Source organism: Panthera tigris, chromosome A1 (assembly GCF_018350195.1).
Source record: "Panthera tigris isolate Pti1 chromosome A1, P.tigris_Pti1_mat1.1, whole genome shotgun sequence".
Lineage (NCBI taxonomy): Eukaryota > Metazoa > Chordata > Mammalia > Carnivora > Felidae > Panthera > Panthera tigris.
In genome coordinates this window covers 107,665,689-108,094,499 of record NC_056660.1, presented here as the reverse complement: position 1 = coordinate 108,094,499, position 428,811 = coordinate 107,665,689, and the positions used below count along the sequence as shown (strand labels likewise).

General features: G+C 37.5%; 4 protein-coding genes, 1 long non-coding RNA gene, 1 other non-coding gene and 3 pseudogenes across 18 annotated transcripts; 6 read left to right on the top strand and 3 right to left on the bottom strand.

Moving 5' to 3' along the window:
* Positions 1-4,409: 4,409 nt before the first annotated feature.
* RAPGEF6 (Rap guanine nucleotide exchange factor 6) lies at positions 4,410-188,191 on the top strand. Of its 7 annotated transcripts, XM_042983427.1 has the most exons (31): positions 4,410-4,703; positions 22,969-23,039; positions 25,040-25,096; positions 26,106-26,170; positions 27,897-27,939; positions 29,403-29,486; positions 50,275-50,344; positions 68,973-69,116; positions 93,290-93,421; positions 105,150-105,327; positions 107,448-107,584; positions 109,691-109,849; positions 110,451-110,603; positions 115,101-115,265; positions 118,464-118,571; positions 120,667-120,870; positions 123,573-123,681; positions 132,736-132,976; positions 139,609-139,766; positions 147,975-148,215; positions 150,294-150,677; positions 160,549-160,760; positions 165,276-165,399; positions 167,668-167,691; positions 170,955-171,175; positions 173,351-173,542; positions 175,985-176,119; positions 181,206-181,434; positions 182,743-183,245; positions 185,527-185,841; positions 186,549-188,191. In XM_042983427.1, exons 1-31 carry the CDS (start codon positions 4,635-4,637, stop codon positions 186,572-186,574), a joined length of 4,953 nt encoding a protein of 1,650 aa, XP_042839361.1. In that variant the 5' UTR covers positions 4,410-4,634; the 3' UTR covers positions 186,575-188,191. The 7 variants fall into 7 exon arrangements, with proteins under 7 accessions (XP_042839361.1, XP_007087847.1, XP_007087848.1 ...); XM_042983419.1 differs by lacking the exons at positions 4,410-4,703; positions 167,668-167,691 and adding an exon at positions 17,932-20,029; XM_007087785.3 differs by lacking the exons at positions 26,106-26,170; positions 27,897-27,939 and having other exon boundaries at positions 4,411-4,703.
* TRNAN-GUU lies at positions 132,123-132,195 on the top strand. The gene has a single exon. It is a non-coding gene; the product is annotated as a tRNA-Asn (tRNA).
* On the bottom strand, positions 168,694-341,517 carry CDC42SE2 (CDC42 small effector 2). 6 transcript variants are annotated; one of them, XM_042983516.1, is made up of 8 exons: positions 341,416-341,511; positions 336,813-336,887; positions 334,636-334,687; positions 293,112-293,288; positions 246,046-246,388; positions 217,447-217,548; positions 213,428-213,544; positions 210,613-212,993 (listed from the first exon to the last, which is right to left on the bottom strand). In XM_042983516.1, the coding sequence occupies exons 5-7, from the start codon at positions 246,097-246,099 to the stop codon at positions 213,446-213,448; spliced, it is 255 nt and encodes an 84-aa protein (XP_042839450.1). In that variant the 5' UTR covers positions 246,100-246,388; positions 293,112-293,288; positions 334,636-334,687; positions 336,813-336,887; positions 341,416-341,511; the 3' UTR covers positions 210,613-212,993; positions 213,428-213,445. The 6 variants fall into 6 exon arrangements, with proteins under 6 accessions (XP_042839457.1, XP_042839450.1, XP_007087853.1 ...); XM_042983523.1 differs by lacking the exons at positions 210,613-212,993; positions 334,636-334,687; positions 336,813-336,887; positions 341,416-341,511 and adding exons at positions 168,694-168,805; positions 330,147-330,250; XM_007087791.3 differs by lacking the exons at positions 334,636-334,687; positions 336,813-336,887 and having other exon boundaries at positions 341,416-341,517.
* Positions 198,127-210,463, top strand: LOC122237908. The gene is made up of 3 exons (XR_006216659.1): positions 198,127-199,488; positions 200,636-200,784; positions 210,219-210,463. It is a non-coding gene; the product is annotated as an uncharacterized LOC122237908 (long non-coding RNA).
* LOC122230451 lies at positions 285,260-288,612 on the top strand (annotated as a pseudogene).
* LOC102957127 lies at positions 288,603-289,250 on the top strand (annotated as a pseudogene).
* LOC122232451 lies at positions 326,995-327,081 on the bottom strand (annotated as a pseudogene).
* Positions 341,518-383,326: 41,809 nt separating the features above from the next.
* On the bottom strand, positions 383,327-414,541 carry LYRM7 (LYR motif containing 7). 2 transcript variants are annotated; one of them, XM_007087789.3, is made up of 5 exons: positions 414,449-414,541; positions 401,843-401,915; positions 400,291-400,361; positions 395,526-395,607; positions 383,327-384,975 (listed from the first exon to the last, which is right to left on the bottom strand). In XM_007087789.3, exons 1-5 carry the CDS (start codon positions 414,464-414,466, stop codon positions 384,905-384,907), a joined length of 315 nt encoding a protein of 104 aa, XP_007087851.1. In that variant the 5' UTR covers positions 414,467-414,541; the 3' UTR covers positions 383,327-384,904. The 2 variants fall into 2 exon arrangements, with proteins under 2 accessions (XP_007087851.1, XP_042839324.1); XM_042983390.1 differs by lacking the exon at positions 414,449-414,541 and adding an exon at positions 414,217-414,408.
* Positions 414,542-418,707: 4,166 nt separating this feature from the next.
* HINT1 (histidine triad nucleotide binding protein 1) lies at positions 418,708-422,789 on the top strand. The gene is made up of 3 exons (XM_042983408.1): positions 418,708-418,933; positions 421,188-421,292; positions 422,477-422,789. Exons 1-3 carry the CDS (start codon positions 418,823-418,825, stop codon positions 422,639-422,641), a joined length of 381 nt encoding a protein of 126 aa, XP_042839342.1. The 5' UTR covers positions 418,708-418,822; the 3' UTR covers positions 422,642-422,789.
* The last annotated feature ends 6,022 nt before the right edge of the window (positions 422,790-428,811 follow it).

The following is a 428,811-nucleotide window of genomic DNA, read 5'->3' as shown; positions in this document are numbered from 1 at the left end:
CAAAAAACTATAAGCAGCCCTAAAGATGTTTTTAAAGAATATGTGAAGTATTCATTCATTATTTGTCAGGAGAACTTTGGTGGTCTTAAAGCATATGCTACCTCCTGAGACTTGGTCCCTTCTAGTTCTTTTTAAAGGGACTCTCTGGTGAAAGTATGAGCCTAGTCTGATCCCTTCATCAGATTGCAGTCTCTGGGTTAACACTGATCAGACCTCCAACAGATAAGATAAGCCTGTATTTACTCTAAGGAGAGTATTAAGTTGAAGAGGCTTGAGCTTCCATTTTTCCAAGTGACTGTTTTAACAAGGGCAGTCCAAAAATAGATGTATACACCTCAATGCTCAAATTCAGATTCTTGGTAAAGGCAGTGTTACCTAAATAGTCTTCAGGGGAGTAACACTGTTGAAATGTGTTAAGTATAAGGGCGATATTATTTTCTCAAGAAACTTGTGATGCCACTTTTGTGTCGCACATTTAGTCCAGCACTTACAGGTCAGTATCATTCACTGCATGAAAGGTCTGGAATTAGTTGGGTCAGACTAGTCCAGAACCTGAGTTAGTTTCAAGTAGTTTTCAAACCTGGTCACATATTAGAAATACCTATGTAGCTTTTGAGAAATATCAATTCCTAGACCTCACCCTCAGGTCCTGATTTAATAACCGTAATTGACCTTACTTAAAGATTTGGGCCAGAAAATGCTCTACTTTTTCATAGTGACTCAGACTCCCAGCATATACCAAACCTCAATTCTTTACTTTATTCTAGGTGCTATTAAAAACAGGGCTTTTTACTTGCATGTTTTTGTTGGTTTGCTATTATTTTGGAAAGACAGACATTATGAGTATGTCTGCCTAATTAGGATTTGGTTTTGCCTAAAGCATTTGCTTAGCCAGAACTTTCTTTGCCATTGGAGAGCAATCAAGTGCCTATCTTTTTTTATAGCAAAATCCCCTCTTAATTACTTAGTCCTTAGGTAGTTTCATTTATTCATTCAACAAACACTGATTGAGCACTTATTATGTGCTGGGCACAAGTCTGGATGCCAGTGATATGCCAATAAATAACACAAACCTTCTTCTGTGTTCTCATGGAGTTTACATATTTCCCACCAGTGGAAGAGATAGACGAAAATATGGTGTCAGGTTGTGGTAAGTACAATGGAGAAAAATAAGGTAGGGTAAGGAGTTAAGCCATTTTTTCTTTTTAAGATTTAACCATGTTTTGTTTTTCCTAGGAGTTAGTAAACTGTTTGTATTCAGAACTATTATGGTTCCTTTCCTACCTGGTATCTACCAGGTAGTACTGGTGAATCCCATCCCAAAGGTGGCCTTTTCTCTGAAAGTAGCTATTAGAGCTTTCAGTGTCAATTCACTTTTTTCAGCATACCAGAACATAAAAGATGGTAAGGACAAGATAGATTTTGAAAATGTGTGTGGGGTGCCTGGGTGCTTCAGTCCGTTATGCATCTGACTCGGCTCAGGTCATGATCTTATGGTTTTTGGGCTCTGTGCTGACAGCAAGGAGCCTGCTTGGGATTCCCTCCCTGTCCATCTCTCTCTGCCCCCCACCCCCATTTGTGCACAGGCACATACACTCTGTCTCTCAAATAAACTTAAAAAAAAAGTGCTTTAATTTCGATTTGTATAGCTACCATGAACATTATTGTTTTCACTGTTGTTGTCTTATGGTAAAGCCTAAAAGTAAGTTATTTTGTATAGTTAATTCATTTTTTCATGAAATATTATATACAGAAAAATGAATATACACTAATGTAACCATCACTTAGGTCAAGAAGTAAATCATTTTTAGTAACCCTCCACGTGCCCTGTCCTGATATACTCCTCTTTCTTATTTTTCTAACTACCAACCTGGCTTTTGTGAACATCATCTCCCTTTTTCTTTATAATTTTATCTGTCTTTGCATCCCTATGCGATATAATTTAATTTTGCTTGTGTTTGAACAAGCATATAATTATACTTGATATTTTGTGGTTTGCTTTTTTCCCGCTCAACACTCTGCTGGTGATTCATCCATGTATTATGCAGTCGATATGCTACTGAATGCATATACCACAATATACCCATTCTCTTATTGATGGACGTGTTATTTTTTAGTTTTTGGCTAATATGAACAATGAACATTTTTGTTCATCTTTTCTGGTGTACATGGGTATTCTTCAGGACATACATCAAGGATTGTCAAAGGGTATGTTTCAGCTTTACTACATAATTTTTTTGCCAAAGCAGTTTTCCAGTTAACACTTAATCTGCAGTTTGTGAGAGTTCTTCTTGTTCCACATCTTCATGAATACCTCAGTGTGTTTCTGAAAGTTATTTTTTTTTTAATGTTTAATGTTTATTTTTAAGAGACGGATATAGAGTGCGAGTGGGGAAGGGGTAGAGAGAGAAGGGAGACAGAGAATCCACAGCAGGCTCCAGGCCCTGAGCTATCAGCATAGAGCCCCACATGGGGCTCGAACTCACAAACTGCGAGACCATGACCTGGGCCGAAGTTACACGCTTAACCAACTGAGCCACCCAGGTGCCCCTGTTTGAAAGTTATTAAAGAAAAAAAATTAGGCATTAAAAACTTTCCAGTTCTTCAAACTCGAAGTTCTGCTTTAATCACTTTTCAGAGGTGAAGTAATAGGAATAACAAAGTGCTTGCATTATGCAGGCAACATCCTAAGTACTTCACATGAATTATCTCATATAATCTTGAGAATCCCAAAGCAATGGGGTCCTTTACTATTCTCATTTTACAGATAAGGGAACTGAAGTTCAGAGATACTAAGTAACTTCACCAAGTGATTCAAATAGAAATGGCCTATTAAAGACACACATTCAGTGTTTGTCCCTAAAGTCCAAGCTCATGGTCATCATGCTTTAATTCCTCTACCTTCTTTCAAAATACTTAAGTGGCCCTAAAAACTGATCCTTGAATAATGGAAGGGCTAAACCTTTATGATCCTAGGCAGACTTTGAGAGGTTGTTTATACGCACAAAAAATGTCGAAAATGGGTCACTGCAATTCCTTGTGATCTCTCCACAATTTATCTCCAGAATGGCTGAGCCACAATTTCCCTGGTAAGGTTTTTGACCTATACTCAAAAAAGAAATGTGCTAATATTATGTTGTAAACTTCAAGTTTGGGCAAGCCCAGCGACCAACGGGAAACAAAACTATTATTAACAGCCATCATTACCAGATCCCAGATAAGGTAAATGTTGCAGCCTGAATTCTTTACTTTCTGTTGTTCTAAAATATAATTTTAATTCTTACTACGTCATTAAAAGAGTGAATAACATAATCCTAAATCACTTCGAGTTAATTAGTGAACTGTGCTAATTGCTGTGAGAAATACGAAGATGTATGTAGATGTGGTATAGACCTCAAAAGGCTTCAAATTCAGTAAAAAGGAGTATGCCTATGATGGCTACAAAGTGACGCATTTTGAGACCAGTGCGGCCCATCTGTGCGCTAAAAAGACAGCCATGAAAAATACTGTCCTGGAACGATGGATTCTGGAATTCTATCAGTCGTTTCACAGTGAAAACATCACCTGCGGGTGCCTGGCTATTATGAAGTTTGGTCTGTTTTTCTTACCAAGAGACCCGTAGTTTGTAAATGGAAATGTGTTGTATTCTCACTGTTGGGGAACAGGCTGGCATGTAAAATGTAGTGCGAAACTGGTGACTTCAAGTCCTGACGACCCTAAACCCTACCCGCCTGAGGAAAAGGCTGAGTTGAGGGACGGCTGCCTTGGGCACTCGTTATGTGAATACAGTACAGACTCGACTTCTCGAACCGGCATTAACTTGAGCGGGCCGCGCCATCAGCGCCTGCCAACCTCTGAGGCTCAAGGTCGCGAGGCTTTTGATTTCTCTGTCCCGATCTCAGTACGTCCGTAAAAGACAGGGCAAGCAAGTACTTCCTGGAGGGTTCCTTCCACAGGAGATTCGTTTTATTTCAACAAATGTAAAGAAGAGAGGGAATGAACTTCCTTGCTCGCTAAACGGTAGCGGCGAAGTCTGCACTTTGTCCGAGGGAGGGGCGTCGGAGTTGCAGAACTGAAGTTTGGCCCGGGCCTGGCCACGCCCTGAGCTTCCGGATTTGGGCACAAACTGAACCCCCTACCTAGAACGCTTACCCCACCGTTCTGCCCCAACAGGAAACTTCTTTTTAGTCCGTCATAACGCATTTCCGGCCCCTGAGCCGGAAGTTGAAACGGCCGAAACCGCAAATCCGAGGCGGATCCTGTGGCCGGTTTAGGTGAGATCTCGCGACGCTTCTTCAAATCTCACGAAGAGCCGGAAGAGTCCTAATGCACCACCCCAGTTTTTACGTCACCCCGGAGACACGCCCTTGGGCGCCCGTTTGCGTGCTCGCCCGTCTTGCGCATGCGCAATATCCCCCCTTCCGCCCCCGTGTGGGCTTCCCTCTGGCCAGTCGCGCGTGGGCTGAGGCCCTGGGCGGGCGTTGCGAAGGCTTGTTTGCTTGAGCGCTGACCCCGGGGCCGTCCGGAGTTCTCTACCTCGGGGTTGGAGGGTGTAGACCCCCTACCTAAGGTGAATGTGCTGTCTCGTGGGCTACTAAGGCCAGGCGGGGAGCACGGGGGCCGGGGCAGCGGCCATGAACTCGCCCGTGGACCCCGGCGCTAGGCAGGCGCTGAAGAAGAAGCCGCCCGAGCGGACCCCCGAGGTAAGGTTGGCGGACTCTAGTTGTCCAATGGACAACATCCCCTTGTCGGTCCGAAACCTGCGGCGACTGTCCCCTTGCCAGATCCTCGCACCTGCTGCCAGTGTATCTGTTCTCTGCGTCCCCCCGCCCTCACCCAGGCCCTTCTCGCCGAGGTGATGACCGCCTTTCTTGCTCGAGATGCCGCCTTCCTCGTACACCCGTCTTTGCCGGTGACTTCCTGGTGTTTTCGATAAGAAGACACCATTACAAAGTTGTATTTTGTCAGGGCAAAATGTGCGTCTTGGAGTGAGAGTACCCTTAGGTAGATAGACTTTGAAAAACGAAGTAGACATTATAAGTGAATAGTCATGTTGCTAAGATGTAACTTATTGCCTAGAAAAGAAAGTTTTCAAAAGCACTTTAAAACTGCATCCAGTCAGATGATGAATTCTGGGAGTGGATGATGCATATTTAAAGATCTGTTCTTGTGGTACTTTCTCAAACTGTCAGCGGGAAATTTTACAGTATTTTGTGCTTGGATCCAGAATTTGGTATATTGGGTTAGCATCAGTGGCATACGCTTAAATGATTTTCATCATCAGACCTGAAGGCTGATTTTCAGACTGGTATCTGAAACGTTTTAATTTTGCACAGCCTTATAGAGTGCTTAAATTTTGAGGGGGGGGGGGAAGTTTTCCTTGATTTGGAGAAGTTTCTGTAATAAATGGTATGTTTCCTAAAGCAAAAAGCAAAAACTGGCAACAGCGTGAACAGATCGGTGGATTGTCTTGTATATAGTTGCAATAAATGAAATTAATTGCTTTGATTCTTACTAAGTCACTTTGTAGGTTTTTTCAGATTTATAGTGCTTTGCATAGTGGGTTTCAGTAACTTTGGGCTGACCTTTTGGGACATGACATTAGTCAAGCTGTAACTGTAGTTGTGGTAAGTCAAACTTTGTTTTGGGGGGGGGGGGGTCCTGATCTTTGAATGGAAACCAGGCATATTCTGCCACTTTCCAGAGTTCTCGTTTTGAGACCTACATTTATAATCCCATGTGTTTTAGTTTCCCTGTGATGATTCTTGAAGTCGTTGTGAGCTAATTGAAAGTGTTCACCTTCCTAGGTGAATTTGCTATAGTTTTTATATAATTAGAAACTATTACATAAGGCTTCCAATGCATAATGTAGGTTTTACTTTTTCTCTTAAAAATTTTTAAAAATTCTTTCTTCCTTTATTTTTGCTATTTGTATTTATTTATTTTTTAATTTAATTAATTTATTTTGAGAGCAAGAAAGCACAAGTGGGGAAGGGGCGGCGGGAAAGAGGGAGAGAGAGAATTCCAAGCAGTCTCTGTGCTGACAGCATGAGGCTCCAACTCACTATCTATAAGATCATGACTTGAGCTGAAATCAGGAGTCTGACACTTAACTGACTGAACCACCTAGGCACCCCTCTGCACCCCTCTGCTTTTTTTTTTTTAATGTTTTCACATTTATGTATTTTTGAGAGACGGAGACAGACAGAGTGTGAGTGGGGGAGGGGCAGAAAGAGAGAGACACAGAATCCTAAGCAGGCTCCAGGCTCTGAGCTGTCAGCACAGAGCCCAGTGCAGGGCTCGAACCCATGAACCGTGAGATCATGATCTGAGCCGAAGTCAGACACCCAACCTACTGAGCCACCCAGGCCTCCCCACCCTCCCCTGCTCTGCTTCTAAATACAATTTATGATAAATTCACACTTACTGGGAATATAACACTTCCCTTTTTTAAGTTTTTATTTATTTTGAGAGGGAGAGAGAAAGTGGGGGAGGGGCGGGGGGAGGACAGAGGATCCTAAGCAGGCGATGTACTGACAGCAGAGAGCCCTATGCAAGGTTCAGACTCAAGAACCATGAGATCATGACCTGAGCCGAAGTCAGATGCTGAACCAACTGAGCCACCCAGGTGTCTCTACTTCTCTTTAATAGCAGAATTTACTAGTTTGAAATGGCCCATTTTTGAGTCTTAGGAAATTTTCTGAACTATTCACAAAATTATGTTGAGCAATGTGTGCCCCATTAAGTACTTTATCTTGTTTTACTGGAACAGCAGCAGCATTGCTTTAAGGGAATGCTGACCAACTGCTGGCGATACAGTCTAGAGTCCAGATATCTAGCAGCAAAACTTGCTTGATTCATTGGCCCCTTTGCTTTTGAGTGAGTATAGAATTTGTTTGCAGTACAAAATTGAGTAGAGAAGTGGTAAACCTGAATCCAAGTGATGATTTATTTGTGGTAACTTGAAATTCTCACAGATTCGTTTCTCTTCTCGGGAAATCTTTATTCTTTTAATGGATTCTTAAAATTTTATTCTTTGGTAATTGCTAATTTAAAAAAGATTGAAGGGGTTGGAAGCAAGGGGCAAGGGCTGAGTTGCAGTTTAAATAAGATGTCAGTGTTACAATTTTTGAGAAGACGAATTTTCATTTAAGGCTTGATACATGTGATGGAATTAGCTCTGGAGATATATGGGGAAAGAGCTTTCTAAGTAGAAGGAATACTGATTGCGCTCCCAAGAGGAGAGTATGTCTGGTGCATTCAAGGAACACCAAGGAGCTCTTAGTAACTGGAGGAGAGTTAACAAGGGTCAGAATTCTAAGAGATGAAGTCATGGAGGCAGTTGGTGTAGGGGCACCTGGGTGGCTCAGTCGGTTGGGCATCCAACTTTGGCTCACATCATGATCTCACACCTTGTGAGTTCAAGCCCTGCGTTGGGCTCTGTGCTGACAGCTCAGAGCCTGGAGCCTGCTTCAGATTCTGTGTCTTCCTCTCTATCTGTCCCTCCCCTCCTCACACTCTGTCTCTCAATAATAAATAAACATGAAAAAAAATTGTGGTGTAGGAGGGAGTATATCATTAAGGACTCTGTAAATCATGGGAAATATCTTAACTTCTATTTTGTGTGATAGAGGGGGCTGCTGGAGGATTCCAAAGCAGTGATATTATACTACCTAATTTTTTAAAGAGCACCCGCCCGCGGGTTGCTTGCTGGGTTGAGAATAGACTATATGAGAGCAAGGGTACAAAGAAGCAGGCACATCAATGAGAAACTCTCATGTTAAAGTCAGGAAGAGCTGATTGTAACTCAGACTAAGTGATAGTAATACAGGTGATAAGAAGTAATCAATTATGGAAATAACTCTGAAGGTTTAGCCAGTAGGATTTGCTAATGAATTAGCTTTGTGCTTTGAGGAAAAGTAGAATCGAACAAGATTTCACGGTCTTCAGCCTGAAAAGTGGAGTGTTGGAGTTACCATCAAGGTTGGGTGGGGAGAAGCTGCAGGAGTAGGTTTAGGGAGGGAAGATCAGGAATTTAGTTTTGAACATTTCAAGTTTGAAATGTCTATTAGAAATGTTGAGTAAGGAGTTGCATATACAAATTTGTTTTTCTCTAGAGAGGGCTGGGCTGCAGATAGAAATTTTATAGTCATTAGCTTCAGATATTAATTAAAGTCATGAGACTAGATGAAATTACCAAGGCTGTGAGTGTACACAGAGAATAGAAGAGGACCGAAGACAGTCCCGTGGCACACTTGAGTACTACGAGATCAGGGGAGAAGAGCAGAAACCAGCAAAAGAGGATGAGTGGCAGCAAACAGTGCAGGAGAAGAAAAGCCAAACCAATGAAGTGTATAATAGAAGGGTATAAAATTCATACAGGTTATTTTTGTGAATCCCTAGTGGGTGCAAAGCGTTATGAAAAAATACACAAATAGATAAGAATGACTGCCTTATAATCTTGTAGTCATTTGTTTGCATTGTGTAGTTAATGAGTAAAGAAGTCTACTGTGTGTTTCTGGGACAGAACTAGTACTCCCTTTATTTTGAACCATCATCTGTTGTCCTTACATGAAACTATCATCTTAATCTTAGTGACCCAGACATTGAATGTGGAAATGTGTTTTAAAAGTATACCACTTAGAATGTGTTCTAACAGTTTTTACTTTTCTGGCTATTTCTCCTACTTTGTAGTTCCAGCTTCACAGCACATTGTCTTTACTGAGCTAGTTCTCTGATTTCCACATCACAGAGATTTTTTTTTTTTTTTTTAATGGTAAATTTTAGACTTAAGTACTCTGCAAAGCTTAGTGCTCTAAATCAATGAAAGCTGTTAAGGTACTCATTTTGAGTCTTTACACCAAAGTTAAAGATACTATAGTCAAAATTAAGGCCTTGAATTTGGCTTTTCCTCAGCTCAGTCTGTATCCAGCATCATTCTTTGTCTGTAACCTTTCATTTTACCTCAGAGTTAGTTCCTTAACTCTCTTAGGGTTTCTTTTTGTTAGTGTTTAATATCATGCTTTGCATGTACTAAATAATGGATAAATGTGTTAAAACAAAATTTAGAATTTTGTGTGGTCTTCATGTTAAATAGATAATAGTTTCTGTCAATTAGAACTGCTGATTTTGTACTTCCTGGGAAGCCATTCAGCAGCTTGGCTTTAGTTAATATTTATGTGCTGATACCTGGTCCATCTTAACCACCTTTTATGTGCTGCGGATCCATATATCTAACTACTAAATTGTCCTCCAGGTTCTTCAGTCACTAGTCCTAAATTGAAAACTCATCATTCCTTTTTAATATTCTGTTGGTGACTGCTCCAGTTGCTCAGTCTAGAAATTCATATTTTCACTCTTGATTCCCCCTGCTAATCTTCTCTGTATCCAACTGGCCTTTAAACCTTGTTAATTTTATGTCCTGAATATCTACCTTCTTTTCCCCTGCTCTGTTACCCTAGTTCAGGCCCTCATTTAATTTTATCTCTGAGTATTTTGAGTCATTTTTTTATTATATCACTGCTATAGTGTTTTTTTTTTTTTTAAGTGTTTATTTTTAGAGAGAGAGCATATCCATGAGCAGGGGAGGGGCAGAGGGAGAGGGAAAGAGAATCCCAAGCAGGCTCTGTCTGCTCTGTCACCATTGAAGCTCGATCCCACGACCCACGAGACCATGACCTAGGTTGAAATCAATAGTAGGATGCTCAACTGACTGAGCCACCCAGGTGACTGTACGATATTCTTTTTAATACTTACATCTAATCATGTTTCAGTCTTGCTTAGAATTACCATGCTTAGGTAAATTAGCAATATAAGTTATCCACATTATTTTGAGGCATTATTAATGTTTATGTCAATAACAGGTTAAAGAGGGACTGTCTGAGATAAGCTGAGTTGTGTGGTTATATCAACTAGGTAATAACTAATTTATCCTTTCCTTTAATAAATATGTCAGACACAATACTAAAAGCCAAGGTTGTAGAAAGAAATTGGATATAGTCCCTGTTTTTCAATAACTTAAGAGACAGTCATGAAAACATCAGTAAAATGTTAAGGTTATTAGTGACAAAGGTATGGATAGGATACTTTGGACTGCAAGTGGGAGAGGAAAAGCTTTGAGGAGCAGTTAATTGAATCTTAAACACTGTGAATAGCTGTCTGTATGATATCCAGAAGGGAGGTCTTTCCAGGCAGAGAGGAACAACAGCAAAGGCAAAGTATATGGGTAGAATAAGAACCCTCTCTGTTAGCATGTATTCCTCATTGGGGTGATATCATCCTCAAAGGGACAAAAATTATTTCTTAGGGGCATAGTGAAAAAAATCTTACTGTGGCTTGTAGCCTTCTAAAACTAAGTTCTCCCTGACAGAATTTCATTTCTTAATATTTGATTTGGAGTGGGGGCAGCATTTAGGAAAAATGCCTATAAATGTACTTTGGAAAGGATGTGATAATGAATAAAGGTTGCAAAACATCACATATTGGTTGTGGGGTGTGGTACATGGTGCTGGATGTTAAATGTTGAAGCTGGATATACTAGCTGGGTTGGATCATTTTAGGGATTTGAACTTGATTTTATGAATAAAGGAGAAACATTGGAGGGTTTAGAGCCTGAAGATAAGCTTTACAAAGATTACTCTGGGCATTGTAGAAGATGTATTGGGGAGGAAGTACGGTGCTATAACAAAGGCAGGAAGGCTTATAGGTAGGGTGAACATGCAACATTTTGTCCAAAACAGCCTACTTTTCTGAATGAAAGATAAGACCTTCAATGATTTTACCAGGATAACAGGGAAACCAGGAGCTCGGGTCCTGGTTATAGGAAACAAATGAAGTAGTTCAAGTGTGAGATAAGGCAGTAGCATATGGGATAATGAGATAGTGAGGAGGTAGAATTGGCCCAAAGTGTTAACTGGCTTTTTTTTTTTTTTTTCTCAAAGTTTGAAATTGACTATAATACACGTACGGTAAAGTCCATATACTGTAAGTATATTGCCAGCTTAATTTTTACATATATATTTAGGTATCACTGAAATCAAAGTATAGAATATTACCACCACTTCAGAAACTGCCCCTTTGCCCCTTCCAATCAATGCCCTTTCCAAGAGGAAAGCACTGTTGTCACATCTTTTACCATAAATTTGTTCTGCCTGTTTTCCAGCAACCAAGAGGACTATGAAGCTACCTTGTATTTTTGTGTTTTATCTCTGGACTGAACTTTGTACCTCCTCTCTTGGTGATTTCTTTGATCTACACCTGTCTTTCCTTTGTATCTTAACTCATCTTTTGGCTACCCTTTTGAATTGTCTGCCTCACACTGTTCAGACCTACTTTTGAGACAGGTGTTTCTCAGCCCCAGAAGTTGCATTTGAAGGCCAAAATACGCCCTGCCGTTAGGTTCCTCTCAAGCCTTTCTAATAGCACCAGGTTAAGTCTGGCAAAACCTTCCTGTCTTCTGCTTGTTGGGAACAGGTTTTGGCTGGGTGCAAGAGCAAAGCAGAAGTTTAGATCATTTCTAGATTCTTGATTTGGGTAACTGCATGTTTAAGAGTACATTATTGGGGCACTTGGGTGGCTCAGTCAGGTGTGTGTCCGACTTTGGCTCAGGTCATGATCTCACACTTGTGAATTCAAGTCCCACGTTGAGCTCTGTGGTCACAGCTCACAGCCTGGAGCCTGCTTCGGATTCTGTGTCTCCCCTCTCTCTCTGCCCCTCCCCTGCTCACGCTCTTTCTGTCTCAAAAATAAGTAAACATTTTAAAAAAATTTTTAAAAAGAGTGCATCATTAAGGGGAAGAATTAGGGTAGGAGGAGATTCAATTTTGGAAGGGGTTTGAGACTCTGTGCAAGGGATACAGAATAGGGATGCTCATTAAGAATTTTGAGCTTAAGATCAAACCAGGCTTTGGATCTGAGTTGATATGAGAGTCTACAGCATGTTGATTGTAGGTGAAGTCATAAGATTGGTAGGAATGACCAGGATGAAAAGCAGAATGAGAGTAGGACAGCCCCTTTGGGTGCTCTCCTGTTAAAGGGATGGGACAAGGAAAAGAAAACTGCAAAAGAGTGAAAAGAAGTTGTTAAAGAGGTAGGAGGAGAACAGAAGAGTGCTGCTATAGGAGGGTGTTAGACAGAAATCAAAGCCTTATCAGTAATGTCAGATACTGTAGAGAGTTCAAGAAAAGTGAGGACTGATAAATTCTTTGGATTTTGTCTATCAGAATGATTTCACTGGATTGATGAATAAGGATCCTGGACATAAGTCCCAAGAAAGTGAAGGCAGCAAGTACCATTTGTGATATGTATAAACAGATAAAGTCCTCCATGATTTTTTACCTGGCACTCTAGCCTTATCATCCCCCACCCCAAACATAGGCCTTTTAACTACTTACAAATATCTTAACGCTGTACTTCTCAACTTAGGCTATGTATATTTCTCAATTTAGGTAATTTTTTTTGAATGCGTATGCCCACCCTTTTTTTCTTGGATTAGAACCTTGTGGAATGGAGTGTTAAGCATTAGTACTTACAGAGAACTTCTTAAGTAGTTGTGATATATAGATAGCAGTGAGAAGCATTGTTCATTGTGTCACATTCTCCTGTCTCTTTGCTTTACACAAGAGGGGAAAGTATGGTGCAGTATTTATAGCCCTGGAATTTTTGTCAAGTGTGGGTTCCAGCACTGAGACGTTGAGTGACCCTGGGCAAGTTACCTAACTTTTTTAAGACTGAATATCATTTTGGGGTTTTTGTGTGGACTAAATGAGATAATATATGTAAAGTATTTAGCAACGTGCCTGTGATCAACATTCAATAAATGGTAGCCATACGTACTAGCTTGCCATTTCCTTAGTGGAAAGCCATCCTCTGGCTTGGCAAATTCAGTTTGCTCACTTTTCCACTCCTCAGTGTTCCCAGGATATTTGACACCTTCCTCTACCACAGTAATTACTTTGTTATGATTACTTGCATGTTTGTCTCTCTGGCTGGTCTGTAAGCTCCTTGAAAATAAGATATCTTTATGTTCCAGTGCCTAGTATGCAATACTTGGTACATAGTAGGTTTCCAGATATTTTTTAAATGACTTTAAAAAGAAAAGCAGTGTGAGACACCTGGGTGGCTCAGTTGGTTAAGCATTTGACTCTTGCTTTCTGCCCAGGTCATGATCTCACAGTTTGTGAGATGGAGCTGGCGTTGGGCTTTGTGCTAACAGCACAGAACCTGCTTGGGATTCTTTCTTCCTCTCTCTCTTCCCCTCCCCTGCTCCTGTGTGTGCTCTATCTCAAAGTAAATAAACTTACAAAAAAAGGAATGTGAAAAATACTTACTGTTCCCCTATTCTTCTAGTGGTGGTTTCTTTTGGTCTAATATTTGAAGTGCTGGGATTAAAAGACTGATGAAGTTTGGCCAAAATGGCAAACATTTGCTATTAATATCCTCTAATTAAAACATGAGTAAAGTACAGTTGCCATGAAGAGACTGTTTTACCTTGGAATTCATCATAAGTAGTACAGATAGAAACTCCTTTTTTGTTTAGTTTTAAAACACACACACACACACGAACAAAAAACACATGTGCAGGAAATTTCAGAGAAATAAAGATAAATACCAGTTTTAATTTCTCATAGAGTTTCAACCAGATGACTTTAAAACTTTCCTGGGCAAAAATTTCATGCTTAGCTAGATGCTGATATAATTGCCTTTTTACAATCAGAAAAAGGCTTTAAAAAACAAACAAAACACAAATTTTTATTAGAAAAGCCAAAGAGGGAGCTAGGAATGTAAGAAGATAAAATTTAGTATTCTTGTAGTTATTTATCCATTTCAGAATTTAGAATAGTGATCTTTAAATGTAGACTTGTAGAGGTTTTTCCTGAATTGGCAAAAGTGCGCCATTGTACTTAGAGTCATTTTTGAGTGAGTCACTGTGCACATCCCTGAGGGTGGCAGAACAAAGATTCTTTTGTGCTTTTCTACAGCAGATGCACATTCAGAGGGTTTTTTGGAAGTAAAAGAATTTATTTATGCTTGTGGGGCCCTTTGGCCTTCATTTGTAAATTCAACTGGATAGAAAAGGAATAGACATCTGGATGGGGCCTTTATTAGACAACATCTCTTCTGGGCACCTCATTTTACATGTATTGGAGATTCCCACCTAGAGAAAAAACTGTAGCCAATGAGGAATTGAGACACCCTAAGATTTTGTTTTGGAGAGACTGAGGAGCTGCCCCAAGAGAATTCTGCAGAAAGGAGGAGCATCCAGGCATGATGAGCTTGACTGTGTGACAAAGTCCTGTTCTTTGGAAGGGATGGAATGACTGAGCTCTGTAACATTGTAGTCATTATTTGATTTAACCTTGGACCAGCCTATTTAAACTGAGATATTGCTGTAAATAAGAAGTGAACGAGCCACTTTATTAAGAACATGAGATTCTGGATGCCTGAGCAGCCCCTATTTGATGTTTTCCACTCTCCACTACTTTGCCATAAACTAAAGCTTTGGCAGCTGGAGGGCTTTAGGCTTTGTCATGTGGCAGAGATAGTGAGGTTCACTGGACAGGACACTTAGTACAAAACTAAAGTAGTATCACTGCCAGCAAGTATTTGTGAATGTATATATAGCACTCTTAGAAATACTTTAGCCGGTGAGGTCAAGAGCTAGTGAAATGAGTTGCATACTGATCCAGGAACTAAGCTTCTGAGAGGTGAAATGTCTTGCTCAAGGTCACATGATTCATCGGTGACTTCCTCAGTTCAGTAGCACCCCACTTCTCAGAACAGTGAAGTTTAGGCCATATTTTAAGCTTTGAACTTTTGTTTATCATCTGCATAGATGTCTAATATTTTCCTGAATAAATTGTTACTGTTTTATCTTGCCTGTGATGTATGCAGTATTTTAAGGTGCTGTGTCAGTTCAGTGGAGGATATCAATGTAATGGAAGTTCAGAATTCTCAAGTTTTATGTAGAATGAAAACAGGTGTGTTTGATGTCTGTATTGGTGATTTTTTACACCATTCTGTTTGATAACTTATATTTTTGTTTTCAAAAGGTACTAGTGTATTCAGTTTTGGCTTTTTTTAAAAGTTTGTTTTTTAGAGAGAGAGAAAGAGAGACAAAAAGTGTGAGCGGGGGAGGGGCAGAGAGAGAGGAGACAAAGAATCCGGAGCAGGCTCCAGGCTCTGAGCTGTCAGCACAGAGCCCAATGCAGGGCTCGAACTCACAAACTATGAGATCATTGCCTGAGCTGAAGATGGATGGTTAACTGACTCAGCCACCCGGGTGCCCCCAATTTTGGCTTTTTAAGAGCATTCAACTAATAATAAAAGGCTTTATCACAGATTTTTTTTTTTTTTTCTTTTACACAAAAGAGTTGTGTAACAGGTACCATCTGGAGTTTGGAGTATTTATGCCTTAATACCTGCCTTAAATGACTGAGGCAGAGTTGAATACATAATTTTTGAGGAGGAGTGCCTAGTGGATATTTGTGTGGTAAATATTTTTTAAGTACTATTTTTAAATGCCAGGGGTCAAAGATTAAAGTTCTTTCATTAGGGGAGGAGATAGGCAAATACACAGATAATTAAAATACCCTGTTAACTACTGTATAGCTGTAAAAGGAGGCACTCAGGAGTTTACAGAAGGACTCTGGGAGGGAGAAGTAAAGGGTTGGCAGGTGTCATTCTTGTTGTCTTAGAAAAGGGAATGCTGCCTTGAGTATAGATGAGAATATGTAAATGTTAGATGAAGAAGGGACAATTTGTGTTTCCTGAAAAGAGAACTGCATTTGTCAAGGCCACAAGATGATCTTAACACAAAGGTGCAAGTTGCCTGGGCACACAAGTAGTAACAGAGATGAGCCTGGAGGCATGGCCAGGGTCCAGATCTCCTGAAGAACTGCTTTCTCTTTGTTAAGGAGTTTCTATATGCTTTTTAGAAAGTTAACTCTGGCAGGACCATGAAGAATGGATTACAGGCAGTCAGACTTAGATGCAAGAAGACTGTTTTCTGTTACCCAGTGAGAAATAATAAATTTCAAAATTGCTCCAGGTGGGATCGTGAACAGAGATACTTATGAAATAGAATTGATAGATTTCTGGCCAGAGCGACTGAAAAAGAGAGCATCACGTAAATCAGGGAACCTAGGAAGAAGACCCAGCCAGGAGTATAAACAATGAGTTTAGCTTTGCATTTATTACACTTCAGATGCTGATGGATCTCCCAGGTGAAAGGGTTCATTATGTTCTAGAATGTGTAGTTTCTAAGTTTTACTAGAGAACTCTGGGCTAGAAATACAAATATTGGCGTCATTGGTATATATATGGTAGTTACAACTATGGATGTGGTGGGTGGAGAGTCTCTAGTGAAGAAAGGGTGGATGTCACAGTGATGGAAACATTTATAAACATTTAACGGACTAGGAAAAGAAGGCAAAGCCTGTGATGGAGACTCAGGAGCCTCTGGAGCAGAAAGGCAATAATAGCAATAAGAATGGCTAAGATTTATATGCTGGGGTACTTATTGGATGCCTGTTACTGTTAAAAAAAAAAAAAACAAAACAACACCTTTATACACCTTTAATCCTTCCAAAACCACTCAGAAACAACGTGCTGTCCACATTTTACATATGGGAAGATGGAATCACAGAAAAATTTGTCTAAAGGCACACAGCTAGGAGACTACAGAGTCAGGATTCTAATCTGGGATTTCTAATTTCACATTCTGTGTTTGTAATTGTTACCAAATGTTTTCCATTAGGACAAGAACCCACAGAAGACCATATGATAGAAGGGATGGGAGGAAAAGAGTTTAGGAGGGAGGAGTGAATGAATGATGAATATGTCAGCAAATTCTGTAAAACAAATGTGTGTAGAGATAAGGATTGAAAAGTGCATGTGAAACTTGGAATTACCATATCTTGGATAATTGTGTAATATATAGTGGGATCAAAAAAGTGAACTTTAGCCTAAAGTTTGAATTTAGAAGTAATTAGATACTTGATCTTTTGATGCATTATCATTTCAGAGATTAATTATTGGAGTTCTAATGTTTAAGCATATCACTTGGGATTTTCAGGTCTAAAAATTAAAATTTCAGGCTATAATTTTTTAATGTTAAAGTTTTTATTAATAAAACTTAATGTTCAAGTAATTAGCTATATAATGTATTTTAATCTAAAAATAAAATTACCAGTCTGCTATAGCAAATGTATACCCAAATATATAGTAAGACTAAATTCTAATAAACTGGTGGAATGAGATAAGCTTTTCCAGAGAACATTCTTGGGAGCAGTGTGTCATGGACACTGGTCAAAATATGGTGATGATTGGGGATGCACAAGAAAAGATAATGAAAAAAAAGAATGTAGATAATTAAATAAGACTTGAAATTTAAGGAAAGCTAGAAATGTCTGTAACCCTGTGAATAAGCAGGACATAGTTGTATGTTGCCCACCCCCATCTTTGTTTTTTGAGAATTGCAAAACTATAGAAACATGGGAAGAGTAGTATCTTCCCTATTTTTAGTATCCTTTATTACATACTCTTCATTCAGAGTGATATTTTGCCATATTTATCTTACCTCCATCTCTCTAGCAAAATTTTATTTTGCTAAGCCATTTGAAAGTAAATTGGGGCTTGAACTCACAACCCTGAGACTAAGTCATATGCTCTTCTGACTGAGCCAGCCAGGTGCCCCATGATGTTCTTCAAATATTGTCACATCAGAAGACACATTATCAGTTCTTTCTTTTATGGCAGATGCTAATTTGGATTACCTGTATTTCTTTGTTGTAAAGGTACAGTGCTGCAAGTTACAAGTGATCTTTGAGGTGATATTTTGAGAATGTATGGATATATTGTTTTTTGCCAGTATTTGACAAATACTTTAGCATTCATTGATGATCTTTGCCTAAATAACTACTACTTTGCTGTTAGAAAGTGATAATTTTCTAATTGTATATTTCTCCCACAATTATTAGCTGGCATTCTGTATAGAACTTTCCCCACCTTCCCCTGGCCTCTCCCTTTAAAAAACAATCACTCTGATTTCAGGGATTATTTTTGTGTTTTTAATATTGTCATTATTCCCTTTGATTATTAGATTACCCCACATTTAGCCAGTGGGAGCCCTTTCAAAGTCTGCTACTATGTCCTTTTGACATGACCCCATTGGTCTGTAAGTAATTTCTTAACTCTCTGGCACAAAAAGATGTTCGAGGCTTGTACTTTCCTTGCTCCACTACTGAAATCAGTCACTTACCCAAGGAACCCTGGTTCTTATGTTAGAAAATGGTGTTTAGATAGCAGGGACTGGGCTCAAGGTGTGGTAAGTGTGTGTAGCTCTTTATTGCCGTTTTGTAGAATATATTTATACCTTTGTGGGTGAGAAAACCAGTGAGATAGAGTTCTATGTTTAATGCATGGTCTTGTTAACTTGACACTATTGTCAGAAACATTCAAAATAGCTTTAATAGTCTGCTGACTGTAATTTAGTGTTTTATAAATTTATGATCCAAACCTTTATATAAATGCATAGTACTAACATTTGTTAACTGTTTACCATGTCATCATCTCTCTGCTACACATGTAACATTTTATATTCAGAGAGAGTTAATCATTCCTATTGTACAGATAATAAAGGTTATGTGATTACTAACTGATAGAGGCGTAATTTGAATCCAAGGCTGTCTCCAGGTTCCCAGGTTTTTAACCACACTGTCTTCAGCCTAACATTGATTTGTAGAAGATTCTTCACCATAAGTTTTTATTATATAGACCTGTAGCTGCAGAACATATGTATCTTGAAATTGAATCTGTACTGTCCTTAGGATCCACCCTGAGAGATTTTTCATTGTTAAAATTCCAGGGATGGACTTGCTTTCCAAGTAACAAAGATAATGAATAAAATATCTTGGTTAATGAATGTTGTAGATAATTGATGTTGTATTGAAAGTACTGTGTGACGAATTAAGCATATCATAGATAAGAAATTTGTTATTTGTAGAGTTGAAGAAACAAAAAGCCTTCCAGTTTGAGTTTTCTAAGTTTTGTTTGGGTTTCTAAGCATGTGTAGAATGGCCGTCAGCAGAATTGAAAGGTGGGATTATTCTAGGAGCAGCACACTGGTTGGCACAAAATTGAGGAAGGCGCGACCTCTTAATTTTAAGTGTATACATAAAAGGGTCATTAATTCCTCATACAGAGCTGCAAATAGGAATTAATATATCATTTAAAAATGATATTGAAAACCAGTAGAATGTACGTACAATGAATGCATTAGGTATGGATTGTTTGAAGAGTGTAAAAAGATTTCTGCCTTCTTGTATGATGGCAGTGTTACCACCCACCTCAGTTTGCTCATGTTCATTCACATAACTGGCTTGGAGAGTATGGTTGATCTGTTTTCCGAAATACTGAGTCATCACTACTGCCTCATCATTTTTTGCCCAAGTGGAACCCATTATTTTATTACCTAATCCAGAGCTGATATTTGTTCTTCTCATAGCCTTGGTTAATTTCTGCAGTATGTTATTTTAGTTACAGAACAGGTGGCACATTCTGGTGTTGCTGATCTGGAATGTCATGACTTCCCTCTTTCAGACTCAGTAGAGCAGCTTTCAAGTACTGTAGATTAATTCCTCCTTGAATCTAGCATTTAAATTATTTACTACCAAGAAATATCTGTGAGACTTTTAACCTGTCTCTGTCAAGTTTGTTTGTTTCTACTTTCTCTATCAGCTTTTATTGATCTTCAGCACACCACGCCTAGTAATAATAATACCTCAAGCCTGTGTCAGAGGTAATTGGTACAAAAACTACGCAAGAAACCAGAGCATGTGGCTGGTTCATTCGTTAAGAGCATGATAGGATGATCAGTACTCAACTTAAGACGCAAAGGACACCTTCTATAGGTTTCCAGAACATAATTTATATCTGTGTAACAGTCTTGTGTTCTGCAAACTCTAGCCACTTTGTTGTCCCTAGACTGCCAGCTCCTTCTCCACAACTAAAGATACCAGCAGACGGTAAGGTATCATCATTATATGAATCATTTCGTTTGTCCTCTGTCAGATGTTAAACAGTCTTTTGTTTCCTGATGTCTTACCTCATGAAAAATGTATATCATATATTCATTTTGATCTTTATTAGTTCTTTACAGTGGAAGATAAGTCCAATTCCCCTTTAGTCTATGTTGACCTAAAGTTGAAGTCCCAACAGTTGGTCAGTAGGAGATGTCCTGAAATGCCCCTGATCACTGCACACCTAAAAGTGGTAGGCCTTTGCCTCCTCATAGAATTTATTGCCCACTTTCTGGAGTATTAACATGTTATAAGGACTCCAGGGTACCAGCCTCCTCATGGTTATTCTCTTGTTCATTCTGTCCACTCAGCAAGATATCATCTCTGTAATGGGTCAGAAGGTCTAGATGTTTTCAGACTGTATTATGGTAGAGAATTAGAGAGTTAAAATAGTCCTAAGGGAAAACTGTAAGTTAATGTTGTCCCACATGAATGCAAAGTGTTTCTGATGATTTTTTGTTATTTATTTATTATTATTTTTTAATGTTTATTTATTTTTGGGAGAGAAAGAGAGTGTGAGCCGGGGAGGGGCAGAGAGAGAGGGAGACACAGAATCTGAAGCAGGCTCCAGGCTCTGAGCTGTCAGCACAGAGCCCAACACGGGGCTCAAACCCGCGAACCATGAGTTCATGACCTGAGCTGAAGTCAGACGCTTAAGCAACTGAACCACCCAGGCACCCCAAGTTTTTGTAATTTAAATGGAAAAGAATATAGTCACCAAATCAATACCCGAGGCTTAATAAGTTCTAACAACTATGTTATGTTGAGAATATCGGTTGCCATTTGGTTAAGTCTCTGGCAGTATCCAGTCATTTTTTAAATATACATCTTTTTTGTGAAGATGATAATATGAGATAGACCCCCACCCCAAATACTTTAAGTCTTTACTGATGGCACTAGTCTTTGCTGTCCTTTCCCTCTCTGCAAGCAATATTGTCATTTATTTACTATCTTGTTCTGGAGAATGGGCAATTTCAGAGGTTTCCTGTTGGCTTTTTGCACTGTGACTGCTTATACCACATAGGTCCTGGACCCATTGTGGGGGTTATTCTAACTAACAAGTATATGCATTTTAATCATAAACACACATAGTGAAGAGAGACTATTAGATGGGTCTGTAGGCTCAGTGAGTTCACTATGGGCCAGACTTTGGCTGGAATGCTATTTATTACCTCAGTTCAGAAGGTTCTGGCTGGGAGGTTGGTTCTTTTGCTTCACAGAACTGCCAACTGGGATCTTTCTCTTAGTTCCATTCATTTAGTAGCTACACTGTTTCAAGACCTTGCTTACATATCTGATGCCTTGGTGCTCTTCCATGTGGCCTTTGTTTATCCATGAGGTTAGTGGGCTTCCTCACAACACTGGTGGTCTTAGGACACTTGAATCTTAGAAGTTACACATCCTTACTTCTTTTGATGAGAACAAATCACAGGACCAGCCAGGTCCACGGGGAAGGCATGTAAGATTCCAGTTTTTGATGGGGGGTGGGGGCAAGGAGTGATAAGGTCCTATTGCAAAACAGCCTATAGGATAAGAAATACCATTGTAGCCATCTTTGGAAATACAGTTTACCATATCACTACTCTGTCTGCTGTCTTCATGAATTTTATAGACCTTCCTCATTTGTTAGGGTTTTTCCTTTGAACTTATCCTTTATATATACACATAAAAATCTAATTCACTCCCATTTTCTCAAGGATTTACAGACGTGTGGTCATTGACTCCATCATGGTTAATTGCTGCTTGTAATTTTTAGAATCAAAGATTATTGCTGTTTTAGTGGCTCCATGTTTTCTTAGTAATCCATTAAAATAGAAGTTGTCTGAGGTCTGTGTTTGGGAGCAGTCTGTCCTGGTATAAAGTCATTGTTCTTAGGAGAAAATAATGAGGTACGTTTTACATAAGAAAATTTAAGGTTGTTTATAATCACTGTGCACCAAAATTCTGCATAAGTGGTAAAGTACACCATTCTGTCAGGACTTTGGACTGCTCCCACATTCTCCCTTTAATCTGTCTCTCTTCTTAGCTGAGGTTATACTATATTATCTTCAGACTTTCAATAGCTAGTTATCTGAGGGCTAGAGAAAGGTGCCCTTCCTTGTTCACAGAGTGAGCAGTAAGGTTGTCCCACTGGACTATTTATTGTTTGTTTATTTGTTGATTAATAATCACTTTGAGCCTCTTTAGAAAGAGATTTTTTAGAAAGTCATATTTAGTAAGAATGTTGACAAACTGGGTCATGTCTATAGGAGGTCAGCCAGGGTACTTTTAAAGATTTGGAACCTGCAGGGGCGCCTGGGTGGCTCAGTGAGTTGAGTGCTTGACTCTTGATTTTGACTCAGGTCTTGATCCCAGGGTTGTGGAATCGGGCCCTGTGTCGGACTCTGCACTGAGTATGGAGCCTGCTTGAGATTCTCTCTCTCTTTCCCTCTGTCCCTCTCCCCTGCTTGCTCTCTCTCTGCCTAAAATGAAAAAAAAAAAAAAAAAAAAATCTGGAATCTGCCAATACTGAAACTGCATTATCTGGAGAAAATAATAATTATAATACTTAAGATGATACAATAGTTCCTTTTGAATAGTTGGATGTCATTGAGCAAGAAGGGTTACATCTGTTTAGAAATGAAATAGACTTTCATATGAAATAATGAGTTTTTGATTTCTGGCATTGTGTGAGTACAGGCTGTCTGTCCTACTGAAGGGGGAGGGAGGTTCCTGTATGAGTAGAGGTAACTCTTATCTTTTCAGATTTATTTTAATTCAGATTTTATTAGTCTTCCTATAGTTAAGGGTTCTGTCATAAATGGTTGCTTAAAATCACAATTGTGGGGTGTTAAGATATCTTGAAAGATATATTTGAAAAATAATCTAATTTTTTTTTTCTGTTCACCAGGATTTAAATACTATTTATTCTTATCTTCATGGAATGGAAATACTATCAAATCTCAGGGAACATCAGCTTAGGTAAGTGCGATGCTGTGTTTTAAAAGCTTGTGCTATGGAGTTATTCAGATGAGTTTGGATAGATCATTGTAGGGGCCACATGATTTGGGGGCTTTTTTAGGATAAGCATAGAAATTTCTGCTTTCTCATCACAGTTTTTCTTAACTATGGAACCTTGAGCAAATCTTAACATGTAAGCTATAGTTTTGTCTTCTGTAAAATAGGGACGATAAGATTATCTTTGTTACAGTGTTTTGAGGGTAACATGAGAATAACTACCTGAAGCAAAGCATAGTGTTCAGTATTTGCTAGCCAGTGAAAACAAAGCTGTTTACTTTTTGTAGTTCTTTTTGATATTTATTAGGTCATATGTTTAGGATAGGCAAAGTATGATGTAGTGTATGAAAGTGGACGGATCAGGACTCTCGACTTGGTATGAGCCCCTGTGAACAGGACCCATAAACTTTCTGAACCTTATTTTCCTACTCTGTAAAATAAATTTTCTGTCCTGCTACCTTATGTCATTGTCGTTATATTTATAAAAACACTTTTGAGTTTTGTAAAGCACCTAACTTTGCATATCAAAATTTAGAGTGTGTTTTCCTTCCATGACCAGCTTATCCGTTACTTTTTCTGATCATTCTTTAAGTTTCTGTTTAAGGGCCAGATTAGATTGCTAAAATATAATTGTTAGAGTTTATTTTCTTTCTTTCTTTCTTTCTTTCTTTCTTTCTTTCTTTCTTTCTTTCTTTCTTTCTCTCTCTCTCTCTCTCTTTCTTTCTTTCTTTCTTTCTTTCTTTCTTTCTTTCTTTCTTTCTTTCTTTCTTTCTTTCTTTCTTTCTTTCTTTCTTTCTTTCTTCTGTTTATTTATTTTGAGAGAGATTGAGAGACCGAGTGTGAGAGGGGAAGAGCAGAGAGAGAGAGAGAATCCCAAGGAGCCTCCACACTGTTAGTGCAGAGCCCGAGATCTAATCCCAAGGAGCCTCCACACTGTTAGTGCAGAGCCCGAGATGTCACAGACTGTGAGATCATGACCTGAGTGGAAGTCAACCATGACCTGAGCTGACGCTTAACCAACTGAGCCACCCAGGTGCCCCTGGGTTTATTATTGTCTATTTTATGTATAACGTAATTCAGATGTCAGCATATGTATGGAAGAAGCGTGCTGAAAACTAGAGCATTTAGTAACACTAAAAACATTTTTAATGAATTTTTGTAATGTTTATGTATTCAACAGACTTTGTGTGTATGCTTCTGCCAGTAATTTCTTTTATTTTTATTTTTAAGATAGAGAAAGAGAGCATGAAGGGGTGAGGGGGGGCAGATAGAAAGAGAAAGTCTCAGGCTTGGAGCACAGTGCAGGGGGTTTGATCCCATGACCCTGACCTGAGCCAAAATTAAGAGTGAGACACTCAACCGACTGAGCCACCCAGGCGCCCCTCTACCAGTAATTTCTTTCTTCCTTTTTTTTTTTAATTTTTTTTAATGTTTATTTATTTTTGAGAGAGAGAGGGAGAGGCAGAGTGTGAACGTGGGAGGAACAGAGAGAGAGTGAGACACAGAATCTGAAGCTGGCTCCAGGCTCTGAACTGTCTGCACAGAGCCCAACGTGAGGCTCGAACTCACGAGCTCTGAGATCATGACCCAAGCTGTAGTTGGACGCTTAACTGACTGAGCCACCCAGGTGCCCCACTTCTACCAGTAATTTCTTAACCTGATTCAGTAGTGAATCAGACAAATGTGTATTTTTCCATAATAGAAAAGGAAAATTATGCAGTGTGAATTAGCAGGTTATAGAATATACATAAGAGATTTTGTTTGTTGCCACTTAATATTATCCAATGGATGTTTTCGAAAATACTGCATTTGATGTCCCTATTTCTAAATTCTTGTAGTTGAGTGAAGAAGTTAGTGGTAGATACGATCATTGTCTACTGAAGTATATAATTATAACACTATTTTTAAAACAAAATTGAAGATAAAATAATTTTAAATTTTTGACTTTTTTTTTAATATGTTAGATTAATGTCTGCAAGAGCACGCTATGAGAGATACAGTGGCAATCAAATTCTTTTTTGGTAAGTATTTTCTTAACTAACTTCAACTAATAGCTTTAATATTTAAATTTTGACTTTTAGCATTGAAATTCATTTGATTTGGAAGGAATTTATTTACAGCAGATTGTAATATATTCATACACTGAAATAGAAGGTGCATGTAATGTTTACAGTGCAGTGAAGTTTAATAAATACATATAATATTATATATTAATAACTAATACACAACTGAACAGAGAGAACATATCTGCTCTCCCGAGGCTCTAGTCAGCTCTCTTAGAAAGGTAATCCATTTCTGACTTATAGCACCATAAATTAGTTTTACCTCTTTTTGAAGTCCACTTAGATAAAAATATTTGGGTCAGGCTTTTTTTACTTGACACGTCTAAGATTTTTCCATGTTTTTACTTTAGTCTTTTTGCACTGCTTTGCACCCTGTGTGAAAATAACACAATTCGTTTATCCTGTCTACTGTTGATAGATATTAGGGTTGTTTCCAGTTTTTTCCTTTTGTAGATAGTAAGGTTTGTATGAGCATTTTGTTCATGTCTTTTTGTGCTTTTATATAGTCATTCCTGAACATTTGAGGGCATATTCTTAGGAATAGAATTATAGGAAATGTGTGTGACCAAATTTAGGAGAATCTGACATTAGAATCTGACTCACATATTTCATTTTATTATCTCATTATGATTTTATTTTACATTTCCATGCTTATTAATAATGAATGATTTTCATGTTTTTGTAGGCTATTTTGATAGCCCTTTTATGAAACCTGATTTGAATTTTTAACCATTTTTTAATTGGGTTTTCTGTAGTTTTTCTGTCAATTAGTAGAAATTGTTTATAAATTCCATATCCTTGTCCCTTGTTGGGATACTTCTATTTCTTGGATCTTCTCCTACTCTGTGGCTTGCCTTTTCACTTTGCTAAAAGCATCTTTTGAAGAGTAGAAATTTCTGACTAATTTTTCTAATTCTGGCTAGTTTTTCTCTTGTGATTAATGCTTTTCATGTCCTATTTAAAAAAGTCTTTCCCGTTCTCAAGATGATGAAACTATTTGTACCTGTTTTCCTTCTAAAAATTTTGGCAGTGGTGAGTTCTTTTATTATATAGATTCACCAGGTATTTTGAGATAGTATTGACTTTAATGTTTCATTACCAGCACATTACATTTACCATTTTTAAAGCATTAAACTGGATTCATAGGAATTTTAATAGCTATTTTCATCCATCTGTTGATCCATTTATTATTAAATGTTTTTCTGCTACGCTTTATGCTTACCTTGGTGTAGAATGGTGTGAAGACACAGTGTTTTTATTGAGCTTATTGTTTAGTCAAGTAGAGAAAATTAATTAAAAGTTACACATATTTAAGTGCTATCAAAAAAAGAAAAGTATAGATAAATAGATCAGTGGAAGAGAATTGAGAGGCCAGAAGTAAACCCTTGTAATTATGAACAGTTTGTTTTTAATGGCCTCCAGGTAAGATCTTTGCATATTGTGGATATAATATGATTGAGGATTAAAAAGGAACCAACCACCAATGTACAATTTATGATGAAGATGTTAAAGCATTTCAAGGAGGTCAGCATAGTTTTTTCAGGAAATAATGCTGTGTTGAGTATTTACTTGCAAAAAGTTAATTTAGACCCTTACCTTACACTATACAAAATTAACACAAAAAATTAATGAGATGTCACTCGTACAGAGCTATTTGAATAGCTACATTAAAAAACGTAGACAGTACCAAGTATTGGCACTGATACGGTAACACCTGGAATCCTCATATGTTAGTGATATGGATGTTAAATGGTATAGCCATTGCAGAAAATAGTTTGACAGTTTCCCAGAAAGTCATACAGTTTTACCACTTGTCCCAGTAATTCTACTTTTACTTATTTATGCTAGAGAAATAAAAACACGTGCATACAAAAACTGTACACAGATGTTCTTAGTAGTACTATTTGTATTTCCAGCTTAAAACTGGAAACAATCAAAATGTATCATGAATGGATAAATAAAATGTCATGTATCTGTATAATGGAATACTATTTGGCAGTAAAAAAGGAATAAAGGCAACATGGATTTATAATGCAGCATGGATAAACCTCAAAAACATGCTAAGTGGAAGAAGCAAGACAGAACCTCCACATATTATATGATTCCATTTATATGAACTGTCCAGGAAAGGCAAATCTATGCAGAGAGCATATTATTGGTTAGGAAACAGAAGTGTTCTAAAACCGGATTGTGGTGATCTTTGCACATTTGTTTTAGTTTTCTTGCAAATTGAGTCGTGCACTTCAAATGGGCGAATTTATGGTATTTAAATTTTGCCTTAGTAAAACTTTTATTTTTTAAGTCTATTTATTTTGAGAGAGAGAGACAGAGACTGAGTTGCGGAGGGGCAGAGAGAGGGAGAGGTAGAATCCAAAGCAGCCTCTGTGCTATCAGCCCAGAGGCCGACTCTGAGCTTGAGCTCGCAAACCGTGAGGTCTTGACCTGAGGCCAAGATCAAAAGTCACATGCCACCCAGGCACCACAGCGCTATTTAAAAAATATGAAGAGTTATACAACTCTGTATCTGGTTAATAATAAGATAACTTGCAAAGAATGTGGAAGTTAACTGAAGAATTTAAATTCAGAGGTTGGTAAAGGCAGAGAAAAGAGTGTGTAGTTGATCTTAAGCAACATGGTAGAAAAAGTGAAAGTAAATCAGTGTGTGCAAGCACCTTGATGAAAGAAGAGGAAACAGGAAGAGAAGGTTCTGGAGAATCAGGTGGAGGCCATCTTAAGCATATTTTGGTCTTTATCTTAGGAGCATCTGAAGCCTTTGAAGATAGAAGATCTGACAACATTAAGTATGCTTTCCTTCCTTGGTCTGGTTCATTCTTTGATTCCTTTTTTGGCCAAAGGAAGGAGATAGAATGGCCGACACTAAAGTATTTTACTTTGCTTGGGTTTACTTGTCCAAGTGCAGTACGACACCATGCTCTGAGTGTGAAATTTTTTGTAAGGTCTAAACAGTTTCTTATTCATGGGTTGGCATGGTTCTCTTTGTGGTAGGAGTGAAATTCAGGATTTTCTGCATTTATAATAGAATTAATTGATAACTTTGTGACCACTTCAGCTAAGTGAGATAAAAATTGGAGGCTTGTGGTGGCATCCAGTTATAACTTAGTTCTGTCTTAATTTTGGGCAGATTGTTTTTTGATTTTATTCTTTCTTGACTTTGTAAGTCCTCTTTCACAAGAGTAAGGAAGTAGAATTTTAAGCAAGGAACCTTAACTAGGAAATTTGCAGCCATCTACATTTTCCCTCAATGAAGATTTGAAGAAATTAAAAAGAATTTTGAAGTGTCTCCTGGAAAGTTGACAAGAATTTTCCCTTCTCATGGTGAGCATTAGGATTGACATAGAAAGCTTACCCTGAGTGCTGTGTGGAATGTTTTGGAAGCCTAGGTTTCTGGATGGAGAAGAGCAGTGTTCGCTGAGGACAGAGAATACTACAAAAAATAGAAGCTTGAAGGAAATAATAGGTAGATTTTGTTGAGTTGGAGTTCTCTGTTAGACATTCAAGTTGACATGTCAAGTAGATAGCTAGATAAATAGTTCTCCATGTCAGAGGAATGATTTGTTTTACAGATACTGAAATTTCCTACAGATTGGAATTAATTAAAACCTTAGGTATGGTAAATAAAGATATTTGAGAGGACAGAAAGATAAGTTTATACACTAAGATCTAACAAGATGCTGGGTTTCCATTAGAGATTTAACTAAAATGTTGAGAGACTTGAGTCATCCGGTATTCTTTTATCCCTGAAACACATATAAAAGGTATTTTGTTTGTGTATGTCAGAATAAAATTTAAAAGAAATAGATTATGGTTCACTTTCTAGTTGAGTGAAGATACAATATTGATGAAGTGGTCAATTCCAAATATTGTCTTTAATATATATAAGTTATTAGTATAGGATTTTATGATATGCATGTGTAGCACAGAATTTTAAGTTTTCATATTCATCAAATGATATCCACTACACAAAATTGGAAAATGTGATGCTAATGATCAAATTAATAAGATTGAGCTAGTAAACATTCTTCTGAAGTCTGTATCTTAAGATAGTGATTACACTTTTTCCCACGTGAACATAGTCTTATAAGTTGGTACATTTTTTAGCAACAGGCACTATGTCCCAAAATTCCATTAATTTTTAATGATTTGTGATATTAGAATATATTTCATGTTAGGTATTTTGTATTGAATCCATGTAACAGGTGAAATGTGTATGTTTACTTACTCATTAACTTACTTACTTGAACAGTTCAGAAACTGTTGCCCGATGTTGGTATATCCTGCTTTCTGGATCTGTGCTTATGAAAGACTCCATGGTCTTGCCTCCTTGCAGGTATGTTTACATTTGCTGCTTAGAATATATGGCAGGCAACGTTAACATTACAACTTTTTATCTCTCATGGTAAACTGTTTTATGTAGGATGTGTAATTTTTCTAAGTAGGTATCTTATAAATGTGTTTACTTGCTGGTTCTGTAGGAAATAGTAGCAAGCAACCTGTATTTCTTATTTCTGAGGGTGTACTCTTTATGTCTTGACATAGTATCTTCACTTTGATTTGATCTTTAGTTTTATATGGAATTTGTTTGATTTATCTGATGCGTTTTGGATTTGTTGCTAATATTAATGGTTACAGGGAGGGTGATACATGTTAATAGCTAAGAAAATGGTTTTTAGAGTCAAGCAAACTAGGTTAAAGTCCTGATTTATCACTTACTATTTATATGATTTTGTACATATTTTAGTTTCCTTGTCTGTAAAGTGAGTATAATAATAGCACCTACTTTAAGTGTCTCTTTGAAAGGGTTTTTAGCAAGCTCTGCTACTCAAAGTTCTGAACAGAAGTCTGTAAACATTGACCTCCAGGAGCCAGACTGCTTGAGTTCATGTCTGTGTTCTACTATTTCTTGGGCAAATTATGTAACCACTCTCCATTTGTAAAATGGGGACAATACTAGAACCTATTTCGTAGGTTACTTTTGAGAAATAAATGACTTAACATATATAAAGCTCTTAGGCTAGTGGCTGGCTATTATAAGTCATTGTTAATTATCACCATCATAATTAATAGATAAAAGAAGAGAAAGGTGGTTGGAAAAATGGTCACATGGGGTGTTCTTCTAGAATTTGTTCTGTTAGTTCTTAAGATTTGGGGGCTTCATATTAAAATTTGGTGACATTAGGGCACCTGGGTGGCTCCTGTGTCGAGCACCAGGTCGGGCTCTGCTCTGAGTGTGGAGCCTGCTTGAGATTCTCTACCTCTCTCTCCTGCTCATGCGCTCTCTCTTAAAATAATTGGTGGCATAAAAATGTAATTTTTTAGTGACTTTTTTCCAATAATGTTTAGAAGAGATTTTTAGACTTTTGAAGTAAGACTTTTAATTGTAGCTGTTAGTTACAAAACTGTTAAATTTAAATATCAAGGTATAGTCTATTTGATAGATGCTATGGATCATTTGATTTTTTTTTTAACATTTATTTATTTTTGAGACAGAGACAGAGCATGAGTGGGGGAGGGGCAGAGAGATTGGGAGGGAGACACAGAATCTGAAACAGTCTCCAGGCTCTGAGTTGTCAGCACAAAGCCTGACGTGGGCTCAAGCTCACGGAGTGCAAGATCATGACCTGAGCTGAAGTCGGATGCTTAACCAACTGAGCCACCCAGGCACCCCAGTGATTTTTGATGCCACTTTTAAATTCCTGTCTTGGAGTCCTGAAACTTTACATGGTTGCCTTTCGATTTAATGAAGTCTGTGCTTCTTGAACCAGTAGAACCAATAGAATAAAACAAAGCATCTGCTATTTTAACAAATAAAATGCAGAGTCGTTCTTGGTTATTTAAGCCTTTTGGCTATTGTTTCTTTTTCCCTGTGTTTCTGAGATTCACATTAATGAATTTGTAATGAGTTAGCCACTGAAACAGGATAAGCTGGAATGATAGATATTACAGTTAAGTTTTTGGAATATTAGTATTGTTCTTTTAAATATTTCCTCTCTTTTGTCTGCTGTGATGAGTGGTCAAGAATTTGTTAAGACTTTCTGTAGCCATTAATCAACCACAATAACTCACCGTTATTTATATCAAGACAAGGAAGTATGGGGTGCCTAGGTGGCTCTGTTGGTTAAGCAGTTAATCATTCAACTTTTGATATTGACTCAGGTCATGATCTCGTTTTGTGAGATCAATCCCCACATCAGTATTCTTTCTCTACTTCTCTTTCCCTGCCTCTTCCCTGAGCAAACGTGTACTCTTTCCTTCTCAAAAAAAAAAAAAAAAAAAAAAAAAATTAAAAAAAAAAAAAGGACAACAAAGCTTAATTTTTTAATAATAGAAATGGGGATGCCTGGGTGGCTCAGTCAGTTAAGTGTCCAACTCTTGGTTTAGGCTCAGGTCATGATCTCAAGTTTCATGAGTTTGAGTTCTGCACTGGCAGCATGGAGCCTGCTTGGGATACTCTCTCTCTCCCTCTCTCTCTCTCTGCCCCTTTCCTGCTCTTGCTCTCTCTCTCTCTCTCTCTCTCTCTCTCAAAAATAAACACTAAAAAAAAAATAAGTGACAGAAATGTGTGACATTTTAAACAACAAACTCATGGTACATTAATCTAACCATCATGAACTTCACAAAAAACATTATAGAAGTTTTTTTAATCATTTAAAGGACAGTTCTGGGGACACCTGGCTTGCTCATTTGATAGAGCATGCAGCCCTTGATCTCAGGGTCATGAGTTCGAGCCCCATATTAGGTGTAGAAATTACTTAGAAAAATAAAATTTAAAAAAATAAACATTTCTGGGTAGGGGATGCACATTTTTCATTTGACACATATTTTTTTCCTTAGGTTTTTTTTTTTTTTTTTTAAAGCTTTATTTACTTTGGGGGGGGGGGGGGAGAGGATCCCAAGCAGGCTCCACACTGTCAGTGCAGAGCCCAATGCAGGGTTTGAACCCATGAACTGTGAAATCGTGACCTGAGCCTAAATGAAGAGTTGGATGCTTAACTTACTGAGCCATCTTTGTAATAGGTCATTGTAGGGTGATTGTTAGACTTAATAATCAGTGCAGATAAATTTAGAACATGCTTAGCATATATGAAGTATTAAGTAATTTTTGGCTTCTCATTATTATAGCATAGTAACATTGGGATATAGTTATTATGATACCAACAGAATATGAACACTGCTTAGTATACGAAGAATGATAGTAGCATTTTAGTTCATAAAAGTATAGCTTATTCTATTAAAAATATTTGATATTCCCTGCATTAGTCAGGAGACAGAAACCACACAGTAATTCGAACATGGACAGTTTAATTTAAGAGATTAGGCACTAAGAAGGGTAAAGGAGCTAAGGGAGAGTACCCAAGTAAAGAACAAATTTGGCAGGGGGGCCCTCTCCCCATGATTTCAGATTTTGTTGGAAGTATGTTAGTTGTAGCCCCAGTAGGTAGTGGAGAACTTCACTGGGTTGCCTGTGCCAGACCTCGTCCTCAGTCATAGGGTCAGGGCTGGCAGGAAGGGAACTGCTGACCAGGACTGACCAGAGAACTTCCCTTCCCCCTGCTAGGGTGTGGTTGGGCCCCGAGGCTGGGGACAGGACCTCCTTTGTCTTGACACACGCACACACTGGTGCACTTCTCCCTTCCCTTCCCCTTGAGAAAGACAATTTTTCTATTGCATTGTTCTTCTGCTAGCACCCTCTACTGACAAAGCTTTAACATTTTCAGCTGGCAGAAGGATAGCGTTAACTGAATCTAGATCCTTTATTGGAAAGTAGATTTGAAACAGCATGAATGTATTTCCAGTTGAAAGGCAGTGGATAACTGGCACAGTCCACTCTCTGAGTTCCTTAGCTTCTACATGGATGCTTCTAAACAAATTTGAACTCCCATCCAACAACAAAACAACTCTGTTGTCACCTTAAAAGATACAGCTGTCTTTCGTACCAGTGAAGAATTTCTTACCTTTTCCCTAAAATAAGGAATTGCACAGTCCTAACAATCCTTACTGGTTATATTAATTATATAGTGCATCACAGTGCTTTTGAAAATTCTGTTAACCAAAGACTAAAGTTCGCTTCCACCAAACTATACTTAAATAAGGGAAACAGAGGGAAGAAGAAAATGGTTAACATTTACATAAATACAGACATAAATGCAATAAACAAAGGAAAAATCTTATATTTCTTATTTCTCTGATTGGTCACATGGCTGTAATTGGTACCTCTGGCTTCCTTCTTTAGCTACCCATTCAGTACTTCTGCCCTAAGCCAGACGTTCATCCGTTCTGCATCCTTTACCTGATGATGTTAACAAAATCTTCATTTCTGACGGGTCCTTAAATGTCCTGCTCTGTTGTGTTGGTGGTGGTAGTTTTCCATAAACTTTGAATAGTGGACATGGCAGTACAAGGAGCCTAAGGGAATCCCCCCATTTTGTGCAGCAACTCAGTTTGTGCTTGTGATTGCGATCAATTACTCAGGCCTTTAGAGTAACCCCTTCCCCTGCCTGTTGGTTCATTGGCCAGGTGAAAGTATCTAATTTAGTGGAACCATTGTGTTTCCTCATAGAAGCAATCTTCTTTTGGGCACTAGGACTCAAAACCAGAACAAAGTTTTTTGGATGGGCAGCAAAAATTCTGAATGAGTTACTAGGTATAGTAGTGAGAAGAGCCGCTCTTACTTCCATGCCTTGAATATCAGATCTGTGTATTCTAGTTATTGGGGGAGACAGAAACCCTTGCTGTACATAGGCTGTTGCAAAATGAGTGCCTTGATCAAAAATAGTGTTGTCTAGAGTGCCAGGATGGTAGAGCAGGCATTTTGTGAGCCCATGGATAGTGGTGCTGGCAGAAGCATTATGGATGTGGAATGTAGATCATTTCCAGAATATGTGTTTATTCCAATGAGGACAAATACCTGGCTCTTCCATGACAGGAAAGTTCACTGTAAATAATCTGGCCCTAGGTGGCTGGCTGGTACCCATAAGGAGACTTTCTGTTAATCTCTCATGTTGGCAGATTAGGTTCCTAGCAGTAGCATTAGCAGTTAAGCCCTGCATATTCTCCATCTCTGCCACCATGGCCACTGTATTCATGGGCCCATTGAACAAGCACTGGTGTAGCTGAGGGAAGAGTTTGGTTGACTTCCACAGAGCGTGGCATTTTAGTCACCTCATTATTAAAGCCTCCTTCACGGTGGATGCCTTTCAGGCATTCATATGAGATACAGGTATATTGAAAGTCTATGCCCATTCTGAAAGAAGTCCTTCTACATACCACTTCCCAGACTTTTTGTTACCAATCTTCCTTTCAATCCTATTCGTTCCTGGTCCCTAACCTTTCAGCCATACCATTAGTAACTTCCCTTGAATCTCTTTTGATCAATAATTCCGGCCATCTCTAAATCCAGAAAAAAGGACAACTAAATGTATTGCTTGTAATTCTATTCCCTAGGTCAATTTTCCTTTACCATCTTCCTTGGGGGTTATGTCTGAGTGACCTCTTGGCTGTCCACTTTTGGGTGCAGACCCATTGATAAAACAGGCTCACAGTTTTTCTTTTTCTGTCAGCTGGTCATAAAGAATTCCCTAGGTAGCCATAAGCATAGATTGAGGTAGAGGAGACACTGCAATAGGAGTTGATGTTGGAGTCTGATCTACCTACCAGCTCTTGGGTAAATTCAGTTTCTTATTTTCCATAATAGATGGCTACTGTCCTGCCTGGTACTTGTGCCTAACTATGCAGTTCATTATAGGAAGTTCGGGCAGCATTGTCATCTGATGTCCTGTGGTTAGTCATTCAGCGTCTGCTAAGGCCCAGTAGCAAGCCAGAGCTTGTTTCTCAAAAGGATAATAGTTATTTGCAGAGGAGATCATAAGTGTTTCAGAAATTGTAGACATCTGCACTATCGTTCTCATATTAGTGCTTGGGAGAGTTTCTGTAGAGCATCTGTGTTTGCCATGGACCCTATACGTACCATTAGATGTGCAGGTTCATAAGACTGCAATGGTTCAGTGGCTTATCCTCCATTTTGAATTCGCTTACAGCCTTGTGGGTGACGCTGAAAATGGGTCAAAGTAGCACACTCAGTATATGTTACCTCTAGAATCAAAAAACCAACCAAGCATTGTGCCTTTTCTCTCTCTCTCTCTCTCTCTCTTTTTTTTTTTTTTTTTTTTGTTTGGTTGATGGCATGAGATACAGCAAGTTGTGTTTCACTTTGGAGGGGAAATTTTGTGTCCCAAATTATGGAATTCTCAGAAACTTCACTGAGGGCAGGACATTCGAAATTTTATATGTATTTTAAATCAGTAAAGTATTTATTTACAATTTACTATGAACTAAGTATATAAGTAAAAAATCAAGTCTGAAATGTAAATGTCTTCTGAAATGAATTTAGTCTCTTTCTGGAATTGAGTTCACTTTATAGTTGCTACAGTAAAATCTGTAAGCTCAAGAAAGCCAGGACTGGGGCAATTGAGTGGCTTAGTCGGTTGGGTGTCCCACTTCGGCTCAGGTCATGATCTCATGGTTCATAGGTTCAAGCCCCGCATCAGGCTCAGAGCCTGGAGCCTGCTTCAGCTTCTGTGTCTCTCTCTCTGCTCCTCCCCCACTCATGTGCACGCATGCGTGCACGCTGTCTCTCCCTCTCTCAAATATAAATAAACATTAAAAAATTTTTAAATAAAAAAAAAGCAAGGACTTTATTATGTGTGATTTTTAAATAAAATTTAATGCGTGTATTTATTCATTCAAACATTAATTTATGGTGCAAATAAGTATTGTCATCTCTCTATAAGACTCTACCCTTAAGACAAAATACTGATTTACTTTGGTTTGGGATGACTCTCTTGTTTGAAAAGGGTCTGTTTGGCCTGTAAAGAAAACTTTCTTGGGGAAACAGTTGTGGCAATGGATTCTACAGATCAGCAGGATTAGTTAGGCTTAGAAGAAGGGAACCAACATTGAAGTCAGAGAATATCTCCAGTAGTAGGGCATTAATTCATATAGCAAACACTTAGTGCCTACATGTGTCAGGCACACTGCTAGTCTTGGGTTGGTAAAGTTATCACCTGTAAATAGCATTGTAAATAGTAGTGTTCTTTTTTTAAAGACACACTTTTAAGATAGTTTTTTGAAGTAAATTTGTACCATTCAAAAGTGAAAACAGTAGAACAAGAGGTATTTTAAATATTATTATTCCCACTTTCAGTGTCCTCCACACCATTTATCCCATTTACATAGATAACTAACTACATATATTAAAATCTTCATGGGTTTTTTTTTTTTTTTTAAATACATGTGTGAGTAAGAAATTCTTTTTTTTTTTTTTTTTTTTTCTATTTCTGACCTAATAGGAACCTAATGTGCATATCAGGGAGTTACTGTAATTTCTTGAACATTTGCCTATTTACTACCCAGAACAAGAATTTGAACATTGTCAGCACCCTAGAAGCAGCCTGCAGTCTTTCCTCAAATCAACTTTCCTACTCCCCCCACCACCCAAAGTTACTATTTTTTGAGGTTTTAATTAGTCTTAGGTATCTGTAGAGTTTTAGCCTGATGATACATATACCTAAACACCGTAGTTTGGTTTTTGTTTACTTTTGAACTTGGTGTTAATGTAATCATACAATATTCTTTTGTGTATGGCTTCTTTGAGCCAGTGTTGTTTATGAGATGCATCTATGTAGTTAGAGTTAATTCATTTTTCTTTATTAGCATTACATTTTATAGTTGAGGGCTGTTACTAGGAAAGCACCTGTGAACATTCTTGTACATTAGATGCACATGGGCATGAATTTATGTAGGGTACACCTCGCAGAGAATTGATGGCTCACAGGATGTGTCTATGTTCATATGAACAACATATACATACTGTTGATTACAAGTTATATTCCAAAGCGAATGTACTAATGTACACACTCTGACCAGCATTGTGTGAGAATTTCTGTTGTTCCACATCCTCACCAACATTTGGTATTGTCGAGCTTTTTATTTTTTATCCTGATACATTTCAGTTACTCTGTTGAATTTATATACTTCATTATAGTTTTGATTTGCATGTTACTGATTGCTAATGAGTACATTTTTATTTGAATAATCTTTTTGTTTTTCAGGCGCATCTTCAAATCCATTGCCCATTTTTGTAATGCATTGTCTTTTTGTTCCTGAGATGTAGAAGTTCTCTATATATCCTGAATAAGCACCTTTGCTTGGTTATTTTTGTTGGAAAATATTTTCCTTGTGTCTTGTATTGTTCATTCTCTTAGCAGTGTCTTTGGATGAATGAAAGTTCTTAACTCTAATACAGAGCAATTCAGTCTTTTTCTTTTTGTCTTCTTTGCTTAAGAAATGTTTATGGTACCTGCAGTCATGAAGATATTTTTCTTTATTATTTTCTAGCACTTTCTTGTTTTCCTTCTACATTTACGCCTATAATCTACTTAAAATGGATTTTTTTTTAATGTTTATTTATTTATTTTGAGAGAGCATGACCAGAGGAGGGGCAGAGAGAGGGGGAGAGAATCCCAAGCAGTCTCCACACTGTCAGTGCAGAGCCCGTAGCTGGCTTGATCCCAGGAACCGTGAGATCATAACCTGAAACAAAATCAAAAGTCGGGTGCTTAACTGACTAAGCCACCCAGGTCCCCTGCTTAGAGTGGATTTTTGAGTATGATAATGTTGCATGGTTTTCCATATGGATTCCTATGTATCCTTTTCCCATTCTTGTTGAATGCCACATTTTTTTTTTTTTTAAATAAACAAATATCCACAGATGTGCCTGTTTCTGGGCTTCTAATCTCTTCCATTCGATTTTGTTTATACCTGCTTGAATACCACACTGTTGTAATTACTATAGCTTTATAATGTGTCTTGAAGTTTAATAGAGAAATTATTTATGAGAAACTACTAAACTCCATTCCATAGCCGTTGTACCATTTTAAAATCCCACTGGCAGTGTATAAGAGTTCTTTTGCTCTTTCTACATAGTCACAAACATGTGATTGTCAGTCTTAGAGTTTAGCTATTCTAGTCACTGTGAAGTGGTTTTAATTTTAATTTTCCTGCTTGGTGATACTGAGCACTTTTTCTTGTGCTTACTGGTTGTGGCTTCCTCTATATTCTTTTGTGAACTGCCTATTAATTTTTTTTTTTTTTGCCTGTTTCAAAGCTGAGCTGTTTGTCTTTATTATTTTGTAGGAATCTTTAATACATTCATGCTGCAAGGTGACAGGTTTTGCACACATTTTATCTCATTTGGTTGCTTGCGTTTTTATTTTCTTAATTTTTTAAACAACTTTATTAAGGTATAATTGTAGACTAAACTGTGCATGTTTAAAATAGTTTGGTAAGTTTTGGTGTATGCATACACCTGTAAAACTAGTGCTGTAATAAAGCTAATGAACATATCCATCACTCCCCCCCTCCCCCCACCCCAGATTGCTCATGCCCCTTTGTAAACTTTTTCTTTCATCCGTCCTTGCTCCCTTGGTCCCCAGGGATTATTAATTACTATTATTATTTTTTTGGTCACTATAGATTACATTTTCTACAATTTTATATGAAGTGAAACATAAAATATATACTCTTGTCTAGCTTTTCACACTAAAATTACTTTGAGATTTATCCATGTTGTGATATGTATCACTATTTCAATATTTCATTTCTTTTTTCTTTAAGTCACTATACTATACATTTGATCACCAGAAGTCACTACTGTTGTATCTGCACATTTGTTTGCTTTGACCTTCATCACTGTAATTCCTTCTCCCCTGAGTACCTGGCAACCACCATTTTAGTCTTTATTTGAAATCAGGTTTTAAAAAAAAGTTTTGGAACTCTCCATGTGACACCATATAGTATTTGTCTTTCTGTGCTCTGTATGGTTTATTTCATTCAGCATAGTGCCCTTAGTGTTCATCTTATTTCCTTTTTATTGCAGTATTCTCTTGTATGGACCACTCTTTGCAGTTGAGCTACTGGTAGACATTTGGGTGGTTTTCTGTTTTTGATTATTTTGACTTATGGTGCTATCAACATTTGTGTACAATCTTTATGTGAACATACGATGTCTTATCTTTTGAGTAAATACATGGGAAGAGAATGGATTATAACCCGTCATGTGTACACATACTTTCATTTATTTTGGGCATATAAGTATATATTTTGGAACGGCTAGATTATGGGGTAGAGGGATACTTAACCTCTTAAAGTGCCATATTCTTCTAAAGTTGTGCCATTTTACATTCCCACCAGCAATATATGAGAATGCCTGTATCACCTCCTCACGAACACTTGTTAAGGTCAATCTTTTTAAGTTACATGTCTTCGTGGGTATGTGATAGTATCTGATGGTAGTTTAAATTTACATTTCCCTAAAGACTAATGATTGTGAGCATCTTTTCATGTACTTATTTGTCAGTTATATATCTTTTGTGAAGTGTCTTTTTGAATCGTTTGCCCATTTGGGAGGGGCAGGTAGCGTTGTACAATTTCTTATTTTTTGGTTCTAGAAGTTCCTTACGCTTTTCACAAGTCCTTTAACAGATATGTGCCACACACATATTTTCTTCACTCTGTGGATTGCTTTTCAGAGGGCAGAAGAACTTAATTTTGATAAAACTCAATTTATCAGGTTTTTTTCTTTAATGGATTATAGTTATGTTGTTGTAGGTAGAAAATCTTTGATTACACATAATTTTTAAATAATTTTTTCTGTAAGTTTTTTAGTTTCAGATTATGCTATGATAGGTCTGTGATCTATTTGTGTCTAGTTTTTTACATAGTGTATGATATGTGGATCTCATTTCATACCTATACATACTCAATTGCTCTAGCACCGTTTGTTGACAAAACTGTCCTTTCTCTGAATTACCTTGCATCTTGGTTGAAATTTAATTGACCGTGTGGATCTGTTTCCCAGTTGTTTACTTTGTTTCATTGATTGATTGATTTTTTGTGTGTGGTACCATTGCTACATTGTCTTGCTGACTCTAGCGTTAAATCACAAAATGTATGGGTCCTCCCAACTCTGCCAAATCGTTTGGGTCATTATAGGTTCTTTGCAGTTGCACATGAATTTCAAAATAAGTTTATTAATTAAAAAAAAAGAAAAACCTGGGGCATTTACTTTTGAGTACCCCCTCTCTGTAAAGAGAACTTTCCTACTGTTTTTCCTTTCTAATCTTATATTCTTTGCCTGCTGCTCAAAGCCTGGGAGTTTGATTGCACCTGCACTGAATCTGTTAGACCATTTGGGGTAGTATTGACATCTTTTTTTTTTTTTTTTTTTTTTTTAACTTTTTAATGTTTATTTATTTTTGAGAGAGAGAGGAGACAGAGCGCTAGCAGGGGAGGGGCAGGGAGAAAGGGAGACACAGAATCTGAACCAGGCTCCAGGCTCTGAGCTGTCAGCACAGAGCCTGACATGGGGCTCAAACCCACAAGCTGCAAAATCATGACCCAAGCCGAAGCTGGATGCTCAACTGACTAAGCCACCCAGGCACCCAGGGTAGTATTGACATCTTAACAGTTTATCTTTTAAACCAGTAACAAGGTGCATCACTCTTTTTGTTTAGGTCTTTAATTTTTTTCAACAGTGTTTTGTAGTTTTCTCTCAGCAGTGTTTTGTAATTTTCACTGTTGAGGTGTTGTATGTGTGATTTTATATCTTGTAGCCTTGCTAAATTTCACGTTATTCTAATAGCTGTCTTACAGATTCTTTAGGATTTTTCTGATCTCTTGTCTACTGATGTGTGAATTGACAGTTTCTTTTTTTTCCCCTAATTTAAATGTGCCTTCTCCCCATTTTCCTGTCATATTGCCCTGGGAAGAAATTACAGTGTTGAAGAGATGGGCTGAGAATAGGGGCGCCTGGGTGACTCAGTTGGTTAAGCGTCTGACTTCAGCTCAGGTCATGATTTCGCAGTTCGTGAGTTCAAGCCCTGTATTGGGCTCTGTGCTGACAGCTCAGAGCCTGGAACCTGCTTCAAGTTGTTTCTCTGTTTCTCTCCTCCTCCGTTGCTCATGTTCTTTCTCTCTCAAAAACAAATAAACATTAAAAAATTAAATAGAAAATAGATGTGCTGAGAACAGACACTATTTACGTGTTCTGTATTGAAGGGGAATTAGGGATGAGAAGGTAGAAGCATTCAATTTTTCACCAAGTGTATTCATAGATCTAAATTTTTTGTAGATGCCATTTGTCTGGTTGTCAGTTTATAATCTATAATATATTGTACCCTCATCATCAGGCAACCACTGTTCTGCTTTCTAGTAAATAGATTACATTTACCACTATTTTTTTAAATGTTTATTTATATTTTTGAGAGACAGAGAGTCTGTATGTCCACAAGTGAGTAGGGCAGGGACAGAGAGGGGGACAGAGGATCTGAAGCAGGGTCTCTTCTGCCCAGTTCAGGACTCAGAGTCACAAACTGTGAGATAATGACCTGAGCTGAAGTCAGACACTTAACCATCTGAGCCACCCAGACACCCCACATTTACCACTATTTTTTATAAATGGAACAATAAGTTGTCTAGCATTTTGTATTTAAAATATTTCACTTAGCATAATGTTTTGGAGATTCCTTCATGTTACTCTGTATATTGATAATTCATTTTATAAAATTGTTCATTAGTATCCCATTGTATGGATGTACCACTATGTGTTTATACATTCTACTGTTGAAAGACATTAAGGTTGTTTGCAATTTTTTGCTATAATGAATCAAGCACCTATGAACATTTCTGAACAAGTCTTTTTATGAACATGTGTTTTTTTCTTGGAGTAAATACCTAGACTTCAGTGGCTAAGTTGTATGGTAAGCATGTTTAACTTGTTAAAAGAACTGCCAAATGTTTTGTTGACTGATGTACCATTTATATTGCCACCACCAGCTTATGAGTTCCCATTACTTATCCTTTTCAGTGCTTGATATGGTTAATCTTTAATTTTTGCTCTTGTGCTATGTATGTAATGGATTGTGTGGTATTAATATGCATTTCTGTGATAACTACTAGCATTTTTGCATGTAGTTATTAACCATTCACATAATTTCTTTTGTGAAAAGTTGGTTCAGTTCTTTAGAGGTTGTCTTTTTATTTTTGAGTTATATGAGTTACTTATCATGGATAAAAATTAACAGATATATCTGTTGAATATATTTTTCCTTGACTATTTCATGCCTTTGCAGTTTTCAGTGGCAACTTCTTTAATTGTTACAAAGCCTCAAGGATGATTTTTTTCCCCTTTTATTGTAATACTTTTGTGTTCTAATTAATCTTGGCATACTCCAAGTTGGTAAAAATTTATTTCTTTTTTTTAAGACAGTTTTCTTGAAATAGCTTTATTGGAGTATAATTTGCATACCATAAAATTCATCCGTCTTAAGTTCACAGTTGAATAATTTATGGTAAATATGTACATTGGTACATGACATTTACAGTTGACTTGCATTGCCTGAAAAAGTTCCCTCATGCTCTTTTGCGGTTAATCTGATCTCCTTTCTGTCATTAGATACTTTCTGTAGATATTTAGAAGTAGTCTTTTGTTTTTGGCTTCTGTCAGCATGTTTTTGAGATTCTCCCATATTGAGCACGTCTCACTTGTAACAGACGTATTTTTTTAAATTACTGAATCGTACTTCAATCTAGAAAGATACCCCATTTTGTCTAGCCATTTACCAGAAGATAGAAACTTTTTAAAAATTAAAACTTTTTTATTTAAGTTTTGGAGTTTTTACAAATAATGCTGTTACCAAGATTTGCTTACAAGTCTTTATATGGGCCATGTGTTTTCATTTATTGTGTAGATTGTTCTGTTGTATGACAAGCATATATTTAACTTTTGGAAAGCACCAAATTGTTTAAAAGATTACTGTTTCACATTCTGACCAGCAACATACAATAGATCTAGTTTATCCATATCCTCTCCATCACCTGGTATTGGCAGTCTTTGATTGTTACTGTTTCAGTGTATACTTAATGACATCTCCATGTGATTTTAATTTGCATTTCAGTAGTGACCAGTGCTTTTGTGGATCTTTTCTTGTGCTTAGTAGGCATTTCTACTTTGTTGAAAATCGTTCACCCCTTTTCTCTATTTTCAGTTGTATTGTTTGTCTTAATATCAATTGTAAGAATTTAAAGTTGATTCTTGAACAGCTGATATAAACATCCATGTGCATCTTTTTGTGTGGACATGAGTTTTCAGCTCCTTTGGGTAAATTCCATAGAATGTGATTACTGGGTCATATGGTAAAAGTATTTTTAGTTCTCTTCTTGTTCACTTTAGAGTTCTTTGTGTCTTTGTATTTTGGATAACAAGCCTTACTCGGGTGGAGATTTTGCAAATATTTTTCCCAATCTGGGGCTTGTTTTCTCATTCTCTTGACTTTGTCTTTTGTAGAGTAGGTTTTAATCTTAATGAAGTTGAGCGTATCATTTATTAGTTTCATGCATCATTCCTTTGATGTTGGAACTGAACGGTCACTGCCATACCTAGAATCATTTAGCTTTTTCCTATGTTTTATAGGAGTTTTATGTTTTACATCTAGATCTGTGATCCATTTTGACTTAATTTCAGTGTAGAGGGGGAGTAAGATGTGTGTCTAGATTCAGTTTTTTGACGTGTTTTCAGCACAATTTGTTGAAGAGACTGTCTTTGCTCCACTGTATTGCTTTTGCTCTTTTGTCAAAATCAGTTGAGCATATTCATGGAAATCTAATCCTGGGCTCTCTGTTCTGTTTTGTTGATACCTTTATTTTTTAACCAGTACCACAGTGTCTTGTTTCCTGTACCTTTATGATACATTTTAAAGTCAGTTAGTGTCACTCTTCTGACTTAGTTCTTCTTCTTCAGTATTGCATTTTCTATTCTAGGTCTTTTGCCTGTCCATGTATTCTTTAGAATTGGTTTTTCAGTACAGTATTTGCAAATAACATGATGAGATTTTAATTGGAATTGTACTGAATATATAATTCAAGATGGGAAGTAATGACATTCTGACAATGAGTCTTCCTATCCACGAACATGGAATCACTCTTCATTTATTTAGTTATTTTTTATACTTTTTAAAATTAATGTTTATTTATTTATTTTGAGAGAGAGTACAAACAGGGGAGGGGCAGAGAGTGAGAGAGAGAAAGAATCCCAAGCAGGCTCCGTGCTTTCAGTGCAGAGCCCATGTAGAGCTCGAACTCATGAATCACGAGATCATGATTTGAGCCGAAGTCAAGAGTCGAGCAGTAAACTGATGAGCCACCCAGGCGCTCTATTTAGATCTTCAATATCATTGATCAGAGTTTTGTAATTTTCATCATATAGGTCTCATACATTATTCTGGTAGATTTTTACCATAGAATTTCATTTTTTGGAGGGCAGCTAATGGAAATGGCATTGTATTTTTAATATCAAATTCCACTTCATTCAAAGTGTATAAGAAAGTAATTGGCTTTTGTATATTAAACTTGTACCCTGTGACCTTGTTGTAATCGCTTATTCCAGAAGTGTTTTTGGTGTTTCCCCCCTTACTCCAGATTTTCTACATAGATAAACATGTTATCTGAACAGGATGGTTTTATCTTTTCCTTCTCAATCTTACACCTTCTGTTTCCTTTTCTTAGTGTGTTTAGCTAGGTCTTCCACTGTGAACTTGAAAAGCAGTGGTTGAGGGGGACATCCTTGCTTAGTTTTTGATCTTAGTGGTTATTAGCTATTAGCTTTTTTAAATAGTCTTTAACAAGTTGAGGGGGTTCCCGTGTACTTCTGGTTTACTGGGTTTTTATCTCGAATGGGTTTTGGGTTTTGTCAAATTTTTTTTGCATCTATTGATATAATTCTGTAGTTTTTCTTTAGCCTGTCGATGTGATGGATTACATTAATTGATTTTTGAATATTGAACTATCCTTGTATACTTTAGTTAAATCCTCCTTGGTTGTGGTGTATAATTTTTACTATACATCCTAGCCATATCATAGTCTGGTTCTGATGCTTGATCTGTCTTTTTCGTCTGTGTTTTTTGTCTTCTAGTATTGCCTTCTCATGATGTAGATGTACTGGGTAAGCCAGACATGATGTACTGGGTAAAAGGAATTGCTATAAATAGGCCTTTAGTAATATACTGGTAAGGTGTGAGAGGAGGGGGCCTTTTGTAATATACAGGTAAGGTGTGAGAGGAGGGGAAGCATTTCATAGTCCTGTGATGAGATCTCAGTCTTTTGGTGAGCCATTACCTCTGTATTTTGAACTTGCCTTGTATTTCTCACTTTCTACCCCCTCCCCACCATCCCCTTGAAGTGGGTCAAGATTGCTAGAGTGGGCTGGAGTTGGGCATTCCCTTTCTCCTTATGGAAGGTTGAGTATTTTCCTTTCTAAAGGTCACTTAGGCTCTGATGGGCAGACCTTGAAAAGAAGTCAAGAATACTGTAGGATGTTTCAAAATGGTCCTCTGCCCCCGCCCCCGCCAGAAGTACAAGGGTCTCTCTTATATATTCTGAGATCCTGGTAGAGATCAGTGAAGTAAAACTCAAAAGTGTCGAGGCCCCTTCAGTTGACTGTATCTCTGAAGTTTTTAACTCTCAGAGTTGTCCACACTGAGCTTCCAGCAGTTCATCAATTATAGTTTGGTTTTTCTTATCCTGGCGCTAGTGCCTGCAGAAATTGCTATTCTGGGTTGTAATTATCTATACTTGTCTGTTCCCTTCAATTTGGGGGCAACAGTTTGCTCAGTTATCTCAATTCTATTACAGAGGTAAGAAAAAGTGGGTGACTTACTAGTTAGTTCATTTTTTTACTTGTTATTAGGACAGATAGCAATTTCTAAGATTCTTACATGCCAGAACAGAAACTGGAAGTCTGGAAATATTTTGAATCTTTAGATTACTTGGGGGACATTTGTAATCTTAACAACATAGCATTATCCGATCCATGGACATGGATTGTTTCTACTTACATTTACATCTTTCATTTCTCTCACTTATATTTTACATTTTTCAGTGTGTAGGTCTTATGTTTTTGTTAAACTGTTTACAAGTATTTTTCTTTTTGATCCTATTCTGGATGGCATTGTTTGCTTCATTTCATGTTTATTTTATTCATTGCTAGTATATAAAAACATTGCTAATTCGTTTTTATATGTGGATGTTATATCCTGTGATCTTGATACACTCTAAGTTTTCTAAGAAAGTTTATAGGTCCTTAGAGTTTTGCTGCACTCAGAATGAGTCGTCTCTGGTAAAGACATTTATTTCTTTGTACCCATTGTTTATGCCTTTAATTTTTTTTCCTTGTGTTACTACACTGGCTTTAATCTCCAGTACATTGTTGATTGGAAGTGGTGAGAATGGACAGCTTTGCCGTGTTGACGATGCGTAATGTAATCCCTAGATTAACTATTAAGAATTTAACAATAGCAGGGGCACCTGGGTGGCTCAGTTGGTTGAGTGGCCGACTTCATTTCAGGTCATGATCTCACAGTTCATGGGTTCGAGCCCCACGTCAGGGTCTGTGCTGACACTTCAGAGCCTGGAGCCTGCTTCCAATTCTGTCTCCCTCTCTCTTTGCCCCTCCCCTGCTTGAGCTCTGTCTCTCTCTAAAATAAATAGACATTTGAAAAATAAAAAAAAAAAATTAACAACAAAAAAGCATTTAAAAATCATCACAGGAATTAAAATGGTACACTGAAAACACTTGTTTAATAGAAATGATGGCAATAATGTACAAGCAGAGGCACAAAAAAGATGAGGCATTTACAAAATAAGTAGAAAAACCATGTCAGTAATTTCATACTTGTGGTGTAGGCACTCCACTTAAAGGACAGATTAACAGATTCTTTGGTAATCCAAGATACAGTTATATGCTTTAGGTTCAGAGCACAAATACATTTGTAGTAAAAGGATGGAAAAGAATATAGTAGGCAAATTATATTCATAAGAGAACTGGAGGGGTAATATCAATATCAATCAAAATCAATTATAAAATCCAAAATATTACTAGAGACTAAGAGCAAATTTTCATAGTGCTAAAAGGATGAGTATATTAGGAACATAAAACGGTTTTTACCATCTGTATATTCTCTGATGGGAGCCCCAATATAAAATAAAAGAAGTAAAAACTGACAGAATTGAAAAGATCATTAGAAATTCAACTCTTACAGCTGGAGATTATAGAACTGGAGATTATATAGAACTCTGTCTATAATCAGTAGAACCACTAGATTGAAAAATTAGAAAAGCTATTTAGCTTGAGAGGTACAATTACCACTTTGATACATTGGTGTTTTTTTTTTTTTTTTTTTTTTCAGACTTCTAGATCATTCTCCAGGATAGAGCATATTCTAGGCTATCAAACAAATCTCAGTAAGTTTTAAAAGGGTGAAATAATTCAGGGTTTGTTTTCTGAGTATGTTCGAATTAAATTATAAATCAATTCCAGAAAGAAATGTGGGAATTCAAACAACATATTTATAAATGACCCATAGGTCAAAGAATAGTTGACATTGGAAATTAGAAAATGTTTTGAAATGAATGAAAACGATCACATGTCAAATATTGAGTTTCACTTAAAGCATCCTGGAGGGAAATTCACAGCACTCAATTTGGAGCACCTTCATGAGAAGAGAAAAATGGTCTCAATTCAGTCATGTTAAGTTTCCATCTTAAGAATAAGAATAGCAAAGTAAATTTGAAAAAGAGGTAAAGCTTGAGTAGCAATCACTGGAATAAAAACCATAAAAACAATAGAGAAAATCAATGAACTGAAAAGGTCAACAAAGTTGATAAACTTTGGGATAGATTGACCATTTTAAAAAGAAAACACAAATTACTAAAATGAGGCTTGAAAGAAGAGACATTATTGTCCTACAGAAATTAAAATATTAGAAAATTTTATGAGCCACTTTATAACAAATTGGGCAAATCTTACAAAGACATATATTGCCATAAATAGAGTGTAAGAGAAACTTTGATTGTACTTATAAAAAGTAAAGAAATTGATCATTACATTTATGCCCACATAGAAAAGCCTAGGCCCAAAGAGCTTTAGTGCTAAATGTTTTCAGGTATTTAAGAAAGCACTGTTAATTATCCTATGCAAACTCTTTTGGAAAATAGGGGAAGAGGGAGCACTTACAACCTATTTTATGAGTCCAATATTATCCTGACACACCAGACAAAGACATCACAAGAAAACTATACATTGTTATCTCTCATGAACATACATGCAGAAATCATTAACAAGATAACAGCAAACCAAATCCAGGAATATATTAATAAAGTATTAAAAACTGAGTAAGTGGATTTATTTTGGGAATGCAAAAGGGTTTACTATCCATAAATCAATTAATACAATATACTCTGTTAGTAAAATAAAGGACAAAAGCCGTATCCTTTTAGTAAACAAAAAAAATTTGAAAACAAAAAACCAAACCTGTTCATGATAATTTTTTTTATGTTTATTTATTTATTTGGAGAGGGAAAGAGAGTACCAGCGGGTGAGGGGCATAGTGAGAGAGAGAGAATCCTAAGCAGGCTCTGCACTATCAGCTCAGAGTCCGATGCAGGGCTTGTGACCTGAGCCAAAAATCAAGAGTCAGACACTCAGCCGACTGAGCCACTCAGGCTCCCCCTCATGATAAAAATTTTGAGCATACTAGACATAGAGAAGGAAATTTCCTAATTCTGATCTAGTGCTCATATGTAAATGAAGTTTTTTTTATTTTCACTTCTAGGGATCACAGCCCTGTCCTTTCTGTTTTCCAGTGTCTTGAAACTGATGTTTTATATATTTCGTCTGATGTTTTAGTTTTTTTTTCAGGTGGGAGAATAAATCTAGTCCCTGTTTCTCTATCTTCAGTAAAAGCAAACTTTGACAAATTTACTTCTAATTATTTTATGCATAAGATGATTAGGTGATGTTTTGGGGAAAAAAACAAAAAATAGACTGTTCTGCTTAAGAAAAAAAAGTGAGTTTTATGTTTAGAAGTAATTTATTAGATATTAAGATTTTGTTGCAAGATTGATGTGATGCCTACTGTGCACTAAGGAGGCACCTTAGGATTTTGTTATGAACCATTATTTGTATATAACTTTATGTGGAGAATTAAAATTTTTATAATACTGAATTTTTCATAAAAGTACATGATAGGTCACTTTCTTTATTCAATCTCTGTTTCCAGTCTATCTATAAAATTGCATAATGTTTTATAAAGGACTTCTGTATTTCTTTATTAAGTTTACTTTTTGATATTTTCTATTTTGCATGATTAGTGGAGTTACTTTTTAATTTGGTTACTTTGGAGCAATATTTTAGATATTTTATAATTGGCCATGGTACTTAATTTTCATTGATGTAATATTTTAGATTGCTTTTATAATTTTCTTTAAGTGTGGTTTGCATATTAGGTATGTTAATACTGTGTCTCTTAGATAATTAACAACTATTCTCTTCCCTCCTCCCCACTTTTTAAAATTATCAGTTTCTCTTTTCAAACGGAAACATTGTTTTTCCTTTATGAGTGCTCGCTTTTTTGATTTGCTGAGAAATCTTTCTCCCAGGTAAAGAATGTAGAAATATATTTTCTTTGAAAACTAAATCAGTTTAGTTTTTATGAAAGAACTAGCCATGAACTCCCAACACTGTTTTTGAAAAATAAATCACCTCTTTATCTTACTACATTTATTTATGTATTTAAATGTGGCTATATTTTCTAAGTTCTTTGTATCTTTTGTTTATTACTGCTCCCAAAATATTATAATAATTTATTTTCATAAAAGTACTCTTATAGTGGTGGCTTCATTTTTTATTAGGTGTTTTTACTTTAATTCAACATTATACCAAAATCAAAACTTGAGATTAGGCAAGTATCTTTTATGATTAGCTTTAGAGACGAGTTGAAGGCAGATACTTTAAAAGAATTTTTACAGAGAATTTTGTTGCGATCACTTATATCTGTAAACAAGAAGAAAGGTGATTTTGTTTTTAAGAAAATCTTATTCACATATGTGATAGGGTTACAATTTCTTGGTTAACATCTAGGATTTTGGGGTTTTTTTTTTTTTCCTATATGATATATTTTATCTGTAATCTTTGCTAAAGAAATCGTTTTTTTGTTTTTTTTTTATAGTTTTGGTAAGCAGTTTGGAGGAAAAAGAGGATGTGATTGTCTTGTATTAGAGCCTTCAGAAATGATTGTGGTAAGAACTCTAAAGAATGCTGAATTGTTTTTTTCTTTGTTTTTTGTTTTACATACTTGAGTTTCAACTTTAAATGTAAGCTTTTAAATACTGAAGGAGGTTCCATTACTGTGACATTTAAAATATTAAGTAGCATCAGACCTATATACCAAATTTGATATGTTTTTACCTACTTTAAGTTTTTCCTGATCCTTGAGAAAATTTAGAAAATGATACAATTACATACAACATTTACAAATTTGATGATTTCTTTTACTAGTTTTACCAGAAATTTTAAATGAAGGCACCCTGATTTTTCGAGTGTTTTCTCTTTTCCTTGATTCAATTTAGTTAATAATCTTTTAACATCCATCAATCTGTGTGCTGGACTTGAGGGAAAGAGAGACAAAGAGACACAAAATTATAACCAAGTAAGAAGTGGTTTAGATCTTAATATTTTTACTTAGAGTATATTTAAGGAATAATCCTTTTTCCTAAGAAATCTAGGTAGTTGATGTAAAGTTAGAAAATCTAACTTTATTTTGTTTTCTAAGCATTAAAAGAACCAAAAACACAGCTTTGTTTTAACCTGTTCTGAGATGACCTCGATCGACTCATTGTCCTCCTAGCATCTCATGTAGATGATCCTGTCATCTAATTTGATTTTAAACTATCGAGAAGTGAGATTGCATTCTTAATGAAGGATTTTATTGTCAGGCATCAAAACTAAACCATTTCACCATTTCATGGTGCTGTTGTCATGCACATCTTCAAATAGTTTGTTTTCTACAAACTCGATCACCTACATTATCATGCACTGACTGTCCTAAATTTCATATTTTAACTCCTAAAGACAAAAATTAGGTCTTAATTAGTTTGTGTCTTTGTTAGGATTGCAGAGTGCTGCTTGCATAGTAAGTATTCAGTGAATGTTAAGTCCATTGAAATTTGCTCAAGGCTTGGACTATGTATTATGTTTAAGTGTTGGTATGTATAGTGTATCTAGTAAGGCCTCAGAACTCTCTCCCTTTTAAGTAAATGTATTGAGGGACATGGCAAGAAAACTAGCTCAAGAAGTACTGGTTTTCTCACTGATTTGTCATTTGATCTATTTTGTATTTCTTTTACTTTATCAGGAAAGAATTGTGCTTTTTACTGCAGTGTTCTCATGTGCATTTTTTTTTTGTTGTTGTTGTTTGGTTCTATTGTGGTAAAAATACGCAACATAAAATTTACTGTCTTAATCATTTTTAAGTATTTAGTTCACTATGTTAAGCTAATAACGTAGAAATTAATCACTCATATATTATTAAATTAATTTTTCCCTTAGGTCAAAGGGAAAGCTTTTTTCTTCCCATATCTGAAGTTAGCCTTTTCTCTAAGGACACCTGCTTGCTTTTACTGGAGGATAGTATTTAAAGCCATGATGTGGCTGCCAGTTGTTTTCATTGCTCCAAGCACCTCTTTGCTTATAGGGCCTCTCAATAAACAGAGTTAGAAAATATATCTGTGAGTGTATGTATACCCACACACTTATGTGTACATATATCTTTCTTTCTATATGTGTTTGATACCTAGACTTTATTCTGGCCTTTCCTCTTGGCTTTTTGTACCTCCTTTTTCTACCAGTGAGAAACTTGATTTCTATTATCATTATATTTATTTACACAGAGTGGTTTAAGAATTGCTTGCTCATAACATTGGAGACAGTGCACAGTGCTGCTAGCTAGAGTGATGTGCACAAATACATCTATTTTAAGTGTACAAGTTGTTGAGATTTTACAAATGTATAATCCTTATAACTTACCTCTATATCAAAGTATAAAACATTTTAATCATCCATCCTAAAAGCAAGGAAATACTCAGAGAATTATAGGAACCTGGCAAAAGACAGAGGAACCAGATTAAAAGGACTCCTGTTTGCCAAATCTGGGACAATTTGAGAATCCACATAAAAATTCATATTAATTAATCATACCCCTGTATATAACATAAGAATTTATACTTTCTCCAGATATGGATGAATGAATGAGGGAGATGTTCTTCCTGATAATGTAATGTGAACTAATAAATACAGAAAAAATGATTTTAGAAAATCATTAATGAATGCTAAGACTTGGGGGCTAATGTTTGAGAAACCAGAATACTTACATAATCTGAACATATCTCTCCACAAATCATTTATGAAGGGAAAAATTACCAAATTTCTAATGGGGTAACATGGAAGGTACCCCTATAATGAATATCATTGCTACCACCATCAGTCTGGGCACAAGCTGATAACATACTAGTCCTGATATGATGAACTGAGAAGGACAAAATATCACATTTGTGAGAATTTCCTGCCAGAAATGCATGCCTGAATGTAGTCATTAGAAAATACCGGACAAAACAAATTGAAGACATTCTACCCATTGACTGGCCTATACTCTAAACATTCCAATGTCAAAAAACACAGAGAAAGACTGAGGAATTATTCTAGATTAAAGACCAAAAAAAGACACATTACTAAACACAATGCTTGATCTTGTATTAAATCTTGGACACAGAGGGGCAATGTGGCTATAAATGCATTTGGCACAATTGATGAAAATTGAATATGGACTTGTGGATTAGATAATACTGAATTTGCTGATTTTGAGAAATATACTTGGGTTGTGTGATACAAAATCTTTGCTCTTGGGAAATATATATTGACATATTTTGGGGTCAATTTATACTAAGATGTTTCAGAAAAAAAATTGTGTGTATATAATATCTTAAAAATTACCAAAAAATCACATCAAATATTTATTGATTGATTGTAGGTTGGTTGGTAATTTTTAAATTCCAAAACCTCATTTCATTGATGAGCAGCATAATAAAAAAAAAAAAAAATGCTTTGTAAGTTATACGAGAAGATAATACAAAATAGTTTTAAGATTTTTATTTCTGATATTTCTGAAGGATTTTATCAAAATGTCCTATGAATCTTGATTTTTTTTTTTTTTTTTTTTTTTTTTTTTTGGTTTATCACCATGACATCATCTTTTTTTATAAGTATGCACCACGCCCAACATGGGGCTTGAACTCAAGACCCCAAGATCAAGTTCCATGCTCTACTGATTGAGCCAGCCTGGTGCCCCAATATTATATCTTTTGATATATAAAAATGTATTAAATATTTTGTACCAGTATAAATCTTTGGTATTCTGTATTTTTTTAGATGAAATTATTTAGCATTCCTTAAAGGTAGAATTGCAAATATGATAGAAGTAAATGTTTCTTATTTTGATAAGTTCTTTCAAATGGTTTGACTGTATATTTGTACAAATTTGAGTAACTCCTCTAGTGATTGGGAATGCCTGGTAATGAACATCTTCCTGATCACCTGTTAAGTTAGTCGTCTTAATCTGACATATTATAAGGAAATGTCCCTCTTGCAGCTTACTTGTGCATACTTTCATATACCTATTTATGGGCATTTTTTTTTTCTTACTGTTATTCTGTCTTGCCCATTTTCCTACCTGGATTCTTCTTCTTTTTATTTAAAAAAATTTTTTTATTAAGAGCTTTTTATTAAGGAATGAGCCCTTTTGCTTATACAGTGTTGTAAATATATCATTTTCTCACTGAAGTTAAAATGAATTTTACATCAGGTTTTTTTTTAATCTATAAAGGTATTTTCCTCTTAGAACTTTCTGGTTAGGGTCATGCTTATTAGTAGAAAGATCTTCCCCATGACAACATTATTTAACTTTTAACGTGCATTGCTTTCTAGAATTTGTTAGTTCCTTTTTAAAAAGTTTTAGAACTGACTCCTCTGGGTAGCAGAAGACAGTGATAACCAGTTAACAAAGTGTCTCCCAACATTTCCTCCAAATACAATGCAGAACTACAAGAAGAGTGAAAGAATTGTACACATATACCATGCTCATGGCATAACTTGGAAGCAGAGAATGACAAATTTTGAAAGTAATAGTAAGTAAAAGGAGAAAACCCACCAATTCTCAGCATGTTATCTCTCCCACTCTATGTCTTTTCCCAACCCTCAGCCATCCAAGGCTTTGTGGTGAGCAAAGGCCAACCAAGCAGATTTGCAGAAAACACACAAGATGGAAGCTAACAAGTGGACTAAGGTTAACCTGCACTGCCAGAAGGACTAACTCCACACAAAATGTAAAACTGTGTGTGTGTGTGTGTGTGTGTGTGTGTGTGTGTGTGTGTGTGTGTGTGTCATAGATCAGAACACGGATTACAGGGAAGTCATTTAAAATGAAATGATTTGCTAAAGTCGTCTTCTAAGTGTGTATCTTCAGGGTTAAGACAAAGGTATTTAAGTGCTAAAGAAGAAAGAAACACATTGGGAAATTTTAGGTTTCTGCAAGACAAAGTAAAAACAAAATTACAGTCTTACGATGCCTTTCCCCACCTCCCACCCTGCAAAACAAAAGGAAAAAGTATCCTAAAATACCTGGACCTAAAAGTATTTGATAATTTCCTATTAAACTAGGAATCTTGTAAAACATTCCAGTATCACAAAAAGATAAAAAGGGAAGGTGAATAAATGCATATAGTTATTACAAAAAAAATGAGAAACAGATTCATTACATACCAATTATCCCCACTCTAGAAAAAAAACCATGCAGATGAAAATTGACCATACTTTAGAGATAAACATATTCAGTCAAGCATTCGAGGACACTTTTTAAAAACATAAAATCAGGAATTCAAAAACCAAGAAAAGAAAATGAGAAGAAAAATAGAATCAAAGAGTATAAAATCAGTAAAGGAATTGAAGATACAGGAAAAAAATATTTTAGAAACAAATTAAGGATGCCTCAGGGAGAATACACTCAAATGAAAGTTTAATAAGGTACATTGAACGTATCAAAATTACAGTGAGATATCATGTTATAGCTATCAAAAAAGGCAAGAAATAAAGGTTAGTGAGGATGTAGAGAAAAGGAATCCTCACACACTGTTGGTCGGAATGTAAATTGTTAACAGCCAGTGTGAAGAATAGCATGGGGGTTCCTCAGAAATTTTTAAAAAGTAGTACCATATGATCCAGTAACTCCACTGGTCGGTATTTCCGCAAAGAAAACAAAAACATTAGTTTGAAAAGATACATTCACTCCTATGTTTATTGCATCACTATTTACAGTACCCAAGAATTGGAAGCAACCTAAGTGTCTATAGGCAAATAGATAAGGAAGATATGGTATATATGCAATGGAATATTACTCAGCCATAAAAAGAATGAGATCTTGACATTTGTGATAACATGGAAGGTCCTAGAGGATATTATGCTTAAGGAAGTAAGTCAGACTGAAAAAGACAACTAACATTTCACCCTTGTGGAATGTTAAAAAAAAATAAAAATAAAATAAAAAAAATAAAAAAAAAAACCAGAAAAAGCAGAATCAGACCTATTAATATGGAGAACAGACTGATGGTTGCCAGAGGGAAGCAGGGTGGGAGGTGGATAAAATGGTGAAGGAGGGGAGTGTGAGATGGAGGCTTCCAGTTACGAAATGAGTAAGTCATGGGAATGAAAGGAATGTAGTCAATGATATTGTAATAATGTGTATGGTGACAGATGGTAGCTCTGAGCATAGCATAATGTATAAACTTAGCAAATGACTATGTTGTGCACCTGAAACTAACCTTGTGTGTCAACTATAGTTAAAAAAAAAAGGAAAAAACTAAATGAAAATGACAAAAAGAATGAAGTACAAGGTGTCAGAAGTATTAATGTACTTGAAAGCTGCTGAGAGAGCAGATCTTAAACTTTGTCACCCCAGAAATGAAATGGTAGTTATGTGATGGAGGTGTTAGCTAAGGCAATGATGATAAATCATTTCACATCTAAATGTGTTGAATCAGCACATTGTATACCTTAAATTTACACAATCTTAATTTTTTTTATTAAGTTTATATATTTATTTTGAGAGAGAGCCAGCACAAGCAGGGGAGGGGCAGAGAGAAGAAGAGAAGAGAATCCCAAGCAGGCTCCACACCATCAGCACAGAGCCTGATGCGGGGCTTGAACCCACGGACTGTGGGATCATGATCTGAGCCAAGATAAGAGTCGGATGCTTAACCAGCTATGCCACCCAGTCATCCCTGAATTTAAACAATCTTACATGTGAATTGTATCTCAAAGCTGGAATAGAACAAGTGTCAGAGAAAATAGTGAAAATTAAAGTTAGGCAATGAAGGGATAATGTTCATAATTTTAACACTTCCAAGACAGAGAAATCCATGGAAAGCAACTATATTTAAAACAATACTTAATGAAAATTCTTTAGAAATTAAAAAAGATTCAGATCTATACATGCAAAGGGTCTGCTGGGAACTGGGGAAATGAGCCCATAACTACCATTTCCAGGACATTTCCTGATAAAACTATTTGATTTCAAAGAAAAATTCCTTGAAGCTTACAGTTAAAAACCTCACATAACTTTCAAAGGCAAACAAATTGAACTGATTCAAACATTTAAAATACCACTGGGACAATCAAAACAAGGGACAGTAGAGCAGCATTTTAAAAAAAGGAAGTATAGCGGCGCCTGGGTGGCTCAGGCAGTTAGCGTCCGACTCCAGCTCAGGTCATGATCTCATAGTTAGTGGGTTTGAGCCCTGCATTGGGCAGGGAGCCTGCAGCCTGCTTCGGATTCTGTCTCTCCCTCTCCCTCTCCCCTCTTCTTCCCTCTTCTTCCCTCTTCTTCCCTCTTCTTCCCTCTTCTTCCCTCTTCTTCCCTCTTCTTCCCTCTTCTTCCCTCTTCTTCCCTCTTCTTCCCTCTTCTTCCCTCTTCCCTCTTCCCTCTTCCTTCTCCCTCACTTGGAGCCTGCTTCGGATTCTGTCTCTCTTTCTCTCTGTCTCTCTCTCTCTCTCTCTCTCTGTCTCTCTCTCTCTCTGTCTCTCTCTCTCTCTGTCTCTCTCTCTCGGGCAGGGAGCCTGGAGCCTGCTTCAGATTCTATCTCTCTTCCTGTCTGTCTGTCTCTCTCTCTCTCTCTCTCTCTCTCTCTCTCTCTCACACACACACACACACACACACACACAAAACTAAATAGAAGCATTCAAACATTAATAAGAAAAATAAATAAAATTAAAAAGAAAGTATGAACTAATGATTTTATATCAGCCACACTATCTTTATCAGGGTTAGGGGAAAACAGTTTTCAACATAGAAGAACTTAGGGAACACACCCATGAGCTGTTTTTAAGGAATCTGCTGGAGGATATTTAATCCACCTGAGAAATAACTGGGAAAACCTCAGTAAAAGAAACAAAGATGAATGTTGAAAATCTATAAATGTACTGGTAATACTAAAACACAGGTAGAGATGTGAGGGAAACACTACAGTTTTATATGTTGTGATAGAATAGAAATAATACAAATGAAGGAAAAGGGAGAGTGAAATAGGAAAAAGAATAGGCTTTATTGATGTTATTGATTGCATAAAAATGGGTGAGTGTTAAAATAGCAATAAAAATGCTAAACTAGATAATTATCACGTGTGGGATTTGATTACTATGTAATCTGGTAGTTTACTTATTTCATATATGTTGGCAGAAGACTTAAGACTTGTGGGTCAGAAACAGAACTTTTTTACTTGTAGTTTAGCAAGCAGCATATCATTAGCATATTTCTCTAGATTCCTCTTGCTTCCCAGGTCCCACAGAGGCAATGCTGGGTGGCCCATACTGATGCCACACACATAGTAGGTTTGCATCGCAACTGAGAATCACTGAGCTTGGGGAATGACTGCTTTTATAGTGAGCAGCCTGCTTTTTTTTTTTTCCCCAGCAGGAAACATTATCTCATCCTTCAGGATTGCTAACTACAAGCACAGCTCTGAGAAATGGCCCAGTTAATGAGTGGTTAGGACTCTGCATTCTTGGCCAATGCAGCAAAATGTGTGGAAGCACAAGAGGCCCAGGGAAGACTTTGTTTCCCCACAGATAGTAAGAGAACAGGTGGATCATAATAAGTATTGGCAAGGGTGTAGAGAAATTCAAGCACTCATACATCGCTGGTAGAAATAGAAAGTGATGCACTGTCTTTGGAAAACAATTTGACAGTTGATGAAATAGGTAAAGTCTCCGTGGAGTACATCAAAAAGTATAGAGAAACCAGAGGGAAAATGGGCAGAAGGAATAAATTCACAGGAGATCCAAATATCAGAGGTAACATGCAGATTTTAAAACAGCTGATGGGTATTACAAGGATTTAGTGGAGAGATTTAGAAGATTAGAAACTGCAAAATGAAAGAATGAATTCCAACTTCTACAACTAGAAACATCTATAAATGAAAATAACTCAGTAGGTGAGTTTTACAGAAGATAAAACTTGGCTGAGTAGTGGGTTAGGGAACTGAATTATAAGCAGGAAGAAAATGAACAGATGAAGAAAAAACTTTAAAAATACATGATGGAGTGTAGGAGACAGATAATAGAAAAGGTCTTACATGAGTAATTGGATTCATAGAAGGAAAACATGACAGAAGTAATGGAAGAGAGAATGGCTGAGAATTTTCCAAAACTATCAAATCAACTCACAGATTTTAGAACTCTACAATCTCAAGGCAGGATAAATACAAAGAAACTTTGGCATAAGCACATTACAGTAAAACCGGAAACCAAGAAACAGTTATAAAAAGAAAATACATTACTTTTAAACCACCACAACTGGTAAAACACCTACTGACAGCAAAAATTTAAGGTACGTTTGTTAAGGATTGAACAATTTTCCAACAAAAGCTAAGAACATTTTCATCTGTAGACAGGCACTCAGTTTACTAACTGGGAGTTTTTCAGGCAAGAGGGAATCACAGATGGAAGCATAGATAGGTAGAAAGAAATAAGGGCAGTGTAAAGAATTTATATGTGTACTGACTACAGAAACCAGTTTTAAGTGTCTTTTCCACATTAAACACATGACATAAGAAAAGGAGGGATGGAGTGAAGAATACTAAGATGTTTGCATTTTCTAGAAAGTGGTAAGTACACTAATAATGGATTTTAATAAGTCAAGCATATATGTCATCTAAATATACAGCTTACAATTAATAGGAGGAGAATTGGAGGGCACCTGGGTGCCCACTTGCTTATGCATCCAGCTGTTGATCTCAGCTTGGGTCTTGATCTCAGGGTTGTGAGTTCAGGCCCCACATTGGGCTCTGTGTTAGGCATGAAACCTAGTTAAAAAAAAAAAAAAAGAAATGGAATAATAAATGAAAATAAAACACAGGAGAGAAGAAACAACATAATAGGATCAAAGAACATAAGATGTTAGATTTCCCTTCAAGTATATCAGAAATTACAATAAATCTAAATGAAATAAGTATTCCAGTAAAAAAGCAATTATCAGATTAATTTTTTTAAGTTTATTTAGAGAGAGAGAGAGAGAGCATGCGTGCATGTGAGTGGGGGCAGGATGGAGAGTGGGAGATAGAGAATCCCAAGTAGGCTCCATGCTGTCATTGCAGAGCCCAAGGCAGGGCTCCAACTCAGGAACTGTGAGATCATGACCCGAGCCAGAATGAAGAGTTAGACCTTTAAGTAACTAAGCCACCCAGGTGCCCCAGATTAAAAATTTTAAAACACAATTATATGCCACTTGAAAAAAAATAGCAGTGTAAATATAAAGTTTGAGAAGAAACAGAACTTCTCAGTCTTCTGGCTGAGAATTAGTGAAGGAGGAAAAAAAAAGAGCAAGGGGAAAACAATTATATGGAAGAAGTTGTGTCTTAAAAGCATTAACCAAAAGAGCTGGTGTGTCTCCAATCCTCAAAGTGTACTTTAAGGCAAGAAGCATTATTTAATGCAAAAACAGTATTTCCTAATGATAAACACGTATCAAGGTTAAACACTCCTAGATTTTTACATCCCTTATTTACACAGCTATAAGATATATAAAAAGTGGTCATCAGTAAAAAGAAAACTTGACAAATCCACAAGGACAGTGAGAGATTTAAACATCCCTCTAAAAGTGATAAAGCAAGCATGAGGAATCAGTAAGGATTTTGAGGATTTGAACCTCTGCCCAATAGTTCTGTAGAGAACATTACACCCATTAATAACAGAATGCATCTACTTTTCAAGTGCACATGGATTATTTTTAAATGTGGCTATTCTCTGGAACATAAAATAAATCTCAAGAAAGAATTTAATTTTTAGTTTGTTTTTTGACCACTATGGAAAATCTAAAAACCAATTACAAAAACAACTAGAACAAAATGCAACTTGTGAAATTCAGGAGTATACTTTATTTTATTATTTTTTTAACGTTTATTTATTTTTGAGAGATACACAGAGTGTGAGGAGGGGAGGCAGAGAGACAGAGAGACACAGAATCCAAAGCAGGCTCCAGGCTCTGAGCTGTCAGCCCAGAACCCAACGTGGGGCGTGAACCCATGGACCGCAAGATCATGACCTGAGCTGAAGTCTGATGCCTAACTGAGCTACCCAGGCACCCCCAGGAATATACTTTAAATCACTTGTCAGAGAGTCACTATGAAAATGAGAAAATATTTGGAGCTGAATGAAGATGATATATCAAAATGTATGAAATTCGTCTTGCATCTTAGCTGAGCAATTTAAGCCTTAATGCTGTAAGGAAAGGCTGAGACTCAATGAAGCATCCACATCAAGAAATTAGCAGCAAACTATACCTACAGAAATTAGAAGCCAAGAAACAAGATAAATTTAAAAATCAGTGACATGTAAAGCAAACTTAAAGAGAATCAATAAAAGTAAAAGTTGTTTCTCAGAACAGAGTAATAAATTTGATAAACCTTTGTCAAAAGTAGTCAAGAACAAAACATGTTGCATAGCTTAATATCAGGCACCTGGGTGGCTCAATCGGTTGAGCATCCAACTCTTGATTTCATTTCAGGTCACATTTCCAGGGTCATGGGATTCTCTTTGTCTCTCTCCCTCTCCCTCCCTACTTCTGCTCCTGTTTCCCGTGCTCATGCACTCACATTATAAGATAGAAATAAAAAAAATTATTTAAAACTTAAATTTTAAATTTTAGATCATCAAATTCCTTGAAAAATACAGCTTACCAAAACAAGCTCATGCATGCATACACACAGAAAAGCTTCATGATCCATTATAGGAAGAAAGTGAATCTGTAATTAATAGACCTTTTCATTTGGAAATATCCACCCACATTGTTTCACTGGTGAAGTTTTTCCAACATTGAAATAAGAAAGAATACAAAAAGTCTTGAAAGAGAAAGGCTAATTGCCTTTTTTTTTTAATGCATCCAGTTTAATTTTATTTTTATTGACATATAAGTGACAGTAAGTGTGTGAGAGCCCAGTTTGATTGTGATAGCAAAACCTGACAAGTACATCATATCACAGAAAGGCATTATCACAGGTTAGTGGGTTTTTTTTTGTTTTTTAATGTTTATTTTGAGAGAGAGCTAGTGAGCAAGCAAGTGAGCCTATGAGCAGGGGAGGGGGAGAGAGAATCCCAAGCAAGCTCTGTGCTATCAGCTCAGAGCTCAACACAGGACTTGGACTCACAAACCCTGAGATCATGACCTCAGCCAAAATCAAGAGTTGGACATTTAACCAACTGAGCCATCCAGGCACCTCAGCTTGTTTGTTTGTTTATTTTAATGAAAAATCTAAAAATTCTAAACTATTAGCGAATCAAATCCCAGTGGTACATAGGATAAACTATCACGACTATGTTGAATTTATTTCCAGAGTTGCAAGCTTGATTGAATTAGCAGGTGGTACTCTGTTTTATTGCAGTTTGCTTTATTGTGCTTCTCAAATACAGTATTTTTACAAATTAAAAGTTTGTGGAACCCTTGGTGAGCTATTCTTTTGATGTCATTTTAAAACAGCATTTGCTCACCTCTGTGTCTTTTTATCCCTTCTTGGTAATTTTTTGCAGTATTTCAGACTTTTTCATTATTATATTTGTTACAGTGATCTATGATCAGTGGTTACAGCTCACTGAAAGCTTAGAGGATGGTTATCATTTTTTATCAAAGTATTTTTTAATTAAGGAATGTACTTTGTTTTTTAGACATAATGCTGTTGCACACTTACTAAACAACAGTGTTTTATAAACAGAAGTTATGCATTGGGAAGTGAAAATTTTTATTTGACTGACTTTATTGCAATATTTGCTTTATTAAAGTAGCCTTGTACCAAACCTGCAATATCTCTGAGGTATGTCTATATTTGAAAATTAGAGTAATGTAATTAAAGAGTCATATGATCATCTATATAGATACAGAATAAGCATTTGGTAGTACTCAAAACCCATTTATGATTTTTGAAACTTTTAGCAAATTAGGAAAAGAAGGAAACTTTCATAACCTTATTAAAGGTATCTGTGTTAATACAGTAAATATTGAAAATTTTATCCTGGAATTTGGGAATATATGGAAAGCTCAGCATTACTAAAATCCCTGGCTAAGAAGTGCTTAGGGGAATTTAGGGAAGGGAAGGAGGATACATTGGGAAAGAAAATATAGAACTGTCCTTAACAGATGAAATGATTTGTATGTAGAAAATAAAAAAATATATACACATAAACTTTTAGAATTAATAAGTGATTTTAGCACGGTCACAGGATGCTTATTCATATACAGAAATCAACTGTATTTATATTTATGAGAAACAGGTATTTAGAAAAATGTAATTTAGTGAACATACCAGTTGTAAACATCAAGAAGTCCATATACATTAGAATAGATCTAAAAAAAGTTGTAGGAAACATGTATATAAAACATAAATAATTTTGAAATCTTTAGATCTAAATCAAGAGAGTGAGGATTTTTGAGAAAGGAATATTGCCTAAATTCCTGTTAAATTGAGTTCAATCCCCATCAGAATCCCAGCAGATTTTTTTAGGGGGATGAAGCAATTGACCTGTTTTATACACACATACACATACATATCACATAAGAGAAGAATACATTGACATAAAAATACTTTGCTGTAGGGTCGCCTGGGTGGCTCAGTCAGTTAAGCATCTGACTTCAATCGGGGTCATGATCTCATGGTTCATGGGTTCGAGCCCTGTGTTGGGCTCTGTGCTGGCGGCTGGGAGCCTGTAGCCTGTTTCTGATTCTGTGTCTGCCTCTCACTCAGTCCCTCCCCAGCTTGTGCTGCGCGCTCTCTCTCTCTCTCTCTCAAAAATAAATAAAAACTTTAAAAAAATTTAAAAATACTTTGCTATAAATTTAAGAAATTTGAAAAAAATGAGATAACCATGTTCTTAAATAGTGAGGAATTGTAATTTTCCAAAACTGTGTTTGCATTCTTGAGTATTGTTGTGCCATGAATGCAATTTGGTGAGGAGAATCCTTTTTTTTCTCAGCAGTCAATATAGTCCCATTCTGTCACTTATTTATTTATTTATTTTTTTTGAGAAGTCAGTTACTAATCTAGTTGACCTTCCTTTATAGAGGATCATCATTTTCCTTCTGGCTGTGTTAAAAGTCTTTTTATCATTGCTGTATGAATTTGTATTTGTATTTTTCAGTTATCCTGCTTGGGATTTGTTGGACCTCTTTGGGTTTTGTTTTTGTTTTAATCAAAGTTTCATTTTTTTTTTTTTTTTTTGGACATGATCTTGTTCTTCTGTCATCTCCTTCTTGAAATTTAAGTATAGGTTAAATATTTTCAGCCTATCTGTATCTTCTGTGATTTCCATTTTTTTTTTTTAATCTCATCCTGACTTTATACTGCATCCTGTATGATTTCTTTTGGCCTTATCTTCCCAGTTTCGTAATACTTTTTTTAGTTACATCTCAATACACTGTTTACTTCCCTCATCTTTCTTTTTTTGCTGTCTCTCTCTCTTTTTTTTTTTTCTGTATTTCAGTTTGGGTAATTTTTTTTTGTCTTTTAAGTTCACTACTTCTTAATTCAGTTGCATAACATCTTTTTCATCTTTAGTACCATGTTTTTTGTTTCTCACATTGTAATTTTACTCTATTATTTTCTTTATTTCTGCTGAAATTTTTTATCTGTTCATATTGTCTACCTTTCTACCTTTATTATATCATTCATAGTTGCCTTAAATTCTCTGATAGTTTCCGTATCTGGGTCATGTCTGATTTTCATGGATTGCTCTATTGTTTGCTTTGTCTTGTAGCAGTGTATTAGATTTTTGTTTGTTTTTGCTGTTTGTTTCTTTACCCTTTTTATTTTTATATGACTCATTATTTTGGATTTAATGATACACATTGTGTGTAAGGTAATAGAGACTTAGGATAGATAGTGTTTAAGCCTGCCACACCTCTTCTTCTGCTAGAGTTGAGCTAGGTTTGGATTTTTTTATTATTACAGTTACCTTTAGTTCACTAATGCTTTCAAATTTCTCTAGTTTCACTTTGTGGTTAGGATTGGGATTGGTTTCTTGGAAGATTTTTCTAAGTGTTCTTGTTCCACCCCCCAGTTTTAGGCCTTTCTTCTGCTCTTATGTTTCAGACAGGCTCTCCATGTTGTGATCCTTTTCATAAATGAACACTGCTTTTGCTTATTCCTCATTGTTTGCTAGCCTGGCACTGGGGAGGAAGGGCACTTGAGAGAATTTTTTTTTTTCTTTGTCCATGTCAAGCCTTATCTTCTTAGTTGTTATTTATAATCTCTGGCTCATTTCCAAATTTCTTTCTATTTGAAGGTTTTTTATTATAACTTTATATTTTCTGATACTTAAAATACATGGGAGTATTTGCAAGTATGAGTCTGTTGTCCTTTTTCTGGCAGTTATTGTTCATCATGTCTATTATTTGTTCTCGTGTTGGGGTTTTGTTGTAGTTGGGGTTTTTTTTCCCTTGTTTTTTGAGGGAGAAAGTATGTTTGTCCATGAGGTCATATGTCTTGAATTTTAGGTGTGGAAAGTTTTTGAGGTTTAGGTTAAAGTTGCATTCTTGCAAAGAGATTTTAGGTTTGTTTTTACCCATTGCATATGTACATTACCAGTCCTGAATGCCTTTAAATTTACTTACATGGTTAAGGTATTAACAGATTTAAAGTACAGACCTGCATGAGGGATGACTTACGTTTTATGTTCTTAGGGAAAATGTTTTTTGTTTGTTTGGTTGCTTTCCACCTGCCCCCCGACCCCCCTTCTCTCAGTGCCAAGCAAGTTTTCTTACTGTCTTCCTCTGCAGAGTGGGCCCTTTCCTCCAGACCCCTAACAGTGAGGGTTCAAGTAAGTGGGTTGAACTTCACGAGTAAGTCTCCTGTTGGATTTCCCATTTTTGGTGGATTTTCTATTTCTTGACTTTCTCACTTCCTACAGCCATCAAAGTAGAGGGTCTAGTCTCTAGAGTTGAGAAATCTGGTAGCCTGTCTCCTGGTATTTGCTTTCACTTCGTTGTTGGCCTTGATTTCTTACCTTTGTGCCATGCGGTATGCATTTGCTTGCTTTTATTTTTTTATTTTTATTTTTTTTAAATCTCACACTTCAGTTGTATTTGGAGGGAGATTTGTTAAGGGTACTTAATCCTTCATATATTGTTTGGTTTTTCTTTTCATTTGGTACTTAAAATTTTGAGGCTTAGAAACTCCTTTCCTAGATTTAATTTACTATTGATATTTTGAAAAGCCTTTATTGTGTATCTCTGCTACTGCTCAATAATTGGTAGATATTGGAAGATTTAAGGGTTATATGATATTGAAATTTCACCTAACGTGGGTGATCTAATTCATCCCTTGAGATAAGGCAGTGTGAAGGAGATGAGCTTTTTACTAGTCACACGTGGGTTTTGAGTCCTTAACTACCTGTATGAATTACTTAAGTTTCACAAGACTCTGTACCATGTATCAAAACAGAAGGAGTAGCTGTGTAATAGGGCCATGTGAACTTTAAATGATATAACTTAAAGTTTCTGGTACATAGTATTGTGTAGTGATTCTGTGGTAGTTCTCCCATCATTTTTTAGAAGAGCAAATTGAATCTCAAGGAGGTAGCATATATTGCTACCTATTCAAAATTCTTTAGTTGTTGAGGTGGTTATTATTCCTCTCTGCCTCTGGATTTTACCGTTTAGAAAAGTAACTTATTCTGCCTACCCTCATATTTCTTGAGTACGTATTTCCAAGGATCTAACATGTCTGACGAGAAAGAATCTAATGTATTGCCCAGTTTGGCAAACTTTTTGAATGCTAAGTAAACAAAGATGAATATATAATACATTTCCTGTCTTAGGAAACTTGTTAGTGAGATGAGCTTATCTAGTAATAATTATGGTTGATCTGCTTAGTGCTGTAGAAAGGGTAGCAGCTTTCTGGGGCAGAGGAAGGGTTGTTTAAACCGGGTCATGTAGTATGTAGAGGATGCCAAGATGTTGGCAAAGGAGTAATGGGCTTTGTGGCAGTAGGAACAGCAGCATATGCAAAGGCCTGAAGGCACTGGAGAGCATGTCCTTTTTTTTTTTTATATAAAAATAATTTGTTTTTAATGTTTGTTTATTTTTGAGAGAGACAAACAGAGTGCAAGTGGAGGAGGGGGAGAAGGAGGGGGGGAGGCACAGAATCTGAAGCAGGCTCCAGGCTCTGAGCTGTCAGCACACAGCCCGACGTGGGGCTCAAACTCACGAAAGGTGAGATCATGATCTGAGCTAAAGTCAGATACTCAACCTACTGAGCCACCCAGGTGCCCCAAGAGCATGCCCTTTTAATGAGAAATCTAGGTTGTGTACACAGAATAAACTAATTATGATCTGGAGGAGAGGAATGTTTTTTCTGGTTATGGAAGAGATGGTAATTGAAATGTGTCTTAAATGATTGGTAGTATTTCAGCAAGTGAAGATAGAATGAGTAGGGTAGCACAAATTAAGGAAGTTGAATATAAGTTACTAATAGGGACCAGTGAATAGTCACATTGACTTGGCCACTACTCTTGAACTCTCATACCTCTCATAAGTGAAGCAGACAGACATCAACTCTTTCTGAGAAATCATCAGGAAATTTTGCATATCTCATTAGAGCTTTTATGTGAGAGGGATTTTTGTGTGTGTGGGGAGAAGAATAAAGAAGCAGTTTTCCCAGGCCTACTTGTGTAAGATAAAGTAATAAAAACATTTTGGAGATGGAGTATATGTGGCTTTTGAATATCAGTTTTAATGGTTTAAAATTTATTTAGTAACTATTAGAGGTCCATTGAACAGGAGACATGATGATTTATCTGGGGGATTTATTGGACCATATAGGATGGAATTGGAGAGGAACAGGACTAAAGCAGCAGGATCAACTGTTATATATTGTAGTTCAGGACTGAAGTAAGACTTGAAAAATGAATGGTGGTAATGGCAATGAAAGAAAGGGCAGTGTGAGAAGAATTTCTTAAAACAAAAATTGAGAAGTTCTGAGAAATGATTGAAGATAAGATTTGGAAGACAAGCAGGGAAATTAGGATTATTCATGAAATTTTCACACTTGGGTAACTAGAAATTTTTGATAATAGCAAAGGATAGAACATTTGAAGGAAAACTTGTGGGGGAAACTGAAATTATTATGTATGTGATGTGAAGTTAATTACATGATTTACTTTTAGAACATCAGTATGCCTTTTTAAAAATAATTTCAAAAAGTATGGTTTAGTCTGACTGGACAGGCAATGTGGTCTTGTGTCAGTACCATAAGCATTGGAGACAGACCTATATTCCAACTCACCTTTAAATTTTTTTTTTGTTTATTTATTTTTGACGGAGAGCAAGCGTGAGTGGGGGAGGAGCAGAGAGAGAGAGGGAGACACAGAATCTGAAGCAGGCTCCAAGTTCTGAGCTGTCAGCACATAGCCCGATGCAGGGCTCGAACTCACGAACCACAAGATCATAACCTGAGCCAAAGTCAGACACTTAACTGACTTAGCCACCCAGGCACCCCACCAACTCACCTTTAATAATGAGTATTTCAATGTGAGAGTGGAAAGTTATCAGTCTCTTTGGATTTTACTTTGTTCATCTGTAAACTAGAGATAGTAATACTTGCTTACAGGACTGCTGTGTGAACTCAGTAGTATGTTTATGCATGCTGGCCCATTTTAAGGCCTCAGTAATTACTAGTTTTCACTTCTTTCTTAAAAGATGCCAGACTTGGGGTGCCTGGCTGGCTCAGACGGTGGAGTATGCAGCTCTTGATCTTGAGGTTGTGAGTTTGAGCACCACATTGGAGGTAGAGATTACTTAAAAATAAAATCTTAAAAAAAGATGCCAGCCTTACTCTTGGCTGTTGTCATACATTAAGATGGACACCAAAGAATTCATAACATTTTTGTTTTTCCGTTTAGCATTTCACTGAAATCATAACCATGATTGTTCCCTAAATAAATGTATAATCAGGCAGCTTATAATTGGATTAACTCAGAGGTAGTAATTATTGAATGTGTAGGTGTAGTTAACAGCTGTCATTTCTGGTAAGTGACTTTACTTAGAGGTTATATGTTTATGTGAGTGAGACTATTTCCTGGAAGGAAACTGTGGTCTACAGATCTTTATTATAATGTCATCTTTAATCTTTAACTCATGAACATTGTCCTATACAGACTATTTTCTTGAGGCAGTTTCTTGCAAGAAGTAAATGAATCCTCCTTATGAGCCTGTTAAGACTCCATAGACTGTCAGTAATATGGAAAAATTGGATATTTAATCAGGAATGTGAACATGTGTTTCAGGTAGAAAATTCCAAAGATAATGAAGATAGTATTCTACAAAGAGAAATTCCTGCCAGACAGTCTCGACGAAGGTTTCGGAAAATTAATTATAAAGGAGAGCGCCAAACCATTACCGATGACGTGGACATTAACAGCTATCTTTCTGTGAGTATATGTAGGAATAGTTCATGGATTTTCCTTAATTTTTATACATAGTATCTTTAATTTACATATATTTTTGATAATAGCATCACTTTGGGCTTAATGGATAAAATTTTGAGACAAATGTATTTCATTTGTTAAAATACTTCTCACTTGAGTTCGGTAGAAATGCTTGTATGTACCAGTGGAAGTTTTGTTTTACTTTTGGTTTTGTTTAAATAATGTTAAAAAAAAAAAAAAAAAGTTCTTACCATATCTTTTTAGAACTTACTTGTGGATTTTCTTGCCTTTTTATTGCCTGAATGGAATATAGATTAGAGTTCTAGCTGAGAACTCAGGTAATAGACTCGTTGGGAGCTTTTTTCCTGATAAGCTGTAAGACATATAAAGAAAGAAAAATATGTCACTTTTTCCCTTGTGATATGAGAGAAATACAAATACTTTGTGTTAGTACAGAAACATGCGCAAGTGTTAGCGATAGGTTTTCACATGCAAATATTGAAAAAAGAGAAGCAGATGAAATAATTAGCTTTTGTCACACCACAAGAAACATAAGCTGTTTCTCCAGAAATCTTCAGTTTTGTAATTGTAGAGAACTTCATTTTAAACTAAAAAGTATTTGAATCAAGAAGTAAGAATAATCTAAGAAAGACTAAATCCAGGTGTATTTTATCAGTTTTCAAAGAAAACAGTCTAGAGATTGATTGCAAAATATAAAATATAAATATAAAAACATTCTAGAGATTGATTGCAACAAAATTCCCGAGAGTATGTTTAATTCATTTGGTTGTCAGAAACAGAAATGCTTCCTTCCATGTTAGGAGTAAGGAGGATTATTTAGGGAGTTTTGTATGTGGAATAAGTGTTACATTTAAGACAGCTCAAAGGATTTAGCCATGCTTGCCTAACTTCATTGATTCCATACATTCTATTTCCAACCACAAAGAGTTACATGAAATGATCCACTATTTTTTTCACCACATCCAGAGGTACACAGTGTTCATTTCCTGTTATTTTTATTTAATCATTTCTTTAAAAGAATAATTTCTTTTTATGTAATAAATTCCCCCATAAAGAATTAATTTAAATGAACATGTTTTGCATTATTATGCAAGTAATACATGCCTGTTTTAGAAAAATTGAAAGTTGACTAGTCATTACCACCCAGTTATGTAACCATTGATGACATTTTGTATATTCTTGGATAAAGGTTCTTTCTACCTAAAGATAAATATATAAGCTTTTTGGCCAACTTGTAAAACTTAAACATGTGTTCTGCTTTATAACTTTTTAAAACTTACATGTGTAATCTGAACATCTTTGAATGCTATTAAAGAAAAATTTTTTACATTACCCTTAATAGTATCTCTTTATAGTGTCCTAATACTCCATTATAATAATTGTCATAATTTATTTACTTCCCAATATTTGGTCATTGAGAATTTTTAGGTTTTTTTTTTTTAATGCTAATTATCTTTGTGGTTACATGTGTCCAGTTATTGGTTTCTTTAGAAAAGTTCTAAGAAGTAGAATTTCTAAATTAAAGTACCTTTAATTGCATTATTTGGTTTTCCTTATATGAGCTAGAGTGCATAGTTTGTATGTGTGTTTGGATTACTTACTCCAGTCTCAGCTCTAGTGTGTTCTTAGATTATTTGTGTCATGTCATGAAGCCTAATAGATTCTATATTTCCTCTAGGTAGCTATAGCTTATGCTCATGTCATTTACTTGTAACTCTCATGTGTGCTGAAAGTTGTCGTCTTGGGGTTATGCTGGGTTCCTGAGTGGACCAGAAAGAGCAACAGGCACACTGCTTGGGATTCAGTCCATTTGATGAGTCTAAGTGAAGTGTGGCATTGTTGCATTTAAAGGCTTCTATTGCTAGTTTTAAGTACTCAGCCTACTAAGTACTGTCAGGGATTTGGCAGAGGGAAGAGCTAAGTTGATTCAGGGTAGTTAATAACTATGAGATTAGATTTTTGGTCATGATACTTGCATTTGCTGTTTCTTGAAATAATAGTGTGTGTTTGCTTTTGATTCTAAAAGGGATATATTTCAGGCAACTTGGAAAAGATTTTAAGAGCTTTTCATTTACTTTTCATTAAAGTCACCAGTATGTAAAAACTATGTGTCTGTTCAAATACCTATATATTGATAGTTGGTCTAGATAAGGATGCTGCTGTGTAGCAAAAATGTTAATTAGTATTTGAAAACATCCAGTAGAAAATTGGTTTTATGGCTACTCTGGGGCCCTTTACTTCTTTTGTTCTTCTGTCAGCGATTCAGAGAGATCAAAAGGAAGCATTTTTTCTTTTAGACAGTAGCTGAGTTTATCTTTTCATTTGCAAACTATCATCAACCTTTTCTTGCTAAACTGCTGAAGGTCAAAAATTCTTAAAGATGTACAGAACAATTTGTTACTATCCTTTGTCATAAGTATTATTAGTATATAACCTATACATCAAAGTTTTGTGAGTACTAAAGACTTGGCATGTTTTATTCTGTAACTGAACGCTTAGAATGATTGAAAAGAATGGTTTATTTTTATGAATTATTTTCATATTTTTGTCATATATTGCTTTATGTAAAGATGAGAACCATAATGGGAAAGGGAAAGGTTGTTTTTCTTAATGTTAAAAGAGCATTCCTGACAGTTATGTTTTTGAAACTTCTTTGGGTATTCCTCTCAGAGTTTTCAACAAATTTAAATGTTTTCAGATGCTCTCTGTGAGAATATTTTAAGGTTTGGATCTTTGAGTAAGGTGTGTTTCATATTTAGAAATAGCAAAAAGGTGATTGGGAGTAATCAGTGAATAAGATGGGTAATTATGCCAACTGGAAATAGTCAAGCAGTTACAGGAGACATCTGTGTTGACTTCTTCCTTACTTTCCGTATGATTGGGGAATTTCATCTAAATCCTTCATGCTTTGGTTGCTTTCGCTCAGAAACTGAGGTTAATATTTGTCTGCCTGTGTTACAGGGTGGTTGCTGAAGTACATGGGAACATGTTTGTACACTCATAGTCTAATCAGTCAGTAATATCTCTAGACACTTCCTTTCAAATGTTTCAAGATGTATACCCTCCTCACCTGTCAGTCTCTCCATGTGATTGCCTTAGTGTTCACTGCCATTCTTTCTAGAACTCTTGTAATAACATCTCTCATACTACTCCAGCCCACTTACACTGTAAAGGGAGTATTTTTTTCATTTTAAGAGATATGGAACATTTTTTCTAAATTGGAAAGTGTTTCATAATCTCTTCATTAAAAGATACCTAATTAATTACTGTGTCCATGAACCATGAGATCACAGCCTGACTTGAAATCAAGAGCCACACGTTGAGCTGACTGAGCCACCCTGGTGCCCCTATTTTCAGCTTTACTGAGATATAATTCACATATAACACTATGTAAGTTTAAAGTATACAGCATGATATTTGATATACATATTATATTGCAATATGATGACTGTATATGTGTGGATATGCATGTGTTGAAGGCTGAGAAACCTGTTGGTATAATCATCTTTTACATATACTGTTCCTTTTACTTAGAATGTTCTTTTATTTTTTGTCTTTTTGGCAAAAATCTTAATTGTCCTCAAGACTCAATTCCATATCATTTCATGGGAAGCCTCTGTGATTTTGGGGAAGAATTAGGTACACATCTCTGTATCCCATGTATATATTTGTGATCTTTCATGAGACTGTATTGTAATCATTTGTTCAGTTGTCCACCTCTCACATCAGATACTTGCCTTGAAAATGTGAACAGAACCATCATCATTGTGTCCTCTGAACTTACTATCTTTCAAAATAAGATTGCCTTTTTTCCCCCATCAGCTTCTTTAGATTCCTGTGTAACTTTGGGCACATTTTGTAACTTTCCTGCATCAGTTTTGATAAATAATCTATAAATTTATGAAAGGATTAAATGAGAGAATTTATGTAAAAGTTTCTGCCTAGTGTTTGGTGCTCTGAAAAACTTTCATTATGTCAGCAACTTCTATTCCTCTTGTTATTGTAAATACTCAGTCTTTGTTTTTGTTGGTTACAAAATGATTTTCCTATTTATTCTGTAGCTGAGTATGAAATACATCCAAGATATTTAAGCATGTTGGGGAGCCTGGGTGGCTCAGTCAGTTAAGCATTCGGCTCTCAGTTTCAGCTCAGGTCTCCATCTCACGATTCATGAGATTGAGCCCTGCATCCAGCTCTGTGCTGACAGTGTGAAGCTTGCTTAGGATTCTCTCTCTCTCCCTATCTCTGTCTCTCACCTACTCGCTCACTCTCAAAATAAATAAATAAACTTTAAAAAAAAGTTATTGAAAAGATATTTAAATATGTTAATATAATCAAAAACAAGCTAAAGAATTAGAGCAAAGGGAAAGGAAAAAGAAAATCAAGCTGGCTTGAGGTTAGGACAACCAATAGTCAGCCAACTGCCACTGTCCTCACCGCACCCCAATTATTTTTGTAGTGTGTATTCATAGTAGCTCACTTCAAACAAGGTAATTTCTTTGTCCAACCTTAAGAGGTAAAGTGGTTACTCAGTGTATATGAAAGTCACTGAAAGTGTGCTTTTCTGTATACAGTAAGTAGCTAGAGTCCAATTAAATGACAGCAGGAGATGTCTGCCAAAAACTGATCACTGGTTTTGGGATTACTGATTTGAAGGGCTTCTTTGTGATAGTAGTTAGCAAAGCCAGTAGTTTAGCTCAAGTGTCTTAAAATGTAAATTGCAAAACAGTCCTCGGACATGGGAAGAAAATAGTTTTTATTTATATGTAGTATTATCCTTTTAAATTTCTGGCAAGTTTTGTGTCTATTTCATAATGAACACAAAATATTTTCGAGGGGTGCCTGGGTGGCTCAAATGGTTAAGCATCTGACTCTTGGTTTTGATTGGGTCATGATCTTGTGGTTTGTGGGATCATGCCCCTCGTGGGGCTCTGTGCTGACAGCATGGAGTGTGCTTGGGATTCTCTCTCTCCCTGTCTCTCTACCTCTTCCCTGCTTGCATGTGCTGTTTCTCTCAAAATGAATAAACTTTAAAAAAAAATAAAAAGTTTGAGATTAGTTGGTTTTTAAATGTCTTCCTCACTTGGCACTAGTTTATTTTTTTAGCTTTCTAGCATCATTATTTTGTTGGAGGTCCCTTCCTTTGGTCCTGTTTTTCTCTCTCCCTGTTCTTAGAGCCTTCTTTACCTAAGGTAATTCTGTCCTTTGATAAAGCAGTTTGAATTTTAACATTTCCTCCTTTTGTCCAGATTGGCCTCCTACTGTGCCTTCCAGAAAACAGAGTAAACAACTTATTTAAGAATTTCCTGAATGTCTGTATTTTTTTTACGTAAAGTTGATTGCTGTGTTTTAATTGCCATCAGTGGTGAAAATTTTTCAAATGTAATGAGTTGAATTTTTAATACTGGTGTATATATGTGAAGTTAAATGGTAAAATTAAAGCAGGATCAGTAAGGGGGAAGTATCTTGGTTTCACCAAGTCAAGCACCAAGTATGCCTTTAGTTAACTTGAAATGAATTTCCAGAATACCAGAGAACATTCATGCTCATTTTTGTGAAAACATCAATAACTGAAATGTAAATAGGGACATTCTTCAAAGGTTTAAAAAAATCTTGTTGGTGTTCTGGTACTTCATTTATGAAATTAGAGCCCTTTTCATTGATTTCTCCTTGCTCCTGCTATATTTTTGAATAAGGAACACTATGGTTGTTTGGTGTGCTTGTTATCTTCTCTTAACTAGGTCCCACGTTCCTCAGTAGACAACGTTTTTTTCTTTCTTGTCCCCTATGTTGCTTTTTACATTCTCAGGCACAGGATAAGCCACTGGTCATGCTTTTCTCTTTCTCCATCATGGCACCTGCATTTAAGTGGAACCATCAAACTGTTCGCAAAAAGACACATGGAAAGAGGGATTTCCATGGAAGCATCATGGGTCATGGTTTTAAATTTAGAGGACTTCCTTTTGGTCACCTTTATAGATTTTCTTTCTACCTAGTTCATTGTTCTAGGAACGTATGCAGGTGGTAGGTATGGTATGGTACTCTAGAATCTGATTTTAGGTGCACAAATTATAATGAGGCATGCAGCTCTTCCTCTTCTGCACCCTCTTTGATTTCATCTTAAATTTCCTGCTCTCCTGCGGTGCAGGCTGTTGAGTTTGGATTCAAGCATATTTAGCAAGATTAAGACATAATTGTCAGTACAGCTGAATAGGAGGTGATTATTAGGATCAGATCATGTAACCACCTTTATGTTGGTATCCTGAATAATGGCTCTATTCTTGTACTGGTCCATGAATATGACATCTTAAGTTTTTTAGCAAAATGTGTTCTGCTTCGGTAGAGACTGTGAGTGTCTTATTTATCAAGCCATTCCTGTGGTAAGAAATGAGATCCTGCCCCCTGAAAGCTCATCAGAAATTAGAGGACTTTGGTCCACACATAAGATTCCTGAAATCTCCTTATGGAGGATGTCTTAGTCCATTCAGGCCACTGTAACAAAATGCCACAGACTGAGTGATTTATAAATAACACAAATTTATTTTTCACAGGTCTAGAGGCTGAAATTTTAAGATGAGGGTGCAGGCATGTTTGGGTTCTGGTGAAAGCCTCTCAGCTTACAGACTCTGACCTCTCACTGTCTGCTCACATGATGGAAAGGGCTGGGTAGCTTTGTTAGGCCTCTTTTATAAAGGTTCCAGAGTGCTTTTATAGCGGTGGTGCTTTGTACCTTCATTACAGAAGAGGACTATCCTCTCAATTCGTGAGTGTCTAACATCTCCAAGTAGGAAAATTCTTCCCATTTGCCTCCTGAGAAATAATGTGGAATTCTTGACAGGAAGTTCTTGTACCTAGTTAGAGGGTGATGAGTCCACCAATGGATAGAGAAAAAGCAAAGGGGTGATACTGTAATCGAACTAAGGACAGATGCCTGCCTGGAGCAGTTTAAAAAAAAATTCTGAAGAAAAAATGCTCATTGTAGAAATGTAAAAACATGCAAGAACATTAAGAGAGAAACTTGCTGTAATCCTCAAACCAGAGATAGCTAGTGTTGCTAACGATTTTTAAATATATCTTGATTAATTCAGATCTTCTAATTTAGATAGTGCTGAATTTTTATATCTCCTACCTTTCTACTACACATTCATTTTTTTCCCAAAACATATAATATTAATATTATATCATACAAGTGTAACAAAGGATTCCCATGCAGCTTCTACTTTTTCTCCCTATTACAAACAACGTGTATGAGTAACTGGACTTGGATTTTTTTGTTAAGGTTGATTAGTAGAAGTTAAATTACTGGATTAAGGATATAAAAATTATTTTTAAGGCTCTACATAAGTATTGCTAACTTCTAAATGGTCGTTTTAAGAAATTGTCTTGATCAGTCACTTTTTATGAACTTCAGGAATGTTGGGAGCTCAAGGAGTGCAGGGTGTGCTCTTTTGGTCTCCTTTGTCTTTTAAGGTGACACTCATTCATATGGATCTGCTCAGGGAACCAGAATTGGAAAATTGTTTTTAACTTACTTGAAACTTTATGCAGTAGCTGCTAAAGAAACCTCTTCTGAAGATTGTTTGAAGCAACTCTGATATTAATATATACCAGTGGCCCAAGGTAATGATTTTCAAGAACATTTGGGTTGGAAGAATTATAACTACTGAGACATAGCAAACACATTAATGCTGATTTTTATTGCTTTTTAGTTTGATTTGTTATCTGTTCAGAAACTATGCTTTGTTCAGCATTTGGCTTTTATAGTACTAGAAAATGCATTATTTAAAATTAGAGAAGTGAGGGGCGCCTGGGTGCTCAGTCAGTTAAGTGACCCAACTCTTGATTTTGTCTCAGGTCATGATCTCATGGTTCAGGAATTGGATTCCCACATTGGGCTTTGCACCGACAGTGCGGAGCCTGCTTGGGATTCTGTCTCTCTGACCCTCTACCACTTGTTCTTTCACTCTCAAAAAAAAAAAAAAAAAAAAAAAAAATAGAGAAGTGATTTAAAGGTGGTCTCAAATATAATCCACGAATCTTCAGATGGAGAGAATATTCTCAATAGTTTAATCTTTTAAATGAGATTTATTTTTCCACTTATCTTTATATATAGCTCTATTTTAATTATGGGTAGACCTCATTTTTAAAGAAAATACAGTATTTTAAAACTTTACATTAGCTTTGCATATAGTATATAGCACATTTGACTGTTTACTATACACATAGAATGTATTTATTTGCATGTGTGTGTAGGTGATTGAATGAGTGAAAAATGCTTCATATAACTGCACAGTGTAGGGGAAAGTGGAAGCGTGGTGTGCCTTTTTATTGTTCCTTCAGTTTCACTGATTCTAATTATAGAAGCTTACATCACCTTAGTTGGTGATGAAGGCTTCCCTCTCCTTTGCTTTTTCTTCCTTGATCACTCCCTAAGGAAGGATCATATTTCATAGTGCTTATGTGTCCTGCTGGTAGCTTTAACAGAGTTTTCAACAGCATGGTGCTGACCATTTAGTGGACATAGATGATCATGTGCTGAAGCACACTTTTCTTACAAAAGAATAGGAGGAGAGTGTTGATACTCTGGCTTCCCTATTTTCAGAAAGGCTGACGAATAGATAGAATGCAATTTGAAATCAGGAATTCCTGAGGGGCACCAGTAATCAGAGTTAACTATGTCTGGTAACTTAATGAAGATTCATTTCAAATGTTCAAGTTAAGCAAGGGATGAGGAAGAGGTGGGAAAGCTTGCTGTGATCTTTTAAAAGGGCTTGTATGTTACCTCTGCCATTACGGTAAACGGTCATTCATCTTCCAAAAGGATTAAAGTGTTTTTACTATATAAATCCATACATTTAGCAATTTATATTTTGAAGACCAAATACATAAAACTGAAATACAGAAATTAGTGGCCTGTTTATTTTATTTTGTGAAACTCCATAATTTTTCTTTTGTTCACATGCTTTTGAGGTCGGTTTCTCTTAAGTTGTGATTGCAGTATTTCAATGTGCAGATGGGAAATAAACGATATGGCTTTGCCTGACATTACTATGGCCTGGTTTTTCTTATTGTTGTTTTTTTGTTTTTATGTCTGGAATGTATATTCTCTGATAACTTACCTTTATCCCTAATGACCTTTTTTCTCCTCCTTTTCAGTGTTGTTGCTTATTAAGTACAAAGTATACTTCTAGTTTAGCATCTATCAGAACTTCGTTTTTGGCTTTCTATGCAATATGAGTTCAGATGTTTTGGTTTGTATTTTTGTTTAGATATAGTTTATACAGTTAACATACATTTTATATCTTAGCTATATAGCATCTAGATTTTTATAAAAATAACTTTGTAATGCTTTGAAGCTTTCAAAGCCAATATAGGTTGATTGCTTTATTTTATGGTGGTGCAGAGGATCCTCCTGAAGCTAAAGATTTCATCTTATGTGGCTTAGCATTATGGCGTTTGATGTACAAGGGAAATATATTCTTAAATGGCTATCCTGTGGTGATGATTCCTAGATAATGGGTAGATCAGGGCATTCTCCTTGCTGCAATTACTTCATTTGAATTGGTAAGATAATAGAATGAGATCACAATAAAATTCTAAAAATGATGGAAGTGAAAAAAATGTTCTTTCACCTGATCATATTTTTAGTGATTTGACAAATTACTGACTATTCTCTTCAAAAGATGTTTATTTCTTCCTTCATTAATTAAGAGGTCATGTTGTTCTTTCTGAAGAAGTAATGTGGTCTGGTGTACCATCAGAGTGCTGGTGGATTCATAGCTGAATATAGGACTTGGCCTATTTGTTTCTTTCATGGTATTGTTGCACAGGGAGAGTCTGCATGCACGATTCGCCATAGGGTTCCCTAGAAGGGCACATAGTATGAGATGTTGTGTAGAACAAGGAAAAGGGTGATGTCATCTTCACTTCCAGGCCACACTGAAGGAAAAGAGAATTGTTGCTTTATTGAATTGGTGTTTACAATAGTAGTTTCTAACATATGGCTTTTAGTGGATTGCATTTCACACACAGGGCAGCAGTTTCTTCAAGCAGCTAAGAGATAGCTCTCCCTTGCTCAGCTTGAGGTCCTTCTTTGTGTGCTATCAGCATGATTTATTATAAAAAGGGGGAAACGTGACCATTATGATTTTATTTTTGATTTGGTAATAATCTATCCTGTTGGTACTGTACGTGAATGTAATTATTATCTCCCACTGAAACTGAAATACTCTTTTAAGTCATGTTACAGATGTTTATGTACAAAGGCTTGTCTTTTAGAAATTTATCTTTAGGAATTGTTGGGCTTCATTTACATACAGTGCCTGCTATCATTTTTCTGTTTTAAAAAATGAGTGATTAAAATTAGATTTTAGCTAATTTATTCTTGAATGCTTAACATTATGGTGAAACTCCCAACTCATTGTAGTTTATTTAAAATAATTGAAAAAAAATACTTTGGTGTTTGAAAATCAGCCTCTATATATTTTCCATGTTTTATGTTTAGAAAGCTACTCATGCTCATTTGTATTTTTGAAATTTAATTTTACATTTAAACACAAAATTTTTACATGTATTCCTTTGAAATTTTTGCAGAAAACATAATTCTTAAGTTTTATAGAAATCTTGATTCATAAGTGATCACATATTTTGAAAGCATGAGTTGTCTTTGTTCAGAATAATATTTAGCTTTACTAAAGTTAATTGTAGTTTTATACGTAACAGCATAATTCAGATTGGCAGCATAGTATTGTTGAGAAAGTGACTCATACTTTGCCCAGAGGTATTGAAGACCTCTTTTTTGGGGTATGGGAGTGTGTGTGCTAATGACAAGATGTTTCTTTGACAGTGGAGTCCTTTGTAGTAACACCTATCTGTCAGGTTATAATTTCTTCTCTTACGTTGCATACCACTTGTCTTCATAATAGTGTTAGGTTAATAAAGCAAAATAATTGTGCTCCTCTGCTTTGTTCATCAGTTGTAAGTCTCAGAATTTTATTGTCTGAAGGTGTACCAAGCATTTTACCGTTGGAAACTGTGTCTTTTTTTCGCCATTGGGAGGCAACATTACCACCTTAAGTGCAAGCTCCTCATAGGAGTATCTGCAATAGATGCCTTGTGGCAGAACTGTGAAGAGTAAGGGTGGGTACTAGAGGAATTGTGTTTTTAGATTGGACAGGGTGTGGCAAAAATTTTTTTTCTGTAATTTTTATAGCAAAATGAGGTTAATTTTTCGTCCAAGCTCAAATTTTTAAGCAGTTATAATTTCATTCTTCTCTTATGCTTCTGAGTTTTACTGGCTTCCTGTGTCTTTCTAGGAATTGAGCATTGGGCTGCAGGAAAGTACCATATTGCATAGATTATTCTTCCTCAGAGGAGTTGGTACATGCTGCAAGTCGGCTGTTGTGCCTGTGATGTAAAAGCTTTCCTTTGCAAAATGCAATTGTATTGTTTCCACTGAAATGTGCTAATTACAGAAAACCTTAGTGCTAGTTTTGATATTTGATGTTAATTTAGAGTATCTTGAAGGTTACGTTTTAGAACAGTTAATTGATAAATAGGAAGTTTTGCAGGCAGAAATCCCTGAATGAGTAGTGTAACAAATACATGTGTGATATCTGAGAACTGAGCTGCCTTATGTATTTGTAATGCAAGTATCTTACCAGAGCTAATTATTTTCCCTTGGGAGGACAATCCTGTGCTAAATTTGAATAATAATATTAGGAAATCTGTCTTCCCAAATAAAGCTATGTATCATTGTACAGAATTAAAAATCAAGATGGATTTTTTAAAACTGAAATAGAGAGGTGCTGCTTGCCAATTTTTTTTTCTTAGAGAATTTAGCTTGCTGACGTGTCTCATGGAAGGGTGTGTGTGTGTGTGTCTGTGTGTTCTCAGTAAATTGCTTTTTGGGCTACATCTGCAGATACAGTAGCCAATTGATCTAATGCAGTTTCTGAAGGCTTTCTATACAGGTGATGTCATCCTTTTAGCTCTATTCTCCTCCCACTCTCTTTCCTTCTTATTAGATATTTCATCTTACTGCAGAGCATGGAATCAATAGGAGCTTCTCCTTAGGGAGCTGCTGTGAAACAGGCAAGGACAGTAGGAATTAAAACACTAACATATAGTCTTGTTTTAGCAGAAGATGTAGGGTTTTTGTATCATATCCTATATAAATTTTCAACCAGAAAAGCCAGAGTTAGATCAACATTACTGTCTTACTGATGCATTAGAACAAGAAGCAATACTGCTGAGCTGTAAATAGTGCATGTGAAAAGAGAACATTTTAATTTTGGAGATTTTCAGGCATTCTCCAGGACAAACCTGTTAGAGTATATCTATCTTTTAAGTACCATTTGCTTGCTCATCGGTTGATTTTCTTTTTTTAAACCTTTGGTGATTAAGAATATCAAGAAGAAACTTTCATTTTAAGGATACAGTGTTCTGGTTTGCTTCTGATGCAGAAGAAATACTGCAGTGCTTGCTCTACAGAATGAAATAAGTTGAAGAAGAGACAAAGCTGTGTTACAGAGAGGAAAGGTTTCTCAGGATCCAGGAACACAGATTTGGTGCATGTTGCCTTATTTGCGCTGATTGATACCGTATTAACTGTTGTGTTACCGCTGTGCATGTCTGTGCCAGGTGCCTGAGGAAGCATGTGTATGTCTGTATGTACTGAGCCAGAAATGTAAACATCTTAATTTGCTGTGATTTGCTTGTTAAAAGTGAACCTTGTGATGAAAACTGTTGCAGTTATTTAGAACAATACTCTGAGCTACTGAAAGCTCCTAATTTCAGTGTGAAAGGGATTTGGAGATCTGGGATCTGCCTTTATATAACACTGCAAATGGCGTATGATTTGTAAAAAGAAACTTAACAGAATTTTGTCATCATACTCATCCGTGTGGCTCTGGTTTGAAAAGGAAACTACCCTTTCCAGCCCAGGAAATGGCTTTTCTTGTTCGCTGTTATGCCAATTGTCTTCAGCCATGGGCCTCCAAAGTAAGTAATGTGTATTATTTTCTTAGAGATTGATATAATCTAGTTATTAAATTTAAATTCCATTTTGAATGGTAAATGAGCCTTATTGTGCTGTTACATTTTCTAAACTGTAAAAATAAGAATTACAAAGCAGTCTTAAAAGCTAAATCTCATGGCCATTTTGTTTTTCAATTTAAAGGAATCTCTAAAGTGTCCTAATGTACTTGTAAGAGGATATGAAAAAACCTTCTTAATAATCTGTAGACTTAAAATGTAATGCATTTGAGGTGTACTGTCTTCAGACTGAATCATTTGGTTATAGCTATTTCTGTACTTTTCTGTGAGTGTACTCTTTAAGTTGATGGCATTGTATTGCCTCATTTTAAGTGGTTGATGTATATAGCTATGTTAGTCTAATCTCTAGCTTATGCTATACAAATTTTTATCACACAGAAATTTTAGGAAGACGGGGTAATTCTTAACCAGTGGAATATGAAGAAAATTATTATTAAAAGGAACTATATGAAAATTTTTTATAATGTTCTTAAGCATTTTAAAAATAGTAGTAAGTGAACTATTAGTAGCTTGAGACATTAAGATAGCATCTGTTATATTTGTCATTTTTTTTAAAGCAAACATTAACTCACAGTAAAGCAGAATGCTACACAAAAGGACATGCTAGGTTTTAGGAAAATATACAGTGTAATTTAATAAATTGTATTGTTTATATTGGCTGTTTATATAGATCTGGAATCTGATGCCACTCAAGTTCTCTTTCCTGTTATGTAAATTTCAAAACAAAAACAGAGTAGTATGAATTTTTAGTTTTGTCTTATAAAAACTAAATGTGTTAGTAACACTTTAATTGACTCTGTTAAGATTTCTTTATGGTTTTGTTGAATAGAGACAGGCACAATAGAGGCATTTCCTAGGATGAAATCATGTCTTTGTTTAAAGGTTGTCCTACTGATGGTGACTAAGGGAGAAATACTAGGATAGCGTCGTAGTATACAGTTTTATCTGAAAGATGGCTCACTGCCTATCTTTCTTAAATGCAGCTTCTGGAAAGACATTGACATTCATTATCAAACAACTGATTCAAATGTAAAGAGATGGAAAGAAACATAGGTATACACTTCATTTGTACTATCTGGTAAGACAAGGGTGGCCTCTGTAGTACAAATGCCACCTGTGGGGTCCATGCTTTGTGGATGCTTGATGGCGACACTACTGAGATTTAAAACATACAGAAGGGAAATGGATGAGACCAAATGAATAAGCTTTAAAGAAAATCAAGAATGAGATATAGGGGTTGTTTTTTTTAGAATAACAACAAGAAATAGACCTTGGTGGTACTGGTAATCAACTTTTAAGATTTAACAAGTGTAGAAGAGCCAAAGGGGATTTAAAAAAATCAGATTTTAAGGTTTGATTCGATGCCAGCAAATAACATCTGAGCAGGATTCTGTGATTAGTACTTGACTATGTAAATTAAGTATTTATAAAAGAGTACATGTCTCCTTTTCCCCTCCCCCATCTTTCATGTTATTCCTGATGGAATTTTAACTCCGGATTGTGATTAAACACATTAAACCTGTGATTAATTTTTCATACTTGGTACTTTTGATTTTCCAGTACATCCTACTGATTTTTGTTTATTAATTCATGTATTTTGCCCACCCTACTACTTGGATTTCATTACTTCTGAATTCTTTTATGTTCTTAACAGAATAAGTGGTTCTAGCAGCAAGAGAAGGGGGAAAGGGGCATAGATGAACTTAAATGTTCATAATGCCTTACTTTATATTTATAAAATAATTGTTTATTATATAAAATAATAAATCTAAAGTCTTTTCTTTTTAGCACTTTGAAAAAGTTAATGCCTTGTCTTCTGGCATCCAGTGTTAGTGATGAGAAGTCTGGACTCCTTTTAATTCTTATTCCTTTGTCAAGCAATCTGTTTTTCTTGTTGTTTGTGGTTAGTTGTGTTTTTCTTTGGATTTTATTTTTATCCTTTATGCCGTGAAGTTTTACCATGGATTGTTGTGATTTTTGTTTTGTTTTGTTTTCTTGGTACCTGGAAGTCTCTCTCAAGCTGAAGATTCCCCTGGGTATTCATTTATGGGAAATTTATTTTTTGAAAACTGCAGTTCTCGTCTTATTGCTCCAGATGTTAGAACTCTGGATCTGTCCAAAATATCTCTAAACATTTGTTTCATACTTTATTTTCATTCCATGCATTTTCAGTCTGATCTTCTAGTTCACTGATTCTCCACTTGTGACCAGTTGCTGTTCTGCTCTTCATCTTTTAAATTTCTAATTGTAGTTATCATTTATGAAATCTCCACTGATGATTTTTCACAACCACCCTTGTTTAATAACTTGTTTTCCTTTTATGGATACCATTCATTTACCTCATTGTTGTCTTAGCTTTTTCTTCACGTTTCAGTTCTTAGTTGAGTGTGTGTGGATTTTTTTCAGGAGGTTGATGTTCCTTGAGTGAATTCACCTTCCTGGTCTGTGGAAATTGCTTGCCCAAAGGAACTGTTTAGTGGATGGAAGAGGCATTACCTCTTTGGCTTCTATTTGCCTTCTCTTAGGTGCTCTTGGGTCACAGGTCAAGGAAGTGCTTCCATTTTCTTTCTTTTTTTCTTAAAAAAATTTTTTAATGTTTATTTTTGAGAGAGAGAGAGAGAAAGAGCACAAGTTGGGGAGGAGCGGAGAGAGAGGGAGACACAGAATCTGAAGCAGGCTCCAGGCTCTGAGCTGTTAGCACAGAGCCCGATGCCGGGCTCAAACCCACAAACCATGAGATCTTGACCTGAGCCAGAGTCCGTCACTTAAATGACTGAGCTACCCAGGCAACCCCAATTTTCATTTTTACACACAACTAAATCTATAGGTTGTTTTTTTGTTTTGTTTTGTTTTGTTTTGTTTTGTTTTGTTTTGTTTTTGGCCCTTATCTCACTTGACCTGTCTGTAGCTTTTGACACAACTGATCACTCCCTTCTGAACAGACTTTGTTCAGACTATAAGCCAAAGTCTTCACCATGAGTCACTAGACAGTGTATGACTCTTCTCCCTTTATCTTCTGGTACATTCCTCCTCATTCATTGCATCTATTCTAGTTTTCTTGCTTGTCTCAAAGTTGCCCACTCTTTTTAACTTTTTTTTTTTTAATTTGAGAGAGAGAGTGAGTATGAATAGGGAAGAGTAGAAGGGGGAGGTGGAAAGAGAGACAGACTTAACCAGGTTCCATGCTCAGTACTGAGACCAACACGGGGCTTGATCCCCCAACCCTGGTATCATGACTTGAGCCAAAATCAAGAGTCAGAAGCTCAACTGACTGGGCTACTCAGGCCCAAAGAGGAAACTGATTTCCTTTTTTCTCAACAAGTCTGTCAATACTTTAAATAAACTTACTATTAAATGCAAATATTGAATGAAAGCTGCTCTTTGCTTTTAAAAATGTTAAAGTGGGGAGATACATGTGTCTTAGAATGGAAAAACTCTAATACTTACTGTTGTTTAACAGTATTCCTTCAAACTTCATCTTTTAGTAAAAATAATGAATTTGAATTAGGCACGCATGCTTCCGCTATAGTTTGACTTGCCTCAGGCAGAGTGCTGGTGTAACATACCCAAGGCTACTGTGATTAGATAAAGCTTTTTCCTTTAGGGCTTTTGAGAAATTTTAGACTGTCTCTGTAAAACAGGTTCCAAACTGTGCTTTTGGGGTCTTAGAATCTATTTTTAATTCTCTCTCATTGTCAGCAGATATTTCAAGGACATGTCACTCTCTCTAGTCCTGGAAAGTCCTTTATAAATCTGCTTTTAATTTCATAAAGCTTCTGTCTTCTTGTGCCTTGACTAATGTTTCATGTCTCCATATGTATGTCTTCCATTTCATCTTCTATGATGCTAGAGTAATCTTTTTAAAAAGCAGATCTCTTCTAGTCATTTTCTTGCTTAGAGTTCTTTAATAGCTTTTTTTCTAGTAGAGGAAATCTAAGAATACTACTTCTGGCTCTACGTATATCCCTACCTGAGCTACCCTGATTTCCTTACTGTTTTCTGATTGCATCATGCTCATTCAAGCTTATCTAGATGGGTAGATAGGTAGGTAGGTAGATATAGATACACATACACACACATATACATAATAGGAATAGAGAGAGCATGAGTACTGCATTCAAAGGAGTAGGGTGAAAACATACAAGTAAGTTCACTTTCCACTCATTTTCAGCTTCCCATATAGGCTCTGATGTTGAGAGTTTTTGTTTTTACTAATTTATGTCACTTTGTACTTGGTTTCTGATGGTTTTAAGTTACATGCTCATTCTTAGCTCTGTTTTGTATGTCAAGTATGTTAGCACTTACCATGTTCTCATAAGGGATTCTAGTAAAACTCATTTTTGACCCTTATTTAATTTTTTCATCATAAAATGCCAGAATGTATACTACTATGTGTATAGCTACCCTTACAGAGTAAGGGCTATAGAATTTTACCACATTCCAGTGTTTGTGGCCATTTTTTAAGTGGGAAGGTAAGAGAAAATTACCCTCACATACATGGATTTATGTATATTTGTTTTCAGTTTTGAAAACATTTCAAATAATTTATCCATAGAAATAATAGAGGAATGTTTTCTTCATGCTGAAATTCCTTTTGGACTACCAGCCTTGATCTTTCTCTTTCACTGGAGAGTACTACTCTTGATTGTTTGGTATATATTTCTCCAGATCTTTTCTCCCACCCTTAGATAAGTTTGTACCCAGAAAATATGTAATGGTATTTTTAGGCTTTTAAAAAAATGAGTCTTGCATTTATAATGATAGTTACCCTTTTAATCAGTGTATCAAGGAGACCTATTCAACTTTGACTATACAGGTCTACCTCATACCTTGAACTGTTGCACAGTATTCCATAATAGGCTATAACAATTTAGCCATTCTCCTTGTGATGGTTGGTTTTCTTTAAACTGTTACAGTTTGTTCATAATGAATGTTCTTGTACATTCCTCCTTACACACCTGTATGCTTTTTTAGGATAGATACCGGAAGAGGACCTGTTGAGTCATAGGTGCATGTATTTTAAATGTAATACTTCTTAATGTTTACTTTCCAGAGTGGCTACTCTTCAAATCACTCTCCAGAGTGGCTGTCCCAATTCATAACTCCCATTAGTAATTTATGAGAATATTGTGTTCCTCCATAGCCTTGCCCATATTTTGTATTATCCAGCTTTCTTTTTGCCAATTGATGAAAAAAAGGTAGTTGTTTAAATTTTTATTTCGCTGGTTGTTGGCAGGGTTCACCAGTCTCTTCCAGCAGCCTTCTTCTCCTGCTGCTGTGACTTAATTGGTCCTGTATTGATATGGCAGAACCAAAAGCAAAGCAGTATTGGGGTCTGCATATAAAGCACTTGCCCCAGCGATGCCTGGGTGGCTCAGTCGATTAAGCATCAGACTTAAGATCAGTTCATGATCTCATGGTCCGGAAGTTTGAGCCCCACATTGGGCTCTATGCAGATAGCTCAGAGCCTGGAGCCTACTTAGGATTCTTTTCTCTCTCTCTCTCTCTCTCTCTCTCTCTCTCTCTCTCTCTGCCCCTCCCTCCCCCCCAACTCCCCGTCTCTCTCTCTCTCAAAAGTAAACATTAAAAAAAATGAAGTTTAAATCACTTGCCCCAAATTGTTACCTGGACCTACAGAGAACTTTGAATCCATGAAATACACACTTTGGTAGGTTAAGTCTATCTGAGACATAACAGCAGCTGTCTGTCACTGCCCTTCTCAGAAGCTCTCTGTTACCTATCGGAATCAAAGTTAAAATACATACTTTGTTCGACATTGAAGATTATGCTCTACGTCTAGCCTCTTTTACTCCATGCTTTCTCCTTTATATGTACACAGTCTTCAACAGACTATGTACTTTTTCATAATCTTTGTCTGTATTCAAGCTGAATAACCTTTCCAACCTCCAAATAAAACTTTGATATTGGTCCTCATGGACATTTGAGCTCCAGCAGAGCCCAGAAGTTCAGGTATAAAAAAATGGATAAAGGAACTGTGGAAATTAGGAGAGATTGAAAGACCTGGTAGGCTCCAAGGATCATGGTGAATTGAGATTGCTCGTGAAAGGTCAGCTATTAGGTCCCTTCTGGGATCAGGAAGAAAAGAAAAGTCAGAGAAGGTTTAAGAAATTAAGAATTCCTGTGGGAGGAAACTTTTTCCCTTCTGCCTCTTTTGTTAGAAAGAAAATAGGAACTGTTAGGTGTTAGGAATTCACAACTTAGTATCAGGAAACAACTTAGTAGGAAAGAGCAACTGATATATAGTCAGGCTGGCTGGATTTCAAATCCAGTTTCCCTTCTTCCTAGCTATGTGACTGTGGGCAACTTGTGTAACTTCTCTGGGCCTTGGTTTTCTAATCTTTGATAATTAAATTAGATGATATATGTAAAAAGTATGTAGAAGGGAATGTTTGCTAGCTTACATATTTGGCACACTTAAGGAGCAAACATTAGCTGCAGTGACCATCATTATTATTCTCATCAGATAAAAAAGTTGAAAGGATTCCTATGTGTAGATCTAAATTTTCTTCATGAGGTAGAAAGGAGATGCTGTGTACTTGTAAATCTGTGTGCACTCTTCACTCTTAAACTGTGGTCCTTGAAGGTGGTACCTATCTGCTTTCATCTTTATGTTACCAGCAGAGTTGCTGGTACAAAGTAGAATATAGCGGAGACTAATAGACTCAGATAGACTTGGGTTTGCATTCTAACTCCACTACTTACTTGAGTGAGAGATCGCCTCAGTTCCTCATTTGTAAAGCAGGGATGATAATAATGCCTGTTTTTAGGGTCTAGTGAGGATGAAAGATTGCTTAGTAGATTTTAAGTATTACTACCAAGCCAGGACTTGCTCTTCTGGCTTTGGTTCATTGTGTTACTTTTATGGATGACCTCCTTCTCTTTGGTCTTAACCTCTGTAGGAATCTTGGAATATAGATTATCTCCCACTCCTGACACCTGAACCAATCATCTGACCTTTGAAAACTATTTTCATTCTTTGGCTTTTCATCTACTTCATTCCTGTGTAAGAATTTTTTTCTGTCTCAACAATAGAAACTAAGTAAGAGGAAGATCTTTGACCTGAGACATTCTCCTCTCACTATTTTTGTATTATTATAACCAGTTATAGTTAGCTCATTGATTTTTCTGCTGCTTTTTAAAATACACATAATAGAGCCACAGAATGGCCTCTGAGCATAGCTTTAGTTTATTCCACATTTTTTGATCATAGCATTTTAATTTGTTTTTGTTTTTTCTTTGTTTTTTGTTTGTTGTTTTTGAGAGGGAGAAAGTAGGAAGAGGGGCAACGAGAGAGAGAGAGAGAAAGAGAGAGAGAGAGAGAGAGAATCCCAAGCAGGCTGCACCCCCGGCTTTGAGCATGATGCAGGGCTCCATCTCACGACTGTGACATCAAGACCTGAGCTAAAATCAAGAGTCGGATGCTTAATGGACTGAGCCACCCAGACACCCCCACTTTTTTACTAAATTTAAATCAGAGGTTACAACAATGCATCCTTCATCTATCAAGTCTGTTGCCACAGTTTCATGGACATTGCAGAGAACTTAAAGTACTTTTATAACTTTGTTTACTTTTTGCCAACCTTAAATTCTGTTGTTAAAACATATTTTAATTGTATGTATGTATTATAAACTTTATGGGAACTTAATGTTACTATTTATGTAGTCACTATTCATGTAGATTTACCCACACATTTCCTGGTTTTCATTGGTTTTCCTTCTTTCCTGCATCTAGAAATTTCCGTTTGGAATTGTTTTCTTTCTCCCAGTGGATTTTCTTCATTCTAGGTCTGTTGGAGAGTATTTCTTTTCATTTTTGGTTCTCTGAAAATGTCTTTACTTTTGCCTTTTCTTTGAGGACTGTTCTTGCTGGGTACAGAATTTTAGCTGTTGTAGATATTATTCCATTGTCTTCTGGCTTCCAGATTTCTGTTGAAAAGTCAACCATCAGTTTAATTTTGGTCTTGTCAAAGTAATATTTTTTTCCTGACTGCTTTTAAGACTTTTCTCTCTTTTTTCCCCCCACCAGTTTTACCCTAGTATGCATACCTATGGTTTTGTAATTATTTATCTTGTCGGTAATTTTTAAAGCTGTGTGATCTGTAACTATCTATTCTGTCATTTGGGAAAATGCTCAGCCATTATCTTCTATGCCTTGAATAGCTTCCCCCCACCCCCTCTTTTGACTCTGGTTATTCAGATGTTAACTTCTCGCTGTATCTCTTGTGGTTTTTGCCCCTTCTCTCCCAACTTCATTCTTTTTTACCTTCATGCTTCATTATGGATATTTTTTCAGGCCAGTCTTTACTTATCCTTTTTTTTAATCTTTGATTATTTTTGAAGGAGAGAATGCGCACACGTGCATGTACCCATGCAGGCGGAGGAGGGGCAGAGAGAGAGGGGGACAGAGGATCCAGAGTGGGCTCTGTGTCGACAACAGAGAGTGTGACGTGGGTCTTGAACTCACAAACCATGAGATGAAGCTGAATTCGGATGCTTCACTAACTGAGCCACCCAGGCGCCCCTCCCCTTTACTTTTCTAATTCTCATCTTAGTTCTGTCAAATCTGTTGAGTCCATGTTTGACTTTTTAATTTCCATAACTTTAATTTTCAATTTTAGATTTTTGATTTTATTTTTGGTTAATACTTATTTGCTAAAGTTAATTTTTCTTAAGTCTTTATCTCTATAGACATGACCCTTGAACAGGGGTTCAAGCACCGCTGACCCCTATGCAGTCGGAAATCCATGTATAACTTTTAAGTCCACAAAAACTTAAGTACTGACAGCCTACTGTTGAGTGGAAACCTTACCAATAACATAGTCAATTAAGACATATTTTGTTTGTTATATGTATTATTACAATAATGTAAGCTAGAAAAAAGAATGTTATGAAGAAGATCATAAGGAAAATATATTTGCAGTACTACAATGTATTGAAAAGATCCACATGTAAGTAGACCCATTCATAAGTGGAGCCATATAGTTCAAACCTGTGTTATTCAAAGTGCAGGTGTCTTTACCATGGATTGCTATACTAGAACATGTATGGCCAGTGAGCTGTATCTCCTGAGAGCTAAGAATGATTTTTACATTTTAAGGGGTTGTTTAAAAAAAAAAAGTCAAAGGAAAGTATGTATAGAGATTATATGTTGCCTACAAAAGTCTAAAATATATACTCCTTGGTCCTTTAAATACAATGTTTGCCAACCCCTGCTATATATATTAAATACAGTTATTTTAAAATCTGTTTACTGCGTTATTTGTAAGTTCTTCATTGTTGTCTGAAGTTTATTCTGTTTTCATCAATGCTGTCTTATAATGTGCTTAGATTTATTTGAGCAATGTATGTTGTATATGCAAAATTTTTATGGTAAAGATTCATTTGCTTCCAGTAGTTAACTAGAAGCACTAGTAACCCTGTATAACCTTAATACAACTTCAGGGATTGAGATGGATTCTAAAATGAGCATCAGTTTACTTTTGGATCACATTCATTACTTGAGTGTAATGTTCTTTCCAGGGTCCCCTTCCAGAGAACAGCCCTTACATGCTGGGCCTTGGAATATAGCTTTTGTCTCTTTAACCAGTGACTCAGAAGTGCTTCTGAATCTCTTGATCTCATCTTTATGAATCACCAAAACCTCAAAGGTCATATTGTGTGTGTTCCAGTTTTTCTGTTTACCTTAGTTAGAGAATTCATCTGAGTTAGTTACCTACTATTATCAGCAGGGGCATATGTGATACCATTTCTGTGTGTAGTTTTGACAATTGCAGTGACTACTGTTAAGATAATAGAATTCAGACTTGGCCATTTTTTCCTTTAGGGTTTATTTAGTTTTTAGTAAAACTAAATGCATGTTTCCTTAATGTTTTTTTGCACTAAAGCAACGAGAACCCCTGTTTTAAAAAGTAAGTAGAGGGGCGCCTGGGTGGCTCAGTCGGTTAAGCAGCCGACTTCGGCTCAGGTCATGATCCTGTAGTCCGTGAGTTCAAGCCCCGCGTCGGGCTCTGTGCTGACAGCTCAGAGCCTGGAGCCTGTTTCAGATTCTGTGTCTCCCTCTCTCTGACCCTCCCCCGTTCATACTCTGTCTCAAAAATAAATAAACGTTAAAAAAAAAAATTTTTTTAAAGTAAGTAGGTTTCTCTTAATGTTCCTGAATAGCAGGTTGCAGAAGAATTATTTGGAAAATAGATCACCATGCCTCCTATCTAATACTTTCTTTCACTACTCTGCAGCATAGTGGTTTGTTTTTTATCTTAATTCCTATTGCATTTATTTTGTGAGGTTTGTGTTGTTGTGTTGTTTTTTTTTTGGTATGAAAGGTATTGTACAAACTTGCATCCTTTATAAAAGCATAACCGCACTAAAGATAATGTAGAATAATTTCCTTCTTAAGTCTCTTGTATCCTTGCACCTAGCATAGACATTCATTAAATCATGATTACTAACAAACTTTTTAGGGACCAACTACAAATTGGTACAATATTATGTGAAAAGAGGGTATAAAATTTTTGAAATTTGGAATGCAGTCAACTATTAAGTCTTGCTGCCAGATGCTGTACTTTAACCCAAGATACTGCTCTTTTTTTTTTTTTTTCATACTAATGACTATTTTGTGTTAGTGGTGTGTGTGTGTGTGTGTTCACATTGTTAACACTTTAGGGTGGCAGTAGCTGATAGTTTTATTTGAAACAGAAGAGGGGCAAAGTTTTTCCTCTGAAATACCATTACTAATGGTAATCTCTTCTGGAATCTACACAGTGAATTCCTGTCTAGGCTTGACTAACAGTGTCATAGTACTAATTTGGTTCTTATTATTTCCGAAGATTTTTCCTAAAAGTGGGGAATTTGGGTTAGAAATGGGGTTGCACAGTAATGTACATAAAACCAAACTTTGTTGCAGAAATTACAGTATGTCAAGAATTCTTGACAAGTTCTTATTTAATTTTTTTATTGTTTCTTATTTTAATTCCAATATAGTTAACAGTGTTATATTAGTTTCAGATGTACAGCATAGTGATTGAACAATTCTATGGTTATATATGTTCAGAATATATTAAATTATTTTTCTTCTTCAGCTTCCAGCCGATCTTACCAAGATGCACATCACAGACAACCCTCATCCACAGGTGACTCACGTGTCTTCTAGTCAGTCTGGTTGTAGTATCGCCAGTGACTCTGGGAGCAGCAGTTTATCTGATATCTACCAGGTAATATCTTAGGAGTTTGTGTGCTGTACATACGGCTTTTTTATTTTGCCAAATATCCCATGGTTGTGCTTTGGGTGATCACTTATCTTTTAAGTAGGGTATGAAATTCAGGCAGAAGGTCTTTGGGAAAATCTGCTATATTGTTTCAAAATTGTAAGCCTAATTAAAGAAGTGATCTATCATTTGAGAGTGATTAAATATGGTTCAGCAGTGTATGGATATAATGGTTTTTTTTTTTTTTAAGTTTTTATATATTTATTTTGAGAGAGAGGGAGAGCACAAGTGAGGGAGGGGCAGAGAGAAAGGGAGACCAAGAATCCCAAGCTGCCAAGCAGGCTCTTCACTGTCAGCACAAGGCCGTGATGTGGGGCTCAGTCTCACAAACTCTAAGACCATGACCTGATCTGAAATCAAGAGTTTGATGCTTAACTCACTGAGCCACCCAGGTGCCCCAATGTAATGTTCTTTTTCATTACTTTTATCCAGGGGAATTCATAATAATATATAATCCTTGCTTTGTTAAAAAATAGTTCTTGAAACAGCTGAACTTAAATTTATAAAAAGGCTGAATTTTACTGTAATTGACTAAGTTTTTTATAAGTAGTCTTGAAGAAAATAAGAGTTGCTATATTTTTTTTTTTTTTAAGTTCTAGGTGTAGAGTTGTTTTTTATTGTAAAGGCTTTCTTAAATTTTTAGTAGCCCCATTAAAAATGTAAAAGGAAACAGGTAAAATTAATTTGAATCATATATTTCATTTAGCACAATATGTCCAAGTATTATCATTTCACACATAATCAGTGTTTAAAAATTAGGGGTTACTTAATTTTTTATCCTGTCTTCAGTAGCCCGAATTCTTAAATTTATTTTAATATAAATTTAAAGTAAACCTGTACATGTAGAAATTAATATGATAAAGTTAATTTACTAGGTGATTTTTATTAATAGTGATAGTATTTGATATACAACTTAGAGGTTGTTTAGTGTTGGATTTTAGAGAAGTAGTGGACTTTTCAAGATGACTTCACAAATGTGATTCTGGGTTATTTAGGATGCTTCTAGCACAAGTAATTAAAGAGGTAAACGCCACTTGTTTAAACAATAAGGATAGGATATCAGCAAAAATGGCAGAGTAGAGAACTGTAAATAATCTGTCCTTCCAAAAATAAATAAACTTTGGCTGACCATCAGGCTTTATTCAGTCAAGCAGGAAGTGAAGGCTAAGGTAGGGTTGTAAACTACCTCGCTGAATGTTAGAGGCTTGCTCCATCACACAGAAAGCTCACCTTTCTGGGCTGCCAGTTACTAGTGGAGTTCCAGGTGGAGTTTTGGGGGGTGTTCTCCTAGGTTTGTTGTGGCTAGTGGTTCCATGGTAACCGGGCAGTGCCACAGAGGAGTTGTGATTTTCTGTGGAGCTTGGCTTTGAGCCGATTGTTGGGAAGCTGGTTGAAGTGGTGCATTTGCTGCCCAGTGACCTGAATCCACAACCAACTTTCTAGAGCCTCTTGGGCTGCAACATTCTTAGTGCCTGCATTGCCAATCCTGCAACAGGCCAGGCAGCAAGATGGAGCAGCAAGGGTCTGCCAGCCCAGGCTCTGGTGCCGCTGGCTCCAAGGTACCACGCAGCGGAGCATAGCGTACATGCACAGCATGGGGATGTGACAGTCTTTCAAAGCCAGAATTTAATATAACCTTTAATATAACCTTACTGTGCATCTCAGTTCAGACTAGTCACTGTTCAAGTGACCAATTGTCACATATGGCAAGTGGCTACCATGTATTACTGGTCTTTTGAAATGAAATCATTGTTGTCTGAGGAAAACGTTATAGACATTATAGTTCTACTGAGTTACGCAGATTCAGATATTTTAGGGAAATAAGCATTTCTCTCTCTTTTTTAAAAATTTTTTTTTAAATGTTTGTTTGTTTATTTTTGAGCAAGAGAGGGAGACACAGAATATGAAGCAGGCTCCAGGCTCTGAACTGTCAGCACAGAGCCCGATGTAGGGCTAGAACTCACGGACCATGAGATCATGACCTGAGTCAAAGTCAGACACTTAACTGATTGAGCCATCCAGGTGCCCCAACATTTCTCTTTTATGGGAAGCTTATAGGCAGAGACAAAATGGAAAAGAAGCTCTATTTTTGGATTATGCATAGCTTTTCTCCACAAAGGTCATTGCTTTAGCCATGTATATGTCCTTGTTTACAATTTTATAGTAGACAGAACAAGGAATTCTCTCTCATTACCGTTGTGTAGTACACAGAACAAGGGATTTTTAAAAAGTCCAGTTAAAAAATGCAGCGGCTCTGGAGACACTCATAGTGTGCTCCATGGATTCTGGCTTTCCCCAAAGGAAGTATCATGTGGAAGAAATAAGAGGTCTTGCACACCTAGGGGTGCCTGGGTGGCTCGGTCAGTTGAACATCCAAGACTCTAGATTTTGGCTAAGGTTATGATCCCATGATCGTGGGTTCAAGCCCCACATTGAGCTCTGTGCTGAGCATGGAGCCTGGTTGAGATTTTCTCTCTCTTTGTCTCTCTCATGCACATGCACTCTTTCTCTCCTTCCTCCCTCCCTCCTTCTTCCTCTTGCCTTTGCCTGCTCACTCTCTCTCAAGAAAAAAAAAAAAAAAGTTGTTGCACACCTAAAAGTCAAAGTAGAGCTGTATAGCTTTTATGGCTTCTTTGTTTTTCCCGGAGAAGACTTACCATGGATTAATGAATTTCAAGGATGTGGCTATAGATTTTTTATAGGATAAGTGAGAATGTTTGGACCTTGCTAAGAGAAATCATATAGCAGACATGTGATGTTGTCAAACTATAGGTACCTGATCTCACTAATGTATCCGTTTTGTTTTTTTTTTTTTTTAAGTTTATGCATTCATTTTGAGAGAAAGAGCATGTGCAGGAGGGGCTGAGAAGGAGGGAGAGAGGGAGAATTCCAAGCAAGCCCTGCACTGTCAGTGTGAGGAGCCCGATGTGGGACTCGAACTGATCAACCTGTGAGATTATGACCTGAGCCCAAATCAAGAGTCGGATGCTGAACCAACTAGCCACCCAGGCAACCCAAGTATATCCATTTCTAAACCAGATGTTACCAACTTTTTGGAGCAAGGAACAGAGCCCTAGATGGTTGTGAGAGAAAGGACAAAAGGATAGTGCCCAGATAGAGATCAGGGTCTTTTGGAGAGGTCCATGCTTTACTACACACTAGAAGATGAACTATACACAGCAGAGTCCTATATCTTTGGCAGGATCCTGGAGGAGCTCCTGAAACATTGCACTTGTATCTACAGAATGTCTACCTACTGGTTTGCCTACCTGAGTCTGAGACTGGAGCACCCTACTTGTGTAGTTGGAGGTCTTCTGCTGTACTGTTAGGCCCTTGTATGTGGCTGCCCTGCTCCACCCTCCTGTATGTTTTCCTTGCTCAGGGGCACTCTATACAGCTCATTCTACCTTTTATAAGATTAATTTTAACGTGGACAAACTGTGGGCAAGTATCCTTGCCAGCTGTCCTGCATGTGAAAGGACTCCCTCCATTACAAAGTGAGGAAGGCACCATCCCTGAAACCTGAACGTTATCATTGGCTCTTGTCCCTTGATCATAACATTTAGGGGCACCTGGGTGTCTCAGTCAGTTAAGCATCTGACTGTTGGTTTCAGCTCAGGTCATGATCTCACAGTTTGTGAGTTCAAGCTCCACATCGGGCTTCATGCTGAGGTTGTGGAGTCTACTTTGGCTTCTGTCTCCCTTTCCCTCTGGCCCTCCCCTGCTTGCTCTCTACCTCTCTCTCAAGAATAAATAAATAGGCATTTAAAAAAAAAAATCATAACTTTCAGCACCAAGTCATATTCATTCTGTTTCCTACATCGTTAATTGTGTTTGTATATGTTTGATGTTAACTGACATGTATGTTTGATGTTATGTGTTATATAAAATTTAACCCCCATAGTAGAGCCTACGTGAAGACGTAGAACGTTTCCATCACCTCAGACAGTAGTCTCTGCCCCTTTGTAGTCATTCCCTTCTGATCCCCAGCCACTGGCAACCACCAGTCTGTTTTCTGCCTATACACATCTTCTAGGAGGTCACATGAATGGAGTCATAGTTTATTTTTTTTCGGAGATGTACAGTTTAAAAGATGATGCAATTAAACATAGAAAGTAAACAGTAAGATAAAAGTAGGTTTTAATGAATTTAGGAAGAGTAAACAAAAACAAAAAAACAATGAAATCTAGAACCAAAACAGGAATTCAGATATTGAAAGGAGAACATTACAATACCAAAGTCAAATATGTACAAAGTTAAGATAAAATCTTTTTAAGAGTGGCCAAAGAAGGTAAACATCCTCAAATTTGAGGACTTCCTTTAAGAGAATAGCCAGTGGATAGAAACAGTTTATGTTAAAAACAAAGATAAAAACAGAAGAAACCACTATGTTAAAATAAATATACTTAAATACATAATTACATATGTTGTATATATGTTATACATGCAATGTAAATCTGAATGAAAGAGGACCAAATGGTAATAATGTTTTCTATTAGTGGTAGGTTTGCGAGTAGTTTTTATTATGTTAGCTAGGTTTTTCTTACCTTTTTTCTCTGTGAACATTAGTATTTCTCTAACACATTTTATGAAGGATGTAAATAGAGTGTACAGTTTTTAAAAAGTTGAATAAAATTTTGAAAAAGATTAAAGTTAAATACTAGAGAATAAAAGGAATAAGTACAGAATATTAGATTGATAAAATGTTACCCCCAAATGCAGAATTTCTAGACCTACAATTAAAACACAGATAAGGTAAATAACAACCAATTTGTGTGTGTGTATCCAATCAGATCCTCAGACTAAAACAAAGGGAAGAAGAGTGCTTAGAGTTAAATTCAGTAGTGAACCTTAGTCTTTTCTTGACTTCAGTCCTTGTTTGGAGTACCATTCAAGCTGTGAATACACCGTTAAGTTACAGGCTATGTTGTCTGTGTATGTATACATTGGCCAGCAATAATTGAGGTAGTCTGGTTATCTAAATTTTGGCACTTGAAAGATTTTAAAAGTTGAACACTTAACCTAGTCATGGCTTCTAACAGTATAAGCAAGCGTTGTGACGTAATGCAAGTTTTTTTTTTTAATGTTTATTTATTTTTGAGAGTGAGAGAAAGACAGAGTGTGAGAGGCGGAGGGGTAGAGAGAGAGGGAGACCCAGAATCTGAAGCAGGTTCCAGGCTCTGAGCTGTCAGCACAGAGCCCGAAGTGGGGCTTGAACTCAGGGAACTTGAGATCATGACCTGAGCTTAAGACCGACGAACAACTGACTGAGCCATCCAGGTGCCCCAGGTATTTTTTTTTTTTTTTTTTTAATGCACGTATTTTTAATTTGGAGATTTGAGGAGAAGAGAGAAGAGAGACATTTGAACAGCACTTCTTAACAAGATCATTGTTAACACCATTTTATATGGCCACATATGTGGCTGTGCTCCTATGCATTTCCTTCTTAAGAGTTTTCATGTTTTCTGGTTTAAATATAACAGTCCTTGGCTCTCAAGGAAACTTTAAAATAAAGCATTTACCACAGTCTGGGGAAAATGCAAGTTACCATTTTGATACGAATATGTTTCTAATCAGATAAGCTTAAAATGTAGGTAAGCTTATACATTAAGATGTTAAATTGTTCTTGGAATAAATATTTTATGTATCTTCATAGTATACTCAAATAAGGAATGCTTCTTTCTAGATTTCCTTTTTCTATTTATTTCAGTCTGTTTATACCAGCAAGAGCTGGAATATTGTGAAATAAAGCACTTGTCTTTTCGTTAATTTCTTTTTTAGAAACCTCAGGCACACGTTCATCACCTATCTATCTTTCTTAGTTTTTCTGCAGGAAGTCAACATGGTCCTAAAAATCCCACTGCTTCAATTACTCTCTCTATGGTAGCATGAGTCCTTATTTCATGACTCTACTGCCAGTCTCTCCAGAACTGGGGCACCCCATTGCCACTGGGATGGTCATTGGACATTGACCTAGCTTTGCCATACCACGTGCTTTCTTTTGCTTTAATATTCCCGTTAAAAATGTGTGTCCTGGGGCGCCTGGGTGGCTCAGTCGGTTGAGCGGCCGACCTCGGCTCAGGTCATGATCTCGCGGTCTGTGGGTTTGAGCCCCGCGTCGGGCTCTGTGCTGACAGCTCAGAGCCTGGAGCCTGTTTCGGATTCTGTGTCTCCCTCTCTCTCACCCTCCCCCGTTCATGCTCTGTCTCTCTCTGTCTCAAAAATAAATAAACGTTAAAAAAAAATAATAATAAAAATGTGTGTCCTAGTCATAATCTCATTTATCTTTGACTACTCACATTTTATAAACTCCCATGTGAAATAAATTCTAAAAATAGTATGACTTTACTCCTCTATTTTATTTATTTAGTTTTTTTTTTAAGTTTATTTATTTTGAGAAAGAGAAAGCGAGAGTTAGGGAAGGGCAGAGAGAGAGAACCCCAGGAAGGCTGCACACTGTTATTGCAGAGCATGACACAAGGCTCAGACCCACGAACGATGAGATCATGACCTGAGCCGAAGTTAGATGCTTACCAACTGAGCCACCCAGGCGCCCCTACTTGTATATTCTAAAAGCTTCAGTGCTTCAGGGTGCCTGGGTGGCTCAGTCAGTTAAGCGTCCAAATTCAACTCAGGTCATGATCTCACGACTCAAGAGTTCAAGCCCTGCGTCAGGCTCTGTGCTGATAGCTCAGAACCTGAAACCTGGTGCCAATTCGTCTCTCCCTCTCTCTCTGCCCCTCTCCCACTCATGTTCTGTCTCTTTTGCTCAAAAATAAATAAACATTTAAAAAAATTTTAAAAACAATAAAAGCTTAAGTGTTTCACCATTATCTGATTTATACTCTTCATTTCATTTCATTTCAGATTTGTATTCACAGTCTTAGTCTTTGACTTCTAACCGCAGTCTGCAAGTCTGGCTTTATGTTCCACTATTCCCCACTTGAACATTCTAGATTCTGGTTCACAACAAATACATATGTTATTCCCTGAACATGTTTGTTTTTTCCTAGCCCTGTGTTTTGGTTATGCTCTTCTACCTGCCACTTCACCTAGATGACATTTTCACATGGTCTCTCGGATCTTGGAACCCCACAGCAGTTTTTCTGTGGGTCATGAGTGGAAAATTTGTGGAGGCAGAGTTTATTTCGTGTGTATTCCCTGATGAGTTAAGCACACTTTTGGCACTTAGGAAGTAATCTGGATTTTTTTTTTTTTTTAGTTGAATTACACTTGAAAGTAGAAACCAATATTGTTTCCAGGGAAAATGCAGAGGATCACTACTGACTAAAGCTTGATTATCTAGGGCAAAGGAGTCTTTCCTTGACCTGCCTGACCTATTGTAGAGATTATGGAATGGGCTCTTCCAGACAGCGTTACTGTGAAGGATCAATTTCACAGGCTTCTTCCGCTAACCAGAGAGACAGGAAACAAGGACTGAGTGGTCCATGAAAAAGATAGAATGAAGTACTCACAATGAGAATGCAGCAAAGAGAAGCGCTGAAAATTTAAGGTTCTGGCTTAATATTGGCTCTGAAATTGAAAACGTGGTTTTTGTTAAGTCTGTATAACTTTTCGTTCCAACCTGTAGTTCCCCTCATTATCTAGATGCAAACAGGAAAAGGATATCCTCTGGTGGTTTATTTGGGGAAGGCAAAGTCATCAGAAAATCTCCTCAGACTGTTAGCCTCACCAACTTCTATTTACACATATACACAGAGACACATTTACACTGCAGGAATGGAAAAACAGAAGTTTAATGAACTTTTTTTTTTTTTTTAATGTTTATTTATTTTGAGAGAGAGTGCATACATGAGCAGGGGAGGGACAGAGAGAGTGCAAGGGAGTGAGAGATAATCCCAATCAGGCTCTACACTGTTAATACAGAGCCTGCTGCAGGGCTCTAACTCAGGAACCTTGAGATCATGACCTCAGCTGAAATCAAAAGTCAGAGGCTTACCCAGCTAAGCCACCCAGGCGCCCCTAAACTTGTTCTCTTAGCTCTTTTACCAATATACTTTTTTCCCCACTACACATAACTTACTTGTCATTATCTTCTTGAGGTTCTGCTGTATTCCAGGTGCTAGGATAAAGTAGTTGAAAGGCCAGGGCTCTGATTTTCTGTGTACCCTGCCTTAACAAATTTGGCATATCTGTTGACCTACATTTTTTGTAACAACTTTTGATAATGATTTTATTAGTCTCTTGGACTCTGGTAAATTTTCTTTATGGCTCTGTTCTTTGCTTCAGTTGGGGTAGTTTTTATTGACCCCCCCCCTTTTTTTAAATAAATGTTTATTTTTGAGAGAGCAAGAGTGCAAACAGGGGAGGGACAAAGAGAGAGGGAGACGAAGGATCCCAAAGCAGGTTCTGCCCAGACAGCAACAAGCCCAATGTAGGGCTTGAACTCGGGAACTGTGAGACCACAACCTGAGCTGCTCAACCAACTGAGCCAACCAGGTGCCCTTTATTGCCTCTTTTCAAGTTTACTCTTCTTAGAATTTACATTTATTTAGATTTCCCATTTTCACCCTACTTACATTTGTATTTCCTTTTATATCTTAAAACTTACTTACAGTGTTGGAAGTTGATGTCTTCTAATTCCATCTCTCTCATTCCTGGGTCTCTTTATATTGATTGATTTTTCTCTTGGTTATGTATTACATTCCCTCCTCCTTCTTCTCTCTTGTAAGTTTTTGTTATATGTTGGACATTTTGAGTAATACATATTTAAAATTTTCACCTAGTTATTAGAGAATTAAACTGTTTCCAAGGCCTGCATCCTCAGAAGTATCATGCAATGACTTCCACTCCTGATGGTCATTTTATCTAAAATGACCTAACTTAAAAAACCTAACTTCCCTTTGCTTAGTCAAAGAATTAGACCTTGGATTCTCCATAGCTTGTTTTATGTACTTATTTTTAAATTACACGATTCTTGGGGCGCCTGGATGGCTCAGTCGGTTAAGCGTCCAACTTCAGCTCAAGTCACGATCTCGCAGTCCGTGAGTTCGAGCCCCGTGTCGGGCTCTGGGCTGATGGCTCAGAGCCTGGAGTCTGCTTCCGATTCTGTGTCTCCCTCTCTCTCTGCCCCTCCCCCGTTCATGCTCTGTCTCTCTCTGTCTCAAAAATAAATAAACGTTAAAAAAATAATAATAATTTTTAAAAAATACAAGATTCTTTTGTAAGAAGAAGAAAATTCTTTTGTAAGATTCTAGCATGTTTTTGACTTCTCTTCCTTTTTTATTTTTAATTCTTACTTTGCCTCATCCTTCTGGTATACTTGTAACATTTTATCAGTTTAATCTCTGTTAAATGATATTATTCATTCTTTTTATTCTACTTTCGAAAAAGTACAGTTAAGACAATTGTAAATATAGGTTATATTCTTTACTTTGCACATATCCTTAAAAGCACCCTTCTCACAAACTGTACCCTTGACTTCCATTCTCCCTTAAGAATTTTCTTTTTAAGGGGCGCCTGGGTGGCTCAGTCATTTAAGCATCAGTCTTTGGCTCAGGTCATGATCTCACAGTTTGTGAGTTTGAGCCATGCGTCAGGCTCTGTGCTGACAGCTCAGTGCCTGGAGCCTGCTTCAGATTCTGTGTGTCCCTCTCTCTCAACCCCTTCTGCACTCGTGCTCGCTGTCTCTCTTTCTCTCTTTCAAAAATGAACATTAAAAAAAATTTTTTTTAAGAATTTTCTTTTTAGGTATCTTCACTTTTTACACAGATGACAATAGACCTTGCCTCTTATCCACATACGTGAATTGAATCTTGCTTATTTTTGCTATGAGCTATGTTTTTATCAGGTATAATATAAAAGGTTAGGAGACTGTTGAAATAGTCCGGATCATAGGATGAAAACTTGAAATTATGATGAAGATAGTGGTTTAGGAACCCAAAGGTAGATTGTTCTTAAAATTTGATAAAATGGAAAAAGGCTATTCTGGGGTTGAGCTTCTATAGTCTGAAAAATTAAATAAACTTGTATGAAAAATACTGCTTTAGTATTTTTTCACACTAGTTTCTTGGATTAAAATCATTACATGTAAATAAATTAGGTTTTTGAAAGTCATGTTAGCATGTACACATTTTAAATCTTATTTTTTGAAATTAGAACTTGCTTGCAAGTTCTAATGGTTCCAAGGGTATTTTATTCAGAAATATCTCCCCTTAAACTCTAAAGTTCCGTAGCCAGAAAGCAGAGGCAGCTTTGGCCTCAGGGAACCTGGTTGCTTGCAGATGTGTGCCCCTGCCTTGTCTATCTAGTTCTGTGGCTCCCTGCAGCTTGCTTGCCTTTGCTCCTCCTCCTCCGCCCCCAGCACTTTCAGTCACAGGTGCTCTTTGCTTCACTTGCTTTGCTCTTGCTATCTCTATCATGCATGTTCTATTTGTATTGGTTTGTTGCTCTGTATCTTTCCATGTCTGTCTCTTGTTCAGTGTTCTTCCTTCTCATTCCCTTGCCCCTTTCCGTGCCAATTGGTTCCATTCTCTCATCACAGAATGGCATTCCCATGTAGCTGTTATCACATTCTTCCCAAGCAGTAACCAGAGACAAAAGAATGCTCTGCCCTGTAGCTCCAGTTATAAAAATGAAGACAAGAGTTCTTTCTGCCTTAGCTTCCATAGTCAGGGGCAGAACATTGTTCTTCACTGGAATCTCTTGGTTAAATTAGAGAGGAACAGTAAGTCCCTAACAGAAGAAAGGGGCTCTTCTGAGCAGTCAAAACAGTAAATGTTTAGTATAGGTGATGACACTTAAATATTTGAATGAAGATGCCATACTCTTCACTCATACCTGTTGTATGCTTATTATTACGAAATTCCTGTATGTTCACCCCATTGTTTCTGTAACTGCTTCAGTATTCATGCTTTTTCATTTTTAATATGAATCAAGTGAGTATAATGTTTAGGAGTATTAAATAATCATTTCAGGATAATTTTATTTTCTGTAAAACATTATCATTGTTTTCTCTGAATGACATTTAAATTTAGTTTTTTTAGAAATCTGCTAGTTACTTCACAGATATCTGAGACATTATATTTACAAATATATTTCCAAAGTTGAGGTTGTAAATATAAGTGTACTTCAAACATTGGTTGGGATAATCTCAACTCATCTTTGCATACTGTTAGGTTCACCAAACGGGTATTGGGACATTGTAAGTATGTGTTCAGTACTTCACAGTTGGTCTATTTTAGCACTTTTCAGTTTTACACTTCTGTTCTTAATTTACATGGTTGCCTATTTACTGAACTCTGAATCTTTGTGGTAAAAGAATATCTTATTTACAACGCCCAGCATAGACGAATAGATACTCATGAAATGATTGTTAGTAAACTCCTTCCTGCACTTCCTGGTTTAGGAAATGTTTTACTTTTAAAAAATACACGTGTTGGTTAGAAAATAGTGATGAATGCATTTAGTGGTGTTTACATCTCCTGACCATTTTATACTTGCTGGCTCAGATTTGAGCCCTGGATGTTATACTATGTAACAATCAGCCCATATTTTTGAAGAGTGAAACCTTTTACAAATAAGTATCATTTTGTTTTTGATAGAACACAGTATTGTCTGGTTGTTTATATTGTTAGGAGGGGTAGTTTTGATTAATTCAGGCTGTGACAAAATTTTTAGAACATGAATAAGTGATCAAGATTTCTTTCTTTAGGCTACAGAAAGTGAGGTAGGAGATGTAGATTTAACACGTCTTCCAGAAGGACCTGTTGATTCTGAAGATGAGGAAGAGGAAGATGAAGAGATTGATCGAACAGATCCACTACAGGGGCGCGATCTTGTTCGAGAATGTCTTGAGAAAGAACCTGCAGACAAAACTGATGATGACATTGGTAAGAAATATATGTATTCACAATTAGAATTTTATATTTTAATTCATATGTAGTTAACCTCTTGTGGCGTAACAAATTACCTGGAGCTTAGTGGTTTAAAAGAACACACATTTATTTTCTCATAATTTTTGTGGGTCAGGAATTCAGGAGCAGCCTAGCTGAGTGGTTCTGGCTCAGTGTCTCATGAAGTTGTAGTCAGAATATCAGCAGGGTTGCAGTTCTCTGAGGCTTCACTGGGCTGAGCTAGAGGATATACTTCCAAGGTGGCTACTCGCATGGCTTTTAGTACAAGACCTCAGTTCCCTGTCAGGTGGGCCTCTCCATAGAGAGGTCCACAACATGGCATTTGGCTTCCCCCAAAGCAGGTAATCAAGAGGAAGAGTAAGGCAGATGCCACATTGTGATTTGGCCTCAGGAGTGTCACAGAAAGCAATCCTAATACAATATGGGAGGGGACTGCACAAGATTGTGAATAACAAGAGGTTTAGAGCTGTCTTTGAGTCTAGCCTCCCCAACTGCAGAGTTTGTTTGGAGTTTCCAGCAGGAGAGTACAGCTTTTGGTATACCCTTATACCCTTGACTAAAGAACAGTCAGTTATCCCCTATCTGGGAAGTTGATCCTTCCACTGAGCACACTGCTTGCAGAGGGATGCCCATGGAGCAGTCAGGGAGGAAGGGGACACCTGCCTAGCCAGCCAGATCATCTGAATCAACTCTGGTGAGTATTGGGGTGATAGATTTCACAGCCATGTAGCCCTCACCTTGTGGCTGCTCCAGTTGATAAAAGCTTGACCGCATTAAAGTAATTTCCTCCTTCATGTCCATGAGATATTTAAAATACAGTACATCAGTGTCTGATGTCTAGCTTGTTTTAAATTTCAAATGTTAGCAAAAGTCATGTTTTTACTTCTAGCTTGAAAAAAATGTTTATATGTAATTTGTAGATAAAAGTTTATGAATTTTCCCTTTTGTAATTTCTTACAGAACTAATTACTTTGCGAGATTAAATAATACTAAAAATGCTAATGTTACCTTTAAGAGCAAAGATTACTTAGTGTCATTATAGTGCAAACAGAGTGGTGCTGTGGATGGAAGCATGCTGGGCCCATCATCCAGAGGTCGATGGATTGAAACCATCCTCTCCTAGACTCACTTAGTGTGTCATTATATATTGTTATGATTCAACTAAGATTTTATCCTAGATTTCCCTTCTATAGCAGTCGTATTACTAATTCAAATCAGAAGATGCTGCTACTAAATAATCGTAAATCTTTCCTTGCCATTCTAATGACATTCTAATGACATAATGACATAGTTATTCTATGTCATTCTAATGACATAATGACATAGTTAATTAACTTGCAGTTTAGACTCATGTTATGAGCATTGTCTGGGCAGAAACTGAAAATGCATTTTTAATGATAAAGAATTGTATACTGTGCTATTTGCAAAGTTTTTTTAAAAATTGAAATATAATCAACTCCCAATTATCTGGGCAGATACCACTTTATAGTTATTTCTGTTTCATCACTTAGCTGACTGTGTGTTTGTTTCTCCCTTATATTTATGTTTATTACTCTCATATCTGTGCCAGAGAATGTTGGCTCATTAGCATTTGTTGGTTATAAAGAGAGTTATCTTGAAGTTGGTTTGACAGTTTGGAACTAGAATTCACATTTGTTATCCTTAATTACTTAATTGTTGACATTTATTAATAACATTTCTCTAATTCTGGCCTGATAAGAACTAGATCAAAGACTTTTTCACTGATGAGTTAGATTGAAGGACATCACTAACTTAACTACCATGGAGTGACATCTCAGGCTAGGAAAATTACTGCATTTGAATCTGTGGTTTTCTGTGAGGTTGTGAATCCTGGTTATCTTCCAATTTGCCTATATTTTTGTGTGAGTTTGAATATATCTATTAAACAAATCATTGATTTTTTTTTTTTTTAGCCAGCATTCATCTGTACCTTGGTTCCTATACATTGGCAGCATAAATTCTTAAGTTGATTAGAAAATTGAGTATTCACTTCTAGATTTTACTGAATTTGTAAAGTTTAGTCTTTGATGGTCTCTATACCAAAATTTCTGTTTTTTGTTTTTTTTTTTTAATAGAACAGTTACTGGAGTTTATGCACCAGCTCCCTGCTTTTGCAAACATGACCATGTCTGTAAGGAGAGAACTCTGCTCAGTAATGATTTTTGAAGTGGTAGAGCAGGCCGGAGCTGTTATTCTGGAAGATGGGCAAGAGGTAGGCTAGCAAATGTTACCTATTTTTTAGTGTGGGAGGTAATTTTTAGAATGATTTAATTTCCTTAGTCTTTTGTAAATCCTGAGTTTTGAAATGTATACAATTTTTTACATGAATATTGAGTTTGGCTTAGTTATGATTTGTGAAGATACAAGTTTTTACTTTTGATTTTGCTTTACTTTGTTTTAATTTTTACTTCCCAGCCATAGACTTACCTAGCATAGAATAGATGTTCAATAAAGAACATTTATTGAACCAAATTTGCTCTTCTCAAATTAAGTTGTAAGACATTAAGAAAAATTTTTAATCATTCTATTTGTATATCATTATTTAAAATATTTATTGAGTATTACTCTCTGTATCCATTTTCTATGTTATACTTCAAAAAAAAGGTGAGGAAAATGTATTGATACTTATGGCTCCTGGTGGGCTGCTATCAGGCGAGGCATTTATGTGGTAGCAGGTTATTGTTAAGAAATGCTTGGCTGGCAACTTTGGGTGGGTGGAGGAAGGATGCAGAGCACTTGAAAGGTATTACTGCTGCTAGGAATCACTTCACTGTTTTTCTTATCAAACTGATAAAAATTAATGCTGACATGTCAACTGATGAAAATTGTCATATCCTGCTAATAGGAATATAAACAATATTTCTGGAAAATCATTTAGAAATTTTTAACACGGGCCTTGAAGAATTAACAGGTTCTATCCTATTTCACTCATTATGAGTGTCTTTGCTCAGTACATAAGGTAAAACTCAGAGTTATGCCAAAAGATGTTCATTGCAGCATATTTCTAATAGTAAAAATTAGAAATGACTAAACTATAATTCGATAATAAGCAATGCTTAAATAATTGTTATACTCACACAGGGTCTAATATTATGTAGGTGGTATTCAGGTTATTGTAAAATTTGATAGAAGCTCTTTGAAGGCAGAGGCTATGTCTCTAGCTTCATTTACGTGCTTTCTCCCCATATTCTAAACATCTGGCTCATAGGATATGCTCAAGAAAAAAACTGTCATGAATATACAATTAAATTTTCCTAAAACACAAGACAGGTATTTCAACAGTATAAAGTAATATAAACATAGAAAAACTAAACTGTTAGCGACAACTTTGTAAACAGTGGAGTTTTGAAGAACTCTTCTTTTCCACAAATTTTTGTATTCTCTTAATTTTTCACAGTTTGTCAGCAAAACTTTGGTGTATGCCTAGTTTGTGTTGGGTACTGTTCTAGATACAGGAAATGTTGTGGTGGAAAAATCTGACACAGTCCCTGTCCTCAAGTAATTTATGTTATCCATAAATTCCATAGTGAGTGAATTTTATATTTGAAATAACCGAAACACACTTAAAAAAATATTTCTTATTGCTACTGATTCTCCTTTAGAACTAATAATCCAGATTTCCCATAAATCACACTTAAAAGTTTAGGCTGGTAAGAGCCTAACTGAAGGAGAAAAGTGTTCTTTGATGACTACATATTGAGTTGTCTTCTAGGAGCATTATATGTTGCTTTATAAATGAAGGCAGTATTTTCTTAACATTAGGAGAAATTTTGAATGTTTTGTCATCTCTGCCTTAAAAATCAGAATTTCTGAATTAATTACCAGCTACTTTTTTTTTTCTTTTGAGTGCTTGCTATGTGCCAGGCACTGTACTAAGCACTTGGTATGCATAAATTCATTTAATTAACAGAAAGGCCCTAATAGGTCTGTTGTTAAGCCCATTTTAGAAGTAGAGAAACTGGAATTCTGAGAGGTTAAATAACTTGCCCATAGTCACTCACCCAGTTAGTGGCATGGTCTGGATTTAGATTTCAAGGTTTGTGGTTTTAACCATTACATAATTTTTCTCTGAGTGTTTGGTCAATTATGAAAGTCCCCTGATGTCTTTTGGTGACTAAAAGAAGAAAGACTAAAATGAGCTTTTATTAGTTTGTGTAGATGGGCATAGACTGTTTTCTGACAGAGTATAAAGTAATATGTAGTCATATCTCTATTTTTCTTTTTTAAATTATATAAATTCAATATGTTGATTATTTTTCAAAGTTAACTGTAACTATATTTTTAAAAAGATTCTTAAAACCTGTCTTTTTCTTTGTAGCTTGACTCATGGTATGTTATTTTAAACGGCACTGTAGAAATCACTCATCCAGATGGAAAAGTTGAAAATCTCTTTATGGGAAATAGTTTTGGAATTACTCCCACTCTGGATAAGCAGTATATGCATGGAGTTGTTAGGACTAAAGTAGATGATTGTCAGGTAAGGTTATCTGTTGAGTCTTGTAACTCTTGTTTGTTGATTTAAAGTGGCTGAGCCTGTTTTTTCTTCCTCAAAATAAAATAGGTTGACTTGAGAATTGAGAGTTGTCAAAAGCTCACAGTTAATAAAGGAAACTAGATTTTGTGTGTGACTCAAATATTTGTGGATTTGAACAAAGCATAAATTTTTAGAAGAGAACATTCGAAATTTTGGTTTGTTAAATTTATATCTGACATTAGCCAGCTTATTCCTTTTTCTGTTCTTCTCTTTTTTTTTTTTTTTTTTTTTAAATAAAGGAAAGAAATAGGAACTTCTGAGTTGTTTGTTTCTAACTTACTACTGCTTCATGTTTTCTTTGCCTAGTGTCAGTTTTGAGAGTAGATGTTCACTTCTTCTTTGAGAGCACAATTCAGATGGATTTGACTTCTTTGGTCTCGTTGCATATGAATTATTTCACCTTGATTTTTATTAAGAGTTAAAGGGACTGAATAAAAAAGAACTGATGCCACTCGATTTCTTACCTTTGTGCTCTACCTTGGTGCATAGTGATATATTTATGTACTACAGTTTCATTAACTGTCCCCATGTTATTCTCGGACAGTTTGTCTGCATAGCCCAGCAGGATTATTGGAGAATTTTAAATCATGTGGAGAAAAACACCCATAAAGTTGAGGAAGAGGGAGAAATTGTTATGGTGCATGAACACCGTGAACTAGATCGGAGCGGAACCAGGAAAGGACACATTGTAATCAAGGTGGGTGTTATTATTTATTATATTAGTCGCTGACAGTAGCTTTCATTTTGCTTAAAAGGCTTTGAACCACTTTTTCAGTAGTGCAAGATAATTAACACTAGAATCTAATTTAAGCAAATGTGTTGGTTCTTTTGTTTCTCCATTGGTTTTTACACATTTTAATGAAGAATGGCATTGCCATTTAATATCAGTATGGATAGGATATTATTTTAGAATATACCAGTCATAGTTTTTCAAATTTATTTTATGATCAATTGATAAGGGGAGTTAATTTCACCAAAGACAGCAATAATTAGAAACAAAACAGAAAATGAAAGTAGTAGATGAAAATGCAGAGTGCTTACTGGTTATTTATGGCTTTAAAATAGACATTATCTTCTCTGACACTCATTTTTCTTATCTGAAAACAGGAAATGGTATGGCAGGGTTTTATTGGGGCTAAATGAGGTAAAAGCCTTAGTACATTGTAGAGTCTGAATGTTGATCCCCATATTGTTTTCTCTAGTTCCCTTTCTCCCCTACCCTTTGCCCATTTGCCCCTTGCCTCCCTTCCCCCCCATCCTCTTCACTACCCTGTCTCTTTTAAGACCTCCACATGTAAAATAGAGAAATTGTAGTTGAAAAAGGAAATAAAAACGTATTATTTTGCAACGTAGTCCTGGTTGCAAAATTAGTAAATGTGTTATTATTCATTACAAATGCTTGAGCTTATTATTTAATATTGTGAAGGACTGATGTCAGGTGCATTTTTCCCCAGGAGTCAGGCTATTCTAGAATGCGTTTTCATTTTCTAAACTGATAAATCTAAGCTTTCTATTGTAGAAAAGATGAACATATGGGTGGATTGCCATAGGCTATCTTTTTATGGGGGCTCATGTTTTTTAATTCTTTATTTTTAAATAATTACAAACTTAGAGAACAGTTGCAAAGACAGTATAGAGAGCTCCTTCCCTCAGATTCCCCACCTATTAGCATTTATTTCACTGCATTTTCTCCATTTTCACCAGTCTTTCTCTGAACCATTTGAGAGCAGTCTGCATATGTGATGCCTTGTCCCTCTGAATATTCTCTCGTATATTTCCTAAAAGCAAGAATACTCTCCTACATAAACACCATAGAACCTTCAAGTTGAGAAATGAAAATTAATAAAGTACAACCATTCAGCCTACAGACCCTGTTTAGATTTTCACCAACTATCCCAACAGTGGCTCTCTTTCCTTCCTCATCCAGGATCTTATCCCGGAACAAAGTTGCATTTAGTTGTCATGTCACTTCTTTCCACTCCAGGAACAGTCTTTCTCTGTTCATATTCTCAGCAGTTTTAAAGAATACAGACCTTTTATTCCTTAGGGTCACCCTCAGTGTGGATCTTTCCAGTGTTTCCTCATGCCCAGACTCAAGTCGTAATTTTCTGGCAGGAATCCCACAGAAATGATGTCTTCTCTGTGCACCATGTCAGGGAGCATGTAATGTCAACCTGTCCCACCATTGGTGAAGTTTACATTAATCACCTGGTCATATTGATGTCTGTCTGCGAAGTTTCCTAACTATAAAGTCACCACTGTGTTCTTTGTAATTGATAAGTGTTTAGATGGGAGATGTTCTGGAATAGTGTCAGTATGTCCTGCAAACCTCTATTTACCGGTCTTGCATTGACTCATGCCTAAAGTGGTGTTCTTTTGGGGCTCTGGGTGGTTCAGTCTGTTAAGCGTCCAACTTTGGGTCAGGTCATGATCTCAAAGCTTATGAGTTTGAGCCCAGCGTTGGGCTCTGTGCTCACAGCTCAGAGCCTGGAGCCTGCTTTGGATTCTGTGTCTTCCTCTGTCTCTCTCCCCCTTCCCAGCTCTTGCTCTGACTGTCTCTCAAAAATAAATAAATATTAAGCACATAAATAAACATGTTATAAAATTTTTTTTAATAAAATGGTGATCTGCTATTTCCTTTTTTTTCCTACATTTATTGTCATTTTTTCTGTCAGAATGAACCTTCTCCTCTTCCCCATTAATTCATTTCTACTGCTATGGATTTGTGTGTTGTACTGTTACCATCATTGTTGACCCATTGGTCAGGTTGTCCCAGATTTGGTGGGAACTTCATAAGGCTGACTCTGTATTTATTCTTTTGATATGTCCCCATTGGTTTTTAACAGCTTTTTTATTCTCTGCAAAACAAGATGCTCCAGTGTCATAATGTGCTTTTCCTTTTCCAGCTTTGGAATCAGCCATTTCTCTGGAGAGCTCTAGATCCTACTAGTCGAGAATAACATTTTTTAAAAGTTTATTTATTTTGAGAGAGGGAGTGCAAGCAGGGGAGCAGCAGAGGGAGAGAGAGAATCCCAAGCAGCAAGTTTCATGCTGTCAGTGTAGAGCCCGACACAGGGCTCGATCCCACGAACTGCGAGATCATGACATGAGCTGAGATCAAGAGTCAGATACTTAACTGATTGAGCCACCCAGGTGCCCCGAGATTAGCTTTTAAAAGCCACCATGTCTCGAGTGCCTGTCTGGCTCAGTCAGTTGAAGCATGTGGCTCTGGGTTGTGAGTTCGAGCCTGCATTGGGTGTAGAGATTACTTAAAAATCTTTTTTTTTTTTTTTTTTTTTTAAATCCAAGATACGGGCGCCTACTCTGTTCATTGCTACTTAGGTGTCATTGTTTCTAGAACCTCTGATCAGACAGAGCTAGGAAATATATGTATGTATTTACTATATTGCATTCACATCTGTAACATTGTATGTGTCTCTATCTATTTGTAACAATCATAAATTCATAACAGTAATCCCAGTTCTGATACCACAGTTTTGCTTATCCTTTCCCTTCTTATGTTTGTAAATACCTTCTCTGGTCAGTGGCTCTTGTACGTTTTTTGTATTTACTTATTTATCATAACGAGCCTCTGTCCTGCTGGTGTAACCATGGCAGTCATCTCCTTGGCCTGCCAACTCTGCTCACCATGTCTCCCAGAATCCCACCTTGTTGAATACTAGTGAGCACTTCGGTGATGTGACTTTGTATGCCTATGGGGGCTTACCTTTAAAAAACAGTTCTTGATATGCATCTTAGTCTCTGCAGGCATCCTGCCCCAGTGTTTAGCCAGTCAGAATAATGGCCTTTCTTTAACATGTTCGTCAGTTCCTCCAGATTTAAAGGCTTCAAATCGAGGGGTGCCTGGGTGGCTCAGTCGGTTAAGTGTCTGATTCTTGATTTTGGCTCAGGTCATGATCTCATGCTTCATGAGATCCAGCCCTGTGGCAGACTCTGCACTGACAGCATGGATCCAGCTTGGGATTCTCTCTCTGCCTGTCTCTTTCTCTGCCCCTTCCCCTCTTGAGTGCACACGCATGCGCTGTCTTTCAAAATAAAGAAATAAACTTTAAGAAAAAATAAAGACTTTAAGAGTGGCCTGCGAATGATAAACCCAACTTGGTACTCTTTGACTTAGAGTGTTGTGAAGGGTAGAAGAATAGGAATGACCTGTGGTTGCCTTGTCCCTTAAATAGGTTATATGAAGATGCTTAGTTTGACTTTGTTCTAGAGAAGTGATTTGCATACTTTTTTTTTTCAATAAACTCTTAGATAACATTGTTAGTATGAATGTATGTTTACCATACAGTTATTCTGACCGATGACATTGTTTGGATGAATGCAACAAATTGAAATTGGGGATTATGGACAATATTTTCTATATTTGGTTTAACATCTATTTTTATATTTGTTCTCTGTATACAGTTAGGAAAAGGCTGCAAAGGTAATAAATTTTAACATTGATTCAGAAGCTCAAAGCAGAGCAGCAGATGAATGTTTACATTCCTTTTTATAAACTTGGAGACAGGCAAGTGGTTAAAACTCTGAATTAATGTAAAAACTATATATAGAACTTGTGTTTCCTCTCAAGATGGTGAACTAGCATGGAGAAACCATTGAAGAAGAAACTTCTTTTCTAGGAAGTTAAAACAGTGAAACACATGGTCTTGAATTAGTGTATTGTTTCTATATCCTGGGCAGAAGAGATTTAAGGATAATTAAATTTGGAGGAAAGCTTTTTTTTTTTCTTTTTTTTTCTTACTTAATTCAAGTTTAACTTGTACTACTTCTCTCTGGTGCCTTAAGACAGTCATCTTCCCATTTCTACCAGTTGTAGAAAAATGACATTATTGTCATTTTTTTACCCCAGGCCACATCAGGGGTAAATCACTGAAATTCAAAAGCCCTCCTATGGTAAAATGCCAGGAAAAACAGCTATAACTGAGTAAATGCTTTTGGATATTTTCATTCCTCTGCCTTTTCTGTCTTCCAGCCTCTGGGTGCTGGTGGATTACAACCTATAAAGACTACCGTCTCCCAGTATTAAGTGTTTTAAGGGTAAAACTCTACTTTGAGAACTTGTGTAATAGAGTGACTACCAAGGGAAGTCACTCTACAAAGGGAACTCAGTAGAGTTCTTTGTTTCCTGAGCTATTGATTTATTTAATAATCTTTTGTATCCTTGGATTTTTAGGCAACACCTGAACGTCTCATCATGCATTTAATAGAAGAGCATTCCATCGTGGACCCAACTTATATAGAAGATTTCCTACTAACTTACAGAACATTTCTTCAAAGTCCTTTGGATGTTGGGATCAAACTGTTGGAATGGTTTAAAATTGACAGCTTAAGGGATAAGGTTGGTTTTATAAATATGAAAGTGATTTTAACCTTTAAATTCTATTTATAAAATCTTTTGCAATTGATAAATACTTATTTTGATAACAGGATTCACTTAATCTAAACAACATTTCTCTACTTAGTTTTGTGACAAAACAGCATGTTAAAAGTGGAAATGAGCCTTAAAAGTTAAAAATTGAAATAGGCTGTGATAAAGCTATAAACTCAAAAAACATGATAGCTGCATGAGTGTTTTGAACTCTATCAAAATGTTTGTTCATGAAGATCAATAAAACACTTAAAAGGTGATTAATAGTTAGACTATTCAGCAAGTAAATTATTTTCAAGTGACTTTAGATTGATTGTAAGCCCCAAATAGCAATATGTTGATTTGGGGGGTTTACACTTTTATCATTTTAAAATAATCTGTTTGTCCTTAATATATCCCTGCAGTGACTTATTTTAAATCTACCTTTGAGTATTTTTTTCTTTTCATTAAACATTGTTTGCTGTTGTAGATAATCTTAGCTTATTTCATGGAGTGTTTGTACATTTAATGGGAAGACTTGCAATACCTCAGCAAATTGGTAGGAAGTTAGTTATTTTAAGAAAAATAAAAGAAGGGCCATAATTGCTTGGTGTATCTTTCTGAGTTATATTTTAAATGAAACAATTAGATGTGGCTAGACTGTAGAGTTCTCTTGTTTAGGAAACTAAGGTGTTCAGAACTACAGGCTTGCCCCCCCATCCCCACCCCCCCAGTGCCCTTTGGAGTTATGTGTAGGTACTTCAGTTGCTGAAGAAATAAAGGCATGCTAAATAAAGAATGAGCAAAAATATAAATGAGGGACAACTAGATATTTACATGCAAAAGAATGAAATTGGACCTTTACCTTACATTATATACAGAATTAACTCAAAGTAGATTAGTGACCTAAATATGAGAGCTAACACTATAAAACTCTTAAGAGATTTAAAATCATTGACTGTATTAAACTTTTTTGTATCCTTATGTATTGTTTAAATCTTTTGCAGTGATCATGTGCTATTTTTACAAAAATAAAACCTTTTTTCATTTAAAACTTGAAAGAAAAATCATGACCTTGGATTTGGCAGTCATTTCTTAGATATGATATTCAGAGCATAAACAATAAAAAAAAACAGATTGAACTTCATCAAAATTAAAACAGTAAATTAAAAAGAAACACATGGAATGGGAGAATATATTTGCAAATCTTCTATCTGATAAGGGTCTAGTATCCAGAATGTGTAAAGTACCCTTATAGTCCAACAACAAAGATACAACACAACTTAGAAACAGACAAAGGGCTTTGGGGAGCCTGGGTGACTCAGTCGGTTAAGTGTCCGAGTTCCACTCAGGTCATGATCTCACGGTTCATAAGTTCGAGTCCCGCATCAGGCTCTGTGCTGACATCTCAGATCCTGAAACCTGCTTCAGATTCTGTGTCTCATTCTCTCTCTGCTCCTCCCCCTGCTTGTGCTGTGTCTCTCAAAAACAAATAAATGTTTTTAAAAAAAAAAAAAAAGAATCTTTCAAAAGAAAAAAGAAATAAAGGGCTTGAATAGAGATTTTTCCAAAGCAGATACTTAAATAGCTAGCAAACACATGAAAAAGATGTTTAAGGAGCACCTAGCTGGCTCAGATGGTGGAGCATGCAACTCTTGATCTTGGTTCAGGAGTTCCATCCCCACGTTAGGGGTAGAGATTAAATAAAAAACTAGAATCTTAAAAAAACGTTTAACATCATTCGTTATAAGGAAATGCAAATTAAAACCACAGACAGAGGGGCACCTGGGTGGCTCATTCTGTTAGGCGTCCGACTCACTTTCGGCTCAGGCCATGATCTCTCATTTCATGAGTTTGAGCCCTGTGTGTTGGGATCTGCGCTGACATTGCGGAGCCTTCTGGGGGTTCTGTGTTTCCTCTCTCTGCCCTCCTCCACGTGCGCGCTCTCTCTCTCTCTCTCTCTCTCTCTCTCCCAAAAATAAACGTAAAAAAAAAAAAAAAGCTTTAAAAAACCACAGTGAGATCCTGCTTCACACCCCCTAGGATGGCTTTTCAAAAAGGAAAGGAAATAACAAGCATTGCCAAGGATGTGACTGGAGAAAATGAAATTCTCAGACATTGTTGATAGTAATGTAAAATGTTATAGCTACTCTGGAAAACAGTTTGGCATTTCTTCAAAGAGTAAAACAGAATTAGCATATAACCTGGCATTTACTCTTAGTATTTTTTCAGAACTGAAAGTAGGTATGCAAACAAAAATTTATATACCGACATTCATAGCACTATTGACTATAGCCAAAAGGGGAAAACAACCCGAATGTCTATTAACTGATGGATGGATAAACAAAGTGTGGTATAGCCATAATGAAGTATTAATTCAGCCATAAAAAGGAATGTAGTACATGCCACAACATGGATCAATCTTGAAAACGTAATGCTAAGTGAAAGAAGCCAGACACAAAAGGTCACAGTTTGTATGAAATATTCCACATAGAAGAGAGGGCAGAATGTGAGGTGACTGACTCCTTAATGGGTGATAAAAATGTTCTGGAACTAGGTAATGGTGATAGTTGCACACCTATAACTACGAAATGCCACTGAATTATATACCTTACAGTGGTTTAAATGGTGGCTTTTGTGTGTATCCTACCAGAGTTTAAAAAATAGATGACTTAAATTATTTCCATTGTTAGGTACATTATTCGGTTCAACTTCATTAATTTTTCTGTTAATCTGTGGTACAAAGTAATCAAACCACTTTACAATTTTGAAGACTCACAGTATTTCTAACAAAGTAGGTTTCAGATGTGGTTTGTTAATAATTTTGATTAAACATGTTCTTGACTATGTAAAGGCTCTTGATATGATTGCCTGCCCTTTAGAAGCTTGTATTTTAGGATACTGTCTGAGGTATACATCCTATGTACTTCTTATAGCTTAGTAAACAGGCTTGTGTTTTCTCACTGTGGGTCCAGTCTTGGCTCTCTATGTTGCTTGTGCACCCAAGGAAGCAAAAACTCAGACCAAACCATGCCTGCATATTAGAATGAACCCTTTGTGTGCAGGAAAAGGGGCGAAGGGGTTAGCCATATAGCTCAGTTCCCCCTCAGTTTTGGACATGCTTTTGTAATATACTTCTACAGAAAGAATGCCTCTCATAACTATACTGTCTCCTTCATGTTTCTACAGGTAACACGGATTGTGTTATTATGGGTAAATAATCACTTTAATGATTTTGAAGGTGATCCTGCTATGACTCGATTTCTGGAGGAATTTGAAAAAAATCTGGAAGATACAGTAAGACTCCAAAGAATTTATTTTCTTCAGGATTTAGGGATTTCCCTGATCCTCAAATAACAGTACCTCAGAACACTTCCATTCTCTCCTGTGTCTTGAATGTCTGCTCTAAGAACTTCGAAATTTATATTTTAGATTCTGCTCATTCTCTGCCATTAACCCAAACAGAAATTAGGCTTCTTCCTGACTCTTCTATGTTCGTTTTAAGGCTGATGATGTTGCTGTCTCCAGCCAGTCAGCCAGTCTTATGATCTCTAGTGTATATGTGGGCTACTTCTTTCTCTGCCTTGAATTCCCTGGCCAAGATGTCCATTCATTTACTATAGTCACCTGCGTCACTAATTTTAGCATACGCCTATTTCCTATAGCCCCTCTCAGCCATTTCTTTTTCACTCCGCGTTGAGGGGCTCATTTTATTATGCCTAATCTTTTATAATGGCTAATTTTAGTTCTAGTATTTCTTTGTTCTAGCGATTTTGTATGGCCAGAGATTGTTTTTAGGCCACAAATAAGATGAATATTTCTCTCTTTGTAAATAAGCTAATGTACTTCCTACCAAAGTAATTCCTTGTCTATGTATTCAGGTACCTCACCTACATCTTCAATATTTTTTCTGGGTACCCTTGATTTTAGCCAACAGGATTATTTTATATTCTTCACTAATTCTCTCAACCTTAAAGTCTTTGCTTCTCCTCTTGCTATTTGAACTCTGTGCAACCTTTAAGGCCTGCTTTATATATCAGATCTACATTAGACTTTATGAGTTTCCCTTCTGCATGTGATTTCACTTGTTCTAAATATATAACACCTAAGATAATCCCCTCAAGGTCCTGTTGACTTTGACAGTGGCTATTTATAATTAATTTACTCTGTGTCAAATATAAAACTATGAACTGGAACTGAATTGTCTGCTCCAGGCACCTTGAGATTTTAGGAAGTAAATTAATAATGCAGCTCAGGAGTTAGATTGCCTGAAATAGCATTCAAACTATACCACATGTTAGATATGTGAACTTGGACAAGTTGCTTAACCTTTTTATGCCTCAGTTGTTTTATGTATAGTAGTCCGTAGTTTCTGTTATGAGGATTATAATGAGCTATAATGAAGGTAACCATCTGAAAGGAAAACCTGTCACATAGCAAGTGCCCAAGAACCATTGATTTTACTCAAGAGTATAAGTGGATGGAGTTGAACAAAGGGACAGAGCAGCAGATTTTCGTCTGTTCCCATATCTTTTAGTTCTGTAGCTTTCCCAGCAGCACTCCAGCTCTGTGAAGAATGGGAAGAATGAACAGAGGCTGGGGAACTTAAGAGGCCATAGGAGCTCACCACCATCATATGGGTTTTCCAGTGCTCACTGTGTAGATAATTCGTGGGCTGATGGAAAACAGAAATTGCCTTACAGTTGTGGGATTTCTTTTTTGGTAATCATTCAGTCATGAGATATTTATTAAATTCTACATTGTACTCCAAAGTGTTGCATAGGATAAGAACAGGTGTAAGGTTAGGTCCCTGCCTTGAAAAAACTTTAGCTGCTTTTTATGGACATAAGATATACACATACTATGCTATTGGAGAATAGTTGAATATTAAATTGGTGTTAAAACCTGAAAGTTAGAATATTATCAGGCATAAAAAAGACCTAAAATAATACAGGACTAATGTACCTCGAAGAGGCAGAGACTTGAATGTGTCTTTGACTGTTAGATATTATTCAGAAGGGTGATTCAGGTCCTGCAAGATTCTGGATTGATATAACAGCCAGGAGATAAGCAAGATAGCACTAGAATATGTATTAGGAAAGTTCATGCCATGAGAAGTAATTTTTTTGTCTTCCCTTTCTAAGTGGGACGTCATTTTGAAATCTCTTCTGACCTGTGACTATCTAGACGTTTTAAAAAATAACTATTGAGAAATCTTGAGAGTGCTCTCCGGCGGAAGCTTTCCCTCCTTCAGTTTTATTTACCCTGACTCGTATGTGTTTTACTCTGTATTTAAATGTAACTCTAACTCTGATGATTTTAGGTGATTTTTAAAAGCCTATAGGAATAAATCCATACATTTATATACATTCTACCCTTTTTTGCTTTTTAGAAAATGAATGGTCATCTCCGGTTATTGAATATTGCCTGTGCTGCAAAGGCCAAGTGGAGGCAGGTTGTGCTGCAAAAGGCTTCCCGGGAGTCCCCTCTGCATTTCAGCCTTAATGGGGGAAGTGAGAAGGGATTTGGTATTTTTGTTGAAGGAGTAGAACCCAGTAGCAAAGCTGCTGATGCGGGACTGAAACGTGGTGATCAGGTAAATAAATACACAACCACTTGAATTAAAAGCCTTCTTATAACTAAAATGTCTGCTACTTTTTTTCTCATGTGATATTTCTTCAAGTAAGCATGACCAATGTAAGGAAATTTAATTAACATTAAAAGGTAAGTGGCCAAAGATTGCCATAAATAATGGTTTAGCTTAAGTAGTGGTCCTATGGTAACAGAACTACATCCATAAGTAGAGGAAGCCGGGCAAGGGACTACGAAAATGAAGGAGACCCCGGGAGGAAGTTGGAGGGGATTTATTCTCTCTGTATACGCATTAGATAACTGTAGAGCAGTGTATTCCAAAATGTGATTCCTGACAACCTTGTTACTAAAAAATGCAATTCCTAAGCCTACCTCAGTTCTACTAATTGTACTAGTGACAGTCTGCCATGATGAGGTCCAGGAATCTGTATTTTTAACAGAGCTCTCTCTCTAGGTGATTCACATGCACACCAAAGAGTCATTTTTCAAATTTAGCTAAATCACTTGGGAAGGTTATGTTTCCCCATTTTAAAGTTTTGTTTGTTCATTTATTCATTTAGAGTGTGGCTTTATTTGACTTTTAACTAAACTATACTAGCGCTTTTCTTTTTAAATTATGAATGCATTCACACTGTAAAAACTTCCACACTGCAGAGCAGTGCTTCTCAACTGGGAGTGATTTTCTCCCCCCAGGAGACATTTGGCGTGTCTAGAGATAATTTTGATTCTCATGATCCAGAAGTTACTCTTAGCATGAAGTGGTTAGAGGCCAGGCATGCTGCTAAGCAGCCTCCAGCACCCCACAGCAGGACACCCGCACAACAGAGACTTACCCGGCCCAAATACCAAGAGTGCAAGGGTTAAGAAGCTGGTTTAAAATTTTAATGAGCCCCTTCTTCCACTAAGGGAACTTTTTAAAAACAGATTTCTGGGCCTAACCCCACACCATTCATTAACAATTTCTAGTAGCTAGAATTCCAGAATCAGTGTATTTAATGTTCTAGTATTTTATTTTAAACTCATTTGAGCATCTCATTCTTCACAAGGAAGGAAAAAAACAATGAAATCAGATTATTTCATTTTTGAGAGAAAATTTATCTACTTTTTACCTCTTCCTTCAAGTCTTCTCAGTTATTGTTAAAATGATCTGAAATGTTAGATCTAGATTATTAAGTCATTTTTAACATTATTTATCTTTTGAGAATACTTTTGACATTGGCATTAAGTTTCGGAGGTTTATCACTAATAACCATGTACACATTTACACCTTCCTTACTGATGTCATTGATCACCTCCATTTCATCTGTGCCACATGCCCCCATGATTAAGATTCATTTCACCAGTGTCTTCTAGTACTTTTCGAATCTCTTTTAGTTCTTGTCTTATATAGGGCCTATAAATACTATAGTTTTTTGTGTCCCTGCATGTTTGATAATGCTTTTGTTCAGTGGGGTATAAAATTCTTTGTTCACAGTTATTTATCCCTCAGAGCATTGATGTTATAGAAAAGTATCACATCATTTTACTATTGCCCAAGAGAAGTCCAAACCAACCTTTATTTTTTCTTTTCTAGCTTCCTTTGTTTGTCCTCCTACCCATCCCCAACCCCGCCAACTCTACAGTGGTGCTTAAAGATTCTTTGTTCAGTGTCCGTGGAATTCAAATTTTTCTTTGGGATATGTTAAAAAATAGATCTCTTTATTATCTTTGCACAATACTCAAGCCATTTCAATGTGTAGACTCAAGACTTCTTTCAACTCCGCATTTTACTTCTGTGGTTTCTCTTTCTTTTCATATTTTGTTTCTCAGTCTTTTTTTTACCGTGTTGGAATCATTGTGTGAGTCCTGACATCTGTCCTCTGTGCTGCTTATCTGTTTTTTGTGTTTTTTTTTCCTCATTATGTTTATCTCTTTATCCTTTTTTGTTAGATTTAGTATTTTTTAAATAAGCTTTCTGTACGATTTGGAGGTACAGCCAAGTTTGGGAAGCCTTCTGTGAAGGGTCAGCACATCACATGCAAGAATCCATCGCAGTTGTACTTGCTGCTTTTCGACTTCCTGATTCAGCATCAGCAAAGGATAGTAGATATATTTAAAGTATCACTTTTGAATGAATTCTGTCTTTTAAAAGCAATAAATTTGCATTTAGAATATTTCAGTAAAATTTACATATACATACACAAGCACTAATTTTTATGAGCTGATGTGTCTTGATTTAAAATTCTCCTTCATATATAGGGGCATCTGGGTGGCTCAGTTGGTTAAGTGTCCGACTTCAGCTCAGGTCATGATCTTTTGCTTCGTGAGTTGGAGCTCTGCATCAGGCTTTGTGCTGAGCTGGAGCCTGCTTCAGACTCTGTGTCTCCCTCTCCCTCTGTCCCTCCCCTACTCGTGTTCTGTCTCTCTCAAAAATAAACAGACATTAAAAAAATTTTTTTTATTTTTGTTTCATATATAAACCATCCTGTTTTTTAAAAATTTTTTCTTTGATCTCAGAGGGAATGAACTTTCAAAAAATGTTTTTAGTAGTGATTTGGGGAAATAGAATATAGAGAAAAAAAATAAGTGGTAATTCCACTTCTCGTAGAGATGAACATTGTTCACATATGGGTGCATTTTGTTCCAGTGTCATTTTTTTCACCATTACACCTAAGGTTGCAGAAGTAGCTAATATTGTTTCTGTCATAATTTGTATTTTTCTTCAAGATAATGGAAGTAAATGGACAAAACTTTGAGAACATTACATTTGCGAAGGCCGTTGAAATTTTAAGGAATAATACTCACCTTGCACTTACTGTGAAGACCAACATTTTTGGTGAGTTTTGTTGTAAAAACTGAAAGGTTTTTTCTTCTGCTTTTTGTTTACTGTTTTTGTTTGTTTTGTTAATTAAAAGCAAAAGTCATCAATGAAAAGGAAAATAATAAAATACAAACATGTTTCTTTTTGAGCTCCTTGATCATTTTTAGGAACTTCAGTGTTGAGGTATAGTAAGTACTATGTATTCTAGAATTTTAATTTTTCATCGTTTGCATTATTTTGGTATCTTACAAAAATAAGTTTTAAAAGAGGTGTGCACGTACATTTGGTTAGACGTGTCAAGTGTCTACTGAAGAGGTATTATGTACTATACTTTGCTGGGAGATACTGAGTGAAACTTAGAATGACCTGTATGAAGCATAAAAATCATAATCAGGCTTTTATTCCCCCTGCTAATGGGCAACTCAGACTATTGCTAATGTTTTAGCTAGCTTTCTGAAGAAAGCTAGCTAAATAATAATACGAATGCTAGATTGGCTGTTTCATGAAACTAAATTGAGTAAAAGAATTAATCACTGAATTCCAGATTTTTAATAACAGTGTACTCTGCCTTTCTCTCTAAAAATGTTGATTACTGTATCTGCAGAGTATTTTGATCATGTTTCTATTTGAAGCAAAGACTAAAGCTTGCGCTTGCATTTTTTTTTTTCTTTGTTGGTTCCCCCTCCCCGCCCCCCTGCTTTTTAGGGAAGACTTATTGTAACTGGGTTTCCTTAGATACCATAGGGTATTCAATGAAATTCTGAGAAGGGCGATAATAAAAACAGCATAATAGTTTGAAAATTATCAAAGAAAATTTAAGAGTCTAAATGAAGTCAGGGGGGAAAATTTCTTCAGGTCATCTGGGTTGCATTTTGAAAACTAGGAGTTGAATTTAAAAACTGCCTATGGAAAAGGAAGTATGTTTTATTTTTTCACTTTCACTGCTCCTCATACTGCACTTAGTCATAATGAAAAATGAAACATTGGGTATTTTTCCTCTTTTCAGTGGAGTCCTTTTTACTGAATTATGTCCTGTTAAGTCTGATATATAACTCCTTTGGCAATTTCCTAATATTATATTAGTTTAGCGTCAAATAAGTGAGCCTTCACAGTTCCTGGGTTTCCTGGAGTTTGGACTAGTATCTAGAAACATCAACTTTTGGATTAAATCAAAAAGATTCTGATTTTAAAAAGTAAGAAAGCAGAGCTTGCTCTGTCTCTTAGAGCATCTGACTTAGTGTTTCCAAGCTTGACTTTGTTTAGATGTATTTCATAGGGCTCTTACAAGGATCAAAGACCTTGAACTTTTTGTGCCCTCACGTAATAATTATTACCTGGTATCACATACTATTATGTATAAAAATATAAAGATAGTACTATTTGGTGATTAATAACATGGCCCATGGGAAACAGAAAAAATAGATCTGAAAGGTACAAAAGGCAGGGAAGCCACCACTTCAGGACTGCTTGAGTGGTGAGAGACATTTGCCCAATAGAACTCTAGATGGGATGTGGTAGAGGGTAGGTTGTGGTACTGCAAAAGAGGGCCCATGTCCTCAATACCTCCTTCCTTACCCTTGGCAGAGAATGGTCAGCCAACTCTATCCCAAGCAAAACACCAAAGAGTATCTCAAAGTAATAGTAATAAAGCATTTTTTAAAATGGAGCATTTTAGTATGGATGTGGTATCTGGAATGAAGCCCTGGTAACTCTGACATTACAGTGAAGCAGAGATGAGCACTTAGGTTGTCCTATATGGAGCTCGCAGTCAGAACACCTACAGACAGGAAAACTGTGACCAGAACACAGATTTTTTTTGTGTGTTTGTTTATTTCTGAGAGAGAGAGACACGAAGAGTGTGAGTGGAGGAGAGGCAGAGAGAGAGGGAGACACAGAATCTGAAATAGGCTTCACGCTCTGAGCTGTCAGCACAGAGCCCAACGCGGGGCTCAAACGCACAAACTGTGAGATCATGACCTGAGCCGAAGTCAGATGCTCAACTGACTGAGCCACCTAGGTGCCCCTAAAACTGACAGCTAGGTGTAGGAGAACAAGAATCATTGAGGCATGGTGGGAAACATAATAACTGAGCTTACGGAATCTGAGGAAAGTAGTTAATTTGAGGAAGAGAAGAAAAACATTTCTAGAACCGTGCTCAGATTTAAAGAGTTATCCCTTAAAATAAGAACAGGATATTAGGAAAAAAGAAACAGTCATTGAAAAAGAAGTAACTAAGAGTGACTTACAGTATGATAGCAATGACAAAAACAAAATGTAAAGTAATGTCGATGCAACAATAGCCGAGACTTTTCCAGAGTGAAAGAAGGATGTGAATCTTCTAAATCAAAGGGCACCTGAAATCTGAGCAAAATGAATTAAACTTGTTTTAACTTTCTGTTTCCAGTATTGGAGAATAACCAGAAAAGGTAGACTAAAATATAAAAAGTAGTTACAAACAAGTGCAACAATCCAAAAAGAGAGCTAACAACTACCTGACATAGAACAGAGAGAGAATTGGACTGGAAAGACGTGAACTGGAGCCATATCTGCTCTCAGACATTCACCAGTACAGGAAAGCTCTTGAAAGACAGCCTCTTTGGGCAGTAGACTCCTAGCAAAAGTCTAAAGCTTTGGAATCCTGCACTTGATAGGAACACAAAACTGGATGTGTTATATCCCTTCCCACCTCCTGAAACCATACCCCAAAAGGATGTCTTTTTTTTTCCAGGGACATTATCAATCCATAGAATGTAGCCGAGAGGAAGAACTGCAGGATAAAATCACAGGTTTCTAGTGTTAGAACCCACCAAGGCCAGAACGCTCAAGCATAATAACCTTTGTTGAAGATTGGGACCTTGAATGGCTTACTCTAAAGTGGATGTGGGTTGTACTCTAAGCAACTCGGAAAGACCTCAAATTTTGGCCCTGGCTCTAGCCCTGGGACCTCAGGTGCCTGGCAAAAGAACATAAAAATCTTTTGAGGATTCCAGCAGTAACCTATTATTTGTGTCTTTTTTAATAAGTTTTTTTGTTTTTTTTGGTTTTTTTTTTTTAGTTTATTTATTTATTTTGAGAGAGAAAGAGAAAGAAAATGCCTAGCAGGCTTTGCACTCACTCTGGAGCCCGACGTGGGGCTCAAACCCACAAACCGCGATATCATGACCTCAGCTGAAACGAAGAGTAGGATGCTTAACCAAGTGAGCTACCCAGGCGCCCAATAACCCATTATTTGTAAAAATAATTTTTCAAATACAGAGTTAAGCAAACAATCAAAGATTGTGAGGCTCTCTTAAAAGTCAGTGTAATCCCCGGGCACCTAGGTGGCTCAGTCGGTTAAGTGTCTGACTTCAGCTTAGGTCATGATCTCACAGTCTGTGAGTTCGAGCCCCGCATTGGGCGCTATGCTGACAGCTCAGAGCCTGGAGCCTGCTTCAGATTCCGTATCTCCCTTGCTCTCTGCCCCTTCCCCTCTCATACTCTCTGTTTCTCCTTTGCTCAGAAATAAACATTTTTAAAAAAATCTTTTTTCAAGTCAGTGTAATCCAGAACCAACAGAAACAGAACCAGAGGAGTTCCAGAGTATCAAACACAGTCTGTTAGGTAACTGTCTTGTATCTGTAAAGTTAAAAATCAAATTGAGGGTTCCATTTCTAGGTAAGATGGAGTAAACACATGCCACCCTTTGTTTCCCAGTCAGCTCAACGGTAAAACGTGGGCAGAATCATTTAAGAACTTGGAAAATTTAAAGTCCCACTACCAGGAGTAAATTAATTAATTAATTAATTTTTTTTTCCTTTTACTCCAATAACACTGGACTGGAGTCAAGGCAAGCTGAAACCTGGTTGTGTACATACTGGTAAAGGTTCAAATGGAGAAGCCTGGCTTGAGGAGTGGGAAAAGGAATCCCCACAGTTTTTCCCCCCTCTTTTTTTTCCCATTCTGTCAGGCCTCAGCCTCCAAGCAGCAATACAGCTGCACAAGCCAGACTTCTGAGGGAGGGGAACGTTCTTCACCGTTCACTGGAGCTGTGGCTCCTTCATTGTCCCCCCCCCCCCCCCCACACTCTTTCTTCTTCCTCTTTGGCCCCTACAGAGCCAGAGTCAGCAATTTCTTTCTAACGGACTGAAAAGGGTAGCCTAAGGAACTGTGGAAGTTAGTAGGTTGATAACTGAGGTAGAGAAGACGACTCCATAAAGTTGTTTATGAGATCCCGAGCTCACCTCCATCCTGTGTGTGTGCATGGATGTGATCCTATTCAGCACACCAGAGACTTGGAGAACTGGCATGCCAGTGGACCTCTGCTCGGGTCCCAGGCAGACTGAGTGGTGGCGCAGATCAAACAGGTGGAGATAACACTGCAAAGCTTTGGAAACTGTACCACAGCCCACAGAAGGCTAAACAAAGATAGCAAAACTTTGTCGCAGTCATCACCTGAGGCATTGCCTTTGCCATTCTGCCTCCTTTCTGTGTGAGAGTTCAGTTACTTACATATTAAAAGATTGAGTCCCATGCATCTTTTACAGACTGTTGTGTTCTTGACCTTTTTCCCTCTCTTTGTGCTTCAGTTTGGATATTTTCTAATGACCTGGGTTTAAGCAAAGTTTTGCTCTTTTCTTCTGTATCTGTCCTGCCCTTGAACACAGTCAGAGAGTTTCATTTTAGATAATTTTTAGTTCTAGAATATCTGTTTGAATCTCTCTTATAAACTCAATTCTCAAAACCATATTTTCATCCATTTTATCTCTATTTTATTTAATATATTTATAACGGTTATTACAAAAATCTTTTGTGTTAATTCCAAAATGGGTGTTACCTTTTATTCTCTGATCCCCCTTATTATCAAAGTGTCTTATTTTGTGTGTCTTACAATTTTTTATTGTATGCTGTACTTTGTATACTAAGGAACCTTAGCAAATAGGCAGATTAGTATTTTCTCATAGAAAGGATTTGCCATTTCCTCTGTTTAAGCATATAAGGTAAGGGGAATTGAGCTGGGTCAGGCTAGGTTACAAAATTACTTAGACTATACCCAAGTTTCAAACTGAGAGTAAGATTTGTCATGTGTTTGATGCAGAGAATCTGATGAGAGATTTTTTAACTTAGCTCTTGAGCCTCTCTCCCCAATCAGAGAAATATGTCATGTATTGGTTGCACACCCTTCCTTGTTGTGTGACTTTGTCTCCTAAGTACCATGAGACTAAGAAATTTCGAACTTGTCCCCAGCTCTTCTGCCTTGTCTTAGGAGTAGATATGTCCCATGGAGGAAGGCATCACTGCTTTGGGCCTTGTGTGTATTCCAGTTTTTATGCCAGTACTTGAAGCCATCAAAAATCCTTTTTCCTCTAGTAGAGTCTCTCTGCCTGATGCCCGTTTCATGTTTAGACTTCATGTTGAGAGAAGAAAACATCAGGCAATCTCCGTTTACCATCTTTTTACCTTGGTATTTTAACTCATCTCTTCCTCCTGGCTTTCATAACTTTCTAACATTTGAAAATCTCACCACTCAGATAATTTATTATTAGCATTTTAATGTTTTCATAAAAGTATTGTATGTGTATGTTTTGAAAATGAAAACATTTAAAAAAGGTATACAGTAGAGCCATACTGTGTATAGCATTCTGGATCTTTGCTTAGGAGTTGATACAGATTTAATTCTCGTATAATTGTTATTGCAGAGAAGTCCACTGCAATATCGTTATAATCTGTTGAGCTAATGTATTGATGGGTGTTTTTGGTTGTTTTCAGTTTTTGCTATTTACAGTGTTGAAATAAAAATCCTGTATACTTTTATGCTTATGTAGATAGACCTAGAAGGTAAATTTCTCATAGTGGAATTAATTTTTAACAGTGCTGCAGTTTCACTTTCCAAAAGTTTACCCCAGTCTACATACACTTTCTTTATCAGAATATAAGAATGCCTTTGCAACAGGTATAATCAACTTTATTTTTATTCATATACATTATTTAATAATGAGGGAGGTTGAGCACCTTTTTTTTTCAAAGGTTAACATTTATTTTTTACAAAGTAATTTGTCCATTTTTATTTTGAGGTACTCATGTTTTATTGATGTATTTGAATGTGTTATAAGAAAGGACAATATCTTGTAGTCTTTTTTTGTGTTTTTTTTAATATTTATTTATTTTGGGAGAGAGTGTGAGCAGGAAAGGGGCAGAGAGAGGGGGAGAGAATCCCAAGCAGGCTCTGCACTGTCAGCACAGCCCGATGTGGCGCTTGATCTCATGAACCATGAGATCATGACCTGAGCCAAAATCAAGTCAGACACTTACCCTACTGGGCCACCCAGGCACCCCCAGTATCTTTTAGTCGAAGGGTTGCAAATATTTCCCCAAGTTGTCTTTTGACTTTGCTTGTTGTGTGTGTGTGTGTACATATGTACGTAATTGTGGAGACTGAGAAATTTTTAATCTTCATGTAGTCCAATTTATTACTTTTCTTGATTCTTGGGCACCTTCATTTCTGATTCATATATTTACTATTGCTTTTTAATAGCATTGTAATTACACTTGCTCACCTATTAATCTTTGTCTTGAACCTTGACTGATTTTTTAAAATTTATTATTTTCTCTTCATCTATAAATCAAAATTTCTACAATTTTATTTATAACTATATACACAAGTCCAGTGAAGATGTAAGCTACTGTGTACACTCTTGAGTTGTCTTATGTACATACCACAGGCAGGGATATCTGCTGCCCATTTAAAGATTTCCTGTTGCTCTTCACTGTAGCATTTTTAGGCCCTTTCTTTGCCTTGTTCTCCAGTCATCTTAATTTTCTTTGTTTCTTTTTACCACAGGGACTTGGAACTTGAGATTTCTTCTACCTAGAGTCATTCCTCCTTCCCCTCACTTTGCCTAGTTAAAATCTACTCACCTTACAGCAACTTAATTAGGGAGGATTTCCCCTTTCCTGCTTTCTTAATTCCTCTGGTTATGATCTTTCTGTACCATATTTTGTACACTTACTGTTCTGCAGTAGGCGTTATCTGCGAGCGCATAGTGTAGTGCCTTCGTGTTTGTAGGTCAATAAGTGTTTTTTTGCATGGATGTGTATCAATTTTACCTCAAAAAGGCATTTTCACCTTTACCACGTGGCTTAAAAATAAAACAATTTTCTAAACAAACTCAAAGGAATTTGTTGCATTTTAATCAAGCAAATTATCTTTAAAAGGTGACTCCAAAGATGTTTATTATTTTGAAGGCAGAAAATGTGCTTTTCATAAACTTTCAGTATGCTTTGGTAATGTGATAACATCCTGGTTGAAACTTTCAAGATGATCTACTTTTACAACTGAATACCAAGCCATTTTGTGTTGTAATGCATCAGCTTTTAAGTCTTTTGTCTATTGGATCTTACTTGTAACTCGTTTGATATTGAAGGAAATGATTGATTTGTCCCCACAACAAAAAAGATCACAATTCTCTGTTTTTCAGTGGGCACATTTATAAAATTTATTTTTCTTTTATGAAGGTTCCAAGTAACACTACTGAAACCTGCACCTTCTGAAGACCTTCATGTTCAAGAATATGTAGCTTCATTTTTCTTTTATTCAGACCCTCGCAGACACCATGAATTTTTAGGAAATTACCTTCTGCCTTAGCATTTATCTTTTTAGTGGGTTTTTTTCCCCCTCTAGTAGTTGATAGGTCTTATTTAAGAACACATATTTAAAACAACTGAAAAATATTTTCATGACATTAATGAAACCTAAGTAATAGAGGTTATCCTAATTGGAAAAGATGACACTAATAGTTACTAGATACATAGTCTTCTATGGATTTTTCTTTTATTCACTTGATCCCAAGGAGGTATAGCCCCTCTCACAAGGTAAAAAAATCTGATCTAGGCAAAGAGATCGCTAGATAGGCAAATCTTCAAGTGCACTTGTACTGTTCTTAAGGATGAAATAACTCCTCAGACTTACGGTCGACCTGAAGTTACCTAAGAATGATTGGTTGTTACTTCAGACCACTGTAGTGAAAGTTTATTAGCTGCTTTACTCAGTGACAGGAGTCTCATAAATGTGACCTTGAGGAAATGGTTATTTATTATTAAATTTAGTACTGTTTATTTCTGGCAAAAATAGGTCCATCAAAACTCTTTTTTTGTTTTTTCTTTTTTTAATGGCTAAATTTTACAAAACAACATGACTACAGTACTTCTATCTCATATCAAGTGATATATATTATGATATGAAATAACATAAATAATAGAATCTAAATATCTGGTTTTATAAAGTCTGAGAGGATTAGCAGTTATATTGCTTATTATTATTATTATTAGTATTACATAGCAAATATTGCTAAATAGGAAGCCTTGAACTTTTCAAACATGCGGCCTGCCTACTTCCTTTTCATTTTTGCCAGTGACTTTGTTTTTTTCCCTTTTGGCCTATATCAGAAGTATAGGCATTTATAAAAACTGAAGACAGGGGCACCTGGCTGGCTCAGTTGGTAGAGCATGTGACTGTTGATTCCAGGGTCCTGGGTTCAAACCCCATGTTGGGTGTAGAAATTGCTTTAAAAATTTTTTTAAAGGACATCTCGTTGGCTCAGTCAGTAGCACATGTGACTCTTGATCTCAGGGTTGTAAGTTTGAGCCCCCACATTGGGTGTAGAGATTACTTAAAAATAAAATCTTAGGGGTGCCTGGGTGGCTCAGTCAGTTAAGCGGCCGACTTCGGCTCAGGTCATGATCTCGCGGTCTGGGAGTTCAAGCCCCTTGTCGGGCTCTGTGCTGACAGCTCAGAGCCTGAAGCCTGTTTCAGATTCTGTGTCTCCCTCTCTCTGACCCTCCCCTGTTCATGCTCTGTCTCTCCCTGTCTCAAAAACAAATAAAAATGTTAAAAAAAAAATTAAAAATCTTAAAAAAAACTGAAGAGATAAGTTGGTATAGCTGATGAAGCATGGTGTAGATTTCATAATGTTTAGTGGATGAGACTGTGAAAGGCCAAATAATAGAAAGTGACTGTATTTATGTTTAAAATTTGTTTTTGTAAAAACTTGCTAATGAGAATAAAACAAATGACAACTTTATTTATTTACACAGTGTTCAAAGAGTTACTTAGTAGGACTGAACAAGAAAAATATGGTGTTCCTCATATTCCTAAAATTGCTGAAAAAAAAAGTAATCGCCATTCAATCCAAGATGTACCAGGAGATATCGAACAGACATCACAGGAGAAAGGAAATAAGAAAATAAAAGCAAATACTGTTTCAGGTGGAAGAAACAAAATAAGGAAAATTTTGGATAAAACACGGTTTAGTATCCTGCCTCCAAAACTGTTCAGGTAGGTATAATCATCTCAGTAATGTAGACATTTTCCTGTTGACTCTAAAGTTTTTATTTGGGGGAAGGGAATTTGGGGTCAATTTGTTTTTTATACAGCTAACGCATTATAAAATCTTCAAGTAAACCATAAATAAGAAAATCTTAGTATCTTTCCATCATTTCCATGAAATTACCACTACTAGAGTATATATTCTTCTAGTAGCTTTGTTTTGAATTTTAGGAAAGACTGACCATTTTATTTTACAAAATCTTTTCTTGTGTACTTTTTTTATCTAATTTAAGTCCTTTGGACATCTTTTTTCTTTTTTTTTTTTCAGTTTATTTATTTTGAGAGAGACAGGGACAGTGTGAGTGGGGGAGGGCAGAGAGAGAGGGAGGGAGAGAACCCTAAGCAGGCTCTGCCTTGGCAGTGGGGCTCGAAATCACCAAACTGTGAGATCATGATCAGAGCCAAAACCAAGAGTCAGATGCTTAACTGACTGAGCCACCCAAGTGCTCCCAAATTTGAACATCTTAAAACTTGAGGATAAATTTGCGGATGCTAGTTTTTTTGTCTTCTAAATCATCTTTCTCTTATTGCACTATTTATTCCTTCCTGAATTCTAAAGCTGACCTTTTTAGTCAAATCTACTTGTTTCTAAAATGAGATGTCACCAAAACTGAAGGAAACTTTGTGATTTGAAATGTAATTTGAGGTCTGTAAAGTACTTAAGAAAATCATTTCACTGAAGTGGATGGGAATGGGTGTAGTATATATTATATCTGTATATTTTACATTATCTACTTCATAAAGCAATCACAGAAGTGTTAATCCAGCTCAGTACCTAGCACATCAGTAGGCACTCAGTATTTGTTGAATAAATTAACACAGTGAATTAAGTAAAAGAAAGAGAAGAAAAAAAATAAAAGGAAGAAAACATTTAAGCAAAACATAATCAAATATTTGTTTAGTTCCTTATAGTTCCCAGCACTATGCTCTGTGGTTTTTAGAGCTGAAAAGAGGTAGTTACTACTTTTAAGGCATTGGTATCAGGAACCCTTTATTCTCCACATGCTTATACACAAGGCACAGACAGTGTTCAAATATAGAAATGTAGGAAGGTTAATAGAGCAAGTTTCTTGTCCTCTAAGAGTTGGTAATCTAAAAAGGGAAAGCAGACAAATGGTGCATTACAGGGTGATAAATGTTTTGATGTGCACAAAGACAGGAACAAGTTCGGTAGGTTATATAGACTCTGGGTGTACATGTAGAGATGAAGCAGGAGAGATAGGGAAGAGCTGAGTTATGAAAGACTTTGAATATTATACTAAAGTGATGGACTTCATTCATCGTGTCATAGTAGGAAGTGATAGAAGCTCTGTTAGTTGTATTTGGTGTATTGGGGTTGACAGTATAGCACATTGTCATTGTAATAATGACACTAATTAGGGGACACCTTGGAAGTAGGTAAATGTCAACTCTCAGCTTTTATAGTGTTCAAGATCTCAGAGATTGCCTGATCTCAACATGCTTTTCTTCTTGAGTTCTTACTTCCAATCAGGTAACACATTTGTTCTTCATTTAATTTAATTTAAAATTTAAATTTAAATTTAATTTAATTTAATTTAATTCATTTCATTTAAAGCATCTTGAGCTCTCTGCTTATTGTCACTCATTTCTTTCTTATTGACTGCTCTCCTAGAGGCAAGCAGATTGTAAAAATCCTAACTTTAAAGTAGCAAAATTCTTTTAATATTGAGCATACTGTCATATGACAGCAGGACAGCAAACACTGTAAGAGAAGTCTTATTCTCATAAATGGGAGGTAAGGAGAATATGAGAGGGACTAGCCTACATTGTAAAGATGGGAGACGGTTTTGGATGACCGGAAGTGTGCATGACAGCACTGGGGAAAAGGGAAATGAATGGAGGACCAAAAAGAAAAGAGTTTGTAAAGGGAATTCTTAGGAGGTATTACCCCGAGTTCCATTTCTAGAAACCCTGGTGGATTTGATCTAGAATAAATGTATCCTTTGACTGTTTTTCATTTTGAACAGAGGCATAATTGTGACATGTGTCGTCTAGAACCATAGGACAGTGATTGTACTGGACTTTAGCTTGTTAGTGTCAGATTCCAAGTAGCTATGTTCAAGTTTCAGGCAGCTAAATCAGTCTGTCATCTCCATAGTATCTCCTTCAGGGAGTGGGAATTGGTTTCACCTCTTGGATTCTGTCTTTGCTTATAGTAGGTATGGAAAGGAAGGTGGCCAGGAACAATCGTTTGAGTGTTTTCAAGCCTTATTTCTTTGTATTGGTACGTCTCAAAATGAAATATCTTGTAGAAGTAGTTAACTCAGAAGGGAATTGTTTTTTCTTTTAGTAGTTAGCAAGTATTTATTGAGTCTGTTTTGCCAGTCAGAGGCTGTTCGCTGTGAATGCTAACATTAGTAAAATACTGTACATCAGGTGTTAATATTAAACTGGCTCTCTCTTCTAAACACGTTTCAGTGAAGTAAAATGCCAATAATTTCAGCCATATAAATACGAGAAAAAATATGTTATTTTAGTAGAAATCATAAAGGTTTTCATTGGAGCCTTTTCTTTTTTTTTTTTTTTTTTTTTTTTTTTTTTTTTTTTTTTTTTTTTTGCAGAGAACTGATTTGTCAGACTGGTCACTTTGCAGTTTTGAGAATGAATGTGTGTCCTGTTTCTTGGCAGTTAATCATTACAAATGAATTCAGGTGATTTTTAATAGGTACACAATAAAATCACTGAAACTTAAATAGAAAAATAGTCAAAGAACGTTGAGTCACATACTCCACATCCATAATAATCAAGGACACATAATTTATTTTAAAAACAGTGTATCATTTGTTTTATCACAGATTGACAGAATAATCAGGGCCTGAATTGATAACATAAGACAAATAATAAGCTCAAACTGCTGTAGAAATATGAAATTATGGGGTACGTGAGTGGCTCAGTCAGTTGAGCGTCTGACTCTTGATTTCAGCTCAGGTCACTACCTCATGGTTCTTGAGTTCGAGCCCCATGTTGGGCACTGTGCTGACAGTGTGGAGCCTGCTTGAGATCTCCTCTCTCTCTCTCTCTCTCTCTCTCTCTCTCTCTCTCTCTCTCTCTCTCTCTGCCCCTCCCCTGCTCCCTCTGTCTCTCAAAAATAACCATTAAAAAAAAAAAAAAGAAATAGGAAATGACAACCTTTCTATCAAGTATCCGGGCATTTTTAAAAAATGTTTTATTTATTTATTTTGAGTGAGAAAGAGTGTGTGCAAGCTGGGGAAGGGGCTGAGAGAGAATCCCAAACTGGCTCCTGGCTGTCAGCTTGGAGCTGGATCTGGGGCTTATTCCACCAACTGACAATCATGACCTGAACCAAAATCAAGAGTTGGAGGCTTAACCAGCTGAGCCACCCAGGTTTCCCTGGGCATTTTTTGATTAAGAGTTTTAAAAATGTTTATACCTTGAATTCAACAATTCCACTTCTAGTAATAAATTGATGAAGATTTGTATACAGATATTCTTAGTAGTATTACCTATAATGAAACAAAATTGGAAATACCCTAGAAGTCCAGCTACAGGGGATTGTTTAATTAGATTGTAATGTATACTGTAAAAATAACTAAAAAGGAAAACTGTTGGTTGTGGTTTTGTGTAGGGTGTGGTTTTATAGGTAATTGTTTTCTTCCTTGTTTGTTCACTATATTTCTTTAATTTTCTACTTTGAATATTTTTTAAGTGAGAAAAAATTTTAATGAGTCTAATTCCACAATTCTGAACATATGTGTGTCAAGGCTCTTTGAAAAAGGCTCTTGGTCTCTGCCTTTGTAGCACTCACTTCTCTAAGAATTGTCCTCGAAATACTATAAGAAAGAGTATGTGTATCTGTGAGACAAAGAATATTAAAATAAGGAAGGAACAAATAGTTGAGATTAAGAATAGATATTTCCCCAAATCCCTAACCATGACATAATTTTAAAATGAAAGAATTCTCCTGAACATTAGAAGTAGAAAAATAGTTACTAATTTCCAATAACATCAGTGGAAAAAAAAAAGCAAATCTGATGTCCTATTTTTTAAAATCATTCAGCTTTTATTTTGTTTTTTAATCACAAATTGCTTATATAACAGCTTAATATTATTCTTTGTAACACAGTCCCAGAAGTAGACTGTCTTGTTTGCTTATCAGAAATTATTTTTTCTCACCTTCTTTTTTTTTTTTTTTTTTTTTTTTGTCAGCATACTTTGTTTGCTTTTAACATTGGGATTATTTTTTATTAGCATACAGGTGTTTATGTAGCCTTCTTAGTTTCATAATGTGAAACTAAAATATACTTTTATTCTAAGTAAAGTTAGTGTTGGGGAGTTACTGAGGAATTTTTTAAAAGTATGTTGTTTCTGTTACTGCATCATCTTCTCAGGAGACTGTTTTGGTAAGAAATGATGTAATTACTATATTTGCAAACGGGCTTTATCAATTCAGCTTCCAAACAAGCATGGATATTTTGCCAATTAGATACCGTTTCATTCGTGTCATAGCATGGGTTGTACATAATAACATTAGTATAGTTTTCATTTATACATGCTCACACCTTAATTACCATGAATTTGTAACCAGCTTTACATTAATATATCTCTACAGTGTCCTGTCTTTGATTATTAAAAAGCAGAGGTAATGTTAAATAACATCAGTAAAAGAGATAAGGACTTTTAGTGTTTCATACACTTTCCTTAGTCTTATAGTGAATTCCATCTTACTGTAACTTAAGGCAGCCAGTTCCCTTTAGTAGAATATTATAACTTTTTAACACAATTACATTTGATTCTACTCTGATTATTAATGGGACCAGCTAACCTCTTTTAACAGTTTGTTTCTTTGGATTTAATTACTTGACCGTCTGTGTCCAAAAATTGGCAGATTTGTTTTCAAAAATCAATTAAATTAGAAAGCCTGTTAAAATTTTAAAATGTACTTTCTAGTTTTGTACTGTTCTGTTTTAATTTCAGTAAAAGTAATTCACTGTCTTCTTCAAAATTGGAATTGTTTTTTCCTCTGAGCCAAAATGTTCATCCACATTACCTCATTTAATCTTTACAGGAGTCCTGGGGGAGAGAGAGTATTAGTTATATTTTTAGATGGGGAAACCAAGGTCCAGAAACAAATTTCCCTGAGGTCATGTAGCTAATTATCCAGGTTATGCATAGCTGGCTCTTGAAACACTTACTTTTGCTCTCTTCCGTGTCTTCATGCTTTTCCCTAACTCCTCCGCAGTCTTGCTTGTCCTAGCTCTGTCTTCCTTGTCTGGCTACTAGCAGCAGCTCTTTAGCTGTTTATTTAACCATCCTCCACACTTCATCTTGCATAGTTGCCTTATCTGCCTAAGTCCTGTGTTTGACTCCTCTAACATTCTGGATGTATCCCATACCATTCATTTAATGCATTCCATGATAATAGGTAAGTATTCTGTGATACCTCTATATGTGTAACAAGTATTGGGTAGAATACTACATTGAGTAAAACATAGATAAGAATTAACGTTAACCTAAGAATTGGTTTAACTCTTAGAAACAAATGGTGTTTTGATCATTGATGCTAATGGAAATCTTTTTCATTGCTGTCCTTTATATAGGACTGTTTCATTTATCCTTTGTTTTATAGACCTTTTGGGGGTATCTAAAACTTAAGTAACAGAGTTATATTTCTTTTGATTTTTTTCTCTTCAATGGATTTAGAGTTGCCTCTGTAACACCTTTAAAGTATTTTAAGAGTGCTTTATTTGCTTGCATATGGCCACTTGATTGATATTTTTTAAAACTTTAAAGGGAATCAACTTTAGATGGTTTGCTTTCTTTTGTAGTTTTGATGTTCTCATCTAGGGAGTAGCCAAGTAATTAGACTTGAGACATCACACAAGAAATAATGTGTCCTCGAATAAACTTCAGAGACTATAAAATTCTTTTTCCTTTATATTGATTTCTGGCCCTCTTCTTTCTTCTTTGTACTTGTCACATATACCCATTGTTTTCTGTTCTGTTTGCCATCTTCCTCTTATCTTTTCCCAGTTATCACTGGTTTGGGCAGTTCTCCGGTTGTTCATATGTTTAAAGACCTCTCTTACTTTGTCACTCGGATATGGTCCCTTTGTTTTCTGCAGCCTGCCATTTTTTGGTTTGGGTTTAGACCCAGCTGCATCCTTTGCCTAAAAGGTCACCATCCACTATGTTGTGAGTGTGAACCTTGTTGGGGTGTGGTTGTGCCTTGTTGGATACATATATTAGTGTCTCCTGAAACTGGCCAATCTTAAAGGCTCCCAACACACCCAGATTTAATTGCTTTACCAAACCAACAGAAACTCAATGTGACTATTTCTTTATGATGCATTATGAAGTACACCTTTATGATATAGTAGAATTTCTTAGGTTTAACTTGCTTAAAATTTATTTATCCTAAAAATTTAACTTATAAGTGTATTCATTATTATAGTTGTCCTATTTTTAAATTGCTGTAATATATAATTTTTTAAATCACCACTCTGAATTGGTTCCATTATGCCTTAGTGTACAGACAGCAGAAACGTTTACCATTAAGAATTCTCAGTTACTTTAAAGTGATGTATGACATTTTTTTCAAGTGATGGAGGCCTGAGCCAGTCGCAAGATGACAGCATTGTGGGAACAAGACACTGCAGGCACAGTCTGGCTATAATGCCTATTCCTGGAACACTCTCTTCCAGCAGCCCTGATCTCCTGCAGCCTACCACCAGCATGTTGGATTTTTCTAATCCTTCAGGTAATTTTTGTTTGTGATTTTATATAGCCATATTGATTCCAAAGTGACAAATTAGATGGTTGAGACTTGTGTATCAAATAGATTTGCTTGCTTCCCTCTTCTCTTATCTCAAGGTTATGACTCACTGCAGAACTCCAAACACAACATTCATTTTGTCTTTTTGCGTAAGCTTGAGCAGTACTTGCTCCAATATAAAATAGTACATAGGAAAGAGATTACATTTAGGTATCTTTTGGTAACCCTTATCAGAACAGTGGAAAGAAAGCAAGGATGCTGCTTCTCAGCCAAGAAATAAGTTATCCATGGTGTGGAAAAGGATAAGGGAGATTTTTTCAGTCTTGGTGGCCTCACTTCTCTTCCTTTGTGAGGTACTGAAATATGTTAGTAATTTTCTGGAAACTTTTTTCCCCAGCACCTGAAGCTAAAATTGTTTTATTGTCATGTATTGTTAATTAGATATACTATAGCATCTTTTCATTAGTGCTTAAATTTTGGTTTTGGGTTTAAACATCATGTGGGACATCAAGTTTATTTTTATGCATCAGTTCGTGCCCAAAGACAAAAATTGTTATTTAACTGTATAATGTAAAATTTCATTACAGGGAAGAAAAACTTGAAAAATTACTTATGTATCCATCACTTGAAAGGATTTGGGATGGCTTTCAATAAAAGACACATACAGTTAAAACCAAGATGTATAATTAGGTCCAAGGAGAAGAAAGAAAGAAAAATAAATAGATCTACAAAGATTGGTGTAGTTGTGATTCAGCTTCAGTTTTAATGCTGAAGGCCCTAACAGCTAGTATAAGAAAGGAAGGAAGCTTGATTACATGAATCCCATTATTAGAAAGGAGGGAATATATAGTAAGTGTAGTAGTAAAGTTTCTGTTTTATTATAGCAACTTGAATAAAAACTCAACATACCACAGTTTAGTGACATTCATTCTGTACATTGTTATTTGGGTCTTTAAAAATTTCATTTGCCTCTTAACTGTTAGAGGGTACAAAACTCACTAATCTGTCTTCAACACATCCTCCTCTCTACCTGTCTACCAGTGTTCTTTCTAGATCACAGATTTTAATGAGTTGTTACTCTGCTTAGGAATTCTTAATGATTTCTGAAGTAGTTAAGGTTCAGTCATGAGATAGAAACCACTCCAGATATTTAATCAGAATTTAATATAAGAAATTGTTGCCAATTAACTGTTTACCTAAAATGGTAAAGAAGTAAGCACTAAGGTATCACAGAGGCAGGAAAACTGCCAAGTGGATTCATCTTCTGGTACATGAAAGAAATGCCACCACAGGGTGAAGACGTGTTGCTGGGGTAGTACAGGAAGAAAAATCCCACAAGAAAAAACATAAAGCAGGAAGTGTTTTCTTCTTCTAACCTTACAGTTGCTTTTGGTGCCCTTTTTGGCATAACCTAAGAAGGGACCAGTTGGCAAGAATGTGGTTCGCAGAATCTCAGCCCCATCGTGACAAGGCAGAGTGAATCTGTAACCTTGCAACAATAACATAGTAACTGTCAGTGTTCACTTTACACAGCATGATTGTAAACCCCCTTTTTAGCCTTCTGTCCTGCCAGTCTCCCTACTCTGACATTCTCTTTCTTTGCCGCATATCTTCACAAGTGTGATTTCTTTGCCCGTGCTGTTTTGCCACCTGTCAAGTTCTCTCCCTGCATATCCGGTGAACTTTCTCTTATTCCATGATGCTGAGCTCAAATGTTAACATTCTCTGGGAAGGCCATCCCTCCTTCCCGAGAAATCTTTAACGCATTTTCATTGTCTATTCTTACATTGCTTTCAAGTAGGAGCATGGGAATTTATTTTCATGTCTGTATGTGTGTCCCACAGCAGTGCCTCTTACTTATACTACATTCACAAATAAAATATTTTTACACTACCAAAACACAAACTAAGTATGCATACTTTCATAAGCTGAGTTTTTAAGGACCGATGATTTCTAAATTAAGTGATTTTTATGGCTTTGTTTTTTGTCATTGGCATATCTAGAGGTGGGGGTGAGGAACATAAGGGATGGTTGTAGGGAGAGGACTAAGAGAGCAGTCAGCTGGGGAGTTAGCTGGGGGAACCAAAAGAAGAGGTTGAAATTACTAAAATTTAGAAACTGTAAGCCCCTCATTGCACTGAAATTTGAAGAGAAGGTGCTACTTGGTTTGATTGCATAGTTCACTCATTGAAAACATGTTGAAAGAGCCAAAGATGCTTTGATAAAATCTGTATTGAGAGGTCAGTCTGCAAAGCTCAGTCTGCAGCCTGTGTCCATACCAGCAATATAAATGAACACATATGGGGCACCTTGGTGGCTCACTCAGTTAAGCATCTGCTTCATGATTTCAGCTCAGGTCATGATCTCACTGTCATGAGATCCAGCCCCATGTAGGGCTCCTCGCTGACCTCGCAGAGCCTACTTAGGATTCTCTCTCTCTCTCTCTCTCTCTCTCTCTCTCTCTCTCTCTCTGCCCCTCCGCCACTGTCTCTCAAAAAAATTTTTTTAATTACAAAAAAAAGAACACATACAGGTATTTAACTTATAAATTGTATTTTTTAATCCCCAAAATGTATAACTTTTTGAAAACGCTTTTATGGTGCTGTTTATATTTGTTGAATAAAATACTCCTTAGCAATTAATTTCCAAATTCAGTTCCTTAAGTTCTGCATGACGGCACTGAATTTTAGGTTAGCTGTGTACATCACATGTGTGTATTGTAGTACATGTGTGACATTGGCCAAGTCTGATTAACTTACTGTTGATTTCAGTGTGTTTATGCTGCTTGTTTAATTGTTGTTAGCAAGTTGGGTGAAAGCTACAGAACTGTTAATAGTTTGCTTTTGATTGCTGACTGTTCTGTGATTTTGCTTTGTTTTTGCTGCCTACAGCTGTTGGTTTTTACTGTAAGTATCTTGAAAACTGTGGTATTCCATTACTTAATGTTTCTGTGTAGTGTTTTATTATTTTTAAAAAGTCCCATGGTACAGAATTGAATGAAGTAGGAACCAGAACTTTTCTACCCACTGATAAGCTTGCCAGTGTAGACTGGTGTGTATTCATTCTTTTCATCATTTTCTTTGAATACATGTATTTTTGGTTATAGAATCAGTATACATGCTGCTCTATAACTTGGAAACTTGTAGGGGGAATTTTTGACCTAATGTTTTTTTGACCTAATGAGGCCTAAAACAACTCAAGAGTGTGGCCCAAGGGTTGTGAAACTGGAATTTTTTTTTTTTCTCAAGTGTGCATATGGAACTTTTTGCTTACCACTTTTTCATTTAATAGCACAGACCTTTTATTTGATTTCTTTAATACTTAGTAAACTTTCAGATTCAGCATTCCACGTCTGAGTTATTTTAACTAATTTTTTATTTTAAAGGAACATAAAGTTTTTGAAAAATCAAATTGCAGAGGAAGGATAGAATATAAGTCTCCACTCCCCAGAATTAACAATTGTTCATTTATTCATATATCCTTCCAGAAATTTGAGTGCACATAAAATGTGTTCACATTCTCTGCACCCGAAATGATACACTGTACTTTTCTTCTACCTACCCATCTCACCTGGCAATATACCTTGAATACTTACCTGTTTCAGAATGTGTTGTTCTACCACAGTTTTTTTTAACAGCTGTTGGCATTTCATTTAACCAGTCCCCTTTTGGTGGACATTTACAGTGTTGACAAAGTCTCTATGTTTATGTATCTTTACATTTTATGTTTGCATTACTATTATTATATTTCAAATTTTTGTCATGTTTTCTGGAGATTTGTTTTCTCTTGTGTTTATATATGTGTGTGTGTGTGTGTGTGTGTGTGTGTGTGTGTATATATATATATATTCTGTGTGTGTGTGTACAAAATAACATCTATTTTGCCTCCTGTCCAGCAAAACTTAAAATGTTTACTGCCTTGGCCTTCATAGAACAAAAGTGCCAATTCTTGATCTATACCATTATACAACTATCTTGTGTTTTCGTAGTGAAACTCTTCACTATATAGATTATCTTTCCTTGAACCACCACTTACTCTCTCAAGTATGAGCAGAGACTTTGTCCCATCTTATTTATTATTGTATCTTCATCATATGGAACACGGTTGACACATAACAGGCACTCCCTAAATATTTATTCACCATTTAGCAACGTAAAGTAAAATCAAAATGGGACACCTGGGTGGCTCAGTAGGTTAAGTTTCCAGCTGCAGCTCAGGTCATGATCTTGCATTTGGTGAGTTCAAGCCCCTTGTCACGCTCTCTGCACATAGCTCAGAGTCTGGAGCCTGCTTCAGATTCTTGGTCTCCCTTTCTGCTCTGCATGCACATTCTCTCTCTCTCTCTCTCTCTCCCTCCCTCCCTCCCTCTTTCCCTCTCTTTCCCACTCACTCACTCTAAGTCAAAAATAAATAAATAAACATTAAAAACATAAGATAGACTCAAGAGTCAGCCTTTTGGTTTTATTTTATCATCATCTTACCTAAAAAGGTCTTCCATTTTTACTGTAACATCAGGGTCAATACATGCTTCCCTCAAGTATCTTATTTTTGTATTTTATTCAGCAAGATTATAGTTAGCATTCTAGAAATTTTGCCTTTGGGTTGAAAGGCCAGATATTGGAGATTGCTTTTCTTGAATTTATTTACCTATTATGTAAGATTTTTTTAAAATGAACTATGAATCCTAAGACTAATAAATGCTGTCATCCACCAAGAGTCTTTTTAAATGTGTTTTCTCCTTACAGGGTTATATTTTTATATGCATTCTAATTTCATGCCTAAAATTTGAAATAATTAGATCATTTTTCTTGATTGAAATTTATTCTGACCTCATGTCTACCATTCATCTGATCATTAACATTGGAATATCTGCCATGTTTAAGTATTAGGTTTGACATCTATGATGTCCTGCTGACAGCAAACACGTTGATGAAGAATATGGATATTTTATATCTGTAACAACTCTAAAAGAGAAAAATAGGTTTACTCTGACAATGATAGCAATGCAAAGAAATGTCTTCCTCTAATCCTTTTCCGGGTAACTTTCTAGGTTGGCATTTACTACCATGGCAAATTTATGAGGGTTTGGGTAATGGGCTGCCCTCTGGATAATCCCTTTTGTGGTTCTGTTCTAGAGGTACCCATTCATAATGCCAGATCCCTTTTATGTGATTATGTCACAGTTTCGCCTTCACATGGGAAACAAATCACTTTTAAGAGAGTATGACTTTTTTTTTTTTTTTAACTGTTTAGCAAGATACACAACTCTGAGTTCCTTCCCAGAAGATGTTAATAGTATGTTGGAAACAAAAGAAGAGAAAATGAAATGTGTGCAAATTCCCACCCTCTCTTTGTGAATAAATTTCCCTAGAGAAATTAAAGTGATCAGAGCATCTCCCCCTTACCTCAGGGTTAGCCAGTCCTGCGGGCTGAAAGCTCAGTCTCCAAAGACCTAGTAAGCTGATCCAATTCTAGAGCCCCAGACAACTGAGGCCTACTTTTGTGAAGAGGATAGGAATGGGGATAATGAAACCCTTTTGTTCACTGTCTTTCTCTTAGCAAACTGCAGTTAGCTAGAAAAATATTTTCTAGCCACGGGTAGAGAAGCATCTCAATTTGGGTGGATCATAAAACACTCTAACCTTAAGCCTTGTAGGTTTACAAACCCGATGTCAGCAACACCTGAAGGATTGTCTTATTGCAAGGAAATAATGAACAAGAGGCTTTTGGTGACTCATATATTTGCATACATCAAGAAAGGCAGTTTGTTGCATCTATCTTATAAAAGAGACTTGACTGAATATATGAAGCTTTCTGCTTCCAACTTGGCAGTAGACCCAGAACATTTAGGACTCCTTTTTCCTGGAATTGTGTTCATATATGTTCAGTTGAATCTTCCAGTCGGTCATGGAAATCTGTCTCTTTTTGTGCCATTAGCCTCAGAATGTTACCTTATTCTGTGAAATTATTTTCTGCCGCATCTATTTCATTACTCTTTTCTTCCCTTTAAACAGAATTATACTTCAGATGGCCTTAAGACAAATTTGTTAAGTTTTCTTCATCTCTTAAAGTTAATAATGCAATAAGAGAGTGCTAGAGAAACCATATCTACTTGAGCCACCAAACTCGCTCAACCCAATTACAGTCATTACAAAAAAAAAAAACCCCACAAATAGTATATTTTTCTTAAGAAAAAAAAAGACAGTTTTGGGGTACCTGGTTTGCTCAGTTGGTTAAGCGCCGACTTCAGCTCAGGTCATGATCTCAGTTTGTGAGTTTGAGCCCCACATCGGGCTCTCTGCTCACAGCTCAGAACCTGGAGCCTGCTTCAGATTCTGTGTCTCCCTCTGTGTCTGCCCCTCCCCCACTCACACTCTGTCTCTCTCTCTCTCTCTCAAAAATGAATATTAGGAAAAAAATTTTTAAACAATTTTGTAACAATAATTTTAGGAAATTGGGAAATATTAATGATTAATTTTCAGATTATTTATGTTTATAATCAATATTCGGTAATATTAGGGGAAAATACACCATGTGTTCATGCTGTCAAATCACTTTTTACTTACACTGAATTATATTAAAAAGTAGCCCGGGGTCATCATATTGAACATTGTCCTGGAAGTTTTTGGCCAGTGCTGTGTAACAAGAAAAATTTTTTAAAATAAGGTAGAATGGGGAGGATAATATCATTACTTATTTGTGCATATCATATGAACATTTATCTTGAGGTAAGATTTATCTGCTGATAGCAGAAATCACAAAGGTAAAGGGGTGCCTTTGTGGCTCAGTCGGTTGAGTGTCTGTTGATTTCAGTTCAGGTCATGATCCCAGAGTCATGGGAGTGAGTCCTTTGTTGGGCTCTGCGCTGAGCATGGCGCCTGCTTGAGATTCTCTTTCTCCTTCTACCCATTTCACCCACTTGTGCTCTCTTTCTTCTTGTCTCAAAAATCAAAAAATTAAAAGGAAATGACAAAGTTTGAGATTTAACCGCATGAATATTTTAAATTTTCCTGTTAAATATGAAAATAGGAAAACATGTGCCACTTTATAGTAGACTAAGCGTTGTTATCTAGTATTGGCATAAATTCAGTAAGAAAGAGCATAAAGAATACCAAAAAGTATTTTTAAAAAGAAGGAATACTAAGAATGTAACTAAAATTGTTCTCTTTATATTCCAGGATGATAAAATATTATAGCCTTTTTGGAGAACACTTTGGCACTATATTCCAAAACCTTAAAAATAAGCATGTCCTTCCTTGAATTCAGCAATTCTCTCTCTCTCTTCTTCGTCTCCTCCCCCACCCCCCACCCTTTTTGGATTTTCTTTGAGGAAATAATCAGATTGCCTGCAAAGGTTTATCTACTAGGGAAGGGGAGGAGGGTATTATTCATCATAATGTCATTATAAAAGATATGCAACCTAATGTTTGTCATTAAAGGCTTGTATGATGTAAAAATATAAAATACATATTATGGGGTTGCCTGGGTGGCTCAGTGGGTTAAAGCATCTGACTCTTGATCTCACGGTTCCTGAGTTCACATCCTGTATCAAGCTTTGCACTGATAGCACAGAGCCTGCCTGAAATTCACTCTCTCTACCCACCTCTCTGCCCTTCTCCTGCTCACACAAATGCACACGATCACTCTCTCTCTCTCTCAAAAATAAGTAAACATTTTTTAGAAGAGAATTTTTCTTTTTTAATTTTTTTTAACGTTTATGTATTTTTGAGACAGAGAGAGACAGAGCATGAATGGGGGAGGGGCAGAGAGAGAGGGAGACACAGAATCAGAAGCAGGCTCCAGGCTCTGAGCCATCAGCCCAGAGCCTGACGCGGGCTCGAACTCATGGACCGTGAGATCGTGACCTGAGCTGAAGTCAGCCGCTTAACCAACTGAGCCACCCAGGCGCCCAGTAAACATTTTTTAAAAAATAAATATATCTTAAGGAGTCCTATGCCTCCATTAAAAACAGCTTATTTTTTTGTATGTGTTTTTCTGTGAACATATATTAGTATTTCATCACCTGAGAAGGCTGATATATTCATTTATCAATAAATGCAACAGTGATTTCTGTTAACCTCCTGGAATAGAAATGTATGTATCACTGTTCAGAGGGAGCTTTTTGTTCTGAATTGCTTTTTGAAGAGTTTAATTGTCTTGAAAATAACAAGGCACACTTTTGTATTCATGTAGATATTCCTGATCAAGTTATAAGAGTTTTCAAAGCAGATCAACAAAGTTGCTACATTATCATCAGTAAAGACACTACAGCTAAAGAAGTTGTTTGTCATGCTGTTCATGAATTTGGTTTGACTGGTGCATCTGACACATATTCTCTCTGTGAAGTTTCTGTTACTCCTGAGGGTGTCATAAAACAGAGAAGACTTCCGGACCAGTTCTCCAAATTAGCTGATAGAATTCAGCTCAATGGAAGGTGAATGTGCTTATTAGTGAATGTATTTTATTTCTAGATGTGTTTCTTTTTTTTAATGAACTATAATTAGCCTACAGTGTTCTCTTAGTTTAAGGTGTACAGCATGTTTGACAGTTGTGTACAGTGTTCAGTGTTCTCCACGATGAGTGTAGTCACCGGACAATGTTGTCAGCCTGTTATTGGCTATATTTCCTCTGCTGTGTGTTTATCTCCATGAGCTATTTATTACATAACTGGAAGTTTTTAAGTCTCTTAATCCCCCTTTATCTAGATGTGTTTTTGAAGATCATGTGTAAAAACAGACATTTTAAGTAGAAACATCACGTCTTAAGGTCACTGAATTCACTGTAAAATTAAAGTAGGATTTCTCTTTTTCAGCTTCCTTGTCTCCATAATTACGTAAATGGAATCTCAGAGTGTTAGCTCTCATAAAGACTACCTGAAAATGAGAGGAGAAAGAGGACAATTTGCTAAGCTATTTTAGCCCTCCTGCTGAAATAGTCTTAGAACCACTGATGTAGTCCAGTCCATTTTTTACAGAGGAAACCAAGTGATACATATCTTTATATGTATGTGACAATATATATGTTAAATTATAAATTTGTTTTTAATGTGACTAAAATTTATGTGGGACAAAAGAAGGCATAATTTTTAAATGAGCTCCGAAAATTATTTGATCAACCAGAAGATTGTTTCTATAGTACATTTGTTCTTTATGCTGGTGGTTTTCTCTGAGAATAATATTTTCTTTTTAGTGACCTTAGATTTACATGTAGAGTAAAATCCTTAGAAACCTCACAGAGATTGCCTGTCATGGATGCTGTTAAAAGAGTGGGTTAACTCTGCTTTGCTAGCTACACATAGTGCTTAAAGAGCACAGACCCTGGAGCCAGGGTGCTCAGCAGTCTGGGTAAATTCTAGCTCTGGCTGTGTGACCAGGGTGTTATTTAGTTTCTCTCTGTCTGAATTTTCTCATCAAAAATATGGGGATGATAATAAATAGAAACTACCTCATAAGAATGTTAAGAGAATTAATGAGTTAACCTACCCTATAAATGTTAGATATAATTAACTAGTGTAATGGGTCTCAACACATTTGTAGTTTTCTTTTAGGCATGTGAACAGTATAAAAGAAGAAAAAGAGGTATAGTTGCTTGACTGTAAAAATAGATGAGATACAAACTTAGGCTTGGATCGAGTTGTATACCAGAAAAGAATAAAGTAAAAGTGACGTGTGACACAGCATGTTACCTCTTTGTCCCCAGCAACAGCCTTGTACAAGATATTTCCCAACTGTGAAGCTTGTCTCTTAACTTTTAAGTGCTATAGAATTGTTGATGTAAAAAGAAGAAAATGAAGGTCTTTTTTATGGCTGCTGATCAGTACCATTTGCTGGAGTGAGGTTTTGTATTTAACAAGGGAGAAATCGTTAGTGCAAGGATTTCTCTCCTTTATAGGTTTTACTCTTCTTTGCTCCTCTTGGGAATTCAGAAATGAAGAAGAAAATAAGCGTAGGAACAACTTCTGAATAGATTCAGGTGTTTATTCATGCTGTCCATGAACAAATACTTAACATAGTACCTGCTATGCATCAGATACCTTCATATAGGCCTTATAGAGCTTTCATCCTCAAGAATATATACACAATTATTGACACATTTTGTGAGTAGTTGCGTAAAATGATAAGGTTCACGGCACTATCAACATTATTTTTACTCTTTAAATTTTTCTCATTTAAAATGTTAATTTTCTGGGGCACCTGAGTAGCTCAGTAGGTTAAGTATCTGACTCTTCATTTCTGCTCAGGTCATGATCTCATGGTTCATGTGTTTGAGCCCTGCCTTGGGCCTTGTGCTGACAGCGCATAGCCTGTTTGGGATTCTCTGTCTCCCTCTATCTTTCTCTCAAAAATAAATGAACACTTAAAATGTTAATTTTCCATTTCATCTACAAATGAATAGTCTGCTAATATTTTTGACAAAATGTTATTAACCGTATAATGACATTTTGACAAGTTAGATATGGAAGATGCTCTTATAAATGTGAAATCACTTATAAAAACAATTTTTTTTTTTTAGGTATTATTTAAAAAATAACATGGAAACAGAAACTTTATGTTCAGATGAAGATGCCCAAGAACTAGTTAAGGAAAGCCAACTGTCCATGCTGCAGCTCAGTACCATTGAGGTGGCCACTCAGCTATCAATGAGGGACTTTGATTTGTTTCGTAATATTGAGCCTACTGAATACATCGATGACCTTTTTAAGTTAGATTCCAAAACAGGAAATACTCACTTGAAAGAGTTTGAGGACATTGTTAACCAGGAGACATTCTGGGTTGCTTCAGAGATTTTAACTGAACCAAATCAGCTCAAACGAATGAAGATTATTAAGCATTTTATTAAAATTGCACTTCATTGTAGAGAATGTAAGAACTTCAATTCCATGTTTGCAATAATAAGGTAAGTTTGTACAAATAGTTGTGTATAGTTTTGTTGTATTAGATATGAAGCTAATTTCTTGTGTGTTAAGTGACTAGGAGAAGAAAAGTCTGATTAACAGGTTTTTAAAGTATTGTTAGAGTTAATATGTTTTCTCTTCTGGTGATAGTGGCTTTTTGCTTTTTGTTTCTTCCATCTTTCATTTAAACTTTTTTTTTTTTTTTTTTGGCTGAATTAGGTTGATTGCCTTGCCATTTTTCTTCCTTTCTCTCCCTTTGGCATACTGTCTTTGGATCTATGCCCAACAGTTGGTCTTTATCATCAGACTCCAGTACTGTGCATCTTTCATTATCTACCTCACTGTGATTTGGCACTGAAAAATCATAGTGTGGTATCAGTACTCTAATCTAAAATTGCTATTTTGAAACAACAACAGTAATAATGCAACTATTTGATAAGCTCATTCATCAGGTACTGCCTCACGTATCACTGGATGTGTTGTTGTCCAAACAAGGTAGGCATTAGAATTAGAATTACAAAAATTTGGTTTATAAAAGCCCAGAAAGTGTGGATGGTTATATGAGCTGGGAATCTTCTTCCCCTGACTCACTAGGTTTGGCTGAGATTGATAATTTATCTTCTGACCCTCCCCTATAGTATAGTGCTGATCATTAGAGGGATTCCTCTCAAAGGAAGTGTAATTTTAAATAGGGAGGGTAGTTGCAGTTTTGTGCATTTATAAGGCCACGTGCTTACATATAGCAGCATAATTACATCTTAATCCCAACTATGTATGCCGCGCCGCACCCCCCCCCCACCAAGAATTTAATTATGGCTTGTTCCTACCCTCACATGAGGTAGAATCAGAATCTTTATAATCATAAATCTGTCATGGTAATAAGAAAGTCCTTTATGAAGTTAACCACTGGATACACTTTAATTAGATGATTTAGGAGGAGTTTTGGGTTGGGGTGGGGGGTGTTTTTTGTTTGTTTATTTTTTTTAGGAGGAGTATGGAACAGAGTTTAGCAGTGACCTTTAGAATCAGCTGCACTTGTGTCAGAGTCCTGCCTCTGTGGTGTAGTAGCAATGTGTCAGTAGAAAATTGAAGACCATTTTTTGTTTTGTTTTGTTTTGTTTTGTTTTATTTTTTGTTTTTCATCTGTAAAATGCAGGAATCACACTTCATACTGACAGTTTTTAACAGCTGAGTCTAAAACAAGGGGACAAAAATGCCATTGATAAGTACTTCGAAGGTTAGAAATTGAAACTATGTAGGAACAGGACTTGTTTTGGAGTAGTGTGAATAAAACTGACACCAAGAGGATTTCTGTGTAACAAGAGAGTATAAAAGGTAAATGGCTTAAGAGTCATAACTAGTGACCATCCTGAATGTTTGGGTGAAGAAGAGAGTCCAACCAAGAGATAGAAGATTAATAAAAGAAATAATACACCAGCACAGTGATGATCGTGTCACTAAAGCCAAGGAAAGAATGATTCAAGAGAAGGTGGTGGACAGTAGCCCCAAAATGGGTATTTGGTTAAGAGGTTTGTTTTGTTTTAAAGAGTGTTTTATTATACACATTACACATTTTCAGTAGTTCCTGAAAAATTAATTGCTTTGTTCCTCCTATTTTATGTTTAAGTGTATCAGAGAAGATAAAGCACATACCAACTTTCCAGCAGAGGTGACACAGGTGAACCAACCAGTTCTGCCTGCTATTAGATACTATATTTTATTTATTTGAGTTCTTTTTCTTAGTCTTGCTAAGAGTTTGTCAATTTTGTTTATCGTTTCATTGCTTTATTTTTATTTTTTGACCTCTGTTTCTGCTGTGATATTTGTTTTTCCCTTCCTTTTCCTAACTTTGGGCTGTTTCTTTTTCTAGCTCTTTGATGTGAAAAGTTAGATAATTTATTGGAGATCTTACTATAGAAAGTTATCACTAAAATTCTGTCTTGGAAATCGTTTTTGCAGCATCCCACTGGTTTTGGTATGTTGTGTCTCCATTTTCCTTTTTGAGAGATACTTATTTCCCTTTTGTTTTTTTTGACCCATTCACGGTTATGTTGTTTAATTTCTACCCATTGGTAGATTTTCACATTTTCCTCTTCTTAATTCCTAGTTTTAGACCATTATGGGCAGAAAAAAATACTTAGCATGATTTCAGTCTTCTTAAATTTGCTAAGACTTTTGAGGTTTAGTTTATAATCTCTCCTGGAGGATGTTCCGTTCATGCTTGAGAAGAGTGATTATTCTGCTAATGGTGAAAAGCCTGTCCAGTGTGTATTTGTTAGGTCCATTCAGCCTAAGGCGTGGTTCAAGTCCCATTTCTTTATTGATTTTCTGTCTAGGTAATTCATCCATTCCTGCAAGTGGGGTATTGAAGTCCCATACTAGTATATTGCCACTTGTTGCTCCTTCAGGTCTGTTACTGTTTGCTTAATATAGTTAGGTGCTGAAATGTTGGGTGCATGTATATTAATGACTTTGATGTTTTCTTGATGAGTTGACCCTTTATCATTATGTAATGACCCTGTCTCTTGTTACCATTTTTGATTTAAAGTCCTTTTTATCTGATACAAATATAGCTACCCTGCTCTCACTTGGTTTCCACTTGCATGGACTGTCTTTTCCATAGTTTGATTTCCAGCTTATGTGTGTCCTTTAAGCTAAAGTGAGTCTTTTGTAGGCAGCATATAGTTGGGTCTTGCTTTTTTATTCTTCCACCCATTTGGTGGGAGAATTTCAATCCATTTACTTTATTTTTTTTTTTAGATGAAGTCATAGTGTCTTTTATTTTTTTTAATTTTTTAATGTTTATTTTTAATATGAAATTTATTGCCGAATTGGTTTCCATACAACACCCAGTGCTCATCCCAGCAGGTGCCCTCCTCAGTGCCCATCACCCACTTTCCCCTCCCTCCCACCCCCCATCAACCCTCAAGTTTATTCTGTTTTTAAGAGTCTCTTATGGTTTGCCTCCCTCCCTCTCTAACTTTTTTTTATCCCCTCCCCCTCCCCCATGGTCTTCTGTTAAGTTTCTCAGGATCCACTTACGAGTGAAAACATAAGGTATCTGTCTTTCTCTGTATAACTTTTTTCACTTAGCATAACACTCTCCAGTTCCGTGCACGTTGCTACAAAAGGCCATATTTCATTCTTTCTCATTGCCAAGTAGTATTCCATTGTATATATAAACCACAACTTCTTTATCCATTCATCAGTTGATGGACATTTAGGCTCTTTCCATGATTTGGCTATTGTTGAAAGTGCTGCTATAAACATTGGGGTACGAGTGCCCCTAGGCATCAGCACTCCCGTATCCCTTGGGTAAATTCCTAGCAGTGCTATTGCTGGGTCACAGAGTAGATCTATTTTTAATTTTTTGAGGGACCTCCACACCATTTTCCAGAGCGTCTGCACCAGTTTGTATTCCCACCAACAATGCAAGAGGGTTCCCATTTCTCCACATCTTCTCCAGCATCCATAGTCTCCCGATTTGTTCGTTTTAGCCTCTCTGACTGGCATGAGATGATATCTCAGTGTGATTTTGATGATTTGTATTTCCCTGATGAGGAGTGACGTTGAGCATCTTTTCATGTGCCTGTTGGCCATCTGGATGTCTTCCTTAGAGAATTGTCTGTTCATGTTTCTGCCCATTTCTTCACTGGATTATTTGTTTTTCGGGTGTGGAGTTCGGTGAGTTCTTTATAGATTTTGGAAACTAGCCCTTTGTCCGATATGTCATTTGCAAATATCTTTTCCCATTCCGTTGGTTGCCTTTTATTTTTGTTGATTGTTTCCTTTGCAGTGCAGAAGCTTTTTATCTTCATGAGGTCCCAATAATTCATTTTTGCTTTTAATTCCCTTGCCTTTGGAGATGTGTCAAGTAAGAAATTGATGCAGCTCAGGTCAGGGAGGTTTTTTTTCCTGCTTTCTCCTCTAGGGTTTTGATGGTTTCCTGTCACACATTCATCCTTCATCCATTTTGAGTATTTTTGTGATGGTGTAAGAAAGTGGTCTAGTTTCATTTTTCTGCATGTTGCTGTCCAGTTCTCCCAGCACCATTTGTTAAAGACACTGTCTTTTTTTTCCATTGGATATTCTTTCCTGCTTTGTCAAAGATTAGTTGGCCATACTTCTGTGGGTCCAGTTTTGGAGTCTCTGTCCTATTCCATTGGTCTATGTGTCTGTTTTTGTGCCAATACCATGCTGTCTTGATGATTACAGCTTTGTAGTAGAGGCTAAAATCTGGGATTGTGATACCTCCCGCTTTGGTCGTCATCTTCAATATTACTTTGACTATTCGGGGTCTTTTGTGGTTCCATACAAATTTTAGGATTGCTTGTTCTAGCTTTGAGAAGAATGCTGGTGCAATTTTGATTGGGATTGTATTGAATGTGTTGATTGCTTTGGATAGTATTGGCATTTTAAACAATATTATTTTTCCAATCCATGAGCATGGAATGATGGAGAACTATCTATCATGCTACTGGAAGTCAAAATAAAGCTGGAGTAGCCATACTTATATCAGACAAACTAGACTTTAAATTAAAGGCTGTAACAAGAGATGAAGAAGGGCATTATATAATAATTACAGGGTCTATCCATCAGGAAGAGCTAACAATTATAAATGTCTAGGCGCCGAATATCGGAGCCCCCAAATATATAAAACAATCACAAACATAAGTGACCTTATTGATAAGAATGGGGTAATTGCAGGGGACTTTAATACCCCACTTAGAGCAATAGATAGATCATCTAGACACGGAATCAATAAAGAAACAAGGGCCCTGAATGATACATTGGATCAGATGGACTTGACAGATATATTTAGAACTCTGCATCCCAAAGCAACAGAATATACTTTCTTCTCGAGTGCACATGGAACATTCTCCAAGATAGATCACATACTGGGTCCCAAAACAGCCCTTCATAAGTATAAAAGAATTGAGATCATACCATGCACACTTTCAGACCACAATGCTGTGAAACTTGAAATCAACCACAGGAAACAGTCTGGAATACCTCCAAAAGCATGGGAGTTAAAGAACACCCTACTAAAGAATGAATGGGTCAACCAGGCACTTAGAGAAGAAATTAAAAAATATATGGCAACAAACGAAAATGAAAATACAACAATCCAAACGGTTTGGGATGCAGCGAAGGCAGTCCTGAGAGGAAAATACATTGCAATCCAGGCCTATCTCAAGAAACAAGAAAAATCCCAAATACAAAATCTAACAGCACACCTAAAGGAAATAGAAGAACAGCAAAGACACCCCAAACCCAGCAGAAGAAGAGAAATAATAAAGATCAGAGCAAAAATAAACAATATATTAACCAAAAAAAAAAAAACCGTAGAGCAGTTCAATGAAACCAAGAGTAGGTTTTGAAAAAATAAACAAAATTGATAAACTTCTAGCCAGGCTTCTCAAAAAGAAAAGGGAGAGGACCCAAATAGATAAAATCATGAATGAAAATGGAATGATTACAACCAATCCCTCAGAAATACAAGCAATTATCAGGGAATACTATGAAAAATTATATGCCAACAAACTGGACAACCTGGAAGAAATGGACAAATTCCACCCACTTCCAAAACTCAAACAGGAAGAAATAGAAAATTTGAACAGACCCATAACCAATGAAGAAATTGAATCAGTTATCAAAAATCTCCCAACAGATCAGAGTCTAGGACCAGATGGCTTCCCAGGGGAATTCTACCAGACATTTAGAGCAGAGATAATACCTATCCTTCCCAAGCTGTTCCAAAAAATAGAAAGGGAAGGCAAACTTCCAGACTCAATCTATGAAGCCAGCAATACTTTGATTCCCAAACCAGACAGAGACCCAACAAAAAAAGAACTACAGGCCAATATCCCCGATGAATATGGATGCACAAATTCTCAATAAGATACTAGCAAATCGAATTCAACAGCATATAAAAAGAATTATTCACCATGATCCAGTGGGATTCATTCCTGAGCTGCAGGGCTGGTTCAACATTCACAAATCAATCAGTGTGATACATCACTTTAATAAAACAAAAGAACTATAGGATCCTGTCAACCGATACAGAAAAAGCATTTGACAATATTCAGCACCCTTTCTTAATAAAAACCCTTGAGAAAGTCGGAACAGAAGGAACATACTTAAACATCACAAAAGCCATTTATGAAAAGCCCACGGATAATATCATCCTCAATGGGGAAAAACCGAGAGCTTTCCCCCTGAGATCAGGAACATGACGGGGATGTGTACTCTCACCGCTGTTGTTTAACATAGTGTTGGAAGTTCTCGCATCAGCAATCAGACAACAAAAGGAAATCAAAGGCATCAAAATTGGCAAAGATGAAGTCAACCTTTCACTTTTTGCATATGACATGATACTATACATAGAAAACCCAATAGATTCCACCAAAAGTCTCCTACAACTGATAATGAATTCCGCAAAATCGCAGGGTACAAAATTAATGTACAGAAATCAGGTGCATTCTTATACACTAATTATGAAGCAACAGAAAGACAAATAAACTGGTCCCATTCACAGTTGTGCCAAGAATCATAAAACACCTAGTAATAAACCTAACCAAAGATGTGAAAGATCTGTATGCTGAAAACTATAGAAAGCTTATGAAGGAAACTGAAAAAGATACAAAGTCCATTTACACTTAGAATGATTACTGATACATGGGGACTTTTACTACTGCCATTTTATTATTTTCTCGCTGTTTTGTCTTTCTTTTTTACTCCCTTGCTGTGTTCTTTTGTGAATTGATGATCTTCTGTCCTGATATGCTCTAATATCCTTTTCTTTGTCTTTCCATGAGTCTATTATAGGTGTTTGCTTTTTGGTTACCATGAGATCTACATGAAACAACAATTTATTTCATGCTGATACTAACTTCAATCATATGCAAAACCCTTTTACTCCCCACCTTTTATGTTTTTAATGTCAACAGTTTGCCTTCCTAGATCCTGTATTCATTTACAAATTATCCAGGAATCTTAAATGCTGCTCTCCAGATCTGCTCCCTCCCCCTAGTCATGGAGCTCCCACTTTAATGGATGTTCTGGGTCTGGATCTTCCAAGAGTAAAATGAGTGTCTTTGACAGCATCCTACACAATTAGGGAAGCCAGGCATGTACTCACCAGCTCTCCCTCTCTCCTTTGGGAAAAATCACCAGCTATCTAGTTACCTTTCAACTGTGCTGCTTTGGAGAAGAGATGATGCCAGCAAAATCAAGCTCTTCTCTTTACCTACTTGAATGCATCCAAACCTTTTTGTTTTTTTATTTTGTTTTACTCCAGCTGAGTACTGGAACTTCTCTTCTGGAAACCTGGACTTCCACAAAGTCTCTCTCTCTTCTTTAGGTGACTGAGTTCTTGTTCTGCAGGCACTCCCAGACTACAGGCAAGGGGGGCACAAACCACTTCATAACCTCCTATAGGTTCTACAAACAGTACTAAAGACGGTCTCTTACCAATACACTTGTAAACAAGGCTTTCCCGAGCCCCCTTGGCGAATGATGCTGGGTTCAACACACGCAGTGTTATTCATGAGTAGATGCTAGACTTTTGTTGTTTGGTTGGAGGGATAAAACAAGGGATATCTTATGCTGTCATGATACAGACATCACTCTCTGTAATCAAATCTTGGTTGAAGTTTGCTTTCTAGTCATTTTATAAAGGTCTTGTAGAAATTCTATTTGCTGAATATATTTGAAGTGTCTTCCTGTTGTCTTTGAACGTCCATCACATTGTGGCTTTAAAATTCTTGTCTCACGTGTTATTTCCTGGTAATGTCATAGACAGTAGCTTCATAACTAGCATTTTATGTAGCTGTTCAAATCTCTGAGATTTCTCCCCATGTTCTGTCCTTGTCTCTGATGTCCTTTACCTTTACATCTGTGTTTCTACCTCTCTTTTAGTTATGTATCTGGTTCTCTGGGACTGTGGTGCCTGTTCAGTCTGTAGTGCCTGATTTGTTTCTGTAGTTTTCTCAGGTTATACCTTTGAATATTTTTTCAGTTCCATTATTTTTGTTTCCTTCTTCCAAAGATAGCAGTTATTGCACATTTTAGATCTCCATTCTCTTCCATATCCATTATTTTCTCTCTAGAGAAATAGAATTTCCATTGATTGCTGATTGCTTCCACTGATTGCTTTTGTTGATCCTTAACACAACTTGTGCACGGTCTTTTTTTTTTCTTTTGTACGTTCCAGTATGGCCTTCATTTCTGTGTTGGTTTTTATATTTCTTTCATTTCTTTTCTGAACTCGACTAGTTTTGTTTTGTTTTGTTTTGTTTTTTATCAACTTCTCTTACCATATTTTCTCTAAGCTCTTTATATATCACTCCATTAAGCTGTTTACTTTATTCATTTGAAATCATGGCTAGGTCATTGATTTTTATTTGATTGGTGGCAACATTTTTCTTACTTGTGTTCTTTGTTAGTTTTCCTGTACCAACTATTTGCAGGAGGTTCATGTGGGAGAGGATCCAGGGCATTATTTCAGGCTAGCAGGAATTGAGCCTGAATGTGAATTGTTTTTACCCTTCCTTCCTTCCTTCCTTCCTTCCTTCCTTCCTTCCTTCCTTCCTTCCTTCCTTCCACTACGTTGAGATGGGCAGCTTTGGGGCTGCTTACCACTCAGAATTTCTACCTTCTGTCCTGTCTCACTGTTAAAGGTATTAAGGTATTGTCCCATGAAGATATTATCTCACTCTGTGTACTTAACCTGGCATTTCCTGGTAAAGAACACAGTCAAGCCCCCACCTAATTCTGTCATCCTATGGATTCTGTTGTGTTGTCTCCAATAGGATATTTGCTGTTCTTGCCTTTAGGGTGAGGTAGCCACTTCGGAGAACTTCACCAGCTTGCATTGAGATCTTTAACCATGCCCATTCTTTTTCAGCATTTGGCATTCTCCTGTTTAATCTTGACTGTTTATTGGCAACCTTTTAATGTGTTTAGGAGTTACAGATATCTTAGTTTCTGTGAAGATGAAATTTGCATTTCTGTTATTGATCCATAGAGTTTCTTGGGATGATTTCTGAGAGGCAAAGGGAGAAAAGATATCTTAACTCCACACCTTAAAATCAGAAGTCAAGAAAACATTTTAAGTACAGTGGTGTGCGTAAAAGTCAGGTGCCTGGGAATAAAAGAAGGGTTAACTAGTTAGAAAATTGAAGCATTATATATGCAGGATTCATGTGGCAGCCTACCTGCCTGATGGTAGTATAGACATAAAGGGATAGAGAGGAGCGAATGGGCATGTTTTTCAAAGGAGGGCTATCTGAGCTTAAAATCCTGTCAGAAGAATATTGAATATGTGGACGCCTTGGGGGACAGGATTAGAACCTAGAGATAGGGAAGTATTTGAGTCAGGGACATGAGAGAACAAAACCTTGGAAAGAAGGCTGCCTCAGCTCTAGAACTTGCCTCAGTTATTATAGCAATTGTGTCCAGCATTACTTAAACCACTTTCACAATAGACAGTGTCTTCATAAAGTTATTTTCTGAATAAAGCAAAGAAAACTTTGTGATATTTGAAGGGTTTTTTTTTTTTATGTTTAAGTGTCTACTTTATGGAAATACTGTGTTTGTCTCAATACATGCAAGCTGTAAAATAAAGGCTACAGTCTACAACTATACGCAAGTAATGTAGTTCTTCTGGTATAAATTTTCCTGATTGTAACGTCAGAGAGCCCTTTTATTATTTTTTTTCCCATGGTTTTGGTCTCTTCATTTCAACATATTAGAAACATGTCCCTATTTATTTTATCTTTATTAGAGAAATTTGTTGTATACGCTTTACTGCCCTGAGTCTTCTCCCTTATCCAAGTCCCTTATTAATGTTTTTATTCTCATCTTTGGCAGTGGCTTGAACCTGGCATCTGTAGCACGACTCAGAGGTACTTGGGAAAAATTACCAAGCAAGTATGAGAAACACCTCCAGGATCTACAAGACCTTTTTGATCCATCTAGAAACATGGCAAAATATAGAAATATTCTTAGTAGTCAAAGCATGCAGCCTCCAATTATTCCACTCTTCCCTGTTGTCAAGAAAGATATGACATTTCTACATGAAGGTATTTAAAAGTTACTTGAAAATTAGTGTGTTTAGCTTCAGCAAATTCCACAGAATTGTGATGTATTATATTTTTCAGCCTTTTATATCACAAAAGCTTTACCTAATTAAATGTAGCAAATTTTAGAAATCAAAACCCACATTGACAAAAACAAATTTAAGTGTTTTCCCTCTGCATTCAAACTTAAATTTGACTTACACCCACATCGGATTGTTCATATTTTTTATTTTGTTTACTAATAATTTTCCTTCCAAACTTTTTTTAATTGAATTATTCAACACATTCAATACAGTAAAGTGACCATAACAAGAGAACAACTAAATGAATTACGACAGAGCAAACTCCCATGTAATCAACTCACAGGTCAAAAATAAAATGTTGCTAGCCTTGCAGGAGCCCTATTGATGCCCCTCTCTAATAACCGTCCTCATTCTCTTCCTCAAAAGCAATGACTGTCCTGACTTCTAATACTGTGGTTTAGTTTTATCTGTTGCTGAACTTTATATAAATGGAATCACATAGTATATTTGTTTTCTTGCATTTTGGTTTGGTTTGGTTTCTGGCTTATTTTAGTCAGTATTAGATTTATGAGATTTTCCCATGTTTTTTGAGTGTAGCTGTATTTCATTTTCAAAACTAGTATTCCATTACCGGAATGCAATACAGTGGATTTATCCATTCTCCTGATGAGCATTTCATAGTTTTCCACTGTTCACCTATTATGGATAATGCTGCTTTGAATATTAATATCGTTCATAGTGGATTTTATTATGGATGTGATATTCATATAATCAACTTTAGAAAACAGTTTGGCATTGTCTAGCAAAAGTGCAACACTGGCAGTGGTGCTAGAGTTAGTGTTCCTCACCAATACCTGGTAAATTCATTCTTTTATTAGGTTGTTTCTTATTTAATGCATTTTTAAGAATTTCTTATAAATCCTGGGTGTAATACGATTTGCCTTTTGAATCTCTTAAGGTTATCTTTTAATACACAGCATGTTCTTAGTTTTAAAAGACTAGCATATGGATCTTTTAGCATGTTTCACTTCCAGTCTCCCTGAATTATTTTTTGTATATGGTATTTATTCTAGTCTGGTAACTGGCTAACTATACACTGTTTTACTACTTTTCTAGTGTTACCCTAGGCATTATGTTTATACTTAATTAGTTGATATTAATTAGGTTAATATTCATTAGTACTTTTCTGTGTATTGGGCAGTGCAAGGAATTTAGAGTACTTGAATTCCATTTACTCACCTACCAGTTTATGTGCACTTGTCATGCCTTTAACTTCTACGTGATCTTATCATTTAGAGAAGTTAGTATTTATCTTTTTCTAGATGATGTTACTGTTTTTATTCCTCTGTTTTCAAAGCTTCCATGTGGTTGGGGTTTTTTTTCCTTCCTATAGAATACTATTTATTGTTTATTTAAGTACAGTCTGCTGGTGATGAAATATCCTTATTTCATTTATCTAAAAATATCTATACTTCATATTCATTTTTAAGGCATAATTTTGGTTCGCAGTGGTCTAAACATTTTAAAAGACCATTTCATTATGTCCTGGCTTTTATTGTTGATACTGAGAAGTCATTTGTCAGTCTTATTTGCTGTTCCTGTGATTATATTCCGCCCTTCTTCCAATAGCTGCTTTGTAATTGTCTCTTCTCTTGGTCTCTTTTTTTTTTTTCCTGTAGTTTTGCTATGATGTAGCTAGGTGTGGCATTTGCTTGTTTTAGTCCTGATTTGTTTATAAGATACCTTGGAACCCATGTTTTGGTATTTTTCATCAGTTTTGGAAAAATTCTCATTCATTTTGTCTTCAGATTTCTTACCTCTTCTGACCTCTATTTTAGGGATTTTGATTTCGCCTGTCTTAGACATGATGACTGCCTCTGTTGTCTCATACCCTCTTTTCTCCATTTCTCATCTTTTTGTCTAACCATGCTTCATTCTGGATATTTTCTTCCAACTTACTGTCCAGTTTATCAGTTGTTGAACTATGTGTAATTTACTCTTAAATATATCAGTGAGTTCCTAGCCAGTTATTGTGTTTTGTCAGGTTTACAGCTTACATTTTTTTTTATCTCTGTGTTCTCTACTACAGTTCTTAGTGTTGTTTTCTACATCTTTGCACATATCCAGCTTAGTTAAAGTCTTTGTCTAATAACTCCATCCTTTGTGGGTCCTTTTCTGTTGTCTTTGTCTCCTGTTTTCATTTGTCATCTCTTCTCCTGACGTCTCTAGTTACTTCTGATCAAATGGATGTTGTGTATAAAAGATGACAGAAATAATTTGAGGTTTCAGATGATGTTCCATTCCTCCAGAAAGAAATAAAACTTGCTTTTGCCAGGCAGCTAGGTAAGCTAGCAGTCCAAGATCACCTTAATCCATTTTTACATTTTTAAGATATTTTAACACTGAACTTTTATCTTGGTCACAACTAGTTCATCGTAGTCCCAGGATAGCCCTTCAGGATCCCAACCCAAAGCACTGGAGGTTTACCAGGACCTAAGGTGTTTTCCTCTAACCTAAGAAGTCAGGGTGTCACTACTTAGTTTTTTAAGCTCATCATCCCCTTTTCTGAATCAGTAGATGCCTCTAGGGTCAGGCACTGGGAAATGGTAAACCTTTCCCAGATCTTTCATTCTTCTTCCAAACCTTCACTTCCTTGATAGCCTTTTATTGCCTTAAAATACTTGTTTTTTCTATTTTTGCTCAAATTTTCTAATTATTCTCAGCAGGAGGGTTGTTCTAATTAGTCTTAATGCTTCCTCTCTATCACTCCTTTTTCATAAGGAAATACTCTGATAGGCTTCAAATATATTTTTCTGACTTGTTCCCTCAAGAGATGTTTATGTGACTTGGAAGTTTTTGTTTTTGTTTTTGTTTTAATGTTTATTTATTTTTGAGACAGCATGAGTGAGGGGGGGGGGGCAGAGAGAGAGGGAGACACAGAATCCAAAACAGGCTCTAGGCTCTGAGCTTTCAGTGCAGAGCCCCATGCAGGGCTCGAACCCACGAACAGTGAGATCATGACTTCAGCCGAAGTCAGACGCTCCACCAACTGAGCCACCCAGGTGCCCCTAGTGACTTGGAAGTATTTTTGGTGATTATTTTGTTACTAGCTCACATGTTGAGACCCTGAACAACTCATATGTTCATTGTATAGATGCTCTTTACCATGAGAAAGCAGACCCCACTCTATGTTTCAGATGCATTAGGTTCTCAGACTTGCCATTGGGAACTTAGAGTTCCACAGAGGCATCTCACAGGCTACCAGAGTAGATAAATGGGGTCACAGAAACTATAAAAGGCAGGTGTGAAAAAGAAACACTACTATAGACCATCACATTGCCTTTTAAACATACAGTTTTTACCTTGTAGTCTGAACTTGGTAAGCCATCAGACGGGCTAAGTCTGATCTCATAGCTATCCTCTTCAAAGAAAAGTAGATCATTTTGAAAGTTGTGTGAATTTTTCCTCAGAGCCCTACTGATTAGAACAAATAAAAGTTATGGAACTTAAGAGCTAGCACAAATGTAAATGCAGATTTCGGAAAGAAAAGATGAATGGCAGACCAGAAAGTGTTTACTCTATGAGCCAGTCAGCTTAATTTAACTAATAATTGCCATTTGGGAAAACAGATCTACTCTTACTTAATCCCCCACTAGAACCCTCCCTTTTTAAAAGCAGTCAGAGGTTTTCATGGTATATATTCCATTTGTTAAATGTTGACAATTCATTTAACACTTTTTTAAAGTATTTTATTTTTATTTTTTTTCTTGATTTTGTCTGACCTATGCATTATTTCAAAAGGTATTGTTCAGTTTTCAAACTTTGGGAGATTTTATAATGTTTCTGAGTTTATTCATTTATTTTGAGAGGGACAGAGAGAAAGCACAAGCAGGGGAGGGGCAGAGAGAGAGAAGAGAGGGAGAGAGCTGACTCTGTACTGAGAACAGAGAGCCTGATGAGGGGCTCAAACTCAAAAACTGTGAGATCATGACCTGAGCCAAAGTGAGACACATAACTGACTGAGCCAGCTAGGCACCCCTTAAAAGATTTTAAACCAAAGAAAACTTACTGGGTTAATTAAGCCCATAGGTCACTCTTTGTGACCTCTGGCTAAAGCCTAGGTTTTCAAGTGCTATACCCTGCTGTCCAAAAGAGCAGATACAGGTACCTGATAGAGTGGGCTGAGCCTCTAGACATTAAGATTTCAGGAGCCACACATTTTATAGATGTGCCTTTAACATCATGAAATTGGTTTAGAAGCTATGTAGCTTATCAACTTCCAGTACTTGTAATCACTCCCATAGGAATAGAATTCCTCCTAGTTAGCTCATTCCCTGGGAGCATAGTTGAACCATATATGCTTTTATCGGTTCAAAACAGAAGTGGCAGTTTCATAAAGACGGTTCTGATTTGTGCCCCCAGAATAACTTGACTTTTCCTACCTTCATATGGGCATTTTAATTTTGAAAATGAAAAAGTTGGTTTTATTCCGTAGGGAATGACTCCAAAGTAGATGGTTTAGTGAATTTTGAGAAGCTAAGAATGATTGCCAAGGAAATCCGTCAAGTTGTTCGAATGACTTCTGCTAACATGGACCCAGCTATGATGTTTCGACAGAGGTATGGCATTGAAGTCTGTAGAAGTGTTACAGTGGCATCAAGTGATACAGTAATAATATTTATCATTTATTAGCCATCTCCCATTTGCTGTGCACTGTATGTCAGTCTCCAGTAATCATTTACCACAGCAACCCTTTAAAGGTAGGTGGTATGGGTTTCTTTGTACCTATGAAAAAGTGACGCTCAAAGCATTTAGGTAATATGCCCAGAATTATGTAACTTGCTGAGATTTGAGCCCTGGTTCTGTATTACTTTTTGGAGTATGTGGATAATTCTATCTTGTTATGTTAAATAACTGACTTAAATATTAGTCTGCACATGCCTTTTATTTTTACTAAATGTTTTTAAAGTTCTGTTTCTATTAAAATCATACTTTATTTTTTTTAAATATATTAGTTTTCTCAAGCCATAGTACTACTGTTTATTTGTATGCAAGTTCTTTAGCAGAATTTAGAAAGTGCAAATGTAAGCGTGTTCTATCATTAATAAAAATGGAAAATGTTATTTGTAGTCCATATTAACCTGATCTTCTAAGAATGAATGCTTTTTAAAATTCAGTTTTAATGTAATAACAGAGACTTTCTCAAACTCAGTAAAACTTAGAGAAAGTGTGTTGTCAAACCCTTCTTAGTAATTTCTAAAATTTTCAGAGTAAATAGATATTAGCGTTCTAATTTAGGGGACTTACTTTCTTCCAGGCCTATGTGTATAACTTCAGTGTATAAGGCTTTTAAAAATGAAATAGGCACAAAGATAGGCACGGTTCCTCTGGCTAAAAAAAAAAAATACAGTCCAGTAAGGAAACAAAAACACTTGTTTCTTTAAAAATCGAAGGTGGAATTTTTGTAATCAAACAGTATCAGTATGTGTCAGTATAGGTGTTTTCTTCTGTTTTACTTAGATTACTGTTCAGGAGTCTTTGTTTTTGTAAGTAGTTGATTTGATAGTTGGCTCTAGTGTAGAGATCCTCAGAGAACAGACGAAGGGGGCTGTGACTCTCTTCGCTACCCATCCCGCTCCGCCCTTAGGAATCCAACATGTAAGGAGACATGTCGTTGCTCAGTAGTATGGAAGCAGAAAACAGTAAGAACCAGGGACCAAAGCAAACCTGGAGGAAGGTTTGTTGTTTGTTTGTTTGTTTTTTAAGTTTTTGCCTTTGTTGCTTGTTTCTGTACAGTGGCCCCACTACTGCCTGTTGTCTTACGTGGACCTCCATTTTCTCATATATGTTAGCACCCTCCTTCCCAAATACAATGGATTTGTGCCCCTACAGACCAGTAAATAACATACTAAGTACCAGCTATGCTTCAAAAATGAACAAAGGAGGAAAAACCTAAGGAGGAATTTAATAAACTTGGCCATTTTCTGGGGCATGACCTGGGCTAAGTAGACTACAAGATAGGAGAAAATAAAACATTCATAATTAGATTGGACAAATTGAATTGGACTGAACTTTTCCTGAATCAGTTTTCTTTTTTAACCAGTACTTAAATGCACTTTTTCTTTAAGCAAGTAGTTATCCATTTTTGTGGTGTATATTATATAATGTGGAAAAACTAACCTCTTTCATTCTAACAGTAATCTTACAGAAAACAGTTTGCTGATAGAAAAGCAGAGTCTTGGGCCACCTGCAGCACATGGACTCTGGCGAGGGGCAAAAAATAAAATCAAAAGCAATCTTTATTCAGTCCATTTGTAGTATAAGGATATGCAGTATCCTATTCTGATATTATACTTTTACTTAAATTTTAAGTTGACCTCTTGGTCAAAATTTCTTTTAAAGTACATTGTTGGAGAAATTTCTGCCCTGAGAAATGACATTATAAATCTTTATGTTCCTTGTAACTTCATCTTGTCACTGAAAGGAGTGCTCAAAATCCTTTCAAAAAATGCTCAAAAATTCTCTTCCTTAATTTAAGGTTTATGTCCCTTAAAAACTCTAAATTCAAAATTTATAATAAGTATTTTTTTTCTTAAGTTGCTTATTAACATAAGCCTATGGTGTGAATTAGATATTAGAAATATAATTAGCCTTACAGCATATTTTAAAGAATATTGTGGGTTTGTTGGCTTCCGGTACACATCCTAATTCATTTTACCCCCTCTGCATTCCATTAAAGTCATTTTACTGTTAAGCTGCCATTTTTTCTTAGTAAAATTTTTCTGTTCTATTCTGTCTCCATAGTTTCTCTGACTCTCAACTGTTGTCTTTTTTCTGTGCTTTCCTATTCAAACCCATGCGTCAATGTTTGTGGCTCTTGCTTACAGGAAGAAGAGGTGGCGGAGTCTGGGGTAAGTGTAGAGATGAATGCACCTGAACCAGAGGTTGTGCAACTCTTAACACGTACTGCATCCTTTTCGTTAATGCACGCGGATGAACTAGCATGCGTCTTGTTAACCCTGTCAACCTACGCTCCTCACAAATGCCTTTTGCTAACAAGGTGAAAATAGTGATAGAAGTAGCTTTTTTTTCCCATGGACTTTTCCATTGTTGGTGTCCCGTAAGTCCCTTGTAGATTTTAATTTAGTAGGGTCAGTTAAAAGAGGATGATAGTAAATATTTGTTGTGTGCTTGTTATGTGCCATATATTGTTCTAAGCACTTCATAAGAATTATTTAATTCTCCATGCACCCTGTGAGATAAATACCGGTATTCTTATGGTGCACGTGGGGAGGAAGATACACTTGTCTCAATTAAAGCTCACAAATGGTAGTTCATACTTAGGTAGTCTCACTCCAGAGTCCATGCCATTTCCTTTTTCTCAAATCCCTTATTGTGGGGGATTCTACTAATACCATGTGACATAAACAATATTCATTGAATTTTATTTTAAACTTGTACCATTTTAAGTAAGAGACTCCTTTCTCTCTGTTTAAACTGTGATATAGTCAAGGGTGCCTGGACAGCTCAGTGTGTGGAGCATTGGTCTTGGGGTCATAAGTTGAAGCCACACATTGGGGGCAGAATTTACTTAAAAAAAAAAACTGTAATATAATCTGAAACTGCCACCTTTTGCTGTTCAGGTATGTTCAGATCTCTCCTTATACATAGATATCTCTTATTTAGAACCCTAGAATGTTTAGGACCTTATAAATCACCTATGTATCCTTTCATTTTTAGATGAAGAAAGACAGTTTTTGTGAATGAAGGGATTGCATATGAAGGATTTTTGTTATTTTAAGACTAGAGTGAATCATGAAGTCAGATGCTTTAATTACACACAAAAAGGATTTTTTTTTTGTGAGCCACTTACTTGAACTTGAGTCTTGTCTTATTTGTGATCCTGTTTTCTGTTGAATTTTGGTGAACTTGAATTTCCTTCTACATTCTTCCTTCCCTGTGTTTTTCTCATGTGTTTCCTTCCGTATTATACATTTATGTCTTGTTCTTTTCTGGTTCTTTTCACTGAAAATAGAAATTGATTCCTGGCATTACTGTTATGAAGAAAAATACTTGATCAGCACATTCTAGTAGGAATTTGGGTTGTTGAATGACTTAGGTTAACACATTCATTGTTTGTTCAGTTTTAGGGTTGCACTGTATGATACTTGCAGACAGTAGGCATTTTTGTTATTTCATAGTGTTCTTCTGTTTTGGAACTAGTTTAGAAGGCATTTTATTGTCATTTATTACAATGTTCCTAGAATTTTGTATCCTAGATTTGTGGACTTTTTTTTTTTTTTTTTTTTTGTATCAGTAAAGGTAAAATTACTAAAACATTTGTATTAAAATTCGTTCCTAAATGTTGGCACTTGATTTTAATGCATATATTTGAATCTAAGACATCATCGATTGTTAGACACACCATTATTTTATGTACCACTAAGAAAAAATCACTTAAGTGCCTTCTTACCACTGAAAATGTTTTACTTTATGCTTATTTAAAAGAGCTCTTATGTAAACTTAGATAGGTATTTTTATCACATAACACCCTTTTACATTCATTAAAAGAAAAATGTGAGCACATTAAATTGGTTTATTTAGATCTCTGTCAAACTCACTCATATTTAGAATATGAATCTTCTGAGTTACTAGTTTCTGGGTGTTTTTCTCTGCACGGTATTTTCTTTTGTGCCACCAACCGTATTGGTAATGAAGTATTTCTTAAAACAACCCATTAAAGAAGTAAAAGCTGCTGGTGCTGGACTCTTAGCTTGGCTTTGCATATATTTAGAGCTGTCCTCTTTTTGACAGCTGCTCTGAGAATATTGTTGAACATGTCACATCCACTACCTTCTTAAAATCATTTGGTTACTGGAGATTAAAAGAGTAATTCACTAATGTTGTTGGATTTTCTTCCCAACCATTCTTCAAGTTTTGAAGTTTCTGTGTGTACAAGTAGTGACAACCATGTCACAGATTCTGCCTGACCAGCAGCAATCAAAAGTTGCTTTCGAATGTATAAGACACATCTTAATTCAAAGATATTAAAATTGTGAAAGAAAAAAATACTGTGACACTTTTACAACTTTTGTTTTGCTTAATTTACAATGAACACATTAGGGTTTTATTGTCGGTTTTAAATAGTATGTGAGCACTGCAGAACAAATTGTTCTTTGTGATCTGTGTATTTAGAATATTTTAGGGTAAATATGAGGCTCGTTTAGATAACCCATAGATAACTTTATTATTTTGGAGTGAGAACTGCATTTAGAATAAAAATCATTTAAGAACTTCGTGTTTCTAGCCTCATTAGAAAGGACAAATAGCACTGCTTTTCCTGTTTTCCATTGGTTCCAGATGTGGCCATTATAGAATGAGGTTTGCCACAAAGAGGTTGGGTGAAGCTATAGTTTTTTGAACTGTGGTTATTTCTACCCAGCTTGCAATTCATCGCAGAGGCGTTGCAAAGAAAGTTCCCAAGTCCCAGATCCTCAGTCCAGAACCACATATTGCCTAACAATTCCAAGTGTGAGTGGGAGATTGAGCTTTCTTTTGTACTTCTGGTCTCTGACTATACGGAATTGAGTATAAATGCCTATTTTTCTTTTCGGTTGTTCTCTTTGAATTTTGGCCAAAACACTTAGTGATAAAATTGGTTAGCTTTCTAAGAGTGGCCTGCTGTAGATAGGAATGGTGATGGCTATGGCATGTCCAAAGAAGCAGCACAGATAAGCAAAGCTCCTGTAGAAACTCCCTTGCTCAAGAATCCTGGTATAGAGATCTGGCTAAGGATGGACTTGTTCTGACTCAGACTCTTGCCATATTTTCAGAGTTTGGATGGCCTCTTGGGGCTGCTGTTTACTTGTCACAGCTGTGCCATGGATTGCATAGGCACAAACACAGATTTCATGGAATTTGTTGCTGGGGCACGGGGTTGGAGGGAGGAGGAGAAAATATTATCTTACTCTTTTGAATTCTGCACTTTGCCGAATCTTAAAACTTAGAACATAGCCATGTGTGCCATATTACTTTGCATTAATGCTCTTCATCTTTTAACTCATTTGCATCAGCATGCAGTAGCATTAACAGAACAAAATCCTTTTAATCTTCAATCTGCCATGTGTAGTTCTCATCTTTACTGTCCCTCATTGTGATATCCATCATCCTACAGGTCATTGAGTCAAGGCAGCACAAACTCTAACATGCTAGATGTTCAAGGAGGTGCTCACAAGAAAAGGGCACGCCGCAGCTCTCTGCTCAACGCCAAGAAGCTATACGAGGATGCCCAAATGGCAAGAAAAGTGAAGCAGTATCTTTCCAGTCTGGATGTGGACACAGATGAGGAAAAGTTTCAGATGATGTCATTGCAGTGGGAGCCTGCCTATGGTACCTGTAAGTACAAGTTTTCACTTAATGTGTTGTTAAATAGTACAACAAAATAGACATTATATCTTTACAGTTAAGCTTAAGTCCAGTGAAAATTAACTTTCTCTGAAAAAGGTTTCTTACATCCCAAGCATCAAATGATCTCTTACCTGGATACTGAATTCCATCCGTTCCTAATTGCCATGTGTAGGAAACTGAGGGTTGAAGAATTCTTTAAAAAGCATTAGAGGGGAGGCTGGGTGGCTCAGTCAGTTAAGCATCTGACTTCAGCTGAGGTCATGATCTCATCATAGTTTGTGAGTTCAAGCCCTGCGTCGGGCTCTGCCCTAACAGCTTGGAGCTTGGAGCCTGCTTCAGATTCTGTCTCCCTTTCTCTCTGCCCCTTCCCTACTTGTGTTCTCTCTTTCTCTCTCAAAAATAAATAAATAAACATTTTTTAAAAATTATTAGAAAGTTGGGGCCCCTAGGTAGCTTGTTTGGTTGAATGTCCAACTTTGGATCCTCTGTCTCCTTCTCTCTGCCCGTCCCCTTCTTGCTCACGCATGCGCGCGCACACACACACACTCTGCCTCTCACAGAAATAAATAAACGTTTAAAAAAATCATTAGAAAGTCTTCTTATAAAAACTGGAACATTATAGAGGAGCCCTTCAGTTTGAGGACATTTTTATCTTCATCCCTAAATACAGAGTAAAACTAAGTGAACTTTTATCTTCGTTAAATTTCATAGATATTTGCCAACTAGGAAATGGAAGACATTTAATTGAAAGCCTTATAAATAATAGGTGTTAGTAAGGTGAACTAAGAAAAGTGAGGCACATTCTCATATTGTTAAAATACTGGAATTATGTGGGGGAAAAAGGAGAGCCTATTCTCAAAATTTTTTAATTACACATAGGCTTCCCCCACCATTTGTAAGTAGAACATTCCTATGAAACATTCTGTAGACCAAAATGACATAAAGGGAAGAAGCAGTTACCATTAATTTCTATGGAAAAAAATTTGAGTGTTCCCAGATCCAAAAAAATAACCTCTGTTAGGCTTTTCTGATACTTTAGGACACTTCTTACTAACAGATGCACAGAATAAATCTAGATAGAGCACACAGGCTCACAGACACAATTTAAAGTTATGGCAGTTTAGGGGCGCCTGGGTGGCTCAGTTGGTTAGGCGTCCGGCTTCAGCTCAGGTCATGATCTCACAGTTGGTAAGTTCAAGCCCTGCGTCACGCTCTGTGCTGACAGCTCAGAGCCTGGAGCCTGCTTCAGATTCTGTGTCTCCCTCTCTCTCTGACCCTCCCCCACTCACACTGTCTCTCTCTCTCAAGAATAAATAAACATTAAAAAAAAATTTTTTTTTTAAAGTGGCAGTTTGATACTGAGGTGCTGAGTGTAGTTTCTGGGAAAGTAGCTTGTTGGTTCTCTTCTCACTGCTTCTTACATTGTCTCTGTAAGCAAGAATCCTCTTTGAATTTATTTGGGCTGTTTGGGCTAATTTCTAATGTAGGTATTTCGTAAAAGCAAAATGGAGTAATACAACTTGTGAAAGCCGAGAATACCCATATGAACAACATAGGGTATATGTGTCTGGGTCAAGGAAATCATGAGTTGTAAAAGCAGAAATCAAAAATGGTAAATTACACTATATTGTAACAATCAAAAAAGATTAAGTTGTAAGTGGCTGTTATTTTACACAGTGGATGTTATTTTACACATATATATGATTAAATGTTATGCCAATAAAAATTCCAATAGGATACTTAGAACTTGATAAACTGCTGATAGAATAAAATTGGAGAAGGAAACTGGTATGATCCGATTTTCATGTTGGAAGAGGCACTCTGCTGTTCTGTAGAGAGTGGCTTGAAGTCATAGACTAGAATTGATCCAATCAGGGAAGTATTTCAGTAGTGTAGATGAGAAGATGTAAACTTGGCTGTCACTGTTATGGTGGAAAGGGGACCATTTAAGTTAATGGGTTCAGAATGTATGGAGGAAGCAACTTAATTCTACAGACATTTTAGAAGTGATGTTTCATAATACATGAAATTATTTTTAGGAAGATTAATCTGTTGTATTTTTTCTGTTAAAAATAGAAGGTTTTAATGCAGTCATTATTGTCACTAGGGATAACCTTGCCTAAAAAAGTACACAATTACATAATTCTTACTCTGTTCTATTAGTGACTAAGAATTTCAATGAGAAAAGATCGGCCAAGTCATCAGAAATGTCTCCAGTGCCTATGAGATCAGCAGGCCAAACAGCTAAAGCACATTTGCATCAGCCTCACAGAGTGAGCCAGGCACTCCAAGTGCCAGCTGTTAATTTGCACCCCATCAGGAAGAAGGGACAAGCAAAAGACCCCGCCACATTATGTGAGTATTCACAATTATTGCATTGATTTAATTAAAATTTCCAGGGGAGTTAGAATGAAAAATAATTACAAATATAAATGCTCAGAAGATCAGCTAGTATAGTTCACATAATTTAATCGTCATTCATGAATTGAAAGATGTTTGTTTGCCTCTAGGTATTTGATAACAGCATAAATATCTTAAATGCTGATAATTGGAATTCTGTAGTCAGAAAACGTAGAGCAATATGCCTAGGTACCAAGCGTTTGCTGCTTTCAGAGATGCATTTGAACACTTACCTAACGCACCTGCAACCTATGAGATTGAGGTTGCTTATTCTAAAAATGTATATTGTTTTTACATTCACGATCACTTCTCAAAAACCTAGTGAGGAGACAAGAAAAGATTATAAGGTTTATAAAGTATAGACCATTCTTTATCCCTCCTCTGCTAGGCCGTGTAGAAAAGAAGCTACATTTAGTTTGGTTCCTAACAGCGCTTAACCCATGCATTATACATTTAGGACATATTTAGTAGAACTTTGTGAATTTTATTTGATTTTGTTTTGAGATCCAAAGTTGAATAAGAAGTGCCCCCCACTCCTTGCCTTTGCCAGATTTTCATTTTGGTACTATAGACCCACAAACCGGTAACAAATATAATATGTTTGCTTTTATGCCTAGAGTATGTATGTTCAGAGCATATAAAAAAACAAAAAATGGGAAGTTTCTGGAGCACACAGAGCTAAGTATAAAGTAGAACTTGAGAGCAGGCTTTGTGGAGATAACACCTAAGCAGAGTTTTAAGGGTTGATCAAGAGGGAGGTAATGAGGCAAAGACTGCAGAGAAATTGCTTCAAGCAAAGGGAAAGCATGGTATCTGCAAGGAGCTACTGGCAGTTTGCTGCCTCTGAGTGTAGAGCTGCAGAAAGAGTGCTGAGAGACAATAATAATTAAAGCTACCACCTACAGAGTACCGCCTGAGTGCCAGACACAGTTCTGAGTGCTTTATGCTTTACTAAGTTCATTACGTTCATTTAATCTTCATAATAACCCTATAAGATAAGCAATACTCTTGTTTTGGAGAGTAAACAAAGAAGGTCTCAGTAACTTACACACTGCCAGTGTGTGATGGAGGTGGGAGTTGATTCCTGGCTAACTGGCTCTAAAGTCCTTTTTTTCAACCATCATATTAAACAGCCTCCCAGGATGACAAGAAGTGAAGTCCTAGGCATGCTGAAATTTTAATATGGCATGCCAAAGGACAGTTGTCTGTGGGTAGCTGTTGCAGACATTTCAGTAGGGGAAGGTTATGGTCCACTTTATATTGGAGAAGAACTAGAGTAGGGAGGGCAGTGAGACTGCAGATAGACAGTCCAAAAGGCGGGCTGATAGAACAATTCACTGGACGTTGCTCAGAGCCCGAGCTAGTGTGATGGTTGGGGAGATGAGGAAATAATTGGGTACAAAATTGATGAAATCAGTCAATATGCTGGTCAAGTGAGAAATAGGAGAGGTGTAGGTCTGGCTTCTTACTCGGATGTCATCACCCAAGAGGCAGTATTAACTCTAAGTAGCCCTCTTTTTGCTTGTTGTAATATGGCTGTTATTTATGTGATAAATGTATTCATATTAAAAAAGCACTTAATTAAGAGTAGTGTGAGTATACCGTGATTTAAATTTCTGCATTGTTAAGAAGGGCCCCTTGTTACTATGACAAATGCCCATCAAAGTTGGGCTTACTTTACTGATTACAATAGTGTAGATAGCTCTTTAACTTTTCTTAGAGAAGATCTAGAATATAAAAATGTCAGTATCGTGAAACCATTGCTAAGTTTGACCTATGCTAAACAGGAACGTCTATTCAACAAGAGTAAAGATAGAACTTTGCAGCATGTTTCCAGTGGGCTCCATACTATTTTTCTATAAATTCATGATTCTTTCTGTTGTCTACTTTTCTCCTGTAGTGTGAATTTAGTCCTATTGAAAAGGGCTGGACTGGCAGCCCGGCAGCCTCTTCCATATGCCCACAGGTAGTGACAGTGCCAGCATCCCTACACTGCCCCGGCCACGTGCCTCGCCCTGACTTGGAGAGGCCACCTCTAGAGGGGAGAGAAGAGTTGGAATCCATACCTTCCCTATTAAGACTTCCAACAAATGTGTCAATTGTGGGGGCTGGGACACTATACTCAGACCATTAAATCGGTTTCCCTTATGCCACAAAACAGACAACAAAGAACTGTTATAATGTGGTTTGTGCTGACTAGCTGAATTGGAACCAGTAACCTAGAGGTGAGAATCTCTGTATGCTATTACCCATTTAGTCCCTGTTTGTCATTTACACATTTCAGTTGACTACACTAGCCATTGTGCATCATGGCTTTAGTTACGTAGCGGATTAGGCACCTTACAGATATTTTCATTGTGAAGTGATGCTTACTTGCTTCTTGGGTTTTATTTTCAGGTACAAATTTACCTCAGAAAGTTTTAGGGACAACTGAAGAAATAATTGGTAAGAAACATCCAGAAGATACGATCTCTGTGGCATCATCCTTACATTCTAGTCCTCCTGCATCTCCTCAAGGCTCTCCTCGCAAAGGTAAGACGTAACAGTTTAAGCTAGTTGTTCTTACACCAAGCAACACTTTGTGACACGTAATTTGCTTTTTCCATCTCTAGTGATAATAGAAAGTGAAGAAACATGTACCTCCTGATACTTTTTGAACTTTCGTGTTTTAGTTTGAATTATTCAGATGCTCTCCAGGTGTTATGCCTTATATAAGCTAGGACTTCTGTATTCAGAGTGGACATGCATAGATAAGAATGAAGGCAGAAGTCACAGTCACTTCATTCTTTGCAGATTCTTGGTGGTGTTATTCAAATTTCCAATTTTTTAAACATTTCTGTGGAGTATTTTAAAATACGAATTTCTACAATAAATTGGTTTTAACCAGCTACAAAATTCGGGGGAAAAAAGCATATTTAGGTTGATATGTTCTTTTTTTAGTAATGGAATATTACTACCTTTTTAGTAATGAGGATTTAAAATAACTTACAGCCCTGTGGATTTTACATCACACTTAAAGAGAACCTCTTGATGTAAAATGCCTGAAATCAGTCTTGTTCATTGACCTACATTTTCGTAATTCACAGTGAAGCTTTTTTTGTCTTGAGTAGACTGGGTAGTGTGTATGCAAATGCAATTTCACGTTAGCTGCACGTGTAGTATTTTAAATGGTGTGTGTATTTCTTACACTGGATGCTCCACACTCTTTTTGTATTTTGGTAAAAAAGTCTCCTTAGTTCTGGCATCATCTTCCTGGATGTAAAAGAATCACATGTTTAAATAATCACAGTACAAGAGGGCACATGGGGTTGGGGAAGAAAACCTTATGAATTCTAGCAGGAATGAAAAGCTTCCAGAGCTTTCCCCCGCTCCCATGTTCTAAGTTTGATCCCACTTCTGCGAGCTCTTTTTTTATTATTTGCCATATTTGTGGCAGCGATATGGTAAGTGATGTCAGACCAGAGCTTGAATTCTAACTCTGTTCCCCACTATAGCTGCATTACTAAGCCCAGGTAATTTATAAGCTGAACAAAGACCAGCTATTTTAGGGACCTTATACAAGGGTTAAACGAAATAGTATTTATAAAGCCTGATAGACGATAAGTGTTTAGTAAATTGAAGTGTGTCCTCTTTGTCCCTTCTGCCATCCCAGGGTAACTTAGCTTCACTCTAACGTTTCCTGTTCTCCTTCACATAGCTGAGAGAAGCTGGAATTTTCATTCAGATTTTACTCAGAAAAGATTAGTAAAAATTAAACAGGATGTATAAACAATATATATTAACAGGTATGTTTTTAAAACATAGGTCTCTGATCTTGTGGTATGTAGCTCACATGTGATTTTGTGAAGTACACTCTGTTTCATCCTCTTACTGTGTGCCTGGTGCCCTCCGAGGTGCTCCTTACCACATCCATTCACACAGATGGTCCTAATGAACAGTGGCTGTGTGTTCTTAATCCTCTCTCAGGCACATCTTTACACCCTCCACCCCTTGGGGAGACTAATCGGAAGTCCCATCATAGACAGTTCTCTAACTAGGAAACTAGTTGATTGGATTTGGTGTTCTTGCCTGAACGTTACTTGTGAGAACAAGAATTTCCCCATTGCTCTCATTCTCGACAGAAAATCTACTCTCACCACTAGAATAGAGAGTCTTTGCCACAGTGTCTTTCAGTATGTGGCCAGCAGTTGACCTTGACATTCATAGCTTTGGGAGCCTATCATAGGCATGTTGAGAATCTTTGGAAACCTGAGGAGTTTATTATCTTTAAAACTGTTACTAATTGTTCGTACAGTATGTTTTACCAAAACCCCAACCAGTTATTAGATTTTTTTGTTTCCACAGACGTGGTCTTGCCAGTAGTCTGTAACTGAACAAAAATGTTATTAAACTAAGAGTACAATAGTAGGATCTGTTTCTGGTTCTTGCTAAACTTTGGAATTAGTGTTCTGTTTTTTAACATTCAAGGAAATAAGCCTAGATTCATATTTTTTATAAGGGGAATTTATATAAGTAAGAACTTTTAAAAAATGACATCAGGCAGCCTTAACCTCCATCTTCCTCAGTACATAAGGAGGGCAACCTTTCCACCTTGGAGATGAAACAGGATCAGAAATGGTGCTTTATAAATACTTATATTGTACTTAGTATTTATATGTCCTGTCTGGCTTTTTACCAAGCTTTTTCTTAGTAGAATCTGCCTGAAAATTGTAGACATAGTTACTTTTGAGAAATAATTCTGGTTACCTGATACTCTTGTCATATTTTTCCTTATGATTTTACCACCCTGGCTTACTTTCAACAATATTTTATTACCAGCTTGTTCTGATTAAGGTAATTTTTCTCCCATGTTCTGTTTTGCAATGACTGAAGTATTTATGGTATATTGTAGACTTCTGTCCTTTAAGAAATACATTACTAGATTTCAGTTTTTCCAGTATTGTTAAAATGTTTGAATTTTTTTAATAACTAAATACTCTGTAATAGAAACCAAGCTAATTGTGATTAATTGGAAAGAATTAATTGACCGTGACAGGGTTTTTGCATCTCTCCCTCCAGTTGGCAGTATCCTATCTGATCTCAGCATCCTGCTGCGCCTCTCAGGGTCTTCCTCATCCCCTCCCCGTGAGTCCAGCACCAAGATCAGTGGCCAGAGCTGCCCCGGCATAGGCGGGGTTTACTTGCAAAAGAAAATCCTTCAGATTACCAAGAGCACAGCCAAAAGGACAGACAGGACCGAGAAGGCCACTGAGGAGGATAGAGACAGGACAAGTTGTGAGAACACAGCCAGAAAAAGAGTGACGTCCCCGTTTAGAAGATTTAGGGAAAGAACTCTTTCAAGGGAGAGACTAGCCAACAGCAAAAAAGAGGACGCAGATCACAATCAAGCTACAGAAAGCTGTGAGAAAGTGAAGGATGTTGGAAGCAACATCAAAGATGAGAAAGGGAAAGACATCTTCAGTTCAAATAGCCGAGGCAACAGTAACACTTTAAACTGCTTCTATACGCGATTCAAGTCTAAAAGGAGAAAGACAATCTGATGGAGTTCCTTACTTAATTTTAGTGTGGAATTTGTTTTCATTTATTAATGTAAATGTAGCTTAAGTTATTTATCGAACAAATTTTAGTCAGAAAACTTAGTGTATAATATGATTGATATAGGCATTTTATGATTAGTGTTAAAGGTACTCTAGCAACAAAGTCATATTTATATAAAGTGCCTTATTTGTACATGTTATTTTCCTAATGTTAGTAAAATTTATACTCTTGTTTTCTGTAGTTGGCTTTATTTCCTACTGTGAATGAAATAAGTAGAGGTACTTTTTAAAAATCAGTATTTACTTTCTCATGAGAACACCCAGGAATGATCTTATCACCACCTTTACCTCAAAATTCTATTGTTCTTATTACTGCAACTACTTTACCTGCTAAGGGAAAAAGAAGGCAAGAAGCTGCATCTTGTCCACACTTTTAATTTTATCCGTTTTTCATATAAATCTCTGGCCCAGAGGAGGAAGAGGAGATAGTCTAAAATAGCAAGTGAAAATCATGTGGAAATTTGTTAAAAAATGTAGTTACTGTGTCTACCACAAACCTCATAAATACTGAATTGCCAGAAATAAGCCCAAGAATATATATATTAATAACCCTTCAGGTGATTCTTAGAGCTGATTATATTTGAGAAATACTGATCTAACAGATACAGAGATGTAATTACTCTTAAAACAGTAAAGCAGGTCTATCCCCTAGGATAAAAGAGCAATGATTTTTTCTCTTGAGGAAGAATTTATATATGTTTATATTTATATATTTTTAAATTTACTACATCCATTTTCATGGTACGCTTGAAAATTACCAGTCAATTCATAAAAGGCACTGAGAAAGTAGCGGTGAGTGGTCACAGGTCAAAAGACTGACTTATCTCAACTTGTCCTGTGCCTGGTCCCATAAGGCAAATATAAATTAGCCATATTCTTGGTCTTAATTTTTCTTTTTGAAATGATCAGTGGAACTACTCATTATGGTTATTGTTCAGCAAATTTTTTCTTTAGTGACTTGAGTTATATGTGAATATAAAACCTGTAGTTTTTCTTAATGAGATGTCTAGGGATTGTCCTGAAAGTCATGTATCTCTTGAACCTCATTTGTCCAGTGAACAGGAAAATAATTGTTTGCTTCGTTGAGACCTACTGGCATTTTCTTTTCTTTCTAAATAAAAGAGGTTTTGTTTACTTTTCTAACAGTTATCAAAACAGACATAATGTACATTTAACTGTCATGCTGCAGATTTATTTTTGGATGCTTCCATCTCATTCCATCTCTACCCCTTTATTCCAGAAAATGCAAAAGAAAATGTCTCTTGCTATATCTGCTGTGCAGTAAGTCAGAGAACAATTTAAAACAGGCAGATGCTGTTTTTTTCAGAACACATTTTTATAAATTTGTCAGTTTTGCTGTTTAATGCAATATTCTTCAAAGTTGGTGAAGAAAAAGGAAACCAGGTATAAGATTAAATCCGTATTTATTAAAAAATATGAAAATAATTGCTTTCAACTTGGGGCAAGACTCCTTAGGTATTATTCAGTATATCTAGGGTAAGTATGTGTGGTTGGAGATAGCAAAAAAGAATTCTTTCTCTTGAGTCTTGATTCCCCTCCCCCACTCCTACCTCAAGGTGATATTCTAGACATTCAGATCAGGCCATGAAATATTTATGTTCATTAAAAAAGGAGACACAGGATTAAAAAGAAGTTGAGAAATTCAAGATGTCTGCTTTTTACTATTTTGAAATACACGTAATTTCTCGTTTTAGTAATGCTTACAACTATGTGAGAACGTGGGGCAGGTACATATTTGGACTAGTTTCCTCAGTAGTCCTGATTTTGACTTCCAATTTCTTGAGTTTGGAGGTGGGTTGGTACAGTATTGATAGGTAGGTGAGTGAATATGGAGGGAAGGTGTGTAGGAGATTGGCATCATTACAGCCACATAGATGGAAACTGAGATTGCTACTCACTGTCTTTTGCTGTTGTTATGCTTTTCTTTGTCTTCTCCCTGACCACATACCCCTACCTATTTCCTTGTTTTGTAGTTTGATCACTTGTTTTTTCTCATTTAGGTTGTACACTTATGCCATCAACTAAATCTGACAACTTGTCTGACTCCAGCCATAGTGAAATTTCTTCACGATCCAGCATCGTGAGCAATTGTTCTGTTGACTCCATGTCTACAGCTCTACAGGATGAACGGTGTTCTTCACATGCTATGGCGGTCCCTGAATCCACTGGACCATTGGAAAAAACAGAACACTCCTCAGGGATAGGAGACCATAGTCAGCTGGGCCCTGGGTAAAACATACTTGCCTGTGTTCATATCACAAAACCCAAGCTGAGTGGCCACTGCAAGCAGTGCTCCCCAACTTGGCCTTAGATACCCCCTATTCCCTGGGGTGGTTGCAGGGGGATCCCTAAAATAATTTGAGGGCCAAGCATGTATTGTCTGTATTTCATTTGCAAATGAGTACTATTTTATGTATGGGTGCTCATTTTTGAAGTGTTAGTGAATTCAAGTAACTTTCTGTCATGTATGTTTTTATTTAATAAGAACTCACAGAAGCTGCTGTTGACAACAGGGTAGGTGGTTGTTGCACTGTGGCTGTTAAGTTAGAGAGTGCTCAGAAAGATTGTATAATGGGAAGTATACCCAGTACTGTACACAGTGTAGACATGTTGAGGGAGTAGGGCCAGTCCTTGATCTGAAAGTATGATTTGGAGAGGAAGAATTAAACTAGCTTGTGGAACTCCAAAGCTTTTTTTTTTTTTTTTTTTTTTAAGTTAACTGTAAATTTAAATTTACAATCACGTAAAATGGAAATCTTTGAGAGAACATTGAGAAGGTTGATTCTAAGCCGATAAATAATGTTAAATTTGGTATTCCTTAATGTGAAAAACTGAAGATATAGTAAAGTATTAGCATATTTATAAAAGTTTTTAAAGTATGATTCTCTAGACCAAGGTTCAGCAGACCTTTCTATAATAGTCAAAATAGTAAATAATGTCAGCAGGCTATCAGTTTGCTCCAGACCATACAGAAACATCTGTTGGCCAGATTTGACCCTGGAGCCTTTATTTGGGCCACCCCTGCTATAAATACTAGAATTCATTTAATAGTTGTTAGTTAGTCGGGGAAGTTACTCTTTACTTGGCATTGTAGTAGGCTGATCTCAGAATTAAATTGGAAAACCAAACATGGTTCCTATAGTTGAGAATTCTTTATTCTGTATCCATGTAGAGAATGTAGCATTATATTGACCAAGAATGAAAATGTATACTTAATTGTATTCGTTTCAAACCTCATTTTTCATTTTCACTTAAAATCAATTCAAGAAAAATTCTTAGGTAACCTTGCTAAGTATTTGAGTTTCTTCCATGTATGTTTCTAGCTAAATACTAACATTATTGGGAATAGAGATTAAGTGATGATTAATTACAGTGTCTTTTTTTCTTTCAAAAGATTATTTTGGTATTGAACGTTGATGATACATGTTCTGTAGTCTCTTGTAGGCAGTAGTACTTGGATTGGACAGGAGGTTTTTCCAGGAAGCCAGTAAATCACTTTTAATTGTGTATCCTTAACTTTTTTTTTTTTTTAAAAAGGTGGACACTGTCAAAGCCATCTCTAGTCAAGAGTTTAGCTGTGTCTTCTTCTATGAGTAATGAAGAGATTTCTCATGAACATATCATTTTAGAAGCAGCCGATAGTGGTCGTGGAAGCTGGACTTCCTGTTCAAGCAGCTCCCATGACAACTTCCAAAGCCTTCCAAACCCAAAAGGCTGGGATTTTTTGAACTCTTACCGACAGACCCATTTGGATGGCCCCATTGTTGAAGTTGAACCCCCTGACTGTGAGCCCTATTCCTGTCCTAAAGGCTGCTCCCGAACTTGTGGTCAATGTAAAGGAAGCCTAGAGACTAATCAGATGAGACAGAGTTGGGCCTCCTCCAGTTCTCTGTCTGACACATATGAACCAAACTATGGGACAGTTAAAAGGAGAGTGTTGGAGAGCACCCCACTTGAGTCCTCTGAAGGCTTGGACCCCAAGGATGGCACTGACCCAGTTTATAAAACTGTTACTTCAAGTACAGAAAAGGGCTTGATTGGTAAGTTGTGTGTTCTTTGTCATATCTGTGGCATTGAGAGATTAAGTGGCAAAAAATCTCATTGGGATATGTTGGCCCAGAATTTTACACTTGGCAAATATTCCATCTCTCTCTCCGACCTCTCTTCCTGCCCTCTCCAGACAAGTTATTTTCAGAAAGTTTATGCTTTCTCAAGGGTTTGGGGGCATGTGCTCAAGCCTATTAAAATGAAAAGACTGTTATGAAGGTGCTTAATTAAGGCGACAGTTATGTTTTGTTTTTCAGGTCTCTTTGGTTTCATTAAGGAAAGATTTTATTGTTACGCAGTAGTAATGAAGGGATTGTTCTCTCTCCACCTCATAGTTTGGGCCACAAATGCTTTCTACAAATGGTAGAAACTTTGGTACTATTTTTAGATAACAGAAGTGAGGGTAATTGTGTTTAGAAAGTCCAAATTTTCACCATACCCTTCTAGCACATAGCGTGGGTGCCCCAACTCCTGTTGTGGGCTCCATTCTGACCACACGCAGCTCTCTTGGTGTATGTATCCTTTTAGTATTTTGCCCTCAAATACATTTTTTTCATTTATTCCTTGAATTATGTAAATATTAGGATATAGTAGCCCCTGCTTTTCTATTTATATGGAATGACTATATTATGAATCAACTCTATAACATATTCCTGAAGTCAATTTAAATTTCTAAGAATGTGAAAGATGTGCTGATTTTTATAGCACATTTGTAGTACATTTTTTTACTTGTCAAATTGCATTATGGATTGGGATTTTTAGCTCATTCATTTTTTTCCAAGGATTTTTTATTAAATCTTTCTAGGTAACCACTATATGGATATATAAGCATGTGTGTGCAAGGATATACAATTAATCTCTTGTCCTTTTAGGCAACTAGATTTTTAAGAATCTTTTATTTCATTTCCAGATGACTCTGGGCAAATTCCTTAAATTCTTCATTCTTGTCTTACTGGTCTTGACAACTTGTGCTCTGCCCTGTCCCTGCCACATCCTCTCAGCTAGGAATGGAAATCCTTTAGGACCTTGATACTATATGCAGATTTTGCTGGTACATTTGTAGAAATTTCAGTATGGGAGAACTTGATCCTCTAAAAGGAGAGTTAATATTAGAATTATTAATGGTCCTTTTTAATTTATTCTGCTTATATATAGGTAATGCTTCTGTTTAAAAGTTACTTACATCATCAAGGTATTCAGAGCCACCTGTCCCTTAGATCCTGCGAATCGCTCTTAATTTCATGGAACTTCCTTTTTTCTTTAACCCATTTCTGATGCTTTTTGAAACTTTGCCTTACTCCCAACATTTGCAAACTTAGGGAAAAGGATTTTAGGTCACAATTTTTCTAAAGTCACAGTTATTTTTTCAAAAATGTTTTAACAATTCATTTTTGAGAGATGGAGAGAGGCAGAGCATGACTGGGGGAGGGGCGGAGAGAGAGAGAGAGAGAGAGTGAGAGAGAGAGAGAGGGAGACACAGAATCTCAAGCAGGCTCCAGGCTCTGAACTGTCAGCATAGAGCCCCATGCAGGGCCTGAACTCATCAACCATGAGATCATGACCTGAGCTGAAGTTGGATGCTTAACTGACTGAGCCACCCAGGCGCCCCAATCACAGTTATTTTTAATGTCCACTAAAAACCACAGAAACTTAAGATGAATTGCCTAAAATGATAGCTGTTTTTTTCTTTTTCACTAGTCACAGATCAGAAGTTGGAAGGAAGGTTCTTGAAGGAATTAGGACCTCTATTTCCCAGAACGTTAATGTTGTTCATATGCCAGGACTGATAGTCCACCTGGGAGGCCATGAAACAGTGGTTTGTGTCTCAGGGACAGGGTAGAAGAGACCTGAAATAGAGGGCCCAGATGTCCTTCCTCTGAAAATCCTCTCAGTCAGCAGAGCATAGATGTTCAGGGTAAACTCTTCAATGCTTCTGACTCCATCGTCCTCAGACCTGGAGTTGTCGAGGAGCCAGGCAGACATCTCTGTGGTGCAAGGGCCCCCCTGCAGAGGGGGGCCTGTCATGGCATCATTGTTTTCAGTTCTTTGTCACTCTGTTTATTTATGTTTATAAGACCTCATGTGATTTATGTGTTTGAAAAAACAGGTTTAATACTAAGGTTTAAAATAGTATGTTTTTATAATCTGTCATTGTATTCAAATATATTTAGTCTGGTTTTGGTTTCTGTTTTGTCAGTGTAATAAGTTTCAGTATGTTTTTTTTCATTTCTTACATTTTTCATTAACATTTCCATTGCTTATTTTTCATGCCAGTGTACTGTGTCACCTCACCCAAGAAGGAGGATAGGTATAGGGAGCCACCTCCCACTCCTCCAGGATACATGGGCATTTCTTTAGCGGACCTAAAGGAAGGACCCCACCTACACCTAAGACCTCCAGATTATAGTGTGGCAGTGCAGAGGTCAAAGATGATGCATAACAGCCTCTCTAGACTTCCACCAGCTTCTCTCGGTAGCAGCCCCGTGGCCTGTGTTCCATCGAAGATTGTAACTCAGCCTCAGAGGCATATTTTGCAACCATCCCATCCTAAACTAGCAGATGTGACTGACGCAGATAGCGAAACAGATGGTATGTTGACAAACTACCTTAATGGGTCTTAAATGAATTGCTGAATACATTAATCGGTCTTTACTATGTTATTTTACATAATCATTAAGGTTACATGTAAAATGCCTTACAAATCTCTGGTAAAAAAAGAAATCCCTAAATACAGGGGTGTATTTTTTTTTTAATGGAGAGATCAAGCTGCATGTTTCTTTGCTCCCTGTACCTTTCTTCTGGCTCAAATAGGGTATTCTCATATTTGACAAATAGCAGCTCAGTCTCAGAGGATAATTTCAAGAGGAGGCACTTGACATTAGTGGAGTTGTGTCTCCCATAAAAGCATGAAAACTTCAAAGTGCAAATATCAAAGTGCTGAGTTGCCTGAATTCATGCCGTTGATGTCGTTTCTCTTATGAGCAAAACTCTTGACTGACTGCAGCTGGGGCGATATTTCAAAAATGGTTCGCTTTATTAAAAATAAGTGAAATTGTATCCTTTTAAACAGTAGAGTAATGAAGTGATGAAAAAGCAGTTAGGAAACTGTAGTTTTTCAGCCTTCAAGTGTGATCAACACTCATAAATGTCATTATAATAAAATAAGGGCCCTGATGGGATATTTGAGAGGATTTCTTGTTGAAATTGACTAATTGTCTAAACAGGTAACTACATTGTAAGTTGATTTTCATTAATATGCCTCATCTACCACTTTCCTCTGTTTTTACTGTTTGCAGAAAATGAACAGGTCTCAGCAGTCTAGACTTTGGAGCACCCATTTGAAGTTTACTGAAAGTCGTCGGGGAAGGAGTGGGTAGAACCACGTCATGATTCCGCAGGCCATTGCCAACAAAAAGCTTGCTGCTGCTGCTAATCCAGAGGTTTCATTCCCCGTACCCTGAGCAATGAAATAGCCCTGAGTTATGCTTCCTTTTATTTAATCCTTGTAGATGCATAGTTTCTTCAGCTATGGATATTGTGCCTGGAAACCAGTCTTCACTTCACACACCAGACCTGCCTTGGGACCACAGTTACTAGAACAGATTCAAACTCAGAGTCCTCCCTGTGTACATCAGATTTTTCTTGAAGAAGTTATTTTTAAGAGAGTAGTGATAGTATTTCCAAGCCATAGCTTGGGTTAATGGACAAATTGAAAATGTCTGCCAATACCAAGGATACTCTTGTGTATTTGAAAAGTAACTTATTATTTCAAGTTTTGTGGTTTTCTTTGTATTGGGGAGCTACCATTAGTGGATGTTTATGTTTTAGGCCATAAAACTGTCTCTGGTCTGAACAAATTGAAGTCATCTTTACAGGATGATATGCTTAATGTATACAGAGATGAACTTGATCTGTTGCACCAGTGCAATGTAGGGTCTCCGTTTGAGTGGGGAAGGAAGCCGTATTTGGTTGAGGTGTTAGGAGGGAAGATACTGCCATCTGCTGATTTGGAAGGCCAAATGAAGCTGCCACAGGGTTTCTTATCAGTCCTTTGGGAAAGGGAGGCTATAATTAGGTCGGTAGCCACCTTCATCTCTAAAGAATGAAGTTTTCCTTAAACATGTATACCAACCCTTTTTGAAGTGAATGTCGTGCTGCATCTACCTAAAAGTATAAATCCAGTAAGTAGGGAATGGGTTCTAGAGAGTTCTACAGAAACCCAAAACAAAAATTTTTAAATGCTCAAATAATGGAGTTCTTTTTTTAAGAAGGAAGTGCAATCATTGGTGTGTAATCATGGAGATGAATTAAGCTTTATGTAATGTTCTGCAACATCCCCTCCACTCAATCTCACAGCATGAGGCTGTGTTCATAAACCTTGCGGCCCCCAGCTGCCTGCAGCACAGCTCATTAGTGTACCAAGGTATTAATTGGTTGAAAATTTTAGGGGGGACAGAGGAGCTAGAATTATGGGAATGATTCTCTCTTGGCTCTCAGTTTAAGCCCTTGAGAGGAAAGAGATCTATGTTTTAACAGTCTGTTGGGCATGGCGCTCCTTAACTGTTTAGTTAAAATTTCCGTGACTGTTTACTGGGCGACCTAGACCTTACACATTTTTACAAATTAAATACGGTGTTTTCTGTATCTTAAGTTTAAATTTAATCATGTTTTAAAAATGTAAATGCAGGTGAGAGCTTAATTAACTTCTATGACTACCAAAAAAAGAAAAAAAAAAAAAGCCAAAGCCATTCATGTGCACTACCCAGATCAACTTGGAGCCAAAATAGGTTTACTTCTAAGTACTAGTTGTCTATATGTGAATTTATAGGATTTAGCTGGTTTGTGATTTCCTTTTCAAGACTGTGTTTCCTCTTTTTTTCCTAGCTGTTTCTTCTCTCTCTCCTTCCCTGCACCCCCCCACCCCAACCCCTGGTTTTTGTTGTTGTTGTTGTTGTTGTTGTTGTTGTTGTTGTTGTTGTTGTTGTTAAGTAGGCTTCATGCCCTATGTGGAATTTGAACTGTTGACCCTGAGGTTAAGAGTCACATGCTCTACTGACTGAGCCAGTTAGGCGCCTCTCCCACCCCAGTCCCCTTCGTTTTAAAATCATGAATCATTTCCAAGTGGTAAGTGGCAGTGGTCTGTCTTTTCTGCCAAAATGATTGTCTCTTCATTTTAGGAAAAATAGCCTATCTGAAAACTTCCTTTGGGCCAAAAACAAAAAAACAAAACAAAAAAATGTCAATCTGAAACTTAAAGCCTTAAAAACCTGCCCACCACCCCACCCCACCAGGTATGTCAGAATGAGGCTAATTGGCTCTCTAGCTTTCTTGGTCTATTGAAATGGAAAATGGCCTGGATCAAAAATCCTGGTTTAAAAGTCACACTGTAGTGATTTAACCTATAAATACTGGTCCTTTGATCACAAAAAATGTTCCTTCACTGATTTACGCAGTATTGTTTTCATGTCCAGAGCCAAACAAAGAAAATGAAAGATACTTTTGTTAGTCATTTTTTTTTGTCAAGTTTGAGTATTTATTCTATTTTATATCCATTTCCCCAGAAAAAAAATGTGCTGTTTGTAAAATATCTGTTTATTTGCAGGTGTTTGAAATCATATGGGAGCCTTACCTGTCTTTGTCCTTAATGGTGTCAGTAATATCTTGCACAGAGAGTCAGAGGCTGTGCTTTGGGACTGCACCTTGTAGCTGACTTTGTCTGTCTGGCTCCAGCTGTGAGTGTTTGAGTCAGCCAATCACAGTGATCAGGAACTAAAGCCAAATGCTTTGTATGTGGTATGTGTGTATCTCCTAAGAACTCGTGGAGTTTGGATTTTTACATTTTAATTTAGGGAACACTTCTGCCTTCTCTTAGTTTGTTACATGACTAGAACAAGAGAAGCCTTAACCTGTATTTCCTCCAGTTCTCAATCCCCATTTGTTTTTGTTTTTATTTTAAAATTTTAATGAGACTAGTGCCCTCATCCCACCTCAACTCTAAATCTGTCGGGACTTAATGAAGTAGTAAACCCTCAGTGCAAAGTTTCTACCAAATAAGTTTCAACAAAAGTTTCTTCATAATGAAAGATTTGAACAATGAATAAATCCAGTATATACTTCCATAAAAGTTTATCTTAAGTCGTAGATTCTTATTTCCTCCAAATGATTACTATGAATGTGATCTTTGGGGAGAAAAAGACTTAACTGTTTTTTCATGAGGGTGATAAGTCACACTGTCGTCATCTGTATAACCTCCTTGAGAATCTCCCAGGCCGGGAAATGAGGCAGTAATCATGAGGATTCCCAAGAACAAACCTAATTTTTATAAAGTGTTCTCTTCTCTATAAAAAGAAGGAGAGAAAGAGTTTCTTTGTGTATTTAAAACAATTATTGTTATTCTGATACATTTTAAGTTTCTAAAAAATGTGATATTAAAGTAGATGTATCCCGTTAGCAGTACCTTAAAGGCTAGAAAAAAGGGATAAATCTTCAAAAAAGTGTCACAGTACATTTTCAAATTTAAACTTGAACTCCAGTTCATCTTCAGCTTTTGTTGTGCTTTTTTAAGGCTTCTTTATTTTTGATACACAGAATGCAGTTGTACTTGACCTTTTGAAATAGAAACATGTGAGCTTATCAGAAAAAGACAAAACAAAACTGCACAGTTGTAATAATCGAATGCAATTATACTGCACAATTCAGTGATTGTAAAGTATCCTGTAATGAGCAATGTTTGTCTCCTATTTTTTGATACCTCTTAAACTTATGTCTTTTAGAAAGACAGTGCCTCTGTATGCTTTTTGTATTTTTACTGAGTGTAAATATTTGTTATATTTTTGGTTAAGAGAATGTAAAAGTACTGTTTATTATTATCATATCTACTAATACATTGGTGGAATCAATAAAGAATCTACATTAACCTTCTCTGCACATTATTACAAATGAATGGACACAGATAACTCAAGAGGGCCAGTCTGGGACCGGCATTGGTATCACATCTCCAGATACTGGAATGATCCAATTATTGTTGACTTTGTAGTGTCTTATAAAATGCCCACCTGTTGTTTGGTTCTTACAAAGTGTGTTTGATTACATATCAAGCAATAATGGTTACTCCCATTAGGGCTTGTTTTTCTCTTACGACAGGAAAGTCTGTGGGCAGACTGTCCAGGGCTAATCAAGTGACTGCACAATGCTGTCAAGGACTCAGGGCCCTTGTCAGGACATTGATACCTCTTGACATCACCTCTGTTTTGTAGGAAGGGCTTAAGGGAAAAGGTGCAAATTTTATTAGCAAAATAGCAGCTTTTCCAGAAGCTCCACTTGGTATTTCTGCTTTTATCTCACTAGGCAGAAATGTGTCACATGATCGGTGGCTGCAAGGAAACTTGGGAAGTGAACTTTTTTTTTTTAAGTATATTTTTTATTGAGAGAGAGGTGGTGGGGCTGGGGGGTGGAGATGGGGGAGAGAAGGAGAGAGAGAATCCCAAGCAGGCTCTGTGCTATCAGCTTGGAGCCCGACACAGGATTCGATCCCACCAGCCACTGTGAGAGCACGACCTGAGTCGAGATCAAGAGTTGGACACTCAACCGACTGAGCCAGCCAGGCACCCTGGGACGTGAACTTTTTAGTTGAGCAATCCATGGTTCCAAATACAAGTGGGATTCCTTTCAATGAAGGAGGAAAGAATGCATGTTGAGTTGGCAGCTGGCTTGGCCCAGCACAGCATGCCTATTGCCCACTCCTCTAGTGGCAATAAACGCAGCAGCTTCTTTTACGGGATCAGATCCTAGGACCTTGGCAGAGAAGGAGGAAATTATGTTTTAGCATTCCTTTCTAAAATTTTCCCAATCTTTAGTCTGTACCCAAAGAATACTATTTCTGTGAAAGGTAGGGCTTCTTCGTCCTCCCAGCATACACACCAGGTTTTCCCAGGCTGATCCTTCCCCTAACCATTTGTGCAGTATCACTAGTTCATTCCTGTACTTAGAAAATACTAAACATGGGTGTAATAGGTTGAGTAATGGCCACCCAAAAATATCAAGCCCTAATTTCTAGAACTTGTAGATGTTAACTGCATTTAAGAACAGGCTCTTTGTAGATATAATTAAGCATTCTGAGATGAGATTACTTTGGATTATCTGGATGAGTCCTATAGGCCAACACAAGTGTCTTTGTAAGAGAGAGACAAACTAAGAAGATAAAAATAGACCTAGTGGAGAAGGCAGTGTGAAGACAGCAGATGTGGCCAGGAGTGGAAGGATGCCAACAGCTTCCAGGAACTAGAAGAGAGGAGATTGTTCCTTAACGCCTCTGGAGGACACCTTGCTTTGGACTTCTGGCCTGTTTTAAGACACCCAATTTTTGGTCCTTTGTTACTTTGGGTCCAGTAACAAAGTGTATTAGGAAACTAATACACACTACTTTATTTGTCTGATATTGGGGACCCAGAATCTGCAACCTCTCTGCCATCCTCCAGAAGCACCTGATGAACAAAGACCAGGGGTACTGGCCACCCCAGAAGCACTCTCTATAGCCACCTTATCAGTCTGTTGTTTTTGCAACTGTTTACACAAGGGACATTCCTATCATCCTTGCCAAACTTAATATTTCTCATTTTTCTCATTTCAGACATTGTGATAGTGTGTACTGGTATCTTACTGTGGTTTTAATTTTCACAATGATTAACAATGCTAAGCATCTTTTCAAATATTTATCGGCCTTTTGGATATTCTCTTGTGTTAAATGTTTTTTTAAGATCTTTTTTTTTTAATTTTTTTGCTAGAATATTGAACTACAGTAGTTTTATAATGACCTGTATCTAGCAATCTTAATTCATTTATTCTAAGTTTGTGTTTCTTTTGGATTTTTCTAGATACTCCCTGTCATGTGCTCATAATGGCTTTTATTTATTTCCAGTCATTTTGCCTTTCATTTCTCACCTAATTGCACTGGTCACGGTGCTGGTACAGTGTTGAAGTGGTCAGGGTGAAATTCCTTTCTTTGCTCCTGATCTCAAGGGTAAATTTTGTGATTCGCTATTGATTGGAATGAGTGCTCTGGGGTTTTAATAAGTATTCTTTAGGGTGAATTTAGGGTGTTTCCTTTTATTTATAACTTGGTAAGTGGGTTTGTGGTGTGCTGAATTTTGGCACATGACTTTTCTGGAATCTGTTGAGATGATCGAATTATTTTTCTTGTATCTCTTAGTGTGGTTGCTTAGTTCATAGATTTCCTAGTGTAACCCCTCCCTCTTCCACACCTCCCCCACTCCACCATTGGCTTTGCTAGAACAAACCCCACTTGGTTATGATATCTTCTTTTTATAGATATATAAACAAGATATATAGATATATCTTGTATTTCTTGATTGATTTTGCAGTATTTTACCTAGAATATTACATCTATGTTCGAGAGAGAGATGGTCTCTAACATCCCTGTCTTATAATACCCTTGTTAGGTTTTGGTATTAAGGTTAAACTGGATTCCTGGAAAGAGCTGGAAGTTATTCTTTGTCTGTTTTTGAAGCTTATGGAAGATTGAACTCTAGCTACTTGCATCTTCCCGGACTCTCACCTGTCTCGTCAGCTCTGGAACACTGATGAGCTCCGCCTCAGTTTCTCCTCCCTTACATTACACCCTGGAAGTTTTCTTCAGGTAGTAAACTGGGGCAGAGGTAAGGCTCAGCTCTTGTTTTTGTGCTCTCGAGGATTACTGTTCTTCACTGCCCGATGTCCAGTGTCTTAAGTGGCATTGTTTTACATGTTTTCTCTAGTGTGTTACTTGAGGCTTGAGGGTAAAGTGGTACTTACTCCATCTTGACTGGAAGTGGAAGTCCATATAGAAAAATTGAATATAACTGTCAGTAAATAACAGTAACAAGCAAGCACACACACCCTGCCCCACCCTCCCCCCGAAAAAAAGCATTTAGGATACAGAGGGTAGGAACAACACAATTAACAAACTTAATCTAATGGACTATATAGAACAGTTAATCAGCAACAGCAAAGCCTATGTTCTTTCCAGGTGAACACGGAGCACTGATCAAAGTTGGCTCTTTGTTAAGCCATAAAGTAAGTAAAAAATTGGGAAAAGTTGGACTCCTGTAGAAAAGGCTCTCTGTACAAAATTAAACTAGTAACACAAACTAAAAATTAGAAGTTAAGAAATGTTTCCCCCAATAACCTGGTGGAAAGTAGGAAAAAAATTTTAATTAAAATGGAAATATGAATATCAAACCTTTTGGTTGAGATTAAAGCCTTAAAATGTATATGTAAGAAAGGTAGGCTAAAAATGAATGAAACATCCTTCTCAAGAAACCAGAATAATAACAGCAAATTAAATTCAAATAAATGGAAGGAAATAATAACAAATTAATGAAATATATAACATGACCAACAGAAGATTAACAAAGCACTAAATTCTTTAAAAATTTTAGACTAATAAAATTGCTAATCTCTTAGGGGGAATGACCAAGAAAAGAGAAAAATGGCAAAATTGTTATTAGGAATGAAAAGGAATCATTATGATTAACGTCATTAAAGACGAGACGTTTAAAGTAACCAAAATGTAGATGAAATCAATTCACAGAAAAAAACAACAAATCTGTAACAAGGAAAATTTAGTAATCCTGTGGCTGTTAAAGGAGTTGAATCTGTCATTTTAAAAGCCTTTCCACAAAGAAAACTCAAGCCCTGGATGACTTTATCAAAAAATTGCACCAATGCTTACAGAAGAAACAATGCTTGTCTTAACAAAATGTCAGCAATAGGAAGGATTTCTTAAATAAGGTCCTCCTAAGACAACTCTAAAGGAAATGATTGATGTATTTGTCTTAAAGACAGGTTTATCTTAAGATACCATTTAAAAACACAAAAGGGGGGCACCTGGGTGGCTCAGTCGGTTGAGCGTCCGACTTCAGCTCAGGTCATGATCTCACTCTCAGTTCTGTGAGTTCGAGCCCCGCGTCGGGCTCTGTGCTGACAGCTCAGAGCCTGGAGCCTGTTTCAGATTCTGTGTCTCCCTCTCTCTGCCCCTTCCCTGTTCCTGCTCATGCTCTCTCTCTGCCTCTCAAAAATGAATTAACGTTAAAAAATTATTTTAAAAAAAGATAAAAACACAAAAGGCCGTATAGAGTTGGACAATGTACTTTCATTCATATACCCCTTCAAGGGACGGGTATCCAGAATATATGAAGTACATCTGTATATCAAAAGAAAAACCCTCAATAGAAAACAGGGCAAAACTTAAACTAAATTAGAGGGGAAAATTTCCATTAAACATGGAAAGTTGCTTAATCCCATTTTGAAAAACTACATCGGTTTGGAGTTCGTGTGGAACTTTAGCTCTGCTCTGCTCTATTTTGACTGTAGCAGCAGCTGATCAGGGGCCGGAACCTTTTATACTTTGTAAAAATGTGGCCTGAAAGGGGAAGTTGTGGTAAAATACATTGGGAGCCACCAGATGGCGCCACACTAAAGCGTGTTTCTCACAGTCTTTGTCTTCAGAAATGTAAGAGCGAGGTAATTTCTTAGCCGTCTTTCCCGGTATGCCTGCCGTCCACAGTGAAATATTTTGAGCTCTCCTTCACAGGAGTGATGAAACTGAAACATTTCCAACTAGAAAAGAGAATTTTAGACATTCTCTTTGGATAAACTCTGGACAGTGTGGATGCAGTGATTTCCTAACATATCATTTGTACATAGGATTTGGTGTTTTCCAGGGCACCTAAGGGAAATCTTCCAGATTTCCACATATGACCCAACTCTGATGACCCAATTCTGAGCAGGAAGGAAAATCAGGTAACACATAAGAACAAGTCAGATTACTAGCAGTCTACACTGAACCACTGCCTAGTCCATAGACTCCTGGCAGCTGTCTGTTCAGACCACTTGGTATTTTTCGCGTTTTTAATGTTGGCCATTTTGGTAGATATGTAACGGTATTTTATTATGGTTTTAGTTTTTGTTTCCCTGGTTATAGGGAATTGAGCTCCTTTTCATAATTTGTAGGCCATTTGATTTTCACTTTTATGAAGTACATATTTTAGTCTTTCATTTTTATCTACTTGTAGATGTTTTTTATGTATTTTGGATATGACTCCTTTATCAGTTACATCCATGACTAATAACTTTTCCCGCTCTATGGCATGCTCTGTCATAATGAAAAAGAAAAGTTCTTAATTTTAAACTGGAGAAACTGCATTACTCTTTTCCTTTATGGTTAATGCTTTTTCTGGTGTGATCTAAGAAGTCTTTCTCTGCTCCAAATTCATTAACATATTTGTGCCAATATTTTTCAAATACTTCAGTGTCTTACCTTTTAAATTTGGATCTACAGTTTATCTGGAATAGAATTTGTGCCCAATGTAAGGTAGAGGTCAGGTTCCATTCTCTCCCCTATGGATTGTTCCTATACTGTTTGTTGAAAAGATAAATCCTTTGTTGCATTGATTACAGTGTTATGAGCCAGCTGTCTATATATGTTTGAGTTACTCAGGGGTCTGTATTCTGTTTTATCAGCATATTCTTCCCTAATACCACATTGTCTTCATTGCTCTAGCAGTAAACTATATACTGATACCTGGTAGTGAAAGTTTGCTGACCCTGTTGTTTTTCCAGAATATTAGCTGTTCTGTATCATTTGCATTTCCAAATAAATCTAATGGCCAGCTTATCAACTTACACACACAACTGCAATTTTGAGGAGGGTTTTATTTTGAAATAGTGTAACAATTTGAAGGAAATTAACATACTCATAAAATTTAGTCTTCTGATCTGTGAAGCCAGTATATTTCTGCATTTATTTAGATTTTCTCTTGACTCTCACTGTTTTATTGTTTTGGTTTAAGGTCTTTAATATTTTTCATATAAGATGTATTTTTTAAGTGATGTGATTTAGGGCTCCCCACCCCCCCTGCTTTACTGAGGTATGCTTGACAGATAAAAATTGTGTATATTTGAGGTATATGTCTTAGTTAGTCTGGGCTACTATAACAAAACAGTTCTGAAAGCTGGGAAGTCCAAGATCAAGGTGCCAGCAGACTCACTGTTCTTTGAGGGCCGCTCTCCGGGTTCATGGATGGTGCCTTCTTGCTTTGTCTTCACAGAGAAGGGGCTTCTATTATAAGGGTACTAATCCCAATCATGAGGGTTTCACCCACTTGACCTAATCACTTGCTACAGGCCTCACTTCCTAATACCCTCACCTTTAGCGATTAGGATTTCAGCATGTGAATGGGGGTGGGGGCATAAGCATTCAGTGGATGGCAGCATACAACTGTACAACATGATGGTCTAATGTATGTGTATGTTGTGAAATGGTTACCACAGTTAAGCTAATTACCGTATTCATTACTTCACATACTTAGAATCTGTGTGTGTTGAGAACACTTAAAATCACCTCCCATAGCAAATTTCATCTATGCAGTGCAGTATTGACTCTAGTCCCTGTGCCATATAGTAGCACTCCAGAACTTACTCATCCTGCATAAATGAATCTTCGTACCTTTTGACCAACATCTTCCCGTTCCCACACCCCTCAACTCCTGGCACCCCCCATATTCCACACGTAAGTGAGATCATGCATTCTTTGTTCTTCTGTGCCTGGCTTATTTCACTTAGCATAATGTCCTCCAGGTTCATCCATGTTTCCCACAAAAGGCTAGATGGTTTTTTTTTTTTCTTTTTAAAGGCTGAATAATATTCCTTTGCACATACCACATTTTGCTTCCCCATTCATCAACAGATTGTTTCCAAATCTTGGCAGTTGTGAATAACACTGCAGGGAACATGGAGTTGCTGCTATGTATTCAGCCAACAGTCAGGAAGAAGGTGGAACCCTCAATTCTCCAGGGAATGAATTCTCCCCAAATCTGGACCAGCTAGGAAGTGGCTTTTTCCCTAGGTCAGCCTCCAGATTTGAGCACAGCACAGCTAGCAGCTTGATTACAGCCGTGGGAGACCCTGAGCAGATGACCCAGCCAACGTCAGCCCAAACTCCTGACCCACTGAAATTGTGCTATTTTGAGCTGCTAAGTTCGTGATAATTTACAGCAACAGATAACCAATATTATTACTTATTCGCTGTATATTCTCTCTGCCTTAGTTAGTTCTCTTATCCACAAACAGGTTACCAGCAATAACCTGTCTGGTATTTATTGTTGCTTTGCAGATGAAGTGAGTTCACACATGTATAATCCTTTGTCAGTGCCCGGCCACCTCGCACGTGCCTGTGCTGCCACTCTGCCTGCCTGCCTGCCTCTTAACCCTCATCACACTTGGGTAGTTTTCTACCTTAATTCTTCCATTTCATCTCCTTTTCTAGAATTTCATTTCTTGACCCAAACTTGGCTGGCCAACACTCCTTTATGTAGTGGTCACTTATCTGACAAAAGCACCTCTTGGAAATATAATCAAGATGCTCCCCAAACTAAAATTGGTTCCAAATAGAAAATGCACTAAGACTATACTCTTAACGTGTTGATGAGACTCAGCACTTCACTGTTTCTAAGTTAAAACACACTGGGAGTCAGAAATTTAATAAGTGAGTGGAGAACTAGAAAGAACCATACTCCTAGCACTAAGAATGTGATGAAGGCACCCTGAGATGGAAGGAGCCTAAAAACTCGGACAAGGCACAGAGGAGCTCTAAGGTAGAGGCAGGCTGTACCCTGGGGTTCTCTGAAGGTATCACTGAACAAATATAACGTCATGTTGGGTAAGACACTCCTCTTAATACTTTCACACTTTTAAAGACATATATTAGAAATATCTAATAGTTTAAAAGATTTTTTAAAATTTATTAAATATTCCTTGTTCAACAATAAAAATAATTTTAAAATGTGTAAAGGACCTAAAAGAAACTTCTCTAAAAAAGATACACAAATGGTCAATAAGCACATGAAAAGATGCTCAACATCACTTAATTATGAGGGAAATGGAAATCATAATCACACTCATTAAGATGGGTACTATAAAAAATAAAATAAAATCCCAAGTGTTGGTGGAGAGGTGGAAAAATTAGAACCCTATGCCCTGGAGGTTCCTCCGAAAAATTAATAGTACCATATGATCCAGCAATCCTATTTCTGGCTATATATCCCAAGGAATTGAGAACAGAGTCTCAGAGAGGTATTTGCACACCCATGCATGATTCACTATAGCCAAAAGGTGGAAGAAACACAAGTGTTCATCGATGGAGGCATCAAAAAATAAATTGTGGTGTGAACATAAAATGGAATATTATTCAGCTTTCAAAAGGAAGGAAATTCAGACAGCTGCTATAACATGAATGAACTTTAAGAAAAGACATTATGCTAAGGGAATTAAGCCAGCAAACAAAAAGATAAACCGTGAATGATTTTGATTGTGTGGGGTACCTAATAGAGTCAAATTCACAGGCACAGAAAGTAGAATAGCAATTGCCAGGGGCTAGGCAGGAGGGAAAAATTGAGTTATGGTTCAATGGGTATAGAATTCCCATTTGGCAAGATGAAAAATTTCTGGAGATGGATTGTATGACATTGCAAATGTATATAACACTCCTGAAATGTACACTTCAAAATGGTTAGGTTTGTGTATTTTACCACAATTTTTTTTAATTGCCAAAAAAAAAATCCAACCCAAGAAAAATGAACAAAAGTATTTGTGGTAGGCTGAGGGAATCAGTAGGCAGTGATGGGTTTCAAGTCCTTTGAGACCAGAAGCATGTTTAGGGCAACTGCACACACCTAAAAAACCCAAACTCCAAATGATCACTCCCCTGCATCTCATCCATAAAATCCCCTAGGGCACCAAATATCAAGCAGCTAGTCAGCACTGATGTTGCACCTAGGGCAAAAATTCACCGGGAAACTTGAACTTGGGTTTTAAGTCAAGCACTTCATTTCGCTAAAACCCTCTAGGGCTTTGTCATACTAAGGAGCAAAGAAAGAAGCTTTAAAAGTAGCAATTTTTTTTGTCATTGCCAAGGTCAGACTTTAAATCTTAATTGAACTCGTGACTTCCTTTGAGAGGCAAAATAATAGACGAGATAGCCAAAGAGCTCTTTCTGTTCCAGGAGGCACGTGGAAGGGACAGGTATTGGGTTGAGGTCTAGAGATCGGCCAACGATCAAGTTGCTCAGGATGGCGAGAGTTCCGGAATCCTTTGTGGCCTGCTTAGAGCAACACATCAGGCCTCCGTTCTGGCTTCTGATGGCCCCAAAGCCAGCAAATCCACTGCAGCCTGGATCTTCGGGTGGGTTCTACCGCTAAGTCATTGGTGTTCTGGGTTTCTTTTCACTATTTTTTATCTTCCAATTAAAAATGTTTTACATTAGTTACTCCTGAGCCTTGTCATGTCTCCACCTTCTGGTTTAAAGACTACTGGGGCCTGGAATGTTACCGCATCGGGGCTCCTGATGAGCATGGGTTCGAGGCTTCAGAGTCAGGTGCCCCCCCACCTCCACTCAGGTGACAGGGAAGGAGAGTTAGAAGTGTAGCAGAGGGGCTACTGTCTTTGCTGTGAAAGCCTGTTCTCTTAGAGATCATGACTGGCAGGCAGCCGACCTATGTGGACTTAACCCCAGTTCTGCCTTCTCCTTCCTTGCTTCCCTGCCTTCCCTCGTTTTAGAACATCTCCCCAAATCCCTTTTTTAAGGCAACCATTCCATCTCCAAGGCATGGTGTTCTGGTGGGATTTCAAGTGACAGTAACCTCCCCCCTCCCCCCGTGTGCACACACACACACATATTGTGTGCATGACTGCAGGTGGGCCTGTGTGAGGCCTTCCTACATTCCTTAGCATATAGGTGGAGGTCAATTCCTGTGAGCTCCCATGACACTCTTTCTCAACTACAAGACTACTACACCCAATAATTAGCTGTTTGACCTTGAGCAAGTTACGTACCCTCTCCAACCATCGGTTCCATCGGTGCAATAGGGGGTAAAAGTTCCCTAATAGGATGGTTGTGAGAATGAGCACAGCCCACGCATGCCTAGCACAAGGCTGGCCTTTACTAAGCACATCTTCATCCCCTCCATGCAGTGGCCCAACCCTCAAATAGCCCCACAGCCTAGCACGTCCACTGAGCTTTGCTTTCCCTCCCCTGTTAGGCCAGGTCTGTAAAGGGCTTTTGGCAATCTGGAACTAATAAAAGTCTAATGAATAAACCAATCATTGAACCTGTACTGGAAATTTATCTTCTGCATTTATTAAGGTTGGAAAGAAAGCAGCGCTCTTAATTAATTTTGTACTATCTCTTTCAATAGGAGCGTATGCTGGTGATTTTCTTTTATCAGTCCCAAAATCCTTGTTTTTAGGAAATAGAGGGTCTGACGAACTTGCTCATGAACAGCCTTGAACTAGATTGAAACACCTGCTGGTTCTCTGGTTTTCTGTTCAGATTTGAGAGCTGCAAGTGACTGGCGACAAAGGAGAAAGAAACCTCCAGTGACTTCACAAGCTACTGGGCAGAGAAAGGAGGGTGCCAATGTCATGGAAGGCAAAGAACAGACTGTTTTCTGAAAATCAGGTCAAGAAGATCATTGAGAGGTTTGTTTAATTCAAGGGAACACGTTGTGCTCGCCACTCACTGATTTCCTGGAATAACTGGCTGGGCTGCACTGGGTTTCCCCTTACTCTCTGCCCATCACGCCAGGAAAGCCCCTCGGCCACGTCACGGTTTGGCATGTGGTGTTCTTCATGTGGGATGCTCTGATGAGATTGTCTGACCCTGTGCGTGATGTCTGAGGCTTCATTTGAAAGCATCAAGTGGTTTTTCATAGCCTTCCATGATTTGTTTCCCCCAAGGCCCCTGCTCCACACTGGCCCAGTGAGGACGCTCTGTGGGAGCACTATATACTATCTGTCCAGTGAGTCGAGCGGAGACCTTGTAATGGTTTGACAGTCTGTACAGAACTCGTGCTACCTGAGGAAAGAACACAGCTTAGTCCTGAGGTATTGGGCAGTTGCTCAACAGCCTGAGCTTCTGACATGGCCTCTTTCGGGGTCTCTGGTGCTGGCAAAAGGCACGTGCCCATGTGCCTTTTAATGAGATCTCAGTCCTAAAGGCATTTCTCCTGGCGTGCAGGGGTAGGCGGAGGATGACTGTATTCAAGTTCATCCCCAGGATGCATTCAGCAGGAATAGAGAGGAGGGTGTCCAGTGATTAAGTCGCTCATCGGCATTTCTCAGCTGGAGGTCCACATGTGCTCTGAGGCGTTTCTCCCTATGCACTTGATCATGCTCTGAATAGCCCACTTTGTTTCCCGTCTCTTCATTTGTGCACTCTGCAGTTGTCTGTGAGTCAGTTCACCTGACTTGTTCTTTGGCTTTCTGTTTATTTGAATCTGACTACCTTAGATAACATATTTTATAAACTTCTATTAACTTATATAAAAACACAATGTTTGTCTTTTTGTGCTTGGTGTGTGTCACCTAGTGTGGTGTCTGCAAGGTTCATTCATCCATGTTGTACGGTGGCAGAATGTCCTTTCTCGTCAAGGCTGAAGAGTATTCCTCTGTGTGTGTGCACACACAGATGTGCACATATTTTATTTTTCCATTCAGCTCTTGCTGGTCACTTGGGTTGCTTCTAACTCTTGGCTATTGTGGATAACGCTGCTGTGAGCATAGGTGTGCAGGTACCTCTGGGACTGTGCTTTCACTTCTTTGGCATATACCCCCAGGAATGGATTGCTGGATCATAGGGTAGCAGCATTTTTCATTTTTGAGAAAACTCTGTACTGTTCTCCCATGGCAACTGTACTGTTGTACATTCCCACCAGCAATGGTACACGGTCCCAATTCCTACACATCTTTACTGACACTTGTTATTTTCTGGGGTTTTTTTTTTGTTTTTGTTTTTTTTTAATTGTAGCTATCCTAATGGGTGTGAGGTGGTATCTCACTGTGGTTTTGATTTGCATTTCCTTCACAGTTAGTGATGTTCAGCATCTTTTTTGTGCTTTTTAGCCATTTGTACATTTTCTTTGGAGAAATGTCTATTCAAGTCCTGTGCCCATTTTTTGACGGTGGTGGTCATTGTTGTTGAGTTGGAGGAGTTCTCTTTTGTTTTTAATGTTTGTTTATTTATTTTGAGAGAGAAAATGTGCAAGCATGAGTGGGTGAAGGGTAGAGAGAGGAAGAGAGAGACTCCCAAGCAGGCTCAGTGTTGTCAGCACACAGCCAGACACAAGGCTCGATTCCATGAACTGTGAGATTGTGACCTGAGCCGTAATCAAGAGTCGGACGCTCAACTGACTGAACCACCCCAGGCATCCTTGGAGGAATTCTTTATATATTCTGGATATATGATTGCAAATATATATTCTCCCATTCCACAGGTTATGTTTTCATTCTGTTGTGGTTTTTTGATGCAGTTGTTAATTTTGATACAGTCCAGTTCACTTTTTTTTTTTTTTTTTACTTTTGTTGCCTTTGCTTTTAGTGTCATATCCAAGAAATTATTGCTAAATCCTCTTGCGAAGCTTCCCCTCAAAGCCTTTCCAAAAGTTTTGTGATATTAAGTCTTAACATTGGCGTCTTCAATCCATTTTAATTTTGATATTTTGTGTAAGGTGAAGATCTGCTATGGTCTCAGTGTTTGTGCCTCCTTCCAACTGATACGTTGAAATGGCTCTTTATGATGGTATTAGTAGGTGGATCCTTTGGGAAGGCTCTGCCCTCACGAATACAACTGGTGCTCTTGGAACAGAGAGATCCCTTGTGCCCTTCTACCACGTGAGGACACAGCAAACAGGCACTGGCTGTGAAGTGAGAAGAGGGCTGTCATCAGAAAGCAACCATGCTGGCACTTTAACCTTGGGCTTCTCAGCCTCCAGAATGTGAGAAACAAATTTCTCTTGTTTATAAGCCACTCAGTCTGTGGCATTTTGTTATAGTAGCCCAAACAGACTATGACAAAGTTTAACTTTATTCTTTTGCATGTTTATATCCCATTTCCCAGCAGCATTTGTTGAAAAGACTGGCCTTAACCTTTGAGTGGTCTTGGCATCGTTGTTGAAAATCCCTTGTAGAGTAGGTGGAACATACACAGGAGAAATTATTTCTGGGCTCTATGGATATCCAGTGTTCCACTGGATTCTATGGCTGTATATGCTAATCCCACATGGGATTTAATTACTGTAATATGTTTTGAAATGAGACCTCCAGTTTGTTGTTTTCCAAGATTGTTTGGTTCTTCAGAGTCCTTTGAAATTCTATATCCATGTTAGGATGGGTATTTTTGCTTATGCAAAAAATGTCATTGGGATTTCGATAGTGCATTAAATCTGTAGATTCCCTTATATAGTATTGACATCTTAACAATATTAAGCCTTACTATCCATGAAAACAGGATAACTTTCCCTCTTTTGTGTCTTTAATTTCTTTTACTAATGTTTTGTAGTTTCCAGTGCACAGTCTTTTACTGCCTTGGTTAAATTTATTCCTAAGTATTGTAATTTTTTTTTTTTTTTGAGGCCAGTATAAATGGAATTGTTTTCTTTCTTTTTTTTATTTTTATTTTTTTTAACATTTTACTTATTTTTGAGAGACAGAGAGTGCAAGCAGGGAAGGGGCAGAGTGAGACAGAATCTCAAACAGGCTCCAGGCTCTGAGGTGTCAGCACAGAGCCCAACGTGGGGCTTGAACCCACAAACCGTGAGATCATGAGCTGAGCCAAACTTGGATGGTTAACTGAGCCACCCAGGTGCCTCTAGAATTGTTTTCTTAATTTCCTTTTTGGACTGTTAGTATATAGAAACATAACCGATTTTTGTGTGTTGATTTAGAATGTGCAGTTTTATGGAGTTTATCTGTTGTAACTGTCCTTTGTGAGATCTTTAGGACTTTCTACATACAGATCATGCTGTCTTTGAAGAGCGGTAATTTTACTTCTTCCTTTTTAGTATGGATGCCTTCATTTCCTTTTCTTGCCCAACTGCTGTGGCTAGGACTTCTGGTATTTCGTCCAGTAGAAGGGTGAAAGCAGGCAACTAGGTCTTGTTCTTGATCTTAAACGAAAAGCTTTCAGTCTTTTGACCAGAGTATGTTAGCTGTGGGCTTTCCATATACAGCCTTCATTTTGTTCAAATATTTTCTTTCTATTACTAGAGTCTGTTGAGTGTTTTTTCTGTGAGATTGTATTGAATTTTTTCAGATGATCTTTTTCTCTATCAATTGTGATGATCATACCAGTTTTCTGCTCATCATTCTGTAATTGTGGTGTCTTACATTGACTGATTTTCTTAAGTTGAACCATTCTTGCATTCTTTTTTTTATTATTATTATTTTTTAAATGTTTCTTTTATTTAGTTTTGAGACAGAGACAGAGCATGAGCAGGGGAGGGGCAGAGAGAGAGGGAGACACAGAATCCAAAGCAGGCTCCAGGCTCTGAGCTGTCAGCACAGAGCCTGATGCGGGGCTCGAACTCATGGACTATGAGATCATGACTTGAGCTGAATTTGGACGCTTAACCGACTGAGCCACCCCAGTGCCCCATCTTGCATTCTAGGAATAAATCCCACATGGTCATCTGCATAATCCTTTAAGGTGCTAATGAATTCTAGTTAGCATTTTGTTGAGAATTTTTGCATCGCTTTCCTCTTGCTGCCTTTAAGATTGTCTCTCTTTGACTCTTGATAGTTTGATTATACAGTTTACCCTTGAGCAACCTGGGGGCTACGGGTGCTAACCACCACCCTCCTGTCATGTACTCAAAAATCCACGTAAAATTTTTGACTCCCCAAAACTACTAAGAAAATAAATTTTGATTGGCTTCTGTTGACCAGAAGTCTTACCAACAACATAAACAATTAATACATATTTTGTATGTTACATATATTCTATACTGTATTCAAAATGTGAAACTAGAAAAAAGAAAATGCTATTAAAATAATCAGGAAGAGAAAATATATTTGTCCATGTTCACTTAGCTCACTGAGCATATGTAAGACCCCTGTTTTAAAATCTGTGCCAAGTCAGAGAGCTGCATTTTTTTAAAGACTGGTTTCTAGAGATGTATTTTGTTCCTTTGAATGAGCCGTGTTTTGTTATTTCTTTCTATGTCTTATGATCTTTTGTTGAGATCGGGGCATTTGAAAAAGGAGCCCCCTCTTCCACTCTCCACACACCGGGTTCATGCAGGGGAAGACCTTCGCTCATCAGCCCAACTGAAGGCCTGATGGTCTTCTCCTCTTTCCTGGGGATGTATCTTCCCTGGGACGGCGTGAGTGCTTTTGTCCCAGTTCTCCACATAGCAACTGCTCTGACATGTTTCGCTTCCGTAAGAATCTCATTCGTGCTCCTTCTCAGGAGACTTGAGTTTGTGTTCCCCTGCCTGTGATCTCTAGTCCCCAGCCATCCACAGGTCTTGAGTCCACATGCACCCATGTCTGTTGTCAGCATCCTCCAATCTACCTTCCACATTATGCCACCATTTCCATCAATGTTGAGTCCGGCGAGACAAACCAATCCCTCACATAGCCCCCAGACAAGCCAGAAAGTTAGAAGCAAGTTTCATTCTTTTCCTGGAGTCCTGAGGGAGAAATCCAGAATTAAGTGGTTTTCTCACAACTGAGGCATACTGCACAAGAGCAAGAGTGTGGCAAAGGCCAACAAAAGGCGTCAAAATTTCTGACCATTCTGAGCATAGCCTTTTTTTTTTTAATGTTTATTTACTTTTGAAAGAGAGAGAGAGCGAGAGCATGAACAGGGTAGGGGCTGAGAGAGAGGGAGACAGAATCTGAAGCAGGCTCCAGGCTCTGAGCTGTCAGCATAGAGCCCGATGCGGGGCTTGAACCCACGAACTGTGAGATCATGACCTGAGTCAAAGTTGGACACTTAACCGACTGAGCCACCCAGGTGCCCCGAGCATGGCCTTTTCTGTTAGGCGTTCACTTAGTTGATGCAGGTGAACTGGTTTCTAGCATTTTCACAAAACTATTTTGATCCATATATTATGTATTTGATGTTGCTGTGCGGGAAACAAGAGCCTAGAGCATCCTAGCCTGCCATCTTGCTGAAAACACCTCCCTGATAATTATTTAAAAGGTATTGTTACTTTGTTTTATGTTAGTGTTATGAAATTAACAGTATAAAGAAAATGAAATCCAAACAGGAAAACCGGAACTACATGAAAAATAAAAGTCTCCATGCCTGCTTCTAACTCCATTCCTACTTACACACATTGCATTTTGCATTATTCTGCAGGTTACCTCTTGAATAAGAAATTTCATTTCTTGACTCATCAACTTTTAATCCTATAAAAGAGGAGGCTTGCAAGACTTCCTTCTCCCTCATTCCATTTATGGTTTTAGTTTACATTTAAGTTTCTCAATTGTTAGGTTTTTGTTTGTTAAGTAAGCTCTGCACCCAACATGGGGCTCAAACTCATGACCCCAAGATCAAGAATCGCATGCTCTACTGACAGAGCCAACTAGACACCCCTAGTTTGTTAGTCTTATAATTTTTTCCAAGCTCTACTGAGATATAGTTGACATGTAACGTTGTTTATAACTGTAAAAGATAAACACAGACCTAGAGGTAGTACTTCTCCCAGGATTTGCATAAAGAGATTAGCACTTACACTCTCCTCCACAACTTTCCCTTGCATTGAATTTTGCCATTTTCTAAAATGTATGGGGTGTTCTGTGAGAATAATTCTTTTATGCTATGCTTTTAAAAGATGATTATCTATGGACTCTTAAAGAGAGGCAATTAGTTGTCATATAACTCTTATTTGCATGGCTGACCCTGTCCTAGGTTCTTAAATTACATACATTGTTCCCTCAAAATCATGTCCTAGCTTTGGACAAGTGTGTGGTTTATACCAGCATATCAAGAACTGTCCTTTCTGCTCACTGACAGTAGAACGTGTTATGTCACCCTGTTACTACAGTCCTCTCCACTTCTTATCACAGTCTCAGCCTGGTGGCATTTCCAACTGTAGGTCTTCTTCCAAATCCCCAGCTGTCCAGGCCACTGGTCATTTTGTGATCTCTCGCATGATTTACTTATTTGGCTTTTAAAGTCCATCTGTCTGCATCCCCAACACTAGAATGAGAGCTCCCGGAGGGTAAAGGAATTTTTGTTCACTGCTGTATCTGCAGTGTGTGAACAGTGCCTTGGGCACATAGTGCTCAATAAAAAATGTTTGAATGCGTGAATCTTGCAGCTAATGATGCTTCTCATAACCAGCGTTCCTAAAATCTTCCCCTTGTTTCTTCTCATTAGGATAGACTGCTACATCAGCTTCAGACCTAGAAGTCCTGGCATTTCTTTGAATTATCCTCTTAATTTGTTCTACTAGTTCTTGCAGAGCATGCTCTTTGGTACGTGTTTTCAGAAAGGGTGTGTGGAGAAATTTCTGACCACTCATCTTTATTTTGCCATCTCGTTTCACGGACAGTCTGGCTGTAGATAGAATGTACGAGTTCAAAATAATTTTCTCTCACAAGTCTGAGAAAGCGCTCCATTATAGGGCTGCTACTGAAAAATCTCCTAATCCTCAGAAGAAGAAATAATCTCCCAGAGCAGGGTGCAAGTCTTCAGAACAAAAGGTTTATTGAGGCTGTGAAGTGGGAAAGTATAAATGCAAAAAGGTTTTTGAAATTTCAAGACACAAAGAATGAAGAGAGCATTTCTTTTTGATATTTTTTTTCCTTCCCCGTGAGAGCATTTTCTGGGCTTAGCACACCAGGGATCACTTGAATCCTCCGTTTCCCTTAACTTTTCACACCTCCTATGACCTAACAGGCTGGGTTTTTTTCTAAAATGTCTACCTGTCATGTTAGTCTCCTTCAGGAGTATCAGATTGGTAAAAGGGAGGCAGGGAGAGAGGGTGGCTGGTTTTGGCTTCTCGGTTTCAGTAGTGCCTGATCCTGATAGGCTACTGGCCTGTAGCCTTTGCTCCATTGTGCACAGGTTGGATGTGGCTGCCTCTAAAGAGGGACGATTCCACTCACTTCCTGTAGCTGAGTGCTTTGGTCTTTATGTGTGTATCCCCCAACAATTCATGTTGAAATCCTAACTCCCAAAGATGATACTATCAGGAGGTGAGGCAACCGGGAAGTGCTGGTCATGAAAGTGTCACTTGTGAAGAGATGTTTTATAAAGAGATTCCTATTCACCCTATGCAGATCTGAAGCCGAAACAGGCTAAGACACTATCCAAGCAGTGAAAATTAGAGGTAAGCAAAATCTACAGAGATTTGTGAAAAATCAAACTCAAATCTCATAGCATTTGGAATTTAGAATCTGAGTGACTACCAAAAGCAGCAACAAGGATATTTACCTCTTCGCTGCACTATTTCTGAACAGCGAAACGATGTTGTTGAAAGACACCCAGAAACAGCAACTAAAAATGTCTTCTGACACCGCCTGAGCATGCTGTGGCAAAGAATCGGGGTCTAACGTAAATAGTCGCCTGAAACATTTGAAAGGCACAGATGTATAAAGAATGAGTTTGTTTAGGTAACTAGGTGAAACTCTGAGGATTTTTAAGTTTTTTTTAATGTTTATTCATCTTTGAGAGCGAGTGACAGGGGAGGGACTGAGAGGGAGATACAGAATCTGAAACAGGCTCCAGGCTCTGAGGTGTCAGCAGAGAGCCCTATGCGGGGCTTGAACCCACCAACTGTGAGATAATGACCTGAGGCGAAGTTGGACTGAGCCACCCAGGCACCCCTGGGGATTTTTAAATAAGTGTCTTGTTGGTTGTTCAAGGGGCAAAACCAAAAATAAAAATCCTTGCTTAGGTATCCTTTTTGAGCTCCCAAAGCAGGCTGTCCTCATATTTATCCATAGAAAGCTACTGCCCATGGGAGTTTGAGCCAGTTGTAAAACCTCCAGTGAACTGTGTTTACAGGGGAGAAAATTTGGGGTGAGAGGTGGATAATGTCTTCTCTCCCCAGCTGTCACCTTCCAATCAGACTACAGTCCCCCTGACTGCGTACCAGGATCACCAGTCCTTCCCCCGCAAATCAAACGTTTCCATCTCCTTATTCAGGTGGTAACTGAAGGCAGGCCAGACAGAAATTGTTAAGATCAGTAGACTGGAGAATGAGGGAAGGGGTCAAAAGTAGCTAACTGGTAGGAAGCACTGAAAACATAGTAAGAGTGAAAAGTTAATGTGCTTAGATACAAAGTCAGAATAATATGAGTTGTTGAGTGGTAAAGTTTTCTTACTGGACCCTTTGAGATGGAGACAATAAATTGAAGGTAACATTTCAGTTGCTTTCTTTGCCTTGTGCTCAAAGCATACTTTAAGCAGAAGGTAAATGATTTCCTTACCTATGCCAGTTGCAAGTTTTAGCAAATTCCAGATCTTTTTTTTTTTTTTTAACGTTTATTTTTGAGACAGAGAGAGACAGAGCATGAACGGGGGAGGGTCACAGAGAGAGGGAGACACAGGATCTGAAGCAGGCTCCAGGCTCTGAGCTGTCAGCACAGAGCCCGACACGGGGCTCGAACCCACGGACGGTGAGATCATGACCTGAGCCGAAGTCGGACGCTTAACCGACCGAGCCACCCAGGCGCCCCCAGATCATTTTTATAGATTTGTCCTTTATGTGCTTATGAGTTCTTGCACATTTTATTCATGTGTTTTGAAAACGTGCTCAAAGTAGAAATCTTGATAAACCAACATCAGTTTCTTCAGATACTTTTATTCTTAATCATGATGTCTTAATTGTTACTATTTTATCATCTTAACCCAATTTCCTTTTAGAGTCTTGGGCCATGAAATGAGGACAACAGGCATCAAAACTTTTTGCAATTTAAAAGTTTGTTTTCAAGAGAGAGAGAGAGAGAGACATAGAATCCCAAGCAGGCTCCAACCTGTCAGCACAGATCCCGATGCAGGGCTCTAACCCACAAACCGTGAGATCATGACCTGAGCCGAAGTTGGGACACTTAACCGACTCAGCCACCCAGGTGCCCCTGAAATATTCTTCCTAGTCTTCTCATTGATTTTTCTATTTTAGGACCAACACTACTTCGCAAGATGCACCCAAACCTACCGGACCTATGCACAAGTGCAGTGGAGAGTTTCTAACTGGATGTACTGGTCAGTGTGTACACATTCTTTGTCCTCAGTCAGGGTTTCTCAATGGTGGCACTCTGACATCTGGGGGCTGGATAGATGTTCGGTAGCGCCCCTCCCTGAAGATGTGACAATGTCTCCAGACACTGCCAAGTTTTTCCTGGGGAGCAAACTTGCTGTCGTGTTGGAAATTAATATGGTAGCTCACCGCTTCCTTACTATGTGGCTACAAATTTAAATTCTCTTTTAAAAAGCGACGGGTTGACAGTAATCACAACTGAAAATACAAGAATGCTAAAAAGGGGCTCTAAGAGAAATGAAAAACCAAACCAGGATGGAAAGAAAACATTTATTGAATCAAAATCAATACTTTCTTTTTAATATCTACAAGCCAACACTGAATGAACACAATGTACAAAAAAAGTATGCTTATATTATAAAAATATGTCAATTTCATCTTCTGGGAGCTGAGCAGAAGTCATTTTAAACAAAATCAAGGCAAACTTGCTCTCTATAATGAAACTGCTATAATTTAATAACAAAAGTAAAAGCTAATATATACTCATAAAGTATCTCCAAAGGCCCACTTGAAAGGCGATAATGCTGCACTGGAAATGCCAAACCCCATCACCACAGTTAACGTTCCCGGTCTGTGCTTACTGGCACCACTTCATGCCTCCACCAGGGGAAAGCAGCTCTTGTACAGAACGCAGATCACTCTTAGAATCCGTGGCATCAGTTAACCCTTGTTTCAGCAAACCACTAACAGTCAATCCTGTTTATTTAGACTCAATTTTAAAATGAGACATGTTGCCCAAAATTTACAATTCCACTTAGGATGTGGGGAAGCTGCACCTTTCACACTCTTATCTTTAACCCTCCCTAGAAAATCTGTGTCCAAGATTAGTATGTTAAAACTGTACTTGTCTCCTTGAATTTATTGGCACCTTCCTTGGCATATGTTCTTGCACACAGTGTGGCTACTGCAGGTCAGTTACACGCCGAGGAGCATAGTGATGCTCCTGGAGTATTTGGTCCACACAGAAGATGTTAATTAGAAAAAGAGTAACATCAAATCATGAATTCAGCAAAAAGGAGCATGGCTCCCTGTGCTGTGATCCCAGGAGTTATAAGACAAGTATAAAAGTTATACGAATTTTAAAAGTCAAAATAGACTAAAGAGCATCAGTACTGACAAGGCCAAGGTCAGCAAATTCCAGAATGCAGTATCCAGAGTAAATTAAACTAACTGCCTATTTTTACTATTAAGCATAGATGTTTTTCTTCACAGATTCTCTCTCCGTGTGGGGTTGACACCTAAGAAGACTCAAAAGTGCAGAAACACAAGCACCGAGTTACCTAGCACCCCCCACTGCACTGGGTAACTTAAATTCAAAAGCACTGATGGAGAACTGCTTGCCTGTTTTGCCTATAAAAACCCATTATTTATCCAGTTACCTAATTTCTTGGCTGTCTACATTTTCAATTAACCCCACCTGCTGCATAAAATGCTAACCCTACAAAGTGTAGTCAGAACTGAATTAGACATTGGATTTAAACATTTTAATAAGACTACAAAACCACTAACTGTCTTAACACTACACCCTCACAGGGAAGGAAAAGTACTTACAGAATTATCTGAAATATACATAATTTGTGAAGAACAAACATTTTGGAGCCTGAGCAAAGGTTTCTCACCCATGTCCTAAAGAATCACCAGCCAGACTGTTTTCACGAGCAACGATTCAGTCAAGTCACTAAATAGCTCTTGGTAACTTCCACTACCCTGAAAGAAGTCTGAATATGGAAAGGCCAAGGACTCTAGAGTCTGAAGTTAGGAGTACCGGCCAGGACTTGAACAAACTGTTAGTGGAAACAACTGGATCCCATAAAACTAAAATAAAAACAAGTAAAAACAGAATGAGTACACAATGAGACTGGATGAGGGCATCACCCCAACACGCTGATACACAACCATACCTGTTTACAATCCCAGGTCCTTGCTCTAAAAATAAATATATTGAACATTTACAACCAAATGAATGCCTTATGAATGCCAGATTTTAACTTTAAAAGAAGCTACAGTTAGGCCTCTTTGTGTGAAACTGACGAGACTTGGTGCCACAGCTAACCTTTCTCTAATAGCAGCAGTTACCCTCAGCCCACAGCAGCAAAGAAATACTCCTTTCTGGCATCCCATGGGCTCCCATATGAAGCAACTTCATAAAGCATGCAGATATCTATTCTGCTCAAGTTTCAAATGAATAAAAATGATCATTGTGCTTGTGGATGTCATACCTTCCAAAATATACATAAATGGTGACAAATTAACAAATAATAGCAGGTCCTACCTTACCAACAAACTCATAAGGCAGAGGGTTGGAGATGGAAGAGAAATGTTTCAAATGGCAAAAAAAAAAAAAAGCAAAACAGTGCTAGCATTCACAAAAAAGATCATGCTAAGATCAGATCCATATTGGTAAAAATTAAGCCACAATCCAAAGTCTGTGAGTCCAAAGGCATGCATGCCAGCTGAAGGAAATGCAGGGTTCATCTGACAACAGCTTCTTCAGAGCAGAACAAGAACATCTCACTGGAGAAATCACAACAGGGTGAACAAGATGCCATCACACTTCTTTTTGTATTTGAAAAGGAATCACAACAACAACAAAATTAAAGAAGAGTGAAAAGAGAAAACACAGAAATTCACAATGACCTATAAAACCAAAAGAAAAATCCAAATTATTTTTACACTTTAAGGATTCATCCTTTACAAATTAAACTAGACAACTCTTTCAAAGTTTATCATGAAAAATATATTAATAACGCTGTGTAAAATATAAAGGTACTTCATGATATACGGCATTCCCCACAGTATCAATACTCAAATCAGTAATTTCACTTTTGTTTAAGGGACACAATCTGTCAAAGCCTCCTTCCCAACTGGATGTCTTAAAGCATTTGAGAAGAGCAACCTAAAACTAATACTCAAAGTAAAGTGCCTACAACGATCACTAGAAACACTCAACGGAGTAATAGATGTTTGCCCTTTTTCAGTAATTCACAATTTCTAAAGAGAACAAAGTATGTATGTTTTAACTCCAAGCCCTCACAAGCTATGCTGTTGGCGTGTAGGAGCTGGGTACTCACTGGAGAAGGGACGCGGGGCTATCCAGCCTTCGTGTCCACAAGCTGCATCTGTGCACTGGCGGCCATGCCACCCCCATAGCCCCCCTTGGACTGCATCTGGTTCTGGATGGAGCTAACCTAGAACAAGACAGAAACAGAACCAAGTCAGCAACTAGGGACTATGCAGCAGATGCTGGTCTCAACATTCCAGCTGAGCAGTTGTGGAAAGCATACTTTCTGTAGAAAAAAATTCCATTTTTATAGACTTAAATTTTTATTTTAATTTTATTTTTGAGAGAGATCGCGAGCAGGGGAGGGACAGAGAGAGAGGAAGACACAGAATCTGAAGCAGGCTCCATGCTCTGAGCTGTCAGCACAGAGCCCAATGCTAGGCTTGAACTCACAACCAGTGAGATCATGACCTGAGTCAAAGTTGGATGCTCAACCAACTGAGCCACCCAGGCGGCCCTAGACTTAAATTTGTCTGATTGCCCTGAGGCAAGTTGAGGAGGCTAGAAAACCACTTGCTGGGCCACCTCTTTCTCTCCCCATTTACCAGTGACAAAATCCCTGTTCTGTAATTCACAATATACTTGGTAACACTTCAAAAACAGTCTAAAGTATACAGATCAACTCAACTTAAAGTATACAGACACCTCACGTATAGAACCACGTCCATTAGAGACAAAAATAATTATGAATGAAATTGGACCAAAGATCAATTTTTAAAGTTCCATGTGATAGGATTTATATACTTGATAGTGTTAAAGTTAGGCATCCAAAGACTTGGATGGTAGTCCAAATGTATTCATTAATATGGTTAACTCTGGGTGAAGTATTTATTCTCTCTAAAGGTAAGTCTTCCTATCGGTAAAAGAGTCAACATGACAATCTGTCCTAAACACCCAAAAGGGCTATTTTCTGATGTATGAGATACATAAATGGTGCGGTATTTTCTCTCTTACTGGGCTAAAACAAAGGTGCATAAACTTACTGGCAAGTTGTGAAGTACCCTAAGTGTATCATCCATTATTCCAATCTTACTTCATACCCCACTGGAAGCAGTGAATGAGAGAATCAGGCTAGAATGCTAGAAAAAGGAGAGGTAAGAAAGTGTCAGAGGTGTTGACCTAACTGTGAAGAGTCAGAGAGCCCTGGCAATCAGCTCAGCCAGCCAGTTGACACTTCCATGGTTCCCCAGGGAGGGGACACGACAGACAACATCCATTATTAATCTACTTATCAAATACTTAGTAAGCACTTAATAGAAAACATGACTTGTGTGGTGTTTTCACTGGTGATGCTGAGTCAGTAGGTTTAAAGAAAATAGTAAAGACTTGCCTATTTTCTGAGCAAGGCAGTTTTAAATATATTCTAACAGAAAAGCAAAAAATAAAACGCATAGCTTATTTAGAATCCAAAAGGATTTAAGTAAGAAAATGTAACTGGCTCTCAAATGGGTAATTTTTACCCATCTACTGAAAATTTTACTCACGTTGAACATCTTATTCTAGTGGTATCACATGTTTTATCTGTTTTCACATTATTTATGACTACTTTATTAAAAAAAAAAAAACAAACCTGAAATCTATAGGCCAATTTATTTTCAATAAACATCCCCAGTCTGAGAAGGCCACAGTACAGTCCATATGCTACAGTTAAAATTCATGTTCTGCTCCTTTTTTGTGGTACAAAGTTGATTTTACCTACCAAATAATTTCCCACCTGTTACTTTTTCTTAGATATTTTAGGGCCTATTTATAAAAAAAAAAAATACAACCTTTGTATTTTTACATAGTGGATTCATAATGTCATGCTAATTCTTACCAAGAAAAGAAACTGGTTTTCCTCCAAAACTCAATTGTTCAATTTCAAACCACAGGATTTAGGTTTTCTAATGTATTATTTTAACTGTGTCTGTATTTTAACACAGTAAGTCTACATTATTAAAACAGTCATGGAATCCTTTTCTAGAAAAAATTTAGTATAAAAGGTTATCTTGGGAAGAACAGTTTATTTAGGAGAAAACAAATTCCAAGTCATCTGACCATTCAATAATCCCATATTGCACAGCTGTTTCATGTGCATCAAGCCATGTACCTAACACATGCTGCTCAGTCTAGGACAAACTAACAAGGCAAACTATTTCTTTGGATAAACAACATTTATGCTTTTGTCTCACTTACACTATTACTGCATGTAAGAGCAAAATTCTCTCACCATATCAGGCTCAGACAAGTTTTATCTATCAATGAGACTTTCAGGAAACTCAGCAATGGCATGATATTCAACCTGACAGAACTGACTAAAAAACCAAGCCCATGCCCAATAGGAGTCAGAAGCTGTTTGTCACTGTACAAACAAAAAACTAATGTCAGCAGTAAGTACAAAAAGCCTTTGGGAGACATATTTGGTTCTAATGAGCTATGACACTTTTTTAAAAATCCCATCCCTTAGCAGAGAAAGCTGCCTGGAGACAGCCAAGGGCCTGTCTTGATCCAGCTCCTTCAGATGAAGCAGAAGTAGACGCCCCTTCAAGAGTCCTTCCTAAAGTTCTACCTAAATCAACGGCAGCAATAGTCACCAACATCAATGACAGGCTCCTTGTAGAGACAAAATGATGAATAGGAATCTTAAAGGAAATTGTGAAATGTACATAAACAAGATTTAAAAAGTTAAATACCATGAACTAAAAATTTAATTCATTTTAAATTAAAATGAATTTTAAAAACCTGAACTGGGGAAGACATTTATTAAGAAATTAAAATTTGGGGCGCCTGGGTGGCTCAGTCAGTTAAGCATCTGCCTTCAGCGAGTCTGAGCCCGGCCATCAGGCTCTGTCTGTGCTGACCGTGCGGAGCCTGCATTGGATCCTCTGTTGCCCTCTCTCTCTGACTCTCCCCTGCTTGCATTGTGTCTCTAAAAAATAATAAACATTAAAAAAAAAAAATTCATCAAAATTTGAAGCCATTCATTCTATTTATATATATTAAAATAACCCTCTAAAGAAAAATCCTAGGTTCCCATTTGGTTATTTCATGCTGATCCAGGAAACAAAGCTACTGAATTTGTATTTTGATAGCAACCTGACACCTCTTACAACTCCACAAAAGCAGTTGAGCAAAACAAAGTACTTTTCCTACAGATTTAAAACAAACAAGCTGTTTCCTTTCCAGGAAGCTACAAATGTTATTCCTTTGCTTACCTAGTAACTGATGTGACAAACTTGTTTGCTGTATCCAGGATAACCATCTACCTATTTTAAAAGTCTCTGCTCTCTTGTAAAGTCTTTTGTTAATTCTGCCAAGTAAGCAGACAACGGGCAATTCGCTATCTATAAAAGTCTTACTCATTTTCTGGTTCTAAACACTTCAGAGACCATTTAGGTATATTAGTTTACTTTAGATTTTGGGCAAAGAGGCTCCTGATACTTAGTGGCTTATTACTTCAGGGCAATAATGAGCCAGAGCCCTGACAAACCCTCATTTGGTGCTGCTTCTATTCTAGTGCACTGTTTTCCTCTTGGATGAAAATTAAGAAATATACAAATTCAAGTGAATAAATCTAAAGTCTATTCTGAAATACACTGAAATCTCTATAAATAAGAGCAAATATGCACAAATTTTAATCCTCTGCTTAGTATCTAAGTTATTTACATTTCAGTGATGAATAAATCACATTCTAGTATCAAGTAAAGGCTAATATTTTATAAGGTAAAAGTGATAAACAGGTCTGCAAAAGGCAACTAAGTAAATTTAAGAGAACAGAAAGATTAATGTTACTAAAAGGCTGGTGTTCAAGTCCTTTAAAGTATTTTTTCAGGAGAAAGGCAGAAATAAATGCATAGTTTAGCAAGTTAGAGAAGAGATTAAATTTTCACTGCTTATTTTCTTCTCTATATACTCAGGTTATGTATTTATATTCAGTGCCTACACATTCAATGAGCATTGTATCACCATTAAGAATGTATGTACCTGTCATACAGATGACACAGGTCTATGCCCCAAGACCCCATCTGTATCTTCCATCAAAACACTTACGGAATTCATTCCACTGAACAGGTCTCCTGATCCTACATGAGCTGTGTGCACAAAATTTGTTGGCTCTCCAATCATACTTCGGTCAATCCGCCGGCGCCTTTTCTACAATATAGGGAATAATGTGTTGAGAGATGGATTTTATTAGCAACAAACTTAGTCTGGTCGATTTATATACTACAGATGAATGATTTTAATAACATAATAAAATTTGCCCAAGACACCAGGATCCTGAAATCTTGGACTACCACAATTACCTCATATGATGAAATCCCAAGAGAGATACATGCACACGTGTGCACACACACACACACGACCCGTAAAGCAAAACAACATATTATTATTCAGAATTTAAAATAGATTTTTTGGCATAGCTTTAGCCACTGGCTTGTTTGCATAATAACCATTTAGGTTTCATTGTTTAAAAAAAATAAGACAAATGTAAAATTATCATCAGTCGCCACTATTGTTAGCAAAGAATACAGTGTGATTTGAGTACAACACTCTGATTTTTAACATCACTTTCTAGCTTTCATGGTTAACTGACGTTATTTTGATGGTTATTATTACTTAGATTACACCCAAAAACTCTTCCACACTGAAATAAATCAGCTGCTCCGTCTGGAGGAGATCTGGTCCTAGCCTGTTCACTCTTTTCGGGTCTGCACTGACTGGGAATGAAAGCCTATCCAAACTCATACTAGGCTGGGCCTTAGTAAGTCCTAATTTCTGACAACCACCTCTGACAGGGTACAGAATCCTATTTCCCAGTAACTTGTGCTACCAGCTACAATCCTTCCCTCACCAATATGCCCATTCACCCATTGAGAGGTATTTCCAGGGTAACTGTTTTACTTATCGTGAGATCATGAGAATCATGAGATCCTTCCAGAGACCAAGGTTATCTAATATATTCTAGAAATTGGAGTGTATCTACATCCACTGAAAGGTTGCTAGAATCCTGATAAATCCTAGAAACAAGACAGACTCAAGCAACAGCCCCTCATGATTAAAAATTTATTTTCTACAAAGCCACACAAATGGAGGGTTCATGCATTAATTTTAGGAGCCACCAAAGATTGTTTTTACTGTCCTCTAGTTTTTACTGCTACTGTTTAGAATCCCAAAAGAAGCTTGAGCTTTTCCCTGGAAATACTTATGTTCATCCTCACAGTTCAACAGTGACACTGGACTACCTCCAAGTTCATTGGTTTTTTCCATCCAGGGTTCTATATGGCAGGTGGTGGTCCTTGTCTATCTGAACCTAAGTTTTACTGTCTCTTGGGAAAGTTTTCTTCTATTATGTTTTTTAATAATGCACCTTGTGTTCCTTTTTGTAATTTCTGTAGTTCCTGTTATGTGCACAGTGGATTGTGTATATTTTCATCCATTATTTTTATTTCTCTTTATAGTTTTACTGTACTGGAAAGTAACTTTACTCGATTCTCTTTGGGAATCCACTAATTTTTTCCTATAGGCCAAGACAGTAAGTAAGCCATTCAGTCTGTCATAGCTTCAATTCCACTCTGGTCCTTTTGGCACAAAAGCAGCTACAGACAATGCATAAACATATTAAGTGGAGCTGTGTTCCAGTGAGCATTTATTTAAACAAACAAGTACCAGGCCCAATTTGGACCATAAGCAGTAGTTGGATGATCCCAGTTCTAGACCATTTTTTTAGTAGATATGTATTATTTCTCATTTATGGTTATCTTTTCAGAAGCTTTGTTATGAGAGGACATCACTGCAATATTTTCTAATCTGAGAATTTGTATTATAGGTTTTCATTTTTCCCTCTCAAAATGCTTGACTGTATGGATTATAGTCTGTAAAATTCAGAGCAAAACATTCTCATTCGTGTACTTAAAGCCCCATTTAGTTACTTCAAGTCCCTTTTTGAAGGGTTCATAAATTCAATCATTCTTTTGGGGCCCTGCTTCCTAGGATTACGGAAAATTTTCATGTTATCAGAAAACCAAGGGAAGGTATCACATTCTTCAATTTTCTGTCAGCACAAAGGCACAGATTTCCTGCTTTTTATTATATGTTCCTACTTCAGGTGTCCTAAAGGAGCCTCAAACTGCCGACCCCTCCATCAGACTTGACACCCACAGCATCTTTTCATCAGGGAGCCCCATATCAGCAATGCACCATCCTTCCCACTCTGTTTTCCATCTTTTCCCCAGACTCCTAGTTTATCTATTTCTATCATCCCATTTAACGTACTTCCCTTCACACTATTCTCATCTGGGATAACACAGCATAAACGAGCCTTAAGAAGTAATGCTACCTTCTCTTTTCTAGGATTCATGTAGGGAAAGAAGAAGCTAATGATAGTCTTGCAGCTTTTTTCATCTTGGCTACCCTGTTACATTCCAGTGAATTTGTGTGTGAGAAAGTTGTTTGTCCAGGCACAACCAAATAATTTATGTTTGCCAGCAGAAGACAAGAATTTTCTCAGTACCCAGGCAAGACAAATTGTTGGGGCTTCTTCCCCAATAAACCCCTTGACTGATAGAAAAGACTTCTAGCTTCCTGGCACCCTCCACAAAGCAGGAAAGGGTGGATGGCTCCAGGTGAAGAAAAAGATAGCAGTTAAGTTCCATGGGATAATGGCATTTGCAGACCTACAGACTTTTCCTCCTAGGGCTTGTGCAACCAGCTTGCAGGTGCAACAGCTCATGACAGCAGAGGGTGCCACTCAGCTCAGCCAGAGGGCCCTCTTAGGCAGACAAGTGACAGGCATATTTCAGAAAGAAAGATCTACTTCAGGCCACTGGCAGTCTTGACCATCCCTTGCCCTGTGAACACACAGGAGCAACTTCTCAAGCTGGATCTTCATCATTGCCCCTGTAAGGTATGTTTGTCTTAGCAGAAGGCTACACTTGGCCCACAGCTTCACATGAAGTGATTCATTCTAACAAATGGATTACTGCAGGAAGATGTTGGGAGAAGAGTCAGCACTCAGGCCATCACCCAACCCTTTCCAGAAAGGTCTCCTGAAAGGAATTAACAAATGGATCAGCTTGTGAATCAAATTCTAAGACTAAAACATTCTGAATTTTGAGGGAGGATGTTCAACAGAGACTATTCTCTTAATGAAAAGCAAAGAACAAATAACTAATTTGTAAATCTGAGAACAGTGAGTACTGAGTTCAGAGTCTGGCTTTCCCTTACATACTGGAATGTTTCTTCATGCCGTGTAATCCGATACTGATTTAAGGTACAGACATTGAAGCTTTCAGTCCTTCCTTCCCTGATAACATGACAAGTTGGTTTTAAAAGCCACTTTGTGATATCTGCAGCTGGCAGGGAGGCTGGAGGGGCCAAAGGAGAAGTTATTGCAGTAATGTTGGTGGAAAGAGAGGACTTGGATTTAGCTGACAGCAGGTGAAAGGGAAAGAACTGGGTGGATTTAAAAGGTATTTAGGGGGCAATATCAACAGCATTTGGTTGTTGACTGGATTTGAGAAGGGAGAGCCAGAAGTTAAGAATATCTGAGAACAATGTGCACAATTCACGGGGTCAGAGAATACTGGAAGAGGGCCAGACTTTAGGAAGAACATGAAAGAGTTTAACACACACTGAATTTGAGTTATCTGTGAGACATGCAAGTGAAGTTACCAAGAGGGCAAGTTGGATACACGGATATAGGATTCTGAAAGAGGCTAAACTAGAGATAAGAAATTAAGTCTCACCACTCAGCACAATAAATTTTTTTAATGTTTACTTTTGAGACAGAGAGCCATCAGGGAAGGAGCAGACAGAGAGGGAGACACAGAATCCGAAGGAGGCTCCAGGCTCTGGGCTGTCAGCACAGAGCCCGACATGGGGCTCAAACCCACAAACCATGAGATCATGACCTGAGCCAAAGTTGGACGCTTACCTGACTGAGCCACCGAGGCACCCCTCACCAGCACAATAAAGGTGTACAAGTTAAGGGGACTTCTGAGGGAGACAAGTGCACAGAGGAATCCTAAAGTTGGACAGAGAAAAAAAATCCCTCAAAGGACACGACAAAGAAAATGCCTGAAAAGGAGGAGGAAAATCAGGTGCGTCCTCTTCTAGGTGTCATGGAGTGATGAGGCAAACAGTGGAAAGCTGGGGAGAGGTCAGGTCAAGGCTGGAATATGTCTGCATATTCAGATTCAGCAACATGCAGTGAGCACCTTCGTGAGGGCTAAGAGTGGAAGACCACTGAGGGGGCAGACAAGTGTGTAGGAGTCAGGAAACAGAGCGGTCAGACACAAACAACTGGACACGCCTAGGACAGGGACAAGAGGGCAGGCTGCAGCTGAAGGAAAAAAGCCGTTTTTCCATTTAAGATGAGAAAGACTGGATTTATGCTTAATTTCTGATAAGATGCAGTGAAAGAGACTCAAAGCAGAGAAAAATAATGATCAAGGTGGTAGGTTCCAGAGAAGGAAGGAAGGATAGATGCACACACAGACTGCAATGTTCTTTGGATCTGTGTTCTAACATTATCAATAAATCGAAAACCTAGATTCCAAATATAATTTATTTCAAAATACAAAAATGTATTATTTTTTAGTCACTGTGGACATTTAAGGAGTAGGACACCTCTGTGGTAAGACAGAGACAAGATTTAACTCATGGGTAAACAAGGGGAACTCCACAGTTGGGCCTCTGCAAAGAAAAACAGGAAATGGTGCACTCACTCTGATACGTATTAACTGCTGTCAGTAGCAGAGTCATCGGTTTTCCTGGAAACGTACTCTATTCTTTATAGGGAACTCTATTGAGAGTGTCAACCTTTTGAATAATTGTTGCTATCCTTGAAATACTGTTATTTTGCATAAGGTCGAGGAAGGAGACAAGGAAAAATGTCTCTTCACATTTACTGAATGTTACTGATGCCTCCTTAAAGCAGTTTAATCTTAGACACACATACTGAAATTTTTTTTTGAAGATTTTTAACCTCTACACCCAATGTGGGGCTCGATCTCAATGACCTGGGAATCAAGAGTCACGTGCTCTACTGCCAGAGACAGCCAGTTGCCACATACTGAAATAGTGTGGGATGAACTTGCTTTAAGTTTTCCAGCTGAGGCAAGAGGGTCACAGGTGACACAGGATGGGGCCCCCATCCACAGCTAGTGAAGCTGGGTGCTACATACCTGGGAGAGGCAGTTCTCTTCCCTGTTTCTGTGTACATGTGGTAATTTTCCTCATCAGTTTTTTTAAAGTAAGTTTTTAAAGACTTGTTATTTTAGTGAATTTTCTCCTACCTTTACAACTTAACACAAAAACCTAAGTCTTGTTTACTAGTAAAAACTATGTGACACGAGAATGAATAATAAACAATTCCTTTTCTGATTTCCACCAGAACTTTTGTCCTCCTGATACTTTACTTTTTTTTTTTAAGTTTATTATTTTTGAGAGAGAGAGAGAGAGAGAGCGCACGCATGAGTGGGGGAGGGGCAGAGAGAGGGAGACACAGAATCTGAAGCAGGCTCCAGGCTTGGAGCTGTCAGCCCAGAACCTGACTCAGAACTTGAACCCATGAACCGCGAGATCATGACTTGAGCCGAGGTTGGACGCTCAACGGACTGAGCCACCCAAGCGCCCCATGCTACTTTACAATTCTAAAATCATACTCTACCTACTTCCTGTCTTCCTCCCCAAAACTACTGGCAGAGATTTTAGGTCCTTGAAAACTACACTGCAGAGCTCCCATGTGACACTGGAGCTGGCTACATCGTCACCTTAGGGTGTGTGTGCTATTCGCATCCATCATTCATGCACTCCCATCACATGTTCCTTCTCTCAAAATAAAATTATAGCTGAAAACTAAAAATGGCTTACACAGTAAGGCCCAGGGGCAAGGTGTTCAGTGTACTCAGGGCTTCCACAAAATTTCTCTACACTTTTCTCAGCTGTGCCCTCCTGTCAGCTTCATTGTCAGGCTGGTAGCCAACAGAGCTGCAGCAAGTCTAAGGCCTTCTGTCCATGTTTACTGACATACAGAAGAATAGCGCTTTATTAAAAACAAGACAAATTCCCCCCTGAGGTTTCCACAAAACTTCCTCTGGCATCTGAATTCTCTGCCCTGTCCTGAACCAACCCCTCTCATCCACAGAATGCCTTCCTTGAGCCAAACTCAAACCCAATCGCTGCAAAGGGACAGCAGTTCCCTATGAGCAGCACAGACCTAATCAGGAATCACCAGGAGCAGGGGGGTCTGCCACTCAAACGATGGCTCCTATAGGACAGACGAGGGGGAGAATGGATGCTGTGGTTGTAACAATAATATCCCGCTAGGCAACCGTTAGTGAAATTACTAGTCAGATATTTATTTCAAAAACCTAGAATGTACAAAGTAGAGAAAGGATTACTCTGAGATTCTTCTTCCAACAGATCCCTCTTCTCTGGTTCCTCACTCATCCACTGCCGTACATCTCTGTGCTTTTTTTGATCTTGTGTAAGCTGGCACCCTTGGTGTCTTTTCTTCCCTCTTGCACATCTTTACCTTATCAAGTCTATGCCGATAACTAGTGAGTCTATTTTCTACTTTCTGGGCTTGAGACTATACATTCAACTGCTTACTGATGAGGCCAGAGGACACTCAAGCTTCTGCACTTAACGCACAACTTTCTTTGCATAGCCCATTCCTCCTCTTCAGTCCATGTTTGGTCAACCACATTTCTGCCAGTATTTCCAGCCAGGTTTGAGGGCTGTCCCTCACCACTCCTTCTCCCTCATATGATCACATCCAATTAGAAAACTATCCTGGGGAGTCTGCCGCTTTCCTCCCTCCATCCCCACATAACTGCCACTACCTTATTTTGGGCCCTTGAGCCTCTCACCTACGTCAATGCAGGAGCCAGGAGTCCCTCACTTATCTGGTTCCAGTTTTACAGTGTTCTTTCCCCTTCCAATATGCCTCACCCTGAATCTAGATGTACCTTTCCAAAGTACAAAACTGATCGTGTTACTCATTTCAAATCCCTCAAAGGCTTCCCAAATTTTCAGGATAAATAAAAAACTCCACAGGCTATGGAAATCCTATTTCTCTCTCTATCCTCATCTTCAACTACATTCTTCCATGCATTCTAAGCTTTCATCTGCTATTTCAAGTTCCCTAAGTATACTATGCTCTTCCACAACTCTGCATGGAAGATTCTTTCCTCTTGTTCCATCAGTTCACTAACTCAGGCCTGACTCCTTTACTCCCTGGGGTTACTCCCACTCAGGACTCCCTGACTGCCTTGTATTCACCTACTAAAGCAAAATTTACATCTCGCACCGAATTTAAACTGTCCCCTGGATAGGAGATGTGCTCCTATATAGGCAGGCATATAAAATGTGAATCCACAAGGGACAGGGCTATATATAACACACAGCAATCTATCAACAAACTTTTTATGAATAAATTTATGAATAGTACGACATTCATGTTTTCAACACACCTTTTTTAAACACATTTCTGCAGCAATATAAATACTCCCCCCCATAAATATTGCACTCTCATATTTCTTGAATATTAACCAAGTATAGCTTCTAGAGAAATAGTGATTACTTAATCACTTAAATAGAACTTCCTTCAGGACTACCATCTGGGCAGTTTAGTGTGCAAACACATGCCATTGAGGAACAATTTGTGGCCAAGCCCCACAGGGCAACAGGAGGGATAAGCTAAGAGCACAGGTAGGTACTTCTAGAAATGGGCACACAGTGAATAGAAAATGAAGGTGCCGGGGCACCTGCCTGGCTGTCAGAAGAGCATGAGACTTGATGTCGGGGTCCTGAGTTCAAGCCCCATGTTCAATGTAGAGATCACAAAAAAATAAATAGAACTTAAAAAAGAAAAAAATGAAAGTGCCACCTGAGGCAGTGAAAAAAGCTGGTGCCTTCAGGCTATTAGGTAGCAATCACTCACACCAGTGCATCCTAAGTGAATGAAGAACAGAAAAAGAAAGATATGCTACTGACAGCTTGGTGACCCAGACAAAATATAAGTGAACCCCCCCCCACCTGTGTATTTTATCAAATAAATCTATGATTCTCAGGAAATATCCTGGGGCCCCACACAATATTTTCAATTTGAGGGAAACCCAATGATATTCAACTTAGTAAATAAAGGTAATTCAAAATTGCAACATTATGAAAGAGAATGTCAACTACCTCCATTTTGACTTTAGGCTGTACTTTCCAACTGATTAAGTTCTCCTTTCCAGCTTATCTCTTAAGTCAGGCAAAAGACCCTGTGGGCAAAGCATCCCCTGAAGGGAACAGAAACTACTCCCTTAAGCAATGAGCACTGTCCTGATCCACAAGACCCCATGTGACTGACTCCAAGACAATGATCAACTTGACCTTCAGTGCCCACCTGTTTGCATTCAACCATGTTTATCCCACATTATCCTTATATAAACCTGGTATTTTCGGCACTCTGGACAGGCTTTGAGACTTCAGTCTACTCTCACCCTAGTGTCGGACTCACTGAAATAAATTGTCTTGTTTCTCCCTGCCTTTGGATTTGATTTGTGGCAAGTGGCCAAACCTGGTCTGTTTGGGACCCCTGGAACCAGGTGCTCTTGTAGCCCCCTTCACTCCGGGCTACAATTAGACCATATGCTCTAATGGCACATCTCTGCAAAGCAGTGCTTTCTGTGGTTGCTGTGAAAAAAACCCAAGCATTGTACGAGAGACAATATGGAACTAGAAAAGAGAGTTGGTGGCATTCATTCTGATTCCATGGCTTGACAAGGACAGGCATTGGCATCCCGTCAGTAATCATGATTATATTCAAAGGAAATAAAAATTTTTTTCTTTCAATTTGTTATTTTTTTAAAGCAACCAAGATGTTAGGACATACATGTTTACCAAGTTGTCGGCACAAAACTAGTTAATACATCTGTAAAGAATTTCTCTTGGCTTAGAGGTGCCATGAAAAAAGTTACTCAAAGTATTAAGGGGACCAAAAAACAAACTTTGGGAACCTCTGAAATAAGTTTATGTTTTGAAATATTGACAGTATAACTAGGCAACAGGCATTTCTAAAACAGTAATTTTTTCTATGATACTGATTCCCTGGGGGCATGAGCTGCTTTTGAGAGGCCTATTAACCAACCAATCCATGTAACAGAAAAAACAGAGTAATAAAAGCTATAATATAAAGATGGATTTGAGATTTTTTTTTTTTTTTGGAGCAAAAGTGTGTCTTCACTTAGGCAAAAAATGAAAACAGTAGCTTTTATAGCACTAATATCAAAAAACACATGGAACACCCTCACCCCAAACCTATCCTCACTTGGCAACTGCCCATTATTCCTTAAGACCCAGATCGAACTCAACCTTCCGAGCATGGAGAGAAAAAGGCTATTTCAACCTTGCGAGCTCCTTGATCTGAGCATGGAGTGAAAAAGGCTATTTCTATTCTAGCACCTAAAACACCGTATCATAATCGATATACTCAGAGTTTGATTTCCCTAACATACTAAGAGTTACCCTATGACCAGAGCTGTGCCTGACAATAACTAGACAAGAAATGACTGCTAAATGAGAAGGCTTTTGAAATAGTGTCAGCTCATTTCTCTAAAACCTGTCTTATTCAGTATTATGACCAACTATTTCTCAAAGAACTATTTTATGTGAAAGACGTTTTTAAAAAGGGGGAAGGAACTCAAATTCTGGTGTTCCTATTTGTGCACAAGTCACTTATCTGATAGCTTTTTTTTTTTTTTTATCTCTGCTTCACAGTAATGCCGTGTCCTAAAGACCTCAACTGTCATCACTATTTTGGTTTTATACTGGGTAGAACCTCAAAAGTAGTGGTTCTCAAACTTCTCTGTACATCAGAATTCCTGGAGAGTTTGTTAAAACACAGGCTGCATAGCTCTACCTGCAGGATTTCAGATACAGCAGGTTTGGGGAGGGACCAAAAATCTGCACGTCTAGCTGCAGGCCCCAGCTACTCTGATGGCTCAATGGTTTAGAAATACTGGTTCTAAAAACTTACAGGTGAATAGCTTAAAATAAATAATAGGTAATACTTAAGAGTCTTACTACATGCCAGGCACATTTCTAAGCACTTTAAACACAGGCACTCAATTGCTAATACCTTAAATATGTTATGCTTTAATATTGCCTTCAAATCTCAGCACCTCTGGCAATTCTCACTTAGTATCCTGACCTTTCCTCAAGTCCATGCATTATACTCCCATTTATTCACCTGTTACACTCCCTGAATAAAATTTTAAACTTTATGTGGGTTTCTTTTTCCCCTTTATTTATTTAGAGAGAGACAGAAAGCACAGGAGTGGCAGACAGGGAGGGAAGAAAGGGAGGGAAGAAAGGAAGGGAAGGAGGAGGGAGGGAAGGAGGGAGGGAGGGAGAGAGAATGAGAATTAAAGCTGACTCCACGCTGTCAGTGCAGAGCCTGACAAAGGGTTCAAACTCACAAACCATGTTATCATGACCTGAACTGAAATTAAGAGACAGACCAGTAACTGACTGATCCATTCAGGCGCCCCCAATTTTTGTGTTTTTAAGTTACTTGGCAAGCCATTAGGTTGAATGGGTTTTTTTTTTTCCATTCAAAATAACTCTACAACAACCAAGCCACCAATGGTGGTTTGTTTTTTTTTTAATTTTATTTTTTTAGTTAGACTTCACATCCAGCACTGAGCCCAATGCAGGCTTGAACTCACAACCCTGAGGTCAAGAACTGAGCTGAGATCGAGTGGGAGGCTTAAAGTACTGAGCCCCCCAGGCATCCCCATACAATGTTTTTTTAATCAATTTTTATCAGAAGACCCTAGGGGTGTCTGGCTGATTCAATCAGTAGAGCATGCGACTCTTAGTCTCAAGGTCAGGAGGCTAAGCCCCACTTTAGGTTTAGAGATTACTAAAACAATAAGTAAAAAAATAAAAGAAGAGCCTAATCAATGAAGCAATAATGAAACACTTCTTAACCAGCTATACCCTAGGGGCCACCAAAGAGGAGGCAGATACAAACTCCCATCTCTCAGTCTCTCCCTGGAAGCAGCCTATGTGCATACTTTAAGAGCTACTGTCTGAGTATCTGATTTTTAACAAGGCTCCATATCTAGGTCCCCTTTAGGACACTGACAGGTCATGGCATATGGTCAAGGATTAGGAACCACTAACAAAATCTCACAAGGTTTTAGAGAGAACCAAAAACTTCCACCAGGCTGGAATGATACACTTCAACTCCTACACAAGCCCAGTCCATCATGACTGGAAGAGGTGGTTCTTTGATATAATGGAAAAAACCAACACCAAGTCAAGGAAAATGAGAAAAGAGAAGAAAATTTTCCAAACTAAAGAACATGATAAAACTCCAGAAACACATCTTAATGAAATGGAGTTGATTTCCCTGAAACCACTAAAGATCTCAAAATAATGGTCATAAAGATGCTCACTAAGGTGAGGAGGACAATATATAAAAGAGAAACAATTTCCACCAAGAGAAAATAAGAGTGTACCAATGAGAAATCACGAAACTAAAAAATAAAATAACTGAAAAAAAATTAAACATTTTAACAAAAAACTAGCTCAAGTGGAAGAGACGATCAACAAACTCCTAAGATACCCCATGTTCACGAATCAAAAGGATTAGTATTCTTCACAAGTCCCTATTACCCAAAGCAATCTACAGATTCAATGCAATCCACATCAAAATTCCAATAACATTTTTCTCTTAAATAGAATAAACCATTTAACGTTTGTGTGGAACCCCCCCCCCCAAAAAAAAACCACCTAAGCAGCCAGAGCAATCATGATAAAAAAAGAACAATGTTGAAAGCATCACACTTTCTGATTTTGCACTCTATCACACAACTACAGTAATCAAATCAGCATGCAATTGGCATAAAAACAGATACAGAGACCAATGGAACAGAGAGCCCCCAAATAATCCCAATCTCATATATGGTCCATTCACTTACATCAAAAGAGCCAAGAATATAGAACACAGAAAACTGGACAGCTACATGCAAAAGACTGCTATTTTATACCCAAAATTCAACTCAAAATGAACTGAAGACATGAACATAAAACCTGAAACCATAAAACTCCTAGAGGAAAACTTAGGGGATAAGCTCTTGGCAGGGATTTTTTGCATTTGACACCAAAAGCAAAACAACAAAACCAAAATAAGTGTGATTACATGAAACCGAAAAACTCAGGCACCACAAAGGACAATATGAACAAGATAAAATGGCAACCTACAGAATAGGACAAATTATTTGCACATCATTTATATGATAAGGGGCTAATATCCAAATACATTAAAAACTCACACAACCAATGTATTCTCTTTCTAAAGATCTTAATAACATTTTCTACAAAGGGCACGTGGGTGGCTCAGGTGGTTGAGCCTCTGACTTTGGCTCAGGTCATGATACCACATGAGCCATGATCTCATGGTTGATGAATTCGATCCCTACATCAGCCTCTGTGCTGAACGCTTAGAGCCTAGAGCCTGCTTCAGATTCTGTGTCTCCCCACCCCACAAACTCCCCTGCTCACGCACTTAGGGGCATGTGCTCTCTCTCTCTCAAAATAAATGAACATTTAAAAAATTTTTAAAGATTTGCTTTAAAAAATATTTTCTTTTCGGGGCACCTGGGTGGCTCAGTCAGTGGTGGTGCAGAGCCTGCTTAGGATTCTCTTTCTCTCTCTCTGCCCCTCCTCTGCTTGTGTGCTCTCTCTGTCTCTCAAAATGAAATAAAACTTTAAAATAATAATATTTTATTTTCTCTGACTTTATTGTAAAGATACAGCATATAACACAGCCGCAGTTTTTAGGGAGTTTCAATTGTGCAGGGGATTGGCCCCTACCTCTGCACTGTTCAAGGATCAAATGTATATACATACATCAAATCCATTACATTGCATACCTTAAATGAATATAATGTTATATGTCAATAAAATTGTGGGGGAAGAGGAGAAGAGCCTATTTCTACCTCACAGACTAGAAATAGTTAGGTCCATAGTTCTCTCAAATGGTCTACCTGTACACATTTTCATTGCTTACCTCTAGGCACTAACCAAGTTTTCTACAACATACTTCAAATGTGAGTCATGGTTTTATTTAAATAATGATTGATAAATCACAAGCTTACCAGGATGATTATTCAGAGGTCATCTATAACCTATGTACAGATATCACTAATGACCTGACCTACCCAATCCACTATTTCCCATCTGTGTCCATAAGCCCCTTTAATGCTGAGTCAAACCACCTTTGAAGGTAGTCTGTAAATGACAATACATTATACTCTAAAAATAGTCCTTACTATTTAAGACATTAAAACTGAAAGAAAATTTCTGCAAAAATCAATAGACATAAAAAGCTGCTACCCTGGAAAAAGGCATGGTCATTATTGACTTTAAAATATACAAAAATAAATGATTTATCAGAAGAGTTTATTACCTATTAACCAACATGTACCTAGTAAGTGTCAATACATTATTCAAAATGACACAACACTTATCATTTTAAGGGGAGGAAAGTGAAAACCATATGAATAAACTGTGATAGATAATACAAGTAGCTTCTACCTTTTACATTATCTTTCATAACAGATTTATTTAATGTGGCACAAAAGTCAAAAGGGCTTACATAGCTCAGCTTTGCTAAAACCCTGCTGAAAGTATGTAATCAGCACCAGAACTTGAGCCTTCTTTTACTTTTTCACTTTGGTTATTCTATCAAGGGGTTGTAAAATAGCCTCAAAGTTTATTTTAGAACTTGGTAAAGAAATACAAGTTTCTGACAGTACAAACTATCATTTACCAAAAGATAAAGAGTTGTTTTTACAATTCACATATCCTTAGCTCCTATTTCACTGATTCAGGTTTAACTTCTTTTTTTTTTTTTAATACAGTAAGCTTAGGGCATTCCAGACCTACAATAAATTTTCTATTGTTCTTAAAGGGTTTCATGCAGCTTTTTAACATGCTTATCAGAATGATTAACAGATATCTAAACTGACAAAGTGAGATTTATCCTTTTGCAAAAATAGACATAAATCTTATAATGGACACATGCCATTTTTCCTGCAAATTTTTTTTTCTGGAAACACCAGTCTCCTTCCTTTCCTTTCAGGAAATCACCTCTTCCCAAACCCAACCTTATGATTTTGACAGGCTGCCAACCACAACAGTCCACAACCCTGATTATAAGTGTGCGCATATGACACAGATTGCTCCAGAATCCTTCACTGGAAAGAACTAAACCAGGGAGAAACCCTTTCTTCCTCATGGTTGTGAAACTGACATGACGGACCTGGAGCTGAGGGTCACCATGTTTCCTATGAAGGAAAAACAACCACCTCTCGTCAGAAAGCAGCCTAAGTGCCAAGAATCAAGAAAGACAGAGGAGTCTTCACTGTGCCCCAGGCCCTGGATACAGATGTTTAAGAAGTCAGATCCAGCTTTCCCAGGACTAGTAATAATATGAGCTAATAAAACCACCTGTGGAAGTCTGATTTCTAAGATCATAACCAAAACCCCCCAATTAATAGTTTAAGGGACAAACTGAAGAGAAACCAGGGGTGAGATACTGCAGAGACTGGAAAAAAAAAAAAATCTATTCTTCAATAACTTAGCCTACTTTACATTTCATATTCCACCATGAGGGTGAAACTTTTAAAAACAGTAAGGCTTTTCAGTATATGTATCAATTTATACTATATCTTCCGCTCTGGGGATGATAAACAATAATCTGCTGGCTTCTAGATCTTGGTGCACACTCACCGGCATGCCAGCAGTGGCCCTGAGGTCAAAGGGCTTCTCTAAGCCCTTTCGATAAAAAGAGGAGAGCCACACCACGTATCACCACAAAGAAATCAGAACACCCAACTAGAGTTACAAGCAAGGAATTACCTCAAAGTACAATAGGCAGGATATTTTGTGCTGGAAATGCACTGAAAATCCAATCCTGAGTACAGTCTTCTTTATTTTGCCTTTTAGAGTTTAGTAGAAACTAACCTTTTCCCACTCAATATAAATTTCACAGTTGGTAACAGATGAGAAGTTTGCAGGAGGCCTCAAAATTTGCTTTTAAAAAGAATCTCTAAGCAAATTTATAATGACCTTTCAAGGGCAAAATTGCTAAAAGCAAAACTGAAAGAACTAGCTGTTCTCGCTCAGAGGGAAACCTGAAGTGAACATGAGTTCTTTTGTCCCTTCTATTTAAAGTTAGTATCTGGATTAAACCACATGTTGCAAGCACCAAATAGGTTTAAAAAATAATCTGAAACTGGTTTTCTAGGTACTAATGACAGTTATTTCAATGATCTTGAGTATAAAAGCCTTTCCAACACTAGAGATTTCTGCCACCACGAGTTGTGAGATTGTTTCTGTCCATTCAATATGCAAGCATGTGTGTATACATGCATAACATAGCTACCTTTAGACTTGCAAAATACCTTCCATACTGCGCAAAGAAAATGTGATGTGGGTGACTCAGCTGAACATCCCTCTCTTCATTTCGGCTCAGATCATGATCCCAGGGTCATGGGATCACGGACTGAGCCCCACGTTGGGCTCTGCACTGAGCATGGAGCCTGCTTGAGATATTGTCTCTCTTTCCCTGTGCCCCTGTGCCCACTCACACACATTCTTTCTCTAAAAAAAAAAAAAAAAATAAATAAATAAATAAATAAAAGAAAATGTAATATGATGACCTACATTGATTTTAGTACAGTGAGACCTGTATTGGACTTGTGGCCTCAAGAAGTGTACATAATAAATTTGTGCTTTCATCTACTAACCTTTTGACAATCTGTTACTGCAGCAACAGGAAACTAATGCACCCAGAGAGATCGTTACTACTACCCAAGGAGCCACAGCTGCTACTAACGCACATCTGGGAATCTTCTTGTCCACTATTCTTTCCATCTCTACTGTACTGACAGTTGCTCTAAAATAAACCATTTTCTTAGAACTGCATTATTTTATTTCTTTTCTTTCTTTTTTTATTGTCAAGTTACCTAACATACAATGCAGTCTTGGCTTCAGGAGTAGATTCCCATGATCATCACTTACATACAACACCCAGTGCTCATCCCAGCAAGTGTCCTCCTCAATGGCCATCACCCATAAAATAAACATCTTTGTTTCAAAGAAAGTCATGTAACTCCCCACAAATGCTATGTAAAATAAAGAAAAATCCAATGTTTATATTAACTTTTTGTAAATACTATTCACAAGTGAGTCAAGCAGTGTTCCATCATTTTCTTTTCATGTACTATGTTGAATTGCTTTTCTTTGCTTCATGTTCTATGAAACTATCATTAATTACTCCAAAACCATCCATAAATATCTGCAGTACACCTGGTTAAATAGCTAAATGGCTAGTCCATGTAGTCTGAAATTTCATTCAATAGGCCTTCAACCAAGAAATCTGTTGTTGGGGCCCTGGATGGCTCAGTCAGTTAAGCACCCAATTTCGGCTCAGGTCATGATCTCACAGTGTGTGGGTTCAAGCCCCATGTCAGGCTCTGTGCTGACAGGTCAGAGCCTGGAGCCTGCTTCAGATTCTGTCTCCCTCTCTCTCTGCCCCTCCCCTGCTGGTGCTCTGTCTCTCTCTCAAGAATAAACATTTCCAAAAAAAATTTTTTAATAAAAAAATTGTTTTTACAGTTCAGTAAAATATTCCTGTAATGTTACTTTGGTAACTTATTCTTGAAGGAATTCTGAAGAGCAAGGCAGTTAAAGAATGTTACGTTACTTCTGGTCAGTATGTCCCTTTTTAGGCAATTAGGCTGTGGCTGTGTTCAGCAAATTCCTATTCTATCATCCACTTTTTATTAACTCTCATCCATGCTTATCTCTTTATTCTCTTTTTCTTTGTGAGTTGTATCATTTCATACCTTTTGTTTTTAAACTCCTTTAATGTCACGTAAAGTGGGTTTCAGGAGAGTGGTGATGGGGAAAGAGTGTGTGTGTGTGTGTGTGTGTGTGTGTACACTTGGAAGATCCTGTTCATTTCAAATACAATGTACTTAGGGGCGCCTGGGTGGCTCAGTTGGTTAAGCATCTGACTTCCACCCAGGTCATGACTCCATGCTTTGTGGGTATGAGCCCCATGTCAGGCTCTGTGCTGACAGCTCAGAGCCTGGAGCCTGCTTCATATTATGTGTCTCCCTCTCTCTCTGCCCCTCCCCTGCTTGCACTCTGTTTCCCAAAAATAAATATTAAAAATTTTTTTAAAAATACAATGTACTTAAAAATAATCAGTGGAGATAAAAACAAGAAAAAGCAGGAAAAAATGTTTTTAAATGAAAGGAAATTTCAATTTATCAACTCAATATCCATAATAAGAGCAACCCTGTAAACCATGCACTATTCTAAGCACTTTACATGAATTACCTTACTTCACATACTTAATCTATTATATACTTTAATATATTCAATCCTAGAAGATAGGATTATTATTCCTAATTTTCCTATCATTATTCCTACTTGCAAAGGTTTAATTAATCTGCTCAAGGTCAAACAGTAAATGAGTTTTGGCAATGGAATTCAAACCCTTATCTCAACAACTCTTAAACCTCACAGAAAACCACATCTCATATGACAAAGGTGGAAAAAAGGAAAAAAAAATTTTTTAACTATCCTTAACTTTGGGGTTCCTAAAAATGAGATCAATTTCCCATAGCTCAACACTATTAAAAGTAGATTTCTCTTATGTTTCTTATTAATTTTATCTGTTCCTAAAGTAGGCAAGAAAATGGTATCTAGTAACAGCTTTTCTGTGTTTAATGTAGAGAAAGTTCTGTTTACTTAATGTATATACAGAATTCACTCAGCTAGTATTTTTTCCAGTATCTTAATCCCTTTTAGATACATGCATATAAGTGTATACGCAGAAGCATTTGTGTATCTTAAGATCCCAGTGAGAAAATCACCCAACTACTACCCAAGCAGACACTGTAAGGACAAATAAAGCCAAAATCAAAACCACACAAAGAATGGCAGAAAGAAAAACGCAAAGATGGAATGAAAATGACAGGAATGTATACTATTAAGTTAATATATATGAAAATATTTGAACTAAGAAGGTCTATAAAAATGGCAGATAATAATTAACATTTGGTAGCAAGGAGAGCCTTTTAAAATGTTCTAACTGTTCTGCTGGTTTCACCTTAACTTATTAAAAGTGATGTTTATTTGCAGAGTTTCATAATTCAATTTCTTATCCAATATACATATTCACTTCCATTTGGGTAAAAGTTACCGAAACACACAAAGAAAAGAAAACCAATCTTCAAGCACAAAGACTCTACCATTTACTCATTAGTCTCAACTTTACTGGTTAACTTCAAGTTTCCAAGTCTGCATGTGTGCACACACAAGCATTTGACTAGATGTCAGTGCAAAAATTGTTTTTAATTCACAAATGAAAACAGAAAACAAATCACAAGTAAAAGAAATAATGTCTCACCTTCTAAAAGAGAAGAATTTAAGCATAGGTATTAGCTTTTCAAATAACTAAAAGAAAATTCAATGTACAAAAGCAAATGGAACATAAACATGAGAAATGTCTTATATAAAAAATCAAAATTTTTACTATGTACAAAGGTGGTGAGAGACCAGACCAACCTTTAGAGTACTCAGTACTTAAAGCAGATATAGCTGAGATCTTAGAATCTGTCCTGCATATAAGAGCTACTAATAAAACTGATCTCTAATATTTTCTACCCATTATAAACAAGTTTAAAGTAGAGAAGGATAAAAAACAGAATTTTTTTCCATGTATTTATATCACTGATGAACATATTCTTTTTTTTTTTTTTTTTTAATTTTTTTTTTTCAACGTTTTTTATTTATTTTTGGGACAGAGAGAGACAGAGCATGAACAGGGGAGGGGCAGAGAGAGAGGGAGACACAGAATCGGAAACAAGCTCCAGGCTCCGAGCCATCAGCCCAGAGCCTGACGCGGGGCTTGAACTCACGGACCGCGAGATCGTGACCTGGCTGAAGTCGGACGCTCAACCGACTGCGCCACCCAGGCGCCCCACTGATGAACATATTCTTAAGAAATGCTTCTCAAATTTTCAGTACACTATAAACACCATAAATATCTATCCCAGATAATTACCACTATTGCATTAGGTTCCAGAAATTATTTAAATTCTAATTTCTCCTTAGTAATAGATCACATAAAATTTGCATGAAAACTTCCTTTTTCTACAAAAATGAATAGTTTGTTACCTGGCCTGGTATACTCATTTTTTTCCCCTGATTTTTATAAGAGTAAAATTTGTGTTCCTTAACAGTATTACTCTTCTTTCCTTGTTTGTATATAATACCAAGGCAATGGGGGGATCAGGACCCAATCCACAGTAACTCTAGATATAGGCTTAAACTACTTCAATCTTGCAGTTTCTAAGTTTATAAAATCCAAAAGTCAGTAAAACAAAACTTAATGCTATTGATGTTTTAGAAGGGCCTTTATTTTAGCATTTTGAGAATTCACCACCTTATGAAACGATGCAGACCTTCACACTATTTACACAAATGATGCAACTTAGAATTGAAGACTGTGTTTTCTAAATAAACCTAACAATATCCCAGGTGTGGTCAGAGGACTTGCGAACAACAGATCTTTTAAGAAATGCTTCAGTATTCATATAAGCAGCCAATTAATACAAGCTCACACTACTTAACATTACAGATGAGGAAGATTTTCTTTATGAACATGAGGATATGTACTTTGTAACAAGCAAAGAGAAAAAAATTAAGTTAGGGCTTTGTCATATACATACATACTTTTCAATTATTTGATCACAATGGGTTTTTTCCCTCCCGGTTCATAAAAAAAAAAACCTCTTTCCAAGTTTTTCCTTTTCATTTTAGCAGTATTTTTAATCACAAAGAACATAATACAATCTTGCTTTTGAGCTCCAAAGCTCCATGCTCTGACTTGTTCTGTATTCAATGGTCTATACCATGGGATACGCTTACTGAGGAATGCTCAAATGATCTGATGGGATGTCAGAGGAAAAGAAAAGAACTCTGGTTTTTTTCATTTGCCCTTAATGAAAATTGAGTTCTAGTAATATCTGGTATATATAGACTGACATGGATGATGCTTGGTGGCTACTGACGGCATGTATTTCTACAACACTAAAAGACTAAATAGAAAGCACTGAATTAATGCTTAACCATACTTTAAATACAAAAATGAAACGTTACAGAATCATGTCTTAACTTAATGTGCTTCAATTTATCTAAAATGTCTTTTCTGTACTCTTCAGTAAGTGATTGTATGCTAGAATATAAATAGAGTATGCTGATGAACAAACTGTGGAAGAGCTGATTTGGGGAATTGTATTTGAAGAAATTTCTGGCTTGTGTATAATCCTGAATAGTCAAAAAAAAAGTCAGGTTACTTTTCACTCCACTATATTTAATATACAAGATAACACAAGTTCAAACTTCAAAGAGCTGTCATTACTTCCCTCCCAGAGTGATAAAAATGTAAAAGTTTGCTAATACGTGTTCATGAGGATATGGAACGGTACACTCAAACTACTGGTGGGAATGTAAACTGGTAACACCAAATTTAAAACAATTTGGTATTGCATGGTAAAAATGACTGCCTTTAGACTTCAAAGCCACTGATTCCACTCCCAGGTATATACCCTAGAGAAACTCAAGCATGTGTTCACTAGACAACATACTCACAGGAAGGCACAAAAGAGCATTATTCACCACAGTCCCATATTGCTAACAACTCAAATTTTCAAAAGGACTATAGTGGATAAACATATTATGGGGTAGTCGCACAAAAAACTGTGAAAGAAAAAAGAAGTTTAGCTACCTGGATCCATATGGTCCAATCTTATAAAGTTAATATTTAATTAACGAAAACACAAAAGAGTACAGCTAGGAGAACTCCATTCATTTAAAGTTACAACAGGTAAACTAAATAATACTGTTTGGGGATACATATATAGATGGCAAAACAATAACACAAAGCAAGGAAGTGATTTGAACCAAGGTCCTCCCAGTGATGGACCTGGGGTGTGTCTGGAAAGTACACTAAGAGACTGCTGGGGGGTTGGCAATGCTCCTTTTCTTAATATAGGTAGTGTGTGCTGCCTAACATATATGCTTCATAATTATTTACAATACTGTATGCTTAGATGTAAAACAAACTTTTAAATTATTAATATTTTGGTATAAGAAAAGTGTCATGGTTATGTTAAGTAATAGTCATTTATAGGAATAAACAGTGACATATGTATGGATAAAATTATATAAGGCTTGGGAGTGGTCTTCAAAGTAACAAAGGAAAGGCAAAAATGGATGGAATGAGATGAACAAGGTCATATAAGAATTGAAACTGTTGAAGCTGAGAGATGGGTGTATCACATGGCTTGCTAAGAAATAGCTGGTTGACGTTGAGGAAGAGAGTAAAAAACCACAATCTAAACTGAACAAAGATCAATTTAAGAAAAGCATTAAAGAAACCATTTTTAACATTTACAAACTTATAAAAGCACTGTAATTTCTGAAAATAAATGGCTTTCTACTACCTCTGCTCATCCCCAACTTGACCTCACGTGAAACGCAAGGGACACTAACTTACAAGGCTTGCTGACTGGTCAAGAGCAAAAACCTTCCACTGCACTCTGGTGCCAAGAGCCTCTCTAATTTGTCTTTAAGCGTGTACACACAAATTCAACCTTCTCCTTGGGATCTGAAGTGCACAGGGCACACAAACCCCCACACTCCAAAGTAGGTGACTATGAGGAAATATGGCAGCTACTCCTGAGGCAGGTATGGAAGTTGTGGGGCATTAAAACAGTCTTAGGAATTTCTAGGTTTAGTATACACCTGAAACATTTCAATCAGTCTTCTGCAATACCTTTCTAAAAACTAATGACATTTTTCATTTCTCAACTGATAAGGGTAATTTTTTATTTTTATTAAGCAAATTCATCTATTAAATGCTTTGAGATGCTTGTAGTTATGTGATAGGATTTTTTTGTGAAATTAAGCAAATGAAGAGCACGTACTTTTTTGTTTTCAGAAGGAATAAAGATATTTTTACCATATTCACATTTCACATATGGTATATGGAATGTTATTCTTGAAAATGGAAGTTCTAAATGAACCTGCCATCTGGAGTCATTATAATATAGTACCTACAGGGATGCAGTGCACTTGAGTAAGTACTCTTCTAACTATACAAATCCCCCGAAATCACAGAATGCCCTCAGCTAGAGTTTCCTCTACTGGCTTTTCACAGAATTGTTAGTTCATTTTATGAGGCTGCAGTAATGGCTTTGATGCTTGTGAGGATATCTATGGTCTTCTTAATAATTCGAAACTGTCTAGTGACCCAAGCCACCCCTTCCAATACCTCAACTATTTCCTTTGAAGAAACTTTAAACCCTTGAAAACACAGAGCACGATAATCTTTGTTTTGTTGTGGTCAGTCCAGCAACACCTCCACCACCACCATCACCACCACACACACACACACACACACACACACACACACACACACACACACAAAAACTCTCAACTATACGTTAAAACTACATGAGAACAACAACAAAAATGACAGGAAGAAGAGCCACTGAGGGCTTTTCTAACAGCCTCATTGTTCGACACACTACAGGCTGATGAGGAACCTCTGGGTGAGTGTGCACAAAGAAGGCAACTACTCACCAGTCCAGAGCTTAACAGTATGGTCAGTCACAGCTAACTCTGAGTCTGGGCTTACAGAAAGTAACATTCAAAACATTACAAAAAGACCATGTTCTTCCACTTGTTTTGTTCAAAACCATTCAATGATTTCCCATTTCATAAAGAACAGAAACCATGAAGTCTTTTCATGGCCTGAAAGGCCGTATAGGAGCAGGCCCTCAGCAACCTCCCCGACCTCATCTCCCAGCACTGTTCCCTGGGCTCACAGCCATTCTGCCTTCTCTGATGCTCCTGTCACACACACAAACCCTGCACTCGCAGAGCCATGCACTCTCAGTCCCTCTGACTGCATGCTCCAACCTAAGGATCATGTGTTTTATTCCCCTCCATCTTTGCTTAAATATCACTTCACCAGACGGGCCTTTCCTGTATACTCTTAACACCCCTATTTCTCCTCTATCTCTGCTCCCTGATTTCCTTTTCCACAGAGCAGTTCTCCTCAGCTGACATCACAAACACTTATTTATTCACTAAGTTTCTCCTTTACTAGAGTGAAAGCTAAGACAGCAGAAACAATGCCTGCCATCACTACCTAGTTTACTGCAGAAATAACTGGTGTGATAGTATATGCACTAGCATACATTAACTGTGTGTATAGGCCTAATTAAAATGACACATTTCAGAGACAAATAGCATTAACAAAATATGTGATGAAATATTATAAGTGGAAGGCATGTAATATAAATGGAAAAGTGGGGAGGGTTGTAATTAATATTCACTATTTTGAGGATACCTCAGAAGTTTATTACCTTGATTGTGGTGATGGTAACACAAGTGTATGCACATGTCCAAATTCACCAGACTGTATACATTATTATGTGTAGTTTTTTGTATACCAATTATTCTTAAATAAAGCTGGAGGAAAAAAGAAGCCCTCCAGTACTGTAATGCACAATACTATGTAAAGAATCACTAGAGCCCTAAAAAGATCTGACAGATCTTTTCATTTTTTTTAAAGAAAATTAAGTTACAAAGCAGCAACCATCCAAGTTTACTACTGTAGCTATATCTAATAACAGTAACTACAACATTAATAAAATATAGTCAACTTGAAAAGTTAGGATTGCCACGGCTCAAAAAATTTGAGACTCCTTTATTCTCTGTACTGTACTGTGAAGTGAATGAGTGGGAAGAAAAAGTATGATCTTGTGCCACTACACAGAAAAATGCATCTGTTTTCTTCCCATATTGGGTTGTTTCTTTTTCATACGTGGAATGTGCAAGAGCAGGCGGTGGCAAAGAACGAGTGGGAGAGTTGGCATGCAGCACTTAATTTCAGTAAATACTTTAGAAAACTTCAGAGATGACCAAGCAGCTTTCAAACAAGGCATTCTTGATACGTCTCATAGAACTTCAAGGATATGTTTTTGAAGACTGTAAATATACATAAAACTATTAGTGCATCCTTTAAATGTTTTTCTGAGGCCAATAAGCAAGGTATTCTTGCACTGTAACAGCCACATGGCCTTGTTAAGTTTTGTGTTCTTTTTCTTGGCAAGCCAAAAATAAGAACTCATATGCCCATGGAATTATGATGGAATATTTCATGCAAATATATATTATTAAACAATAACAGAATACTGACGTGTTGTATGTGTGCAAAAAACTCAAGGTGTATGTAAATCCTCTGTGTAACAGAAAATGTATTTCTAAAGTTTCATACTTTCAATTCCAAGGCTTTATGCTCCTGTGGTCTACTCTCCTAACCTATATTTTTCTATTTTAGCTATTAGTGCTTATACCTACATCACATACTGGAACAGGACTCACTTTACTATTTACATGATGAATAATGACAATGAAAAAGTCAATCTTGAAAATTACAGCAGTACTGACTTCTGGTTTCCAGGCCGGCATGTAAAGAGCGTGGCAAGATTCACTCCCTTCCACACGCAAGGAAAGAGTTGAACAAACTGAAAACAAATAACTCTTCTTAGATCCATCATCAAACTGAGATCACAGAACTGCTGCCCCCAAAACCAGATACAGAAACACAGAAAGTCAAAACTTACTGGAGCAGAAACCCACGATGAGGAACTTCTGGGTACCCAGGACCAGTGTAGGAAGGCCTAAACTCTAAGTGATGAATTACTGGAAGAGGAATGTACAGGAGTCTGAGAGTTAAGTACTTCAGGGGGCCCAGTCTTAGTTTCACCTCCAGGAACTCTACTATATACTCAATTGAAGATCAAAGAAACATCTCCTTGTGCTTCAACAAAGAGAGAGAAAAGTAGGTATTTTTAAGTAAGACAGGGCATTTTGTTCTTAACAAAGGCTACAATCATGACAAACTATTGTACCCCACACCTTACCAACACATCAATAAGGCTTCTATATAACAGGAGAATACAACTGAAAGAAGTAGACATCTCAGATCTTATTTAAGAAGTCTCCAAGCAAATGTAAAGAAAATATGGCACAAAAACCAATATACCAGAGGAAATTTTATCTTCTGACACCAACAACTACAGTAAACATGGCCTAACACCGAGACAGATAAACATAAGTTGGCCTGTTCACTTCAGTTCCTTTACTCGTTACTATATCTGACTCTCAACAAAATATTACAAGGCATAAAACAATATACCCACAATTCAAAAATTCCGTAATTTTTAAAACTGGTGAAAATGTAATCCTTGACAGTATCATTTATAACAAGTTACACACAATAACTTAAATGTACAGGTAAACACACATTCACTAAAATATATATTCATATTATGTTTAAATTAGAACCTTTCCCATTAAAGTCAGGAAAAGCAATGATGTTCACACATCACTGGCACTATTCAACATTACACTCGAGGTCTTAGTTAATGCAGTAAGACAGCAACAGGACAAAAGATTTACTTACTAGAAAAAGACTAAAAAAAAAACAACATTGTTACCATAAAAGATATTTTGAAAATATAAAGTGTTCAATAAGTTGGTTAAAAGATTAGTGGATAAAAATTTTTTATTTCCTATATACTAGTAAAATTCTATTAGAAAATGTAATAGAAAAACAATTCGATTCACAACAGTATTAAAAGACCCTAAAATATTTAGAACAAATCTAACAAGAAATGTGCAAAATGATGAACTGATGATGAATGATGAAGTTTTAAAGCTTTTCTACAAGAATATTAAAAGGTTTATGTAAATGAAAACATATGGTATGTTTCTCAAAGGGATTGTCCAGAATTTTGAAGACATCAATTCTCACCCAATTACACTCTATATATAATGCAATCCTAAAGTAAACACCTGTTGGATTAGAAATATGCATTATAGGGGAGTGTGGGTGGTTCAGGGAGTTGAATGTCTGAACTTCGGCTCAGGTCATGATCTCACAATCTGTGAGTTCAAGCCCCACTTTAGGCTCTGCGCTGACAGCTCAGAGCCTGGAGCCTGCTTCGGATTGTGTGTGTGTGTGTGTGTGTGTGTGTGTGTCTGCTCCTCCCCCACCCACGCTCTGTCTCCCACTGTTTCTCAAAAATAAATAAACATTAAGAAAAAATTTAAAAAGGGGTGCCTGGGTGGCTCAGTCAGTTAAGCTTCTAACTTCAGCTCAGTTCATGATCTCACAGTTACTGAGTTCGAGGCCCACAACAGGCTGTGCTGACAGCTCAGAGCCTGGAGCCTGTTTCAGATGCTGTGTCTCCCTCTCATTCTCTGCCACCCACACACACACACTCTCTCTCTCAAAAATAATAAACATTTGAAAAAAAATTTTAATTAAAAAATATGCATTATGAAATATTTTATATAAAGAAAAACCTAATAAGGAACCATATAAAAACCAGCTACCTAACAAAATATTACCAACATAGTTGAAAAACAGTATCTATAGAATAGATATCCTCTATGATACAGCAAAAAATTTACTTAGTAACTACAGCAATTAAAGCAGTATGGGAGTGACACAGATGTAACCATTATGAATAAAACCAAAAGAAAAAAGAGACTTCAGGAATGGACCCTGAAATATATGAAAAAACATAGTATATAGTAAAAGTGACATTCCAAATCACTAATACAAAGATTATTTAATAAACTGTCTGTAGAGGCTACTGGGTGTCTCAGTCGGTTAAGCATCCGACTTCAGTTCAGGTCATGATCTCGTGGTTTGTGAATTCGAGCCCCGCATCGGACTCTGTGCTGACAGCTCAGAGCCTAGAGCCTGCTTCAGATTCTGTGTCTCCCTCTCTCTCTGCCCCTCCCCTGCTTGCACTCTGGTCTCTATCTCAAAAATAAATATACATTAGAAAAATTTTAAAAATAAACAAACTGTCTTTAGATAGCTGATTAGCATGAAAGAAGAGACCCCTACCTCACACCACACAGAAGAATCTTCCATACTTCATGGATCAAAGAGTCAAATGTAAAAAACAAAATTATAAAAGTTGTAAAAGGGGAAATGGCAGAGTAAATGGCACAAGGAATCTGCATCCAAACACAACAAATGCATTGGCAAAATCCGTCTTGACAGAACTATTTTAGAACTCTGGAGTCTGTTCAAGGCTTGCAACCTCCAGGGAAGACTTGGAAGATAAACTACAGTTAATTTCCCCTCAATCTCACTTACTAGAGTAGCAGCTACCCATCCCCCACTCCTAGCTGTGCAGAGCAGCTTACCACATCTTGCAGAGCCAGGGTGGGCAAAAATCAATCCGTCCTCTAATTACCTGTGCTTCTCATCAAAAAAGAGCAAAGAGGTGGGCAGCCCTTGTACCTCCCCTTCTGGCTCAGCCACTTGTAGGGGATTTAAAAGCTGGCATCCTTTCTCCTCTCCCCCCAAATCCCTTCATTTTTTCATTTTTTCCCCCTTGTGGAACCAGACATAAAAGACTAAGACATTCAAAAAACACTGCATGTATACCCAAGAAAAAATTTAAAAGTGACTGCACATGCCCTGGAAAAGGCTCAGAAAATATCTGAGAAGACTTTAAGATTACACCTCATTCTTCCTTTTATGGTCTTATAAGTGTAAACCAAACAATACAAACTCACTTATTCAGCCAGCCAGCCACCCAGCTACCCAGCTACCCAGCTGGCATCTATAGCTACATTCTCCAAGGTAACAGATCTGATCCTGAAAATACAAAGTAAATATAGTCAGGGTCCCTAAAGAATTAAAAGTGTGGTAGCGAGACTGTACAAGGGTTATTTACCATGCAGAAGCTCCATGTCATAACAGAAAAATGAACTAAGGAGCTAGTAGGAATAAAGATGAGGTAATGGCTAAGTCAGGAAAAAGCTGGTGGAGATTTTATAGAGGTTATTTGATGTACACATCTTAAAAGACGAAAAGAAAATGACACTTTGGAGGGCAAGATTTAGGAAGAGGTAACAATATGAGTGTACAGGTTAGAAGGCACAAAAGTGGGGCATGTACCAAAAAAAGTCAGCTAAGACCACTTACTATCTATAGGACTTTGAGCGAAAAACTGAATCTATTTCAACTGAACAATAAGGGTAATGGTATCTTCCTCAGAGGTACTGTGAGGAAAAAGAGGTGGTAGGTCAAGAAGGATGTAAACGCAGTCTGGCTGCCACACCCTTCACCTGCTAACTTCCAAGGCCAACTCTACTGTTTTACCTCAAATTGGAGTCTCCACCTCTCACTGTTCCTCTAGAAGCCATGTACTCGGTAGAGGAGGACAACATCCTCACTCATGTACAATGATCTAGCACAGTTCTTGACACATAGTATTTACCCAAAAAACAGGTTTGTTTTTTTTTTTCTAACCAGATGTTCAGAGTTCCCCTAAACTACTTTCTGACACTCCTGAGATCTGCCCTCCAATTACTGCTACAGTCCTGATTCTCAGCTTAAGAACCAGTGGTATGTTTAATAAGCACCCCACCCAATCTGTACACATATTACATCATACTTACAGGCTGAGGCTGTTCTGCAATACAGCAGTTGAAACATAACCAGAATTCACTCATGCTTATAGTCCACAGTATAAATGAGCACCAATGAAGTTCTTGAATCTTAGCTCAGGAAGCTTCACAAAGCACGCTCCTTGAGATGCTGAATGTCCAAAGATACCAAAAAAATAATTTTATTACTTCTCTGTGTTTTTGCTCCTGGAAGTCAAGTATCTTATACAGATAATTCAATGAAGAAAGTCAAACTGTCTTTCTTTCTTTGCTTCTGGCTCTACAGAAACTTGTTTCTGAACCACCAGGAAGGTACAAAAATTCTTGTCTTGACTCAAGGCCTCTAACAGGTAATCTAAAAAAAAAAAAAAAAAAAAAAAGAAAACAAGTTATTTTATTGATCATTAGATGCTTTTATTTTCTCAATCTGTGATAAAAATATTTCCCTAAAACATAAGCATTGAAAAAAAATCAAGATTTTAATAATCTGATATTCGACAAAAAATTTTTAATGTTTATTTTTTTACTTTGAGCACGTGAGCAGGGTAGGGGCAAAGAGAGGAAGAGAGAGAATCCCAAGCAGCCCCCACGCTATCAGTGCAGAGTCCCAATGGGGTTGGATCTCACAAACTGCAAGATCATGACCTAAGCTGAAATCAAAAGTAGGACGCTTAACCAAGTGGGGCACCCAGGCACACCACAAAAATTTTTGAACATTTTTTTTGAGTGTTAGGTATTAAGAATATAGCAGTGAAATAAAACAGAAACCCTTGCTTTCATTAGGCACCCTATTTTATAACTATAAAAGTATTAATTATTCTAATAAATTTATCTAATCACTAACTACAACACTATGACTGCCATATAAAAGTCTCAAATTCCAGGCAGAAATACTGATCATTTTCATGTTTCTTCACTTGAACACTGTTTTCAAAAACAACCCAGAAATAACTGGTACAGCAATCAATTCTTCTTACTCATTTTGTGAATTAAGACATTAGATCCCTGCCACCACCAACACCACAATCAGCGTCATTAAAAATAGTTTATATCCCACTGGTAGTCAACCAAGCTGAGTCGATCAGAATACATGTCTGTCAATCTTCTTTGTGGACTTGGGCTAAGAGTGAACCTATCTTTTCTTCTTGACTGCCAAGATGTTGATTTTAAGGCATTAGCCAACTAAATTCCAAACTTCATGTAGATGACCATTCTGAGATAATAATGCTGACAAGGAGACAAGAGAGAGGAGAAAATTTAGATGACATGAATCTCTGCTTCCTGTCATCCCTAAGACTAGTGTGACCTATGGGCCTGAGCTGTGTTTTTGTGAGGCAGTTGTTTCTCTCTCTGCAGCCTGAAGCTACACTGAAGTGGATTTATATCACCTGCAGTCTAGTACAATTATCATGTGAAGATGTCCAGTAGACCACTGGATATACAGCTTTGAAACCAAAGAAAATTCCTTGAATTATCAAGAGATGATAAATGAAGCAATGAATCTGAAATTCTAAAGTAGCATAAAAAAAAATAAAGAAAGCAGTATCATGAAAAGCAAAGAGAATCTAATAGAGAACTCTAAGTAAGTAAGCATTATTAAGTTAGTTAGGTAAGTGAGTTACTAAGTAAGCAAGTTAGGAGCATTTAACTGATGGGTAGAGAAAGAAAAGTCTACCAAGAATATCTGAGTGCTATCAGAGAGAGAGAGAGAGAGAGAGAGAGAGAGAGAGAGAGAGAGAGAGAGAGAGAGAGAGAGGAGGAAAACCAGCTACTTTGGTGATCCTGCTTCAAAGAGGAAGGAGATAACATAATTAACTGACATGGAGAGAGCAAAGACAGAAAAGAGTCCATTAGAATATGGGCAGCAAGGAGTCTGCTTGGGATTCTCTCTTCCTCTCTCCCTGCCCCTCCCCTGCTCTCTCTTGAGTGTACATATGCACGCATGCTCTCGCTCTCTCTCTCAAATAAATAAACATTTTAAAAAAAGAAGACAACGACGAAGAAGAAGAATGGGCAGCAGTTACATGGCCCTGGTTACATCTGTTTCAGTAAAGTAGTATGGGCAGAAATCGGATTAGAGTGGGTTAAGAAGTGAGTGAAAGGTGAGAAGCAAAGGCAACAAATGTTAGGAAAAATTTCCAGGAAGACAGGTACGAAGTTTTAGGGGTGCCTGGGTGGCTCAGCTTGATTAAAGCATCTGACTTTGGCTCAGATACAATGAAGAAAAAAGCCATCCTGGAAATGAAAAGATCAAAGACCAAAGATGCATTAACAATATTCCTCAAAGATCTGTTAACATCTTTGTCCCAAGCAGTCATATGTTTATAAATTTTTGAAAAAGTTATAAATTTATAAGCTATGCAAACTATAAATCATAAACCATCACAGGCCCTGAACATTAAGTGAAATAACATTCCTCCTTTTCACTGTCTCCAAAACCAGGACTCGTATAATAGGAATGATAGTAATTTTTATATTCGTACACATGAAGATCTTCAGTAAAGATAAATGCATCTTATGTTTATGTCACAAATGTAGTACTCTGCTTCTACGAAGTCCAGAAAACAAGTCTCCTAACATACCACAGAAAAATGACATGTTAAGATTTAAGCCTACATTTAAAGAGAAAGATGAGAAGGAAGAAAATTTACATTCTTGCCATAGTTAACAATTCAGAACAGGGAAGATTTATTTTCAAGCAAGGATGAACATTCCTCATCTCACTCAAACTTCCAAAACAAAGAAGTGGCAGTGTTACAATTGATTCTGTCCACTGAAGTAGGTAAATAATATGAAGGTTTAAAGGCTCAGAAGAACAGTATGTTTCACTTACTTCCTTCTTAGGAAGAATATAACAGGAAAGAGTTAAATTCACAATAACATGAACATTATTTCAGTGTTGCATTTAAGAAGTTTAATTCCACCCTGAATCAAAGACAAGAAGTCACTGTAAAATAAGTCACTGAGATGAAACAAGCACAGCAGAGGGAATACAGTCAATAATAAAGTAATAACTTTGTGTGATGACACATGGAAACCATACTTGTGACAAGAATTTCATAACGTATGTAACTGTCCAATCTCTATGCTGTAAGCCAGAAACTATGTCAACTATACTTCAATTAGAAATTAAAAAAAATTTTAATGATAAAAAAGTCTTTGTGAAATGAAGTATCTTTTAACCAGTTCCACAAAAACAAAAATACATCTCTGTTTAAAACTGAAAATTCTTTACGCTCATCATTGTTGCAACACAAACAGACATGGTAAAACTCCAAATCTATTGAAATATGAGGTTAATTTTTTTTGTTCCAAGTTTTTATTTAAATTCAAATTAGTTGACATATAGTATGATATTGGTTTCAGAAGGAGAACTTAGTGGTTCATCACTTACATACAACACCCAGTGTTCAACCCAACAGGCACCATCCTTAAGGCCCATCATCCACTTAGGCCATTGCCCCACCCACCCACCCCCCGCCACCTCCCTTCCAGCAACCCTAACTTTGTTCTTTATACTTAAGTCTCTTACAGTTTTCTGCCCTCTCTCTTTTTACCTTCTTTTATTTTTTCTTCCCTTCCCCAAGTTCATCTGTTTGGTTTCTTAAATTCCACATATAAGTGAAATCATATGGCATTTGTCTTTATTTGACTTATTTCACTTAGCATTATACACTCTAGCTCCATCCTGAAATCTGATGTTTAAAACTATTGTTTAATTTAATTTTCTTATCTACATATAAAGTCAGGTAAGTTTCCTTCTTATCTGGAAATTATGTTTTTCAGAAACCACCTTTAAATATTAATTTTGGATTGGGGGGTGTTGTGGTTTTTTCTCCTTTTAACCAAGTGTGCTTTCTGTTTAATACTTGAAAATAATAAACGGCTTCCTAATTTACAATCCATAATATTTCATTACGCCACATTTTACCAAATTCAAAATTCCTTCCCATTTGAAGCACAGCTATTAATTTGTGAATTTTAAAATACACAATTTCCCACTCGCAGGTAGTACTTTGAAAATGACATTCACAAGACTTCCTTCATGTTTAGTTGCAGAATTATTTTTTTTGAAGTACACTAATCTGTGCTTTGTTTTTGAAAAGGATAAACAGCTGAAGTTATTTCCACCTAGATAATACATCTGGAGAAACATACTTTCAGACCAAGAGGTTATTTGCAACTCCACAGATGTGTATTTGTTAAGTAAATACATAACTCTAAAAATGGTTCAAACATGCCTTGGAACGTCATGCCAATACATTTTCCATCTTCTTGCTTTTCTTAAACTTCCTCTTTAGAATTATTTTTCGGAAGTGTATAGACTTAAAATATTTATACATACCCATCTTGAGACAAGTACTAAATTTATCACAAAAAAATGTCACTAATAATATATATACTATAGTTACTTTCATTTCTTGAACTGCCAGTTGCTTAAAACATGCAACATGATGTTGCAACAACATCAAAATCTACACTTGGCTTGAAACACAGCTCAGCATATGCTGGACATGTAAGGGGTCAGACTGGTCTACAGACCAGAGAGTATTTCACAAACACAGAGATTCACAAGATACAAAATTTTAGTAAAGCTTGCAGTGAATTATCTGGCCATTTATCAACTGAGCAGAGCTTCCTTGAATTAAAAGCTGGTCTCTTGATTTTTAAAGAGATTGGCATGAATAAAAAACTGTGGTAGTGTTCTCCACCATCAGCTTCCACTCCTCCTCACTTTCTGCACTTAAATGCTACAGACGTTCGCTTTATACTTGCATGAAAACGTTTCCTATAACAATGTAAAGAACATCCTACCCAAGGTAAAACTGTTTCTTAGATAAACTTCCAAAGAAACAATAATAAAGCCTTGATTTAAGACACAGAAGGGCACCTAGCTGGCTCAGTTGGTTGTGTCCAACTTCGGCTCAGGTCATGATATTGCACTTTATGAGTTTGAGCCCCGCATTGGGCTCTCTGCTGTCCGTGCAGAGCTTGCTTCGGATTCTCTATCCCCCATCTCTGTACCTCCCCTGCTCATGTGACCCCCCCTTAAAAATAAACATTCTAAAAAAACAGGAAAATGAGACACATCTTTAGCTAAACAATTTCTTTTTTGTAGATTATTTTTGTTTTTATTTTTTCCCAATATATGAAATTTATTGTCAAATTGGTTTCCATACAACACCCAGTGCTCATCCCAAAAGGTGCCCTCCTCAATACCCATCACCCACCCTCCCCTCCCTCCCACCCCCCATCAACCCTCAGTTTGTTCTCAGTTTTTAACAGTCTCTTATGCTTTGGCTCCCTCCCACTCTAAAGTTTTTTTTTTTTTTCCTTCCCCTCCCCCATGGGTTTCTGTTAAGTTTCTCAGGATCCACTTAAGAGTGAAACCATATGGTATCTGTCTTTCTCTGTATGGCTTATTTCACTTAGCATCACACTCTCCAGTTCCATCCACGTTGCTACAAAGGGCCATATTTCATTCTTTCTCATTGCCACGTAGTACTCCATTGTGTATATAAACCACAATTTCTTTATCCATTCATCAGTTGATGGACATTTAGGCTCTTTCCATAATTTGGCTATTGTTGAGAGTGCTGCTATAAACATTGGGGTACAGGTGCCCCTAGGCATCAGTACTCCTGTATCCCTTGGGTAAATTCCTAGCAGTGCTATTGCTGGGTCATAGGGTAGGTCTATTTTTAATTTTTTGAGGAGACTCCACACTGTTTTCCAGAGTGGCTGCACCAGTTTGCATTCCCACCAACAGTGCAAGAGGGTTCCCGTTTCTCCACATCCTCTCCAGAATCTATAGTCTCCTGATTTCTTCATTTTGGTCACTCTGACTGGCGTGAGGTGATATCTCAGTGTGGTTTTGATTTGTATTTCTCTGATGAGGAGCGACGTTGAGCATCTTTTCATGTGCCTGTTGGCCATCCGGATGTCTTCTTTAGAGAAGTGTCTATTCATGTTTTCTGCCCATTTCTTCACTGGGTTTTTTGTTTTTTGGGTGTGGAGTTTGGTGAGCTCTTTATAGATTTTGGATACTAGCCCTTTGTCCGATATGTCATTTGCAAATATCTTTTCCCATTCCGTTGGTTGCCTTTTAGTTTTGTTGGTTGTTTCCTTTGCTGTGCAGAAGCTTTTTATCTTCATAAGGTCCCAGTAGTTCGTTTTTGCTTTTAATTCCCTTGCCTTTGGAGATGTGTCAAGTAAGAAATTGCTACGGCTGAGGTCAGAGAGGTCTTTTCCTGCTTTCTCCTCTAGGGTTTTGATGGTTTCCTGTCTCACATTCAGGTCCTTTATCCATTTTGAGTTTATTTTTGTGAATGGTGTGAGAAAGTGGTCTAGTTTCAATCTTCTGCATGTTGCTGTCCAGTCCTCCCAGCACCATTTGTTAAAGAGACTGTCTTTCTTCCATTGGATGTTCTTTCGTGCTTTGTCAAAGATTAGTTGGCCATATGTTTGTGGGTCTAGTTCTGGGGTTTCTATTCTATTCCATTGGTCTATGTGCCTGTTTTTGTGCCAATACCATGCTGTCTTGATGATGACAGCTTTGTAGTAGAGGCTAAAGTCTGTGATTGTGATGCCTACTGCTTCGTTCTTCTTCTTCAGAATTACTTTGGCTATTCGGGGCCTTTTGTGGTTCCATATGAATTTTAGGATTGCTTGTTCTAGTTTCGAGAAGAATGCTGGTGCAATTTTGATTGGGATTGCATGGAATGTGTAGATAGCTTTGGGTAGTATTGACATTTTGACAACATTTATTCTTCCAATCCATGAGCACGGAATGTTTTTCCATTTCTTTATATCTTCTTCAATTTCCTTCATAAGCTTTCTATAGTTCTCAGCATACAGGTCTTTTACATCTTTGGTAAGATTTATTCCTAGGTATTTTATGCTTCTTGGTGCCACTGTGAATGGGATCAGTTTCTTTGTCTTTCTGTTGCTTCATTAGTGTATAAGAATGCGACTGGTTTCTGTACATTGATTTTGTATCCTTCAACTTGGCTGAATTCATGTATCAGTTCTAGCAGACTTCTGGTGGAGTCTATCGGATTTTCCACGTATAATATCACGTCATCTGCAAAAAGTGAAAGCTTGACTTCATCTTTGCCAATTTTGATGTTTGATTTCCTTTTGTTGTCTGACTGCGGATGCTAGAACTTCCAACACTATGTTAAGCAACAGCGGTGAGAGTGGGCATCCCTGTCGTATTCCTGATCTCAGGGAAAAAGCTCTCAGTTTCTCCCCATTGAGGATGCTGTGAGCTGTGGGCTTTTCATAAAAGGCTTTTATGATCTTTAAATATGTTCCTTCTATCCCGACTTTCTCAAGGGTTTTTATTAAGGTTGCTGAATTTTGTCAAATGCCTTGTCTGCATCGATTGACAGGATCATATTATTCTTATCTTTTCTTATATTAATGTGATGTATCAAGTTGATTGATTTGCGAATGTTGAACCAGCCCTGCATCCCAGGAATGAATCCCACTTGATCATGGTGAATAATTCTTTTTATATGCTGTTTAATTCGATTTGCTAGTATCTTATTGAAAATTTTTGCGTCCATATTCATCAGGGATATTGGCCTGTAGTTCTCTTTTTTTACTGGGTCTCTGTCTGGTTTAGGAATCAAAGTAATACTGGCTTCATAGAATGACTCTGGAGGTTTTCCTTCCCTTTCTATTTTTTGGAATAGCTTGATAAGGATAGGTATTATTTCTGCTTTAAATGTCTGGTAGAACTCCCCTGGGAAGCCATCTGGTCCTGGATTCTTATTTGTTGGGAGATTTTTGATAACTGATTCAATTTCTTTGCTGGTTATGGATCTGTTCAAGCTGTCTACTTCCTCCTGATTGAGTTTTGGAAGTGTGTGGGTGTTTAGGAATTTGTCCATTTCTTCCAGGTTGTCCAGTTTGTTGGCATATAATTTTTCATAGTATTCCCTGATAATTGTTTGTATCTCTGAGAGATTGGTTGTAATAATTCCATTTTCATTCATGATTTTATCTATTTGGGTCATCCCCTTTTCTTTTTGAGAAGCCTGGCTAGAGGTTTGTCAATTTTGTTTATTTTTTCAAAAAAACAGCTCTTGGTTTCATTGCTCTGCTCTACAGTTTTTTTAGATTCTATATTGTTTATTTCTGCTCTGATCTTTGTTATTTCTCTTCTTCTGCTGGGTTTAGGCTGTCTTTGCTGTTCTGCTTCTATTTCCTTTAGGTGTGCTGTTAGATTTTGTATTGGGGAGTTTTCTTGTTTCTTGAGATAGGCCTGGATTGCAATGTATTTTCCTCTCAGGACTGCCTTCGCTGCGTCCCAAACCGCTTGGATTGTTGTATTTTCATTTTCGTTTGTTTCAGTTTCGTTTGTTTCCGTATATTAATTTCTTCTCTAATTGCCTGGTTGACCCACTCATTCTTTAGTAGGGTGTTCTTTAACCTCCATGCTTTTGGAGGTTTTCCAGACTTTTTCCTATGGTTGGTTTCAAGCTTCATAGCATTGTGGTCTGAAAGTATGCACGGTATGATTTCAATTGCTGTATACTTATGAAGGGCTGTTTTGTGACCCAGTATGTGATCTTGGAGAATGTTCCATGTGCACTCAAGAAGAAAGTATATTCTGTTGCTTTGGGATACAGAGTTCTCAATATATCTGTCAAGTCTATCTGATCCAATATATCATTCAGGGCCCTTGTTTCTTTATTGACCGTGTGTCTAGATGATCTATCCATTTCTGTAAGTGGAGTGTTAAGGTCCCCTGCAATTACCACATTCTTATCAATAAGGTTGCTTATGTTTGTAATTGTTTTATATATTTGGGGGCTCCTGTATTCGGCGCATAGACATTTATAATTGTTAGCTCTTCCTGATGGATAGACCCTGTAATTATTATATAATGCCCTTCTTCATCTCTTGTTACAGCCTTTAATTTAAAGTCTAGTTTGTCTGATATAAGTATGGCTACTCCAGCTTTCTTCTGACTTCCAGTAGCATGATAAATAGTTCTCTGTCCCCTCACTCTCAATCTGAAGGTGTCCTCAGGTCTAAAATGAGTCTCTTGTAGACAGCAAATAGATGGGTCTTGTTTTTTTATCCATTCTGATACCCTATGTCTTTTGGTTGACGTATTTAGTCCATTTACACTCAGTGTTATTATAGAAAGATATGGGTTTAGAATCATTGTGATGTCTGTATGTTTTATGCTTGTAGCGATGTCTCTGGTACTTTGTCTCACAGGATCCCCCTTAGGATCTCTTGTAGGGCTGGTTTAGTGGTGACAAATTCCTTCAGTTTTTGTTTGTTTGGGAAGATCTTTATCTCTCCTCCTATTCTGAATGACAAGGACTTGCTGGATAAAGGATTCTCGGCTGCATATTTTTTCTGTTCATCACATTGAAGATCTCCTGCCATTCCTTTCTGGCCTGCCAAGTTTCAGAAGAGAGATCAGTCACGAGTCTTATAGGTCTCCCTTTATACGTTAGGGCACGTTTATCCCTCGCTGCTCTCAGAATTTTTTCTTTATCCTTGTATTTTGCCAGTTTCACTATGATATGTCGTGCAGAAGATCGATTCAAGTTACGTCTGAAGGGAGTTCTCTGTGCCTCTTGGATTTCAATGCCTTTTTCATTCCCCAGATCAGGGAAGTTCTCAGCTATGATTTCTTCAAGTACACCTTCAGCACCTTTCCCTCTCTCTTCCTCCTCTGGAATACCAATCATGCATAGATTATTTCTCTTTAGTGCATCATTTAGTTCTCTAATTTTCCCCTCATACTCCTGGATTATTTTAGGTCTCTTTTTCTCAGCTTCCTCTTTTTCCATAATTTTATCTTCTAGTTCACCTATTCTCTCTTCTGCCTCTTCAATCCGAGCCATGGTCGTTTCCATTTTACTTTGCAGCTCATTTATAGCATTTTTTAGCTCCTCCTGTCTATTCCTTAGTCCCTTGATCTCTGTAGCAATAGATTCTCTGCTGTCCTCTATACTGTTTTCAAGCCCAGCGATTAATTTTATGACTATTATTCTAAATTCACTTTGTTATACTGTTTAAATCCTTTTTGATCAGTTCGTTAGCGGTTGTTATTTCCTGGAGATTCTTTTGAGGGGAATTCTTCTGTTTGGTCATTTTGGATAGTCCCTGGAGTGGTGCGGAACTGCGGGGCACTTCCCCTGTGCTGTCTTGAATAACTCGAGTTGGTGGGCGGGGGCCACAGTCAGACTGGTGTGTACCTTCTCTTCCCCTCTCCTAGGGGCGGGATTCACTGTGGGGTGGCATGGCCTGTCTGGGCTACTTGCACACTGCCAGGCTTGTGGTGCTGGGGATCTGGCGTATTAGCTGGAGTGGATAGGCAAGGTGCACAGGGGCGGGAGGGGCAGGCTCAGCTCGCTACTCCTTAAGTAATCTGCTTTGGGAGGGGCCCTGTGGCACCAGGAGGGAGTCAGACCTGCTGGAGGGATGGATCCGCAGAAGCACAGTGTTGGGTGTTTGCACGGTGCAAGCAAGTTCCCTGGCTGGAACTGGTTCCCTTTGTGATTTTGGCTGGGGGATGGGCGAGGGAGATGGCGCTGGGGAGCGCCTTTGTTCTCCGCCAAATTGAGCTCTGTCGTCCTGGGGCTCAACAACTCTCCCTCCTGTTGTCCCACAGCCTTCCTGCTCTCCGAGCAGAGCTGTTAACTTATAACCCTCCTAATGTTAAGTCCCGCTTGCTGTCCGAACACACTCCATCTGGCCCCTGCCAGTTTGGCCAGCCAGACTTTGGGGCTCTGCTTGGCGGGTGGGCCGCCCCTCTGCCCCGGCTCCCTTCCGCCAGTCCGTGTAGCGTGCACCGCCTCTCCGCCCTTCCTACCCTCTTCCATGGGCCTCTCGTCTGCGCTTGGCTCCAGAGAATCCGTTCTGCTAGGCAGTTTTCTGGGTTATTTAGGCAGGTGTAGGTGGAATCTAAGCGATCAGCAGGACACGGTGGGCCCAGCGTCCTCCTACGCCACCATCTTCTCCCAATTATATGTCTGTAGATTATTTTTAAAAATTTTTTAATGTTCATTTATTTTTGAGAGACAGAGTATGAGTAGGGGAGGGGCAGAAAGAGAGAGCAAGACACAGAATCTGAAGCAGGCTCCAGGCTCCGAGCTGTCAGCACAGAGCCCAACATGAGGCTCGAACTCACAGACCATGAGATCATGACCTGAACCGAAGTTGGATGCCCAACAGACTGAGCCACCACGGCACCCCTGGATAATTTTCACTGACATGTTTTTGAGGGAAAGCAGCAAGGTACAAAATAATATACATGGAATGGTTTCATTTACATGAATTTCAAAAATAAGTTAAACTAAACTATTTTGTTTAGAGACACACACATTGGGAAAAGGAAAGCAAGGAAATTACTGTAATAAATGTCAGGAGAGTAGTTACCTCTAAAGTTGAGGGCAGGGATTGAGAATAAGCCCATGCATAAAAGGCTCCTGGCATGCTGGCAATATTCTACCTCCTGATCTGGCTGATATACTTGGTTTATAATTATTCATTAAAGAATACATGTAAGTTCTATGCAATTCTCTATATATTTTTAAGTAACAATTTAAATGAAATGTAACTAAAAGAAGCAAATCCTAACAATGTCCACTTGATCATAGTAGAATGATAAAGATCAGGAATGGAAATGCAAAACATGGAATCAAGCAAAAATGAACATCCTTGCTGCAGACTTTGAAGGACGTGGTGAACATACTGGGGTTGGGGCAGGGGATGAAATCTCTGGTTCTATCAAATGCCAAAGAAGTTTTTGCCAAAAATGCAAACATTATTAATCAACAACCAAGCAAAAGCACAAATTATCAATAAAGCTTATTCACAGCTACACCAGCACTAAATCTGTCCCAATCTGAGTAAAATGGTTCTTTAATACTGACCTGTGGTACAAAATCCTTTTGAAAAACTACCTACTTATCACAGACCTACTTTTCTGTGGCTAATCAGGTTTCTGTAACTACTAAAATAAATGGGGTAATTTTTTTCGTACATTTGAAATGACTAATTATATGTTAGTCTTCCTGCAGCTTCATATAAATGTAATCACACAGTATATGCTCTTTAAAAAAAAAATACCTGACTTCTTTCATTTAGCATTTTTTTTGAGATTTACTTATGTTGCTTCTTTTTTGTTTTAATTTTTATATTTATTTTAATGTTTGTTTATTCTTTAATGATTTTTACATTTTTATTAATTTTTTCATTTTTTAAATTTTATTATTATTTTTTAAATTTACATCCAAATTAGCACATACTGCAACAATGATTTCAGGAGTAGATTCCTTAGTGCCCCTTACCCACTTAGCCAATCCCCCCTCCCACACTCCCTCCAGCAACACTTTGTTTGTTCTCCATATTTATCAGTCTCTTCTGTTTTGTTCCCCTCTGCGTTTTTATATTATTTTTGTTTCCCTTCCCTTATGTTCATCTATTTTGTCTCTTAAAGTCCTCACATAAGTGAAGTCATATGATATTTGTCTTTCTCTGACTGAATAATTTCACGTAGCATAATACCCTCCAGTTCCATCCACATAGTTGCAAATGCCAAGATTTCATTCTTTTTGATTGCTGAGTAATATTCCATTGTATATATACACCACATCTTTATCCATTCACCCATCGATGGACATTTGGACTCTTTCCATACTTTGGCTATTGTTGGTAGTGCTGCTATAAACTTTGGGGTACATGTGTCCCTTCAAAACAGCATACCTGTATCCCTTGGATAAATACCTAGTAGTGCAACTGCTGGGTCGTAGGGTAGTTCTATTTTTAGTTTTTTGAGGAACCTTCATACTGTTTTCCAGAGTGACTGCACCAGTTTGCATCCCAACCTCTACTTTTTTCTAAATAGATTTAACTGTACAGATACAGTACAATTTGTTTATTCATCCGTTGATGGCTACTACTACTTTTCCAGCTTTTTGGTTATTAAACATAAGGCTATTACAAACTTGTTTGTACAAGTGTTTGTATAGACAGACGTTTTTATCCCTCCAGAGGAAACAGGAATGGAATTGCTGGATCTTACTCGAAGTTTAATTTTAACTTGGTAAGAAACTACTGACCAATTTTCCAAATCCATTATACCATCTGCACCTGTGCCAGCAAGAATGAGAGGCCCTGCTGTTCCACAATCTTGCAACTGTTTGTATTGACAGTCTTCAGTGTTGGTCATTCTAGTGGGTATGAAGTAGTATCTTACTGTGGTTTTATTTTGCACTTTCCTGATAACTAATGGTAGTCTTTTCATAAGCTTGTTGGCCATTCATATGTCTTCTTTGGCCATATATGTTCAGATCTTTTGCTCATTTTTAAATTTAGTTGTCTTATTCTGTTGTGTTCTTTCTATATTCTAGATCAACTCGACTGTCCAAAATATATACTGTGAATATTTCTTCCTGGACTTTTTTTTTTTAGTGACATCTTTTAAGTATGTTTTTTAATTTCATGAAGTCTGACTTAACAATTTTATAACTTATGTTTTTGGACTAAGTTCTTTGCATTTCCATACACATTTAGAATCAGTTTGTCAATTTTTACAAAAAGTGTCCTATATTCTGAGATTAAATTTTTCTAACAATTACAAAACAGAAAATCACATCTTAATAATATTGTGTGTTCTGATCGATTAACATGGCATATCCAATTGAATTAACTGACTCTGTAGTTTTGAATGTAGAGGCTTTACATGTTTTGTTTTTGTTTTTGTTTTTTTTGCATCAGTTTGCTCCTCAACATTGTTTATACTTTTCATATGAAAGCTTTAAAATCTAATGTAGTCAAATGTCAATTTTCATCCTGGATTAGGGGGTTTATTTTACTTGAAAAGTCATTCCCTATCCCATTATAAACCATTATTCTATTATAAACCTATCATCCCATATAGCACTGGTTAGGTTTACTTTTATAAACTGACTTGGACATTAATCATTGACATTTTATAAGTTTCATACGGTAACATTTTCATAATATACTCAGGCTTTATTTTCCTCACATCTTCCTTTTTCTCTCTGAATTAAAACCAAGTATTTGACACCAAACATGAACATATCATTATGTTTAGGGATGTAGTAGAGATTTTTCTGGCTCAAGCGTGCAAGGGTTTACAATACAAACACAGAAGAAAGTAATATTCATGGACACCACTCTCTCATGTTCTACTCCCCACATTTCTTCTCCTCCTTGTATGAGAATGACTGCTATGTTTACCTTTTCCTCCCTTTAATAATTTTCCTCCTTTTCTTTTCTTGCTACTTTTCTTCTTTCCATTTTTTGGTTTCTCTCCCTCCCTTTTTCTTTCTCCCATTTCCATTTTATTATTCCCTCCCCTTAAACATTTCTTTAGCTGCCTCGATTAGAAGTAACAATTATGTGACACATAGCCTCTCGATGTATTAGTTGATGGATTGAAACCTCTCTTATCACTCTGAACTTTTCATCTAAGTCCAGGCAGACATTTATATACACCTGCAAATGAACATCTCATTTAGTCTCCTACTTACCTGAAACACAGTATGAAAAACTGAATTCATTGCCCTTTCCCTCATACTTGTTTTTATGTTACCTTTCTTGGTGGGTGGTACCATCACCTACTGTTTACCAGGACACACACTGGAGTTCTATCCTATTACCAGAAGTTCTTGGAATAAATCCACACTTGCACAATGCTTTCTTACATTTTAACAAATCTCTGTCACTCAAATAATACAAGCACATAGATTTTTAAAAGTCAAGTAATGGGGCACCTGGGTGGCTCCGTCGGTTAAGCATCTGAATCTTGATTTCAGCTGAGGTCATAATCTTATGGTTTGTGAGTTTGAGCCCTGCATCAGGCTCTGCGCTGATGGTACAGACAGATACTGCTTGGTATTCTCTCTCTCACATACACACATGCAGATACTATTCCGACCTCTATTGTTGCTGATGAGAAGTTCATGGTTAATCTCACTTTTGGTCCTTTGAATGTAAATGTGTTTTTTCCCTATGGATGCTTTAAAGATTGTCTTTCCATTTGGCTTCCACATGTGCTCTTTCTCTCAAAATAATTAAACTTAAAAAATAAAATAATAAAAATAAAATAAAGTAATAAAAAGCTATTAAAAATCAGAAATCTCTAAAAAATAAAAACACGAAAAAACAAAAAAAAAAACCTCTTCATCTCCTGGTGGTAGTAATTTTTAATTTACCAACATGTTTTGTCTAGTATTTTTAATTATAAATATGTTTATAGCTACCTGTTGAGTTGCTGATTTTTTGATAACTTAAACTGACTTTCTCTTAAAACAGATGAGAATAGGTCTTTTCTTACCACACTATCTCCCATCTTCAAACTCCATATCACTGTCATCATCACCACTAGATAATTACAATTTTTGGTTGAATCAATATTCAATGTTTCTGTTATTATAAGTGCTACTGCAAAAACAAGTAACATTAAAATCAGCTATCCCTTCTTCAATCATCTTTTGTTTTCCCTGAGGTTAATAAGTGCTCATGTTTTTTATTTGCTTAGCTTTTCCATGCACATGTATCAGAACTGTAAAATATTTTAATTAGAGCTGTAATTTCCAAAAATGTAACCATATGCACAGATGTACAAATTCAAATTTTTTTGGTTTCTTCACAAAACCTAGCTTCTTGCTTCATTTCTGACTAGCTGCTCTCTAGGCACGTTCCCTCAGTTCCTTTCCTGTTTCTAGTAATTATGTATTACTTTTTCTTCATTTTCCTCAGCTTATTTATAAAATCACATACTCCATCACCTTTTTGTATGTGAAAATAGTTGATTTACTCACACCTTCCACAGTCCAGTAGCTTCTGAAGGAAGGGGATATAGGAAGGAAAATGTTTGAAATCCTTGCATTTAACATTTGACTGAGCATTTGGTTGAGTACAGGATTTTAGAGGCACTGTTTCACTCTTCTATTTCCAGAGTTGCTAAGAGGTCTGGTGACATTCTAATTTTCTTTACATTCTAGGTGAAAAGTTTTCAGTTTTCTCAAAGGTTTAAAGATTTTCTCTTTACTCAGAATTCTCAAATTTCAAACACATAACTTGGTTTCGTCCTTTTTCACCCAATGTGCCGAGGACTGAATGAGCTCTTTCAAAAACAATAGTATCCTTCAGTTCAGAAAATGTTAAGTATTCACACCATCGGGCTGCTGTGTGAAGTAAACAAAATACTTATACTTGGCACATGTAAGTACAGAATGATGATGATGATCAATAGTTATCAACATTTATCCATTTCTTTGATAGCCACTCTATCTTGTTTCTCAATCCTTCCTTTAAAGTTGAATTTCGATCTTCATAAAGTATAGACTTTAGAGGTTTTTTTAATAATACATGCTCTTAATGATTATCTGCAAGTGGTAAGCTTCCAGTTGTTTCTCTAAAATTGTGGGAGAGGTGGCGTTTAAAATTTTTAATTTTAAAACAACTTACTTATAGAAGAGTTATCAAAACAGAAATCTCCCATCTATCCTTCATTCAGATACATTGATAACACAGTTTCTATATTATGCCCTTATTCTTGAATGACAGTTTACCAGCTAAGTATAAAATTCTTGGTTGACAGTGCTTGTTCACAGTTAATCTGACTTTTGGTCCTTTGAATGTAAATGTGTTTTTTCCCTATGGATGCTTTGAAGATTGTCTTTCTGTTTGGCTCCAGTTTCATAGAATCTCTAGTTTCAGGTTCATTTCTAATTATTTAAGATTCTTCCACCTGTTTCTCAACTGCTATTTAATTTTCACTATTAATATTTTCCCCCAACTTTGACTTTTAATTCAATCATCAAAATTTTTATTTCAACAAATCCTACATGGTTGTTTTGCAAATTCACTTATTTCAGTGTCTTAGTTGTTTATTTAGACACTTTAGACTGGATTTCTATTGTTTTTCTGATCTGCTAAATCAGTTCCTAGTCTTCTAATTAGCGTTCTTATGTTGTCTGCTAACTCTCCCTCATGTTGGACTACTTCCTTGTAATTATATTATGAGTTTATCATCACTGGGAGGTTGTTTTTCTGGTCAAAGTCCCATGCTCCTTGGCTGAGGAAGAATCCCTACACAGCAGCTGCATTTGCTAACACTTAGATACCCACAAGGCCAAGTTCACAAAATCAAGTATAAACTTTAGTTCCTTCACTTGGAATTCTCATACCACATGGCTACTATGCATTCATATGGAGGTACAAGCTTGGAAAGACAGTATGGTGTAGAGGTTTAGAACTTAAGGCTCTGAAACTAGACAGCCTAAGTTCCAATCCTGAATTCCTCTACCTACTAGCCGTATGATCTTGGACTTGTGTGTGTGTGTCTCAGTTTCTTTTTCTATAAAATGGAGTTTATAATTTTATCTACCTCAAAGATTTATGTGAGGGTTAGATGAGTAAAGTTGCTAAGCACAGAGGGTGGCAAACAAGTTTAAATAAATAACCAACCAACCAAATGGTACTGTTTTTACTGTGTTACCATTATCGTCATCATTATTACATCATTTTTTTTCTCTTCACCCAGAGAACTGAGCAGAGATAAGCTTCCTTGATGCTTACCTAGGCAGGTGGACAAACTTTTCTAGTCAGTCTCCCTTCTTAGATGGGAGTAGCACACATAAAAAAACACATAGGTCAAAAATAAAAACAAAAACAAAAAAAATGAGTCTATTTATTATCATTTATATTTAACAGAGAGAATAAAGTAGGAGCAGTAAAGAAAAACAAAACTTACCTACATCGATTAAATTAATCCCTTTGACAGTAATGACATATTTTCCACAAAAGCAAATTTAAATGTATATATAATTTGTATGTCTATGGCATACAGCAAGATTAACAATACCAAGAATACTCAGCATATACTTTAAGTAATTCTAACTTAATTCATCAGTTACTAATTATTTAAAAATACATTCATATATAAATTGTATTTAGTCAGGTTTGCTCTTCTTGGTATAGAAAACCTTGGTATCAGAGATTTAAACTCTCAGAAGGGAATGCTCACTCAGTACCTAGTTACTGCCTGAACTGTGTGCCAAGTCTGTTTTGCAAAAGAAAGGCTGAGGGGAGGTAATTAAAAGGCCTGAAAAATGAGAAGTATGTGTAATTCATGCTTCTTAGTCAGGCATGGAATCTCCTATCAATCCCCTGAGGATGTGAAAGTCAACTGAACACAAACTGTGGTCATTTATCTGGATGTAGAACTAGGTAAGGCAGAGACCAGTCTTTGATTTTGTGTTCCAGATTCATCCCAGAGAGAAAAGATCACTGTGGTTTTACATTTGATTCCTACTTGCTTTGTGGTAATTGCCTGAGAACTTTTTGTTAACTTGATACTTTCCCTAAATAAATGAGGTATTCTCGTCTGTCAGTGATTCTTTCGCTGGGAGAAACTTTTACAAGATTAATTTGTTTGGATAAGAGAACTCTGTCACACTCCTTAAAGAGTTCTCTTAGCTGTTGTAAATTTCTCCACCCCAACACTACCATAAAAATTAACATCAGATTGTATTAACAAAGTGCCTAATATCTGATCTGGCACAAAGTAAGAGCTGACTTATGTTATCAGGTTATCAAGTTTCTTCTCAAGTCAAACATCAGGCAGTATCAACAGAAGGTCTAGCACCAGATACAGTTTGTTCTGTAGCTTAAAATGATTCACAGATTTTCTTCTTAGAGACTAATAATACCTACAGAAAAAAATTTTCTAAGAATTACATATGTACATAATATCTTTTAAGTTCCAGATGGAGCTGATGAACACAAACAAAAAAGCTATATACATCACATTTCACTTATGTATTTCTCATCATTAGTAAGTTAAAAACAAATGACAACACATGTGACACAAGTATGCCCACTGCGAAAGACTAACCAGACTACAGGAATTTATTTACAGCTCTCAAACTTATCATAATTTATTCTTTCAACAGTTGCTTAGGTCTCCAAAAAGATGTTGCTAAGGCTAATTATGTAGGGTAGACAACAAGAAGAAAAGGAAACAAGTGTAGAAAAATACGGCCTATATAAATGGTGTATCAAAAAATATACCATTAGCTTTATTACAAATGAACAACAATCAAGATAAATCATATTTATTACAAGTAAAAATCACTGGAATCCTTATATTGTGTAAGTGAACTATTGCTTCTGGTATTAATATAAAACTTACACAAAAAACTGTTCTCATACCTACCGAACAGATTTTTTTATCTACAAATGCACAGAACTATTTCCATAGGTTTTTTTTAAAAAAATCTAGAAAATACCATCCTGAAATTCTGTTCTAATTTTACAGAGGAAATGAAAAGAAAAAATTAAGTCAATGCCACCAACTGGAAATCAAAACATGGTATCTTGTGTTCTTAAGAATACAAAAAAGCAGGGCGCCTGGAAGACTCATTGGTTAAGCTCAAGTTTAGGCTCAGGTCATGATCTTATGGCTTCTTTGTGGAACAGAGCCCCATACTGGGCTCTGCACTGGCAGCATGGAGCCTGCTTAAGATTCTTTCTCTCTCTCTGCCCCTCCCCCACTTGTGCGGTCTCTGTCTCTGTGGCTGTCAAAATAAATAAACAAACTTAAAAAAAAAAAAAAAAAGAGTACAAAGAAGCAATATGCTGCCTGGAGTCAGAATGGGTTTCTATTTTTCCAAAAGAAAAATCACTAAACTCTTTAGCAAAACCTCTTACAGGCAGATTAAGTTCATTAAAACTTAATGTTCTGCCCTGATAAAATAATACAAAAATTCAAGTTGTCAAAGGGCAAAACTTGCTGTTATCTTTATCTTTTAAAAAGTTTTCTTACAAGGGGCTCTTGGGTGGCTCAGTCAGTTAAGCGTCTGGCTCCTGATTTCGGCTCAGGTCACGATCCCACGGTTTGTGAGATCCAGCCCATGTCGGGCTCTGTCTGACAGGGCAGAGTCTTCTGAGGAGTTTCTTCTTCTGTCTCTGCCCCTCCCTTGCTCGTGCTCTTTCTCCCTCTCTCTCTCAAAATCAATAAAAACGAAAAAATAATTTTTTTAAGCTTTCTTATTATAAACACCCTAAGTGCATTTATACAATTATTTTTTAAAACAGAGTGAAATTACATTCCCAAAAGTTAAAGCATTTTTTGTATTTTAAATGATCCTCAAAATATCTTGAAAAAAATTACTCAAATCTGCTATTCTCCTTCTTTACACATGAACTTTACAAGAATAAGGTATATGTATTTAGTGTATTACTAAAATAGAGAAAAATTAAGTTGGAATTTGTATGAAAGGTTAAAGATATATCTATGTGGGATCCTAGTCAGTGGTTAAAATCTATTGCCCTTTTTGGTTGCCTAGAGAAAATAATATAAGGAAAAAATACTTCTCTATCACCTCTTATCTTCTAGCCCTTACAATGAAATTTAATATATTTCTATGAACAGTGTTGAGACTTTACATGTAGACAAAAACCTAAGAAATATTTTAGAACAGATCATCTTACAGTATGATAATCTCAAAGATCACAGTCAAAAAATTCAATTTGGGGACAACACAAAGAAAAGTGAAACACAAAGTATAAAATACCTGTTGTAACTTATTATCAGTGAAGTCTTCCATTGCTTCATTCAACTTTAAGTGCACTCTATTAGTGAGGAAATTAAAAAGTACACTCACATTTGGCATCTTTTAAAAATATCTCTTTACACAAATCATGTAATCAGTAACCCTCTGATAACTCAGAAACCAACTTCAGAAAATGGGATCAAGAGAATGGAGTAGGAAGATCCTGACCTCACATTCACTCAAGGAAACACCAAAATCTACAAATACATACAGAACTATCTTTGACAATAAACTCAAGACTAACAGAATGGATCATACACACTGGGATATTTAAAAAAAAAAAAAAAAAAAAAGCCACAATGATAGAATAGGAGGAGCAGAGAGGCAGTTTAGTCAAGACCCACACCCCAGTGTTAATGACCCACAAAAAAGGATGAATATCACAAATATAAAAGCCATCTATGAAGAAAGAAGGTCTGAGCCCCACATGGTTCTCCACATCCCAGGGTGCCTATGCTGGAAAGAGACACCTACAGTGTCTGGCTTTGAAAACCAATGGGATTTACATCCAAAAGAGCCAGAGGGGAGTAGGAAACCAAGACTCTGCTCTTAAAAGGCACACTGAACCTCAGTGGCTCAGAGTCCCAGCACAGAAACTACAGTCTGAAAAGTGCCTCGGTTACATGTGAAGGAAGTCCACTGACTAATTCTAGGGCATGTAAAAGATGGGTAACAATCGGTTGGTATGTTCTCTGGGGAAGTGTTTATGGGTGCCCGTTTTCTTACCCTCATCTACTTAGCAGGCCTGTAAGCACCATTTCTGACATTCTCCATCTACTATGCTAGCACCACTCACCCTGCTCCAGCATTATCCTGTGTACTTGCCTCACCCAACCCACTCATGTAACTTGGAATCCCTCCCAAGCAGCACCCCATTCACTCCCACCATAACTGCCAAGTAGCCGTGGCTGTTCCTGAGACCCTCCTAAACATTCTGCCCTGGGGGAGCAGTCCCATACACTAAAACTTCCAAAACAAACACAACCTTACCTCATAGCAAGCTGCCCAAAAGACATGCCTCGCCATCAGCAAACCCCAGCTGTCACAGCATGGCCTGATATCTAGCCACACTGTGGGCCGACCCTTTACCAATGCACCTACAACAGTCCTGATTGGGCTTCTCAGCCACACAAACGGCATGCCAGCCTTATTCACCATCATGCATGCAGCAGTTGATGGCTAGACCTCAACAGACAGCCAGACGAGGGGAAAGTCCCGTAGACCAACAAATCCACATCATTGCAATCAATCCATCCACAACAGGAGGGTAAATGCACACCACACAGGGAACATTCCTGGAGCACATGCCTCAGGTGACCAGCGGAATTTGCGCTACAGGGCCCAACAGGCCAGCTTCTGCATAAAGACACTACTTAATGACCAGGAGCTGTAACAGATCTACCTAACTAATAGAAACAAGCAGAGACTAAGGCAAATGAAGAGCAGGGGGAATAGATTTCAAATGAAACAAGACAAAACTTCAGAAAATGAACTAAATGAAACAGAGATAAGCAATCTACCAGATAAAGAGTTCAAAGTAACTACCTAAAAACGCTAATCAAGCTCAGGAAAAGAATGGACAAAGACAGTAAGAACTTAAAAGCAAGGAAAATACTTGAAAAAAAAGTAAGCGGAAGAATACAACCACTAAAATTTAAAATACACTAGAGGGAATCAGCAAATTAAATGATTCAGAAAAACAGATCAGCAATTTGGAAGACAGTATAGTGGTAACACCAAATCCAAACAGCAAAAAGAGGGGAAAAAAGTGATCTGAAAAACGAAGATCACTAAGAAAGAGACCACTAAGAAAGAGACCACTAAGAAAACATCAAACATACTAATATTTGCATTATAAGGGTCCAAAAAGGAGAAATCAAGGAGAAAGGGATAGAAAATTTATAAACTTATTTGAAGAAAATAGATGAAAACATCCCTAACCTGACAAAGGAAACTGACATCCAAATCCAGGAAGCAGATAGAATCCCAAAGGCACCCACACTACAATCAAAGTCCAAGCAGTTAAAGAATCTTAAAAGCAGCAAGATAAAAACAAACAAAAAAACTAAATACTACAAGGGAACGCTCATAAGGCTATAAACTGATTTTTCAGCAGAAACTTTATGAGCCAGAAGGGAGAGACACAATATTTTCAAAGTGTTGAAGGGAAAAAAACTTAAAATCAAGAATACACTACACAGCAAAATTATCACTCAGAACTAAAGGAGAGATAAGCAGTTTCCAAGACAAGCAAAAGCTAAAGAAGTTCACTGCTACCAAACTGGCCTTACAAAAAAATCTTAGAGGGACTTCTTTAAGAAAGAAAAGGCCATAACTTCGAGTGACAAAATTAGAAGAAAATCTCACTGATAATAGTAAACATATACAAGCATACCCCAAAAATATTTTGAGTTCAGCTTCTGACTACCACTATAAAGCAAAGAAAAAACATGTGACGGCTATACAACATGCTACTAAACAACCAATTTCAACAAAGAATCAAAGAAGAAATCAAAAACCACATGGAGACAAGTGAAAATGAACACAATGATCCATAATCTTTGGGGCACAATGAAAACAGCTCTAACAGGGAAATTTATACCAAAACAGGCCCACCCTAAGAAATAAGAAAAATCTCAAACACTCTAACCTTACCCCTAAAGCAACTACAAAAAGAACAAAATTTAAGGTTAGCAGAAGGAAATAATAAAGATTAGAGCAGAAATAAATGAAACTGATATTAAAAAGAATGCACAAAATCCATTATACTGAAAGCTGGTTCTCTGAAAAGACAAAACTAGTAAACCTGTAGCAAGGCTCATCAAGAAAAACAGAAAGAGCTCAAATAAATAAAATCAGAAAAAGGAGGGATGCCTGGATGGCTCAGTCAGTTAAGTGTCTTTTGTTTTTTGTTTTTTTAGTGTTTATTTTTGAGGGAGAGTCAGAGCACAAGCAACGGAGGGGCAGAGAGAGAGGAAGACATAGAATCTAAAGCAGGGTCCAGGCTCCGACCTGTCAGCATAGACCCTGACGTGAGGCTCAAACTCACGAGCCCTGAGATCATGACCTGAGCCAAAGTCGAATGCTTAACTGAGACATCCAGGCACCCCATGCTCTGACTCTTGATTTCAGCTCAGGTTGTGAACTCAAAATAAGTTAAGTAAAATAAACAAATAAACTTTAAAAAAATAAACAACTCTTAAAAAAAAAAAAAAAAAGGAAATCAACCCCATTTATAATCACATCAAAAAGAACACCTAGGAATAAATTTAAACAAGGAAGTAAAAAAGACCTGTACTCTGAAAACTGTAAGACAATGACAAAAGAAACTGAAGACATAAATAAATTGAAAGATATCCTGTGCTCATGGATAGCATATATTAATATTAAAAGGTCTATAATACCCAAAGAAACATATACATTAAATGCAATTCATATCAAAATACCAATGGCATTTTTCATTTAACTAGAATAAAGAATCCTAAATTTTATATGAAACTACAAAAGACCCCAAATAGCCAAAGTGATCTGGACAAAGAAGAACAAAGCTGGATGTATCATGATCCCTGGTTTCAAATTACACTACAAAGCTACAGTAATCAAAACTGTATGGTGCTAACACAAAAAGACACAGAGATGGATCCATACCAATACAGTCAATCTTCAACAAGGGAGGCAAGAACATACAATGGGAAAAACAAGTCTCCTGAATAAATGGTGTTGAGGAAATGGAAAATTACAAAGAAAAAAAAAAAAGAATGAAAGGGGACCAGTTCTTTTTTTAAACATTTTTAATGTTTATTTTTGAGAGTGGAGGGGAGGGAAAGGGAGAAGAAGGGAGAGGAACAAAGAGAGGGAGAGGGGCAGAGAGAAAGGCAGACAGAATCCGAAGCAGGCTCTAGGCTCTGAGCAGTCAGCACAAAGCCCTATGTGGGGCTTGAACCCACAAACCATGAGATCATGACATGAGCCGAAGTTGGACACTTAACTGAGCCACCCAGATGCCCCTTAAATATTTTTAAATGTTTTTATTAAGTAATCTCCACGCCAAATTCAGGGCTCAAACTCACAACCCTGAGATTGAGAGGCACATGCTCCAGTGACTGAGCCAGCCAGGCACCCCAAAACTCGCTTTTCTTTCTTCCTCTTTTTTTTTTTTTTTTTTTTTTTTTTTTAAGTAAGCTATAAGCTCAGCGTAGGGCCTGAACTCACAACCCTGGTATCAGAGTCACATGCTCTACCAAATAAACCACCCTGAAAGTGGACCACTTTCCTTTGCCATATACAAAAGCAATCTCAAAATGGATTAAAGACTTAAAAAGTAAGACTGGAAACCACAAAACTCCTTAGAAGAAAACACTGGGAGTAAACTTTTGGATATCAGTTTGAACATTTTTCTGGATGTGTCTCACCAAGCAAGGGTAGCTAAAGCAAAAACAAACAGGACCACCTCAAACTTTAAACTAGAGGATCTGAATAGATAGTTCTCCGAAGAAAACAGATGGCCAACAGACATATGTATCACTAACCATCAGGGAAATGCAAATCAGAATCACAATGAGATCTCACCTCACACCTGTCAGAATGGCTAGTATCAAAAAGACAAGAAATAACAAGTGTTAGCAAAGATGCAGAAAAAAAGGAACCCTCATGTGCTACTGGTGGGAATACAAAATGGTGCAGCCACTATGAAAAACAGATTGGTGATTCCTCAAAAAATTGGCAATAGGACTATGACACAATTCAGCAATTCTACTTCAGAGTAGTTATAACAAGGAAAGGAAAATACTAATTTGGAGCATTATACAAACCCCTGCAGCATTATTACAATATCCAAGATACGGAAACAATCTAAATGTCCATCAAAATATGAATGGATAAAGACAATGTAGTGTTCACACACACACACACACACGCACGGACTAGAATAAACCATAAAAAAGCAAGACATCTTTCCTTTGCTACAACAAGAATGGACACAGAATTATGCTTAATAAACAGTCAGACTGAAAAAGACCATACCACATGACTTCATTTTATGTAGGAGTAAGAGAATAGGTAAAATAAGGGAAGGGGATTAAAAGGTACAAATTAGGGGCACCTGGGTGGCTCAGTCGGTTAAGCGTCCGACTTCGGCTCAGGTCATGATCTCACGGTCCGTGAGTTCGAGCCCCACGTCGGGCTCTGTGCTGACAGCTCAGAGCCTGGAGCCTGCTTCCGATTCTGTGTCTCCCTCTCTCTCTGACCCTCCCCCATTCATGCTCTGTCTCTGTCTCAAAAATAAGTAAACATTAAAAAAAAAAAAAAAAAAGGTACAAATTATACCATGTACAGCATAGGGAATATAGTTACTAATATGTAGCAATTTTGTATCATGGTAAATGGTAGCTAAATTTATAGCTGTGATCACTCCCTAATGTATATAAAATGGTTGAGTCACTATGTTGTATATAAGAAACTAATAATATGGTATGTCGCTACAGTTAAAAGAAAAAAAAGCATACATTTTTGAATGATTTCACCATACATACATGTATGTATGTATGATATTGTATTATATGTATGTTATGACAGATTTGTTGGGCAATAACCAAGTAATAAGCTCCAGGAATATAGCAATTAGCAACAGAGTAATTTGAATACTTTAAAAAATTTATTACTCACTAACAAGGTTAAATACAAATATGTAGCACGCATGAAACTATAGGCCCATCTTCTATTTCATTTGTCTCCTGAAGATTTAATTCACTTTGGGGTTCCATTCAGTCAAGTACCCCCACCACCCTGCCAAAACCCTACAGATTTGGTGATGAATTACAATCTTAAGGACATTACCTCTTAGAGTAAGTGTTATTTCTTATTTCTAATAAGCAATACATATTTCTTATCTCCAGTACGTATTACTACTCATTTCTAAGAGTTTAAAAAATAAACCCTGATGGGGCACCTGGCTCAGTGGGTCAAGTATCCCACTTCGGCTCAGATCATGATCTCGTGGTGAGTTCAAGCCTGAGCCTGGAGCCTGCTTCAGATTCTGTGTCTCCCTCCCTGCCACTCCCCTACTTGCATTCGCGCTCTCTCTTGCTCTCTCTCTCTCTCTCTCTCAAAAACAAATAAGCTTTAAAAAAAAATTATAAAAAAAAAAAAATAAACCCTGATCATAAAATGATGCAGTAGCAGCCAACAGGAGAGCAATTTGGTGGTGCAAGATGGCTATTTGAGCAGAGACCCAAGCCCCTCCACTCCTTAAACTCACCCGGACTCCCACAAACCAAGATCTGGATGTTGGCCATTTCCACCACATATTATTAGATTAAGCAGATCTTCCCCCTGCCCCAACCAAGGGATCATTACCTTACCAATCAAAATAAACAGACATCTGGAGCAGAAAAAAAAGGTAAAATAAAGACAAACACTAACAATTTACACCATGTGGAGCAGAATGCCTCCACTGTGCAATACAGAAATGCACACCAAGGGACTATCATTAAAACTGGAGTCCAGACACCAGAAGGGGGAGCTCTCCTGCCCCACTACTCCTAGTTAATTGCAATGCCACCAGAGAAGGAGGAAGGAATAATTTCTCCTTGCCCAGCAACAAGCTCAGCCAATAAGAAAATATACACCTCAACCAATGAGAAGCCATCATCATGCTCAACTCAAGCTTTACTCCAAAGGGCTTTCCTTCAAAGCAGCTCCCTCCCATCTTTCTCCTTTTCTCAATAAAGTAATGCTCCTTTCCTCTCCTCTTATCCCATCTCCGGACTTGCATATGGTTTTACATACTTGCATTCTGAGATATATTCCAAAATGCAGTACCTTCACTGATGCTGAATAAACTCATTTTGCTAGTAAAATAACTGGCCGTTTTACTTTTAGAGTTGACAGGAAATAACCGTACTAGAGGGATATTATTACCACATGAGAGAAGTTCCAGAAAGAGGGAAAAAATAAAACATTTCAAGAGAAAAATAAACATGTTAAAAAATGATGAGAGTAAGTTTTCCCAGAATTAAAGATAAAAGAAGTCATGACTGAAAAGCCCAAAGAGAGGCAGCTGGGTATCTCAATCAGTTAAGTGACAAACTTTGGCTCAGGTCATGATCTTACAGTTCGTGGACTGGAACCCTGACACAGGCTGTGTGCTAACTGCTCAGAGCCTGAAGCATGCTTTAGATTCTGTATATCCCTCTTTATTTGCCCCTCCCCCACTTGCACTCATGCCCTCTCTTTCTCAAAAATAAACATTACAAAAAAATTTTTAAAGAAAATTAAAAAATAAGAAAAGCCCAAAGACCAGATAAGATACAAGGGAAAAAAAACTCACTGCTGAAAAAAATTAAGGTTATGTAAATTGGTAGTACTTTTAGAAACTGTCAAATGTTTTATTGCAATACTTCTTTATTTTTATTTTTTTTAATGTTTATTTTTTGAGAGAGAGACAGAGTGTGAGTGGGGGAGGGGTAGAAAAATAGAGGGAGAAACAGAATCCGAAGCAGGCTCCAGGCTCTGAGCTGTCAGCACAGAGTCCCACGTGGGGCTTGAACCCTTAAGCTTTGAGATCATGACCTGAGCCGAAGTCAGACGCTTAACTGACTGAGCCACAGAGGCATCCCAGCAGTATTACTTACGATAGGAGGGAAAAACCCAGACACAACCTAAATGTTGGTAATAATTAAATTATGGCTTAATGATAGATTCTACAGCAGCCACTCTCATAGTGTTGAGAGAAGAGAGTATGTTTAACAAATTTTATTTGAGGACATCTAAAGAGTCCAATAACCGTGAGAAATGTACATTAAAACTACAATGAGCATGTATTTCTTAAATTACTAAAATTTAAAAACCTGTTTTTAAAAATCTGACAAACTTGGTAGCTTGTGCTTCAAATATTTTACCAAGAATAGGCCAGCAACAATTACTTTTTAGATATAATTCACAGGAGTATTAGCTTCCCAGACTTCACAGGGCATTTCTATACTAAAGGAGAATATAATGCAGCTACTCTTATTGAGTAAGCACCTTATGACAATTTTTTCATTTTGTAAATATTAAAATATAATTCAGAAAATTTCAACATCCACTAGGCCAAAGAAAGGTGTTATTTCTGGTCGTATTTCTACTAAGTGGTTTATATTTTTATCAGTTTCATTAGCTCAGCTCCACATGAGACCAGTGCCTGCCTTGATTTCTGGAATTCTGCCCCAATTCTTTTCTCCTAGTCCATGTTGCCAGGGTTGCAGCTGCACAACCAATTCTTATTAAAATGTAAGTCTTTGAAATGCATGTCTATGGAAAAGAATATAAAGGATTTCATTATCTTTTCTCAAAACTGACAGGATTAAACCCCCCCCCTTCCCAAGCCTTACTACCACTCAGCACCCTTCTTTACCAACTCACACACCAAGTACAGTAAATGCAACTGCTCAGTCTTAAATATTCAAATGAAAAGTCATAAAGAAGTTAATTACACAGTGGTGAAACTTGAAGTCTAGCAAAAATTATTTTTAAATGACTTCTAATACTTAACGATTTAATTGTAGGCTACAGCTACAGCTGTATATATCTACAGCTAGATATTCACATAATGATGTAATACTTTTAAATACTACTACTAACTACTTCCAAAGAATAAATACTTCCAAGACAGAAGCAGCAATTCTATGATGATAATGCCAGAATAATGATTTCAGGCACTTCAAGTCAAGAAAACAAAACTGCAATTAATTTACTTAAAATGGAAAATGTTTTACCAGGTATTTTGTAGTAGGACATTCATGACCCTAAAATTTTTTTGGAGGAGAAAAAAAAAACCTGAAAAGCAATTTATATCCCTTTTCCATTTTTCACTAGGATCTCATGTACTTTTTTTGTCTGGATAAAATCCTTCAACACTGCTTGACCTTGCTCTTAAAAAAAAAATTTATGACTGAATTCATCTTGTGAGAAAAGTTAACACCAAACTGTCAAGACCATGAAGGTAAAACTTTTCAATTAGAAGTAATCAGAGGCGGGGGTGCCCAGGTGGCTCAGTTGGTTAAGCGGCCAACTTAGGTTAACATTATGACCTCTTGGGTGGGTGAGTTCGAGCCCTACATCGGGCTCTCTCCTGTCAGTGCAGGAGCCTGCACTCAGACTCCTGGTCTCTCTGTCTGCCTCTCCCTGGCTCATAGGAGCTCTCTTCCTCTCTCAAAAATGAACATTAAGAAAATAATAAATAAATATTTTTTAAGAAGTAAACAGAGGTCTAATTCTACCTTGCAGAGGAAAAATGACATACAGTTTTTTATTAAAACATCATACTTTTAATGCTGGTACACAGTTGAAATTCTTATAACATGCAGAACCTGAGAACTTAAACTATGTATGAGAAGGGGCACCTGGGTGGCTCAGTAGGTTGGGCGTCTGACTTTGGCTCAGGTCATGATCTCGCTGTCCGTGAGTTCAAGCCCCGCTTCGGGCTCTGTGCTGACAGCTCGAAGCCTGGAGCCTGTTTCAGATTCTGTGTCTCCCTCTCTCTCTGACCCTTCCCCGTACATGCTCTGTGTCTCAAAAATAAATAAACATTAAAAAAAAAAATTTTTTTTTAACTATGTACGAGAAAAGTTGGCATAATTCATTTGGGTTAAGTATAGCCTAGTTTGTTCCTGGGTCATTCAATCATGGTTAAATAGAAGAAAAAAACAGGAGAGGCACAGTAAAGGGTACTATCCCTTTAAGATCTTATTATAGAACATATACCTAACGACAAAGCATACTGAGCAACTGTTGTAAAAATTGACTACTTGTTTCATTCTAGGTGATCAAAATGAAATCAGATTAAATATACTTGATAAACTTTTTTAAATATGCAAGGAATTTATGACTATAATGCTTGTTAAAAATGTATATTGGGACCACCTCATATCCATTATGATGGCTAGTATCAAAAAAAAAAACCAGTTAAATATAGGTGAGATTGTGAATAAATTGGGAAGTCTTGCACACTGTTGGTAAAATTGTAAAATGGTGCAAACTCCTGTAATGAACAATATGAAGATTCCTCAAAAATTGAAAAATAATACCACTAGGTGATCCAGCAATCCCACCACTTTCAAGTACATCACATGTGTGTATGTATGTATATTTTTTTAAGTTTTTTTTTTTTTTACATTTATTTATTTTTGAGAGACACAGACAGAATGAGTGGGGGGGGGGGAAGGCAGAGAGAGAGGGGGACAGAGGATGTGACAATGTGGGGGGCTTGAACTCACAAACTATGAGATCACGACCTGAGCTAAAGTCAGATGCTTAACCGACTGAGCCACCCAGGCACCCCTATTTATTTATTTTAATGTTTATTCATTTTTGAGAGAAAGAAAGGTATGGAGTGTAAGCAGGGTAGGAGCAGAGAGGGAGACACAGAATTCAAACAGGCTCCAGGTTCTGAGCTGTCAGCACAGAGCCTGACGCAGGGCTTGAACCCACAAACCACGAGATCATGTCCTGAGCCAAAGTCAGACGACTAACTGAGCCACCCAGGCGCCCCTAGGTATATCAGGTATATATTTAAAAGAACTGAAGGCAGAATCTCAAAGAATATGTACACACTCATGTTCATAGCAGCACTATTTACAAGAGCCAAAAGGGTCAAGGAAGACAAACATCCAACAGCCAATGAATTCACCAACAAAATGTGATCTATATATATAACGGAATACTATTCAATAGTCTTAAAAATCCTGTCACATGCTGCATGGATGAACTTTGAAAACATTATGCTAAGTGAAATAAGCCAGTCACAAAAAGACCAATACTGTTATGATTCCACTTATATGAGCAATTCTACTTACATCTAAAGTACTCAAATTCAGAGAAACTTCTAACGTGCTAGCAATAGAAAGTAAAAGGAAGTGGTTGAATGAGTATTTGAGTTTCATTTTTGCAAGAGGAGAGTTAAGAAGATCTGTTCACAACAATGTGAATATATTACTAAACTATACACTTAAAAATGGTTAAGATGGTGGGGCGCCTGGGTGGCTCTGTCAGTTAAGCATCTGACTCTTGATTTCAGCTCAGGTCGTGATCTCATGGTTCGTGAGATCAAACCCCCTATCAGGCTCTAATGCTGATGGCATGGAGCCTGCTTAGGATATTCTCTCTCTCCTCTCTCTCTGCTTCTTCCCTCCGCTCATACTCTCTGTCTCAAAATAAATAAACATTTTTTTAATGGTTAAGATGGTAATTTTTTTTTAATATTTTTTTTCAACTTTTATTTTAGGAGAGAGAGACTGTGCGAGCAGGGGAAAGGGACAAAGGGAGAGAGAGAGACAATCCCAAGAAAGCTCAATGCTCAGCACGGAGCCTGATACCAAATTCAATCTCACAATCCTGGGATCATGACCTGAGCAAAAATCAAGAGCTGGATGTTCAAGAGACTGAGCCACCCAGGCACCCCAAGATGGTAATTTTTGTTGTATGTTTTATATCACAATAAAAAAAAAAACTTTTTAATGTAATTGAATGTAATGTAAGGTTTCACCCTTAAGAAATTCTGATGCGTTGATAAAGATGAAAATCAGGATAAAGAGGTTTTATTACTCAGTATTACATATTAATTTGTGTGTGTGTTATATGTTTCTTTTTGGTCACATGAGTAATACACCAATATGTTACCATAGTGTAAAACTCTAAAGATGCAAGAGGAGATTATGACAAAATAAATCTCACCATTATCTAGCCACCCAGTTCTCCTCCACAGACACAGCCACTAGTATCAACTTCTAGTGTAGCCTTTCACAAGTATTCTAAACATACAAAAGAATATAAATATGTATCGTTTCCTTTTTAAAATATTTTCATGTGACTGCATATATCATTTGGCACCTTGCTATTTTCACATAATACTTCCCTTGGAAAACAGGCAATATCAAGAACTTTTTTAAAACTGCCTACCTCAATTTTGAAGGCTATATTTTATCACATGGGTATAAACAATCTCCAATAGGTGTAAAGCTGAGTTGTTTCTCACCTTTTACTTCCACATACATAATGCATGGAATAATCTTGTACTTTCACACATGTGGAATATGACAGAGTGAACCCAAAACCTAGAGCATTTATCTGTGGTGGTGGATCAAAGAATTTGTAGATTTAAATTTCAGTAGGTATTTTAGATTTTCACAGATATTTTTCAAATCTAACAGAATATACCAAGCTACACACCCACTAACAATCCACTAGAGTATCTGCATTTCCAATCTTTGAAAAATGCCTCCTCAACTCCAATAACATAAAGGGGGGTAAAAATCTGCTTTCCTCCTCTGAAGAGAAGGATCTATTTTGTTTGTTTGTTTGTTGTGGACCATTACCCTGCTATAATATACTGCAATTAAAAAAAAAAAACAAAAAATCCTTTTCTCTGATCTGGAATGCATTTTTATCATATTCTAAATTTCTATTTCCATTCAGAGTGATTATCAATAGATATGAATTTAACTCATTGTATTACCTATAAAGTTGTTTGGGGATTTTTTTTTTTTTTTTTTTTTTTTTTTTAAGAAAAAGAGGGAAGGAGAGCATGAGTAGGGGGTAGAGGGAAGAAAGAGTGAGAGAGAGGGAGAGAGACAGAGACAGAATATGAATCTTAAGCAGGCACCACACTCAGTGAAGAGCCCAACACAGGGCTTGATCCCACAACCCTGACATTGTGACCCTAGCTGAAATCAAGAGTTAAACGCTCAAATGACTGAACCACCCAGGCACCACTTCTTTGTTCCTTTCTAGTCTTGGTTGCTTTTGGTCTTTCTTTCCCAAAGATTCCCCTTTAATATTTCTTGCAGGGTGGGTTTAGTGGTCACAAAGTCCTTTAGTTTTTGTCCCGGAAACTCTTTATCTCCCTCTTTCTAATTCTGAATGAAGCCTACTGGATAAAGTATTCTTGGATGCCTATTTTCCCATTCAGCACATTGAATATATCATGGTTAGTGAGACCAACAGAAGTTCTTCCCAGAGGCAGAAACTGTTCTCCACATTACTTTCTATGGTATAGAGAACAACTACAGCTGAAATAAAATTATTCCATGAATAAAGGGAAATAAGGGGTTCAGAATTCCATCCCAAATAAAGAACTTAAAATGAGTGCTTTACTACAGGCTTAGAACACCAGGATGAAGTGGGACCCAGAATTTGAGAAATTAAATAAATAACACTGGGGCTTGGAAAGATCTTCCTCCCACCCCTACTTTCAACTCATTTAAAAGACCAGCATTTCAGGTAAGTACAAAGATGCATAAAATACAAAACCCATGTGTCTGAGTAAATAGTTAAAAGAAGAGGACTCAAAAGGTCCCATATTAAGTGAACCCATTCAACCTAAGAAAAGCACGCATGCTAACCAAGGCCAGCTCAGGCTTGGCAGGTGTATCTAGGTCCTAGCCACTATCAATATCAAGTTTCTTTCCCCAGAAATCCATTCAAATTCCATAGTTTTTGACCTTAAGAGCTTTACTCATAACAGCATCCCAGTCCTGATTTTTAACCAAATTACCTCAGCTAGGCTTGACAGTAACTGTTTCCTTTTCAGTGGATAATTCTAGAACTCCAGGAAAATACAGAAATCAATACAGAAATGATGAGGTCAACCAAAAGCTACAGCATTAATATTTTATTGCCATTAAATATATTTTAACAACTTACTATTAGGGTATTTTATGTTCTATTTATAAAGGTAAATATAAATATATATATATTTATATATTTATATATTATATTATATATATTTTTTATATAAATATAAATATAAAAATATTCTATTTATCTATTTAAAAGATAAGAAAATGTGATAAGCTAAATTTGCAAGTATAATTTATTGGACATTTAAGGATTATTTATGTTTTAAGAAAATTTGTTTACTGGTAAATCCACCTTGTTAAATGCCTGAAATATATGAAGGAATCAGAAAAATGTAGCTATAGCTTATAATATTTAGGAATGTAAGTAATCAGGCATGAAAGTGTTAGTCAATTTTTAAAGAGTAAAATTTACTCTTCCCCATCTACCATTAAAACCCAATGACAATACCACAGCAACCAGACAACAGAAAGTAATGAAAAGTATCCAAATTGGTAAAGAAGTAAAACTGTCACTATTTGCAGATGACATGGTAACCCTGAAAACTCCACCAAAAAACAACTAGAACTGATAACTGAATTCAGTAAAGTCACAGGATATAAAATCAGTGCATGGAAATTCACAACATTTCTACACACTAGTAACAAAGCAGCAGAAAGAGAAATTAAGAAAACAATCCCATTTACAACTACGGCAAAAATAGTAAGATACCTCAGAATAAATTTAACCAAATAGGTCAAAGATCTGTTCTCTGAAAACTATAAAAGACTGATGAAAGAAACTGAAGACAACACAACCAAATGAAAAGAGATTTCATGCTCATATGTTAGAAGGACAAACACAGGTAAAATGTCTACACTACCCAAAGCAATCTATACACTTAATGCAATCCCTATGAAAATACCAATGGCATTTTTCACAGAACTGGAACAAAAAAATCCTAAAATTTTTATGGAACCACAGAAGACCCTAAATAGCCAAAGCAATCTTGAAAAAGGAAAAACTGGAAGTATCACAATTCCAGACCTCAAGTTACACTACAAAACCATAGTGATTAAAACAGTATGGTACTGGGATAAAAACAGACACACAGATCAATGGAAAAGAGTAGGAAGTCCAGAAAGAAACCCATTAATCATATGGTCAATTAATCTGCAATAAAGGAGGCAAGAACATGCACTGGAAAAAGTCTCTTCAACAAATAGTGCTGGGAAAACTGGACAGCTACAGCAAAAGCATGATACCAGACCACTTTCACACACCCTACATACAAATAAACTCAAAATGGACTAAGACCCTAAATGTGAGACCTAAAACCATAAAAATCCTAGAAGAGAGCACAGGTGGTACTTTCTCTGACACTGATTATAGCAACATTTTTCTAGATATGTCACCTGAGGCAAGGGAAACAAAAGCAAAAATGAACTACTGGAACTACTTCAAACTAAACAGCTTCTGCACAGCAAAAGAAACAACCAACAAAACTAAAACACAACTTACTGAATGGAGAAGATACCTGCTAATGACACACTCAATAAACAGTATCCAAAATATATAAAGAACTTATATAACTCAACACCAAATGAAACAAATAATCCAATTGAAAAATGGGTAGGGGCACCTGGGTGGCTCAGTCTGTTAAGCATCTGACTCTTGATTTTGGCTCAGGTCATGATCTCATGGTTTTTGAGATCAAGCCCCACATTAAGCTCTGAGCTAACTCTGCTGGGCTCTGTGTGGGGCCTGCATGAGACTCTCTCTCTCTCCCTCTCTCTCTACCCCTCCCCTCCTTTTGTTCTCTCTCAATATAAATAAACTTAAAAAAAAATTTTTTTTTTCAATACAAATGGGAAGAATAGGGGGTGCCTGGGTGGCTCAGTTGGTTAAGCATCCGACTCTTGATTTTGGCTAGGGCCATGATCCCAGGGTCACAGGATCAAGTCCTGTGTCAGGCTCTGTGCTAAGTGTGGAGCATGCTTGAGATTCTCTCTCTCTCTGTCTCTCTCTCTCTCTCTCTCTTTCTCTGTCTCTCTCTCTCTGCCTCTCTCCCCTATATTCACACTCTCTCTCTTAAAAAACAAAAACAAAAAAAGGGCAGAAGAAGACATGAATAGACACTTCTCCAAAGACATACAGATGGCTAACAGACACATGAAAAGATACTCAACATCATCCATCATCAGGGAAACTGCAAATTAAAACCACAATGAGATCTTACTTCACACCTGTCAAAAATAAAAAAGACAACAAGTGTAGACAAGTATGTGAAGAAAAAGAAACCTTCGTGCACTATTAGTGAGACTGCAAACTGGTACAGCTATTGTGGAATACAGCATGGAGGTTCCTCAGAAAATTAAAAATAGGACTACCCCATGATCCAGTAACCACATTTCTGGTTACTTACTCAAAGAATATAACACCACTAATTCGAAGGGATAAATGCACCCCTATGTTTATTGCAGCATTATTTACAATAGCAAAACTATTGAAGGAGCCCAAGTGTCCACCAACAGATGAATGGATAAAAGATGTGGCACACACACACACGCACAGGAATGTTAGCCATAAGAAAAGAATAAAATCTAGCTATTTGTATCAACATGGAGTGAGAAAGCATAATGCTAAGTGAAATAAGCCAGAGAAAAACAAATCTTGGATGATCTCGCATATATGTGGAATCCAGTAAACAAATCAGCAAGGCAAAAAAAAGAGGGAGACAAACCAGAAAACAGACTCTTAATTATAGAGAAAAACTGATGGTTACAAAAGGGGAGATGGGTCAAGGGATGGGAGAAATAGGTGAAGAGGATTAAGAGTACAGTTATCTTGATGAACGCTGAGTAATACAAAGAATTTTTAAATCACTATACTATATACCTAAAAGTAAAATAACACTGTATTTTAACAACACTGTAATTAAAATAAAATACCCAAAGACAATATACACAGTACTCAACTTGTTCTGAGTTCTATGAGTCAACCATTTTTAAAGAAAACCATAGAAAGATAACCATAGGAATGTGGCCTTGAGTGGAAAATTTCTATACCCACCCTAAGATCAACACATTTCCTTTAATTAGTATCGTTCCCTATAAGCATTTCTTCAGTGAACATGTGCATTAAAACCATTCACAATTATTAGATGGTTAATAATAAAATTAAAATAGGTATCTTGCATAGGACTACTTTTTAAAGAAATAGCTCCTTTTGTAAAAGCACATCTCATATCTACAGAGCACAAAACAAGCAGAGCATTTTCTCAGGCTGCCAGGAAAACACTCTTTAATCAAAACCACAAAAGGGCTGCTTTTCTGATTTCCTCACAGAAATCACAGCCTTTACAGTGAGAACATACAGCAATAGCTACAATAAATTCCAGCTGCTGTGGTAAGGATTATTATACTATGGTTAGCTGCTGAGTGGGCCCAACACGGAGCCACCAATTCTATTTACTTAAGCAAAGCATAGCTCCTCAAATGGCAATTATGTCCAGATAATTATACCCTAGACCATTAACCAAAATAACTAGAAATTTAATATCAGTTTCCATTCCCTTAAACTATAACACTATTATAAGACTTTCAAAAATATTTTCTAGCTATAGATAGAGACAGATATTTTGGATCATACTGACAAAATTGAAGAGTAATTCCAATTATTCCATTCCTTAGATATCTCCCAAACTCCTCCTTTATAGCTATTTGCAAGTTTAACAGGAGAAACTCTGAACCATTCAGGGGCAATATTTGAATGGGACAATCACATTCTACCTCTGTATTTTAATAATTTTCTGTAATATGCATATTTCCTCATTCTCTCACATTTGGTAAATGAATTAGTCCTCGTGTGTGTGTGTGAGAGAGAGAAAGAGAGAGAGAGAGAGACAGAGAAAGAGAGACGGAGGGAGGGTTGGATGGAAGGAGGGAGAAAGAACGAGAGAGAGAGAGAGAGAGAGAGCGCGCGTGCTCGTGCGAGAGAACTAAAAGAAATACCTAAACCCACCAGCGAACTACTGAAAGAGTGGTACCTACAGCAAAATGCTATCAAGTCAGAATGGGAAAATGGTAGGATCAGAAATCAGCTAAATGACCATGAAACCAGGAAACTACAGCAATATTACATATCTATTTTCTGGGTTTTTTCCACTTCTAAAATTGATACAACATTTTCCTATCATTAGTCATAATACAGGATTATTATCAATATGCCTCACTAATCAAATAATTATAAAAATTAACATATTGAACATATATTCACTGAACTCCTACTACATGCTAGCCCCACATAAAAATTTTTAAATATATATTTAAAATAAATACAACTCAGCAAGTTATAAATTATAATAAACTTATTTTTTAAATGTACCAGAGGTAAGACGTGTATACATTATCAGAGATTAAAAATGAGTGCGGTATAAGTAGGTAGAAATAACAGTAATTTTTAGTTTTAGCAATTATGACACAGCAACAATTAAAACTTTAAAATCTGGCCTACATAGACGTCCAAAAAGAATTTTTAAAAAACTCTTAATAAAACAGAAGTACTTTGCTCTCTTTCCTATTTTATTTATGAAGAATACTACTAAGGGCTGGCATCATGCTCATTGGTGAATAACTATATTCAATTAATGTAAGCATTTAGTGAAACATCAGATGTTTTAAATTAATTAACAAGATGCTCACTGTTATCACAATGTTCTAGAAGTTCTAGATAATGCAACTAGTAAGTGAACCAATATGATATAAAGTCTGAAAAGGATAAGCAAAATTCAATATTATGTATGTTTATAAATAAGGACTCTATTCCCAGAAAAGCTAAGTCAATCAGCAAGACTATTAGAAATATTAAGTGGGGGCGCCTGGGTGACTCAGTCGGTTAAGCATCTGACTTTGACTTAGGTCATGATCTCACAGTTCATGAGTTCCAGCCCCACGTTGGGCTCTGTGCTCACAGCTTTATACTCTGTGTCTCCCTCTCTCTCTGTTCCTCCCCACTCATGCTCTCTGTCTCTCAAAAATAAATACATGTTAAAAAATTAAAAAAAAAAAGAAATATTAATTTAGTTAGGTTAGCTGATTAAACTTTCCAATAATAATAATCTTACTAATGTTAGTAAATAGGTGAGTTTAAGGAGTACAACACAATGAAAAGGCAGTGCAACAGAGGTTAATACACACATGGATCTCAGAGCCAAACAGATATGGATTATAATCTCAATCCTACCACTTCCTAGCTGCATAAACTGCTATAAAGTCACCTAATGTCTCTAAATTTTTTCAAGTATAAAGATGAAGAGGGGCCTCTACGACTGAGTCCTTATCAATGCTGGCTGCAAAGCTAACTCCACAGGCACAGGGCAGAGGGGCAAGGTAGCTACCACCCCTGTGGCTGGTGGGAGAGCTGTTCCAGGGAAGGGGGTGTGTAGGGAAAGGAGGGTTGGGGAGCCGTTGCTCGCTTTTCAAATTTTGGAGGGTAGCACAGCAGCTACCCCTCAGGCGGATGTACCTGGTTCCTGGAGTGAAAAAAACCCTGTCTAATCTAGAAAAAGAAATAAATGCCCAATACTGAGCAGGCCTCACTGGTGGAGGAGGAGCAACCACACAAAGAAAACTGCCTACACTGGCCTAGGCCTGAAACCCAATACCACAGCCACCACTGTTCTAGCTTCTCTGAAGGAGCAGCTCACCTAGGGGAGTCATCTCCTTGGAGATCAAGAGATGTGCAAATACTGATATGAACAAACCTAGAGTTTTTGATGCCATCCATCCCAACAACGACCTCATCAGGACAGAGTCAGCACAAGGGACCCTCTATTCACCATGAAAGATCATTGGCTAACTCAAGAAGTTCAACACAAATGAATTCTTATTCTGACAGTGAAAACCAGGAAGCAAGGAGTTTCCAAGACAGCCAGAATCTGGGTAAGACACACAAGAGACCACAGCATTCGCTCACAGTTCAACCAGTAACCATTTAGTAATTCAAGAGCTGAAGGGCAAACACTAGTTCAACCATGAGTAGCCAATCAGGCCATGAGAAGAGTTAGTTCAGCTCCATCTAGAGCACAGTCGTTCTTATGTTACCAGGACAGGTATGTCTTCCTCAAAGGGGTCAGTGAGAACTTCTCTGGATATAGATTTGGCTCTCCGTCACTGAGACTCCCGACCACCGAACCCCAGAACATCTTCCTCCACCCCATTACCTGCTCAGTGGGCAGCGTCTCCATACTCTAAACAGAGAGTCATCTCCCCAACAGTTGTACATCAGACTGTATTAGTCATCACCCTACACTCCTCCAATCCCGAAAGACCAATCCCTCAGTACCAAACTGCCACCAGAGCAGGGTCCCCACTGACCCTGATGGTCAAGCTCAAGCAGCTTCCCCATCCAAAGGCCAAGTGGGGTCATTGTCCTGCAGTGATGACCACTATACCACACATCTGGGATCTTCACTGAAAAGGACTGTTCATGACACAGAACAATGTGGACAGCAGCATCGTGCCATTACAAGTATGGTTCCTCATCAGCCAGACAGCCTGACAGGCTTACAGTTCCTAGGCTAGTCAGCCCAACCAACTTGGGCAAGACCTTCATTCTGCTGTGTCTCCCAAACTGCTCATCACTACTATATATGGAGGCAAGACCCAGTACAGCCCAAGGTTATCGCAAACCAAACCACGAAACCATGGAGCTCTAAGGATTACAGGCAGCACTGTATTGCACAGGTACAGTAAGTATTGAAAATATGCAAACGATATCCAGACAACAAAGCGCCCTTACATACCAAAAAAATAATGATGCTCTGAACACAACAGCTAGCCACACAGAGCCCTACAGTCCAATCCAACACTGAGTGCAGGAGTGCAGATGTAACAGGCTTCACCATGCAGCACCAGCTGATGATGGCACCACAAGATCCACAGCCACAGACCGTATTCAGACAGACCCCAGGGAGTGCCTGGCATGTTCAGAAGTTGGGTCAAGTTGCTCACATGTTGCAACACCCTTCCCATCAGTTCAGGCAGATGCAGTGGCCTACCTGCATCACCTGTGCTCTGGCAACAATAAGGTGCAGAAGGTGATGTATAGATTAGGAAGAATCAAGCATTTGGTCCACCTTCTTGATGATAAGAGTTTTGGAACTTTGGCGGAATGCTGTGGTGGTCTCTGAAACCTCCTTTTTGCCAGTCTTACAGATGAAAAATAAAATACCAATCAAGAATGTTGGTGAGATATCTGCCTCGTTCCAACTGGTAAGAAAATCTACTGATAAAGTAAGGAAATTTGTATAGGAGTTCTCTGGAATTTATCTCCATGGGATACTGTAAAGGTGACAATCCACTGAGATACTCTCTCAACCTTAACAAAAAGTGTGAATATTCCAGTTCTTCTGAATGCAGTAATTCTTCTTTTGATGCTGATCATAATCAGACTTCACTTGTTCTGCCTAATTCTGTAGGGGAGGGAGGGAGGGAGGGAAGAAGCAAATGCAATCCTATGAGGGGCTGGCAGACTCACATCGGCATGTGATTAGCACATGTATGAACACATCTAATTACAACAGCAACACTGTGGTGAACTGTGTTTGCACCCCCAAGAAACCTATCCTATCAGCCTGGCTGCTGGGATGACTTAACTAGGAAAAGAGACTCCCAGCAAGGACATAGAGCCAGGCTGACAGGGGGAGAAGAAAAAGAGAAGGACATAAAAAGATCAATGAGATGAAGTTGGTCATATCCCCAAGTTGTCAAAGTTCTCCAAGGGGACGAGATGCTGTGGCATCCAACAATGGTAAAACGGTATCTGATTCTTCCACCAGAAAGTTCCAACCCAGCCAACTTGAAAAGCTCTGCTAGATCGCTCCAGAAGCAGTCTTCTGGAAACTAGATGTTTACAGCATACATCCTGGTGGCCATCCACAAAGAAAAAGGGTTGCCCATCCTTATAGAACTTCTCATGGCAGATAATGATAGAGCTACTCCATGTGAAGCAATTGCTTTCAGGAATATGGTGCAAGATGTTCAGAACAAGAAGCTCACAGGTAAATATACCATAAGACCTAACCAACTGGCTTCCCAGTAGCCCTGGTCCTCATGTGCTGTCTGACGAGATCACGGAAGCCATCTGCTATACCAGGTCCCTCCAGCCTGTATCCAGCTCACTCAGTAGTAACCCGCAGATGCAGGGTCGGATGCAGGCACCCACAGGACTCTACAGACTGAGACTGGCCTGATTCTGTCTGCATTCCAGGCCCTTCCTCTCTTCATGATGCAGTTCTGGGTATGGAGCACTTCATACGGCTGCAGGCATCAATTACTACTACCCCAATAAACTGGAATTGTGGAAGGAAGGAAGGAAGGAAGGAAGGAAGGAAGGAAGGAAGAAAACAAAAAACCTCTGCACGAGGTCACTAGCAAAAACATGGAGAACAACAAAGTCCTTGTTGACTCAAGGGAGAAAGAAAAGCTAGTGAACACAACCAAAGGCAGAGGAGACAGATCATCTCTCAAAGTGGTAAAGGCAGCAGCCCAGCTCTTGAATACATTATAGCAATATCAGGACCTCCAAAGCATTCATGAAAAAGATGGATGCAATCAAAACCATTTTTTTTACACCTTCACTGTACATTGCAGACCAATTCAATTCACATCCTTCCTTGTCTACCACTAACCAACAGATGTCACCCATCAGTCCGTCAGCAGCACTTCCTCCTCACGAATACTGTTAAGAATCAGAGACCCTCACTCTGAATACAACAGGATCCAGCCACCTATGCAGTATTTTAAGAGCCAGAAGGAAACCACATATAAAGGCTTATACTCAGGCTCCAGCAAATCTTCACCAATTTACATCAGTTCCTATTACTCACTAGCAAGAAAACAAAACAGATGGCTACGGGATACTAGCTGTATTGTAGTCAAGATGATTTCAAAAGAGGGGTGCCTGGCTGAATCAGTTTTAAGAGTGTGTGACTCTTGATCTTAGAGTTATGGGTTCAAGCCCGACATGGAGTGCAGAGATTACGTAAATAAATTTTTTAAAAAAAGAAAAAATGATTCCAACAGAATTGTATTTGCAGAACTGTATTTGCAGTCTCCTCATAGCTATGAAGATCCTTATTTTGATGATGACTAAGTTCACTTTCCAGCTATTTACTGATTATCCAACACAGTATGGACTGAAATCAACCACAAGTTATATAGACTTTCATTCCATTAAAGGACCTTCTTAAGAGCAGAACAGTACCCAGAGTCTCCAGACTTGTGGGTGTAGCATCAAGATGCTCAGTAGAAATCTTTCTAATCTTGTTTAGAATGAGAAGAAAAATACATCTTGCTGATCTGCTGATGAAATGTGAAAGTGAGATATAAAGAATGAGTGAAGAGCGTTTTTTTTCTTTTCTGAAGACTTATCAGTGAAGTGAGGAAACCTTTGGGAGAGAGCACTTTGACTTTCTAAGCTCTATTTAGGTGTCAGAACTAATTACTTACAGATTCTTTAGTCTGGTAAAGGTGTGGGCAATGCAAGGAGAGGTTTGAGAAATGAGTGAAAAGAGATGGGGGACGTGTAGGTAAAATGAAATTAAAGGGGATTTTTAAAATGTTCATAAAGTTATGTTCTGATAGTATGAATAGACAGTCAGTCAGTAGAGCATGCGACTCTTGATCTATAGGGGTTGTGAGTTCAAATCCCACAATGGGTGTAGAGCCTACAAAAGAAAAGAAAGAAAGAAGAAAAAAAGTAAAGAAAGAAAATGGATGTTCTTCATGTTTTATTGCTATTAGAAAAAAAAATTTGTTCAAGAATTAAGATAATGTTGAAAAGTGTACAGAACTTGGCATTTACTCATGTAAAGTATTATTTGCATTTTTCCTTTAAAATTTTTTAATGCTTATTTATTTTTGAAACACGGGGGGGGAGGGAGGGAGGGAGAGAGAGAGAGAGAGAGAGAGAGAGAGAGAACACGTGCGTGCGAGTCAGGGGTGGGGGAATTAGACAGGGAGTCACAGAAACAGAAGCAGACTCCAGGCTCCACACTGTCAGCACAGAGCCCAACACGGGGCTTGAACTCATGGACTGAGAGATCATGACCTGAGCCAAAGTTAGACACTTAACCAACTGAGCCACTCAGGCGCCCCGATTATTTGTATTTTTAATAACAGAAACCAACTTGTCCCTTAAGTTAAAAGACACAAATACAAAGTGTATGCACTATATTAACCTTTCTAAAATCTGAAGAATTGTGAAACCCCCACAAATATATCTGGCCCCAAGATTCTGAATAAGGAAAACAAAAAGATTTTAAATAAAGGCATAAGGTGTGTATATTTCCTAATGCTTTATTAGGAAAAACTGATTAGTGAGAATTTATATATATATTAATATACATATATTAATATATATATAAAAATATATATATATTTTTTTTAAGGACTGCCAGACTCCAGGTTCCCCACAATTGTTTGTTTTACCAGCTTCAGAAGTACCAAGGGCTCAGTAGGAGTCTCCATCAAACAGCTAATTACAAGAGATGATGGATACTCCTTTTCTTCCACAACCCTAACCTCAGTTAATAACAGATCATTAGGAGCGCGAGTGGCTCAGTCGGTTAAGCATCTGACTTCAGCTCAGGTCATGATCTCTCAGTGCATGAGTTCAAGCCCCACACTGGGCTCTGTACTGACAGCTCAAAGTCTGGAGCATGCTTCAGATTCTGTGCCTCCCTTTCTCTTTGCTCCCCCCCCCACACACACACTCCTTCACTCAAAAATGAATAAATGTTAAAAAAAAAATTTTTTTTAAAGAGATCATCAATCCTCAGTTAATAATCCTACTCTACACTAGTAGGATCATTCAGGTAATGATAGCCTATTCTAGTTAACAATAAGCTCCTTAGCAATGGCATGGACAATGTATTTATTTACCACCTTCTACTTAATCTTTGAATCCTTGGAATCAATCAATGAATGGCCTGCTTTATCTGCCCCCTTACACAACTGATAATGGATTGCATTATCAGAGACTTACTTACCTAATTCACAAAGTCCCTTGAGTTATCATTATACAGTTTAAAATGGGTGATGATAAAGGATGTATCAGTCAAGATGTTTTCATACACAGGGGCGCCTGAGTGGCTCAGTCAGTTAAGCGTCCAACTATTGGTTTGGGTTCAGGTCATGATCTCACAGTTTGTGGGACTGGGTTCCAAGTCAGGCTCCTTGTTGACAGCACAGAGCCTGCTTCAGATTCTCTTCTCTCCCTCTCTCTCTGCCCCCCTTCCCCTAACTTGTGCTCTGTCTCTCTCTCTCTCTCTCTCTCTCTCTCTCTCAAAATAAACTCTCTTTTGAGAGAGAGAGAGAGAGAGAGAGAGAGAGACAGAGAGAGAGAGAGCGCGAGCAAGCATGCGAACAAGCAAGGGAGGAACAGACAGAGAAGGAGACAGAGGATCCAAAGCTCGCAGCATAGAGCCTGATGTGGGGCCTGAACTCACAAACTGCAAGATCATGACCTGAGCTGAAGTCAGACGCTTAACTGACTGAGCCATCCAGGCACCCCTTTGTTTCTTCCTATCTTTGTCCCTTATTCCTATTAGTATCAAAAACAGAACATAAACTATTCTGTGTTTATAACACAGAAGATAGTGAAATTTATTAGACTGAAAATCAAAAATCAAATATATAGGAAAAGATCTGATTGTGACAGTCAAGTTGAAGAAAAACAAAACATTTTTTTTAGAATAGAACTGATTACTTGAAAATGTATTACACACCAATCATCTTAAAAGCCAAACTTCATTTATAATCCTCCAGGGAAGTAGTGTGGTTAAAGAAAAGAATTTGAATTAAAAGACAATCTCCGTAATTATTCAATTCTGTAGATTGGTTTTTCAAATACTCAACTGTTCAAACAATTCAATTCAGTAAATATGCACTGATGGCTTTATTAAGAAGATAATACTAATGTAAGACACAGCAGGAATATAAGCACACCCTTGACTTCACAAAATTTATAATGTGCTAGAAAAGCGACATACATAAACAAGTATTACTGGACAGGACAGAACCTAATCAAGCATAAATAAATGCATGACACACTAAAGACAGTGGATAATCAGTGGAGAAATCAAATGAGAGGATTTCTGCAGCAAGTTAACAGTAAGGAAATTGATTATTTCACATCACAAGTTAGGGTAATTCTAGGTATATTACATGGAGCTCCCAGTTCTACTTCTCTGCACTTTTCTTGCCTCTGCCCTCCTTTCCATAAGGGCATCACTTTCAGTCTAGTAACAAAATGGCTACAGCAGTTCCAGAGGTCAATCCAGATAAAACCATCTTTACGGAGAAGAGGGATCATCTCTTTTCTTCTTTCTCAAAACCAAGAAAACCTCTCCCAGCATCTTCTTAAGACTACTTTCTATGACCAACTGGCCAAAACTAGATCTATTCCTAAAACAACCACTTCCAACAGCAATGACATCTACCATTAACCAAGATTAGAGTGGATGCTGTTAAGTATCATGACCATCATTTTAATGTGAGCTGAATATTTCAAGGACAACAGGCCTTGGAGAAAGGTATAATTTGACAGAGAAATAAAGAAGAAAAATACAATGCCAAAGGAATAGATGTGCCTAACTTAAGAAAAAAGTCTGACTGCAAACATACGTTAAATACAGTTAGGGATGAAGTGTTTTCCTAAACTGCACTGTTGTCATTCTCTGTGATACAAAAATTAACTTACTATTCAACAGTGAGTAAATGGTAAGAACAAAAAAGGAGGAGTGCTTTTTTTATGGAAAGGATATAGTTAATTATCAATGGGGATAGTCAAACTTACCACTCCTTGTCAATGGAGTCACCCATTCAGCTATCTCTAGGTTGAGAACATTCCATATTACACATACAGATGACTGCAGATTCTATGAATAGCAGTTGGTTCTTGAAGGTTTCTTCTCATTTGGGTTCAGTCAAATGGGTTTCAGTTAAATGTCCACAAACTCACAGTTGGCCCGATCTACAAATGAAAGCATGCAATTAGGAGGCAAAAAGCTATAGGGAGCAATTCCCTCTTCCACCATCTATAAGTAACTGACCTATAAGAAAACGGAATTTAAATACCAGATTCATTAAGCGCCATGTTCAAATTAAGCAACTTGCATTTCAAAGGTTGTAATGTACTTATTACAGTTACCACCCTCTTCGCATCATATAAATTTATTGTTGTGTTCATAGTATACCAGGTCCAAGTCTTACCATAGATTGCTCACGGGGTAGAATCTAACACATATGTATGGTGGACCAAATAAGGATGACCTACATAGCATGTAGGATATATACATATATAGGATAGCTACCTATAAATCAGAAGACTCAACATGAAAACCAGTATTTCTGACCTCTCTTGGAGGAAAAAAAAAAAAAAAAAAAAAAAAAGGTCAGAAGATCCAGCAATGTCGGGCCCACATTCCCACATGGTAACAATCTGTTGGAGCTGATTAGCAGCTAATCCTTCAGATGGGACATAGGCTTTGCAGTTGCCTGCAGATGTCATCACTCTCTTATAATACAACTCAATTATCTGTATGGATCCTGCTGGCCTGGGATGTTGCAAACTCTGCTATATAATCATAAAAGCTCAGAGGGAACATTTATTACTGTCAAAGTGAAGCATGTTTTTCTGCCTTGACAATACAACAGGGACAGCTATATTGGCTTTGGAGTCAGAGGGCCCTAGGTTTGAGTTCTAATTTTGCATACAACTAGTTTGGGACTTCAGGCATATTTTTAACCTAAGATATATGTTATACATATTTATAAAACTCCAATGCACTTAACAGTCAACAAAAGGCCTAAAATCTACCATGTCCAAATTGAAATGATAATCCCAAATTCACGGCTTCCTCAGTCTTCTGCATCTCAGTAAGCTGCAATGTGATTCATGTGCATAACCCTCAAACCTCAAAATCCTTATACACTTTCCTTCATTCTCACAAAACCAGTACCAAGGCACTGGGTTCTCTAAAATATATAATTTGAATGGACTCTTGGAATCCCCTAAAAACAAATAATTCCTCCTTCAGAATCAAATACTTTCCTGAAATTGCCTACAAATTCAACTATTTAAATAATGGTACTTTGAAGTTTCAAGGTTCCATATTATGAGGAATATTAGTATTTCATTTTTAAAAAAATGATGGAGGTACCTGGCTGGCTCAGTCAATAGAACATGCAACTCTTGATCTCAGGGTTGTAAGTTAGAGCCCCACAATGGCTGTGGAGATAGCTTATAAATAAAATCTTTGGGGTGCCTGGGTGGCTCAGCTCGTTGAGTGTCTGACTTCAGCTCAGGTCATGATCTCATGGTTTGTGGGTTTGAGCCCTACATCGGGTTCCACACTGACAGTGCAGAGCCTGCTTGGGATTCTCTCTCTCCTTCTCTCTGTGCTCCTCCCCCACTCATGCTTTCTCTTTCTCAAAATAAAAAACTTGAAAACTTTTTAAATAAAATAAAATCTTTTAAAAAATGAAGACAAAATACTGGGGATAATACATACCACTCCTTGCAAGATACTGACCCATTATATTTTGTGAGCGTACACATTTCTTCCAATCTAAAATGACAATGAACTAGGACACTATACTTCATCTGAAGATGAAACTAAGCAACAGATGGTTAGAATTAAAAAATCAACTGTTTCTATAGAACAGCTGTTCAAAGAAATCAGAAAATTAATTTTTGAAAATAATTCTATTTAGTATCACTGGAAAATAGGAAATAATTAGGAATAAATTATCAAATGATGTACAAAGAGGACAAATAGATACAGTACTGTATTCATGAATTCAATGACCTTTACATGTCAATTCTAATTTGAACAAGATTCCATGCACTTCTAATCAAAATCCAAGCAGTGTTAACAGAAATTGACAAGGTGAATCAAAAATTCATATGGAAATGCATATGAACTAGAATGGCCAAAACAACCTCAAAGATCAATTATATTCGAAGATTCGTTATAAAACTGCAAATATCAAGACAGTGTAGTACTGAAGAGAAACAAAAAGATCAATAAAACAAAACTGACAGTCCAGAAATAAAGCTATGTATATACGGTCAACTGATTTTCTGCAGAGGCAGGCCTTTTCAACAGCCTTTTCAACAAATGGAGCCGGAATGACAGGATACCTACACATTGTACCATATATAAAAATCAACTCAAAATCCATCACAGCTCTAAAGGGAAATTCTAAAACTGTAAACTCCATGAAGAAAACACAGTGAAAATTTTTGTAGTCTTAGGCAGAGATTTCTTAGATAAAACACAAAAGCATGACACATAAAAGACAAAAATGATAAACAGGACTTCAAAATTACTAATTTCTGCTCTCCATAAGATGCTGTTAACAAAATGAAGACAAGCCACACCGTGAAAAAAAATATATATGTAAATCATGTCATCTGAAAATGGACTTGAATCCAGAAAGAATACAGGAATGCTCAAAACTAAGAAAACCCAATTTTAAGAAGGGACAAATGATCTTGACATACTCCTGATCAAGGATAGACACTAGCAAGTAAGGACATGATAATATGCCCTAACATCATTGTTCATTAGGAAAATACAAATGTTGGCAATGATATGGAGCAAATTCAACTCTCATATGCTGTTGATGAGAATGTGAAATGGTAAAACCACTTTAGAATGCAGTTTGGCAGTTTCTTAAAAAATTAAACACACACTTACCATACAACGTAGCAATTCCATTCCTAGTTATTTACCTAATAGAAATCAAAGTCTAGAAGTGCCTGGGCGGCCCAATCAGTTAAGTGTCCGACTCTTGATTTCTGCTCAGGTCATGATTTCACTGTTTACTGAGTTTGAGCCCCACATGGACTCTGCGCTGACAGTGCAGAGCCTGCTAGAGATTCTTCCTCTTTCTCTGCCCCACCCCCACTCACACTCACTCTCAAGATAAACGAACTTTAAAAAAATAAACAAAAAAAAAACAAAAAAGATATGGAAATCTACGTCCACAAAAGACTATTAACTAAGCACCTTTATTTTTAATACCTGGAAGTGAAAACAACCCAACTATCCTTCAAGAGGTGAATGGAATATACTAAGTAAGCTATAGCCAATCAATGTACTACTATTTGTAACAAAAAGTTAATGAACTATTATGCACTAGTCAACATGGATGAATCTCAAAATAATTATGCTAAGAAGCCACACCGGATTGTAGAATTCACACATATATAATTCTAGAATCTCTAGTGATAGGAAAGAGGTTCAGCTGATTGCCTGAGAATAGATAAGAAGGTTGAAAAAAAGAATTTTGGAGGGGAGAGGTATTTTCATTATCCTGAGTGTAGTGATAATTTCACAGGTATAAATAGTTCTCAATTTATAAAAACTAAAATATGTGCAGTTAATATTAAATTTAAAACAAATTAATTGCATATTAATAACTGGTAGCAAGACTGATTCATATGAAAGGCAAGACCCTTTCAAGCCATTAACTTTAAAAATTATGGCCACCATCTTTCTTTTTGGAAAATAACTCCATTGAAAAGTACAGTATGTCAATGCTAAAGATCAAAACCATAATTACTAATCAGAAAGAAAGCATATGCCAAAAATAGTTCTCTAGAAAACCCCATATAATTTAGCAGGAGCAAGAAAACTTAGTGGATTTCAAAATTACTCATTCAAATGCAGTCCATAAAGTACCAGTCTTTCATTACATTTTGTAGGAATTACATAAAAAATAATTTTTTTCACTGCCAACCAAAAATATTTTAATGCATTTTATTAGCATTCATCTCATATCACTATTACAATGTAATTCACATGCTGCTTAGAATTAATGAAGAAATAATGAAATCAGATCCATTTTAATTAACTGCTGGCATCACTTGCTGCTTTTGTACCTCATTAAATGGCACCTCCATCCCCATTTGCCTGTTTATACTGAAGACAAAGCAAATTACATTATTTCCTTAGCTGAATTTAGCCATTGAAAAAAATTTTTAAGTTTATTTATTGGGGGGAGGGATGTGCCCACTGGGATGTGAGCAGTGTAAGGGCAGAGACAGAGGGGGAACAGAGAGAATCCCAAGCTGGTTCTGCCCCGCCAGTGCAGGGCCTGATGTGGGGCTTGAACTCACGAACTCTGAGATCATGACCTGAGCCCAAATCAAAAGTGAGACACTTAAATCAACTGAGCCACCCAGGCACCCCAACCATTTTAGACAATATCAAAAGTGTGTAAGCTCATCTCTTATCCAAAGATACCTCTTCTCCAAATTAACAAGGCTCAGTTCCATCACAATGCTATTAAAAAAAAAAAAAAAAAAAAAAAAAGCCTTCATCTTTAGAGAAATGAGTTAATAGGGCTACTTAGAATACTTTAGGGAAGTCAGAGAGAAGAAGTATACTAGTTCTGAATCAAAACAAATGGCACAACTAGAGTGAATGTTCATCTTTCCAAGTCACTGCTGCCTCAAGGGGAATGTCCTGTCTTGGGACACTTCTCATAAGCAGTAAGTATATTAGGATAGTGATGTGAAAGTACCAGATCTAGACCAACTTTATGATACCTGGCAACCCTCGGATCCTAAGAATTTAAAAATAAAATCTATTTTTAAGTGCCCAGATCCACTGCAAAAGTCTCAGGTTTAGGAACACCTGGGTGGCTCAGCTGGTTAAGTGTCCAACTTCAGCTCAGGTCATGATCTTGCAGTTGCTGAGTTGGAGCCCCACTTCAGGCTCTGTGTCTCGCTCTCTCTCTGCCCTCCCTGGCTTGTGCTCACTCACTCTCTCAAAAATAAATAAATGGTTTAGGAAAAAAAAAAAAAGCAAGAAGCTAAAGCTCTAAGTCTTACAGTAACATTGTTGCTTAGTTTCCATTTTCCCCCAATGAATAATGGCTTAGATCATCAGGCCTTTACCCTATTAAGTTACTCTGATACTGAAAGAAAAATATGTACTAAGTATATGCCCCATCTCCTTGCTCATTTTATTGTCAAATGCTAATTCCTTTTTTCTTCCCAAAGAAATACAGATCTGGCAAGAACAATAAAGACCTGTAAGAAATCTAGTCAAATTTCCTCATCTTACACATTCAGAAAGGTAAAGAAATTTGCTCTGAATCTCTTAACTAATCAGTATACTGTAATACCTATTAGCACTGCAATAAGTCACTGCCATTTATTTCCTTCCTAAGTACACTGTAAAGAAAGGCATATAACCATTCAATTATACAGTTTAAGTGAAAAGTTATCTGGGCAATAGTATCATAGCCAGAGGTGATACTGTTGAAGACTCAAAACGTTCTGCCTCTTGCTACTATTTGCTGGTGCTAATAACACTGCACATAGTAGGGTTACAGAAATGGATAGAAGTGAGGTTGTATTTGAGAGTACCTGTGAATGAGGCAAAATGTTTAAAGAGGGAGAAAGAATGTATTTCTAACTACCAGAGTTTCAGAACTTCTGGAAAAGGCTGCATATGCCTTAATAAAAAACAGAAAAGGAGGGAGGAGGTAATCAGATGGACTACCAGCGTGAATGCAAAATTGTACAACTTCAGAAACACTAAGGAAACCTACCTATATAGGTATACATACACTTACCAGGCACCAAAACAATTCCACTCCCAAGAGAAATGAAAACAGGTCCACACAAAGAATATGGGCTAGAGGAAGCTGTACAGGATAGCAGTTTAAGAAAACAGGCTCTGGAGTAGAACTGCCAGAATATGAATTCTGACTCTGGCACTTACTAAATATGTTGAGTTTAGGCAGTTACTCACCATGCCTCACTCTAACTATAAAATGGAAATAATTCATAACGCTATTGTCAGGTTTAAATTAGGTTAATACATGTAAAATGGCTAGAATGTAGTCTTAGCACAAAGCCTTCAGAGTTATGGCTATCAGAAGGGGAATGGGATTTGATATATGATGTAAGATTACAAGAGTAACTTTCTGAGTAAGTCAGAGGACATTTTAAAATACATATACACATCCACAGCCTCTGCAGTACGGTGTAGTCAAGAGTTTACATGGATTTTGATTATGGGCAATATTAAGTCATTTCATTGTTTCCAAGTCTAACTGCCATGGAGAAATGCAGGCCAAGTTTTCTGCACTTTGGTTTCATCAACTATAAATAAAAACAATGCCACTTACCTCAGAGAGTTATTTTAAGAATGTAGGAAGATGTTCAAAGTGCTTACTTAGTACAATGCTTGGCACATGGTAGCTTAAAGTTGACACTATTTTATTAAAGTATTATTGAAATAAGCACATTTTAACTACAATGACCATTTGTCTTTATTTGCTTATGACAGCACCAGTTTATGCAAGTTTTCACAATGTAATTACAGCCATTCCTCTATCTCGGTATGTCCCAGTTTAAATGAAAAATTTTCTCATTATGTCCTAGTTTAGATGATAAATCATATGGTTGCCCTCATTTATAAATCAAGTACTTTCAAGATTCTCCATCTACTTAGTTCTTTATCTTCTCAAATGTTCTCTTATTTCCTTTTAATGCAATCACCTCTTTGTTCTCCAACTCAACATCTCCATTTTACACACACACACACACACACACACACACACACACACATACACACACACAGTCTCTGGCTCTCACTCTCCTAATCTCTTTATCCAGGTGGTTGGTAACCTCAATGCTCAAGTCCAGGTTTCTCTGTCACCCCATACTCCTCAGCAATGTCATGTTTCCCAAATCTAATCCTTCTCAAATTCTTACCTGTCCCTTCAGTCTTAATTCCAAGAAAAAAAGCCTACTGACCCAAAATACCACCACCACCACCACCACCACCACCAATTAACATTTTAGGTCTCTTTAGGGATATCGACATTTTAACAGCTAACTCCTAGAGAGACAATGCCTTAACCCAGAGTAGAGAATCTACTAACATGAATTTTAGACACTGTGAAAGTTGACTAGAGGAGACAATTTTGAGAAATATTTTCTCAAATCAAAACTCCCCAAATCAAAAATTTTGGTGGGTTTCTATTAAATAAATACATCAGAGCGGTCCTGTTTTTTTGTTTTTTTGTTTTTGGGGTTTTTTTTTTTCTGGTTCTCAAATAATCCCGACAGAAACACCACAGGCTTTTAGCTCAAATATAAAGTAACAGTTCTTTAAGGGTTTTGGCCCGTGCCTTCTTTTCACTCTACAAATGCTCCCCTGAATTATGTTGGATCACTGCCCTGAGGTAAGTTATTATATGCATATTGATGACAGCCAAATCCACTTTCCCAGCAGAGCTCTATCTAAAGCACAAAGTTCTCAAGCAGAGATGCCTTTCAGCTCAACCTCCTATAACCAAATGCATACAGTATACCTCCACCTGGATGTGCTACCTGTCTCAAGCTTAACTGAACTCCAATTCTTCCACGACACTCCTCTACTCCAATCCCACTCAAATAACTTTCATTAAATTCTCTCATCCACCCAGTTCCCCAAACCAAATCCTTGACTCCTACCTTTCCATCTCTTCCCCCGACAGTCAAACAACAATGGAATTCTCTAAACTATTTTTCCAATCTGTTTCTTCTTACTCCAAGAGTCACTAGTGAAGGTCTGAGCACCACCATCATACCTAAAAAATACTATTATATCTGTTTACTGATCTCTTGGCACATCTCAGCCCTCTAATTCACTGCCATTTGGGGTAGAATGATCCTTCTAAAATGAATGGCTGGTGCCATTTATTATTTTTTTTATTAAACTCTGCTTATCTGTTAATGACTAATATCCTCAGGAACATCTCCATTAATAAAATTTCTAAGGGCCTTTTTGATGTGGTCCCAGTTTTCCCTTCAACATCATTTACTACCTTTTCCACTCAATGCCCTATAATTGTGCCATCCAACCATTCTCAACTTCATTCTGTTCCACAAAATACAAGGTTCTACCTGTCATGGCTATAGGGCATCACACCTGGTGTTCAACTTAGCCTGGCATACTCTTCAGAACTTTATATGGCCATCATTTCCTTCAGGAAACTTTTTCCAAACCTCTCATCTATTTTAGGTGCTCTTCAAAAGTATCAGGCACCTTCCATTTAAGGCACTTATATTAAAGAGGTTATCAATCCTGCTTGTACCTCCAAACCATGAAAGGAACTTAGGGCTAGAATTTCATATTCAAAAGTTCAGGAATATGGCCTCTTATTTTAGATACCATATCTTAAGAGACATCAATAGGCCAGAAATATCCAGAAAAAGAAAAACAAAGCCAGAGGTATCAGAATCCCAGATTTTAAGATACACCACAACACTATAGTAATCAAAATAGTATGGTATTAACATGAACACTGACACATAGATGAGTGGACCAGAATGGAGAGCCCAGAAATAAACCTACCTTATATGCTCAATTAATCTATGACAGAGGCACCTGGCTGGCTCAGTTGTTTAAGGGTCTAACTCTTGGTTTTGGCTCAAGTCATTATCTCACAGTTCATAAGATAGAGCCCCATGTCGGGCTCTGCACTAACAGTGCAGAGCCTGCTTGGGATTCTCTCTCCCTCTCTCTCTGCCCCTCCCATACTTGCACTCTCCCTGTCTCTCTCAAAATAAATAAACTTAAAAAAAATCTGTGACAAAGGAAGCAAGAGTATACAATGGGGAAAAGATGGCCTCTTTAATAAATGGGGCTGGGAAAACCTGACAGCTACGTGTCAGAAAATGGAACTAGACCACTTTCTCACACCATACACAAAAATAAACTCAAAATGCATTGAAGACCTAAATGTGAGACCTGAAGCCATAAAAATTCTAAAAGAGAACAGAAGCAGTAATCTCTCTAACATCAGCCACATTTTTCTAGATAGGTCTCCTGAGGCAATGGAAACAAAAGCAAAAATAAACTACTGGGACTACATCAAAATACAAAGGCTTTGCACAGTGAAGGAAATCATCAACAAAACAAAAAGACAACCTACTGAATGTGAGAAGATATTTGCAAATGATATATTCACTGAAGGGTTAATATCCAAAAGACATGAACAATTTCTACAACTCAACACCAAAAAGCAAACAATCTAATTAAAAAAATTGACAGAGGAGGGGCACCTGGGTGGCTCAGTCGGGTAAGCTTCTGACTTCAGCTCAGGTAATGATCTCACAGTTCTTGGGTTCAAGCCCCATGTCAGGCTCTGTGCTGACAGCTCAGAGCCTGGAGCCTGCTTCAGATTCTGCATCTCCCTCTTTCTCTCTGCCCCTCTCCCACTAATGCTCTATCTCTGAAAAATAAACGTAAAAAATTTTTTTCTTAAAGGGACAGAGGACCTGAAAACAAATTTTTCCAAAAAAAGACATACAAATGGCCCACGGACACATGAAAGGATGCTCAAAATCAGTCATCATCAGGGAAATGCAAATCAAAACCACTATGAGATATCATCTTACACCTGCAAGAATGCCTACTTGAAAAACATAAGAAGTGTTTGGCAAGGATGTGGAGAAAAAGGAACCCTCAGGGGCACCTGCGTGGCTCAGCAGGTTGAGCATCTGACTCTTGGTTTCAACTCACGTCTCATGGTTTCACGTATTCAAGCCCCATATCGGGCTCTGTGCTGGCAGCATGCAGCCTGCTTGGGACTCTCTCTCTGCCCCTTCCCCACTCACATTGTCTCGGTCTCTCTCAAAAATAAATAAATTAATTAATTAATTTAAAAACAAAAAAAGGAACCCTCATGCACTGTAGGTGGGAATGTAAACTGGTATGACCACTGTGGAAAACAATATGAATGTTCCTCAGAAAATTAAAAAAAGAAATACCATATGATCCAGTAATTCCACTACTGGGTATCTGCTGGAAGAAAACAGAAACACAAATTCATAAAAGTTTTATGGACCCCCATAGTTACTGCAACATTACTTACAAAGGCCAACATATGGAAGCAACCTCAGTGTCTATCAACAGACACATGGATAAGGAAGATGTGGTACACACACACTGGACTATGATCAAACTCCCTTAAAAAAGGATGAGACTGTACCATCTGCAACAACATGGATGGACCCAGAGGATATTATGCTAAGTGAAACAAGTCAAAATGAGAACGACAAATACCTATGATACCTATGATTTCACTCATGTGGAATCTAAAAAAACAAATAAACAAAAAACAGAATTAGACTGATAGAGAAAAAAATTGATGGTTGACAGATGGGAAAGCAGGTAATGGGGAGGACAGGCAAAATGGGAAAAGGCAAGTGGGAGATATAGGATTCCAGTCACAGAATGACTAAGTCAAAGAAATAAAAGGCATAGCATAAAGAATAGAGCCAACAATATTGTAGAAGCATCATATGGTGACAGATGGTGGCTACACCTGCGGTGAGTACACCATAACATACAGAAACGGTGAATCACTTTCTGTATATGCAAAACTAGTATAAATGTTGTGTGTCGACTATACTCAAATTTTTTTAAAAACTTAGAAAAAGAATATATCCAGAGAAGAGAAAGCTGAATGGTGAGGAATCTGAAAAATATGCCATGTAAGAGTTAAGGGAACTAGAGATTTATCACAGCTTTCAAATACGTGTAGGCCAGAGCATACATCATGTGAAAGAGGAAGCATTACTGTGGGTTATCAAAAGAGGATGGAAGCAAAGCCACTATGTAGAAGTTTCAAAAAGGCAATTTTTGGTTTAAAAAGAAGAACCATACAGGGGCGCCTGAGTGGCTCAGTCAGTTAAGCATCCGACTTCGGCTCAGCTCAGGTCATGATCTCGTGGTTTGTGAGTTCAAGCCCCATGTCAGGCTCTGTGCTGACAGCTCAGAGCCTGCAGCCTGCTTTGGATTCTGTGTCTCCCCCTCTTTCTGCCCCTACCCTGCTCATGCTCTGTCTCTCAATAATAAACATTTTTTAAAAATTAAAATAAAAATAAAAAAAGAAGAACCATATAAAGTATAACTGTCCTTCCAAAGACAATGGGTTGGCTAGAAAAATGGTGAATTCACACTCGTCCAAGTTTAAAAAAAAAAAAAAAGGAAAAAAGAACACTAAAAATAGTTCTACACTTGAGAGAATGTCAGATTAAATAATATTGACAGACCAAATCAATTATAACATTCTAGGACGCCTGAACTTCTAAAATATTTTAAATAGGACCAGGTGGCAGCTGAATTAAAGCAAATTACCCTAGCCTACACTGTTAAGAAACAATGCCCTAAGACCTAAGATTTAACTGCCTGTTTCACAAAGAAATCAGAGGAATCACTCATTATTAAAAAAAAAAAAAAAAAAAAAAAAAGCTGAAGACTTTTCTTAGATTAATGAAGGTTTCAGAGAAAAAAAAATAAAGCATTTTCAGTAAGACTACATGAAGGGAGAGTTTCCTATTTTTTTATTTGACCCTATGTGGGGGAAAAAAAAATCTAGATAACAATTGGTCAGTTTATTCCCACAGAATGCTTATTTCTCCAAGAATGAAAAGATACAGGGGTATAGCTCAAGGGCAGAACATCTGATTGCAAAGGATAAAAAATAACAAGAAGGCTTATTTAGGATGTAATCACTTTTAAAAAGATTTTGTAGACTAACAAATATTTGGCTTCCGATTTATACATGACGAACAGAGAAAGGCAAAAAAAAAACTTTTAAAGTTTTCCTAATGTTTTGTAGAATTATGATGGCCAAGGTACAAAAGAAAAATTGAGAAGAATGGAGCTAACTAAAGGCTATGTGCTCTCTGCTGCCATATTTGATTTTATCTTTAGATGAAACTGATCTGGAAACAGGCCATTTTTGCATGGGTGAGAACAAAAGTGAAAAAAAGCATGTATTTATCTTCATGGTAAGACTTTATTAAAAAGCAAAAAAACTGTCCAAATTAGGAACTCATTGTCAGCTCTCACTATTTACAACCTCCACACTTTTATTTTACAACACTGAGAAAAAAAAATACTCTATTTTCATTAAAACATTACTTTTAATAAACAGGCTGCATTCTTAAGTTTGATTTTATTCAGAGATGGAATCTTTTCTCCTTATAGGAAACACTTTCCTATTAAAATTAATATTACAAATATTACGAGTCTTTAAAAATAAACTAAATTTATAAAACATTATTTATCTTTCCATACAACTTTCCAAAACACTTTTGTATATATGAAAGGCAGTACCAGGAAAGCAACAAGCCTCCATTTTGGGTTGACTTGTGTCCATTTTCCCCTATTATACCCCACAAAATACATACTGAAGTCCTAACCCCAATAACTCTGAATATGACCTTATTTGGAAACAGGACTATTGCAGATAGAATTAGTTAAAATGAAATCATACTGTAGTAGGGTGGGTCCCGAAACCACTATGATCAGTGTCCTTAAAAGATGCCAGCCAGGTGAAGACACAAACAGGGAGAATGCCATACAATAAGGAAGGCAGAGACTGGAGTCACACAGCTGCAAGGCTAAGAATGCCAAAGAGTGCTGATAAACCACCAGAAGCTAGGAAGAGACAAGGAAGGATTCCCCTACAGGTTTCAGGGAGTGTAGTCCTGATGACACCTTAATTTTGGATTTCTAGCTTCCAGAACCATGAGACAGCAAATTTCAGTTGATGGTATCTTACTGTGGCAGCCGTAGGAAACAAATACAGCTTTCACTTATTTGATTAGAAAAGTGAAAAATCATCACATCATGTGAATCTAAATGTTACCATCATGATCACTGCAATCCATTACCCAATGAAAACAGAACGTTGGCCTTGCTTTGGAACTGTGACTGTCAACAACAAGGTCTCCAGCTAACAGAACTGAGTCCATGTTTCTATTAACTGTAGATTTTTTATTCACTATCTAGGCTAGACTCATACAAAGGCCATTAGGTGTTATAAATATGTGTTTTCCATCACTCTCTAACTGGGCGGTCTTCACGTTCATACTTTACATCTTATTTATTTACTCATTTTGACTAAGTAGTATATATACAAAGTAAATGGGAAGTGAACTTTTTTTAATGAACTCGGCGTTTTTCATTTCTTTAACATTTTTTAATTTTAAATCCAGTAAAGTTAACAACATACAGTGTTACATTAGTTTCATGTGTACAATACAGTGATTTTACAATTCCCTACACTGTTCAGTGCTCAGCACGAAAACTGTCCTCTTAATTTCCATCACTGATTTCATACATCCCCCTCCACCAAGTTTCCTCTGATAACCATCAGTTTGGTCTCTGTAGTCAAGAGTCTTTTTGTTTTTGTTTTTTGGTTTGCCTTGTTTGTTTTCCTTAAATTCTACATGAGTGAAATCATATGGTATTTGTCTTTGACTGACTTGTTCCACTTAGCATTATACTCTCTAGATCTACCCATGTCAATGCAAATGACAAGATTTCATTCTTTTTTGTGGCTGAATAATATTCCATTGTGTCTATATACCACGTCTCCTTTATCCATTCATCTGTTGATGGACACTCAGGTGGGATTTGAACTATTTCACCCTCTCCTATCTATCAATCACCCTGTTCTCCACTCCCAAGACAAGCACTATTAACATTTTCTTATGTATCTTTCCAATGATATTTTATGCATTTATAAAATTATATGTGTGTATATATAATTTTTGTGGTAGACATAATGGTAACATATTCCATTTATCATTTCATATCTAATTTTTATTCTTGTACCTTAGGAGAGGATTCTGTATAGGCAAGACTTCTATTTTTATTTGCTGTACAGCATTCCACTATATAAATGTATCATAATATACCTGACCAATCCTCTGTAGATGAATATTTAGAGTGCTGCCAATGTTTACCTTTATCATAAATGATACTGTAACAGCTGTCCCTTTATTGTCTTTTTCTTGAGCCCTTTCTTTGCCATCCTGTTTATGACTGCAATCTCCTCTTCCCTACCTTGACAGTCCCCACCTTGCTCCAATGCTTTATTTCTTCCCAGAGCACTTGAAGTTACCTGGCATTCTATGTATTTTACTCATTCATTGCCTGTCTTCACCAACTAGAAAGGAGGCTCTAAGAAGACACAGATTTTTTTCTCTTTAGTTTGCAACTGAACTCCTGCTACATGAGTCCCTACAACACAGCTAGTGTTCAGTAAGTATTCATTGAATAACTCAATTTTTTACTTACTCCCACAAAAGAAAAACCTACATAACTAAAAGGTACAACATATATTCCCTTTACAAAAAAAAAAGTTTGAGAAAGAGAGTGTGTGTGTGCGCGCGCAAGAGCAGGGGGAAGGGCAGAAAGAGAAGGGGAGACAGAATCCCAAGCAACCTCTGCTCTGCCCCACTGCCCCCAACGCGGGGCTCAATCTCACGAACTGTGAGATTATAACCTGAGCCAAAATCAAGAGTCAGATGCCTGACTTAGCCACTCAGGCACCCCAACATATCTTACATTTAAGGCAAAATAAATCATAGTTTCCAAACTGATCAATAATTGCCCTTTAATAATTGCCCTGTATTAATGTGCTATATTATGGCAAACAAGATTATGACATTTTAATTTGATCCAGATTTGATACACTCTGTGAACCCAGGAATGTCTCCATTTATTTCAGCTTATTTGCCCAAGGATAATGCTTCCTGATTTTACTGAATATTACTCAATTAAAGGATGAGTCTCTGCATCTTAGTATGCAGTGGCCCTCCTGCACTGACACTATCATTAACATGCAATTTCTTCTACCAGCTGTGCATTTTCAATCCCAAGAGTGACTCAGTGTGGTATTATTTCTGGTAAATGCAGAGGGTGCTGAAATCACAACTTATTTTCAGAAAGTCAATACATTTTTAATTTATACCAACTGCCTTCCTAAGGTCTTCAGATGTGGTAAACTGCATCATTCTCTTGCAGAGCACTCAGTATGCATTTCAGTCAGGCCCTGGCACACTCTGGCCTAAAAGTGGTCACTGACAAATTACTCACTGGGAGAGAAGGGAGGATATACTTTATAAGAAAATAAAGAAATGTAAGTTCTCACTCATTTTTATATTAAAACTTAACAAATCTATATAATAAACTGTAAAAAGAACTCTATGTTCAACAATTCAATACTCAAAATTAACAAGTATATATACTATTATTCAGTATGAAGATCTCCATCATAAACCAGATTAGTAATCAATACAGACTTCCTGAGCTACATTTTTTTTTTTACTTTACCATGGGGAGAAAGTTATATACATTCAGGAGAAACCGTACTTGGACTAGTAATAATGGGGTATAATACTTGTGATTTTCGCAGCAGCAATGAGCCACAGGTCCCATCAGCCATGCTATCATGGGGGTAAATGACAGATATACTTACAACCATTCTGTTTTTCACTTACAGCATTCAATAGATTACATGACACATTCCACAGTATAAAACAGGGTTTGTGTTAGAGCTTTTTGCCCAACTGTAGGCTAATGCAAGCATTCTGATCACATTTAAGGTAAGGCAGGCTAAGTGATGATGTTTTTGGTATGTTAGGTGTATTAAATGCCTTTTAGACTCTGGATACTTTAAACTTACGATGTAACCCCATCCAAAGGAAGTCAAGGAAGAGCTGTACTTTATTCCAAAAGAACACAACAGACTGGTTCCCTAACAACTTCAATTCCACCCACTCCTGTGTATGTACAACCCTGTCTGTTACCAAGAGGCAAATAACCCCCAAACTTAGCAAAGGAATCATCAGGAAGGTTCATGGGTACTGGGTCATGTTTGTTACAACAGCATTTTGAAGGGTTTCTCTAAGCTTAAAAGGGAAAATATATTAAATCTGCAAGAAAACTTAGATGTAAACAAGAATCTTGATCTTTTACATTTATTTTTAAAACTTTATTTCTGAAACAGATAAGAATCTGTATTTTTTAAAAAGTTATGGCCATAAAACAGTAATTTTTAAATTTACTTTTTTAATAAGTATAGTAGTCTTCCCCCTTATTCCTGATTTGTTACCCACCAGCAACCTCATGATCCTCCTCATGAAGCATGGTCAGAAGGTCAAGAGTAACCTAATGTTACATCACAAGACCTGTATCAGTCACCTCAGTTCATCTCACCATGGAGGTATTTTTTCATCTCACAACATCACAAGAAGGATGAGTGCAGTACAGTAAGACATATTAAGAGGGGAGCCTAGCCAGCTCAGTCAGAAGAGCCTGTGACTCTTGATCTTGAGCCCCATGTTGGGTATACGGATTACTTAAATAAACAAGACAGAGAGAGTGAGCAGGGGAGGGGCAGAGAGAGGAGGACAGAGGATCTGAAGTGGGCCCCACACTGAGAGCAGTGAGCCTGATGTGGGGCTCGAACCCACCAACTGAGAGATCGTGACCCAAGCCGAAGACAGACTCTCAATCAAATGAGCCACCGAGCGTCAGAAGATGGTACTGATTCTCAAGTCTCCAGGGCACCAAAGGCATAACTGGGAAACTCTCAGGTCAGCAAAGCAAGAAATACTGAAAGAAACTCATGGTCAAGATTCCTTGCCTAATCAGTCAGTCTGTTAGTATTACAATTTGCAAGGGAAAGTAGTCATGCAGTGGTTGTTCAGTGCAGGTGTTACCATTTCTATTAGCACTGAAAAAAGTCAGGCCACTTTGACAAGAAAGCAAACACAGCCTGGCTGGTTTGACAGTGAGGACTAATAAGTTATATAGCAATATTTTCCATTAAAGTAAGTAAAAAGAACCCACAAGATCAAGATGTTTGGCAGCATATTCTTTAAAAACATAGGCAACATACAATACTCCAGAAATTACATCTTTGACAATTCGGTAAACTTAAGTTTTAATATCAGTTCTAAAATATATGAGGAAGTACAAAAGCTTTCAAAAAACTTTTAGGGTCAACATATACAAAAAAGTTTAAAGGTAACAACTTGCAGAGAATAACAGTACTGTACAACTAACTATAATAGCAACAGAACACTATCAGCTCTTTAAAAATAAATTTGGAAAGTAACTGGGAGGAAAAAATGCTTATATCAAAACCTAATCTCATGCTCCTTGCAAGCAGTCAACAGGGATTCCTAAAGCAGAATTAGGTGTCCAGGTCAACTTAATACTTTCTCTTGCAAAGAATAGATGCCATGCTCTCAAATACTTAATAGTGAAGAACCTAAGTTATAGCATTTGACAGGTATTTAGCAAAAGGCTATTTAATGACATGTTCACCATACCGAAACTACTCAAAAGTTTGGTATCTCACAAAATATGGTAGGTATAAATACTTTCTCATAGAAAAGCATACTAACTTGTAATACTCTCAAAATTTTATGAGCAAATAAAAATTTCTTTAAAAAACTCAGTATCAAAAAAGTTTACATGTTTTCATTCTAAATTATAAGAAGAAAAGCTATTTTTACTATCTGACACATTCTTTTTACAGATTACCACAACTTCTCCTTGTTAACAAACAACTGAGGTAGCATAAATGATTTTTAAAAAGATGTTTAGGGGTGCCTGGGCAGCTTAGTCAGCTGAGCATCCAACCTCGGCTCAGGTCACAATCTCATGGCCTGCAAGTTCAAGCAGCCCTGCGTTGGGCTCTGTGCTGACAGCTTGGAGCCTGGAGCCTCCTTCGGATTCTGTGTCTCCCTCTCTCTCTGCCCCTCCCCTGCTAGCTCTCTCTCAAAAATAAATTAACATTTAAAAAAGAAAAAAACTTAAAAAGATGTTTAAATTACACGTTAACTCAATCCTATGAAAAACCAGCAGTGAGGAGTAAACACGAGATTTTACAATTATATTCTTTTTTTAATTTTTTTTTTAACGTTTATTTATTTTTGAGACAGAGAGAGACACAGCATGAATGGGGGAGGGACAGAGAGAGAGAGAGACACAGAATCGGAAGCAGGCTCCAGGCTCTGAGCCATCGGCCCAGAGCCCGACGCGGGGCTCGAACTTGTGGACCGCGAGATCGCGACCTGAGCCGAAGTCGGACGCTTAACCAACTGAGCCACCCAGGCGCCCCTACAATTATATTCTTTGAAAATATTTCACCTACTCAACCCAGAGGTAAACACTATAAAAGTTTTTACAAACACTAGTTTATTTCCAATTGGAAATGTTAGAATTGACATGCTGTTTTATGAAATTAACAGAAAAGCAATGGCTCACATTACAGGAAAAGAAAATTTTCTGAATAAATCAAGTCTAAGTTGTATTTTTTCATCCCACCACCTTCAAAATACACTACACATAAAGCCTTGTCACCTAACAAATATGAAAGCTTGTGCTGAATGTTAGATAGGTTATTCAAGTAGTGCTTGGCATTCATTCTTTCCTACCACTCCTTCTATATGCCTTACTGAACCTCAGGCACAGGAAAGCTAGAAGAAAATAAAACCAGAAAACTAAATTTCCCAGATTTCACCTAACAGTTAGCATTCGGAATCAGGTTCTACCAGTAAAGCCTCATTGTGAGACCTGGAAAGCAAAAGTGAAGCAAAGAAAATTTGGAAGCTATCCTTCTGATGTTAATTTAAGTGGTAAACAATGACACAACAGAATCAATGATGAGAAACAGTTACAGTAACTTTACTCACCAGATGCAAGGATATCAAGAAGCAGTCACATCACAGATTCAGCATTCCTATGACGGGTCCCTGGTTTTATTTTCCTGACCTTTCAGCTATGGCTTTATGTTCTTAAAAATATAATCCAGTGATGGTCCTCTGACTCCGACTCTTCGAAACCAACCAATGATTTTTTTTTTTAAGTATCAAATTCTCTGTATAATATAACTTTCCACCTGAGAATCCTAAAATACTGTTTGTATCTTGCAAAGAATGCTCACAGATAGAAGTTTAAACTGTGCATTGGCTGTATTTATTCTCCCTCTCCCCAATGTACAAGTCAAATACACAAGAATTAGTGTTATTCTGTACTACAATTATGAAGTGAAAATTTGAGGTGAAATGAAGAATTAAAAGTTCTCTTAGCAGTAGTATGAAACGACTATGACAATTAGAGCAACATAAGAGCAACATTTAATGAAACCAATACTGCACTGTTAACTAAAATTTAAATTAAAAAAAGAAAAAAATAATAACAGTGAATTATCTTTTCTTGGCTAAATAAATTTATCAGTAATATACAAAGCTATAGCTATGGTAATTTTTTTAAATTTTTTTTTTTTTAACATTTATTCATTTTTGAAAGGCAGAGAGAGACAAAGCGCCAATGGTTGAGGGGCAGAGAGAGAGGGAGACACAGGACCAGAAGCAGGCTCCAGGCTCTGAGCTGTCAGCACAGAGGCCGACGTGGGGCTCAAACCCTCAGAGAGCGAGATCATGACCTGAGCCGAAGTTGGCCACTTAACCGACTGAGCCACCCAGGCGCCCAGCTATGTTCATTTTTTTTTTTTTTATTATTTATTTTTGAGACAGAGAGAGACAGAGCATGAACGGGGGAGGGGCAGAGAGAGAGGGAGACACAGAATCGGAAGCAGGCTCCAGGCTCTGAGCCGTCAGCCCAGAGCCTGACGCGGGGCTCGAACTCATGGACCGCGAGATCGTGACCTGGGCTGAAGTCGGACGCTTAACCGACTGAGCCACCCAGGCGCCCCAATGTTCATTTTTTAAAAACGTTCTTGGGGCGCCTGGGTGGCTCAGTCAGCTGAGCATCTGACTTCAGCTCAGGTCATGATCTCACATTCTGCGAGTTCGAGCCCCGCGTCAGGCTCTGTGCTGACAGCCCAGAGTCTGGAGCCTGCTTCGGATTCTGTGTCTCCCTCTCTCTCTGCCCCCCCCCCCATTCTCTCTCTCTCTCTCTCTCTCTCTCAAAAATAAATAAATATTAAAAAATTTTATATTAAAAACATTTTTCACTCTGATTATCAAAGAAATATATGCTGGGGTGCCTGGGTGGCTCAGTCAGTTAAGCACCCAATTCCTGGTTTCAGCTCAGGTCATGATCTCAAGGTTGGTGGGATCGAGCTCCATGTTGACTGATCACTGCACTGACAGCACAGTGTGCTAGGGATTCTCTCTCTCCTCTCTCTGGCACCCTCTGACTTGCTGTCTCTCAAAATAAATAAACATTAAATTTTTTTTAAAGAAGTATGTGCTTATTGCGAATTGTATGGAAAATACAGAAATGTTTAAAAATTTTGATAATCCCCATCCCCCACTACTACATGCACTGATTAACAAGTATACATGTACAACTTAATATCTTAGTTTACCACATGGGCAATCATTTTCCCTTGAAACACTCCATAATTGTTAATGGATGGTACAGGCAGATGTGCCTAATGTAACCATTCCCCTTCATTGAAAATATAAGTAATTTTCAATTGTTCTTTCATATAAATAATGCTTCGCTGAATATTTCCGGATAGAAAGCTTTTTTTTTCTTTCAGAGTTTATTTTTAAGTAACCTCTACACCCAACATGGGGCCCAAACTTATGACCCTGAGATCAGGAATTGTAGGCTCCAGTGACTGAACCAGCCAGGTGCCACAGAAAGCGTCTTTTAAGGATAAACAAAAAATGTTATATATCCATAAAATATTATTCAGCTATAAAAAGAAATGGTGCAGTCTAGTAATTCCTCAAAATGTTAAACATAAAGTTACCCTATGACCCAGTAATTCTGCTCCATACCTATGATAAATTAAAACATACATCTACATAAAGTTGCATATGAATATTCATAGCAGTATTCATAATAGCCAAAATGTGGGAACAACTCAAATATCTATTAACTGATGAATAAATAATATGTGGTATATCCATACAACTTATATGCACCCATAACAAAGAATCAAGTGCTGATACATGCTACAACACTGAAGAACCTTGAAACATTTGCTAAGTGGAAAAGCCACTCACAAAAACACACAATACTGTATGGTCCCATTTATATAAAATGTCCAAAGGAGGCAAAACCAGAGAGACAAAGAACAGATTACTAGTTGCCAAGAGCTGCGAGAAACAGAGGAATGGGGAATGACTGCTAATTCTTTTTGGAGATGATGAAAATATTCTAAAATTAGTGCTGATGGTTGTGCAACACTGACTTATACATACTTTAAAAGGTGAATCACGATATTTGAATTACAATCCTGACACCAATTCCGAGGTACAAAACACACCAACACCAAGCAATTCTCCAACACCAACTGGGTGTCCTATAACTCAACTCAATTCTAACACTATACCTAGAAACAGCATCAGATCCCATAGGCTAAGGGGCTCATTCCTACAAGACTGCCCCGCCCTTCAGAAACCAATCATTAGTCCAGACTGTCATCTGTGCTCCTGAAGGTGCCAGGACACCCTCCTCAGGTGTAATTAATATGCTACAACAGCTCACACAACTCTAAAAAACATTTTAGTTAGGAGATTACCAGTTTATTATGAAAGGATATATATAATTCTGGAACAGTCAAATGGAAGAGATCAACAGGGATAGGAAAAGGGCACACAGCTTCCATAATCTCTGAGTATGTCACTCCTCCCAGCAGCTTGACGTGTTCACCAACCAAGAAGTTATCTTAACCTCATCCTTCGTGGTTTTATTACACAGTCATGACTGATTAAATCACTGGCCATTGGTGACTAAGCCTGCAGCCCCTGGCCCTCTCTAGGTCAGAAGGGTGGGTTCCCCTGGCAATCAGCTGCCACCCTTTAGTGCTTCCAAGAAGTTACCTCATTAATGTTACAAAAGACACCTTTAAGGCTCTCTTCACTTAATAAATCCCAAGGGGGTGGGAGGGAGGGGAGGGTGGGTGATGGGTATTGAGGAGGGCACCTTTTGGGATGAGCACTGGGTGTTGTATGGAAACCAATTTGACAATAAATTTCATATATTGAAAAATAAATAAATAAATAAATAAATAAATAAATAAATAAATCCCAAGGGTTTTAGGAGTTCTGCACCAAAAACAGGGAAGACCCAAAAGATTATTTATTATAAATAACATCACATAAATTACCTCAAGAAAGGTGCCATTAAAAAAAAAGAAAACAACCTCCTCCCTCAAGAAAGGATGAGGATTATTTCCTTAGGATATAGTCTCAGAGACAAAAATACTACTCTTTTATATATTCCAAACTGCTTTTGAAACAAACAACGTTCTACACTCCCTACAGCAATGTATTTGATACCTGTTTCACTGTATTAAGGTCAATTGGAACCATTTCTTAAATCTTAAATCTGATAAGAGACACTTATAAAACACATTTTCCCATATTTTAGTCATTTTTTTCCTTTGCAAAGGGTCAGTTCTCAGCCTTTAAAATAGACATCTTTATGCACACAATTGTTACACTATACACAAATGCTTCAATTTCTCAAGAAACAAAGAAATTAGTTATTAACCATTTTGATCAGCAATAATGAACTTGTCCTAACTCTCTTCTACTTTGGCTTTAACTTTAAAACTTTCCTTGAAGTCAAAATACTTTTTAAAAACAGTCACAGGAAGCACTCTCCTCCTTAAATAAGCAGATTATAAGGACACTACACTGAATCCACCTGGGTTACACGAATTTCCAGTTTCCTGACTGCAATTCACTTTTAAGTGAAATGTCCAACTGACTCCAGAGATGTTTTAAAATAGGGGTTCCTGGGTAGCTCAGTTGGTTGAGCATCCAACTCCTATTTCAGCTCTGGTCATGTTCTCACAATTGATGGGTTGAGTCCCACAATGGGTTATGCACTAATAGCATGGAGCCTGCTTGGGACTCTTTCTCCCACTCTCTATGCCCCTCCCCAACTTGTGTGTGTGTGCTCTCTCTCAAAAATTAAAATAAAAATACACCTAAAAAAATAATAATAATATAAAGTAGCAGAAATGAAATATTTATTAACTTTCTATAAGCCAAGTACTTAATATGTACTTCATTTAATTCTACCGAACCTATTACCCTCACTTAATAAAAAAAGAAAATTAAAGTCACCAAGACTGAGGGCTGACCATGCAGCAAATATGTGGCAAAGTTATGGATCAAACTAAGGTGTGCTTGGGGCACCTGGGTGGCTTAGTCGGGTTAAGTGTCTGTCTCTATTTTGGCTCAGGTCATGATCTCAAAGTTCATGGGTTAAAGCCCCACATCAGGCTTCGTGCTGACAGTGTGAGGCCCGCTTGGGATTCTCTCTCTCCCTCTTGCTCGGCCCATCCCTGGCTCATGCTCACTCTCTCTCTCTCTAAAAAAAATAAAACCAACAGAAAGAACCCTAAGGTGTGCCTAATTCCAAAGTCCATATTCTTTCTGCCACTTTACAATGCTTCCCAAGTCACTGACTCTGGAAATGAGACAAGATTTTCAACACCAGTACTGCCATTTAATATGTGACTAATTTGAGCTTAAAGTGTGTATCATTTTTAGAAAAACAAGGTATTTATTCACAAATACAAAAATGGGAGACTACAAATTCACTGTGAGATGGAAATCTAAAACAATACCTATTCTTAAACAGTAAAATGTACAGAATTCTATATATTCTTCAATTTGTATCAAGATTCACTGAACCTTCCAGCATTTACAAACATGTGATCACTGACTGAAAAACATTTTTTGAGGAACTGACTGCCAGTCTCCACTTCAGACAACAAACACATCATTTCTCAGTAGAAAAGGCCACATCAAGCACAATGCCTTTTATTCTTCTTTACCACATGAGAAATGTTTTCAGGATTATATGCACCAACCAGGAAGTAGCACTACAAGTTAAGAGAAATGGCTACTTAGCTTACTTAAGAAGCAAGAGTACAGGAGCTTGTGAGCAAGCACTAATACAACAAAGAAAAAGACAAAATCAAAAACAATAAAAATAAGGTAAGAAACCAGCTTTCAACTCTACCAAAGGTAATGAATACAGCTGTGATAAAGAAAAAGTCATTTAAACCATACAACTCTTAAAGGACTCTTCATGAGCTTTTAAAAACTACTTTTAGTCCCAAGCAACTACTTGGTAAGATTAGGACTGATTTCCAAAGCATGAAATATGCCAATACATATTACAAGGATGTGCACATTCATGAAACAAAAATCAACACAAACGTTAATACAAGAATTCTTACACTTAAGGGGCGCCTGGGTGGCGCAGTCGGTTAAGCGTCCGACTTCAGCCAGGTCACGATCTCGCGGTCGGTGAGTTCGAGCCCCGCGTCAGGCTCTGGGCTGATGGCTCGGAGCCTGGAGCCTGTTTCCGATTCTGTGTCTCCCTCTCTCTCTGCCCCTCCCCCGTTCATGCTCTGTCTCTCTCTGTCCCAAAAATAAATAAAAAACGTTGAAAAAAAAAATTAAAAAAAAAAAAAAAAGAATTCTTACACTTAAAACCTTTTTCCAAGCACTCCTTCACTCCTCATTCTGACATATGAAAAAGGGTAGCGACAGGCACCTGGCTAGCTCAGTGGGAAGAGCATGCAGACTCTTGATCTTGGGGTTGTGGGTTCTAGCCCCCTGTTGGGTACAGAGATTACTAAAAATAAATGAATTTTAAAAAATAAAATAAAAGAGGTCGAAGTATCTAGTGAAATTGTCTTGGATAGATGAAAGCCTTTAATAAAACATATTTTTCTTCTAAAATTATTTTAATATTAAGACATTGGGAGGAACTGGGACAGACCAAAAAACAATCTTTATATACAGCCCCGAATTTTTTACCCTAGGGCTATTATTAAAATAAGTCCACTGTACAAAGAATCATGTACTGTTTTCCTTAGCTGGTACAACACAATCAAGCTATTGTGCAATGGTAAAAGAGCTCTTAAGAAAAAATTACTGCTGAAGTAATTTTTGAGTCGAGGTGACTTACCACATTTTACTCTCCATAAACACCATTGTTTTTAATCACAACTTTACTTACAGCTTTACCCACTGTCAAACAAAATTTTCACTTTTCAATGAGATCCTTTCAAACTAAAGTAATAAAAGTAATGCCTTTATGATCACAGTATTTGCTAAATTGTTTACTAAGTGAAAAAACATTTGCTAATCAATTTGCCTAAAAGGACATTCAACAAAACATTACCAGTGGTGATCTTACTGTGACAGAATTATGGACGTGTGGGTTTTTTAACATATATGTATACTCTGATTCTCGGCATCAAATATAAGTTATTTTTTTAGTGCTTGTGCATAAGAGACAGATCTTGAGTTAAACGATAAGAAATATAGGTGCCATATTTTAATTCATTATCACCAATGCAAATCCACTTATTAACGTAAGGCAAATGTCGCTCAAAAACCGTCAGTAGGTCGACAAAGTTCAATTTTTAAATGAAGCTGGTCAGGAAATTTTTTTTTTTTTTTTTTTTAACGTTTATTTATTTTTGAGACAGAGAGAGACAGAGCATGAACGGGGGAGGGGCAGAGAGAGAGGGAGACACAGAATTGGAAACAGGCTCCAGGCTCTGAGCCATCCGCCCAGAGCCTGACACGGGGCTCGAACCCACGGACCGCGAGATCGTGACCTGAGCCGAAGTCGGACGCTTAACCGACTGAGCCACCCAGGGGCAACCTCGTCAGGAAAATTTTAAACAAATGTCCTAAGATAGGTGCCTATAAGAAAGTAACCTTATGGTGGGGGGAGGGGAAACGGTGAGATGAGGGAGGAAAACAGTTTGGAACATTCAGGTGATCAGAGGAAAAGACAAAAGACAAAAATACTAAAACCTGAGAAACAGGACAACATCATTTTGTTGATTTAAAGATTCACAGAAGAAATCAGAGTAGCAAGAAGCAAATTATCAGAAACAGCAGGTAAGCACTTAGAGGACAATGGGCAAAAGGTGAAAACAAAAAAAGGCGGCGGGGTGGGGGGGGGTGGGTAACGAACAAAACACAAAACACTGAACTCAGACGTATTTATGTCAATCTTTCTGAAAAGCAAATTTTAAAATAAAAGTTACCTACTAATTTATGACTCAAATTGAATCGGCTCTCAGTTCTTTTTTTTTTTTTAATTTTTTTTTAACGTTTATTTACTTTTGAGACAGAGAGAGACAGAGCATGAACGGGGGAGGGTCAGAGAGAGGGAGACACAGAATCTGAAACAGGCTCCAGGCTCTGAGCTGTTAGCACAGAGCCCGACGCGGGGCTCGAACTCACGGACTGTGAGATCCTGACCTGAGCCGAAGTCGGCCGCTTAACCGACTGAGCCACCCAGGCGCCCCTCGGCTCTCAGTTCTTCACCAGAAAAAGAACACCTTACAATGAACATAGCAACTCAGTAGCAAAAACAAAAACACCTTCAGAGGCATCTCAAGGTCTTATGTGCCTGGAACTAGTTAAAATTAAGTATGCAGTTAAACAACTGATAAACAAACATACAAATAGTTTTTACACATTAAAAGAATCTACAAATCGTCAGATGTTAATGGAATGTAATTTTGAAGAACAAAAAACTTACAGCTCTAAGGTAAACCCATGACTGAACTGACTTCCTGACTACAATGAAGAAATTATCTTTAAGCCGAAATAAGTAACTCAACTAGTTTAAACCACAAAACATTGTCAATATTCAAGCATTTTTATCCATAAAAACAATTTCATATAGTTCTACCCAGTGGTCTGCTGATAAATATTTGACAACCACTTCTCTGGAAGAAAGGTCTTGATTTGTACCTTTTGCAGACTACCATGTTGTAGAGTCCACAGCCAGTTTCGAGCTGCCACCATGTCATCACTGAACACAGAGCTGGAGAGATGCACAAGATCAGCTCACCAGCTCCAACACACCATTAGTTTTTCCCAATACTCTCATCTAAGCATCATCAGCACAGTTCGTAAATTTTCTCATCCTTTCCTTAAATCAGGCTTTTACCTGAATAATTCTGTTTCCTACTTCCCTACATTAGAAGGAATACGTTTTTGACACTTTAAAATATCAGTGCACTGAAATCCATTCACAATAAAGAATAGATGAGGCTGGTACCTCATTTTATTCATTCAATACTCTTTTACTAAACACTTATCTAGTGCCTGAGCACTGTGACAGCAAGGAACAAGAAAAAGGAGCTCCTTGCTCTCATAAAGTTATAATCGATTTTAGGACACAATAAAAAAATTAAAAATATATTATCTTAAGGTCTGAAGAATGCGGTAGTGTAGAACAGTGATGGGAGGGTGCTATTTTAAACTGAGTGGTGAGGAAATGAGGTGATATTTAAGCTGAGATCTTAAAGATAAGAGGCCAGCCTTACAAAGATCTGGGAACCATCATTTCAAAAGGACAGAGGAAACAACTAGTATAAAGAAATCCCTGGGGTGCCTGGGTGGCTCAGTAGGTTAAGTTTTGGCTCAGGGCATGATCTCAAGGTTTGTTGAGTTCGAGCCCCAGGTCAGGCTCTGTGCTAATAGCTCAGAGCCTGGAGCCTGCTTCAGATTCTGTGTCTCCCTCTCCCTCCGCCCTTCCCCCACTCACACTGTCTCTTTCTGTCTCTCTCTGTCTCAAAAATAAACATTTTTAAACATTTTTTTAAAGCCCTACGCAAGAACAAGCGAGGCATGTTTGAGGAATTAATTTGTGGCTAAAGGCTTATGATAAGGAAAGGTGAGCTACTCTGAGAGGTTGTCAAATCTGTATTATATAAACAGAATGTGAGTGAGCTTGTATTTCCTGAGTGAGTACGGTTTGTATTTTATTCTGAACAGATGGGGAAGAGTACTTTGAAAAAGCTGTTCTATGAATGAATGCATACTTTAACAACCCTTTATGAGACTCAGTTCACAGCGTATTATTTATATTCACTTTTCTCAATATTATCATTTTGGTTACCTCACAATCCACCTAGAACAATATCAAGTTAAAGCAGGCCATAGTAGGCCTCCAACTATGAATACACCTAAAAATAAACTTAGAGATTTGACTACATATCACTTCAGAAATAATGATCTTATTAATCCAAGATGGGTATTTCATATACGAAATGCTAACATATGAATTCAGGTAGGCCAATGTCAAATTCTAATGAAGACTATATAATTAGTCTACAAAATAGAACAATTAATTCAAAACTGTAGGCAAACACTTGTTAGTATGTCATCCAGAATCAACTTTACAATAAACTTTAAAAAAACTGTGTCGTTTTATTTACTTTTTATAATGTCACAGGTTTAGTATGAAAATTTTTATATTTTAATTTCCTATTTAATATGAAAGAAAATATACCAAATCTGATTTACAGATATAATTGCATAGAAGTTAAAATATCCAGCATATACACGTTTATATTACATCTGTGTATTACAACAACTACAGATACATACCAACACATACATACCCATACCTCTATGGCCATGAAAATTAAGTTCACATTATGGCAACATGAAAGTCCATCAGACAAGTCAATCAAGTCAAATTACTGCATATTACATAAAAATAGAGAAATGTTTAGACTGGTTTATGGAGAATAATGTACGCCTAATGCATAAAAAGTTATTCATCTAGAAATTTCTAAGTCACCTATTTTAACAATTTATTTAAAGGATTTTTTTTTTTTAATCAACAGGAAATGAGACTTATAACTCAGAAAAAAAAAGAGTTTAAAAATAAATAAATTTTAGGGGCACCTGGCTGGCTTAGTCAGTGGAGCGTGTGACTCTCGGTCTCAGGGTTGTGGATTCGAGCCACACATTGGGTGTAGAGATTATTTTAAAAGATAATCTTCAAAATTAACTAATTAACTGACTTTAAAAAGATTTTTTAAAAATCTTGTCCCAGCATAATGAAATACTTAAAGTTTACATTATTGTTAACTTCCCTCACACTCCCATTTCCTACTTAAATATTAAATTGCAGCTTTAAAAATTCATTTAAGTACATTCAAGTATTTTTCACGAAAGAGCACAAATATGTTTATAGATATTATTCAATAAAATTGTGCACACTAATGTAGCTAACTGCTAGCTTACCAAAGAACTACAATAAGGCTACTTACAGTTCTCCCCCCTTTTTCGAGGGGGTGGTAAATAGGCAGTGCAATACCAAGAGGACAAGGCATACTCATAAATTTTTGTACAGTGAAAAGCTCTAAAACTATGAGACCTCTTTTTGACCTCTCTACAAAAAAATTAAGAAATGCTAAGTAAATGTCAGGTAAGCCACATTCTTGATCATAGTTTTCTTTAACAAAAGGAGTTTGGTAATAGACAAGCAACTACATTTTGGCTCCCAATCTCACTTGAACCAATGTCACTGATAAAAGAAAGGCAAAATATAGCCCAACTTGAAGAACCTAGTAAGTCCATGCAAATCACCAACATTCAGAATTCAAGAAACAGCCCAAAAGAAGTATGCGGCAAGCCAAAAGTAGTTTGTCACCCTACTTCCAAATCAGGCTTTCCTTCTCTTTATTCCATTTACCTTACCCTCTCTGTTCCTTTCCTACCTCCTCTGTCCCTTACCATTTTCCTGTGTATTTTCACTTTCCATACACAAAAAGTGATTTGAACACAGTTTTTCATCTTGTGTCTAAATGTCTTTATGTAATTTTTACAGGACTTTATAGTTTTAGGTGAAAAATTTTTAGTCAAAATAGTTTTAGTTATAGAAACATACATAAAAGTTGTTATCAAAGACCTGAATAACAAGTTAAGCGGCCGCTCATTTAGCAAATGTGAATGCTCATCCAGTGGAGTCATTATACTGAGGATCCTTTAATGAAAAGAAAGCTCTTTCCCCAAGGAAAGAGCAAAACTCTAAAGCAAAACTGTGCTTGGCAGGTTTAACAAAGTTCCAAGGAGGCCTGCATACCTGGTGTGGAGTAAACCAAGGAGAAACTAGTAGGACATGTCATCAGAGAGGCTGGAGGCACAGATTATGGAGGGCCCTGTAGGTCCTGCTGTATTCTGGCTTTTACTCTGATTAAGGAAAGCCACTGAAGGGTTTAAAGATATAAGTAAAATAATCAAAGTTTCATTTCAAAAGGATCACTCTGGCTACTGTGTTCAGAAAAGCGGAGAAGCAGCAAAGAGACCAGGAAGGAGACAACTAAAATAAGACAGGCAAGAGATAATGGTGGCTTAGAGAGAGAAGCAGCAGGTGAAGATACCAAGTTATGGTTGTATTCAGACTTACAGTAGATTTTAAGATAAATACAGGACATACTTTCGTTATACATTATTTTGAATCAGAAGTGGGAGTATGAGAAAGAGGAGCCAAGAATTTCTATAAGGTTTCAGCCAGAAAAACTGAAAGAAGGAAGGAGTTATCACCTGATAAGACAAGGGAGACTGGAATAGGAATAATCATTGGGGTGGGAGAGCAAGAAGGATGAGGGGTTCAGTTTTGACTTATTAAATGTGGGATATTTACTTGGGAATGTTGACTTGGCAGTTGGGTACACATGTCTGGAGGTTAGGAAAGAGAAGCTGAAGGTAACATTTTTAGTTTGAAATGTATGATAATTCTAGCTGGAGGATAGGATGAGATTACAAACACTACATATAAATATAGAAGAGGTTAAAACATAGAGCTCTGGGATACTGCCTTATTTTTTAGAAGTTGGGGCAACAAAACAGAACCAGCAAAAGAAACTGAATATAAGGAGTAGTGTCCCAGAAGCAAAAGAAAAAAAGGTTTCAAAGATAAGAAAATTATCAACCATGTCAAATGCTGCTGCTACTACAACCAAAAGGATTAAGACTGAGAAGTGACTAGGGAATGTATCAGCAAGGAGGTCATTAGGAATCTCAACAAGAGTAGAGTAAAAAAGAAAAAAACCCGAAGGTAATGGATCCAAAAGAGATAGCACTGATGACCACAAAAAACTCATACAGAAAACAGCACCTGAAGAAAAGTGTGGTGTTGAGGGAGGTTTGTTTTTTTTTTTTTAAGATGGGATATATTTCAGCATATCTCTACACCAACAGGAATGATCCAGTAAAAATGGGAAGCAGTGATGACGCAACTCATTGGCAGGCAGGAGACCAGTATGAATACGGAGGCAATGCAATGTCCTTGACAGCAGGGAATAGAACCAAGGGCAGAAGAATAGAGGCCATAGTCATAGCATAATACAAAATCCAGACAGTGTAGGTAGAGAGGCAAAACTTTTCTTCTGATTGTTTTCATTTTTAATATACAAGAAGCAATGTCATTAGCTGAAAATGAAAAGAAGTGCTCAAGTTTTCAGGAAAGATGTAAAATGGTCATTGAGGGGAAGTGGGAGAGTGATTCAACCGGGGAAATGTACTACAATTACAGAACTGTGGGCAGCATGAAGGGCCCTCCTTAGGTCTGGTCACTGGTCATGAATTTACCAGGAGACCAGGTCAGCAGTGTTGTTTTCCTCAAGCTACACTCAAGGTGACATACAGGATAGACTAGATGCAGAACTGAATTGGGGGAGGAGAGGCAAATTGCGAGAGGAGTACAGCGAAGAAGTGCTATAGGGAAATGACGGTGTACAAAAGGTAGAAACTGTAACACGGACCATGGATTCAAAGCATGGACACGGCAGAAGGGGTACTTGTGACAGTAAAAAAAGGTGGTGGCAGCAATGGGCTATAGGTCCCAGACACAGAAGTACTGTTTAAGTGGGGATAATTTACAGAAGAAGCTGGAAAGGTACAACGTTGGGGTCCTGGTGGAATGCCTGAAACTGAGTCGTATGAAATAACCTTAATAAACTAAGGGAGGGTCTAGTTAAAAAGTTCTAGAATTACTTTAATACTAAAGCAAAACCTCTCCTTGGACATAGCCTGAAGATGAGGCCAACTGGAAGGTGAAGAGAATGTAATAGAAAAATTGTATCACAAAAATTGTAGGTAGAAGATTCCCAGACATGGAATCCCCAAAAAACCCATTTCCAGCACTTCTGAAGAAAGGGTCCACTTTGAACTGCCCAATTCAGAAGGCACCAAAGTCAGATCATAACGGGATGAGCCATGTTAAAATCATACCTTTCCCCCCAATCCCCTTTCCTCAATGAGCTGGACCCTGGACAGGTGAATTGGACAGCATTTTAAAAAGGTAATGGTAAAATAAGAGACATCTACCAGGACTCCTGCTCCAAAGCAGGCTTCTAGATCTCAAGAAGTTCTGAGCTAGAAAAGCTCTAAATTAAGAGTTTTAACAATGAATATTATACTGAACTGTGCCTTCTAACAACAAAATAAGACTATTACTGACAAAGGAGCACAAGAATTTTTATTATCTAAAAGTGACTAGAAAAGCTATCTGATCTTCCTAAAAGCTCATCCACAGGCAGGGAAATCCTTAATCTACAGGGACAGTTTAAAGGTATAGGGTGAGAGAGTTGTTTTCTGCGTAAACTTTATCAAATCCCATCCACTACACATAACAATTCCACAAATATCCATGGGTTCCCACTATATGTAAGAGCAAAATATACTCAATTGCTCAATATACACAATATACTCAATGCTCAATTGCTTTATTAAGCAAAAAGTGGGAGAATATTAAGCTAAATGAAACAAAATTATTTTACTAAGTTGTTTTACTGAAAGATGCCTATAATAATTCAATCATAAAGATTCAACTGGAAATCTTAGCATGAATTTGTAACTGGGAAAGAGAGAAAATGAAAATATCAGCACTCATGGGTTAGTCATTTTCAAAGACACCTAAATTTAATATGAAATTATCTAAGGCTTTCTAAGAAAAAGGGAGGTTTGTTTTACTACAATCCATTGTGACTAAAATGCATTTGCAGGTATTTTATGGTGTCTTGATAAAGACAGCTTATTACCAAGTCTTTTGGCTTGCAGTTCAGAACTCCCTTTGGATGGGAGCCTACAACTCTTTCAGCTAAATCCTGCTCTGTTCATTATTTGTTAGTATTATAGAAATGTTCGAGTATTCTTAAGCTTTGAAGTGAGGTACCAGGACACATAAAGTTAATTATTAATACGCTAAATTCCAAGTTTCTCCACATGGTATGCAAAAAACCCAGAATAAATTCCCTCACCTAACTAGGAACTAAGGAATAAGGATAAGCACACATTTCACTTCTTTCTTCTCCAGAATGCACAGGGAACCCATAATGTTCCCCCTCCAAGATAGATCTAAAACATCACAATCATTTAATATTCAATAAAATGTTAAAATATTTCATGGGAATGGAGATTAAGAACATTGTAACAGATGAATACCAATATGCATTTCCAATTGTGAGAAAAAACTTGATACTTTCTTAATCTACACAAATTTGAGAACAGCTATAATATGCTTTTTATCAGCATCATTTTAAAAAAAAATTTTTTTTAATATTTACTTTTGAAGGAGAGAGAGAGACAGAGTGTGAGTGGGGGAGGGGCAGAGAGAGAGAGGGAGGGAGAGAGAGGGAGGGAGAGAGAGACAGAGACACAGAATGTGAAGCAGGCTCTTCAGTGCTGACAGCTCAGAGCCCAACGGGGGGCTAGAACTCACAAACCATGAGATCATGACCTGAGGTGAAGTCAGACGCTCAACCGACTGAGCCACCCCGGCGCCCCTATCAGCATCATTCTTAATCACTATTATATCTGACAAAGGAAACACTTTGTATAGCACTCTCAAGGGTCCCAAAAAAACTTTAGGAATCAACAAATTTCCTACTCCCATCCTGAAATAATACACATACCCTGAGAAAGAAAGCATCAACATTTCAAATACTCCAACAATTATAAAATGGTAAGGTTCTGGAATTTATTTAGACTCAAAACACTATAAAATCCTCCCAAGTAGTAATAATACTTTGAAAACACATTATTTTTTTTAAGTTATAAAAGCCTAGTCATTATGGGTTATTTCTTAAAAAAAAAAAGAAAAAAATTAAAATGTCTCAATACTCTTCACTTGATCTTAGCCAAAAGGCCAAGAAGCGATAAAATGTCTCAATACTCTTAACTATCAGGAACTCTGATGAGGAAGTTCGTTTCCAAACAAAATACACCAAGCATTTTTTACTCAACATATCACAGCTTGCATACACTTTCAAAATATTGTTTTCCTTATTAGAGAGGGGGACAAGGGAGGGAGGGGTGGGGAGGGTGTGTGGGGGGAGAAGGCGGGGGATCTCAAGCAGGCTCCACACCCAGTGCAAAGCCATATTGGAAGCTCAATCCCATGACTCTGGGATCCTGACCTAAGCCCAAATCAAGAGACACTCACCTGGCTGGGCCACCCAGGCACCCCTTGTTTACACTTTTTTTAAACATCACTATTAGCATCCACTGTTAGGTTTCTTATCAGCACCAGACTATCAGCAGTATATTGTCAAAGTAACTCTTCCTACTAGAAACATACATTTAAAGAAAAACTATCATAACCCTCTACAACTAAAAATTAAGGAATTACTTTCCATATTACTCCCAAGCACAGCGACAAAAAGTAGCCAATAAATCTAAAAATCTGAAGGCTCTATATGAAGGTACGTATTTTTTCCAACAATGTGTAATGTAAGGTGTTAACAAGTCAAAAGGGTCCACCTAAAATGAAATGTTATCTATAAAAAAATTATTATCCTACATTATTTTGTAATAATCTAAACTGACTTTGGAACACATCGATTTGGCCTTCTGATGAGGCCAAATAAAATAAGCACTGTTTTGGAGCACCTGAGTGGCTCAGTCAGTTAGGCACCCGACTTTGGCTCAGGTCATGATCTCACAGCTCATGGGTTAGAGCCAACCGCGCGCCCCCCACCCCCCCCCCCCCCCAAGTCCAGCTCTGTGCTGACAGCTCAGAGCCAGGAGCCTGCTTCGGATTCTGTGTCCCCCTCTCTCTCTGCCCCTCCCCTGCTCACACTCTGTCTCTGTCTCTCAAAAATAAATAAACATTAACAAAATTTTTTTACATAAGCACTGGTTTTTTTAATCCTATGTATAAAACAAAAAGAGGCAATGCAACCTTACATTCAGAATAAATTCAATACTACAAATAGCATTCTCTTTTTTAGTAATCAGTTTCATCACGGTCGCAATACTAGATAGAAAAGCCTAAACATGGAACCATGAATTATTACTAATAGTCCTTCCCTTTTCAGCATGATCAAGTCAATATTGCATTTATTTGCAAATGGTGGCTACAAGGTCAAATCAAACTTCTGAATAGGTGCTTTACTGAAAACATTTCTTGTAGAAAAGGAATCCACTGTTTTTCCTTGGAGATTTTTAAAAATAGAAAATGCTGTATAGCAAAGATTACTTACAGAAAACAACCGCAAGTACATTACTCTTCAATAAATACACTGTACCAAATTTATCCAGTGGGGAAGAAGGAGAAAATAAAAATACTAGGGTGTTAAATGTCTTCCTCCCTTCATTTTAAAATGTAGATTGCTTTTATTAAACAGACAATATGGAAATTCATTGTCTCAGCCCCATGAAGTTACTTATTAACCATTAAACAGACTGTTAGGGATCTACACTTCCTGCACTCCACCTGCCATCTTTCCCAACTTTAAGTAGGCAGCAGGGGTACAAGACAGTCCCAACTTGCAACATCGATCATGAGGAAAGAACTTCATGCTCAGGTTAAAGCCATAATTGTGGGTTTCGTTTGCTTCTAGAAACTCAGCAACCAACTCAGGTGCTAGTACATAATGGGTGCTTAATGAATACCGGTTGAATAGGGTTTGATTGGTGCAACAGTAGTTTTCCTTTCCCCCTAACTTTAGAGTTCCCTCTAGATCAAAAAGCAACTTAAGACCAGGCCATCACGGTCCCCCCAAAGCCCATAAACTTCATTTATTCGTAAGGAAAGAGAATGTGGGGGGGGGGGTCTCAAAAAAACAAAATACAAATCACTTCTTTAATTTCTTCGCTCTTTCAGAAGAAAATCAGAAATAGCACTTGTTTTTAAATAACAGAAAATGTCTACCAACTTCCCTCAAAATGAAAACTTCCACATTTCAACCATATTTTCTACACTTGTAACATGGAAAACTGATTATCAACACTACGTATAGGTTGGGTAAAAGCAAGAAACACGAATACAAAGAAAAACTACATGTTGTCTGCCAACGGTTTTTCCTCGAGTCAAGAGGGTTGTATACCTAAATTTTACTAGCTCTGAAATCAGTTTCGAGGTTTCAAGATTCGCTCATTCATTCAAATACTTTACTGAGCACCTACTATAAGCCAGGCACCTTAACAAAATGTGTCAATTCTGTGAACTGAACCTCAGCACCAAATTCCCGTACAGAAGCTTATCATCTACAGTTACAGCAGCTAAAGAGAAATCCCAATGTTGTTTCAAGTACACATGAAGTCAGGCCATCGGGGCTCCTTTTCAGCTATGAATGCGGCATCAGCGAGCCGCTACCTACCACACCCGTTACCAAAAATCACAACTCAAGCAGCAAGCGCTCGGTAAGACAACCTGTAAGAGTAACACGAGCTTCTCCGAGGAGGTGGTCAGTCAGGGCTTTCTCTCCGGGGCCCAAAGAGAACCGCGGCGAGACACGCGGGCTGAACGCGCCGCACGCCTCAGGCGAGAGTCGGGGCTCCGGAGGCTGGGGGGGGCTCCCCGCCCCCCCCAACTCTCACCTGGAAGACCCCGACCTTCTCCGCCCACCCCCTCGCGCCTTCCTCCTGACTCCCAGACCTGCAAAGTTGGGGGGGAGGGGGGTGGTCTTTTCATTTCCATTTTACATCAGGCGGGCGGTTGGCTCCCTCAGCCACCCGCCTGCCGTGAATTTTGAACTGAGCATGTAACCATTTCTCAGAAGGAAAGGGAAGAAAAACCAAAGGCAGGGTCCGCAGGAAGACCTCGCCCAGACCTGAAAATGGAGCCGCAGGCTCAGCCCGCAGCGCGCGGGGGGTAGGGCCGGGCCGCGCTCCCCACCGAGCCCGTGGCGACGGGGGTTCGAGGCTGCGGGCCCCCGCCCAGGAGGCCGCGAGGGCGAGGGGTGGAGGCCGGCGCTCGCCCCGGACCGGCGCTGCACTCACCGTCGCCTTTGTCTCAGCCGCCCGCTCCGGCCGCAGCCGCTCTCGGTGCCGGCTCCGCGGCTCCTGCCACCCCCACGCCCGCAGCTGCGCTCCCCGGCGCGCTCGCCGCTTCCTGGCCCCTCCCTCCCCGCCCAGGCTCGCGCGCGGGCGGAGCGAGAGGCGGCGCGCGCTCCGAGGAGCGAGGGAAGACTGTGCCGCCGCGCAGCTGCCGCCGCGCCGGCCCCACCCCTTGCCCCGCCTGGGCGTTGGACTCAGCCCGCGACCCCCACGACGCGCAGCGCCAGCAGCTGCGCCCGTTGGGAAGCCCCTTCCAAGGAGAGACAAGGGCCGAGAGCGGGGGCTGGAGCCCGCGCGGGAAAGGACGTGCCGGAAGATGGCGACCAGGTCTGGGTAGGAGCGGACGACAGCCCCTCCTCGCCCTGCGCCGGGGGACTGGCAACGGTGGCTCGCGCCCCCTCCCTGGACCGCGCGGAGGGGAGGTGCCTGCACTCGAAGTGCGACCGCGAGCGCTGCCAGGCTGGCCGGGGTCGGCGCTGAGCCTTGGCACCGCTTGTCGGTTGGAAGTGTTCGAGAGACAGATACCCCGAAATCAAATTCCTGGACCACAGCTTTTGCTTAACGTCGGAATCGTTGAATCTGTCATCAACTAACTGGCTTTTACGGCCTAGAACTTACACCTGACATTTGAAAAGTGTGAACGTACTCGTGTCCTGGATCTCTGAGTCTTATTTAGCTGTACATTTTATATATCCCAGAAATCAGACACACCTAAGAGTGCCCATCTAGCAGCCAACATTCCACCAAAATGACTACAATAACTTTTCAGGCCTACCGCACTTGGAATATCATATAATACACACGTCTTCTCCACCTAGATGGATTATATTCGTGCAATATTAGTGGGTTTTTTTCTAAATGTATAATTCTCCCTTGCTCAAAAAGCAGTTCAAGACCTAGCCACAGTCCTTCTAGCTAGTTGCTCCGAACAAATACTTTGTGGAGTCCTTGGCTCCTTTCCTTCTCTCATCTTCACCTCCAAGCCTTCGAGCAAGCCTGCTAGTTGTACCCTCAAAATGAATCAGAATTAGACTGCTCATCACCTGCATTATTTCCATTTTCTCTTGTCTGGATCATACTTCAGTGGCCTGCTAAATGGTCTCCCTGCCCACCATTCACTCAGTCCCTTGTCAGAACAACAACCAGAATAAAGAATACTCTCTTGGGATGCCCGTGTGGCTCAGTGGGTTAAGCATACCACTTTGGCTCAGGTCCTGATCTTGGAGTTTGTGACTTCCAGCCCCGCACTAGGATCTCTGCTGTCCACGTGGAGCCTGCTTAGAATCTTCTGTCACCACCCCCCCGCCCCGCCCACTCCCTGCCCCTCCCATGTTTGTGCTCTCTCTCTCTCTCTCTCTCAAAAATAAATAAACACTTCAAAAAAGAATACTCTCTTAAAAGTCAGCTCCTGGCTTATCTGGTCAAAATCCTCCAGTAGCTCTCTTTCACTGTAAAAGCTAAGGTCTTTATGGCGACCCACAAAGCCCTTGCTTTGCCTTTGCCCCTCACCTCTCCCACTCCAGCTCCAACCATCCTCCATCCTTTGTTGCTTGAATGTTCCTGACAGACTACTACTTAGGGCCTTTGCAAGAGTCATTCCTTCTGCCGGGAACATTTTTCCTGTGTCTACTTTCCCTCGTAACTCCTTGCTCAAATCTCACCCTAACTGCGATGCTTAGCCTGACCATGCTATTTAAAATTGCAACCACCCCAGGGTGCCTGTGTGGCTCAGTTGGTCAAGCCTCCCACAACCACTCAGGCCATGACCATGGGTTTTGTGAGTTTGAGCCCTGCATGGGGCCATGTGCTGAGAGCTCAGAGCCTAGAGCCTGCTTCACATTGTGTCTCCCTCTCTCTCTCTGCCCCTCCCCTGCTAGCACTCTCTCTCTCTCTCTAAAATAAATAAATGTTAAAAAATAAAATATATTGCAACTTCCCCAACCCCAACTCTCATTCCTTCCTAACTTGCTCTTTTTCTTTTCTTTCCATGACAGTTTATTTTTTATTTATTTTTAATATATTTTTAAGTGTATTTATTTATTTTGAGAGAGAGAGAGAGTGAGCAGGGAAGGGGCAGAGAGAGAGGGAGAGAGAGAATCCCAAACAGGTTCTCGCTGTCAGCACAGAGCCCAATGCCAGGCTCAACTCAAAAAGGAAAAGATCATGACCTGAGCCGAACCCAAGAGTGCGATGCTCAACCGAATGAGCCACACAGGTGCGCTGTATGATTATCTTTTAAAGTCCATCTTCTCCAATACAAGATGAAATTTTGTTTTGTTCAGCTGATGTATTCCACTGCCTAAAGTAAGTGAAAAAAAAGATTTTTAAATCCCGAAATGATAAAAAGCTCAAAGAAAAAAAAATAACCCAGTTTTTTTTAAACTCGCTCTTGTCCCAATTTCTCAGTTAACCATAGATCCTTATCTACATTATAATTTAAGCATTTTTTTTTTTGTAGTTACCTGAGTGCAGTGAAAACTTGCCATTTAATGCAGTTTTTCTACCCATTGATATACTGGTATCCTATTTCACTAAGTAGGAATAACTTGTTACACTAGAGACAGATTTCTGGCCTGAAATTCAAAGGCATATTAATTCTAAAAATTTCCCAGGACAAAAAAACCCAGGAAATTCCTCTAACTGCATGTGAATCTATAATTATCTCAAAAATTTTTTAAAATGTGGGATGCTAGGGGCACCTGGGTGGCTCAGTCAGTTAAGCGTCCGACTTCCGCGCAGGTCGTGATCTCACGGTTCGTGAATTTGAGCCCCCGCATCGGGGTCTGCGCTGACAGCTCAGAGCCTGGAGCCTGCTTTGGATTCTGTCTCCCTCTCTCTCTGCCCCTCTCCTGCTCACACTCTGTCTCTCTCTGTCTCAAAAATAAACATTAAGAAAAAAATTTTTTTAATGTGGGATGCTAAAAAAACACAAAAAACAGAAAATTCCTGAATTATAGCAAATGTAGGTGTTTTTTTTTTTTTTTTAGCTTTGTTTATTTAAGTAATCTCTACACCCCATGTGGGGCTCAAACTCATAACCCTAAGATCAAAAGTCCCATGCTCTTCCAACTGGGTCAGCCAGGTACCCCACAAATGTAATCATTTTGTGTGAATGTCTTAAATAGTAACATTTCCTATCATTTATTCATAAAGGTTAATATTCATTATGTAAACATTCATTTTCAAGTTTCCCATATTATGTTTATAACACATCACATGCAATTGATTACCCTGATAATATCTAATTTCAGTTGCTACAGCTATTCATACACCCCTCTTGTCAATAGAAAAAGAAAATCAATTAAGAATACAATTCTTAAAAGATACCTTCTGTATGAAAGTCTGTGTGTGTAATTATCTGGTATTATATTTATAGCATATTCTCTGTATGTATTTATCTCTTATGATTTAAAACAATTTAAAGCTACGATTATCCTTATAGTTTAGCTTTTTTTTATAGAATTAAATGGACTCCTTTTGTTTAAAAACCACTGATAATGTGTTTCATCAATGTCAAAACATGGCTTGTAATTCCAATAATACTAAATAATTTTACTAGAGTTAATATTATGATGCATCTCTACTGTCCTTAAAATTGTTACCAAGTAAAATCTTACTCCAAAGAACAGGTAGAAAATAGACACTGTTCATGCTTTATCTACTTAACATACACTGAAAACTCTGCTAAAATAAACCCAACCATTGTACTACAACAGTTTTGTTGTAGTACGAACTGTTTTGCACACTTGGTAGTTCATAGAAAAGAAAATGACCTCAACAAAACTAACAGTATATTTGTGCCATAACAAATGGAAACGTTAACGCAAAGAACAACAGCAAGAATGTGTTTGTCTATCACTACTCATGACCTCACAGCTGCCACATTGACTTGTTTCTGCAGTCTATAATTAGTTAAATACATATCCCTTTAAACATGTAAACACATGAAGTTTTTCTAAAAGTATGGTATTAATATTTTTAAATTACTTTCCAAAATTTGATACCAGCTATTTCTCACATAGGAGACTACAGTCTACACTGCACTATATTACTACTACACTATCGTCTACACTCTAGTTTGTAGTTCAAACTCTACTACAAAATAAGCTGGATGACCCTGAGCAAGGTTCTTAATCTTTCTAAACTCATCCTTTCTTCTAATTTAATGGGACCATAGTAGTACTTACCTCCAAGAATCACTGTGAGAAATCCATGAGAGAACTCAACCAAAGTTCTTAGCCTTGGGCCTTGCACATGCCAAGTGCTGGTAAATGCTAGCTATTATCATTACGCAAGCATATAATTAAGCTCATTGCCCTATATTTTTATACTGAGAAAATGGCTCATAATTGGCACCAAACGGGATGGTTTGAGTTCTACATCAAGATAGTATAATATGCAATTAAATGAACATTATTAAAGAGGCACTCACATTTCTTCTACCACCACTATGTGCCAGGTACAGTGCTTGATAACAAAGGAAGCTAAGAGAAATAAGGCTCAGACTTAGAACATCTTTATGGTTCAATGACATACAGTAAGCAAATAACTACTTTCAAAGTAGTATAACCATACTTCCTGGTTTGTCAGGAACACCTTTTATCCTGGCTTACTAGTTATTTGTGCCTCCTTTCATTCTCATGTGTCCAAGTTTGGACAATAAATTATGTGGTCACCCCTAACTAGAAGTATGTATGATGACACGCTCAGAATACAGGGAAGAAACCATCAGTTGTGTGTAAAGCTCTAAAGACTTACATTGCTCCTTGAAAGAAACATTTGAATTGGCCAAGTGGACCAAATGAAGGGGGAGAGATAGAAGGAAGATCTCATTTTTATTACTCCAAGTCAAAACCACAGAGCGTTTGCATACTTGTTAATAAACTTAGTAAATTCCCTTGACCAGTGTTAACATCGATTAGTTTGGTGATTTCATATTTTTTTCCTAAAGACATAACAGAACTACTCCAAGACACAAACAATATATAACACATATTCATTTCTTGATACAATAAATAGCTATTATGTACCCATGGTCTGTCTTTGATGTGATAGAAGATACAAAAAAATTGTATAAGACACAGCTAAGCTGCATAAGATCTAGTAGCAAACACCAAATATCTTAGGTAATAGTCAACAAGATAATGAGACACAGAGCACATGAAGTGGGACTTGGGGAGACTGAGAAAAATTGGGAACCACCTGGAACTTACTGAGAAAAGGGAACCTTACCAATTCAGAGAAGGATCATAATCCATGGCCCTTTCTGTGACTGAAGCAGCCAAAAAGGTAGAAGAACCTGAGACAAACTTGGCTTCACACTTTTACCCAGAGCTGCTCCTTGCTGATCATCAAACCACAAATATTCATTGAATGCCTGCTGTTTGCCAGGTAGCATACCAAGTGCTGTGGGAAAACTTAGTCTAAAGCATGGTCTTTGTCCTTAATGAAATGTCACACAGCAACATTTGAATAATTAGACACAGTACCCTTATGAATGTAGTTGAGGAGATCACTGAGGTCTGTATTGTCAGAAAAGGTTCCTTAGAGGGAAGGAATTCAAGGTGGGTCTCTGGGAAAGAGGGAGTCATATCAGTGTTTTCTAAACTGTGGATCGCATACCTCTGGTGGTATGAGGTATGATTTTAAGTGATATGCTTAACAGCAGCAGGGATGGAGGGGGTGAGAACAGGGAGAGGTAGTTTGGGGCACATGCATCTTCAACACAGCCTGAGATGTACAGTTGACCCTTGAACAACGCGGGGGTTAGAGGCATACTTGAAAATCCACATTTAACTTTTGATTCTCCCCAAAATGAACTAATAGCCTATTGTTGACAAGAAGTCTTGATGTGGAGAACAAAGACAAAAGAAAAAAAATTTAACTTCCTTACATCTTACAGCCCAGTGACAAGGACTTGAGATAGACAGAGTGACCTTCCTCAAGGAGATTAGCTGCCTCGTTGTTAATACTTTGCTAAAGGCAAAAGGCAACCTCAGCTTGACATTATCCCAGCCTCCAGGATCCTGTATATCTCCTTTAACATATAAAAATCCCTTTGGAAACTTCCTTTATCTCTACCCCCACCCCCAGATATAGATAGATAGATAGATAGATATTAACATATATATATATGTGTTGATGTTTGTTTATTTTTGAGAGAGAGAGCATAAGTGGGGAAGGGGCAGAAAGAGAGGGAGACAGAATCTGAGGCAGACTCCAGGCTCTGAGCCATCAGCCCAGAGCCAGTCGCGAGTCTCAAACCCACAAACTGCAAGATCATGAACTGAGCCAAAGTCAAATGTTTATCCAACTGAGCCACCCAGGCATCCCTCAAGATATATATGTTGGCAATCATCCTTCAAACATATGGCCCACTGATGTACATGTGAAGGGTCTCACGACTAAGGTTTTACTAGACAGTAATAAATGACCTTCTAACAACAGCTAGCCCCTCAAGGTCCTGGAAACCTTGCTTCCAAATTCCTTAGAGACTTACACTATCCCTAACACCATTCCAACTTGAAAGTATATAATCAGCCACTTCTCACAACCCCAGTGCAGCTCTTTCTGCCCGTGGGTCCTGTCCCCATGTTTTAATAGAACCACCTTTTTTGCACCGAAGACGTCTCAAGAATTCTTTCTTGACCATTCGTTCCCAAACGCAACATTTCACATCATTACCTATAAGATAAACAGTTGATTAACACATATTTTGTATGTGATATGTATTTATATATGTATTTACATTGTATTCTTACAATAAAGTAAGCTGGAGAAAAGAAAATGTTATTAAGAAAAGATGAAGGAAGGGGAAATACATTATGGTACTGTACTGCATTTAATGAAAACAATCCGTGCATAAGTGGACCCACACAGTTCAAACTCCTGTTGTTCAAGAGTCAACTGTAATTGCATTACGGACCCTCAGTTCAAAACAAAAACCCCATATGAAACAAAACAAAAATAAAACAAAAAAAGCGTTAGGAATTATAATAAAAATGCCCCTGGGGACAACCAGAGAAGAAGAAAGGAGCCTTTTGAGAATAATTCTGCTACATCAGGTTAGAGACTACCAGTAACTAAGAATTACCTTTTCTTTTTTCTTACAGTGAACACTTACATATGGCAGGTAATTCAGATCTTGCCCATATAATAGTGAGAAAAGTTTCCTCTATACATTTGTTAATGTTAAAAATATGAGTCAGCTAAAAGGAACCTCTCAAGTAAACAACAGTAGCAATAAAGAGAAAGGGGATGTGTCACTTAGGAGCGCACGAAGTTGGGCAAGCAAAACCTCAGTAATTGGCATTTCGTTAAAGGGGAGTTCCCAAGAAGAGCAAGAGCCACAGTGGATTTTGAGCTGAGTATTGGCAGGTTGGCATATGAGAGTGGGGAAAGAAAGAGTCCAAAAGGCAGGTTTCCAAGAGAGACTGAGGTCTGCACTGTGCTGGGGGGAGGGGACTACTCCCTGCACCTTGAGGAGGCTCTTTGGCTCAGAGGAACCAGCAGAATTGGCCCCAGTGACCTGTTAGGAAGACATTCAGAAGGCACCAGTGGGACTCCCACCTCCATGGTTTCCTAGGGCTTCAGCAAGAGGGGACATAGAAGCTCCAACATACCTTAAAATGTCTGGACACCACTGCCCTTAAAACTGATGGGTCAGAAATGTTATAATTCCACCTAACACAGAGATCTACTTGTTGCTTTCACAAAGAAAGGGTTTTATATATATAATTTTTTTAATGTTTATTTATTTTGAGAGAGAGAGAGAGAGAGAGAGAGAGAGAGAATAGGGGAGGGGCAGAGAAAGAGAGAATCCAAGGAGGCTCTGATGATGTCATTGCAGAGCCCAACATGGTGCTCAATCTCATGAACTGTGAGGTCACGACCTTAGCTGAAACCAAGAGTCAGACACTTAACCCACTGAGCCACCCAGGCGGCCCTCACAAAGAAAGTTCATGATGAGTAAGATTTGAGGGTAAAATTGGAAGAAAGGGAAGGTAATACACCAGGATCTTTCACAACCAATTCTCATTCCTTCCCTGGCAAATGTTACTACCTGAAAGAAATTAAGCTCTTGCTTTTGTCCCTGTGACTAGCTAAGCTAAGTAGCTGGCAGAATTCTGATACTTTGCTCTGTGCCACTGCCACTGTGGTAGCATACATGCCCTATATAATCCCTAGGACTATAGTGGGCAGACTGATGAAAATAGATCACCCACTCCCCCCAATATTCTATGCCCTCATTCCTGGACCTGTGGCTAGGATGAGATAGTCCCATGATTATGTTATGTTATATGTCATAGTTGACCTGAACAGAAGATACTCTGGGTGAGTCTCATCTCACTACAAGAACCCTTAAAGCAGAGAGTTTTCTACCACTAGTGGCAGAAGGAGAAGTCAAAGAAATTGAACTCATGAAAGAGACTTGATGAACCATTACTGGCTTGAAGATAGGGTAAGGGGTGGGCACATGACAAGGAATAGAATCAGTCTCTAGAAGCAGGGAATGGCCCTTGGCTGACAGCCAGCAAGGAAACAGGGATCTAAGTCTTATATCGACAAGGAGCATGAACACTGCCAACAACAATAATGTGCTTGGAAGCAGATTTTTCTCCCAGAGTCTCCAGATGAGAGCTCAGACTTGCAGGCACCTTGATTTCAGCCATGTGATACTGTGAGCAGAGAATTCAGCAATGACTTGCTGGACTTCTGACCTACAGATAATATGAGCTAATAAATGGGTGTTGTCTTAAGCCACTAATAGTAATTTGTTACGCAGCAATAGAAAACAAAACCACTGTTCACTGAATTAACTCTTCTCTAGACAGGATGTGAGGTGGTCCTCCAGCCTTGAGTGTATCTGAGTTTCCACTCTATGGTCAATTCACAAGACAAATAGATCAATACTCAGGCATTAGTAAACAATTCTGGGTTATTTACGATTATATAGGGAGGGGAACCACGGGAAAAGACTGGAATCTCTGATAATTTGGCATATGAGGGACTTAAGTTTTATTTTCATTTGGGTAAAAAAGAAAATCAGATCTTATTTTGAAGTAATTGGCTGGTAAGACCTCATAACAGTGGGTGATATTAGAATTTCTGGTAGCATATGGTGCCAGTCTCTGAAAAGGAAAGGCATTTTAGAGAGTTCTCTAGTAAAAAGAGAATGATGTCTGAAGTCAGGCAGATATGATTAAGTTTTATTGACAGACAGCTGAGTGTCTGATCATGGGCTTGTAGGAAATTTTTTAAACTCTTTGAGCCCCAGTCTACCTATTTTAAAAGAGGAACAATACTTATCTCATAAGATTTGGGGAGAATTAAATGAAATTTAGTTCATGTAAAATCTCAGTGCCTGCAGCACAGCAGACTATCAATTAATTTGTCCCCTCTATTGGAGTGGAAATTTTTTCGCAACTTCCTTGTAATGTTTTTAAAGTAAAAGTAACTAAATTATAGCATATACTAGAGTAATGCTATCTTACAGAAATATAATGCATGCTACACATGTAATTTCAAACTTTCCAGTAGCCACATAAAAATAGTAAAAATAAGCATATAAAATTAATTTTAATAATATGCTGTTTAACCCAATATGTAAAAATACTGTCATTTCAACATGCAACCAATATAAAACTGTATTAATGATAAATTTTACTTTTAACTAATAAACTAAGCCTTCAAGGTTGTTTATATATTTGATACTTACAGCACATCTGAATTGAATATAGTCATGTTTCAAATGTTCAATTTTGGCATGTAGGTAGTGACTATGGTACTAGACAGCTCAAATATTTCAAAAAATTCTCCTTTATTCTTTCTTAATTCTAAAATAAACATGAATAGGTGATAAATAGATAATTATAGATGTATGAGAACACACATGCATATACATTACACTCTGGCATAAACTAAACAGGTGTTTTTTTGTGTGTTTTTTTTAAACCATCGGTTCTTAGTTACAATAGTTGCACTGCAATAAGAGAATTAAGGTATAAGTGGCTTTCTAATTTCAAATTCCAAAAATACTACAAATCAGAGCTATATAGCCAAAGTAAAGTAAGTACAGGCAACCATGATAGCCAGGTGAAAACAAAATCCTGTCTTGCACAAAAGAATACAGGTTGGCTTTTAAAGTAACTTTACTTGAGGGTTATATATTCATTTTCTTTGCTTTTTCTTTCAAGACACTGGACTAGACTTTTGGATTCTACAAAGCTTGTTTCTTCTTTCTAAGTCAGTATCTCCATTATTGAGAATGAGAACTAAAGCATATTGGAAATGGTGGGAAATAGGAGTAATACACAATAGCCACCTAAAGACTCAAAGAAAATCTGTAACACTTCTACTAGGATCTTCAAAGATGATTCAGACAGTGATCTTGCCCCTAGGGTGGATACCGTCAGGCAGGAAAAGAAGAAAAAAACCCCAAAAAACAAAAACCAACAGAACAAATTCAAACATGGGTAATACAAGGTACAACACTGAAAGAGACTGAGAGATACCAAAAAACATACCATGAGTATATATAAGAACAAAATCCTATTCAGTGGCAGTGAGGGAAGGTTTCCTAGATAGGTATCCTACACGAGAGATTTTTTTTTAATCTTTTTATTTTTAAAGATTTTATTTTTAAAGATTTTAAAAATCTTTTTATTTTTTGAGAGAGACAGAGAAAAAGGGAGAGCAGGGGAGGGGCAGACAGAGAGAGAGAGAGAGAGACAGAGACAGAGACAGAATTCGAAGCAGGCTCCAGGCTCTGAGCTGTCAGCACAGAGCCTGACACGGGGTTGCAAATCATGACCTGCAAATCATGACCTGAAACAAAGTCGGCTGCTTAACCAACTGAGCCACCCAAGGGCCCCAAAAATGGTTTTTAAAGAATAGTTAATAGGGCTCCATGTAATTCAACAGATATATGCTGCCTACCTACTGTGCAGCAGGTCCCATAGAAAGCAATAGAGCTACAGTGATGGAGGTCTACGCTTAAGCTGTTGGGCTGGGGATGGAGAATAGTGGAAGAAAAGCAAAAACCAGAAAAATGTCACAGCTGTGGATCCTAACAGCTCTTGGCTCTTCATACCACCTCTGACAGCCCCTTGTCTCTGAACTCTTCCCAAGTTCTGCCTCTTGTACCCACAAACAATTTCTGGCTTCTTTTCTGTTTCTGACCCTCCACGTACAATCAGACTCTTGGTCTTACCTTGTCCGCAGGCCAGCCTGGCTGTGGGGTGAGTGTTTCATCTCTGACCCCTGCCCTGCAGCCACATGCAGACTCTGCCCACCCTTGCTCTGGCTCTAGCTGTAGTCAGGAAGCTGCTGAATCAAGAAGCTGTCACCACAGCTTCCGGCTCCAGCTTTACTCTAGCGTGAAGAGGAAGTTGGGCAGAGTTAGGTAAGTATTATCACAGAGATAGTTTGGGTAGAAGACGTTTGACTCAGTCTGTAGGGATCCTATTCTTAAAAGATCAGATGCTTGAGAGGAATTATCCAAAAAAGAACGGAAGGATCCGATTTTTTGGCATGGAAGAACCAAACGAATGAAATCAGGGAGAGGTGAGAATGTGGTGCCTTTAGGTAACTAGGGAATGAGTGCAGGGTCAGAGAAAGGAGCCTCTTAGGCACCGAGACAAAAAGATGCTGCACCTGCACAATGACATTACACTGTACTAAGGAGTCTGGCTTTAGAATATGGAACAGAATATGATAGTAATAAGTAGGGCAGAAAGACAAAATGCACGAATGATATTGCTTTAAGAATAAAGTGTGTATATATGGCCATGTCGTTAAAGTATCACATATAACCTTTGAACTTCAAAATATTCCTGCTTCAATTACTTCCTTGATAAGCTCCATATAGCATTCGTCTGTAAAGGATAGTATGAGAAGAGTTGAAATGGAATTTTTTCAAGTTTATTTATTTATTTTGAGTGAGAGGGAGAGAGAATCCCAAGCAGACTCTGTGCTGTCAGCATGGAACCCAACACGGGGCTGGATCCCACCAACCATGAGATCATGACCTGAGCTGGAATCAGAGTTGGGCACCTAACCTACTGCACCACCCAGGCGCCCCGAAATGGAATTTATAGTACCTGCATGATTGTTTTATATTCATCTGTGTGTTTTTAATAAATCATCAGTATTGCAGGGATTGATTTCTTCCTGGTTTATTTTCCATTACTATGAACAGTTTTGTATTTACAGTATCTCCTTATGAACAGAAATTGCACACACGTGAGATTCAACGGGCACTGTCAATTCAGTGAGTTATTCTGCTATTCATATATTGTCTCCAAGACCATTTTCCCCCATTTTTCTCTTCTCTCATAATAAAGAATTGCATATTCTACTTTATTAAAAAGTAGATTAAATGGGGGCGCCTGGGTGGCTCAGTCGGCTAAGCGCGACTCTTGATTTCAGTTCAGGTCGTGATCTCACAGATCGTCGGTTTGAGCCCGGGGTCAGGCTTGTGGCTATCAGCCTGTCAGCACGGAGCCCACTTTAGATCCTCTGTCTTCCTCTCTCTCTTCCCCTCCCCCGCTCACTCTCTCTCTCTATTGAAAGATAAATAAAACACTAAAAAAAAAAAATAGGAAAAAGGAGGTGGCTACTTTAAAAGAGAAAGGAAATTAACTTTTTTGAGAGGGGAATGTTAACATTTTGATCATTTGACAACTTCATGGGAATTTCTTAAGTGGAAAAAACATAAAAGATTTTTAAAAAAGAATTTCCTTTGGTAAAAAGAATGATCTCCACAGTGATTTCTTGGTTTAGAAAAGTGAAAAGAACTAAAGGAGCTTTTTGCAGCTTTTTGCTCCAAGTAAGACCTGCCCAACATATTCTTTTGCTCACCAAGCAATAATTTCAGTCCTATTTCCATATTCCATGAACTAATAAATTATAAATCAGTAAGACAAATATATAAAATATTAAAATAAGTCATCTATTTGTTAAGAATTCTGACAAACAACTATAGCACTATTCATTATTTCTTCATTTGTTTTTATATTGTTTTCCTGCCTCTGTATATATTCTTTAAAGGGGATTTTTTAAATTAATGGACTTCTTTTTAGTAGTTTTAACTGTACAGAAAAAACTGAATGGAAAGTACAGAGACTTCCCATATAGCTCTCATCCCCCTAACCCTATTATTAACATCTTGCATTAGTATGGTATATTTGTGTTATGGTAGGTATTTTTTATTTACTTACTAAAAAAATTTTTTTTTACATGTATTTATTTTTGAGAGACAGAGAGAGACAGAGCACCAGTAGGAGAGAGAAGGAGACACAGAATCCAAAGCAGGCTCCAGGCTCTGAGCTGTCAGCACAGAGCCCGACACAGGGCTCGAACTCACAAACTGCGAGATCATGATGTGAGTGGAAGTCGGACGCCTTACCGACTGAGCCACCCAGGTATCCCTTTTTTTAATTTTTTAATGTTTATTATTTATTTTTGAGAGCAAGAGAGCGCACAAGCGGGGGAGGGGCAGAGAGAGAGGGAGAAACAGAATCTGAAGCAGGCTCTAGGCTCCGAGCTGTCAGCACAGAGCCCGATGCGGGGCTCAAACTCACAAACCGTGAGATCATGACCTGAGCCAAAGTCAGACGCTTAACTGACTGACGCACCCAGATGCCCCTTTGATAGGTATTTTTTCAAAAAATTTTTAAACTTTTCTCTACAGAGGTGTTGGATATTTTCCATTAGATTTATTCCTACAGACTTGATATTCTCCAATATTACCACAAATAGTTTCTTCTCTTTTATTACTCTTTCTAGGTATTTGGTGCTAGTATATAGAAATAAAACTAACTTTTGTCTACACCTGACATCTTATCAATTTGTGGATTATTTTGGGTTTCTCATATAAACAGAATCAATTGCAAATACTGACCATCTTATTTCCTTCTTGCCAAAGCATATGCCTCTACACTGATTAGAACCTCCAATACAAGACTTAACAGAAAAGATGATCTTTCTCTAATTTGTTTTTTTTTTTAATTTTTTAAATGTTTATTTATTTTTGAGACAGAGAGACAGAGAGAAAGGGTGAGACAGAATCTGAAGCAGGCTCCAGGCTCTGACCTGTCAGCACAGAGCCCGATGTGGGGCTCGAATTCACGAACCGTGAAATCATGACCTGAGCCAAGGTTGGACGCTTAACCGGCTGAGCCACCCAGGTGCCCCTCTCATTCTTGTTTTTAAAAGGAATGCTTCTAATATTTGCTCACTTAGAACGATGATTGCTTTGGGTTACCTATAGATAACGTTAATCACATAAAGGAAGATGAGGAAGTAGATACAACACACATGTAATTGGTATATAATTGGTATCCTCAAAGATATGAACCCCCTCCCAAAAAAGGACCATCTTAAGTAAAGACATAAATCAAGAAAACTTTTTGTCTAGATAAAAGGCCACTTATCTTTTACTCTACTATGAACCAACTAACACGAGACATATCCTAGCAAAAATGTTACTGAGCATCAACAGTAAAGAAAGAAAATTTTGGTTTGCCAGGTAAAAGTGTAAGTCACAATGACTGTGTTTCTGATTTCTTCATAGCCTTGTTTTGAAGTCAGTAAAATGATGTCCTCAAAGAACTCAACATCCTCAAGGGAAGAAAGTGTGACTCAAGAAATTTTATGCCTGGTAAATTACTCCTAGGTATAAAAGCAATAGAAGTACAATTCTGAATACAGAAAAATTCAGGGAGTTCTTCTTCAACAAACTACTTCAGAATTTAATTTCAGCCAACTGAGAGATAAATGGAGAAACTGGCAAAAGGACAAAGTATGCAATAGTGAATTCATTTAACTGTGAAAACAGAATAAAATAAAAGTTTGTGGTTAAAGAAAAAATATATAAACGTCATAAACTCTAACGTTAAAATAATGTTACCTTTAACAAAAGTTGGTACAGGGAGAAAAAAACCATAGGCTCAAATTATATGTATAAGAAAATTCATTTGGCATTGGGTTTTTTTTTTAATGTTTACTTATTTTTGAGAGAGTCAGCATGAGTGGGGGAGGGGCGGAGAAAGAGGGAGACAGAGAATCCCAAGCAGGCTCTGAGCTGTCAGCACAGAGCCGGACGTGGGCCTCAACATTCACAAACTGTGAGATCATGACCTGAGCCAAAATCAAGAATCAGATGCTTAACCATCTGAGCCCACCCTTGGGCATTGGCACCAGGATTTTTAAAAATCCTTCCAGGAGATTCTACTATGCACCAAAATTTAGGAACCACTGCACAATGGGAATAATGACAGTCACTTTCCTGTTTAAGCCTCAGTTGTCCATGGGAAGTGCAGCAAACAGTGTTGACTTCCACCTGTCCCAGGACTGTTGAACAGGGAGATAGCAGTGGTTACAATCCGTACAGTTAAATCAGAAATGAGGTAACTAAGTTTTTTTTCTTCTTCTTGGTATGACACATTGTTTTATCATAACAGTCTCAGCAAGAACAGGCTCTTATTGACTATGAATCTTGCCCATTGTTATAGAAGTCATTAACAAAGTTTACCCTGAATAAATCCACCCAGGATACCCTGTACCCAGAACATCCATATCACTCAGGAAGACAGACAAAAGAACAGTAAGCACAGTACAGACCTAAAATAAATACATAAGAAAACAAACAAACACCAGAAATAATCACCTGTAAGCTCTGGTATCCAGCAAATTCAAGAATATTTGGGGTCTCTTCTTTGGGATGAGAGTAGTGGGGAACTAATGGAACCTTGTTCTTTCTTTCCTGTACCCATAATTTTCTTATTCCATGCTGGGTTTGCTCATCAGCCTATTTGCTTGTCTGGGCTTTTGGTCCATAGAGGCAGCAAAATCAATTCCAGATATTTCTCTCAGCCCATCAGAATGGCTGCAATTCTGAGCCATTGGCAGCCAGTATCTTTGCTTTTCTTGTACATTTTCTCTGTAAACTATAGGAACAACTCCTGTCATCCCTTATTATCATTTCCCCTGTAATTCTGAACCACCAGCTTTAGCCATAAAGAATACATACACTCATGTGTATGTTAGCTCTTTTGGTAGAAAAATTACCCAGAGTTTCCTTTCTGGAGTGAATCTACCTCTTTTAAGGGTGTCTTGCACACTTTCACATTTTGAAGACAGTAGATCTTGCTGCTGTTACGTAACCCCTCAGGACTTAGAGCAGATTCCTCAGCAGGCCCTCTTGCTCCTGGGATCATGGAAATCTGTAGCCACTTCGTTCACTCCTAGGTTAGCAGACACCTTGGCCTTCTGACCCCTTGGGACTTAAGACACCTGGGCTAGCCTAATTTCCATTTTTGAAAATGTTCTTTTGTGTGCTCGAAATGTATGTTTTCTGCAGTTGTGAGTATAGTGTTTTCTACATTGCATTAAGTCAAGCTTGCAAGTTATATTGTTTAAATCTTCCTTACTTTTTCTGTTTTTTAAAAATATTTATTTATTTTATCCCTATCAAAAGAGGTGGATTATGTCACCAACTATGATTTTGATTTTGTCTAAGGTCTATTTTTGCCTCTTAAATGTGGGCCATGTTAAGTCTATAAAAATTTGGAATTTTATATCTTCCTGGAGATCTGGACCTGGACCTTTTTTTATGTTATTCTTTTTTATTTTAAGATTTTATCTTTAAACAATCTCCACACCCAACATGGAGCTCGAACTCACAACCCTGAGGTCAAGAGTCACGTGCCCTACCGACTGAGCCAGTCAGGTGTCCCTGGACCTTTTATTATTATTAAGTGTTTCTCTATCTCTAGTAGTAACTTTTCATTTTAAATCCTGATATTATTAAAGCTACATCAGCTTTCTTTTAGTCAGTACTTGCATGGTTTAATTTTTGGAATTCTTTTGCTTTAAGCTTCAAGATCTCTATTCAAAACAATGAGAGTTTAATGAAATTTAATTTGACAGCCATTTTACCACATTGAAACTCTCTGTCCACTGTTTTCTGGCTTCCATTGTTGTTGGGATCTAACTGTGGCTCCCTTAAACATATGCACTGCAGATATGTGGCTGGACAGCAGGAACTCCAGTCCAGAGCAACTGTTCCTAGATCAAAGTCCTCTTTCTCGTGGACTCAGATTATGAGCCTCCTGGGCTAACCCAGAAACACAAACTTGAGTTATCAGGAACTTTAATGTTGTTTTGACATTGGAACCTCTTCACTTTCACCAAGAATTTTTGCTTCAGAGATGAATAAGTACTGAGATCAAGATTGGCTACATAATTTATGTGTCTTGTACAAAATGAAAATGCGAGGCTCCTTTTTAAAAAATAGTAGGAATAAAATAAACCCACGATTATATGATCAATTGATCTTTGACAAAGGAGGCAAGAATATGCAGTGGGAAAAAGTCTCTTTGGCAAATGGTGCTGAGAAAGCCATTAGAGCTACATGTAAGAGAATGAAACTGAACCACTTTCTTACACTATAAACAAAAATAAACTCAAAATGGATTAAGGACCTAAAGGTGAGACCTTAAACCATAAAAATCCTAGAAGACAGCAAAGGCAGTAACTTCTCTGACATGAATCATAGCAACTTCTTTCTAGAGATGTCTCCCAACACAAGGGAAACAAAAGCAAAAATAAACTATTGGGACTACATCAAAATAAAAAGCTTCTGCACAGCATAGGAAACAATCAACAAAACTAAAAGACAACCTACTGAATGGGAGAAGATATTGGCAAATGATAGGTCTGATAAACAGTATCCAAAACATATAAAGAACTTATAAAACTCAACACCAAAAAACCCAAATAATCTAATTAAAAATGGGCAGAAGACATGAACAGACATTTCTCCAAAGAATACATACAAATAGCCAACAGACACATGAAAATATGTGCAACATCACTTATTGGGGAAATGTAAATCAAAACCACAATGAGATTTCACCTCACATCTGTCAGAATGGCTAAAATCAAAAAAAATGGGGCCCTTGGCTGGCTCAATTGGTGTAACATGTGACTCTTGGTCTCGGGGTTGTGAGTTCAAGCCCCATGTTGGGCTTGGAGCCTACTTAAAAAAAGTAAAAATAGGGGCGCCTGGGTGGCTTGGTCGGTTGAGCATCTGACTTAGGCTCAGGTCATGGTCTCACGGTCCGTGAGTTCGAGTCCCATGTCGGGCTCTGTGCTGACAGCTCAGAGCCTGGAGCCTGTTTCAGATTCTGTGTCTCCCTCTCTCTCTGCTCCTCTCCTGTTCATGCTCTGTCTCTCTCTGTCTCAAAAATGAATAAACGTTAAAAAAAAATTTAAAAAAAAGTAAAACTAAAAATGAATAACTAAAAAAAATACAAGAAACAACAAATGTAGACAAGGATGTGGAGAAAAAAGAACACTTGTGTACTGTTGAAGGGTATGCACACTGGTGAAGATACTACAGAAAACAGCATAGAATCTCCTCAAAAACTAAAAAGAGAACTACTCTATGAGCCATTAATTGCACTACTGGATATTTACCCAAAGAATATGGAGACACTAATTTAAAAAGATACATGCACCCCTATGTTTAGTGCAGCAGCATTATTTACAATAGCCCAGTTATGGAAACAGCCCAAGTGTCCATTGACTAATGAATGGATAAAGAAGATGTGGCAACATTACTCAGCCATAAAAAAGAATAAAATCTTGCCATTTGCAAACACATGGATAGAACTAGAGAGTTTAATACTAAGCAAAGTAAGTCAGTCAGACAAAATAAATACCATATGATCACACTCATATGTGGAATTTAAGTAACAAAACAAAAAAGCAAAGGAAAAAAAGAGAAACAAACCCAAAAACCAGACTCTTAACAATAGGCAACAAACAAATGATGACAGAGGGGAGGTTGGTGGGGAGGATGGGTGAAATAGGTGATGGGGATTAAGAGTATGCTTATCATGATGAACACTGAGTAATGTATAGAAGTGTTGAATCATTATATTGTATACCTGAAACTAATATAACAACTGTATGTTAAGTACACTGCTTTAAATTTTTTTAATAATATAAAATAATAAAATAATAAATACATACATACATACATACATACATAAATACATAAATAAATAAAGGGGTGCTTGGGTGGCTCAGCTGGTTAAGCGTCTGACTCTTGATTTAAGTTCAGGTCAGGATCTCATGGTTCCTGGGATTGAGCCCCTGATTGGGTTCTAGGCTGACAGTGTGGAGCCTGCTTGTGATTCTCTCTCTGCTCTCTTTCTCCTCCTCCCCTTCTCTCTCTCAGAATAAATAAATAAATTTAGAAAGAAGGAAAAGAAAGAAGGAAAAGAAAGAAAGAAAGAAAGAGAGAAAGAAAGAAAGAAAGAAAGAAAGAAAAAAATACCAAGACAGCAATAGCAGAACATTAAACCAAGTTCAGGATCCTTCTGAACAGGGGAACCTGTGTTACTGCACTGGCTGCACACTGAAGACACTGGCCTGTATAAGCCAGATCCTGCTTGTTGGTCCGATCGATTACTCTTCCGCACCAACACAGCCATTTGTTCCACTAGGACTTCAGTGAAATTCAAAGGAAAAGAAAGCTGATCACAAGACATGAGTTGTAAAACTTTAGAAATTCATAACCTTCTTGCAAACATATATACGCTTTTTCTAGAAATAATATATAAATGAATGAATTCTTATAACTCTCAGTTCTTGACTTCAGAAGACACCTTAACCCTAATTATAATAAGCAAGCAGAAGTGTAAGAGAGTAAAGAGACTCATATGAATGAGATCTGCGAAGAGTTCCTAGCAGAGGGCTTAGAGTTATGCTTCGTCGCACTTTACTGATACTTCTTACAAAGTCCTAAAATAAATGGTTAATAGAAATCCAATATACAGTTTGAGAGATAACCAGGCAAAAATAAATATACAAAGGTTAGAAGTAGAGAGACTCAATACTGCTATGTCTACGAAAGAACAAAATGGAAAAGTAGTTTATATTCTAAGCTAAGCAGAACATAATAAAAATCCATAAGACGAATTTTGAAATTCATAAAAATGTTGCATAAAACATAAAGAAATATTTAAAATCTGTAACTGAGTCTATAAGAAAGAAAAATTCATAGGTGCCAGAAATGAAAAAGGATTCATTTCTGCTTTGGGAAGTGTGTTAACTGATACTAAGGCAGAATACTGGATCTAAATATTGACCCTATTAGCTAGAGACTGGAGTTTAATCATCATAGGAGAACATAACATAACAGTTTTGGCCATTTCAAAGCGGGGATATAGAACTGATACTTCCTATAAAAAGAAATGACGTGTGGAAGGGTTTCCCCTTTGGGTAGACAAACTCTATCAAATCAGAGAAACATCAAGGAAGTAAGCTCTGAGCAGGACTCTGGGATAGCGATCTCCACTCCCCCACCGAGAAACAAAATGTAAGTTAAGCCTCTCTCAGATGTGAAATCTGAATTTATTCTACCCCTATGGTGAGGGAACTCCCGGCCAAGACATTAATATTAAAGCTGGTGCTGGACCCCAGTGAAAAACACCCAGGGTGCCAGGCAGTAGCAAACTCCAAAGTGCTCTACAGGGATGCTTCTTCAGCAGTGGTCACATGAATTTTGTACTCAAGATACACGGTAAAAAAAAAAAAAAAGACAAAACATATGACATTATGTCCACAGAAAAACAATAAACAGGAGTACAAGCAACCTGGAGAACTTACAGAAAAATATTTCTGCAAAATAATTCTTTCAAATGATTAAAAAAATGGAAGAAAATAAAAAAGTTTTAAATTACTGTTATTAATAATAGTAACAATAATGGATTTTTGAAGTTTACTTATTTATTTTTGAGGGAGAAAGATAGGGAGAGCATATGATCAGAGGAGGGGCAGAGAGAGAGAGAGAGAGGGAGAGAAAATCTTCACTGTCAGCATAAAACCCCCTACGGGGGACTTGATCCCATGACCTGAGCCCAAATCAAGAGTCAAATGCTTAACTGACTGAGCCACCCAGGCACCCCTCAATAATGAATTTTTAAGAGAAAAAATATTAAAGAAAAACAGTAAATAAAACTACAGTATAATATATATGAAAGACAATATGCAATTTTGATTTTAAAAATACATAATTTCGGGCGCCTGAGTGGCTCAGTTGGTTAAGTGTCTGGGACCTCAGCTCAGGTCATGATCTTGTGGTTCATGAGTTCGAGTCCTGAAGTTCATGAGTTTGAGCCCGACTCATGCTCTATCTCTCTCTTTCAAAAATAAATAAAAAACATTAAAAAATGTTTTTAATATACAATTTCCAGAAATGAAAACTAATGCTTTGAATTGAAAAGTTCAATTAAAGTACAGATTATACATAGCTGAAGAAAAAAACAGTAAAGTGGATAATGGAGCAAAGCAAATTACTCAGGATATCATGAAATGATAAGATGGAAAATAAGAATGAGTGGTTAAGAGACAGGAAGGCTAGGGGCACCTGGCTGGCTCAGTCGGTAGAGTGTGTGACTCTTGATCTTAGGGTTGTGAGTTTGAGCCCTACGTTGGGTGTAAAGATTAAGGAGAAAAAAAAGACACATGAAGGATAGACTGAAAGGCCTAACATAGACTGAAAGGATTTTTAGAGTGAATAGGGATAATATAAGAGAGGATGTATATGAAAATACAATGGCTGAGAATTTTCCAGAAATGATGAATATAATAAATTCTGAAATCAGAAGAGAGTGGAGACTGGAGAAGAATAAATAAAAACAAATCCACATCTGCACTGTAGATGATACTGCAGTGATACCTACCACTTCAGTGATACCACAAAATGCATAGATTAAAAGGAAACCCCTACGGCAACCTTGAGAAAAGATGGAGACTACAAAATACATTTTTTTTTAAGTTTATTTATTTATTTTTGAGAGAGAGAGTACAAGTGGGAGAGGGCAGAGAAACAGAGAGACATAGACACAGAATTGAAAGCAGGTTCCAGGTTTTGAGCTGTCAGCACAGAGCCCAACACAGGGCTCCCACTCACAAACCATGAGTCATAACCAGAGCCGAAGTTGTACGCTTAACCGACTGAGCCACCTAGGCTGCCCTACAAAATACTTTAGAAAGAAAGAAAAATCTGAAAGACAGACTGGAAAAATGATTTCATTGATAACAGATATATCAGCAGCAACTATAGAAACTGGAAAACAATAAATAATACTTTCAAAGTGCTGAATGGAAAGAACTGTCAGAACAGAATTCTGTCAAGTGAAACTATCATTCACAAATGAAGGAGAAATAGACATTTCAGACAAACCGATTAACGCAGGCTGCCTCTTACAGACTCTCAGGAAAAGAACTGTCTTAATAAAAAGAAACTTGAACTAAGGCAGAGTGGGAGGCAAGAAACAATAGTGATAGTGATCACATGACTAAAAATGTTGACCTAACGAAACAGCAGCAAAAATGACCAATTTGATGTTTAAAATAGGTGATGTCCCCCTCTCTCCTCCAAAATTAGGTTACATATTTTTGAGAGCCAGATGGGCTTAATGTAAAGTTTACATGGACAAATAAACCAGAATAGTTGGGAAAATTATGATATAGGAGAGCAACGAATGGGAGCTCTCTCTACAAGACAGCCAGCCAAACACTTTTATGAAGATTACATGAGAATAATGTGGTCTGGCATCTGAATACACAGATATATCAGTAGAACAAGATAGAAAACATGAAAACTGCTGTTGTGACGTGTGTTGGAATTCAGCATAGGTGGTCTCCAATTTACAATGGTTCAATTTAAAATTTTTTGACTTTATGATGGACTTTATGAAAAATCTCCTGAGTTTCCAGGAGAAATCATACTTCAGATTTTCAATCTTGGTCTTTTCCTGGGAGAGCGATATGTAGTAGGGTAATTTGTTGTGATGCTGGGCAGGGACAGTGAGTCACAGCTTCCAGGCAACCACGTGATGATCATGAGAGTAAGGAAACGATATACCTATAAGCATTGTTTTTCACTTCATTACAGTATTCAATAAATTATGACATATTCAGCACTATATTGTAAAATTGGCTTCGTGCTAGATGATTTTGCCCCACTGTAGGCTAATGTAAGTGTTCTGAGCACAGTTAAGATAGGCTAGGCTAAGGTATGATGCCCAGTAGGTTAGGCAGAGTACATTCATTTTCATTTTCTGGTATTTTCAACTCACAATGAGTTTATTGGGACATAACCCCATCATAAGTTAAGGAAGTTCTATATATGACAAAGGTAGAACTTCAAGTCTTGTGGAAAAGATAGATTAGGCAAAAATCTGTTAGAGTAACTGGTAGATGTCAGGGAAAAAATAAATTTAATCTCTACCTACCTAAAACTAAAATAAAATCTAAGTGGATCAAAACCTTAAATGTAAAAAATTAAAACTATAAAATTACTATAAGGAAATATAAAAGAATATTTATTAAAAATCTTGAAATGGGGGGCGCCTGGGTGGCTCAGTTGGTTAAGCATCTGTCTTCAGCTCAGGTCATGATCTCACGGTTTGTGAGTTCAAGCCCCGCGTCGGGCTCTGTGCTGACAGCTTGGAACCTGGAGCCTGCTCTGGATTCTGTGTCTCCCTCTCTCTCTGCTCCTCCTCCACTCACGCTCTGTCTCTCTCTGTCTCAAAAATAAATAAAACATTAAAAAAATTTTTTTTTAAATCTTGGAGTGGTTAAGACTTTTCTAAGAGTGATTAAAAAAACCCAGAAACTGTAAAATAAAATATTGATAAACTTACCACATATAAAACCAAAAATTCCTGCACAGAAAAATAGAAACAAAAACAAAAGAAAACAAAAAAACCTCCCCCCAAATCCCATAAAAACATTGAAAGAGAAATGACAGTCTGGGAAAAAAATCTTACAATTCGTATCACAAACAAAAGAAAAAAACCAACAATTGTATAGAGAAATGGGCATACGATGTGAAATGACAGTTCACAGAGAAGGAACTATCGATGATTCTTAATATATGAAAACATACAAAAAGACTTTTGACTTGAGTCACAGTAAAAGAAATGCAACTTAAGACTCCAGTAAGATGGATTCTCTACCTATCTGATTTGTAAACAACACAAGAGTTGCTAACACACTGTTAACAAGGGTATGGAGAAATCTTCTTTCAAAATATATATTACTGGTAAAACCATAGTTGATGAAGCTGAAGGTAATCAGATATAGGTAAATCCTAGCTGCTGCTTCAAATAAACCCCACAATTTTATTTACTTAACAGAAGTGTATTTCTTGTACATGAAACAGTCCACTGGGATTTCCTAGTAGTGGGAGCAGGTGATGGGGGGAGGGATGTGTAGGGAAAGAGGTTTGATTCATGAATTCACTCAGGGATCTAGGTTGACGGTAATTCTGTCCTCTCCAACAGGTAGCTTTAAAGTTGCCCTGATATCAATATCCAGTCAAAAGCAGAAAGAATTTAGAGAACTGTACGTGGTAAATATCTTAGCTTGGGCTGCTTTAACAAAATACTATAGACTAGGTGACTTAAACAAAATAATTTTTTCCCTCATAGTTCTAGAAGCTGGAAGCTTGAGATCAGGGTGCCAGCATGGTGAAAGCCCTTGTCCGGGTTGCAGAAAGCTAATTTCTTGTATGCCTGAAAGAGAGCAGGCTAGGTCCTCTGTCTCTTCTTACGTGGGCATGAGTCCTGTTCATGAGGGTTCCACCTTCATGACCTAATTATCCCCAAAGGCTCCACCTCCAAATACTATTACACTGAGATTAAGGTTTAAATTTAATATATTTTTTTGAGAATTTTTAAATATTTATTTATTTTTGAGAGAGAGATAGAGCGTGAGTGGGGGAGGGGCAGAGAGAGAGGGAGACACAGCATCTGAAGCAGGCTTCAGGCTCCTAGTTGTCAGCACAGAGCCGGATGAGGGGCGTGAACTCACAAGCCATGAGATCATGACCTGAGCCAGTCAGACACTTAACTGACTGAGCCACCCAGGCACCCCTGAGATTAGGGTTTAATTTTGGGTATTTACATTCAGTCCATAACAGTAAGCTTTTTTTTTTTTTTATTTTCACTCGCTTAATTGAAATGTACCAAATGTCCTTTCAAATTGCAATTTAAATGGTATACATGGGTGTTATAAACTCTTTGAATAAACTTTAAAAACTGAGGTTATAGTTGCTATATAACATTACATCAGTTTCAGGTACATGATATAATGATTCAATATTTGTATATACGGTGAAATGATCACCATTTTAAGTCTAGCTACCTCCCTCATCACACAAAATTACAGATTTTCTTTTCTAGTCATGAGAACTTCTAAGACTTAATCTCTGAGCAACTTTCAAATATGCCATGCAATATTATTATTACAGTCACCATGCTGTACATTATATCCCCATGTCTTACTTATTGTATAACTGGAAATTTGTACCTCTTGACCCCTTTCACCCCACTTTTTGCCCACCCCCAACTGCCTTCCCTCTGGCAACCACCAATCTATTCTCTGTATCTATGAGTTCTATTTTGTTTGGTTTGTTCATTTTTTTTTCAAGATTCTACATACAAGTGAAATCATACAGTATTTGTGGTTCTCTTTATAACTTATTTCACTTAACATAATACCCTCAAAGTACATCTGTGCTGTCACAAATGGCAGGCTTTCATTCTTTTTATGGCTAAGAAGTGTGTGTGTGTGTGTGTGTGTGTGTGTACATACATATGTGTGATGTGTGTATGTGTGTGTGTGTGTGTATATATATCACATCTTCTTTATCCATTTGTCCATCAATAAGCACTTAGGTTATTTCCATATCTTTGTAAATAATGCTGCTATACACATAGAGGTGCACTATCTTTTTCAAATTAGTGTTTTCATTTTCTTCAGACAAATACCCAGAAGTGGAATTGCTGGATCATATGAGAGTTCTATTTTTAATTTTTTTGAGGAACTTCCATACTGTTTTCCATAGCAGCTGCACTGATTTCCATTCCTACCAACAGTTCATGACGGTTCCCTTTTCTCCACATCCTTTTCCACACAGGGTCACCAACACTTTCGGAACAGGAAGTTTTAAGGGGGCAGCCATAGGAAAGCACTGAAATGCATTTGTAGAATAATTTGTTGAAATTAAGACGTACATGCTCTGTGATGCATGCCCTTTGAGGAATTTATCCTACAGATATATACACATATATGCAAAATGATGTTTATGTAAATACGCTCACTTTAATATTGTTTTTAGTAGCAAAACATTAAGCAACCTGTAGGTGTTTGTGAAATACATTATGATACATGCATGTAATGGATATTATAATAAGAATTATAAAGCCATTATATTATAACTTATTTATATGTGTAATATAAAATATATTTATAATATATTATAAATAATTATATACATTATTATAGGAATGAGAAAGTTGTATATTTACTGATATGAAATAATCTGGAAGAAGTATTTTTGGATGAAAAAACATGTAGAACAGTATGGGTTCTATACCACCATTTACATGAGCAAAGAAAATATTATGTACACACCTTATATGCTTGTCTATGAGTATTCTGCCTCCAGATGGATATACAAGAAACTGGTACGAATGGTTGCCTGCACAGAGGAGGGGGCCTTGAAGGCAAAAGACAGAGATGGGAAAAAATCTTTCACTGTATAGCTTTTTGTAGCTTCGAAAAAAATTGTTTTTACTATGTACAGCCTAGTCAAAACACAAGATATTTAGGGGTGCCTGGGTGGCTCAGTCAGTTAAGCGTCTGACTTGGGCTCAGATCATGATCTCACGGTTTGTGAGTTTGAGCCCCACATAGGGCTCTCTACTGTCTGCACAGAACCCACTTGGGATCCTGTCTCCCTCTTTCTGGCCCTCCCTTACTGGCATGTGTATTCTCTCTCTCTCTCTCTCTCTCTCTCTCTCAAATAAACATTTAAAAAAAACCCCAAGTTATTTAAAGATAAACCAAAATATAAGAGAACAATAATATGGAAGATGCTGGAAGTTAGGCAGAAACACAGTGATGAGGATTAGTTAGAAGGCAGGTAGACACAGTTTTAAAGCAGATCTTTTAAAGACATTTATGCAGGATACAAGTCCAAGTAACCACTAACAAAACAGACATAAAATGTATAATTCTGAAATAGAGTTGGGGTAAAGAAAAGTTGCGGTAAAGAAGAAAACTTTAGCAGAAGACAAAAAGGAAGAAACAAATGAAAAGCACAAAATGGGACAGGTAGTAATAATTCAAATATGTCAGAAATTGCAATGAATGTGAACTGATTAAGTCATAAGTAAAAAAAAAAAAAAGAAGCAGCGTCTGGGTGGCCCAGTCGGTTAAGTGTCAGACTCTTGGTTTTGGCTCAGGTCATGACCTCAGGGTTTCATGAGTTCAAGCCTTATATCTGGCTCTGAGCTGGCAGCCCGGAGCCAATGCCCGGAGCCTGCTTGGAACTCTCTCTCTCCCTCTCTTTCCCTGTCCCTCCCCCACTTGCACTGTCTCTGACTCTCTCAAAATAAATAAATAAACTTTAAAAAGTTTTTTTAAAAAAGTAAAAGAAAAGGAAACTTCAGATAGGCCCTTCAAGATTGTCCAGCCTGCCAACCAGCAGAGATGTGAGAAAAGCCATCTTAGGCCATTGACTCCCCAAGCTGGCCCAGACCAGAAGAGACCATCCAGTCAATTCACAGAATCATAATAATAATAAATGTTAAGCCACCATGTTTTGCAGCAAAAGTTAATTGGTAGAGTTGGGATTTTAAAAATCATAATAAAATATATCAACAATTTTATGCTATTAAATTGAAAAACCCTAAGAAAAGATGATTTTCTAGAAAAATATTCCAGAAACAGATTCAAAAAGAAAGAAAAATATGAATGAATATAAACCATTAATTGAAACCATTACTCTCATTTAAAGCACTAGGTTTAGAGTTTATATGAGATTAAAAAAAAGAACAAACTTCAAATAACAGTTAATTTATGATAGAATACAAAAGTAGGAAAAAGAAACAACTAATGTAACTTTAATACAGAGTTACACAAGAACAGAATGGAGAAATGAAAATGAAAGGCCAATCTTGCGGAGAAACATACATGAAAAGCCCCAAACAAAAATGTTAGCAAATGAAATCATGCATATACATTCATACACAGAAAACGCACATATTTTTATATGTTTACAAGTGCATCATGATCAGGGCACCTGGTGACTCAGTTGAGTGTCTGACTTTGGCTCAGGTCATGATCTCACAGTTCATGAGTTGAAGCCCCACATCGGGCTCTCTGCTGTCAGCACAGAGCCGGCTTCTGATCCTCTGTCTCCCATTCTCTCTGCCCCTCCCCTGCTTGCACTCTCTCAAAAATAAATAAAAACATTAAAAACAAAGAAGCAAATACATCATGATCAAAAAGGTTTTACAGCAGAAATGCAAAGCACATTCAACAATAAGATATTTAACATAATTTTCTTGTTGTACTCGTTAAAAGATTTAAAAAGAAAAAGCCATTTGGGGCACCTGGGTGGCTCAGTCGGTTAAGCATCCGACTTCAGCTCAGGTCATGATCTCACAGCCTGTGGGTTTGAGTCCTGCGTCAGGCTGTGTGCTGACAGCTCAGAGCCCGGAGCCTGCTTCAGATTCTGTGTCTCCCTCTCTCTCTGCCCCTCCCCTGTTCATGCTCTGTCTCTCAATAATAAATAAATGTTAAATAAATAAATAAATAAATAAATAAAAAGAAAAAGGCATTTAATCATCTCATTTGGTACAACAAACATGAAAAAACTCTTACATGACTATGAATGGACAAAAACTTTCCTAATCTGAAGGGTACTGTGCAGGCTTTTTTGACTTTTAGCTGTCAGCTTTATTCCTGCACTTGCTTTTTCTCTTCTGTCACAGGAGGCTGGAAAGCTGACAATTCTATTTCCCTTGTTCCCTTGCTGTTGTTTGGTTAGGTTCTGCCAATGGGAGACAATGGTGAGGATTTAAAAGGTGGCAGAGGGAAACAAGCCATTGGGTTGCCTTCTGCTCCCGGCCCTAGCAGCTGCACCAGCTGGGCCCCAGCTGCCCAGCAGTACAGCATTCCTGGGCTCTGAGAAGCACTTTCACCTTTTTGCTCCTCTGTCATTTCAACTATTTTGTAATTAGTTCTCTGTGTTAACTACCCTCTGTTTGACATTCCTAAAATGGTTTCTATTTTTCAAACTGGTTAATAAGTGATGTAAGTATCCATCAGCCTGCAACAAACATCATTAATAGTGGTGAAACTTTAAGAGATTTTCCTGTGAAGACAAGAATAGGACAAAGATGCCTGCCCTTACCGCTTTCCAAGGAATATTGCACTGGAAGCCTTAGTCCAAGCAACAGGATAATTAAAAGGAAATGAATTATAAGGAGTTAAAAGAAGGTAAGAGAATTGTCAATAAAAAAAAAAAAAAAAGGATGCTTGGCAACACTTCTTGGTGCTATATTACACCAAAATCAATTGCATGTTTATAAATGCTATCTGAAGGATTTTTCAGAGAGGGCTCTCTGGTGTCTTTGTATAAGGGAAACTGATCTTAAAGGATCAGGGCCCTGCCCTTATGACCTCATTCAACTTCAATTACTTCCTTTGAGTGCCCTCTCTAAATACAGCTGCACAAGGCTTAGGGCCTCAGTATGAATTTGTGGGGGTGGGGGGTGGGGTGGGGCAGGGACACAGTCTGTAACAAGAACGTACACCCTGAAAGAAGGTGAGAAGCTAGGCTGCCTGTGTTTGCACTCAGAAAAACTGAGGTATCCTTAATTACTTTTAGGTCAAATGTCTTTTATTAAAGAGAATAGAGCCTTTGAATAACTCAGATGAAGGGCGTAAGTCTCACAGAAAACAGAGACTGAAGCCAAAATTCCAATGGATTTCATGGGAACCAGAAAGCCACCAGGGACCAAGGCTGCTCTATGTTTATAGTCTGTGGGGCTGATTCTTTATATGGTGCTGCAGGTTGGGCAGACAATGAAAGATAGGTCTCATACAGTTACTAAGCATGAAGTTAAGTTGTGCACCTCTAACAAAATATTCCGTTCCTTCATGCGTTTACTATGTATATCCATACCTTTACTTAAACTTAGCAAGAAAACTTAATGTAGATTGAAACATAAAAGTCCAAAATAAAATTAAATTCCATAAATTAATGTTTAATCTAGTTTTATAAAACAAATGTACCCAACCTGACACTGAGTCATGAGCTACCAAATATAGAAGTTACATTTTATAACTATAAAGCCCTACTTCTTTGTAAGACCACATCTGGTAAAGGGAGTGTTATTATCACTATTTTTTTTAAATTTTAATTCCAGTGTAGTTAACATGCAGTGTTGTATTCACTTCAGGTGTACAATATAGTGTTTCAACACTTCTGTATGTTACTCAGTGTTAATCCTCTTCACCTATTTCTCCCATCTTCCCACCCACCTCCCCTCTGGTAACCATTTGTTTGTTCTCTATAGTTAAGAGTCTGTTTTCTGGTTTCTCTCTCTTTTTTTCCCCCTTTGTTCATTTATTCTGTTTCTCAAATTCCCCATATAAGTGAAATCATATGTTATTTGTCTTTCTCTGACTGGCTTATTTCACTTAGCTGAGGGGACACCACGGCTCTACTCTGAACTGTCACCCTGGGCTCCACCTAAGTCACTGTTCACACAGCAGCCACTGCTTTACATTGCATGCCTGTTGTGCCTGTCACGCTGCTTCACCTGGGCCCCCACTCCTTTCCCCTCAGGCTGATGCTTATACTGGTGCTGCTGCCCTAGGTGCCCCTCTTGGTCCCTCCACGTGGGCTGGGGCTGCCCCAGATGCTGTCACTCTCCCTGGATGCTCCTTCTCCGTGCTCTGCCGCTCTGACCTACCCCATTGTTGCACCTTCTCCTTCAGCTCCTGCTTCTACCATGGTTGTCCTCTCTGGCCGGTCAGCATGAGTCACCATCACCCCCACTCTGCCCCAGGCTGCTAGTGCTCACCTTTCATTTCTAAAATAGGTAGGGAAACAGTTTCCTCTTCTGTATTCTTCCTCCTGTAGAATCCCACATCAGGACTTCTTGGGGCCTGAGATGTTACATAGTTTAAGGACTCTTTACCATTATTCACACGCTTCTCTGTCCTCATACATCCTCCACACTGGTGACTGGGATGGCAATAGAGCATATATAAGTGGAAGTTGTGTCCTACGCATTGCACTGCACCCAGAAATCCTCTTGAAATGGCAGCCCTTATTACTTAGTTTAGTTTATGACGCTAGGCTTCCTTCCTTGATATTGTGCCATACTTCTTCCAGGAGTTGCATAATCCACTTTTCTTTTATCCAGTTTTCCACTCAGTTTGAACTCCATTCATGAACACAGTTCAAATACATGTCCTCGAAGATGCATTAGCTTGTGGCTCCACCAGTGAATACAAAGAGATCCAGTGGTAGCTGTGGGCTGCATCCCACACTAAAATATGGAGGATGGCTATGCCACTACCGGATTTAAAAAATTCTCCTTTGGCTTTATCATAGAGAAACAAGTCTTCTATAATATCAACTATTCGTCAAATACATATATTATACAGATGCTTCCAGTCTGGAATAAAACAAGGATCTTTACCCTCAAGCGGCTTTCATTTTAGTGAGAATACAGACAATAAATAACAAATATTTATAAGTATATCCCATATTAGCAGAGGACGACTGCAGAAAAAAAGAGAACGGTATAATAGCATTAGGATAGTCAGAAGTGCCAGTGGTATATGTATATGTGTTGAACCAGTGTGTGTGCATCCATGCGAGGGCACAGCTGCAGTAGTAAACCAGGCGGTTAGGGCAAGTCTCGTCGAGAATGGTGTGTCACTCAGGGAAGATGGGGAGAAACAGAGGCAGTTAGCTAAGGGAAAGAACATTTCAGTCAGATGGCATAGCCAGAGCAAGAGCGTGTATGGAGTGATGGAGTAATAGCAAGGAGGCCAGTGGGTGAAAAGGAGAGTAGAAAGAGATAAAGTCAGAGAGATAATGGGATACCAGATTAAGTAGGACCTTGTAGTAAGAGTTTTGCTCTTACTTTTGTTGTTATAAGAGTTGCTCTTACTCTATTTGTTGTAAGAGTTTTGCTTCTTTGCTGAGTAAAATGGAAAGTTATTTGAGGATTTTGAAGAAACGACATGGTCTGTCCTACATTTTTAAAGCTCATTCTGGCTACTAACATGGGGTTTAGGTTATAGGAAGAGACACAGTGAGGAGGTTACAGGGTTAGTCCAGGTGAGAGAGGACAGTGGCTTAAATAAGGGCCGTCACCAAGGAGGTAGTGAGTAGTTTGATTCTGCAAATATTAGAAGGGAGAGCCAAATAGGAATTCTTGACAAATTGGATGGGAGAGATATACAACATTCAAAGCTAACTCTAAGATTTTTTTTTTTTAAAGCTGTTCTTTTTTTAAGTTTGTTTGTTTGTTTATCTTAAGGATAAATAAATAAATGAATAAAGATTTAGAATCCTAAGCAGACTCCACACTGTCAGTGCCCAGCCTGACCCAGGGCTCAAACTCAGAAACCATGAGATCATGGCCTGAGCTGAAATCAAGAGTTGGATGCTTAACCAACTGAGCCACCCAGGCGCCCCTAACTCCAAGATTTTTGACCTGAGCAGATGGAAGGACAGAGTTGTCCAGGATGTCAAGATGCCAGGATGGAGAAGGCTCCAGATGGGCCAGGTTTGAATAGTGTGATCTGGAGCTCCATCTGAGACCTGTAAAGTTTGAGATTCCTATTAGATATTCAAATGGAGATACTGAATAGGCAGTTAGATATGTAAGTCAGGAATTCAAGAGAAAGATCGAAGCTAGAGAGATACATTTGGGAGTTGTCAGATTAGAAGAGACATTTTTAGCCCAGAGAACAGATGAGATCATCAGCGGAGTGAATGTGGACAGAAAAGAAGAAAGGACCCAAGATTGATCCTGAGGCATACTCTAACACTAAGGGGTTAGAGAGGGAAGAGGCTAGGTTAGCCAGAGGCTGAGAAGAAATAGCCATGGAGGAAGGAGGAAAACCAAGAGTGTGGGGTCCTGGAAGAAAAGTGAAGAAAGTACATCAAAGAGGAAGGAATGATCAGTGTCATAAATGCTGCTAGTCAGGTAAGACGAGGACTGAGAATTGATGATTGGAATGATCAAATGAGGTCATTTGATGGCCTTAACACAAAGAAATGTGGTGCATCAGTGTGGGCAAAAGCCTATCGGAGTAGATTCAAGGAAGTGGGAAGGAAAAAACTGGAGAAAGAATTTACAGATAGCCATTAAGAAATTTAACTGTAAAGAAAATGGGCAGTAGATGGAGGGAAAGTAAGTCAAAAGAAGGTTTTTGTTCATTCTACTGAAGATGATAGAAATAATAGCATGCTTGTAGGCTGATGGAGAGGATTTAGTGGAGCGGGAAGAAACGATAACATGAGCCATGGAGCAGGAATGACTGGAGAGATGTCTGTTACTGGGAGAGAGGGGATAAGATCTAGATAAGATCAGAAAAGATCGGACTGCCTGTAAACAGAACAAGAAGAGTTCATCTACCGTAACAAGCCGTTTTGGGGGAGTTTTTGTTTTATGTAGAAAATTGAATTTTTTAATCTGACTTATAATATTGATCACAAGAAAGCAAAATGTTTGTCAGATCAATGGAAAGTTACCTGTCCAAGTTGGCAGTTGTGCTCCCAGACATCCTTCTGCCAGTACTCATCCTGCAGACACATGTCTAGTCCCAATAGTGCAGTCCATGCCCCAGACATATTTGGGGAAGGCCAAAGAAGGCCAAAGACCATTTTTCTTTCTTTTTATTAAAAAAATATTTTTTTAAATGTTTTTATTTATTTTTGAGACAGAGAGAGACAGAATGAGCAGGGGAGGGGCAGACAGAGAGGGAGCCACAGAATCCGAAGCAGGCTCCAGGCTCTGAGCTGTCAGCACGGAGCCTGACGCGGGGCTCGAACTCATGGACTGCGAGATCGTGACCTGAGCTGAAGTTGGACGCTTAACCGACTGAGCCACCCAGCCGCCCCCACCAAAGACCATTTTTCTAATGGTCATTGACATTCAGTTCTGGGGTGAAGATGCTCCAGGTTAGATTAAAACATCAGGATGAAAGAAAGAATTGCATTTTACAATCAATTGCGTTCCATTTAGGACTACAAAGGAAGAAGAAACAATTTTCTATGTTAAGGAAGTGGATAGGGTGATGATGAGTCGAGTAAATTAGCTAAGAAACAGTGCTAGGAGGAAGGAGAGAAGATAATATGCTATTTAAAAAAAAACGGATGGGGTGACGATGATTTAATTATGTTAGCACTAGCTAAGAAATGAGTTAGCGCTATTGTACCTTTAAGGGGGGGCTGGTCTGGAGACTTGAATATGGGACAGATCTGGAAGCTTGGCAGCAAGCAGAGTAAGAAGCAAAGACTTCTTTGGTAGAAAATGATATTGTCATTTGTATCTGTCTTTCTGAGGGAATCACTGGGCATGGTATTGAGAAATTAAAGGTGCCACGTCCCACATTCATGTCCTCCTCCTGTGTCCATGCCAGCCCACATGTCACTTTGTTAAAGAAGACTGCTGATATAAAGCAGATGGACAAGAAGCAGATAGTGTGTCATCTCAGGCCAAAATGGGACTGGAGGGTACTCATCTGCAACAGACACACAGTAGAAATGCAAAGGCAAATTCAGTAATGTGTGGGTCTTCATCTCCATTCATTTTTTTTCTTTTATGTGTCATTTAGAAATAGCTCTGGTTTCTTTTGATTCAGTGTCATTATCAGATAATGCAAATAATAGATGGCATATTAAGAATTTCCAATGTGCCGGGCACTGTTCTAAGTAGTTACAATGGGTTTTTTTTTTTAATATTTTATTTATTTTTTTAAAGTGGAGTCCACACCCAACATGGGGCTAGAACTCATGATCCCCCCAAAAAAGAGTTGCATGCTTCACCGACTGAGCCAGCCAGGCATGCCCTCAGTAGTTAAAATGTATTAATTAATCTGAAGTAGGGACTATTATTTTCCCTTTACAGATGAGGAAGCTGAGACACAGAGAGGTTAGACAACCTGAACCTCCACACAAAATTAGTGGCAAAGCTGTGTTCCTGCCTCATCTGGAATCTCAGGACTTAGGGACTTTTGGATTGCTAAGCACTTCTTATTCTATTTGTGAAAAATCTGTTTCATCTTTGCGTTATGAGATTCTATCCCAATAATGAAAATTGAGCAGAAATTTCTCATCTTCATAGACATATTAAGGTAGAAAAACTCAGTTACTCTTTCCCGGAGCATTCATCCACATGAGCATTATGCAATGATGAATCAGAGCTGTTTGAAAGGTTTGGGGAGTGATATATTATTCATATTACTAACTGCCTTATCACACTAAAATGGTAACTTACACAATGTTTATTTTGAATATTATTCAGGTAGAATTTAGTTATTTAAATCATTTCTGACTTCGTGTATATATATGAATCAATGATAACTTGCAATGTTCTTTTCAATAACAATTTTTAACAACTAATAAAATATTAAATTTATACAATTCGCTTATGGAAAAGAGCTGATGGGTAGTGTGAAAAAAGAGGGCTGCAAATAGAGGGAAAAAAGGTGTGAAAGAAAAATTTATTTGTATAAGTTAACAGAATCATTTTCCTCTTTCCTTTAGAGATTGTTTGTAGAGGAGGATAAATGAAACAAAGAAGTCAGAAGATACTCTGTAAGGCATGAAGCTTCTCCATCCTGTAATAGAAATAGTCCCTGAGACCTCCATTCCATCCTCTGGAAAAACACAGTGAGTATTCTGGGGTTGCTTGTTTTTTGTTTGTTTTGGTTTTCTTCTTCTTTTTCCTCAATCATAGTGTTCTCACACAAGAGAATCCCATTACATTTTAAACTCTGAGGGTGAGGTCACATTTCTTGCTCCTTCTGTATTTTGCCTAGTATCTAGTGCTATGCTTTGCTTAGTGAAGGTTGTTAATCAATATTGATTTAGCTGGGTGTGATGGTTAATTTTATGTGTCAACTTCACTGGGCTAAAGGATGTTGGTAAAACATTATTTCTGGAGAACTAGGAAATCTCAGCTGGTAAAACATTATTTCTGGATGTATCTGTAAGTGTGTCTCTGGAAGAGATTAGGATTTGAACAGTAGACTGAATAAAGATCTCCTTTAGCAATGTGGGTGGGCATCATCCAATGCAATGAGGGCATGAATAGAACAAAAGGTAGAGGAAGGATGAATTCACTCTTTGTTTGAGCTGAGACATCCACCTTTACTGGTTGTCAGATATTGGCACTCTGACTCCTTAGGTTTTTAGACTTAGATCAGGACGGACACCGTTGGGATCCCCAAATGCCATCCTATTCCCAGGTCTTTGGATTGGACTGAAGGACACTACTGGCCTTCCTGATCCTCCAGTTTGGAGATGGTAGCTGGTGATTAGCCTCCATAACAGATACTGCTTCTGTTTCTCTGGAGAACCCTAATACGTGGGGAGATAGGATGGATGACCAGATATTTAGCCTCAGATGAGGTACTCTTGGAAACATTTTGGCTTTGGAGACACACGAACAAGTCTGTATAACTTGGGAGATTAGAGCTGAATATACACACACACACCCATAATGTAGAACTGCGCCCTAGTAATTAGGCCGTAGCATGTGTTTCACAAAAATACCACTTGATGAATGGCTCATCCTGAGCAAAATTCCAGTAATAGTTCTGCCCTGATTTGCTTTGTGATCTTAAATAATTTACTACCTTTTGTCATTCTACCTCATTTTCTACATCTATAATAGGATATTCTATCAAGGTGCCACAGAATCACATTAGCTAAAATGTGCTGTTGCAGATGGAAATAGGTGTTATGTGCTGCCTGCTTGGAAATCTTTTCTGAGAAAAAAAGTAAAAGTATTTTTAAAATAGGGCTATTCCTAAAACAAATGACATAATTAAATGCAAGTGTATGAGCAGCAAGAACATTATGTACTGACAGTTTACACTTACAGAAATTCAATACTTCTAAGTAATTCCTATATCAACTATTACTCAGGCATATTGACATAAAATATAGAGGAATTAGAGTGGTCACAAGCAGAAATAATCAAAACCTTATTCCAACAGATACCTACATTACAGTTACTGTGGCAACCCACAACTTTTCTTTTCCTGCATTGTGTGTATCAGAGCCATATGATGTTCTGGCAAACGACATTTTAGCAGCCCAGGTTCCAAGTACAAAAGTTAATGACCCATCTCAGTTCAGTCTTACTTGTTCATTATTGTGGAGGGAAGTAATAAAGTGCTATAGTTCCTGGAAAAAATGGCCAGACTTTATTTTTAGTGCAAACAGAATTTTATTCTTCTGAAAAGGATACTGAAGTAAATGGTAATTAATTATTTTTTAAAAGATTTTATTTTTAAGTAATCTTTACCCCAATGTGGGGCTTAAACTCACAACCTTAAGATCAAGAGTCGCATGCTCTACTGACTGAGCCACCCAGGCTCCCCAACCACCATAATTGTTAAATGACAGTTTAAAGCATCATTTAAGAATCAGTGGAAAGTGAATCAAATTTCACTTAGGTAAATTGCTTAATCAAATCATAGGATTTTAGTGTCAACAGCAGTGTACAAGTTGGCTGTCATGGAACACTGTCCTAAATATTTTCTGGAAACTTCTCTCTCCACCAGGTGCCTCACTTAGCCACAGTTATTTGAATCAGAGGTTGTTTCCTTCATACAAATAAGGCCAACAAGCACTGTTCTCAGACAATCTGGAACTCAGACCAAGGGATTTTAGCCTGGGTGTGGCTACTCTCTTGAATACAGGAAACGAAAACAGAAGAGCTGCTATTTTATTATCTCCCTCGTGTGAACTGAAAAACAGTGACTGCAGCAGTAGGAAAGAATGAAGTAGGTGCAGAGGCTGGGGTGGAGGGCATCCCTGGATCGCCTAAAGCACTCCAGTCTGCTCCTATAGCTCAGCTTCAATCCAGCTTCTATGAGATGCAGATTTATTCATTAAACCTATTGCCTCCTCTCTTTCTTTCTTTTCTCTCAAGCTAAGTAAAGGGGGTTTCTGTTAATCACAACTAAAATATTTCTTTATTTTTATTTTTGAGACTGTGAGAGAGAGAGAACAAGCTAGCGAATACAGGGGAGAGTGGGAGAGAGGAAGAGTGACAGAATCCCAAGTAGACTCCACACTCAGCACTAACCCAATGCAGGGCTTGATCCCAGATCATGACTCGAGCCATAAATCAAGAGTCAATATGCGGGGCTCGAACTCATGGACCACGAGATCTTGACCCGAGTCAAAGTCGGATGCTTAACTGACTGAGCCATCCAGGTGTCCCCACAACTAAAATATTTCTAATAATCTAGCCCACACATCTCATTGTATAGGAAAAGAAACACAAGTCCAGGGATGAAAAATGATTTACTCAAAGATCCCATTTTCAGTGACAGAGCTGTGACTAGAACCCAGTCTCCTCCCACTTTGGTAGGTTTTTCTTCAGGTGATCCTAGATAGACATTTACTGAATGAATGAATGAATGAATGAATAAATGACTCCATGAATGAATTCACCTTGAACCTCAGCATGTGATTAGCTCTTTTCTAGTGGGTTTGCTCTCTTCTTTTGGTCTGAATAGGTAACAAACGGTCTCTGGGATACTTACTTCCCAGAAGGGAAAACGCTCAGCTTTAGAGTTGTGCTTTTCCTGCTCAAGAAGTATGAGCTAATTATGGAAAGGCCTTATTTGGTATAGCAGATTCTGTGCACTGACCAGATGTCTCCTTCAGAAGGAGTCATTCATTTCTCTAGCTCCTGGGAGTGCTGACTGCTGAGGGTTCACAACTATTGCTCTTGCTAGTTGTCCGATTGAAGGGAATTGCCTCAGTCAGGTTATGCCTCTTCACCGGGATCTGCCTGTCCTCAATGACTGCTGATGCCAGGAAAGGCAAGTCCGGTCCCCTTGCCTCAGCTCAGCACAATTCTGAAGGCCAGTTCATCTCCTGGCCTTCTTTGCAGCTGTGTGCTAATTCCACAGCTCTCTCCGTCAAGTCTGCCATACTCCCTCAAAGGGGTTATTCCTGAGAACACTCCTTAACTTAAATCTCCTTGGAGCGCCTGGGTGGCTCAGTCGGTTGAGCATCCGACTTCGGCTCAGGTCACCATCTCGCGGTCCGTGAGTTCCAGCCCCGCATCAGGCTCTGGGCTGATGACTCAGAGCCTGGAGCCTGCTTCCGATTGTGGGTCTCCCTCTCTCTCTGCCCCTCCCCCGTTCATGCTCTGTCTCTCTCTGTCTCAAAAATAAATAAATGTTAAAAAATCTCCTACATGCATAGTCTGTTTCTCTGGGAATCTTATCTATGACAGTAGTACCTTCACTGTTACCAGAGCAAAATATAAGAGGATGAAAAATGCTACATAAAGCGATTTGTGGCAGAAAGCTTAAGATCTCACAAAGTTGTCCTCTCTTAGAAACAAAATCCTGGGGTGCCTGGGTGGCTCCGTCAGTTAAGCGACCTACTTCAGCTCAGGTCATAATCTCGTGGTTTGTGAGTTCAAGCCCTGCATCTGGCTTTGTGCTGACAGCTCGGAGCCTGGAGCCTGCTTCGGATTCTGTCTCCCTGTCTCTGCCCCTCCCCCACTCATGCGCGTGCTCTCTCTCCGTCAAAAATAAAAATAAACAGTGGCGCCCCAGTGGCTCATTCGGTTGAGCATCTGCCTTCAGCTCCGGTCATGATCTCACAGCTGGTGAGTTTGAGTCCCACATCAGGCTCTGTGCTGACAGCTCAGAGCCTGGAGACTAATCCGGATTCTGTGCCTCCTTCTCTCTCTGCCCCAACCCACTCGCATTCTGTCTCTGTCTCTCTCAAAAATAAATAAACATTTTAAAAAAATTAAAAATAAATAAATAAAAATAAACGTTAAATTTTTTAAAAATGTCCTGTTTTTCATTCTAATTGATATTTTAAAAATAGTGTTAGCTGTGAGTTATTTTATAACTGTTTACTTCTTTAAGATATTAAAAGCACGTCATCTTATGTATTTATTGTCTTTTACCAACCACTTTCTAATAAATTACTTTTTATATACTTAAAACTTTTTAATCCCGTATAGCAGTAATTACACTCCAACTGCCTCCTTCCTTGCTGGTCTTCCCTGATAGATTGTCTTGTCTTTGAATCTCTAGCACCTATCTTTCAGATTGACCCTGAGCAATTCAGTTATTGTTGGTTGAAAAAATAAAAAAGATCGCATTCAGTTGAAATTAGGAAAAGGATTATAGCAGGAAAAAGATTCATAAACTGAAGGCCTGAATCACATTTTGTTGATTAAGATTCCTTATACTCAGAAGCCTTGAGATATTAACATTGGATTGTCAGACAATTGGATTAACATTTTAGGAACTTGTTTGTTTCTGGGGCACCTGGCTGACTCAGTCAATGGAGCATGCAACCCTTGGTATCAGGGTTGTGGGTTCAAGCTTCACTTTAGGTGTAGAGATTGCTTAAAAACAAAATCTTAAAAAAAAAGAAACCTGTTTGTTCCTAGAAAAAGTATCTGGAATTCTCAGGCAACATGTGAACTAAAGCTAATACAGAATTTAACCATTCCACCAACAAAATGCTGAATGAGATTCAATTTCAATTAACTTCAACTTTTAATTTTGAAAAATTTCAAAGCTAAAGAAAAGTTGTCTGCTTAAAAAAACAAAAAAGCCCTCCAAACTTCACCTTTTTTCTTTCTTCCCCTCTTTGACTGTCTTAATGAACTCATGAGTTATTTCATTTTAAAATTTTTATTTAGGGGCGCCTGGGTGGCTCAGTCGGTTAAGCGTCCGACTTCGGCTCAGGTCAGGATCTCACAGCTTGTGAGTTCGAGCCCCGCAATGGGCTCCGTGCTGACAGCTCAGAGCCTGAATCCTACTTCGGATTCTGTGTCTCCCTCTCTCTGCCCCTTCCCCACTCATGCTCTGTCTCTCTCTGTCTCTCAAAAATGAATAAACGTTAAAAAAAATTTTTAATAAAAAAAATAAATAAAAAATAAAATTTTTATTTATTTTTATTTTATTTTTTAAAGTAGTTTCCATACCCAACATAGGACTCAAACTCAGAACCCTGAGATCAAGAGTCAGATAATCAATCTACTTGAGCCACCCAGGTGCCCCAGAATATTTTATTTTTAATTTATGTATAAGTCCATTATAGTATAATTGTTATTTTTGATCCATAAATTGTCCCAAACTTGGAGCTCCTGGGTAGCTCAGTTAGTTAAGTATCCAACTTCAGCTCAGGTCATGATCTTGCGGTTTGTGGGTTTAAGCCCCGCGTCGGGCTCTGTGCTGACAGCTCAGAGCCTGAAGCCTGCTTTGGATTCTGTGTCTCCCTCTCTCTCTCTGCCCCTTCCCTGCCCACACTATGTCTTTCTCTGTCTCTCAAAAACAAATAAACGTTAAAAAAAAAAAAAAAAACTGTCCCAAATTTGACTGAAGAGTTCCTTCACTCTGGCTTGTGGGTCCTTTTAACATTACATCATTACTCTTTTAGCATTTCTTTGCATTCTGGCTTATATTACATGGCTGAGCTCATAGGAAATGAAAAGAAATTCCCATTTGCTAGAAAGAAAAGAGAACTGAAAGTCAAAGCAGGTTGTAATCGTAAGGTGACACTGAGGTAGCCTAAAAGGCTGTGAGGTGACCTGGAAATAGACCTTACTTAATAGCTAGAGACTTAGATTTTATTTCCAGCATATCACAGGTGATGAGTCCCTGGACTTGGGTGTAACAAGGAGTAGAACTGAGATCTCTGTATAAAGCAAGTCCCCTTCAAAGTACCATGAAAGAGAACTGAAAAACTATTCATAAGGCCAGAGAGAGAGAGCAAAGATCCAGGGACTCTGGGTGGGGGAAAAATCACTGGTGAGAGAAGAAAATCACCATGCCATTCACTGATTCAGGATCAATTCTAAATGACCTGAGTGGAATGGAAATCTCCAAGTTACTCTTGGGGTACCTGGCAAAGTCATGCATAAAATCTCTTTGGAGGAACACTCCCATAATTTACAACTCCACATTTGATCATAAGAGAAATAACAATTGCCATTCAAGATATACACATTATCAAAAAATTATAAGACACATGAGGAAAGACTGTCAAGAACAAAAAGGAGTATTGACAATCTAGACAGATGATAGAATATTCTGAGAGAGACTATAAAATTAGTATTTTTAAATGATGAAAGATATGAAGAACTAGGATTACAGAACAAATCACTGTGCAAAAGGAATAGTGTATTTAACATAAAAACCAAACATTATGACTAGAAATGAAAAATAGTCACTGAAATTACAAGAGAGATGCATGGGTGTTAATAAACAACAGATCAGATACTGATGAAGAAAGTGGTAGTGAACTAGAGCAAATACTAAACCAGTAAAACTGAGCAAAGTACCAGAATGAAGCACAATGAGAGATGCCTAATAGGAGCCCCCACTAAGCAAAAAACTGTAGAGAATGTTTGTGAGTTAATGAAAATATAGGGGATGAAAAATTTCCAAAATTGAAGCATGACATGAGTCTTCAGAAAGATGAAGTACACCAAAGTTGAGTAGGATAAACAAAAATAAAATCTCTACCTAGAATACCAAAGAAAACACAGAAGTCTTAAAATCAATCATAAAGAAAGGACAGATTAGCCAAAAGGGACTGCAATTAGATTGCTAATAAATGTCTCAGCAGTAAAATGAGGTTAAAAGACAACACTATCTGTGAAGTGCTAAGGAAAAAGGTGCCAACATAAAATTCTTTAAAAACAAAATTTTTTTTAATGTTTATTTGTTTTTGATAGAGACAGAGACAGAGCATGAATGGGGGAGGGGCAGAAAGAGAGGGAGGCACAGAATCCCAAGCAGGCTAAAGGCTCTGAGCTGTCAGCACAGATCCTGTCGCAGGGCTCAAGCTCATGAACCTCGAGATCATCATCTGAGCTGAAGTGGGACGCTTAACCGACTGAGCCACCGAGGTGCCCCTCAGCATAAAATTCTGTACCTAACTAAACTTATTCAAGGGAAAGGCTGAAAATAAATACTTTCAGACACAGATATTCATTGAAAAAACTATTAAGAACGTATAGAATAAAGAAAGTATATACATTCAGAGGGTTATTTGGGTCTATCTCTGTGTTCTATCTTCTGGTCAACTGCTACCATTTTTCAGTTTTTTCACCAATACTACACTTAGAATCACTAAGACTTTATAGTCTTTTTTAACAGCTTTATTTTATTATAACTGACATATATGGTAACTACACATATTTAAAATGTACACATGAAATTTGTACATACATGTGCATGCATCCATCAAATCATCACTACTATCAAGAAAATGAACATATACATCACCCTCCAAAGTCTCCTCATACACGGTTTGAGTTCCTCCCACCATCCCTCTCCATGCCCTCATCCTCTGGCAACCAATGATCTGCTTTCTACCACTATGGATTAATTTGCAGTTTCTAGAATTTTATATAAACAGTATCATAAAATATGTACTTGTTTTTGTCTGGTTTCTTTCACTCATAATAAAGTATTTTGACATTCATCTATTCATTGCATGTAGCAATAGTTCCTTTCTTTTTATTCTAGAGAAGTATTCCTTTGTACCAAAGGAATATACCAAAATTTATTCATTCATCTGCTTCATGGACATTTGGGTTGTTTCTAGTTTGGGGCCATTACAAATAAAGTTGCTATAAATAAGGTTTTATTTTATTGAGATATAATTGACATATTAGTTTCAGGTGTACAATGTAATTATTCAGTATTTGTATGTATTGTGAAATAATCACAATAAGTAGAATAACAGTAAGTCTAGTTAACAGTCACCACCACACATAGTTGCACTATCTTTTCTTGTGATGAGAACTTTTATTTTCTTAATTAATTTTATTAAAAAAATTTTTGAGAGAGAGAGCCCACAAATCAGGGAGAGGGGCAGAGGGAGAGAGAGAGAGAGAGAGAGAGAGAAAGAGAGAGAATCTCAAGCAGTCTCCATGCTCAGCGTGGAGACTGATTTCATGATGGTGACATCATGACTTGAGCCGGAATCCAAAGTGGGATGCTTCACTGACTGAGCCACCCTGGTGCCCCATAATGAGAATTTTAAAAATTTACTTCCCTAGGATATTTGAAATATACAATATTATTAACTATAGTTAATGTATAACTATATAATATATATATCTATAATTTATACATATAATTTTTATATATTATATATAAATTATATATATAATTAATGTAATGTTGTACATTACATCCCTGTGATTAATTTTTTTTTACAACTATAAGTTGTACCTTTTGACTACCTTTGGTTACCCATTTTGTCCACCCCTACTCCTTGACTCTGGCAACTACCAATCTGTTCTCTGTATCTATAAGTTCAGTCTTTTTGTTTTCAGAGTACACATATAAGTGAGATCACACATTATTTGTCTTTCTCAGACTTATTTCACTTAGCATAATGTCCTCAGGGCCCATCCATGTTGTGGCAAATGGCAAGATTTTATTTTTTAATGGCTGAATAATTTTTCTCTATATAATACAAATACCTGCACCACATTTTCTTTATCCATTCATACACTGACAGACACTTAGGTTACTGGAAATACACTGCAATGAACATGGGGTGCAAATATCTTTTCAAGCTACTGTTTTCATTTTCTTTGGATAAATACCCAGAAATAGAATTGCTGGATTGTATGGTTGTTTTATTTTTAATTTATTGCGAAACTTCCATACTGTTTTTACAGAGTGGCTCCACCAATTTACATTCTACCAACAGTGTACAAGGATTCCCTTTTGTCCACATTCCCACCAAAACTTACTCTTGTCTTTTTCATAGTATCCATTCTGAGAGACATGAAGTGGTATCTCATTGTGGCTTTGATTTGCATTTGACTGAACAGTGATGTTGAGCACCTTTTTGTGTACCTGTTGTCCATTTGTATGTCTTCTTTGGAAAAACATTCAGATCCTCTGCCTGTTTTTTAAATTGGGTTGTTTTTTTCTTGCTCTTGAGTTAAGTTCTTTATATATTTTTGGATATTAGTCCCTTATGAGATATGCTTTATAAATATTTTCTCCAATTCTATAGGTTATCTTTTCATCTTGTTGATGGTTTCCTTTCTTGTGCAATATAATATAAATAAGTCTCCATGTGGATAAATGCTTTCATTTTTCTTATGTAAATACCTGGATTATACTGGGAGTATATGTTTAGCTTCTTAGTAGTTTTTCAAAGTTGTTCAGCCATTTTGCATTCCCACCAGCAATGTATGGGGATTTCAGTTCCTCTGGATCCTTGTCAGTCTGTGGTATGGTCACTCATTCTAATTTTAGCTACCAGAAAAGGTGTATAGCAGTATCTAATTGTGATTTTAATTTCTAATGACTAACATTGAGCATCTTTTCATGTGCGTATTTTCCACTTTTATAACTTAATTTTTTTGATAACTTGATAATTTTTTCAAATATTTATGTTTCAAAAATTAGCTTGTTCCCTGATTTTAAGAGTTCTTTATATATTTGGGATACAAATTCTTTATCAGTTTATGATGTGTGAATATTTTTTCTCAGTCTGTGGGTTATCTTTTCATTCTCTTACAGTTACCTTTCACAGAGCAAAGTTTTTTAATTTTGATAAAGTCCAGTTTATTTTTTCTTTATGTATGGTGCATTTTGTGTTATATCTAAGAAATCTGTGTCTAATCCAAAGCCAAAAAAGATTTTCTCCTGTTACTTTATGAAGTTTTACAGTTTTAGGTTTTATATTTAAGTCTATGACAAATTTTGAATTAATTTTTATATATAGTGTGAGGTATGGATCAAAATTCCATTTTTTGCATACGGATATCTAATTTTACTCTTCTGTTATAGCTGATTTAGCTATTTATGGACCTTTATTATTCCTCATAAATTTCTGAGTAAATTTTATTAGTTCGTCAAAAAATCCTACAGCAATTTCAACTGTGATCACAATGAATTTAAAGATCAATTTGGGTAAAATCAACATGAGCATAACTTTCTCCAATTATTTCATTGAAATTCTCTTGCCTAAGGGATCAAAACCACCTTCATGCTTCTAAATCCTACTGGAATTTTTAAATTGCAATTACACTGCAATCATTCCCTCTACAATGAAACATTTTTTTCACTTGGCTTCCAGGACTCTACACCCGGGGTCAAAAACTTGTTCTGTATGGGAACGGATAGCAATTTTAGGTTTTATGGATGAAATTACTCAATGATGGCATTATAGTATGGAAGCAGCCATAGAAAGCACGTAAATGGACAAGTGTGGTAGTATTCCAATAAAATGTTACTTACAAAAAAAGGCAGTGGGTCAAATTTACTCTCTGTGAGCCACGGTCTGCCAACCTCTATTCTACCTTCTTTTTGTTTTCCTCCTACCTTACTGGAAATTTTTCTGTCTCTGGTGCTTGTTGTTCTTTATCTCCTTAACCCCAACACTGGAGTATCCCAGGACTCAACTTTCCTTTTCTATCTAAATTCAATTTCTTGGTGATTTCATCCAGTATTATGGTTTTAAGTACTTTATATTAATGGTTCCCAAATATGTATTTCCAGCCCAGACAATTTCCTGAAATACAGAGGTTACATTTAATGTCTTATTAGTATCTCCACTTGGATATCTAATAGGCATTTCAATCAATACATGTCTAAAACTAATTTCCTGATTTTTCACAAACCTAGTCTATTTTTAACCATAGTAATTGATAGCAACAATGTATTTCTAGTTGCTCAGGCCAAAACTCTTGGAAATTATCTGACTCCTTGTTGTCTCACTTCACATAAGAACACCATGAGCTCTATGAAAATATACCCAGAATTGTGCCCCTTCTCACCACTATCAGTGCTGCCACTGTGGCCTAAGCCATTATCACCTCTTATCTAGATTTATTCAACAGACTTCTAATTCATATCCCTGCAATCAACCCTGCCCCATAGTCTATTCTCAGCACAAAAGCCAAAGTGAGCACTTTAAGACTTAAAATCAGATATCACTTCTCTTCTCAAAATCATCTAATGGCTTTCATTTTGATAAGAGTGAAAACCATAGTCTTTGTAATAGCCCAAATAACCTGGCATCTACTCCCCAGCTCTTTCTATCATATCATTTCTATGACTGCATCTACCACTACTTTTTCCGTAAGTCACTTTCCTCCTGTCACTGGGCTTTCTTCCATGACAGTAGGCATGAGCCAGTGTTAGGAACCTTGCACTAGCAGTTTGCTGTAAGGGAAAACTCTCCCCTTACATATATTTATGTCTAGATCCCTCATACCCTTGTCTTTGCTCAACTATCACTTTCTTGGTGAGACCTTCCCTGATCACATTTAAAATTGCAACACCTTATTGTTCCCAGCTTCCCTGTCTCCCTTTCCTGCCTTATCTTTCTCCACATTACTTATCACCTTCTAATTTACTTGTTAATTTTGCCTATCATCTGTCTCTCACCTCCATAAGTAAGTTTCCTCAGGGCAGTGAATTAGCTATTAAAATATGGCAGTTTGAAAAAAAAATATGGCAGTTTGAGAGAGATTTACATGTAAAGTCACTATTTATAAAACTATGAGTGTAGGGGAACCCATGTGGATAGTAGCAGATAAGCTGTTGCAACCCCAGGCCTAAAAAGGAAAGGGAAGCTCTTATGCAAACTGGAAGGCAAGAACTGTACAGAACCCACCTTGAGAGAAGCTTTGAGGATAGTACAGCCTGAGGCAACTTCTCAGGGATACAGTCAGACAGATAAATAACTGCCCTCATTTTCCTCCCTCCTGATACCTGCCAGCATCCCCCATTAGCCGAACCAACCAAAAGTCAGAAAGTACAGAAGCCACTTGGAGCTGGTTTACACAGTCAGTCCTCACAGAGGAGGCTGAGACCAGGGTAAAGAAAGGAGGAGAGTGGCTCTAAAATAACAAATAGAAGACAAGGCAGGCATTTTTGTTACTTGGGTCCATGTTTGTATCATACAATAGGTTTATAGTAAATGAGTGTCTAGGTCTCTGTTCAAAAAAGAGGGAATGATTGATTATGCCAACTGCTACTGAGAGGATGAATAAAATAAGAACTAAAAACTGACCTTTGGACTTCTAAGTGGAGGTCACCAGTAACTGGGACAAGAAGGGTTTGATTGCAGTGGTAGAGATTAAGCCTTGAGTGGGGTCTGTATAAGATAGAATGGGGAGAGAGTGCTGATAAGGACAGAAACCTCTTAGTAAAAACTGCAGAAAAATGTAGTGTTGAAGGTGGAGGGCAGAGGTGGGTTCAATAAAGTTTTTTTTAAACAAAGGAAATATTCTGGAATGTTGAATGCCATTGACAACAATCCAGTGGGGGGGGGGGGAGATTTGGGGGAGAAGAGGGATAATTGTAGAAACCAAGTCCGTAAATAGCTATGTCCTTAAATGATTCTAATATATTGTAACTTGAGATATGATCAAAGTTCTTTTACACGTAATCAGAAAAAGGATGGGTTATCCAATAAATGATCCTGAGGCAAAATTTTCCAATAAAAAAGGTAAAACTAAATCCCTCCCTCATATATAAATAAAAACAAATTCTAGATGGCACTAAGTCCCAAATATAGAAAGCAAAACCTTAATGTTCAGAGGAAAATGTTTTAGAACATCTTTATGCCTATGGAGTATAAAATATTATTTAAAAAGGTACAAAAGCAAAATTAATAAAAAATCTTTTAAAATGGATACACTAGGGGCGCCTGGGTGGCGCAGTCGGTTAAGTGTCCGACTTCAGCCAGGTCACGATCTCGCGGTCCTTGAGTTCGAGCCCCGCGTCAGGCTCTGGGCTGATGGCTCGGAGCCTGGAGCCTGTTTCCGATTCTGTGTCTCCCTCTCTCTCTGCCCCTCCCCCGTTCATGCTCTGTGTCTCTCTGTCCCAAAAATAAATAAAAAACGTTGAAAAAAAAAATAAAAAAAAATAAAAAAAATAAAATGGATACACTAAAATAAACTCCCATAATACAGGTTGATGATAAACAGTGTTAAAAGACAAGTCACATTATGGAAGAAAGCATTTACAGATAACAAACACAAGATTAGTACCCAGAACATATAAAAAGGATTAGTGAGAAATAGCCAGACAATCCAAAAGAAAAAGGAGGACAAAGGATATGAACATTCATAAAGGAAAACTGTAATGACCAGTAAGTACAAGATGATCTCACCAGTAATACAGAAATCCAAATTAAAACATGATACCATTTCATGGGGCACGTGGGTGGCTCAGTCGGTTGAGCGTCTGACTCTTTGTTTTGGCTCAGGTCATGATCTCCGGGTTTTGTGGGTTCAAGCTCTTCACCAGACTCTGTGAGGCAGCATGGAGCCTGCTTTGGATTCTCCCTCCCTCACTGCCCTCCCCCACTCGTACTGTCTCTCTGAAAATAAATAAACTTAAAAAAAAATGATACCATTTCATATCCAAATATTTGACAAAAATGTGAAAAGTCCTATATAACACTAACAGTGAAGATATGGAAAAATGGGGTTTCTCATACAGTGTTGACTAGAATATAAAGTGGTACAACTACTTTAAAGAACAATTTAAGAGTTACCTGGGTGGCTCAGTCAGGTGAGCAACCAACTCTTTATTTTGGCTCAGGTCATGATCCCAGGGATGTGGGATCGAGCCCTGCCACTGGGATCCATGCTAAGTGTGGAGCCTGCTTAAAATTCTCTCTCTTCCTCTGCCCCTCTTCCCTGCTTGTGTTCTCTAACATTAAAAAAAAAAGAAGAAGAAAAACAATTTAAAAATTCTAGCAAGAATTGAATATGTACATACCCTATGACTCAACGATTCTGTTTCCTTGTGTATATTCAGGTAAACTTTGGGTACAAAATCCACATGCTGGCATCTTTGGCAAATTTGTTTGCAATATCAAAAAACAGAACGATACTACTGTTCATCAAGAGACATGGATAAACTAGTTTATTCTTACAATGGAATAAGACATAAAAGTAAAAGACCTAGCTATTTATGCAACAAAATAGATCTCATATAAAAAATTTTTTAAAAATAATCTCTAAAACCTGATGTATGATGAAAATAAGCTCGAGAACACATAAAGTATAACACCATTTATTTTCATTTTAAAACCACAAAACAACACTATATATTGTTTTGAACACATGCACATTTGGTAAAAGTATAAAAACAAGTATGGGAATGATATCCATGAACTGTAAAACAGTAATTACACCTGAAAAGAGGCGAAAGAAAAGAGAGGTGGGACTTTAATTTTTTAAGATTTTGTGTCTCACAAGGAAGGAGCTCTTTAAACAAATATGGCAAAATGTTAACATCTGTCAAATGTGGGAATTAGGCTCATGAGTGTCTCATACACTAGATGCTGATATCTGAACTATTTCATAATTAAGTTTTAAATAAATCACTAGGGGCGCCTGGGTGGCTCAGTCGGTTAAGCGTCCGACTTCAGCTCAGGTCACGATCTCGCGGTCCGTAAGTTCGAGCCCTGCATCAGGCTCTGGGCTGATGGCTCAGAGCCTGGAGACTGCTTCCAATTCTGTGTCTCCCTCTCTCTCTGCCCCTCCCCCGTTCATGCTCTGTCTCTCTCTGTCCCAAAAATAAATAAACGTTAAAAAAAAAAAATTAAAATAAATAAATAAATAAATCACTAGCAGCTTAAGTACTGTCCTTTAAAAATTATACATTGATACACTCACTGTAAAAAATATTTAAACATGCAAGAGTTATCCTAATAAAAATCCTCAATTTATCAGTCCTTTCATCAAATCTCATTTTCCTACCTACCTACACTTGGCCCTTGAACAATATGGGGGGTTAGGGGAGCTGAACTTTGTGCAGTCAAAAATCCACATATAACTTTTGATATGCCTCAAAACATAATAGCCTACTTGTTGGCCTTAACAGTAACAGTTGATTAACACATATTTTATACAAGCATTATATACTGTATTCTTTTAAAAAAAAAAGCTAGAGAAAATATTAAGAAAATCATAAAGACAAGAAAATACATTTATAGTATTGTACTCTATAAAAAAAAATTCTATGTATAAGTGGATCTGTGCAGTTCAAGCCCTTGTTGTTCAAAGGTCAACTGTAGTAACATTAAGCATGTATATTTCTATTCATTTGTATATACAGTAAAACCTTGGTTTACAAGTATAATTCGTTCCAGAAACATACTTATAATCCAAAGCACTTGTATACCTAAGTGAATTTCAAGAACCATCGGCTCAGTTGTGATCATGTGACATTCAGCATCATGTACTACACATACTGCAGAACATTGCTCGTTTATCAAGTTAGTATTAGAAATGTTTGCTCGTCTTGGAACACTCACAGAACAAGTTACTCGCAACCCAAGATTTTACTGTATATGCACAAACCTGTGCAAAGTAGTTCTTTTGTATGTAAATGGATTCATAGAGAACATATATTCTGTGACTTGCTTCTTTCAGTTGACAATATATATATTTTGCATCAATTTTTGAACTGTTGTGTAGTATCCCAGAACTCTATTTCCTTTAATTCTCTGCCCCAAGTTTGGAAATTTAGGCTATTATCAATTTTTTTTAATTATAAATAATGTTACAGAAATTTCTGTAAATATATCTGAGTGTTCATTTATTAGCACTCCTGTGTGCTATTGACATAAAGACTGAACAATATATTTATTTTAAATTTTGATGTCAATTTTCCTTTCAAAAAAGCCCTATCACTTACATCCTTTCCAGAAATATGAGATTGTCCATTTCCTCACACCCTATGACCTTTAAAAATATTGGGTATCTTGAGCTTCTTTAGCTTTTGCAAATTTGATGAACAAAATTGTTTCATTTTGTTTTAATTTACATTTCTCTGATCACTAGTGAGGCTTAATATTTCTTCTTCTGTGAACTTTTAATTTATATCATTTGATCATTTTCCACTGAGTTATCTTTTACTGAGTCATAGGAACATTTACATCTTAACTATCTTTTTAATGTTTACTTTTGAGAGAGAGAGAGACAGACAGACAGACAGAATCTGAAGCACGCTCCAGGCTCTGAGCTGTCAGCACAGAGCCTGACATGGTGTCTGAACTCACAAACTGCCACATCATGACCTGAGCTGAAGTCTGAAGCTTAAATGACTGACCACCAAGGCGCCCCACATCTTAACTATTTTAATCATTATGTTGGTAGCAAGTATCTTCTGTAAACTTTATTTATAGTAGCTTTCACAGAGTGTACAGGTTATATATTTTTATTTAGACAGACTTCCAATCTTTGGGGATTTTGATAGGTAACATTTAAAGAACTGTTCACTTCCATAATTTTCAATTGTCCCATCTAGGAACATAGTATATCTTTCATTTTTAAGTTACAGCTTTTTTTAAAAAAAGTCCATTTCCTTTTTTTTTTTTTTAATTTATTTATTTTTGAGAGAGTGTGTATCTGCTCAAGGAGGACAGACAGAGACGGGATAGAGAATCCCTAACAGGTTCTGCGCTGCAGTGCAGAGCCCAATGCAAAGCTCAATCTCACAAACCATGAGATCATGACTCAAGCCAAAATCAAGAGTCAGCAGCTTAACCGACTGAGCCATCCAGGAACCTCTAAAAAGTCTATTTCTATTTTATAGTTTTGTTTGCTAATATAAACAGGATCTTTTCTCTTATATATCTAAAACATGTATCTTGGAGAAAATCTCAAAGCCACTACTTTAAATAAAATAAACCTATGAATTATTAACCTCTATTGCTCTTAGTAGTAACTATTAAAAAAAAACCCTGTTGAGATATTTAAATTAATGTGAGTGAAGAATTGAACAAGGGAATTAAGATTAAGGAGAGAAAGCTAAGAACTGCTAAAACTGTTCAATAAGACGGAAATAATTAAAATATGTTAAATTAACGTAGGTCAGGCAACTTTCCTTAAAATATATAATATACTTAATGAAACAGTAGTAAGTCAGGCAAATTACCAGTGATGGTATTATGACAACTTTCAGCATACTTTTATAAAGGCAAATTTCAAATAGCAAACAACTTTTATTTTTATGTAGGTATAATTTCCACAAAAGTAACAAATATACATAGGAAATGAAAAACTAACATAGCAAATCTTTTGACATGTATAAACCATTTCACAGACTACTAACTACTCTCCTCAAAAGTATTAGAAGGCATTAAGGATAGTGGATGGCTTAATGTTAAGTATAATATGTCTAAGGAATTTAGAAAAATCTTTGATTTTCTAAAATTAAATTATTTTATTATGTTTTAAAATTAAATTATGTTAAAACCTAACATTTCATATCCAGAATGGATATATCCATGTTTTGCCAACAAACAAAGCTTGCATCAAGAATCTTACAAAAATTTTACGGGTGCCTGGGTAGCTCAGTTGATTAAGCGTCTGCCTCTTGGTTTCAGCTCTGCTCATGATCTTACAGTTCATGGATTCGAGCCCTGTTGTCAGAGCAAAATCAATTTTGGATTCTCACTCGCCCTCTCTCTCTCTCTCTCTGCCCCTCCCCTGTTTGTGCTCTCTCTCAAAAATAAATATTAAAGAAAAAAAAGAATCTTGCAAAAATTTAAAACTCTGTATTGTTACTGGGAAAACTTATCAGGGAATTAGGAAAGAACACACTGTTCACTAAGAACAGAGAATGGTAAAGACACACAGATAAAAGAAAAACAAGAAGATTATTAAATACAATTTTATAATTCCTACCATTAGAGGGTACAATGACAAACTGTTCTGTGATATTCCCAATCTTGTCAGGGAGGGATGGGACATGTGGGAAAAAAAAGCCATTTAAGTTTATTGATTAAAATGGAAAGAATGGAGCCACGTATTACATTTTCATTATAAAGTCTAGCTATGTCTAAGTACAGCTATTTCTACTAAGGCTATATTATATAGTTTGATCAAGGGTCACTCCTTCCTAAAAAAATTTGGATTTATTCCACAGTGATCCTAGGTGATTTTGATATTTTATTCATCTATCTTCAGAAGACTTATAAAAAAAATGTCTTTACAGGATCAGAGAGATACTCTATCTCTGAAAGGAAAGTGTATAATTATTTGTTAGAATAATTACAGAAATAATGTCAATGCTTTACAGGAAACAAAGGCCACTTTCTATAGAGAGTTGGTATATGCTATGATTTTTTACTAATTTAAGGTTTGTGGGACTAATCATAAATTTAATCTAATAATTTTAATCTAACAGTTTCATTTCACATGGGAGGAAAACCCACCAACTTGTCAAAACACTGCACTCTTAGTTATGGTGAGACTAAAATACTCATCAAGGTCAAAGAGAAATGAGTATGACATGCCTCCCTAAGCGTTCATTTTACTTTATAAACTTTGATTTTATATGCAAATTACAGGTCTTCTTATCTAATGCTGTCTAGAAATATTTAACTATGTTCTGCAGTTTTTAGCAATGTTCTTTTAATGTGAAATTTAATTATGATGCAATACTTCATTCATTTTCAACAGGCCAGTTCTAAGAGGAATATTTCCATTTCCAAAACTTTTGCCAGAGTTATATATTTAAGATTAAAAACTACAAAGCTTGAGTTTATCCTAGAAAACTCATTTTTTCTGAGTTGGTGCATCACAGTATGGCACATTTTCTATAAGGAGTTCTTTCCTAGGGACCAATTCTGAAAGAGAAACAAAAAGAGTAATTGACATCATGAAAATGAACATACATTCATTTCCCCCTAAACTTTTTTACAGTAAAATATTGAATTTTAAGGTAGATCTTCCATAAATATTTGAGTTAATTTCTAGGGTGAAGTCCTTGATTTTAAATGGAAACTGTTAACAGAATTCTCATTTCAGATTATATTAAAACATATATGATCAACTGAACCTTTTATCATTTATTAAATATAACTAATTACGTGAACAGAATTAGGCTAAAGCACATTATCACCTATCTGATGACAGATTACTGATAATTAAAATAATCAACAGGAAATTTGTTTAAATGCCTATTATATAAAAAGCAAGACTGTTTCTCTAATTTAAAGATCCTAAATTTTACAGAATAGTAGTTCTCACATGGGGGTGTTTTGGGTGGTCACACCAACCGAAGAATGCTGCCTGCATTTAGTGGGTAGGAGCCAGGGATGTATGGGACAATTCGGTGCAGTGAAGAACTATCCTGTTGAAAATGTCAACAGTTCCCCAATGAGAAACACAGTTAAACAACAACAACAAAAAATATGAGTCTTCAGTAACGTATCTTGCTGAAGGTCAACTGAGATCCAAAATTTTGAGATCATTGATTTTCCCTTTTTTTCCCTGAAGAGGTTAATTCAGGTATCATGATAAAAAAAATGCTCACATCACTTTCTATGAAATAACTTGGGTATACTCTGTCAGGGGCCTACTCTGTCAGGGGCTCCTGAGTGGCTCAGTAGGTTGAGTGTCCAACCCTTGATTTCAGCTCAGGTCATGATCCCAGGGTCATGGAATGGAGCCCGGCATCAGACTCCAAGCTGAGTGTGGAGGCTGCTTAAAACTTGTCTGTCTCTCTCTCTCTCTCTCTCTCTCTCTCTCTCTCTCTCCCCCCTCTCCCTCTCTCTCCCCTCTCCCTCTCTCTCCCTCTCTCTCTCTCTCTCTCTCTCTCTCTCTCGGGGCACCTGGGTAGCTCAGCTAGTTAAGCGTCTGACTTCAGCACAGGTTATGATCTCGCAGTTTGTGAGTTCAAGCCTCGTGTTGGGCTCTGTGGTGTCAGCATGGAGCCTGGAGCCTGCTTCAGATTGTGTCTCCCTCTGTCTCCGCCTCTCCCCTGCTCATGCTCTCTTTCTCTCTCTCTCTCAAAAACAAACAAATGTTAAAAAAATTTTTGAAAGAATTCTCTCTCTCCACCTCTCCCCTACTCGTGCTCTCTGTCTTTGTCTCTCTCTCAAAAAAAATCATGGTCATGAAAGAAAGAAAGATTGAGGAATTGCTTCAGATTAAGAAAGACTAAAAAACATGGTGACTAAATGCTATTTGTGTGATCCTCAATGGATCCTAGACCAGAAGGAAAATTTTTTTCTTCTGCTATGGAAGACAAGTTAGGACAAATGAAAACATGCAAATGATACAGTTGTATCAATGTTAATATTGTGGTTTTGATAATTATACTGTGGTTTTATAAGAGAATCTCCTTGCAAGTTTAGCAAATATATATGAAAGTATTTTTAAGAAATACACTCTTTCTCCAAATATAATCTTAGCGGGCTATCATGATTTTAAAAATGATCATTTGGGGGTAAAGAGGCATTATGTCTGCAATGTACTGTCAGAACATCCAGGAAAAAAAATGAGGGAGGAATAATAAAGCAAATGTGGTAAATGTTAGCATTTGTGAAATTTCAGTAAAGGAAGTATCCATACCCTTCAACTTCTCTTGCATCTTTTCTGTAATTTGAATTACTAAAAAAAAAATTTCTAAAAGGTGTCACTAAAATAAATTTAATTCGAAAGGAAAATATAACTGATCTAACTAAAAATAATGTTCTTATGAGCCAGGTCGTAAATGTGGCTTACTGAAATGAAAACCAGTTAAATAAATATTTTATATCTCATCTGCTTTTACCAAATCTTGGGAGATATCACCAGAGAGCAAATTATAGATTAGGTTTTAACTTAGTAACAATGGCAATAAATTGTTTCACTTATCAAACATATATGGGCCTATTTTATGCTGAACATTACATCATGAAATGAAGATGCAGAGATGAATATATAATAGTCTTTTCAGGACAGCATGGTAACAATAGTTAATAATACCGTATTTGAAAGCTACTAAGAGTACATCTTAAAAGTCCTTATCTCAAGAAAAACAATTTGTAACTATGTAAAGGACAGACATTAACTAGACTTATTGTGGTGGTCATTTTGCCATATGTACAAATATGGAATCATGTTGTAGAAATGAAACTAATAATGTTATATGTCAATTATACTTCAATTTAAAAAAAAAAGCCTATTCAGCTTCAAAGAGTCTACAGTCTGGTGGAAAAGACATTAACCAAAAGTACAACAAACAGTAGTTTAAAAAAGTAAGAGATTTAATTTTCTCACATATCAAGAAATATGAATTAAGGCAGTCCTGGGCTACTACGGGTCTTTACTACCACTAAGAAGCCAGGCTCTTTTTACATTCCTGTTGTGCTATCCTTCATGCGTGGTTTTTGTCTTTACTGCTGCTGTGACATCACATCTGCTCTCCAGGCAAGGAGAAGGGAAAAGGGCAAAAGGTGAGAGCTAGGTTGGTTTATGACTTTTTAACAGGAAAACAATAGCTTTCTTGCAAGCAGCATCCAGTACACAACTGCTTATGTTGGCCAGAAAGGTGTCCTGTCGCCTGAGAAATAACCTTTTTTTTTTTTTTTTTTTGTCTTGGCACACTGCACACTGAACAAAAATTTTCAGCTAGTAAGAAAGAATGGATAGTGAATACAAGTGGTCCACCCTCCTGTCTACACAACATGAATATATACCCTTTGGTGCACACACAGAATATATCCATTTACAACCCCCAAAGTCTTATCCACCAGGTTTAAATCAAATATTTCTGGCTGATGTGCTAGTCTTTCCCTTAGGTCTACCCAGGGCTCACATGGTAGTATAGACACAGCAATGAAAAACTGGAATAGGAAACACAGCAGTCACTGTACCACAGCAAATCCTAAATCCTGCTGGACAGGAAGAGCAAGGACTTCTTGCTTTTGCCAAGCGATATATTCCCTAGTTAGCCAATCTGGCAGCACCTATCCTGTTTTGTGGGAGACTAAAAGACCTTCTCCTGTCCTCTCTTCTTCAAGGCTCCTGGTTCTGTATGCTAGGGGCATCCTTGTCCAGAGGTGGGATACTGGGGAAGATCTTCTTCGTTGAGACTGTGAAGCTTTCACAATCCACTTGCTATTGATATGTGTTCAAGGGTCCAGGGATGGCCTTAAGAGTTGAAGTGAGCTAGCCAGACTTGGGGTTTCTTGGCAATATAATTCATTTTAAAACTTTATAAGCTCCAAATTTATTTTTTTTTCTAGTCATTTCCATGTATAGGTAGTCATAGGTTTTTAAGCATGAAGATTTTCATTCTTTGGTAATGGCCTCTACATTCTGCCCATTCCCCAATCCTTAGATTAATGCATATTTCTTAAAGTAATGAAAAACTATAGGCTCCAGTGAGTAAATGCACTGTATATCTGATCTTTGCCTGACAAATGAGAATGGCTTGAGGCAAGGATCTTATTTCATGTCAGAACTCAAAAGCCCCGGCTTGTATTGGCTATAGTGTTAGTAGGGAAGAGCAATTCTCATCTTCAACACTGCAAGACTCTAAATCTAAAGTATAGGATTCTCCATCAGGACACAGACAGAAAAGTGCCCTTAGCAAAACAGCACTTCCTTCCATCTTTGCTTCGTAGCAACTAGCTTAATCTGCATTCATTCTCTTTTTCAATATTCTGCTGAAAGCAGGAAGATATAACCAGAACACCATGACATTCTGGTTATTTCTCTTATTCCTATAGCTTCAGCTGGTACTTGGTGTGTTTCAAGAAACACTACGAGGCACTTACCTCATGTTTCATCACTACATAACAAAGGCCACCAGCCTAAAGACTGTAAAGGTGAGATCCATAACAGTCATATCCACCTGTGTCTGTGCCTTCCATTCAACTAATCGCACAGCACCTCACTTTTGGTAACAACTTCTGTTGTTCTTAGTTAAAAGTAACAGAAGCTGACTCTGGCTGATTAAGCAGAAAAGGCATTTATTAAAAAGGTTTTTGGGGGCGCCTGTGTGGCGCAGTCGGTTAAGCGTCCGACTTCAGCCAGGTCACGATCTCGCAGTCCGTGAGTTCGAGCCCCGCGTCAGGCTCTGGGCTGATGGCTCGGAGCCTGGAGCCTGTTTCCGATTCTGTGTCTCCCTCTCTCTCTGCCCCTCCCCCGTTCATGCTCTGTCTCTCTCTGTCCCAAAAATAAATTAAAAACGTTGAAAAATAAAAAAAAAAAATAAAAATAAATAAATAAATAAAAATAAAAAGGTTTTTGGTCTAACTCATGCAATTATTGTAAGGGCTTAAGAATCAGGCATGCTTAAGGCTAAGCTTCCAGGAACAATGTACAAATCCATACCACAAAACTGGCTTGATGATGAAAACTGCTGCTGCCTGTTGGCCCCTACAAGAAACTGCCATCACTTCTATCACCATGGAACAAAAGATGCTACATTTCAGATGCTGCTGGAAACTAAATTTTACTACATCTGCTTCTGCCACCACACCAGTGCCACTTCTGAATCAGTAAATTGACTCTGCCATTACTGCCAGCAAAAGATTGTATGCCAACCATCTTTTCTCAAGTTCATTTCTGAGTATGAGTGAATGTACTGCACCTATGTCAAATTCCATGCCTGAACTTTATTTTTTTTTTTAACATCTATTTATTTTTAAGAGAGACAGAGCACAAGTGGGGAAGGGCAGAGAGAGAGGGAGACATAGAATCCGAAGCAGCTCTAAGCTGTCAGCATACAGCCTGAGTCTCAAACCCACAAGCTATGAGATCATGACCTGAGCTAAAGTCAGATGCTTAACCGACTGAGCCACCCAGGTGCCCTTCCATGCCTGAACTTCAAAGAAAACCAAGGAACTGAATTTTCCAGATTCTTATAAAAAAATTTTTTTTAATGTTTATTTTTCAGAGACAGAGAGAGACAGAATATGAGTAGGAGAGGAGCAGAGAAAGAGGGAGATACAGAATTTGAAGCAGGCTCCAGCCTCCAAGCTGTTACCATAAAGCCCAACGTAGGGCCCAAACCCACGAACCATGAAATCATGACCTGAGCCAAAGTCGGCCACTTAAATGACTGAGCCATCCAGGAGCCCCTGAATTTTCTAGATTCTATAATGGAAATTTAGAACTCACTGAGATGGAAATTTCTGAAACAAAATGAGCAATTCAGAAAGTGGCAAATGACCAGAAAACCTGTCAAATATTCATTACTCCATCCCTTAACCCAATTCACCTTATTAGGTAATCTTTGGAATCAAAAGGTGCCCTACAACAGAATTTTTCTAAAGTAACTGCTAGCACTTTCATTAGGACAAATATATAAGAGGCAGATTTACATGCTGTATACTATTTTTCACTGTAATGTTTCTTTACTGATTATAAAATCTTTGACTTTGTTCTCTATGTTAGATATCAATGTGCCATAACAACATTAAGTTTATTGAGGTTGTCAGATCTTGAAAAAGAACTACATCGAGATCATGATTTATTTCCTGTACTTTAGAGGCCCCTAAAAACCTTATTATGGTCATATGAAATTTATCAGTTAAAGAGTAATTTCTTTTTTTTAATGTTTTATTTATTTTTGAGAGGGAGAGAGCACAAGTGGGGAAGGGCAGAAAGAGAGAGGGACAGAGGATCTAAAGTGAGCTATGCACTGAAAGCAGCAAGCCTAATGTGGGGCTCAAACTCATTAACCATGAGATCATGACCTGAGCCAAAGTGAGACACTGACTGAGTCACACAGGTGCCCCCAAAAAAGTAATTTCTTTTTTTTTAATCACTTTATTTTATTTATTTTTTGAGAGAGAGAGGGTGCAAGTGAGGGAGGGGCAGAGAGAGAGAGAGAGAGAGAGAGAGAAAGGGAGAGAGAGAGAGAGAGACAGAGAGAGAGAGAAGTGGAGCTCACCCAAAGTAGGGCAGAACCTCACTTTAAGCGGAGCTCAAGCTCACCTGTTGCAGGACTTGAACTCATGAACTGTGAGATCAAGACCCAGGCAGAAGTCAGATGCTTAACTGACTGAGCCTCCCAGATATCCCCAAAACAATAATTTCTTAAAATAAAATCCTTTAACTTATTTATGGCCCAAATAAAAATTTAGGTCAAGATTAAAAATAAATAAATAAGTAAATGAAACAAAAGAGGAAGTAATACTTTCAAACTCATTTTATGAAGCCAGCATTACTCTGATACCAAAACTAGACAAGGACACTACAAGAAAAGAAAATCAGAGGTCAATATCTTTGATGAAAACAGATGCAAAATCCTCAACGAAATATTAGCAAATCAAATTCAACAACACACGAAAAGAATCATGTATCAAGTGGATCAAGTAGAATTTGACAATCAAGTGGAATTTATACCAGGGATGCAAAGATGGTTCAACATCTGCAAAATACTGTGATACACCACATTAACAAAATGAAGAATAAAAAAGAATCATAGAATCAATGCAAAAGATGCAGAAAAAGGATTCAACAAAATTCAACATGCAATCATGATTAAAAACTCTCAGCAAAACTGCTGTAGTAGAAACACACCCCAACATAATAAAAGTCACATAGGACAAGCCCATAACATCATAGTCAATGGTAAAAAACAGAAAGCTCTTCCTCTAAGATCATGAACAAGACAAAGTTGCCTATTCCCACTGCGTCTGTTCAACACAGTACTTTTTAGCCAAGTAGCAAAATTTTAATTCATTTCTATATACCAGTACAAACACTGCTAAAATTTGTGGAGATATTTGCTTAAAATAATTTTAAAGTAGATTAAATAATCAAATTTGTTATATCTTGGACATAGGCACAAAGTAGGAAAAAGAGACCCATATATCTCTTAATAGAAAGAATGATGAGGCCATTCTTAAGGTAATATAGCACTATATGCTAATTACCATGAAAGGCTCAAAAATTTCAATCTTGTGGGAAAATTAAATTATAAAGAAAACCAAAAAATCAAAAGAAATTTAAACCAGTATTATCACATCTAAAACCAGGCATTTGAAATATATCCAATTTAAATGTTTGAAATAACTTAATTTTTATTCATATAAATAAATATTATTTTATTCAAATAATAACATTTAGAAGGGACTACCTGTATAAAATGTTGGCTATACTACACAAAAGCTCTAAAGATCATTATTAAGATTAAAGGTAATGATTAAAATTTGCAATTTAGAGTAATGCAAATTTTATGTTTTGCATTTTTTTTTTACTATGTTTATTGCCCTTATGAATACAACTCAGATCTAATAATTTCTGATAAATCCTCATGAACTTAAAAATAACTTTAAAGCTTTATAGGGCTTAAACTACTAAATACCAAGACTTACTATGAGACTGTAATAATCAAGACATTAAAGCATATGATGGATCGATAGAAAAACTAATTGCAGAGATTATGAAGTTCAGAAACAATTGAAAGCATATATAGTCACTTTATTTTATAACAAAAGTAACCCTGCAGTACAGTGGGAAAAAGTGGTCTTCTCTATAAATGCTCGATCAATTGGACATTCACATGTAAAAACATTGTGACAAACACCAAATGATTTCACTTCTATGTAAACCAAACCAAACCAAACCAAAAACACACAGCAATGAACAAAAAAAGCATCAAGAGACCTATAAATACAGAGAACAAACCGGTGGTTGCCAGAAAGGAGAGTAGTGGGGAAATGGGCAACAAGGGGTGAAAGGGAATGGGAGGTACAGGCTTCTAGTTATGGAGTAAGTCACAAGGATAAAAGGTAAATAATAGGGAATATAGTCAATGGTAGTGTAATAGTGTGTTGTGATGAATGGTTGCTACATTGGGGTTAGCATAGCATGGACAGAGTTATCAAATCACTATGTTGTAAACCGGAAACTAATATTGTGTCAACTATGCTTCAACTAAAAAAAAATCTTGACCCCCTAGCTCATACCATATACAAAACCCAACTCCAGGTGATATAAACAACCAAATGGAAAAGATCAAACATTAAAGCTTTTGGAAGAAAGCATAGGAATATCTCTTCATGACCTTGCTTGAGACACACAAAGATTTTTTAAACAGGACAGAAAAGTATCAACCATAAATGAAAAAACAGACAAACTGGATTACATTAAAATTACGAACTTCTCATCAAAAGGCAACATTACCAAAACCAAAGGCAAGCCATTAAGTAAAAGATTCTTGTAATACATAGATCTAAGAATGTATATTCAGAATATACAAAGAATTCCTTCAAATCAGTAATAAAAAGGCAGCTAACCCCTTGGAAAAAGGGGAAAAAGACTTGACCAGTCACTTCATAAAAGAATATCCAAATGGCCACTTAACAACTGAAAGGGTGCTAGTACTTTATTAGTCACCAAAGAAATGCAAATTAAAATCACAATGCAAATACCATAACACAATCACCAGAAAGGGTGCTTAAAGAGGTGCAGATTACCAAGTGTTGGTGAGGATATGAAGCACCCTGAGGTCCCAGACACTGCTGCTGGAAGTGTAAATTAGCCTAACTAATTTGGAAAACTGGTTAGGAGTATCATACATTCATTTTTTCGATACAGTACAGTACTATAAATGTATTTTCCTTATAATATAATGTTTTCTTTTCTCAAGCTTACTTTACTGTAAGACCATAGTATATGATACTATAACATATGTGTTTATGTTATCGGTAAGGCTTCTTATTAACAGCAGGCTATTAGTAGTTAAGGTTTTGGGTAGTCAAAAGTTACACATGAATTTTCTAATGTAGTCAGCACCCCTACCCCTGCACTGCTCAAGGGTCAACTATGTATATGTGTGTGTGTGAGTGTGGTGTTGGTGTGTGTGTGTGTGCGTGTGTATACCCACACACACATAAATTTTTCATATATTTATAAATTTTGAACTAAAAGGCACATCCAATTATGTTCAAGGAATCAATAGTCATTACACATTAAGAATTAGAAACAACACAAATGAACAACAGCATGGATAAACTGTGATATGTTCCAACAGTATTCATAGAAATGTTTTACACAACAAAATAGATTAATGTCGCAAATGCCATGTTGAAAAAAGCCAGACAAAATAGTAATCCTTTACGAATCCATTTATATAAAGTTCAAACATTTTATTTTACTAAATTAAAAATCTATAGTATTAATAGTAAGGATAGTGGTTAGCTTATTAGAAGCGGGTATCTGGAAGGGACATGAGGAGTTAGGGGAATACTGGTAATATTATGAAATAGCTTACTTTGTATGGTGATTACATGGTTATTTTACTCTGTGAAAATTCCCTGGCTGTATATTTATAATTGAGCACTTTTCTGATTGTATGTTATACTTTGAGATTACTTAAGAAAAAAAAAAAGAAAGAAAGAAAAAGAAACCTTGGGACACCTGGGTGGCTCAGTCAATTTAGGATCTGACTCTTGATTTTGGCTCAGGTCATGATCCCAGGGCCAAGGGAGCAAGACCTGTGTTTGGCTCCACACTGAGTGTGGAGCTTGCTTAAGATACTCTCTCTCTTCCCTGCTCTGCCCCTCTCCCCCTTTTTTTTTTTTAATTAAAGAAAAAGAAAACATTTTCAAAAATTTGAATGTCATCTTTTGTTGTTGTTGTTGTTGTTGTCGTCCTCAAAGATATTTTAGGGAATGAGAACAAAATATGATGTGAAATGAAAATTCTGCTGAAGCCCTATGAGGTATCTGGAGGTATAACGGAGGATCCTCAACTGTATTTCCATTTTCTATAATACCAACGCTTCTAAATTAAAATAACTCTAACCAAAGAATAAAAGATAAACAGTCTAAGTAGGTGATAACTGATAATACAATTGTTAAGAACATCAAATAAATATGATGAAAAAATAGTCATACTGTTTTTGTAACTATAGTTCTATAATATAACCAGTAGTTAAAAAAGAAAAAGAAAAAAAATCTGGTAAAATAAAGTTTCATAATCTGGCATTTTAAACAGTAACCTTACAAATACATACAGGATAGGAGCACCTGGGTGGCTCAGTTTGTAAGCTTCCGACTTCGGCTCAGGTCATGATCTCATGGTTTATGAATTCGAGCCCTATGTCAGGCTCTGACATAGGCTGACAGCTTGGAGCCTGGAGCCTGCTTTGGATTCTGTCTCTCCCTCTCTTTCTGCCCCTACCTCACTCACACTCTGTCTCTCTTTCTCTCTCTCTCTCTCTCTCAAAATAATAATAATAATAATAATAATAATAATAATAAACATGTAAAAAAATTAAAAAAAATAAAAAAGAAAATAAAATTTATAAAAAACAAACAAATGTATACAGGATATACCACATTGTCTGGCAAAATCAAGTTGCTTTATTATTAAGCATTAAAAGCACTGCAACTGCTCAATAGTTTAAAACACACAGAAGTCAGAAAACATTTTTAATTTTACTTACTCAGTGTATTGTGGTCTGTATGAATACCTTGTACAACGGATGTTCTGAGTAACAATTCAACGTCGGAACCTATTTTTATTAGCTGTTAAGAAAACCAAACATAATAAATCCTCTGGGTGTTTTTTTTTTCCAATGGTCCATATAGAATGCAATGATTTTGAAAACCGTAGGTATACTGTTTAGTTGTTTTTAGGGAATACTGCCTTTAACTTTTTAAAACTATTCCAAGCGTAGAGAATATAGACATGTGTGTACTTTGAACTTTTATCCAACCATTCCAAATTTTGTTCCAAAATAGATTATTTTTTCTTGAATGTGTATTTTATATGTTAAAAATGCTGTTTTGGGGGGTGCCTTGGTGGCTCAGTTGGTTGAGCCCTTGGCTCTTCATTTCGGCTCACGTCATGATCACATGGTCATGAGACTGAGCCACATCAGGCTCCACTAACAGTGTGGAGCCTGCTTAAGATTCTCTCTTCCCCTCTGCCCCTCTCCCCTGCTTTCTCTCTAAAATAAAATTAAAATAAAATTTTTTGGGGGGTGCCTGGGTGGCGCAGTCGGTTAAGCGTCCGACTTCAGCTCAGGTCATGATCTCACGGTCCATGAGTTCGAGCACCGTGTCGGGCTCTGGGCTGATGGCTCAGAGCCTGGAGCCTGCTTCCGATTCTGTGTCTCCTTCTCTCTCTGCCCCTCCCCCCTTCATCCTCTGTCTCTGTCTCAAAAATAAATAAAAACGTTAAAAAAAAATTTTTTTTTTAAATAAAAAAAATAATAAAATAATTTTTTTTTTTTAAAAAAGCTGTTTTTGGGGTGCCTGGGTGGCTTAGTCTGTTAAGCATCCAACTTTTGATTTCAGCTCAGGTCATGATCTCACAGTTCATGGGATTGAGCCTGGCATCAAGCTCTTCTCTGCAGAGCCTGTGTGGGATTCTCTCTCACCCTCTCTTGCTCTCAAAATAAATAAACTTAAATAAAAGAGTAAATGCTGTGTTCTTCAGGAGACGGCTGAGTCTTTCTTTTATAGAGTTGGATGTACTATAAACAACAGAAATGATACTGAATTAGAAGTCAGAATACTTGGATTCCAAATCTGGCTCTATCATTAAGTATTAGGCCTTGAGTTAATTACCTACTCTGAGTTTCAGAATTTATCATATGCAAAATGAAGAAATGGACTAGAACAATGATTTGTAAAGTCGTGGACCCTTAAGGTACCTTGAAAGTCTTTCAGATACCATGAAGTCAAAATGATTTTCATGACACTAGAGCTTTCTGCATTGTTTGAGTTATAGCAAAAGTAGAATTTTCTCCATGGACTACCATTTTGACCTGAATGAACCACAGACAGACAAACTATGATTATTCAGACCTGGGTATTTGGAAAACATTTTCTTGAAAATGAGTAAATGGACTCTATTTTATTTGCTGACAATGACAAAATTCAAATTTTCAAGAACAAATTAGAATTCTAGGGAAATTGTATCTGCCACCATGAGCTTGATAGTTTCCCAATACTTAGAAATTTTACTTATGAGATGGATATTAACATTAATAAATATAATTTTAAAACATTACATATTGAACTATGTCAACATTTGGAAGGTATGCATTACTTAGTGAACCTGTATTTTCCAAGTCAATGGTGCACGATGTTACAAAATCATGCATGGGTAAAAGATCCATTCCAAGAGAAAGACATATTAAATATATTGGTCTACTAAATCAAGACTTGAGGCCACGCTGGAGAAGAATATCCTAGGAAGAAGCAAAAGCATAAATGCCGTAAGACAGGAAAGTCCTTGGTGAATTCCAGTGCTCTCAAAGAACACACTGAGACTGGAAGAGCAGGAGAGAGAGGGTGAGCTGAAGTGGGGAGTTAACAGGAATCAGATGATACAGTCTTACAGGCCATGGTAAGGACTTTAGTTTTTACTTTGGGATGAGAAGCTATGAGGGTTTTTGAGTACAAGAGTGATGAGATACACCTTTATATATTTTAAAAGGCTCAATCTGGGGCACCTGAGTAGTTCAGTTGGTTAAGTATCCGATCCTGTCCCAGCTCAGGTCTTGATCTCAGGGTCGTGAATTCCAGCCCCATGTTGGGCTCTACACTGGGTGTGAAGTCTACTTAATAAAAAAATAAAATAAAATAAAAATAAATAAAAATAAAACAATCTTCTTTTAAAAGTGTTGAGGAATAGGCTCTAGGGAGTTAGGGTGAAAGCAGGGATACCTACTAGGAGGCTTTTGTAATAATCCAGTGAGAGATGATGGTGGCTTGAACTAGGAGGTAATGATGGGGAGAATGAGAAGTGGTAGAATTCTGGATGTATTTTGAAGGTTAAGCCAACAAAACTGTCTGACAGGTTGGATATAAGTGTGATAGAAAGCAATCAAGAAAGAGGTTGACCAAGGTTTTTGGTCTGAGCATTAAAAGGAGGGAGTTGCCATTGACGGATACGGAGAAGGGTGTGTTAGAGCAAACACTCACCTCTCAACAAACCTGAGAAGGGACCTGGCAAGAGAAAGGAAAAATATGGGTGTTCTCATCTATTGGAGGTGCATAAACTGAGTTGAATCATAGGTCTAATGCTGGAAACAAAGTTAGATGAGGAACAGGGATACGGGGAAATCAGAGAGGATGAGCAAGAGGTGGTCCGTATAATCCAGGAGCCAAAAAAAAAAAAAAAAGCATCTATTTATCTACCTACTTCTCTCCACCCATTGGTCTAACAGGTAACAGAGTTCCACAGTGCAACTAACCTTTAAAGAAATTTACAAACTGTTGAGGTGTAGTATCAAAGAATATTCAATTTATTTGAAAACGTTACTCTGTACTCTGACACTTTTCCAACTACATATCTGTGTAAGGCTGAATTTTCTTTATTTATTTTTTATGTTTACTCATTTTTGAGAGAGAGAGAGCATGCGCACAGGAGAGGGGCAGAGAGAGAGGGAGACAGAGGATCTGAAGCAGGCTCTGTGCTGACAGCAAAGAGTCCGATGTGAGGCTTAAACTCACAAACTGTGAGATCATGAGGTGAGCTGAAGTCCGACGCTTAACTGACTGAGCCACCCAGGTACCCCTTCATATACTTCAACCTAAAAAACACTGCACTGGACTGAATGAGGAAGCAGATATGAGAATTTAGCTGACTGCTATTAAGACAGACTTTAAAGAGATTTGCAAAATATAAAACAATATTCTCACTAAATTTTTTGAAAATATGGTTATTTTCCATAAACAGTATATCTGTTAATGTGTAATGAGCTTATTTTTAGACAATAAATATATATTTCAAAAATTTCTCAGTTTTAATTTCTACTATGGTAAATAGTGAAAGAGACACCACATGAACAGCACTTTGGGGTCCTCAACTTTTAAGAAAGTAAAAGGGTCTTGAGATCAAAGAGTTGAGAACTGCTGGTGTAAAAGATGCATAAAATTCCTTTTGGCATCAAGATTTCACTACTGCTCTAATACACAACAACGTGATAATCTAAGAACCACTAAATATTTAACAGATGCAGAATTACAAAACATACAAAATATATATTTGTATATAACAAATATCTAATTTCTATACTGCTTAATGCTAAATTAGTGCTTCACAAGTAAAATAAATTTAGAAGACTGTAGTTCATCTCCCAGTTGACATAAACAGACTTCAATTTAAAATTTTTTTACCATGATTTCAAAATTAAAAAACAATTACCACATTCTTAGTAATCAGTCTACTGAATAGCAAATGGTACAAACTTTTGTATACATCCATTACCCTCTCTTCAAGTCATCACTTATGATGTCATCTTAACTTCTGCCATGAAAAAAATTACAAAGTCCCTGTTTGCCCTATCAAATGGCTAAGTGAAATCTTTCCCTTTATGTTACAGGGATAGAAATACTCAAGCTACCTCATTTTGTCTCATTAATTTGATCATTATAGATATTTACTATTCTAAAAATAGTATTTTTCTCTACTGAAAATAAATGCATTTTAAGTAAAAAAAAAAAAAAAAAAAAAAAAAGTTAACAGGTAGATTTTATTAAACCAAACCAATTCTTGGAATTATAACTGCCCTGCAAATAATTTTCCATTTTTTTGTTTTCTTCCTAAGGGTTCTTTCCCTACATTTATACAAAATGAGATAAAGAAATACTTGGGAAGTTAAAAACAGAGACAATATGTATGTATATGCAATATGAGTTTAAACAATAAATCATTGTGCATTTTTTAAAATGAATATGTACTGGGAGTATTAGGAAGTTCATAGATTAGTGTCAGTAGACGGACTGTCTTCAACTAGAACAAGTGACTAAAAGGCAAAACAAGAAGAGTTCACAAACTGGCTGATTAACTTTCACTGCCAAGACAGGAATTAAAAAAAAAAAGCCTCTAGTTGAGCTAAATGAATAGAGAAGTTCTATCTGCAGTTGTAATATTTATTCTCCTTAGTTTCAGTCACTTGCCTTAGGTGAAGATAGAATTTCTGTGGGTTTCTGGATTGGTTCAGCTGCTCTTGCTCTGACCATAGCTACATCCATGTTCTTTTCAGCCAGAAACTTGCTGTCTTAGGGGTGTAGGCAGATGAGCCTGAAGAGGTGAGCCATACCAAACAAGTGAACTATAGATATAGTTGTGATGCCTTTAACTATCAAGTAATAATTTTTATTTCATATAACCCCTCTATTTTCATCATTTTCTCTAGTGGCTAAGAAAACATATAAGGGCTTTGTCATAAATGAAAGACTCAATTACTGTACCTCTTCTATTTTCTTGGGAGAAGTTTCACTTTTATTACTTTTGAATTCTTCATTTATCTTTATTCTGGCTGCTAGAGAAAGAAAAATATATATACAATTATTTCTTTTCTAATTTATAATTCCTGCCCCAAGAATGTATAGGTTATTCATTATGAATGACTACTTCTCTAGTAGTCGAGATAGTTTTGCCTCATGTAAAACAAATGATAAAAAAAAAAACAAGATATTTATTAAACAAGTGTCTTGGAGAGCTTTTGACAGGCTGGCAAATTTCTAATTAAACTGAATACATTCTTAATGCTCTAATATTTTTGTTTTCTGCTTTTTACTTCCAGTTTCATTTGTGTACCTCCAGCTACTAGACTCTAATAAATCCCATTTAATGCTTTATTCCATAAATCTAAAAATTACAATTAAAATGCTTTAAAATGGCAAAACTCAATATATAAAGCATGTTAAACCATACACACACACACACACACACACAAAGACATAGGAACAAAATATATATATAAGTGTCTTGGCTAACATGTAAAGTGAGTGATAAACCTTTTGTTCATGTACACCACTGACACTTGGCATCATTATAGCAAAATTTAATCTAACAACTGCCTTATTGATGCTGTGAACATTTAATAGAGCAACCCATGTAAAGTGCTTAGTAATTATGTAAGGTTAACTGTTCTTATGTCACTTGAAAACACTTAAAGTAACAAAAATATGCTGCTGATGGAGAATAGCCAGAAAAGCTGCTTGATATATTTCGATACGTAAGATGGTGAAGATTTGGGCTTTGCACACAAACTGCTTAGGCTAAATTCCAATTGTACCTCTCACTAAATACGATGTGGGAGAAATTCTTTCACATTTTGTTAATTTTGTCATCTGAAGAAAACAGAAATTATAATAGTAACTCACAGGGATGTAGGATTAAATGAATTTGGTAAAGTATATACAAAATGAAGTATACACTTTAATATTCAAGAAATTATTTTTGGTGAATTACAAAAACTTGAATTCCTGGGGAACAGTGAGGACACTATCTAAGTGCCCTCTCAAAGAGTTTTAGAAATATATTAAGATAGATACTGAACATGACCAACATAGAAACTAAGCTTTAGAGCTCTGATTTCCAGATAAGAAGCCACTTAAAACAGTGAAATACTAAATTATAATCGTTTGGGATAGGTTCTCTTTCAGCACTACTATCACTTTGAGCATGAAACAAGGCATTAACTATATGATAGTATCTGGTCCAAGAGTGTGAAAATGGGATTATATAATAGAGGAGTAAGTTTAATGGCTCGAACATAAAGCAAGCAAAGGATCATATTGAAATTCTGATTTTTTGTAAGAACTTGATCTTTAAAAATTTTTTAAGAAGATATGCCTCAAAGAAGCGTAAACTAATCTTTACAAAACATAACAACATTAGGGGAGAGATAGTGAAGATCACTCTCTAAGATGGGTCTTGACCATACAAGTTTTCTTGGATATATTAGTAGCCATGTGAAGAATGCACTTACTCCAAAGGAGCAAAAAGTAAACCTACCTTCTAATGCTCTGGTATCATTTTTAAAAACCTGTTGTCTGGTCCTGTGTAATGTTTTAAAGAGCTGTAAAACCTGTAAAAGAAAAAAAATTAGAATTCAGATCTCAAAAGAAAAAAAATTCACATTTTATATAATTACAAGGATTCAACAGTATTTCTTTCCTGTTTGTTACTTAGACTATTTTTCTTTTTTAAAAATGTTTTTATTTATTTTTGAGACAGAGGGAGAGAGCAGGAGCAGGGAAAGGGCAGAGAGAGAGGGAGACAGACTCTGAAGAAGGCTCCAGGCTCTGAGCTGTCAGCACAGAGCCCAACGTGGGGCTCAAACTCACAGACTACAAGATCATGACCTGAGCTGAAGTCAGATGCTTAACCGACTGAGCCACCCAGGCGCCCCTATATTTCAAAGTAGCTGGTGAAAATGAGGGTTTGCCAAAATAACTTTCCCTTCATTATTTATCTTTAAATAAAAAAAAAATAGCTTTATTTAAAAAATAATACCAAGTTCTTGGAAAAAACAAGGGATGGTCAAAAAGTTAATAATCCCCCTGTCAAAACCAGTATACTATCAACTACTAACAAACTTTGTCAGTTTGGTTTGTATTCTCACTTTTCTTAACATATTGAGGACTTCATCTGTTCTTAAAGTTTTACACACACATACACAAACTCATGAACCTGGTATGTATCTTAAGAGACCAAGAAGCAAGATGTTACAGATAATTTAACAAAGTGTGATTGTGATTTCCCAAAAGAGAAGCAGAATACTGAGACTAATGAATATTCTAAGGCTATGTTAAAGAAATAGAGAACAAAGCCTGACATTTGGGTAGAAGACAGACTATGTAGAGTCTTTAGTGTTAAACTAAGTCTACTTCGCACTTCTCAAATCTAAAAACATACTCAATCCTGTTCCCCCAATATTGCTTTTTCTCCTGTCTTCTTAATTTCAGAGAATAGGAGACACTGAATTTCTCAAGCTTGAAATCTTTAGGTGATTCTTTAAGTCTACATTACTTTTCATGTGGAAACCTTAGGAATGTCTCTCTAATGTTTTCGATATCCTCCATCCCTGAACATTATTTAAGTTCATCTTCTTGTGGTAGAGCATTTGCATTTTTGAAAATGTCTACCTGCCTCTGTAGTTGGGTCATCATTTAGCTTAGACTACTTAACACAGATTTGTCACTCTGCCCCCATTCCCTCCTTTCCTCTAGCTTATTCACTAGACAAAATACCTAATATTTATTTACTGAGTATATCCTGTGTGCTAGGAATGGTTTTAAATATTTACATATATTTACCAAACATCAAAGACAGACACCAAAACAGAAACAAGAAACATGTAGCAAAAAATAAATAAATAAAATAAATAAATAATAAACAAATAATAAATAAATAAAACAAAACAAAAACCAAACCATCACAATGAACTTACTCAGAAACAAAGTGACTGCAAAGACGTTGTAACAATAAAAAGAAGGTATAGTAAATTAACAAAGAAACATTCAGAAAATTCCCAAAAGCTCTCAGATAGCAAATGAGTGATAGCAAATATTAAGTTGAGAAAAACAGTTGAGAAGTAGAATAAAAATTCAGAGGTAGAAACTGAGGGGAGAAAAGAAAGAAAATTAAGAGCATAATCTAGATGAACCAATAATTACATTAATAGGATTTCCAACAAGAAGGAACAGAGAAAACAGACAAAAGAAATTAAAAGGGGGAGAAAATTAAGAAAATATCACCAACTAAGGCACTTGAGATACTAGATTGATAAAGTTTCACCAAGTACCCAACACAAAACCCATACGATAGGACATCATGATATAAGTTCAGCACAATGCTAAAAAAAAAAAAAAAAAAAGGAAAATCTCAAAGATAAAAAACAACTCACAGATAAAAAACAGAAAATCAGACTGGCACTTGACTTCTAAATAACATCATTATGAGAAGACAATGGTTTAAGATTTTCAAGCTTTGGAAAAAAAAAAAAAAATGTCCAGCTCAAGATACCATACATAGCTAAACTATCACCTAACTACAAAGGCAAACAGACATTTTCAAAAATGCAAATGCTTCACAAGGGGATGAACTACAAAAGAAAAAACATGTGAACCAGTGAGACAGGTGATCCAACACAGAGATGATGGTGGAGGACAAATACATGTCAGCATTTGTGTGCCCACCCTGGAAAAGAGTCTAGACTACAGCCAAGGATGAACTGCTCTAGAAAAGATGTTCCTAGGAAAAAAAATCAAACTGAATTTGGGAACAGATAAGTAGGAAACTAACCAATGATAATAAAAACAAAATTATTAATTTCAAGAAAAACAAAGAATTAGAAAAGAAAGGCAATGTAATCATATATTAGAGGACTCAACTGTGGACAATTTTATACAGTCATAGTAATATCAAAAATGAAAACTGATACACCAAAATTTATATAACAAGAAGACTAAGGTATAAGGAGGGAGCTTAGCTTGGTCCTTAACTTCCATTGTTAAAAGTCAGTAAATAATTATCCTCAAAGAGAAAAAAACCCCAATGAATAGCAGTTTAAACATGTTATTTAGAAACATGGAGGTAAATATGAAAATAGCTAAAATGACTAAAAGCACTTATCTCTGGGGAGCAGGAGTTGGAAGTATGTAGAAGGAAGTAGACTAATAGAGTTTCTGTGTAACACTATTTGACTTCTTAAACTTTTCACATTGATCACCTTTATAAAAACTAAAAAAAAAATTTTTTTTAAAAGAGAAAGGGAAAGGACTTTAACAAAAAAGAGTAAAGACAAGCACACATTGGAAGAAAATATTTACCAACCATATATCTGGTAAGGGGACAGTATCTAGAACATAAAAAGAACTCTCACAACTCAACAATAAAAACACAGACAAAGGATATGAACAGACATTTCTCTAAAGATACACAAATGGTCATTAAGACCATGAAAAGATGCTTAACATAATCTGGCATCTGGGAAATATAAATGTAAATCTCAGTGAAATACACTTAACCCCAGCAGAATGGCTGTAACGAAAAAGAAAATCAGTAACAAGCATTGCAAGAATGTGCAAAAATTAGAACTCATACATTGTTGGTACGAATGTAAAATGGTGCAGCTGTCTGGAAAATAGTTGGGCAGCTGCTCAAAAAGTTGAACATAAAGTTATCACATTTTCTAGCAATTCCATGCTTAGGTATATATCCAAGAGAAATGAAAACATACCCTTATGTAAAAACTTACACATGAACGATTACAGTACCATTATTCACAATAGTCAAAAAAGTAGAAACAAGTCAATTTTCTATCAATTCATGAATAGGCAAATAATCCATACCGTTATAGCACGAACTGTGCTTCCCCCAAAGGACATGTTGAAGTCCTAGTCCCTAGTACTTGTAAATGTGACTTTATTTGGAAATAGGGTCATTAAAGATATCATTAAGATGAGGTCATTAAAGTGGACTCCACTCTAATGGATACAATATAACTGGTATCCTTAAGAGGAAAATGCCATGTGAACACAGAGACACACACAGACTGCCATATGAAGATGGAGACAAACATTAGAGTGAGGTAAGAGCAAGCCAACAAGCCAACGAACATCAAAGATTGACAGCCACCATCAGAAGCTGGGAAGACTCTACCCAGTTTCAGAGGGAGCATGGCTGTCCTGGCACTTTCATTTCTTAACATTCTCATTTCCATTTCATTTCATTTCTAGCCTCCAGAACTATGAGACAATACACTTCTGTTGCCTTAAGCCACCTAGCCATAGGAAACTAAAACAGAATTTAATACTGGGAAATCGGGTACCACTATAACAAGTACCTAAAAATATGGAAGTGGCTTTGAAATCAAGATGTGTAGAGTCTGAAAGAATTTTGAAGTTGTGACAGTAAAAGCTGAGACTGCCTTGAAAAGACTGTTTGTAGAAATATGGACTTTAAAGGTAATCGGGTATCATAGAAACCTAGGCAGTTTAATATTACAAGAGTGGTGGAAGACAAGTTGCATGGGATTGAGGGAAATGTAAAGTTAAGTAAATTTTACATGCTGTTTAGGGAAAAAAGAAAGTAACGTCATTAATACAAAAGCCAGTGTCCCTAATTTAAGAACTAGTATACACAAAAATAAATTCAAAATAGATTAAAGACTTAAATGTTAGATATGAAACCATAAAAATCCAATTTGACATTGTCCATTGGAACTTCAAACTAGGTATGTCTATTGAGGCAAGGGAAACAAAAGCAAAAATAAACTACTGGGACTACATCAAAATAAAAGGCTTCTGCACAGCAAAGGAAGTCATCCACAAAACTAAAAGGCAACCTCCAGGATGGGAGAAGATATTTGCAAATGACATATCTGATAAAGGGTTAATATCTAAAACATACAAAGAACTTATAAAACTCAATACTCAAAAGATGAATAATACATTTAAAAAGGGGCAGAAGACATAAATAGACATTTCCAAAAGGCATACAGATCACTAACAGACAAATGAAGGCGCTTAACGTCACTCATCATCAGTGAAATACAAATCAAAACCACAACGAGATATGCCCTCACACCTGTCAGAATGGCTAAACTCAAAAACACAAGAAATAACAGGTATTGGCGAGGATGTGGTGAAAGGGGAACCCTCTTGCAGTGCTGTGGGAATGCAAACCGGTGCAACTACTCTTGAGAACTTTATGGAGGTTTCTCAGAAAGTTAAAAATAGAACTGCCCTATGATCCAGCAATTGCACTACTAGGTATTTACTCAAAGAATATGAAAATACTAATTTAAAGGGTTATATGCATCCTGATGTTTATAGTAGCAATATTTACAATAGCAAAATTATGGAAACAGTTCAAGTGTTCATCAAGTGATGAATGGATAAAGAAGATGTGGTAAATATATATACAAAATGTAATACTACTCAGCCATCAAAAAGAATGAAATTTTACCATCTGCAATGACATGGATGGAACTTGAGAGTATTATGCTAAGTGAAATAAGTCAGTCAGAGAAAGACAAATACCATATGATTTCACTCATGGGTGGAATTTAAGAAACAAAATAAATGAGCAAAGGGAAAAAAGAAACGGAGAGAAGCAAACCAAGAAACAGACCCTAAACTATACAGGACAAACTGATGGTTACCAGTGGGGAGGTGGTGGTGCAGGGGGATGGACTATGTAGGTGAGGGGGATTCAGGAGGGCACTTATGATGAGCACCAGGTGTTGTAATACCTGTATTACAGGTATTACCTGTATAACTGTATACCTAATATTATATTGTATGTTAACTGGACTTTAAATGAAAACTTAAAGGAACTAGTGTAAGGAAAAGAAAATGTCATCAATACTCCCATTCCCCAGCTGATATTCCAAAGGGAACCAGTTCCTGTCACCGCACTTGCTTGCACCCTGCAAATGCCCAACGCTGTGCTTCTGTGGATCGATCACTCCGGTGCTGCAGGGGCCCTCCCACAGGAGACCACCAAAGGCAAAGCTAGCTAAGCCTACCCCTCCCACCCCTGTGCACCTTGCGGATCCACCCCGGCTAAAACGCCCTTGGCCAGATACCATCGAAGCAGCACCACAAGCCTGGCAGTGCGCAAGAAGCCCAGACAGGGGCCACACCACTCCACAGCGAGTCCTGCCTCTGGGAGAGGAGAAGATAAGGTACACACAAGTCTGACTGTGGCCCCAGCGGTGGGCTGGGGGCAGACATCGGGTCTGACTGCAGCCCTGCCCACCAACACAAGTTACTCCGGAGAGCAAAGAAGTGCCCTGCAGTTTGGAGCTACGACAGGGACTACCCAAAATGATGAAACGGAAGAATTCTCCTCAAAAGAAACTCCAGGAAGTAGTGACAACTAACAAATTGATCAAAAAAGATTTAAGCAATATAACGGAACAAGAATTTAGAATAACAGTAATAAATTTAATCGCTGGGCTTGAAAAAAGGCATAGAGGACAGCAGAGAATCTATTGCTACAGAGATCAAGGGACTAACAAATAGTCATGAGGAGATAAAAAATGCTATAAATGAGGTGCAAAACAAAATGGAGGCAGCCATAGCACGGATTGAAGAGGCAGAGGAGAGAATAGGTGAATTAGAAGATAAAATTATAGAAAAAGAGGAGGCTGACAAAAAGAGAGATAAAAAAAATCCAGGAGTATGAGGGGAGAATTAGAGAACTAAGTGATGCAATCAAATGGAACAATATCCATACCATAGGAATTCCAGAAGAAGAAGAGAGAGAGAAAGGGGCTGAAGCTGTACTTGAACAAATCATAGCTGAGAACTTCCTTGACCTGGGGAAGGAAAAAGGCATTGAAATCCAAGAGGCACAGAGAACTCCCTCCAGATGTAATTTGAAACGATCTTCTGCACAACCTATCATAGTGAAACTGACAAAATACAAGGATAAACAGAAAATTCTGAAAGCAGCTAGGGTTGAACATGCTCTAACTTACAAAGGTAGACACATAAGAATAGTAGCAGAACTATGTAGTGAAACTTGGCAGGTCAGAAAGGAATGGCAGGAAATCTTCAATGTGATGAACAGAAAAAACATGCAGTCAACATTCCTTTATCCAGCAAGTCTGTCATTCAGAATAGAAGGAGAGATAAAGGTTTTCCCAAACAACAAAAACTGAAGGAATTCATCATCACTAAACCAGCCCTACAAGAGATCCTAAGGGGGATTCTGCGAGCGAAATGTTGCAAGGACCACACAGTACCAGAGACATCACTATAAGCATGAAACCTACAGACATCACAATGATTCTAAACCCCGTATCTTTCAATAATAACACTGAATATAAATGGACTAAATGCTCCAACCAAAAGACATAGGGTATCAGAATGGGTAAAAAAAAAAAAACAAAAACAAAACCAAGACCCATCTATTTGCTGTCTACAAGAGACTAATTTGAGACCTGAGGTCACCTTCAGATTGAAAGTGAGGGGATGTAGAACTATCTATCATGCTATTGGAAGTCAAAAGAAAGCTGGAGTAGCCATACTTATATCAGACAAACTCGACTTTAAGTTAAAGGCTGAAACAAGAGATGAAGAAGGGCATTATATAACAATCACAGGGTCTATCCATCAGGAACAGCTAACAATTATAAATGTCTATGTGCTGAATACGGGACCCCCCAAATATATAAAACGATTAATCACAAGCATAAGCAACCTTATTGATAAGAATGTGGTCACTGCAGGGGACTTTAATACCCCACTTACAACAATGGATACAACATCTAGACACAAGATCAATAAAGAAACAAGGACCCTGAATGATACATTGGATCAGATGGACTTGACAGATACATTTAGAACTCTGCATCCAAAAGCAACAGAATATACTTTCTTCTTGAGTGCACATGGAACATTCTCCAAGATAGATCACATACTGGGTCACAAAACAGCCCTTCTTAAGTATGAAAGAATTGAGATCATACCATGCACACTTTCAGACCACAGTGTCATGAAGCTTGAAATCAACCACAGGAAAAAAACTGGAAACCTCCAAAAGCATGGAGGTTAAAGAACACCCTACTAAAGAAGGAATGGGTCAACCAGGAAATTAGAGAAGAAATTTAAAAATACATGGAAACAAATGAAAATGAAAATACAACAATCCAAATGCTTTGGGATGCAGCTAAGGCAATCCTGAAAGGAAAATACATTGCAATCCAGGCCTATCTCAAGAAACAAGAAAAATACCAAATGCAAAATCTAACAGCACACCTAAAGGAAATAGAAGCAGAACAGCAAAGACGCCCCAAACCCAGCAGAAGAAGAGAAATAATAAAGATCAGAGCAGAAATAAACGGTATGGAATCTAAAAAAACTGTAGAGCAGATCAATGAAACCAAGAGTTGGTTTTTTGAAAAAATAAACAAAATTAATAAACCTCTAGCCAGGTTTCTCAAAAAGAAAAAAGGAGATGACCCAAATAGATAAAATCATGAATGAAAATGGAATTATTACAGCCAGTCCCTCAGAAATACAAGCAATTATCAAGGAATACTATGAAAAATTATATGCCAACAAACTGGACAACCTGGAAGAAATGGGACAAATTCCTAAGCACCCATCCACTTCCAAAACTCAAACAGGAAGAAATAGAAAACTTGAACAGACCCATAACCAGTGAAGAAATTGAACCACTTATCAAAAATCTCCCAACAAATAGTCCAGGACCAGATGGCTTCCCTGGGGAATTCTACCAGACATTTAGAGCAGAAATAATACCTATACTTCCCAAGCTGTTCCAAAAAATAGAAAGGGAAGGAAAACTTCCAGACTCATTCTATGAAGCCACCATTACTTTTATTCCAAACCAGACAGAGACCCAGCAAAAAAAGAAAGCTACAGGCCAATATCCCTGATGAATGTGGATGCAAAAATTCTCAATAAGATACTAGCAAACAGAATTCAACAGCATAAAAAAAAGAATTATTCACCATGATCCAGTGGGATTCATTCCTGGGCTGCAGGGCTGGTTCAATATTTGCAAATCAATCAATGTGATACATCACATTAATAAAAGAAAAGAACCATATGATCCTGTCAATTGATGGAGAAAAAGCATTTGACAAAATTCAGCATCCTTTCTGAATAAAAACCCTCGAGAAAGTCAGAATAGAAGGAACATATTTAAACATCATAAAAGCCATTTATGAAAAGCCTACAGCTAATATCATCCTCAGTGGGGAAAAACAGAGCTTTCCCCCTGAGATCAGGAAGAGGACAGGGATGTCCACTCTCACCGCTGTTGTTTAACATAGTGTTGAAGTGCTAGCATCAGCAATCAGACAACAAAAGGAAATCAAAGGCATCAAAATTGGCAAAGATGAAGTCAAGTTTTCACTTTTTGCAGATGACATGATAGTATACATAGAAAACCCAAAAGACTCCACCAAAAGTCTGCTAGAACTGATAATGAATTCAGCAACATCACAGGATACAAAATTAATGTACAGAAATCAGTTGCATTTTTATACACTAATAATGAAGCAACAGAAAGACAAATAAAGAAACTGATCCCATTCACAATTGCACCAAGAAGCATAAAATACCTAGGGATAAATCTAACCAAAGATGTAAAAGACCTGTATGCTGAAAACTATAGAAAGCTGATGAAGGAAACTGAAGAAGATATAAAGAAATGGAAAAACATACCGTGTTCATGGATTGGAAGAATAAATATTGTTAAAATGTCAATACCACCCAAAGCAATCTACACATTCAATGCAATCCCAATCAAAATTGCACCAGCATTCTTCTCGAAGCTAGAACAAGCAATCCTAAAATTTGTATGGAACCACAAAAGGCCTCGAATAGCCAAAGTAAATACTGAAGAAGAAGACCAAAGCAGGAGGCATCACAATCCCAGACTTTAGCCTCTACTACAAAGCTGTCATCATCAAGACAGCATGGTATTGGCACAAAAACAGAAACATAGACCAATGGAATAGAATATAGACCCCATAACTGGACCCACAAATGTATGGCCAACTAATCTTTGACAAAGCAGGAAAGAACATCCAATGGAAAAAAGACAGTCTCTTTAACAAATGGTGCTGGGAGAACTGGACAGCAACATGCAGAAGAATGAAACTAGACCACTTTCTTACACCATTCACAAAAATAAACTCAAAATGGATGAAGGACCTGAATGTGAGACAGGAAACCATCAAAACTCTAGAGGAGAAAGCAGGAGAAAACCTCCTTGACCTCAGCCACAGCAATTTCTTACTCGACACATCTCCAAAGGCAAGGGAATTAAAAGCAAAAATGAACTATTGGGACCTCACGAAGATAAAAAGCTTCTGCACTGCAGAGGAAACCATCAACAAAACTAAAAGGCAACCGACAGAATGGGAAAAGATATTTGCAAATGACATATCGGACAAAGGGCTAGTTTCCAAAATCTATTAAGAACTCACCAAACTCCACACCTGAAAAACAAATAATCCAGTGAAGAAACGGGTAGAAGACATGAATAGACACTTCTCTAAGGAAGACATCTAGATGTCCAACAGGCACATGAAAAGATGCTCAACGTCACTCATCAGGGAAATACAAATCAAAACCACACTGAGATATCACGTCATGCCAGTCAGAGTGGCTAAAATGAACAAATCAGGAGACTATAGATGCTGGAAAGGATGTGGAAAAACGGGAACCCTCTTGCACGGTTGGTGGGAATGCAAACTGGTGCAAGACTCTGGAAAACAGTGTGGAGGTTCTTCAAAAAATTAAGAATAGATCTACCTTATGACCCAGCAATAGCACTGCTAGGAATGTACCCAAGGGATACAGGAGTACTGATGCATAGAGGCACTTGTACCCCAATGTTTATAGCAGCACTTTCAACAATAGCCAAATTATGGAAAGAGCCTAAATGTCCATCAACTGATGAATGGATAAAGAAATTGTGGTTTATAAACACAATGGAATACTACCTGGCAATAACAAAGAATGAAATATGGCCCTTTGTAGCAACAAGAATGGAACTGGAGAGTGTTATGCTAAGTGAAATCAGTCATACAGAGAAAGACAGATACCATATATTTTCACTCTTATGTGGATCCTAAAAACTGAGAATAAACAGAGGGTTGATGGGGGGTGGGAGGGAAGGAAAAGTGGGTGATAGGCATTGAGGAGGGCACCCGTTGGGATGAACACTGGGTGTTGTATGGAATCCAATTTGACAATAAATTTCATATTAAAAAATTTTTTTATTAAAAGGAAGAAAACTAAGTTACAGATTATGTTCTCTTCCTCATTTGCTTATATTAGATAATTTAGGTAGCATACATGGAAAGTGGATTTTTTTTACAGGCAGATCAGTTGGAATAGGACATTGACATTTTAAGCTTGGACAAGTTAGTCAGCCTTTGTCTCAATTTTCTTATAATGGATTAATATTAAGAGTATATGGGAAATTTTCAGAACCAGGTTTCCCTTAAAATTTTTTTAATGTTTGTTTTTGAGAGACAAAGACAGAGGATCCAGAGTGGGCTCGGTGCTGACAGCAGACAGCCCCATGCAGGGCTTGAACTCCCGAAGAAATAATGACCTGAGCCAAAGTCAAATGCCTAACCGAATGAGCCGCCCAGGCACCCCTGGGTTTCTCTTTAGATCATTACTTACCTGTCCTTTATACGTCTGGGTTATATGTTCCTGAGGGACAGCCACAGCACTGGGTACCTCCAACACTGTATATTAATCAAATGCTTACTTGCTGTGGTCCCATACTTCCTCAAAGACTTCTTGGTCACTTTTGTATTCTTCACACTTACCATAAGTACCTTCTATACATGGTAGATCTTCCCAAAAGTGTTTTTGGAATGAATCCTATTTAACTTATTTTGTATTAAAGTTTTTCAAGCAACTTCCCACTTCAGTAACTTTCCATATAGTACTTCCTCTTTCTGGAATATTCTTTTCTCTTTTCACCTATCAATTTTTTTTTTCCCTCCTAGCAAATTTCTAATCAAACTTCAGGACTCAACTTATACTTCTATGAGATGTATTTTTTTGCGTCCCTCTAGAGGTTAAATGCCAGTAATCTCACAACATACACTGTATTTTCCATTCAAAATCTTCCTATCTGCTAGATTTCTCTACGAAGCAAAGATAGTCTGTTTATTTTACATCCACTATGCCTAGACACTGTACAGGGCTAAATGCTGGCTTGAAGGTATTACTGATAGCTATAATGGATACGCAATAAATCATTTGAATAATTCTTTAAAATTGTTTCTGTTGGTGCTGTGACATATACTAAAATGTAGTAGGAACACCAAATTCACTAAAACACGAGGCACCGCTTGTTTGTTCCTTATTGTTGACGTTGACCAACCATTAGCAGTGCTTTTCCTCACTACACCTTTCCAGGCTTATACTGCAGCAACAGTGACAGGCCCCAACAGGTCACGCTCTAATTTAAGGTTAGGAATGGCTAGTCTTGAGAAGTGTGCCCCAGCCAGGAACCTTTATCATTTTAATGAGAAATGAATCTGAGACTTCAGCGAGGTGCCTGGTGGGCCCATCACTTCCCAAGCTCATTCAGAGCACTCAGGTCTCACAGGACTCTGCGGTCTCCTCAGTTGTTAATTTTTGACAGGTGATTCTGAGGGTCCTCGGTTTCTTTGGCTCCCAGACTTCAGTGTACTTTCCGGTTATCTGACTGAACTTTTCATCTCATCGGATAGTTGTGGCGCAGGAGTGCATTTGGCGTTTCGTCCACCTTTCAAGGATGTAAAAGTGGTCCCTCAGACAAACGTTCAGTGTGGGGATGAAACAGGGGCAGAACTCAAGTGCAGCCTTGCATGGCTTAGAAACACATACTTTGGCACCCCAGAAAAAGAGGGAAGAAGCACTGGTGTTGCCCTCCCTCCGCACCAGCACAAAACCTCGACGGCCCTTTCGGAGTTGGTCACCGGGCTCCACAGGGGCAACGTTCACATCCTCCGTGAAGGATCCTAAACCCATATCTACTGAAGTTACAGACAAGCTTCGCAAGGCCGCCGCTTTCCCTCCCCGTCGCTATCGTACCCATGCCCTCCCCGGACCCTGTCACCTTGGCCGCCTGACCCATGGCTCTCCGCGCCGCGGCGACTACTTCTTCAGTGGTCGAGTCGCCCCGCCTCTCGACAACCAATCACTGCCTGGCGTGGACTATCCAACTACCTGAAGTCACGTTCCTATCGTGCCGCAACCAATCACTGCGCAGAATCCCCTTAGTAACCCGCCCCCACAGAGGACCCTGGAAGACAGTTTGCTAAACTCCCGCAGTCTGGTAAAACCGCGAGAAAGTGCCGAGCTCAATTACTGGAGAAAGGAGAACGGAAATTACCTGGACGCCATGTTAGTTAGGGGCAGAGTCACTTCCGGTCTCGCAGAGAGTCGGTTACGTTTAGTGGATGGTTTGTGGACCGATACGTTATACCTGTTGTTTGGGGGTTGGAGTTATCTATTAAAGAACACTTATGTTAACGTTTCCTGGTTGCGAAAGTGTGCGTAAATAAGGGCCAAACCCTACTACAGCGGCTGTTGATTGCAATGCTGATGCCCCAAAGCGCTTGTCTAAATTAATTCCCCATAAAGGTGAGATAGAGTTACTTAATCAAGACCATACGGCTAGTAAATAGAGGTCTGGATACCAAACCCTATGTTGCACCTGAAAATCCAGTCTTACCCTCGACACATTCTGCTTGGCTTACTCTACTCCTTGGTTTTGCTGGTCAAGAGGTCGGAAATGTTATTTAAGTACATTTTAACTTAGGACCTTGCAAGCTTCAAGAAAAATCTAAACCTTTCCCCCACTGCATAATCGCTGTTTCCCTTCCCTACCTCACAGCCTTTGAGGTTAACGTTTAGTTAAAACCGACTTTTTATTAGGAATGAAAGATTTGAAGCAGTGGATCTTAAAGACCTTTTTCCTTCTCTGTGATATACGTCATTTTAAAGAATACTGCAAGTCATCATGAGACTAGCAAGATAATAGTTGATTTTTTAAAATTATAATTCCTTAGATCTGCAGATGAGTGTTTAACATAACCAAGCAATTAAACCAAATATACTGGAAACAGGAAAAATATCCAGGAAACAATAGATGATCTAATGACACTACATGATTCTGCCTTCTGATTTGTAAAGAATGATTGAAACATGCTTTTCTTTATTTCCAGTTTAGAATCATAGCACAGTTTCCTGAAAATTCGTAATTTATTGTTATAATTTCTGGCTAACTAGGGTCCTGTATTCAGTTAAGCAAATCCCCTCACCTGCCAATACTTGAAAATACAGTTCCCATAGTGCCCTAATCGGTTCAGTACTGAAGCTTCTCTTAGATAAATCTGTATGGTTTGTTCAGCTGTTCCATAAATGAGGTGACTATATTGGTTATTCTAGGAGTATGAGTTTGGTAACATCTCAAAGTATGGGACCCAGAACTGAACAAGAAATTCCAACTTGTTCCTCACATAAGTTCATGCAGTTATACAGTAGGCAGAATGAAGGACTCCAAAAGGTATACTGTTTAAATCCTAGGAACTTTTGAAGATGTTACCTTATATGACAAAAGGTACTTTACAGATGTGATTAAATTAAGGCTTTTGAAATGAGAAAATTATCCTGGATTGTCTGGTGGGCCCAATGTAATCACAAGGATCCTTAGAAGTGGAAAAAGGAAGGAGAGACAGGGAGAGGTTTGAAGATACTCTGCTGTTGGCTCTGAAGATAGAGGAAAAGGCCTCAAGGCAAGAAATGCCGGTACCCTCTAGAAGGTAAGGAAAGGGAACTGTTCTTCTCTAGAGACTCTAGAAGGAATGCAGCCCTGCTAACACCATGATTTTAGCCCAGTGAAACTCAGATTTGTGACTTCTGGAATGCTACCTGTTTGTGGTCCCTTCCATCTTCAAAGCCAACAGGAGAGAATCTTCAATCTTTGACTGTCACCTCTATTTCCATCATCATATCTCCTCTCTTTCCTGTGTCTCTTTTTCACTTATAAAGGTCCCTGTGATTATACTGGGCCCACCTGGACAATCCAGGCAATCTCTTCTACTGCGAGATCCTTAATTTAATGACATTTGGAAATCCCTTTTACCACGTAAAGTAACATATTCATAGGCTCCAGAGATTAGGGCAAGGACATCTTCTGCCTACCACACCCAGTTGGGGTAAAGCTGGTTAATAAGGTTGAAATGGAAGGAAATGAAGAAGTAGCCATGGGCCTGATTGCATAAGAACCTAATGTGTCAAGGCCAGTATTTCAGATTTAATTCTGATGAAATGCCTTGCCAGCAGAATGACATCATGATTGGTATTTTATAAAAATTTCTTTGTGTGCTGAATGGCAAACTACTACAGAGGAAGCAGAGAGGCTAGCTAGGAGGCTCTCAATGTACTCCAGGCAAGATATGATAATGGCTTGGATCAGGGTGATGTAGTAGAAGAGGTGAGGAGTGATTAGATGTATGATATATACTGCAAATATGAGAAAGAAGAGTTATGGATGATTTCAAGGCTTTTGACTTGAGCAATTTGATGAATGGTATTATAGTAGATGTAGAATGCTGCCAAGAGGAGTTTTGTGTGTTTGTTTACTGTGCAAAGAGTAAAAATATAAATTTGAAGTGCCTGACAGATATCCATATTAAGATAGTGAGTAGGCAGTAATATATACTATAGACCAATCTGGAATTAAGAGGTAAGGTAGGTCAGGAGATACATACTGGAGAATCATTATTCTGTATATGGTAAAATCTGAGTGAAAGATGACCATATTTATTATCCAAACCAGTATATATCTCTTTTTAACTTTCTACTTTGACAATTTCAGTCTTACAGGAAAGTTTCAAGAATAACAGGATTTGCATGTCTCACTTGGATTCCCCAAATGTTCACATTTTACTACAAATGGTGTTATCCTTTTCTAGGTCTCTATATATGATCATTTTTCTTCATTTCTTTACTGTTTGAAACCGAGCTGCGGACATGATAGCCCTATACACCTAAATACTTCAGTGTTTTTTTATTTCTACCAAAAGGTCAGTCTCTTACATCAGTGGGTCTCAAAGTATGATTCCAGGGCCAGCAGCAAATACATCACTTAGAAACCTGAATTATAAGACCCCATCCCATATCAACTAATTTTGATAATTTTGCTGTGGTTATGTGAGGAAATTAACATAACTTTCAAAATTACTATCCAATTTATAGGCATTACTTAGATTTTGCCAATTGCCCCAATAATGTTGTTGATAGCAAAAGTAGCAAATGGGACACTTGAGATTCGAAGGATCTACTATCAGTAATTTTTATTGGTAGTGGACAAAGCAATACAAACTGGTAAAGTATAATCACATAAGTAGTCCTGGAGCTATAGTTAATTTTTCTTAATAACGATATGTAGAAATTAAATATTAGCTAGAGAAGAAGGCTAAGAACGGAACCCATTGAGAAGTCTGGAACTGGAGGCTTACTGTGAAGGAGAAATAGCATCCAGAGAACGAAGAGAAGACTAGGAGAGTGAAATCTATACCTGAAAAGAGGAAATGGTCAACAGTAGCAAATGATACCAAGAGGTCTAGTATGATGAGAATTGTAAATGCCAACAGAATTTTGTAAGTGGGACTTCTTTAGTGACATTGCAAGAGGGAAATGGGTTTAAAAAAAATATGTGAGGGTGGACACAGAATAAACAAAACTTTTAAAAGGCAGCAAAGATTTGAAGGGGTATGTCAAATTAAGAAAGGTATTGTTCCTTTAAGGTGGGGCATCTTACATTATGTTGATTACTTCTGGGAAAAAGTTTTTGTAGAGTCCTGGGAGGATTACAAACTACTGATGCCTGGGTCCCAACCTGGGAGTCTGATTTAATTGATCTGGAGTGAGGCCAGATTCAAGAGGATTTTTCAAAAGTTCCTCAAGTGATTTTTAACATGTTGTGCGAACCACTGCTAGAGGGAGAAAAAAACTGACGCAAGGAGGGCTTACTTACTGGAGCCAAGACTTTCTGTGGCTGAGAAATTACGTGGTACAGTGTCTCATACAGCAAACATGCTTGGATTATCAAATCTTTTCAGTTACAGTACCTAATTTTTCCTACAAGTGCCCATAAAGCAAGGGAAGAAGGGCGTATACAGTAACTCCACTCCCCAAGACACACTAAAAGAAGAAAGAAAAATGACCTCGATGTGGCTCCCTAGAGCCTCCGAACAGGAACCTCCCTTCCGCCGGGTCTAGTCGGGCGGTTCTTGCAGGCTCCCGCGCGCTCGCTGCACCCCACAGCTCAGGTCGCCAGTGCGCACGCGCCGGACCTGCTCGGGAGCCCGAGCAGCGGTCCCCGCGCAGGCTTGGCCGCGCACTCCCGCCCTCTGCCCGCTGCCCCGGCTCCTCCCTCCTCCGGAGCTTCTCCTTGGGGCGGCCGCGCGGGAGAGAGGCCGAGATGGCTGATGAGATCGCCAAGGCTCAGGCCGCCCGGCCTGGTGGCGACACGATCTTCGGAAAGATCATTCGCAAGGAAATCCCAGCCAAAATCATTTTTGAGGATGACCAGGTAGAGACCGGGCGTCGCCTCGCTGGCGGGCAGAGGCAGGCCAGTCGCCCGTGGACACGCGGGTTTCCCGTCGAGGGAAGGGTCGGGCGGTGCCACGAAGGGAAGGGACCCGGTCGCCCCGCGCGGCCTCTGCCGCGGGCCCCCAGCCAGCGGGCAGGGCCGCGGCCACTCCGAGGCGGCCTGCCGGCGCGTGCCGGCGCTCCGGTTACGCGTTATCAGCCCGGGGCGCGGGTCAGGCCGCCCGGCGCCCGCGGGGCCCGCACCGTGAGGTCTGGGCGCGTGTTGGGGAAGTGCTGGCTATTCGGCGTGGGCTCCCGCCGGCTCCGCGGCTGCCTCGGACCTCGCCGGTGTCAGGAATCTTACAATCTCGCCAGCGCTCTGCCTGACAGGGAGAAATCCGATCGCGCCCTGACTCGGGCCCAATCTCCGCGATCTCCCGCGCACAGCGGGTCCGCCTGGGCTTTCCCGGGTGCCTCTCAGCGCCGCGTTGCGCAGACAGCCTGGGGCCGGGTGCACCGGGGTGGCGGGGGGCGTGCGGGGGTCGAAGGTCAGCTTCCGCGAGGGCCAGCCAGTCAACCCCACCCCCACCCCTGAGATGAGTGGGTTCTGGGATTTGCTTTCCTTTGACCCCGCGCGGTAGCAATGGTTCCTTTCTTGTTTGACAGGAAGCAGTTTTTCTGCCAAGGGACTGAGCATGTAGTTTTTGTTGATTTCACCGTAGGTGAAATTCTGTTTGAGAAAGTCCGAGTTGATGTGACATCTTGTATAAAATATTTAGTAAGCAGTTGTATTTATGAGTTTGGATCTGAGACAAAGCTGGGCAGGAGGTTGGATGATTTAGACAAATACTTTTGTAACTTTCTGTTAAATTAACTTTAAGAAATATAGAATATAAGGGAAACATTCTTCTGATGCTCCTATGGCATTCTTAGATTCAAAATATTATCCAAGATTTAATTAGATTCCTTTAGGTGATTTTATTTGGATACCTTTATTTGTCACTAGGAGGAAAGTTATTTTGTTCTAAAAAGTGCGTCTTTTTAAATATTTTCACTTGCTTTTTATAAATTATTGAAATACTGACTTTTTAACCACCTACGCCCCAAGAAGTATAACTGCATGAAGCGATCTAAATGATACAGCATTTTGTGTGGAGTACTAAATAGAAATACTCCTGAGACACTTGAGTAGGGTTAGGTTCTATTAAGTAGCTTCCGCCTTCATTAGAGAACAAGAGATACAAAAATATTCATGTGGTATGTAATTTGTCTAAATGCTAACTATTCTCCTTGTGTCAATGAAAGAATAGAATATTACTTAAATAGTTGAGTAAGGGGGGAAGAAATAGGTCTTAGTCAAATATCAGACAAATACATAATTACAAAGCTGATCACTGCAGTAAAGGAAAAAAAAAACAGGAAATTGCACAATCAGGGCTTCTCACCTAGGGACGTTGGGGAGGGGAATCAGATTTCTTTCAGAAATTTTATATATGCTGGGAGCTGAGGAATGAATAGCAGTTTAAGTTAGAAGTTGGGGTTGGAGAGGGGAGAGAGGACCATTGCAGTAGGGAATGGTCTTTGAAAAAGCCTGGGAGGGTAGAGAGAGATGGAAGACAATATGATTTCAGCAGGAAGAGTTTGCAGTTTCTACTGGAAAGGTAGACAAGGATTAGCATGCCTAATTTCTACTTAACTTTTGGAATTTCCCTAACTCACAGAGCCTGGGGTGGCTCAGTTGGTTGAGTGACTTCAGCTCAGGTCATGATCTCACGGCTCCTGGGTTCCAGTCCTGCTGAGCTGTCAGCACAGAGCCTGGAGCCTCCTTGGGATTCTGTGTCTTCCTCTGTCTCTGTCCTTCCCCCACTCAGGCTCTGTCGGTCTGTCTGTCTCTCTCTTGCTCTCAAAAATAAATACACATACATACATATGTACATACATACATAAATTTCCCCACCTCAGCATGGTTGTCTGTAGTCACCCAGTCAAAATCAGGTTCTTCTATGTTAATCATGTATTTCACCCTTTTCCTTTGTAACAAATAGGTAGATTTTTAACTTAATTATATCCTTTTTTAAGGCCAGCCTTCCCATTAGGCTGTAAGTTCCATGAAAGGGACCATGGGATCACATGTATTGTGTACACTTCTGATTTCCGAGCATCTAATACGGTGCCTCCCATGGGATTAGTGTGAAAGAATAAATGTAGCCTATAAGATGATATACTAAAACTGATTTTTTCCCCCTTATCTCTAGTGTCTTGCTTTCCATGACATTTCTCCTCAAGCACCAACACATTTTCTGGTGATACCCAAGAAACATATATCCCAGATTTCTGTAGCAGAAGATGATGATGAAAGTGTAAGTAAATGTACCAACACCATTTATTTTCTTACCTTTTTTTTAAATTTGGGAGACTAAATTTTGACCTGAAAGTGATGTCACATTTTCGTTTTCCTAAGGACAGTACTGAGGGAATAAACCAGATAATCACTAGGGAAGTGCAATGTATAAATAATTTGAGGGTTGTTTTTTTTTTTTATAGAGATATAGTTGACACATAATGTTTTGTTAGTTTTAGGTGTACAACATAATGTTTATATATATGTATATTACGAAATGATGACCACAGGAACTCAAGTTAATATCTATCACCACAATATTCTTAAACAAAATGGTTCCTAACGAGGAATAGTTGGTGAGACTTATTTTTCCTCAATAAAGAAACACTACGTCATATAGGGGAAATTCAGTGAGTCTTCTTCTATTAATGCTATTAAAGGAAAGAAAAATCACTATTTCATTTTGCCAGACATACAGGCCTCAGTTAAATATTCTCCTTATGCTCCTTGTGATTGATTGTATAATTGTTTGTAAGTACTGGCTTTTCTCCTTGACGGGTGCTTTAAAACTTCCTGCCTCATTGATATCAGGCCTGGTCATATGACTTGATTTGGCCAGCAAATGCAAGCAGAAGTGGTATGTCTTGCATAGAAACTGTAAGAGCTAGTACCTGGTTTGTCATGTTCTCTCTTCCCTTTCCCCCTATGATCATAAAGAAACTACTCCTTCAGCCTGGGTTTCAACACGAAAAAAGATGTATTATTTAGAGCCTAGTCTACTTGTGATGAACATGTAGTGAGCACAGGAAATGTATCTTTGTTATAAACGAGTATTTGGGGTGGTTGTTACCATAGCTTAACCATACTTATCCCGATTGATATACCCTCCTATTACAAGAAAGCAGGATATATCTTGCTTTATTAAGAACATTTAAATACCTCTTGGAATATGATTTTACAATTGTTTTAATTGAGATTTACCTCTGATTTGTTTATTGGAATTAGTAATGCATAAATACCTAATCTTAATGGGTTTTTAATTGTAAATTAGGTTGTATTAGTACTAAGAGTTACCAAATAATTTGTCCAGACGGGTATGTTTCAACTTGGTGGTCTTTTAATATTTCAACTTGGTAGTATGTTATTTAATGGCAAAAACTTGTAAATTGCCTATACTTAAGAAACTTTTTTTTTCTTTTCCAGCTTCTTGGACATTTAATGATTGTTGGCAAGAAATGTGCTGCTGATCTGGGCCTGAAGAAGGGTTATCGAATGGTGGTGAATGAAGGTTCAGATGGGGGACAGTCTGTCTATCACGTTCATCTCCATGTTCTTGGAGGTCGGCAGATGAATTGGCCTCCTGGCTAAACATGTTTTAGGGATAATTTTCCCTTCTCTAGGCAATGATCAATATTTGCAAGTTCCAATATGTTAAATAGTATACGTATTTTTGCCTGTGTATGGAGAGATTGAGGGAATAAAGGCCCATAAATAAAAGATAATGTTGCATGGTTTACAATCTCTCTGAAACCTGTGTTTGCTTTATTTAAAAAAAAAAAAATGTTGGAATGTATGAAGGTAGAATTCATAATTTAGGTATTCTTTTTTCTCCCTAATGTATACTAAACATATGTACATTGTTAAAATGGTATGACTGGTTTCTGAAGACAAATACAAGATTTCACAAATTTTTAGCTTTGCAATACCCTTTTAGGGTAAAATATTAGTCCAGGTGGAGATTTTCTAATCTAATTTTCTCAATACTTAAGAACAAAAGAGTATCTTATGTGATTGATCCAGAAAGTGAATGTTTTGGGTCTAAGAGCAATGGTTTTTGTCAAGCCCACGTTCCCCCTGGACTGTTGGGGTAATTTGGAAGGAATAAAAGTAGATTTGTCACAGAATCTTTGATGACCATATGAAGCCATACGTTGTTATTTCTTTCATTATCTAAACTCTCTGAATATTTATTATAATTATATTACTTAGAATTAACTTTCCACATTGAAAACTTATAAAAATATTTTAAGTTGTGCAAGAATCTGGCTATGTGGAATTAAGGAAGAAATCTCAAGGTCTGAGTTCTCCTTATCAGAACATACTTTTTTAGTCTTGCCTTTCTGCCTTCCACAGACTAGTAGTTGTCTAGAACCAATTTCTGTAAATAATAGTGGGTGTAACCTTTTTTCCAAGTTAAATCTCCTTTCTTCATTCATATATGGTACTTTATTGTATTGATTATAATTTTTTTCTGTTCACATTTTGACTTACAAAATAAGAAGTAATTAAATTTTAAAAAGCCCTTTTCTTATGGCATGGGTTTTAATTAAAAAGAAAAGAAAGTAGTTAAGTCTTTTTCAAACATGTACTACAAGTGTGCCAAGAGTTGATTTAAACTCTGCATATCAGTCCTTTCATAAGTCTGGAAAGCAAACTGTTTGAGAGCACCAGCTGATGATAGTAATTGCTTCTTGAAATGCTTTGTGTGATATACAGGATCATTTAATAAAGAGATTTTTGCCTCTACTGTCATAACTTGGAGATATTGCAGGTTCTGTACCAGACCACTGCAATAAAGCAAATATCACAAAAGTTACTAAAATTCAATGAATTTTTTGGTTTCCCAGTGCACATAAAAATTACATTTATACTATAGTCTAAATATGTGATAGCATCATGTAGAAAAAAAAAAAACAGTGTACATACTTTAAAAAATACTTAATTCCTATAAAATGCTTACCATCATCTGAGTTTCCAGTGAGACAATCTTTATTGATAGAGGGTCTTGCCTTGAGGTTGATTGTTGCTGACTAGTAAGGTTGGGGTTGCTGTGGCAATTTCTTTAAAAAGGCAGTGAAATTTGATGCACTGATGGACTCTTCCTTTCATGAATGATTTCTCTGTAGCATACAATACTGTTTGATAGCACTTGACCCACAGTTGAACATCTTTCAAAATTGGATTTTTCTCAAACCCTGCCACTGTTTGATCAACTAAGTAATACTCTAAATCCTTTGTTGTCACTTCAACAATCTTCACAGCACCTTCATTAGGCACAGATTCTATTCACAAGAAAGCACATTGCTCACCCTTAAGAAGCAACTCCTTATAGCAATTTAGTCACATCTCAGGCTCCACTTCTAATTCTAGCTGTCTTGTTCTTTCCATAACATCTGTAGTTACTTATTCCACTAAAGTCTTGAACCTCTCATAGTCCTCAATGAGGGCTAGAATCAACTTCCAAACTTATGTTCATATTGATATTTTGACCTCTTCCATGAATAGCAAAGGTTCTTAATGGTATCTGGAATGATTAATCCTTTCTAGGAGATGTCCAATTTACTTTGCCCAGATCCATCAGAGGAATCTATTCTATGGCAGCTACAGCCTTAGGAAATGTAGTTTTTAAAGGGTAAGTCTTGAAAGTCAGAATTACTCCTTAATCCATGGACTGCAGAATGGATGTTGTCTTAGGCATGAAAACAACATTAATCTCCTTCTACCTCTCCATCAGGGCTGATGACTAGGGTGACCAGCTACATTGTCAACGAGCAGTAATATTTTTAAAGGCCTTTTGTTGTTTTTTTCCTTAGCACTAGGTCTCAATGGAGGGCTTAAAATATTCAGTAAATACTGCAAACATGTTGTAAACAGATGTGCTGTCATCCAGACTTTGTCCGATTTATAAAGCAAAGGCAGAGTAGATTTAGGATAATTTTTAAGAGGCCTAGCAGTTTCAAAATGGTTAATGAGCAATGACTTCAAATTCATGTTTCCAGCTGCATGAGCCCCTAACAAGAGAGTCAGCCTGTCCTTTGAGGCTTTGAAGGTAGGCACTGACCTCTCTAGCTATGAAAGTATTAGCATCTTTTTCCAAGAGAAGGCTTTTTGGTCTACATTGAAAATCTGTTGTTTGGTATGGTCACCTTAATTAATTCTCTTCACTAGACCTGAAAAATTTGTTCAGCACTTGCTGCTTCCTCTTGCAATTTTATGTTATGGAGATGGCTTCTTTCTGTAATTCTCATGAACAAACCTTTGCTAGCTTTAAATTTCTGGATCCTTCTTTCCTCTCTCAGCCTTTGAAGAACTGAAGAGAATTAGGGCTTTTCTCTGGATTAGGCTTTGGTTTAAGGCAATGTTGTGGCTGGTTTGATCTATCCAGACTATTAAAACTTTTCTCCATATCAGTGATAAGGCTATTTGCTTTCTTATTCATGTAGTCACTAGAGTAGCACTTTTAATTTCCTTCAATAACTTTTCCTTTGCATTTGCAACTTGGCTAACTGGTACAAGAGGCCTACCTGCCAACTTGTTCTGTCTTTTGACATGCCTTCCTCGCTAAGCTTAATCATTTCTGTCTTCTAATTTAAAGCCAGAGACATGTAACTCTTTTCAATTGAACACTTGGAGGCCACTGTAGGGTTATTAAGTGGCATAATTTAAGCATTGTGTCTTAGGGAATAGGGAGGCCCAAAGACAGGGAAAGAGATGGGGAAGGGCTAGTTGATGGAGCAGTGAGAACACACAACATTTATCGATTAAATTCGCTGTCCTACATGGCTGTGGTTTGTAGCACATCAAAATAATTACGATCACAGATCACCATAACAAATATAATTGTAATGAAAAAGTTTAAAATCCAAGAATTACCAAAATGTGCCAAAGATATGAAGTGAGAAAATGCAATTGGAAAAATGGCACTAATAGACTTGCTTAACATAGGATTGTCACAAAGCTTCAATTTGTAAAAAATGCAGTATCTGCATAACGCAGTATCTGTGAAGTGTAATAAAATAAGGTATGCCCCTAATAGCTCATTAAGTTTTCTTCCTAAGTATATTTATTACCATTCTATCCAGTTCCATAAACTTCTCAGGAATAGTTACATGCATTTGTTTATTTAGAGTAACTTTTTTTTTTTAGATTTTTAAAAATGTTTATTTTTGAGAGAGAGAGAGAGAAAGCACAAGCTAGAGAGGGTCAGAGAGAGAGAGAGAGAGAGAGAGGGAGACACAGAATCTGAAGCAGGCCCCAGGCGCCAAGCTCTCAGCACAGAGCCCAATGTGGGGCTTAAACTCACAAACCATGAGATCATGACCTGAGCCAAAGTTGGATGCTCAACTGACTGAGCCACCCAGGTGACCCTAGAGTAACTTCTGATGTTTCTATAGCTGGTTTCTTTGTTTCGTACTGAAGATTAGTCACTTTTTCTTAGAAATGCCCTTAGTTTAGGGGTGCCTGGGTGGCTCAGTCGGTTAAGCATCTGACTTCAGCTCAGGTCATGATCTCAAGGTTCGTGAGATCAAGCCCCGCATTGGGCTCTGTGCTGACAGCTCAGAGCCTGGAGCCTGCTTCAGATTCTGTATCTCCCTCGCTCTCTGCCCCTCCCCCGCTCATGCGCGTGCGCGCGCGCGCTCTCTCTCTCTTTCTCTCTGTCAAAAATAAACGTTAAAACAATTTTTTAAATAAAAAAAAAAAAAGAAATGCCATTGGTTTAACATGGATTCACTGTACTTTGTTTGAAAATGACCTGATAGTGATGGAACTGACAAGGAGTGATCAGATTTCAGCATGTTTTTGAAGTTAAATCTAGAAGGATTTGCTAATGGGTAAATATGGGGGTAAGAGAAAGGATGAAGGATTTATTATTTCTCAAGAGTCTGTGGACTGACTGGGTGGTTTTTCTGCTGCTTTGGACAGAGTTAGTTGTGTCGCTGTGTTCTCTTGAAGGTTGGAAGGTCGAAGATGACCCCACTCAGATGTCTCATGTTGGTAATGGAAACTAACTGTGGTCCCTTGATTCTCCTTTGTATGGCCCCTTATTCTCGTGTAGCTTAGACTAGCTTACATGATGGTCACATGGTGATAAACACCCCAAACCCAGTGTAAAATAATTATTATTTCTCATCGTTTTGTGTGTTGGTTGGGTGGTTCTGCTTATCTCACCTGGGCTCACTCATGTAGGTTGGATAGAATGGATTCTGAGAATTGGGATGGCTTGGCCTCTTTCCATGTCTTTCACCCACAATATTCTACACAGCTTAATGTTCTCAGGGCAGCATTCAAGAGGGCAAAACCAATGCTGCAAGACACCTGAGGCATAGGCTTCAGAACTCAAGTAACACCACTTGTACCACACCTTATTGGTCACAGCAAGTTAGAAGGCCAGTCTAGATTCAAGGGTTTGAAGACAGAATGAAGTATGCAAGAAGTATATCTCTTTTTTGTTTTCTATAACAACTTTTCTGTTTTGATTCTCTGATCCAGCATGGTAGGAAATTCTTCATTTTAGTCAGTTTAGGGTTTCCCCCGCCCATTCCCAGGTGTGTACCTAATTTATGGAGGGTCTTGTATAATGTCATGATATCAGGTGCCATCTAGGCCTAGGTGTCATTGGTCTCTATAGTCTGCTGGAGACTTCCATTATCTCACTTAATCCTTATTTACTGATCCCTGTAGGTTGACACTTTGTAATAATGATGACCAAGATTATGACAGTAATTATGACAGTTTTATGACAGTATTAATAGCCATTGCTATTTATTCAGTGCTTACTATGGGATAGGTGCTGTGCTCTATTAAATACAGTATTGCCAAAATAAATAAATAAATAAATAACTCTGTATATGTCTATTATATCCTGCGGCATTTGCTCAGAGTATTATATGTGTAATGGACACTTGTAATTATTGGTGTCCAGCATTTGAACCCTGTTCGCATCTGAGGGATTCCTTGCCTCCCAAAAGAGAAGCTGAAATGAACAGATATCTAGTATTCTAGCTCCTCTGCCAGCTGGGATTGAGGCCCTTGACTTAGGCTCTGCCAATCAGATACACTCATCTGGGATTTTGAATTTGAAACTAATGACACAAAGAAACAAGGACAGGGGAGACTTCTTTCTGGTGTCAGTGGCAACAGCACCCAGTTGGCAGGCACAGCAGTGTCTGTGTTGCCAATCGCTGGATCCAGTATTGAATACCAGGGATGATAACAGTGCTAGCTGTGGTTCCTGGGTTCAGTGACAGTGGGAGCAGAGCCCCACCAGACTAGCGCTCGGGTTCTGTTTTCGGGTGTGGTATTACTTGCATAGCTTCTCTTTCTTTTTGCCTGTTTTCCCAGTTAATCTGTGACTAGCCATTAAATATGGCTTCAAGAAATTAATGTTTGGAGAAATTTTTAGTCGGAATGGTTTAGACAATAGATTCTCAGGGAAAGGTGAGGTTAGGGGGTGGAGAGCCACGATTAGTTATTTGGCCTGGTTTGGGATAAAGACAAGGAGAATCCAGCTAACATTAAGGAACTGTATTTTTATAGCCCATGGTAAATAGTAGTAAGTAGCTAATCAAGTCATTCTGTGGATCACTTGTACCGATGCTGCCAACTGAAGGCAAGGCTTTGGGTCTGCCAAGTGCTACGGCCATAGTACCGTATGAAGGGCAACCAGAATTCAAGGTTGGAGGAGGTATTGTGATTGCTTCTGATTGCTTGCTGAACAGCTTTAAAAAATGAATTACAAGATTTCTTTACTTTTTCTT

Bases quoted from the DNA above. Each gene is read 5' to 3' on its own strand.
- CDC42SE2 (XM_007087791.3), bottom strand. From the start codon at position 246,099: ATGAGTGAATTCTGGTTATGTTTCAACTGCTGTATTGCAGAACAGCCT. The intron at 217,549-246,045 runs GTAAGTATGATG...CCTATATTGTAG, and splicing joins TTGCAGAACAGCCTCAGCCT to AAAAGGCGCCGGCGGATTGA. The intron at 213,545-217,446 runs GTAAGTGTTTTG...GTCTTGTTCTAG, and splicing joins TGTTCAGTGGAATGAATTCC to GTTAGCTCCATCCAGAACCA.
- LYRM7 (XM_042983390.1), bottom strand. From the start codon at position 414,360: ATGGGTTTAGGATCCTTCACGGAGGATGTGAACGTTGCCCCTGTGGAG. The intron at 400,362-401,842 runs GTAGGTTTACTT...TTCTTTCTCTAG, and splicing joins TGATACCAGAGCATTAGAAG to CAGCCAGAATAAAGATAAAT. The intron at 384,976-395,525 runs GTAAGTAAAATT...TTTCTCTTTCAG, and splicing joins TACAGACCACAATACACTGA to AATTGGTCCCTAGGAAAGAA.
- HINT1 (XM_042983408.1), top strand. From the start codon at position 418,823: ATGGCTGATGAGATCGCCAAGGCTCAGGCCGCCCGGCCTGGTGGCGAC. The intron at 418,934-421,187 runs GTAGAGACCGGG...CCTTATCTCTAG, and splicing joins TCATTTTTGAGGATGACCAG to TGTCTTGCTTTCCATGACAT. The intron at 421,293-422,476 runs GTAAGTAAATGT...TTTCTTTTCCAG, and splicing joins CAGAAGATGATGATGAAAGT to CTTCTTGGACATTTAATGAT.
- RAPGEF6 (XM_042983419.1), top strand. From the start codon at position 19,868: ATGATCAGTACTCAACTTAAGACGCAAAGGACACCTTCTATAGGTTTC. The intron at 50,345-68,972 runs GTAAGAACTCTA...CATGTGTTTCAG, and splicing joins AGCCTTCAGAAATGATTGTG to GTAGAAAATTCCAAAGATAA. The intron at 107,585-109,690 runs GTAGGCTAGCAA...TTTTCTTTGTAG, and splicing joins TTCTGGAAGATGGGCAAGAG to CTTGACTCATGGTATGTTAT.